General features: G+C 42.3%; 4 protein-coding genes across 6 annotated transcripts; 3 read left to right on the top strand and 1 right to left on the bottom strand.

Annotated features, from left to right (window-relative positions):
• Positions 1–140176: 140176 nt before the first annotated feature.
• ZBTB43 (zinc finger and BTB domain containing 43) lies at positions 140177–150596 on the top strand. Of its 3 annotated transcripts, none has more exons than XM_050926730.1 (3): positions 140177–140288; positions 144482–145714; positions 146076–150596. In XM_050926730.1, exons 2-3 carry the CDS (start codon positions 144505–144507, stop codon positions 146093–146095), a joined length of 1230 nt encoding a protein of 409 aa, XP_050782687.1. In that variant the 5' UTR covers positions 140177–140288; positions 144482–144504; the 3' UTR covers positions 146096–150596. The 3 variants fall into 3 exon arrangements, with proteins under 3 accessions (XP_050782687.1, XP_050782686.1, XP_050782685.1); XM_050926729.1 differs by having other exon boundaries at positions 146007–150596; XM_050926728.1 differs by having other exon boundaries at positions 144482–150596.
• A 9952-nt stretch (positions 150597–160548) lies between these two features.
• ZBTB34 (zinc finger and BTB domain containing 34) lies at positions 160549–179053 on the top strand. Its single transcript, XM_050926725.1, has 2 exons — positions 160549–160658; positions 172757–179053. Exon 2 carries the CDS (start codon positions 172779–172781, stop codon positions 174276–174278), a length of 1500 nt encoding a protein of 499 aa, XP_050782682.1. The 5' UTR covers positions 160549–160658; positions 172757–172778; the 3' UTR covers positions 174279–179053.
• A 24488-nt stretch (positions 179054–203541) lies between these two features.
• RALGPS1 (Ral GEF with PH domain and SH3 binding motif 1) lies at positions 203542–560222 on the top strand. The gene is made up of 22 exons (XM_050926720.1): positions 203542–205050; positions 235794–235841; positions 239483–239566; positions 251443–251569; positions 258762–258869; positions 263434–263484; positions 284569–284652; positions 290094–290183; positions 294527–294619; positions 335174–335300; positions 447470–447607; positions 455098–455191; positions 483814–483881; positions 526970–527096; positions 528063–528214; positions 532908–532959; positions 535833–535913; positions 554840–554945; positions 555923–556015; positions 556223–556328; positions 558507–558598; positions 559074–560222. The coding sequence occupies exons 4-22, from the start codon at positions 251513–251515 to the stop codon at positions 559101–559103; spliced, it is 1749 nt and encodes a 582-aa protein (XP_050782677.1). The 5' UTR covers positions 203542–205050; positions 235794–235841; positions 239483–239566; positions 251443–251512; the 3' UTR covers positions 559104–560222.
• ANGPTL2 (angiopoietin like 2) lies at positions 349120–389810 on the bottom strand. The gene is made up of 5 exons (XM_050926727.1): positions 389316–389810; positions 369511–370367; positions 351882–352075; positions 351165–351435; positions 349120–350685 (listed from the first exon to the last, which is right to left on the bottom strand). The coding sequence occupies exons 2-5, from the start codon at positions 370319–370321 to the stop codon at positions 350486–350488; spliced, it is 1476 nt and encodes a 491-aa protein (XP_050782684.1). The 5' UTR covers positions 370322–370367; positions 389316–389810; the 3' UTR covers positions 349120–350485.
• Positions 560223–576716: the final 16494 nt, after the last annotated feature.

Below are 576716 nucleotides of genomic sequence, written 5' to 3'. Positions count from 1 at the left end.
CAGCCCATTGCCCACAGCCCCTTTCTCTATGCCCAGGGGGTGAGAATAACAGTTCATAATTTGTAAGTGTGTGGGAAAGACAATCTCTGTCAGTTTGGAATATTCCGTGTGGAACGAGGCCTCTGCCAGATGGGCAGAGTATGTGATATGGCAGAGCTGGTACCTCGGACAACTGACAGAGCTAATGGGAACTCAAGGGCAGCCTGTCTCTAGGTCACTGCTCCCAGCAAAGACTCCCAGCTCACTGGTAGCTAAATAAGAACTGTTTGGCGGTGGTGGGCTAATAAGCAGGTCAGAAAAGTAGCCAAAGGCTTTTTTTGCCAATTTGGGCAACTGATGGAGAGTGCCATGGCAGAGCGTGCTTATTGGGGGCCTGATTCTGCACTGCAGTGTGACATGCCTAGCAGTATCTGGTCGTAATGCTGGCTTGAACTGGCCCTGTGAGGATTCATGCAGCATAAAGGTGATGTTCAGGGGGCTCAGAGCCTAGGACAGAGCTCTAACAGCACTACCCCTCCACGTTTCCCTCCGAACACAGGAAAGGCGTGTGGCTGAGACACCCGGTGCCACACCAATTCCCTGTTCTGGGCCTTTGCAGCAGCATAAGCTAAAACATCCCTGAGAAAGCTCTAATGCCGTGCAAGGGGACTGGCCCTGGACAGAGGATGCATCATACACCTTTGATCTGTATTCTGCAGTCAGCTACACCCAGGATCTGATCCCAGAGCTGGATCCACTGAGTGCTAAGCAACCAGCTGCACTGAAGGAACTTTACTTCTTCCAATATCCTAAGAGAGGCACAGGCTCCTGGCATTAACTTTTACATTAGCTAGTTAAAGACCACCTGGCTTCTCAAACAAATGTGCCCCACTGAGCAGAAATAGTCTAAATATTCTTTAATCTCTCATACCACTGGATAAAGAAAAGGGACATATTGCAGAGTACAGAAATGCCTAGAATTAAACACCAGCACTTGGAAGTCAGAGGTGCCTATAAACTTTTTAAATCTTAGTAACAAATGTTTCCTTAACCATTCCAATTTTAAAGTATAACTGAACTAGCAACCCTCAGCATATGCACCAACATGTGCTCTTGGGAGCTTCGTTTAGAGAACACATTTTATTTCTATGTTACATGGAAACACAGCCATGTCTCTTATTGGCACCGCACACTCCACTTTAGAGATTTACCCCTTAAGTGGGTCTGTGCCTTCTGGTCACGAAGGCTACATAGGTTGTGAACGCCCAGCAGCCATGCAGAAAAATCCTGAATCATCAGACAAAATTATTCTCCTTCACTGCAGGTCACTTATTGCTGGCTTCACTTCACATCCCCACAGCTACCTCTCCTTTACTGAGTGCATAGGAAAGAGATTCCAGGACTCTGGAGAAGGCTTTGAAAGAGATTTGCAGAGAGATGAGATATCTCTCACTTTCTGCACTATTGAACCACCAAGGTGCAGTTCTTCATAAGTCAAAGCCTCCTGTGGCTTCCACCTACTCTGTGAACTACGAAGGGCGAGTAGCAGCACACAGCTGTCGCCTGACACAGCATGGTTCGGGATGTAAAGTGACTGCACAAAGGACATTGGGAGGAGATTCCACATAACTACTGTGTGCACCAAGTTAGGATTTGGGGATCAAATCCCCATTAAAGAATATCATGCACTAGGCCATGGAAAGCCACACTAGACACTGGAGTGAGAAGTTCAGAGTCTGATTAACATTCAAACTCCCAAAGTTGCTTCCGTGCTGTCCAGGCTGAGTTCTGAGCTATGTTTAATCAGGGTTTGTGTTTCACAGAGGAAGAGAGTGTTACTGTAAAAACTCTTCATACCCCCCTCTCCACCCAGCATACAATATCTAATAAATGGCCCCATGGCCCAGGTTAGTTTCTGGTTGAATAACTTGGCCAGCTGCCTACTACAGCAGTAACATGAAAATGGACAGATAGTCTATACAAGTCCAGAGTCTCCTTCATGTCACTAAAGCACAATGAGGCAAAAGACAGTACCCTTGAAGAAGGAGTTGCTGGAATGGGTGCCCATCTTCATAAACTGTAAGAACAATACCTACAGCTTTAACCTCTGGCCTCTTCTAGCAACCACAGAAGTGTGTCCTAGGTGACACTATGGCTCAGTGGAGTAAAATGCTGATAAAATGCTGAACTGCAGAAGATCCCAAGCGTGGTGTTATTGCTCAATGCTCAGTGAAACATGCTTTGTTTTCCTTCTTGTGCCTGCCATGTTCTTGGACAGTAGAAGTCTGGTATCCCAGAGGAGGCAAGCTTTTCTGTTGAATTGGCACCCTTCTCATGTGCAGTGATAAGCCTGCTTATGGCTCAGGAGAGGTCTGGAACGGAACAACCAATGCACTATGTAGCTCTGAGAGTGTATTGACAAAGATCTCCCATCCCAGTTCCTCTGTCCCATCTGGAGTCAAAATGGCTTCATATCCCTACAGTAATCATTCCTCTGAACAATGTGGCTCTGAATTGCCCTTAACCAGCCAGTGCAGGGGGCTGCGCTGTGGCCCCAGAGAATGTTCTTGTTTGTTCATTCACAAAGGAAATAACATACACTTAGTGATGTTGGAAAAGGTTCAAGAAAAAATCCTGCAACAATGACTGGAGTTTTTGTTTCAATATTTTTTTTTAAGAATCTTTGACACAACCTGAAAGTTCATCTCCAAATATGACATGCAAGAGAGGAAGCAGGTGCAAACCACATTCCCAAGGAGTGCCTTTTGCAACAACCAGGGAACAAAGGGGTAGTCTTACCAGGCTAGTGAGGCATATCACAGCAGCTCACCAAGATACACACAAACCATTTTCTTGTGGCAAAGGCTGAGCTGGGTTTTCCAGGTGATCCTTAAGAGGAAGGAGCAAATGATACCCTCAGAGAGCAAGTTAGTTTTAAAGTGTCCAGTGGAACTTAAAAAAAGCTTGCAGACTTAAAAATGAGAAGCAGCAGCAGACTGCCCAGAACAGATTGTGCAGCATGAGAATTCTGGAGACAAGAAAACACACATTAAAGCCCAGCTTCTCTTTAGCCTCACGTGCTTTATCTCCAACACATATTCAGAATGAGAACTAAGAAACAGCAGTGTTTGGAATGTTGACGCTTTGAACCTTCAGAGATTTGCCAACTCACAAACAGATTTAGTTTCATCTGATGAAATGGCTAAAGCAAATTGTTTTCCATGTTTATAGGGTCAGACTGGAAGCCCAATCACAATAGAAATCAATCAAAAAATTAAAAGACTATAAATTGAAAAACATAAATAAAAGGCAATACTACTTTATAAAGCATAACCAGTGGAACTCACTGTTACTGGAAGTCAACAAGTCAAAGCCTGTGGCTGGATTTTAGAAAGAGCTGAGTAGTTTTATAACCAGTGGCATTTGTAGCTATGCATGCTCAGCAATTGACTAGGGAAATACTCACGCTCTGCTCTTCCAGTAGTCCCTGAATGAGAGGATCAGGAAGGGACTATCTCCCTATGTACAGTGATGTGCAGTTGGTTAAGCAAATTGACAGGGGTGAGGAAAGCAAGCTTCACCAATCTCTAAAGATAGGATCAATACTGATGCAGGCAGGGTGCTGGACTTGATGGCCAAATGGTCTGAACAGGCATGTGGCAAACCCTACAATGGCTAGGCTATAAACACTATGTATGCAATAGTTTCCAAATCTTAGTGCTGTGCTGCCAGAGATACACCATGATCTCTAATGGCAAATACATGTTACCTAGCCCATTCCAAAGGCAGGCTTTAAACACGTTACAAAAATCTGTCAACTTGGTCCAATCAGATTAAAGTTCACTGAAATAATTGGATACCATCATTTCCTTTGTCAGTTTCAGTTCAGTGGCCTAAGGGTGCCTTAAACAGTGACTGGTTTCATGACATGAGCACTACAGTCTTCATCTGTCAGACAGCAGACTGAGAGCCGTATATAGCGGAGCTGTGCCCACCTGGCAGACAGTCCAGGTAGCTGGGTGACTTCCTGGAACCCCAGTCCCAAGTGTCATTTTTCCTCTGCCTAGTGCCTCTCCTGCACACAGGTATGAGCAATAGAGGTGGGGCTGTGAACGTCCCTGACATGCACAGCTGGACCCAAAGGCTGGATTCTGCAAGGTGCTGAGCACCCTCAACTCCCAAGGGGAGCAAATTCTTTTGTTTGAAATGTTACCAAGAGGGAGATGGGAGAAGACACTCACCTACACACGCTTACCACAAGGGTTATTTGTAAGAATTCATTGAGGCTGACACAAGCTCACCAGTTTCCAAGTGCGAGGTGTTTGCTGAGCAGGGGCAGCTCTATCGTTTTTGCTGCCCCAAGCATGGCAGGCGGGCCGCATTCGGTGGCACACCTGTGGCAGGTCTGCCGGTCCTGCGCCTTCGGTGTACCCCCTGCTGAATTGCTGCCAAAGCCGTGGGTCCTCCCCAGGGGCGGCTCCAGGCACCAGCACACTAAGCACGTGCCTGGGGCAGCAAGCCAAGGGGGGTGCTCTGCTGGTCGCCGCGACGGCAGCAGGCAGGCTGCCTTTGGCGGCTTGCCTGTGGAGGGTCCGCTGGTCCTGCGGCTTTGGCGGACCTCCCGCAGGCTGCCACCGAATCCGCGGGACCAGGGACCTCCCGCAGGCAAGCCGCTGAAGGCAGCCTGCCGGCCGTGCTTGGGGCAGCAAAATGCCTAGATCCCTGGTCCTCCCACAGGCATCCAGCCGAAGGCAGCCTGACTGCTGTTCTCACAGCAACCAGAAGGCCGCCCCTCGTAGCTTGCCGCCCCAGGCACGCGCTTGCTGTGCTGGTGCCTGGAGCTGCCCCTGCTGCTGAGCACAGCTGAGAGCTCCCCTGACTGAAGTGGCTCTTTGCAGGAGTCTTTCAGGCTCTTTGTTTGCTTTCGGTTGTTTGAGCTGTCACAAAAGGGTAGGATCACAGAATGTGCGCCAATGTCTAATGCCAACAGCGCTCACTTGATGTCACTTCCACTCTGAGCCAGTCTTGCTGCTGCCTACATTCTGTTTAGAGATCCCTCTCAAAGCAGAACAGTGGGTCTGCCTGGCATTGTAGGATGCTCAGGAGGCAATAGGGAAGCAGAATGTAGACATTAAGAAAGAAAAAGTGCAGAAAATGAATGTGTGGAGGGAGCGTTTTCATTCCTAAGCAGCTGAAAAAGCCCTCCCTGATTTGGGCCTTCAACTTGCTCCCTGTTGTGCAGGGTTGGATAGTGTGTGTGATGCTGGAGAGGGAGCGAGCATGCCTGGATCAGAGCCGGAACAGAACAACCCCTGGGTTCTGTGCTCCCACTCACTGCAGCAGCACCAGGCACAGAAAAGGGCATTGCCCTCCACTCTAACTGCTCACCTAAATCAGTTTGCTTTGGAGGCAGCGTACCAATGGCCTTGTTTATAATGTAAGAACATCCCCAGTGATGCCGGGTGAGATCCCAGAGGGAGTCAGTGCCAGATCTGGGAGCAGGCATTAGACCTTTCTGGCTGAAGACAACAGTCAGTGGTTGCCAATGTGCTAACCATCTTATGTGATGTGCTTCTGCAAGACAATGCCAAGTCCATATTATGCCCACTGGCAAGAATGAAAGAGATGACTAAGGAAGGGGAGGACCAGTGTCTACATCATCCATCACTGTGACTGCTCCATCAGCTTCCTGCTGCTTTCTCATGCTACAGCAAATCAGTGAAACTCTAGAAGATGCATGAGCTCCCTCTGCTCATTATCTATCTTTATATCAACTAACAAAGCAAAGACCAATTTGACAGAGCCTTGAGTTCAGGGCTTTTCTACTCCAGGCCGAACAAGCTCAGAGTAGTAATGAGTCAGACATAACCCCAAAAGATTCAGAAATTCTGATGTGTGTGCTAACAGTCAGGTCCTTCTCCCAGCTAATCCACATAGGGAGGACTAGAAACAAGACTGCAGATGTTGCATGGATAGGCATATTTATGAGATGTCCATTACTTTCTGCTTCCAGCCTGCTGGGAGATTCCACAGGAGCTGCCTCTCCTGGTATTTGGGTATTTCAGCTTCTGGATCGAACAGGAAATGAAAAGTCTTCTCTGAAAGAGAAAACAGGCAGTTTGGAAGCTTAAGGAAGATGCAGTCAGGTTCTTATTTTAGACAAACCCGTCTCCTTATCCCTAGCTGAGCACATCCCAGTGCTGAGGAGTTCAGTGCAAGCCCAAGGGAGTTGCATGGCTCTCAGAACCAATGGAGAAATGTTTTAGTGTATTGATCAAGCCACAAAAATCAGACATAGAGAAGACCTGTCAGGCCCCAGCTAGCCAATCTCCCTCGTGCCAGTACAGGATTGCTCCCTTACTGCACATTTATGCAGGTTTACTTTAAATGTTCCAAGCAATGAATAGGGCCCTACCAAATTCACAGCCATGAAAAATGCATCATGGACCATGAAATCTGGTCTCCCTCCAGCAAATCTGGTCATTTGTGCGCTTTTACTCCAGACTTTATAGATTTCATGGTGCAGACCAGTGTTTCTCAAACTGGGGATTCTAACCCAAAAGGCAGCTGCAGGGGGTCAAAAGGTTATTTTAGGGGGGTCACGGTATTGCCACCCTTACTTCTGCACTGCTGCCTGCAGAGCTGGGCCACCAGTCAGTAGTTGCCACTCTCTGGCTGCCCAGCTGTGCAGGCAGCAGCGCAGAAGTAAGAGTGGCAATACCACACCATGACATCCTTACTTCTGCACTGCTGCTGGCTGCAGTTCTGCCTTCAGAGCTGGGCTCCCAGACAGCAGCCACCTCTCTCCAGCTGCCCAGCTCTGAAGTCAGCACTGCTGTCAGCAGCAGTGCAGAAGTAAGGGAGCAGTATCGCAACCCTGCCTACGATAACCCTGTGTACACGGACACGCATGCACACACCCGCCGCCACAACTCCTTTTTTTTGAGTCAGGACTCTCACTATTATAATACCATGAAATTTCAGATTTAAATAGCTGAAATCATGAAATTTACAATTTTTAAAATCTCGTGGCAATGAAATTGACCAAAATGGACTGTGAATTTGGTAGGGTCCTAACAATGAAGCTTCCACCCCTTCCCAGGACAGACAATTCCACAGGCTGATAGATCTCACTGTCAGGAAATTCTTATTATTATTCAGCCTAATTTTTTCCTGTCTTTCTTTCAAGCCACTGCTTCTGGCCATACCCCTGCATTCCTGTCCCCACCCCCGGCCCTTGGCATTTTTACTCTCTTCAAATATTTGAAGACTTATCATATTCCCCCCGGTAGACTAGCAAGCTAGACTTATTGAGCTCTTTAATCTTTCCTTCTAAATCACTGCCGCCAGCCCCTTGACCATTTCCATACCTCTTTTATTATTTCTTTTTAACTTGTCACTATCTTTCCTGAATCATGGTGTCCAGACCTGAGCATGATACCCCCTAGTGCGTTCTCAGGGAGCTAGTTGGAGAGAGGCGATCAGTGCCTTCCTGCTTCAGGATGGGATCCTTTGCAGCACATAGCCCAAAAATTTCACTGTTGTGCTTCACAAATTCATGTCAAATCTGTCATCTTCTGCCTCCTCTAGGTGATATCTCCAGACCCTGGTAGTCAGGCACAGATGCTGCGAGAAAGTGCTCACACTCAAGCTGGAGACTAAAGCAGCCTTGGTATGGATATTGTGACAAGATTTCACCTGCTACAGCAGGGTGGGGAGCAGCAGCATGGCTTTGCCTGCATTTGCAAGGCCTCCTCACTCTCTAGAATACAGCGGTGTGAAGTGATGCACTGTGCAATTAGTTGGGGGGAAGGTCTCCCTGTCCCAATGGGGCACTGGCCTTAAGACTGATGCACAGGCCCCTGAACCTATCAACAGAAGTGCAGTTTCTGCCAATTCAGTCAGCTAATCTTCCCCCTCCATCCACTAGTGCAGGTGACACTGAACTCCAAAGCTGGCTTCCTTGGGTTTGCAGGTGACTGGATCTCTTTTTCAAAATTAAACCCAACAATCATCCTGCTCCTCCACTGCAGCTGAACACTGCGACATTATTCTGAGCAAAAGGCTAGGAGGGAAAGCAACTAACCTGCAGAGTGACAGGAGAACTGCGGAAAATGACCCTTACAAATGACTCACTGTTTAACCCTTGAAGTAAAGAACCTGCATGGAAATGAGACCATGGTGGGGTGGCCAGTCAAGCAGGAAAGTGGATGTGCACAGCTGCTGACACCAGACTCAGCAGTGTTATCTGGGAGGGTGGGATTGAGACCAGAGACCATTACATTAAGGGAAGCATGAAAAGCCAGGATAATAGGGCAAGGCTCTGATCCTCATACTTGGAGATGGGCAAATTGTGCAAAAAAAAAAAAAAAAATTAGGCCTGAATATTTGTATTTGGAAGTGAAAGGCTCAGATTTGTAACTAACTATGCAATATTAGTTGTTGAAATCTGTCTCTGATGTTAACACTGTTCATATATCTGAATTATTCAGCCTGCTCTGCTAGTATCAGAACACACAGCACTTTGCACCATCAGAGAACTCTGCAGTCATTAACTAATGAAGCCCCATGCCACCTTGGTGATTCATTAGGGCCAGTTACACAGAGAAGCTGAAGTGACTAGTTGCTTGCCCAAGGCCTTGGGGAGTCAAGGCTAGAACCTCAGGACCTGCTAGTATACAGGCCTTTACTTAAAGTTCTAGACTCACCTCTCCCTTTCCCCAGGCCTCCAAGGGCAAGCAGAGGAGTGGAGCTCACTTAGCTAAAGAGGCAGGGGGTGCCAGGCTACAGAGCTAAATGACAGCCATCAAACTAGGTTTGCTTTTCACTGAGATTAAATATTCAGATTATAATGTTTTGATCAAATCATTATAATCTAACCAATTCAGACCCGCAGATCACTCCAGTCCCACCCCAATTTCCTATGTTTACATAAGGGAGTTTATTTTAATTTCAGCTGCTTCCCAAATAGCTAAGTCAGGGGTCATTTGATTTCTTAAAATCCTTCCTAGCTGCAGCCAACATTCTTTCAGACGAGCCAGCCATGCAGGTGCCTCTGTGGGATGAGGGATTAGTGGAGTGATCACAAGGGCTACAGGCCTGAATCTGATTCCAGCTCTGGTCACCAGCACAGGTTCTAGATTTGGATCCACTGCCTGCAAACCAGCTGATGAGCTGAGCCTCGGATGAAAGCAGGGACAGTCAACTGTCTACAAATGAGACATGGGGAAAGAGAATACTTTGCAACACCTGGATAGTTCCTAGTTGGAAAAACGCAATGTGAGGGCAAAGGTTGCTTTGGTCTGTAGAATATAGTCTACATATCCCTTAATACAAAGACAAGGTGATATGCAATGACAAAATGAAAGTCAGTCAATTAAAGACACATAAAAGGAAATACTCCCTTTAATTTGTAGAATTCCTGTTGGCAGGAAGTCAGCAAGACAAGTCATTTTACAGGATTTAAAAGAGCAAGCTAATTTGGTGAGCACTAATAACATGTAAAGTTGTGCAAGGTAGGGATGCCGCAGAGGAAATCATACTTCAGGGTGTAAATTGATGATCCGTGGAGTCAGACAGGAATTCTTCATAGTCAAGAGCGTTTGGGAAGTGGCCGAGTCTGTTATGGGAAGGAGGGGTTTAGCTTCTTCTGAAGCACTGGGCACAAGACATAAACATCAAAAAAGGGGCACCAACCTGCTTTAGCAAACGCCAGCTCTCTACCTTCTATGGAGTCAGCCCCTCCAGGCCTGGCGGACAGAACTCAGGGCAAGCAAAGATTCCTCTCTGCCCAGCATTTGAATGTGAGAAAGGCCAAATGCTCCCTCTCTTCCATGTTCTTATATATATATCATTGAGCTCACACACCAAAATATGGGCCTCCTCAATGCTGTGTTTTAGAGCTGCCTTTGCTTGCTAGAAGAAAATTAAACTGGTAACATTTTTGAGGAAAAGTTTTTTGCTTTTGTTTTTGTTTTTAAAGAAAAAGCAGGGGCACCACCTAATGGTGAGTCACAAACTCTGAATTTTTATTTTTATACCTTGCTAGCTATCGGTGCTGCAATGAGATTGCAGAGAGCAAAGGAGATGAAATTTGGGCTATAATTGTGTTCAGATGAGGCTAAATTGCAGATTATTAATTCAGAGCATTGTAGATTCCAATCAGATTACACTGTGAACTACAGCCTGTTATCTCATATTACACACACACAAAAAAACCTGACATTTAAAAAGGAAATGACCAGGAGGGTTAGGCCAAATTCTTGTTAAATTAAACTTAGTTTTCAGAAACTGAGTTATTTCAGTTAAGGAAAATAGCCCTGAATGCTGTCCAGGATCTGCAATGACATTCCAGTCTCTCTCTGCTGAGCAATATTTCAGCTTGAAATTTACAAAAGGGACAGATGCATGTGTTTTGATATCTCAAATTAAAAATGAAAATAAAACACCCACCCTGAAGTTATCATTGTGAATTATTCTGGCACACAGGCTTTTAAATTAGCCCAAGAAGTTTGCTTTCTGATGGCAAAGTACAAAGAGAAGAAAACATGCTGAATTAGAGAAATCTGGATGTTGCCCCTTTGCACTACCTGAATAAAATTGAATCTCCTAGTTTCTCAGGCCAGTAAACAATTACAGGTACTCAATCACTAGCTCTGGGACTCTGAAGGAGCAGAGATTGCATGGGAATGGGGCTTTGGGGAAGTTCAGCAGATTCCTGTGGTCCAGGATTATGCACCTGTGTTTGCAGTCACTAAATAGCAAGGTACAATATTTAGGGTACATGGGCAATTCATTGTTGATAAACTTTTCCATATCCTGTTACATTCCCCTACAATAACAATGCAAAAGTTAACATTTGAAGGCAAAGTGTCCTTTTTCAATGCATCTGTCACACATAGCCAGGAAGTGACATGGGTCTGTGCTCTGTTCAGTACAGTTTGGGATTTGGATTTGACTGTAAGAAAGAAAGAAAGAGAAACCCCTTTTCACTGACCAGAGTGGTGTCTGCTGAAACATCCTCTGGTATGAGCAGCATACCTTGAACTAGCAGTGGAGAATGTCTTAGGTTCAAGCCTAGGTTCTGTAAACAGAATGGAGACTGAGTGAACTAGACAAAGAAACAAACCCTGTATTCCCTACGGAGGACAATTAGAGTTTATGAATAAAGACTTCACGGGTTCTGCTGCTTTATAAAACAATTCTGAAAGCCACTGCATGCATAAGGCCAGCTAGGAAGAAAAGCAATAACATTTTGCATATGTTTGACTCCAGATGACTGGAAATCTGTCTAGCCACCCTTTCGTCCCAGTATTTGCTTTGGATTAATTGTATCTTCAATTGCTTTTGTTTTTATTATTCTTTTCTTTGAGGGCCTCCTAATTCCCAGCTGACTGTTTTACATTTGCTGCCACTGAGTGGACCATTATATACTGACCCAGCACTGAAAAGGGTGATCTATAGGTACCCCACTGGTGAGTAGGACATTATGCACATTCCCAGTTTCTGAAAGACATGTCACCTGATGGAAGGAGATGGAACGACCCTAGAAATCAGAAACACTTGTAATAACACTTGGCACTTCCATAGATAGCAGTGTGTATCTTCCAAGCACTGTGCAAACGTTATTAATTCGAAATAGTACAAGGGTTCTTAGCAGAAAGTGAGGTAAACTGTACCTGACAGTAACAGAGTGTAGGACATTGTGAAATTCACAGAGTCCATGGCCAGAAGGGACCACTGTGACCATCCAGTCTGACCTCCTGTACAGCAAAGGCCAGAGACCTGCCCCACAATCATTCCTAGAGCAGAGCTTTCAGAAAAACATCCATCTTGGTTTAAAAATTGTCAGTGATGGAGAATCCACTCCACTCCTTCGTAAATTGCCCTAAAGTTTCATTACTTTCACCATTAAAAACGTACACCTTGTTACCAGATTTAAGCAGGGGTGAGGTACGAGATGGCTCCTCCTAGACATGACAGGTAAAGACAGCTCAGGATCTCAAACAACTATTAGCCCAGTGCCAGTATCCCTTCTGTCTGTTTTCTGTCTCATTGCATCACATGAAAGAACAGAGACCAAGTTCTGCCCTCCCTCCTCACCTAACATTCGCAGGGGACATCCTATAGGCAGCAAAGGACTCCACTCCAAGCTTTTCTGTTTGTGAATCTCTCTCTTATACACTAGTGGCTGCCCAAATATTGCCCCCTCTTCTGGTCTTCAAACAACCCCCCAGCCTCTCCAAGCTCCCCACAGACCAGACACCAACTCAAAGCACCACCACACCCTGCCAGGACAAGGGCTGCCAAACCTGTAGACACAGCTCCACTGCTGTGAGTGTCAACACGGCTTCCAAGTTCCATGGGTACTATACACGCTGAGCATCATCCAGTGCACTAACTTCCCCAGTGCCAACGGGGTGGGTGAAATCAGACAATCACTGCACTCTCAGATGAACTCACACAGGAAAATGGTAAAAGACAAACACCCTGTCGCCTGTGGGTGAACACTTGTCCCAAAACAATCACTCCACATTTGCCGTCTCAGTCCTCATTCTCAAAGGAAATCTGCACAACTCCTTCAAAAGCCGAGCCTGGGAGCTTAAATCCTTAACTTGCTTGACACTAAAAACCATGGAGTGAACAGAGGCACTGGATTTATGGCTTATTACAACAATCTGTAACCTACAAACAACTCCCCTGGCCTCAAGCTGCATCCTCCTCCACTTTCCTTTCCTTCCTATGATGGGAGAAGAGTTAATGGGCCACTGCACCTTGAATGGCCCCTTGAAATATGCACTACCTACATATGCTAAACAATCTGTTCCACTTTGCTGTGACACTCAGAGTACCTTTCCCAGGCCTGAAGAAGAGCTCTGCGTAAGCTGAAAGCTTGTCTCTCTCACCAACAGAAGTTGGTTCAATAAAAGCTATTACCTCACCACCGTACCTCTCTAATATCCTGGGATTGACATGGCTACAAACACTGTCCAAGAAAGAGCCAGGTACCAGCACTGGGTGCAAACTGCCCCTGTGCAGAGAGCCAGCCCAAGGCCCAAGCCCCACTTACATTCCATTTGGGGACTTAAACGGGGATTTCAGTGGTGCTGGCTCCCAGTACAGGAGTGAATTGCCCTGATCTGCCTTGTATAGACAGGAGTCCAGCCTACCTCTGACACAAGAGGTATGCAAGTATGAGTCACTCTCACTGTTATTAACTATCTTGGCTCCTCATGGCACTGCTGCATAAAGTCCCAAACACCAAGTGCACTGATGAAAAGATGAGACCCCCCACAAGTTCACAGCCCTAGTCAGTGGGTGTTCAGTTTGACCCCAAAGCACCAAAATGTTACTTGACACATACAGGGGAAAGAAATCCCTCTTAGAATTGTCAAAGGTCATAAATAGCTATGTGATGTGTCTCTCAGGAGACTCAGCAGTCAGGATTTACAGCATGTACAATTATGCTGATGCTATTAGTCTTTGAGATGGTGGGGGGGGGTGTACACACTTACTCTGCACTGGTTAGTGTGTGGAACCCTAGCAAAATATTATTAATGGTCTTTAGAAACCATAGCTTGAGAAGAAAAATTACAATGGTTTGCATTTGCAACCAGTGCTGTGAGTTCAGGAATCCTTGTGCCATCAGTAAGGACCAGTTTGGCACTGCAGAAATCTGTATTCCATTGTCTTCCTCCATTCCCGGGCTGTCACCGACAAAACTGAGTTCACACTCTTACAACTAGTGCAGCGCAGTCCTCAAAGAGGATGGAAGCCCATTTCTGTCTGAGTATTATTGTTTGCTACTTATCAGAGGGGTAGCTGTGTTAGTCTGGATCTGTAAAAGCAGCAAAGAATCCTGTGGCACCTTATAGACTAACAGACGTTTTGGAGCATGAGCTTTCGCGGGTGAATACATCTGCAGGTGCATCTGAGGAAGTGGGTATTCACCCACGAAAGCTCATGCTCCAAAACGTCTGTTAGTCTATAAGGTGCCACAGGATTCTTTGCTGTGTTTGCTACTTGTGTTTCAGTAGCTTCTGAAGGCCCTAGACTGGATCAGGGCCCCTTTGTGCTAGGAGTAGGTACTGCATATATCCATAGTGTAAAACAGTTCCAGCCCCAAGCCACTTACCATAGAAAGCAGGCATCCAAACAGCTCCAAACCTCTTTAGTCTGGAAATCAGGCTGGGATCAGACTCATGAATAGGCCATAGGTCATCACTAACCAGCTCAGGAAAAGAGCAGCTACCTGATGGCAGCGAATGCGTTTGATTGCCTCACTGTGGGGCCAGTGCAAATCACTCACTCCCGGAGGTGACTGCTCAGGTCAGGGCTGAGATCATTAGCAGGGTAAATGGGGAAGTTCACGCAGTAGCTGCCTGACACGGTCTGCCCTGTAAATGGAAAAGATTCTGTCTCCTGCACTCCCAGCCTTGTAAGACTCTGAGCAGCGTGGATCAAGGAGGTTAGCCCTGGGGCCTCCCAATGTCTCTCTGCTGTCTGCAAAGCTAGCAATCTCCCTCATTCTAGACAATGCCCATAGGGCGAAAACACTATTTCCCATATGTTTAATCAAATGCACTGCACATATCTGTAGCTCTTGCACTGGAAACATTACAAACCTGAGCAAGTTGCATGATGTTCATACTCTCTGGCATGCCAAGGTCTGTTTCGAATACAGGAGAACTGTAGATAGGGTGACTAGACAGCAAGTGTGAAAAATCGGGACGGGGGTGGGGGGTAATAGGAACCTATATAAGAAAAAGACCCAAAAATCGTGACTGTCCCTATAAAATCAGGACATCTGGTCACGGTAATTGTAGAACAGCAAGAGTTTGGTAAGAGTTTAAAGAGCATTTTCTCTAATGACATGCATCTGACGAAGTGGGTATTCGCCCACGAAAGCTCATGCTCCAAAACATCTGTTAGTCTATAGGGTGCCACAGGATTCTTTGTTGCTTTTACAGACTCAGACTAACACGGCTACCCCTCTGATACTTTTCTCTAATATCACCTAGGAAGGATTTTTTCCTGCACACACACCCAGAAAGTCCCATTATCCCCAGGGGAGCTGTAGGTCTTCGTTTAAGGTTTTCAAGCACTTTTATAAGAAAATATGTGAGCAACTTCTCTCTGAGAAACTTCTGGAGCCTTAAATGTAAACCAAGAGATGTTCATAAGTGCTAGCAGAAATGTGGGTACACTCAGGGGCCTTCCCACCACAAGCTGAGCCTGCCACAGTCCTTCCCCACCCACTCCCCAGCACACACAGAATTACATTCACACAATGGCCTCAGCCAACGTCCTTGTATTTAAAAAAATAGCCTTAAAAGCACCAGGATAGTGAGCACAGAGGAATCCCTTTGCACCTGAACAAGAAGGATTTTGTTAAGGGCCGCCATTTATTTATTTCCACCTGTACAGTGGGCAGAAGCCACATGGTGCTGGAGATGTCTGCATACAGTTTGATAGGCTATCAAGACTGGGCTCCCAAAAATTGTGATGGAGCCCCGGTATCTCCCCTGGATAAGTGAAAGTAGAACCTCCTCCATGGACTGGCAGCTGATTATGTTTTCTGCAGAGACCAGGTTTACTGTCATTTGTGCATAATTTAGTCTTTAGCTTGGTGACTGGGGTCTAATGATTCGGCAAATGTTTTAAACCCTCCCCCAGGACAATGCATGGATTACTCTAGCTTTGGACAAACTTTTAACTATCTGAGTAGGGCTGGTGTATTTGTTGTGCTCATCTTACCCTACCCTAGAACATCACTTTCCCAAAATGCTCTTCCCTGTCTTCTGCCCAGACTTGCTTTACCTTGGCAGCTGCTTGTAGGCTTTACACTATACTTTCTCTCTGTTGTGTTTAGGGGCTAGATGGCCGCTAGCAGGATTCTGCTGCCCTGTGGAAAGCTCTTTAAACATTGCCCATGTTCTAATAATTTCAGTGGCTTTCTGCAAAGCAACATTTCATTCCAATATCACCTTTTTAACTCATCTTGCCAAGAAATATTTTCCGTTGAACCACACTTGCAACCTACATCACATCCTTAAACTTTCTTGCTTTACCTATGACAGATGCCATGAAATCCAGATCAAAGTAATACTGCAAGATATGCGGCCAGGAAGTTCTTGCTACTTTGCTCTTGGGCTTCAGATACATAGAGTCAATCTAAAGTAAGAAATACCATGACTGTCTATAGGTGTGATAGAAAGCCCATCTCCACTGCTGGAATATAGAAATGCTGATGTATATGAGTTTATATGTCAGCATTTTAAAAGTTACTTGTTTTGCCATTTTTAATTATTGTCTTTTTACCCTGTGTCCTAGTGCTGCATTTCAGGACTAGTTTCCATTCCATGTCAAAGTCAACGGGGTTACCCCAGCTGAGGCCAGGACCCATTCTTTCAAAGCCCCCTGACCGTCTGTGTGCCAAAAACTGGTGCAAACTGAGAGCTGGCTGCATAGAGGCAGTGGAGTAGCGGCAGGGTGAATGCCGCTGCTGGTGTCATTACCTGTATTTTAACAGGTTTTTGTTTGTTTCTGGCAGAAGCACCCAAAGGCTGTGGCTACACTGCAAGCAGGGCCGGCTTTAGGCACGGCGGGGCCTGATTCAAAGGAGCCGCTGCCGAAGTCCTTCTGCTGTCTTCGGCGGCAGCTCAATTGCTGCCGCGGAGGAAGGTCCCTCCACCAAAACACCACCGAAGGCAGCAACAATCGAGCTGCTGCCACCAACAGTACTGGGCCTTCAGCGGCGGCTCAGTCGGCTGAAGGTGCCTTCGGCCTTTCAGCGGAATGAACTTCCTCCGTGGCAGCAACTGAGCTGCCGCCGAAGACAACGGAGGGACTGCGGCAGCAACTCCTTTGGGGTGTTGCTGGGCCCTCTTAGGGGCGCGGGGCCTGATTCCGGGGAATCAGCTGAATCGCCCTAAAGCCGGCCCTGACTGCAAGGGCTGTCCATGAGCGAGCCCAGCTCCAGCTGGGGAAGGCTGTGCAGGCAGCACAGTGTGGGTGGCAGTACCAACCCAGCAGACCCCGGCTCACTGCTATCTCTACCTGTGCTAGCTGGTGCACAGCTTTTGTGGCATAAACCCACCCTCTGGGACAGGGTGCTGTGCAAACGCCCTTCTCTAATCTCTGCCATTTGGGCCTCGCCCCGGTCACCAGCATTCAGCCAAAACGCAGCCCCGCTCAGACAAGCAGAAAGGCAACATACCCCCTTGGCCATGGCTGCCGAACAATGGCTAGCTCCACAGACAGGAATCCAGTGTCATTTCAGCTCGGATAAGGGAGGATTGTGCACAGCTTGTTTTGTGCGCCCAGCCTTTCTTGGGGAGGTGCTCAGGGGTCCTGACCTCCTGTGACCTTCCCTTTCATGCTTTTTTACAGGTTCATATTGCAAAAACAACCTGAACGTAATGAAATTGTTTTTACTACCAACAGGGTGTAAAACCTCATTGTGCCCTGCCTGCAAGGGGGCGGTAGGCCATGCACATATCTACTGCTGTGCTAGTCAGTCCAGGATTAGGTCACTGCAGGGCAGGAGATAATCTCCTAAACCACTGAATAATTTAAAGGGTAATTTGGTGGTCAGCTAATGTCAGACCTTTATAATTCTGTAAATCATCTCTCCAAATGATCCCTAAATGGCATTAGACAATAGACTTTCTCTATTATCTGTTCTGTGCAGGTATTGATTTCAAGTGGGCAACCGCACATGCGTCAGTTGTTCTGATGGTTTAAATGAGAACAAGGAGGCCAGGCTGATAAAATCATTTGCATTCAAGAGCACATGGAATGGCTCTGGTACCACATGCCACTCCAAGATGATTCAGAAGAACCTGCCCTCTGGCCTGGACCCTGGGGGAAGGCACAGGAAGGATCTCAGGTCAGGGAGGTGCCAATTCCCAAAGGCACATGGGGCACCGTGGGCTGGCAGTTACTCACTTTAATGCTTGTGTGATGCTGTATTTTTAAAGCAATTCATGAACTAACAGTTAGATAGGACCAGGTCCTGCTCCCCTGGAGATCAGTGTGGGATCTGTTGCTCACCTGGATGGGAGCTCCTCTCGCATGGACACACACAGCCCAAAGGGGCTGCTCCCCAAAGCTGCGTCAGTCCTGGGGTCTGCACACGGGCTCCAGCATCTCACCTTCACTTGGCAGCGGCTGAGCCTGACCTAAGGGGCCATTGTGTGTGGAACTCACCCCACTGGGCTTCTCCCTCAGCCCAAGTCACTATTTGAAGTTCCATCACCCGCCGTGAAGCGCTGGCTCTGAGGCTGCCGTATCTCTGGGCATGGAGTCTTTGGGGTTTTATGTGGTCTGTTTTACATAATGGTTTGTAACTATTTGATTGCTTTTTAGTTAATTGTGTCATACCTAGAAGTGAAGGGGGTGGGACCAGTAATATATTAGACAAGAACGCCATTGAGCCATGGCTCAGTATCTCTGCTATCCATTGCACTGTGTCTGTTCCATGGCAGTTGTCCCCACTGAGTGACAGAAGTGGTTAAACTATCTAACAGAAGATTCGATTATATTATGCAGCTGCAAGGAAGAAGCTGGCAGCTCTCACTGCCTAACCAAAAGAGAAAACCTAGTCTCCAATATTATAACCGAGGATAAGTTCTCATACAACATAAGAAGCACTCAGGAGACCAGTTCCTTTGTAAAGCTATGGGAACAGATACACACACACACACGTATATAAGGTAGGTATATTCCTGTCTGCAGCACAGTTGACTGAAGATGAACTAGTAACCAGATCTTCGGTCCACACACACATTTCCCAGAGCAAACGGGAATCTGTATCTCCTTCACTGCAGCTTAGCTGTAAACATACAGATGAAGGGATTTACAAATGAAGATGAAATGAATGATCTCATCGATGTGACAGGCCTCACCTCTTCAGGGAACATTGTGGAACACTGAAGCTATTACCTATTGGTGGGTACAGGCAGCGATGATTTTTCCATTGATAAGGTATAAAATAATGAATAATACAAGAACGTAGTGCCAGTTGCCCAAGATAAATGCAGAGTCCTCACAGCCATGGCAATGAGCTTTGTCACCTGTTCACTTGATCTTGGTCTGAATTTTAAAAAATGCTAAATTTAAATATGTTGGAATTGGTTTTCTTATAAAAAATTACCATTCATATGCAGTGGTTTGTAGTTGATTTTTAAATACCCAGACTGACTAGTGACTTGCCATGGTCTCAGTAAATTAAAACTCCCCAATTCACTGTGACGCTAACAAACTACTGTGCAAAATCAGAGACACCAGGGCACCCAAGTCTAAAAATGCCACTGATGCCTATGGACTCTGCAAAGAGAAACTCAGGACTGCTCCCACTGGCCTGAGCAGAGTGAAGGTCCCAGTCCTGGTCTCTCCTGCAATAAGATGCAGGACACATATGCAGCTAGTCTGGCTATCGGTTGGGAATCCACTCGCTGGCTATGTCTGCCCTAGGTGGATATAACCACCCTGCAATAGGTCATCCTTAAATCCACATTGGTCAGTACAGATTCTGCTTAACAGAGGGCTTTTTCTCAGAACTCATGTCTCACTTATGGAGTCAACTGAGCAGAATAGACAGTTCTTGGGTCCTTCCCCCGCCCCCCAGCTCTGACCTTATGTTCCAGCTGCAGTTATAGAACAATGAGATCTGGAGGAAACTAATGCAGCCATTTATTTAGCCCATAAAAATGACGAGCAGATTATACAAGGCGACTGTACCTGTTTCAGAGATTAAACATAATTTGGAAGTCAAAGGGCAACTACTTATTGGGTGCAATGTATTTGATTCAGAGCCGCGACCAGGATTATATTTCTTAGGTGTATTTGTGTTAATTTCAAAGACTAGACAGACAGTAGCTGAAAGAAAAAGTGGAGAGGAATGGATTTGTGCTTAATGTTGTTTTTTCCAGAATCCAGAGGGGCATTATTTTTCAGATGCTGAACTGAAAAATACTTCCATGTCCTCAGAGGATCAAGGTCTATCTAAACAGACAAAAGGAAGATGCACAGTTTAGTGGCATCACAATTCAGATGGTTCATATTTCTGCTAAGCTCGCCAGGCTGTTTCACAGACCATGCAGCTCAGGATTGCTTTCAGACACAGAACTATGCACGGAAGTACAGATTTAGATACAACCCGAGATACATCCACAGATATTTGGTGCTTCTGAACAATCTGTATTGAATCAAACCTGATTAAATTAAAGTATTAAGTACATGTTGCCTTTAGAAATTTTCAAAGGCATCTTTGGGAAGTTGTTATGTGGAAAATTTAAGTAATAGGTTTAAAGCTAAAGGACGGCATGCCATCTGTCCAAACAGACTTTGCAAAGCATCTCTTAGGGCTAAGGACTATCTCACTTGTAACTACCATACCAATATCATTGAGTTTTGTTATTCTAGCACATGCTGTAAATGAAACACATTTTTCAAAGTTTCTTCTTTATTAAAGCAAATTTTTTTGCATTAACCATTTCATTCAGAGTTCCTCCTGCAGAGTTTGAATAACAATATGACAGAAGACAATGGAAGGCTGAGGGAATTTACAGCAGGACAGAAATCATGGTTTGATTGTTGACCAACAACTGCAGTGACCGAGTTTCTACCATCTAATGGGCACTTGGTGGTTTATGTGAGATGAGTTGGGCGACTTTGTCCACTAGGAACTGGACTATGTCCACATCCCATAACATCACCTTGTCAATAGGTACTTGCTAACTCCTTATTGCCAGTCCCAGTGCTCATGGAGTCAGATGTAGACGTGGTCCCTCCAAGTCAGGGCTCTGGCACATTTGCAAGTGCACTACCAGTGCCTGGATTTACCTGTTGGATGGAGGATTTCAGCCTCCAGAGCTGCACTCCCTTTATTTTGGAAAATGTTTTTGGAAATGTGTAAATGAGACAGACCAGTAAACCAGCCCCCAGATCCACATCCTTTGCACCATACAATGGGTCAGATTCACAGGGAGCGGTAAACCCATTTATTGTGATTTTGGGCACATTTGACATTTTATAGACATTATAGCAGCTTTTGTAGAAGCTCTTGATACATGCAACTGAGCTGACTCTGAGTCTTACTCTGGCCCCAAAGCCCTGACTCATACAGAGCATCCTGCATACCATACAACAAGGGCCAGCTGGAAAGCCACACTGCTGACAAGCCAATCCCACTCAGGCAGATTGTGTAACTGAGTTAATCAATACAGAGCATAGACAGAAATAGTGGGTTTGCTTTTCCCCATCCTGGCCCTGGCCTATCACCTGTCTACAAGCACAAGAAAGGAAGCCTTAGCAGCCATTCCTTCCAAGTGGTTTGAATGGTACTGTCATTCAGAGCTTGGTTTAGTGCATCCAAGCTATCCTTTGTGCTGGGTTGTCCGCTTTCCAGGTGCAAAGGCAACTAGCTCAAAGTGACCTCACATCTCCTCCTTTTAATTCTTCTGTCTATTCATTTCCCTGCCTTGCACTGTTGTGCATTTGGATTTTCTTCAAAAGGTAGGCTGAGGTTTGCAGCTCTTTGTTGTGGGTGTTGCAGCATGGGAGTCCTGGGAGCGAAGCACAGCAGAAGGGTCTCTCCACATGCTCATGTAACTCCCCGAGCATCAGGAGAAGAAACGCCCCTTAGGCAGGTGTTGGCCTGATTAAAGTCAGTGCCATTTCAGCACAGAGGATGCTGAATCACTCTAGGACTCTATCCAGAAAGCCAGGAGCAGAACTCATCACTCTGAACAGGAAAGAATGGTCATTCTTCCCTTTGACCATGTGGTGCCCACACCAGGTGTGTCACATCTGTTTCGAGTCCACTGCAGAGACCCAGCAGTACTGAGCAGGCACAATCCTGCCCCCATGTGGTCACGTTACATTACAGGCTGAGATTGCCACAAAGGAAAGATTCTGAAGGTGCTAAAAGGACCTTGTGTTACATTTCAGATTTCACCGGGGTAGCCACAAATGCTGGCCAGCTTTTGCCTGGCTTAGCAGCAGCACCCAAAATATTAACAAGCCATGGCAGCAAGATGAGGCACCTCCTGCTGCAGGGAGCTCTGACAGTTATGTAGGGTGTTCATCTGATTGTAAAGCGCATTAGCCAGGTGGCCATTGGGCCCCTTTTATTTGGGTGCCTAATGTTAGATAACGATACTTGAACAACGTGGCTGGTTCATTTCCTAGAAACCTACTCAGCTCTTGAGGAACTAGTGTTGGTTTTTTACTCTAAGTCACTGGAGCAGCTAAATGATGATGCATAACTGAAATCTAGATATAGAAATTAAAATAACTTGTATGCAGGGTAGTTGTAGCCCTGCTGGTCCCACAATATTGGGGGTTAATGGACCACTCTGCTTTGAATGGTCCCTTTGAAGAGTGGCTCTCAATCTTTCCAGACTATTGTACCCCTTTCCAAAGTTTAATTTGTCTTGCATACTCCCACATTTCACCTCATTTAAAACCTACTTGCTTACAAAATCAGACATAAAAATACAAGTGTCACTGTGCAGTTACTGAAAAATTGCTTCTCATTTTTAACATAAAAGTAAATTGACTGGAATATAACTTGTAGTGGTGTTTCAGTGTACAGTATATAGAGCAGTATGAACAAATCATTTATGAAATTTTAGTTTGTACTGACTTTACTAGTGCTTTTTTGTAGTGTAGCCTTTTATAAGACTAAGTAAATATCTAGATGAGTTGTTGTACTACCCCTTAGAAAACCTCTGCATATCCCCAAGGGTACGTGGACCCCTGGTTGAGAACCACTGCCTTAGAATATGCGCTAACTACTTATGCTAAACTAACAATCTGTTCCACCTTGCATTTAGCTGTGATGCTCAAAATACCTCTCCCAGCCCTGCAGAAGCTCCAAAGCTGGTCTCTCTCACCAACAGAAGTGCATCCAACAAAAGGTATTACCTCCCCCACCTTGTCTCATTAAAATAACTCATCAGTGAGTGGCCACACCCAATGTGCCCCCAGCTGAGCTCAGCAGGGGGCCTTGCAGGCAGCAACCCCTTCCTCCATACACACTTTCTTTTCAGACTGCTCAGTAAATTTCACCCAAAGGCTTTTTGTGACACAAAATAACCCACTGTGAGCTTATTAATATAAAAATAAACTCCAAAATAAAACCCCAAGGCCACACTTCAAGTCCAGCACAAGTCCACCCAAACCAAAATACTTCTTTCCTCTCCCACCTGTAGTCTATCTCCCAGGACTCCCTACTGATACCTGCTCTCTCCTCACAACCTCTACTCTCCTTGAGCATTACTGAATCCTGCTGCTTTTATAGGGAAATCACCTGATACATACCCAGGTGTGACTCATTAGTACTCAGGGTTGGCTGATCACAAACCTCCAGCTTCTAAGCTGCAAGACACCCTTTTATACCACTAAAGCCCCCAAGCAACTGAGTACAATACACAGCCAGACCCTCCTAAGGAGACAGACAGACTGTCAGAGATGAACGCAGCAATCTTTGAGCAACATCTCCACACCCACCTTTGCTCCACACCTAAGAGAAATCCATCAGTGAGTGATGGTTTGAGGGGCAGGCAGGCTTGGCTGACATTTACCTTATTATGCAGAGATAGGTTTCAGAATTGTCTGTGCTGGAGTATATTTCTTTCTCCTGCCCTTTGTGTGTCATACGTCTTCTCAGACCACACAGTCTTTTGGGCAAGGACTGGGCCTTCCTATGTGTGTTCAGTGCGTAGAACAATGGGCTTGGCTTTAACAGTAAATAATACTGATAGTGCAGCTGACAGAATTAAACACTACTCACCTGCAATCCCATCGTTCTTTATTCCATGTTTGCTGTGGGCTCCCACAGAAATCCAGCATGCTCTGTGTTCAGGCTGCCTGCAAAATAGCTTCTTGGTTTTAACATCTTTTTTTCTTCCAGATCAGCCTCTCACCACTTTGCCCAACCCTCCAATAGTCTGTGGAAAACATTTCAACCCACAAGTGTGCTCAGCTGTTATTGCCACCGAGAGCTGAGACTTCACGTTTAGAAGAGTAAGATTCTCTCTCTGGGTAATGAACATAGTGCAATGACTAGGTTTCCCTTGCAAGGATGTGCATAGGAAAGGAATGCAGACACCTCTGGGAGATAACATGTGTCTATGTAAACAAGGCACACAGCTCGGCAGGCCATGCTGTTTATATGTAAACTCAATGGAACCTGCATACTCAGAGCAGTTATTGTGAGTGTGGGGAGGGCATCCCATGGATTTCTAACCAGAAGGGCTAGAGCTGTACTGGGGTTGTCCCTGACCTGAGAATACTCAGCCAAGCAGCCAGGAGGAAGGGAAAAGTCCCAGGAAGCATTATCTGACCCTGAAATAGTTGTGAAGGAAAGTGGCTTTAGAATCACAGGGAGCAGGAAGCACTGGAAGAAATGGCTAATCTCTTAGGCTGCCGTGTACATGACTGAACAACAGCTGTTCTGTTAAAGAGAAATTAAATGTTGCTTTTACCCTAAAGGTCCCATACACTCATCTTGGCACCTGTCTGAAGGGGATTCTTTGGTGAACACTGCCAAGAGTTGGATGTGGTCTGCCAGGCCCTCAGACATGGTGATGGAAAGGAAAGGAAAGACGCCATCTTCATGTGGCATAATTAAAGATCTACCATGATATCATCTTAGAGCAGTCCCAACCTCCCCCTTCACCAGTTCATGGAGATTCACGGATTCTCTCTGTGCTGTGGCCAAAGGACACACTGATTAGAATATGCAAAGTTCTATAACTCCACTTCCCATTGAATTAGGCACAAGGCATTTTGGGCCAAAGTGTGTGGCTGGTGGGGCACTCATGTGAGGAAGAGTATCAGAGGGGTAGCCGTGTTAGTCTGGATCTGTAAAAGCAGCAAAGAGTCCTGTGGCACCTTATAGACTAACAGACGTTTTGGAGCATGAGCTTTCGGATGCATCTGAAGAAGTGGGTATTCACCCACGAAAGCTCATGCTCCAAAACGTCTGTTAATCTATAAGGTGCCACAGCATTCTTTGCTGCTTTCATGTGAGGAAGAGTTCACCAATCTGAGCATGGGCTGTACAGTCTCAGCCTGTGTGATCATTTCAGCATCATTCAGCATTCTGTTGTCCTTTAGCCTCTATACAGAAATGCTAATGAGGTATAGTCAGAATTACAATACAAAAAAAGAGTGCCTAGATTAGGAAAACTGAGCTCCATTAGAAAAACTCCAGCAGGAACAATCCCTCTACTGATGCTCAATCCATGAGACACCCATCAAACGCTAACACTGTTGTTAAGGATGTGAGTATAACTATATTTGTAACTTGTGCATAGGTCTGTATAGAATTTCTATATGCTTTGGTAATCATAACTTTCATTGTAACTTAATAAAACTTGTAAAACAGAGTAGACCTTTTACTTTTGAATATCTGTGTGATCACTACCCTTGGTCTTTATGTGTTCCTAGACACTCTAACTCTAAAACACGTAGCAGAGGTGACTTTCACTCTGTTAAGCTTGAAACTGTAGCCACCAGAGCTGAACTCAGGGTGGTGGGATACCACATTACAAAATTGACTTTAAATAAAATAAAAGGCTACAAAACCATACTTTTAATTGGGCTAGCTTCTCGCACAGGTTGTCTGGGGAATGGGCCCTGGAGAAGCCCATGGTCTGTTAGGCAGAGGCAGTTGGAGCAGGTCACTGAAGAGAGGATCTCTGTCAAGCACTTTGGGCCAGGAGTGATTCCTGGGCACCATAAGCAGAGCCCTAAGCTCACAGTGGGAGAGTGGAGAGATCATGCTGTAGCTTTGTGAATCAATCCAAATTTGTGTGTGATAAGCAGCAGGTCTCCATCCTGCCCACTTGGTAAGCACACATACAAACTGAGCTCCCACTCTCCTTACCCTGCTGGCTGGAGGAGGCTGCTTGCTCATATAAGCACTCTGAGCCTGACTCAACACCCTTGGGTCCAGCCCCGTGAGTGAGGAGATGCATCAGAGACACCCAACCACACCAGCGTAGAAGAGGGTTTCCTGTTCCTCAGATAGCTGGTCTGGGGCTACGAGACTGCTAAGGGGAAGCCTGGCGGCTCCCCAGCTGGAAAACTCCCCCTGCTTTCCCACTCTGTGCCTCACAGTCCTATCAGAGTCCCCCAAGCTTTGCAGGTGACAAGATGAACATGCCTGTAACTCCAGAGTGCTGAGTCCAGGCTCCCACTTGTCACAGAGGTCCTCAGCCATTCAAGGCCAAATACTGAGTGTGCACCAAACCCATGCAGTTCTCTGGGGGGCTGCGGTGGAAGGATCCTTCCAGGCTCCAGAGCAACAGAGGAGCTGCTCTGTCGCCACTGCTGCAGCCTCCAAGTTTCCTATGCAAGGTGCCACACCACATATCCATCCACATATGCAGCATTACCAAGCTCACCCCAAGCGTGCCCTAAGCAATCCAGGAGCCCACACAAAGCTGTGCCCATGGTGCCACCAGCCCTCGCATGCTGCACCACAGACAACAGCAGGTTTCCTCATGCTGCACTGAGTGACTTCATTCCCCCTTCCCTTGCAGCCATATCTGTGGTGATGTCTCCCATCTCCACAACACCCATCTCAAGAGATTCTCTTCTGGCACATTGAAAATGTTCCCAATGGAGAACTACAGACTGGTTTAGCTAACTCTGAAGCGTTCCTTAGTGGTTAGTGCTGTGGGACATTAGTTCTGGATGACTAATTATTTGGTCTAAAAACAGGTCTTTTGTCTCTTGGGCTATAAAGACAACATGACCACTTTCTGTACTTTTGACCTCAGGGAAAGAAAAGCTACAGATAATAGAATTAAACCCTCGTTTCACTTGAGATAATATTTGTGTAAGCTCCCTTAGTAAAACGTCATGTTCACTGCCAAGTCTGCAGGTTATCACTTCCACGGTCGAGTGTTTGGAGATGGAGCTTAGAGGTGGGCGGTATTTGGGCAAAGCTCAGAGATTATAAGAGCTGTAACCATAGAACTTTTTTCCTACTCAGCCTGACGTTTCCTTCAAGATTTGAGCTCAGACAAAATAATGGGTAGGATATTTTTTATTGGCCCAACACAGAAACATTATATAAGGTTTCATGGCCACACAGATTTCCCCTCTTTTAGCTCAGGTCTCTGAAGACTTTGCAAGGGGGAAAATCAACACACCCAAGTGTGATTCTAACTGTGTCACTCTTTTAGAGGTTTATGTTAAAATTATAAGTACCATGAAGCAAGAGTGTGAGTCCTTCCCATCAATCCTCAGAGCTTTTCTTCACTACATAGAAACCACACCTACAATGATAAAGCTCCTTGGCAAAGCGTAGGCTTGCAAGCAGTCCCATTCGATTTCAGGAGTGAAATGAGCGTTCCCTCTCTCTCACCGTCCCTCTTGCTGCTGTAGGTCTTTTGTGTTTGGATCCCCATTTGGACCCCAATAACCAAGATCAGACTTTTCCGTATCCCAGGAGTCAGTCCTTCTATAGCCATCTAGCTTTCCCATCATGCATTGCTCTTCAAAGTAGCATTACCTTTGAAATTAAAGAGCACAGTCTATGTGACATGCAAGCAAACACAGAACCTTACAGCCTCTTTTTGCCAGGTAAGAGAAAGTCACTTTGTGTGTTTCACAGAGACAGAAAATAAAGTGAGAGTACTGAGCAGGTGCCGGCATCTGATGCTATAGGGCTATTATTAAATAAACAGATAAATAACACTGAATTGGCAGAATTGGGACAGATGGAGGAAAAAATATGGCTCCTCCAAAAGAGTGACTTCTAGGAACCTAGTAACAAAATATGCCAGCACAGATTCAAGACTCTCAACTCTTATACTTTTGGAACATTGATCACGTTGTAAAGGGGAATAAAACTCCCTGGTCCCTGCAGCTTCAACGCTTTCCCTCCTCTGCCTGTTCTCTGTGGTCTGCACTATCTTTCGATAAATACCTTACAGCCCGGTGATCTCCTTGGCCCACAGCTCCAAGCCCTGTGCTGAGCTGCTTCCTCTGTGCAGGAATTACACAGATAAATCACTGGAGACGAGTGTCTCAAAGTGTAGGGCTGGCCTTCGCGGGCAGGCTCCACTCTCTTCCAGGGCAGGCTGGAGCCAGCAAAGGGAAAACGAGACGGCAAGAAGACTTCCCCTGGTTTGTGCCAATATTGAATAGTCAGTCAATAGAGGAGATCGCAGTCTCCATGTGATGCTACAGCAGAGACACAACACAGCACACAGGTGGCACTTAAATAAGACTACGCAGTAAATGGATCCTCCACCACTGAACCCAAAGTCACAATGAACTTGCAAAAATGAACCATGACCAGGCTGCCCCATCCACATAATTCAAATACATCTGTCTAGCACATACCCAGTGTCAAGCTGGTTTCTGGAATCTTGTAGACAGGTGCCTCCAGGAACCACACATTTGCAGCTACATTTTGTTTATTGCCTGGCATTACAAGTCTGTCTTTTCCTTTTATATTCCTTTCTCTTCATTAGAAGGCTATATCGTTATCTGGTGTTAACTGGTGTAGCTCCATTGACTTCCATGGAGCTAGACTGATTTACCCCAGCTGAGGATCAGCCCTGTAGCATGTCACTCAGCACACTGGAGAGGGCCTGTTTGGCTCATAGCTCTTGTAGAGCATCACTGAATCAGAGCCATCTCTTGGTTAATTAGGGGCTAGAGCCTTTGCCAGAAACACTTGTGGGTTTGGGATTAAAACTTGTCTGAGAAAGTTGAGCTGCAAATTCAAGAGGGAAAAGGAAATGACCAGGGACATGCTGAGAATTTGGAGAAAGTGATTCAAGTTCTGGGCACCGCATTTCAAGAAAGATGTGGAGAAATTGGAGAGGGTCCAGAGAAGAGCAACGAGAATGATTAAAGATCTTGAGAACATGACCTATGAAGGAAGGCTGAAGGAATTGGGTTTGTTTAGTTTGGAAAAGAGAAGACTGAGAGGGGACATGATAGCAGTTTTCAGATATCTAAAAGGGTGTCATCAGGAGGAGGGAGAAAACTTGTTCACCTTAGCCTCCAATGATAGAACAAGAAGCAATGGGCTTAAACTGCAGCAAGGGAGATTTAGGTTGGACATTAGGAAAAAGTTCCTAACTGTCAGGGTAGTTAAACACTGGAATAGATTGCCTAGGGAAGTTGTGGAATCTCCATCTCTGGAGATATTTAAGAGTAGGTTAGATAAATGTCTATTAGGGATGGTCTAGACAATATTTGGTCCTGCCATGAGGGCAGGGGACTGGACTCGATGACCTCTCGAGGTCCCTTCCAGTCCTAGAGTCTATGAATCTATGAATATATAAGAAGACAAGACCATTAGGACTAAACGGCAGGATACTGGAATATGGTGAAGTGAAGCAGGGCTGGCTCCAGCGTTTTTGCCGCCCCAAGCGGCAAAAAAAAAAAAAAGAAAAAAAAAAGCAGCGATCGGCACTTAGGCAGCAGTTCCACCACCGCCTCTGCATTATTCGGTGGCAGGTTCTTCTGTCCAAGAAGGACCAAGGGACCAGCAGCCGAATTACCACTGAAGATCCGAACATGCTGCCCCTTCCCTTTGGCCGCCCTAAGCACCTACTTGGTGAGCTGGTGCCTGGAGCCGGCCCTGAAGTGAAGACTAGTAGGGAATGGAATATCCTGAAGGAATGATTTAAGGCAGTGGGTCCCAAATTTTTTTCCACTAAGGACTCCTTTGGCCTCTGGTTAAAGTTCCTGGGCTCTCTTCATTTTTTATATGTATGTTTCATGTTATTATTATTCTATTAGTTATGTTTGTTTATTATTAAAATATTTTTGTAATTAAAATAAGACTCACAAAGAAACCAAAAGTAAACTGTCTTCAGTCATTACAGGTTATTTATTTATTACAACCATTAAACTGTGTATCAATGTGGAATCACCTTTGCCAGCCTGACTTCTCATGCACTCTGCATCTGAGGTCAAGTTGTCCAGAGGACATTCCTCTGAGAACAAAATGGCATCCTCCATGCAGCAGAAGTACCCACTTCAGCATTCTGGCTCCAGGGATGGACTCCCACATAACCCACAGAAGACACCCAGGAGTTTGGGGACCCTACTTTGGGAATCACTGGTAAAAGAAGTAATTTGGCTCCTGGGTTGGTGGTGGCCAGTTCAGACATTTATCTGCAAAAGTACCGAGGAGTGGGTTTGTAACTGCGGCTCATCCAGGATCTGGAACAAGGGTCTAAAAGTGGCCAGGAATTAATCTTCATTCATTTCAGAGGAGACAGCCATTCACAAACTTAAACATAGTATATATACAGAGAGAGATCTCTGGCTGAAGTGCCTCCTCTCCCCCACTTTATAGTGTCCATGTTATTAGCGGACTGTGGGCTGTGTGAGCCAAGACACATCAGTGGTGACATGATGGCATATGCATAGCAGTGCAGCCGTCCAGAGGTCCAGCAGAAAGCCTGTGGCCATGGTCCAGTTTGTGTCTCTCAAAGAGGAATTGGAACTGCACTAATCGGGGGGCCAGAGTTGGGAGGGGCAGCCGACTGTGGCAAGGATGTGTCCAGCACTTGGCTGGCTCAGGATGAAGAGAGGCTGTTGTATCCTTTGGTTGCAGATTTCTTTCTCTGTAGCTCCAGGCAGACACAGCTTGTATTTCCCTCTGTGTGTATTAGACAAGCCCAGGCAGCTTTTTCTTATACATTCATGGAATTTATATCTGATTTACTCTTAATTCTGGTTTTATACATTATTTATTGCTTTTAAATACGACTCTGGGTACACAGACCCATAAGCTTGTGTGTTTCCTTTTACTACTGGATTTGGAATGTATTACAGGCAAAGGCATAGCTTGGGCCTGGCCCAGATGATTAAAACTAGCTGGCTGTGGAGGAGGAGTCCTCTTTGCCCTGGCCATAAGCAGTCAAGGCATGGTATGTTATTGTAGTGTCAGTTATGGCATGGTAGCATTAGGCTCCCACACTTCAATCCCCTCACTCTTTGCCATAGGGCTTGTGAACAGTGGCTTGTAAGATCCCCACAGTAATATCATAACAACACTGATCTCTTTTCAGACATCAGCTCAGTAATCCAAGTAAATTCTAAAAGGGTGCAGTCCATTCTGAGACACAATCCAGTCTCCTGGTTTCACTCCTGGCACATGGGCCCCAGCTCTGCGCTCTCATGAATACAGATGCTATATAGAAGAGTCACCATAAAGTGAGACAGTTGAAGTTCATAGATTAATAGATTTTTAAGGCCAGAAAGGATCACTGTAATCACCTAGTGTGCACTCCTACATCAGAGAGAATGTACAGTAGTTATATAGTGTCTGGGTTTTATGCCAATTGATGCGTTAGAGGCAAACCAAGTAATGGAATTAAATTAAACACGGAAAATTTAGGAAGAGCATCAGAAAAAAAAACCTCTAGTATGAGATCTGTTAGACTCTGCAATGGTCTCCCAAAAAAGCGTTAGAAACCCCAACTCTTGAGACACTTAAATCTGAACTGAACAAACCACTGGGAAATAAGTTGTATGGAACAATCCAACATCATTCCCAGGGCACAGACTAATTGGTCTTTTCCATCCAAAATTTCCAGAATTCTAGAAGTAACCAAAACTGCCAAGCTCCCCCTTGTGGATATTTACAGACAAGTCTGATCTTTTCTGCTCTGTCAATTAGCTCCACAATGGAATTGTTGCCACATGAACATGGCTTTTCACTCTTTACATGGTAACCAGCTTTCCTTGGCTTAGGAGAAAGCTAATGACAATGTGCCAGGAGAGAATTTGTGGCCCATTTTCACCATGAAAACCATTTTTTTTTAGTTTGGTAATAAAATGACAATTACCACCTGCTGAATGAAAAGTGCTTTTTTCTTCTGAAAAAAAATTGAGCTGAGGATAAAAATATTAAATGTTGTTTGCAAATATGCAGAAAGCTATTTCCTTTGCCAGACTTACCAGTGCAGGGAAATCTGAGCTCTGCTTACAGCCCCAAAGGCGATAAACCACAAGAAATCAGGAGTGCCTACAACTCAGCCCTTGAAAAGAAGGGCTCCTAATGGAAATGCTGACAAATAGTGACACTATATTATCCTACAGAACAAGGGATGACATTCACTAGGAAGGAAACAAACGACCTTTAACTCTCTTAAAGCTGCTACAAAGGGAAAAAACAATAATGTGCTGGGAAGGGGTCCCCTTAGAGACATACAAAGGAGGTCTGGAATCTTTGTGGGTTTTTAATTTTTTTTTTAATAGTTTGGTTTTTAAATTTGAAATCTCAGTTGTGATCTATGCTGTTTGTGCAAGAGGTTTTTCTGTCTGACAAAGATATGACAAGCTACAAGAGACCAAAATCTGAACAAATGAGAAGGGAGGGGATTTTTAGACAGAGTCACCAGTGCTTGTCTGGTTGGTTCAGACTTCTTATCGGACTCTCTAAACACAAATTTGCATCTATTTAGTTAAACTGGTTTAGATAAACTGGTGCAAACCCTTGTGTGGACACACTTAGTTTTGTTTCAGAATGGCTTATTTTGGTTTAGCTTAAACATGTTTCTCATTGACTTAAGCAGAACCCAAATTAGTGATTTAAACTGAAATAAGTGTGTCTACTGTGCCTTTGGCACTGGTTTGATCAAATCAGTTGAAAATCACACTGTTAATTAACCCAATGCTATTCTACAGCATAGCTGAGCCCTCACACGCCTCTTGACAAACACTGGAGAGAGACGTCTAACACCTTGACCTAAACTGTGAGCGGCGACTGCTCCCAAGAGTTCCCATCCTCTGCTCAGCCGTGGAGCCCTCCAGCAAAACCAAGGAAGACAGGAGTCGATATTCCAGATATTTTTAATGTGGAAAACAAGAAAGAATAAAAAAAACTCCCTGGCCTTCTTTATCCATCATCAAGCAACAACAAAGGACACAAACACCATTTTCTTTTCCTTTGCAGGTCACCTGGCTTTAACAGACAAACTGCTTCTGATGGATCCCATACTGGGATCAACTGCAAGCCATGCATCTGCTGAGTTTGTGTCTGTGAAGCATAAATAGAGAGACAGTCCATAAAATGTGGAATCACAGGCAGTGGCCTCAGGGGCATTATGGTGCATTATATGTGTGAGGTCAGAGTGCTGCTCTACAAGATATATGTAGTTATAGGAACAAGAGCTTCCAAGCTTTCTGAGTAAGTCATTATTTATTGTTTGCATTGTTAGCTCTGCTGTGTATGATCACACAGCAGGGGTAACACAGTAACCAGAGAGAAAGCTTCTGCAGTATGCTCTGGAACTCCCTTCACTTACCATGATACAGTGAATGTTTTCTGTTATAGCCAGGGTGTGCAAGGGCCTTTAAATTGCTGCTTATTAGTGACCCACTAATACCTTCTGGAAAAGAGTGAAAAACATTCTGTTTAGGGACAACTTTGTTTTCCATAATACTCTCTTCATATCTCTTCCTTATCACTAGGGTCATTTGCCTGAGAGCAAGATCTCCGAGGGGAGTGCTACTGTTAAATAGGGTGACCAGATGTCCCGTTTTTAAAGGGACAGTCCCATTTTGAGGGACTTTTTCTTATATAAGCACCTATTACCCTCCACCCCCGTCCCGTTTTTTCACAGTTACTATCTGGTCACCCTATGTTAAATGACCTGGCAAATTATTCAGGAAGCAGAGGACTTCCAATAGTTTTGGTCACCACAGTTGGACTGATCATTTCCAGTAACAGAAAAGAAAAAGCACTCAACATTTTCCCTTGGCTGAGAAAGGTTCAAGGTGCCTTTAACCTAGCTTTGGATTGGAGAGACTGGAGGGATTTTTTTTAATTAAGATATTTTTCAAAACCAAGATCATTGTTCCTTTAGCATCACCAGCTCTTTTTAGTTAGTTCTTAGCTCAGAATGCAGATGATTATACTGCCACTGGGGATTTTGACTTCAGGTGAGGAAGAAGGAAGGTGAATTCCTACAGAACAAAGATCTGGTTCTTCTTCGGAATAATACATTTCTAAGAAGTGGTAGGAAAAGTCTTTCTCCTGAAATTTCAGAATTTCTAATACTGGTCCCAGCACACAGATGTCTGAAAATGAAAATAAAATTAAAGCCAAGGGGATTTTCTTTCCAACATCAAAAAGCAATTGGTTTGGGTTATGTTTCAAATGTTGGGTGACACTATGGGGTAGGTGTTATGATACCTGAGCTGGGTGCTGCCTCCCTGTTTAGATTTTGCTTTCCGTGCTGAGTGTGTGTATTTCCTGATGGATGAGTTCACAGTAAGACATTGTTCCATTCTACCTCTTTTTGACATTGGCCTGATGGAGAGAGAGGCAATGAGGGAGGGAGTGACGTCTGAGTGGGATGCTGACTGGCTTAACCATATTCACAACCTGACTTAAAATTAAGCCTGGACAAACTTCCAGCTCTGACCCCTTTGAAGATCAATAGAGAACAAAAATCCATTCCACACTGCTTGGTTCCTAATTATTAGCAGTCTCCAGGCACTGGAGGAAGTGCTGACCAGCTGACCATTTGCAGACCTAATTATGTACTAAACACACTTGACAATCTTGACGTGTATGAAATAACAACCAACAACAAAATCTGCTGCCACTTGGTTAGTTGCAAAGAGGTTCCCAGAGTCTTTTGGTCTGTAAGGAATTCTTTACATTGGGGGCACATAACAATATTGCTCCTTTGGCTTTTGAACTACAAACTATGGATTATAAGCAGCTGCAATTAATTAGTAATTAAGCCATCTTGTGGGGATTTTGTCCAGGAGCAGAAATACACTTTAGATAACAACTTCTGCCTACATTCTGGTAGCCGGATTTGAAGCCCACTGCTAAGCACCGCGGTCTTTCACACGCTCTTTGAATTGGTATCATACCTGCCCTTTCTGAAGCTGGCTCTAATAGTCAGGCTGGGCAATATGGTTCTGTTTAATAACTTCACACATATAAACAGCACTGTCCGAAAGGCAGAGCAGCAATGAGCAACAGACAGAGATAGATTCCGCATGTTGAAGGGTGTCACTTTTACTAGGGAAATCAGTACCACATTTCCCTTCTTATCTTGAAAGCAACAGGAGGACAAATTACATTAGCGTGGATCTCTCTTTTGGCTCCTCAGACTGACACATTCCTTGCAGAAGAGCAGGCTGCAGTTTTTTAAACCTGTGCCCTTCTAAGGCCTCAGAAGTTCTCAGGTAAGTTGTGGTAAAATTGTGTGTGTCCTTGGCTGGGATAGTCTTTGGCATTTCTTCTGAGAGAGGGAAGCAGCGGCTGCACGTGCACTGGGGAAACAGCTCTGGGCCATGTGTGATGGGGAGAGAGGATCACTAGTCCTGGTTGGCTCTGGGACTGACGCATGCTTAGCCTTGTGGCCAACAATGGGTGAAATTTACTGGTTTGGAGGGGCTGATCTGAGCTTACCCAAAGCTGACAGAGAAACACCATGAAAACAGACTGTCTGCTCTGTGTTTCTCAGTCCTGCCTCCTTTCTGTTGTGTAAGAACAGCTCTCCTCAGCAGCGGCGTATTATTGCCTAGGCCAACAAGGCCTAGGCCTAGGGCGGCAAATTTGCAGGGGTGACAAATTTGCTCGTGCCCTCTTCCCAACTCCCCAGCCTGCCTCCTCCCCCAGGCCCGCTGCGCTTCCCTCTTTCCACCTCCCTCCCAGGCTTGCTACACGAAAGCGCTGGGAGGGAGGGAGAAGCGAGTTGCGGCGTGCTCGGAAGAGGCAGAGCAGAGGTGAGCTGGGGCCCGCGGGTGCAGGGAGTAACCTGGGGGACCAGGAACCACTCCCTGCCCCAGCTCACCTCCACTCCACCACTGCCATCCCCCAAGCGTGCTGCAATTGCCCTTCTCCCTCCTCCCTCCTAGGCTTGCCAAGCGAAAGCGCTGAGAGGGAGGAGAAGTGAGTAGGCGGCACACTCAGAGGATAGCGGAGGTGAGCTGGGGCCAGCGGGTGTGGGGAGTAACTCTTGTGGGGGGGCGGGGAACTGCTCCCTGCCCCAGCTCACCTTCACTCCACCTCCGCCATCCCCCGAGCGCATCACAACTCCTCTTCTCCCCCCTCACTCCCAGACTTGCCGCGGGGGAGCGGAGGTGAGCTGGCATGGGAGGGGGAGCAATTTTTTGAGGGCCTAGGGGCAGCAAATTTGTTAATCCGTCACTGCTTCTCAGAAGCCTAGAAAGACACAGGCAGCTCCTGGAAAAACAACGACTTCAAACCACTTGCAATGTTCTAGGTTCAACTTAAGATTGGGTATTTATCTGCTCCAAGCTACTGCCCACAGAATCAGCTCAAACTAAAAAGAGACTTTTTCACATGAGACTGACCTGTTGTTAATCATTTTCCAGAGGCTGTGGAAAGTGGGAATTGGTCCCATTTTGCCAATGAGAGGATGACATGGACATTTCTACAGGACCTGCTGATCAAGGTTTGAGTCCTCCCCCAGGAAATGCACCCTCAGAGATGTGACACACGCCAGGCTCCTTTCAAACAAAGCTGCACAAGAAGAACAACAGGCCCCTGAGCATAAACTACCCTCACTGTATTACAAGAAAGTGCAGTGCGCTCCTAAGGCTAGCCCCTGCCACCTTCCTCACAATTCCTTTTGTTTTATATCTGTTACTGCAGGGGGCTGGGAGGCCTTCAAAAGTGACAGGTTCAAGCTTCTGCAAACTATTGACTGATGTCTTTGGCTCACTGGGGGCGTGGGGGAATGAAAGCCTTGATAAAATGGAGTACAATGCAATGTTTAGATGTCTAAGAACCAAATTTTAAAAAATGGTTTTACAGCAAGTTTTGGTTTGCCTAGAACAAACCAATTTAATTTGCCAGAGTGTCCCACAGACACTCAAAGTTTTAAGTTTTAGAGAGAAAGAAAGGGAAGGGAGTTTTTTCCAAAATAAATTGTTTCTTTGGTGCTTTGAGTGGTTGGTGAGTTTTTTTGTTGTTTGGTTGGTTGATTTGGTTTTTTGGTCTGGCAGTTTAGAGTTTTTTCAAAGCACTTCAAGGAAATCTGTGGGCCTTGAATTGATTGAAACTCCTAATTTAAACTAATTAGATTTAGCTTCTCCAAACCCTAAGCAGCTCAGAAAAACAGTGAGCCTACAGGCATGTGGTAAAACCCCACAGCACTGCTCCTGGGAGTGGGCGGAGGAAGGAGCAATGGCTCAGCACACACAAAGTGTTTAGGCTATCTGAATCCATACCCACTGCCTCAGGTCCCCAGGGCTACAGGTGTAGAGATGGAGGAGTTAGATTAAAAACCAAGGGTGTTAACATGATTTATATTAGGCAAGACCATTCCTGTGGAGTAAGAGCTGAGAAGAGGCAGCAGATTATTAACCTGCTAACAGCCAACTTTTATTTTAGGATGAAAAAAATCTCAAAGTGCAAATAAAATCCAGAAAGTTAACAAAAATAGGAGCACTCCCCTCCACAATGAGAGCAAGAGCAGGGCTTTAGTGAAACTGTAATGAAACAATCTTTGGGCATTAAACAGATCCTTAATCTAAAATATAATCCTCAGAACAATGAACAAGAAGTTTAAATACTTTCACTTTGCCTTCCACTGGTGCCTTTGATCCAAGGAGCTCAAACTTCTACACACACCTCCATCACTGCACCCTATTTGATAAATCATTGATTTTAAAATGGCCATTTAAATATCTTACTGCATGAAGCAAAAGAGGCAGCATTAATGACTTGAAGGTTAATCACCACTGATGCCCATAGGCTAAAATAACAGTATGTGCAGTCATCGCTTTCCAACGAGCATAAGAGAAGGGAAACCGACCATACCTGCAAAAGGATTTATGCTGGGTGTGATGCTCACTTTGGCAGAGGTACAGAAGGGGATAAAGGGGTGGTCTGAGGGGAGATTGCATCATTAAGGTGCATTGGGTTTGGCACTGGTGCATGATGAAACCTATTGGTGTGATTGTTAAAAGCATGGGGAAGCTACTGTCTCCAGTTTCCTAACCAGTTCCTAATTCTGGACAGCAAATTAGACAGGAGATTGGGATGCAAAAGGATCACAAAAAAGCTAATGCAATTTTGGGCTTTGCAGCCAAAGAGGCATCTCATCATCAGAGAGCATGGATACGAAAGAGCAGCTAGCACCCCATAGCAACTAGCTCCTTCCTTTGCTTACTTCAGAATGTCTATTCCATGAAGCATCCACTTGGTACTGTATCTTGTACCTCACATTCCTGCCTGGCTTCAGACGATAAACTCTTTAAGGAAAAGATATATTAGTGGTTCAGCAGACTGTCCAGCCCCATATATACTTGCAGTGCTACGTAAACTATTAATAACATTCTGATTAGACACCTCCCTACCAGAAAGATGTAGATGAACTGGAAAAAATTAAAAAGCAACCAAACTGTTAGGGGCTGGAGAGACTGACTGAAGGGACTGGTTACAAGCACGAAATCTGTATAGTCGGGGACACACCACAACAGGCAACCAGTATCTGAGGAATGCAAACACCAAGGAACAGAAGGGATCGTTTATTGTAGCTCAAGTGTTATAACCAGGAGTAACTGGCTGAAATTAAGGAAATGAACATTTAGAATGAATATTGGAGCAAATTTCCTGACAGCAACATATAATAGTGAGGTGCTGGGCTGTATCCACACAGGAGCGGTTGGGCCCCGATTTGCTCAAGATATATAAAATGACATGGACACAAGAGTAAGAAATGTATTCTGGAAGATGGACTTGATCTGACTGGGGATAGACCAGTTGTGACATCCAGAAACAGGTCTTTCTATCTCTTGCTTCTATGCTTGTTTTCCTGGAGTACAGTGCTATTGCTCTAGGATGGAAGCAGGAAATTCCAAAGTCTTCTGACAGTATTTTAACAGGAAAACCAGAGACTAAGTCTCTGCAGAGTGTGACTGGAAGGGTGTGATTGCCTGCTGGTTTGCAGTCTGTGTTCATTCCATATTCTGAGAAGCATTGATTGCGTAACTTCCCCCCACCCCCTCCAGCCAGAAGGTCACAGCCACAGCCATCTCCTCACAGTTGTCCTGCAATAGGGTCACACCCACTATGTATATGGTGTTAAAATGATGCCCCACAAGCCCCAGAACAAAGACAAGATTTGGGTAGCTATTATTGTACATGTGCAGTTTAACCTCAAGTATCATTTCCACTAGAAACAAACTGTCCCTTGCACGGCAGGGGCCTTTGCCCCATCTCAAGGATCTGAGCCTCCCTTCAAAGCCCCAATAGTGCTTCCATTTGAGGGAATTGGTAGGACTGGCTCATCCTTTACCAAGATGCAGGTGATCAGACCAGGCCTCATTCCCAAGAGCTGATCTCTGTGAGGCCAGACTGCTCATCCAGCAGAACTTTGCTTTAAGAAGCTCATGGTTTTACTTCAGGAAATTCAGGGATAATTGTGGTTTAACTTTCATTTAACGCAGGGAAATGAGGGACAAAGACTCTCCTTAAAGCAATGACAGGAACCTGGAAAGGAGGAAGGGGCAAAGGTGGCCAAGAAAGAGAAACAGAATGAGAAAGCCATGTAGGCCTGATGAGAAACAGTCAAGCCCAGAGAGCCCATGCAACCACTGCACCTGTGAATCTGACATTTCTATGTGCCAAAGCAGAGAGAGTACCCATTCAGCTGCAGAAGCATTTTAAATAATTTGTCCTTTTCAGTTAATATATACAGAACTCCTCCTCCAATAAATATATATATATATTTATTGGAGGAGGAGTTCTGTAAAGCATGAAGCCTTTTAAGGTTGAAGCTCTCCCATCCTCCTTCCTGCAAAATTAAAACATGACACTTCTCAGCACTGGCTGGGTCCTGTGGATTTAATGTTTGTAACAGGACAAGCATTGCCACTTTCACTCCACATTCCAAGTGTTTAGAAGACGCAGATTCCAGCATATTTTGTTTCAAGTGTAGTGCACAATGGCTCAGTAGCGTCTGTTGGAACCTGATGAGGCTGGGGGTAGATGGAGTACTCAGTACAGATAAAGGGTCTGGAGGCATTATGCCTGAAGGAAGAGGTGGCAGGTACAGGATCTCCAAGGGCACAAGGGAAAGCGTGCTTACCAGCCACCCTTACTACACACCTGCAGCTACTTCTCAGTGCGCAGGCAGATGGACCATGAACAAACATCCATCCTAACCGGATGTGGCACCCAATAGTGCCAGAAGCACGGGTGGCCAGCTCTGCAGGTGAGGCTGAAGCCTGTCTGTGTGAAGCCTCAGGAGGAGAGACCAAAGAGGCGGTTTTGTGCCCTGAGCCAGAATGGGATAGTGGAATCTCCCAAACAATGAGCTGTGTGGATGTCATTGCCATGTCAGACAGTGTCTCCATTGGTCCCTCTGGGGAACCTTTCCATCTGCGAATCTGAGATTAGCAGGATTAGCAGGATGCCCAGACTGATCTGGTCTCTGGACTCAAAGATCAAACAGATGCAGCCAAAGAATTTGATGCTGAGAGGTCCTGTGTAGAACTGGACCCAGAATGCCTCCACTCTACCCCGCAGGTTTGTGCTTTCTGATTTACGGTAGGCTGGGCTAGGGGGGCGAGGTGAAAGGCCAGGAGAGCCAGCACTAGGATAGAGGTGTCAGTCCAGCATACTTGATTGTGATGCACAGCAGGTCAGGTGACTTGTGATTAAACTGGCTGGAAAGGGCTTCTTGACAGTGACCTTGGGTTACTCAGAGTGAGTCGGAGCGCTGGTCTTTATCACTTTGGGCCCCATACGGGGTAACTGGGTGTTGAATGCACCAGCTTGCCCATAGCTGAATTTTAGCACCTGCCGCACAACGTGGACATTGTGACATCACCTACCCCTTGCCGTCCCCATCTCTATTATTTTCTGTGGAAGGTTAGATGGCTCTGAGATGGGCAGTTTGGATGAATGTAATTGCCTCTGACATCAACCACAGTAGCTTTTTTTGTTCAAATGCAGGATTTTTGCCTCTAGTGAACTAAAGATGAGTGCAATGCATATGGGGAACCACTGCTTCAGAGCCAAAATCATCAATAAAGGCAACACGCAGAGTTAAAGGTTAGACATAAAGGTACATTTTATAAGTTAATATTTGCAAAATAGCTTCTCTGCTCTAACCTGTCGACCTCAGGGTCCTGGACTTCCCATGTTAAGATGATGACTTCACACAGCCCCAAAAGCAGGGCAAGAAATGCTTTTTTAAGTGGTGGTGATGTCATCAGCTGCTCCAGAAAAATCTCAGAAAACCCTAACTTCAAGCCCTGGCAGGTACAACACCACGAAATGATACTCAAATTCTTTGTTTTAAAGATGTGATTATTTATATATATTTTGTACCTACACGTGTGCTGTAGAGTCAAGATTTGGGATCTTACAACAAGATGGGGGGGCATGAGTTTATTTTCTGTGAAGTTTTTCAGGCCTCCTTTTGTGAGCATGAGTTTCTTTCTTTTCTTGTTTGCTTTGTTTTTCCCCTTCACAAAAATGAACCCCTGAACACGTTGCATCTTGCTGTAGGTTGGACTGATCCAGTTCACAAATGTTCTGGGAGGACTCTGTTGGAAAAGGTCAGCCAATTCCTTCTGGGATACCCATCATGGCTGGCAGAAACCACTAAAGTTTCTGTCTTACATCCTTGTTATAGTATGTATGTAGGACACCACTTATAGCTTACTCAGACTATGGCACTGAGGACGATGCTGCAGCAGGATGACTTCAGCCAGCTAGTAAGAAAAGGAACTTGCTGCAGTGTGAAATTCTGAAGAGTTGTTTGAGGCCAAGGCCATGTCGTCCAGTGGGACATTTTCAGATCTGCCAAACCCAATTCATTCAAGGGATCTGTGCTGGAGTAGCATGTCCCAGGTGAGATGTAAACAAGGTGCTTGGAGGCAGAGAGCTGTGTACATTTGGCAGAGATAACTACCAAGTTGTGGGTCATTACATTTTTTTAAGAAGCCTTTCCTGTGATGGCTAATCTCAGAAACAGCCAAAATAGAAGTCGCCCAAAGGGTCTGATGAAAACCCTAACAGCATCATTTCTAGGATCAACTCCCAGCTCACACAGAATCTTTATTTACTTCTTTTTTTTTAACTCTAGCTTTTTTTTCTTTGCCTGAGTTTTACAGCACGACAGAAAGAAAAGACCCAAGTTGGTATTGATCCTTTAAGGTTAAGATCTTGGTGCACTTAAATTATTCTAACCCACAGAGTTTGAAATTTATAGTCCCTCTTGAACCTCCCTGGCTCACCAGCTTCCCTGGGAGGACTCTGCTGCAGGCTGCATGCCAAATGCAGTAAAATTTAAAGAGGTGAGAGAGAAACTTCCCAGAAAATATAAACATTTCATGGAAATGAAATAAGTCTTCCCTTATAGGAACTCACCTCAGCGAGCTTTAGATAAATGGAAAGGTATTCAGAATTGTAAGTGGATATAAAGTGTGGTGTTTTAGATACATTTGTTTATGAGCAATGCAGAAATGAGTATTGTCTTAAGACCACAGTCACACAGCAAGAGCCTGTCAGTCCCTTCCCCCACCCTCCATCCCCCAAGTCAGCAGTGAGCACTGAAGCAAAATTGCAGAGCCAACTGGCTCTGTTTTATGCCTCCCCCTAGGACGGACGGCAGCCGCACATATCCCCCCCACCCCACCCAGAACATATCCCCTGCTTGTTACGATCATAATACATGAACTCATGACATCAGCACACCCAGAAAGGGGTCTGAAGTATTCCTCAAGTTGAGAGATAGGAACAGCAAATGAACGAGGCACTGGAAAGTATTTTCCTTCTGTGCCCACTCTCTGTGGCTTACCCAGTGCAGAAGACACACATTACCGCACACTGCCAACTGTGGAGAGAAATAAAGTGTGTGCAGTGGAGAGGCTAAAAATACCAGAGTCATGCTGGTCAGGCACCAGCTGCAGGGACCTGCCTTCCCACTGTCTACACCCTGCATTTCCACAGTAAATTCACTACATTTGTAGAGGGTCCAGGAGGCAGCTAGCGAAATGACAGGCTGGGAGCAAGAACCCTGAATATTGCCAGCAATAACTAACCACACCTTCCTTGGGCTGGATTGCCCAAGCTACCCTTAGAGGTAAGGCTTTTCATTAAAGTTAGGCCGAATATGCCCTGCTCTAGAGTAAACTGCTACATCTCCTACTGGAGATTGACCTCACTAAGCCCAATTGCTTCACCTCCACCCTCTCCTCTCAAGTCCCTTCCCAAAGTGTTCTTCTCCAGAGACTGGGATGAAGGCTCAGGTATTAGAACGAACACACACACAGTATAAGTCTAAATGGAGGGCTCTCCTCACACATCTCTCATTGTCCTCTCTCATCTCAATCCTACCCTGTGGCTCTTGCCTCGCTCTCCTTTTCTTATATTGATTGACACTCTTTGGGGTGGGACTCAAGGTGGGATTCTCAAAAGTGCCTGAGTGAGTCAGATGCCTAACAGCCAATGAGACCCAATGGTGCTCAGGCACCCAACTCACTTAAGTGCTTTTGAAAATCTCACCTCTAGTGTTTATTTGCTCGCTAAAGAGCCAGACACATTTATGGCACTAATTAAATTAATTAAAATAGTAATAACTAGTGCTGGCATCTCACCTCAGTCTTCTTTTCTGTTGATTTGAACATGATTCACTCGCAGTCTTCCTCCTCAGAGTCTTGTTCATTGTTTTTTTGCTGTTCCCACATTTTAAAATTTGCCTGTCTTTTTGTAAATGCAACACTCTGTATGGAGACCTAATCATAATATAATTGTTGCCTATGCCATTTATTTGCCTGTTTGCCACACATCACAGTTAGTACAGCTGTGAGAAGCACTCCCTGTGGGGCTGACATCCCAGGCACCATCCTCGTGTCATTCACACCCCTTGGTCTGGTGACAACAATGACTGTAAAGAATCTGGGTCAATAGAACAAGTGGCCATTGGCCTGAGATGCTGCAGCAGCTGTTTCTGTCCAGCTGGCTGAGTGCTCGCTTACATGAAGAATCTGCATTCTAGTCCCATCACTGGCTTTCCCCTGTAAATTGTTAATTGGCCTGTAAGCGTGTAGTGGCCTGTGTGCATGAAAATAAAACATTGCCGTTACCAAGCATGCCTTCAACCATGCTAATCACGTGGGGTTTAACAGGTAATGGACCATTTGCAGGAAGGACAAGCTGGTGGCCAGGATAAAAACCACAGAATTTCACCAACTGTTCCAGAGTTTTTATGAACATTTAATAAACTTCTTCTCCAGAGTTTCACCTTGCCGAGGTGCCCTAGAGACTTCATTGTGATTCGTCTACATGGCTCCTCTCAGGTTCACTTTTGAATGAACATTAGCAAGTGCACCTCACAATGCCATGACTGCTGTCAGAGGAACGTAATGGAGCATAGGGGCAACAGGTTTTGTGTTTCACAAAGCAGGGATAATTGTCATCCTTCAAATGCTGAATGGAGAGACCAACTACAAAGAAAGAAGGCATAAACTCCTGAAATACTAATCCAGCCAAAGGGCTTCCAGATGGGATAAACACTCCCTTGTCCACAGGGCCCTGAAATTTCTGTTCAAGGAAACGGCAAGAGAGCCTGTCTCTACCATCATAGCTCTGACATTTTTAAGAAGGGGTAGAGTCCTCACTGTGTGAATGGTTGCTTCTTTGACTAGAATTAATATAGAAATCTGCAGAGGGAAGGGACCCAATGAATTATCATCCAATAATCATTTCTGTAGCTTCATAAAGACGGATGAAGACTCTGGACTGAGACTTCAGAGATCCAGCTTTAGTTCTCAGCTATGTCACAAAGCCCCACTCTGACCTTGGGCAAATCACTGAGGGTACGTTTACACCCCAATAAAATGCTGACTCAGGCTCAGGGACCTCAGCCTGTGGGACTGTAGAACTGCAGTGTCAACATCCAGGCTCGAGTTGGAGCCCAGGCTCTGGTACTCCGTGAGTGGGGAGGACCCCAAAGGCCAGGTTGTAGCCCAAGTCCAAACATCAACACTGCAATTTTATAGCCATGCAGCCTGAGCCTCATGAGTCCAAGTCAGCTGATACAGGCCAGCACCAGTTGTTTCGTTGCAGTGTAGATGTACTCGTAGGGCCTAATCCAAAGCCCACTGAATTCAGTCCATGTCTTCCCCTCAATTTCAATTGGCTTTGGATCAAGACTTTTGTGTCTCCGTGCCTCAGTCCCCCAGCTGTCAAATGGGGTTAATACTCCCTTTCTCCCACCCTTTGTCTGTCTTGTCCATTTGGACTATAAGCCCTTTAGAGCAGGAACTGACTCGTACTCTGTGTTCAGTGAATATGTCATGGGACCTTTTATCCTGGTTGGGGCCTCTACGTGCTACTGCAATAAGAAAACCCCCCAGTGTCGAGGGTTCTTACCAGAGTGGATAAGATGTGACCCTACTCTCAGGCATTCACGCTCTAAGGCAGGAATGAAGACATGACAAGGCACAGAGAGGCTGGCGTTCCCCCACATTGTAGTTGATAGGTTGTGATGTCTCAGGGTTGGGTTTTTATTTTCCAAACAGATCCTACAGAAACGTAAGAACAGGGCCCTGCCTTATCTAGCAGCTTAGCCCTTGGAAGGTTTTGTCACCTCGCACTGCTGGGGAACTCAGTCATTACTTGCTCAGCTCCAGAGTTCGGTAAAAGTTCCATCCCAAATGTTTCTGAGGCCTGACACTTGACTGCCAGCGTGTCCCAGGTGATTCCATGCTCAGGAGCTGAACTCTAACTTGATGTTCACTGACAGCAAGGAGGTTTCTCAGATTGTCCTTTTGGAAAGAGTCTTCAGGGAAATTAGACAGAAGGTTTAAAAGAAAGAATGTCACAACCTCCCTTTGAGAAGGAGACAGTGGAGCAGTCCCATCTGTCTGCATGCGAAGGGGTGGGAAATAACCCAGGGAGAGCAAGTCATGGCCATAAATCTTCATTTCAGCATTCTTGCCAGCATCCTTCTCATTAGTCATTAGCATCATGATTCGTGTGGAGCCATAAGATTTTTGCAGGGTGAAGCAAAGGACGTACTAGAAAGGTCCAGAAGCAGTTTACCGGCTAAATCCTTCATCCCATGGCTGTGTGTCGCATGACACGTCATCTCACTCAGGACAGCTATATTTTTCAGCACTTCTTAAACATTTTGTGAATGAATTTAGTGTTTATACAAGGGAGACGCTGTTACTCTAGCTGAAGCCAGACAGGCAGGTGTTCTGGCAGCTCTTGCCCCCAGCTCTGCCAATACACCTAAACTATGACCTGCAGCTCCCACTGCTGTAGCCATCCCCGCCCTTGCCCCTACAATAGTTCTGTCACTGCCCTACAATCCTCTCCTCTCCACCCTGTTCATATCAGTGCTGGCCTGCACCTCACTCCTGCCCCACTCCCCACCCATTCTGATCCAGCCTAGGGCTCCCCACATCATTCTGTCATTGCTCCTCATTCTGACCTTCAGTGCCTCCTGCTAGTCTGGCAAAGCAGCATTTCTGCATCTCTGAGCATGGAAACCAGATTGTGCATAGATAATCCCAAAGGGAGAGAGAGTTCTCCATCCTGCTCTTTCGTTTAACCACTGGTTTCTATTCTGGGATGCAGTGTCAGGTTTTCTTCTGCTTTGGGGACAGAGGTGAACACTGCAGCGTGATCTAAAGATCGATAACACAAATAAGAAGAAGGTGCCTAGAAGAAAGGTCCTTGGGGAGGGCAGACCAGAGTCTTGGACCTGCTGTGGAAGAGGATCTTTGTGAGGCTCCCTCATGCTGACCACTGTGCTCTAGTAATTGTCAGACAGCCAACAATCATGACATGTCCTGGAAGAAACAAGAGTCCCTGAGGTAGAATGGATCTGTACCAGGCCTTGAACTGGACCACAAGGAGCCACTGCAGTTATGGATCACTGGTATAATATGCTCTCTGGCTGGTCATGCCCAGGAGATAGGCTACAACATTATGTACCAGTGCTGGCTTCATCATGAACATTGCATCTAGATCCAGAGTGACATGCAAGAGTCCAGCCGGCAGATGCTCAATGCATGAGCTGCAGAGGGTAGGTTGCCCTCCCAAAGGGATGGACAGCCAAAGGGGGAGACGGCTGCTTTGTGACTCCCACTGTTTGAGTGTCCAGTGTCAGTCCCCAGGCTAAGACCCTTGTTGATCGTCAGACACCCACGCAGCTGTCAGTGCACCTCCACCCCAATCTCCACAGCAGCTGATCATTGAGGAGAGGTTTGCAGATCCCTGTGCATGAGGAAGGGCACATAACTCCCAAACTTATTGCAGCTGTAAGAGTATAGTCAACATCCAGCAACTTGGGCTGATGCAGACCAGCAAGCTGCCATTCCCCAGAACACACCTCCTCCAGGCATTTATGCCACTCTCATCACCATGGCCCTGGACCTGCCCCACTGTCTGCCCACCTGCTAATGAGAGGGAGAGTTTGACTATCACTTTGGGCCTGCTCCTCCTGTGCTGCCTTTCCCAAAGGGATTCTCTGTGAGGGTGTCTGGAGCCAGGCATATCTTGGTTCTTGGGAGCATATTGTAGCATTTCCGAGAAGCCTCCACTTACAAATTGACTGGATGTAGTGCAGAGACACCTCTGAACAGGAGCACTGGAGGAGAAAGCGGAGAATCTGGGGCTGTCACAGTGTAATATATGTGCAGTATCCTGAAGGCAGGGACAGGGAAGGTGGAAGGATTGCAGCAATGCTGCAGCGTCACTTTGGTTTGTGACATATTACATCCAGGAGTGAAGAAATTGCCTTGTAGGGAACATAAATCAGGGACCATTCTCACCTTTTAGAAAAAACTAAAGTTTGTATGAAGATAATTATACTCTTGATGCAAATAAAACAAGATATGACAGATTTAGAAGGCTGCCACTACTAAACTAGTGCTATAAAACTTCAGTAAGTGACTAGCGGTTGGCAGGAGGTTCAAAGAGGATTCTGCTCTCCCTAGACATTGATATTGTGCCCACGATATCTCTTTTAGAGCTCTTTTTGCTGAACTTTACACACACTTTATACACTGAAAATTAGCTGACTTTGCCTTGGACCACACAATCTATACCCAGTATCTGTGGAGTGACAACTTCAGAGACCCAAAGCCTTTTCCTGAATATGCTTGCAGGATAGCCACTCCAAAGTGTTTGGTGTGCCCATTTATTGAAAGTGATTTTATCATCTTCACCAGAGGTGGGCAACGTATGGCACGGGTACAGAAGGCAGCATGCGAGTTGATTTTCAGTGGCACTCACACTGCCAGGGTTCTGGCCACCGGTCCAGGGTGCTCTGCATTTTAATTTAATTTTAAATGAAGCTTATTAAACATTTTTAAAACCTTATTTACTTTACATACAACAATAGTTTACTTATATATTATAGACATAGAAAAATACCTTCTAAAAACATTAAAATGTATTACTGGCATGCAAAACCTTAAATTAGAGTGAATAAATGAAGACTCAGCACACCATTTCTGAAAGGTTGCTGACCCTTGATCTTCACCATAATTCCTAAACTACAATCTAACAGGGTCAATATTCCACCTTCTCTCCAGGGCCAGGGTTTGCTCTGTCCCCCTGAAATGCTGCTTCACTTCTTCTCTGCATGTTTAATACATCAGGGCACCATCCTCAGTGAATAGAGCACTTATCATTTGCTCATACTGCATTAATGCCAACTCAGCAGTGAGCTGGGGTTAGGCTTCTGTGAGCTTCCTTCTTGCCCAATGGTTCTGAGCTGGTTGGGCTCAGCATGTGCAACTCCCACTGAAACCAGTGGGAGCTGTGAGTAAAGCCTCAGCATCTTTGAAAATCAGGTCAGCTATATAGTAAGGCTCTCACGTTTGAAAACACCACCCTAAGTGACTCACCCACAACAATCAAGGACTCAATGGCAAAGGTGGAATTGAAAGCTGAGAGCATCTGGCACCCAGTCCTGCACTCTGATCTCTATCACTCTGCTTTCTCAGTTAGCCAAGAAGCTTTTAAAATTTGCTGGGAATGCTCTGAAATTTGGGTGTATCAGAGTGCATGGCTTTAAATTCCAAACTGTTTTCTGAGCGAACTGCTCTCATCTCACATTTATAACAAAGCAGTGTTTGAACTATTTGAGCACATGGACAATAACACATCTCCCAGGACATTGTAAAGACCCCAGTTTTTCTTACTGAACAAGTTCATTATCCGGACGTTTTGGGATGGCAGCTGGCACAAACCTGCGGAAGAACTGTCCTACCCAGGAGCTTGCCAAACTGGTAGATTCTTTTAGTGTTAGAGACAACTACAAAAAATCTACTTCCTTCTCTATTTCAACAGTTACCCTGCCTCTCACAGCCTAGACACTAACCAACGTAATCAATCACCATGACTCTGCTTGGAGATAATGTTCTGAGCCAGAGTTAATTATAATGGTGAAGTCTTCAATGGTACATTTAAGCAAACTATAATTATAACAGGTTACTATCTATGACACTCTTCAACAACATGCACCTCATCACTAGGTATCCCACAATATGTTACTGTAATTTATAGCCAGCTGCGCCACATTTGCCTCTTAAGTGAGCATATTTCCAAGCTGCTCTGAGCTGACCTCGAAAAATGCACGCAAATTAAATTATCCCATGCACATGCCGCTGTTTGTAACACCAACCACTTTGGGATTGACAGTCAGGCCTCCACAATAATTGGGAGGATGGATTAAGGAACAGTTCAGTCTAACACAGGTCAAGACTCCAGCACCCTGCACTGCTTTTAGTGGACTAAATAATGTGCCTCATTTTCACATATTCATTTTTCCCATTGCACGTAAGACGAACAGAGATACCCCGACCCTCAGGAAATGCCAGGTGTCTGCAGTGCTGCTGGGCTTTAATTTAAGTGAAAAACTGCCTCCACAGTTCCCCAGTGCCAGGGCAGAATCAGGTGGCTGCAGGATCCCAGGAAGAACTCTGCAGCTGGGGTTCCCTGATGAGGTAGGTGGGTTGATCCTGCTGTCTGTCTGGTGAGCGTGCAGTTCAGGCTTTGCTGGAGCCCTGAGGATGCCATGCAATGGGGTTCCAGCTGCTCCTACAGCCGGCCAGTGAGGGATGCTAGTTATCCTGGCTATTTATTATCCATGGAGTACCAACAGCGCATGCAAGTGGCAGCATGGCCCTGGTCATAGCAGGCAAAGGGCAGCGGAGATGTGGCAGCTCAGGCTCACAGTAGGAGGCCCCACTGCACAGAGCATGAATCTCTGTTATTTTCCCACTCATCATCTTGTGTCCTTGGTGAATTATCAGCAGTTAATGCCAGTGCATATTGCTCCAAGGTGACCAGCCAGGAGCCTTCCATGGGGTGGGGCACCACAACATACACACACGGTTACCAACACAGCCCTTCGCATCCAGTCCCACTGCACACTCTACACCACATGTTAAGTTCTAGAATATTTCTCTTGCACAATGTGACAGGGAAGCAGGATCCACAGCCCCACACAGGGAAGCCTGGTTCATCTGCTGAGCAACGCTGTTCGCAGGAGTTGGAACTGTGAGTACAAATGCTTAGTACCTGTGGCAGGTGCAGCCTTCCTACTTCCCTGGCACCAGGAGAGGTGCGTGTGTCCCCTGGATCAGATGGAACGAGGGTGAGAGACAGGGAGGTCCTTCAGGAAACTGGCTTGGGGATCCAGGCTTGGGGAGAGAGCTTGAGCTGGGTTTCTGTTCCATTACTCTTCAAAGAGTTATCATGAAAGTCAAGCCCCATGTGGCAGGATGGACTCGGTCCAGAGGCTCCCTGCCGGAGACTTTGGCCTTGGCTACACTGGCACTTTACAGCGCTGCAACTTTCGCACTCAGGGGTGTGAAAAAACACCCCCCCTGAGTGCTGCAAGATACAGCGCTGTAAAGCCTCAGTGTAATCAGTGCCGCTTCCAGCACTGCAAGCTACACCCGTAGAGGATGTGGTTTACGTGCAGCACTGGGAGAGCTCTCTACACCCGTAAGGGATGTGGTTTACGTGCAGCGCTGCGAGAGCTCTCTCCCAGCGCTGGCGCTCCGACCACACTCACACTTCAAAGCGCTGCCACAGCAGCGCTTTGAAATTTCAAGTGTAGCCATACCCTTTGTGGTTCATCATCACCTTTCCCCAGAATAGAGCAGTGAGAAGTCCTTCAGGTAGCCTAGAGTGGCTGCAGAAAAGCAGCCAATCAGAGGGGCTGCTGGAGTTCCCAGAGAGGAGCCAGAAGGACCCTATATAAGACAAGCAGCAGAGCAGAGAAGTACAGTTGCTGTGTGAAGCTTGATGAGGGAGGACTGGGTGTCTGGCTGGCTAGATGAACAGCAGGACTGCGGATAGCTCACTGCAGAGAGTTCACCAGATAGTACTGAGCCCAGTGGGGGCTGCCAAAGACTGTGTGCCTGGCTGGCTGGGTAGAATAGCAGCAGGACCATGAAAAGGTCCTTGTGGGCAGGCTGAGTCAGGACCGCCAGACCAGGCAAGAGTACCAAGATAGGGCCCGCTGGTCTGGTGGCAGACTGAGCCCAGGGAGGGCTGCTGAAAAGGACCTGAGCTGCGGGTACTGAGATGGGCCCCGGCTAGTTGGCTGAAGAAGGCAATCCCTTGGGGAGAACCCTTAGAGCTATGGCCCCATATAGGGGCTGAAAAGGAGCTTTGACTGTGTACTCCAGAAGGGGGGACAGCGTGTGCGGCTCAGCCAGAGGGCTGACCTGCCAAAGACCACTGAGAGAACCACCACTCAGGAGGTGCTTGCAGGAGGCAGGTTCCACCCTGATGTAAGACCAAAAAATAAAAGCAAGCTCATACTTGAGAGAAAGGGGGCCACCTATGAGAGGTGGGTGATGCCCCACTGAAAAGAACTGTGTTTGCAGACACTATTGGCCAGAGAAAAGAGGGGCATGCATGAGAAGTGGGTGCTGACCCTGTTACACCCCAGAAGAAGGAGCAGGTGACATGTGGAGTAGATACAAAGCAGGGTAGGAATGCCAACTGCTCACTCAATGCATTCAACATGAGTCAACATGCTGTTAAAAAATCTGACCTTCCTCAGGTCACCTCAGCAAAAGGAGGAGGAACATTCCTAGGTGTATCCAGTGCAGGCTGACATGGGCATCTTGTCATTTCTGTCCTTGCCATGCTCTTGTCTCTTTCTCCATTGAAGGCCACTCAGTCTTCACCTCAGCCATAATCATGAGAGCCTGCTCCACTGTGGCTGCTTTCAGTCTCTTTGAGCCATATTAAATTTCACCAAGTCATTCTCTGTTTTGAGAGTAATAAAGTTTTTGCAAATTGCCCATTTTTCAACCCTATTGAATAAGACTCTCTAGTAACCTAATACAACCCTGTGCCAAACAGCAGGCACTCCAGCATTGTCTGCTGAATGATGAAGAGATTGTTTCCCCCAGGACTATGGCTGGTCTCAGCAGACATCACAGGTCTTTTCTCCACAACTGGGTGTCTGTAAAAGAGAGGCATCCATGAGCAGCCTAGAATAGAGAGGCAGAGTGAAGCCAAGCACAAAAGAGGGATAAGATGTGCCAACACAGAGCCTTCAGGCCAACTGGCACAGCTATTGCACCTGCTCTGCTACCATGGCAAAGGCTCAGCTCCAGTGCTAGGAGCAGAGGGGTGACTGCTCTGGTTCACACTGTTCAGTGAAACAATTAATACAGTCAATTACATTTCAAGAATGTCTTGTCGTGTGAATCATTGGGCCATTAACCTGAGTAGCCCTAGTGTATAGTCCAACACCATCAACACTGCCTGACTAATCCCCAAGGGAATAATTAAAAAAAAATCACATGAAGGAATGTGTAATGCATTATTGGATCCTAATAAATACAGCAACCTTCTGGTGCACTGACAGTGACTTAGAAAGGAGTTATAGACTCATAGACTCATAGACTCATAGGTCAGAAGGGACCAATCTGATCATCTAGTCTGACCTCCTGCACAAGGCAGGCCACAGAACCCCACCCATCCAATTTTATACAACCCCTATCCCAGGATTGAGTTTTTGAAATCCTCAAAAATGGTTTGAAGACCTCAAGCTGCAGAGACACCACCAGCAAGCGACCCGTGCCCCACGCTGCAGGGGAAGGCGAAAAACCTCCAGGGCACCTGCCAATCCGCCCTGGAGGAAAATTCCTTCCCGACCCCAAATATGGCGATCAGCTAAACCCTGAGCATGTGGGCAAGAGTCACCAGCCAGCACCCAAGAAGGAGTTCTCCGCAGCAACTCAGTACCCATCGCATGCAACATCTCCCCGCAGACCATTGAGCAGACCTGTCTGGTGGTAATTCAAGATCAATTGCCCAAATTAACGATCCTATCATAACATCCCCTCCATATATTTATCAAGCTTTGTCTTAAAGCCAGGAAAGTCTTTTGCCCCTACTACTTCCCTAGGAAGGCTATTCCAGAACTTCACTCCCCTAATGGTCAGAAACCTTCGTCTAATTTCAAGCCTAAACTTCCTAATATCCAGTTTATACCCATTCGTCCTCGTGGTTACATTAGTACTAAACTTAAATAATTCCTCTCCCTCCCTAACGTTAACCCCCTTGATATATTTATATAGGGCGAGCATATCCCCCCTCAGCCTTCTTTTGGCCAGGCTAAACAAGCCAAGCTCTTTGAGTCTCCTTTCATAAGGCAGTTTTTCCATTCCTCGGATCATCCTCGTAGCCCGTCTCTGAACCTGTTCCAGTTTGAATTCATCCTTCTTGAACATGGGACACCAGAACTGCACACAGTATTCCAGATGGGGTCTCACCAACGCCGTATACAACGGTACTAACACCTCCTTATCCTTGCAGGAAATACCCCGCCTGATGCATCCCAAAATCGCATTTGCTTTTTTAACAGCCGTATCACATTGGCGACTCATAGTCATCCTGCTATCAACCAGTACCCCAAGGTCCTTCTCTTCTTCCGTCGCTTCCAACTGATGCGCCCCCAACGTATATCCAAAATTCTTATTATTAGTTCCTAAATGCATGACCTTGCACTTCTCACTATTGTATTTCATCCTATTTCTATTACTCCAGTTTACAAGGTGGTTCAGATCTTCTTGAATAGCATCCCTGTCCTTCTCCGTGTTAGCAATACCCCCCAGCTTCGTGTCATCCGCGAACTTTATTAGCACATTCCCGCTCTTTGTGCCAAGGTCAGTAATAAAAAGGTTAAATAAGATCGGTCCCAAAACCGATCCTTGAGGGACTCCACTGGTGACCTCCTTCCAGTCCGACAGTTCACCTTTCAATACGACCCTCTGGAGTCTCCCCTTTAACCAGTTCCTTATCCACCTTACAACTTTCATATTCACTCCCAGCTTTTCCAATTTAACTAACAGCTCCCCGTGCGGAACCGTGTCGAACGCCTTACTGAAATCTAGGTAAATTATATCTACCGCATTTCCTTTATCTAAGTAATCCGTCACCTTCTCAAAGAAGGAGATCAGATTGGTTTGGCACGATCTACCTTTAGTAAATCCGTGTTGCAATTCGTCACAATTACCATTGACCTCTATGTCCTTAACTACTTTCTCTCTTAAAATTTTTTCCAAGACCTTACATACTACAGACGTCAAGCTAACAGGCCTATAATTACCCGGATCACTCTTTTTCCCTTTCTTAAAAATAGGAACTACGTTAGCAATCCTCCAGTCATACGGCACAACACCCGAGATTATCGATCGCTTAAAAATTCTCGCTAACGGGCTCGCAATTTCACGCGCCAGTTCCTTTAATATCCTCGGGTGGAGATTGTCCGGGCCCTCCGACTTCGACCCATCGAGCTGTTCAAGTACGGCCTCTACCTCAGTTGCAGTAATATCCACTTCCATATCCACATTCCCGTTTATCATCCCTCCATCATCGCAAGGTTCCTCACTAGTCTTATTAAAAACCGAGGCAAAGTACTTGTTTAGATGTTGGGCCATGCCTAGGTTATCCTTAACCTCCATTCCATCCTCAGTGTATAGCGGCCCCACTTCTTCTTTCTTTGTTTTCTTCTTATTTATGTGGCTGTAGAACCTTTTACTATTGGTTTTGATTCCCTTTGCAAGTTCCAGTTCAATGCGGCTTTTAGCCTTCCTCACCTTATCCCTACATGTTCTGACCTCAGCAAGGTAGCTTTCTTTACTGATCCTGCCTTCCTTCCACTCCCTGTAAGCTTTCCGCTTTTGTCTAATCCCCTCTCTGAGTTGCTTGCTCATCCAGTTTGGCCTGCAACTCCCGCCCATGGTTCTTTTCCCCTTTCTCGGGATGCAGGCTTCCGACAGTCTCCGCAGCTGCGACTTAAAGTAATTCCAGGCCTCCTCCACATTTAAATCCACTAATTCCTCCGTCCAATCCACTTCCCTAACTAATTTCCTTAACTCTTTAAAATTAGCCCTCGAGAAGTCGAAAACCCTAATCGCAGATCTACATTTGTTTATCCTTCCATCTAGTTTGAACTGAATCAGCTCATGATCACTCGAACCAAGGTTGTCCCCTACCACCATTTCTTCTACAAGGTCCTCACTGCTCACCAACACCAAGTCTAAAATGGCATCCCCTCTAGTAGGTGCTTCAACTACTTGATGAAGAAATCCATCCGCAATCACATCCAGAAAAATCTGACCCCTATTATTCGTGCAAGTACTCGTCCTCCAGTCTATATCTGGGAAGTTGAAGTCCCCCATAATCACACAGTTCCCCTTTGTGTTTACTTCACTAAAGACATTAAAGAGGTCTCTATCCATATCCCAATCCGATCCCGGCGGTCTGTAGCACACCCCAAGCACTATCTCAGGGGAAGCTCTAGTTGCTTTTTTACCCAGCGTGATTTTTGCCCAGACGGACTCCGTCTTATCCATTCCATCGCATCTTATTTCGCTACATTTAATTTCATCATTGATGTACAAGGCTACTCCCCCACCTTTGCCTTTCTTCCTGTCTTTTCTGAACAGCACATAGCCTTCAATACCCGTGCTCCAGTCATGAGTACTATTCCACCAGGTTTCGGTAATCCCTATAATATCCGGCTTCACTTCCTGCACGAGTAACTCCAGTTCCTCCATCTTGTTACCTAGGCTCCTCGCGTTAGTGTACAAACCTTTTAATTTTCGGCGTTTGGCGTCAGTGACATTCTTTCCCCCGTCGTGCACAGACTGTCTGCCACCAGCATCACCCGTTACTCTGGTTTCTACTCCACTATTCCTCCTTGGATCAAATCTTGGGGCCGCAAGGGTATCCCCGCTCACTTTGTTTACTTCCCTCTCCAGGTTATGTTCTGGCGTGGAGATCTCCCGAACATTTCCCAACCATCTCCCCCAACTTTCTAGTTTAAAGCCCTCTTGATGAGGTCGGCGAGCCTCCATCCTAGAATCCTATTTCCCTCCTTGCTGAGATGAAGTCCATCGTGAGCAAACAGTTGTCTATCCGTAAACGCGTCCCAGTGACCGTACATCCCAAAGCCCTCCTTATAACACCACTCCCTGAGCCATCTGTTGATCGCCATAATCTTGTCCCTCCTTCGTCGCCCCGCTCTAGGAACCGGCAGAATCCCACTGAAGATCACCTGAGCCTCGATGTCTTTAAGCCTCTTCCCCAGTCTGAAATAGTCCTCCTTGATACAGTCCAGCGAGTAACTAGCCGTATCGTTCGTTCCCACATGAAGGATAATCAACGGATTTTTTCCCGCTCCCGCTAAGATCGTATTCAGGCTCAAGTCCACATCCTGTATCTTAGCCCCCGGCAGACAGCACACTCTTCTGTTCTCCCGATCCGGTCTAGTTACAGGCCTGTCTACTCTTCTCAGTAGAGAGTCTCCAATCACGTAGACTTGCCTTTTCCTGGTGACAATGCGATTCTCCGGTCTATCCCCCACAGCAGCTGGCCGTGATTCCTCCTGATTTGTATTCGACCTCACCATCCTCCTAGGGCTCGTACTTGATGTCGCCTCCACTGACTGCTCCCCTCCATCTGCAGGACTAGCTGCTTGCCTCTTCTTCCTTGCCGTTATTCCTTCAGCAGCCCGCTGTGTTCCATCTTCATTTCCCAACTCAGCAAACCTATTCCTGAGTTCTATTTGTCCATCGCTGGCCCGTCTCATCCTCTGTCTGGTTCTCCTAGTGACATGTTTCCACCGTCCACTTTCCTCACCCAACAGTCCCTCCTCAGAGTCCTTAGGTCCTGCTTCTGTCCGCTCGCCTGAGCTTGTCCCCTGTGCCTCATCATGTCTGTGTTCCATGATCTGCTCAAATCCCCTTCTAAACTCAGCCAGAGTTTCCACTTGCATCTCCAGTCCCCTTACCTTTTCCTCCAGCAGCTCTATCAGACGACACTTCTAGATTCAGAGTTGCTAGATGGTGGGGGATGGAAGGGGAGAGGTGGGATTTGTTGCTGCTAATGTTCTGTAAATTAATAGCATAGTAACATTCATGCTCCTTTTATCCCTTTGTACCATGAGAGAGGCTTACAATGTGGCTCAGAACTGAAGGAGCTAAGTTATTTAGCACCCCATTTAAGTAGTGCAAGTAACACAGTACAAGCAACCAATTTCTGCTATATAGGTTGTAGACTCACTTACAGGGAGACAGCACAACAGTGACCAAACATAATAGCCCTAATAGCTATGAGTATGTAGACACAGAGGCATCTTGTCCAACTGGGCTAGCTCAGGGCTTGGAACAAGCACTCCTGGGTTCCATTTCCAGCTTGACTACTGGTTCTGTTGTCGTTCTGGGTAAGTCACTTCACATCCTGCCTCAGTTTCCCATCAACTGATACTCTCTGGGTATTGAGAGTATTAATTAATGTTTGTACAGGGTTTTGGAGCTATCGGATCCTAGGCAATGCTAACCATTATCAAGGTAGGTTTAAAAGAGCAAGTACAGAAGAATAGGTTGTAGCACAAGAAGAAACACAATCACCTTGTCTGCCCTTGGTTGACAGGGCCTCATCCAAGAGGCAGATCTTGAAATGGGGTGGCCAATGATAAAAGTAGGAAATAAATTGCTTTAAATCGTGGGCTGAGCTTTATCTAACAACAGCAGGGGGGTGGTTTTGTTTGCTCTCTAGGGAAACACTCAGGTCATCATTTAATCTGGGTAATGAATATCTGACGTACATTGTGAAGGGAATGAAGTAGCCATCAAAAATCTAGAAACTAGGATAGTACTTTACTATAGTTCCTGGTGGCAGATATAAACAAATAAATATAAACTCCCTCCTTCCTGCTTTGTGCTTTATCCATCAACATTGAATCTACTCTTATTCTGGTCAATATATTCTTCAATAAATCATGGAAGTTTGAGATACAAAAGCCTGTTAGGGCATTTAGTCCATCCCTGGACCCCTGCAGCATAGAACTCTTCCTGCAGGCTCCACCTACATTAACCTTGTTGCATTGTCACTGATGGCTTGCAGGGTAAAAGCACTGTTAGTGTTCCTGGCTTGTTGTACTTAGGAAACCCTACAAAGGCCCAGCACCTTGTCAGACCCCTCCCTGCACTTCCGCAGAATCCACTGAGGAAATATTTCTGAGCTGGAAGCCAATTATCTTTCAATGGCAGAAGTGACAGACGGTGGATACACATGCAAAATTCCAGCATCAGCTGGCCAACTGTGATAGCTCTTTGCCGTACCACAGTTTTTCCCCTGCTCTGCTACTAAGACACTTGTTGAATAAGCAGCGCTTTTTATTTTATTTATTTATTTATGTATTATATAAACCTTAATTCTAGGCTTTAAAAAGTTGTTTCTCAAACCCCAAGTGTATCTGCTTTTTTAAATTATAAACTAGGCTGCAACTAAATCAAACTACAGATAAACTTCTTCCAGTATCTTACTTGGTGCTTATTGTCTGTTAATCTGTATATTTACTGTGCGAGGTGAATGATTTTCAGTAATCCTAGTTACCTACCTTATGGCTAGCCAGGTGTGCAGAGTGCAGGTCGCCTGCCAGGCCAAGTCTGCCAAGCTCTTCTGCAAACAGAGTGCTACTGTATTAGCAAAAGACAAAAAACAAACACGAAAGGAGAAATTGTAGCTCCATCAGGAACAAGTGTTAACCATGACTATGCGTGAATATTACGCTTTCGTATGGTAGTAACGAGGTAATTGCACTGAATTACAGTACAGTGGCGGAAAGAATCACAACAGAGTCTCAAAGCCTCCCTCTCGCTCTCGCTCTCCCTCTGACGCTCCCATCCCCCTATAAAATGTTTGTTTAGTTTCAGATCAAATAGCTCAACTTGGTTCTGAAGCCAAAGCTTTAGGGCAAGCACCTGGCTCTGATTCTCTTGGCCCGGGAAAACACGCAGGATTTTTCAGGTCACTTTAGGTTGATGTAAAGTTCAAGAATAAATTAAAAATACTCCCCTGCCCCATGAGTGCAAACTTTAAAGGTATCATCACCAGTGAGTCTCTAGGAGGGTGAACCAATAGAAGCAGATGTGACATTGCATCCATATGCTTTATGAAAATATGCTTATGAATATGAATATGATGTAACTGGAATATGCTTTATGCAAAAGTCTCTTGTAAGGTACCATTACAAATCTTACAATCCACTGAGTGTGTCCATCCTATTTGTTTGCATGTATTATTTCTAAGTCTGGAGTTAGGAGAATAAGATATAAATAAACTTGCATCACTGATGTAAACACATTAAGTGGAAGCCATTAATGGTGCTTCAGAATCAATGAACTGTAAATGGCTCTGTTTACTTGCAAACTTTCCTGTGTACGTGTGGGCAAGCCCACGAGGAATGGAGTCTAGTCCACGTCACCTGATAATGAAATCCATCTTAAATCTGCTACTTTTCCATTTAGAAGGAGGGGTAGGGACCAGAGAGACAAAAGATTCCTGCCTTGTGCCAAAGCTATAAAAGGGGGTGGAGCAGTACAAAGGGGTGGCCAGTCATGAGACAGCCCCTGCTTACTGCCTGAGATGTCTGCTGGAACTATCTAGGACTGTACCAGAGGAAAGGATTGAGGCCAGACCAGAAAGGAGTCTAGACTGTGAAAGAAGCTTATTGGAACATCTCTGAGGGTGAGATATTACCTGTAATCAGCAAAGAATCCTGTGGCACCTATAGACTAACAGACATTTTGCAGTATGAGCTTTCGTGGGTGAATACCCACTTCGTCAGATGCATCTGATGAAGTGGGTATTCACCCACGAAAGCTCATGCTCCAAAACATCTGTTAGTCTATAAAGTGCCACAGGATTCTTTGCTGCTTTTACAGATCCAGACTAACACGGCTACCCCTCTGATACCTGTAATCAGTTTCTTAATGTATTAGGCTTAGAATTGTGCATTTTTGTTTTATTCTGCTTGGTGACTTACTTTGTTCTGTCTATTATTACTTGAAACCACTTAAATCCTACTTTTTATACTTAATAAAATCACAAGGCAGGGTTCTGGAGTCTCAAGCTGGCAGGGAAAATGGGCTCAGAGGTAATTTCAGCACATCAAGCGACAGTCCCAAGGGGATCTCTGTGACCAAACCCAGAACAATCAGGGAGCCCCTCATACCAATTCTGTTCTTAGAGAACCCAGCTCCCATCTGTACATGTGCACAGGAAAGGCAGGGAAACCAAAACAGAAAGACAGAAACAGCGTCGGAGGCAGTTAAGCTTTCACCAGAAGAACACTTTATTAGGGCTGTCGATTAATTGCAATTAACTCCCAAAATTAACTCAAATTAATCATGATTAATTGCAGTTTTAATTGCACTGTTAAATAATAGAATACCAATTGAAATTTACATATTTTGGATGTTTTTCTACACTTCCATATATATTTTATTCTGTGTTGTAATTGAAATCAAAGTGTATATTATTTTTATTATAAATATTTGCACTGTAAAAATTAGAAATAAAAGATAGTATTTTTCAATTCACCTCATACAAGTACTGTAGTGCAATCTCTTTGTTGTGAAATTGCAACTTAGAATGTAGAATTTCTTTTGTTACATAACTGCACTCAAAAACAAAACAGTGTAAAACTTCAGAGCCTACAAGTCCACGCAGTCCTACTTCTTGTTCAGCCAATTGCTAAGACAAACAAGTTTATTTACATTTACAGGAGATAATGCTACCCTCTTCTTATTTACAATGTCACCAGAAAGTGAGAACCAGCATTTGCATGGCACTTTTGTACCAGCATTGCAAGGTATTTACATGCCAGATATGCTAAACATTCGTATGATTCTTCATGCTTCGGCCACCATTCCAGAGGACATGCTTCCATGCTGATGATGCTCATTAAAAAATAGGAGTTAATTAAATTTGTGACTGAACTCCCTGGGGAGAATTGTATGCTCCTGCTCTGTTTTACCCATCTTCTGCCATATATTTCATGTTATAGCAGTCTCAGATGATGACCCAGCACATGTTGTTCATTTTAAGAACACTTTCACTGCAGATCTGACAAAACGCAAAGAAGATACCAATGTGAGATTTCTAAAGATGGCTACAGCACTTGACCCAAGGTTTAAGAATCTGAAGTGCCTTCCAAAATCTGAGAGGGACGAGATGTGGAGCGTGCTTTCAGATGTCTTAAAAGAACAACACTCCAATGCAGAAACTACAGAACTCGAACCACCAAAATAGAAAATCAACCTTCTGCTGGTGGCATCTGACTCAGACAATGAAAATGAACATGTGTCGGTCTGAACTGCTTTGGATTGTTATGGAGCACAACCTGTCATCAGCATGGATGCATGTCCCCTGGAATGATGGTTGAAGCATGAAGGGACATGTGAATCTTTAGCACATCTGGTATGTAAATATCTTGCAACATTGGCTACAACAGTCCCATGAGAATGCCTGTTCTCACTTTCAGGTGACATTGTAAACAAGAAATGGGCAGCATTATCTCCTGCAAATGTAAACAAACTTGTTTGTCTGAGTAATTGGCTGAACAAGAAATAGGCTCTAAAATTTTACATTGTTTTATTTTTGAATGCAGGGGTTTTTTGGTACATAATTCTACATTTGTAAGTTCAACTTTCATGATAAAGAGCTTGCACTATAGTACTTTTATTAGGTGAATTGAAAAATACTATTTCTCTGGGGTTTTTTACTGTGCAAATACTTGTAATCAAAAATAAATCTTTGTATTCTGTGTAGTGTTGTAATTGAAATCACTATATTTGAAAATGTAGAAAACATCCAAAAATGTTTAAATAAACGGTATTCTATTATTGTTTAACAGCACGATTAATCGCAATTAATTTTTTTAATCGCTTGACTACCCTACTCTTTATATAATGTAGTATGGCACTCAGCTACCATGGGGATGAACACCACAAAAACATCTAGGGAGATAGACACAGCAGAGTGAGGATGAGGTGTAATTTCCACACTGCAGCTTCTTGACTGTATCTCAGTGATCAGGAACTGCCCTGGAATCAAGTGGCACTTGCTTTCCACGTATTCCCTCTCGACTCTGCCTGGACTGGAACCACAAGAGGAATGTTATGCTGAGCAAGCATCTGACATTCAGAAAAGAACAGTCCATCCTGTGCTGTGACTTGGCAATATGGATGCTGTCATTAGTCATTATCGCACAGTGACAATGAGAGAGAGATGATGCTCAGGTTAGTGGCCTTGCATGACCCCAATAGCAGCTAGCACTGACTATGCAAGATGAAGCATTGTTGGCTGGTTGCAAAATAAACTTTGTGGAGGACACATTTTAGAAACTTAAACTCATGAAAATACATGAATAATAAATAAATTAGTTCTCCACTCTTCCTGCCCTCTGCTTTTAGGCAGGGTAGCCATGGTGAGAAGAGGGGAAAGAAGTTACAGAACAGCAATGAGGATATGATAAAAAATAGAGATGATTTTTTTTCTGAGAATGAGAAGTACATTAAATAACCTTCATCTCCAATAGGATAAGAAATCTAATGCCAGCTTAAGTAACTTAAAAGTTGTTAGCAGTTATATATTACTGGCAACGTATTTTACACTAGGCAGCTATGAAAAAAAGTCATAAAAATGCAATTAAATGTCTGAACTGTTGCTATTTTGGAAATTAAAACAACACACGGTATCCTTGCTGCAGCTTATATTACTTACTTATGACTTGTGCACAGTTATTGTCACCAGTTTAACCATGCTTCTTTTCCATAAAAATCTGTTGTTAATGAGTCACTGGGGAACTCTGAAAATAACAAGATCTTTAATAAAAAAATTAATAACAGTGAAAGCAAACTCAAGTTAGAAAGGCTCCTTAGAATACATTAAAGGTTCTATTTTGAAAGAAAAATATTTGCACAGAAAACCTCCACTGTTTGATTTTCTACACAGCACTGTGCAGCTGGTAAATCAAAACCACTATTCTTCACAAGGAAAAGGGGGAAAGGGGCAGTCTCCAGAAGGGGCACAGCATATCACTTCTGGAGGTCACTGAAAACACTGCAGGTTGGTCTTGCTGCTACTGAAGTTCTGAAATAAATTATTTCTTGTGATACAGAAATGTAAAATAGTAAGACCTGCCAACTAACAAATCAGTTACATGTAAATTGTTTTTACATTTAGACTCATCTGATCATTAAAACTTCTAACGGCAGCACTGCTTTCATCTGCTTAGCCAGAAAAGTATTCAGCAGTTGATTCATTTGAGGGATTGGTATGCTAGATAAGGGATATTAATTAAGAGACCCTGGAACTAAATCACACAAATGCAGCATGTTAGTGTATGTTGCTTTCTGGCAGAATGCAGAGTTCTGCATCACTGTGTGTTCAAAAGCTAATGATATGCATTCCCCAGTGCTTAACATATAGAATTTGTCATGTATTTGTCAGATCAATGTGTCGGCATGGCCTTCATCTAGCTATACCCTGGAGTTAGATTTATAGCTGCCTCACACAACTTTAGAATTTCTGACATAAAATCTAGCTGTCAGAATAAGCAAACATACCCCTGCAGGCTATTTTCCTGGTAGTCTGTGCTGTCACCTGTCCTTCTTTTGCTTTGCTTCTCGTTCTCATGGACAGACTTCTGTTTGCCTAGTAGTTCCATGATCCTGTGATGCACATATCAAAGGTTCAATTCCACTTGTGGTTCATGCCACAAAATTCCAAAACACTCCCACAATGATGTTAACAATGTTAGCACATGGAAGCAACATGCCCTAGTAGCTATTGATTGTACTATGGAGCCAACTCAAGTAATTTTACCTAAGGACATATGAACAGCTCAGTGAAAACTCCTGCCTGATGTACATACATGGTCAGAAAAGCAGATAAGAGATTCATACTTAAGGCATTTACCTGTGTCTCTACCCCTGTATGCAGGAGTATGCACTCCGTATGACTTCCATCATAACAGCTTCCCTGTGCTGCTGCCTTTACATGACTCTTCTAATAAAAATAAACTCTAGCTAAAGAGAAAGACCTGGTATATTATATTGAAATAGGGTAGTGCTATTCTGTAAACTGAGGGGATGCCCTCCTCTGGGACACTGTGTTCAGTCAGCCAGTTCCATCAAAGATAGAGCAGAAATGGAAGTGCTGAGAGGCCTGGAACGTTCCATGTGAGGAGGATTTAGCAGGTGGGAACACTGGGGTCAGGGTCAGACTGCAGGTTCCACCTATTTGTGAGGCAGGTGTAAGGGCCAAGTCAAATTGCAATAGCTGCACTCAGGGGAATGCAGAGGCTGCTCCATCACTACAGCCCTGAGGTGCACAGTGCCCAAAGCAGGGAAAGAGAAGTTGCATCACTGTCCCCCCTCCACATACGTATAAGGAGCAGGCTGTGCCCTAAATTGGGGCAGTAACACGTGTCAGGAGTGTGCTGTGTCCCAGGGACGTGTTCTCTGTGCCTCTCAGGTGTGTGACAGCCCATCCTGCCCTCTGCTGTGGGATGGACATCAATAAAGTAATCTAACCCTCTGAGGGGATATCAAAGAGTTGTGTAAAGTAACACATGCTATAGAGAAGCTAAATCACATGTGCCTTCCCCCAATACACCAGGACATCCAGAGAAACTGAAAGGGAACATTTAAAACTGATCAAAAGAAATATTCTTTTTCTCTGTATATCCTTGATTAACCTATGTAATGTATTGCCATGTGATATCACAGAGGGTACGTCCACACTACAGCTTAAAATCGATATTAGTAAAATCGATTTTATAAAACAGGGTTTATAAAATCGATTTTACGCGTCCACACTAGGGCACATTACTTCGGTGGTGTGCGTCCATGGTCCCAGGCTACCATCGATTTCCGGAGCGGTGCACTCTGGGTAGCTCAGTAAAAGAATGGGACCAATAACTTCGATTTCCATCCACACTAACCCTAAATCGATTTAGTAATATTGATTTTAGGGTTACTCCTTTCGTTTAGCTGGAGTACAGAAATCGATTTTAAGTCCCCTTAAAATCGATTTTAAGTGCCTTGTAGTGTGGATGGTTACAGCGTTAAATCGATTTAACGCTGTAGTGTGGACCTGGCCTGAGACACTGAGCTTGACAGAACTCAAAAAAGGATTAGACACTTACATGGTTAATAAAAATACCTGCAGTTACAGTAGCTGAGATACAAATTATGCAAAACCATCCTGCTTCTGGACATAGGACAAACACCAACTTCCCCCAGAGGCAAATTATTACCTAATCAGTGATATGTTCTGTACCTTCTTGCATAGTATCTGTCACTGGTTTTTGCAGGAGGTGGAAGACCAAACTAGATGAATCATTGCTCTGATCAGTGTGGCTGTTCCCATGCCCTGCACATAGCTAAATCACTGTTTTAAGAATTCTGCTGAGTTCCAATTGTAACCCACACACCTCCTGGGTGTGGTGTTCTGTCCCCTCTATTGGCACCGAGATCACGTAGACATTAATGAGTCTGCTACAGCCTTAGTTAAGGGCCATATGGCTTTTAGCTCATGCAGTAGGTTCCAGGTTCAATCCCGCCCGCTGATGACCGGGGTTTGTCAGCGTTCCAGGAGAGCGCTAGTACAGGATTTCAAGTGGGAAATCTCTGATGCTTGGGACATACTTCCTCAGCTAGGGGAAGTTTGTAAACCTGTTCTGTCCTCTCTAGTGGCACAGGGACCACTTAGAGATTAATAAATCTGCTACAGCCTTTGATAAGGGCCATGTGGCTTTTGGCTCATGTATTTAGCTCCAGAGGTCCCAGGTCCAATCCCACCCACCGATGTTTGGGTTTTGTCGGTGTTACACAATAAAGGCTTAACACCTTGCTATTGGATTGTTTGTTTTAAAGTCAGCCTGTCTGTCTCCAGATTTCTAGACCCATGATTGGATTGGATCATTCAAATTCAGTGACCTCTCCAGGGCAGTACAAACATCTGGGAATCTGTTCCATCCTGCTTTTGTCTGTATTCACTTGACTCTGACCAAAAGCATGGCAGGCTTTCATGCAGTGTGTATCTCAAAAGCAGCACACCATAGATATGAAGCCAAAGAACAGCCAGTTTTGGAGATAGCGAGGAAGCCAGGGGGAAAAAGGTGTCTATTTCACACTCCTAACAACCTTGTCTAGTATTTCTTTAGCAGGCTGTGATAACTGGTGGGATATTGTCACTCACTTCCCAACAGGTCATTAATGCTTAATTCTTCTTCTTTGCTGCTGATTCCAACCTAAAATGTCTGGATCTTATTGTGGGTTGATGTGAACTGACTAAATTTGCCTGCTGCTAAAAATCCTAGAGTCTACAGAACAAATATGACATGACCACAAGATGCTGATATAAACAGAGCAAAAGCCCTTGATGGCTTTTCTAGCTCTGAGCCTCACAGCTATTCCAGCTCTGAGCCTCACAGCTATTCCCATTGCAGATGCTGCTGCTTTCCTCAGCATAGAAAATGTAAGTGCAAGGAATATGAGACAGGACCAAGGGCTGGGAAATATCAGTCAGTAGGTCTCTCAGTATGCCCAGAGGAACCACACAGAGTATGAGTTCCACTTAGGGAAGTGCTGGAAGCGAAGTCTGCTGCAGGAATAAATCAGTGGCCATTGTGAGGTGAGTAACAGTCTAACTGCTTTCCCATCGCTCAGCTGTGGTAGGAAACATGAGCAGCTGTAGATGCATTATACCCACTTACAGAGTTTGAAGAAGATTATAAGGGTTTGTTGCCACATTCTGCATAAGCCACCAAGACTAATAGCGTAGAACGCCTAGAGGGCAATCACCACCCTTTGCAAAGTGATGGAGATGCAGCATTCCAAAGGGGCTCCTGCAACACACAAAGGGGAAGTCCCCCACAGAGGGGCTTGAGGATTGATTAATTAATTCACTAAATCTCTCTGGGGCAAATGGAGCCCTTCTGTAAAACGCTAGTACAACTTTTAAAAGAAACCCTGTCCAGAGCTCCCATGAATACACTCTAGTGTGCAAGGCAGCATAGACACGAGAGAACATTCATGGACAATGCACCATGCAAAGGGCCATGAAAACAAGTGATAATATGCAGCTGAATAGTGATGGTGGTACTCGAGGGCAACTGTATCTCTGTGGGTGCCTGTGCCCCCACACACTGAGCACTCCAGTCTCTCTCTTGTTGGATAGTATTTGTGAATGGAGCTGTATTTATGTTGTAAACCCAGCATTAAATTAAATGAAGTTACCACTCTCAAAAGACATTGCCCCTGAGGGTTACTTTTTGTTTGTTTGCTTTACCACAATTCAGCGGTTATGCACCAGCAGAAAAAAGGAGGGAGTTGTTTGGTAGAAGAATACACAAGTTCCATGTTGTGATGAAAACAACTCAGCAAAGGAGGAATTTTCACACATCTGGGCTATTACAGCTCATGTTTATTATCCTAAATTGAAAGATCTTGGTGTGGAAGATATTTTAAAAACGAAAACTTCCTCTGCAGAGGTGCACGAAAAATAACAGGGTTATATTATTATTGTAGTTACCATTTGCATTATTATTTGTTTCTAGCAACACCCTAACGTGCTAAACACTATACAAATAAAAAAGAGGGAACATTAATACAGGTGACCTAGAGGGGAAACAAGACTGCAGATTCTTGTACTGATCTCATGATCCATGAAGCTGCTAAAGATCTGAATCTCAAAACACTAGATGTAATAAGATGCACTTGGTAAGTACTTATACTTACACTACATGATAGAGGCAGAAAAACATCCATTGTTTTTAAAACTAAAGATTGCTGATAATTTTGATTTAGTCTAGCAGCAGTGAATTCCAAGACCTGGGTCTTTGATAACTGATGGCAGCCTCAGTGGATTCAGAGCAGAAGGCTGGTACTGACAAAATTAAAAGATTAGAAGATCGTAAGTTATAGAAATGCTCTCTTGCACTCTCTCCGAAGAGCAATTTTGTGTAACTCAGAACTTTCTTAATACACAGAGAAGTAACTTGGTTAGCTAATGAAACTGACATCTGGTGCTCAGAAAGAGCCAAGAATGTTATTGTAGGGGTCACAAGGTGAGATGCATAGTCACAGAATAAAACGAACCAGGAGATCGCATGTACAGAGTATCACATTTCTGAACATATCCTTGACATCCTGTCATATACAAATCACCACTATTATAAATGAGTCATAATAGCACTTCCCGTTTTATGCTGCGCTTTAATGTAGATTATTTCTCCAAGGAAATTCCTACTTCGAAGAGTCTTGAAGCTGTCCATTTTTAAAACAACGTGTTCAATAACAATGGTAAAAGCTAACAATTTGAACCTCATTACAATGGTCACAAATCACAGTGTAGCCAGGGCAGTGGCCTCACGTGAGACGACCAGCAAAAACCCAGCCACTTCTTCCTCTGTACGTTTGAGGGTAACAGCAGCAGAGGTGATGGGTGGAACCCAAAGGGTTTAGTGGTGCAGTTTACAATGTGAGCATTCAGAAGTTTCAGTGCTTCTCCAGTGGCTTTTCACACATATCCAAACCTCTGCATCTGGAAGCCTCACTAGGTGTGCATGAATGATCAGACACTCCAGTGATGGGCACCATGAAAAAGCCAGACAATAAAGAGAGAAATAATGTCCAGCACTTCTGGTTTAGTCAGCTCAGAAAAGATTTTTCTTGCTGTGTGTTCTGCTCCTGTTTCCCCTCCCAGCTGAAACCAATGAGTTATAGAGGTACCTGAGAATAAGGGTGAGCAAAACAATGCTGCTAACTAAGGAAAGAGCCAGTCAGAACCTTTGACCTTCCCTGCAGCTAAACCAGCCCTGGACCTTTCTGGAGATTTTGGTAAGTTCAGCTATGTTTCTCCTCTCGTCTCTCAGAAGCTTCCTCTGCAGAGATTCCCCAGAGGACACAGCATCCTGGAAAACTTCAAATCTCATGAAGTCTGGAGCTGCTCAGCTATGCTGTGCAAGTTTGGGGCACTAAGGCATTGGAGGCCCCTGATATCTGAAACTCAATGTATGGTAGCAAACCCAGAACTGACACTTGCTGTTGCTGGTTGTAGGGGTTCCAACTCTCCAGGATTGTCCTGGAGTCTCTAGGAATTAAAGATTAATCTTTAATTAAAGATTATGTCATGTAATGAACCTTTCATGAATATGTCCAATCAAAACTGGCAACCCTTGCTGGTTAGGAGGCTGTGGAGCTGCCATTGAAGGGCACTGCTTCTGCCAGAGGGCAGGGGGAAGCCTACCCACCAGTAAGGTTTGGAGTTTGGGCAGCTGGTTTGCCTAAGCATTTCCTCATCTGAATGGGAGGGCGGGAGAAATGCGTGGTTCCTCAGCTGCACCTACCACCGGCAAATTCTGCTTGTAAACCTTATATACGTGCTGTAAGACTTGGGGGTTCGGCTGACATTTTGAACAAGGTCTTTATTCAGCCATCACAAAACTCCGTGACAGTACCTCATCCTCGACTCCGTGGGGCTTCTCAGTTGCTATGTCTGTCTATTACATTGAAAAATGTGTGCAAATATCCAGCATTGCTGAACCCATATGTTCAAAACTACAAGACAGGCCACCAAAAATCAATATATTTTTAATGTAATAAAGGATGGATTCTTTGTATTTTCCTTGTGGATTCTGAAGCTTCAAGGGGTCACATTTTTCAAGCTTTTCTCCCCAACTATGAAGATTAGAAACTTACTTTTTTTAAATGAAAGCTAAGAGTCTCACATACACAACACCATGACCTGTGACTTACAGAAAAACTCCAGAAGTCAGGAGAATTAGCATCTGAAGCTTCTCATCACTAGTCTAGGTCACTAAAGAGCATGATGGCTACTTGAAATACGGAAAGGGGCAAAATGTGCATGCACATTATATAATATTAAAAAAATTAGTGTCTGAACAACCTACAAGATATAGATGATTAAATACTACAGAAAATATATAGTCTATAGCCACATTGTTCTGTACATGGCGATTTAAATGAGGATTAACAGAACTTCTTGAGATTCTGGTAGTTTATTAGGAATTGCTGTGGGTATTGATAATGGAGTCTTTCACACCTAGGTAATTGGTTAAATCTATCCCAGTTCAATTGGAACCCCTCTTCCTCGAGGGGTGAATGCCCTATCCAGGGCAGCTGTGTTCCACAGGCAAAAGGGTGCAAAGTGCAACCCCTGCACTGAGGGGGAAGAATCAGGGGCCATCTGTACATCTGCAACTGCTGCTGCTTCCTGCATGTACCTTCAGAAGCGAAATACTGTGCACAGCTTGGAAAACGGTGTATATCAGAGAGAGAGAGAGAGAGAGAGAGATGTCCATCCAAAGTGCATTGCTGATAGCATTTCAGAGATACTTACTGTGCTGTGTGTCTAGGGGTCACTTCCTTTGAATTGCTCAGTGGAATTTTGGTTGCATTCTTCATTACTACATAAGATAAATATGCTTCAGGGTTACCCGTTGGCATTATAGAAGAAGGATAGTTTTGACTGTATGTACTTGATACATTAGTTAAGTGAAAGTTGTCAGTTGTCAGTTACAACCATTATTGTAGTAGCTAGCATTGTATCTGAAGTTCCAGACTGTTGCTAGGAATGTTTGCCAGAAAGCTATATAAACTGGCTGCATACATTTCGGTCCCAGTGCTGCAAGGCCTAAGAGACTGTCAAGTTCTCACAACCCAAGCCTGTATTATACACAGTGCATTTCAGCCCAAGGTCACCAGGCTTAGGATCAACATTCACTAGCACGACCCTCCTACCTAGAAATGTTTCCAACTTTCACTCGGGTCTTCATTAAAAAAATACAATAAACATAGGTTTAATGTAAAATATGTAAATAAGTTTTCTGTGCATCTGCCATCTTTACAGCAGCCCCGCCCCCAATGGAAATCTGCCATGTCACCTGTGACAATACAGTTTCCTAGAAAATAAAAACATAATCCTGAAAACAGGTTGCAGGAAATGAAAACAGAATACGGACACTAACTCTAGAGCAGTGTTCGCATCACAGGACTTGGACTGGGCCACTGAGAAACCCTCCCCTTTAATATTGAGCCATGTGCAGATTACTATGGGGCTTTGATATATCCTACAATCAAACTTCACCTGCTAAAAGACAATTTGCAACCTCTAGCCAAAGCAGCTCGACAGTGCCAGTAGGTCTGCTCCTCTGAACCCTGTGGCATATGCTGCTCTTAAATCTCAGCTCCCACCTAGCTCCTCTTGCCACTTCAGTCATTACTGCACTCCTCAGGAAAAGGAGAAAGTGACACAGCAGCAGTACCTCCCTGCTGCTTCTTAAGGGAACACACACACAAACGAAATGGGTGCTCCCTACACTTTTGCTTTCCTTTATGAGCAATAAATGTTGATTAACAGACAATCCTGCTCACTTATTTTTGCATAGTCCATATTATGCTTTCATTTCTAAATTCAGCACCCAGCTACCATGACAACTGGTGCTATGGAAACCAGTACAAGAAAAAGATTGTATTGGCCCCCACGGGCTGACACAACAATTGCATCTCTTACATTGATTTCCCCTGCAGGATCTGCACACAGAGACTCAGTCCCACCCTCATCCCCAAGTGGTACTATCCACCAGGCGAGGGACAATCCATTACCAGAGCCCCTCACCTGCTGACCAGACTTGTTTTGCTGTGTGTGGATCCTACATGTTACCACAGGCAGGACTTGATCCAAGATCCTTGTATAGTGGAGGTAGCAGCTGTACTAAAAGAGCCCAAGGGGGCTGCCACTACATACTCTGCTTCACATATCTGTCCAATCTTTCTACCCCTCCACCCACCTAGCCCGATCGCTCTGGAGGGAAATAGCATGAACATCTGTAGAAAGGGCTTCTGAGCTGAATATGACGTAAAAATGTACTTTGAGCTCTTAAGTGTGTATAATTAGGGGAAACATACAGCGTGTGCTGCAAAGCAAGAATAACAAGGTCCAGTAAGCAGAGGGAGAGCAAGTGTGGTTCAATATCTTTGGAATAAAAAACATCAAAATATAATACCAATGACTGCTTCTTCACAGACAGATGCTGGAGTGACTCGAGTGATTCTAGTAAGGTTTTCTCCTCTGTAAGAGCCTCAGTTTTAAGTTCTAGAACTTCTACATAACCACGATTTGAACAAAAGTATTTTCACAGAGAAATGGGATAGTTCCTTGTTAGAAATCAGTCCCACAAGGAGACCTATAATCTGGTCAGAGCAAACACATTTTCAGTCCACTAGAGTATTCTTCCTGCCTCGGGACTCTCTGACAGGAACAGAACCAGTGGGCCAGGGACTGAACAGCAAGCCAGAAAAACACAGGATATTTCTGATGATGGCCTAATAACATTCACCCCACAAGTCTCACACATTCATAGGAGTCATCTTATTTTCTAATTTCAGTTTCTCCTTTTGTGGCTCAGTCCTTTGCAGCCACTGCCACTGTTCAAGAAGAAAGGCCAATGCTTTATCAAAAAGCCTTTCTACCACCTGCCAAAGAGGTGACTGGAAAAGTGCCATTGTTTGACATGGAAGAGGGAAACAGAGAACGCCCTTCTATGGGACTGAATAATGAGAGCACAGAATCTACAGGAGACAAGATAAGAAAGCAGCTACTACAGTGATGAATATGATATAAAAGCCTATATAGGATAGACCCCTCCCACACTGTCTGCCTTGGGCCCCACCTGAGAGTACCTGACACTCCATGGATCAAATTCAGCTCTCCATTACAAAGGCAGTTTCTTCCTGAACCCCATTAGTTAATAATTGGCTCATGGCTGAAGCATGAGCTTTTATATCTTTCTCTGATCTTATATAACATAACTGTACATGTTGCATGTCTAACATTTTTTAAAATCCTGCCAAGCAGACTCAATGATATCTTGTGACAGTGAGTCCCACAGGATGATTAGGGGTAAAAAAGTGTTTCCTTTTATTAGTTTTATCTGTTCCCTTTTGTTTACATTCCTTTGTTCTTGTATGATGAGCAGGGCCACCCGGGGGGTGGTGCAAATGGGGCAATTTGCCCCAGGCCCCACAGGGGCCCCTACAAGAATATAATATTCTATAGTTTTGCAACTTTTTTTGTGGAAGGGGCCCCTGAAATTGCTTTGCCTCAGGCCCCCTGAATCCTCTGGGTGGCCCTGATGATGAGAAAGGCTAAATAAGAGCACCCGACTGACTTTCTCTAGACCATTCCTTATTTGCCTACACTTATCATGTCCCCACTTTTCCATCTATCCCCCCAACTAAATAATTTCCATCTCTTCCCATAGGAAATTCTTGTCAGGCCTCTGAAAATTTTGTCACCCATCTCTGGACCCACTTCGATTTGTGCTATATCATTTTTGAGACACAGAGACAAGAGTTGAGCACAATAACCCTGGTGAGCTCACAAACCCCCGAGTTATAGAACGGCACTGTAATGTTTTCAGTATTATTGTCTATCCATTTTATATGCCCTAGCTCTTTTTGCTACCCTTTCTCATTAATGCTCTAAGCACACACAAAACTACTTGAATTCTACACATCTTTATTTACTGTGTTCTCCCTCTGATTATTTTATTATCAGAGGGGTAGCCGTGTTAGTCTGGATCTGTAAAAGCAGCAAAGAATCCTGTGGCACCTTATAGACTAACAGACGTTTTGGAGCATGAGCTTTCATGGGTGAATACCCACTTCTTCAGTATTCACCCACGAAAGCTCATGCTCCAAAACGTCTGTTAGTCTATAAGGTGCCACAGGATTCTTTGCTGATTATTTTATTGTATCTAGAGAAACTTAAACTAATCTATGAACCATCTATACTCTCATATTAGGACAGTATTCTTGCCATTGCCAGCTCATTGTGATCACAAAAGATCAAATTAGGGTAACAACAATGATATTGCAATAGATTTGTTCCAGTTCTGTTGTGGTACCATATATTCAGTAATGGAAAAATGGTGACCACTGAATCTTACTGCTGTGGTATCACTATGTTCAGATTTCTACCAAGAGTGTGTGGCAATGTTTCTAGTGCCATAGCAGGCGCCCAACGTTCAAAACAACTACCAGTTTACTAGGAAGTGAAAACGTTACTGTCTTAGGAGCAAGGGTTTTTCAACATGTATTTGTGCTGTTTTCAAGCTTCTTGGAATTTTAATTTCTGTCATTAGCATAGTGAATTTCTTAGTCTTTGACTGGCAAAAGCAGTAACTTTGATTGTGCATTTCCTTTACTTTTAAGGCTTGTGCTAGCAGGAACAACATTTAGGAAACCTTGTCTCCTAGCCTTGTCTACTTGGTCACTTGGTCACTTTGTGCCATTTTCCCTGGAGTTCTGGGAGCAAATACTGAACAGCAGCCAGCCATGGAAATTCAGGCATTAGAAATCCAGCCAGTTATGACAACTTTCTGATTCACATCAAAAGTCTATAATACCTAGGCTCAGAGAAGGTGGAAAGAGTCTGCATGGGGCTTATAATGTCATCTCTGACATTTTCTTTACTCAGTGCAACCTGCTAATGTGAGAGGTGTTTAGTATATAAAGTATTATCCTTAACTGAAGTGTCAGGGAGTGGAGTTAGGTACAGTATCGGCACTGGGTGCACTGTACGAGACCCGAAAATTCCAGAAAAAGCATTGTCCCCAAAGCCAATTACTGTGGGGTGTGAATAAACCATAATAGGGTCATTCAGATAGATGGTTATGGGTTTTGTTTTCCATTGTAGTCTAATCATTCTTCAGCTCATAATGGAGCCTTTGTGGATTGGGTCACCCTTCCCTCTCCCCTCTCCCCTCTCCCCCCTTCTTTCCTCTCCTTGCCAGCTAAACCTGCCTTTTCTGCCTGAACACCAGCAGTGAAGTCACTGTAGCTAAAATACCCAGGCAGCCACAGACTCATCAAGCAACTCACATATTATGCACATATAACAAGGAATCTGTTCCTTTGGTAAGAAAGTGATGGGGACTACTGACCTGATTCCCCAAAGTTCACCAAGCAGACACCGTTCTAGGCAACTTCGACCACAGTAACTTTTACAAATGCAGTAGTCACTTCACTCTGACAAATGTGCTTCCAGCTCAATAATGGTTCTTCTGGGAAACACCTGACAAGATGGTTATACCACGGGCAACACAGGAAAAGCTATTTAAAAAAACCTTTTTAAAACTGTGATGCTGCAGAATTCCCATAGATGTGTTTGCAGTATCACATGATCTGGAATTATCAGCTCAGTTCCTGCATGTGTGCTTTGTTCAGCCACCAGTCTGCCTAATTCCATTGCACCCACTGCTGGAGCATGTGGGTGCAGACCCTCGTCATTGCTTTGGCTTTGTATGAGACATTTTTGGGAGCTAGCCCTTTGTTACCACTACCTTTCTGAATATCTTCTATTGTAACTATTGACAAATGAGCAAATCTGCCTTGAAACAAGAACTGCAAATATTACCAGGATTATCTAGCATGTCAAAGTTGCTATCCAGTCACTTAACAATCACTCAAAGAAATGATATAAAATATCACTTTTTTACATAGATGAATAATAGAGTGTTTGTCAGTCAATTCTGGGCTGACTGAGCCCCTTTAACTGTCTGAAACCAGAGTCCCTTTTTTTCTAAACCTCCCGAGAAAATGTTGACAAAACAGGCAATTTTCTGTAATTTCCCTGCAAGCTTCTGTCAGCACAAGAGGCAGTCAGAACCCACTCATTTCAGATAACACCACTGGGTAACCTTTGACATTTACCTCGTCGCTGACTTCGGAGGCTCCTGGAAGTGTAACAGTTGTGTCTTTCAGGTTGCAGGATGCAGGCCCACAATTTGGGTCTTAGTTCACTGAAGGCAGCCTTTGTTTCCCAGCTGACTAAGAAGCTCTTCTAAAAGGGATAAGAAATGTAGTTAATAGCTCAAGAGTGGCCTAATCATCAGCTGCCATTACCCCTCCAATATTAGGAGGGATGACAGACTTATCAATAACAGAGCCCCAGGTGAGGTACGTGAGCCGATAATGTGAATTTCGGCTTGATCTCTGCTCCGCTGAGCACAGCACTCATTTAAAAGAAGCACCATGTCTATTTTTTACTTCATATTGTGCCAAAAATCAGTCAGCTGCAGAGCTTTTGTTGTGTTTTTCTGTCTTAAACCATGATGATTTGACCAATTTCATTTATAAGCAGAGATGAAAACCTGAGAACTCTCCCACTAAACAGCTTAAGCCAGAGAGATGCCCCCTGTGCATTTATTTCAATATGTGATAAGAAAGATGGAGAGCATGCCTGTGTCAATACACATATATGCAGTTACACATATATATATACACACACATGCACACCACCCACACATACTGCACTCAGTGCAAGTACTGTTCTCTCTAACTGAATAAAAGTTTAAAACCTAAACATTATATAGATTATCTCTGAGGAATGTTTGAACAAAAGGTGTCAACATTTGTTTAATAAAAACCTATTTGTTCATTAAAAATAAAATGAACTCATTCAACACTAAACACTTAACATTCATTGTATACATGGTATGGGATTTATTTTATATCTGTCCAGGTATTTATATGGCCTCATCACCATAGTTTCTGAAGTTGTTGCAGAAAGCCTTTTGCCTGACTTGTTTGAACAATCTACATGTCTGATATATATAATTAATAATAATAAAATAATAATTATATATATATATAAACCCAATGTCTGCCACAATTATTAATTGTATAAGCCAGGGAAGTTCAAAACTAGTGGCCTGACTGACAGTGAGCCCAATCCCACTCCCATCGACTGCGGGGAGAGCAGCGTTGGGCACAGTGTATCCTGTGACTTGCCCTTTCATGTACATTATTGCCTGTTAGGTATGTAAACATAGGAATTGCCCAAGTGGATCAGCCCTGCAGTTCATCTTGTTCCATATCCTGTCTCTCACAGTGGCCAGCACCAACTGCTTCAAAGGAAGGTATAATAACCCACAAGTAGGAAATGTGGGATAATCTGCCCTCTACTTTAAGTTACATGACCACTAATAGTTAGAGATTGGCTTAAAACTTGAAGCATGAGGCTTAATATCCTTTCCACAAAGTTGATCAGCATCGGTTATGACAACTCTGAATAGCCTTGATATGCATATAAATGTCCAATCCCTTTTTGAATCATATTGAATTCTTGGCCTGAATGACTTCCTGTGACAATGAGTTACAGTTTAATTATGCATTGTGTGAAAAAGGATATCCTTTCATCAGTTTTGAGTTTCCCACATTTTAACTATATTGCATGTACCCTTGTCTTAGTGTTATGACTATGGATACAATTTTGTCATGGTAAAATTAAGGAAAATTAATGGAACAGTCATGGGGGAAAAGGACAAACCCAGGGCATGGTCACTGCAGAGCTAAAGCTGAAGCTGGAGCCCCACCACCCATGTCTCACAGCCAAGCCCTGCCACCCAGAGCTGAAGCTGAAGCCAAAAAGTCATGGAGATCTGTTAAAGTCAAGGAATCTGTGACCAAATCATACCCATAGTTATGAGAGAGGGAGAACAGAAGTTCCCAATTTGCCCTTGCTAAACTATTCATTTTTATATATTTTTGTTATGTCCCTTTGTTTTCATCTGATTCTTGAAAAATGCAAATCACATGAATGGGTGACTAGTAAATCTTAAACATGGCTCCAACGTGGGTTCCTTCATGTGGCAAGCCTGGGCATCCTATACGCTGAGAATGTTCCCTTGCATCATGTATCTAAGCTACAGAGGGAAGTGCAGCCGGGCAGAACTAGAGGGAAAAATCAGCCATCCTCAGTTTGGTCCTGATCCAAAGCCCGTGAACGCCAAAGGGAGTCTTTCCATTGATTTGAATGGGCTTGGGGTCAGTGCCCTTTGCACAGTGAAAATCATACTCTCCCTGGTACTGCAGTTAACTACCTCATCCCTTCTCACGTGGGGCCTTTGCCTTTGAGAGTTGGGTTGAGTCCACTTTGAGGCCCTTTACAAAGGGAGATTTACAAAGGCACAAATGGCAGTTAGGGAATAAACTGTCCCTCTCATCAGAGCCTTTATAAACCCAAAGCACTTCTTCCACTGAATCCGTAGCTAGCAGCTCCACCCACAGTGCTGCACTGAATGCAGCTCAGTGTTTAGAACAGACCACAACTAAAAAGGGTTTCTTCATTGTCAAACTATGTTCCGTTTGTTTTGTTTTTTAAAAATTCTTAAAATTATATTTCTTTTTAATCCTTATTTTGAAATAAGGGAACCTTTAATATAGCCAAAATATATGTTTTTTAATCATATCCAATCTTTCAAGAATGCCTTGTTTTCATCAGGTATTTGATTAGAGTTTTGTTACTAATGCTAGACTTATAGTAGCTAAATCCAATATAATACTTTCCTGAAATATTACTCAGAACTGCTTAGGCTAATATTTCCAAAGCCAGAATTTTTTAAGCAGCTAAGGGCACAATCTCAAATGGATTAGAGCCACATACCACAAAGTCTGACATTAATACTTTTCTTTACTCCAGAAAGCTCCATGTTTTTAAACTATAGTGGCAATTCTTGCATTGACTTCTGCTCTGGCAGCTTTTTGTTAAGCATTAGATATGGCAGCATGAAGAAGGAAAGAATTTAGAGCGCTAAAACCCAGAGATGATGTAGAAGGTCCCAGCAAAAAACAGACTAGGATCTAAACACAAAGAAATCTGAGCCCAGGAAAGAATAATCCCATTGAGTGACCAGCGGCAGCTTGCAGAAGTGAAGATACCACCCCAACTGCATATAAAGGGGCTCTGTGCAGTTTCCTGGTGGAGAGGATTCAGCAAGGTGAGGCTATAAAGATCCCCCCAGAAGGGAAAAGTGTGCTCACTGCATAGGGATTGTTTCATTATGAGGAGAGGAAACTCCAGAGACCTCTACTGTTCTGTTTCAACAAAAACATGAACTGTGCAAAACTCTAAGGGCTTGATTTGAAGGAAAACTAAGCACCCACAACTCCAGCTCAGGTCAATGGAAACTGCAGATTTCAGCACCTCCAAAAATCATTCTGATTGTATATATATACACAGAGGACATGAAAAAATGGTTAGTATGGCAACACCCATTTTTTCATGTTGTCTGTGTATATATATCTTCCTACTGTATTTTCCACTGAATGCATCCAATGAAGTGGGATTTAGCCCACGAAAGCTTACATTCAAATAAATTTGTTAGTCTCTAAGGTGCCACAAGTACTCCTCATTCTTTTTGCTGAAACAGACTAACACAGCTATCACTCTGAAATCTGATCGTAAAGTTATCTGCTGATTTGAAATAGTAGCTGGGCACAGGGTCCTATCTGATCTGGGGCTTGTCAGGTGCATAAAGCCAGTTGCATCAGTATATTCCTCTCCTACCCCCTTTCGCCAGCTAATAGACATCTTAATGTCGATATTCTGCTGTCTTGAAATTAGTTCTGCTCTCCCATTTCCAAGGCCGCTTTGGGGTTGAGACCATCCTAGCAATACCTGTATCTGTTCAGTCTAAGAAGAGAAAAAATATATATACCCGAATTCACCTAAGGAGGCATACAATAATTTTAATTGCCCTGATGAATGAAGAGTCTGTTACCCATGCTACCAGGAGTCACAGAGTAGAGATGGGGAGCTCAGAAAAGTTCTGCTCTCTAAACCCCAGTGGGGGTTCCTTCTTGGGTAGATTAGATCATTTTTAATTGCCCCTAAATTTGCTTTGTTACTAAGACGTCCTTCTCTGGATTAGTTCTTTGGCACTGGGCTAGATCTACTATAAATAACTAGGCTTCAGCTGTCAACAGTCCATTTTGAGGTGGCATGAAGTTTCTTGGGGCTACAGTACCAATGTTAGAGAAATAGCAGCTAACTATTCCAATACCTGAGTCCTCAGCCCACTGGAGCTAGTTCAGTCTCTCTCTTAGCTTGCAGGAGGCAAGAATCTTCCCGGATTCCAGTCCTCGCTCCTGAAACATTGCAGTTGGACAGATTTTCTAGTCCCTTAGCACACTCATTGGGAATGATGAAAGGTCTGGTGATTCATTCACACGCTGCACATGCGTAGTGCTGATAATAGCAATGGAAAGGCATTCGATGGAAAGGTTCTGAGGAGGAGCAAGATGGTGACAGAGATGGCCACACAGCTTGGCCTGATGCTGTCAATGGGACTCATTCCTCACAGCAGCCCATGTGTCTGACAGGACACTGACCATCCTGGCAGCTGCCAGTTTGTGTCCCAGCCTCAATGTGTACTTTAAACATGGGGTTCTCTTTTGTCTGTTAACCGCATTCTGTTTTCTAGGAGTGAGCCAGATTTAGTGTCCCCATCATGCTGCCACATTGCCATTTTTTATTTTAACTACTTTTAACCCAGAGATGACAATCCAGCATATCTCCAAACTAGCCTTTTTATAGAAATCCATAAAGAAGAAAACACATGACACTAAACTATTTGGTGGCAGCTTTGTTATAAACTCATTACTGGGAAAACAGCAATTGCAGAGACCTTTAACCACTGTCATTGATTCCAGCGCAGAGAAGGTGATCTACTGAGCTAATCAGTGGTGTTACTGTGGGCAGTAGTGTCCCTGCGCTGCCCTGCTTAGGGTTCAGTTAGCATTTCCATATAAAACCCTTTTTATAATTTGGACACAAATATCTTCACCAAAGTAAAAATTACCAAAAATGTAATATTGACCTGAAAAGTCAATATTAAATATTTTAACACACTTTAAATCCATAAATATAATGCCAGCACATAGCTGGCTGATTGGAACGTTCTCTGCTAATTTTTGGTTTGCTTGTTGTCACACAGTTGTAAGAGCTGTCAACTTTGCCCTCAAATGGATTTTGTCCATTTCTTCTGCAACACTTTTTGGTTACTAGGTTAGGAAACAATCCACAAACTCATATTCCTGGGTGTCTTGCTTATTCCATTGACTCCAATGAGAATGTGCACAGGAGTAAACACTGGGTCCCCTGCCCTACACAGACCGACTGTTAAATCCACAGAGAGTCAAGCTGAAGTCTATGGCATTCTGCAGGGTGCAGGGATCTGTTTGCGTCGATCAGGTGGCAGGGTCGCACTCTGTGCTTGGTAGAAAGGGTTGGCAGGATTGAGCCCTTAATTACCTCACTGTCCCTCCCACATTAAAAGCTTCAACCCCTACTTGAATCCTGGTAACTTTCAGAGCTGTATGTCCAAGGAAAGGTTAACATTTTTTCTAGAAGTGTAATTTTATGTCCCATTTGTATTCCTCTGAGTTCCTGATTTTATCAGGTTTGCTGAAAGAAAGGTTGGTTCTCTGTGGGTGTGCATCAATGCAATGCTCTTGTCTCATGCTTTGTGTCAGTAATATAGTCAGGAAAACACTTTAAATGAGATTTGTTTAGCATAAAAGATTATATTGATTTTTTGCTGGTATCTGGTATCTCCAAGCTTTAAAGAGCCAGCATCTGATAACGAATTATTCTAGCCAGGGTCTGGTATCAGTTTATCCGCAGATACATATTTACTTGTAGATCTTTGGAAGCAGATTATGTCTCATTATTACTAGCATACTGTAAAGGACACCACATCATCTTTAATCATTCCTTTTAGCTGCCTCCCCCTTTCCCCTAGATAAGCACCTTCATATAAGAGTAAGTAGGACTAAAAATAATCAAAAAAACTGCAGACACAAAATGAACCTTTGTGTGCAGATCAAATGTTAGAAGATGCCTCGCTCTGTAGCATGTCACAAAGATTTCTCTTTTCACAAGACTGTTTTACCAACAACCATATTTTGCAATTCTTATTTCAGAGTTTTCCCTGCTTTACTGATGGTGCTTCAAGAGTGGGACCCTGTCCTGTGTCACTATGGGCTGCCAAGGCTTCCAGGCCATCTCAGCTTATTTCTCTGTATGTGCAAAATGTCTCATAGATTTACTGGGCGGCCCATCCGGTAGCCTGCAAGGGCCATTGACCTGAGGGAATTTGCAGCCTCTCTGAAGGTTGCTACTGTGGAACCATGTTTGTCAAAAACACAGCAGTGACAGCAGAGATGCACTGTTTACACTGGGTGGCAGCATTAAAGCAGAGCTAAGAAAACATTTTTCTATAGATTTTTCACATGCAGACACTGAGCTCTTCACAGGGTTTTTTAAGAATACTCAAACTCGCACTAGGGAGAAATTACTCAATTTATTTCAATGAGAAATAACAATTACACCTGGAAACTAGCTGCAAGTTTCTCCCAAGTTAAAATTAACCATTGTCACAGAAAAATATTGACACCTTTGTCACAAAAGAGAAGTTTTATAATAAAATAACTGTGCTTCACAGTAGTGAAAAATGCCACTTGTTTTCATGGAAAACTGCAAACAAACTGAGGCAAATGTCATAACAAGTATTTTGGTAACTTATAAGATTTCCTATGGTACCATAGCATCTAAGTAATTCCATTACATTAATGTATTTACCCTCACAATACTGTAGAGAGGTAGGGAAGTATAACTATGCCTGTTTATGAAAACTGAGGCAGAGAGATTAAATTGACTTGCCCAAGATCACACAGGAAATCTGTGGCAAAGCTTCAACCTCCTAAGTCCCAGTTCAGCAACATAACAAAAGTACCACCCTTTCTTTCCTTTGTGGTTCTTGGAAGAGATACCGAAAGATGATTTGTCAGTGGCTTCAATAGTCTTACAGATGTTTTATCACACAGCTCTAATCACTTTCATGAAGTCTTGTATTCATTTGAAAATGTATTATGCTGCATCAGCTGATATCAGAAGTCTATTGTATTACAATATAAGATGCACCTATATACATGTACATGATAGCCTCAAGCACAGAATTGAAGTTGGTAAATTCTATAGAAACCATACAGATCCAGAACAGAAGCATCAGCCTAGTGGATTTAACCCATAGTCACTTATGTGTTTAGAATATTATGTGCAGTAGCTCAGATGTTAAACATAATGAGCCTTCTCAGCTTATCAAGGTGCACAGCTCCACTCAGGGGAAACTTGATAAGCATAGGAGTGACATGGCTGGTCCACACACCTGCAGAAGGTCAGCTGTTATTTCATTTCAACAATGGCAAGGCTCAGATGTTGACAACTTGTTCCAGCACCTGTTTCTGGACAAAACAAGTACCAGTGCAGCTCATTCAGAACCACCACTGTTTAGTACAGCACTTTTATGGGCTCATTCCTTATAGAGCATTAGTACAAAGAAAGCAAGACAGGCTGACAGAAGTCTCCTTCCTTTTTAAAGCAGACTCCCCTGCGAGTCATGTGACCCAGTATAGTTTTTGGGGAAGATTTTCTGTACTGGGCAGCTCCCACCAAACATTTAGCAACTAGTGACTCCATGTGAAAGGCCCAGGCATAGCCTAAATGTATCTGGTGTGCCTCATGCTACAAGCAGTAAGAACACAGACTGTTTTACTCTTATGACTCATAGGAAAATATCAGAGGTGATCTTCCTTGTGAGCCTTTCCCTGCCCTCTCTCCTTACCCAGGACACTAAAGTAGTTCTCTGCTCTCTTTGTTGCAGTTCTTTGGTGGGGATTTCACCACACAGCACAAGCGGTCTCTCATTCTGCCCCAAGATGCAGAACAGGGGACAGCAGACTGTGCACACTAGCAGAGCTGGCCAGCCAAAAGAGTATCTCCCAGAGGGACCTTTTTTGCTACATATTTACTGTCAGGCACGATCCAAGTTTAAATTCCCATGGCATACAGGCAAAGCCTCTGCTCAAACCATACCAAAGATCCTGTTATAGTGCATAGCCACCAGAAAGGTTTATGGACAAACCATTTTTATAGGGCCCTCGGACATTAGCCCTTAGCACCTGATTGGCCTCAGCGAGGATCCCAGACTCATTATTACAGAAGAGGAAGGGCTTGACCCTGGGCTCAGATACTGACTTTATCACAACAAAGCACCTTAATATGTCTCTTTTCTCTACCAAGTGGAACAAGAATTCTGGTTGTACAACCAATGAGGAATGGGGCACAATCGGAGGTGAAAGTAAGATGGTACGCCGTACTGGACCAGCTTTCCCAGGTGGCAATTTAAAGGGCCTGTGGCTCCCAGCAGTGGCTGGAGCGCCGGGCCCTTAAAATCGCAGCCTGAGCCCCGCTGCCGGAGCTCCGGGGCAGCAGTGGCAACCGGGACACCTGGGCCAGTGCTGCAGTAGCAGTGGCTGGGAGCCCCTGGGTCTTTAAATCACCGCCCGAGCCCCCGGCTGCTGCTGCCCCAGGGCTCTGGCAGCAGAGTTCAGGTGGTGATTTAAAGGGCCCAGGGCTCTGCTGCAGTAGCGGCAGCTGGAGCCCTGGGCCCTTTAAATGGCCCCCAAACCCGGAGCTCCCAGCCACCTCTACAGCTGATAGCTCCACCAGTGATTTAAAGGGTCCAGGGCTCCCAGCCGCCACTACTGCAGACAGAGACTAGGGCCCTTTAAATCTCGATGTAAAGGTCCCAGGGCTCGAAAGGCCCTGCCCCTTCCGGTCAAGGCCCTGCCCCACACTCACCGGTAAGTCCTTTAAGTTACTTTCACCCCTGGGCACAATTAAATGCCTTCAGGCTCCCTGTACAGCGCACTGCTTTCTGCCTTGTCCTGGGCTGATGAAGGGGTTGGTTTGTTCATTTGTGAGGCTGTTCCAGTGTTTGACTAATTAACAGAAGTTTAGCAACCTGGTATTTCATTAATGGTAGAATTGTGACTGGATGGAAACAAATTAGTTGTTTAAATATGTTTGTCTTTGAATAACTTGAAAATAGTTTTTGTCAGCCTCTATTTTTATATTCAGCTGATGTAAGTAGTCTAGTCCTTTGCTGGAATAATGCAGATGGACTACTGGCCATTTGCTCACATGCTGAGTAACCACACAAAGAAATACATGATACAAAATAGCAAAAGGAAGTATACAACCTAGATTAGTGAGCTAATGCAAATAGTTTGTGTTTTAGTAATAAAGAAAAATATAATTCTGTGAACAATAAAATAATGAGAAAATACATTTGTTCTTTGCTGAACCCAATTCATTGTTATTTCTATGTTTTCCAAGGGATTAGGATGTACTTTTCTTTTCATTTGATAAATGTGGATTTACTTGGTAGCATCTTTAGGTTCTCTTTCGCTGGTTAAATTAATCTAAGTGCATTTTGATGTTTCAGATTACAAATGTTTGAATTTCCAAAGCTTTTGCTTATCATAGTGAGTGGCATCTCTCTGCCAGATAAGCTCTTTATGAAAGGCATTTTTTTCTTAACAAAGTTCAAACCTTAATGGCTTTTTATGAAACATAGTTTGGATAAAAGAGATGACTCAAGGTTTCCAGCATTCCAACCTGCAACAAGCTGCCCGGGTTATGGGTCACAGTCCGGTCTTTTCATGACTAAAAGGCTTCTCTTTTGGCTGATGCTGCAGGATTGTCTTGCTATCATTTCATTCTAGCATGTAGGCACAGCAGTGGAAGAAATCTGGTTGTGTTTATGGTAAAGATAGACAAACTGCCTCCTATCTTTCACATGGTATGTTCTCTCTGCATCTCCTGTCTCTTGGTCTTCCCTGCTTCTGACTTTCCTCTCTCATTTCTTTGAAAGCTTGTGGCCATACTCAAATCCACTTTCCCTACATCCCCCATCCCCTTCACTTTCAATTGGATAAGAGATTTTTCACTTCCTGTCCTAAATTTCTCAGTAGCACTGCTGTGTGCTGCTGCATTTCACGGGTAAATGAAGTAATCCTTCAGCAATGTTTGTATGTTAACGGTTTAGGGGTCTGATCCTGAGAGGTGCTGTGATAAGTTACATATATTCAGTACCATTCTGCAGCAGGCCCCAAGTCTGTAAAGTGTTTTGGGATCCTTCCTGATGAATGGGGCTAAAGATACAGCAGATCCTTATCAGCAGTCTAGAGAAGATATCTCTCTAACCCCCATGCAATCAGAAAATGTACAATAATAAAATGGCTGTTTTCCTTGCCCCTGGCTCAAGCATTTAGTACACTGACTTTGTTACCTCGCACATTATCTTGCATTAGATTTATTTTTAAATAAAAAATTCACATAAGTTTATTTTACTTACAAACAGCCTCACCTCTACATATGTTAGCCTAGACTTCTGCTGGGATATGCATGAAATTGGGAAACAACAGTCAGAAGGGTTCCCGAGGTTAGAAATATGGCCAACAGCAGCAGACTGCACCTCTTGTTGAAAAGCTGCTAAGCTACACATTTTGCTTAAAAAATACCCTCTTCTCATGTTCCAGACTAGTGGCTTCAGTGGTGGGAATTTGGGGTTTTCATAGGTTGATCCCTATTTCAATTCAGAGGAAAGGAAAGGATATTGTTAAACGTCTGAGTCCCATTTATTCTCATCACGTTGCATAGCCAACTACATCCCACTTCAAGGTGAAGGAAAGGCAATATGGCTGTAAACCCCCCCCCCCATTTAGTATAGAAACAGACTAAAATACTTGCAGTGGGGAATACATGAATGTGTAGCTTAAAATAGCTCAGACAGTGCGCTGCCATGCAAAAAGCGTTCAGACATGAATAATCCCCAAAATGCTTTTTAAACAAACCCTGGAAATCCCAAATGAGGGGAAGAGACACTGATGCTGTATATTGGAAAACTTCTTATCACTGATACCACTAATTTTTAGTTCAATGCATTACTTTTTATCATCAAACCCCATATCCAGCAAAATTAAATTTACTGTCCTTACTTCTTATGAAATTACACAGAAGCTGCTGCTTTATTCCTCTCCAGGACAGTAAAAAGCAATAAAATTCTTGCAGATTTCAACAGTAGGCAATTCAATAAAAAGCTATGTATATTTTATAAGTACAATAAAGACAAGTCTATAGCTGGATCATAAATGGGTTTTGTTTGTTTTGTTTTTGCTGGCATCCCTGTTGAAGTCTGTTGGCAACCCAGGTTGGTCTTCACAACAGCACACAAGACACAACACTGACTTTTTGGGGAGAGGCAGAATGAAATTTATACCTTTATAATACATTATTTAAGTTTTGCTCTAGGGATTTTGCAATGTGGGTCAGTTTAAAATTTAAAGGTGTTGCAGAACGCAATATTTTCCTGTTCTTGATTAGTGCCATAAAATTTTATATATATAGTTTTGTTACATTGTAAAACTTTTCTATCTTATCATTGTGACTTTCCTTTTTATGAGCAAACAATAAATATTTGATTTGTATATAATTATTTGCTAGACTTGCACCAATGCACAGATATTATTTTATTTTTTTAAATTTAGGATTAACAAGAGACAACTTAGAGATGAATGGAGTGATGTATTCCTGAAGAATAGTGCTGCAACAGATTTACTGGGAGTATCTCTCTGCTGAAATGTAAAATTTCCCACACATGTAAAACACTAACTTAATAATATGCAAATAACCTGTCTTGAAGAATTACAGGACTGTAAATTTCATTTTCTGCTCACTTGAAATAGGAAACTCAAAAATATGCAGCAGTTGGACTCAGATTAAAAAATATGCTCTCCCTTTTGAGTTTCTGGGCCTGGCCCTGCAGTGCCCAAACTAAATGGGTGGTTTTTCTGTTGCATCAGAGACTGAGTCCCAATCCAGCAAATTGCTCCATATGTGCATTGAAAGCTGCCCTCAGGAACAGCTTGCAAGGTCAGACACCAACTTCGTACACCAAGGTTCATTTGATATAATATATCATTGGGTTAGAGCTTTCAGATTAGTTGTCATTGTTCCAAGCTCTCTGGGTCTTTTAACACTATAGGACAGGCCTTGCTATGCTTTTTCACCAATGATCTACAAATATCGGTGTTCTTGTGCTACTGTGAAAATTGAAAACACAAAATACTCGGACCACATCAGTTTCAAAACCACAGAAAGCCCTGAAAAGACATTTTCACCTCCCCATGAAATGATGAGGAAAGTTGCCTTGTTAATAATTTATTAAAACAATTCTCCTTTTGATTATAACCTAAAAAATCTGAAACCCACCCTTAAAATAAATTATTTAAATGAATCACAGCAGGAGATTTCAGAAAGTTGAAAAAGCTACTGGGGGGAAGCTGTTCTAGACTTGATTTTAACAAATAGGGAGGAACTCGCTGAGAATTTGAAAGTAGAAGGAAGCTTGGGTGAAAGTGATCATGAAATCATAGAGTTTGCAATTCTAAGGAAGGGTAGAAGGAAGTACAGCAAAATAGAGACAATGGATTTCAGGAAGGCGGATTTTGGTAAGCTCAGAGAGCTGATAGGTAAGGTCCCATGGGAATCAAGACTGAGGGGAAAAACAACTGAGGAGAGTTGGCAGTTTTTCAAAGGGACGCTATTAAGGGCCCAAAAGCAAGCTATTCCGATGGTTAGGAAAGATAGAAAATGTGGCAAAAGACCACGTTGGCTTAACCACGAGATCTTGCGTGACCTACAAAATAAAAAGGTGTCATATAAAAAATGGAAACTAGGTCAGATCACAAAGGACGAATATAGGCAAATAACACAGGAATGCAGAGGCAAGATTAGAAAGGCAAAGGCACAAAATGAGCTCAAACTAGCTATGGGAATAAAGGGAAACAAGAAGACTTTTTAATCAATACATTAGAAGCAAGAGGAAGACCAAGGACAGGGTAGGCCCACTGCTCAGTGAGGAGGGGGAAACAGTAACGGGAGACTTGGAAATGGCAGAGATGCTTAATGACTTCTTTGTTTTGGTCTTCACTGAGAAGTCTGAAGGAATGTCTAGTATAGTGAATGCTTACGGGAAGAGGGTAGGTTTAGAAGATAAAATAAAAAAAGAGCAAGTAAAAAATCACTTAGAAAAGTTAGATGCCTGCAAGTCACCAGGGCCTGATGAAATGCATCCTAGAATACTCAAGGAGTTAATAGAGGAGGTATCTGAGCCTCTAGCTATTATCTTTGGGAAATCATAGGAGACGGGGGAGATTCCAGAAGACTGGAAGTGGGTAAATATAGTGCCCATCTATAAAAAGGGAAATAAAAACAACCCAGGAAACTACAGACCAGTTAGTTTAACTTCTGTGCCAGGGAAGATAATGGAGTAGGTAATTAAAGAAATCATCTGCAAACACTTGGAAGGTGGTAAGGTGATAGGAAATAGCCAGCATGGATTTGTAAAGAACAAATCGTGTCAAACTAATCTGATAACATTCTTTGATAGGATAACGAGCCTTGTGGATAAGGGAGAAGCGGTGAATGTGATATTCCTGGACTTTAGTAAGGCATTTGATACAGTCTCGCATGATATTCTTATAGATAAACTAGGAAAATACAATTTAGATGGGGCTACTATAAGGTGGGTGCATAACTGGTTGGATAACCGTACTCAGAGAGTAATTATTAATGGCTCCCAATCCTGCTGGAAAGGTATAACAAGTGGGGTTCCGCAGGGATCTGTTTTGGGACCGGCTCTGTTCAATATCTTCATCAACGATTTAGATGTTGGCATAGAAAGTACACTTGTTAAGTTTGTGGACGATACCAAACTGGGAGGGATTGCAACTGCTTTGGAGGACAGGGTCAAAATTCAAAATGATCTGGACAAATTGGAGAAATGGTCTGAGGTAAACAGGATGAAGTTCAATAAAGATAAATGCAAAGTGCTCCACTTAGGAAGGAACAATCAGTTTCACACATACAGAATGGGAAGAGACTGTCTAGGAAGGAGTACGGCAGAAAGAGATCGAGGGGTCATAGTAGACCACAAGCTTAATATGAGTCAACAGTGTGATACTGTTGCAAAAAAAGCAAACGTGATTCTGGGATGCATTAACAGGTGTGTTGTAAACAAGACACGAGAAGTCATTCTTCCGCTTTACTCTGCGCTGGTTAGGCCTCAACTGGAGTATTGTGTCCAGTTCTGGGCACTGCATTTCTAGAAAGATGTGGAGAAATTGGAGAGGGTCCAGAGAAGAGCAACAAGAATGATTAAAGGTCTTGAGAACATGACCTATGAAGGAAGGCTGAAGGAATTGGGTTTGTTTAGTTTGGAAAAGAGAAGACTGAGAGGGGACATGATAGCAGTTTTCAGGTATCTAAAAGGGTGTCATCAGGAGGAGGGAGAAAACTTGTTCACCTTAGCCTCCAATGATAGAACAAGAAGCAATGGGCTTAAACTGCAGCAAGGGAGATTTAGGTTGGACATTAGGAAAAAGTTCCTAACTGTCAGGGTAGTTAAACACTGGAATAGATTGCCTAGGGAAGTTGTGGAATCTCCATCTCTGGAGATATTTAAGAGTAGGTTAGATAAATGTCTATTAGGGATGGTCTAGACAGTATTTGGTCCTGCCATGAGGGCAGGGGACTGGACTCGATGACCTCTCGAGGTCCCTTCCAGTCCTAGAGTCTATGAGTCTATGAGGAGATGCAGAGCACAAAAAAAGAAAACCACCACTATAAAAAAGCACTCAACATCAGGAAGAAAAATGAGGGTCTCAGTTTAAAACTATTAAGGCACAAATAAAGAAACAAGAGAATAAAAGCAATGGAATCAGCATCAGTAACATCTCAGATTTCTGTCTCCAAACTGCTGCATATTGCGCAGAAACCTATTCTAAGATACAATCCATATCAGATCTGGTACTTAGAGCTTGGCATGTGAGTGCTAAACCCTTCCTAAAATAATTGCAGCTTTCAATTTTCTGCCAAAATCTAAAGAGCAAATTCCACATGAGCATTGTTGATTAGCAATTGGAAGGAAGGAGCCCTAATCTGACCATAAAGTTTTACATATTTGTGACTTTGGTTAAATGTTAGTGACTTTTGATTTTCCATTGCCCTGCATCTCAACTAGTTGTTTGCACAAATGCCACACGCATGTACTGTAACCCATCAAAATAGTGGCAGATCATGCTGAATTTGCACTGGTATAGCTAACTTCACAAGATGCAAAGCAGAAATTAATCAGGCCCCAAACCCAGGAATCTGGGCTTTGACCATATAGCAATAGCAATCTGCACACTGACAATTATGGGGAATTATTACAAGCCAATTAATAAATTCAGGAATAAATAATTAAATGGCATTTGTGACCCACAACTGTGAAGAAAACAAATACCCCTTTGTCCCCCCCAAAAAAACCTCTGAGGAGACCTCTGTGACCCTAGGAATGTGCAGGACCCCATCCCCCTAGAAAGGGTTCAGAAACTCAACCCCCTCCAGGTAAACCTACCTGCTGCTCTCACCTTGGGCAAGGGATGAACCAGGTGTGTGGGCTGGGTTCAGCCTATGTAAAGAGCAGGCCTGGCTTCTACTATTCACCCTGTGATGGTAACTGAGGGTATGTCTACACTATGAAATTAGGTCGATTTTATAGAAGTTTATTTTTAGAAATCAATTTTATACAGTCGATTGTGTATGTCCCCACTAAGAGCATTAAGTCGGCGGAGTGTGTCCTCACTACTGTGTCTAGCATCGACTCATGGAGCAGTGCACTGTGGGAAGCTATCCCACAGTTCCTGCAGTTTCCGCTGCCCATTGGAATTCTGAATTAAGCCCCCAATGGCTGATGGGGCAAAAACATTGTCGCGGGTGGTTTTGGGTACGTCGTCAGTCTCCCCTCCCTCCCTCCATGAAAGCAACTGCAGACAATCATTTTGCACCTTTTTTCCTGGGTTACCCATGCAGACGCCATAGCATGGAAAGCATGGAGCCCGCTCAGCTCACCACTGCTGTTGCAAGCATTGTAAACACCTTGTGAATTATACTGCAGTATGTGCAGAACCTGGCTAAGAGATGGCAGCATGAGGACGATTGTGAGGAGGACATGGACACAGCCATTCCTGAAAACACAAGATGTGGCAATTGGAACATCATGGCAGCAGTGGGGCTGGTTGATACAGTGGAACACCAATTCTGGACCCAGCAAACAAGCACAGACTGGTGGGACCACATAGCGTTGTAGGTATGGGATGATTCCCAGTGGCTGCAAAACTTTCACATGCATAAAGCCACTTTCCTGGAACTCTGTGAGTTGCTTTCCCCCGCCCTGAAGTGCAGGAATACCAAGATGAGAGCTGCCCTGACAGTTGAGAAGCGAGTGGCGATAGTCCTGTGGAAGCTTGCAATGCCTGACTGCTACTGGTCAGTTGGGAATCAATTTGGAGTGGGCAAATCTACTATGGGGACTGCTGTGATTCAAGTAGCCAATGCATCACTGACGTTCTGCTATCCAGGGTAGTGACTCTGGGAAATGTGCAGGTCATAGTGGATGGCTTTGCTGCAATGGGGTTCCCTAACTGTGGTGGGGCGATAGATGGAACGCATATCCCTATCTTGGAACCAGACCACCTTGCCACCCAGTACATAAACCGCAATGGGTACTTCTCAATGGTGCTGCAAGCACTAGTGGATCACAAGGGATGTTTCACTGACATCAACGTGGGATGGCCAGGAAAGGTGCATGACGCTCGCATCTTTAGGAACTCTGGTCTGTTTGAACAGCTGCAGGAAGGGACTTACTTCCCAGGCTAGAATATTACTGCTAGGGATGTTGAAATGCCAATAGTTATCCTTGGAGACCCAGCCTACCCCTTGCTCCCATGGCTCATGAAGCTATACACAGGCAGCCTGGACAGCAGTAAGGAGTGGTTCAACTATAGGCTGAGCAAGTGCAGAATGGTGGTAGAATGCACCTTTGGATGTTTAAAAGCTCGCTGGCGCTGGTTGCTGACTAGGTTAGACCTCAGCGCAACCAATATTCCTATTGTTATTAGTGCTTGCTGTGTGCGCCATAATACCTGTGAGAGTAAGGGGGTGATATTTATGGCGGGTTAGGAGGTTAAGGCAAATCATCTGGCTATCAGTTTTTAACAGACAGACACCAGGGCGATTAAAAGAGCACAGGTAGGCGCAATGCATATCAGAGAGGCTTTGAAACCCAGTTTCATGACTAGACAGGCTACAGTGTGACAGTTGTATGTGTTTCTCCTTGATGCAAACCCACCCCCTTCGTTAATTTTAATTCCCTGTAAGCCAACCACCCTCCCCCTCTTCGATTACAGCTGGCAAAGGAAATAAAGTCACTATTGTTTTGAAACCATGCATTCTTTCGTTATTAATTTTTTTTAAAAAGGGAGATAACTGATAAGGTAGCCTGAGTGGGGTGGGGGAGGAGGGAAGGACAAGGCCACATTGCTTATTGTAGCCAGACTACAAATCAAAACTGTTGCTTGGGCTATCCTCTGGAGTGAATGGCTGGGTGCCCGGAGCCTCCTCCCTCGCGTTCTCGGGCATCTGGGTGAGAAGGATATGGAACTTGGGGAGGAGGGAAGGTGGTTGTACAGTGGATGCAGCGGCGGTCTGTGCTCTTGTTGGTTTTCCTGCAGCTCCACCAGATGCCTGAGCATATCTGTTTGCTCCCCTATTAGCCTCAGTATTGCATCCTGCCTCTTCTCATCATGCTCACTTAATGCTTTCCTGGATTCTGCCACTGAATGCCTCCATGCATTCAACTGTGCCCTATTGGTGCAGGAGGATTGCATGAGCTCAGAAAACATGTCATCGCAAGTGTGTTTTTTTCGCCTTCTAATCTGCAATAACCTCAGGGATGGAGATGATAGGGGGAGCATTGAAACATTTGACCTGCTGGGGGATAAAAAGAGAGAGTAAAATTTAAGATGATACAGTTCTGAGAACAAAAGGGAGATTCTTTCACAGAGAATCAAGCAATTCACAGCAGACAGCACACGTGCTTTAGGTACAAGATCGATTTTGCCTTTTATACTGAGCGCCTGCCAATATGGTGACACATCACACATGGCTGGGCAACAGAATTCAGTTTCTAGGCAGCCATGGTAAGCCAAAGGATTTGGCTTCTAAAGTCTTCATAACATGTGGGAATGTTTTCAAACCGCAGCGCCCTCCTTTCCCATAGCAAGCAATGCTGGCTGGGTTTGCCATTTAAAAGGAGGGGCTGTGGTTTTTGGGTGGATGTGCAGCACACACCTTTCCACATCCCTCTGTGTGGCTATTTGGGATGACCCCTTCACCCCCTCCCCCACCACATGGCTATTCTCAGGGATGATCCCTTTTAGCCAAAGGCAAACAGACCAGCATGAACAGGGTCCTTTTACTGTTCTCTTCACTCTCCTGAGGCTAACACAGAAAGATATAGACCAAATGTTGCTTGAATGCAATCAAAACCCAGGACCATTCGCTGCCATGCTTTGTGCTGCAATGATTTCAGACTACTTGCTACTGGCTTGGCGTGGTAAAGTGTCCTACCGTGGAGGACGAAATAAGGCAGCCCTCCCCAGAAACCGTCTGCAAAGGCTTTCAGAGTACCTCCAGGAGAGCCTAATGGAGATGTTCTTGGAGGATTCCCGCTCCATCCTCAGCCACATTAACAGACTTTTCCAGTAGTTCTACTGGCTGCGAATGCATCCCAAGTCTTCAAGGCAAATCAAACATTAAACACTATTGCTTTTAAACCCTGTACTGTAGTTACAAATGTGCACTCACCAGAGGTGCCTTCTCCGCTTTCAGGGTTGGGGATCCCACCTTGGGAGGGTATTGGCTCCAGGGTGATGAAAAGGTCCTGGCTGCCAGGGAGAATGGATTCACCGCTTGCCTGTTGTGCATTCTCCTCCTCTTCCTCTTCCTTATCCACAGAATCCTCTTCCGTGTTGCATGAGACTCCCCTCTTTCAGGTGTCCACTGACAGTGGTAGGGTCCCCCCCTAGAATGCCATGCAGCTGATCATAGAAGCAGCATGTATGGAGCTCTGATCCAGAGCGACTGTTTGCCTCCTTTGTCTTTTGGTAGGCTTGCCTGAGCTCCTTGACTTTCACGTGGCACTGCAGCCTTTGTCCATCATGCCCTGTGCAATTTTGGCATATGCATTAGCATTTCTTCTTTTTGATCGGAGTTCTGCCTGCACAGATTCTTCTCCCCATACAGCAATCAGATCCAGTGTCTCCTGTTCACTCCATGCTGGAGCTCATTTGCAATTCTGGGGGGACTGCATGGTCACCTGTGCTGCTGAGCTCGCCATGCTGACCAATTGGAAATGAAATTCAAAAGTTCCCGGGGCTTTTCCTGTGTACCAGGCTAGTGCATCAGAGTTGAAAGTGCTGTCCAGAGCGGTCACATTGGAGCACTCTGGGAGAGCTCCCAGAAGCCAAAAACTAGGGTGACTGGATGTCCCTATTTTACAGGGACAGTCCCAATTTTTGTGTCTTTTTCTCATATAGGCTCCTATTACCCCCACCACCTGTCCCAGTTTTTCACATTTGCTTACTGGTCACCCTACCAATAACGTCAATTTGCGTCTGCACTACCACAAATTCGACCCAGCAAGGTCATTTTAGCACTACTCCCCTCGCCGGGGAGGAGTACAGAAGTCAATTTTAAGACCCCTTTAGGTCGATGGAATGGGGTTGCTTGCGGAGACGCATTAATTATAAAAGCAACCTAATACAGCTAAATTTGACCTAACCCTGTATTGTAGACCAAGGCTAAGAGCCTATATCTCATTTGCAGGCTGTTTCACAAAATTTAAGCAAGAGCTGCTGACATTAGATGCTTCCATTCTTTAACTACATCACATCTGAACTCTCCATTCCCTGACATCCTCCACCTGTGGGGCTCTCCCAGCTGGCACAGTTCATCCTGTGTGCCCAAAAGATACACAGGGACCTTCTTTTCAATTTTTTAAAGTTGAAACATTCTCAGAAGAGCTGATGTGGGTATTCACATTTTATTAAAAATGGCCCTGCGCTGGGGGGGGACCAGCCTGGGAGCTGTCATAACATATTCCCAGATTTGGACCTTAGCGTCCAAAATATGGGTGTTAGCATGAAAACCTCCAAGCTTAGTTACCAGCTTGGACCTGGTAAAGCTACCACCACCCAAAAAATTAGAGTGTTTTGGGGCACTCTGGTCCCCCCAACAACCTTCCCTGGGGACCCCCAAGACCCAAATTCCTTGAGTCTTATAACAAAGGGGAATAAACCATTTCCCCCCCCTTCTCCCTTCCAGGTGTTCCCTCCCTGGGTTTCTGGAGAGATACACAGAAGCAAGCTCCGTGAATCTAAGGAGAGGGACTCCACCCTCCCCGTTTCCAGTCCTGGAAAACAGAATTACCGAGAGCTAATCTCTCTTCCCCCCTCACCCAGATTTCCCCCTGACTTCTTCCTCCCACCAATTCCCAGGTGAGCACAGACTCAATTCCCTGGAGTTCCCCACTAAAGAAAAACTCCAACAGGTCTTAAAAAGAAAGCTTTATGTAAAAAGAAAGAAAAATACATAAAAATGGTCTCTCTGTATTAAGGTGACAAATACAGGGTCAATTGCTTAAAAGAAATATGAATAAACAGCCTTATTCAAAAGAACACAATTCAAAACACTCCAGCAACTACACACATGTAAATACAAAATAAAAAAAACCATATAAATCACTATCTTATCTTTTGTACTTACAACTGGGAAACAGAAGATTAGAAAAGCAGGAGGCAGAAAAATCCTCTCATAGCCGAGAGAGTACAGGCAGAAGACAAAGAACAAAGGACTCACACACAAACTTCCCTCCACCCAGATTTGAAAAAGTCTTGTTTCCTGATTGGTCCTCTGGTCAGGTGTTTCAGGTTACTCCTTTCCAGGTGAAAGAGACATTAACCCTTAGCTATCTGTTTATGACAGGAGCAACACTACTAGACTTGGGGGAGAGGTGCAGCAAGTCTTCCAGAACTGTATGCACAAGCCAGGAAAAGCTAGATAGAAACATCAGTGTAGGAAACACTTTCTTGTCCTGACCCATAGCAGATGCTACCAATAGTACAGAGCTTTAAAGGTATTTGTCCAGGAACGCTCCACTCAGCTGCATCTGTTCCATCCTAGTGCTGCTACTGCACAGAAAATCAAGTTGGATTACCTAGTGATGTGCATACAATATGTCATTTATTAACCAGAAAACACTATTGCAAGTGTATGTAAAGCCAACATTTTAAAACAGTTTTCACAGCTCAGGCAGTCTTAACATGTGCATTTGCAGCTGCGTCTTCTGCAGAGGATTGCAGGCCCTAGAGAAATCACATTGTGTTGTCTGGGCTCTGCATTGTAGCCCACTCAGCTACAGACAGCGATGCCACATTACTCCTACTTTACACACATGGATCCTTCTTTTTCATGCCTCCTACACGGCAGCATCAGTTTTCACTAAGATTTTTGGATACATAATTGCCAACACGTACAGCTCCCCCAGTGACAGCACCAGTGGAAGCTACAGAGTGGACAAGACTCATATGGGCTCAAACACAAACCCCTGCTCTCAGCAGTGTTAGACATGTGGTAAAAATGCCTGAGCCTTGTCTACACTACAGCTTTCAGTCCCTGAGAATCCTAGTGCAGACCAGACCAAAGAGCTTGGCTTGTGAGTCACAGACCTAATTGTATTGCACAAGCTGCCTCATGAGAAGCTTAGGTGGCACTGAATGGACATTCCACGGCCAGGCTGAGCACTCTCTCTTTTTTAATTTCTATGGCAGAGGGCTTCAATGCCAAATCCCGCTCAGAATCAGTTTCAATGGCTGAATTATGATCTGTAGAAAACACTTGATGCAGAGTGAAAATATTAATAAGCCCCAAGCACTACTTTCCCCACCGCAGTATATACCATGGGGGTGAGAGTAACAGAACCTGGAACAGATGAGAATGATTGTGTAGTGGCTGTTCTACACATCACGCTTTCAGCTCCATGCAGACCACTTTCCTTTTAGAGCCAGGAAGGCTCAGATAAGTCTCTGCCTATCCCTGGTTGTGGATAAGAAATGAAGCATTTTTTTCTTGTCTGCGTTTTGTAACATGCTGTGTTATGCTGCATAAAGTCAGAACGCCAGAACAATGCAGCCTCTGTTGTTGTTTTCTTTTTTAGTTGGCCTATCCCCTGTCTGCAGACAGCAGGTATCCTGTTGGAATTCTTTGTGGGTTGTTTAAGCATCTGGTACTCATGAAATACCGGGCTTTATGAACTCCCCTCCCCCTCCAAATCCTGCAATACTGACCCACCTTGTGTCTGGAGAAGTTCGATGGGACTTAATTTCTCTCCTCAATGAACACCATGGTCAGGAACTTGGCAGTTTCAGTTCTTTGCCTTCATCATCTGTGTTCAAGGCTGCAAATATCTCCAATGTGTCTCCTGTCACCATGAACGGGATGTGGAGTCTGTTTCCCATTGGGAATTTTAATGCCCTCCTTTGATATCTTCTTTAAAGTTTGTTTCTTTTGTTGGTGGGTGGCTGTTATGAGGTGTTAACAGGCATCTAGCAGAGACATCATTTGTGGTGGGAGGAGCAGTATGGATTCGCAGCACTTCTTTTCCAGTTATTCATCTTAATTGTGTCAGCTTCTACGTTGATTGGTTCAAAGCGTTCTGACTCTGAATGCTTGCTTTCTGGTTTTTATTTCCCCTCTTGTCTGCATTTCCTAATTCTCTACTCTGGTCCCCATTTTTTTGGATTTCCTTCTCCAAGTGACGCTTTGGGGATACTTTGATGTTTCTGATGTATGGCTATGTTTAGCTTAATGTGCATCATCCCTGCTTATCCCGGCTTCTTGCAAACAGTACAACCTGATGAATAAGGCTGCATATATTGTGCCATCCTATCTCCTACCAGAGCCCATGATCAAATAATACAGAGCAATCTGATAGGACCTTAAAAAGCAAGCCATGAGCCATTGTCCCATTACAGCAAAGGGCATGTGTGTTTGTGCCACTGCCCTCGACAGTATGGAACTTTGTGATATGTATATCATTGCCCTCTACTGAATGAATGTTGGGAAATCCTCACTGGGAATGGGCCCATGGTTTCAGAATCCAAGTTCTGGAGTTCTCTTCCACGTGCTGTCTGTTTGCAGTTAACTCATGACTATGGCATCTGGGAATGTTTGCAGCCATGGAACATTACAACCACTGTTACTCTTTGAGTAGGGAATTATCAGCAATTCTTGCCTGCTGCTGGTTATTTTAGGTTCATTATTATGTTGACTAAGAAATTACAGTTTGTAGGGAAAAAAATTCTGTTGATTGTTAGCTATTTTCAGTGCTGTTTAAATAACTGACTGCAGTAACTAGCAACAAGTATGATTAGCAGGGCCGGTTCCAGGCACCAGTAGAGGAAGCACGTGCCTGGGGCGGCACATGCTAAGTGGTGGCATTCTGTCCATTCTTGGGGTGGAACAGTCTAGGCAGTTTTTTGTTGTTGTTGTTTTTTTTTGCTTGGGGTGGCAAAAATGCTAGAGACAGCCCTGATGGTTAGCCACTTTCATCTAAAGGAATAAACATAAGACTGAACACACAGAAAGACAGCCTATCCCTAAGCTGCAAGTGCAGACAGAGAGAGCTACTGACTTGTATGTAACCACTCAGGCTTCAATGCAAGATAACAGATCCAGCTGTGTTTGGGAAGCTCTCATACCTTCAGCTGCTGCCTTTGGAAACATACATAAAGTTGTACATAAAGTTGACTTAGAAAATTACAAGTTCACTGAATTGTGCAGTTCTGTGGTACATAAAAGCTGTTGTTAATCTATTTCTCTCTCTCTCTCTCACACACACACACACACACACACACACACAAAATAGCTCATGGACTATTCTGCATTAAAGTTTTGAACAAATCTCATTTTATTTGTGGTGAACAGGCACGAGTAATGACTTCCTCTGAAGAGAAATCTCAGACCAGTTGCTGCTACCCAGGGCTGAAGTAGTCTGTGGGTGTTTTGAAGCAGTCTGTGGATGTTTCTAGGTCAGCCTTAAAGTGAAACTAACTGCAATGAATTGGAGAACATTTAAATGCTAAGAAGAAGGTGAAAAGGCAGCAAATCACTAAGCCCGATACAGGCAAACTACTTTTCATTAGTTTAGGTTGGTTATCGCTTTGTTTTAGTGCTGAATAAATTCTCCATCAGGTTTCTCTGCCTGGAGTCAAAGTGCCATTTGGGGGTGATTGCAGCTTATCACAGGTGCATATACTCAGTGGACAAAGAAGCTGGCCTGACAATAAGGAAGCCAAAGCTGACAGTGTTCTGCTAAATTCTTCATCTCTCTAGTCAATACTATGAGTAAAGCTTGTCTTGGCTGACTGCAGAATGCTTAGCAGTATTAAGCTATTTGAAATCTGTGCACAGTAATAAAGCCAAACAGCAGAAGATCAATCATGGCACAATACCAGGAACATGGAGAAGAAAGCCAGCTAGGCCATAACTTGAAAATGTAGAAGAAATTGAGCTTTCCCTCTAACCACCACAGTCTAAAATTAACCACTGTGGGGATATGGAGGGAATTCATCAACAAAGGACATTCACTCCCAAATGCTGAAAACATGGCAACCTGGATGCTGTCATGCCAGCTCAATCCAGCTGCCCTGATATCTTACCTCCAGGGCTGGCCAAGACTTGATGCTTCAAAGAATGCTGAATGAATCTCTAGAAGGGATCTGGCAAAGTCAGCAATATTGCAGGTTGGAACCTCAGCTGGGTCTTCAGATGCTTCTTTTCTCCTTCCCATTTTCTAAGTGTAAACGAGTCAGTTATAAAGCAAATCTCAGTTTTCAAGGAGAAATATGATTCCAGTTAGGTATGAGCTGTCAGTATGAGCTGTCTTTACTAACGCCAATGGAACAAACTCAGCCCTGGTATAAGGGGGCACAATTCCACTTGAGCCCATGTAGATCCCATCCTAACTGAACTGAGACTGTGTCTAACTTTGATTATAGATACATAGGTGTTAGTGAGTTTTAGCACTATTATTCTGCCTCAGCACAAAGCTGCTCAGTGGTGCAGAATAACATCAGTGCAACTGCACGCCAGCCCTTGGAGCCCTCGCACATAATTCATAGGCTGTCCAACTTAACCCAGCAATTTTTGCCAAACAAGTGTCTAAGAGTTTCAATTCAGAGTTCCCTGCTGGGAAAATAAGTACTTTTCCTCCCTTATTTTCATTAGTTTTAAGATATACATTTAAAGAATTTTACTCTGTAATGAGAGTATTTCTTTTAAAGAGCTGAGCAGTTGGCAGCATTATTACACAAAAGGAATATTACAAGTGTTTGGCTGTAGAGATCATGAGTATCACACTTCAAAACAATTTCCTTAAGCATTGGAAATGGCATTTCCATTTTCCAGTTAATAAAAGTAAGCACTTGACTTTTTTTTTTTTTTGGTTTGGTTTGATTTGTTTAAAATGAGCCAGAAAGAGAACTGTTCCAACAGGTCAGTTCAGTGTCAGGAGTGGCCAGGTGCTACCAGGTGGGAATAGAGTAAGGTTCCAATCATTGACACTAGCTTCTGGACTGTCAACACTTGGCTGTGTGATAGAAGCAAAGAGTGCAGCTGCCATGGGGTACATGAATAATCTTCCTTGGCCCTTTAGACCCTGGTGCAGTGACCCTTGGGCATCAGGATAGAGGCCTTTTGCAGGTGGCTGTGAAGCGTCCCCAAAGGTCCCTAACACAATGGGAACTGTCAATAGCCAAATACTTTTTTTTTTTTAAATTAAGCTCATTCTTCATAGAACAATATGAAGAGAGAGAAGATAATGAGCCACCTGCAGCCTCCACATAAGAGTATCCAAGGGCTAATCAGTTTCTAGAGCTGAGCCAAATATTTTATCTCTGCAGAAGATCCTCAGTAAGTGAAAGATACCAGCTGAGTTGTCAACCAGTGTTAGTGGTGACTGTGCCCACCTCCTTTCCTGCTTATTTGCTTTGTATGGACAAGAGAGAAAACAAAACCAGTTACCAATAACAACAGCAACAAAACCTGCCTGGAATCTGAATCTGGCATATTAATAAAACAAGCTTTACCTTTGAAAGAATCTTGTGCAGATATTATCATTATTAGCACCTAATCTGCCAAGAACAATAAAGCATATGAGGCCAAACTCAAATAAATAAACTCCAGTGCCTCATAGCTACAGGGAAACCTCACAATTAGGCTGCTCAATGCAAGTATCTCACTAATTGATGTATTTTACAGTTCTATTATTCCCATTTTAATGCTGTTTATAACAAATCCACTAGCCATGAGGCCCCTGTTTGTGCTGCAATTAAAATGCAAGGCAAACTTGGACATGCTAATAACAGCAACAGCTCAGCATCCAATATGCTGTTGTACTTTTGCTGTGGCTGCAGATCCCAAAGTGAAGTTTCAATATTTACAAGTCTCAAGAAACACGGTGGAGAGTCAAGATGATGATGTGTTTGTTTATACTCAAGAGTTTGCTCCAAAGATCTATATACTTAAGGGAAACTAGAATAAATAGCTAAAACAATACTAGTTATGCAATTCCCATTTGCTTTCTTTGTAAAACAGAAATTCTGATTTAATAATATAGCCCAAGCATACAGCATAGCTCCTGGAGACAGCATGAGTTTGACACACATAATGACTGCAGGATTGACCACAGCTACATAAAGGAAATCCAGAATGTTTTTCGGCCTGTACTCCCAGTTAATCATAACTAGCAATGCAAACTGATTTTACCTTTAGAATTACAAGTTCCTCTGCACAAAACTACACCAAAAAACCAAGCAAAAAAGCCCTACAGTCCTTAAATTAAATATTACAGGATTACATCGCACAATAGATATATTACTAACAAAACAGGTGAGATGTTGGGGACTCATTTATTGGCTCTGATTGAGAAATAATTTTCAAAAATGCAGACCTGCAAATGATGCCCACAGCTAGTCTACATAACCATGTATTCGGATTATTGTTACTCTCATTTTCCTCTCCTGCAGCCCATCCATTGGGTGCTATACCTACTTGTTACATCTTATCTTCATTTAGATTGTAACTCTTTTGGGCTAGGACTGTCTTTTACTGTATGTCTGTTCAGTACCCAAGACAGTGACTGGGCCTTGATCCTGACTGAGGCCTCTTGCATAATATTGTAATGTATAAGGGGGACTGTTGTCCCCTTACTAACATTCAGGGGGCGTGTTTTGGCTGGCTAACTCCCAGCACTAAAAAAATGGGGAGAGGCCAATGCTCCAGGTCAGTCTGATTGACAGGGTGGGCACTCTAATTAGGGAGTCAGGAGGCCAGGGTGGGTTCTGTCCTCCGAGTGAGCTGGAATTGCCTGGGTCAGACAGAGTGGGGCCAAGCTAAGGAGAGAGCAGGGGCCCAAGCTGAGCTAGGGAACAGAGCTGTGCCAGCCGAGGGGCCAGAAAAGCAGCCCAGGAAGCAGGTCAGAGCTGGGAGCAGAATCACGGAAGCAGCCCACAGAGCAGACCTGTGCTGGGAGGAGAGCTGCAGCCACAGAGCCAGAGACACAGCCCAGGGAAAGCAGACCCTGTGCTGGGAGCAGAGCTGCAGCCACAGAGACAGAGGCGCCAGAGAAGCAGCCCAGGGGGCTGGAGGCAGAGCAGCAGCATCAGTGCTGAGGCAGAGTGGAGCTGGAGCTAGAACAGTGGGGCTGGGGCTGGTGCTGGAGCAGTCTGAAGCCGGGTGTGGTGAGCAACTGGGGCCAGCATCGAAAGACACCCCCAGCCAAGGGTCCTTGCAGGCCAGACTGGCAGGGGGATCTTAATCCGACAGGGGGCTGACGTTCTGAAGAAGGGTCCCACCACCCAAAGCCCAGAGGTGTGTAGACACCCCCAGAGCAAGTGTCCAACCCGCAGCATCCCTGCAGCATAGCCAGGGCCTGACAAGGAGGCTGGGATCTACAAGGAACAGACTGTGAACTGCCCTGACATTCCAGAGACATGGGTCAGGGGAATGTCCAGTGCAGAGAGAGCACCCCAGAGCGGGGACACTCTAGCCCCTGTCCTAGATGACCACAGCAAGGTTGGGGGTCAAGCTCCCCAGGAATCCTGGGCCCAGCCATGTCTGGGTTACGAGGACTTTGCCAGACAGGAAAGTGGAAGGGGAGTCCTCAAGGGCAGGGAAGCCTCTTGGTAAAGGAAGTGAGAGCAAGGACTCAGATCCTTCCACTTGCTCATTTCACCAGGATAGTGCAGAAGCCAGGGGAGTTCCCCACAATAGCAAGGCTATTCTCCTGTGTACAAATGCAAACATTGAGTCACTAGAATGTTACTGTATAAATGGCTACAGTGGTGTTGTGGCTGTATCGATCACTGGATATTACAGAGACAAGGTGGATGAGGTAAGTTAATTGGACCAGATTCTGCTGGTGAGCTAGCTTGTCTCTATTACCTCACCCAAGTTGTCTCACTGTACAAATGCTTGTTCAAAACGTTATGCAAAAGTGCAAGACAGCAGTCTAATGCGGCATGCCGCTTCCATGTGGATCGTTCCACAATACAAAGAGCAAATGCAAAATGTCCTAATTGGCGAAGTATCTGCTGGATGAAAGTAATAATTTCTGAAAATAAGTTTAAGATTTTTGAAGGTAAATGTAGATATAGAAAGAGCAGCTTTCAGCCGTGACAAACTCCTAGCCTACAAGAGATCGTGGAGATGAGGAGCCAGAAATCAAAGATGTCAGGGAGTTTCCCTGATGTATCCATCAACACAAGGGAAGATAAAAAGAGGAGATACTTGTAGCTCTGCGCTCTTACATTCACTACTACATAACAGGATACCCTACCACTAGATGGCTTCATTAACATGGTGCTTAGTTATTGACTCTAAATCAGGGGGTGGGCAAACTTTTCGGAACGAGGCCACATCTGGGTATGGAAATTGTATGGTGGGTCATGGATGCTCATGAAATTAACAATTTGGAGATATTCAAATAAATTGTATTTAATAAAGATACATTTTAGTGGAAATAAACATAAAACCTTACTTACTGTTATAAATAAACCACCATAACAATGTATTACAATAATTAAACCAAACTTAGTCCCTTTCCACACCCTTTCTCTGTAGCCTGGATTTGTTGGGTGTCAGCTTCCATTCACTGGAACTCATTAAGATTCACCAGCCCCCTGCTCTCAGAAATCTCCTCCCACGTAAGTCCCGACAGCCCACAACTTTGAAAACTGCCACTGAGCACTCCCTGGCCAACTACTTTTTGTTTTATTCTCAACAATGGAAAATTAAAACTACTAAAACATCAGAGTCACCTAAGCCAACAAGTAGCAGGCACGTGGGCTTGCACGTTCCCAGGCTTTGATGGCGCATAAGGCACATTTGGGTTGTGCAGCTGGAATAACATGTATGTCCTCATGCCTGTCACACAGGGTCTGAACATGCAGGAGCACCAGAAAACATGCAGGCAAGCCCCGATACTGTTCCCCAGCTGGAGTGCCAGGTGGGCGCAGCAGGGCAAGCCCCTGACCCTGCTCTCATGGTGGGAGTGCAGCAGGGCAAGCCCCTGAGCCCACTCCCTGGCTGGAGAGCTGGAATGAGGCAAGCCCCTGACTCTGCTCCCCAGCGGGAGCACTAGGTGGGTGGAGCGGGGCAAGCCCCCGACCCTGCTCCCTGGCTGGAGAGCCGGAGTGGGACAAGTCCCCAACCCCACTCCTCAGTGGGAGAGGGGTAATGGAGCTCAAGGGCCTGATTAAAAAGTCTGACAGGCTGGACGTGGCCCGTAGTTTGCCCACCCTTGCTCTAAATGCTACAGTTTTGAGGGATAGATGGCAGGTCACTTCAGAGAATGATTTTGGAAGGTGAATCAGCAACACCATCTCAGTGTTTAGGGAGATAGCAATGGGAGCTGATATGAATCTAGGCTGGGAGCCAATTCAAAGTGCAAATCAAAGACTCCTTTTGAATGATGGGTCTTGGCAGTTTGAGCTTTGTTTTGGTGGGTTAAGATGCTGTTACACGTATGGATGGAATTACAACCCTAGAGTTACAGGCCCAGGTATTAATTGTATCTGTATCGTTGACCTTTTTCAGGAAACATCATAAAATCATAGAATATCAGGGTTGGAAGGGACCTCAGGAGGTCATCTAGTCCAACCCCATGCTCAAAGCAGGACCAATTCCCAACTACATCATCCCAGCCAGGGCTTTGTCAAGCCTGACCTTAAAAATCTCTAAGGAAGGAGATTCCACTACCTCCCTAGGTAACCCATTCCAGTGCTTCACCACCCTCTTAGTGAAAAAGTTTTTCCTAATATCCAATCTAAACCTCCTCCACTGCAACTTGAGACCATTACTCTTTGTTCTGTCATCTGCTACCACTAAGAACAGTCTAGATTTATCTTCTTTGGAACCCCCCTTCAGAGTAGTTGAAAGCAGCTATCAAATCCCCCCATCATTCTTTTCTTCTGCAGACTAAACAATCTCAGTTCCCTCAGCCTCTCCTCATAAGTCATGTGTTCCAGCCCCCTAATAATTTTTGTTACCCTCTGCTGGACTCTCTCCAATTTTTCCACATTCTTCTTGTAGTGTGGGGCCCAAAACTGGACACAGATGAGGCCTCACCAGTGCCGAATAGAGGGGAATGATCACATCCCTTGATCTGCTGGCAATGCCCCTACTTATACAGCCCAAAATGCCATTAGCCTTTTTGGCAACAAGGGCACACTGTTGACTCATATCCAGCTTCTCATCCACTGTAATCCCTAGGTCCTTTTCTGCAGAACTGCTGCCTAACCATTCGGTCCCTAGTCTGTAGAAGTGAATGAGATTCTTCCGTCCTAAGTGCAGAACTCTGCACTTGTCCTTGATGAACCTCATCAGGTTTCTTTTGGCCCAATTCTCTAATTTGTCTAGGTCCCTCTGTATCCTATCCCTATTCTCAGGGTATCTACCACTCCTCCCAGTTTAGTGTCATCTGCAAACCTGCTGAGGGTGCTGAATCTGTTGCTTGATTAATGGCTCACCAAACCAAATGCTCAGCAAGGGTGCAGTGGCAAGCCAAGAAAGATGCAGAATTTCTGCCACAGTATTCTAGAGAAAAGATCCAAGACACATTTTCATAAGGATGATAGGATACATTGCAGTAATTGCTTGCAAACTATACCTAGCAATGGCACTCTGAGGTTTCACTCCCATGAGAAGGATTTAGTGGGAATAAGGAATCGTTGCTGTGCATGCCAGTGAGTGTGCTGAGTCCTCCACTGACCGCCCCCGTCCCAATGCTGTGGCTGGGATCCCTTTATACATGCACATTACTATAGCCAGGACTCTGGTAGGCAAGCCAAGAGGAAACCTCCTTGGCTGAGTTCATTTTAGCTGCACATGTTTCTTATGTGCGTCACATGGGTGATTTTTCACTTTTCACAGCCACATTTCCAGCTGTGGGAATCACACAAAGTTTCACATAGGCCAAACCAGAGGCTTCATGCAGCTGTTTGTCATTTCATCACTGACTCTATCCTTTCCCTTCTTCAGAATATTTTCCCTCCTTCTTAGTACTCTTCATCCATACCTACCCACCCTCCTGTGTTATTTGCTACAATCCTGAACTCCCAACTACTATGGAGTAAACACATTTTGGCATAACCTTGATGCAACAGTCCAGATGCTGGCTTTCATGCATCACTTCCTGACATGAGCCACAGTCTCCAGATGCCAAGAGGACAAAAATCATTTCTCCCCTAGCAGCTGTCTCCTGAAAATGGTAAATGTCAGTGACTTTCCATTTCTCTCTGGACAGTTGTATATTAATTGTAACTACACTGAACTGTTTCCTCAGTAAATAAGAATATTCCATTTTTTTAAATATCCCCACAGTGTGAGTAAAGGTTAATACTTAAGAAGGAGAGAAACATGCTGGAGAAACACATTTCATTCTGATATTTGCATAAGTGTCTGAAGAATTGTCTAATAATGCAGCAGTGAGAATTTTTACTGGACTTTATGGGAGTGGAAGCCTGTGGATCTCCCTAAGATCAAGACAGGAGATGAGGTCTGCTAGCCACATTAATTCACAACTACTATAGTACTAATTACAGCCCCATTGATCACCATAACAAAAAACAAGTTGGTCACATGGTTTGAACAAATGAGACAGACAGATAGATAGATAGATAGATAGATAGAAGGGTATGGAGATGGATAGACAGACAGACAGGGCAATCACACCACCTCCTTGAAACTGCTGAGTGGGATAGCCACCTTCCATTCAGGCTAACTGAGGAACAATTAAATGCCCCTTTCACAGGTGAAAAAATGGAAAACTGCCACCCAAGGACTAGACCACATGCAAGCCTAAGCAGTAGCTGGGCCATGCGGTTCAAGGGGTTTCCTGGGAGTCTGTTAATAACACAGGAGCAGGGAATTAATTTGATTGCAGCTGTGCGTCTGTGCGACAGAGATAGAAGAAGCAGAAACACCAGAGAAACTGACTGAAAAGGAGCAAAAAGCTAAGGAGCCACCCAGAACAAACACTGGTAGCATGGTCTTGAGAAAACACCCTGAGAGAGAACTCTTTGGGTAGAGTGCTGGCTGAAAAGAGGGTTGGAACTGTGAGCAAAGAAACTTTCTCCTTTTCTTTGATTCTCCCTTTGTTTGGGACTTTTGTACATTCTTTGTAAATAACCAGGATTGCATTGAAGAAATACCTGACTCCATCATCCATTTCACCTCCTTATGGAAACAACCTGCAAGACCCTGAACACAGGCCAAAAGGGTAACAATATTTATGGAATAAAGGACTGTGGACTTCATCCAAGGTGTATCTAGCTAGCAGTTTGATTGCAACTCCCTTTTCTATCAGCTTCCCAAGTCTCCTCTCTCCAGAACCTAGTATGTACAATATGCCATTGCCTCCTTTCCTGCACATGCAAAGAAACTCAGGCACATCACTTCAGACACCTCCAATGGCCCTCATTCATTTCAGGATCTACTTGAGAACTACTCTCTTTGGGCCTAATCCAATGCCCATTGAAGCTTTCAACATTGTAGAATTATAATGTAGAAAAGCCAGAAGTGTCCATAAATATTTCTGTTCTATACTTTTTTTTGGGCGGGGGAGGAGACAGATGATATAGTTTCATCACATGGTGACAATAACACTCTTTCTATTCTCTTAGTATCTCTGGATGATGTTAAACAGAATTTACTAAATTAGACATTTTTAAATCAAAAGATCCAGAGAACTTGCACCCAAGAGTTTCAAAAGAGCTGGCTGAGGAGCTTGCTGGATTGCTACTGTTGACCCAAAGACTGGAAGAAAGCTGATGTTGTGCCAATCTTTTAAAAGGAAAACAGGATGATCCAGGTAATTATAGGTCTATCAGCCTGACGCTGGTCCCAGGCAAGATAATGGAGTTGCTGATACAGGACTCAGTTAATAAAGGTGTAAAAGAGGGTAATGTAATTAATGCAAATCAACATGTTTTTATGGAAAATAGATCTTGTCAAGCTAATTTGGTATCTTTTTGTGATGAAATTACAAGTTTGGTTGATAAAGGTAATGTGTTGATGTAATATACTTGGACCTCTATAAAGCATTTGATTTGGTACCACATGACATTTTGATTAAAAAACTAGAACAATATAAAATTAACATGACACACATTAAATGGATTAAAAAATGGTAAACCGATAGGTCCCAAAATGTAATTGTAAATGTGGAATCGTCATGGAGGAAGTGTGTTTCTATCTTCTCCTTTGCATCCCTCAACTTTCACAATCCATCACAACCCAGCCACTGTCTTGGACAGACCATCACCTCATTAAGGCAGTGGTCAGATCTTCCAGTGCCCAGAGAATAAAAAAAAGACCCATGATCCTGATTTGTTCACAAAGACTCGTACTCTGTGCCAGGGTGGCCATTTCCTGAGCAGTACCTTGTGACCAGAGGAGGTTTTGCAGTATCCTGTCTCTGTTTCCCCTCTTCAAGGCCCCTTAACAATTCCACACAGTCTTTCTCATGCCGAATAGCACTCCCTCCCAATGCTGGTTTAACAACAGAAACAGTTCAAAACAATCCTCATGGTCCTAAAATAAATTCCATCACCATAATACAAAAGTTCATGCTTAACTCTGGTTCTTCTACCACACACAGAGATCTTCTTCTGTCCCAGTCTATTCCTCATGAAGCTGCCACTCCAAGCCCTTTCTAGCTAAAGTTCAGCCTTCTGACTCTGGTTTCCTTCTCCTGTCAGCATCTCCGGCACCCTCTCATGTCGTAAGGTCCCCTGCTAACAAGCTCTCCCCTTCTCAGGGCTCTTCAATTACGTACACACCAAAATAGGTTCATGGGTCCTCAGTCCAGATTTTTTTCAGTTCTTTATCCCAAAACAGCAAACCAAAAACTGAAAACACAATATAGCCATTATCCAGCTGGATCTTAACCTCCATCTTCAGGGATCGCTCTGTCAAAGCTTACTGCCAGATTTTCTCTCCCTGACAATCTTAGCAGCCCTCTCTCACACTCTCACTTCTAAAAATAAAATAAAACAAAAATCCTGCTTCCTGCTGCTCTTATAGTGGAATCACTTTATCCAACCCCGGGGTGTCTCTTTAGCAATCAGAGTTGGTAACGCCAAGCCCTCCAGGCTTAAGAGGCAAGGCACCCTGTTACAGACTCTAACAAATTCTAGAACGTGTTAATGGTCAACAATACCCCACCCACAAGACAAAGAGAGGAGGACTGTGAATCACAATAAACTAGCTTTATCTGTTGACACACTGGCCCCCAAACAGCTGCTCTCTCCCCATTGTCTACAGAAATCTCCTTGGTTTTCTGACACACTGTGATGGATGAAGACTGTGGTGCAAAAATTCAAAAGTCAATAACAGAATACAAAGGTTTATACAGACAGGTTGAAGCATAATGAATTCCTCCAAGCCTAAACTGAGAGTAAATTACAGTCCAAGAGAACCTTCATATGAGCCTCCACTGAAGCTTACAAGTCCACCCCCAAGGAGCTATCCAGCATAGTAAACCACTTCTTCAATCCAGAGTGCTTACAACATGCAGCAGAACCGAACACCAAACTGTCATAAACAGATAGTTAAGGGTTAATAGAACAGGAGTATTTCATGTCTCTTTTGCCTGTAAAATGTTAACAAGTTCAGTGAGCCTGGCTGTCACCTGACCAGAGGACCAATCAGGGGACAGGATACTTTCAAATCTTGAGGGAGGGAAGTCTTTGAGTGTGCAGTTAGTGTTTGGTTGTTGTTCTCTCTGGGTTCTGAGAGTGACCAGACTTGCAACCAGGTTTCTCTCCAATCTCTCTGATACAGGCTCTTATGTGCTCAGAATAGTAAGTACTAGGTGATAAGGCAAGTTAGGCTTATGTGTTTTCTTTATTTGCAAATGTGTATTTGGCTGGAAGGAGTTCAAATTTGTATTTTGCTGAAAGGATTTTAATTTGTACTGGTATACTTAGGCTGGGAGGGTATTCCCAGTGTCTATAGCTGAAAGACCCTGTAATATATTCCATCTTAAATTTACAAAGATAATTTTTACTGTTTTTTCTTTCTTTAATTAAACGCTTTTTTTGTTTAAGAACCTGATTGTTTTTTTATTCTGGTGTGAGATCCCAGGGGACAGGGTCTGGATTCACCAGGGAATTGGTGGGGAGAAAGGAGGGAAGGGGGAGAGAAAGGTTAATCTCTCTCTGTGTTAGGATAACTTTCTCTCTCAAGGAGAGTCTGGGAGGGGGAGAGAGAAGGAGGGGGGAAGGTGAATTTTCCTCTCTGTTTTAAGATTCAAGGAGTTTGAATCACAGTAATCTTCCAGGGTAACCCAGGGAGGGGAAGCCTGGGAGAGGCAACGGTGAGGGAAAGGGTTTACTTCCCTTGTGTTAAGATCCAGAGGGACTGGGTCTTGGGGGTCCCTGGACAAGGTGTTGGGAGGACCAGAGTGTACCAGGCACTGGAATTCCTGGTTGGTGGCAGCGCTACAAGTACTAAGCTGGTAATTGGGCTTAGAGGAATTCATGCTGGTACCCCATCTTTTGGACGCTAAGGTTCAGAGTGGGGAATTATACCGTGACACAAACACTGTGAAAAGCTATCATCCTACTGTGCTGAAAAGCCCATATACAATAAGGAAGCCTTCTCCAGTAGCCTGGATCCATTCCATCTGCACCTACAAACCAACAGCCCACTTGGATTCCCATAGTTCAGTGCATTTACTCATCAAGAAGTTCTGTACACCATAAAGGAGACTCAACCCAAAATCTGGGACCTGCCTTATGCCCTTACTGGCTTGTGAAAGAGAGTCCTGAACAATCAGTGCCACTTCTTATCAAAGCAGCCAGTGCCTCATTCAAGGAAGGACTCTTCCCTTCCTCACTCAAAACATGCATAAGCATAAGCCTGACCAATACTGAAGAAACCCCCTGGATACGTTGGTGCCAGCCAACTACCACCTAGTACTGAACCTCTCATTCCTGAGCAAGTTCATAAAAAAGCTAGCCAAAGGCCAACTACAAGCTCATCTAATAGTCTAGACCCAGTACAATGTGTAATCAGGCTAGGACATGGAAATGGAACAACTTTAGTGGCACTGATGGATGATTTTCTCCTGTCAACAGATAGAACAGACATCCATTCTCATCCTCCTGGAGCTCCGTGCAGCATTCAACATTGTCGACAATCAGATACTGCTCTCTCATCTGAGAGAGAGACGACAGGGTCCAGGGTATGCCTAAATCTTTCCTGGAAGTAAAGTAACAAAAGAAAACTGCACCTGCACCATTAGAACGGCCCCTTGAGCACGCCAAGAAGCATCAATTCCCTCTCTGGTCCTATTTAACATTTACATGCAGTCACTAGATGAACAGGTCAGAAGACATGGGCTCAAATGCCAGCAATATGCAGATGGCATACAGCTCTAAATATCCTTTATTACCTGTGACCACATGGCACAGTGCTTGGCTGAGATTATTCATGGATGAAGAACAGATGGATGGAGCTGAACCCAAGCAAGACAAATGTGAAAATGATAGGCAGAGGACAGTATTTTGAAGAGTTTCCAGCTATGGTGCAGTCTCCTTTGGTTGCAGATTCACACCCAGAGTGAGACAGTTCAGTCCATGGTCTAGAAGAACTGGATTCCTTAGTGATACTAAGCTCGGACAGAGCAGCATTCACACATAGTACTTCCTGTCATTTGGCAGATGATGACATAGCCACAGTCATTCACATCTTCATCATCTCTTGGCTGGATTATAGCAATGCTATTAAACCCAGGCATAACGTTTTCAGGGCTTAGGAAACTGCAACTAGTGCAGAATGCTGCAGTACATCTCCTAAGCAACACAGGCTACCATGAGTGCATCAAACATGTCCTCTGCTCCCTACAGCAGCTTCCCATAGAAATCAAAGCAAGTTCAAGGTCTTAGGTCTTATCTTCAAAGTGCTCCACGGCCTGGACCCAGGTTATCTAAAATACAGAATCATAGGACTGGAAGGGACCTTGAGACGTCATCTAGTTCAGTCCCCTGCACTCAAGGTAGGACTAAGTATTATCTAGACCATGCCTGACAAGTGTTTGTCCAACTTGCTCTTAAAAATCCCCAATGATGGAGATTCCACCACCTCCGTAGGCAATTTATTCCAGTGCTTAACCTGATGTCCAACCTAAACCACCCTTGCTGCAATTTAAGCCCATTGCTTCTTGTCCTATCCTCATAGGTTAAAAAGAACAATTTTTCTCCCTCCTCCTTGTAACAACTTTTTATGTACTTGAAAACTGTTATGTCCTATCTCAGTCTTCTCTTCTCCAGACTAAACAGACCCAATTTTTTTTCAATCTTCCCTCATAGGTCATGTTTTCTAGAGCATTAATCATTTTTGTTGCTCTTCTCTGGACTTTCTCGAATTTGTCCACATCTTTCCTGAAATGTGGCACCCAGAACTGGACACAATACTCCAGTTGAGGCCTAATCAGCATAGAGTAGAGCAGAAGAATTACTTCCCATGTCTTGCTTATAATACTCCTGCTAATACATCCCAGAATTATGTTTGCTTTTTTTGCAACAGCGTTACACTGTTGACTCATATTTAGCTTTTGATCCACTATGACCCACAGATCCCTTTCCACAGTACTCCTTTCTAGGCAGTCATTTTCCATTTTGTATGTGTGTAACTGATTGTTCCTTCCTAGGTGGAGTACTTTGCATTTGTCCTTATTGAATTTCATCCTATTTACTTCAGACCATTTCTCCAGTTTGTCCAGATCATTTTGAATTTTAATCTTATCTTCCAAAGCACTTGCAACCTCTCCCAGCTTGGTATCGTCCGCAAACTTTATAATTGTATGCTCCATACCATTTTTAAATCATTGATGAAGATATTGAACAGAACTGGACCCAGAACCAGTCCCTGTGGGACCCCACTCATTATGCCCTTCCAGCATGACTGTGAACCACTGATAACTACTCTCTGGGAATGATTTTCCAACCAGTTATGCACCCATCTTATAGTAGCTCCATCTAGGTTGTATTTCCCTAGTTTGTTTATGAAAAGGTCACGCGAGACCATATCAAAAGCCTTACTAAAGTCAAGATATACCACATCTACTGCTTCTCCCACCCCACAAGGCTTGTTACCCTGTCAAAAAAAGCTATCAGGTTGGTTTTACACGATTTGTTCTTCAGAAATCCATGCTGACCATTATTTATCACCTTATTGACTTCTAGGTGTTTGCAAATTGATTGTTTAATTATTTGCTCCATTATCTTTCTGGTTCAGAAGTTAAGCTGACAATAAGCTGTAATACCCCAGGTTGTCCTTATTTCCCTTTTTATCAATTAACGCGCCAGGATGAAAACCATGCTAGACAGCTACGTTCCTTTGGCACAATAGAACTCTCAACAATAAGAGTAAAGCTTCTCTGTGTGAGAAACAGAACTTCCTTCAAGGAAAACCAAGACCGTGGAAAGAACTCCCACAGGACCATCTCAAACCTCACCACCTTCTGCTCCAATTGCAAGACACATCTGTTTGACTTTGTCTTCACTAACACGTATATAGCAACATGTACATTTAAAAACCAAAATCCTTACCAAAACAAAATATTCTGTGCACATGTTTATCCCTCTGGGGAGAGGATAAGAGACCAAACAACACATGACCAATGTGTAGTCATGTTGTCTAATGCATTACAGGAAGGTCCTGAGATACTACAGCAATAAGTGCAGTATAGTAACCTATACAGAATAGAACTATCAGCATTCAAGTGACTTTTCCCTCTGTCTCTTTGCAAAGTCTGTGGGTTCCAACCTGAGTTAAACTGAAGTCCAGGTTCTAACCTATGTCCCCAGCAAGGCAAGCTAGCCCAGGATTAAAGCCCCTCCAATACGAGGTAAGAGATTTTTTTGATACATCTACACAGCAAAAAAAAGACCCTGGCAGCGAGTCTCAGAACCCAGGTCAACCAACTCAGGTTTGTGGGGCTCATGCTTCAGGGTGTGAGACCCAGTGAGGTGGAGGTTCTCAGAGCCTGGCCTCCACACCAAGCCCAAACATCTACATGGCTATTTTGAGCCCTTGTCCTGAGCCCCATAAGCCAAGAGTCATTTGATCCAGTCTCTGAGACTCACTGCCACATTTCTTTGCTTGGGTTTTTTTTTGTACCCTATGGATGGATGGTGATGCGGTGGAAGCAGGGCCGGCTCTAGCCATTTCGCCGCTCCAAGCACGGTGGCACTCCGCGGGGGGCGCTCTGCCGCTCGCCAGTCCCGCAGCTCCGGTGGATCTCCACCACATGTGGCTGCGGAGGGTCCGCTGGTCCTGCAGCTCCGGTGGACCTCCTGCAGGAGTGCCTGCGGAGGCTCCACCGGAGCTGCGGGACCAGCGGACCCTCCGCAGGGACGCCTGTGAGAGGTCCACCGGAGCCGCCTGCCGCCCTCCCGGCAACCAGCAGAGCACCCCCCGCAGCATGCCGCCCAAAGCACGCACTTGGCGTGCTGGGGCCTGGAGCAGGCCCTGGGTGGGAGAGGAAGGTTGGCTTAAACTCGGGCAAGAAGAGTCTGGTTACCCATGCAGTGAAGACATACCCTAAGTCTCTCCACTGCTGTTCTGAGAGACTTCTCCTCTGCAGATCTCTGGGAGCAGACTCTGTATCTCTCTGCCTCATTACATCACCAGTACCGTCTGAGCTTTGCCTAGTCACTTTGCTCCCCTACGCCAGTATTCATTATGGAAGTCTGTAAAACATTTGGGGATACTATATCTATGAAAGATGCTATGCAAAGTGTCATATAATACATGTGATTTTATCATTCCCTTGGTCTTCTACAAATTAAAATCAGCAATTTCTGCTTGCAACTGAGGGAAAAAAGCTGTTTGCCATTTTCCATCTTGAGTAAATGAACCTTATATAAAAAGAATTCCTTCCTGGTGGTCTTAGCTGAGAACAAAGTGGTAAATGACTTAGTTCACTTCAGAAACACATATTAAAAGACCTTCCAATAAACTACTCCTCTTTTCTTTGATTCAGAGAATAGTGTCAATAAATGCTGCATCAGTGGCCAATATTCCAAGAATCTGGACCACAACAGAAAATCTGGTTTGCTACCTGCCTTGCAAAACCATAAGACATATTCTCCTGAGATAATCAGCCCTATTAGTTCTCTTGGAAAGAATTTTTGGTCAAGTGAATAGTGCAGCAGGTAACAAAGACGACTTTCAGAAAAGATTACAAGAGAAGACAGGAAACCCTTTGATTAAAAAGCTGTTTGAAATGTTATCAATACCATTATCACCTGTTGAAGGTCAAGAAAACCATTTCTAATCACTCAGGCCTTGCTTTCTCAAAGGGAATTCTCTACCCAACATACAAAGTGAACCTGTTGAACAAATCAGGTCTCTAAGAAGTACATGTAACAATGCTTCTCAAGCCCCTAGCCCCAAACTGCCCACCTGTTTTTAAAATTAACACAGATATTCCATGTGACTGCCAAGTTGTCAGCAGTGAACAACTCAGGTGAGGTAGTCTTCTGCTGTGTGATGTGAAATCTAATTTAAAAAAGCAGAACAGGAATAATATAAGCCTTATTAACCATTTCAGGCATCATCTGGATGGACAAAACGTAAAGAATTAAAGGTGTTTAATGCTTCTTTACATTTACTTTCTGCTTTTAGAAATACCACAAATCCCATGTAAATTGGGTGAGGATTGGAACATCCCAACAGACCTTTTGTTAGACAAATATAATAATAATAAAGCATGAAAAGCAATGATAGGATTGCAGTGTGTCAGCTTTGTGCCTCTGTTGGTTTGCATAGCTGGAGATATATATATTTAGCTGATTAAAAATATTCAATTTTCTGAGGAACATAGCCCTAACTCAAAGACTGATTTTTACATAATTTCTATAGCATTATAATAAGGCAAGGTTAATTGTGACAGTCAAAGATTTCAGACCAATCTCTTGTTTATTCCTACATTACAGATTTAACATACACCCCAGCATGGAACTATATGACAAAATCACATCAACAGAAATTAAGAGTGAGCATCAGAATTGTGTTGAGAAGAGAACTGATTCTGTACTTCCTTTATGACTATGTCAGAAACTTTCTCAGCATGCAGAGATTTTGGGCCACATGGAATTACCCTGATTCACACCATCTGAGAAGATGGTCTTTTATAAACTAAATCTGTAAGGCCAACTCACAGCCAAACCAGGGCTGCTCGCTCACTTGCTGTGATGAGTCAGCCCTCAGGCATGAAGCAGCAACATCCCACGAGCAGAGCCTGGGTCAGATGACCCCAGGCTCAGGTATTTCCATAACCCCAGCAGAGATGCAGATCAGTCTGAGGAACAGTTCTATCCAACTAGGAAACCTGCTGCTGCCTTGCAGTACACCAGCCTTGTCCCAATATTGTCCTTGCCCTACACTAGCCTTGCTCCAGCCTCCTCACTGCCCCTGATCCTCCCACCCCAAACCCCTGGACTCTGACTATCTGGTTTCAGACTGTGGCACATATTGGGACATCGGCTCTGGTATTGACTTGGCTTGGCTTGACTTTGGACTCTGTCTGGCCTACACCTGGACTCTGGTTATGGTTCTGATTCTGGTTTGGCTACAGACTCTCATCTAGGTTTTGACTCTGTCCTGTCCCCAGATCTCGATTCCAGTACCACCCGTGGCCCAGGTTTCACCCTATGACTAGCGGTGATCCCTCATGCTCCAACCATTAGGCCTGATTATCAGAGGCAGTGCCTGATAAAATCAACTTAAAGAAAATTGGCCAGAAAAAAATAGAAACGACAATGAAAGATCTGCATGTCACACATACTGATTCCCCACCTGGAAACATGCTGCTAGAAATAACACAAATGTCATTAATCCTATACTGGCCAACCAAGTAGAATATGGGTGTTTTGGGACCAACATTATACAGATAAAGGAAGTAGCTGGAAATTATTGAAAGTACCCCTGAAAATGGAGCTTTGTAATAGGGTGTGATGCTGGCAGACCAGGTGCCAGCTCATGCCAACATCCCCATGTCTCAACTGAACACTTACAAATACATGGTTGGAACCTGTTTGACGCAGCTGTGTGTTCAGTATTGTTAATATAAGTATTAGAATTAGAAGAATGTGTTGAGTGTTAGACTTTATTGAATGCGTGTGAGTTTCTGCCAGCATTAATCTCACTTATAACATCTGTATTCCATATTGTAAAGTAATATTGGAGCAGTTGTATTGTGAATCCCTGTGACTATGTAAGGTCACAGCTACCCTAGAGTTTACAGCAATGCAGCTGCACTGCTGAAAGCTCTCTAATGTAGCCACCGTAAGCTGATGGAAGGAGCTCTCCCGTTGACTTAACTACTTCAGCCTCCACAAGCAGCAGACGCTATGTCAGCAGGAGAAGCTTTCCCACCGACATAGTACTGTCTACACTAGTGCTTAGGTTGATGTAACTCATGTCACTCAGGGGTGATTTATTCACTTCTCTGAGCGACACAAGTGATACCGAAATAAACTGTAGTGTAGACACAACGTTTCTCTCCTGTCTGTTGATTTAGGCTAATTAGTGTGAAGGGCCAATCTCCAACAGAAAGTGGTACACCCTGCTAAAGGAAAAGTCCCTTGATACCAGACAGACTGTTGTGGGACTTTGCAACTGCAATTTCTCTACATACTGTCAACAAGAGGACAAAAGACTTTTATTGTCATTCTATGCTCCTTGCTGTGAAGATGAGTGTTGCAAGTGGACTCCCCCAATCAACTGAGAGCACATGGAAGGAGGGGATTAAAACCTCTACCAAGAAGGAACTTAGACTTGAAATTAGACAAAGGTTTCTAACCATCAGAGGAGTGAAGTTCTGGAATAGCCTTCCAAGGGGAGTAGTGGAGGCAAATGATATCTGGCTTCAAGACTAAGCTTGATAAGTTTATGGAGGGGATGGTATGATGGGGTAGCCTAACTTTTTGGCAATTAATTGATCTTTGATTATTAGCAGGTAAATATGCCCAATGGTCTGTGATGAGATGTTAGATGGGATGAGATCTGAGTTACTACAGAGAATTTTTTCCTGGGTGCTGGCTGGTGAGTCTTGCCCACATGCTCAGGGTTTAACTGATCATCATATTTGGGGTTGGGAAGGAATTTTCCTCCAGGGCAGATTGACAGAGGCCCTGGAGGTTTTTCGCCTTCCTCTGCTGCGTGGGGCACGGGTCACTTGTTGGAGGATTCTCTGTACCTTGAGGTCTGTAAACCACGATTTGAGGACTTCAATAACTCAGACATAGGTTAGGGGTTTGTTACAGGAGTGGGTGGGTGAGATTCTGTGGCCTGCATTGTGCAGGTGGTCAGACTAGATGATCATAATGGTCCCTTCTGACCTTAAAGTCTATGATTCTATGTATCTCTTTTCTGCTTTAATTCTGAGGGGGGACAAGGTGTTTCTAGGCATATGTGAGATGTCCCCAGCTGTTTAGCCTGGGTTAGCCGTAAAGGACATACAGAGCTTGCTGATTATAGAAGCTTCTATTACCTTTTGAACATCATAACTCACTTGTGTATCTATGTTTACTGGCTTTAACCTTTAAATAATGCTTTGGATTCCTTTTTCTATGTAATAAATCTCTAGAAAGTTTATTATAAGATTGGTTACAAATATTGTATTTGGGTGAGATCTAAAGTGCAATTGATTGGTTCTTTAGGAGTAGCCATAACCTGAATATTGCCATGAATCTTGGTGTAAGATACCATATATTGTACTTGTGTACCACTTAGCAGGTAAGCTCTCTGGACCAAGGATCCCACTACAGGACCAAAATGTACTCCTTATTTCCAGGCTGAATTTGCCTGCCACTTAGAGTTGGCATAACATGTAGTTTGTTTAATCACAAAGTTTCTTATAAAAAGCTGGTGATGGACTAGGAATTGAAAACCCACTCAATGCATCATTGTCATTTTTGTCACAAGATAAGAATGGAGTTAAAGCAATGCATATTATTGAACCATACCTTGGGGGTAGAAGAAAGAGTGGTGTTCTACCATAACGCACAACTGTAGCAAATTAATTATTCTTTCTTGACCACCCCATCTGCTAACCATACTCAACGGCATTACAACATGCTTCTCTTCATGTGTAGTTTTTTTCATGCATGGTATATTTTAATCTCAGAATCATCAAAACAATTATTTCAGTTTTGTTCAGATGTCATTTCAAATATGCAACCTCAGGGTTGTGACAATCCAGAAAAGGGCTAGTGGTATAGTAAGCAAAACTTCTCTTAGAAATTATGTGCAGTGTTAAGCCATGGCGCACTGGCAACCTAAACTCTGTAACCAATATGGTTTTAAATACCTGACTACTTTTTAAATTGACTGTTTGTGACATACCGGTGGAGTTGAACAAATAGCTTGGCTCAAGCACTAAATATCAGGTATCAAAGCTTGGAAGTGAGCTATTCTAGAAGATGGGAATCTGAAACATGGAGACTGTAATAGAAATAGAGGGCCTGGTATAAAAGGCCTTGTATGAGGCCTAAGGCCTGAAGCAAAGTCCTGCTGACCTCACTGAGTTTCTCATGTGTGTAACTTTCCACTGACTTATCTGAGTAGTTCTGTTCTAAAATCATGTGTGCATAAATTAAGAGGCATAACTATTATTAACAGGAATTTGTTGAGTACTAACAGTGTGCTCAGCATAACACAACATGAAGTAAAACATGGTCTCTGTCCAAAGGGGCTTACCATCTATAATTCACTAATAATACAGCAGATGATTAGGAACTGGAAGGTCCAATCTGACAGTAGAGTGGTTATCTTCATACTTTTAATAATATTTCATATTTAATTGATGGATTAGCATTGGACTGTTCTGTGGAAAAACAGCGTGTGACTTTTCTGTTCTTCACACAACATTTATCAATACCTACAAATATGGCATTGGGTCATTTCTTTTCCCACCATACTTAACTAATGGGATGTAAGCTTATGTTAAATGCAAATGATGCAACTTAGTTGTTACTCATGCTTATATAACAAATTTATAGACAAAATAGATAAAAACAGAAACTGTGAAAAAATGTATAGGAAAAATACCAGAGGACTCCTATAAGACAGGAAGAATAGAATTTTTCAGGATTAACACAAAATACTATAAGAAACACAAAGTACATTCTTTCTTGATTCACAATCCTTATTTAACTTTTAAAAACCAGTGAGACATATCAGAGCTGAACAAATTTTAGCATTGTACTGGCAAAAACATAGCTCCTCCAGTGGTGCAAAGGGTCTCAAAGCTGGCTTAACCATTTAGCTGTAGATTCCCCTGGTATGGGGAAATCCATGGGTGGTGGTGCATTGGCATAGGCTGCTCTGTGACATTACCCTTACACCTGAGAAGGGGGGTGTCAGATATATGGTGGGTAAAGGGACTGTAGATGAAACAGTCTCCAGCCAATGTAATAGCTCCTTGGGCCCACTGCCCCTCAGGTAAGCTGCATCAGTGCAAGTTACTTTTTGCACTGGCACAACACATTCTTGCACCAGTGCAGCTGCATTCATGTAGCTACACTGGTACAAAACTCTCCAGTGCAGACAGCCCTTGTACTTAAGAGGAAGGATGTCTTTGTTAAATATTCAACTGAGGTACAAAAATAATGTACAATACACTTTACCTGAGACCCACCTCCCCAAGACTTTCTCCAGCAAAAGCAGGCCATTTTTTGTACATCAGAAGCAAAAAATAAAAAGGGACCAAAAATTTGACCAGACTGTTCAGTCCAATCTGCACCAGACACAGCATGAGATAGAGCAGCCTAGGTTAAACCGTTTTAATGTACGGTACTACATACCAGTTATCTATCTATCTAATGTTCTTAGATGGCCCCATCACCATAGTAGCTGAGCACCTAGCAATCCTGGATGTATTTATCCTCAGAACACTCCTGTGAGGTAGAGAATTACTCATATATCCATTTTATAGATGGAAACTGAGGAACAGGAAAGCTAAGTGACTTGCCTAAGGTCATAGAGAAAGTTTGTGGCATAGCAGAAATGTGAACCCATGTCTCTCAAGTCTTAGGATAGTGGTCTAACTACTGAACAACCAGCTTCTCACTAAGGAATGGCAAAGCAGAGTTCTGCCTCACACCAGTGGAAATCTCAACTAATTCCAGTCAGAGCCTGGCACAAAGGGGTAGGAACCTAACAGAGTATGTCCTTCCATTAAAAAAAAAAAACTCATTGTAGAACAACTTTAGCATGGTTAGAAGTTGATGAGTGAAAATGTTTTTATGTGTTTTAATTTTTACAGTCATTAAAAATGAAAACAACTGGGAAAAGTTTTTGCAGCAAAATTTGACTTAATTTGCAGAAAATGAAACAATATCATACAGGGAACTGTGATTCGGAACACCTTGAAAAGGTAACCAAATTCACTTGAATTGTATTCTATATTTTCTATGATGATCCCACAGGGTAATGGGATATCAAATACAGCCAGTCACAAAAGTGACACTGTGGAGATTAATGTCAATTTTTATCTGCCACTTTGACAGGTTTTCTTGTGTGAACATGAAATTTTAAAGGCACAGTGTCAAAACAAAATGAAAAAGCCGTAATGCTCTCAATCTACTGTTCTCAGAGGGATAGAGCAAAGGACCAGAATACAGAAAAATCAATGTAATGATCAAAACACAAATATGTGCCATTCCCTGTCATTTTGCCTGTTTGCTTTTATCTGCATGATTTTTTTTGACCCTAAATCAAGAAACAATCTGGAATTTAAAAGTAAAAAACTCAAGGTAGTGCTAATATTCTTAAAGAAATTAAACTGAATCCACCTCTTGCTGGATTTAAACATGTAACTAATGCTGCAGTCAACCTTATCATATGAACAAAGAAGTGCAAGAATGTCCAACAACTCCATAGTGCTCCTTATGCACTTTTGGACCGAGGTCAGGAGTGACTTTCTTCTTTTGAAAATCCTCCATGGGCTTGTTACAGGATCTCTGCAATCCCTTTCCTGCTCTGTTACTGGGGAAATTCTGCACTACTGCCTGTGTGCATAATCAATGAGCTGTGCATATTTTATTTTTTTGCACTGAAAAAAGCTTCTGCCAAAATATTGCTGCTGTTCTGCCTTCTTCCCACCAGAGGATGCTGTGGCACAAGAACAGCAGCAGCTCCTAGCACACAATAACTTCTGCATTTCTGCCCTTTGTCCACCAGAGGATGATGTGGTGGTAGAACACAGCAGCCAATCCTAGCCAGCTAGGGAAGAGAAAGAGCCTGCCTTCTTTGCAGTGCCTGTTAGGCCAGGTCAGGACACAGGGGTTACGGGGAGACAGACAGTGTGGAGTTCTGGGAGAGTCAGACAGGGGTTCATAAGGGCCAGTGGGGGAGGACAGATTGGGGCAGTGGCTGAATGGGAGTAGAGGCACAGAGCCACAGGGGGGAGGGAGGTGCAGGGCCACGTGGTGATGGGGGAGGGGGTACAGAGCTACATAGGGACAGAAAGTGACTGAGTGGGGGCACAGAGACACATGGGGATGAGGGGAGGAGGTACAGACACACAAGGACAGGGGAGTGGCTGGGTGGGGGCACAGAAACACATGGGGGATGATGGAAGGGGTAAGAGCCACATAAGGACAGGAGGTGGCTGAGTTGGGCACAAAGACACGAGGACAGGGGAAGGAGGTGCAGAGTCACATGGGGATGGAGGAGTGGATGTCTGAGTGGAGGTGGAGGGACATATGTGGACAGGGGATGCAAGGACACAGTGGTGCAGGAACACATGGGGACAGGGGCAGATGTGCTTGACTGAATGGGAGAGGCTAGAGGTCAGCCAGGGTCTGCATGGGAGAAGCTCCCTAACAATATCCTCCCACACCCCACATAAAACCCATTCCATACTTTTCCCACTATCCAACACTCCAAGTTCACACAAAGGCTCCTTCCCTGCAATTTACTTCCTTCTCCCTCAGCTCCTCCATTACCCCTGACTGCCCCAAGCCTTTGCACTGCTTCTGAGGGGTGCAGGAAATACTGTTCTGTATTGTAGTTTAAATGAATTATTACTCAGAGTGCTGTATTAATATGCCTAGTAAGGAATCTGTTTGTCAAAAAACACTTCCTAAATCTTTTTTGTTGTCTGTACTGCTGACAGGTATTTTGAAATAAATGACCAAAAATAACGAACTGGTGTGATTATATTGTGTTATTTTGACAAATAAAATATGCAGAATTTTAAAATATTGTGCGCAGAATTTTTAATTTTTTGGTGCAGAATTCCCCCAGGAGTATGCTGTGTATGACGCTAGCACAGGTCTCTTCTATTGCTACTGGATGTGCAAGAAACTTCTCCTCTGCTGTAGCTGCTGTATGAAATGCCTTCCCTGTGCACCTCTGCTTATTTTCATATATCATCTGAAAACATTTGTCATGCACATCTCTTCATTCCTCTTTCCTTACACTACTGCTTATTATTTTCTCTGTAGCCGTATTTAACCCTGTAAAGCATTCTGAGGATATAATTTCCATAGAAGATGCTGTACTAAATAATTCTATATTGTATTAAATAATTCCTTTCCCTTTTGCCTATTGTACTTGTATTATAAAACACCTGTTAATTTCTGAAGGATGCTGATTCACACTGCATGTAAATGTAGAAAACTACACAGACACATGATGCTCCAAGTTAGGTGCACACACAGTACTTGTTGATATGGGTGTGACTCCTGCCCAAAGCACTCACCCAGCCCCAGTGGAACTGGCTGCCCTCTCCACTCTTTGCATCTTGTAGTATGTTTTACTTTCTCAATTTATGTCAAAGCAACTCTCTTTAGCAGAGATGAAAGTAAATTTGAACTCTCACAGGTAAGGGGCCGGCTCTACCCCCAGAAGGTGCAGGGCCTTTGGTGGAAAGGGCGGGGCTGGGGGTCACCATCCCCCAGCCAGCCCATCTGTGCTTCCTGGCCCGTGCTGCCCGGGGCTTCAGCGGCGATTTAAAGGGCCAGAGGCTCTGGCCGCTGCCGCGGTAGCAGCAGCGGTGGCTGGAGCCCCAGGGCCTTTTAAACCAGGGGGCAACAACATTAAAGTACTATATGGGCGGTACCGGCAGCCACTTTTTACCAGTAGGCCTTACTTTCACCCCTGCTCTTTACTGTCATGATTTGTGACATGGGGTGGGATTTTCAAAAAGCCTGAGGGACTCAAGAGCACGCATCCCATGTATTTCAGTCACAATGAACTCTCCTACCACAGCAGTGATAGCACCACTGCCCCAGCTGCCCTTTTTGGCCCAGAGGATTCAGGGGGCCTGGGGCAAAGCAATTTCGGGGGCCTCTTCCATAAAAAAAAATTGTAATACTATACAATACTATATTCTTGTGGGGGTCCCTGCGGGGCCCGGCACAAATTGCCCCACTTGCTCCCCCCCCACAGGCGGCCCTGGGAAAAACAAACCCTTTGAATCTTGGCACAAACCTAGTTTTAAGAAAACTTCTTTACAAGGTATCACTGGTTCTCAGCATCAGCTAGTGCTAAAAGGCACTAAAGCTCATTAAAAGGGTTGGACAAATATTTTCTGTCAAAACTTTTTCTGGATTGAAAACTAGGGGTTTTTATAAAGCAGAACAAAATCACGGACAATGTCTTTTTTCCTTCAAAATTTGTCGTTTTTTTTAATTGAAAAGCTGAAATTAGTCTGCCAAAACCTGAATATGGTTTGAGGTTTCAGAAGTGTGTGGCCAAATATTTGCTGCTTGCTGTATTTGATTGTTTAAAGAAACAATAAAAAAAATTCTGCTTAAAAGAAATCCAAAACTTTTAAACCACTTCAGCTTGTGACCAAATGCCTGAGCCCATCCAGTCAGAGATTTTTTCCAGGTTTCTGATACTCTGCTGGCTTCCTTGACTCATATCTATCTCCATAACTTTGGGTTCATTTAGGTTAGAACATAAAAACAGCCATACTGGGTCAAACCAAAGGTTCATCCAGCCCAGTATCCTGTCTACCAACAATGGCCAATGCCAAGTGCCCCAGAGGGAGTAAACCTAATAGGTAATGATCAAGTGATTTCTCTCCTGCCATCGATCTCCACCCTCTGACAAACAGAGGTTAGGGGCACCATTCCTTATTCATCCTGGCTAATAGCCATTAATGGACTTAACCACCATTTATCTGTTTCCTAGAGACTGCTCCATGGGGTCCCTCACAAACTGGAGACGGTTACTGTGAGTTTGTCTTTAGTATAGCTTATGTACATACTCCACGAACTGAGCATTTGAGCTTGTTCCAGAATATGGGATGAGCCTATGTTGTGAAAACTGAAATGCTCAAAATAGCACATGCATGTGAATGGACACAGGGTGCTAAAATTAAATTAACCCAGAGGTTCTCAAACTGGGGGTCAGGGTTATTACTGGGGGTTGCGAGCTGTCAGCCTCCACCTTAAACCCCACTTTGGCTCCAATATTTATAATAGTGTTAAATATATAAAGAAGTGTTTTTAATTTATAAGGGGGGGGGTCGCACTCAGAGGTTTGCTATGTGAAAGGGGTCACCAGTATAAAAGTTTGAGAGTCACTGAATTAACCCCTCTGGAGCCTCAGGGAATGCAGGGGAAGGGGCTCTCCCCTGGTAAGGTTGGGAAGGATATTGCTCTTCTCATGTGATCCCTCCCCCACTGACTAATTTTAAATGAAGCTACCCTCCCCTGACGTGAATCTCCCTATGGCACTGAAATTAAATATAGACTATAATTTGGCATTTGAGAAGTGAAAGGAATGGTAGCCCTAATGGAAAAACTAACAGCTTGGCTCTTCTTCAAGCCTCAAACTACTGAATGAGCTTTAGTGTAGGGAAGGCTGTGCCTCCCAAACAGCCTGGCCCTGCCCCCATCCGACCCCCACCCTCTTCCTGCTCCCCATCCTGCTCCTTGTCCCCCTCACCGTCCCCCAGAAATCCCCCCCAACCAACACCGCTGCTCCCTGTCCCCTGACTGCCCCAACCCCTATTCACTCCCCCACTGAGTCCTGGCAGACCCCCAGAACACCCACAATCCAACCCCCCGCATTCCCTGTCCCCTGACCGCCTCCCCAACCTCTGCCCCCTCCCTGTGCCCTGACTGTCCCTGGGACTTCCTGCCCCTTATCAGCCCCCCCCCAGCCCTGGACCCTTACCCCTGGCTCCCCCCTCACCCAGAGTGCAGCGCACCCAGCAGCGTCCCCAGACAGCTATAGCGTGGCTCCAGCAGGGCCTGAGCACCTCCCCGCTCAGAGCCGCATGGTAAGGGGGCGGGACTGCGAGCTCCAGGCTGAACTCAGCTCCCTCCACTCGGCCTGGAGCTCGCAGCCCCGCTCCCTTACCACACGGCTCTGAGCGGGGCAGAACTCAGGAGCCCCGCCGGAGCCATGCTGCACCGCTGTTCAGGGACGCTCCTGGATGGGCTGAGGCTCCGGGAGAGAGGAGGAGACGGGTTTGGGTCAGGCTGGGGCTGGGGCAGGAGCCTCAGCCATTCTCCTTGGGGCCTCTGTGGAGCCCGGGGCCTGGGGCAAATTGCCCCACTTGCCCCCTCGGGCGGCCTTGTTTTGGCCTTCTGTTCGGCCTTCTGAGGGAAGCCTTGGTGCTCATACCACTAACTTAGAGTTCATAGGACTCTGATTCCAAGAACGTAAGGGATGTGTATGCAGGGCCACTGCAAGGACATTTTGCGCCCTAGGCGAAACTTCCACCTCCCACCCCCATCCCTCCTCCCGGAGCATCACTTATTATAAACTTTCAAAAATGAATACTGCATAATGTGGCATTGTTCATTAGAATTAATACACATTCAGATTGAAAATGTATTAATTTCACTATTTAGTCTACATATTTAATGAAAATAAATGAATAACCTGACAGGGTGTGGGGCTGGCTGGCTTTTGGCACAGGGGTGCGGCAGGGGTTGGATAGAGATACGGGGTGTGGGGCTAGTTGGCTTCGGGCAGGAGGGTGCGGCAGGGACTGGCTTGGAGGGCAGGGAGGAACCATCCCCCAGCACTCACCGGCGGCGCGGCTGGGGCTGGGCCTCTGCACTTCCCCCCTGCCGGTGAGTGCAGGCCCGGCCCTGCTGCAGAGCTCAGGGGAGTGGGGGCGGGGCAGGGCTGAGCAGGGGCGGGGGCCTTGGGGAAGAGCCAGAGCACCAGGGAGCAGCGCAGTGTCCCCTGCAGCTTGAGGAGGAATGACATCACTTCCCGGCCAGCCAGAGCTGATCAAAGCCGCAGCGCCCCCTCACAAAGCAGCGGGAAGAGGGTTACATGTTTAGCCGGCGCCGGGTTAGCATCCCAGACATTTTGGGCACTGCTTTTTGGCGCCCTCAAATCTTGGCGCCCTAGGTGGCCTAGTTTGCCTAGTGGTTGCAGTGGCGCTGTGTGCATGTCTCCATTGTTGAGTGAGAGTGGGGCACATGATGCACATACCTGGCATACATTTTGTCCATCGGTAATGTTTCTGCAGGTTGTAACTCGTGTTTCAAAGAAGGATTTAAAGAGCTGGTTGAAGAAGCCTTTCGGAAGAATATAGCAGTTTAGGGCCAGTTCTGATTTGGATACACATTAAAAGATTAAACAAGAAAAAATCCAAATAAAACTACTGGAAAATGTTTATCGTTAGTGTTAATTCCTGTTTTATATAATAGAAGGGGATAATAAAAGCAATCTGAGCACAAAAGAAACCTTAGCAAACAACTGTAAGCAGTCATTGTCCCACATAGGCAAGAAACCTACAAGCACACAGACACAGCCTATGAAAAATGGGTGTCTGTCTCAAGAAAAATGGCTGAAGCTGTTAGATTTGCAGAATACAACACAGTAAGTTTCATGGGGCTGCAGCACTACATCTGACCTTTGAAGTTAACTTAAAAATTCTTTATTCACAGAATAATGATATAAAGAGAAACCATTTGATAAGCACCTACAAATGATGATGTTAAATAATTATATGTTGTCATATGATGAGACAAAGATCTTGTTTGAATTATTATTTGAGTTTATCCTGTGAAATTATCTGAGAATTATATTTCTGTGAAGATTGTATGTATTTTCACAGGAAAGGCTGCACAAATACAAAACCCCTGATAATAAACAATATACTTATCAGCATTTGAAGTTAATAAATAGGTGGACACAAAGACTATAAGTCCTACCACTATTATACATAAAATTGTTTGCTTTCTGTGTCTTATTAAGAATTTGTTGCTGATTTCCTAAGCTACTCATGTGTGACTGTCAACCAGGTGTTAATTTACTCCTCACCCATCTTCTCCTTAACAAGGAAGTCATCAATAAGCTGAACTGGTGACATCACAAGTAAAAAACACTGCCCAAATGTTTTTATGAGCAAAACACGCTCAGTACTTGATATGCAATCGCTATGAAATAGGCTAAGCTGGTACCCATTTTTCTGCTGTAATTTGTAAGAAAGTTCCCTCCCCATTAGCTACATCTTAATGAACTCCAACCTCCTCGCATCCACCCACCTTTTAGGAAAAAAGACAAGGTAAGCAAGGCATGTCATACTGGCAAACTGTATAACTTTGTGTTCTAGTGCTGACCTAAATGATCTCTTCTAAAATAATTTACTGTCCTATTTTTCATTTTTGCACTAGACAATACCATGTTCTCACTGGGAACTAGATCCCTTATGTACTGTATGTAGCAAGGTTTATCTTTCTACATGCATTAAGCAGAAAGAGAACAGCAACTAACAAGCCCATGTGACTGGAGGTTGGTGAACTATCTTAGATAAAATAAAAACTGATCTGAGTCTTTGCCCCAGATGCAAATTAACCCCTTTCTGAAGATTAAGGGGAAATAAGGCTCTTCTACTATTTCTGGCCCAGCCAAAATCAAGAATTACTGCAAAACACAACAAAAATCCTGACTTCACAAGGTTCCTAGCCTCATTTCTAGAGTAACAAGGGCTAGGTATGTTTGGATAAACTTGCCTGAAACAAACTTCTGAATTTTGCAGATTCACCTTTTGCTACATATCACATGCTATAAAAGCTGGATACATTCCCATCTGTGTTATTTTCCAGTTGTTGCATGTATTCTGGCAATATTGTCAGAAGCAGCAGAGAAGGCAGCTGAGTTTCCATGACTGTTACCAACTCATGTGTCTTGAGCTTTGCTGGGAAAGCACAGTTCTAGGGCTAATTAGCACTTGGAAGGAAGGAGGACCAAAATACAAACTCCAGACTTCATGCAACAGTATTCAAAATGCACACATTTAAGGCATATTAAATACTGAACAGGTAGGACTAGATGCAAGTTTTGTAATTAGAACTCCTATTTCATATTTTACTCAGGACTTATAAAAAGGTCAAAGAGTTATTTTAAAAGGTTTCCTGGCTCCCTTGTTCACAAATGAAAAGCTTGTTCTAAAAAACCCTCTAGTTTCCAGGCTTTATATTAATTCTAACATGTCAAAGTTTACATCTTTATAAGCATGCATTAAATGTAGGAACATATTATAATTCTTAACAGCATAGGGTTCAATAAATATAGATTGCAAAATAAACATGATTACAAAGGATTTTGTTTCCAGTGCAATGTTTGTAGATCTTCGCTTTATACAATTATTATTTACCCATTGAATAATACACTCCAGCTTCCTAAAATGATCAGGAGCTGTATCAGCAATTGTGCTGAAGTTATGTGAGAGCCATGTTAATGACCAAATATGAACTAGGTTAGGTAAGAAGTTGTCCTAGCCTTCAGCACCATCTACTGTTTTACAAAAGTCTGACAAGTATTTCTGTTTTGCCAAGTTTATCTCTCCTTACCCTCCTTTCAGAGCGGACTCAGGTCCAGCCAGAGACCTTCAGACATTGTTAAGTATTTTTAATAGCTCTTCCTAAGGTGAAATCCTTGAGCTATCACCTAGCTGGGGGCAGGGCATTCTCAGGGAGAGACCTGACTCTAGAATTTGTTTTCCCCCAACAGAGCGAGAGATCGAGACCCTTATGTGCATACTGAATGGCCTGTCCACTATCAATTCAGGCTTTTCCTGAGGGATTGCATTGAGCAGGGAGGGCCTTCTTTTAATTTCTTTAGTATTGGGGAATTCTCTAGTATTATCGGCATCATTTTAGTGTTACGTAGTTCAAACAGTTTAGTCGTAGTGTATGTGCCCCTAGAAACACATGATAATTGGAAAAATAAATAAAATATTTTTATAATTAAAATTCTGCATCCCTATCTAGATCAGTGGTTTCCTTAATGTCAATCTATTATTAAAAGCAAAGTATGCAGGATGTCTAAAGGCAATCAGCTAACAAGGACAAAGAGTTTTTGTCTGTCTGCATGTGGGACACTGCAAAGTAATGTTCTGGAAATAAAAACTTTGGTGAAAGTGCCTTAAAAAATAAATTATCAAACCTTCCATCCTCTGATTCAAATCCAGTTCAGTCATTACTATCTGACATGTTGAGTGGTCCATGACAAGGCTCTCAAGTTCCTAGCGTATTTTGATCTGTACAGTGGTATACTATCACTATTACTGCTATTTAGTATCCTTGAGCGGAGTCTCAGCAGCGAGGCCAGAGGATGAACTCCCTGTTAAAATTGAAATTTCCTCTCACCCCCAGGGAAATTCAGAGCACTCTGACAGAGCAGTATTGGGAAATTTGCATTGCATCTCTACTGTTAATTTACCAAGCCTGCCAATCCTTTATTATCCTTTTACTTGTGAAAAAAAATGACTCTCATACATTTTCTTACACAGTATTTAGCTAAGATTAAAAGGTGTAAAAGGAAAACTGAATATGAAACTTACTTGGATCAAAAAATCATTCAAATCTTCCCAGCTGACCTAATGGGCCTTTATCTTGCTTAAGTCAAAAGGTTCATAAAGGGGAGGCAGCATCAACCTGTTTTGCAGCTGTATCCCCAGCCACACTTTACTGGGAAGCCATAGACTGTACCCAAAGGAGTTGTTTTATTTAATCTAAAAGGCAAGAGAGATTAGGAGTCATAAAATCAGGGCACTTTAGCTTCTGCAAAATGTCAACTAAACAGCTCTCTCTCTCTCATGTAATAGTGTCTGAAAATATATTAACTTTTTGTTTTGAGGTTTGATTCCTTGTAGGAATAGTCAGTGCTCTAGAGTTTAGGTACAATCCAGCTAGCCTTACAGTTATGAACTAGCTTAATATCCTGGCACAAAATCACTATCACAATTGCCACAGGCTTGTTTGGAAAGTTCGAAGTAAGTCTTTGATCTATGTTCAGACTCTATTTTTTTCATATGGAATCCCATCGTATGTTTGGGAAGTTCTTATATGTGCTTGCCATATGGCCAAGCCAGTAGTTTCATGGGAGTATGCTTCTGTGTCATGAGGTGATCCAGGTATATGTCCTTTGCTTAGTGTCTTCCTCCCAGGCTAACAGGCTTGCAACACTGTTGGGACAGCACGCTCAGTTTCTGTGTGAATGTCTACTACTGCGCTCTAGTGGCCTCTTCTTGCTTTAATATACAGCTCTCTTGACCTGCTCTGGAGAGCACAGTGGCCAAACCTCCTCACTAGGAAAGAGTGACCACGATACTAGGGTGACCAGAGAGCAAATGTGAAAAATTGGGACGGGGGTGGGGGATAATAGGAGCCTGTATAAGAAAAAGACCCAAAAATCGGGACTGTCCCTATAAAAACAGGACATCTAGTCACCCTACACGATACTGATACTTGAGGATCAGACATGGGGGAAATAAAGAAAGGAAAATATAGGAGAATCTCCAGTGAAATACTGGGGAGGAATCAGTTTTCATTGACTATTTATATTAAAAATTATCTTACCTCTACCAAATCAAGCTGGAACAAGAAAGACATTGTTAACGTTAAAACAATTATGCTTACTGCTTGGCTGCTAAATGGATCACTTAATGCAAAATAGATGCAATGTCAGTGAATTTCCCACCATTTCCTGACTTTTCTGTGTTCAATTTTCTATTAAATTAGATGTCTAAGTCATATCCAGATAGATAGAACTGAGCCTTCAAACCATTCATTGAACCAAAGTTTTCATTTGGGACAAAATGAATTTAAATTTGTTAAACTCTTAGGCACTATGAGAAATCCTATAAGATACTGTGTGGGTATTACTTTTTAACTATTATTTAAACCCAGTCATAAATGATAAGCATCTGGTAGGAATTAAGCGCTGCCTTCTCACCACTGAGTCCACCTCTGACTTCAGAGAAGATAGTTTGAAAATCTATTATCTGCATTTATATGACAATAAGCACCAGTGCAAAAACAAAACTAGCAGTAGAGTTCAAGTTCAGCCCGCCTCTGCTCTGGGGTTTCGGCCGCTGGCTCCTGCCTGCTGGGGCCTCAGTCCGCTGCCAGCCTGAGGTTCCTTCACCCAGGCCAGCAGTGGGCACTGGGTGGGACTGGCGGTTGGACCCCAGCCGGCAGAGGAAACCCCAGAGCGGCGGTGGGCTGAACAGCTCAGCCCACCGCCGCGTGCCATCAAAACTCGGCTCACGTGCCACCTTTGGCACGCGTGCCATAGGTTGCCAACCCCTGCATTGGTTACTACAAGGTTTGTCAGAGAGGTATGACAGAATTTTCACCATTCTAATTTAAACCATAATTTTCCCCCAATTTAGTGCATGATCTCATACGCACTGTAGTCAATAGGCAGTGGATCAATCACTTATTTGCCAGGGTCTCTAATGCAAAAGCAGCTGCATTTTCACACAGTGCAATGGGCAGCCTCCTGAGAGAATCCAGTGATGCTGGGACTGGCCTCTAGGGGCACTGGGCATGTAACACAATGTGCACTTCCCTCACTCTTCTAAGGCTAACTTACTTCATTTATGAAACTGCTGACACAATGTTCTCACCAGATATTTGCCAAGCTGAGAAATATAAAAGATATCATTATTCTTCTAATTTTTGTCTTGACTCTTCCTCTGTTGTAGCATTCTACTATCTAAGATACACTTTTCTCTTCCTTATTCCCCTTCATTCAAGAAAGGGCAAGTAACCTAAGCTCAAATCCTGAAGCTTGGGAGATATCAGGGACACCTGATTGGTAGATTGTCCAACTGGGGATACTTAATGAGCAGAGCGGCTGCCTCTCTGTCTCTCAGAGGCCATCTTTAACAGCTTTTATCCACTGTGGTAGAGACCGAAAGTTTGAGTCAACTCTCAGACTTTTTTCTTATGGCCAGAAGAGCAATATCTCAGTGCCTCAGGAGCTTTTAATTCCACCATTCTTGATCTTCTTGACATAAAAAGAATTCTAAAAAACAATCCTGTTCTAAATCTCACGCTGGAATAGAAAAAAGGGACAGTGTAATGAAAGTAAGACAAATCTGGCAAGTTAGTCTCATTTTGAAAGAGATACCTTACATTGGTCCATCTTTATCTATGTCATATATACCAGTGGATTAAGGGCTGGCCAAAAGGGGCATTTGTTCTTTGCCAATATGTGAAAGGAACCCTATTAGATTTAACACCACATTGTTTTACAAAAGATAGACAGTATTGTTCTATTAACAGTGATGAGTTTACTGTACATTCAGTTTGTGCTGTATTTCTACCAACAGAGATCCTGCAGAATGATTTTTGGTTCCAGCCCATTAGGAAATGACGAAGATGCCAAGTAAATCTAGAGTAGGGGTCTCAAAGTCCCCGCCCGCAAGCCATCTGTGGTCCGAGAACCATCTCATTGTGGTGCCGCCCACCACAGCTCCCATTGGCTGCGGGAGAGGGACACAGATTCCATCACTAGTCGCCAGGCAGAGTCAGTCATGGAGGCAGCATCATTAGTTGCCAGGCAGAATCAGCCATGGAGGCAGCGTCACTTTTTTCCACAATGAATATAAACAAGTCAAAATACCGAACACACCTATCTGATGCACACCTTGCTACAGTCCTGAAGGTTTCAACTGCTCAGTCGGTGAGGCCAGACATCAACAAACTGGAAGCGTTGCCAGGTGTCTGGCAAAGACTAAAAACTCTCTGGCAGGCGAAGAACTGTATAAAGTTGTATGACAGTTTTATTATTTCTAAGAAATTCTAAATAAAAAATACAATATAAACATTTTCTTTTCTAAACACTATCTTCAGTGACATTATTGGCCTGCTGGGAGGATTTGAGGACTGGCACTGGCCTTAAGGTAAACTGAGTTTGAGACCCCTGATCTAGAGAAACTCAGTTGAAGAATGTAAGCATAATCTATTTAGGACATGGAGAGGAGATATTATGGGATCTAGTTGCTCCTTAATGCAAGTAGTTTAATTACAGATGCTCCCCGACTTACGCAAGCGTTCTGGAACGCCTTGCGTAAGTTGAATTTTGCATAAATCAGGAATGTATCTCTGACAATTACGCAAAAAAAAAAAGCTTACAGAACTTAATGGAACTTTTCCCGTAAGTCCAGTTTTCCGTAAGTCGGGTTTGCATAACCCAGGGAGCGTCTGTATAAGTAAGTATAATTAATAATTATAATAGTAAAAATTAAAAATATAGCCAAGAGTTTTGGAAGGGCTATAAATCCTCATGCTTCAGAGCATAAGCCAATCATTAACTAATAGGAGGTTAGAAGGAAACTTTCCGTGTGGGTAGGTTATTCCACAACTGCCTGCTGAAGGGTTTCTTACCTTCCTCTGAAGCAGCTATTACTTAGGTATCGTAGGAGACAGGACGAGACGGATCACTGGTCTGATCAAGTATGGCAATAACTTCTGTGGTCCTATTTCAGTACATTGAACAAGAGTCTAAATGATATGTGTCAAGAGAAAGGTTTGTCTGTTTTGATGCCTTGTTGGACTGAGCCTCTTTTCCAATTTAAAAATGTATTTTTTAAACAATCTTCTTGTTTTTAATACACTTGGGAGGCATTATTTACCACACGGTTAAGAAGTTACAGTGTATATATTAGGTTCTGCCCCACAAAATGATTTAAGCCCTTAACAATCTGATGAAAATATAATGCTGTCTTTAGTTATTGCCCCAAAATGTTTGGTTTGCAAATTCAATTGTGCACAGCTAATTTAATTTACTTTCTGCTGACTTTCACATTAAGCAGAATAAACAGCCACACCTATACTATATATTGCAAATTTGTATCTGTGTGGCAACCAAAAATATTCTTAAAATTATCTAATGCACTCAAACAGCAGTTGGAGATAGTGAAGAGAAACTTGATACAAATCCCTATTACATTTTATCTCATGCACTTTCCCTCCAGGGGATTCTAAGAATATTTAGCGCCTGGTGAATAAAAGAGATGAGCAAGCATGCCTCTCAAAAATCTACATTTACTCCATGTCCCACAAACCTGGTGCTTTTTCACTCTTACTATTATAAATTACAACAGAAATGTTGTATGAGGGAGCTGAATTTACAGTCAGGTGCTCTGATGTCCTGCACACATTCCAGAAGTTTCTAGATTCAACCAAATGAAGCCACTCCTTACAGTACACAACTTCACTTGCTCCTCTCTCTTCAAACTCTTCATTCCACTCAGTAATACATCCCTATCACTAGCTACTCACCCAATTTCCCTCTAGGCTTCCAGACAGTTCTCTAAATTTCCTAATAGGTATAACTAGAGTGACCAGATGTCCTGATTTCATAGGGACAGTCCCGATATTTGTCTTGTATAGGCGCCTATTATCCTTGACCCCCTTTCCCAATTTTTCACACTTGCTATCTGGTCACCCTAGGCATAACAAGAATCCTGATGTTCTGATCACTTCACCTTTAACTTTTAGAATAGTTTAGATTTTACTAGATTGACAAGAGAGCCGAATGCTTCTAATATCAAAATAATTTCAAATATGTGTTTGTATAAATAGTCACAGACCAAAAAAAAAAAGGAGGGGGGGAAATCCCACTGAGCTTATTTTCCTAGGGAAAATAATCTCTCCAATCTAGGTTTCTCACAATATTGCCTAAAGCCCATAACAGCAGAATACCACTAAGATGTCACATAGGGGAAAAACTTTATTTCAGCAGCAAAAAAGAAATCCTGTTTTACCTAATAACAGACAGCGGGAGCAGATCAGATGGCAGTCTGACCTATAAAGGAGATCTGCATCTAGAATTGGGATCTTCCCAGCCGCTGCTAGTTTCCAATTTATATTCAGATACAATACTACTTAAAAAAACAGAAGAACTGGAGTGTTTTCATCTAAGCCCAAGTCTGCTTCAATCACCAATTAACACAGCACCAAGGAATGTTCTGTTGTTTAAGTTTTAATATCTTGAAGCAAAGAATATTTAATAAGCCAGGAAAGTGCTATGCACAGTGAAAGCTAATTATAACAAGATAAAAGGGAAATCAGAATTTTGGCCACATTCGCAACAATTTACATTAAACCTCTACCCCGACATAACACGACCCGATATAACACGGTAAAGCAAAACTCTTGGGTGGGGGGAGGGCTGCGCACTCCAGGGGATCAAAGCAAGTTCGATATAACACAGTTTCACCTATAATGCAGTAAGATTTTTTGGCTTCTGAGGACAGCATTACATCGAAGTAGAGGTGTATTTAATTTACAGACTCTTTGGCACTGACTTGTAAATTATATAAACATAATTATTAAAGTGTCACAATGCTGGGGTTCTTTTTAGTAGTTCTATGGTGACATAAGCTTCAGTTTGGTCTGTGTTACCTGTTCACTGAAAGGGGAATGAATGCCCATTGTGAAGGGAAGATAATAGCTTCCACACTTGATGAGAGGAGGTCTAGGGGAGCAGATTCCCTGACATGAATGCCAGTGTTGGCCCCCTCCTTCAGTGGAACCATGTTGTTGCAGAGGTAATAAAAACAGTAATTTAAAAGAGTGAAAATCAGCTAAGGCAGAGATTACAAGCAATTACATCTTTTTAACTGAACTGGGATCACATGGGCTCCAACCCTGCAAACACTTATTCACATGCTTAACTTTAAGTTCCCCTCCACAACTGAACTCAAGTCCATGATCATCTCATTGCACTAGTCCTTTCTTTTCTTCCTCCTATTGTTTGTTAAATCTACTTGTTGAATTTTGTCTTTAATCATGCCTTAGTTCTGCACCCACACACAAAGCACCACTGACTTTGTTTAGTGGGTGCCTATCCATGCATATCTGCTTACAAGATTTTATGCTGTTTGTGGTAGGGATTGACTTTTACTCTATGTTTGTACAGCACCTGGCACAATGAGGCCCAGTCCTTAGTGTTGTCTCCGTTTCCTACATTGTACAAATGATAAATAACAGTATTCAGTTCCTATGCTGAAGTCAGCCAATCTACAGAAAACTGAGCATTTCCTTTTATAAGGCAATTCTTGTAACATAGCCTTCTCTGTGTTCTACAAGTGTACAACAGACTTGGGTGGAACTGGGTCATAAAGTTTGTCAGGGATAAGTTCTAACGAATTTGCCTTCTCTTTCGAGCCTACCTGTCAAAAGGAAAGATGAAAGCCCTGACTCTCCACCAAGAACCACACAGAGATACCCTGTGCCTCCATGGTGGCCCAGTGACACCAGTAGTACTCTTCACAGACTCAGATATTCACTGCCACAAGTTCCTTCCAAAATCAGCTGTAACTCTTTACTATGGTCTTCTTTCTCATTCAAATGTGTATTGTGAGTGATTTTATATCAGAACATGACTGAAGTTAAACTCAATACTTTCCTAGCCCAGGACAACAAGTATGAGAAATTGGATAGCTCAGAGACCACATCCGCTCTTCTCAGCTGCCTCTCATTATCAGCAATATCCCTAATTTTGAGCACAAGTTTATTTACTTTACTCCTTATTGGAGTAAGACTGAAGTAGAACATGCAGACAGAGGACAGCAAAACTATCAGCTCAAACTGCCCCTAAATTAAGGGATGATGTATTAAGGGCATGAGCTGTCTAAACATTAATATCCCAGGGGTGTAAATTTACATACATTTCAAAAAAAATAAAACATCCCTTCCCTGAAGGGCTTCCAATCTAAACCATTCTATATGAGCAAGATGTCTTATTTTTATCTTATAACTAGGACGGGAACAGAAAATACCAAATTCTCCACAAATTATGTCCCTAAATCTACACAGACTTCTCTGCATCTGTTAAGTCTTTACGTGGTGCATATTTTCTGTATCCAATTTCCTTTTGTAAGTAAATTAAACAAAGAGCTCCAGGTAAGTGACAAAAATAGAGAGAGAAAGGCTCCGTAGATAAACAAAAACGCAATGTAGTCCAGTGGGCTGGAATTCACAGACCCTCAGTTCCATTCCCGCCTCAGCAACCTGCTATGTGCCCTCAAGCAAGTCACTTCACCCCTCCGAACTTCTATTTCCCTCCCCCGAGCCTGTCCTGTCAGTTTAGACTGGAAGCTCTTCGGGCCTGGGACTGACTCAGACTATATCTATAGTACCTAGAATAACTGGGGCCGCCTGGTACTATTATAACTGAAACAACCGTTAGGCCGGACACCTGCTCCCAGCCGCGCACTGTCTAGCCCTGTCTCAGTCCGACCCCGCGACCCGAGACTGAGCCGGAACCAGAAGCAGGTGGAACAGTTCCGGTGCCGCGTGACCCGGAAGCGGAAGCGTGCATCGGGAGGAATCGCTGCCGGGCTGAGGCCGGGAAGTCGCGGCGGTAGCAGCAGCGATCGGAGCCCAGCAGCGGGACCGGCCATGTGAGAGAGCCCCTGCCACCCCAGGTGAGGCACTACCTGGATCTAGGCGCAAAGGGGGGCTCCTGGGCTCGCCCTTCGCCCCCGCGCGGTGTTGCCGTGAGAGGGGCCGAGTCTTATCGCTTCGCCGCCCGGGTCTGACTGCCCGTGGCGCGGCCTGAGGCCAGCCCCGGCCGGCGAAGAGCTCGCTGTCCTACAGCGGTGCCTCCTGCTGGGCGGGCGGCACAGCCGGGACCTCCCGCCCGGGGGCTGGCCCATCATGTTCCGGTGGGCGCCGTCGCTCCCTGTTCAGCCCCGCTGATTCCTCGCAGCAGGAAAGGGCAGGTACAAAACAGCCACGGGATGGGCAGCCCTGTGAAAGTCCTCAGCCCAGTATTGTTAAGGGGCAGAGGCCTCTCAGTGGGATGTTCACTTCGAAGCTTAGTGAAGCATCCTTTAACCGCCTGAGGTGGACTGAGTAATGCTGCTGAGGGTAAAGCTCTGCAGTACTCTTTGCAAAGTTATGTAGTACTTCACAAATAGCACCAGTTGTAGACGCTTTCCACCTTTGGATATAAAAGGGTAAATCCTTCCACCTGTGTTCAGTTCCTGGTTTTGTTACAGACTTTGTTAGTAACCTAGGGCACGTCATTTAATCTCTCTGTACTTCAACTTTCTATCTGTAAAATGGGTATAACAGTCCTTTGTCTTTTTTGTGTTTTTTAGATTGTAAACTTTTCTGAGCAGAAACTCTTAATACGTGTAGTGCAGCTAATGTGCTTGAGTCTTGGAGTGCTCTGCATAACAAATAATAAAGTACCAAATTTTGTAAAAACAAGCTTTTATAAAATTTGAGACCAATTATTTATTTCCAAAATACATTATTCTAATAATATTTTACCTTGCAATGTTTGAACCCAAACATCCTAGTACTAAGAGTATGGAACTCTCTTTAAACAAAAGGGGGAATGTTTTATTGACTTTCATTGTCCAAGATGAAATAAATACAGTAAGGAAACAGGGACAGTAAATAGTGAAAAGAAAACATTTTAAAAATACTTTTAACTTTTCATATCTAACATTAATATGTAAACATTTTTGTTTACAGCATGATTAAGTTGACTGCCTTTATGTAAACACTTATTTTTAATAGTAAACTTTGTATACAAAATCAAGAAAACAGATCCCTTCTAGAAGTGTTACCGTGTTGAACCCACATGTAATCTGTTGTGTTCATCTTTATGGGATTAGGCTGTATGCTTGTTGAAAGATGGTAGTTTATGCTAGTCATAGTAAAGCCTTTCAAAAATGCATTTAGCATAGCATTTGTTATAAAGAAATAAGAATTCTTCTAGTAGGATAATTATGTAAGACATGTTGTTCCTAAAAAACATAGGAGAAAAGGCAATGGCTGTCTGCTTCTTCCTAAATAATGGCATTTTGCATAGTAAGATTGTGCAGTAGGATGACTCTTGCCTGTTATGTTGTTACTGAAGAGCTGCACTTCGTAGCCTTGTCATGTGTTTCTGCAAAGCAGAAAATAAATTATCCATGACAGTATTGTTTCTGTATCACTGCTATGATAGGCTGTATTGGCTGGAATTCTTGCAATGGGACTAGGTTTCTTTCTTTATCTGGGATGCCTGCAGCCCTAGCATAGGCATAAGGAAAGAGTGAAGGGGAGTGAAAGAAGGAAAATTAGGACTGCTGGTAAATACGAAGATTAAATATGCAGACTCTGTTATACCTGTTACCTGGTTCCTACATCCCAAAAGAGCCCTCTTAGAAGCAGATACAAGGCAATTAATTGGTTGTTAGGACCTCAGAAATAACTTTCCTTCCAATAACAGATTTTAATATCTGATACTTTTATTAATAATCTGCTGGTTTAAAAGGAAATCAGCCATTCAGCATTTTGACTGGCTGGCACTCTCTATCAGTTTTTGGACAAATTGATATCAGATAATGATCACCCATCATGAGTGGCTGAAAATGATTCTATGACAATTCAGTACTTGTCTGTTTGCCTCCTGTAAATGGTAGTGAGGTTAGGAGGAATGCTGATTAGTTACACACAAATGCAAATAAGTATATTGTGATTATTCACCTCCAACGACTCACTTTTTTTGTTAGACCTCTAAATAAAAAAGGCAAAACAATTATGCTGCTTTAATTTTTAGTCTTAATGTAGCTATTTCCTTTCCCCTTATTAAATTTTGGATGGAGGAGTTTTAACAACTTCTTTTTCAAATGCAAGGTGCATCTCTGCCTCCAAAATGACCAGCAAGAGATTATATAATCATGAGTTATTGTTTGAATTGTTATAGATGACTTGCATCATTATTCTCTTTGTGTAGTGTGTGCTTTGCATGCAAATAGTGATACTGTTTCTTTAGCATCTCCTAAATGAAAAAATGATACTTGTCCAATTTTGCATACATGTGCTTGTTTGTAATAAGAAGAATGAGCTTAATCTTCAGCAAGGGAGTTTTAGGTTAGATTTTAGGGAAAACTTTCTAAATTTAAGGGAATTCAATCTCTGGAATAGTTTCCAAGGGAGACTGTGGAAGCCCAATTTTTGTGAAAGTTTTTAAGAGCAGGTTGGACATCCATCTGTCAGGGATGGACTAGGTTTATTTGGTCCTACCTCAGCACAGGGGACTGCACTTGATGATCTCTCAAGGTCCCTTTCAGTCCCATGTGTCTATGATTCTATGAGTGAATTGGGCTTCTTTCCTAGATTTTTGTCCAGTCTCTGTTAAACATTAGAAGGAACTTTTTATGAAAGTCAGAACTTTGTTCTCAGAGCTAAAGGTTTCAACAAGATAGATACGTTGAAGAAAATCTAAATACTATGCATTGAAAAGTGTATTCCTGTGATTGACTGTCACAGTTTAACAGTTTCTTCCATTCTGTTGATCATAAAATACAAGTTTTTTTTCTTTCAAGTAGCTGATGCACAAAAATTTTTGGAAGCTCAAATAGCATCTGACCCCACTACATCTGATTCAAGCCTGTGCTCTTTTTAAAGTTTTCAGTTACATAATGTACAAATGTATCCACACAGCTAAATGAGAAGTTAAAGTTGGCCTTTCTATAGTTCTTGACCACATTAGCATTTCAGATGCAATTATAACATTTTTTCGGTGTTTCCATAATTCCTGTTCAGGATTTGTAACCCAGTAACTTTACACCCCTGTTGGCCTATGTCTTTGCTTATAATTTGGTACTTTAAATAAAACTTTAAAATATAAATCATCTCTGTTTCTTTACTATCATGTAACAGACTTTGAGCCTGGGTACGTCTCTTCCTTTTGTAACTAAGCAGCGGAACTGTTTGAGACCCTTAATAACCTTCAGTTTATTTGAAGAGTTTAGTCTTGTTAGGTTCTAGTTTAAGAAAGAAAAACATTTAATTTAAAAGGTGCTAAATCAAGGGGTTTTGCAATAAATTAACATTTGAAAAAGCTCAAATTTTGTGTCACTGTAACAGTATTTTAGCTCCCCACTAGCAACATCTACTCCTTCTCCTTTTAAAAAATGAGTGGCAGAAAAATATTGTTCATAATAAAGGTCACTAACTTTGCTCTATTTAGGACTCTGACAGTCACTTTCTTGCAATATGTGACTCATCATATTGAGCTATGAAATAATATTACTTATTTTTTAAATAATAACTTGAAGTGAATTATTTTCTTTAAATGGGCCAGTTTGCTCTTATAGAAAAGTTTGACGTGATGATTTGGCTGGCAGTTGGAAAACAGTATTGATTTCTCCCACTTGAGAAACTCTGGGACATTGTGGAATTAGTTAATAAGGAATGCAAGCAACCCTACTGCTGTAATCTCATCAAAATAACCACTTTTTTTACACTTGACCCTCCTAACCCCATTCCCATAGAATAACTAGCTGTACAGAATACGCACAACAGCTTATATGTCCAACCTTCATTTTTGTGCACAGATGGTGTAGCAGCTTGTGATCTTGTAGAACATTTTTAAAATTGAAAGACTAAGGGGAATAGAAAAGGCAGAAACAGCCTGACAACTGTGGAGGTTCCTAAAAGTTTTGTTTCTTTGGGTAAGTAAACCCACTTATCTTAAATATGTCAGCCCACTTAAGTGTCCCTTCCTAAAAAAAGGAAAGACTTGAAGATAAGACAGTGGAATGAGCAAACTTAGTCTCATCATAAATGCTGCTTAGTTATGTTGAAACTGGTTATATTTTCCTCTCTCTTGCAGCACAACACTAGATTTGTAATGAAATGGAGTCTGGGACAAACTCTTTTCGAGTGGAATTTCCTGATTTTTCGAGTACCATTTTGCAGAAGTTGAACCAGCAGCGCCAGCAGGGACAGTTATGTGATGTTTCCATTGTAGTTCAGGGCCATCTGTTCAGAGCCCATAAAGCTGTCCTTGCAGCCAGCTCACCTTACTTCTGTGACCAAGTACTCTTGAAAAATAGCAGGCGAATAGTCCTTCCAGATGTGATGAATCCAAGAGTGTTTGAGAATATCCTTCTGTCTACTTATACGGGACGGTTGGTGATGCCTGCTCCAGAAATTGTCAGTTATCTGACAGCAGCAAGTTTCCTTCAGATGTGGCACGTAGTAGACAAATGCACTGAAGTGTTAGAAGGGAACCCAACAGTCCTCTGTCAGAAGATGAATCATGGCAGTGATCATCAGTCCCCAAGCAGCAGTAGTTATAATGGGCTTGCTGAAACCTTTGAGCTGGGCTCTGGAGGACAGCCAGACTTCCACAAAGTGCAGGAGCTGAGGGACGGTGAAAATGAAGAAGAAAGCTCTAAAGATGAGCTGTCATCTCAGCTAACAGAACATGAGTACCTTCCCAGTAATTCTTCAGCAGAACATGACAGACTCAGCACAGGAATGACAAGTCAGGATGGTGAAGAGGGAGCCAGCGACAGTGCAGAGTGTCAGTATACAAGGCCTATCTATAGCAAACCCAGCATCATGTCACACAAGCGTTGGATCCATGTGAAACCAGAAAGATTTGAACAGGACTGTGAAGGTGTAGATGCACATACTTATGATGAGCACCAGGTGTCTGAATCCATGAATGTCATTCAGACAGAGCATTCTATACAGTCTTCAGGAGTTGAAGACTTTCACGTAAATGACAAAAAGATGGAGGCAGAATTTGATGAACAGGCTGATGAAAATAATTATGATGAGCAAGTTGATTTCTATGGCTCTTCTATGGAAGAATTTTCTGGTGAAAGGGCAGATGGAAATCTAAATGTTCACAGACAAGATGTTATGATAGCAGCAGGGTATGGTGAGAGCATTGAAATGGGTACAGGAATTAAAGAAGAAACCACCCTTTCTGGATTCTCGCCTACTGACAAACTATATCCTTGTCAATGTGGTAAAAGCTTTACACACAAGAGTCAGAGGGATCGGCACATGAGCATGCACCTGGGTCTTCGGCCTTATGGTTGTGGTGTCTGTGGTAAGAAATTCAAAATGAAACATCACCTTGTCGGCCATATGAAAATCCACACAGGCATAAAACCTTATGAGTGTAATATCTGTGGCAAAAGATTTATGTGGAGGGACAGTTTTCATCGACATGTAACTTCTTGTACTAAGTCATACCAAGCCTCCAAAGCTGAGCAGAATACTACTGAGATGAACTAAAACATAAGACTTATAATTGTTTAGCAGAGAAAGCAAAATAAACTAATTATGCAAATATTGTCTGGTACTTGCTATTGTGAAATTTAAGGTTTTGGTTTTTTCAGGTTCTAAGGATGTTGCTGATACAGCTGTGAGCAGACCAAATTTTTGTCCATCTACTGTCTCCACTGCAGGTGCTTCAACCCTGCCCTGATGGGACCCCTTTAGAGGAGAGAGGGAAGTTCAAATCTCCATGGCTTATTCATAGGACCCTCTGCTGAGACTGTAACTAATGAGGCCAATTGTGGTGATGTTTTTTGTTAATATATTATTGCTGTTATTTATTATTCGTTTCACAGTAGTGCTCAAGGGCTCTGATGGAGGCTCCATTGTGCTAAGAGTTAAATAAACATACTGTAAGTTCCAGACCCAAAACCCACAATCTTAAAGCCTCAATCCTGCAAATACTTACTCCTGTACTTAACTTTATGCATGAGAAGGTGGCAATAAGAGTAACAGTAGCACAAGATTGCATACGTTAGCTACGTGTAGAAATTGCAGGAGTCAGGTGTTTGTTTTAAATGAATGAATAAAGGATTTTAGTTATATAGAACTTGCTGTCAGCAGGGAACTGAACAGATTTCACCAGCTTACTTAACATGGGTCATTAAACAGCCTTCAGATAGCTATATTTTTTTTAGCGAAAAGCCATTTTTTGAGTCAGGCCTCCCTTTACTTGTTTGTTTACCCATTTTTTTCACTGGCAGGGTGTCTGGTTCTGTCTAGTTACTGGGCCTACTTCTGTTCATTTTTGTAAAGCACTTAGATACATCATGATGTGTTCTGCATACATTTAAGAGACAGTTACATTAAAACTTCATTTGTTTGTACTCCTGCAGTGTATAATGTTAAAGTCAGTTGGGCTGTCTTTCAACCCTGGCTGCCACATTGTAAGAGAACTTGTAGAAGTGTGTGTAGCAAGAGGGCATTTTATCAAAATGTTGGGTTTTTTTAAGTGCATAGTTGGTATTATTCCAACACTCAAAGCCTTTAACCTATAGCTCAAGTTTCAGATTTTCATGGCTTACTGCAGTAGCAAGTACCAAGCTCACTGTACAATACAGGCTTGTTTTCTTGGTACTAAAGTTTTTTGAAAATTTCTGTCCTTTTAAATCTGAAGAGCTAGAGACTTGCTTCAGGAAATTCTTATTAGTCATTGATAAACTGGCATTTAAATATTTAATCCTCTACTGTTTGAACAGTGGGGTCCATAATACATGTTCTTGATTGTCAACTACTGTGACTCTGATCACATTCAAAGGCACAAGCAGGTCAGAGCTGTTTTCTCTCCAAATGAAGGCCCTAGCTGACAAACAATTTAAATTACCCTAGTTGGATCCCTTTTAATTATACAGTGGGACGTGAACAAGTTTCAGGTTTGTGAGCAACTTCCGGATTCTTAGTTGTGGGAAGGTGGCACTCCTGCGCCATGAGGAGGATGTATTATACACTGGACTCATGCTCTAGCAGATGGAGCAGTGTCGTAGTTTTGGGAGATTTTGACAACCATCCAGGCTAGAGGGAATGCATCAGTTATGAACGTGGAGATAAGATTTAAGATGCGGGTTGAAGAAGGCAGCTCAAAATGGTTGAAAGCCTTTGCATTCTTACTCAGAAGCAGTTAACATACGATGTAGTTTATTACCTGGTGTAAGAATGAAAGAGCCTCGTTAGCATACACTGTGGTCACAATCAGAAGAGGTGAGTCTACATACATGTAGCCCTCTTCCAGCACTGGTAACAAAATAGTTAGCCAGCACCAAATGGCTACCAAGCATGACTGGCCCCAAGTTGCATCCAGATTTTGCAGTCTGTAGAATCATGGAACTAAAATACAAAATGACCCATTATGTTAAAGCCAACCACATAAACAGATAATTCCCCCTTTAGCTGTTTTTCTTCTTTATCTGCTTAGCAGCCCAATTAAAAAAAATTTAATATCCAACCAAACTGTATCCTGAACATGAATGTCTAACACAAAGGTGAGCTTCATTACTTGGTGGGCTATTATTACTGCAACTCTTTGGCATATTACTTAAACTTAAGTAAAAATGGGTTTTTTGAGGCTCTCAAATTTTACTCTATCAATTCTTCAGATATTTTTCATATAGAATTTTGAGTACAGAACATGAGTCCATTGCTGGCAATGGACATACAAATGGTCAGCAGTAAGGAGTTCCTGTTCTTAGCACTTACTTGAACTCTACATCAAAGTAGAGTGGGGGTGATAATTGCTGTCTAACCCATGTACTCAAGGTAACTAAACAGGGATCTGTTCACTAACACTGTAACCTGATCAATGTATAGAAGCACTTTGTATTTAAAAATCTTTATACATATTTTTTACATTTAGAAATTATATAGTCCCTCTATGGTTTCTTTCCACATTTACACACTCTATTTAATATTGAAATTTATAATGGTAGCAGGTTATTTCCTTGCGTGTTTACAGGGCTGTAGGGAGAAGGTTCCTGTACTTACTGGCCCTTTTCTTCCATTTCCCCACCTCCTTACCACATACAGAGAGTACTTTGTGTGAGTTTCATGGTTCCATTTGGGGGAGATAATGCTCCTGTTCTCTTCAAGATTGTTCTAGTACAGCGACTCATTCTTTTTCCATACTATGACCCCCCCTCCCCCCGCCAAAGGACAACAGAGATGATTTGGGGACCCATCTGGCCATAAAAAAGAGAGGGTGGTTGCAAACACCAGGTTGAGAACCCATGGTCAAATAAAGAATACTTCCATCAGACTCACACCACACTATAGAGCTGCTTGTGAAGCCCTTCCGTTTACCGGCTTGAGATGACTTTTATATGGGACTTTTAAAAGTTAACTTCAAATAGGAGTAATGTTTAGATAACTTTGAAATAGAGCTTTAAAATAATGTACTAAGAGACACTTTAAGGCTTTTATACAGGTGTAGTAGGATGTGTTTGTGTATGCTTTTAATGACTTTTCATGAATAGAAACTAATATCTAATCCTGTTCTACCCAATAGGTTGTGAGATTTTGTGTTGAAATTCCAACATATGTGACTATTAACATTTGTAATCCTTGACACTTAAATTTTTGGTATTAAACCACATTAAATGCTTTGGTTACAGGTAGATGTTGTCTTAATTTGAGGGGCTGGGGCAGGAAGTGGTAAGTGGCTCTCCAGAATCTTCACTTCTACATGATCTACACGTAACTAAAACAAGAACGTATGCAGCTTCTTCCAGAGCTTATAAGCACCACTATCGGGATGGCCTTGTACAAGGGATAAAAGGTGCATTCTGGTCTGGGAAACAAGGGATCCCCTTAACATATATTTTAAGGTGAATGTTATGCATTTATTCTTTATAATTTTAGATGAAACCATTTAAAAACATAATTTTGTCAATTTTTTATCCTTCCTTTAAATTTCCCCTCTTTTTGCTAGTAAACGTTAGCAGAGGAGATGTTTTATAAAACCTGGATCATTGTAGAGAGATAAGGGGTAACAATTTCAGAATCTTCTGTTACTGAGAGTCCACTGCATGGCCTGCTGATGGTAAAACGCCTAAGGAGACTAAAGTTAAATTCCCTCCAATTTAATCTCTAGGTTTCTAAGACCCATGTTACCTATGGCATCTAAGCAATTGAAATTCTCATGTACAGTCTCATGGAGTCACAGTGACAAGTACCTGACTTCTTTTCTCAGTGGAGCTGTTAATCTGTCAGGAGTCATTTTTCTCCTTTTTTGGGGGTTTATATATTAGCATTCCCATTTTGCACACTAGTATTTAAAAAAAAAAAAAAAAGCCCCAGTTTCAAGTAGCAACCATTCTTGATTGCTTCATGGACAAGCAGAGAGACCCTATATGGTACTACTGGAAGATCTTTGGTCTCAATTTTTCCCTCTGATGTAGCTTCCCTGTCACGACTGATAAAATACCACACATCAGAGGCTAGGAGGGAGCTCTGAGATTGCCATATTTCAGTGTCTTTTATTGTCAGGTCCATACTTGACATCACTGTACTTCTGGACATGAAAGAATAGACATCCTTCAGACCACCTAAAGTGAACATTATTGGGCTGGTGCCAGAGAGCTAATCTATCTTTGAATCCTGAGAGCCAGCAGTTTTGTATTTAGTATCATCTTTATTTAGAAGAGTTGGAAGTTTTCTCAAAGCAGCAAAGGAAGGTTGCTGTTTTCCTCCTTTAATTATATTTAACTGGGTAGTTAGAATTTTTAGACTAAAAGCTCTAAGTTGTCTGTGCCCGAAGGGGAGATGCTGGAAAACCAATATATTTTTAATGTGATGAAATTATCAGACTTTGATAACTTTGCTTGAAGCCTGTGTCATAAGTCAATTGCTGCTGCTTTTTTGTTCTCCAAGGGATCTTTCTTCCAGAAGTGTAACTGTTTATGCAAGTGAGCTACAAAAGTTTTTATTATAAACAAAATGTCATTTATAATAAAGTTGCATATCTTATTGATACTTTGTGAGATGTTATGCCTGTATTGCAAAGGTTGAATAATTTTGTCTATATAATATTGCTGTCCTAATTGCACAGCATGGTTTTACTTAGTTTAATGTTGCTGTTTAATATATTCTTCTTATAGAAGAGATCCATGCTCTTTTTGGTATAACATGTTTTAATAAATGTTGTCTGTCAACTTTGTAAATGTTGTTTTTTTAATTCTAAGTAAACAAAATGAGTGCCTGTTTAGCTCTAATAATGTTTTGCTATTGCCATGAAAGATAACAGCTCAAACATAATTTCAGTACATCAGAAAGCAGCCAGTACAATAAAAAGTGTCATTACATATTATGATAAATAAAAGTACAGCTAGTAATGCATCTTTGACACATCAAGTTTACCTGCTAATTTTGCCTAACAAGTTTTTCTTCTGAATACACTTCAGGTTGATGAACATGTAAACTATATAACTGAGGGCCCTGTGCCTGCTTAACCAATATAAGCCATGTTCTTAATTCTTTCCCCCCCCCCTCCCCTCCCCCAACTTGCATTAGGCCACTGTATACCACATCTGGGCTTGGCAGTGGGAGAGCTAGGGATCTAGTCTTAAACTACTTGACTGTCAATGTCACAAATCAGAGAAACAGTACAAGTGACAAACACCTGTAGCAAGAATAAAGTGTTCATATTTTAACGCTACTTTTGTCTTGAAGACTGGCAATTCAGTGAATGAAATTACTGTAGGATTCAATCTTGTTGCCACCGTTAACTATGCCTGCACGTCAAGAGGCAAACAGAACACTTTGCATTTTATTGGTTGATATATGTAGTGGCATTTGTAAGGCCCCAGCTGCTATTGTACATGAGCATTAAGATAAATGGGCCACATCTTAATGGAGATCAGCACATGTACCATTGGCAGATCTTAAACCCTTTAGAACACTTAATTCTATGGTCTGTATTATATACAGGAGGTCAGAGTAGATCTAATGGTTCCTCACACTGCACCTTCACCATTTTTCATATAGATAAACAGCATGCCATAAGTAGTTGTTCAGATTCTAGCATCTGTTCTGCTGTAAGAAACGTGATTTCTAGTGTGCCACAATTACTTAATAACTAGGCCTTAGGAAAGAAATTGCAGTTTGAAGGGGAGAGACACTTGCAGGTTGACTTCACCCCAGTGTTCCTAAATATATAATGTTTAATTTTATATAAAAGAGGTTTATATTAATTAAACTTCCTCGTAAGCTAATTGAGACCAATGTTGAATTTACTTTTAACTTGTTCCAAGATGTCTATTAAAACTAGTCTTTCTAGATGTGTATGGTTGTACCATCTTGTAGGTAGATATTTCTAAAATCACATAACCAAACACCTTCATTTACAGATAATCTTTAAAACAAAAAAATCAGTACTATGAAGGTTTTCAATTCTCTTAATATTCCTGTTTGTATTTATCACAATCTACCTTAACTGTATCATACTGTATCCACCTAGTTTAAGTAGTGTCAATTCTTCTCTTCATACAGCATAACTACCACTAATTCTATTCAAAATTAACTTTAGGAATAGAACAGATGCTCAGTCTGCAAACATATAAAAAGGAACACTACTGTCACTGATACTACCAGCTATAAAAGGAAATGTGCTATGTGAATTCACTGGGCTTGCAGCCTCTAGTATGTAATTCAAAATCTGCTGTAAGATGGAATTATTTACCTATAAAAAGGTGTTTTACTTAGTCAGTAGTTAGCAATGATGGGTTGCAATACATCCTGCACATGTGACCAACACAAACAGAGAACAACCATACCTGTTTCTGGTGTAGGGCTTTGCCCTTGCATTCAGGAACCTACATTGCCTAGAAAGAAGCATATACTATGGTAGACTTCTCTGAAAATGTTAATCAACAATTTAAGTGATGGGAGCAGAATATAATTTTATTGAATTGAGTTTAAGTGCTTTTTAGCAGTCTCCTGTTACAGGATTTTTTCACGTTTTGCCCACCAGCATTGGTTATAAAAGCCTATTGGACAGAAGGCAATCCTTGCTTATATAAGGAAAGGGGGTACAGTAGTTAGTAAAGGGCAAGTTCCTGTGCCAGTCCTACTGGTGGTAAGTGGGGCATTGATTACCATCATAATGAGAGGAATGGTTAAGAGGTGTTTTGGAGAGAAGGAAGGATCTGTAGAAAGAAAGAATGAGATGAGTGAAAGGAACAGGGAAGAATAAAAGGCAGTAGGTAGAGGAATATTTTAATGGCCCTTGGGTTGATTAGAGCTGGTAGTATTATGAAGGGCTATCCCTTGGAAGTGCCTTGCATTTCATTTCTGTGATCTACTGCATAGGTCTAAATGGAGAACCTAAAAATACACAGACCAACTGCCAGTGAGGTCTCAAACTTGGCTTAGTTTAGACTTAACATGTATAACAATGCCTCATTGTGGCAAGTGTTTCTAAATATGTATGCGGGGGGGGGGGGGGCTGAGTGACTATCCCAAGGTTCTCAAATACTGAAGTCAGTAGTGTTCTGTTGTCTTTTTTCATTGTTAAATCACCCCACAAACTGGAGGAGTGCAAATACAGATCATGTTTGAGTATACAAGTGCAGCTTTACATAATTCAAATTATTTTTGTGACTGAAAGACAGTAATTTCACACTGCAGTTGTAAGGAATGGAATTTAATCTCTTCTCCTCCCCCTGCATCCAAATGTAGGTATTTCTATTGAAAACATATCATTTACCCAGCTTCAATCCATTTGGCCTTCGTTCAGCTATCAAAACTGACATTTGTTGCTCCAGATCAGGAAGAATGTTTGATTTCCAAACAAAGACTGACCTGCTTTAAACTGAACTAGGTCCATTCAGCTAATCCCTAGGAAAACAAAACAAAAAAAAAAACCAACAACCAATATTCACACAGAGTTTCTTTTTTATGCTTAGCAACTTTTCTTTAGTACAGTGTGACATACAGCAGTTCATTCAACTTTATTTTTGCACCTGCTAAATATAATCTAGACATTCTCTTACATATACTAATAACTGTTTAGGGTTTTAGTTTTGTGACTTTTTAATATCAGTGGAAGTTACAGACCCAAACACTATTTGTGCCTCTAAATTATTTCTGATTATGTAGTATTACATTTATATTGCAATAGTGCAGGTAGGCCTCTAATGAACTGTGTGTTGTACAAATAACAGGAAGTCAAGGCTGGTCCCTACCTCCAAAGGGTTTACCTTCTCAGAAGACCTGCAACATTTGAAGGGCAGGGTTCAGGAGAGAAAAATACAAGAGTATATACGCCTTATAGCATTTGCTATTTTGTTTTTATAAATACGTAAAATAAGAATCAACTATCATCTCCTTAATCTGGCCATTGTTAATTTGCTAATTGCTGGTCTTTAAATCTTCAAGTTTAAGGCCAGAATGGACCACTAGATTATCTAGTTCAGTGGCTCAAGTCTCATCTGTCTTGTATACCCTCAAGTTTCACTTCCTTTAAAAACTACTTGCTTACAAAGTAAGACATAAAAATGCAAAAGTGTCACAGCACACTATTATGGAAAAATTGCTTATTTTCTCATTTTTACCATATAATTATAAAATAAATCAATTGGAATATAAATATTGTAGACTCATAGACTAAGGTCAGAAGAGACCATTATGATCATTTAGTCTGACCACCTGCACAATGCAGGCCACAGAATCTCAACCACCCACTCCTGTAACAAACCCCTAATCTATGTCTGAGTTATTGAAGTCCTCAAATCATGGTTTAAAGACCTCAAGGTGCAGAGAATCCTCCAACAAGTGACCCGTGCATCATACTGCAGAGGAAGGTGAAAAACCTCCAGGGCCTCTGTCAATCTGCCCTGGAGGAAAATTCCTTCCCAACCCCAAATATGGCAATCAGTTAAACCCTGAGCATGTGGGCAAGACTCACAAGCCAGCACTCAGGAAAGAATTCTCTGTAGGAACTCAGATCCCACCCCATCTAACATCCCATCACAGACCATTAACTATATTTACCTGCTAATAATCAAAGATCAATTAATTGCCAAAAAGTTAGGCTACCCCATCATACCATCCCCTCCATAAACTTATCAAGCTTTCAGTCTTGAAGCCAGATATGTCTTTTGCCTCCACTACTCCCCTTGGAAGGCTGTTCCAGAACTTCACTCCTCTAATGATTAGAAACCTTTGTCTAATTTCAAGTGTAAACTTCCTAGTGTCCAGTGTATATGTACTTCCATTTCAGTGTATAGTACATAGAGTAGTATAAACAAGTCATTGTCTATATGAAATTTTAGTTTGAACTGACTTCGCTAGTGATTTTATGTAGCCTCTTGTAAAATTAAGCAAATCTCTAGATGAGTTGATGTGTCTTCTGGAAGACCTCTACGTACCCCCAAGGGCACCCGTACCACTGGTTGAGAGCCACTGATTTAGACTTACTTGTACATTACAAACCACTGCCATCATCACACCCATGCACTAAAAGGAAGAATTTGAGTGAGGAATGGACAGTGGCTTTATGAATCAGTTCAGGCAGAGCGTTCCATGTGTAAAGGGGAATATGGTTAAAAAAATTGTTTTTGAGAGAAGTCTTTCTCCCCTTCCCCCTTTGAATTTTCAGACTCATTATTAGGTAATTTTACTCTACTTACTAAGCATGTGTCATCTTTGTTTTAAGTAAAGGAAGTTTAATAGTGTATGTACAATTAACAGTAAGGTAAAGCAAAAGACGGTTAATCTACTGCAGTTTATACAAAATTGATTGAGCCCTGCATGGACACAAAATTGGTATCTGCATGCAATCCTCAAAAATGATCCATGGATATTAGCGCTCTAAAAATTGATACAAAGCGTAAGAAGTTTCTTTAGAAACTATTTCATGCTGCTCCATATAAATTGATAGGGTCCAGTACTGCCAATAGAAATCTCCATTGCTGCTTTGCTTTGGTGGGCGTCCCCACATAAACTATGGAAGTTAATGTGAGTCCATGGCAAAACTTCCACTGATGGTATTAAGATCAAGATTTAATCCTGTATGAAAGGAGACAGATTCCCCAGGGCCTAAAAAGGGGATGCTGTTTTGGTATTTCTACAACAAGGAGCTTTAAAAACTGAATAGCTTTAACCTGGCTGCCACTTATTCCCTCATTTCCAATCATCTAGGATCTATTCGAATTACTACTAAGCTCTGAAGTTCATTTATCTAAATAAAAACCATGCTAAAGCTGAGGAACTGGAAAGCCCCTTTCCTATATGGATATTGATCAAATGGTATGAAGTTCTCAGCCACATCATGAAAATCACCATGAGAATCCTGTAAGTCCAGATGTTTCTGTAGCTGGCCTTTCCTGACCTCAGTTTGAATTGATTTAGCTGCTATGTTTTTAAATATGAATTTTCCTGTTCTTTGTGCCTGCTAAATCTAAGCAGTGTGAAGTAGCTATGGACTCCATGACAACAAGTTCAGCTATCAATGCACTGAGAATTATTTTGGTACCTATTACATGGTTTAGATCAGAAAATTATCTCTATAGTTCATAGCTTTTAAAACCGTGGAATTTCTGATACTGCATGGAACACAACCTTATTGCACCAGTTCTGAAAGGAAAAATAATCTTTTATTGCAGCTTTCAGAAAGATTATACAGAGACCACAATGTAAATAGCACTAAGCAATTCTGAGGGTAAGTACAGAGTTAGCTGTAATGAGATCTGATCTTTCTAACAGGTTGTCCCCAGAGAAATCAAAGTCAGCTAAGGTTTATGATTATAAAAGACTCTGATGCTGGAACCCTGGGTAGATCATTTAATAACACTGGACTCGATACACAGTGAATTTCAGTTATAAGTGTTTACTTCAATAAACGCTCTCACACACACAAACCCCTTAAGTAATATTAACGTTATAACACAAACTGAAAAATGCTAACAAACTAGACATCTTTTGTCAGGGTTGGATATCTTTGTAATAGGTATGTCCTACTGCAACCTCAACCAAGTAATTGAGTTAGATTCAGGGATCACTGGATGAAATTCTATGACCAGCATTATGCAGGTCAGCATAGATGCTCATTAAGGTCATTCTGACCTTAATATCTGTGGAAAAACAGAATATTAATATTCGACACCATCCTTAGCACATACCATTATGTCTATACATTACAGCCAGTGGTGGTTCAGCCTTTTATGGGCCTTGAATCACACTGAAGAAATACAAAATTAAATAAAATAAATATACCTTTGGTCTATTTTTATATACCATTCCTAGCTGTAAAATGGGCCATAAGCTACACAAGCTGTAAAACTGAAAACCAAGATAACCTCCATAGGAGAAAAGACAAAAACACCAGCAATGAGAGAACATAGCTCAGTGGTTTGAGCATTGGCCTGCTAAACATAAGGTTGTGAGTTCAATCCTTGAGGGGGCCACTTAGGGATCGGAGGCAAAAATCAATACTTTGTCCTGCTAGTGAAAAAGCAGGGGGCTGAACTCAATGACCTTTCAAGGTCCCTTCCAGTTCTAGAAGATAGGTATATCTCTAATTAAAAAAAAATCTCAAAAGGACAAACCCTTGTTTCTAATTTCACTATCCAGAAAGCCATAGGACTGGAAAAGAGATACGAACATACTTAACTCACCATATGCTTTTAGTCTGAGACTCAGGCTACAGAAAGAAGTTTTCAACTGCCTCCAAAATCTCAAGATTTATGGTTGGACCATACATATTTACAACCATAAAAATGAACTGCAATAATGAGGAGTTGGATCCTTCTTAGGCAGACTACAAAGCAGATGGACATTCTTAAAAGGTAGTTATATAGAATTAATTCCACAAGAGAAAAGATTTTTCCTCAACTTTTCTATCATTGCCAAAAAGATATAGAGGAGCTGGCAATCAAGTGGGGGCTGGAGGGAGAGCAAAGCAAAAGTCTGCCTTAAATACAATTTTTTACTGAAGAATTTTAATAAAGTCCATTCAAGACACAGCCATGAGTTAACTCAGGCAACCTATGGTACAACCTACGGCACAAGTGCCAAAGGCGGCACACGAGCTGATTTTCAGCGGCACTCACACTGCCCACATCCTTGCCACCGGTCTGGGGGGCTCTGCATTTTAATTTAATTTTAAATGAAGCTTCTTAAACATTTTAAAAACCTTATTTACTTTACATACAACAATAGTTTAGTTATATATTATAGATGTAACCCTTCTGCCCCTCTGAGTTGGCAGCAACAAGGGCCGGGTTCAGTATCCAGGGGTTCCGTTTCAATAACCCAATGCCAAACCAGCTCGAGCCCCCACCCAGTGACCTGGGAAAATCTTACACACACCCCTAGGCATCTCAAAGAGGCAATGCTTCCCCTCTCGCAAGCACAGAGTCTCGGTGTAGCAGAAAAGGTTTAATACATGAGATAAACAACAAACACTAAATTGGGAAAACACCTCAACTAGAGTTCATAGACCAAACCGTAAGCAAAGATCCACCCCAGGAAATTGGGCTGTGTCCTCTTTCCTGGGCTCTTGAGTCCAGCAACCCCCCCAAATCACCCACAGTCCCAAAAGTCCCACAATCCAAAAGTCTCTGTCCTGGGTCAGTGCAGCCCCAAAGTTCGAGAGTAGCCCCAAAGTTCGAGAGTCTATCTGCAAAGGTCCCTCCCCCCAGCCTGGGTAGAAAGGGGCACCTTACGTGGTCTGGGGCCAACTGCCCTGCCTCTCCATGGGTTCTGCTCCCACCTTCTCCACGAACTGCTCTGCTTTACCAGCCGCTCCACTCTGCTCCTCCAGCCATCCTCACAAACTGCTCCGCTCCACCAGCTGTCCCGTGAGCTGCTCCAGTTGTCCCTGCAAACTGCTCGGCTCCGCTCGCTCTGTGGGCCGCTCCACCCGTCCCACAGCTACTCAGCTCTGCCAGCCGCTCTGTTCCACCAGCTGTCCTGCAATCCACTCCAGCCGTCCCCACAAACTGCTCCACTACACCAGCTGCTCTGTTCCACAGTATAGCTTCATGCTCCCCACTATTTAGCACAGTACGCAGTGCTCTCAGCTCAGTAATTTCAGCTCTTTAGTGATTTCAGTTCATAGTAGGGGAGCCCCAGTGCTAGTGCACCATTAGCCAAAAGTGAGTTCAGCTCAGTAATCTGTACCTGGATTCTTAAGGGAATAAAAAATCAACTCTGACATTCCACAGTGGAGAGAGGAGGGGGTGGAACTGGTGCTTCTGGCTCCACAAGGAGACTGCACCACCAGCCACAGATACCTGTCCCCAGCCTCTCTCAATTCACTGGGTTTTGGAACCCATGTCCCTTGTCTAGCAAGTACCACCCAACTGAGGTTGAGTCATTTGTCACAAAGCAGTCCCACAGATCGGCAGCCTGGGATGGGATAGGCGTGCCTATGCAAATACACTCAGGCGTGCCTATGCAAATACACTCTCTGAAATTCTTTCCACCAGATGTCAGGGTAGAGCTTATCCTGACTCTGCTTACACCGACTTATAGAAAGACACCTTCTAAAAACATTAAAATGTATTGCTGGCACGCAAAACCTTAAATTAGAGTGAATAAATAAAGACTCGGCACACCACTTCTGAAAGGTTGCTGACCCAAGTTAACTCATTATGCTAGATGCCAGAGACAGCAACACACACTCACACCCTGTCAGTAAGTCATTGCAGTTTAAAGACAGATGCATAATTTTTTCAATCCAATCAACCAATGACAGAATGAGACAAGACAATGTTGTGGCATTTGCTACAACTTGTTAAAATATCCGTTAGAAATTAAAAAATGGCTCTTTTCTCTCTTTTTTAAAGTGAGATCCTGTGACTTGCTGAGTATAGGTTATCCTATGCTTGCACAGACTTGTCTGAGAGCAGCAAATGTAAAGTAATAAGACTCAGTGAGCTGCAGAAGTACACTTTGCCAGAGATCAGTTCGTTCATATAATTATGGATCATTAACACTGAGTCTACATAAAGCCTCATGCACTGCAGCTCAACGATGTTTTGGAGAGAAATGTTGATGCTACTAGAGAACTGTGGTGGTGGGCAAAAGGAAAGACTAGTCATGTGCTAATCACTAACGAGGCATCATATATTTATGGAGTGTCCATTTCATTCTTTGGCTTTCTGGGACGCTTGTCTCAGCTTCTTAAGTTTCACACAACACTGTGTTGAGTCCCTGTTGTGGCCTCCATCCATCATAGCCTTGGAGATTTTTTCAAATGTTGTGGCATTTTGTCTATTGGAATGGAGTTCTGATAGAACAGATTCATCTCCCCATATAGATATCAGATTCAGTATCTCCCGTATGGGCCATGCTGGAGTTCTTTTTTGATTCTGGAACTGCATGGTTACCTGTGCTGACCAGCGCTCCATGCTGGCAAAACAGGAAATGAAATTCAAAAGTTCCCGGGGCTCTTCCTGTACATCTGGCCAGTGCATCCGAGTTCAGATTGCTGTCCAGAGCGGTCACAATGGTTCACTGTGGAATAGCTCCCGGAGGCCAATACCGTTGAATTGCAGCCACACTAACCCCAATCTGAAATGGCATTACCGATTTCAGTGCTACTCCCCTCGTCAGGGAAGAGTACAGATATTGGTATTAAGAGCCCTTATATTGAAAGAAAGGGCTTTGTTGTGTGGACAGCGTTAATTCAGTTTAACACTGCTAAATTCGAAATAAACTTGTAGTGTAGACCAGGCCTACTTAAGGGAACTTTTGTACACGCACTTCAGTCTTCTGCTCTGGCTGCAAGGCGTCCCATGAAGTACGAACACTGCTGAAGTCCTCCTTCCTGCAGCACGTGCAACACCCAGTGGACATACGCAGGAACCGCCGCCACGTTCTGAAATTAACAGCGGTGCACGGAAGAGTTCGATTTCTTTAGGTGCGCTGAGTCCGGCCCAGCCCACGGGCTGCGTTAAGCATCTCCTGAGGGACGGGACCCTCGGCAGGGACCAGGGACCAGAGCCCTGCGCTCGAGGCGTGCAGCGCGGCTACAAGGCCAGTGATTTTATCCGGACATCCCCGTGCAGCTGCCGGCTGCGTGAGGGCGGGCGGGCCGGCCCCGCCCTTCGGACAGCCGAGCCACCAGGCCCTCACCCACTTCGGTCTGCGGGTGACCCGGAAGGGCTGCTCGGGAATCACTTCCGGTGCAATTAGCTGTGGGAGCGGGCGGGAAGCGGCCGTGAGAGGGAGCGGGCCGGGCTGGGCACCCGCCATGTGAGAGACCCCGACACTCCCAGGTGAGGAGCCGCTCGCAGCGGGCGCGGGGCCCGAGGGCCTTGGGGCAGGCCGCGTTCCCTCTGCCTCCGGAGCAGTAGCCCCCGCGGCGGGAGCCCAGGCCTCCCCAGGCGGGCCGGGGTCCCTGTGCAGCTCCTCCCCGGTGCGGAGGGAGGATGGGCGCTGCGTGTTCTCCTCCAGCCCCTCACAGGGCATTGCTCCCTCGCCTGCGGCCCGCCGCCCAGGGCTGCTTCGGACGGGGCGGATGGGCAGCATTGCAGGCTCTGGCGTCCCGGTCCCGGTCCCGGTCCTTGGGTGGGCTCGCTGGCTGCTTTGCCCAGTTCCTCTTCACCTGCCTCGGCACTAGTCCTGCTTGCGGGGAGGGGATTCTGCTTTTCCAGAAATGCAGTACGGAAACTCCCGGGCAGAGGCAGTTCAGTGAGCACTCCCGTAGTAACTGCCCAAGGAGTTGTGCTCCGGTAGAACCTGACCTCCCAGCTTCCCGTGGAGAGTTCTCGTGTCCTGAATACACAGCGTTCCCCTTGAATGAGCCTGCTCAGAATATTCCACCATATAATTTAAATTTATGATTTAGTTTCATTTTGGCCTGAAAATTGGGAAGTGGTGAGTTATAAATACTGAAGATTTCTGTAAAGCTAATATTTTTATATAGTGCCCTCCGACTACAATGAGAATTTTTTATACTGCCTGGTATAGAACTTCTTATGCTTAAGGGTAGACAGACACACAGACTAAACATTTCTTCTGAAGAGTTTAAAACTATAGTTAATTTTTAGTTTAGGTAGACCTTTGTTTTTCCCTTTGGGGAAAAAATGTCTAAAGTAGTTTTAAAAACCTTCTGTTATGCATACATTAGGTTATTGCAGGAACATAGAGAAAAATAAGCTTGCTGAGTTTGCATTTATGTTTAAAGCCCCCTTTCTCCCTCCTCCCTCTGAAATTGGAGAGCAATCTGTAATAAAGTCAAAACTACTGAATTTTAAAGGTGAGGAAAGGAGGCCAGAACTACTTAGTTAGAAATAGCTACAGTACAACACATTGCAGAGTAGAGAGACATTGTGGCTGACATGGTTGTGGGTGAAAGTGTCAGGAGTTGGGCAGCTGCCTGAGATCAGAAAGAGTCCACACTTTGCCATCCCTTTTTCCCCTTAGTGACAGCAGAAGAATGGCCAACCTAAAGGTCTTATGGAGACTGTTGAATAATAACTTAAAAAAATCCAATTAGAAGAAAATGATGTAACAAGGGAGAGATGGAAAGTACTGACATGGAAAGTACAGGTGGATGTCATGTTCTTTTAATGTACTGTAGAGATAATTTTGTTATAAATTCCTAAATAGATGGCTAACTTCATTAATTTTCATTGCTTTAAAATGCTATTAGAGCAAGAAAATGACTGATGTTGTGTAGTTATATAAAATGTAAAAAGTTATTAGAAATTAGAAAACGAGCCAAACATGTCACTAACATTAATTACATATTCTTCATCTATAGTAATAGCAAATATTAAACATAATTTATTTTACAGTTTAGCTGTGACAAAGTAAAGGGTATGTATTTTTCAAAACAGATGGTGCTAACAGAATTGTCCATGTTGCCAGTGGCTTGTTGAAACATCTGGTTTCTCAGATTTGGAACAAAGGTTGCTATAATTGTGATTTAGGAACCATTGAATACTTGACTATAAATGATGAAAATGGAAATGTTGGTGTCTGCATAAGTGCTCAGATATGTGCACAAAATGAAGACTACACAGATGATTACTTGTTAAATATCTTGCTGATTTCAAATCTTGTGGTTCCGATGCATATGTTGTACTTGTCTGGCACCTAACCTTTGTGTCCAGTTCTTAGTTACAGTACTACCAGCCTTTCACTGATATTATTGCTGTTGTTGGAATTAGGTGTGTACATATATATGGATTTACATGTAAACTGACTTTTTGAGCAAAAATTGGACTATCTGAAACTTGAATTAGTCATGAAAAGTTTGTCTCCTAGTCTTCGAATCGTTACCGGTTTATTTTCACTACAATCATTTTTATATGAGCCAGCAATGCACATAGCGGCAATAAGGGGGAAAGCAGTCCTCATGTTTGTTTCAGAAGTATTTTCTGTGTTGTAATATTGCTCAAAGAAGAAGTCTTAAATTTGTGTGTATTTCTGGTGTCCCAATTGCTATGTCTAGATGCCACACTGTTCTTGGTGCATTGCAAGATATAGTATGTTTGTAATCTAATAATTTACTACTTTAATAACTAAAAGCGCTCGTCTTTAAAATTACACTATTAAAGGTTGACAGGGCAAACGTTTTTAACGAACTGCTCAAATTACTAGCACTGATGGGAATTTTTTTCAGCAAAACTCAATTTTTCAAAAACTTTGCTGGAAAATGCTGATTTGTGAAACTAGAACTTTTCATGGAAGTTACTGGTTTTGCTAAAACTTTCATTGGGATGGTTTCTTAAGTCCAGCATAGAATTTCTGGTGTAAGAGGGAACTGCCCTATAATTAGGGTGACCAAATAGCACGTGTAAAAAATCGAGATAGAGGGTGGGGTGTAATAGGTACCTTTTTAAAAAAAAAAAACCACACCAAAATCGGGACTGTCTCTATAAAATTGGGACATCTGGTCACCTACCTAAAATAGCCAGTAACACAGTGATTAGGGCACTCATCTAGGATGTGGGAGAACCAGGTTCATGTCCCTGCTGTGCTTGATGATTTGGAACAGAAACTTGAACCTAATCACTGGATTATAGTCACACTCTGGACCTAATAAATAGTTAATTTATGCAAATTAGAACAGCTCCAATGTGAGAGAGCGAGAGAGAGTCCAAAAATGGCTATAACTCTGTGGGGAGGACACATGCCTGGGATGTGAGACACCTAGGTTCAAATCCGTATACTGAAAGGTTGTAACAGTGAAGAGAACATTGACCCAGGGACATGCATCTGTGTGTCAAGCGTCTCGCTGGCTATTAGGGGGCGAGTCTCATGTTTTATCATGAAAATTTTTAAAAGGTCTTGGTTTCATCCCAATATGGAATGGAAACCATATAAAAGCTAAATCTGTTTTGCAAAATGGAATTCTTGATTTTTGGCTAGCATTAATATGTAATTTTTATAGCTCCTCTGATAGAAGGCTTACCACTAAAGTGTTGGATCTGTTCTGAATGTGTGTGGTGAGGACACGTTCACATTGTGTGTCCCTCTCTACTATTTCCCTTTTTAGTTCCTATTGGGCAGAAGATTAAAATTAACAAGAATTTTTCTCCCTGAAATTTGTAATCTTCAATACCCTGCCTGTGCACAAAAATGGAGGGACTGGATACTGCAGCATTTCCTATGCCTGGTATTCTGTCAACTCCTTTTTCTCTGGAGTTGGGATTTGGAGTTTTTTTGGGGAATAGAGGAGGGGCATGATTTAAATTGTTGTCCAGTTATTTTTAATAGCCTTACAATTACAAGACATGCTAAGGGTCCATCTGTCCTAAACAAAAGTATGTTAATTTAGTGATTCCAGGAGAGAATTTTCAAAACCACAACACGCACAAATATTATTTCAAGTTGCCCTCTAAGTTACATGTACATCAAAAACTATGAAAGTGTAACTTTTGACCCCGGCCAAGTGGACTTTTAGTTCTTTGTCTCGGTGCCTTGTGTTGTGGGAAGTTTAAGGAGTCTGTATATGTTGTGTGACCTGTACACCTTTCTTAACAATTGAAAGAAAATATTTGGCATCTTTTGATTTCTGTATTTGGTTTTGGGACGTGGGATTTTTTCCCCAATTATGTCAAGAAAGGATGCTTAATCAAATTTGTTATGAAATACACCGCAAACTTCTATATTCCTCCAGTCTTGAGAGACTTGGTTTCCTTCTTAATGTTGGCAGTGCAGTATTGTCATATTATTACAGATGTAGTCCTTTTGAATGACATTAATCCAAGACCATTTCTGCCTGTTTGTGTGGCTGATGAGATAGCAGTTAAAAGTACTGTATCTCTTTAAAAAGTTCTGGGAATAGCCTGGAGTCATGACCAGTGTTCCGCCTGTCGGTATCTGGCATTCATGCATCCAAGGAGTGTGAGGAGTTTTTATGTGCAGGGTGGCTCTTGGTTTGCCAGTATCTAACACAGTACAATATAAAGTGCTTTGATGTTACCTTAGATATGAAAGATACAGAGAAAAACTACTTTCTGTGCTATCGAGAAAAAATAAACAAAATGAAGCTTTAGTGCAACAGTAAAAAGTGCAGAATGTTACTGAGCTAAATTGCAACATCTTTCAGTAGCATTGTGGTATTGTTCTGGACCCAGGGGCTAACTCCAGATCCCATTGACTTTCTTAGTGATTCACAATAAATTATTACTTGTACTGAGATCAGAATTCTATATTTGTGTACTCTGGTTTTTGTACCTGTACTTTGCAACTTGCCAAGGCCCAAATAGGAGAGATTCAAAATGAAGGATACAAATAAATTCATGCAGAAATTGTTGTGGGATTTATTCCTTTAGGGTACATTAACTATTTATTTAATTTTGGTTTAATGATTCTTTCTTTCTGATGTAAATAATTAAAAAAAAATAAGCGATGGGACACCGAGTTTGTGCAGAATGAAAGTAACTCTGGGACAAAAATGAATGATTTTTTTGCCTTGAAATGAGGAACAGTTACAAGGTGTGTCTGTACCAATAATATCCCATATCAGGCACTCTCTGAAGTAAAATGAATCAATTATTTTCTCTGCTAATGATGCCAAAGTCTAAAAAACAAACAAACAAAAAAACTACCCTATATTTACGAGCCCATAATTGTCCCACAAGTGGTCCCCCTCTAAATTGTCCCCCTTTAGATTATCAGTTTAAAAATTGACTCTTGCACAGCTTTAACTTCCAGGATACAGATTTTATAATACAATGAACAACTGAAACACTTTCTGTGGCTCCCATTGGCTGGGAATGGCGAACTGCGGACACTGGGAGCTGCAAGTGGCCATATCTGTGGATGCTCAGGTAAACAAGCATCTCGTGTCCTGCCAGGCGCTTACCCTGAACAAGTGATGAACCAAGTTTGGGAACTCCTTGTATATGGTGATTTAAACTAGGGTATTGAGGCATTATTTGTTGGCCTCAGTACAATTTTTTAAAAATGTCTCTGCCTTCTTATTGCCGTGTCTCCTGAAATCTTCTTTGGAAGTTCTAGTTGACAAAGTTTGACCACATTGGTAAATATGAAGCATAATAGGAAACTTTTGAGTAGAGAGATGATCTGCTGCCAGGTTACCTGTTTTTGATCTTGGTCATTCAGACACTATGATTTCAGCAGGTGTTTGATTACCTCAGCACTCTTTTGCCTTCATGCACAGCAATTCTTAAATGTTAGTCCTCATTTGTGCAATGTACAGTAAAACTACTCATATTATGCCAGACTGCTAGAAAAATATAATCAATACACTAAGATTAATATTTTGTAGCAGTTTATCTGTTCCGGTAAGCTTAAAAAGTTGTTCTGAAGAAGTGTTCTTCTAGTCATTCATCCTTTTCTTCTGTGATTTACAAGGAAGGAATAGTATTGGTCTGGGGTGTAGCTGCCGTATATGAACTTCATAGAAGTATGTATGGGGGTGTGTGTTTGTGGTTATATATAGATACAGCTATCCCTTATAGAATTTAAGTGCATGGGTCCAAAAAGGCCAAGAATTTATTCTGAATATTTATTTATTAATTGTGTGAATTGTCTGGAAAAGTCCCTTTATTTAGTGAAATAGATTTTGAAATCTATATAATCAGTATGTTCTTCTTATTTCATTTGAATTAAATAGAAAAAAACTACAGTTTTTTGTGCTTTTTGAAAGACTAAAGACAAAAGATTTCCAGGAAAATGGCAGCTTAAACCTAGGAATGGCTGAAAAGTGAGCAATACTATATATTTGTAGTCTACTTAATATAAAGTGAAGTACAAGTGCTTTTGGTTAAATACTACAATTGAAGTTATTTTTGGCCTGCAAAAGCTGTTTTCTCCAGGAAGATCACAGTCCTTAATAAAATGCTATTTGTTTATTAGTTGCAGAAGAGCCACTGGGCTAGACAGGATACTGGGCTAGAGGAACCATTGGTCTGACTAGTATGGCTATTTTATGTTCTTACAAAACTGAGGGCCAGATTCATTAACATAGCAAAGACCCTTTGTGTCACACTGTTAGCAGATTCTCTCCATAAAGCCAGTGTATAAGGGCCTGGGAGGAACACCCCAGTGCAAGGTGGGGAATCCTTCACTGGAATAGAGCTGGCATAGAGGCTTCTACACAATTCTGCTCTCCAGGACTGACATAAGAGATGTGGCTGAAGAAAAGGGGGCCTAGTAGGGGGCCCTATACTGCACCAATTTCTGGCTTCAATTTCAACTGCTTTGCCCTTTTAGTAGCTTGCATAAAAGTAGGCAGTTCTAATCTGGTAACTGCCCATAGCAGCTGCAAGAGTGTAGGAACGCAAAGGTGAGCTTTAAGCTAATTTTCTAGTCCAGCTGTAGTTGAGGATCTGACTCTGAAACTTTCAGCACTGATCATAGTGCCCAAAGTGTCATCTTTCTAAATGAAAAACACTGAAAAGTCCTCATACGTGATCATAGTGGTGTATAAGATGTCAGATTGCATAAAAAAGTTCTTTCAGATTCTAACAAATTAGTGGAGTAAGCACTCAAATCTTTTAAAGTTAAGATGAGGTCTTCATGAATATCCATTACAGCATACTGTTTTCTTTCAGCTTTCTCCTGCACTTTGATCAGAATCAGAGTGCTGTAGCCAATCTCAGTGTTACGGGAGCATTTTTTTCCTTCAAAACAAAGTATGAGGTTACAGTTGATGACAGTTCAGTCTAAATTTTGATTGGGACTGAGAGAGAAATACTTAGAAAAGTTATTTTTACACATGTTGTTTTAATGTTTTTGTCTATGGTTATATTAATGATGATCTTTAAAAATCATATATGGCAGGGTTTTTGGCTTCCATACATTTAAATATGTGATTATAGCTTATATGATTCACAAACAGTTTTAACAGACAGATATGTATCAGCAAGTGAATGAAACTAAACAGGTGCAGACTTAAAAGCAGAAATTAAATATGAGCTTGGCAAGTGTGTGGCTCCATATAGTAGTTACACAATGCTTTCCTGCTGTTTCCATCATAGGTATGAAAATTAAATACCAAGTTTATTACATCACCTTCTATTGATTTCACTATTGAAAAATGAGATTTTTTTTTATAGACCTTGCTGTTTGTATGTTACTTTAAGAAACTACTCATATCTGAAGTAATGTTAACCTTGTCCTAAGAAGTAGGGTCATGATAGATAACCAATGGAACATATGCTTCTGGTGCACTCGAGATACTATGTTGGTAGATGGCATTATAGAACCATAAGGTTAGGCAGTGTGACGCATTAGCTAAGAGGGCAAATGTGATCCTTGGACGTATAAAAATGGGAATAGCAAGTAGGAGTAAGGAAGTGGTATCACCTCTGTTTATAGCATAAGTGAGATATTACTGGAATACTGTTCTGGTGTCCATGCTTCGAAAACGATGTTAAATTTTGAAAGGTGTCAGAAAAGCTATTGAAGAATTATTCAAAGTTTGGAAAACATGCCTTATAGTGAAAGACTTAAGAAGCTTGATCAGCCTGCAAGTACCTACATGGAGGAAAATGTTTGATGGTAGATAGCTCTTTAACAAAAAGACATATCAAAATCCAATGGTTGGAAGCTCAAGATAGACAAATTTAGACTAAAAATAGAGTGCACTTCTTTTCAGTGAGGGTAATTAACCATTGGAACAACTTACCTTGGTATATGGTGGATTCTCCATCACTTGAGGCCTTTAAATCAAGGCTAAATATTTTAAAAGACATGCTGCGGCTCAACAAGGAATTATGGTATTGATGTATAAATTACTAGTGAAGTGGTTCAGTTTGTGTTATGCAGGCAGTGGTCCCTTATGGCCTCAAAATCTGAATATTTTGTTTTAGTTCCTAGAACTACATGGGAGTGGAAGTATGGCCAGGACTACACTCAAGTCTTTTGCCAGTATAACAATGTCAGATAGTGGTGTATAGTGTCAAAAGCTCTAGTGTAGATGGCAATCTACTGGCAAAAGAGTGGTTTTGCCGGTATAGCTTATATTTTTCAGGGCCCTGGTATAAGGTGAGTCTGCACTAGGAGAATTTGCCATCACAGGAATAACAGCAAACTTTTTCTAGTGAAGACCTGACATACTCCTTGCACTGTATTTTATATATAATTAATGCACGACTATACCTAAAATAGCTTTCTAAATAATTTAAAATGGATATTTCAGACTTCTCTCCTACATTTTGATAGCACACTTGTTGTAGTAGGCATTTGTACAGAATGCCTTTCTGTTTAGTTTTTGTACCTTGAAACTTACTTTTTTCTATGGAGCCTCTTCGAACAACACTTCCAGACACATGTTGAAAAGTTGAGAATGTTTTGGGGGAGTTTTTTGACTTTCTAGATAGTGTTGCTCCTTTGCACTGTTGTTGCTACTCAAGATCTACAAGAGAACAATTAATATCCCAATAAAATCTGAAATTTCTAGACAAAATATGAAAAAGAGATGCTAAAAAAGGGAAGCAAGAAAAATATAATTTCAAATGCATATGTATAACCTGCAGATAGTAATAGGGGACAGGCTGAAAACTACAAAAGGAAGGAAGTTCAAAGATTGTTGAAAGTCGATCCTTAACACTTTTTTTTTTTTTTTTTTTGCACATTGAGTATTGTGGCACACATGGTATGTGAGTTTAGCGGTGGCTGGAGACCTCTGATGCCCAGAATAAGAATTGCATATTAAGAATGAAATGTCACCTTCATTTGGAATTTCCTTGCTTTTGCGATTCTAATTCCAGACCTTAATATTTTCAGTATAAATTTTGTAAGTAATTTTTGAGGAGTTGAAATATTGGGAAAGTGGAGATGGGGGAAGAAAAGTGTCAAGTATATGCTGCTAGTGTCCTTTGTACCAGATATATTGTCTATGGACCCATTAAGAAATAGCTAGTGCAGTAACCTATATGTATAGTAGACCCCTGGATTCTCTTGATAGTGAAAAGTGCAAGGTCATGCATTTAGAGATTAATAACAAGAATTTTTGTTATAAACTGGGGACGCATCACTTGGAAGTAACAGAGGAGGAGAAGGACCTTGGAATATTGGTTGATCACAGGATGACTATGAGCCACCAATGTGATATGGCCATGAAAAAAGCTAATATGGTCTTGGGATGCATCAGGCGAGGTATTTCCAGTAGAGACAAGGAGGTGTTTCTACCATTATACAAGGCACTGGTAAGACCTCATCTGGAATATTGTGTGCAGTTCTGGTCTCCCTTGTTTAAGAAGGATGAATTCAAACTGGAACAGGTACAGAGAAGGGCTACTAGGATGATCCAAGGAATGGAAAACCTGCCTTATGAAAGGACACTCAAAGAGCTTGGCTTGTTTAGCCTAACCAAAAGAAGGCGGAGGAGAGAGATGATTGCTCTCTATAAATATATCAGAGGGATAGATGCCAGGGAGGGAGAAGAATTATTTGAGCTTGGTACCAATGTGGACACAAGAACAAATGGATATAAACTGGCCATCAGGAAGTTTAGACTTGAAATTAGATGAAGGTTTCTAACCATCAGAGGAGTGAAGTTCTGGAACAGGCTTCCAGGGGGAGTAGTGGGGGCAAAAGACATATCTGGCTTCAAGACTGAGCTTGATAAGTTTATGGAGGGGATGGTATGATGGGATAGCCTAATTTTGGCAATTAACTGATCTTTGGCTATTAGCGGTAAATATGCCCGGTGGCCTGTGATGGGATGTTAGATGGGGTGGGATCTGAGTTACTACAGAGAATTCTTTCCTGGGTGTCTGGCTGTTGAGTCTTGCCCACATGCTCAGGGTTTAGCTGATCGCCATATTTGGGGTCAGGAAGGAATTTTCCTCCAGGGCAGATTGGCAAAGGCCCTGAGGGGGTTTCACCTTTCTCTGCAGTGTGGGGCAGAGGTCACTTGTTGGAGGATTCTCTCCACCTTGAAGTCTTTAAACCACAAGTTGAGGACGTCAGTAGCTCAGACATAGGGGTTTGTTACAGGAGTGAGTGGGTGAGATTCTGTGGCCTGCATTGCGCGGAAGGTCAGACTAGAAGATCATAATGGTCCCTTCTGACCTTAAAGTCTTTGAGTCTATAAAACAGTATACCATCCTTCTAAGTGATTTTTTTTCTTTCTTTTTTTTTTTTTTTTTTAAGGATTCATTTTCTATCACCACTGGAAATAATGCTACAAGACTTACCTCACGAGCACACTGCAATAACATAACCTTCTATTCTATTAAATGTGTTTAGACACATTCTCACTGTGAATCTCTTTGGCTGTATGTTAGTCAGTACATATTAACAATGCATATCTAATATTAACAATGCATATCTACGTATTGGAGATGGATACTAAAAATTCCTCTGTATAGTAAGTTCTGATCACAAGAAGTAAACAATTTGTAAGCTTGTGGTTTTCATTAACAAACTCTAGAAGACTGTGTTGCACTTCATGAAATAAGTGTTTCAGAAAAATTACTTTTAGACAACTGAATCATGGGTGGGCATAGTGGCGAGCAGCAGCACACGGTGCTGCAACAATACCTGGTGGGAGTCTGAATGGTCTCCAGTTCCATGGTCCAGCACGCACTTGAGAGGTTATGACTCCTGCTGGAAACTCAATATTTATCAGGTTCCTTAATCTTGTTTTGCCATTCCTGCCAGATACTGATGTTATAACAGAGATGCTGTTTGGGTAAGGCAGAGTGGTCATTGTAAGCCCCCCCCGCCCCAACCCATGCTCCTTACCCCGAGTGAGCAGCCCAGGCTCCAGGCCCAGACACTGTCTGCACTCCCTGAAATTCTCCATGGGAAGAGCCCCGTGGGCAACCTGGAGTCTCCATTCCCTAACCTACCTGGCATAGCCCCAGGGACTTGCCTGTCTGACTGCAGCTCTGTTCTAACGTCATCTATTGCCAAGCTCCCTTGCCACTGCTTGGCACCAGTGCTCTGGGATGGCAGTTGTGATTGATTGGCGAAGGGGGCTGGAAGTGTTGGTTGCTAGAGAAGCGATGAAACAGGAGATTTGACTTGGCTCTTCTGTCTCATGTGAGGAGCAGAAAACGCACAGTTCAGTGGATGTAGGTGAGACTTCATTGTCGGGTGTCTGATGGTATATAGGTGGGACTTGCTATCGTGGAATACCGTGGTTGTGAGGAGCCAAATCTCCTCCATAAGCAAATGAACACCCTCTCTTTCCCCTCTCCCCCTCCCCTGGCTTACAGAGCATGACTGGTACCAGCTCATCCTCTGCCGAATTGCCCTGTCTCCACCCCTAGCCCAGTCTGTGGATTGGGGGGTTGCCAACTTGTGCTTCATAATCTGTTTTTCCTAGGATGAATAGAATGAGTTATCTCCCCCTGAAGCTGTGATTGGGACTGACTGAGTATGGATTTTGACATTTATCTTTCAAAAATTTGGAGAGCTTCCAGGGCCCCCATTAGACGTTGCCCTTTCCACCCCAATTGAAATGTGAAATTGCGTCCCTGTGTTATAAAGCTACTTTTATATTGGATGTGGACACTCATGAAAAACCATTGTTGTGTCCTGTTATATGAGAGCCACTGAATTGTAGAATCACAGAATATGAGGGTTGGAAGGGAGCTCAGGAGGTCATCTAGTCCAATCCCTTGCTCAGAGCAGGACCAATCCCCAGACAGATTTTTACCCTGTTCCCTAAATGGCCCCCCTCAAGGATTGAACTCACAACACTAGGTTTAGCAGGCCAGTGCTCAAACCAGTGAGCCAATCGACAAAGATGTAAGTAGGAGACAAACCGCTTGTAAAAAATATTCCTGGCCTTAGATGTACCTTAGACCTTTTATTTTAACTTGAATTAATTTGTCATTACACACAGGATACACTTTAACCATTTGTTTGCACTTATATTTGAAATGTACAATGTATATAAATCCTGAGTTATATATCTTTTTGTTTTCTTTCACAGATTACGTTCTACATCAATAGAAATGGACAGCAGCAGTTTCATTCAGTTTGATGTGCCCGACTACAGCAACACTGTTCTGAGCCAATTAAATGAGCTTCGTCTGCAAGGGAAGCTATGTGACATAATTGTGCATATTCAGGGTCAGCCATTTAGAGCCCATAAAGCTGTTCTAGCTGCCAGTTCTCCATATTTCCGTGATCATTCAGCATTAAGCACCATGAGTGGCTTATCAATATCAGTTATTAAAAACCCTAATGTCTTTGAACAGTTACTTTCATTTTGTTACACTGGAAGGATGTCCTTGCAGCTGAAGGATGTTGTTAGTTTTCTAACTGCAGCTAGCTTTCTACAGATGCAGTGTGTCATTGACAAGTGCACACAGATATTGGAGAGTATCCATTCAAAGATCAGTGTTGGTGATGTTGACTCTGTCACTGTTGGTGCTGAAGAAACTCAAGAAAGCCACAATGGAGTAAAAGATAGCAGCTACTTTGCCAATCCTGTCGAAATATCTCCTCCTTATTGCTCTCAGGTGCCACAACCAACTGCGGGTAGTGATCTAAGGATGGAAACTACTACAGGGAAAATTTTACGCAGTCGTCTGCATGAAGAAGGGCACTCGGATCGAGGAAGCAGTGGAAGTGTCTCTGAATATGAAATTCAGATTGAAGGTGATCCTGAGCAAGGGGACCTGATAGTAAGGGAGAGCCAGATTGCAGAGGTGAAGGTTAAAATGGAAAAATCTGACCGGCCAAGTTGTTCTGATAGCTCCTCACTTGGCGATGATGGATACCATACTGAAATGGTTGATGGAGAGCAAGTGGTTGCAGTAAATGTTGGCTCCTATGGATCTGTATTACAACATGTTTATTCATTTTCCCATGCCTCATCCCAGGCTACTAGTATGTCTGAAACCTTTGGAAGCCTGAGCAATTCAAGTCCTTCAAGGTCCATGCTGAGTTGTTTCAGAGGAGGTCGTGCACGCCAAAAACGGGTATCCTCTGGTCACTTACATAGTGATGTTCAGGGCTTAATGCAAGGGGCTGATGGTGAGACCATAGTGAGTAACCCAGGATATGAAAGCAGTCCACGGGAAAGAAATGCGAGAGGTCATTGGTATCCATACAATGAGAGGTTAATTTGTATTTACTGTGGAAAGTCTTTCAACCAGAAAGGGAGCCTTGATCGACACATGCGATTACACATGGGAATTACCCCTTTTGTGTGCAAGTTTTGTGGGAAGAAATACACACGCAAGGACCAACTTGAGTATCATATTCGTGGCCACACGGATGATAAACCCTTCCGCTGTGAGATCTGTGGGAAATGTTTTCCTTTCCAAGGGACGCTAAATCAGCATTTAAGAAAAAATCACCCTGGGGTAGCAGAAGTAAGAAACAGGATAGAATCTCCAGAAAGAACAGAAGCATTTCTTGAACAGAAAATAGATAATGACGCTTCAGCCTCTGAAGCTATGGATTCTAGTATGGAAATTCACACAATGTCTAACACACCTGATTAAAATACTATGTTCTAAGTTCCACCCTAACAAAGCACATTAATCAATGCATTTTTAAATTTGTTGCTTCGTTAATAGTCTTCAGTACAGGTATATCAGCCTTTTAATTTTCCTGACCTTTTGGAAATCTGGTCAAAACAGTTTCTGAAGGAAGCTATATGATTGTCCATTGTTTCAAAGGAAGCTGGGTATTTTTCACTCTTGAAGATGTTTAAAGTATAAAGGATATAGTATTCTGGGTGTCCAGAGGTGGAAGTAGGCTAAAATTGTTCTTTACTGGCTGATCTGGCAAGACACAAATTCCGTCAGGGAAGGATATTAAAATAAGACAAGCAGCCCTGCTGGATACACTAAGAGGGTATATTTTCTGTCATTGTGCTTCCTAACTTCCATTCCTAATAATGGGGGTTATGCAGCACTATGGGGAAAGACTGTTTTCTCATGAGTCCCCTCCAGGTGTCAAAGAAACGTCTTTAGTTTTTGAAATAGCTATTTTTTGGTAGCTTGCAATTTTATATATGTATATATATAACAAACTTATCTAAATAACAAACACTTTCACTTTTCCTATTCTGGTTGGAGTGAATGTAAGAGTATGTCAAAGTTAATATAATGTACAAGGCTTTCTACTCTTAAGTCTCATCTCTACCTAGGATTTAGGACTTTTCTGGGATATTTTTTCTTTTTTTAAGAAGAAAGTTACTTGGTATTCATTTTATTAAAATATTACTTTGTGTCCAAAAGTGAGCAAAGTGAATAACCTTGTTTAAGTATCCTTGCTTTATAGCAGAGAGGTAAACCAAATGCCATAAATCTATTAATTAACTATTATTATTAAACTATTGAATTGTTTGGGTTTTTGTTAGTTGTCTGGAGTACAGGCTGGACAACCTGTGGTGCTGACCTTTTTTATAGAGCTTGTATTGTTATACTAGCAAACCCAAGAGTAGCATTGTGATTTTAAATGTGTTTTTACTCACTTCAGAATCTACCTTCATTTCGTACTGTAGAAACATACAAGGTAACTAAATCTAACTTAATTGTTCTAAATGGTTAGCTAATACTAGTCGGAAAGGGATGTTGTAGTTTAAGCTACAGTACTTCCAAGCAGTATTTTATCTTTTCCCAGAGAGCTGTTTCAGGTGCATAGTAACTTCCTACTTACAGTTCCAAGTGACCTCTCAGCACTTGGAATTTGTTCTTTTTTCTTTTTTGTAAAAATACTATATGGAAATTGCAAGCAATATGTCTGTTGTTATATATGTGAGTATTACAGAGTCACTATGGCTTCCCCATTATTTCAATGGTTAATGTTTTCTTCATAAAGAGACCACCAATAACAAAAACTTCAAAAATACTCTAAATTGTTTTGTATTACCAAATGTGTTTTTGTTATTTGGTTCTTATGTGGTGCTATCTTTACCTTTATCAACTTAGGTCAGTATAGTATAGTAAATGTGAAACCTAATGGTAACAGTGAAACAAAAGCAAAAGCTGTTCAATGAGATGATAGGTTTGAAAGAGACTTCAAAAGCATGACTGGCAAACATTACTGTATAAAATTCTACTTGATCGGCAGAATTAAGGAAGTACAGTTCTGTTAATCATGTTTTAAAAAATACAAAAGAATGAAGCTTTATGTACATTTGGGCCTATATTTTTTATTGAGATTAATTTCGCAATGATTGCTAATGTTCTTATGATTATGCTATTAACCTTTTAAAATGCTCATTTTTAGATTGCAGGAAAGCAAAAAAGGTAAGTTTGCTGGCTTGTAATGCTTTTTGGGCTCCTATAACTCAAATAACTTTGTGTGGGATTTTAAAATATTTTTCAGGCCCTTAGTCCACAAGTCCAAGGTGTATTTGTGCAGTAACTTTTAAAATACACTATCTCTTAATATTGTGTCATTACGCAATAAGGATTAATGTTACTAAATACAGACATACACTATAAACCCCAGCTGCACTGTAGGAGCAGTTTTAGTTAAATTGGGTACATAATCTGCCTTTTCCTCCTAAAACTGCCTAAATAAGGGATTTGTTCCTCCCTGAAGCAACAGAAGAACTCCTGTTTCCATTAATGGAAACAGTTGTGTGCATCAAGGAGAGGCTAGATCGCTACGTTTACCATTTAAACATGTGTTGGTGTTTCAGTTAAATTTTTTTTTTCTTACATAAATGTTTTTTTAAGTAAATGCAAACAATTGTGTTTTGATAAAATTGAGTTTGAGACACATAGAAAAACCAAGAAATGTAGAGTTACGCTTGACCCTTTATCTTAAACTTGTATTGTGGTGCCTTTGGGTTGGCTTATTTCCATAGTAGTGTGAGTTGAGGGGAGTAGGGAAAGGGCTGTTAACTTTGTATTTCTTGACCTTTGTCAGTGTGTCACAGTCTAATCATTATTTAAATATAGTTCTTTGTATCTATACATTTATTAAACTGGTTTGATTTTACCAAAGAGTGACTTATCCAAAATTGTCTCTGACAAAAATATACATCACTTTGATTGTACAGGTTCAGGTTCAAAACATTGTAATGGGACTGTTAAGGGGCAGGAAATCACTTTTTCTACAATATCATGATTCAACAGTTTGCAAGTTCCACTTGCTCCTATTCATTTTGGAATAACATTTACCCTTTCCACTGCTAGCAGTGTTAAGAATAATCAAGCCATAACACAGTACTGAAAGGTCCAGCAGTGCTTCAAAGGATGCATACATGTAGGCAAGCATAGAGCATCTTTGAATATTACATTTAAACTTATAAAGTGTGTGAATCTAGTAGAAAATGAACTTCAGATCTGGCAGCAGCAATTAAATTGTGCCTTGTCACATGATGGTTTGCCAGGATTAACATTACCGTGAAACATAAAACATTATCCACTTGAAGTTCATTTCACAAATTCACCAAGACAAAGTATCTTGTGTAGTTATTTTAAGCAGACTTTGAAAGTACTGTACAGTACCTATTTCTGTACGGTTTTAAGTGAGTGCAGAACTTACACATTTCATTTACAATAAATGCACAAGTCAAAAAAATAAATGATGTGAAGAAATATTTGGCAGTAAAATACATCATGAAACCATATAAGGCTGGTTCATAATTGAGTCTCTTCTTGATCTACCTTTTGAATTACATAGACAAATGTGAAAACAGTGACAGTGTCCTTTCCTCTAGATGTTTAACCTATTATTATAAACTGTGAAAACAAAGAATTTTATACTTTTGCTAATGATTGTGGTTTGTTTCAAACAGTTATTTTAGTTTTCCTAATCAGTTATCTTCCATATAATTTCTATTAAAGTTGTAAATACATTTAGAAAATAGGTTTGTAAATACCTTAGTGTCTCAGTTCATTGGTAGTCAGCAGAGCCTCATGAATGCTTCTGCATTTTATTGTGACATTTAATAGCATAAAGGATACTGTCTGTTCACTGTTCAGCAGAATATACTGTAGGCCTAAATTTATAGTTTTTTTTTTAATATTATAATCTTCCCAAGCATGAGGAATTGTTTTATGCTGAAGCCTTCAGTTTATTTCTAGCCAAGACAGTAAGGCCTGTTATAACTTTCCTTTAGGTTGAAGTATGGGAAGAATAGCAGGAATACAAACAGGGGCTGGGAAAAGATTGAGCTTGAATGAGCTTTACCATTTTTAAAGCATCTTATTTGAATCTTTTATTTTAGTTTACTGTGATTATTTTTATTGTCATTTTCTGAAAGGGTTTCACATGAAACCACTGAACGGGACTCAAATATGCAACACCTAATCTATTTTCCAAGGGCAATTTACCCTTGAATGGTGCTTTTAGACTGGTCAGGGTTATTTATTAAATTTTATATTTGAAAGTATTTGGGAATTGTGTAAATTCTTTATATGAATCTGTTTAGTTCATGAATTGTAATTTTCAAATACTCAGTGACTGAATCAGAAGTTCAGTAAAGTCATTCAGAATGTTCAAAGTGTATAACCATTGTGCATTTCTTACATATCTTTTAACAAGTGCCAGAATAATTATATTTAATATAATTATAAGCCCAATGTATTATTCACCCATCCCTATAATGAATATTCACTTAATTATGCAAGTTTATATACAAATGTTAAACAGAGAGAGCCTGAGACAATTTTGTTCCTGTTTTTATTCAGAGAGTGTGAAGCATCGATAACTGAGTAGGCTTGCTTATAGTTATATAGGCAGCTACTGCTACAGCAGATAAAATAAATTGCTATCTCCCCAATTTAGGTATACTATGAATTCAACCTTTGGACTTGTATTGCAAGACTTTGGTTGGATATCTGATTAGAAGTAGAACTCACTACTTCCTTGCACAGTGTTAATAGTGTTTATTTCCCTTAACAGAAAATGGTATTTTTAAGTAACTTCTATTATTTGTAGAGTTGTTTTATGATAAATATTTGAACAGTTTGAATGACTTAACTCAGTGTCATTATCTTGCAATATAAACTGGTAACCTCACAACTCCACACTTCATCACCATATGAAGTAAATGAAGCTAGCTAAGCTGATGCTGTAACAACTGAAAACTTGCCATTAAGGATTATTTTATAGCATGGATTTTAAAATATTTATTCAAATGATATTTTACACTTGTATTCATTTTGTTTTAGATTTGTGACATGAATATTTCAGTGCTGTTTTATTTTGTTCTGATGAATTTTTGTTTCTTGCTTGTACATTGCTTTTTTTATGGTAAAATAATAAGTCAGTGGGAATTGCTGTTTGTAAATTAAAATGCTTCTAGAGCAAACCAGTGTTGTCAGTGTATAAATTCAATTATTTAGTTTAAATATTAATGGACTCACGTCATCTATATGTCACACTTTATAAAACCTCTATATAAAAGGTTACAATTTAACAAAGGTGTTCCTTTTTTTAAATGCCAGAGGCAAATCTATTCCACGGAGTTCTTCTACCATTAGTGAGCCAGGTAGTCAGTCCTCAGCAGCCTACTGACTTGGTACCATGCTGCAGAAAACATGACTTATCATAGATCCCAGAAATGTCATCGATCGTCTTACCATAGAATCATAGAAATGTAAAACTTGGTCCAAAAGAAACGTCTTAATATTGGTTATTACTGTCTACAGTTAATTTACTTTGCATACAGATCTGAGGTTAGCTATCATTCTGTGTCCTCATGGAACAGTAGAGGCCACCACACACCTCATTATGTATACAATTCAATTCATTTCCTAACAAAAGAAAAAGGTGAGATTAGAAATATGGGTATACAGCAATTGTAGACAAGTACTTGACAAGTCTGTCTAAAGTCGGAAAACAATTCCTTACACCTTGCTTTCACAGCTAGACTGATGAACTCTCAAGGAGGTACCATGTCACCAATGATTTCCAATAGTGAAATATTATCCACCATCAGTCAAAGGTATATTTGCTGAGACAGACCAGTCCTTCCTTGGGTGGCAGTTTTCAGAAGTGTGGTGGTGTTTTTTGTTTTTTTTGATTTTTGGTTTTTTTGCCTGCAGCCCAGGCAGCAATCTTACAAAACACAAATGCTGGTATTTTGTTACAACTAGTGCATGTGAATTGTGACGATTTTCACTTACTTCTGTTGTGCATGGGAGTTAGCTTGTGAACAAGGGAAATTTCTCATAGTAAAGTTGATTGGATTACCACTGTATGAGAGAGATTTACTGCTGTAACTTCTGTGGAGGCGAGGCTGAGTTAATTATATGTAAACTTTTTATTTTTATTAATGATGCTGCTGCAGGATGTAGCTGTTTTGAATAGCTGTTTTAGATTCTCCTCCCACATTTACTGGCTATAGTTTTTCAAAGATAATTTTAATTGTATTTGCCACCCATACTTCTGTTCTCTCCAGATCCTCTTGTATTTGTTTTTTTCCATTCTTGTAGTTAATGTGGGGATAACCACTGTGTCATAATATAATTCCCAATTCTGGACCTTAGCGTCCAAAATATGGGTATTAGCATGAAATTCCCTAAGCTTAATTACCAGCTTAGATTTGATAGGCTGCCACCAGTCAGGACTTATTTAGAGCGCCTGATAGACTCTCTGGTCTCCCCAAACCCTTCCCTGGGGACCCCCAAGACTCAGATTCCCTGAGTCTCACAACAAAGGGGAATAAACCATTTCCCTTCCCCCCTCCTTTCTTCATCCCAGCTTTTTCCCGCCCTGGGAACACTAGGAGATCGCCTGATTTAACTCCTTGAATCACCACTCCCCCCTCCCTTCTTCCCCGGAGAGAGATACACAGATAAACGCTGAGAGCAGGTTTCCCTTCCCTCCTCCCCTTTCCTTTCTCCCACCAATTCCGTGGTGAGTGCAGACTCCCTTCTCTGGAGTTTTACAAAAGATAAGTAGAAAAATCAATTAGATTCTAAAAAAGAGGAAACTTTAATAAAAGAAGAAAAACATAAAACTTGTCTCTGCACTTAGATGGTAAAAAGTTACAGGGTCTTTCAACTTATAAACAATAGAAAGAAACTTTCTCCAGCAGAAACACAATTTAAGCTACTTCCAGCAAGTACACATATGCAAATGAAAAAGAAAACAAATTAAAAGACTATGACTGCCTTTTCTACTTTTCTACATCTGAAGAAGTGGGTATTCACCCACGAAAGCTCATGCTCCAAAACGTCTGTTAGTCTATAAGGTGCCACAGGATTCTTGGCTGCTTTTCTACTTACAATTCTGAACAGATAAGAGACTGTAGCAGGGAGATTGGCAGAAACCTGGTTACACCTCTAGCCCCGTCCAGGATTCAGAGAGAACAAAGCCAAACCCAAAACCCACAAACAAAGGCTTCCCTCCCCAAGAGATTTGAAAGTAGCTTGTCTTCTGATTGGTCCTCTGGTCAGGTGTTTGGGGTCCCTGTTTGTTAACCCTTTACAGGTAAGAGAGGCATTAACCCTTAACTATCTGTTTATGACACACTGGAATTAGCAATTTCTCTCAATCTGGAAACAACTTTTAGTGTTTAGTGGGGAAATAGTTTATTGTACACATTGGGGAAGGAAGTCTAATAAACATGCTAGTTTCCTTTTAGCTATAGAAGGAAAGTTTGTGTACCATCAAGTGGTCCTAGAAGCTGTTGGGAGAGATGTACAGCAGCTATTTAAAGCTATGTATGTAGGACCTTGTGCAGCTACTCAGCCGTTTCTGCAGAATCTTTGCCACATTTCCTTCTACTTCAGTGCACAGAACAGCCATCATTAGTGCTACAATAGAGTTCCAGAACCAAGCCCAGGAACTGAATGGGGTATTGCATGTAGGGCTGACACATTCCTCATCTACATGGTATTGTGTATTATATAGACTTGTTTATAGCAGGCAGAGTATGTGCACAGACAGCTGACATTGAGATTACACAATGTTCATCAGCTTGCAGAAATCACTATTGGCACAAGAGTGTACAAAGGCTGCCATGCTGCAACAACTGCTACAATGCAGCAACACTCTTAGTTATTACCATTGATATTTCTTTTCTGGGTAAGAGGATAGAGAAACTTCCTTCCTGTGGCACTGACTGCTGAGCATTTCCTAGGAGCTCAGAATGTTAACTTATTTTTAAGTTTGTTTACAGCAAACTCCTTGAGAGAGAAAAAAAAATACCCTTGTTGTTCCCCCTGTGCCTTTGGGTTTAGAGGCAAGAGAAAGTTCTGGTACATCTGTAATTTTTCAGTTTGTCTACCAAAGTCCATCAGTTTTAGCTTTGGATGTTTAGAAGATAAAAGTGCATTCTGCAGAACATTGTGCTAACTTACCACCTTTACTTGTGTCTTGGAGACCATCACTTAAATTCTTAAGGTTGCCAAACTTAAAAAAAACAAACAAACAACCAACTCCCCCACCCCAAATGATTCCATTATACTAATTCCTTTTATGTAGCAGTAATTAGTAACTAATAGTTGAGATGTGAAGCCTTCAATAAAAACAGAATTCCCACCCCAGTAGTGTGTGCATGTCTTGTAATAGCATCAGTTAATAGCTATTTGATGTCCTCTTATGATAGCACTTCTCCTTTCAAGAGGGCCTAAAGAACATCATAGCTGCATCTCAGTAGTATAAATATAGCCTATCTCTTTTGTGTGAAGAGTGATAACCTACTGCCCAGCTGTACCAGAACATTGTGTAGAGGAGGGGCAGTTTGGCCAAGGACACTGGAGCAAAGTGCATGTACTTATGGAAGTGCTTTTGAAATCTTTTATGCTCAAACACGGTTTCCACTTTTCATGTAAGAGACCTGTATGCAAATTAATAATGCTGACTGGACATTGCTTTCTGTCTGCCAAGCATAACTTAGATTTCACTGGAAGAACTCGGTACGCTTTTCTTGCCCCTTTCACTTTAGTTTGGTGAGTGTGAGGTAAATTTTCCATGTTTGAGGGGGAAATGTTCATGTCCTAAACACTTAATTTGTAATGCTTAATGCATCTTTGTCTACTGTTATTTACGATCTACTATAATGCCTAGGAGCCCTAGTTATGGACCAGGAGGACCCCATTGTGTGTGCTAGGCAATGTACCAACAACAAAAAGTTGGTCCTTGCCCTGAAAAGCTTATAGTGTAAGTATAAGACAAGAGACAACAGGTACCAACAAATAGATGGGGGAGAACATAGAAACAATGAGACAGTATTTGTCAGCATGGTAGGTAGTGGTATCAGCACAACAGTGGCCTAGCCATTGCCAAGTTTTTTTAATAGGCATCATACCAAAGGAGAGTTTTAAGGGGGTAATGAAGATGTTTTACAGGGAGCTCATCCCACGAGTTAGGGCAGTGTGGGAGATAGCACAAAGGTGTTTGAAAATTTAGGAAATGGGTGATGGAGGCTGGCATCATTGGTCTGTCGGACATGGGAGACAATATTTTGATAGAGATGATTGGAATAGGTTGTGAAGGGCCTTGAAAGTGAAGACCAGAATCTTATGCTTAACATGATATAGAATGGGGAGCCAGTAGAGTGATTTTAGAGGGGTGACAAGGTCAAAGAGCTAAAGTAAGGGAATGGTTTTTGCAATTCTGACATATGACAAAAAAGTCAAGCTAGTAGTACTTGGCATGAGTCAGTACCAGGCTGATGCTACAGGCATATTTACGTGCCATGGGCTCTAGGTGGCCCCCAAACTTATACATCTCAAGGTAGGCCTTCCCCCAAGCACCAGTTTGGGGAAGATTTCTCAGATGCATAGCATCTGAATGCAAATTAACCTGCAGATTAGTTTTTCTTTATTGCAGGAGGAAATCTCTCGAGTTCAAAGACTGAAGGTTCCACTATGCTCACCAATAGGATGGCATACATCAAAATACAGGTTCTGAAAATTATTTTTAATGTTAAATTATAGTGCAGCAGATTTGTCACTGGTTTGTAGTTTCATATTGAAGTATCCCATCCGGCTGGTATCACCAGTGATACCAGCCGGATGGGATACTTCAATATGCTTGGAGTAGGGAATGTGGGAACTTCCTTGGCATTTATATGCATGCATTATCCACTATACTTTTTTCGTAAATGCAAAAATATTCCCTAAGATGCTCAGTATATGGTAAAATGATGTAGACATCTTGGATTTAACAATCAGTTTTCTTATTTTTACAATCTTGAAAATAGTTTTTTTGCTGTGACACAGCCAGAAGGTTGATTAATGCTAGAGTACAAAATTTATTGTGGCATAAAATTCTAGATTGTAGCCACTGAGATACTGCTGACCTTGAGCACTCCAGATTTGTTTAATTTAAGTTGCAGTATGTGGCAATAATTACAGTACCATAGTACAGTGTATATGGTTAAACTTCAACCCAACTGATTGTTTTAGGTCACAAGCCAGCATCTCCCATGATACAGTGTCCATGTATTAGCTGACTTGAAAGCACTTTGGGCCATTTCTAGAGGAAATATCCAACAGACAGTTGCACTGCATGGGCCAAAGTAACCTATTTTCCAAAGGTGTGGATCAATAAAATCTGAAAGAAATGATACTTTTAAACTAATTTCAAACAGAAAGTTGACAGCCACGTGCATAGAAGAGAGACAAGGTGAATGAGGTAATATCTTTTATTGGAAATTGGTCCAGTAAAAGATATTCTCTCTCCCACATTGTCTTTCTAGTATCCTGGAACCAACATAGCTACAAGAACACAGTAAACAATATACATAGGACATGAGTATGAAACACAAAGCTATGTAACCAATGTTCTTGTTCTACCCCTTTTAATAATGAATGGGTCTTCAGGTGCAACATAGCCACTTCTCATGATAGATCCAAAGTCACTTTCTGCAAGAGTAGGAGTGTTAAATCAAATGGACTTTGCTTCCCCAAATTCCTTCTGTGGTTTTTGTTAGATGAGTGATTTGAGTCAGGGGACTGGCTCTTACTATTCAGGCTACCAAATATAATGGGGTTCCAATCCTGATGAGCACCTGGATGCTCTCGTAATATAAATAATGATAAAGTGGGTGGAGTGTTGCTGTGCACTGTTACACAGCAGTTGCTTGCCACTTAGGGCAACTTTGCAGAGCTGAAATTAGCTTCAGGTTGCAGGACCCCTCGGGTGGAGAGAGTCTGAGCCTGAGTCAAGCTGGAACCCAGGTGGGGAGCATGCTGACAGCCAAGTCAAATATGATTATTGAAAATCTTGTTCATGGAAAAAAAGTTCTACCAACCCTAAAGGATCAGCCACATTAACTCCCAGATCAATGAATATTTCAGATCTTACCCAAATACATGCTTACAGCCAATTCTTATTAATTAAACTAAAAAATATTACAAAAGAGAGACAGTATTGGTTAAAAGATCATTATATATACAGATATGAATTGTGTCCTTAGGTCAGTTTCATAGTAGAGATGGTAAGCTTTAGAATTGCAGAGTCCTTTTCAGAATCAGTTCATCAGGTTATAGTCCAATGTCCAAATATTCAATATCAGGGCGATCCAGCTGGGACAGGAGATCTCAGTCTTATGACTCAAACTTCCCCCAAACAAAGCTTAAACAGATTTGAGATGAAAGGATCAGGTACCAGGAATTTTTGTAGGGATTTTTGCAGCCTCTTGATAGCACTAGTCCTTGGGTGGACAATAGGCTTTTGAAGTAGCCTGTTAGGCAACTGCCTTATGTTAATCCATGTAGCTAATTACCGGTGATGCTTACCAATCTCCCACCATTTTACAGGTGATTTACCACAAACTTCAAAGAGAAATTAAGACAGTGACATCAGTACATATAAATGTTAATTCAGAGATCAAAAGAAGTTCTTAATAAAATGCAGCATAGACAGGAACTGTTTGATTGCATTTCAACCTCTACAATATATATGTAAACACACACTATCTACTAATATGTCTCTAAAGGTTGGGTCAATTAGCCTGCAAGTTGCTTAACCCTTTCTGGCCCCATTTCACAAGCTGGGACCCAGGGTTCAAGCCCTATTGCTTTACATTGTAGACGCAGCCTCACTGGATTCATTCTTTGTGATTCTGCCAAAAGTATCTCTCAGTCCTATGGGCTAACGTTCTATTTCCTCTGACAGTCAAGTTTTTCCACACTGCACCATGAACAAAGGGCTAGAGCGGCCAAATTTTGAGGATGCTAGGAAGTCTGGGCTATAGGTAGTTGGACTGGGGCCCACATAAGATAGTGTCACCCGTTGTAGGGTCCCAGAGCCCAGGTTTCAGGCTGAGCCCAAACATCTGTACTGGAATTTTATAGCCCCCGAGGCCAGAGCCCTGTGAACCTGAGTTAGCTGGCACAGGCCAGCTGTGGATGTTTTAGAGCACATCTATGCTGCTGTAAGAGAGCTGAGAGTTGCCATATTCAGCTCAATTAGGTATTGATTTTGAAGCATAATGATGAATGTTTAAACATCAATATTGTTAACTAGAGCTAGAAAAATTTGTAACAAGTACCTTATGTGATATTAGAATCATATAAGATTAGGGTTGGAAGAGACCTCAGGAGGTCATCCAGTCCAACCCCCTGCTCAAAGCAGGACCAACCCCAATTAAATCATCCCAGCCAGGACTTTGTCAAGTTGGGCTTTAAAAACCTCTAAGGAAGGAGATTCCACCATCTCCCTAGGTAACCCATTCAAGTGCTTCAGTGATGTATTTTGACTTTTTTGTCTGGAATGTTCATGAACATTACAGTTTTCTCAGATGCGTTATTATAATATTTGTATTGCTGCACCTCTAAAAGTTATTTTGCTTAGTTTATCACGTCAGATAAATAGTATTGTTTCTGTTCTCTAAATGGGTAAGCAGCAGCAATTTGTGCAAGCCACTTTAGAAGAACTGTATATTTATAGACTTAAGGGAAGCCGACAGGCCCTGCAGATATGTTGTCAGAGCCAATTTAAAGTAGCAGGTAAAGGTCTTTAGTATATATGACTCAAACCAGCATGGGCAAAGCTCAGCATGCCTGTCCTTTGCCATCTCTGCTATTTACTCTGAAACTGAAGGGAAAACTCCACAATCACTTGTAGACTCAAACCTTTATTCCATAATGCATGTACAGGCTGAAATACTATGGTTATGAGTTTTATCAGTGTCTGCATATAGACAGTATACCATTGATGCTCCTTCCCCTGCAACCCTCAAAGCATATTTTGCCTTTTCATGTGTTTTGAAAAGTGCTATGGTCACTTACAACACTGTATAAAAAGTTATCTCTGTGAATTTATCTCTTATCAAGAGTCTAGGTACATTTATATGCAAATTAGTTGCCTTCCACAGGCTCCTAGTAAGTTATCCAGGCCATGGATACACTACTCATTTAAATAGACTTGCAGTTACTATTTTATTAAATAGGAAGAGTAAATATGAAATAATATTAATGAGTGTAACTTGAAACTTCATTATACTTTAGTTTTAAACTAGGAAGACATCTACAATTACTCTTTTCAAGATTAAAATGTAACCAGGGAATTGAGTCTGCAGCTCACCAGGGAATTGGTGGGAGGAAGAAGTCAGGGGAAAAATCTCTTTGTGTTAGATTTACTAAGCCTGACTTTGCATACCTTCTGGGTGAGGGGGGGAAGAGAGATTAGCCCTCTCGGTACTTGTGTTTTCCAGTACAGCATTCCAGGACTGAAAACAGGGAGGGTGGAGTCCCTCTGTTTAGATTCACGGAGCTTGCTTCTGTGTATCTCTCCAGGAACCCAGGGAGGGAACACCTGGAAGGGAGGAGGGGGAAGGGAAATGGTTTATTCCCCTTTGTTGTGAGACTCAAGGAATCTGAGTCTTGGGGTCCCCCAGGGAAGGTTTTGGGGAGACCACAGTGAGCTAGGCACTGTGTAAATCCCTGGCTGGTGGCAGCGTTATCAGGTCCAAGCTGGTAACTAAGCTTGGAGGTTTTCATGCTAACACCCATATTTTGGACGCTAAGGTCCAGATCTGGGGAAAATGTTATGACAGTATTGTTCCTCAGGACCACAAGGGTTTCTGAGGATGAGACATGGGTCTTTCATGATAGGCTTTGTAGATCAGAAGTTGGATTCTGAGAGAAACAGTGAGCCAACAGAGATTGCAAAATGTCAGTGATAATGATGTTGAGCCATGTAATGGTGGTTGGACTCAGGTAAAGACAATTTTAGTAGTCTAACCTGGAGGTGATGGATAGATTCTACTCTGAGAGGAAAGGATGCAGTCTCATGGCCAGCTGAGAATGGAAGAGAGCATTCCCCACTGCTGTAGTAGGTGTAATCAGGAGACCAGTACAGCCCTCGGATGTCATGCCATCTGTGTTTTGATGTCACGTTAATAAGATTAATGTACTGGCGAGTTCCTCAAAGAGTTTTTTTTTTTTTTTTTCTTATATCACTTCTGTTTGCCCTGGGCTATCCTTGAGTCAACTGCTTTTCTTCCATCTGCGTATCTTTACAGGCACAGAAAACATAAGCAGCCATACTGGGTCAGACCAAAGGTCCATCTAGCCCAGTATCCTGTCTTCCAACAGTGGCCAGTGCCAGGTGCCCTAGAGGCAATGAACACAACAGGTAATCATCAAGTGATCCATCCCCTGTTGCCCATTCCCAGCTTCTGGAAAACAGAGGCTAGGGACACCATCCCTACCCATCCTGGCTAATAGCCATTGATGGACCTATCCTCCATGAATTTATTTAGTTTGTTTTTGAACCCTGTTACAATCTTGGCCTTCACAACATCCTCTGGCAAGGAGTTCCACAGGTTGACTGCATTGTGTGAAGAAATACTTCCTTTTGTTTGTTTCAAACCTGCTGCCTATTAATTTCATTTGGTGACCTCTAGTTCTTGTGTTTTATGAGGAGTAAATAACACTTGCTTATTTATTTTCTCCACACCAGTCATGATTTTATAGACATCTATCATGTCCCCCCTCAGTCGTCCCTTTTCCAAGCTGAAAAGTCCCAGTCTTATTAATCTCTCGTCATATGGCAGCCGTTCCATGCCCCTAATCATTTTTGTTGCCCTTTTCTGAACCTTTTCCAATTCCAATATATCTTTTTTGAGATGGAGCAACCCACATCTGCACCCAGTTTTCAAGGTGTGGGTGTATCATGGATTTATATAGAGGCAATATGATATTTTCTATCTTATCATCTATCCCTTTCTTAATTATTCCAAACATTGTTTGCTTTTTTTGACTGCTGCTGCCCATTGAGTGGATGTTTTTAGAGACATTTGGTGACAACAGAGGTTGCACTGGTTCTGTATAAAGCTGTTGCTGATAACTCTGAATACTCAGGTGAGGAAAGGGGATTAAGTAGGAGGATCCTGGTTAGGTTAAAGCTCTAATTTTACTGAAACAAGTTTTTTCATTTGAGAGAGGTTGAGGGGCAGTGCAGTCCAATGCAGAGGCCACTGGCTTGGGACTTAGGAGACCTGGGTTCTATTCTTTACTCTATTACTAGATAAGTCCCTTCACTTCTCTCTCTCGCCCTCTCTGTCTCTTTTTCCTCCGACCCTTTGTCTGGCTTGTCAACTTAGCTAGTACGGACTGCCTCTTGCTCTGGGTTTGTACAGTGCCCCATGAAGTGGGGTTCTGATCATGGTAGGGCTTCTAGATGCTATTGTAACATAACTAACTGACATAGACAAAACTGCAGCTGTAAAGATGCTATGAACCACCCCTGTTAGCTCACCAGAGGTAGAAGACCTACTGGATGTGAGAGGACTTAGGAGGCTAGGGGGAAACACCAAACTGGGCAAGACCACTCAGACAACTGTTCTGTTTGGTCATTTACTTTGTGCACAGGCAGACATGGTCCAGGCCTTACCCACTGTAATTCTTTAGCTATGTGGAAGAAGGCAAGGGATAGGGAGAGAGACAAGGCTTCTTAGAAATATCTACACAGGGAGAAGCAGTAAAGAGTCCTGTGGCACCTTATAGACTAACAGACGTTTTGGAGCATGAGCTTTCGTGGGTGAATACCCACTTCGTCGGATGCATGTAGTGGAAATTTCCAGGGGCAGGTATATATAGGCAAGCAAGAAGTAGGCTAGAGATAACGAGGTTAGTTCAGTCAGGGAGGATGAGGCCCTCTTCTAGCAGCTGAGGTGTGAAAACCAAGGGAGGAGAAACTGGTTTTGTAGCTGGCAAGCCATGCATCTGACAAAGTGGGTATTCACCCACGAAAGCTCATGCTCCAAAACATCTGTTAATCTATAAGGTGCCACAGGACTCTTTGCTGCTTTTACAGATCCAGACTAACATGGCTACCCCTCTGATACTTTACACAGGGAGAGAATTAGGCAAGAATAGCAAATGGACACTATGTTTTGCAGAGCTCTTCTTCTTTGCAGTGAATAATGTAATAAAAAGTAGGGCTTTATCTCAGGTCTAATCCCAGTGACATTTTAATCAGACCTATAAAATAATAATTTCTTATAGCATTACAAATAAGCTTATGAAGAAATTATATTAAATATTCAGTACTCTGAGTATTAACCAGGAAACTTCCATTAATGTTTTGGGGAATTACATGGGTTCTTGTTCCTCCATGCAATGTGTAGCTCCACCCAAAAAAAGCCTAGCAATATGTAATGTTGTGCATGCTTTCTCTTTAACTGTTTTTTCTGTTTTCTCCACCAGAGAGGGATGGCTGATTTAAAAAAAATAAAAATAAAAAAAAAAATCACTTGTTACACTAAATCACTCTAGGCAGTTGGAAATTAGGAACATACAGAGACATAGTCAAGCATCAACCTGAAACAGGACCTAGAATATCAAACCAGTTAGGAAGTGCAGAACATCAGTAATTACATTTCAAATGTTTATTTTTAAGCAGTTTGTGGTGGTGGTGGTGTGTTTTTGTTTTTTGCTGAATCCTTGTGGGGATACTAACATTATTTTTCTCAAAAGAACCATGATGCTCTAAAATCCTTAGCTGCTGCATCTCATCCACCATTGTACCTGCTATATGGCAGAGTGGTACGTAATGCTGGCAACATTTAATCTGAATCATTGTTAGGGCTTTTATGTAGCAGGTGCACTGTGGCTGGATATGCTGCGAATGCTAGGGAGCAGCCAAGAAGCAGGTATTATAGAATGAGAGTTGGGTAACCATTGAGTATAACATTGTACGCAATGGACTCATTTTCAGCCTGGAAAATATATAAGGTTGAATTTGCAAGTCTCTCTCCATGTGTTCTGATTTTTGTTTTGGTCCCCATCTGTCTTTCTAGAATGCTGAATGAACAACTTTATCAGCATTCAAATCTGTTGTCAAGAATAACAAATACTCAATATTCAGCCTGTATCCAGGCAATGCTTTGATGTAAAGCAATTTATTAGTCACATTTATTTCCTAGTAATATAAATTGCCTCTGAGAATTTGGAGAATTATCCAGGTACTACCCCTCTCTCTCTCTCCCCCCCCTCCCCTCCTTAGGGCTATCAAGCGATTCAAAGAATTAATTGCAATTAATTGTTAAACAATAATAGAATACAATTTATTTAAATATTTGTGGATATTTTCTACATTTTCAAATATATTGATTTCAATTACAACTCAGAAAACAAAATATGTGGTGCTCACTTTATTTTTGATTACAAATATTTGCACTGTAAAATAACAAAAGAAATAGTATTTTTCTGTTCACCTAATACAAGTAATGTAGTGTAATCTCTTTATCATGAAAGTTGCACTTACAAATGTATAATGTGTATTAAAAAAAAACTGCGTTCAAAAATAAAACAGTGTAAAACTTTAGAACCTACAAGTCCACTCAGTTCTACTTCTTGTTCAGCCAATCGCTCAGAAAAACAGGTTTGTTTTCATTTGCAGGAAATAACTTTATCTGCTTCTTGTTTACAATGTCACCTGAAAGTGAGAACAGGTATTCGCATGGCACTGTTGTAGCTGGTGTTGTGAGATATTTATGTGCCAGATGCGCTGAAGATTCAAAGCAGTGCAGACCAACGCATGTTAATTTTCATCATCTGAGTCAGACGCCACCACCCAAGATTGATTTTCTTTTTTGGTGGTTTGGGTTCTGCAGTTTCTGCATCAGAGTGTTGCTCTTTTAAAATTTCTGAAAGCATGCTCTACACCTCGTCCCTCTCAGATTTTGGAAGGCACTTCAGATTCTTAAACTTGGGTCCAGTGCTGTAGCTATCTTTAAAAATCTCACATTGGTACCTTTTTTATGTTTTGTCAAATCTGCAGAGAAAGTGTTCTAAAAATGAACAATATGTGCTTGGTCATCATCCAAGACTCCTATAACATGAAATATATGGCAGAATGTGGGTAAAACAACGCAGGAGGCATACAATTCTCCCCCAAGTAGTTCAGTCATAAATTTAATGCATTATTTTTTTAATAAGCATCATCAGCATGGAAACATGTCCTCTGAAATGGTAGGGCATATGAATGTTTAGCATATCTGGCACATAAATACCTTAAAATGCCAGCTATAAAAGTGCCATGCGCAGGGCCGTCCCTAGGGGGATGTGGGGTCCAGGACAGAAGTGACTAATCCATCACTTCCGGGACTGACCCATCCCTTCCGGGACCAACTGCGCCAGCCAATCACACCTCCTTGTGGCCCCTCCCTAAAGCACGGGGCCTGGACAAGTCACCCCGATCTGCTGTACCCTGGGGACAACTCGGTCCATGCAAATACCTGTTCTCACTTTCAGGTGACATTGTAAAGAAGAAGCAGGCAGCATTATCTCCCATAAATGTAAACAAATTTGTTTCTCTTAGTGGTTGATGAACAAGAATTAGCACTGAGTGGATCCGTAGGCTTGAAAATTTTACACAGTTTTGTTTTTGAGTGCAGTTATGTAACAAAAAAAATCTGCATTGGTAAGTTGCACTTTCACAGTAAAGAGACTGCACTACAGTACTTGAGTTAATTGTGATTAATGGAAAGCCCTAATATATATACATTCGAATGGATAAACTGTCACAGTCATAGAGGGGCCTGAAGGGTCACAAACATCCTCAGGGCTCAGATAATCTCTGTTGGCAACCTTGTCCAGATGCTTCCTTAATGAGTATCTGAGAGTTTATTTTTAACATTCTTCATAGAATATTAGGGTTAGAAGAGACCTCAGGAGGTCATCTAGTCCAATCCCCTGCTCAAAGCAGGACCAGCACCAACTAAATCATCCCAGCCAAGGCTTTGTCAAGCAGGGCCTTAAAAAACTCTAAGGATGGAGATTCCACCACCTCCCTAGGTAACCCATTCCAGTGCTTCACCACCCGCCTAGTGAAATAGTGTTTCCTAATATCCAACCTAGACCACCTCCACTGCAACCTGAGACCACTGCTTCTTGTTTTGTCATCTGCCACCACTGAGAACAGCCGAGCTCCATCCTCTTTGGAACCCCCCTTCAGGTAGTTGAAGGCTGCTATCAAATCTCCCCTCATTCTTCTCTTCTGCAGACTAAATAATCCCAGCTCCCTCAGCCTCTTCTCGTAAGTCATGTGCCCAAACCCTCTAGTCATTTTCGTTGCCCTCCACTGGGCTCTCTCTCCAATTTGTCCACATACCTTCTTGTGTTGTGGGGGAGACCAAAACTGGACACAATACTCCAGGGTGGACTCATCAGTGCCGAACAGAGGGGAATAATCACTTCCCTCAATCTGCTGGCAATGCTCCTGCTAATACAGCCCAATATTCCGTTGGCCTTCTTGGCAACGAGGGCACACTGCTGACTTGTATCCAGCTTCTTGTCCACTGTAATCCCCAGGTCCTTTTCTGTAGAACTTCTGTTTAGTCATTTTGGTCCCCAGCCTGTAGTGGTGCATGAGATTCTTCCTTCCTACATGTAGGACTCTGCACTTGTCCTTGTTGAACCTCATCAGCTTTCTTTTGGCCCACTCTGGACCCTATCCCTACCCTCCAGCGTATCTACCTCTTCCCCTCCCCCAATTTAGTGTCATCTGCGAACTTGCTGAGGGTGCAATCCATCCCATCATCCAGATCATTAATAAAGATGTTGAACAAAACCAGCCCCCGGACTGACCTGTGGCATTCCACTTGATACCGGCTGCCAACTAGACATCGAGCTGTTGATCACCACCTGTTGAGCCTGACAACCTAGCCAGATTTCTATCTACCTTATAGTCCATTCATCCAATCCATACTTTTTTAACTTGCTGGCAAGAATACTGTGGGAAACCATATCAAAAGCTTTGCTAAAATCAAGATATGACATCCACCACTTTCCCCATATCCACAGAGCCAGTTATCTCATCACAGAAGGCAATCAGGTTGATCAGGTATGACTTGCCCTTGGTGAATCCATGTTGACTGTTCCTGATCACTTTCCTCTCCTTCAAGTGCTTAAAAATGCATTCCTTGAGTACTTGCTCCATGATTTTGCTGGGGACTGAAGTGAGGCTGACTGGTCTGTAGTTCCCCGGGTTCTCTTTCTTCCTTTTTTTAAAATATGGGCACTATATTTGCCTTTTTCCAATTGTCTGGGACCTCCCCTGATTGCCACAAGTTTTCAAAGATAATGAGCAATGGCTCTGCAATCACATCAGCCAACTCCCTCAGCACCCTCAGATGCATTAGATCCGGACCCATGGACTTGTGTATGTCCAGCTTTTCTAAATAGTCCTTAACCTGTTCTTTCATCCCTGAGGGCTGCGCACTCCTCCCCATATGGTGTTGCCAAGTGCAGCAGTCTGGGAGCTGACCTTGTCCATGAAGACCGAAGCAAAAAAAGTATTGAGTACTTCAGCTTTTTCCACATCATCTGTCACTGTTACCTTCCCCATTCAGTAAGAGTCCCACACTTTCTCTGACCTTCTTGTTGCTAACCTACCTGTAGAAACCCTTCTTGTTACCCTCCACATCCCTTGCTAGCTGCAACTCCAATTGTGCCTTGGCCTTCCTGATTACACCCCTGCATGCTCTAGCAATATTTTTATACTCCTCCCTAGTCATATGTCCAAATTTCCACTTCTTGTAAGCTTCCTTTTTGAGTTTAAGCTCACCGAAGATTTCACTGTTAAGCCAAGCTGGTCGCCTGTCATATCTGGTTTTAGGTGGTTTGAATATATTGGTAATACTGCATGTTGAGTGTATGTCACCTCTAAAAGGAACCAGAGGACCCACCAAAGATTAAACAAGTATGCTACATTTCTGCCTCCTGTAATCAAATTAATCAAATGTAGGAAGTGGAAAACTGGGTCAAACCTCTGCCACAGTCAATACTGTGCCCAACTGCTGCCACCTTCACCACCTGCCAGAGCAAATACTGTCCCTAGCTGCCGCCACATGCACATGGCACTGTTGCTAACAGCCCCCAGGCACTTCCACCCTGATTGCTGCTGTGTAGAGAAGCCCTCGGACCAGTACCGGATTTACCATGGTGCCAGGCCCATGGTCCAAAGGGGCCCCAGCCCGCTCTTCTCTGTACCCTCCCCACCCCTGGGAAGCAGAAGCTTAGGCTCCTGGTGCAGCAGGGCAGGTTCTGCTGGCAGCCAAGCTCCTCCCCTGCCTCTTACCCCCACTTGCTATATTCCCTCCCCCCTCCTGCCAATCAGCTGCTTGCTGGCAGGAGGTGGGAGGTGGAGGAAGAGTGGAGCCTCAGCGCAGGCTAAGGGCTTGGGGGAGGAGAAGAGGCAGGGGCAGGGCCTTGAGGAAGGGGCTGGAATAGGGGCATACCCCCTCCAGCTCCCTGCTGTGAGCACCCCCAGGACCCCAGCCCACCCTCCCAGCCCTCTGCCCACCCTGGCCCCCCTCTCACACCCTGCCCTGACTCCTGTACTGCCCTCACACACCCCCTGACCCCTGCATCCCCTCATGCCTCCCTAGCCCCCTGCCCTGACTCCTGCATCCCCCCACCACACACCCAGCCCTGGGCTGGGGATACTGTGTCAGCTGATCCCTACAGTCTCCACCCTACCTGGGCAGTACAGCAGACATGGCCCTGCCCATTAGCTCCTCTCCACTCCCCAGCCCTCCCACCCCTTGCTTCCCAAAGCTTAAGGCTTAGCCCTCGCACTTTTAAAAATGATTGCTTGCTCCTCCTCCCCTCAGGCTATTCTGGCAGCCCTGTTGCCAGATATCCAGTTTTAGACTGGAAACTCCAGTAGAAAATGGGACCTGGGTGTCTGGTTAGCAGTGCTGATTCGCAACTAAAGGTCTGGTTATAGGAATAACCACATTAGCCTCCGCTCCTCCCACTCTCAACACCCACCCCAGAGGGCTGGAAGAGAACGACCTCATCAAGAGGGCTTTAAACTAGAAAGTTGGGGGAGATGGTTGGGAAATGTTCGGGAGATCTCCACGCCGGAATATAACCTGGAGAGGGAAGTAAACAAAGTGAGCGGGGATACCCTTGCGGCCCCAAGATTTGATCCAAGGAGGAATAGTGGAGTAGAAACCAGAGTAACGGGTGATGCTAGTGGTAGAAAGTTTGTGCACGACGGTGGAAATAATGTCACTGACGCCAAACGCCGAAAATTAAAAGGTTTGTACACTAATGCGAGGAGCCTAGGTAACAAGATGGAGGAACTGGAGTTACTCGTGCAGGAAGTGAAGCCGGATATTATAGGGATTACCGAAACGTGGTGGAATAGTACTCATGACTGGAGCACGGGTATTGAAGGCTATGTGCTGTTCAGAAAAGACAGGAAGAAAGGCAAAGGTGGTGGAGTAGCATTGTACATCAATGATGAAATTAAATGTAGCGAAATAAGATGCGATGGAATGGATAAGACAGAGTCCGTCTGGGCAAAAATCACGCTGGGTAAAAAAGCAACTAAAGCTTCCCCTGAGATAGTGCTTGGGGTGTGCTACAGACCGCCGGGATCGGATTGGGATATGGATAGAGACCTCTTTAATGTCTTTAATGAAGTAAACACAAAGGGGAAATGTGTGATTATGGGGGACTTCAACTTCCCGGATATAGACTGGAGGACGAGTACTTGCACGAATAATAGGGGTCAGATTTTTCTGGATGTGATAGCGGATGGATTTCTTCATCAAGTAGTTGAAGCACCTACAAGAGGGGATGCCATTTTAGACTTGGTGTTGGTGAGCAGTGAGGACCTCGTAGAAGAAATGGTGGTAGGGGACAACCTTGGTTCGAGTGATCATGAGCTGATTCAGTTCAAACTAGATGGAAGGATAAACAAATGTAGATCTGCGATTAGGGTTTTTGACTTCTCGAGGGCTAATTTTGAAGAGTTAAGGAAATTAGTTAGGGAAGTGGATTGGACGGAGGAATTAGTGGATTTAAATGTGGAGGAGGCCTGGAATTACTTTGTCACAGCTGCGGAGACTGTCGGAAGCCTGCATCCCGAGAAAGGGGAAAAGAACCATGGGCAGGAGTTGTAGGCCAAACTGGATGAGCAAGCAACTCAGAGAGGGGATTAGACAAAAGCAGAAAGCTTACAGGGAGTGGAAGGAAGGCAGGATCAGTAAAGAAAGCTACCTTGCTGAGGTCAGAACATGTAGGAATAAAGTGAGGAAGGCTAAAAGCCACATTGAACTGGAACTTGCAAAGGGAATCAAAACCAATAGTAAAAGGTTCTACAGCCACATAAATAGGAAGAAAACAAAGAAAGAAGAAGTGGGGCCGCTATACACTGAGGATGGAATGGAGGTTAAGGATAACCTAGGCATGGCCCAACATCTAAACAAGTACTTTGCCTCGGTTTTTAATAAGACTAGTGAGGAACCTTGCGACGATGGAGGGATGATAAACGGGAATGTGGATATGGAAGTGGATATTACTGCAACTGAGGTAGAGGCCGTACTTGAACAGCTCGATGGGACGAAGTCGGAGGGCCCGGACAATCTCCACCTGAGGATATTAAAGGAACTGGCCCATGAAATTGCGAGCCCGTTAGCGAGAATTTTTAGGCGATCGATAAACTCGGGGGTTGTGCCGTATGACTGGAGGATTGCTAATGTAGTTCCTATTTTTAAGAAAGGGAATAAGAGTGATCCGGGTAATTATAGGCCTGTTAGCTTGACGTCTGTAGTATGTAAGGTCTTGGAAAAAATTTTAAGGGAGAAAGTAGTTAAGGACATAGAGGTCAATGGTAATTGTGACGAATTGCAACACGGATTTACTAAAGGTAGATCGTGCCAAACCAATCTGATCTCCTTCTTTGAGAAGGTGACGGATTACTTAGATAAAGGAAATGCGGTAGATATAATTTACCTAGATTTCAGTAAGGCGTTCGACACGGTTCCGCACACGGAGCTGTTAGTTAAATTGGAAAAGCTGGGAGTGAATATGAAAGTTGTAAGGTGGATAAGGAACTGGTTAAAGGGGAGACTCCAGAGGGTCGTATTGAAAGGTGAACTGTCGGACTGGAAGGAGGTCACCAGTGGAGTCCCTCAAGGATCGGTTTTGGGACCGATCTTATTTAACCTTTTTATTACTGACCTTGGCACAAAGAGCGGGAATGTGCTAATAAAGTTTGCGGATGACACGAAGCTGGGGGGTATTGCTAACACGGAGAAGGACAGGGATACTATTCAGGAAGATCTGAACCACCTTGTAAACTGGAGTAATAGAAATAGGATGAAATACAATAGTGAAAAGTGCAAGGTCATGCATTTAGGAATTAATAATAACTTTGGATATACGCTGGGGGCGCATCAGTTGGAAGCGACGGAGGAAGAGAAGGACCTTGGGGTACTGGTTGATAGCAGGATGACTATGAGTCGCCAATGTGATACGGCTGTTAAAAAAGCAAATGCGATTTTGGGATGCATCAGGCGGGGTATTTCCTGCAAGGATAAGGATGTGTTAGTACCGTTGTATACGGCGTTGGTGAGACCCCCATCTGGAATACTGTGTGCAGTTCTGGTGTCTCATGTTCAAGAAGGATGAATTCAAACTGGAACAGGTTCAGAGACGGGCTACGAGGATGATCTGAGGAATGGAAAAACTGCCTTATGAAAGGAGACTCAAAGAGCTTGGCTTGTTTAGCCTGGCCAAAAGAAGGCTGAGGGGGGATATGCTCGCCCTATATAAATATATCAAGGGGGTTAACGTTAGGGAGGGAGAGGAATTATTTAAGTTTAGCACTAATGTAGGCACGAGGACGAATGGGTATAAACTGGATATTAGGAAGTTTAGACTTGAAATTAGACGAAGGTTTCTGACCATTAGGGGAGTGAAGTTCTGGAATAGCCTTCCGAGGGAAGTAGTAGGGGCAAAAGACTTTCCTGGCTTTAAGATAAAGCTTGATAAGTATATGGAGGGGATGTTATGATAGGATCGTTAATTTGGGCAATTGATCTTGAATTACCACCAGACGGGTCTGCTCAATGGTCTGCGGGGAGATGTTGCATGCGATGGGTACTGAGTTGCTGCGGAGAATTCCTTCTTGGGTGCTAGCTGGTGACTCTTGCCCACATGCTCAGGGTTTAGCTGATCGCCATATTTGGGGTCGGGAAGGAATTTTCCTCCAGGGCGGATTGGCAGGTGCCCTGGAGGTTTTTTGCCTTCCCCTGCAGCGTGGGGCACGGGTCGCTTGCTGGTGGCGTCTCTGCAGCTTGAGGTCTTCAAACCATTTTTGAGGAGTTCAGTAACTCGGTCCTGGGATAGGGGTTGTTATAAAATTGGATGGGTGGGGTTCTGTGGCCTGCCTTGTGCAGGAGGTCAGACTAGATGATCAGATTGGTCCCTTCTGACCTATGAGTCTATAACCTGTCCTGCTGCTGCTGGATGTCATGGAGTGTGGGGGAGTCAGGGTCCTGCACCCCCCACTTCCTGCCATTCACCATGACTCTCAGCCAGCCAGTAAAACAGAAGGTTTATTAGATGACAGGAACACAGTCAAAGCAGAGCTTGTAGATATGGAAAACAGGACCCCTCAGTCAGGTCTCTCTTCTAGTGGAGGGAGTCCAGAGGCCAGTGCTAGATGGCCATCCATTTCCCCTCCAGCCTCTCCTCTCTCCTTTGTCTCCTTCCCCAGGCCAGGAGGCTGCCTGATCTCTTTGTTCTCCAACACCTTCAGTTGGCACCTTGCAGGGAAGGGGCCCAGGCCATCGGTTGGCAGGAGAGAGGGTGTCAGCCATTCTCTGTGCAGACAGCATCATACCTGTCCTGTGCGGCTCTGCAACAATCACACCCCCTTACCCCACCACCTAGATACGTAAGAAATGCATAGGGGGAACTGAGGCACCCGCCATTCAGAGAGAACATTAAGAACACACTGGAGGAGGATAGCTCAGTGCAGCCACAGACAAGAGAATGGGCTAGAACCAGGGAGCAGGTAGGCTTCCCCCCCCCCCCCCCCCGTTGCACTAGCAGTTTTCTCCTGGCCCCTCCCTAACTCCCGCCCCACTGTGCTTTGCCCCGGGCCCCCCACAGACAGTTACCCCGCGCTGCCTCGCCCCCCGTCCCGTCCAGCTGAGCGAAGGAGGTGCTGCAGCTCCTGCGCACTGAGCTCGTATTTGAATGTTCCCGCCTCTACGCAGCGCTGATTGGTGCGCCGTGCTGGCGGGGGTGAGAATTGGCTGAACTACCTGTCACTGTGGTGAGCCCTAGTCCTCGCGGTGGGGGTCGGCCTGGTCCTCACCCGCGCGGCTGCAGCAGTGGGCGGGGGGCTTGGGGTGCGCGACGGCGTCGGCCTGGGGGCGGCGAGGGGACCCCGCCCCTGCTCCTGCTGCGGGGACAGCAGCGGCCGACCGGCCCCGGCCCCGACCCGCGGGAGGCCCGCCCGCCGCCGCGGCAGGTGAGACCGGACCCGCCCCCATCCCTGAGACGTCGCCGCTCCCGCCTCCCCCGGCCAGGTGAGGCCTTCGAGCTCCCGCTTCCGCAGGACCCCTCACCTCAGGCACCGCCTGGCGCCGCTCGCCGGCCGGCAAACCCGAACGGCGACAGCGGAACCCCGAGCCCGCCCGCCCCACAGCCGGAGACCCCGCCCGCCTCGCACCTTGAGACCTCCCGACCCCGCCCGCCCCACACCCCGAGACCCCCCGACCCCGCCCGCCTCGCGCCTTGAGACCCCCCCGCAGCCGGAGACCCCCCGACCCCGCCCGCCTCACACCTTGAGACCCCCCCCACCCTGAGACCTCCCGACCCCGCCCGCCCCACACCCCGAGACCCCCCGACCCCGCCCGCCTCGCGCCTTGAGACCCCCCCGCAGCCGGAGACCCCCCGACCCCGCCCGCCTCACACCTTGAGACCCCCCCCACCCTGAGACCTCCCGACCCCGCCTCCACCGCACCCCGAGACCCCTCGACCCCGCCCGCCTCGCACCTTGAGACCCCCCCCACAGCCGGAGACCCCCCCCGACCCCGCCCGCCCCACACCCCGAGACCCCCCGACCCCGCCCGCCTCGCGCCTTGAGACCCCCCCGCAGCCGGAGACCCCCCGACCCCGCCCGCCTCACACCTTGAGACCCCCCCCACCCTGAGACCTCCCGACCCCGCCCGCCCCACACCCCGAGACCCCCCGACCCTGCCCGCCTCGCACCTTGAGACCCCCCCCGCAGCCGGAGACCCTCCCCGACCCCGCCTCCACCACACCCCGAGACCCCCTGACCCCGCCCGCCTCGCACCTTGAGACCTCCCCACAGCCGGAGACCCCCCCCGACCCCACCTCCACCACACCCCGAGACCCCCCGACCCCGCCCGCCCCACAGCCGGAGACCCCCCCGACCCCGCCCGCCTCGCACCTTGAGACCCCCCCGCAGCCGGAGACCCTCCCCGACCCCGCCTTCACCACACCCCGAGACCCCCCGACCCCGCCCGCCTCGCACCCTGAGACCCCCCCCACAGCCGGAGACCCCCCCCGACCCCACCTCCACCACACCCCGAGACCCCCCAACCCCGCCCGCCTCGCACCTTGAGACCCCCCCGACCCTGAGACCTCCTGACCCCACCTCCACCACACCCCGAGACCCCCCGACCCTGCCCGCCCCACAGCCGGAGACCCCCCCCCGACCCCGCCCGCCTCTCACCTTGAGATCCCCCTCCAACCTGAGACCTCCCAACCCCACCTCCACCACACTCCGAGACCCCCCGACCCCGCCCGCCCCACAGCCGGAGACCCCCCCGACCCCGCCCGCCTCGCACCTTGAGACCCCCCCGCAGCCGGAGACCCTCCCCGACCCCGCCTTCACCACACCCCGAGACCCCCCGACCCCGCCTGCCCCACAGCCGGAGACCCCCCCGACCCTGCCCGCCTCGCACCTTGAGACCCCCCCCACCCCGAGACCCCCCCCGACCCCGCCTCCACCACACCCCGAGACCCCCCCTGACCCCGCCCGCCTCGCACCTTGAGACCCCCCCACAGCCGGAGACCCCCCCCGACCCCGCCCGCCTCACACCTTGAGACCCCCCCACAGCCGGAGACCTCCCGACCCCACCTCCACCACACCCCGAGACCCCCCCGACCCCGCCCGCCTCGCACCTTGAGACCCCCCCGACCCTGCCCGCCTCGCACCTTGAGACCCCCCTGACCCTGAGACCCCCCCGACCCCACCTCCACCACACCCCGAGACCCCCCGACCCCGCCCGCCTCGCACCCTGAGACCCCCCCGCAGCCGGAGACCCCCCCGACCCCGCCCGCCTCGCACCCTGAGACCCCCCCACACACCCCGCCCACCTTGCACCTTGAGACCCCCCTGACCCTGAGACCTCCCGACCCCACCTCCACCACACCCCGAGACCCCCCCGACCCCGCCTCCACCACACCCCGAGACTCCCCGACCCTGCCCGCCTCGCACCCTGAGACCCCCCCGCAGCCGGAGACCCCCCCGACCCCGCCCGCCTCGCACCTTGAGACCCCCCCACACCCCGACCCTGCCTGCCCCACACCCTGAGACCTCCCCATATCCACCACACCCCGAGATACCCCGACCCTGCCCGCCTCACACCTGGAGACCCCCCCACACCCCGAGACCTCCCCACCCTGACCCCGCCTTCCCCACACCCGAGACCTCCCCACCCCGACCCCACCTCCCCCACACCCTGAGACCCCCCCACACCCCGACCCTGCCCCCACCACACCCCGAGATCTCCTCACCCGACCCCCACCACACCCCGAGACCCCCTGACCCCTCCCACCCCACACCCGGAGACCCCCCCACACCCCGACCCTGCCCGCCTCACATCTTGATACCCCCCACACACCCTGACCCCGCCCACCTCACACCCCGAGACCTCCCCACCCTGACCCCACCTCCACCACACCCCGAGACCCCCCCCACAACCCGACCCCACCCGCCCCACACCCAGAGACCACCCTGACCCCGCCTCCCCCGCAACCTGAGACCCCCCCCCACCTCCTCCACATGGGAGACTGCCCACACCCGGAGACCCCCCCACACCGCAAGCCCCTGCCCGCCCCACACCCTGAGACCCCTCCATACCCTGACCTCGCTTTCTCCACACCCAGGGACCCTCCTACACCCTGACCTCGCTTTCTCCACACCCAGGGACCCTCCTACACCCTGACCTCGCTTTCTCCACACCCGGGGACCCTCCTACACCCTGACCCCGCTTTCCCCACACCCGGAGACCCCCACACGCACCCCTACCCTACCTCCCCTGCACCCTGAGACCCCTCCTGTCCCCTCCTCAGGACCCTCCATACCCCCACCCTGCCTGCCCCCTCCTCAAGACTCCTCCCCCAAACTCAAGACCCCTCCACACCTTGACCCTGAGACTCCCCCACATCTGAGCCCCCTCCTGTTCCCTCCTCAAGACCCCCGACATCCTGAGACCCCTCACACCCCGAGCCCCGGCCTGCCCCCACGCCCTGAGACCCTCCACACCCTGAGCCTCATCCTGCCCCCACACCCCTCCTCCCCCACACCCTGAGACCCATCCTTCCCCCCACCCCGAGCCACCACCTCCCCCACATCCCGATCCTGCCTGCTCCTACACCCCAAGACCCCTCTACACCCTGAGCCGCTGCCTGCCGCCTCCTTGAGCCCCTTCCCGCACACCGATCCCACCTCCCCCACACCCTGAGACCCCTCTACACCCCGAGCCCCTGCTTGCCCCCACACTACGACCCCACCTCCCCCACACATCTAGACCCCTCTACACCCTGAGACTGTCTGACCCCTCCTTGAGCCCCCTCCTCCACACCCTGAGACCCTTCCACACCCTGAGCCCCCACCTGCTCCCACACCATGAGCCCCCCCACACCCGGAGAGCCCGGCTACCCTCTCACACCAAGACCCTTCCACTCCCTGAGCCCCCGCCTGCCCCCACACCCTGCCTGCCCCCACATCCTGAGACCCTGCCTGCCCCCTCCTTGAGACCCCTCCCCCCACCCAGAGATCTTGCCTGCCTCCTCTTCGAGACCCCTCCTGCTCCCTCCTTGTGACTCCTACCCCACACCCTGAGAACCTCCTGCTCCCTTCCTGAAACCCCTCCCTCACATACCCCAAGACCCCTTCTGCTCCTCCACCCCCAAAACCTCCCTGACCCCACACTCGTGAAACCCCCTGCGCCTCTTCCCCCCCTCTATGCTCCCTGCTCCACATCAGTGAGACCTTCTCCACACATCCTTGGGATGCTCCCTGCTGCCTCCTATCCCTGAGACCACTCTCCACCCACTCGTGGGACCCTCCCCCACTCCACCCAGACCATTGCCTCCCTCATCCTTGGGATGCCCTCCATTCCTGAGATTCCTTGCCACCCACCTCTGGGACCCCCCTATCTCGGAGATCTCTTGGCACCCACTCCTGGGACTTGTTACCCGTCCGCTGGAACCTCCCATCTCCCTTGTTACCTACCTTGGTACCCCTCCTGCCCCCCAGACCCCTCGCCAGAAATTCCTGGGATGCCCCCCACCTTTTCCACTCCTGAGACACCACACCCTTGGGACACACCCTCGTATCCCATTCCTGACACCCTCCTATTCCTGTCACTTGTCCCCAGCCCTTCCACCAGGTGAGGCCCTGGGAAACCTCATCTATGTTGCAAACTCCCTCTCCAGGGGCTGGTAAAATCAGAACTGCTTCCCATCCCTATCACTCATTCTTCCCAGGATAGGTGAGACCCTGGAATGCTCTCCCTTGCTCATCTCTGTCCCAAAAACTCCCCTACCTGGGGTATTCTTGAGGCACCTCTCCTCTGCTACAGCTGCACACCCTCAGAACTGGTGAAACCCTGGGGTCACCCCCATCCCTGTCACTTAGCACTGCTCTCCTGAAACAAGTGACACCCAGGACTGCCCCCCTCATCCATGTTCCTGACAGCTCTTCCAACACATCCTTGGGACAACTGAGACCCTGGGATATCTTCTCCACATAGCTGTTACAAATACACTAGATATGTCCGAAACACCCACCAGGACAGGTGGCACTTTGGGACAGCTCCTCACTCCAGGACAGGTGAGCCCCAGAACTGTATCCACAATCTCTTTTGTGCAGGCAACAGATGAGGCTAATCCCTAAAATACCCCCATTCCTGTTACTCATTCTCCCTCATCCCAAGGTCAAGTGAGACCCAGAACATTTCTCCCCCCTCCCAGCCCCACATCTACAAGATCCTCCCTACCCCCATCCCTTTCACATCTAGCTGGGACAGATGAGACTTTGTAATCCCCCCACCTACTTGATTCCTGCCTGTGTCTCACTCTTTCACACACAGTTCAGATGAGACCCCAGGAATCCTCTTCTCTGCCCTAACACTGAGATGCCCAGGAGCCCTCACCCTTGCAGTGTCTCTCTTCCTCCAGGATTGGAGGGACCCAGGACACCTGCCTATTTCTGCCACTAGGCACCTGGCATCCCCGGCACCCGGCATCCCCAGGACCTGGCATCTCCAGCACTAGACTCGCTGGAGCCCAGGGCAGAAAGTCGAAGCCCTGCTACATGGGGTTGAAGCCCAGGCCATGAGCCCTGCCACCTGGGACTGAAGCCGAAGCCTGAGCAATGTAGCTTCATGGGGGTTCCTGTGGCATGAGGCCACAGGCAGTTGCCCTGCTTGCTACCCCTTAATGCTGGTCCTGGCTTTTATATGCAGAAAACCAGTTATTGTAGCACAGGGAGGTTGTGGAGTTCTTGTAGCATGTTGGAGGGGCCTCAGAAAGAAAAAGATTGAGAACCCCTGCTCTAGAGCATGACTAGGGTAAATCAATTTGCTCATCATCACTATATCCTTGTGAGTGTATGTGTGTGGAGGGGGACTGTTGCTAATATTGACACTTTCCTCCTTTGCAAATACTTAAGCATTTTATGCAAAATAGAGAGATAAAAACTTGTCCAAGGTGTGTGTATTTCTCTTTCCATCAGGTAATTTTTGTTCCTATTTGTTACAGTGCAAGCGTGTGGTATTATATTATCGCAGTTTCTTTGTTTATAGGATTCATGCACCCTTCCATCATCACCTCAAGCACCCTGTATGCAGCAATAATGTGAATAATCTATAGTACTGATGTCTCCTACTCTAGATTTGGTGCTCAGTCTAAGAGGAATTAACCAGCTCATTCAGTGAGAAGGCCTTTCATAGGGTGGAGGATCAAAAGCCTTTACAGTAGTTTGATTTTCTATGGTTGTAATATAAATAGTCTCAAAATCTGTCCATTTTTCCTCCTCTTTACGAAGTCTGTGAAGAGCCTTGTAGTATTTTAAGGTTTTGGCTAAATAGAAAGGAAGCCTTTACATTTCATTGCCTCTTCTATGTGTTAGTAAGAAAGGTAGATAGTGTATGAATTAAAATTTGTTTTGGACAGAGAGATTGGCAGTATTGATAGTTAGCTTCTGTACAGTGCAGTGATAAATGCCTGAGAGAGATGGACAATTAACTAGTCCTGTTCATTCTCTGCACTGCTGTTTCAGAAACTAGGGATAGAATTCCTAGCATTTTGATAATTTCAGGAGAAGGGTGTGATGAAGTCTTGGAAGTGGAGGTGCTCTTTGTGTTGTAGGTTTCAAAGAATGTTGTGCTTTTTCAGGAAGACATATACAATGAGGGCTACCTTTGTAAATTGCATCCCTGTTGAGCAGGTCTTGACTGAGGGTAGGTGGAAGGCACAGACAGCTGTAGCAGAGGATGCTTTGTGAGATAATTTGGGAAACTAATCACACTTTGTTTGGGATGACACTCTACAAATACAGTTTAGGACCTTGTTTGACAGATCTATTCAGAATGCATTTTATGAATGTGTGTCTTTTTTTGGCTTCAAAGAATATGAATGACTAATGTTTTGGCATATAATGAAAAGGATTACAGTTGAACTATGTAATTGAAGAATCTAAACATGCCTTTTGCATGCAGTTGTTGTCATAGATAGAACTGAAACCAATGAAATGGAACAAATGCAGCCTGTTGCCTTATTAAAATTATTTTTATTAATGCAGCTGTTTACTAACCTATAGAAAAACCTATTCCATGCCCCAAAGAGATTAGAATTGAAGATAGCACTGTTTAATAGGTATCTGCTAGACAAGATACAAATAATCAAAACTAGGCTTGTTTTCATACTGAATATTGATTCTGGGACTGGCAGTTATGTTTGGTGTGTGGAAAAGGGGTAACAAAAATATGAGAGAAGGAATTATCTGTATACAGTTTTTTCTTTGTTTCCAAGGTTTGTGCCTCTCATGATGGTATCAGTTTGAAGAACAATTTAATAGGATACTGTCACCTGAATTATATTTTGTACACAAACACATTTTATTTATTTGTGATAAATTTATTTGCTGTAGATTATGAACAGTGAAGAATTCTAAAGATCAAGTTTACTTATCACTATTTTATGTTTTTAGTTTACTTGTATTTCCCTACCTTGAATAATATAAATCTATTTAATTTAGTTTCACTTTTGTTTATAGTCAGTTTCACTTTCAAGTTTTTAGTGCTAAAATGTTTGACTTCAAACTCTGTATGGGGAAATGTTGATTTGCTTAAAAACACTTAATTGAATTTTTTTTAAAGTGAAAACATTGTTATTGGTCTTATATTTGCCAAATTTAAGTTGCTTTAAATCAAATTAATCACAGTCCAGTTCATACATACAGTTCTTCAGTACTAAAACAATTCCACCAAATTCTTAAACCTTACCACTTGAAAGTAATTTGTTGTATATTTTTCTGAGTTCTCCAGCATTTTCCCCAATTAATATTAGTGTAGTTGAACAGAATGAAGTGTTTTATTTTAGTCTAGCATTCTCTTTGGCCAGGTTGACATATTTTTCAGGGAAGAGCAAGATTTTGTGAGGATTTGTTCTGTAGAGGTGGTGAGCCTGTGGCCCAACAAGGCGTAAAGTGTTAATAAAAGCCTTGGTTTTGTGAACATTAATATTAAACAGTGAAATGTTGTCCAAGATTTTGTGTTATCGCTGATGACTCCCATTGAAATAAACACCATAAAACAACTTCAACAATTTCCCCTTATTCCCTTTCTCTTTAGTTGTGCAGTCCTTTCATAGGTGGAAAATTCCCTGTTTGAAAGCCTTTAGATAGTGGCTTTTGTTGCTAATATTGTGACTGAGGTGTGATACTTGTGTGCGTTTGTCTTGTTTTGTCTTAAAGAAAAAAAGTGGGAAAGGAAAAAAGTAGCAAAGACAGAAAATGTAGTTTCTTTCTCTTTGTCTCTCTCACTTTCAGACTACACCTCTACCCCGATATAACACAAATTCGAATATAACGCAGTAAAGCAGTGCTCCAGGGGTGGGGGGTGGGACTGCATGCTCTGGTGGATCAAAGAAAGTTCGATATAAAATGGTTTCACCTATAACGCGGTAAGATTTTTTTGGCTCCCGAGGACAGTGTTATATCGGGGTAGAGGTGTGGTTGCTGGGAAATCAGAAGGCACAGCGTATGATCTGATCAGCCACAATGAGACCTTGCAAACTTTTACAGTGCCAGGCTGTTTCAGGCATTACTTTTACCTGCCTTTCCAGTCACAAGCTCATGGCAATGTTGCAAGTAGAGTTGTTTTAGCTGGCTAAGCCAGACTCTTGTTTGACAGAAGGCAAAAAAAGGAAGATAGGAAATAGGAGAAATAAGATAGGAATGAAAAATGACATAGTAGCACAGGGCTAGTAGTAGGGACCTCAGCTTCACATTTCAGGTGATGTTCAGGATTTAGCTGAACCTGATGGAGGTGGTAATTATAGAATCATAGCTGGAGTGGCTAAAATGTAGGGCTGAAAGGGACCTCAGGGTCATCTACTCCCTCCCTTCATGCTAAATCAGGATCAAGTATACCTAGACCATCCCTGATAGGCGTTTGTCTAACCTGTTCTTAAAATCCCCTCCAGTAATGGGGATTCCATAACCTCCCTTGGTAACCTATTCCAGTACTTTGCTATGATTCTAAAATTATAGCAATGTAGAACTGGAAGGGATCTTCTTCGGTCATCTCATCCAGCCCCATGGTCTGAGGCAGGATTGAGTCTGATGTGGACCATCCCTGACAGGTGTTTGTCTAATCTAGTCTTAAAACCCCCCAACATCAGATATTTCACAGCCTCGCTAGGTAATTTGTTCCAGGGCTTAATATAGTTACAGTTAGAAAAGTTTTCCTTATGTCTAACCTAAATCTCCTTTGCTGCAATTTAAGCCCATTACTTCTTGTCATGTCCTCAGTGGATAAGGATAACAATTCATCATTTTCTTTATAACAACTGTTTACATATTTGAAGATTGTTATAATGACCACCCTGAGTCTTCTCTTTTCCAGATTAAACACATCAAATTTTTTCCATCTTTTCTTTTAGGTCATGTTTTCTAGATCTTTACTCATTTTTGTTACTCTCTTCTGGACTTTTTCCAGTTTGTCCACATCTTTCCTGAAATGTGATGCCCAGAACTGGACACAGTACCCTAGTTTCAGAGTGGTAGGCGTGTTAGTCTGTATCTGCAAAAAGAACAAGAAGTACTTGTGGCACCTTAGAGACTAACAAATTAATTTGAGCATAAATCCACCGAAGCTTTTGCTCAAATAAATTTTAGTCTCTAAGGTGCCACAAGTAGTACTCTAGTTGTGGCTTTTTCAATGCTGAGTAGATTGGATGAATTACTTGTGTCTTGCTTGCAACATTCCTGCTAGTACATCCCAGAATGATGTTCGTTTTTGTCCCCCCAGCAATATTATATTGTTGACTCGTATTTAGTTTGTGATCTGCTATAAGCCCCAGATCCTTTTCTGCAGTACGCCTTCTTGGCAGTCATTTCCCATTTTGCCTATTTTTACAATTGCCTGTTCCTTCCTAAGTAGAGTACTTTGCATTTGTTCTGATTGAATTTCATCTTATTTAATTTAGGCCATTTCTTCAGTTTGTCAAGATCATTTTGAATTCTAATCCTGTAGTCAAAAGCGCTTACAACCTGACCAGCTTGGCATCATGTTTAGACTTTATATTTGTACTCTCTATGCCATTATCCAAATAATTTATGAAGATATTGAATAAAATTGGACCAAGGACAGATCCCTGCCAGACCCCACTTGACATACCCTTCCAGCTAGACTGTGAACCAGTGATAACTATTCTCTGAATATGGTTTCCCGACTGGTTGTTCACCCACCTTATAATAGGTTCATCTAGGCTATATTTTCCTAGTTTGCTTATAAGGTCATGTGAGACAGTATCAGAAGCCTTACTAAAGTCAAGATATATCACATCTACTGCTTTCTCCCATCTAAAGACTCATTACCGTGTCAAAAAAGGATATTGGGTTAGTTTGAAATGGTTTGTTTTAGACAAATTCGTGTTGAATGTTACTTATTGCCTTATTATTTTCTAGGTGCTTACTAATTGATTGATTGAATTATCTTTCTGGGTACTGAAATTAAGATGACTGGTCTATAATTTCCTGGCTTGCCCTTATTACCCCTTTTTATAAATAGGTACTGTATTTGCTGTTTTCCAGTCCTCTGGGATCTCTCCCGTCCTTCACAGGTTTTCAAAGATAATCGCTGATAGCTCAGATCTCCTCAGGTGGTTCCTTAGATATTCTAGGATGTATTATATCAGGCCCTGCTGACTTGAAGATATCTAACTTGTGTAAGGGTATGTCTGCAGTGCAGTTAGGCACCCATGGCTAGCCCATCCCAGCTGACTCAGGCTTAGGCTGCGGAACTGTTTAATTGCTGTGTAGGCATTTAGCTGTAGCCTGAGTTCTGGGACCCTCCCACCTCATAGGATCGTAGAGCCCAGCTTCAGCCTGAGCCCAAATGTCTACACCACAGTTAAACTGCCCCTTAGCTCAAGCCCCATGAACCCAACTCAGCTGTCACAGGCCAGCCACAGGTTTTTAATTGCAGTATAGACATACCCTAAGTAATTCTTTACTTGTTCTTTCTCTAATGTAGCCTCAGATCCTACCCCATATAATACTGATGTTCACTATGTTAGTCATCCAATCACTGCTAATCTTTTTGGTTAAAATTGAAACAAAAAAGGCATTTAATACCATGGCCAGTGCTGTGTTTTCTGTTGTCCTTCCCTCCTCTGTGTAATGGCCTACTCTGTCCTTGGTCTTCCTCTGGCTTCTAATGTAACTGTAAAATGTTTTCTTGTTACCCTTGTCCCTAGCTGATTTAATCTCATTCTGTTCCTTGGCCTTTCTAATTTTGTCCATACATGTTTCGTTTTTTGTGGCTTTTTCTGTTTGGTTTTTAGTATTCATTATTTGTAACTTGAGCTCATTTTCACTTTTTGTATGATTCTTTGGGCTGGGGCAGAGGATTGGGGTGCAGGGGTGTGAGGGCTCTGGTTGGGATTTCTGGCAGGCTCCAGCCCTGAGCCCCTCATTTCCCCCACCCCCAGAGCCCACACCCCCAGCTGGAGCCCTCATACCCCTGCTCCCCAACCCTCTGCCGCAGCCCTGAGCCCCCTCCCACATCCTGAACCTCTCAGCCCCACCCCCACCACATTAATTTTGTTATGTGCACCAATATGAAGATCATGTGTCACACATTACCTCTGTATTGGTGCACATAACAAAATTCATTCTGCACATGGGTGGGAAGAATTAGAGGGAACACTGACCACCACCATTCCAGAACTTGGGGACAGTTATCCTTTCCTTCCAGGAGGAGTGCACACCAACATTGTGATCCTTCAGGAATGTGAGAAGAGCTACTTTTCAGTACTGAGGCAGCATCAGTTCATCACTGTACAGTAGACTGTGGTACCATCCATGGGATGCCCATTCAGTCCAGTGTTGATGACACAGATATGTTTCATTATTGGACATTTTCAGGGCTGCTACTTGTTCTTCTATGCATGCTTTTACCAAATATGCTGTTACAGTGGCATCTCAGTCAGATCCAAACTTTGGGAAGGCAGTCCTGCAGTCATTGTTTAAATAGACTCCAAGCCCTACCTCCTACAAGTACTGCATGTGTTACGTTAGTGGAATATATGTCTGCAACCACTCGAAGAAGAAAAAGTTGTTACTTACCTGTTCTGTAACAGTTGCTCTTCAAGATAAAGGCGCAGATGCATATTCCACAATCCATTCTCCATCCTCTCTGCCTTAGAGTCTCTACTTTTGACATTCGGTACAAAGGAACTGAGGGGAGTTGCGGTGGTGCTACTCTTAAATAGTTAGGTGAAGGGCTAATGGCCACAGAGTCTGAGCACTACCCCATGGGTACTACTAGGCAAGTACTGTGGCTTTGGTGCTCTGGGGTGAACTTGGAGGGTTGTTGAATGTGGGTGGGAGAAGTATGGAACAGGTTTTTTTGGGGGAGGGGAGGAATTGTTAGGGAGCTTCCCCCATGCAGACCCTGGCTGACCCCTAACCTCTCCCATTCAGTCAGGCACAACTGCCCTGTCCTCATCTGTTCCTGAACCCGCATGTGTCCTTGCACCCCCTGTCCACATGGGTCCCTCTACCCCACTGGCTGACTCACCCCATCACCATGTGTCCCTGCACCTCTCTTCCCCGTGCAGTCCTGTGCCTCCACTCCCATTCAGTCCCTGCCCGAATCTATACGCCCCCCACTAGCCTGTATGAGCCCCTGTCTGACCCTCTGCCCGCAGCACCCTGTGCTGTCTGTCTCCCCACAGTCCCTGTCTCCTGCCCTGTCCTGATAGGTGCTGTGAGGAAGGTAGGCTCTTTCTCTTCCCTAGCTGGCTGGGAGCTGCTGCTGTGTTCTATCACCACAGCACCCTTTTGGTGGGAAAAAAGTGGAACTGCAGCAACATTTCAGCAAAAGATTTTTTTCTGCTCAAAAATTTAAAAATATGCACAGCTCGTTAATCATGTGCACATGCAGTAGCCCAGAATTCCCCCAGGAGTAATAAGAATTTATTTTTTGTGCTGTTGGTTTTTTGTATTTCAACTCAGTTTGGCCACTAACTAAAGATGAAAGTTGTTTTTTCATTTTCTGGTTCTCTTCTGCTAGCACAGTTTTATAATATTTGTTTTGCAAACAGTGCAGAAAATGTTTAAATCTATTTTTAATTGAAAATAGGAAAGAAATATGAAAACATTAATTTTAATGAGGGGTTTAATAAAACTTTTTTAAACAAAACATATTTTGAGCCTCAGATATGTGATATGTTGAACAATTATTTAAATATAAAAATAAGCATGCAATCATGAGAACAAAACTTGGCCACTAAAATTTTTTACTAGTGGTGGTGGTGCTGTAGTCAGTAAGCACAGTTTGACTTTATAGCTTTTCAAGCTGCTTTTCATGTAGGCCCTGATCTTCCAAACACTTATGCACATGCACAACTCTAATACTGTGAGAAGTCCCCTGTTTCAGTGGGGTTAGTCACATAATCAAAGTTAGTCATGTGTGTCAAAGTTTGCAGGATCAGGGCTTAAGGCAGTGACTGTTATAGTTTCCATTTAAAAAAAAAAGTATTAACATACTCTAAAACATGTGAAATTTCATTAATGTTGAGTGTTGCATTGAATATTTTATTTTGTGTTATTTTATCGTTGTGGTCTTTCACACTTGTGTTAGCATTCAGGATAATATTATACTCATGTCTTGAAAAACCTGCCCAATATCTAGTAGCCAAAAATTAAGCCTCTTAGCGAGGGTCCAAATTATTGCCAATTTGTAACTTAAAGGGCTCCATCAGTTGTGCACTCTAGTCAGTTGTGGCAATTTTCAGTGACCTTTTTATTTAATAAATTATTTTACATCGGCTTTTGGCTAATAATTTTAGTTCTCTGGCTATAGTCTGGCAAAATTTCTAGAGTGTATGTATGAGAGGGTGGTTGAGTGAATGTGCAGGAGAAATTGATAGGATAAATTAGTAAAAAGAATGATACTGTGACATTTTGGAAGGCAAATGTGAGAAGGAAAGAGAAAATACAGGTGAGAAGGTAGAGGACTCAATGTGTAGACAAAGATATAAAACTGCAAAGATATAAAGGGTTTGGGGATTATAATGGATCATAAGCTAAATATGAGTGAACACTATTGCAAAAAAAAGCAAATACCGTTTTGGGATGTATTAGCTGGAGTGTTGTAAGCAAGACGTGAGAAGTTATTCTTTCTCTCTACTCCTTGCTGATTAGGTCTTAACGGGAGTATTGTGTCCAGTTCTTGGTGCCACATTTCAGGAAAGATATGGACAAACTGGAGAAAATCCAGAGAAGAGCAACAAAAATGATTACAAGTCTAGAAAACATGACTTAATAGGGAATATTGAAAAAATTGGGTTTGTTTAATCTGGAGAAGAGAAGGCTGATAGGGGACATAACAGTTTTCAAGTACATAAAAGGTTGTTACAAGTAGGAGGAAGAAAAATGGTTCTCCTTAACCTCTGAGGTTAGGACAAGAAGAGTGGGCTTAAATTTTAGCAAGGGTGGTTTAGGTTGGACATTAGGAAAAACTTCCTGTCAGGGTGGTTAAGCACTGGAATAAATTGCCTAGGGAGGTTATGGAATCTCCATCATTGAAGATTTTTAAGAGCAAGTTAGACAAATACCTGGCAGAGATGGTTTAGATAATACTTAGTCCTGCCATGAGTGCAGGCATCTGGACTAGATGACTTCTTGAGGTCCCTTCCAGTTACGATCTTATAAGGAGGAAAAGAGGAAAATGTCCTGGAAAAAATTTAGGAAGAGATCCACCACAAGCTATTATAGCAAAGAAGGAACAAGTGGAAAGAAGCCAGGAAAGGAAAGAAAGTAAAATAAAAGCAAGGAGATGTAGTAAGCTACACTATTTAAAAAGTCTTACTAAATAAAATATGTCACAAATGAACTATGTTTAACTAACCCCCTCGTTTTTGCATAATTCCCCTTTTTGAAATTAAATGCCACAGTGTTGGGCTGTTGAGATGTTCTTCCCACCACAGGGATGTTAAATGTTGTTATATTATGGTCACTATTTCCAAGCGGTCCTGTTGTTATTACCTCTTGGACCAGGTCCTGCGCTCCACTCAGGGTAGAGGTGTATATGGGGAGATTTTCTGGAGGTACACTAATCAAATCATAGGCTTTTCCTTTTCTTCTTCCTCTCATACAAGTACAATAAGTTCTTCTGTACTGTGTCCAGGATTCTGTAAACAGCCATCCTGCTCATATCTTGGCTCATTTTGGAGGACTGTTTAATATTTTTAGCAATATTGACTTTGTCAATGTCCATTGGTTACTGAGTAATTATTCCACTACTTCTGCAATATCTCTGAAGTCTTTCCAGTCTCACAATTTGTTATTTATACAACAGTAAAATGGGCTCAACACAAAATGTTGTGGCATACTACTGTATTACATTTGTTCTAATGTACTGCCCTTCATCACTGTAAAGACTATTAAGTGGCAAATATTTTTCTTTAGTATTTGAGTACTGGCAAACTTTTGCTTTTGCCATCCATTCAGTAGATTTTTTTCATTGCTGCATTTAATTACATTTATTTTTCAGAAATAGTCTTTTTCCAGGCCAGTTATAAATGTCTGCATGCTTTCTGCTGTCATAACTTATGACCTGCACTATAGTGCCTTGTTGAAGTGCTTGTTCCGAAGTTATCTATGTTTGCAGTAAAGGTGTTTTTCTTTTTTTTTTTTGTATGTATGCAAACATTTGACTAGCATCAGTGTTGTTTTTTTGCTTTCCTTTTGGAATGTTATTTAAGCCAAATGTGAATGGAAAGCCCCAAGTGGTGTATGTTCTTTATGCCTGCATGCCTATAACATGTGGCCTCTTCTTCACAGATGATGCTGGAGGGCAAATACCAATGTTCCCTCTAATTTTTTACTTCCATATGTGGAATTAATTTTGTTATGTGCACCAATATGGAGGTGATGTGTGGTGGGAGTGGGGCCGAGGTGTTTGGGGGTTGGGAGGGGGCTCAGGGCTGGGGCAGAAGATTGAGGTTCAGCCTGCCCCAGGGCTGTGGCAGGGAGAGAGGACTCCCCCCAGTCCTCTCTTGCCGCAGCAGCCAGGGGAGAGGCGACTCTCCCCGCCTGGCTGTAGGCAGCTCTGGAGCCAGGGCTGCGGCTATGCGGGGAGAGGCGCCTCTCCCTGCCTGGCTGTGGCCCTTGATGACCTGCTGTACGGCCACACAGCTTAGAGGGAACTTAGACACACACTGTGATTAAACTTTGGCAGAATGTTCATGGATATATATATACTGTGTATATTACTATGCAGGCAGGCCAGTCCAGCCCAGCCATCATAATACAGCGTCTGTCTATAGTAGTTGTTTTTGTTTTGTTTTTTTAATAGTGCAGACAAGCAAGTCTTGTCTCCTGGCTGAACTGTAGGGTTCAGAATTTGCTCCTGGCTCTGTTGCCAATATGCTGCGTGGCCTTGGGCAAGTAATTTAACCTTTGTCTGCCTTGGCATCCACTCCCATCTATACATTGGGAGAGGTGAAGCTTGATTTATTAATGCTTGTAAAAAACGAATAGTCTTCAATGGAAGAAATCAAAGAAATGGAGGTTGGTGCATGAAATTTTGTGAAAGATTTGGGAGAGAGGTGAAGACAAGTGGGAAATGGTTGAAACCTCCCAAAGTTTGAGACAAATAGCCATTTTCAGAGATAAAGCAAAGACAGTCTTCAGTCATTACTCCACTGAAATGAAAAGGAACGGCCTACCAGAGCCAACCTTAGCATTTTTGGGTAGGCCTGCAAAGCAATTTCTGCTCTCCCTTCCCATACAGAAAAGATATGTCTGCCATGATCGCAGCAGTACACACAGGACTGGCCTAAGTATTTTGGGGAGTATCACTGAGGTTATTGTTTGGGAAACACCTCAAACTTAACTGAAGCTTATCTGCCTGTTTCTTTTAAACCTACTTTTTCAAAATTCTTTGCAAGACAAAGAGCTAGATGCTTTTATTACAAAAATCTTCAATTCTCATTTACATTTCTAGGTTTCTCAGTCTGGGGTGCCTATGTTTTGCAAACCTCAAAAGGTGCCTCTGTAGCTCAGGCCTAAGCGTACGTCTACAGAACCAATAGCAGCTCCTGGCTGCAAGCCTCTGAGCCTGGGTTGGTAGACTCAGGCTTGCATTACTGCTCTTCTTTTCATTTCTCTCCCTACTTCAGGGGAGTTTACTGCTGTATAACTTCTGCTTACTTGCATTGTGTGCTGGGGCTATAGTTAGGACTTTAAGCATCTCATTCCTATGTTGTAGAGCAGGGTAGGGCAAACATTTTGGCCTGAGGGCCGCATTGGGTTTCGGAAATTGTATGGAGGGCTGGTTAGGGGAGGGGGTGATGGCCGGCCCCCCCATCCATCCACCCTGGGGACTTCTGCCCCATCCATCCTCCCGCTCCCTGTCCCCTGACTGCCCCAGGAACCCCTGCCCCCCACCGGCCCATCCAACCCCTCCCCATTCCTGACTGCCCCTGGGGACCCCTGCCCCATCCAACCACCCCCTTCTCCCTGTCCCCAGACTGCCTCCGGAACCCCTGCCCCTGACTGCCCCATCCAACTCCTCCTCTCTTTCCTGACTGCCCCCCAGGACCCATGCCCCCATTCAACCCCCCTGTTTCACACCCACACCCTCACCCCCTGACCACCCCCCCAAGCTCCCCTGGCCTCTATCCAACCCCCACGCTGCCTGGAGCACTGGTGGTTGGTGGTGCTACAGCCGCGCTGTCCGGCTGTAGCCAGCTACGCCATCACTACCATGCAGCACAGAGCACCAGGTCAGGCCGGGCTCTGCAGCTGCGCTGCCCCAGGAGCTCACTGCCCAGAGCATTGTGCCGACAGCAGAGCAAGCTGAGGCTGCAGGGGAGGGGGAACAGCAGGGGAGGCGCTGGGGGCTAGCCCAGGAGGGTCCCGTGGGCCGGATGTGGCCTGTGGGCTGTAGTTTGCCTGCCTCTGTTGTAGAGGGTCTGTCTGCAGACTCAAAAAGATGACACTGTGTTGATTACACTCCACCTTTGGGCCGTTTTCTCAGCCAGAAGGCCCATGTACTTACATTTCAAGTTTTGTTTTTTACAAAATGAAAGCTTAAATTTTGCTAAAACTGATAAGTCTCTGTTCCTTCCCTGAATGCACCTATCCATCTCTAGGGAAAGTTCCTGCTCACAGTTGACATTTTGTCCGTGTTGTTCTTTGTATTGAAATTGTTAAAAGCATTTACACAGTGGTTAACCACAGTGGACCCTATCTGGGTTTGGACCTCTAGATGCTACTATAATACAAATGATTACTAATTCACATGGCAGGTGCATGTGTTCAGGGCCCCTACACCATAGGAGCCAAATATCTGAAATTCTAGAAAGAATCTGGTGACATCGTTCTCCAGAAAATGTCCATCAGATAAATTGTTTTATCTGTGCAGCACATTACAATAATATGGTTGGATTCTTAGGGTTAGGGTTAACTAGGAAATTAGGTTGATTTACTAGAAGTCGATTTTTTTAGAAATCAGTTTGATACAGTTGATTGTGTCCACACTAAGCAGTGTGTCCATAGTACTAAGGCTAGCATAGACTTCCGGAGCGTTGCACTGTGGTAGCTATTCCACAGTTCCCGCAGTCTCCGCTGCCCATTGGAATTCGGAGTTGAGCTCTCAGTGCCTGATGGGGCAAAAACATTGTCGCGGGTGGTTCTGGGTACATGTCATCAGGCTCCCCCTCTCCTTCCCTCCATGAAAGCAATGGCAAAAAATTGTTTCTCGTCTTTTTTCCTGGGTTACCCGTGCAGACAACGTACCACGGCAAGCATGGAGCCCGCTCAGCTCACTGCCACCATATGTCTTCTGGGTGCTGCTGGCAGATGCAGTACTGCAGTGCCACACAGCAGCACACCCTTGCCTTGTGGACGGCAGAGAGTGCAATATGACTGCTAGCCATCGTCATCGTCCCATGGATGCTCCTGGCTGGCCTCAGTTTGGTCGGTCGGAGGCACCTGAACAAAAATGGAAACGACTCCAGAAATTAACAGAACTCCACTGGCCATCACATATAGTCCCCAGCTAAAACCTCTCCAATGCATCATTAGGGATCTACAACCCATCCTGGACAATGATCCCTCACTTTCACAGGCCTTGGGTGGCAGGCCAGTCCTCGCCCACAGACAACCCGCCAACCTGAAACATATTCTCACCAGTAACTGCACACCGCACCATAGTAACTCTAGCTCAAGAACCAATCCATGCAACAAACCTTGACGCCAACTCTGCTCTGAGGACCACATACCTACACCAGTGACACCATCACAGGACCTAACCAGATCAGTCACACCATCACCGGCTCATTCACCTGCACATCCACCAATGTAATATACGTCAACATATGCCAGCAATGCTCCTCTGCTATGTACATCCGCCAAACTGGACAGTCCCTGTGGAAAAGGATCAATGGACACAAATCAGATATTAGGAATGGCAATATACAAAAACCTGTAGGAGAACACTTCAGTCTCCCTGGACACACAATAGCAGATTTAAAGGTAGCAATCCTGCAGCAAAAAAACTTCAGAACCAGACTTCGAAGAGAAACTGCTGAGCTTCAGTTCATCTGCAAATTTGACACCATCAGTTCAGGATTAAACAAAGACTGTGAATGGCTTGCCAACTACAGAACCAGTTTCTCCTCTCCCCTTGGTGTTCACACCTCCTCTGCTAGAAAAGGGCCTCTTCGTCCCTGATTGAACTAACCTTGTTATCTCTAGCCTGATTCTTGCTTGCATATTTATACCTACCCCTGGAAATTTCCACTATATGCATCCAGCGAAGTGGGTATTGCCCACTACATGCATCCCACGAAAGCTCATGCTCCAATACGTCTGTTAGTCTATAAGGTGCCACAGGACTCTTTGCTGCTTCTACAGATCCAGACTAACATGGCTACTCCTCTGATACATATCTCTTCTTTAAGTTTCATCTAATGGAGATTTAGTTCTATCTGGAATATCATGCCAGCTGGAGGCTTCTGCCTCAGGCTGCTCTCCCAGTCGGCAGCACCGTGCGGTCGCACATGCCCCAGCCTACCCTTTGCTGTCATGGCTCATGAAGCCTGTACAGTAGTAAGGAGCAGTTCAACTATAGGCTGAGCAAGTGCATAATAGTGGTAGAATGTGCCTTTGGACGTTTAAAAGCTTGCTGGTGCAGTTTACTGACTCGGTTAGACCTCAGAGAAACCAATATTCCCATTGTTATTACTGCTTGCTATGTGCTCCACAATATCTGTGAGAGTAAGGGGGAGACATTTATGACAGGGTGGGAGGTTGAGGCAAATTGTCTGGCCGCTGATTACACACATCCAGACAGCAGGGCGGTTAGAAGAACACCGCAGGGCATGCTGTGCATCAAGGAAGCTTTGAAAACCAGTTTCATGACTGGCCAGGCTATGGTGTGAAAATTCTGTTTGTTTCTCCTTGATGAAAACCTGCCCCCTTAGTTCATTCTACTTCCCTTTAAGCCAGCCACCCTCCCATCTCCGCCTTTGATCTCTGCTTGCAGAGGCAATAAAGTCATTGTTTCAAATTCATGAATTCTTTATTAATTTGTCACACAAATGGGGGGATAACTGCCAGGGTAGCCTGGGCAGGGTGGGGGAGGAGGAAAGCACAGGAGTGGGGTAGTTGAAGGAGCACCCCCTAGAATGGCATGCAGCTCATCATAGAAGCAGCATGTCTGGGGCTCTGACCCAGAGTGGCCGTTTGCGTCTCTGGTTCTTTGGTAGGCTTGCCTGAGCTCCTTAAATTTCATGCGACACTGCTGGGGGTCCTTGTTATAACCTTTGTCCTTCATGCCCTTGGAGATTTTTTTCAAATATTCTGGCATTTCGTCTTTTGGAACGGAGTTTGGATAGCACAGGTTCATCTCCCCATACAGTGATCAGATGCAGTACCTCCCCTTCAGTCCATGCTGGAGCTCTTTTGCGATTCTGGGACTCCATGGTCACCTGTGCTGATCAGCTCACTATGCTGGTCAAACAGGAAATGAAATTCAAAAGTTTGCGGGGCTTTTCCTGTCTACCTGGCCAGTGCTTCTGAGTTGAGAGCCCTGTCCAGAGCGGTCACAATGGAGCACTCTGGGATAGCTCCCGGAGGCCATTGTGTCCACACAACCCCAAATTCGACCCAGCAGGGTCGATTTCAGTGCTAGTCCCCTTGTCAGAGAGGAGTACAGAAATCGACTTTAAGAGCCTTTTAAATCGACAAAAATGGCTTTGTTGTGTGGACGGATGCAGTGTTAAATCGATCTAATGCTGCTAAATTTGACCAAAACTCATAGTGTAAACCAGGGCTTTGTTTGATATACAGTAAGTAAAATAACTTTACACAGATTCCAAGAGATATTTTAAATCCTTGTGTACACACAGTTTTTTCCTCTTATATAAAACTTTTAAAATCCAGCTGTGGACTGATACATCTTTTTTTATATATTTTAATGGCTGCTTGGTTTTGCCCCTTTGAACAAACAAAATTAATAAAATTATCAGCCTCCAACAATCAAACTACCAATGTGATAACCAGAGCTAGGTTAATAATTCACAGTGTTGAACTCTTCTTTTGGATATGCATTGTTGTGATTATATGAATTATTTAGAAGTAACAAGCATGTAAACAATATTCTGTATGTCTTACTGCTTATAAATTAGAATACAGGGAGATATAAAGGAACTGGTACAGTAGTTGTACTTTGTTACAGAAAAGCCATAAATCGTATCAGGGCTGTTGATTAATCATAGTTAACTTATGCAATTGATTCACAACATTAATTGCAATCAAAAAATTAATCGGTTTTAATTGCACCGTTAAACAATAGAATACCAAATTGAAATTTATTAAATATTTTGGATGTTTTTCTACGAAGTACTTGCTGAACCAGCAAGAGGGAATGCCATTTTAGATTTGGTTTTGGTGAGTAGTGAGGACCTCTTAGAAGAAATGGTTGTAGGGGACAACCTTGGTTCGAGCGATCATGAGCTAATACAGTTCAAACTAAATGGAAGAATAAACAAAAATAGATCTATGACTAGGGTCAAGGACTAACTTTAAAAAATTAAGGAAATTAGGGAAGTGGATTGGACTGAAGAACTTGTGGATCTAAAGGTGGAGGAGGCCTGGAATTACTTCAAGTCAAAGTTACAGAAACTATCAGAAGCCTGCATCCCAAGAAAGGGGGAAAAAATTCATAGGCAGGAATTGTAGACCAAGCTGGATGAGCAAGCATCTCAAAGAGTGGATTAAGAAAAAGCAGAAAGCCTACAAGGAGTGGAAGATGGGAGTGGTCAGCAAGGAAAGTTACCTTACTGAGGTCAGAACATGTAGGGATAAAGTGAGAAAGGCCAAAAGCCATGTATAGTTGGACCTTGCAAAGGGAATTAAAACCAATAGTAAAAGGTTCTGTAGCCATATAAATAAGAAGAAAACAAAGAAAGAAGTGGGACCGCTAAACACTGAGGATGGAGTGGAGGTTAAGGATTGTCAAGGTTCCTCCCCCACTCTAAACTTTAGGGTACAGATGTGGGGACCTGCATAAACACTACTAAGCTTAACTACCAGCTTAGATCTGGTTTTGCTGCCACCATCCAGATTCCTCAGTCTGGAACACCCCCTTTTCTCCCAAAACCTTCCCCTCCCTGGGTAGCCTTGAGAGACTTTTTCATCAAGTTCCTGATGAACACCGATCCAACCCCTTGGATCTTAACACAAGGAGAATTTAACCATCCCCCCTCCTTTCCCCCACCAATTCCTGGTGAGTCCAGATCCAAAGCCCTTGGATCTTAAAACAAGGAAAAATCAATCAGGTTCTTAAAAAGAAAGCTTTTAATTAAAAGAAAGAAAGGTAAAAATTATCTCTGTAAAATCAGGATGGAAAATACTTTACAGGGTAATCAGATTCATATAGCCCAGAGGAACCCCCTCTAGCCTTAGGTTCAAAGTTACAGCAAGAATGGAAGAATAAAATCCTCTCAGCAAAAAGGAACATTTACAAGTTGAGAAAACAAAAATAAGACTAACATGCCTTGCCTGGCTGTTACTTACAAGTTTGAAATATGAGAGACTGGTTCAGAAAGATTTGGAGAGCCTGGATTGATGTCTGGTCCCTTTTTAGTCCCAAGAGCGAACAATCCCCAAAACAAAGAGCACGCACAACAGACTTCCCCCCACCAAGATTTGAAAGTATCTTGTTCCCTTATTCGTCCTTTGGGTCAGATGTCAGCCAGGTTTCCTGAACTTTTTAACCCTTCACAGGTAAAAGGATTTTGGTGTCTCTGGCCATGAGGGATTTTATAGTATTGTAGACAGGAGGGCTGTTCCCTTCCCTTTATAGTTATGACAAGGAAAATCTAGGCATGGCCCAATATCTAAACAAATACTTTGCCTCAGTCTTTAAAGAGGCTAATGAGGAGCTTAGGGATAATGGCAGGATTACAGATGGGAATAAGTATATGGAGTTAGATATTACCACATCTGAGGTAGAAGCCAAACTTGAACAGCTTAATGGGACTAAATTGGAGGGCCCAGATAATCTTCATCCAAGAATATTAAAGGAACTGGCACATGAAATTGCAAGCCCATTAGCAAGAATTTTTAATGAATCTGTAAACTCAGGTGTTGTATGACTGGAGAATTGCTAACATAGTTCCGATTTTTAAGAAGGGGAAGAAAAGGTGATCCAGGTAGCTACAGGTCTGTTGGTTTGACATCTGTAGTATGGAAGGTCTTGGAAAAAATTTTGAAGGAGAAAGTAAAGAACATCGAGGTCAGTGTTAATTGGGACAGAATACAATATGGCTTTACAAAAGGTAGATCGTGCCAAACCAACCTGATCTCCTTCTTTGAGAAAGTAACAGATTATTTAGGCAAAGGAAATGCAGTGGATCTGATTTACCTCGATTTCAGTAAGGCATTTGATACGGTTCCACATGGGGATTTATTAGTTAAATTGAAAAAGATGGGGACCAATATGAAAATTGAAAGATGGATAAGGAACTGGTTAAAAGGGAGACTACAAGGGTCATACTGAAAGGTGAACTGTCAGGCTGGAGGGAGGTTACTAGTGGAGTTCCTCAGGGTTTGGTTTTGGGACCAGTTTTATTTAATCTTTTTATTACTGACCTTGGCACAAAAAGTGGGAATGTGCTAATAAAGTTTGTGGATGGCACAAAGCTGGGAGGTATTGCCAATACAGAGAAGGACTAGGATATCATACAGGAAGATCTGGATGACTTTTTAAACTGGAGTAATAGTAATAGGATGAAATTTAATAGTGAAAAGTGTAGGGTCATGCATTTAGGGATTAATAACAGGAATTTTTGTTATAAGGTAGGAACGCATCAGTTGGAAGTAACAGAGGAAGAGAAGGACCTTGGAGTATTGGTTGATCACGGGATGACGACGAGCTGCTAATGTGATGTGGCCGTGAAAAAAGCTAATGCGGTCTTGGGATGCATCAGGCGAGATATTTCCATTAGAGATAAGGAGGTGTTAATACCGTTATACAAGGCACTGGTGAGACTTCATCTGGAATACTGTGCGCAGTTCTCATCTCCTGTGTTTAAGAAAGATGAATTCAAACTGGAACAGATACAGAGAAGGGCTACTGGGATGATCCGAGGAATGGAAAACCTTTCTTATGAAAGGAGACTCAAAGAGCTTGGCTTGTTTAGCCTAATCAAAAGAAGGCTGAGGGGAGATAGGATTGCTCTCTATAAATATATCAGAGGGATAAATACCAGGGAGGGAGAGGACTTATTTAAGCTCGGTACCAATGTGGACACAAGAACAAATGGATATAAACTGGCCATCAGGAAGTTTAGACTTGAAATTAGATGAAGGTTTCTAACTATCAGAGGAGTGAAGTTCTGGAACAGTCTTCGAAGAGGAGCAGTGGGGGCAAAAGACATATCTGGCTTCAAGACTGAGCTTGATAAGTTTATGGAGGGGATGGCAATTAACTGATCTTTGGCTATTTGTGGTAAATATGCCCAATGGCCTGTGATGAGATGTTAGATGGTGTGGGATCTGAGTTGCTACAGAGAATTCTTTCCTGGGTTCTGGCTGTTGAGTCTTGCCCACATGCTCAGGGTTTAGCTGATCACCATAGATGGAGTCAGGAAGGAATTTTCCTCCAGAGCAGATTGGCAGAGGCCCTGTGGGGGGATTCGTCTTCCTCTGCAACGTGGGGCACGGGTCACTTGCTGGAGGATTCTCTGAACCTTGAAGTCTTTAAACCACGATTTGAGGACTTCAGTAACTCAGACATAGGTTACGGGTTTGATGCAGGAGTGGATGGGTGAGATTCTGTGGCCTGCATTATGCAGGAAGTCAGACTAGACGATTATAATGGTCCCTTCTGATCTTAAAGTCTATGATTATATGATTTTTTTAAATACTGATTTTAGTGAGAACACACAATATAAAGTGTACAGTGCTCACTTTACATTATTTTATTACAAATATTTACACTGTAAAAGTTATAAACAAGAATATTCAATTCACCTCATACAAGTGCAATCTCTTTATCGTGAAAGCGCAACATACAAATGTAAATTTTTTTTGTTACATAACTGCACTCAAAACCAAAACAACGTAAAACTTTAGAGCCTGCAAGTCCACTCAGTCCTATTTCTTGTTCATGCAATCACTAAGAAAAACAAGTTTGTTTATGGACGCATGTCATCTGCAATGGTGGTTGAAGCATGAAGGGACATATGAATCTTTAGCGCATCTGGCTTGTAAATATTTTGCAGCGCCAGCTATAACAGTGCCATGCGAACGCCTGTTCTCACTTTCAGGTTACATTGTAAACAAGACATGGGCAGCATTATCTCCTGCAAATGTGAACAAACTTGTTTGTCTGAGCAATTGGCTGAACAAGAAGTAGGACTGAGTGGACTTATAGGCTCTAAAGTTTTACATTGTTTTATTTTTGAACGCAGTGATTTTTTGTACATAATTCTACATTTGTAAGTTCAACTTTCATGATAGAGATTGCACTACAGGACTTGTATTAAGTGAATTGAAAAATACAATTTCTTTTATTTTTACAGTGCAGATATTTATAATATTAATATAAAGTGAGCACTATACACTATACACTTTGCATTCTGTGTTGTAATTGAAATCAATATATTTGAAAACATTCTATTGTTTAAAAGTGCGATTAATTGTGATTAATGTTTTAATTGCTCGACAACCATAAAGCATATTAAATTATACCTCTGATTTTTCTTTTTCTGGTAAAATCTTTCACCGTGTGGGCTGTCATGAAATATACATGTCAGAGAAATTGGGATTCTACATTTGCTTTAGGAAGATCTATTCTTATGTAGTTTAAATATATAGCCTGTTATAACTACAAAACCACTGTGACAAATGGTTTCTTCCAGAGCTAAAAAGGGAATTAGTAGGCAGCCGAATCAATTCATAGAATCATAGAATATCAGGGTTGGAAGGGGCCTTAGGAGGTCATCTAGTCCAACCCCATGCTCAAAGCAGGACCAATTCCCAACTAAATCATCCCAGCCAGGGCATTGTCAAGCCTGACCTTAAAAATCTCTAAGGAAGGAGATTCCACCACCTTCCTAAGTAACCCATTCCAGTGCTTCACCACTCTCTGAGTGAAAAAGTTTTTCCTAATATCCAACCTAAACCTCCCACACTGCAACCTGAGACCATTACTCCTTGTTCTGTCATCTGCTACTACTGAGAACAGTCTAGATCCATCCTCTTTGGAACCCCCTTTCAGATAGTTGAAAGCAGCTATCAAATCCCCCCCTCATTCTTCTCTTCTGCAGACTAAATGATCCCAGTTCCCTCAGCCTCTCCTCATCAGTCATGTGCTCCAGCCCCCTAATCATTTTTGTTGCCCTCCGCTGGACTCTTTTCCAATTTTTCCACATCCTTGTAGTGTGGGGCCCAAAATTTTTAATACGTTAAATATATAACTTCTTTAATATAATCTTTTGTTTTCTGTTGCTAATGCTCAAAAACTGCCTCTGTCTTTTGTAACATTACAGAGAAGCCATTTTACTATTTCTGTAAGTTTTACCTTTTATTTATAGTTTTCATTTAATTTTATTTAATTTTTACAAAACCTAAACATTAAGTTTTCTCTTGCTGATCGCTTTTTAGTGGTGGTGCTCCTATTAGCTGGAGACCAGGACAGGGCATATTAAGATGCAGGGCCAGCTTTAATCCGATTCCCCAGAATCAGGGGTGGCTCTATGTATTTTGCCGCCCCAAGCACGGCAGTCAGGCTGCTTTCGGCGGCATGCCTGCGGGAGGTCTGCCGGTCCTGCGCCTTTGGCATACCTGCCGCTGAATCCGCGAGACTGGTGGACCTCCCTCAGGGAAGCCACCGAATGCAGCCTGATTGCCGCCCTCACAGCAACCGACAGGGTGTCCCCCATGGCTTGCCGCCTCAGGCACGTGCTTGCTGTGCTGGTGCCTGGAGCTGCCCCTGCCCAGAATCGGGGCCTGCACCTGCGCCTAAGGGGGCCCCGCTCTGGGGTTCTTCGGCATTTTGGCAGTGGGGGGTCCTTCGGTGCCACAGAAAACCCAGAGCGGACCTCCCGCCGCCAGGGCCAGCTCCAGGGTTTTTGCTGCCCCAAGCAGCAGCAAAAAAAAAAAAAAGTTGTGATCAGCTCTACTGCTGCCGCTTCAGTCTTTGACAGCAATTCTGTGGCTGTTCCTTTGCTCTGAGGGAGTGAGGGACCTGCCGCCGAAGAACTGGACGTGCCGCCCCAAGCACCTGCTTGCTGGGCTGATGCCTGGAGCCGGCCCCGTCCGCCACTGAAGTGCTGCCGAAGCCCTGGACTGCCGCCGAGTATTCCAATCGGGTCCCGCGGGTCATAAAGCCCACCCTGCTAAGACTGTTCTGACTGCTGTGGCTCTGTGTGTAGAGAAGCCTCTTGTGTCTGGGAAAGTTTGTTTTTTTGTAGAACAGTTTTGGTAACGATAATTCTATAAGATCACTCAGGTCAATTCATGGTATCTAACTGGCAGAAAACTACTTTTGCCATAGATGAGTTAATTCTAGAAGTATACATAATGTACACAGGTGAATATCTACTGGACTAGTCATTTGGAAGAAAGAGAAGAGAAATTGTTTTGTTGTCCAGCATCATCTGCCTCTTTGCCTGTCTGCACATGCTTCTCTGAAGTACTTCGTGATGGCAACATAGAGAGGCCCTGTTGTATTCTACACTAATGCAATCTAGAGTTTAACTGTTAGGAAATCTTTTCTAAAATAAAGTTGCCTCTTTGGCCATTTTTGCAGTGTTACCTCTGCTGGAGAAGTAGGCCGTCTGGAATAAGTTTTCCGCAATAAAATGGCATTTTCTTCTCTGAAGATTGATATAAACAAAGAGACCCTGTACTTCCAAAGGCATCAATAGATAGAACAGATCTATTAATTTTTAAAAATATCTTGCTCACAATTACTTGTAAAATTTAAAAAACTAAACATCTTAAACACTATTTTACCCCTGAAGAATGTCGTGCTCTGCCTTCTCTACAGCAGTGGTTAATGAAATATGCTATTCTTAGAGCTATGCTGATATCATCAGTGTTGCTATTGCTGCCAACACAATCAATGTTTTCAAATTTATAAGATTGTTACAGACAATGCAGTTTTTAAAAAATTGTAAGTAAAATTAAACTAGGTGATTTGACAACTATGTTTTTAAAAATCAGTTGAAGAAAAATCTGAATTCAAAGTTTTTATGTTCTGGTATTATACAGTATACACAGGTTAAGCATTTTCTTGTAGTTGATTATCTCAATATTGATCCTTCCTTAACTTGTGTTCTTTTTTCAAGTTTCTGTGACTTGTTGCATGGTTTGTTTTTATTGACTTACGGTGTTTGTTGTTGAAACCCCAGGTCATTTGCTAACTTTTCTATTCTTTCAAAACCTCTGGCAACGTTTAGAATGTCCGTATCGACCAGTATAATACTTGACTCCTTAGGGATCCTTTCATCTCTTTGTATTATAATTGTATAAATGCCATACAGTCTGTAAGTTACCTGCTTGGTAGTGTGATTGCTTGCATAATGTCGGATTCCAACCAACTGTAAAAAGTCTTTCATTGTCATGCTTCTTTCTTCCTCTGTCAAATTTATGTGAAAAAAGTGTGCTAGATATGCAATGATCTCTCTTTCTATTACCAGTTCAGTATAAATTGATCTAGGTTCCATACATACATTTGCCTGGGCTGCTTTGTTAGAATAAAAATGCAGATTGCCTTGCCTTGTAGTGTGTTCTAATCCTGTTGGTTTCTTTTCTGGGAAATGTTTGGTGTAACTGTGAGTGTTGAGTTGGACATTTTGACTGGCTTCTGTTTTGTTTAAATGTGGAGGATTCTGTATCTCAGGGGATAATAATTCAAAGATTGTTGCATTGTCTCCAGTTTGCTGTTTCTGAGAATCTACTAGGAGATACCACTGTTGGTTTTTTTGATAAAGCCAGGTTTGCGCCTGTGCTAGTTCATGTAAAACGGTGTCATAATAGTGCCCTTGGTCAGTAACTGTATCCATGCATATTGCTCCAAGCTGCAGCAACTTGGCTTTACTTGTGTTCTTTAGCCAGTACTTCTGTTGGAGTTGGATTTTATGGGCTCTTGGTGGTTCTTCTGCCAACTTCCTGCTGGAACAAATTGTATTTAAAATTAGGCGCTCAAGTTGCTACATTTTTAAAGAATAATTATATGTAGCTGGGGATAGGAAACCTGGGAGATGGTCAGCTTTTTATGCCTTGCCCCGCATACTCCAAACTATCTTATCTGGAAAGAGGATTCAGAAAAAGTTTACACTGACGGTTCTATTTCTTTTAGTGCTGAGGTTTATTTGGCTGCCCTAGCCAAAGAGTAGTCAAATAGTATCATGGAACCTGCAGATACTATGTAATTTTAATTTAGTGTGACCTTCCATCATGAATGTTAAGGAGTGAGCTCTCGAACTAGCAGAGCTCAACTCTAGTTAGTTCTGGCATAAGTCTAACAATACCCTAGAGGCAAGCTTGTGAAGCAGTGGATGACATTGTGCACTGCAGAAATGCTATAAGAAAAACAATACTCTATGGTTAGTTAAGGCGATTTCCAGAGTAACTCTTGCCTTCACATACAGGAGAGGTAGAGTTCTTTTTTGTTTTGTTTTTGTAATAAGCATTCATTTGGTTACATATTTGCCTCTGTTCCTGGAGCTTTCAGTTTTCATTCCTGTTAATAGTAGTAGTGACCCCTTTTTGCAATACTGAAGTGCTGCTGCAGTATTAAAAAATAAATAAATAAATAAATAAAAACATTCAATTAATTTAAAAGCTCCAAAAGTACAAAATTCTCACACAAAATATATACAAACCATTTTGACTTTGCAAAACTAAAACTGAACTTACCTCCCCTCAATTGTGGCTATTAAAAATTAAAATTAATAATGCAACTACAAATGTAATATTTAATATTTTCTCTCTTAGTCTTTCATTTTCTCTGATTCATTATGTTATCACTGAAATTCTGGCAACAAAGAACTGGAGTGCCTTTTCATTGTCTAGTTTATATATTAGTTGATAAGACAATAAAGAGGATAAAATTTCCCTAGTCTGCATCAAGTTTTATTTCAATAAAGGAAGAAGAATCCTATACTTTTCACTGAGAAAGGAAAGATGGTTTTTGAGTTAAAGTAATGGCTGTGACTCTGTGTGTCCAGGTTCTGTTGCTGTCTGTGCCACAACCTTCCAGTGTAACTTTGGACAAGTCGCTTTAATGTGTCTGTTCCTTAATTCGTCCATCTATAAGATGAGAATAATAGTACTTCCTTACCTCACAAGATATTTCAAAAATAAACTCATTTCTTATCAGGTGCTCAGATACCACAGTATGTGCCATAGAAAATCCTATGAATTGATATAATAAGGCTGAAAACTAATTGTAGATGTCTGCACAGTATAGAAGCCACATTTCATGTTCTAGACCACTGGACATCTATTAAGATGCAAACTTTTCCTATAAATTTGGGTCTTTGTGCCCTCATTATTGGAAAAGACGATGCAGACTTTTTAATATCTGCCACAACATTCTATAAATGTCATTACTTTGAATATCACTCAGGGTGACCTGTGAAATTACGTATTTTACTATTCTACATTTGTTTTATTTTCATGATATAATTTTTTTTGATAGTGAGGTCATGCTACTCTAATCAAACCTTACAAATTTAAATTTTTGCCACTTGCTATGAAATACTAATGCTATGTTAAAGTGGAGAATTTGAAAATATTAAATAATTAACTGGATTTACTTTTTTCCTACTTTACTGCACTGAACCTAATATATTTTCTATTGTTTTTATAAATGTAATAATATTTAACTGCACCATTAACTATGTAGTTTACATAACTTTCTTGGTACTATATGAAATCACTATAATACACGTGTATTAAAGTGGAGCGTACTCAGTTAAATCATAGCTCACTTACTGTTTTTACTTATTCCTGTGACCAATGGGTAGGTGTAGTTTACTTGGCTATTTTCAGTCGGCTATCGTATAACAAGTCATATGGTCCACGTTTGCCTGCTTTTCAGATCTGCCTTTCAGAATTGATTTCTGAATCCTTTAAGAGAATGACTTGCTTATCGTTAGGAAAGACTTCTCCTTATTCTCTTAATTCAGAAACTTCTGTGTTGATAAACCTAGTGGAGTAGGAAGTTCCTTTGCTTTCTCTAGTTCTGTAAAAAGTCTCCAATCTTTACTGTCAGCTGTTTCTTTCTTCCTTTAAAGGTCTTTCATTCTTTAGTTTTAGTTACTACTTGGAGCTTCTATGGCAACTGTGCATGTGGCAGAAGTTTGTACTCACTGTTTATAGATACCGTTGGTTAAGATGGTGTTGCTTAATAGGAATTTTAATGTCTTATATAGTGTTGGATAAAATAAATTTTCAAGTCTCTTAGATAACAGTACAGGTGCTCAGGATTTCTCAGCTTTGAGCTCTGCAAAACTAGACCTGTTAATTTATGTTTTGGAACCTATATTATTTCTGGAATTATATCACTTGAAATTCTGTTTGCATACATAAATGTGATTTTGCTATGTGTACTTTATCTGAAGTATTGTGGGAAAAATATTCTATTAAAGCAGAAGGAATTTAAATGATGATGATGATGAAGATATTGATGCATAACACTGCCATATGATGACAAACTCCTTCTCACTCAAAAACTAGTTATTTGGTACTGTACTACATGAGAATGGCCATACTGGGTCAGACCAAAGGTCCATCCAGCCCAGTATCCTGTCTGCTGACAGTGGCTATTGCCAGGTGCCCCAGAGGGAGTGACCCTAACAAGTAATGATCAGGTGATCTCTCTTCTGCCATCTATTCTCACTCTCTGACAAACAGTCCAGGGACACCATTCCTTACCCATCATGGCTAACAGCCATTAATGGACTTAACCTCCATGAATTTATCTAGTCCTCTTTTAAACCCTGTTATAGTCCTAGCCTTCACAATCTCCTCAAGCAAGGAGTTCCACAGGTTGACTGTGCGCTGTGTGAAGAAGAGCTTCCTTTTATTTGTTTTAAACCTGCTGCCCATTAATTCCATTTGGTGGCCCCTAGTTCTTATATTATGTGAACAAGTAAATAACTTCTGCTTTATTCGCTTTCTCCACACCACTCATGATTTTATATACCTCTGTCATAGCCCTCCTTAGTCTCCTCTTGTCCAAGCTGAAAAGTCCTAGCCTCTTTAATATTTCCTCATATGGGATCCATTCCAACCCCCCTAAACATTTTAGTTGCCCTTCTCTGAACCTTTTCTAATGCCAGTATATCTTTTTTGAGATGAGGCGGCCACATCTGTACGCAGTATTCAAGATATGGGCGTATCATCGATTTATATAAGGGCAATAAGATACTCTGTCTTATTCTCTATCTCTTTTTTAATGATTCCTAACATCCTGTTTGCTTTTTTCAATGCCGCTGCATACTGCGTGGACGTCTTCAGAGAACTATCCACGATGACTCCAAGATCTGTTTCCTGATTAGTTGTAGCTAAATTAGCCCCCATCATATTGTACGTATAGTTAGGGTTATTTTTTTCCAATGTTCATTACTTTACATTTATCCACATTAAATTTCATTTGCCATTTTGTTGCCCAATCACTTCGTTTTGTGAGATCTTTTTGAAGTTCTTCACAGTCTGCTTTGGTTTTAACTATCTTGAGTAGTTTAGTGTCATCTGCAGACTTTGCCACCTTGCTATTTACCCCTTTCTCCAGATCATTTATCAATAAGTTGAATAGGATTGGTCCTAGGACTGACCCTTGGGGAACCTCACTAGTTACTCCTCTCCATTCTGAAAATTTACTATTAATTCGTACCCTTTGTTCCCTGTCTTTTAACCAGTTCTCAGTCCATGAAAGGATCTTCTCTCTTATCCCATGACAACTTAATTTATGTAAGAGCCTTTGGTGAGGGACCTTGTCAAAGGCTTTCTGGAAATCTAAGTACACTATGTCCATGGGTTCCCCCTTGTCCACGTTTGTTGACCCCTTCAAAGAACTCTAATAGATCAGTAAGACACGATTTCCCTTTACAGAAACCATGTTGACTTTTGCTCAACAATTCATGTTCTTCTGTGTGTCTGACAATTTTATTCTTTACTATTGTTTCAACTAATTTTACCAATACTAACCTTAGACTTACTGGTCTGTAATTGCTGGGATCACCTCTAGAGCCCTTTTTAAGTATTGGCATTACATTAGCTATCTTCCAGTCATTGGGTGCAGATGCTGATTTAATAGTTCCGCAATTTCACATTTGAGTTCTTTCAGAACTCTTGGGTGAATGCCATAGTGTATTCAGCATAAAGACCACTGTGGTACAATAGCTTTTGTGCAGTAGTCCCCTGCACACAACATTTTCTCTTCTCAAGCTCAGCTCAACTGAACATTGTTAATTATGCTGATAATTTAGGAAAACCCCAAGTAAACTTCGTCTCCTACAGTGCTTGTGCCCCACAAATTGTGGTGGTGATCTTTGTTTGACTATGAACTATAATGAGACTCCTAGGCAACCAAAAAACAGCAACACTTTTTAGTATGGTTTTCCAGTGCACATTATATACTAAAAAGCCACAATCATTTTCCATTAAATTTACACAGCAAAATCAAATGAGATTTGCTTTTTCTCTTGCACTGACTGTTTGTATTGTTGTGGCAGTAAGCCTCAATCTAATGCTCTAGTCTCATCTTTTTAAAAAAGTTTTTATGAAGAAAGTAAAACAGAGCTGAAACATCCAGTTCCAAATAACCCTGCATAAGCTCTGTTCGTTGTTTCCAGTGTGTGTATCTGTATAAGTGGTTTCCCTCAGTACTACTGGCAACACAACACTTGAGATGGTTTATAGATTTAGCTGAAGCTGATAAGGCCTTCACCCATATCCCCAAGTACAGTTCGGGTGCTGTAAACTTCATTTATTAGCTGTCAAGGGACTATTCTGGGATAAAATTTTAGCTGGCCCAAAAGTGTGTCTGGTTTAAAAATGGATAAACCTTGACAATTGCTGTATTTTCAAGATCTATTATACATGCCTTTGAAGATACACAACACCTGCTTCTCTGACCAAGAGAGGGCACAGAAGAATTTAAAATTGTACTAGTGTATGCATCCAGAATGTAAACATCTATGTTTCTAGCATCCAGGACCCCAAGTTAGTGAGCAACAGGGGAGGGGCAGCATCTCTTAGTTGAGTATTGCCTAGATCCAGGTGCATGGCTGTAACTCATACACTTTAAACAAGCACTGTAACTTAACGACATAGTGAAAAATAAATGTACGCAACTTTTATTCAAGTCACTATAGAAATTGAGTTGTAATGACTACCAATGCTTCCCTGAATACTAAACCAACTTCACTAATGTAAAATAGCATTTGCCATAATTACTCTCAATTTTCCCAGCAAATTTAACCCTCCACAGCATCAGCTTTACCTAATATTTAATATTTAATGTAGAGAGATGTTGGTGTGGACACCTATTTATGTTACTGATTGTTTCCTTTCAGAGTTGTATTGAGAAACAAGCCTGTTAGAGCTGATATAACAACACACTTAGATAGAAATATAGATATGTTCAAACTAGCCAAGTCTGACAGTTGGCCACATTCCCAGGAGCAGCGGGCTGGAAAAGAAATTAGTAGACACAGGGCTCACTTTTTCAGAACTGCTCCTCCTGCTCAGCACCCTGGAATTATCTTCTTTCATATGCTTGTTTCCTCCCCACAGAAAGCTGGAATTCCCTGATAACATTTGTACTGCCTTGCTTTAAACAGCACACAAAAAAAGTGTATACTTTAAAACAAACCGCAAGCACTGTAAAGTTAAATCAGGATTGGTAAACATAGCAGTTATTTTCTGTGGCCAGTTACTCTGCAGTAGCTGATCATCAACACTCTAGCACAGCAATTAGGAGTCTCAGTTATTCTCATTATCAGCCTTCTTGCAGGTGAAAAGCATGATGGCAAGTTTACTTACCAATTTTCAGCGCAGAATAATTAATAGTGATTTAAAGATTCTGCCACTGATGAACAAAGCATTTGGAAAAGCACCATCTCTTGATTTGGAAATGCTATGGAAAACAAAACTATGTTTAAACAAAAATAAAATAAAAAAATTAAGAACATTACATTTGCCAAATCAAGTACTCAAAAGTTATGCATTGCCAGTATTAAGATTACTTATGAACCCTTAATTTTTCCCCTTTCAGCACATGATCACATATTATTTTTCCATAGGATCCCTGCTGTATTCAGTGCAAAGGATGAACTCTCTTCACTAAACAGGTAGCTAATGAATATTTATTTCTAGCATCACCCGTGTGTGGCCACAGGCCATATTTATGGCACACCTTCCAGACCGCATACTGAATACAGATTTATTACTTCCTGTGCTTTTCTGTGGTGCTGATCACCTTTATTAATGTTTATAAAGTGTTACAAAGCGAGGTAAGGCAATATTATCCACATTTTACAGATTGGGAACTGAGGTACAGAAAGATTTAAACCAAAATTGTCAAAATTATCCATTAATTTGGGATGCCAACTTGAGATACCTAGTGCCTAATTCATATGTTCAAAATACAGCTCCCATTAGCTTCATTTATAGTTGAGTGCTCAGAACTTTTGCAAATCAGACCCTAGAGGGTAGAACTACAAAGATAATTTGCCTCGTTATTGCAACGCCTAACTTTAGGCACTCTGTCACCTAGTGGAGTCCTCGGCCCTGAATTGTGTGTCCAGACTACATATACAATGCATAGGGGAGAGTTGGGACCTACAAAAGGCATTCACAGAAGCCAACATGCTAAGCAGGTGAACTTACTGGTGAACAGACCATTTACTTTTTTTTCAATTTCAAAAGACACAAAGTGAAAGCATTTCCAAACAACTGGGTGCACAACTAGATGCAGCTTTTACCCCTCTACACAATGTCTCATTTATGGTCATGTCACTCCTCTCTACAGATTTGTGGGCCATATGCATTTTACCCCCATTAAATCTTTGGCTTGCTGTGGCTCCAAATAAGATTTTCAGTCATTGCCAACTGTGATGATATTTATGAGAAATAGACCTCCTTCTCACTTGGAACTGGACTGAGGCAAACCGCTTATCTTGCATAGGTTAATAAATAGCAGTTAGATAGTGCTTAATCTCACAATGAAGGTAAAGGACTGAGAGTAATGGAAGGGGAGGTAGTTTTAATAAATTCATAGATTCCAAGGCCCAGAAGGGACCAATCTACTCTGACCTCCTGTATAAAAGAGGTCATAGAACTTCCTCAAAATAATTCCTAGAGCATATATTTTAGAAAAACATCCAGTCTTGATTTAAAAATTGTCAGTGATGGAAAATCCACCTCAACCCTTGGTAAATTGTTCCAATGGTTAATTACTCTGTCAAAAATGTATGCCTTATTTCCAGACTGAATTTGTCTAGCTTCCATTTCGAGCCATCAGATGATATAATTTATACTTTTGTCTGTTCGATTGAAGAGCCCATTGCTAAATATTTGTTCCTCATGTAGATTCCTATAGACTATAACCAAGTTACCCCATAACCTTCCCTTTAAGCTAATTAGATTGAGGTCTTTGAGTTTATCACCATAAGAAATATTTTCTAATGCTTTTAATCATTCTTTTGGCTCTCCAGTTTATCAACACCCTTCTTAAATTGTAAGCACCAGAACTGGCCACAGTATTCCAGCAGCCAGATACAGAGGTAAACTAGCCTCTTTACTGGATTCTCCAGTTTATGCATTCAGTGATCGCATTAGCTCTTTCGGCCACAGCGCACATTGGGAGCTCATGTTGAGCTGATTATCCACCACAACCCCCAAATATTTTTCAGAGGCACTGCTGCTCAGGATAGAGTCCCCCTTCCTGTAATTGACCTAAATTCTTCATTCCTTCACTTACATTCATTCACTTACATTTAGCTATATTATAATACACATTGTTTGCTTGTGCTCAGATTACCAAGTGATCCAGATTGCTCTGAATTATTGACCTGTCCTTGTAATTATTTACCACTCCCCCATTTTGTGTCATCTGTAAATTTTTATCAGTTGTGATTTTGTTTTCTTCTAGGTTATTGATTAAAATATTAAATAGTGTAAGGCCAAGAACAGATCCCTGTAGAATCCCCACTGGAAACACACCCACTTTGATGATGATTCCATGTTTCCAGTTACGTTTTGAGACCTATCAGCCAGTTTTTAATCAAAATTTCTTCCTGTATCAGATCAATTGCCTTACAGAGGTCTAAGCATATTACGTCAACACTAGTATGTCTATCAATCAAATTAGTAATCTCATCCAAAAAAGATACCAGGTTAGTTTCAAGGAACTGTTTTCCATAAGCCAGTTGATTTGCATTAATTATGTTACACTCCTTTAATTCATTATTAATTGAGCACCGGATCAGCTGCTCCATTATCTTGCCTGGGATCATCGTTAGGCTGATAGACCTATAATTACCTGAATCATCCTGTTTAGCCTTTTAAAAAATTGGCATAGCTGAGACTGAGAAGAGGTTCTGAGGATGAGGAATAGGGATGTTGAATGACTTAACTGCTCATCTCCTTACTTTGTGTGGCCTGTGTTGGTGGGATGTAGTAGCAACCTTGAGTTAATAAAGTTTGTGTATAAATAGATGTGTGTACATAGATATATGGGTAGAAAATATGTAATTTAAAGGAACATCAAGGTACGTGTAGACCAGAATAGAGTAACTGTGATTTTATTTTTTCTGTAAGCCTGGCCTTCCTTCCCCTTTTCCCTCTTACTGTTTGTTAATATCACTATTTGCATTATGTCTAAAATAACAAAATGTAGCAAAATATGCACATGCTGCTGGCAGGATCAGAGAGTTGCACTTTGTTTCACTAGCAGAGTTTTAGCATTTACAACCTTTCATATTGAATGACCATTTGTGCTATAGTGAGCTGGTTCCATGAACCTTTATCCTACTTTTCTGCTGCATATTGAAAAGTCACTGTGATGTGTAATGACTTACTTTGGTTGAAGAATTAATAATGTTTTTTTTTTTTTAATTTACACACGACAGCAATGAAAGCAGAATAAAGGCTTTCTTTCATGCAATTTGCATGAAGATCTCACCTCATTGAAAATCAAGGATCTTTTAATTCCTAGGAACTAATAATTCCCCTATTAATTCAGAAAAAGAAACAGTCACTGAAAAGCACTTCTGATGATTAAATAACCAAAATAACCATTCTCCTCTTCCGGATGTATATTGTTGCATCTAGGAATCAAGAGGAAAATCTTACCTTATAGAAGTGTTAAGTGAAACATCTTTGCAGCCTATTTCAGTTGACTCTGTATCCTATGTAACATGCTGTACTTCCTTAGGAAAGGTCAGTGGAGGTTGATCGGCGTCCCAGATTTTTGTCTTGGCAGAACATGAATTCCCACTCTTCATCCATCAAAAATATTGTAGTTTTAATACTGAATATTTTGTAATGTAAATATAATTTTCAAAAAGACATCTTTTCAGGTACAGAGATCTTTTTAGAATGCATTTTATATAGTATCTATCATGAAAAGTATCATAGACACTTTATTGTAAAACAGATTCATATCAAATGATTAAAATGGTATAAGATCAAAACAATAATTCCCATTAGTTAATATTTTTTGAAATCTAGTACTAGATTTTTAATACTTCAGTAAAATGAAAGGATTGTAAATTCCCAGATGTAAACTGCTGAAAATTGAAGTATAAGCATTATAGAATTTAAGATGGAAAACGTGGCTATCTGATATTTGTATTGTGTAAGGAATAATCTGTTTTCAAAGATAACTGATTTCAAACACCATTAAGAACTAAATCTACAGAAGAGTGTGATTGTGTGTGAATTTGAAGAGTACTTTTGTATAAAACATAGCTTTATTTGACTTTTTCAGAAATTACTGTTCTGAGAGACATGTTGCAATACCACTCTTGTTTTTGAATACCTGAATTTGTTTGGAGACAGACATATAATATGGGTAAGTTAATCTGATTTTATTTATTTAAAAAAAAAAAAGAAAAAACCTCACAAGATGCGTACTGTAGAATGTGTATAATATGCACATGCAGTGTGTCTACTGACACCAAAATGGCCATGGTTTGAAACATGCAGTAGCAAAACAAGGATTTTGGTAATTTGCAGTTATCATACTAAAATGTGTATAACTGTAATGAAATGTATATGTATCTGTATTGCACCAATCTCTCTGGTCTCTTGGTGTCAAATACAGGTGCTTTAAGTTTCAGTTATTGTCATGGTAGTTCTCTGTTCTCCAGACCACCTTTACTGAGGTTGTAGATCTATGCTTTGGTCTCAACAAGCTGAATTTTGCATGCTGACAACTGAATCAAATCTGTGTTCTAAGAGAGAGGCATGCTTTGAGGTAGTTGACTTTAGCCAATTAAGGGTTTTGAAGAGGAGGACCAGCACTTTGAAATAGATATAATATAGAATGGAGAACCTGTGTAGGCTACAGATCACAGCTGTAATATGTTCTCATCTACCTGTTCTGCATCGTAGGAGACAGACAGACATAATCATTATTGAATCCAGACATCACATGTAAGACTGTGAAAATAATCTATTTGATTTTTCCCTTTGGTCAAGTCTGGTGTTGTTCTAACACCACTGACTAGTCAACAAGATCTTGATCCTTTACGGATGATTCAGTACTTACTGTAATGACCTCACCGACAGCTATCCCTGATCGCAATAGTATTTGCAAGTGGCTTGCACGCTCCCAGGTAGGAGACACAAACTGCTGCATGGAAAGGACTCCTGGCTTACCCCTGAGCTAAAGAAAGTGATAATAGGCACTATGCCATTCAACCAGGGTTCAGCCATTCCAGAGGCAAGGACCCACCCAGGTGATCCCAAGGCAGCCCGACCCCAGAGCCATCACCCCTAGCTGGAGCCTTCAGCCCTTGCACCCAACCCTCTGACCTAGCCCTGAGCCCCATCCCGCACCCTGAACTCTTCATCCCCGGCCCCACCACAGAGCCTGCACCCTCAGCCAGAGCTCTCACCCCCACCACACATCACTTTCATATTGTTGCACGTAACAAAATTCATTCCGCACATCGACATAAAAAATTAGACGGAACACTGGTTCACATGCCTTGGTGAATTGTTCCACTGGTTAATTACAGTAACTCCTCGATTAACCTTGTACTTATGTTCCTGAAAAATGCAACTTTAAGTGAAACGATGTTAAGCAAATCCAATTTCCCCATAAGAATTAATTAAGCTTGGTTGAGGTGGTGAAGTCAGAGAGTGGAAGAGGGTGGGATATTCCCCAGGGAATGCCTTACTGCTAAATGATGAACTAGCACTTGGCTGAGCCCTCAAGGGTTAACATGTTGTTAATGTAGCCTCACGCTCTACAAGGCAGCACAAATGGAGGGAGGGGAGACAGCATGGTAGAGAGAGACAGATTCACAGTGTGTGTGTGTGTGAGAGAAAGATGCACATTGCCCCTTTAAGTACGCTGATCCCCTCTAAGTACACTGCCTTTTTAAGTAAACCAGCAAGTTGAGACAGCAGCTGCTGCCAGCAAGCTTCCTCCGTCCTGAGCCCTGTTGTGTCCCCCGTTGCTCTGTGGAGATGGGGTAAAGGAGCGGGAGGGAGGGGGACACCCTGACATTACCACCCCTCTTTCTCCCCTGCCTCCCTGCATAGAAAGCAGGAGGCTCCCGGGAGCAGCACCAAAGCAGAGGATAGGAGCAGCACACGGCAGTGGAGGGAGAGACAGCTGAACTGTCCAGCAATTGATAGCCGGCACAGGGAACTTAGGGGAGTGGGGAGCTGCCAGCCCACCCTGTTCCAAGCCCCCACCAGCTAGCTCCAATGGGCTGCTCTTTCTGCAAGCAGTGGACAAAACAGGCGGCTGCCAAACAATGTTATAAGGGAGCACTGCGCAGCTTTAAATTAGCGTGTTCTCTGTTTGATCAGCAACGAAACAACATTAACTGGGATGGTGTTATGTGAGGAATTACTGGACCATGACTGTTTAAAAACTGTGCCTTATCTTGGGTCTGTATTTGTCTTGCTTCAGCTTCCAGCCATTGGATGTTGTATCTTTGTCTGCTAGATTGAAGACCCATCTATTATCAGATTTCTGTTTCCCATGTACATACTTACAGATCGTGATTGTCACCCTGAGGGTATGTCTACACTGCGAGATTATTCCGATTTTACATAAACCGGTTTTGTAAAACAGATTGTATAAAGTTGAGTGCACCATAGTTCCCACAGTCTCCCCCTGCCATTGGAATTCTGGGTTGAGATCCCAATGCATGATGGTGCAAAAACAGTGTCGCAGGTGATTCTGGGTAAATGTCGTCACTCATTCCTTCCTCCATGAAAGCAACGGCAGACAATCATTTCGCACCCTTTTTCCCTGGATTGCCCTAGCAGATGCCATAGCATGGCAACCATGGAGCCCATTTTGCCTTTTGTCACTGTCAGCGGCATCCTGTACACATATGGTGACAGAGGCGGTGCTGCAGCGCTACACAGCAGCATTCATTTGCCTTTGCAAGGTAGCAGGGATGGGTATCAGTCATTCTGTACCGTCTGCCGTGCCAATGTAAATTGGCGATGAGATGATGGTTATCAGTCGTTCTGTACTGTCTGCTCCTGTCATGGGTGCTTCTGGCTGGCCTTCGCTGAGGTCGGCCGGGGGTGCAAAGACAAAAATGGGAATGACGCCCCGAGTCATTCTCTCCTTTATGTTTTATCTAAAAATAGAGTAATTCCTGCCTAGAATATGGGGCAAGTGTACTAGAGTACCAGAGAACCAGAGAGCACAGCTGCTCCGTGTCAGATCCCGCAGAAATGATGAGCTGCATGCCATTCTAGGGAATGCCCCTGCAACAACCCCACCCGTTGCTTCCCTCCTCCCCCAACCCTCCTGGGCTACCGTTGCAGTGTCCCCCCATTTGTGTGATGAAGTAATAAAGAATGCAGGAATAAGAAACACTGAGTTTTTAGTGAGATAAAATGAGGGGGAGGCAGCCTCCAGCTGCTATGATAGTCCAGGCAGGACATTAAACGGTGCGGGGGAGAGGAGCCCAGCATCCCGCTGCTATGATAGTCCAGGCAGTACAGAATATTTTCTTTAAACATGAAAGGGGGGGGGGGGCTGATGGAGCTCAGCCCCCAGTTGCTATGATGAAGATGGTTACCAGCTGTTCTGTACCATCTGCCGGGAATGACCGGTAGTAATTCCTATTTTTACCCAGGCGCCTCAGGTCGACCTCACCTGAGGCCAGCCAGGAGCACTCACGAGATGATGATTGATGAGGACGGCTATCAGTCATTCTGCAGTGTACCATTTGCCACCGGGGAAGGGAGAGGAGAGGATGCTGCTGTTCAGTGCCGCAGCACCGCGTCTACCAGCAGCATGCAGTAAACATATGGTGACACTGGAAAAAAGTCAAGAAACGATTTTTTCCCTTTTCTTTCATGGGGTGGGGGGTAAATTGATGAGATATACCCTGAACCACCCTGGACAATGTGTTTGACCCTACAGGCATTGGGAGCTCAGCCAAGAATGCAAATGCTTTTCGGAGACTGCGGCGACTGTGGGATAGCTGGAGTCCTCGGTACCCCCTCTTTCCCTCCATGAGCGTCCATTTGATTCTTTGGCTCATGGTATAGCTGTGAAGCAAGGCTTATGTGCACTGGTGTAATAATTGTGGAACTGTTAAACACTATGCACTCTGCTATTGAGACACATTTTCTTTGAAAAGCTGATACTTTTTGCTGGCTGAATTATATACCTCTTTATCAACCAGAGGACAAATTCCTGCACCAATTGGGGCACACAAAAGTAGCTGACCTCACTAAACTGCAGTCACCCAGCTTTGGATGATGATCTGAATATTTCAGAGTGAAGAATTGAAGCAGCATTATAAAAAATCACTTGTTCATTAGTCTTACTCACCAGAAGAACATTGACAAAATATTGACTTAAGTTACTGCTTCAGATTACTAGGAGCTTGGACAGCATCAGCTAATGTTGTTGTGCTGCATAGAACAATGGTCGACTTACCTTGTCTTTGCTGTGCATCGAATGAAATTGCAGAACCATAGTGTTTTTTCTAATCTTGCTTGTAATTTACTACTGGAATAGTTTGCAGTTTCGACGTCTGAGGGAAGTAGGACTTTATATCTTTGTAGCAGCTTGGACAGGCGAAGAGCCTTTTTGTTGTACATAAGATCATTGTGTCTCTGGTCAATCAGATAATAAAATGTAGCGTTATCATTGGATTGTTGCAGTATAACTAGATGCTTTTGCTTTAAGATTCATTTTACCCAAGCAGGAAAAAGGGCATGTTAAGTGATAAACTGCATCTTTAGCAATCAGGTCTTCCACAGAGAGTCTGCTCAACTTGTCATCGTCTCTTGGTTGAAGTGCTGCCTTCCTTAGATTGGTTGCGCTCTCAGATGTTTCTATTTTATGAAGCTTCTTGTCTGCCTTGTATGTTTTTCTCAAGCAAACAATGTACTAAGATCAGTTGCTGGAGGATGTGCTTGTTCTTGTGGCTCTAGAAGCAGGAAAATGGGATGCTCTCTGATCAAATTCAGAGTCTTTTTTTTTTCTGTGTTCAGTACTGCTCTGACATGTTCCAAATTCAGTTTGCTTGTGTATTTCTGAAAGAAACCCCTGTGATTGAGTATTGGTTCCACATCATCCAAATTAGATAACACATCCAGTAGCTGCCAATACAATTAATCTTTCCTGGTTTCTAGTGCCAGCCTCACAGAATTCTGTCCAGCACTGCTGGCTTTTGACAGTTTTGCTTTCTTTTTTGATTTTCTTGACAAATATCACATTTTAAAAAGTTTATGGTTGGTCTTTTTCTCTTTGATGTAAACTTTAAGGGGCTTGTATCCACCGTATTTTCAAATACTTTAATGTCCCTGTAGCAGTAGAATTCCCGAAGTATATTAACGTTACCACCACCAGTACCACCATTTTTCATTTTGTACAAGTATATAGACTTGTGCTAAATTAGATATAAATTAGATCTATGTTAGTATCAAAATTGCCATTTTTGTATAGTGAGCACTTTGTTTGAAGCCCAGTATGAAGCTGTGTATTATCTTTAATACTAAAAAGTGTCACTGAATTAACAGCTAGTTTCCAGAATATTTCAGAGGCTAGTATTGCATGCATAAGCAATTACAAATTAAAATCTTCTACGAGGCAGACTAGATGCTATGTAGTACATATGAAAACTTACAAATGGAGAAGCATTACATTAAGAATTCACATACATTTGTATCTACCCACTGTGCAGTACAAACTTTGGGCACAGAGTCTGCTGCTACTAGCACCTTCAGTGTGAAACTGATCTGGTCAATACATTTCAATTGAAGATATGGATGAGATACTTGACAATTAAGAATATGTGATGTGAAAACATTTAATGTTAGAATATTGCATAATGTTGATATTCGCCATTTTTGCCACATGCTAAACAGCTTAATCATTTCGGGGGCGGGGGGAAAACTTGACCACGCAAAACTAATAAAAATCTTCTTCTACATTGTGGTTTGGTAGCTTTGACCAGTAAACATCACATTAAGGATTTGGAATCAACTTAAACAGTAAAAACTGGATTCATAGTTATGTTGCAGTGTTTCTGAAACTGTGGGGAAAATAACACTTTCTCATTTTGGATACCATCGTTGCACCTTGCCTACAGGCTTATAACACCACTTGATAGCTCCACATCTTACCTCATCTAAATGTACATGAAATAAGCTTTAAATTGATCAATGATGTGGATTTTTGCAAGGTGGATACATGAAACTCCAAAAATATGGGTCTTTTTGGAGAATTGATGCACACTTATAACAGTGACATTATTAAAAATACAACCAGCAGTGGTCACAGCACACTAGTTGCCTTGGCATTGTCAGATATGCTGAAGGTTTTGGGACATCATCAGCCTGAGGAAAACATTTGTTGTTCAACTCAGATTTTTCAGCCCCCTTGCTTTTCTCACTGTTTTGTCTAGAGAGGATCCTGGAAGGTGTCTAGCTGGCATAAGATCAAACCTAACAATACAAAAGTGCTTTTAGTAGCAAGGAGGAACCTTTTGGAGAGGCTGTGGGAGGGGTTACTTCTTCCAGTGAGGATATATGCCCATGCATTTCTCACTGTACAAAATTTTGGAGTCTTACTGGATCCATTGCTGCTCTGGATTCTCAGATAATAAGGCTTATTTTTTATAAGGCAAGGAGGTTGCCAGCATGTCTTTTCAATCTGACTTTTAACCTATTATAGACGATTTGTTCGCTGAAGAGAGATAGCACATCAGTTGGCTGAGGAATTGTCAGTGGCAGAGGTGAAGGGGTTGGTAATGTTCTAGTTCTGTGGTCATGTTGCTTAGCTGTTGGTATTGTTAACTCATGTAATTGTGCTTATGGATTAGTTGGTGGTTGTATCTGTGGCATGTGTAACTTCATTACAGTTGATCAGAGCCAGGCATGAACGTAGAGTATGTACCCTCTGTGTTAAGTCTGTAGCACATACTATGCAGAATTACTAGCCGCCTTCATTTACTCACCATTACCTATAACTTAGCATCTGTTTCACAAATGTTTTAAACTTGTGTTCTTCAGTTATTTTGTCACTAGGTGGTACTATTGCACAAGGCACCATGTACAGTATGTATTAACATGCTCTATAGCAGGGGTTCTCAACCTATTTCTTTCTGAGCCCCCTCCTGCAAGTTATAACTCCCAAGTCCCACCTGTGCTACAACAACTGGTTTTCTGCATATAAAAGCAGGGCTGGAATTATGGGGTAGCAAGCAGGACAGTTGCCTAGGACCCCATGCAATAGGGCTCCCCACGAAAAGCTAAGTTGCTCAGCCTTCTGCTTCAGTCCCGGGTGGCACAGCTCAGGGCCTTGGGCTTCAGCCCTGCGTGGCAGGGCTTAGGCTTTCTGCTCTGGGCCACAGTGAGTCTAACACTGGTCCTGCTTGGCGGACCCCCTGAAACTTGCTTGTAGCACCCCAGGGTCCCCAAATCCCTTGTTGAGAACCACTGCTCTATATAGACTTGGCAGTGAATGATTTTTTGTAAATATGCATAGTGCACCCATACAGAGGAAGAGCTTTCTGTGTGGCTTGAAAGCTTGTCTGTCTCTCCAACAGAGGTTGGTCCAATAGAAGATATTACCACACCCACTTTGTGTCTCTAATATCCTGGAACTGGCATGGCTACAACTACACTGCATACTGCACCCCATCATTTATTTGTTAGGATCTTCAGTGATATAAGCAAGTCCATTATTCTGTACTGACTTAGAATCAGGGTGGATTTGTAAATCACTAGTCAGGAAGACTCTATTTAATCATGGATTTCTACATAAAAGTGCGTGCTTGTTGGTTGGTATAACCGTAATACATATTCTTCACAACTCAGAGGTAGATGTAGGTTTCATTTTTAGAAGGTACACACGATACAGTTTTAAAGTGACTTATTTTGAAAACTTTTCAGATTAGTTTTAAAAGCTACATCAGAAGATGAATGATTTCATTTACCAAAGGTAATTGAAGCAGATATTTATGAAGTCAGTGAATCTCCATTCAACAGGTCAATCATTAATATTTGGAGGATTTTCTTGCCATGCTGTATTAGGAGGAGATCATCACCAGACAGACATTTAAATAGTTTTATTTAACTAAAACAGCATGTATTCTGGATTTTTTTCTTCAACAGCAAACATAATATTTTAACAAAACAAGCATATGAATTTTTTAATTTAGTTAAACATTCAAGTTTTTCAAAATCAGGTTTGTTTTTGCTAAAATTGTTTTTAACTAAAATAGTTAAATGAAATATTAAAAAAAAATTAAATCGACTATATCAGCCAGGTTGCTTCTGTAGCTAACTGAGTCGTCTTCACCTTCATTTTCCTGTTTGTTCATAATCTGGAAACAAAAAACAAGCTTTGCTGCTTTTTCAGGTCCCAAACGATTTCTCAGTTTGGAATGAATTAGTCCAAAGGAAGAAAATATTCCTGCTACACTGGCAGAAGAAGCTGCTACTGTTAAAAGTGAGATTATCACTTCAACAGTCTCTGAATCCAAGTGCTTACATTCCATCCCTTTGATCATAATTGATATTTGCTTCTGGATCCTTTCCAGTTTCTCTACATCCTTTCTATACATTAGTGACCAAAATTGGACACAGTACTCCAGCTGAGGCCTAACCAGCACCGCATAGAGTGGTGCTATCATCCCTCATGACTAGCATTCTATGCCTCTATTAATGAAACCTAATTTTTTTTTTTTTTTTTGCAACAGCATCACACTGTTGACTCATGTTGAGGTTGTGATCCACCACACCTCCCAGATCCTTCTTGGCAGTGCTGCTGGCAAGACAATTAACTCCCATTCTGTATTTGTCCATTTGGTTTTTCTTCCATAAGTGTAGCACCTTACATTTGTTTTTGTTGAATTGAATTTTGTTGTCTATAGCCCAGTTCTCCGATTTATCAAGATCACTTTGAATTTTAGCTGTATCCTTCAAAGTGTTTGCAAACCCCTTCCTCCCCCAGTTTGTGTCATCTGCAAATTTAATTACTATGCTGTCTATTCCTACATCCAGGTGATTAATAAAGATGCCATAGTGGATCACAAGCTAACACTATAGTGTAATTAGTGTAACTAATAGTGTAACACTATTGGGGGGGAAAAGCAAATGTCCTGGAATGTATTAGCACGAGAGTTAGAAACAAGACACGAGAAGTAATTCTTCAACTCTACTCTGCGCTGATTAGGCCTCAACTGGAATATTGTGTCCGGTTCTAGGCACCACATTTTAGGAAAAATGTGGACAAATTGGAGAAAATCCAGGGAACAACAACAAAAATGTTTAAAGGTCTAGAAAACATGACTGAAAAAATTGTGTTTATTTAGTCTGGAAAAGAGAAGACTGAGAGGGGATATGAACTAGTTTTCCAGTACATAAACAGTTGTTATAAGTAGGAGGGAGAAAAATGGTTCTCCTTAACCTCTGAAGATAGGACTTGAAGCAATAGGCTTAAATTGCAGTAAGGGTGGTTTAAATTGAACATTAGGAAAAAGTTCCTAACTGTCAGAGTAGTTAAGCACTGGAATAAATTGCCTAGGAAGATTGTGGAACCTCCATCATTGTTTAGCCTGCTCTTCAAAATCTGCAAACACCTATCGAGGTGATCAAGATAGTACTTAGTCCTGCCATAAGTGCAGGGGACTGCACTAGATGGCTTCTTGAGATCTCTTCCAGTTCTTTGATTGTATGTTAAATAACATTGGACCCAGAACAGATCCCAGTGGAATCCCATTTGAGACCTCCTTCCAATCTGACATCATTCCAATAATAGTTACTCATTGTTTGAGATTGTTTAACAAATTATGTATCCACTTAATGGTAGTTCTGCTGAGCCTGCATTTCTCCAGCTTACTTATCAGAATGTCATGTGAGACTGTCAAAAACCTTGCTAAAATCCAGGTATACTATGTGCACCGCATTCCCATATCCACCAAACCATTTATCCTATCAAAGAAGGAAATCAAGCTGGTTTGGCATGTTTTGTTCTTAGTAAATCTATGCTGACTGTTAGTGATTACTAAGGCTGTGAGTTTGTCACGGAGGTTGTGGAACTCATGGATTCCGTGACTTTCCAAGACTTCTGCAGCAGAGCTGATGCTCGGGGCAGAGGTAGCCCACAGTGCTGCCTGGCCATGCCTCCACCTTGGAGCTGAGGGAGGGGGATGTCACCACTTCCAGGGAGGTGCAGAGCAAGGTAAGGAGCTTGCCAATGCCCCCCTGCTTTACATCAGAAGCCTGAAAAATAGGTTTTCAACAAAAAAATCCATTTGATCAATAATCAGTTTGTCAAACACATTATGACTGAAAATGTAATAATCAGTTCTAATTAAGATGACTTCATGGGCTGATCTGTATTTTAATAGCCTCCAAATGGCTCCATGACCTTAAAGGCAAAGTGATAATGTAATGGTGACAATCAAAATCATTGTGGGAGGTAAAGTCTTGTGCCTTAAAATCTCATTTGAGTTAGCATGTGCCTGCATCATGAGAGATTTGCCATTGTGGTTGAATTAGTGATTTATTTAGAAATTGGTATTTAATCCTATATTTATGAATACCCTTCCACTGAGAGAAGAGTGAATTTAAAATCCATGTTTATATATATCGTGATCATTGAACCCATATCATAGATGATGATGATTAAATGTATCTTTTTGTCTCATATTTTTTCTGTATAGAATAACTGGACTCTTGTTCATTGTTTAATATACTAATCCAGGGGTCGGCAACCTTTCAGAAGTGGTGTGCCAAGTCTTCATTTATTCACTCTAATTTAAGGTTTTGCGTGCCAATAATACATTTTAACCTTTTTAGAAGGTCTCTTTCTACAAGTCTATCATATATAACTAAACTAAACTATAGTTGTATGTAAAGTAAATAAGGTTTCAGAATGTTTAAGAAGCTTCATTTAAAATTAAATTAAAATGCAGAGCCCCTTGGACTGGTGGCCAGGACCCAGGCAGTGTGAGTGCCACTGAAAATCAGCTCGTGTGCTGCCTTTGGCACCCGTGCCATAGGTTGCCTACCCTTGTGCTAATCAGTTACTTGTCACAATATCAAATGTGCATAACTAATTTAAATATTATGTACTTTATAATTGTAGACCAAGATTTTTGTCTTCAAACAAATTTCCTTTATACAAAATTAAATGTATGTCCAACTACATGTTATGTGTTTTGTCCTACATTTCTTCAGGTGCACAATCAGAGGGTGATGTTAAATCTCCATATGTTGTTAGAAGAATGCCATTCTATCAATGTCCAGGAGCACTCATTGCCTTCTGCTCCTTGCCAAGAGCTTATGAGCATTTATTTTGGATGTGAACTTTGCTACTGTACATTAATCCAGTTTGAAGTGACAATATGTGGTCTTTGTTGGAGAACACCTGAAATCTATCTGGGAACTTCAGTTGGTGCAGAATGCAGCAGTCCACTGATTGTGGGGCCTCTTGATGATACCATTTGTCATCAATGCTCTGTTTTTGAGCAAACTGCCTGTTGATTTCTGGAGACAGTTTAAGGTTGTGTGTTTAATCTGTGAAGCCCATAGCAGTTTGGGACCTGCTTATTTGAGAGACCACCATTCCCCAGGCTGCGTTGTCACTGTTGTGTTGAGAAGAGGCCCTTGAACTTGAGCCTCCTCATAAAGAAGGGGGCTGCTGACAGGAGTGTTCTATGTAGAAGCTTCTTTCCTTTGAAATGATCTGCCTCTTGGAGTTTGAAGCAGCCTAAATTGTTGACTTTCCAGGAACACAACAGAGCTTGTTTGAGTGGGTATTAGCAGAGTGCTGAGTCAGTTGAGGGTTGGAAAGCGTGACAGATTTTCTGAAGCTCCATTGGTTGTGTAACTGGTGATTAGATAATAGATGGCAAGGTGGGAGGAAGAAGTGCTGCTGCTTTGGTTAGTTTTTAATGTCTCTCTCCTAAGTTCTTGGGTTCTCAGTGTAAGTCAGGGGTGCTCAAGGCTTTGCATGGATGCCTTCTGATGTGGACTTCTTCTTAGACCTAAATCTAAATATAAGCATTATACTTATGTTGTTTTTTTCCTGAACTGACTTGAAAAAAAGTGTTAGTAGACTATTATGATTTACATAGTACTCTTTTTGGTTTTATACTTCACAGAGAATTCTTCCCCCAGCACAGAATGATCTTTTTGTTCCACACAGATGGCTGCTTTCTCACAAGAGAATAAGGAAATCCCTTAAATCAGTTTTTTATAAATATATTTGCCTTACAGGAGTTCCCCATTCATCATGTTGTGTCACCAGCGGTGGCTGAGCTGAAATTTCCTGCATCTTGGGGAGAGAATGTATAAAAGGAATGGCCTCATGGCCAATGTGACCATCACCTCCGCCACTCCAGAGGTACAGACTCACTGTTTATTTTCATTTTGTTAGCTACTATGTCAAAATACAAGTTGCAGCTTATTTTGGCTTCCACAGAAATCCTTTCTGCCATTAAATATGCCATCCTGTTTTTTGTTTTTTTTAGGAACAGTATGATTTTTGACTATAAAGTTAACTTTGAATACTGTACTTCTGAATGTTCACAGATCATACAAAAAAACCCCTTCTTTTATGCTTTTGACAGTTGTTGTAACTTGTTGATAGATTTAAATCAATCTATATTGACTGATTATTTGTTGAAGTGATTCTTTCAAACAAAAACAGCTACCCAACTCTGAATTGGGCCTTAGGGCTATCCCTTTGAGAGAAAATTTTGACATTTTTGGCGTTCATTCTGAGTAAGAACAAAACCTTCAATCCTCCATGAAATGGAATTACCTTTTTCCACACAGCTCTGTGTTCAAATGGTAAAAACGCATAGATGTGGATGCAGGAAAGCATTCAGTGGCTATTGTGGGAAAATAGTGTACCACAGGCAAAATATGTAGTGTACCTTGAAATGCATTGATATTTAAAATCTCAACTGACATCTTGTGTATCTCCTCTTGATACTATAATGCTATTTTTCTTTTAAAATAGGATGTGTTCAGGGAAGCTCCTGTAAGTAATGATCATCTAAGCTCTCATTCTTATTCACTATCACAGACTATCGCACCGTACTAGATAGCAGATGTTTTTGCTCTCAGTACCTTGTAATGGCCTTGTGAAGAAATTTAAAAGATTGTTAAACCCAGTAGCCTTGTTTGTTTGTTTGCATTACATCATAACTCTCTTAAATTAAACTAACCCTTTGTGTGCATATTTTAAATTCCTCCTAGAGAAACAAACTCATCTGTTTAGTTTTTAAACCACATTTTCTGTTTAGAAGGTATTACTTAAAATTTTTATCCAAGCCTGATTTAGGATTAAATAAATGTTCAAAGCTCATAAGTAAAGCTGTGTACGGTTCTATTACTGTAGTGGTGTAAAAGATCTGGGGTGTCTGATAAAGATCCTGTTGCATATTAAAGGAGATGTTGCTGTGCTGAAGAGCATGCTCATTGTTAAACTGTTCAGATAGCTTAAGATCTCTTCTGAAGCAGCTGAATAGTAGCTGTGGTTGAAAATCTTGAAAGTGTGAAAATCACTTTAAAAAAATGGCTAGGTTTTAGAAAATTCTTCAATATTTAAAAAACTGTTTTTTATGATTTTTTTTTTCATTTTAAAAATTTTAAATCAGGTCTTCAGTTTAGTAGATTCAGAAGAGCTCTTATGCCGATGAACAGTTTATTGAAGACCAGGATCTTTGCCATAGCAGTGATTCTTTCACACGCACATTGATATTCATCAAACCAGTGGAGCATTTTGTTGAAGATCCTGTTCTTCATGAAATCATTCAGTTGGTTTAGGAGTGGGCTAAACAATTTCACAGGGGTCCTAATATTAAAAAAACTGAGACGGTAGGGTGCAGAAGTCCATTGTCTCCAACACAACACACGTGCCCATGGGATAACAAAATCTATTTTCTATCGCAGGCTTGAATGCAGGGAACGTTACTAAGGGAATATATCAAAATGCAATTTTGTATTCCTCTCCTAAACGGTTAGACTAACCGTTTAGGAGAGGAATACCATACTGTAGAATGGAAATAGTTGTAAATACGCTGTTTTTCATGCAAAACAAAGATTGAGCTCCCGCTTTCAGTGCAAAAGAGAACTAACCTTAAATATGGTGTCACAATGGCTCTGCCATAATACTTTAAGGAAAATAACGCACTGACTATGGGGACTGGACTAAATGAAGAAATAGAGTTTTTGCATCTCTAAATTCTAATTCTGTGAACTCTTTGATCTTTTACATTAGTTTATGCTGTTCATCTTATGCTTCATGGACCTATCATTATATATATAGAGAGATATACCTATCTTATAGAACTGGAAGGGACCCTGAAAGGTCATCGAGTCCAGCCCCCTGCCTTCACTAGCAGGACCAAGTACTGATTTTGCCCCAAATCCCTAAGTGGCCCCCTCAAGGATTGAACGCACAACCCAGGGTTTAGCAGGTCAATGCTCAAATCACTGAGCTATCCCTCCCCTCCCATAACCTACTCATAGTTTCATTTTTTCCGCTTAAAATTCTTGGAGTTAGTTAAACTGCTCTATTCCAAAAGCCAAGATTTTAATGTGAAAACAGTTCTCAATTTTTGTATCCTGTGTAATTTTGCAAAATGTTGCTGTAGTTTTGAAAGTCTGTTCTGCTTCCTACTTATTGCTTTGACCTTTAAGAAAAACACTGAGCAGCTTGGCCATGTTGAAGACCCTAACATTTGCATGCCAGACAACAGTTTGAGAAATTCATCCAGTTTAAAAAAACTCTTGCAGATATATTAACTAGAACATACTTTGTATGGACAGAAATAATTATGCGGCTTTGTCACATTTTCAAAGATTGAACTGTTTTTATTCAAGGTAAGAGAAGAACAGGCGTTAAAAGATGTCCAGTAACTTTCTAGTTTTTAAATGAAAACATGGTTATGAAATAGAGATTTTTTATTGCCATTTCTTTGCTTGAATTCTGAGATGTCACTTTTTTAAATTTGGGTTATTGATGCCACTAGGTCTGCAATGTTAAAACAAAGTAGATCTTCAAAAAGGGAGTGCAGTAGGTTTAAAAATCTTTTAAAACTTTTTTTTCTCCAAATAGAGATGGGTTACAAGGTCTGTGCATTTTCTCATCCAGGCTTGTTAGGCTGAAAAGAGGCTGGCCAGATTCTTTGGCCTCATCTGCACTTGAAAAAATTGAAAGTATAATTCACCACCTATGCACCATCTATGGGTGGTAGCAATGGTGGAGGCAGTAATATAGACAGGACTCTGGTATTTTTACAACCGTGTTGCCACTTCTGCTACTGCTGATAGTTTTACCAGGGGTGAATTGTCAGTTTTTTAACCTAGTACAGACAAGGCCTTGTGAGGCTCGGTAAGAATCTGATTGAGATCTATAACACATAGATTACAATTTGAATACAGCTCTTAAGTACGAGGCTGAAATTGAGGCCACAATTAAAAACTTTGGTTAATGGTGGTGGCTGCAGTTGAAATGAACATCTGTTCTCTGACCAGTCGTACATCAGCTGTCTGCAATAGGGAGATTAACTTTGGTACCTACATGCCCTTGAGCATTAGTGAAAATATATCTTCAAAACGCCTCTGTAAAATAAAGTAGTAGTATTCCCAGTGTACAGACAGGGGAACTGAAGTATAGAACAATTTACATAACTTATCCAATGTCGTGCTGCCACGCAGGGAGCAGTCCTAGTACAGTGCCCTAACCATAAGACCATATTCCAAGCAGAACAGCATAATGGTTTCTAAAGTGACATTGCAGATTTACTGTTGCTGAATATGAGATGCTGAACAAATGCATCAAAATAGAGATGGTCCTGCAATTTTGGGGCAAAGTGGAAATCTTAACCACAGGGCAGCTAGTCACTAGTCTGTACTACAAGTTTGTGTAATATACAGTGACTTTATTTTTCAAGCCTTTTAACTAATGATGCAGGATTATTGAAATGAGCTGGTTTGTTACTGTCCAAATTTTACCTCAAAGTTCTGCTATTAACCTTTGGTTTTGCTTACTGGCTTGAATATACTGTAAATTCCAGTAACTCTGCAGAGACACTACCATCTTGGAAAGGCTGAAGTAAGTAGGAATCAATAAAAATATATTGTATAACCAGATAATATTTCCAAGCGATTGAGTTTGGGAGAAACCACTAAAACTGCACAAGACTGGGCAGGAAAAAAAAAAAGTTGATTAATCCAAATGATCCTGTTTGGGCTAGACAGGGAATACACAAGAGTTGCTAGATTAGATTAATAGAAGTTTTTTGTTTGTTTTTTAAGACCTTGCGAGATCTCCAGTGCTTCAGATTTGGGCAGAGTTTACAATTTCCTTTTATAGCAAATTCATATCTTTTAAATTCTTTCAAAGTGTAGCGTTTACTCACATTAACACAAATTGTTCTCATATTGTTTCAGTGTAGTCCCCATGTAGTCCCCCAAAGAGCCTTTAACTCACACCATTCCCTAAATAATGTCAATATGTAAATATTGCTAGATTTGTGGATCTTGAGCTGCCAGTATGTCAATGATGATTGTTATTTATTAATATTAAATTAAGCATTGACAGAGCATTTAGCAATGTACAGGGTACAATTATAAAACAGTTCCTGCCCCAAAGGGCTTACTATCTGTACTTCTCTATCTTCAAACCTCGCAGTGTTCAGCACAAGAAATCTAAATACAATGACAAGTGACCAAAATATGGAACCCTTCTATCTTGCTGTTTGAGCAAATTATAATTGGCAAATGATAATGTTTTAATGATGAAACCTATTTTTGAGACTATATTCTGCCTGTGTAAACTAAGGCAATTTACCTTCCCCAGGCTACAAAATAATCTCTGGGGGACTGTGTCTCTCTCATATGTCTGCAGAACAGGGAGCCCAATTCAGCAGAAATGTGGAATTTTACACTTGAAAAATCTTACTGTCTGTAAGACAAACTGAGATTATTAGATACGTTAGAAAACCCAGAGAAGAAAATAGCGATTTTTAGTGTAGTTTTATTGCTATTGTTTATTAACCTTTTTCATGAGCATTATGGAGGGGAGGAGTGATGGGGATTGCAAGAAGAAACAAGCTCCAAGATGTGGGCTGCAAGACAGAATTGGGCAGACCATGAAGTCAAGGACAACGTTTGGCAGTTTGTGCGTGAATGGGAATGTTGGAGACTGGGATGTGGATGGTCATGCCTGATGGTTGGAGCTGGGGTCAGATCTAGTGGTTGGAGCTGTGGTCAAAGGCCAGACGACAGACTTAGGGTCAAATGCCAGATGTCAGAGACAAGGATGGAGCCAAAATCAGAAGTTAGGAATCGGAGCTGAGAATCAGAGCCGGATTACCTGGAGTGAGGCAAGGCAGGGGCATGGCTGGGACCAAAGCTGGAATAAGGCAGGAACGGGACGGTAGCAAGGCAGGAGTAAGACTAGGAATAAGTGAGCACAGGAGCAATTGCATCTGTGGGTGAATGCTTTGAGCAGCCAACAACCACCTGCTTTGGACTTAAGGGCAAGCCCTCTAGCTTCCTTAGCCAATCAAATGGGGCATTCCATCATGTGGTCTAGTTCAGTGGTTCTCAGCCAGGGGTTATGCGGAGGTCTTCCTGGGGGTATATCAGCTCATCTAGATATTTGACTAGTTTTATTTCAGGCTACATAAAAAGCACTAGTGAAGTCAGTAAAAGCTAAAATTTCATACAATGACTTGTTTATACTGCTCTATATATTATACACTGAAATGTAAGTACAATATGTATATTCCAATCAATTTATTTTATAATTATATGGTAAAAATAAGAGAGTAAGCAATTTTTCAGTGGATAGTTCTCAGAAAACATCCACTCAATGTGCAGCAGCAGTCAAAACAGCGAACAGAATGTTGGGAATCATTAGGAAAGGGATAGATAAAAAGATAGAAAATATCATATTGCCTCTATATAAATCCGTGGTATGCTCACATCTTGAATACTGCGTGCAGCTATGACACTCCATGTCAGAAAAAAATATATTGGAATTGGAAAAGGTATAGAAGAGGGCAACAAAAATGATTAGGGGTATGGAACAGCTTCCATATGAGGAGAGATTAATAAGACAGTAACTTTTCAGCTTGGAAAAGAGATGACTAAGGCAGGGGATATATGATAGAGGTTTATAAAATCATGACTAGTGTGGAAAAAGCAAATAAGGAAGTGTTATTTACTCCTTCTAATAACACAAGAACTAGGAGTCACCAAATGAAATTAATAGGCAGCATATTTAAAACAAACAAAAGGAGGAATTTCATCACACAATGCACAGTCAAACTGTCAAACTCCTTGCCAGAGGATGTTGTGAAGGCCAAGACTATAACAGGGTTAAAAAAAGAATTAGATAAGTTCATGGAGGATAGGTCCGTCAATGGCTATTACCCAGGCTGGGCAGGGATGCAAAACCATGCTCTGAAGTGTTCTCTGTTTGCCAGGAGCTTGGAATGGGTGACAGGAGATGGATCGCTTGATTACCTTTTCTGTTTTATTCTCTCTGAAGCACCTAGCATTGGGCACTGTTGGAAGACAGGATACAGAGCTAGATGGACCATTGGTTTGACCCAGTATGGCTGTTCTTATGTTCTTATAGCGTGCTTTGACACTTTTTTGCATTTTTATGTCTGATTTTTGTAAGCAAGTAGTTTTAAGTGAGGTGAAACTTGAGGGGCACACAAGACAAATCAGATTCCTGAAAGGAGTACTGTAGTCTGGAAAGGTTGAGAGCCACTCGTCTGGCTAATGCAGCCCAGCTACGCTCACTAAGCTATCAGAAGACTGAGCGGGTGCAGGGGCCTTATCCCTGACACAGAGCCAATGTAGGTATTCAGAAAGGGGCTACTGTGGTCAAACAGGGCAAGGAATATGATTTTTGTGACAGCATTTTGGATGGACTGGGTAGGGGTAATGTAAGAATTGCACAGTCCTGAGGGAATGAGATTGCAGTAATGAAGACAGGAGGTGAACAGGGCATGAGCCAGCATTAGAGCTGCTTTTAGCTGTCTCAGAACTGGATGGGTTTGAGATTTCAAGTAATTTATGTGGAAAGAAAGCAGCAAGATTTGGATATGGTCTGGATGTGTGGAGAAACCTGGAGAGAAGAGCCAAAGCTGTTCCATTTGAGCTTAGCAATACCAGCCAGTTTCCTTTTTTCTTTCTAATCTAAACTTTTAAAATAGCCTTGTTAGAGATGGAAACTTCTAAGATTTGATACAACTAAAATTTTACTGGAAAAAACCATCCTGGTATTTTTTAGATTTTGAATGAAAAGCCTGTTCTGATTAGCTAGCTATATATTTTGTCTGTGGTATAGTAAATACTAACATTCATGAGCTGCATCTATTTTCAGAAAAGATTTGCAATGCACTGTGTGAAGTTCTTTCTTTATATGTTGGTCAGTTTTTATTAGAAATTTTTATTCATGTCTATGAATGTGATATCAGACTTTTATTTTTTTTTATTTTTGTTTGTCTGACATGAAATCCACCACTTTGCACATAAGACTTTTAATTTTTCACTTTCTGTAGGATAGTAGCAGCTCTGACTCTCTGGAAGGAAGGAGTTCAGACTATGCCAATAAAAGCTATGATGCGGTTGTATTTGATGTATTGAAAGTAACTCCTGAGGAGTTTGCAGTAAGTAAAAATGTTTGAATTTATGTTTATAATATTCAGAGCTAACAGTATAAAAATAGCATCAAACTTTATTCTTTCCCTTCAAAATAACACCTTTTAAACAAGTCTTTCAGCAGTCTCAAAGATAAGTTTGTGATCATATAAATTTTGAGATATATGCCTCAACACGAAGCTTTCAATACTGAGCTGATTCAACATCTTTGTTTTTCTGTTGAAACTAATTACAAAGCTGTTTGGATTTTTTCCAAAATGTTAGCTGTTTCTAAGTGGGTTTTAAAAATACTGCTAAATATCCACAGCCCTTTGGAAGCTTGGAGATGCAGACCCAGCCCTACTCGCTGACTTATTTTTTAACATGAATCTCTTGCATTGTCTCTCGGGTTAACAGTTATTTCTTGAAAGTTGAGGGAGTCAGTTTTCGTACCCTAGTCACCAATTTTCAGTACCAGATTCAAAGCAGAGCTTCCATGCCAGGTACAGCTCTTTCTCTCATATTATTTGGCTTCTGTTTTAAACTACTATATGTGTAACACATTGTCACTGCTTCAGTGCAAGAAGAGGAGAGCCCAGGGTACTGAAGGTGGCTGAAAGAGTGTACAAGTGTACCAGGCACTTGAACAGTATATTTGGACATAAAATGTGGCACCACTTATGTCCACAAACAAGACTTCCGTACCATTGTAACAAATGTTGTCATAACTTTTGTGGATCTGTCATCTTCGAACAAGTCTTGGCTGACAATGTCTCTTCCTGGACCAGCTTGCAGTTCATTTGATGTAGGCTTCAGGTCATTATAATACATTAAAATTAAAAACTCTGACTTGACAAAGCTACATTAGTTCACTTATAAAATGACTTGATGCTTTAACTTCCATTCACCCAAACTTAACTGAGCATAGCCCACAGGATTGGTCTCCACAGTTAATATAATAAAAGTTCAAAACAAGTTAAAAGTAATGTATACAGATTCAAATCTTGGAACTGTAGAAAATAGATAAAGGAAACAAAAGGGCACAAAGAGAGATCAGCGGCTAGCAGAGGTAAGGACAACAAGATGGAATTTAAGATATTAGGAACAAAAGGACTCTTAACAATGGTATTGGTCCATTAGTAGATGGAAAAAAATCAGTACCCATGAACAAAAATTTCAGCATGTCAAGTAAAATTTGCCTTTGTAGCACTTGCAGTGCAGATGAGTAGTTTTCTGTTCCGTGAGTGACCAGAGCAGGGGCTGCACTAGAGTAATCAGGAACCTGTTTTAACCAATTAAGGCAGACAGGCTGATTAGATAACCTGCAGCCAATCAAGGAGCTCACTCCAGTCAGGCAAGGGGGAGTCAGAGGTGAGGAAGTGTGTGAGAGGAACAAGGAGGTGAGAGTGAGAGGGTGTGCTACTGGAGGACTATGGAGTACAAGCATTATCAGATGCCAGGAGGAAGGTCCTGTGGTGAGGATAAAGGAGGTGTTTGGAGGAGGCCATGGGGAAGTTGCCCATGGAGTTGTAGCTGTCTTGCAGCTGTTACAAGAGACACTATAAACAGCTGCAATCCACAGGGCCCTGGGCTGGAACCCGGAGTAGACGGCGGGCCCGGGTTCCCCTCAAACCTCCCAACTTCTGATCAGACACAAGAGAAGTTGTTCCAGACTGTGGGGAAGATCACTGAGTTGAGCAAATCTGCCAATAAGCGCAGGACCCACCAAGGTAGAAGAGGAACTTTTTCACTATATATATAGATAAATAAATAAATACTTGGATTTGTTTTTAAGTACTGGGCATGAGAACTCTAACTGAAATAAATCAGACTGAAAAACCCCTCTTCGTCAAGGCACACTAAAGGCCCTCTTTAGTGCCTACTGATATTTCGTTACTGATTATCCTGATCTCCTCTATTTGGGGCAGCAAGTTATGGCATCTGGTTCTGGTTCCTAGGAGGACCTAGTTAATTTCATTTTACCAGGAATTAATTGATAATTACTGATAAATTTCATTTTATTTTTCCCACTACATTGACAAATCATGTAACATTCCCTTCACTGAGAATCTCGAATAGATTGAGTGAATATGAATTCAGCTGAGGAACTTTTCACAGGAAGTCTTGTAAAGCCAAATTTGTACCCCTCTAATGGGCTTGGTCTAATTATTGGAAGTACTGAAGAGAATAGGTCCATGGCACAATAAGTAGTCAGTTGAAACTGGAATTAGTCTGTTACAACTAAATTTCCAGGGAAATTGGGGACAACCAGTCCAAGGTCACTCCCTAAAGTTGAGTGTTTTGTGTTGAAAGATTTAAAAATAAAAAGTTTGTAAGAAAATGTCACACTGGTAAATTCTTGCCAACATAATCTGGGTACTAAAATTCCATAAAGAGAAAACTGGCAGTTTTGCCCAACTTTTGCTGAATTTTACTGTCATATTTTCACATTTTTTCTTGAACAAGGGATTATGCTTTTCTTGTATAGTGGAACATGGCAGGAAAGAGACAGTTATTTACACTACATACAGTACTTTACTTGTAAATCATACGGTTTATACAGGGTAAACTCATAAATTGTCCACCCTCTGTACCACTGATAGAGATGCACAGCTGTTTGCTCCCTCAGGTATTAATCACTTACTGTCGGTTAATTAATAAACAAAAGTGATTTTATTAAGTATAAAAACTAGGATTTAAGTGTTTCCAGGTAATAAGACAGAACAAAGTAAGTTACCAAGCAAAATAAAACAAAACAAAACACGTAAATCTAAACCTAATACATTAAGAAACTGATTTACAGATAAAATCTCACTCCCAGAGATGTTCCAATAATCCTCTTTCAGACTAGACTCCTTCCTAGTCTGGACCCAATCCTTTCCCCTGGTACAGTCCTTGTTTGTTCCAGCTTAAGTGGTAACTCGGGGCTCTCTCATGACTGGCAGCCTCCTTTGTTCTGTTTCACCCCCTTTTATAGCATTGGCAGAAGATGGGAATCTTTTGTCTCTCTGGGTCCCCACCCCTCCTTATGAATGGAAAAGCACCAGGTTTAATGTGAATTCCAGTATTAGGTGACACGGTCACATGTCCTGTGAGACCCCAAGCCTCCATTCGTTGAACACATGAAGGCTTACAAGTAAACAAAGCCATTTATCAACCAATTGTCCTAGTCAATGGGAGCCACCAAGATTGTAAACCACCATTAATGGCCCACACTTCTCATAATTACAATAGGACTTCAGAGTTATACTTCATATGTCTAGTTTTAGATACAAGAATGATACATATTGTGACAAAGTTCCTCCTCTACCTTTGTGGGTCCTGCACTTATTGGTAGATTTGCTCACCTCAGTGATCTTCCCCACAGTCTGGATCAACTGCTCCTGTGTCTGATCAGGAGTTGTGAGGGTTGGGGGGAACCCGGGCCTGCCATCTACTCCGGGTTCCAGCCCAGGGCCCTGTGAATTGCAGCTGTCTATAGTGCCTCTTGTAACAGCTGCATGACAGCTACAACTCCCTGGGCTTCTTCCCCATGGCCTCCTCCAAACACCTTCTTTATCCTCACCACAGGACCTTCCTCCTGGTGCCTAATAACGCTTGCACTCCTGAGTCCTCCAGCAACACCCTCTCACTGTCAACTCCTTGTACCTCTTGCTCTCAGCTCCTCACACACACTTCCTCTTCTCTGGCTCCTCCCCGCCTGACTGGAGTGAGCTCCTTTTTAAACCCAGGTGCCCTGATTAGCCTGCCTTGATTGGCTGCAGGTGATCTAATCAGCCTGTCTGCCTTAATTGGTTCTAGCAGGCTGCTGATTACTCTATGCAGCCCCTGCTCTGGTCACTCAGGGAACAGAAAACTACTCATCCAGTGATCAGTATATTTGCCCTCTACCAGACTCCTGTACCCCACTGGTCTGGGTCTGTCACATAACATACAAATAGAATGAACACACTCAGTAGATTATAAGCTTTGTGATGATACGTTATTAGAGACCTTTTACATGAAGCATATTCCAGTTACATTATATTCACACTCATTAGCATATTTCCATAAAACATATGGAGTGCAACATGTCACGCTCTACACAAACCAGCTTTTGAAGCCCCTGTTATGCAGCTTATTGGCAGCTAGTCCTATGTTTGTCCACTGGCTTCTTGACCACACTGTAACTGAGTAATGTTGTCATGTCACTCAGGTATGCACATGCCAGAACAATCACCTTAAAGGCAAACCCCCAAAGTTTAAGTACTAACAAGGCTGGTAGTCCAGGGCTGTATGGCCAAACCACTTACTGGTACATTATACTTGGATAGTGATAATTAAAATATGCAAATGAACCGTTTGCAGGCAAAACTTTCTGTTATAAAGTATGACAGTGCAGTAACATGCTGATACTCAGATGGCTGCCTCTGCTGCTGGTGGTGCAGCACAAGTGGAGAACTGAAGAAAATCCTGATTAAGAGGTGAATCTCATTGAGAAAATGTTGGTGCACAAGCCAAGACTCCTGAAAAGCCATACCTAGTAAAAGCAGCTGTAAATATGTACTTGTTTTATTTTCATACTACATGATTTTTAACATTTTTTTGTTGCAGAGCCAGATTACATTAATGGATATGCCAGTATTTAAAGCTATACAGCCAGAGGTATGTTTTTTCTTATTTTCACTACCATAAATTTATATAAACACTGCACAATAGATGGACTCTTCAAGTATAAACATACAAAGTGGACTAGAGAGACTAGAAGGCATTTTTATCTGTACACTTTCACTTCAGTTTCGTTTTAGCTCACAGATGAAGATCCTCATGCAGATATGCAAAGTAACTATGTGATTGGTCCAGTTGGCACCTTTTTCTTGGAGACATCTTGGGCTAGAAATGCGGCATTGGGATGTTGTAAAACTACCATAGGAAATGTGCTGAGTTATAAAAACAGTGCTTGCTTATCTCCCCAAAATATATACTTTAAAAGAGAAACTTTCCTTCTAAAAAATGACCATTTGTATGGAAAATTAACAAAAAAGTGAAAATTATGTTTAAGCAATCATTGTCAGTGTTTGACCCAAATTCTGTGTGTTTAAAAACATTATCTCTGAAGCATATTGTGTGTTTAAGATGGTACAGTATAATTTTTGTAACTCGCAAAACTTTAAGAGACAGATTTTCAGAAGTGCTCAGCACCCATCAGCTTTTATTGAGAATATGAAAATCTGATAAATTATTTTATTTTGTTGCTTTTAAGAAGCTGTACGGCATTTGTCTCGACTGCCAGTACGAGCAATCTTAGATTATTATAAGCATAGATGCTTTATATAATATGCTCTGAGTCTCATTCTACAGGGATTGTGTGTTGTGTGAATTTTCCTATATAGCTGATAGCTTTTTCATTTAAGTGTTACAGGCAGTTTGGAGACACATTGGCCTCTGCCTTCAAGGACTTCTCAGTCAACAAGGTGTTGCTCCAGAGCTCTTGTTGTCCACACAGATTGGGGTCTAACTTCTCTGCAGTATACAAGGCCAGTATTGGGCCCAGCTTTTCCTTCATAAGTCCTCATTGAAGCAGAAGCCACTGTTTCTCTAACTGAGTCTTCTGAAATTCATTCTCAGCCCACTCCTCCTTGCTGGGGAAAAGAGAGGTTCTATATGCTGTTTTGGTAATATTGACTCAACCGCAGGACTGCTCCTTTTCTACAGTTCTGTCTATGGGGGAAATTGATACTTAGATCTCATCAATCTGTCCTGGTGGCATCACACTGATGAAAATGAGTATAGAAGATATTCCTTTTTCTTTTCCTGCTCATACCAGACAGCTACTAAAGCAAGTTAGTGTACACAATGAAGTATAATTTGATTGCTAAAGAAATTAGATCAGACTTGTTTGTACTGCATGCTGCAATCTTCTCTATGTATTTTTTATTAATGATTTGTTGAAGCTATTGCTAAGGTACAGTAACTCCTCATTTAATGTCCTCCTGCTTAACGTTGTTACGATGTTATGTCCCTGCTCCATTACGGAACATGCTCGTTTAAAGTTGTGCAATGCTCCCCATAACATTGTTTGGCCACCTGCTTTGTCCACAGCTGGCAGACCCCCTATCAGCTCCGTACCCCCCACCCCCAACCCAGCGCCTGCTGGCGGACCCAGCGGATCAGCGTCTTCCCCCTGCTCCCTGCCCACGGCAATCAGCTGTCCTGCGGCATTCAGGAGGCTGAGGGGGGAAGAGCAAGGATGCAGCGCGAAGCCTCCCCTGCCTCCTGCCTGCAGTAGTCAGCTCGTTTGCGGCATTCAGGAGGCAGAGGAGGGAGGCTGTGCACCATGTCTTTTCTCCTCCCTCCAGCCTCCTGAACACCGCAAACCAGCTGATTGCTACGGGCAGGAGGCTGGGGGAGGAGTGAGGACACGGTGTGTGGAGTAAATGTGGAGGAAGTGTGGCGGGGGAGAAGAGGCAGGTTAAGGGTGGGGACTTGGGGGGCGGGGGAGTGGAAGGGCTGAGGATTGAGCCCCCCACCCCCAGCAAAGTCAGTGCCTGTGCTTGCAAGAACAGCCAGAGGAGCAGCCTGTGGAAGTAGGGAAAGAACTGACAGAGATTTGTAGTTGTGAACTATTTTAAGCATTTAAAAAATTAAAAAAAAAAAAAAGTTTTCACCATTAAGCAGGAATGTAAATTTAGATGTTAAGGAAGGCTTTGGCCAATTTCATAGAATCATAAATGTTGTCCTTAACATTTGAGGAGTGAAGACTTTAGATTCCTTATAAAAAGTTACTTTTAATAAGAATATTGTAGGAGTTTGAATTTAAGGCTTTTCTTCTTATAAGGGTGGGGAAGAAGTCTGCTTTACAACAGTTTATGGATTCTGATATTGGATCCTCAGTGTCACTCCTTTTGATCCTGAATTTTTTATTCATTGTTTTAAAGTCAAGAGTTTTTCTGAAACAAATATCTTACAAAATATCTTCGTTGATTTAAAATCCTTTTGTTCTCAAAAGAGTATTTCATGCCAGAAGGATGTGCCTCTGGTCTTTGATAAGACAGTTTTGAGGTTTGTTTGCCTGTTGACCAGAATGGTCCTTAGATACATGATTTATATTTGCAGTACATTTAAACAGGCTAAGGTCCATTCCCACACATGGAAGTATACAGAAGACCTTAGCCTGTTTAAATGTACTGCAAATATAAATCATGTATCTAAGGACCATTCTGGTCAACAGGCAAACAAACCTCAAAACTGTCTTATCAAAGACCAGAGGCACATCCTTCTGGCATGAAATACTCTTTTGAGAACAAAAGGATTTTAAATCAACGAAGATATTTTGTAAGATATTTGTTTCAGAAAAACTCTTGACTTTAAAACAATGAATAAAAAATTCAGGATCAAAAGGAGTGACACTGAGGATCCAATATCAGAATCCATAAACTGTTGTAAAGCAGACTTCTTCCCCACCCTTGTGCCTGTGCTTCTAGAATCTTTTGGAAAGGAATGTCCATTGGGACTGCACAAGTGTCATTTTGTGATACTAAACATTCAACACTCAACATTACATAAAGGAATTACCTAATAGCCATAGTTCCTTCTCCCTGGCAGAGAGCACAGGAACTTTACTGTTGTCTTAGGTCTGTGTCTAGATACCATTTTTTGAATACTTTTAAATCTTAAAATAAATAAATAAAAAATCCTTGAATGTAGTTTCTCAATATGTTAGGTTTGATCATATTTTACGGGAGAGTTTTTTCCTAAAAATTAGTGTGCCAAGTGTACTCTGAGCCCTTGAGACTTGCTTGGTGCCAAAGCCATATCTGGGAAAAAGTGTAATAAAAGTTTTTGAATCCTCTTATGCCAATTTATTTTCTCCAACTCAGTCTGCCTCTTTGGGGAGGCATATCATATTAGATGCCTCATTGGGGAGGCACATTCACTACAACAGTGCAATGTGTGCTGAGCTTTCACTCTTTGGGTGTTCTATTAAGGGTAGTGAACAGCCTTTCCAGACCCGCTACTTCTCTGTAGATCGAGCTTTTAGCACCATGCTTTGCTCTGCATAGTCCTTGAGGAGACGGTCGAATGCTTCTGTCTTCTTAGCCTCAGACTTCTGGTGCCAAGACAATATACCTGAACCTATTACAGTCCTTGTCTACCTTCCATATCAGACAACACATCTGTCTCAGAATGATGGGCTTCTCCATGGATGAGACCCCCATACTTGTCTATACGAGGCCTCTACAACATTGGGTGTCCCAAAAATCACATTCCAAACATGGACAGCTTGAATATGTTAGCTGCCCCACAGATACCTTAACACAGCTCAGTTGATTATCTCTGGAATCTCATGTATGGAGTCCTCGAGTCCAAAAGGTCCTTTGGCTGACATCACAGATGCTTCCAGTGTGGGCTAGGGAATACACTTCTAAGAACTAGAAGTTCGTGGTCTCTGGAATGACCAGGAAGTGAGTAGGACCAGGTTGACAGATAACACATCAGCAATGTATTAACTAAAAAAACATGGCAGATTTCTTTCCTGAACACTTTGTGGTATGTGCTTTCATATATATACCAGGTGGCTCTGTATCTAGCTAAAGATAAAACTCTGCAGGCAGATTATCTCAACAGTGAGATTTGAGACCAGCACAGGTGTCACCCTGAAGTTCAGTCCTGAATCCTCTTAACAGTTTGTCATATTCAAGACCTATCCTGGCCTGCAAATAGAACAGCTTACTGCTTTAAAAAGTGCTATGCCTTTTAAGATTGTTCAACTTCCCAGTAAATCTAGCCCCTTTTCCTAAGAAAGCTGTGTGTTTGCTGCTTGATTCACAAGGAAAAGGGCTTCACACCAAACCTTCTCCCTTGGAGGTTTGAGACAGCAATCCTAAATAATTATGCTTCTGAAAAAAGATTTTGGTGCATCTACTACCAGGACCTATCCTCGTAGATGCTGCTTAATTGGTATATCCAACATGCATATCTCTCAACCATTTCTTGCTCCTGTTCACAATACCATTGTTACAACATTCCATAGGTGCATACCTCCTGGATAAAAGAGTTCAGAAGAGTTGTATGATCTCTACCTCAGTGTTTGGTCTTCAACACACCAGCAAAGTTGTTGACATGCTTCCTGGCCCTGTCAACCACAACCAGTGCATAAGCACCACTCCAAACACTATGGGGCAGCAAGTGATCACACCAGCAAAGTAGAGGGAAACAGGTGCATCAGGGCTGCCCAGTCTCACTTCATTTGGAGGATAAGATGGATGTAAAGCAAATTATGGTCTCCAAGATATATGAGGAGGACATTTCAGATAGAATGCTGTGTCAACAGCTCATTGGTCCAGGAATTAGGAAGCCCCACAATATGCCCTGCCCACTGAACCATCAAAGTAGTACTCTAGCCTGAGAGAAGGCCATCTGTTCTCCACGGACATGTGTTGCTGCTCAGTTGTGAGCCTAGTGGACAATGCTGTGGTCTGTGATCCTACTGTTTACATGAATTTAGTCTAGCACCTGAAGCTAGAAGAAAAGCTACACAATGAGAATAGACACTGAAAAATAAAGAAAAGGGACATGAACAGGAGCATAAAGTCCTGGTCTGTTGTTGCAGTCTGTTCTGCCAACCAAGCTAGCTGGTGATGAGGAGCCAGATCTGTTCGGACATAGGTCCTACAATAGGCAGAGTGCTTCCTGCAAGGGGGGAGGGTTTCAGGCTCCAGCCCGAGCTGGAATGTCTACACTGGAGTTGTATAGCTCCATAGCCTGAGACCCATGAGCCTGAGTCAGCTGACATGGGCCAGCCATGAGTCTTTAATTGCAGTGTAAACATACACTTAATCTCCTCACTTCATTTCTCCTCTGTCTCATGCCTGCCTCCTTCCTCTTCCTCCCCGCTCTCTTTCCCCCCATTCCTTTGTTCTTCTGTTTAGTTTATTACCTCCTAATAAAACTCCATCCAAAGAATGTAAACATACAAAAAACTCAAGGCACCAACATGATATTTACTGGCCATTACACTGATTACTGTGCTTTTGCGTTATACTCTTTTCCTATTCTTTTCCTGTTTTGTTTATTTAGATTGTATGCTCTTTAGTGCTAAATCAGGGGTGGGCAAACTTTTTGGCCTGAGGGCCGCATCTCGGTGGGGAAATTGTATGCAGGGCCATGAATGTAGGGCTGGGACAGGAGGTTGGAGGGGAGGAGGTGTGCAGGAAGGGGCTCAGAGCAAGGGGTTGGGGTGCAGGAGGGGTGTGGGGTACAGGAGGGGGATTAGGACAAGGGTGTGGTGTGCAGGAGGGGTGCGGTCTGGCCCGGCGCTGCTTACCTCAAGTCACTCTGGGGTGGTAGCAGTGCGCAGCGGGGCTAAGGCAGGCTTATATTATTGTATTTGTACAGTGCCTTGCACAATGGAGCTGGATATTGGTTAGTCCTGAGGTAGTAATGTAATAACAGAATAAATAGTAATAAGATGCATCTGAATGCAAAAGGATCTCAGTGCAAAGGAGCCAATTTGAGCCCCATAGTGAAATGCCATTACATTTTTCCAAAAAGGTACTCGAGTCTTGTTCCTTCCTAATTTCTGCTGTAATGCAGACATAGTATGAGAGCATGATTCCAGCTAACACATTATAGAGCCATCAACAGAAGGATCACCTGAGTGCCACAACCCTGCACACAATGCCCAAAGGCCTAAAAGATTCTGAAGTTGCCACAAGGTCACCTTCTCTGTAGCTATTACCCCCATCAGTAACTCCTTCCTTCAGGCACATTATTTTATCCATTGGTAAGCACAGCTCAGCCACCACAGTGTCAGAGTCAGTGCACAAATAGATCAGGTCTGGCCCCTCTGCTTTTTCAAGGGCGAGCAAAGTACTCAGTCTCTGTCACAGCCTGAAAGAAATTGAGAAGTTAACAGTAATGTCCAAATCCCTTCAGCACAGTGTACAAGATATCATCCAAATTGTGAGCTACTGCAGCCAGTCCTGTTTCTCTTTTCATTACCTGACCCAGGAATTAAATTTCTCCAAGACAACACAGAAAAGTAAACCTCATGGGCATGGCCTGCACATCTACCAATGTGATATGTGCCAGCAATGCCCCTCTGCCTTGTACATTGGCCAAACCAGAGTCTCTACGCAAAAGAATAAATGGACACACATCTGACATCAGGAATCATAACATTCAAAAACCAGTGGGAGAACACTTCAACCTCTCTAACCACTCAGTGACAGACTTGAAGGTGGCAATTTTGCAACAAAAAAACCTTCAAAAACAGACTCCAAAGAGAGACTGCTGAACTCGAATTAATATGCAAATTAGATAGAATTAACTTAGGTTTAAACAGAGACTGAGTCATTACACTAACTGAATCTATTTCCCCATGTTAAATTCTCCTCACACCTTCGATGAGTCATCTCGATTATCACTTCAAAGGTTTTTTTTTCTCCTGCTGATGATAGCTCATCTCAATTGGCCTCTTACAGTTGGCATGGCTACTTCCACCTTTTCATGTTCTCCGTATGTATTGTGACAAAGTTCCTCCTCTACCTTGGTGGGTCTTGCGCTTATTGGCAGATTTGCTCACCTGCGTGATCTCCCCCACAGTCTGGATCAACTCCTCCTGTGTCTGATCAGGAGTTGGGAGGTTTGGGGGGAACCTGGGCCCACCCTCTACTCCGGGCCCTATGGATTTGCAGCTGTCTGTAGTGCCTCTTGTAACAGCTGTGTAACAGCTACACCTCCCTGGGCTACTTCCCCAAGGCCTCCTCCAAACACCTTCTTTATCCTCACCACAGGACCTTCCTCCTGGTGTCTGATAACACTTGTACTCCTTAGTCCTCCAGCAGCACACCTTCTCAGTCTCAGCTCCCTGTGTCTCTTGCTCCCAGGTCCTCTCACACACACTTCCTCTCCTCTGGCTCCTCCCCATCTGACTGGAAAGAGCTCCTTTTAAAACCCAGGTGCCCTGATTAGCCTGCCTTGATTGGCTGCAGATGTTCTAATCAGCCTGTCTGACTTAATTGGTTTTAGCAAGTTCCTGACTACTCTAGTGCAGACCCTGCTCTAGTCACTCAGGGAACAGAAAACTACTCACCCAGTGACCAGTATATTTGCCCTCTACCAGACTCCTGCACCCCACTGGCCTGGGTCTGTCACAGTATAAATATCTTCTTTCTGTGTGTTCCATTGTATGCATCCGAAGAAGTGAGCTGTAGCCCATGAAAGCTTATGCTGAAATGAATTTGTTAGTCTCTAAGGTGCCACAAAAAGAGCAGGAGTACTTGTGGCACCTTAGAGACTAACAAATGTATTTGAACATAAGCTTTCGTGGGCTACAGCCCACTTCTTCGGATGCATAGAATGGAACATATATTGAGGGGAGATATACATACACGTACAGAGAGCGTGAAGAGGTGGGAGTTGTCTTACCAACTCTGAGAGGCCAATTAAATAAGAGAAAAAATCTTTTGAAGTGATAATCAAGATAGCCCAGTACAGACAGTTTGATAAGAAGTGTGAGAATACTTACAAGGGGAGATAGATTCAATGTTTATAATGGCTCAGCCATTCCCTGTCCCTATTCAAGCCTAAGTTGATTGTATCTAGTTTGCATATCAATTCTAGTTCAGCAGTTTCTCGTTGGAGTCTGTTTTTTGAAGTGTTCCTGTTGCAAAATTGCCACCCACAGGTCTGTCATTGAATGACCAGACAGGTTAAAGTATTCTCCTACTGATTTTTGAGTGTTGTGACTCCTGATGTCAGATTTGTGTCCATTAATTCTTTTGCACAGAGACTGTCCGGTTTGGCCAATGTACATGGCAGAGGGGCATTGCTGGCACATGATGGCATATATCACATTGGTAGATGTGCAGGTGAATGAGCCCCTGATGGTATGGCTGATGTGATTAGGTCCTATGATGATGTCACTTGAACAGATATGTGGACAGAGTTGGCATCGGGCTTTGTTGCAAGGATAGGTTCCTGGGTTAGTGTTTGTGTTCAGTGATGTGTGGTTGCTGGTGAGTATTTGCTTCAGGGTGGGGGGTTGTCTGTAAGCGAGGACAGGGTCTATTTCCCAAGATCTGTGAGAGTGAGGGATCATCTTTCAGGATAGGTTGTAGATCTTTGATACGCTGGAGAGGTTTTAGTTGGGAGCTGAAGGTGACAGATAGTGGTGTTCTGTTGTTTTCTTTGTTGGGCCTGTCTTGTAGGTGGTGACTTCTGGGTACTCGAGGATATGACACATGATCCGTTAGCTGATACTCACCTGCGGACTTCTTGGCCACAATCCGCAGTTGGGAAATCCTAAAATTGGGAAAAGGAAGGGAAAGAAAGAACTTGAGATGTGATCAGCATCTGGATTATGTTGGCTCTTAACCCTTAACACACACTGCGTGGCAACCACTGATTTCAGGTTATGAGTTGTAGCATGAACCCTGGATCTGACATAAGGTATCCTTAACCCTTCCCAAAAGCCCTCCCCTAGTTACTCAGCTATGAGTTAATAGGAGTCTAGCAGCCCTTTCCACAAGATATCCAATTTAAGTGGAGTTGGGGTCAGTCCTGTTAACAGAACCATTGTTTTCTCCTTTCTGAAAAAAGACTGTTTCTCTACCACTCTGTGACAAGGTAGTCTGGCCCTTTAAGACTACTGGAGTCTAGAGGTCAGCCCACCCTTGCAATGTGGCCATAGTCCTTTAAGATTTTGGGATTCAGAGATGTCCAAAGGACTTAAGAAATAAGAGCTATTGAAAGGAAGCAGTGCTGGGACTAAGTAGTGTTTGTGAAGACAACCTGTTGTTATCTCTTTCAGGGCCTGGGACCAGGAACCTTGCAGAGTGGGCAGGGCAACTCTCCTCTCTGTCACAGGTGAATGGGATGAGTGTTGGGAAGGGAACCAACATCTATGCTGCTTCCTTCTTCACAGCAGGGAGACACCAGCAGCAGGCAAAGGCCAGCTTGCTGATTTTTCCAAGACTGAGGACTAATTGTGGAAAAGGGGCCATCTGAAGGATAACTGGCCTAAATTACCACTCCTGTTCCAAGGACGGAGGGCTGTCTATCTTAAGGAGGGAGTTACTAGCCCCCTGGACCACAACCCCAGCTCCAGTAGGTGAGGGTTGGGGGTGGGAGTGGGATTCTTATCTATAGTAACTGGTTCTTTGAGATATTGTGGTTAGTGTGAATCCCACAATCTGCCCCCGCTTTGAGTGCTCAGGACCTTGCAGGTTTTGAATTATGAGGGAACTGAGAAGGGACTATAGATGCTCCACCATTTATGTGCTTATACAGGGTCAAGGGGCATGTGTGGGCCCAAAAGACACTGCTATTCAGTAAACTTTGTTATCACCATGAGGTGCGAGCGCATGTTTAGTGGATCCACACTGATGACAACATCTCAAAGAACCACAGTTTCTGTAAGATAAATAACCATTTTTATGGGAGAATTGCAGGAAAATAAAGGAAATAAAATTTAAAAAGAGATTTTTTTTTTTTTTTGTTGCTGAGTCAGTAAACCTTTTTAGATCAATTACTTTCATGTAAAGTATTCTTGGGTACAATACAGGGAAAGAGTACTGGGCTTTGTTTTGGGTTGCAGAGCTTGCAAATTGTGCTGCTTATACAGCGTTGTAGTATCTGTAAACTATTGGGCCTGTTTTTTTTGTGTTTTGTTTGTTTTTAAATGTTCATAGTGAATTGATCCACCTAAGCTTTTTAAGCTGTTTGAATTTATCTGAATTCAAGAAGATTGTACTCACTCCTTCATCCTATACATACACACCCTTAAGTCTGTAAATGACAGATTTCTTTCCCATTTCAGTTTCATAGTGGTTATTCTGAAACACATTGTGGAATATTTGCTTAGCCTGTTAAATTGGCTAATACACTGTATTTAAGAAGTAGTATTTGGATATATCCTTGATTGAGAAGAATTATTGAAATGCTGTTTTGTTGCTTATGTCTCAGCTAGGACCTAATTCACAAACACAGACCTTGGGTTTTTTGAATGTATGACTGTGACAGACAGTAGAAAATGGAAATGCAATTTAACATTACTTTTTAAAAAATTGTTAGATTCTGTCCTATTTTAGAAAGCAAAATAGTAAAAACATAGAACTTCTAGGAAGCCATATAGGTGATGAGTATATGGTTTGGCAGGGTGCCAGGAAAATGGAAGTTTGCAAACATCACACTATGGCTGCCCTGTTGCCTTATGCTTATAACAAGCAACTAATTTTATCATTTAATGGTTGGAAATATTTTTCATCCTGAATCGGAATAAAACCCCAAACCTTAACATTTTTTGCAGAAGGAAATTACACAATATTTATTTTTGGAAATACTGCAGCAGGAACAGTTTGGTGTTTCTGAAATTAAATATGCTCCCTGGGCTCCCAGATTCCCCAAGAGCCTGGAAGCCAACAGAACCCTGGCTCTGTGCCAAGCAGTCTGCTGAGCTGCTGGGAGCCTGGGAGTCCAGCTACATACCAGCCTACCAGGCAGATTGTTGAGCAACCCCCAGGAGTCCTGTCTGTTTGGCAACCTGCCAGGTGAACTGCTGAGGGAGAGCAGGCAAGATGACAGGAAACCAGACAAGTTCCTGTGGGACATTTTGATTTTGCAGAATCAGCATTTTTCGATGGAAACATTTCCAACCAGCTCTATTACAAGCATTCCAGATGGCAGAGATAAGTGTACTGTAAAAAAAAATTACTATATGCCTTTGGTTCCAGAAATCAAAGGACTTTCTTTTAAAATAGAGTATAACATTATTTTTAAAAGCAAATTTTCCACTTACTGGTCTGCAAAGTGACAATTTTAGTTGCTTTTTTTATGATACAACATTTTTAATCATCCGTGTGTCTTATTCCTTATTCTTTCCCCTTCTTTTTGCCACTACATGCTTTGCCTTTTGCCTGAAGGGTGAATGTCTCCTTTGACCATTGCTGTTCTTTTGGCTGCTTGACCACTGAAATTAAACTAATAATGTGGTGGCATTTTTGACCCTAGCAAAGGATATTGTTACTTCTGTTTGCAGCCTCCAGTAGCTAAGGAAATTTAAGATCTTACATGAAAATGTAACTTATTGCCGTTACTAGCAGTACTAAAAACATGAGTTGCCTCAGGCCTGTAGTGGTCAATTGGGAATTTTCAAGGCTGCTTGCTTATCAGAATTAACAGATATTTATTGTGCTAGAGAGTGTAATATGGTACAACTTTTCCATGTATTTCTGTCCTGAAAATGATTTAAAAACCAAAAATGAAGCTCACTGTTACAATGGCTCCAATCCAAGTCACTATATAATTAATCAAGCAGATATAAAGCTAGTCATCTAGTTTTATTTTACTCAAGAAGTGAACCAAAAAGTGTTCTCTTCTGGTTCCCTTCACAATAGATTTAAACTTCTTAACCTTGGAGGATGAGAACTGTATCAGGCTTTAAGTTAGTTTAGCTTTTGTGTTCTCCCCTTCAGTTTATGTTCCTGAGGAGGAGCAGACCACATTATTGTGTGTGCATGATAGCCCATTTTTCAAATGTTAATTCAGCCACTTACATAATAAAGTTTCAGTAACAGATGTCATTGTCCATTTTGTTTACTAGTGGTAGACCACGCTATTTTTTCACATGCTGTAGTATTCCAACTCTGAAGTCTTTGATACAAATTATATATTGATGAACAAATGAGTAGTCTTAGCACAGTCTCATGCACATCACCAAACCGTCCTACAGTTTTGATATAATTTGCAGTATTTGCTTAAGAGACTCACAGTTGGAAAAACAAAGATGCTGTGTGTCAGTATTAATGTGCAATAGCAGAAGTTCTTCAGATACTGCAGTTTATAATGTGGCATAATGTGAGGCTCTTTCTAAGGAGGCTAGTTGTACAGGGAGACTACAGTTTTGCTTGTTAGGGGTAATTTGGGGAGTTTTTTTTTCCAATATTGTATTTATAAACATGCTCAGAGAGACTGATCATTGTATTACATAAGCTGTTAAAATAGATGATAGATGGCCTCTCAATGAGAATTTTATTTTGGTTCTATACAGCTCTTCCAATACACTTCAAATCATGACCTGCAGGACCTCCAGCTATTCTAGTTCTCTCCTCTCTAGAACAGGGATCAACAACCTTTGGTAGCCTGTCAGGGAAATCCACTGGTGGGCCGGGATGGTTTGTTTACCTGCAGTGTCCGCAGGTTTGGCCGCTCGCAGCTCCTACTTCCTGCGGTTCGCTGTTCCAGGACAATAGGGGCTGCAGGAAGCGGCGGCCAGCACATCCCTTGGCCTGTGCTGCTTCCTGCAGCCCCCATCTGCCTGATCTTTTTGAATCTATATCTAATGAGTGTCAAGTATCAGGGCGTAGCCATGATAGTCTGTATCCACAAAAACAATGAGTCCGATGGCACCTTAAAGACTAACAGATTTATTTGGGCATAAGCTTTCGTGGGTAAAAAACCTCACTTTTTCAGACGCATGGAGTGAAAATTACAGATGCAGACATTATATACTGACACATGCAGAGAAGGGATTTACCTCACAAGTGGAGAACCAGTGTTGACAGGACGAATTTGATCAGGGTGGATATAGTCCACTCCTAATAATAGATGAGGAGGTGTTAATTCCAGGAGAGGCAAAGCTGCTTTTGTAATGAATCAGCCACTCCCAGTCCCTATTCAAGCTCAAATTAATGGTGTTAAATTTGCAATGAATTTTAGTTCTGCTGTTTCTCTTTGAAGTCTATTTCTTAAGTTTTTTTGGTTCAAGAATAGTTACTTTTAAATCTGTTATAGAATGTCCAGGGAGATTGAAGTGTTCACCTACTGGCTTTTGTATGTTACCATTCCTGATGTCCAGTTTTTTTTACCCACGAAAGCTTATGCCCAAATAAATCTGTTAGTCTTTAAGATGCCACCGGACTCCTTGTTGTTTTTATACCTAATGAGGAAGTACATCTTTCTAATATCATCCTTCATACTTCTATATAGAAATTGAATGTTGTTTAGAATTATACAGAAAATTCAGCTAGCAAGGAAATGCTAAATTATTTATGCTTAAAATCTACTTTTCTATATAGTTCAAATTAATTTCATTTTCCATACACAGGGTTTTCCTTTGTTTCTCACTAGCTGTTTCTTCACTGCTTTTGAAGTAATAAGCTTACTAATTAATATTAAGAGTCTGATAAAATTTTCTCTTACTCTGGTAAATGTGAGTTCTGCTATCTCCAGTAAAAGAGCTTCTAAGATTTTTCCACATGAGCATATAGTTTCCAGGATCTTAAACCAGACATCTGCTCATCACAGGGAGAACCTTGTGTCTTGACAGGTGTGAATTGGCACTGTTATCAGCAGAAGGCTTGCATGCTGGAAGCTTGTGATGTGAAGTGCAGCTGGAGACTAAGGCCTGGTCTGCGCTGGCGGTGGGGGGATCCATCTAAGTTACGCAACTTCAGCTATGTGAATAACGTAGCTGAAATCGACCTACTTGGATCTACTCACCATGGTGTCTTCACTGCAGTGAGTCGACAGCTGATGCTCTCCAGTCGACTCTGCTTGCGCTTCTTGTTCTAGTGGAGTACTGGAGTCAACAGGAGAGCGCTTGGTCGTCGATTTATCGCATCGAGACTAGACGCGATAAATCGACCCCTACTCAATTGATTGCTGCCCACCGATCCAGTGGGTAGAATAGACAAGCCCTAAAAGTGCTTTTCCTGGTTCTCACACAGCAATACGTGGGCCTGCATTTCTGTAGACAGTTCAGTTTGTCAATGTGTGTAAAATGCTTGGAGGCAAATACGTCTGTGGCTGATTTTTCTCTCCTTTTTGGCCTGCATGCCTCTGAAGTGCATAACTCACATTTGGAAACTTGCACAACATTTTGTTTGACATTATGTGGCTGTAAAAACAGGAGTGATTGACAGCTAGAGTTCTGGATAACTCATATATTTTCCCCTATTGTTACATTTGAATATAAAGGCTGTGTAGATATGTGGTAACTTGAACCTGTAACTGGAGAGTCAAGCTATCTAAGGTATTTGGAACTGCATAAAACAACCTCTTGAAAATACACATTTTTTCTTTGCAAATCTGAACATGTAATTATAGTCTAATGTCTTTCAGAGCATAACTGTTAAATGTTTAGTATCAGAGGGGTAGCCGTGTTAGTCTGAATCTGTTTCTGTGACACCTTATAGATTAAAAACATATTGCAGCATGAGCTTTCGTGGGACACTACATGCATTTGATGAAGTGGGTATTCACCCACGAAAGCTCATGCTCCAATACGTTTGTTAGTCTATAAGGTGCCACAGAACTCTTTGCCACTGTTAAATGTTTGTACAGCTCATTCAAAAAAAATTAGTAAGTAGTCTGAACTGTCCTCTGTATTTAACTTAAAGCACTATTGTGATACTTAGAGCTCCTTGAGGTGTAGAAGGGAAACCAAGAGGATGGCTAGTACACTCCCCTTTGTGGACAGCGAGTTTGGGGAGCTGGAGGTTAAGGTCCGAAGTGTTTCAGCTGCTCACCAGAGTATAATGTGGTCAATCCGCAGTTCTATGCAACTGCTTAGGCAATATATTAAAACTCCAGTGCAGTGCCAGAGCCACATCCAAGCAAACCCCCTCTCAACCATGCACATAAAATCCATTTTAGGTGTTTTGTGTACTACAGCAAAAATGATGTAGGTAGAAACCGCAGAGAAATTGGGATGGATTTTTGTTCTTTTCCATTATTAGCTCTTGCCTAGGTTCTGATGGTATATGACTTCATAATTATTCCAGTAGTCAGGTGTGGGTTATTTTTTCTTTTTTTTGTAGATGAGTTTGTGTACTGCTCTTAAGTGAACAAAGCAAGAAAAAATAGTTTTCTTGGGGAAAAAAGTAAGGGGGGGGGGTGTCATTGCCAAAGTCACAGAAGTGGCCAATGAGATTTTGCAAAACCATGTTTTGGTTTGTTCTAGTCAGTGGAGTAACAAAGGTATTGCAGAAACAAACAGTCAATAAAAACAATTTATTTTTTATTTAAATCAGATTTTAATTTAAATTAAATGCATTTTTATTTAAAATATAACTTTAAATTGTGACAAGCTACATTACAGGCCTAAACTTTCTCTAACAAATTCATTTAAATTAAAAAAAAAATAAGTGGTACATTTTTGTTGCCAAAGTTTTAAAGAAAGTTAAACCATTGAACTGATGGAAGTCACTGGCTAAGCACTGGAACCAGAATTTGTTTAGAGAGTAAGCCAGCCTTTGACAGCCTTTTGCCGGTAGAGAGAATGTTTCCTTCATTTCAGTTTATTCAACTAGTTCAGCTCAATGACTTGTTCATTCAAAGTTAAGAAACCAACTGGGAGTTGAAAAAGCAAGGATAGCTTGTTTTTCCTCTTCCAATTTGGGAATAAAAACTAAATGAGGATGAGATCTAAACTATATACCGTAAAATGTACAGTTATACAGTAATAAAACCTCCTTACTCCTACTTGATAGTTCCCTTTTTATACAAATAAGGATCATTTGTTCAGTTAGCTGGCACATTGCACTAGGAGTTCAAGTTGAGTTTTTTTATCCACTGTGACCTCTAATTCCTTTTCTCAGTCACTGCTTTCCAAATTAGTCCAATCCTATGTGAATGACCTTCATTCTTTCCTAGATATATTATCAGCCCTCAGGAAATCATAACCAATACAAAATACAATAGTATGCCTCGCCAGTGATACAAGTTACGGCAAATGCATCAAACTTGTCCTCTGCTTCTGACATTGGCTTTCTGTAATGGGCTGATACCTCTTGAGCACCACTTAATGTCTAAGTGTGATACTGCAGTCCTTTTCCCCGCTCATGGAGTCTTCTGTAGGTTGTCAACTTAGCTTGGCAGGTCTTCAGTGGCTTGACCCTCTGGCCTCATCACACATTCAAAATTAACTGCTTTCGGGGTAGCAAAGAGTCCAAAAAAGACTGCTTGCCTGCCCTCACTAGGGTCTTCAGCCCCAGCTCTGGGCCTTTTAAATTCAGCCCTTTGCTCGAGCTTCAGAATGAGCCTTCTCCCCTTCTTACACAATTTTACTATTGGCCAGTGGTGGAACCTGGGCCCACCCATTACTCTGGATTTCAACTCAGGAACCCTATAAATAGCAGCTATGTACCTTCTCTTTGATTCATTGCTTCTGCTTTCCTGGAGCTCTTCCCGCTTTGCCTCTTTATCTTCACTCCTTACCACAGGGTTGTAGTAAGGCAGGCAGAAAGGAGCACCCTTATTCTCAGGCAGAAAGGAGCACCCTTATTTGCCCCTCTGGTCCCAGCCAGGAACTGACCTGCTTGAGTCTGCAGCTCCTTTTATCTGAACTTCCTGGGCTCTCATTGGCTGCTTCTGTGAGGCCTCTCTAAGCAGGCCTGGAGGACTCACTTTTGCTGCTCCTTTCCTGAGGCAAGGTGTAGTAGGAATGTGGGCCCTCCTGTAGAGAACCGTAAAGGCCAGGTACACCCTGTCACACTTCCCATACAATATTGTATCATATTCAACTTTGCTGTTCTTGTCTTCAAGGCATTTAGTGGTCAGGGCCTGGGATACTTAAATATAAAAAAGGTATATCTCCATATATATTATCTCATAGAACTGGAAGGGACCCTGAAAGGTCATTGAGTCCAGCCCCTTGCCTTCACTAGCAGGACCAAATACTGATTTTGCCCCAGATTGCTAAGTGGTCCCCTCAAGGATTGAACTCACAGCCCTGGATTTAGAGGGCCAAGGCTCAAACCACTGAGCTATCCCTCCCCCAAATAAAAGCTTAGCTGAAGCTCTGGCACAAAGACCACATTTGACATTTTCACTTTGACACAGTAGAATTGTGTACTGCAAGGGGTAAAGCTCATCCGTGCAGGAGACAGTGCTTTCTTGGGGGCCACTCCCAGACCTAGGGAACAACCTCGCTAAGCTGTCTGGTTGGTGTCTCCAATGCTCTTGTACCAATTTCCAGTGGCTGGTAGGGGAACCAGGCCTGCACTCTGAACTGGGTTCCAGCCTAGGGACCCTATAACAAGCAGCCGAGGTCAGTACAGTCCTACCACTCACTGCTGTTTCCCTGGGCTGCTTATTGCTTAGTGTTTTCAGGCTTCCTTTCCCCACAACTTCTCTGGGATTTACCCTTTTCTAGGGCTAGAAACGTGGGGCTTTCTCTTCCTCCTGGGTTTTCACTTCCCCTCTGCTCCCTGGAGTTGACTGCAAACTCTCTCCTGCAGCCTCCTTCTGCTGCAAACTTCCTGGCTTTGTAATCCATCCTGCTTGAACACAGCTGAGCCTCTTGTTCATTTAAGCCTGTTTCTCCCTCCATGTGCAATCTGGTACTCTAATTGGCCCCTTAGGCCCACATTAACTCTTTATCGCTCAGGTGTCTTTTGCTGGCATACAGCAATGCTACACTGAGTTGATCAGTCTTAAATGCAGGGTGTGGATTCAGGGTACATTGTATATCCAAGTTACACAGAAACCCTCTCCCGTTATATACAGTTACACATCAGATTGCATTTACTGTACAGTGTATTACACATTTTAGGGTTGGCTTGGTTACTTTGTAGGAACCAATCTCTGTACAGCATGTTCTGTCCACACACTGTCCATGTTCACCAATTCTTTACCTGTTTTCCTGACTTATCTTGTCCATCGTTATCTTGTAAGTGGTTCTCTAGGTGTTCTCTTCCCTTATCTTAGCTGCATAAATATTATTAGGTGCCCTGTGCTGTTTGGAGGAGCAGAAAGAAAAAACATCACAGCTGTAATCCTAGTTCTACTACCAACCACACAGCCCCCTGACAACAGTTGAGTACTGCTTGTGTGTATGGGCTGAGTGAAAGGTTAGAAATATTTAAGAGATAAGAATGACCATACAGATTCAGATCAAAGGTCCATCTAGGCCAGTATCCTGCCTCTGAGTGTGGCTGGTGCCACGCGCTTCAGAGGGAATGAGCACAACAGTGCAATTATCATATGATCCATCCCGTGTCATCCAGTCCCAGCTTCAGGCAGTTGGAGGTTTAGGGGATACCCAGAGCATGGGGTTGTTTCCCCCCCGCCCAATCTTGGCTAATAGCCATTGGTCGACCTATCCTCCATGAACTTATCTAGTTCTTTTTGAACCCAGTTTCAAGAAAGATGTGGAGAAATTGGAGAGGGTCCAGAGAAGAGCAACAAGAATGATTAAAGGTCTTGAGAACATGACCTATGAAGGAAGGCTGAAGGAATTGGGTTTGTTTAGTTTGGAAAAGAGAAGACTGAGAGGGGACATGATAGCAGTTTTCAGGTATCTAAAAGGGTGTCATCAGGAGGAGGGAGAAAACTTGTTCATCTTAGCCTCCAATGATAGAACAAGAAGCAATGGGCTTAAACTGCAGCAAGGGAGATTTAGGTTGGACATTAGGAAAAAGTTCCTAACTGTCAGAGTAGTTAAACATTGGAATAGATTGCCTAGGGAAGTTGTGGAATCTCCATCTCTGGAGATATTTAAGAGTAGGTTAGATAAATGTCTATCAGGGATGGTCTAGACAGTATTTGGTCCTGCCGTGAGGGCAGGGGACTGGACTCGATGACCTCTCGAGGTCCCTTCCAGTCCTAGAGTCTATGAGTCTATACTTTTGGCCTTCACAACATCCTATGGCCACAAGTTACACAGTTTGACTGTACATTGTGTGAAGAAGTACTTCCCTTTGTTTGTTTGTGTTTTAAACCCGCTGCCTATTAATTTCAGCAGATGACCCCTAGTTCGTGTGTTTTGTGAAGGGATAAGTAACACTTTCTCCATACTATTTATGATTTTCATAGCACCACTCAGTTGTGTCTTTTCTTGAACAGTTTCATATACTTTTTAATCTCTCCAAATATGGAAGCTGCCTCATCCCCCTAATAATGTTTGTTGCCCTTTTCTGCACTTTTCCAATTGTAGTATAATTTACTAAACATTATGTTTAAAATATTTAGTGTCTGAATCATTAGGTTCTATGTAGGCAGAACAGACCTTCATTGTCAAGATAACTGAGCTCCATGCAATTCAGTGTGTGGAACCTCAAAAATAGGATCACTCTTGGCTGTGGATGTATTTATGTTGAAAAGCCCATGATGCATTTTGTAGGAGTAAGGTTTGCCCAAGTTATTGTTAAAAAAGAAAATTCCTTCCTCCCTCCATCTTGTGGACTTTTTGGCTATGGCCTTTCATCCCAGAGGCAGCTGAAGTTCCTTAGTACTCTCTCTGTGTAATTAAGTGCTTAATGATAAAGGTCCAACATAAAAGTATGATAGTATTTTAGCACATGCTACACAGAGAATCAGAAGGGTAGCATTTTTTGGGATATCTCTCCAGAAAATGTCCTAGCATAATGATAGTGAATGGTAATGACTGGTACTTAGTTAGAAAGTAGTATTGTAAATTCTATTTAATGGAGATGAATTTAAAACTAAGTAGTTAAATAGTTATTAGCCAACTGTTCAATTGATGTAAAATTTTAAGTTTTAGTCTTTAATATATTTTCTGGCTACTTGCAAGGCTTTGCTCAAGAGTGGCTAACTTCTGATGGTTCAAACTCAGGATTATCAATCACAAGGCAATTTTAAATGAGGAGTTGTTTCAAACTGGTATGATCTATGAATTGAGACCATTTCAACTGTGATCCAACTCCATCTCTTAAATGTTCATAACTAATTTTGCTGAACTGTTTTATTCAAATTTGACTTGTTTTCTAGATCTCATGAGATTTAAAAATCATGCCAAATCTAGAGAACAAATATACTGTTATTTATTATCTGTAGTATTTGTAATTAGTTTTATTATAAATTGTATTAATTGACAAGCTATAATATTGAGAAGGGTTAGGTAAGTTATAAGCACAGGCTGCAGAGTTGCTGAGCTTTACACCTTGAGTCTACACTAACTTAATTCTGGTTTCAGACACTTAAATGTTTGATTTTTTTTTCTTCAATCTTAACATTGCCTTAATACTAAAGCTTTTGCATGGAATAAGATAGTAAGGTGTGAGTAAAGCTCTTAGTCACCTATCCTGCATTGAACTCTTCCAGGCCTGGAGCAGTGTGAGCCTCATTTGAATTAGTCTGTGAGGGCGAAGTGCTCAGTGTAGAACTGAGACCTTAGATACTTCAGTGATGAGGTCCATTTGTCTTGTATGTGTCTGTTTTTCCCACTCCTGGAAAAGTGTATCACAGCAAATACACCAGTATAGAGGAGAGAGCAAAGTTTTATAGAGAAGTTGTCATGGAATTAGGGCCTTTATAACTGCAAAAACAATGAGGAGTCCGGTGGCACCTTAAAGGCTAACAGATTTATTGAGCATAAGCTTTTGTGGGTAAAAAAACACTTCTTCAGATGCATGGAGTGAAAATTATAAATACAAGCATAAATATACTGGCACATAAAGAGACATAAAACTTATGCCCAAATAAATCTGTTAGTCTTTAAGGTGCCGCTAGACTCCTCGTTGATTTTGTGGATACAGACTAACACGGCTACCTCGTGATACTTGATTTATAACTGCAGTGATTGATGTTTTAGAAATGCCTACGGTAGATATTACTCTTATGTGTCCATTTCTATGCTTCCCTCTAATGGTATTTCAGTTAAGTTTTGTTTCCCTACAATGGAACTCAAAGACAATATTTCAACATTAAAAGTAAAACAAAGACTGTTTATCTCTCTTTTAAAAAGATGTAAATAGTGAAACAGTATTTTGGTGTATTTTCTAGGAACTAGCCAGCTGTGGATGGAATAAGAAAGAAAAACACATCCTTGCTGCTAATATTGTTGCCTTTACAAGGAGGTTTAATCAGGTAAATAATCTAATTAGATTCACAGAATTAACATTGCCCACCTGAATTTAACCAGGATCGAATTTGTTACTTCACTGATATACATGGATGTACCACATCTGAATCCTATTAAAACAGTGCTTTGATGGATTAGTAATCATAAAAGAATTAGATTTTTTTTTCTTGAGAGTTGTTGACTCAAAAGGAGATCAATATGGGTGTAGCAAATGTGTTGATTTTAACTGATTTGTAATTTTTCAGATTAGAGCTACATTTAAATGTGCAAAGAATGGATATAAAATAGGGTCATTTTAAGATGAGTATTATTACATGATACTCAATGGACATGAAGAATAATAATGGATTGGTGGTGTTGGATTTGGGCTTGTTTGTTTATTTTGTTTGCTCTTTTCTGATGGGGGATTTTATTTATTTAATAACAGATGTGAAAACAAATTGCTAAATGTCAAGGGAATATTTTTTTTTCTTTCTGATAAAGAGTATTTGATTATAATCCAGTTCAACAACCTGCTCTCAAACAAGGTTTCTTCTAGAGCCTGAGATTTTCTGGGGTTCTGATGTAACCCTCACTAAACACAAAAACACAGTCAGTTTGCAAACACTGATTTGTTTGAGTCTGTTATGTAGACAGTACATGTATTCACCTTGTATCTAATAATAAAAAATAAACGAGTTAAAATTTTTTCCACTCATGTTGCAATACAAAGCGTAGCTTATCCTTATAACACTCTTGTAATTTAAAAAGGAAAAATCCTACCTAACAAATCATGTATATGCTAATTTTAGGGGCATTCCGAGTAACAATAACCCTGAAACTGTGCTTAGAGGGCACTCAGGAGTAGTTGTGCAGTTTGTCATTGTGCACAGGCATCTGGATGAGGGGATGGTCAACCACATGTTTTAGTGTATGTTTCAAATGTCGCAGAGGAAATCCCTTGGGTGCATAAAGAAAATATGCAAGTCTTGATGCTAGCTAAATTCTGTGACTCAGTCAAAAATTAGCTGCCATTTTGGGTATAGGAGTCTGCTTCCTACCTCTTCTCAGCTGTGAGGCAAGGGCTCTTCCCAAATGAAAACATTCTCCCACTAGACCGTTCTAGTAGCTACACTTCACAAGTATCTATGGCTTTTAAATTTACATGGGTAATCTTTCATCTTTCCCCTAAATTTTAATAAATTTAATTTTTGTGGAAAGCTGCTAGGCTGACAGTCATAGAGGTTGATTATCTCTGTTTATCCAGAATAGGTGAGCACAGGCAGCAGCAGTTTCCTCATATTCCCACCGTTCTGCACCAGTAAGCTAAACCGTGTAGGAATGGGAGCATTGTTCACTCTCTACATAGCGATAAACACAAGAAGCTTAATCTGTTTAATTTAACAAAGAGGTTTAAGGGATGACTTGATTATAATCTGTGATAGGGTTTTATGTGGCTGGGCAACCTAGTGGCTAGATCACTTGGTTTTTCAGTCTGTAAGGCCAGAGGGGGTGGCGATTTAATTGTTGGAGTGTTGCTGTAGGGATGCAGCAGCTCGAATTACAACTCATCGACTGCATATCCAATCAGTGTATGCTACTAAACAAATCACTTTGTGTAGGTGGTTATTTCCTAATCTTGTTGCTCTCACCCTGCTCTCATTGGAGCTAGGCTAACTTGAGTGGAGCAGCTCAAGTGTACTAACTTCAGCTAACTGTTGCGTGAAGACAAGCCTTTACTGTCAAGCAGTAATATTCAAATAAGAAACCCTAGATGTGAGTAGATTGCAGTTACTTTAAGGCATAAAAAATATTAACAGTGAAACAGAGTGGTTAATAAGTTTTTGCATTTAACGTTTTCTCACCAGTTTTGTTCTGAAAAAAAGATCAGAAGGTAAAAGTTTTCAAGATAAGCTATGCATTTTTTTAACACAGTTCCTTTTCTGAACTTGCAAACAGCCACCTTTTATATTCTGTACCAAAGACAGTAACTCTGTTAATCAGTGCTTTTACTAATCCATCCCTTGTGAAAGTAGGAATGTGGAGCTAAAAATCCATCCACTCCAAAAGCAGAGAGATGAGTCATCCTTCCTTTCCATAGTCAGATACAGAATGGCCAACTCTTCCTGATTGGTTGATATCTGCTTTCCCTAGTCTACCTTAGGCAGCCTAAAAGTCCTGTGAACATCTAAAGGTTAAAATAAATAAAATGTTCAGAAGAGCATAGTGTGCTATTGCCTGTTATGGGACACGGCTAAGAATGCCAAACTCAGGACAGACTGATAAAGATAGGGCAGGCACACCCGAACTGGTGATTATTCTAACTTTAGATTCACCAAACTGGTAACAAAATAGGCTTCTGTATTACCACACTGGTTAACAAGAAGCTAAACACAGTCTCCCTGAGGCAATCCAGCCCTTCTTGCCACCCAGACACCTGCTCTTTATTATGAGAGGTTACTGAAGACCAGATGAATCATTTGTAAAGTTCTTCCAATCCCAAAAGATCAGCCACTTCCCCAAGTCATTGGATAACTCAGATCTTACCCAAAAGTCAAAGTTGTAGCCAATCCTTAGTAACTAATAATTAAAGGTTTAATGATATAAAAATAAAAGAAGAAAGTTATTAAATAGTTAAGGAATCGTATACATTATAATTGATTTTTAGAGTTTTCAGGTCAGGATCATAGCAGTGATTGTTAAATCTGGTAGCTCGTTTTTACCCAAGCAGGTTGGGGGTCATTCAGATTCTTCTTCAAAGCTTCCTTAGAAAATTACAATCCAGAGATGAGAAACAGAAATGAAGACAAAGAAAATGATATGACAGAGCAGTCTCCCTTTTATATGTTCAGCCGAGTGCATGGAAAATTTATGGCAAAAGATGGAATCTTAGGTCACGTCCTCATCACATGTGCTTACATGCCGCAATGAGTCAGTGGCGCATTGAGTGTGTTTAGTCTCTTCAGTGGCCCATTGTGAGAGCTGAGTGTCCTTAATGGGCCATCAACACATGACTGTCTAATCCTGATGTAAATCTACCTGTAGTGGTGTCACCCAGGAATCATAACATGCATTTGAGATACAAATACATAGCCAGTATTCATAACTTCAGATACAAAGAGGATACATGCATATTAAGAGGAATATCGTACTAAGCAATCTGTAACTTTTCCATTGATACCTTACATGACATACTTTGTACAAGATTTGTTGCAATTGCATAACAGTGGTAGCAACAATGATGTAAAGAGCCATTTTCCTTTTCATACAGCATCACATATTGTGGTTATTAGATAGCAACATCACCCCTTTCCTCAGGTAAAAGCAGCAAAGAGTCCTGTGGCACTTTATAGACTAACAGATGTATTGGAGCATGAGCTTTCGTGGGTGAATACCCACTTCGTTGGATGTAATAGTAATAATTGGAGATATACTCATCTCCTAGAATTGGAAGGGACCTTGAAAGGTCATTGAGTCCAGCCCCCTGCCTTCACTAGCAGGACCAAGTACTGATTTTAGCCCCAGATCCCTTGGTGGCCCCCTCAAGGATTGAACTCTGAACCCTGGGTATAGCAGGCCAGTGCTCAAGCCACTGAGCTATCCCTTTCCCCCCAATTTACTACATGCATCCGACGAAGTGGGTATTCACCCACGAAAGCTCATGCTCCAATAAGTCTGTTAGACTATAAGGTGCCACAGGACTGTTTGCTACTTTTACGGATCCAGACTAACATGGCTACCCCTCTGATACTTTCCTCAGGTACTTTCTTCAGCAAAAGACAAAAATGGGAGTCCAGAGGCAAACAGTTGACAAAATGAATGTGGCTATTTATCTTTGCAGTAGTTAATCCAATGTGCATTACTTTGCATTTATCAACATTAAATTTCATCTGCCATTTTGTTGCCCAGTCACCCAGTTTAGAGAGATTCTTTTTTAGCTCTTTGCAGTCTGCCTGGATCTTAATTATCTTTAGTAATTTTGTATCATCTGCAAATGTTATCACCTCACTATTTACCTCTTTTTCCAGATCATTTATGAATATGTTGACTAGGACTGGTCCCAGAACAGACTCCTAGGGGACACCACTATTTACCCCTCTCCATTCTGAAAATGGACCATTTATATCTACCCTTTGTTTCCTATCTTTTAACCAGTTACCAGTCCATGGGAGGACGTTCCCTCTTATCCTGTGGCAGCTTAGTTTGTGTAGGAGCCTTTGATGATGGACCTTGTCAAAGGCTTTCTGAAAATCTAAGTACACTATATCACCTGGATCCCCACTCAATCTGTATAGTCCTGGGGTGGCCAACCTGGGGCTCTAGAGCCACATACGGCTCTTCAGAAGTTAATATGCGGCTCCTTGTGTAGTCACCGACTCGGGCTGGAGCTGTAGGCACCAAATTTCCAGTGTGCCAGGCGGTGCTCAACCTCGGCTCTGCCACAGACCCTGCCCCCACTCCAACCCTTTCCACCCCGTCCCCTGAGCCTGCCATGCCCTTGCTCCTCCTCCTCTCCCCACCCTACTCTGAGCCTCCTGCATGCCACAAAACAGCTGATCAGGAGTTGCGGGGAGGGATGGGGAGGTGCTGATTGGCGGGGCTGCCGGTGGGCGGGAGGCACCGGGAGCGGGGGGCAGGGAGCTGATGTGGGGCTGCTGATGCATTATTGTGGCTCTTTGGCAATGTACATTGGTAAATTCTGGCTCCTTCTCAGGCCCAGGTTGGCCATCCTGGTATAGTCTCTCATAAATATAGTTCATTGTAGAGGAGTGTGGGGAAGTAGGTTAAAAGGATTGACTACTATAGATCCACCGGGAAGGAGACCAGGGTGAACAGGTATGCATTTAATCAACCAAATTGTCTTGCACTTTAATTTTGTATTGGAGGGGAGTTTTCATTTTACATTTTGCTTATGTTTTTTCTTTCTCCTCTGTTGTGTTACCAACAGCAGGGTTGATAAAATCGGTTGGCACAAGTAAGTTCCTGTTCCGAGGGACTCATCATCAAAAATATAAATAAAGTCACCTTTCCTAGATAGTGATTGAATATAGGTGTTATTTTCTGTAGTGGTTGTATGATTTGATTCTGAAAATCTGAATGATTATATTGAGCAGTTTTCTAGTTTGTTAGCCAAATCCTAGTGCCCTTCTGTTTTTGTTGTTTTATATCCTTTCCTATCAGTTGTGGCTGTTAAGGATATTTAATTAAACTTTATAAATCTAAATTGATCTCTCAAGTCTTTTTGTTTAGTTAAGTCATTGAAATTAAAGAAAGGTGGTATGGGTGGGTAATCAGTTCAGCAGTTGCTTGCTAAGGTTTGTTTAATACACCGTCTTTCTTACAAGATTCGTATCTTTCCTGCTCCTAACCTGCATGTTCTTTAGTGAATCAAGACAGTTTGTAGATGTTTAATATAATAAAGGTGCGGTTTTTTACGTTAAATTCAGATGTATATGTTTCTTTATAGGTCAGTTTCTGGGTTGTACGAGAAATTTTAACAGCACAGACCTTAAAAATAAGGGCAGAAATATTGAGCCATTTTGTGAAAATAGCTAAGGTAAGTGTGCATTTTTACTATTATTATTAGTCTTCAAAATAGTCTCTTTTTTTGGTCTGTTTATCCACTCTTCTTATCAACTGTTTCTTTAAACCGCTGAAGAATAAAATTCTTTATAGCACAGCTCCTGCTATCCCAGTAAGTACTTGGTCATTGTGACACACAATGTGACCACCACAGGCTGATCTCCTCATACGTAGCTATGTACAATGGGCAGTGAACTTTTTAACTGGCTTCTGGTATAAATATTCTAGTTTCACCTTTTTACAAGTTTAAAGGTGATTCATCTTGCTGCTATTATGCTGTTGAGCTGCAGTGGAGCCATGGGCAACATAATTACCTAAACAAATTTTTGTTGCTAGCACTAGAGCTGGTTGGAAAAAAAATTATTTCCCCACAGAAAATTTTCACCAAAAAGTTGTTTTCATCAACATTTTCCACAGAACATTTAGAATTATTGGCAAAAAATTGAAAGCCAAAATATTTTGCCTTAAAACCGAATATTTCTATTTTGACACTCTGTCATAGAGCCTAATGAAGCTGGAGTTCCGAGGCCTGATCCTCCAATTCTCTGCTGTAGGTGGGGCTCACCAGTTAGACTACAGTTTTTGTGATGCACCGCAATGTCACCTTTTGGGACTTGTCTACGTGCAGATTACTGCCCAATAATCCAGATGTGAATCTGCAAAGCACCAGCTTGCTGCTCAGTTATGGGCTGTGTGGATACTGTTACTGCACATTGAAAGTTCTGGAGTGCAGTTTGACTTAATACGCTTTCAGGTAGTAGTAAACCAAGCCGTGCTTCAGGACTTTCACTGCAGTGCACTGTAGCAATGTCCACATGGACTCAATTGGGTGGCAAGCAGGTGTGCTCTAGGTTCATATCCTGGCTTTCTGTGCCATAACTTCCCATGTAGACGAAGCCCTTGGTGAGGGGAGCTGTGCATCATGGGAAGATGTAGTCCTACTAGGGATTCAGGTCACAGAGGACAATTGAAGCATTAGGCATGTGGTGGGGTGAGTTCCCCACACTAGGCCTGCAAGAGCTGGGCTGGGCCAGGTGAATCCAGTCAGCTAATTAGGCTGCTTTAGGCTGGAGGCAGCTAGTTGGAAAGAGGCTCACTTGTGCAGGAACATGCAGGGCCTATAAAACCAGGTAGCAGGCTAGAGACTGGGCTGCTGAGAAAGGCCAGTCTCTCCATGGGAAAAGGGAGGAGTGTTTGGAGGCAGCTGGGAAAGGCTGCAGGAAGGCAGGCAGCTGTCACTCCCTGGGAAGAAGGAGGAGGGTTCGTGAAGTTGGTACACCAAAAGAGAGAAGTGGAACCAGGTGTCAGAGAAATCAGTCCAGGGGAGGAGCAGTGAGGACAGAAAGAGGAAACTCAGAATTGCTCAGATGAGGGTCTCTGGACTGGAACCTGGACAAGAGGGCGGGCCTGTGTTCCCCTACCAGCCAGTGAGGGAGTAGTACTGGTGCAGACTGCCCAGGGGCGGCTCCGGGCACCAGCACGCCAAGCACATGCTTGGGGCAGCAAGCCGCGGGGGACGCTCTGCTGGTCGCCACAAGGGCAGGCAGGCAGGTTGCCTTCCGTGGCATGCCTGTGGAGGGTCCGCTGTTCCCGCGGCTTTGGTGGACCCTCCGCAGGCTGCCACCGAATTTGCGGGACTTGGGACTCCTGCAGGCAAGCCGCCAAAGGCACCCTGCCTGCAGTGCTTGGGGAAGGCAAAATGTCTAGAGCCGCCCCTGAGACTGCCTAGGACTGAATTTCTGAAGGGGGAACATTGAGTGACCTAGCTGGAGGGCTAAGTCAAGAAAAGGATGCTGCAAGCACTGGAGCAAGTGGAGCTGCAGACTAGAGTCAGAATGACAGCATGCAAGCCGTGGATAGGGGTGTCGGCCTTGAGAACTAATCCCCAGAGTGACCAGGAGGAGGCACCAGCACAGCAGTGAGTCGAGTACCTAATGACTAGGCATATGTGTTACAACTTCCCTGAGGCACGCTGGTAGCATTTCAGGAATGAAGCATTTTGGTTTTCAGACAGAAGCATGATGGTTTTTGTCTGTGTGACAGAGCTCCTTCTCTACCTCGGTGGGTTCCACGCTTCCATGTAGCGGTGGGCCAGGGTATTCCCCTCTACCTCAGAATTTCCCCACATCCTTGGGTTTGCTGTCCATACCTTACCTGAGCAGGGTTCCTCCCGGCTTCCCTGATGGGGGAGGGGGAGGGGGAGGGAAGCCTCGTGGTCTCTGGTAGCCTCTCCAGGCGTCGTGGCCACAAACGTGGCACCCAGTTCAGTCTTTCCCCTCTGGCAAGGTCTCTTCCCTCAGATCTCCGGGGCCCGGAAGGGCTGTTCACCCTGTTGGGTAGGGTTTCTCCTGCCCTTCACCTCTGTACCTGTAGGATTTTCCTTCCTGGTGCTTGTCAGCATCTGCACTGTGCAACTCTCCAGTAGTGCACTTTCCTCCCACAACTCCTATCGTGTACCCCACCCCTCCCCTTTTTCCTGTCCCCTGCTGTTCACCCCTCCCATTTGGCCCTGTTTGCCTGCGCCCTTTTCTCTAGTGCTTGTGATTTCCTTCCCCTTTTTATTTGTCTCCCTCACTGCTTTGCACCCCCTCATGTTAGTTTAATTTCTTTCCTCCCCAGTGCAGCTGGAGGAGTCAGTTCTTCTATCTTGTGCTGGAGTTTGTGTCCCTTGGTTTTTTATGTCCTTTGTTGGCGCCCCTCCCCGCCACTGCACCTCAGCTTCCAGTCTAGCGGGGAGGAGAGGCAGTCTCCTTTCCCATCCCCCCTCCCCTTCTGTTTCCCTCCCTGCATTTTTGTAATTATGTGATGATGGCCTGGCTGCTGTAATATTATTTTAGTGCACTACCCATATATATTAGGAGTTGTATATAAAATAACTCTCTCATACCTGACCTGTGAAACAAATGGATATTACTTAGTTTTTTAACACCTTAAGTACTGTTATCCACAGCTAATACTGGAAGTAAGAGTGAATGTACAGCCTCTTAAAATCTTTTTACAAATGAGTTATGTGAAAGTATTTCCCATTTTTTTTTGCTGCAGGCACTGTTTTGTAGGAAACCTTTTTTTACATAACATAGTGTTGCTTCTGCTCCTTCACGCAACACAGTCAAACTGTGGAACTTGTTGCCAAAATGTTGTGAAGGCCAAAATTATAACTGAGCTCAAGTAGAATTAAACAAGTTCATGTAGGATAGATCCATAAGTGGCTATTAAACAAGATGGTCAAGGATGCAACCCCATGCTCTGGATGTTCCTAAACTTCTGACTGCCAGAAGCTGGGACTGGATGATAGGGAATGGATCACTTGATAATTGCCCTGTTCTGTTCATACCCTCTGAAGTTTCCGGCACTGGCCACTCTCAGAAGACAGGATACTAGGCTAGATGGACCATTGGTCTGACCCAGTATGGCCAGTCTTATGGTCAGATGTTCTCAGTTGTTTTGGTGATTTTTATAGCAAGGAATCTGTTGGGAATGATTGTGACCACAGACTGGATTTTTAAACATGTTGGGAAAGAGGGGAAGTATTGTCTTTTAAAAAGAGATTACAACATCATTTTAACAAAAAGTCACTTTAATAATTCTTGACATCTTCATTCTACATCTTCGGTAACCATTGGAGGCCAAAGTTGAATCTTTTGGCCCAATTAAACATATATGTTTCCAGAACCATAGTATCCTATTGTTAGAACTTGTTTTCAACAATAATACCAGAGTTACACTTAAAAATTATTTAATCTTTTCCACTCCCAAAGAGAGAACCTTGCAAAACCCAAATTAGTTTCATGAACATAGGAGGTACATCTAAGGGCTGGTCCACACTAGGGGGGGGAAATTGATCTTAGATACGCAACTTCAGCTACGTGAATAACGTAGCTGAAGTCGAATATCTAAGATCGGATTACTCACCCGTCCAGACGGCGCGGGATCGATGTTCGCGGCTCTCCATGTTGATTCCGGAACTCCGTTGGGGTTGATGCAGTTCCGGAACTGATTTAAGCGCGCTCGGGGATCGATCTAGATTAGACGCGATATATCGATCCCCGAGCAATTGATTTTAACCCGCCGATACGGCGGGTAGTCTGGACGTACCCTAAGTGAGCTTTCACTTTGCAATGAGTTCAAGGCAAGCTTGGAATATATGCAACATTTTAAAAGTGTAAAATGTCACCCAGATTAATAGAATTTCCCAAATTAGACTCCATTTAGTACCCCTTGCTTTTGTTTTGAAGAATTGCACCTCTAGTTTGGTTGTATTCGGTGTGATGGCTCTAAACAGCTATGAGAAAAGATTAATTAATTTGGTGTTTTCAGAAACTTCTAGAACTGAACAATCTACATTCCCTCATGGCTGTGGTATCAGCATTGCAAAGTGCACCTATTTTCAGGCTGACGAAAACGTGGGCTGTAAGTTAACTTCTCTTTATTTCAAATCTTTTCCCTTCTGTTATGGTGTATAATAATCCTGTGTTTTGTTGTCTAAACGTTACTGGATTTCTGAGTGAGAGCTGGCTGAAGGAAGGAAGGTAATTTACTTTTAGAAATGATTTTGTGTGTGTGTTACCAAATTAGTCTAATTTGGTATCAACTTGAAACCATCTGTTTATGAACAAGAAATCTATATTGTTTAATGGCATTTAGTACAAACCATTGAGTTACACATTTAAAGCATAAACTTAACTTGTTTGCTTTACTGTTATTTCCTTTCCCTGATTTGTTTGTCGCATTCATCTGTTGTGCCTTGTAATAAGCTAGACTGTGAACTCTTTGAGGCAATGACTTGGTTTTTTACTATGTGCCTGTACAGCATCCAGCATGATAGAGTCCTTTATTCCTGGTTGGGGCCTCTACATATTATTGTAGTACAAATAATAATTTAATAATAAAAAGCTTTCTTAGGCAAGCAGTTCTGTCAAGCTATCAAGCAGGACTTCATTCTTTCTGGGAAGTCAGCCTTTCCCTTCAGAGAGGGTGTGTGTGTGTGTGTGTGTGTGTGTGTACACAACATATGCTATAATCCAAACTGTTTCTGGTGCTGAAAATCTTTATGAAAAGATACCTCCCCTCTAGTTCCATCTTACACACACATGACTTACTGTGATGTTTTGGGGATCACCCAGGCCAGTAAGGGCTTCTCTCACTGCCTACCCTATAACTTTTGGTGCCTTCATGGTATGCAGCTATGGCTCAGAGCTCTATCAATGGTAGCCAGCCCACAAGCATAAATGTCTGACCCTGGCTTCCATCAGCCTACTTACTCCTTGCAGGGTTGACCCCAGAGCCCTTCCAATCTTGAGTCTTCCCAAATCTGTCTAAACCAAGTTCTCAACTATCAGACACTCAGACTTTTCCCCTCTTGGATTCATCACCCTCGAAGATATGAAACCTGCCTCCACTTACCAGTTCACTTTGGCACATACACTCCACACAGTTTGCACAACAGAGACTGCTTGGGGTAAAAGTAAACAAACTGTTTTTTTTTGTGTGTTTTTGTAAACAATCACAGATTCGAAGATGGAATAGCAAGGGAAAGCAAACACATACATGTTACATAGGAAAAAACAGGAAGATGCAATATCAGCCTTTACAGTTCTACATTAGATAAATTCCCTTTTCTAAGACAAGTTACCTGTTGCCTTTTGAACAGTTTTCCAGCATACCCTCTGGCATAGAGTAGATCAAGCATTCACAGACAGTCCCCACTTTTGAGACTGTCCCTCAGTTCTGGATAAAAACTGACTCCTCAGCCAGCTCATTTAAAACTGTTGGATGCAAGTTATTGGGACCTGCTGATTTTAAAATGTTTAAATTTAGTGGCTTTTATCCAGAAACATTAGTGCAATGGAAAAAGTAGTATCACCATCTGATGAGGCTGCATCATCTGTTTTTCCCAAATACAAAACAGAAATATTTGTTGAACATTTCTGCCTCTTCTGCGTTATTATTGATAATACTACCGTTTCTATCCATTAATGGACCAATACCATAGAATCGTAGAATCATAGGACTGTAAGGGACCTCGAGAAGTCATCTAGTCTGATCCCCTGCACTCATGGCAGGACTAAGTATTATCTAGGCCACCCCTGACAGGCGTTTGTCTAACCTGCTCTTAAAAATTTCCAATGATGGAGATTCCACAACCTCCCTAGGCAATTTATTCCAGTGCTTAACCACCCTGATAGTTAAGAAGTTTCTCCTAATGTCCAACCTAAATCTCCCTTTCTGCAATTTAAGCCCATTGCTTTTTGTCCTGTCCTCAGGTTAAGAACAACATTTTTTTTCTCCCTCCTCCTTGTAACAACCTTTTATATACTTGAAAGCTGTTATGTTCCCTCCTGGTCTTCTCTTCTTCAGACTGAACAAACCCAGTTTTTTCAATCTTCCCTCATAGGTCATGTTTTCTAGACCTTTTATTATTTTTGTTGCTCTTCTCTGGACTTTCTCCAGTTCGTCCACGTCTTTCCTGGAGTGTGGCACCCAGAAATGGACACAGTACTCCATTTGAGGCATAATCGGCCCAGAGTAGAGTGGAAGAATTACTTCTCATGTCTTGCTTACAACATTCTTGCTAATACAGCCCAGAATGATGTTTGCTTTTTTTTTTCCCAACAGTGTTACATTGTTGACTCATATTTAGCTTGTGGTCCACTATGACCCCCAGATCCCTTTCTGCAGTACTCCTTCCTAGACTGTCATTTTCCCTTTTTTATGTGTGCAACTGATTGTTCCTTCCTAAGTGGAGTACTTTGCGTTTGTCCTTATTGAATTTCATCCTATTTACTTCAGACCATTTCTCCAGTTTATCCAGATCATTTTGAATTATAATCCTATCCTCCAAATCTCTTGCAACCCCTCCCAGTTTGGTATCATCCACAAACTTTACAAGTATACTCTCTATGCCATTATCTAAATCGTTGATGAAGATATTGAAGAGAACCAGACCCAAAACTGAGCCCTGTGGGACCCCACTCATTTTGCCTTTCCAGCATGACTGTGAGCCACTGGTAACTACTCTCTGGGAATGATTTTTCAACCAGTTATGCACCCACCTTATAGTAGCTCCAACTAGGTTGCATTTCCCTAGTTTGTTTATGAGAAGATCATGTGAGACAGTATCTAAAGCTTTACTAAAGTCAAGATATATGATGTCTACTGCTTCCCCTCATCCACAAGGCTTGTTACCCTCTCAAAGAAAGCTATCAGGTTGGTTTGACACGATTTGTTCTTGACAGATCCATGCTGTCTGTTACTTATCACCTTATTATCATCTAAATGCTTGCAAATTGGTTGCTTTCTTATTTGTTCCATTATCTTTCTGATATCAGAGGGGTAGCCGTGTTAGTCTGGATCTCTAAAAACAGCAGAGTCCTGTGGCACCTTATAGACTAACAGACGTATTGGAGCATGAGCTTTCGTGGGTGCTTTGAATGATTTTGTTAGTTGCTTAAAAAAAGCCTTATCCACCTCTTCTTCTTGATTAAGTGGTTTGTAGTAGACCCCTACCATGACATCACCCTTGTTTTTCACCCCTTTTATCTTTACCCAGAGTCTTTCAGCTAGTCTGTCTGCTATTCCCATCTCAACCTAGTCCAAGAATATACATTTTTAATATATAAGGCCAGTTCTGTCTTGTCTCTCCTTTATCCTTGCTATAACAGCGCATGCTCCCACCCCCCCCAAATTCCAAACCTTCTCTCAGGTCTCCATTTCAAGATTTTTTTTTGTTCCTAATATGTTTTTAAAACTTGCTATTATTGTTAAGTCTGCTGGCCACAGTTTCCTCCTTTGCTCTTCATATCTGCTATCCTATAATCATATCACATGAAATCATATAATATCATATCATATATTTTAGTTACTGTAGACATTTCAATTTACTTTTGCCAGATTTTCAAATAAAATTGATTTGTAAAGAAAATTCACATCTTTCCTCTTGGATTGAAAATCTTCCTTGTTACTGCAGAAATAAAGATAGTGGAAGCTGAAGAAATAAATGAAACCATTGCAAATTTTGGAAATATGCTTGATTGCTAAAGTCTTGTAATTATCTTTGGAAGACTTACAGCACTAGTAAGGGCAGTCCTAGCTTCTTTTTCATGCCCCCAAACAATATGCCACCACAGCTCTTGAAGGACCACCACTAGGACTCATAAGGGGAGTGCCGTTTCCATACTTACGGAACTCACCCTTCTTCTGAGACTGTGAATAAGAATCCCAAGTGTTACAGAGTGTGTGTTATGGATAACTGCCTACTAGGAATTGGACTGTGATGAAATCCTCATTTCACACAGCATACTGAAGGAATCTTGATTTATAAATCACCTTAGCTGATCCTAATATGAGAGAAGGCTGTCTTTGTATCTCATTATCCACATCACATCTCCATCATGTGATATTTCATATATGATGAGAAACACAAATCTAAATGCATTAATTCTGCATTGTCTTATAATATGTTTCTATTTCAGCATAGAAGTTCTGCTCTGACCACCACTCAGTAGATGCTTTTGGTTCATGAGATTTTTGCATTCTATCTAAATGCTATAATACAATGAAACAAAAGGTCTATACAAATTTCTAATAGACGCCTTTGGCTGGACTCCCAGACAATGCAAAATTCTGTGGGCAGACTTGTTGTTTATACTAAGGAAGATTAGTACAATACTCCAGTTTTCTTTTAAATTATAGTGGCTTCCCATTAGGGAATGAATTCATTATAGAATGTACGTAATAACTTTTGTTGGCTCTTTACTATTCAATCCCTTCAGTCCTCTTAATTTGCTGCTAGTTTATACACAACAACCAAGTCATCTCTCAGTTGAAGTGCTCACTTGACTACAAAACTGTATGGTAGAATGTTTCATATTCAATATCCTTTTAACATTTTATCCCAGTATATGTTTAAAGAGGTACATTACTTTCTCACTTTGTTCCCTAATGAAAAGTTTTATTTTCAGACTTTTTCTGTGTTCTGATGAGACTGTAGAGGTTTTAAAACTATATCTTCTTGCGATTGTGATTTATTTATTTATTTTGCATCATATTATTTGAAAATAAACATTTTAATTAGAGTGCAAAATATTGGGAGGAGGAAGAATGGGGTCATCATCAAGGTATATATCCTTTCCTGAGTTATGGTTTGTAGCTCAAGGGTCTGCTCTGTTTTGACTTTCAGAACTTGGTGCTCCTGATTGTAACTCCTCTTGTTTCTATATAGCTCTGTTCCTTTAGGAGATTTTTGGTCTGCTCCAACTTCAAATATTTATCCTGGTTCCTTTGTATCCTAGAAATGCTAACCTATACCATTGGTTATTTAAAAAAAAAATCAGAATGTCACACTACCCACATTTCAAGGCTTTCACCAGGGTGTCTTATTCTGCTTTTATTGGATGAAGTTGAGTTTCAATGGAGAATCTATCTCGGTCTTCCTACCACACAAACACACCACAGATTTGAAGGTGATACAAAATTATTCAAGATAGTTAAATCCAAAGATGACTGTGAAGAGTTACAAAAGAATCTCATAAAACTGAGTGATTGGCCAACGAAATGGCAGATGAAATTCAATGTTAAGTGTAAAATGCACATTGGAAAACATAATCCCAACTACCCACACAACGAAATGGGGTCTAGATTAGCTGGTAACACTCAAGGAAGAGACCTTGTAGTCATCCTGGATAATTCACTGAAAACATCTTGTTGGTGTGTAGCAGCAGTCAAAAACCTCCAATGACGGAGATTCCGCAACATCCCCAGGCAATTTATTCCAGTGCTTAACTACCCTGAAAGGAAGCTTCTCATAATGTCCACCCTAAGTCTTCCTTGCTGCAATTTAAGCCCATTGTTTCTTGTCCTCTCCTCAGAAGTTAACAAGAACAATTTTTTGCCCTCCTTTTAGTAACAATCTTTTATGTATTTGAAAACTGTTATGTTCCCCTCAGTCTTCTCTTCTACAGACAAACACAGTTTTTTCAATTTTTCCTCACAGGTCATGTTTTCTAGACCTTCAATCACTTTTGTTGCTCTCCTGTGGACTTTTTCCAGTTTGTCCACATTTTTCTTGAAATATGGTGTCCAAAGTTTTATATATACTCCTTGACCCTGATATAACGCTGTGCTCGGGAGCCAAAAAATCTTACTGCATTATAGGTGAAACTGAGTTATATCAAACTTGCTTTGATCCGCCGGAATGTGCAGCCTCGCACCCCCGGAGCACTGCTTTACCATGTTATATCTGAATTCATGTTATATAGAGTCGCGTTATATCAGGGTAGAGGTGTATATCAGTATATAGATCCCTGGTACTCCCACACCTTGAATACTATATGGTGTTCTGGTCACCCCATCTCAAAAAAGATGTATGTGATGCAGTGGTTCCCAAACGGGGGTTCACGAAATGTTACAGGTGGTTCTCAGGGAAAAATTCCCTGATGGCGGACAGAGCTTCCCTAGGGACCCCGGGCAGCAAGGGACCAGCAGCGAAGCAGATCAAAGCAAGCATATCTATCACACTGAGGAGATTTAAACTTCAGGATTCCTTATAAGAAATGGAAAGGGAGGTGGATATTTTTTGCTATTTTTAAAATTATTATGAAGAACAAGTTTAAGCTTTGTTGTAATGTGTGTTGTTTGCCTGGACTGCTCAAGCCCTGAATGCTTGTATAGGAGGAATTCTTTGAGTAGGCTTCTTAAATATCTTCATGCTGTTTCACATCTGATACTCCTTGATGAAACATAGGAGCCATGTCTTATAAGAGGCTTATTCAAAGTGATACAAGCTATGAAAGTGAGAAGAATGTAGCCATTTTCATAATGTAATAAAAATACTGTAATGATAAATAATAATAGTGTGTAATAAGCATGTCATAAAAACAAATTTTATATTTCCGAGATCGCTGCTTTTATAATTTATACTCAAGTAAAGGAGAAAATACCTAGAAATATTCATTTTTAGGAGGGGGTTCACAAGACTTTACATTTTATTGAAAGGGGTTCACAGGTTGTTAAAGTTTGGGAACCACTGATGTGATGAGATATTTACCCCACACCAACCCTGAAGGCATAAGGGGGCTCAGGAAGGGGCAGTTAAGTTTCACAGTTGCACCTAATGGAAGGCCCATGGTTTTATATGTATTAATTGCTGATGTAGTCTAGCAGGGCTTCAACCACTGGAGTGCGGGGGCGGAGAGGAAGATTGGGGCTACAGCTGCAGGGTGGGAGGGGGTTCAAGGCTCCAGGCAGGCAGGGGAGACTCGGGGCTTTAGCTAAGAGGGAAGTGCCAGTTTCAGCCCTGGTGCTTCCCCTGAAGCTAAAGCCCCAAGGCCCAGCATGTGCCACCCCCCCACCCCGCCCCCAGCTGAAACTGGGAACGGAACCATGGGAAACCCTGAGCTCCAGCACCCATCACAGTGCTGAAGCCTTGAATGGAGTTGCAGGGCTGAAGCTATGAGCCCCAGTGTTCCCTAGGGACAGAAGCCCTGAGCCCCACACCTGAATCCCTGCAGCCCCAACTCCTCTACCCCATGGCTGAAGTCTGTAACCTCTTGTCCAGCGTATGGGACATTTCAAAGTTACGGACAACATCTGTTCCAGAGATGTCCATAACTCTGAGGTTCTACTGTAAGTTAGTTCCATCAATGGCTGTTAGCCAAGATGGTCGGGGACACAACCCCAAGCTTTGGATGTTCCTAAACCTCTGACTGACTACCAGAAGCTGGGACTGGATGGTTTTGGATGGATCACTTGATAATTGTGCTGTTCGATTTATTCCCTCTGAAGCATCTAGTACTGGCCACTGTCAGAAGACAGGATACTGGGATAAATGGATCATTGGTCTCACACAGTATGGCCATTCTTATGTTGTTTATGTTTTCGTTGTATTATTGTACAGCTGCCAAGCAAGGAGAGCAGGAGACAGTTGCTGTATTAAAAATATTGTTTCTTCTTGGGTTCTCTACGATTCACCTTAGATTTTATTTATTTTTTTTTTTTTACTACTCCTGATAGAAGCTGTGACTCTGTTAAATATAGTTACAGATTGTGTTTTTTCCTTTTTCCTTTAATTTACAATCAGAGGTCAGGACATTAGTGAACTCCAGCAGAACATTCAAGTGAAGAAACACACAAAGCTGCTCAGGGTAAAACATTGTTGGTTTTGAGCTCCAGTACAGAATTAGGGAGCCAAGTGAAAATAGGACCAATTTGAATTAGTAGTTTAAACATGTCGTATGAAACTATGCTTAAAAACAACAAAAAAAAAAAAAACAGATTACTTACCCAAAGGACTCTGTTCCTGTGGAATAAAAGATATGGTTACGTTTTGCTGCTTTGTATGTAATTATTTTGTGTTAGATTAGTAGTTAGTGTTTTGTTCCTTCCCATATGCAAAAGTTTGGAAATGTTCAAAACACAACACCATCAGTGAAAATCACTCTGACTTCTCCTAATTATATTGTTTATACAAGAGTTAATCTAGAAAACAGAATGGGAAGAGCTGGCTGTGTATTGTACACAGTATGTATGGAAATAACACCGTGCCCAGAAATCTTTATGTATTGTCCAGAGTATTCTATCAGATCTCAAATTATTTTATTTGTGTAATGGAGTACAAACTAGACCTCAGTAGGGACCAAGATGAAATACTGTCTGTGTAGTTAAATTGGATCTGTGAACTTCATGTAGTTCTCATTTTGAAATTAATAAAGTCCTCCCTTTTACTTTAATGGGCATTGGGTTGGGCTCAGAGTGATAGATCCTATGCTGATTTCATTGAAGTCAATGGCAGAATTCCTATTAACATCAGAGGTACAAGACTGACCCTTAGCATGTTAACCATTCATCACTGGACACTTGGGTTCAAATTCTGCTTTCAGTCATCAGCAAATATTTGGTCTCAAGTGCACGTTACAAAACCCCTACACAAATTGGCACAAATCAGCATCACTGACAGTTTCTGACGAAAGAGAAAATCAAGACCATTTGTATCTGAGATGTGCTGGCAGAGATGGGCATGAGCCACTTGCAAAGTTCCTGCCCATCTAAGCCTACCAGAAGCCAATGCTATTAGCCTCTCATGTTTAAGAAATAGAAACTTGCGCAGAAAATATGAATAAAATAAGACAGTGTAAAAAGGAGTGGAAAACAAAGAATACTTCTATTAATTTTTCTTTAAAGTTTAACTTAATTTTAATTTTATTCAACTGTCAAATTGAGGATTAAATTGTCTGGACATCTAAACACATGCATTTTCCTGTGGCTGTTTGCTACTAGCCCTGTTTATACCAAAAACAAGGTGGGTGTGTGAGAGAATTGGGAGCTGCCTTGGCTTCATTAATCCTTTATATCCATTTCATGAGTCACTAAGTGTTTTTCAGTGCCGGAAAAAATATTGAAAACTCCATCCACACCTTGCCATAGGAATTAAAATGTCAGTGTTGGGTTTTACTGCTGTGCTGGGGAGTATTTTTAAAAGAATTAAGTAAGAGAAGATGTCTTGAATTGATTTAACATGGTAATTTAAGGTCACTAATATCTGCTTTCCTATCAGTGATCCAGTTTTAATGTATTCACAGGGCAGTCCCCTATAAGATTTCCTGAAGAGTGGAAGTGAAATGAGCTTAAAATGCAACATTAAACATCACTTGTGATGGCTGAGATGTATTAGCAATCTGTTCTGCATCCATGTCACTTGATACGTTTAGATTTATAAAAGTATATAATGTGGGGCCTGATGCTGCAACATTTCTGCACATTGATTTCAGTGGGACTGCTCTTGTGCATAAAATTTGCTTGCACAAATAACTGTTTACAGGATCAACTCTAAGTATGATCAAATTTTCTGCAATTAAACATGACATGATAGTGATCTGCTAATAGTTTTCTTAGTCATGCATGCCTTGACCCTCCCCAAAGAAGAGCTTTGAGTGAATATAATAGAAAAGACAAGAGGTGTAGCGTCCCTAATAATTCAGGTAGGAAATGTGGCGAGCTGTGATAGTCTGCCGCACAGTGTGACAGTTTTGAAAGCCAGCTAGGGCTCTCAAATCTTTGCAGCTCTGCACAGCCCTCTTGGGACAGCAGTCACTGTTCGATAGAGTGAAGGATTTACTTATAGCAAGACTTGACAGCACTCTCTATAGGTAAAGTTGTAAAACAGTTTCCATTATAAATCTGTTTCCACACTTGTATCTTTCCAAAACATAACTTTTAGTTAAATTTTCCAGGGTTGGTCCCTGCCAAAAGGTGATTCTCTCTCCCCCCTCCCACCGCCAAGTTTCAGCAAAATCCTGTCAGCCTTGTTTGGGTTATGGGAGTGGAAAAGAACTTCCAACTGTTTAAAATCAAATTCTAAGCATAGTTTTTAAAGCAGGGCTACAGCAAAAAGAGCTGAAGTTGAAACTGTTAGCTGGGAATGGACATACTCTTTATTGAGAGCGAATACTTTTGCATATTTCAGAAAAATACAGCTTTCACTTTTAAATGTTCATTTGAAAACTACATCGTGAGAAGCACAGTTGGAAATTTTTGTAACTGCACGGGCTCACACTGGCTGTACTGCACATGTACATGCCTCTGCTTAAATACATATTTGTTAAGGAATTTATAATATCCACTGTTACCAAGTTTATTCTCTTCCTTTTCTGTTTTTTTCCAGGGAAAATTGTAAGCAGGACGTAACTCCCCATGGGACTCGAGGTTCTCCCCATTCCCACAGTGATCATAGCTAAGGCTAAAATTTTGTCATGGATATTTTTAGTAGAAGTCAGGGACAGGTCAAAAAACCACAGAAGCTGTGACCTGTCCCTGACTTCTACTAAAAACATCCCTGACAAAATGAGAGTCCAGTATGTTGTACCCTCTGCCCCCTCCCCCCACAGCAGCTGTGAGCTGCTGGGAGGGCCCCCCCTACTGCCCTGCAGGGTTGGTGCTGGGGGGATCCCCTCCCTGCTGTGGGGGTGGGGGAGCTGCAGGTGGGGTGCCCTACCAGTGGCGGAGGCTGGGGAGCTGCAGGGGGTCCCCCAGTTGCAGTCACTGAGCAGCTCGGGGGTCCCTCTGCTGCCTTCAACAAGCGACTAGGAACTGTGAGGGGAGGGCTGGCTGCTTGCAGCAACTGAGCTGCTGCATGAGGGGAGGAGGGCTGTGGTGGTGGCTGAGGAGTTGTGTGTGGGGGGTGGACCTGAGGCCACTGAGCAGCTCTGGGGTCCCTCTGCCACTGCCATCGGTGACTGGGAGCTGCAGGGTGAGGACTCACTGCTTCTGGCGGCTGAGTCACTGCAGGGGGGACCCCTGCTGGGGGAGGCTGGGCAGCTCGGGATGTCATAGCAGTCTCTGAAAGTCACAGATTCTGTGACTTCCGCAACCTCCATGACATAATCTTAGCCTTAATCATAGCCAGTATTCTTGCAGCACCTTTTTGAGAGAGGTCTTAAAGTTTCCTTACCTTTGGCTCAGTGCTCTGATTGTTACCTCCTTCTTTGATATCTTCTGGAGGATAGAATACAGTTTCCTTTTCTCTGGCCTGGTCTATACTGCGCTTTTAAACCAAATATAGCAGCATTAAACCGATTTAACCCTGCACCCGTCCACACGATGAGGCCCTTTATATCGATATAAAGGGCTCTTTAAACCAGTTTCTGTACTCCTCCCCGACGAGAAGAATAGCGCTGAAATCGGTATTGCCATGTCGGATTAGGGTTAGTGTGGACGCAAATCGACGGTATTGGCCTCCGGGCGGTATCCCACAGTGCACCATTGTGACCACTCTGGAAAGCAGTGTGAACTTGGATGAACTGGCCAGGTAGACAGAAAAAGCCCTGTGAACTTTTGAATTTCATTTCCTGTTTGCCCAGCGTGGAGCTCTGATCAGCACTGGTGGCGATGCAGTCCCAAATCCAAAAAGAGCTCCGGCATGGACCTTACGGGAGATACTGGATCTGATCGCTGTATGGGAAGACAAATCTGTTCTATCACAGCTCCGTTACAGAGGACGAAATGCCAAAGCATTTGAAAAAAATGTCCAGGCTATGATAGACAGAGGCCACAGTACAGTGCTGTGTGACAAGCGTAATGGAAAGCCAAAGAATCAAATGGATGCTCGTGGAGGGAGGGAGGGCGTACTGAGGACTCCAGCTATCCCACAGTCCCCGCAGTCTCCGAAAAGCATTTTCATTCTTGGCTGAGCTCCCAATGCCTGTAGGGTCAAACACATTGTCCAAGGTGGTTCAGGGTCTATCTCGTCAATTTACCCCCCCTCCTGTCCCCAAGAAAGAAAAGGAGAAAAAATCGTTTCTTGACTTTTTTCAATGTCACCGTATGTTTACTGCATGCTGCTGGTAGACGCGGTGCTGCGGCACTGAACAGCAGCATCCTCTCCTCTCCCTTCCCCGGTGGCAGACGGTACACTGCAGAATGACTGATAGCCGTCCTCCTCCTCCTCATTTCGTGAGTGCTCCTGGCTGGCCTCAGGTGAGGTCGACCTGGGGCGCCTGGGTAAAAATAGAAGTGACTCCCGGTCATTCCCGGCAGATGGTACAGAACAGCTGGTAACCGTCTTCATCATAGCAACTGGGGGCTGAGCTCCGTCAGCCCACCCCCCTTTCATGTTTAAAGAAAAGATTCTGTACTGCCTGGACTATCATAGCAGTGGGATGCTGGGCTCCTCCCCCCGCACCGTTTAATGTCCTGCCTGGACTATCATAGCAACTGGAGGCTGCCTCCCCCTCATTTTATCTCAGTAAAAACTCAGTGTTTCTTATTCCTGCATTCTTTATTACTTCATCACACAAATGGGGGGACACTGCAACGGTAGCCCAGGAGGGTTGGGGGAGGAGGGAAGCAATGGGTGAGGTTGTTGCAGGGGCACTCCTAGAATGGCATGCAGCTCATCATTTCTGCGGGATCTGACACGGAGCAGCTGTGCTCTCCAGTTCTCTGGTTCTCTAGTACACTTGCCCCATATTCTGGGCAGGACTGACTCTATTTTTAGATAAAACATAAAGAAGGGAATGACTCCCTGAGTCATTCCCATTTTTGTCTTTGCGCCCCCAGCCGACCTCAGCGAAAGCCAGCCACGAGCACCCATGACAGCAGCAGACAATACAGAACGACTGATAACTGTCATCTCATTGCCAATTTACAATGGCATGGCAGACGGTACAGAATGACTGATACCCGTCTCTGCTACCTTGCAAAGGCAAATGAATGCTGCTGTGTAGCGCTGCAATACCGCCTCTGTCAGCGGCATCCAGTACACATACAGTGACAGTGACAAAAGGCAGAACAGGCTCCATGGTTGCCATGCTATGGCGTCTGCCAGGGCAATCCAGGGAAAAAGGACTCGAAATGATTGTCTGCCGTTGCTTTCACGGAGGAAGGAATGTCTGACGACATTTACCAGAATCACCCGCGACACTGTTTTTGCACCATCATGCATTGGGATCTCCACCCAGAATTCCAATGGCTGGGGGAGACTGTGGGAACTATGGGATAGCTACGGGATAGCTACCCACAGTGCAACGCTCCAGAAATCGACGCTAGCCTCGGTACATGGATGCACACCGCCGAATTATTGTGCTTTGTGTGGCCGCATGCACTCGACTTTATACAATCTCTTTTACAAAACCGGTTTATGTAAAATCGGAATAATCCCGTAGTGTAGGCATACCCTCTGGAGTACCGATCCATGTTTGTTTACTCTTTAACAGCCGCTAAATCCAATCCAGGTTCCTTGTATAAAGCAAAGTTTATTTAGAATAAATAAACTTGCTAACAAAAAGTTAAGCGTAATATGACTATCAATCTAGTTACAGAGGCAGTGCAGCAAGTTTAGCTAACTAGATTTGGCTTACTCACAACCTATTCTTTAAGCAAGATGAACATTTTACAGGACAAACTTCTGCTACAGTATTTTTTCCTTTTCTCTCATTTATAATAGTAATGCTTGAGAATCTCACTAGTGAGATTATGTTCACCGAATATTTGTAGTAACGAATAAAAATTAATTCTTTTTAAAAACATAAAAATGCTAATTTTATTGTTTATTTCCTTCCCAGCTGCTAGTGATGTATGCTGACCATAGCCTGTTTTAGCAACAATTGTTCCCCATTGTCTTTAGCTAGCAGCCTGAAAGATGAAAATAGATCTTGGAGCACTCTAATTCTTTATTGTAAAGAAGAACACATTTTCTTTATATTTATGGCTGTCTTTTTCTTTAATATAAAATTCTTCATGTGGTATCATTTCAAAGTAAAATTATGCAAGGTGGAAGATGGTAGTTGAATAAAATGTTAGAAAAACAGTTCTTCTTTGAGTGCTTGCATATGTCCATTCTGCTTTAGGTGTCTGTGCCCCAGTGTACTGAAACCAGAGAACTTTTCCCCGGAGTGGTGCACATTAGGGTGGTACATGTGCCCTCTGCATGTTCGTACTGCTAGCTGAGAGCATAAAGGACAGCACTTCTCCAACCCCCCTCAGTTCCTCCTGCTCCCTGTGGTCAGTAGTTGTAGCAAGCATGCAGGTTTCTCACACTTTCCCTTTGTACCTTAGAAAACTCTTCTCAATGTTTTTGATGTAAATATTTAGTAAATTTTTTTTTCTAGATAAAGTACTTGTTATAAGATTCCATTCAGCTTATTATTATTTGTTTCTATTGAGCTTTGGTTTGGTACTAAGGTTTGCCAAGTCTCCTGGCTTCAAGTGTTGTTCTGGATGCAATAAGTCAGTGCCAGTCAGCAGTCGCCACTGCAGATGTTTGAAGTTTCTGGGTAAGGGACCTATTAGGAAGTATTCAATGCAACTCACTGGTGCTGGCTGTTGTTGAGACAAATACTAATGAGAACTAGATATTAGTCAGAGGTCCTGATCCTGTATCTTGCAAAATTGGAACCAAAAGTAGCATCAAAAAAGGCGTCATATAAAAAATGGAAACTAGGTCAGATCACGAAGGATGAATATAGGCAAATAACACAGGAATGCAGAGGCAAGATTAGAAAAGCAAAGGCACAAAATGAACTCAAACTAGCTATGGGAATAAAGGGAAACAAGAAGACTTTTTATCAATACATTAGAAGCAAGAGGAAGACTAAGGACAGGGTAGGCCCACTGCTCAATGAGGAGGGGGAAACAGTAACGGGAGACTTGGAAATGGCAGAGATGCTTAATGACTTCTTTGTTTCGGTCTTCACTGAGAAGTCTGAAGGAATGTCTAGTATAGTGAATGCTTACGGGAAGAGGGTAGGTTTAGAAGAGAAAATAAGGAAAGAGCAAGTAAAACATCACTTAGAAAAGTTAGATGCCTGCAAGTCACCAGGGCCTGATGAAATGCATCCTAGAATACTCAAGGAGTTAATGGAAGAGGTATCTGAGCCTCTAGCTATTATCTTTGGGAAATCATGGGAGACGGGGGAGATTCCAGAAGACTGGAAGGGGGCAAATATAGTGCCCATCTATAAAAAGGGAAATAAAAACAACCCAGGAAACTACAGACCAGTTAGTTTAACTTCTGTGCCAGGGAAGATAATGGAGCAGGTAATCAAAGAAATCATCTGCAAACACTTGGAAGGTGGTAAGGTGATAGGGAATAGCCAGCATGGATTTGTAAAGAACAAATCGTGTCAAACTAATCTGATAGCGTTCTTTGATAGGATAACGAGCCTTGTGGATAAGGGAGAAGCGGTGGATGTGATATACCTAGACTTTAGTAAGGCATTTGATACGGTCTCTCATGATATTCCTATAGATAAGCTAGGAAAGTACAATTTAGATGGAGCTACTATAAGGTGGGTGCATAACTGGCTGGATAACCATACTCAAAGAGTAGTTGTTAATGGCGCCCAATCCTGCTGGAAAGGTATAACAAGTGGGGTTCCGCAGGGTTCTGTTTTGGGACCGGTTCTGTTCAATATCTTCATCAACGATTTAGATGTTGGCATATAAAGTACGCTTATTAAGTTTGTGGACGATACCAAACTGGGAGGGATTGCAACTGCTTCGGAGGACAGGGTCAAAATTCAAAATGATCTGGACAAGTTGGAGAAATGGTCTGAGGTAAACAGGATGAAGTTCAATAAAGATAAATGCAAAGTGCTCCACTTAGGAAGGAACAATCAGTTTCACACATACAGAATGGGAAGAGACTGTCTAGGAAGGAGTATGGCAGAAAGAGATCTAGGGGTCGTAGTGGACCACAAGCTTAATATGAGTCAACAGTGTGATACTGTTGCAAAAAAAGCAAACATGATTCTGGGATGCATTAACAGGTGTGTTGTAAACAAGACACGAGAAGTCATTCTTCCGCTTTACTCTGCGCTGGTTAGACCTCAACTGGAGTATTGTGTCCAGTTCTGGGCACCGCATTTCAAGAAAGATGTGGAGAAATTGGAGAGGGTCCAGAGAAGAGCAACAAGAATGATTAAAGGTCTTGAGAACATGACCTATGAAGGAAGGCTGAAGGAATTGGGTTTGTTTAGTTTGGAAAAGAGAAGACTGAGAGGGGACATGATAGCAGTTTTCAGGTATCTAAAAGGGTGTCATCAGGAGGAGGGAGAAAACTTGTTCACCTTAGCCTCCAATGATAGAACAAGAAACAATGGGCTTAAACTGCAGCAAGGGAGATTTAGGTTGGACATTAGGAAAAAGTTCCTAACTGTCAGGGTAGTTAAACACTGGAATAGATTGCCTAGGGAAGTTGTGGAATCTCCATCTCTGGAGATATTTAAGAGTAGGTTAGATAAATGTCTATTAGGGATGGTCTAGACAGTATTTGGTCCTGCCATGAGGGCAGGGGACTGGACTCGATGACCTCTCGAGGTCCCTTCCAGTCCTAGAGTCTATGAGTCTATCTGAATTTAGTCAGCTCAGGTTAGGAAGAATTTTCCCCCAATAATATGGAATTGCAAAAACCGGTGCAATGTGAGATTTATATCTTTCTCCAGTATTGTCTACACCTCTAAGAGAGGAGTCTATATTGGATGGGCAAGTTTTTTGTTCTTTCATGTAATTACACCTCTACCCTGATATAACGCTGTCCTCAGGAGCCAAAATAATCTTACCGAGTTATAGGTGAAACTGCATTATATTGAACTTTGCTTTGATCCACCGGAGCGCGCAGCCCCCCCCCCCCCTCGGAGCGCTGCTTTACTGCGTTATATCCAAATTCGTGTTATATCAGGTCGCGTTATATCGGGGTAGAGTTGTAACTATATTTGAAAACAGAATATATTATTAAAATGCACCCTGATTGAGCATATGTTTCAGTAGGAGGGTGGTGAAGCACTGGAATGGGTTACCTAGGGAAGTGGTGGAATCTCCTTCCTTAGAGGTTTTTAAGGTTAGGCTTGACAAAGCCCTGGTTGGAATGATTTAGTTGGGGATTGGTCCTGCTTTGAGCAGGGGGTTGGACTAGATGACATCTGAGGTCCCTTCCAACCCTGATATTCAATGATTTTATGATATGTTATTCTGAACACTCCTGTACTAGGTAAAAGCTGCAATAACACTCGTCTGTAGCCACAGTGTTACAGGTTTTGAGACCCAGCCCAACAGCAATCACTTTTTCTGGTGTTTGCATTACTGTTCTTCCACTGAGTCATCTAGAGTTCTTAGTAACTCCTGTAATCATAAGCTTTGCTGTCTTCACCAAGCTCTGATTGGCTGAGTTCTCAGGCTGTGAATGAGTAAGATGCAGCTCTGCCTGCCAAGAATGGTGGTTTTCTTTGACTGAAAGAAAACTGCTTAGCATGCTTAGTAATTGCTACGCCCTATTTTTACATGTTTAGCTAGAAATGTCCACAAATTCCCTATTTCTGCTCTCTGCAGAAACACAATTGAGTCACATAAATCCAATTGTCTCCCTCTCCCCTGCTACTATCCCTTTCTTAGGGCTTCAACTACTGCAATATAAAGCCCCAGTGGGTATTTCTACAGAGCCAGGGATGGGAGCTGCAACTGCTCGACACAGATAGGAGGCAACCCCGGCTGAGTAAGGGCTGGTGTGGGTGATGGCTCGATGCCTCCTCACTTCCCAAGCCTGCAGTAACTGGACTGGTTAGTAGTACTGGCTGGACAATGTCAGGTCCCCGCTTCAACTGGACTTTCTGGTAGAAAACTGGACATTTGACCACTCTAAGTGTGACTCAGACGTCAATATGTGAGCTTGTACTTTCCTTTTAGCAGTCCTAAATATGTACTGAGGGTATGTCTACACTACAGAATTAGGTTGATTTTATAAAAGTATTTTTAGAAATCTATTTTATACAGTCGATTGCGTATGTTCACACTAAGCACATTAAGTCGGCAGAGTGCGTCCTCACTACCATGCCTAGCATCGACTTACGGAGCGATGCACTGTGGGTAGCTATCCCACAGTTCCCGCAGTCTCTGCCCCCATTGGAATTCTGGGTGAAGCTCCCAGTGCCTGATAGGACAAAATACATTGTCACGGGTGGTTTGGGGTACATTTCATCAGTTGTCTCTCCCTCGGTGAAAGCAACGGCAGACAGTCGTTTTGCACCAGACACCAGGGCAATTAGAATAGCACAGCAAGTGTGCTGCGCATCAGAGAGGCTTTGAAAACCAGTTTCATGACTGGCCAGTTCTCCTTGATGCAAACCCACCCTGTGTTGATTTTAATTCCCTGTAAGCCAACCACCTTCCCCCCTTTGAAATAAAGTAACTATTATTTTGAAACCATGCATTCTTTCTTTATTAATTAAAAAAAATGAGATAACAGATAAAGTAGCCCTGGTGGAGTGGGGGAGGAGGGAAGGACAAGGCCACATGGCTTATTGTAGCCACAGTAAAAATCAAATTGTTTGAATGACAGCCTTCTGTAGCTTTGGCCATCCTCTGCAATGGAGTGGTTGGGTGCCTGGAGGGCCCCACTCTCCCCCCTCCGCGTTCTTGGGCGTCTGGGTGAGGAGGCTATGGAACATGGGGATGAGGGTAGGCGGTTATACAGTGGATGCAGCGGGGGTCTGTGCCCTTGTTGGCTTTCCTGCAGCTCCAACAGACGTTTCATCATCATAGCCATTTGCTCTCCCAGCAAACGCTTCATCATGTCCTTTCCTGGCCTCTTCCATGCATTAAGCTGTGTCCTATCAGTGCGGGAGGACTGCATGAGCTTGGAAAACATGTAATCGCGAGTGTGTTTTTTTTCGCCTTCGAATCTGCGATAACCTCAGGGACAGAGATGGTAGGGGAAGCGTAGAAACATTCTACGCTCAACGATTCTGGGGAGACTGCATGGTCACCTGTGCTGTTGAGTTTGCCACACTGACCAAACAGGAAATTAAATTCAAAAGTTCCTGGATCTTTTCCTGTGTACCTGGCTAGTGCATCGGAATTCAAAGTGCTGTCCAGAGTGGTCACAATGGAGCACTCTGGGATAGCTCCTGGAGGCCAATACTGTCAATTTGCATCCTCACTACCCCAAATTTGACCCAGCAAAGTCGATTTTAGCGCTACTCCCCTTGCCGGGGAGGAGTACAGAAGTCGATTTTAAGAGCCCTTTAGGTGGATGGAACTGGGTTGATTGTGTGGATGCATTTTAAATTGACCTAACACGGCTAAATTTGACCTAACCCCATACTGTAGACCAGGCCTGAATTTCTTTGTTTTGTGCTAGTAAAGGCTAAAACTCTGAGGGTTGAAAAACGCATCCTTAACTAATGAATTGGTCACTAAAGGGCATGGAAGGAAAAGCCAAACCAGTTTGATAACAGCTATCAAAATAACTTTACTGGACTGTGGTTCTTGAGTTGAATTTTGATAATCAGTTACATTCCATTCTTATGACATACACATTGGAAAGAGTTATGCTTCCAAACATAATAACATCTGGAGTCCAGTGAATCATTGCCTCAATTAAAATAAATCATTGCCTATTTTGTACTTTGAACACTTTATTTTTCATGTAATTTACTACTACATATGGTAAACAAATGTATCTAACGTGTTAAATATATTTTTTTAAATTAAAGATCAATTTAAAAATTACAGATTATTTAAATAATCGGAGAGAGGTTGTCATATAATACAGGGGAAAACAGCACATTGAGACAGTACAAGTGCAAGAATTTTTGCATTCCTTCTATTGTCAGGGGGTCTAAACATTTCTCCCAAGATGGAGCGCTTTACTCCATCACTTCTGCTTTAACCAGTCCTATCTCTTCCCCAGTCCTGTCTCCTTGTCCAGTTCCATTCTCCTTGCCTACCCAGTCCTAGTCTCCACTACAAAAGTTTCTCATCCTAGTCTCTGCTCAGCTAGTTGTAATCTTCCCCTCCTCGTCTGATCCTGTCCCTTTCCTCCTCCTGACTTCCAGTCCCAGTTTCCCTCCCTGGAGTTTTCATCCAATCTCAGTCTCTCCCCTCCCCACCCTTTGCCTGGATCCTTGTCCCAGGCTCTGCCCTCCCCTCCCTACCCATCCAGACCCAACCTCTCTTCCTCCTCACCCCATCTCCCAGTCTTCTTGCCCAGACAGTACCAGCCTCCCCTCAAGCATGGCTCTGAGGCTTCTGGCCCAACCAGCCCCTATCCCACCAGACTCCTCCTCCCACCAGGCTTCCTCCTCCGTGTTGCCTGGATGCCAGCAGCAGGCCATAACTGAGAGCACAGGAGAGAGAGGCTGCCTTCTCACTTCAGGAGCCCTGCCCCACTCTGGCCTGGAACAGCTAGGAGCAGCCATTACACGCCAAGTCCTGTTGAGCACTGTAGCCCTGGAATTGAACATGTTCAGTCACTCTGTGAGGACAGCGCCTTTGTAGTCTCGACACTTTCACAGGCCTTGGGTGGCAGGCCAGTCCTTGCCCACAGACAATCTGCCAACCTGAAACATATTCTCACCAGTAACTGAACACCGCACCATAATAACTTTAGCTCAGGAACCAATCCATGCAACAAACCTCGATGCCAACTCTGCCCACATATCTACACCAGCGACACCATCACAGGACCTAACCAGATCAGCCACACCATCACTGGTTCATTCACCTGCACATCCACCAATGTAATATATGCCATCATATGCCAGCAATGCCCCTCCGCTATGTACATCGGCCAAACTGGACAGTCTCTACGAAAAAGGATAAATGGACACAAATCAGACATTAGGAATGGCAATATACAAAAACCTGTAGGAGAACGCTTCAACCTCCCTGGCCACACTATAGCAGACCTTAAGGTGGCCATCCTGCAGCAAAAAAACTTCAGGACCAGACTTCAAAGAGAAACTGCTGAGCTTCAGTTCATCTGCAAATTTGACACCATCAGCTCAGGATTAAACAAAGACTGTGAATGGCTTGCCAACTACAGAACCAGTTTCTCCTCTCTTGGTTTTCACACCTCAACTGCTAGAACAGGGCCTCATCCTCCCTGATTGAACTGACCTCGTTATCTCTAGCTTGCTTGCTAGCATATATATACGTGCCCCTGGAAATTTCCACTACATGCATCTGAGGAAGTGGGTATTCACCCACGAAAGCTCATGCTCCAAAACATCTGTTAGTCTATAAGGTGCCACAGGATTCTTTGCTGCTTTTACAGATCCAGACTAACACGGCTACCCCTCTGATACTTTGTAGTCTCGGTGGCACTAGGAGCTGTGAGGGGATGGAGCTTGCTTACTTGCTCTGTGGGGATCTTTCATGCACAGTCTGGTCTGCTCTAGGAGCTGTAAGAGGATAAAGCATGTTCAGTGAGAGTGGAATCTTCAGAGATGTTAGCTGTTTAGCTCTAGCAAATCTCTATTGAGCATGTGCAAACTACAATTTTTCCGTTAGGTGATTGTGCACATACACATTCACTGGAGGTGTATGTGTGCCCAGATCACTTGAGTCCTAGCTCCAAAGTATGAGGGTACTAGAGCATTTCAAACAAACGTTCACCAACATTTTTTAACATGGGCACAATAATGTATTTTCCCTTAATTCATTCTCAGAAATGGCTGAACTGCTTTTGTTGAAATTTTCTTGTCTATTAATTCAGCCCAAGGCAGACACATCCAGTTTGAAAAATGTAACCTTAAAGACTTAAAATTTGGCAAGTTTATAAGAAACTGAAAAAAAAGATCTTATAATGGAAAGTGTTTGGCAGCCTTAATAATAGGCAGTACTAGCAGCCCCACCCATAATGCACTTATTTTTTAACTGGGGAATATTTGCACAGAATATTTAGACATAACCCTTTTTTCTTTTGATCAAAGAAATGTAAGCTTTTAACATACGAATCAAAACTAGGGCTGTCAATCGCAGCTAACTCATGCGATTAATTCAAAATATTAATCGTGATTGAAAAAATTAATAGTGATTCATCACAGTTTTAATCGCACTGTTAAACAATAGAATACCAATTGAAATTTATTAAATATTTTGGATTTTTTCTACATTTTCAAATATACTGATTTCAATTACAACACAGAATACAAAGTGTACAGTGCTTACTTTATATTTTTATTACAAATATATGCACTGTAAAAATGATAAACAAAAGAAATAGTATTTTTCAATTCAGCTCATACAAGTACCGTAGTGCAATCTCTTCACTGTGAAAGCACAACTTACAAATGTAGATTTTACATAACTGCACTGAAAAACAAAACAGTGTAAAACATCAGAACCTACAAGTCCACTTGGTTCTACTTGTTGTTCAGTCAATCACTAAGAGAAGCAAGTTTGTTTACATTTATGGGAGATAATGCTGCCTGCTTCTTATTTACAATGTCACCTGAAAGTGAGAACAGGCATTCTTTTTTGAGTGCTTGCTCATATCAATTCCAGTTAAGTGTACACGTACCGCGTGCACGGCCATCGGAAAATTTTACCCTAGCAACACCTGGTGGGTCGGCTGTGGAGCTCCCTGGAGTGGTGCCTTCATGGCGCTAATCTGTACCCCAGCCAACCCAGCACCTCCTCAGTTCCTTCTTACCATGAGTGATGGTCACTGGAATTATGGAGTCCTGCTTCACTTGTTCTCCACTCTCCCTAGCGTATACCTAATAGTTAATAGTTGTTGATAGTTATAGTTGTTAGTCAGTTATAGTTGGTTCTACTTAGTGTTAGTGGGGTTGGGGGGTTTCCCCCTCCTCCTCGATTTTTTCTCTCGGGCTCATGCCCAAAGCTCCAGGATTCAAGCCCTGCTCTAAGCCTACGCCAATGGGCGACCCCCATGACTCTTGCCTGAAGTGCCTGGGGGAGGCTCATCAAGCAGAGAAGTGCAGGATCTGTAAAGGATTTAGTCCTCAGACTAAAAAAGACTTTCGTTTAAAGCAGTTCCTCATGGCGATGGCTTTTAACCCTCAGCCTCCTGTGGCGCGCCAAGAACCAGCACCGAGCACCTCGATGCACAGCACCCTGGCAAACTCCCGCGTCTATCACCCCGACGGCAAAGTGAGTGGAGTGGAAATACTTTGTCCCCTCAAAGGGGTATGGTTATTTGTTCACACATCCACAGCCCTGTTCACTTGTGGTTCCGTCCGTGAATGAAAAGGAGTGGCATGGCCAGCAGGCCCCAGCACCCAAATCAAAGGATGCCAAGCATGTTGATTTGTTTGGATGCAAAGTTTACTGTATGGGGGGACTTAAGCTCAGGATTGCTAATCAGCAGGCGCTCCTGAGTCATTACAATTTTAACTCCTGGAACTCCGTGCTGAAGTTTAAGGACCTGGTACCTCTTGAGTCCAGGGAGAAATTTGGGGCTTTGGTTGATGAGGGCAAAACAGTGGCAGGCCTCACTTGACACTGCAGACTTGCCCGCATGCACTTTGTCCTCAGGAATTGTGATGAGGCGTATCTCCTGGCTGCAAGCCTCTGACCCACCCCCAGAGCTTCAACAGACACTGCAGGACTTCCCCTTTGATGGAGGGGGTTGTTCTCGGATAAGACTGACTCAAGGCTTCATAGCCTTAAGGATTCAAGGGCGACAATGAAGTCCCTAGGCATGCACACACCAGCTACCCAGAGGAAACCCTTCAAGCCTCAGCAGCCACAACAGCGCTCGTATCCTCTTTGGCTGAGGCAGGATTTCTATAGGTGGCGGGGGCATAATGACAGGAGGAAGTCCTCCAGCCCCCCCGTCAGGACAAGGCCAGGGCCCAACCAAGCCTTTGTTAGGCTCAAAACAAGCCTTTTGAAGGGACGCCCGAGGACAGCGTACCAGACCTCGTTCAGGATTCTACCCCAACTTTCTTGAATTATTTATTCCATTTCCACCGTGTTTGGTCACAGATAACCATGGACCGCTGGGTCCTCTGCATGGTGGAAGTGGGATACTCTCTCCAATTTTCTTCCTCCCCACTCTCCTTCCCCGTGCCTCTTCAGGAACCTTTCTCAAGCAACTCCTTATTCAGGAGGTTCAGGCATTCCTCGCCATGGAGGAGATCGAGGAGGTTCCGAAGGAACTGAGAAGCAGGGGGTTTTACTCCCGATATTTCCTAATCTCCAAGGCAAAGGGCGGGCTTCAGCCCATTCTGGATCCGTGCGGACTCAAGAAGTTCATTGTAAAGTTGAAGTTCCACATAGTCTCCTTGGGCATCATCATACCTTCCCTGGATCCTGGAGACTGGTACGCTGCCCTTGACATGAAGGATGTGTATTTGCACATAGCAATTCATCCAGCGCACAGATGCTTCCTCTGCTTTGCGGTCAACTGCGAACACTATCAGTTCACGGACCTTCCCTCCGGACTTTCCACGGCCCCCCGAGTGTTCACCAAATGTATGTTGGTCGTGGCAGCTTTCCTTTGTCAGCAGCAGGTGCAGGCATACCCTTACCTCGACAACTGGCTAATCCCAGAATGCACCAGAGAACAGGGGCAGTCCCAACTCCACTTGGTCACAGACACGTTTCTTCAACAGGGCTGCCTCCTCAACATGGCGAAGTCGACCCTAGAGCTGACCCAGAGAATAGAATTCATCGAGGCAGTTCTGGACTCCGTGCAGGCATGAGCCCTCCTGCTGGACGCTCATTTCCAGGATATAGTGGGCCTTATCCGGAGCCTTCAGAGCTTCCCGACCTCATCAGGATTATGGATCCTGTGAAGTTGCTATGGCAGATGCCTGCAACGATTCCACCTACCTGTAAGAGATCTGATTAAAATAAAAAACTATGTGCCTACAAAGGGCTCTGAATTCCTTTTTTCACATCCAACACCTAATTCATTTGGTGATCGATGCCATATATTCTACTGCGACCTTACAATTGAGAATTGACAACTACAAGGCACGTCTCTCTGAATTTACAGCCTTTATTCCAGATGTGAAACAAGAATATAAATCGCTCATCAAAGAAGGTCAACTCAAAACCAGAACATTACAAGCTGCCCTTCATGCAGCTGTGAAATCCATAGTAACTACAATTGTTATGAGACAAGCCTCCTGACTCCACCTGTCTGGATTCCCAAAGCTGGCACAGTTGACCGTGGAGGACTTATGAGTCCAACCCCCTCCATTTGCACAATGGAATAGATACTACAATCATCAGGGTCGGAAGTAGAAAACCTTGAGGAGACTGCAGTCTGCTCCCTCGAATACTACTTCTCAGCCATCAACTTCCAGACAACAAATTGGAGGCCTTGTTCAAGAACCTCATCTCTTTCAATACTGGAACCATTTACAACTTTCAAGACCTTTGACGGTTGCCTGACCCCATTTTACCCAATCTGTCAGAGTATTACAACAGACAGATGGGTATTAGAAATTTTCAAAACTGGTTACTCTTTCCCCTTTACCTCCAACTCCCCTACACAGACCCCTTCCCCATCTCTCTTCAGGGACCTCTCTCACAAGTGTCTACTACAGGAGGAGGTAATCCACCTCATGTCTCTTGAAGCAGGAAACCCGTACCATCCGAGTACAGAGGGGGAAGGGGTTCTATTCCCACTATTTTCTCACACCAAAAAAAAACAAACAGGAAGTTGGAGGCCTATCCTCGACCTACAGCGGCTCAACAAATTTGTGAAAACACAGTGATTCAAAATGGTCACACTAAGCACCATAATCCCAGTGTTAGAAAGAGGGTACTGGTTCTCAGCCCTTGATCCCCAGGACGCATATTTTCCTATATTCATCCAATCCCTCGCACTGCAAATTCCTGCTATTTGCAATAGGACAGGACCATTTCCAATACAAAGTGCTACCCTTTGGCCTTTCCAATCCGCCTTGAGTATTTTCAAAGGTACTAGCCATAGTAGCTGCCTATTTACAGAGAGGGAATCATGATTTTTCCCTACCTGAATGACCGTCTGTTGAAAGCACCAACAAGAGAGGCAGCCATAAAGTCCACCGTATGCGCAATAACTCTGTTTACCAGGTTAGGCCTTCAGATAAACATGCAAAAATCCACATTGCCTCTGTGTGGAAGCTATGTGCCTTTGGCAATGGTGAATCAAGTACAATGTCCATATTACAGCTTTATACCTATCTGGCTGCTTGAATACCATGGCAGATACCCTAAGTAGAAAGTTTTATCAGGACCACAGGTGGGAGCTGAACATATCAGTAATCCTAGACTTTTTCCATAAATGGGTTTTTTTAATGATAGATCTTTTTGCAACTGCACAAAACACCAAATGCCCCCAGTTCTGCTCCAGAGTCGTACTTGTTACGCACTCTCTGGGCGATGCCTTCCTCATCAACTAGAATACTCCTCTACTATACGCCTTCCCTCCTCCTAGCCCACGTGCTTCACAAGATCAAATGAGAGAGATGCAGAGTGATCCCAGTAGCCCCCACATGGTCATGACAAACATGGTACCCTGACCTTCTCCACATGGCGGTCTGCCCACCATGCACACTGCCGCTTATACCTTGGCTGCTATTGCAGGAGGCAGGTCACATCATGCATCCGGATCCTCAAAGATTCTATCTCAAAGCTTGGTTACTGCATGGCTCTCAGAGTCTGAAATGACATGTTCCACTGACGTACAAAACATCATCTTAAACAGTTGTAGGACAACTACCCGACTCACATACATACATAAGTGGAGATGATTCGACTCATGGTGCCGACACAGACTGCACCTCTCTCAGCCCCTTTATCTCTCATTCTAGACGACTTGTTGGAACTCAAACAGACAAGCATCTCCATGAGTTCCATATGTGTGCATCTATCAGCCATCACGGCATTCCATCATAAAGTAGATGGATTCTCTACTTGTACGTATTCACTCACTAAATGCTTTCTAAAGAGCCTCTCCAGTTCCTATTTGGCAGTTCAGAATCCTACCCCACCATGGCACCTCAACTGAGTCCTCCACGCCCTCACTGGCCCTCTCTTTGAGCCCATGGCTACAAGCTCCTTGATACATCTTTTGATGAAGGTTGCATTCCTAGTGACCATTACATCCACCAGAAGGGTGGGAGAACTGGCAGCTCTCATGGCTGACCCACCTCAGATCATATCCCAAGTTCCTACGTAAAGTTGTCTCATCCTTTCACTTCAACCAACCTATTCACTGACATTTTTTCCTAAACCACACGTGAACAAACAGTCCAGATTACACTCCTTGGATGTCAGCAGGCCAATAATGGAACAAAATCTTTTCATAAGTCTCTGAAACTGTTCATTTCAGTCACCGAATGATCAAAAGCTAACGCCATTTCCAAACAACGTCTATCCAAATGGATATCAGACTGCATAAAACTCTGTTACCTCCTGCATGAATGACAGCTGCCTATGGGGATCTGCACACATTCTACCAGAGACCTATCAGCCTCCATAGCATTTCTTAATAATGTTCCCATCATAGAAATCTGTAGGGCTGCAACCTGGGCCTCTCCACACGCATTTAGCCAGCATGCATCTTCCGACACTCTGTTCGGACATGTTGTATTGTCATCTTCTATGACTTCAACTCCGAAGCTCCCTCTTTCCACCGGAGGACACTGCTCCGAAGTCACCTAAAGTAGAGCACCCACAGGGACATCACTTGAAGAAGAAGAGAACATTACTCACCTCGTGCAATAACGGAGGTTCTTCGAGATGTGTGTCCCTCTGGGTGTTCCACTACACTTCCTCCTCCCGTCTGCTTTGGAGTTTTATTACTTTACTTTGCAGTAGAGAAGGAGCAGAGTGGTGGTTGGTGTCACAGTGCCAGTTAAATGCCTGAAGTGGCACAAGAGAGGGACCACATGACCCAACTGCGCACTGCTATCTTAAATCTCCGGCCGTGGGTGCAGGGGCGCACCAACACCTAAAGTGGAGCACCCACAGGGATATACATCTTGAAGAAACTCCATTACTGCACGAGGTGAGTAACATTCTCATCCTTATTAACATGTTTTCTTATTGTCTCATATTGGCCGGCTGGCCAACCAGCAGTTCTCAGGGTCTCTGGGCATCTACTTAACAGCCACACCCATAAATCATCTTGAGCAATTGTGATAAATTATCCCAGAGGGACAAACTTGCTCTTTTTTTCCATTGTTGTCATAATGAGAACCTTACATCACAGCTGGTTAATTATAAAGTTCTAGATTCCAAGTACTGGTAACTACACTTATACTGAAGATATAGTCCTTAAAAAGGTCTGAAATAAATCTTCATCTGCTAGTTCCTGATAAGTAATGATACCAAAGGAATCACGAGTGCATCTTACTCCAAGTGATTGTTTCCAAATGTTTATTAATACTCCCTGGCAAATCTGATTAAAAAGTCTGATGAGTAGATAACAGGAACCAAATATGCCTGACAAAAACCATCTTGTATTTCTCTGCCATTTTTCTCATTCATTTCTTTCTTCCACCTCACTTTGACTACAGGTTTGGTCCTAAATCTACCACATCCTTCAGCTTAACTCTCATATCATAGTACATCAGGCTAGAAGAAGATCTGTGCTGGAAGCATGCAAAATCTTAAATAAATTTATTGAATGTTTGCCAAAATAAATGTTTTCACAACTAAACCAGTAGTGACACCTTCTGTTCTAGCCCCTGTTTTTCCATCATTCACATGTTTCCAAAACGTTTGCCCATGGACTGATATTTTCTAGCCTTGGCCTATATCCAAAGTTAATTAAGTCTGAGGGGGGAAATAAGTCAGCTACTTTCATGTGAATGGGAAATTTGAAAACATAGAAACAAACCCTACAGTTGTAAAAAGATTTCTAACACTAGCCTCAGTGAGATGTGCCTTTGACTATTTTGACAAACATTGATTTTAATTTGGCTGAATAATGACCTTTTATGCAGAGTGCATTGAATAAGGCAAGGCTTCTTCACACCCCTGTATCATTCACAGCACAAGTGCATTTTTAAAATGAGGTGAAGGAGTGTTTCCTCATTCAGGGCACACATTACATAGTGTAACTCCCCCCACATGTCACCTTTGCTCTACTGACTAATTAGACAACAGACACACATTTCACAGACCAGGCTCCCCAGGCTGATAATATAATAACGAAAATTCTGAAATGAAATGCTTAATGCAATCCATTATACATACAGAAAAAGCTAATTATATATTCAGCAACATTACTGCCCAAAAAACACGAGCAAATCCCAAACAGATAATTTTTACATTTTAGGAATTGGGGAGGGGGTTTTATTTTTGTTTTTCAATAACATTATAAGGAAACTTTACTACTTTTAGTATAAAACATTTGCTCTATCCTGAAATAATCCTAATTCTTCTTATATTGATTTGTTTGTATCTTTTCGTTTGTAGTATCCTGACAAATCCACAATTACTGTTTTTTTTCTTGTATTGTTTATTATAGATGTACAGAATAGTCCAGACATATTTCAAGACTCTCTGGTTTGTAGAAGAACTTAGCAATATAGTACTTGTACATAAATGGCTATTAGCCAGGAAGGGTAAAGAATGGTGTCCCTAGCCTCTGTTCATCAGAGGATGGAGATGGATGGCAGGAGAGAGATCACTTGATCATTGCCTGTTAGCTTCACTCCCGCTGGGGCACCTGGCATTGGCCACTGTCGGTAGACAGATACTGGGCTAGATGGACCTTTGGTCTGATCTGGTACGGCCATTCTTATGTTCTTAGTTCCACTCTCCTGGTTTTTGGTTCATATAAGTTCAGTGGCAAATATTTGCCTTTCAGATTATGTAAGAGTATGAAGCACGAAACTTGAATATACTGTGACAAAGTTTCTCCTCTACTTTGGTGAGTCCTGCGCTTATTGACAGATTTGCTCACCTCAGTGATCTTCCCCACAGTCTCGGTCAACTTCTCCTGTGTCTGATCAGGAGTGGGGAGGTTTGGGGGGAACCCGGGCCCACCCTCTACTCTGGGTTTGAGCCCAGGGCCCTGTGGATTGCAGCTGTCTGTAGTGTCTCCTGTAACAGCTGCATGACAGCTACAACTCCCTGGGCTACTTCCTCATGGCCTCCTCCAAACACCTTCTTTATCCTCACCACAGGACCTTCCTCCTGGTGTCTGATAATGCTTGTACTCCTTAGTCCTCCAGCAGCACACCCTCTTGCTCCCAGCTCCTTGCACCTCTTGCTCCCAGGTCCTCACACGCACTTCCTCTCCTCTGGCTCCCCCTTGCCTGGCTGGAGTGAGCTCCTTTTTAAACCCAGCTGCCCTGATTAGCCTGCCTTGATTGGCTGCAGGTGATCTAATCAGTCTGTCTGCCTTAATTGGTTCTAACAGGTTCCTGATTACTCTAGTGCAGCCCCTGCTTTGGTCACTCAGGGAACAGAAAACTACTCATCCAGTGACCAGTATATTTGCCCTCTACCAGACTCCTGTACCCTACTGGCCTGGGTCTGTCACATATCCCTCCCCCCCTGCTCAACACCAAGGGGTTGGGCAGCTTGGGATGCCAAACAGTGCACACGTGACAAGCCATCGGCATTGCCGTGACAGCTCCCTGCTCTGTGTTGCACATGGAACTGGAAAGGTTGGAGGGATAAGAACCACTTGGTTACCCTTGTGTTCTTCTCCTTGTTCTGCTGCATCCATTGAAGAGGGGCATGGTCGGTCACGAGGACAAATCTGCACCCGAACAAGTAGTAGGGCAATGCTTCCATGGCCCATTTTACAGCGAGGCACTCTCTCTCCACCACTGCATATTTTTGTTCCCTCGGAAGGAGTTTCCTACTGAGGTAGAGAATCGAGTGTTCCTCCTCCCTGACCATCTGTGATAGAACAGCCCCCAACCCTACTTCCGATGCATCTGTCTGCAGGATAAATTCCTTGGTGAAATCGGGGCTATCAGTACAGCGTTACTGCAGAGGGCAGTCCTTAGGTCTGTGAATGCTTCCTCGGCTGCGTCAGACAATCTTACCAGATCAGGTCCACGGGCTTTTACTAGGTCTGTCAGGGGGCTTGTCCTTGTGGCAAAGTGGGGGATAAATCGTCAGTAATACCCCACTACACCTAGGAATGCCCGGACTTGTTTCTTGTGACGTGGTCGGGGCCAATTTTGGATGGCTTCCAACTTGTTCACTTGGGGTTTTACCAGACCTTTTCCCACAATGTAGTCAAGATATTTGGCCTCCGTAAACCCCACGGTGCACTTGGCAGGGTTTGCTGTAAGGCCAGCTCGCCTGAAAGTATCAAGGACTGCCTCCACCTTCTCTTGGTGAGTTTCCCAGTCTGGGGTATGAATGACCACATCGTCCAAGTAGGCAGAAGCATAACTGGTATGCAGGCGTATTAGCTTGTCCACGAGGCACTGGAATGTAGCTGGGGCCCCATGTAGTCCAAAAGGGAGGACAGTATATTGAAAAAGACCCTTTGGTGTAGAGAACGCAGTCTTTTTTCCTTTGCGTCTTCCGCAAGGGGAATCTGCCAGTACCCCTTTGTCAAGTCTAGGGTAGTCAAGTACCGGGCATTACCCAGACGGTCCACTAGCTCATCTATGTGAGGTATGGGGTATGCATCGACCTGGGATACTTCGTTTAGTCGCCAGAAGTCATTGCAAAACCTTGTGGTGCCATCAGGTTTGGGCACCAGCACGATTGGGCTGGACTACTGACTGTGGGATTCTTTGATGATCCCCAACTCCAGAATTTTTTTAACTTCTGCTTTTATTTCCTTCCTTTTGGCTGCTGGTACCCGATAGGGCCTCATTGTTGTTCTGGCCCCAGGGTTCGTGACAATGTGGTGATATGCCTCGGTTGTTCGACCCGATTTTGTCGAGAACACATCTTAGTTCCGGAAGATCATCTCAGACACCTCGTTCTTCTGGTCTGATGTTAAATTGGGAGACACTCTCACCTGTTTGGAAGGCTTGTTTTCCTGGGGTAGGTCTTTTTGGACAGTTATGCATGCCTCTTGTGCACACCAGGGTTTCAGAAGGTTGATGTGATAAATCTGTTCTTGTTTTCGGCATCCTGGCTGCCACACCTTGTAGGTTACTTCCCCCACGGGTTCAGCCACCTCATAGGGCCCCTGCCATTGGGCCAGAAACTTGCTTTCTGCTGTGGTACCAACACCATCACCCAATCCCCTGGTTGGAACTGTCGGACTTTTGCCTGGTGATTGTTATGGGTTCTCTGGGCCTCTTGTACGGGAACATTTGGAAAAGGCACAACAGAGGTGACCCGGGCTATCCGGTCTCGCATCTGTATTACATGTTCTATTATATTTCTCCCCTCATTGGGTTCCTCTTCCCAGATCTCTTTGGTGATATCTAGTGTGCCACGGGGGTGACACCTGTATAATAACTCGAAGGGGGAAAACCCAGTTGAGGCCTGAGGTACCTCCCGGATAGCGGACATAAGCTAGGGTAGTAGGGTGTCTCAGTCCTTCCCGTCCCCACTTACCACCTTCCGTATCATAGCCTTGAGGGTTCGGTTAAACCTTTCTACCAACCCATCAGTCTGCAGATGGTAGTCTGAAGTTCTCAGGGTATGTATATGAAGCAGCGTACAGAGGTCCTTCATTAGCTTTGACATAACTGGAGTTCCTTGGTCTGTTAATATCTCTTTTGATAGCCTCACTCGGGCAAAGATCCCCACCAGCTCTTTGGCTATCGTTTTAGAGGCTGTGTTCCACAGGGGGACGGCTTCTGGGTAGCGAGTAGCATAGTCCAAAACAACAAGTATTTATTGGTGGCCCCGAGCCGTCTTCTGCAGGGGTCCCACTAGGTCCATGGCTATTCGCTCAAAGGGGACTCTATGATGGGAAGGGGTACTAAAGGTGCTCTCAGGTGGGGATGGGGACTGTGCAGCTGACACTCCGGGCAGGACGCACAGTACCTCCTCGCTTCTTCATGTACTCCGGGCCAGAAGAACCGTCATAGGATTTGTGCCAGGGTCTTCTCTACCCCCAAATGCCCCCCAAAAAGATGACTAAGCGCAAGACTTAATACAGCGTTCTTGAGGTACTAGGATCTGCTGTACCTTCTGCCCCTGTACTGGTGCAACCCGGTGTAAGAGATTCTTCTTCATTATGAAGTAGAGTCCTGGTCCCTAGCTTTTCCCTTTCACTGGGACCCCATCTATTTCAGTCACCTCCTTCCTAATGTTGTCGTACCTTGGGTCTTCAGCCTGGTCTCGTCCAAAATTTCCTCTCCCGGGGCTAATCTGCCCAAGAACTAGGGGCCCAGTCTCTGTTGCCTCTACTGGTTCAGAAGCATTAGGGTCGGGGTCAGATTCAGATGCTTTTCCCGCCTGGGTGGCCTTTTCAGCTGCTCAGAGCTGCCTCCGTACAAGAGCAACCCTCTGGCTTTGAGTCAGTATTCGGGTTCCCAAGGCCTTAGCTGCCCTCCTTTCCCTTTTCGACTTTCTACCCTGTCTAGGTATGGAAAATAAATCTGGGTATATTTCAGAGAAGACTGGGAGTTGACAATCTACTGTGGATGCTCACTAATTTCAGGGTTCCCCTCTTTCTCCAATCCTCCTACTGGGAGTAAGTATCCAAACCCTGGGAAGTCTCTCCCTATGAGCACTGGGTATGGGAGTTTAGGGACTACACCTGCTGCTACCTCAGCAGTGTTCCCCTGAATCTCAATTTTTACTGGGATGGTGCGGTAATAACCAACTGTCCCATGGACACATGTTATCCCCGTACGCTTAGCCCGTAGCAGCTGACTACACTTCACGAGCTTCCCCGAGACAAGCGTGATAGCACTCCCCGAATCAACCAGTGCCATGGTCTCTAACCCATTTAGCTTTACTGGTCTGGTGTACATATGTGGGGTTAGTGAGACCCCCCACAAGGTGGATTAGGGAGCATGGGTCTGCCCAGTTCCCCAGGTTACGCTGCATAGGCTCCTCCGCATTGGGACACTGTGCAGCTATATGTCCCCACTCCCTGCAGGCATAACATCTGTATGAGGCCCTAGGCATTCCCCGGTCTCTTGGTTTGGGCAGTCTAACATCACGATCCTCTTCTCCCTCAGTGTTCCGACTCTTTGTGGCTTCTGGTGGACCTTCAGCCCCTCTCTTTTTCCACCTGTGATCTCCTGGTTGCCCAGTCACCCGAGCTCTAGGGCTTGGTGCTGCTAGTTTAACCCGGGGTGCCTCTTCCTTAACTGGTCGGGTCAGCTCCCTCGCTGTCCTTCGCCTCTCAACCAGTGCAACAACCTCGTCATAGGTGGAGGATTCGTTCTGGCTTACCCAGGTGCGAAGGTCTGGCGGTAGTCCCCTCATGTATCGGTTGATGACCAGAACCTCTAGTGTCTCTTCCGGACTCTGGGACTCCATTCGCAACCACTTTCGTGTGAGATGGATGAGGTCATACAATTGGGACCGCGGGGTTTTGTATTTCTGGTACCTCCACTTATGATACCGCTGGGCTCGCACTGTGGTCATTACCCCAGATCTGGCCAGGTTCTCTGCTTTCAGCTGGGGGTAATCTGCTGCAGCCTCTTCAGGCAGATCATAGTAGGCCTTCTGGGCCTCCCCACAAAGGAATGGGGCAAGGATGCCAGACCACTGATCTTGAGGCCAGGCCTCCCGTAGGGCTATCCTCTCAAAGGCCAGAAGGTATGCCTCTACATCATCCTCCCGTGTCATTTTCTCCAGCCAATGGCTGGCCCGTATGATCTGCGTCCTATCATGGCTGTGGTTCAGCTCTGTAAGGGTCTTTACCTGGTTTACCAGTTCCCGCAATATAGCTCAGTCTTGAGAAGCCTGGTGCATCAGCAGGCGATTAGTCTCTTGCTGCAGCCGCACTGCCTCCTGTTGGGCAACTGCCTGGACATGGGTAGCCTCCTGCTGGGCTGCCGTAGCTTGTATCAATGCCTGCACTAAGTCATCCATTGTGGTGAAATAAAAAAAACCCTCTATCTTTTTTTTTTAATCAGCCTCCTTCTTCTGCCACGCTGTGCACACCAAATCCCACCCCTGACACCAGTTGTGAGAAAGTTCCTCCTCTACCTTAGTGGGTCCTGCGCTTATTGGCAGATTTACTCACCTCAGTGATCTTCCCCACAGTCTCGGTCAACTTCACCTGTGTCTGATCAGGAGTGGAGAGGTTTGAGGGGAACCTGGGCCTGCCCTCTACTCCGGCTTCAGCCCAGGGCCCTGTGGATTGCAGCTGTCTATAGTGCCTCCTGTAACAGCTGCATGACAGCTACAACTCCCTGGGCTACTTCCCCATGGCCTCCTCCAAACACCTTCTTTATCCTCACTACAGGACCTTCCTCCTGGTGTCTGATAACGCTTGTACTCCTTAGTCCTCCAGCAGCACACCCTCTCACTCTCAGCTCCTTGCACCTCTTGCTCCCAGGTCCTCACACACACTTCCTCTCCTCTGGCTCCCCCTTGCCTGGCTGGAGTGAGCTCCTTTTTAAACCCCGGTGCCCTGATTAGCCTGCCTTGATTGGCTGCAGGTGTTCTAATCAGCCTGTCTGCCTTAATTGGTTATTACAGGTTCCTGATTACTCTAGTGCAGCCCCTACTCTGGTCACTCAGGGAACAGAAAACTACTCATCCAGTGACCAGTATATTTGCCCTCTACCAGACTCCTGTACCCTACTGGCCTGGGTCTGTCACAATACCCATAAGAGAGAATGGGGCAAGTACACTGATTTTTAATTTATTTTGTAAAGAAAAATCTCAGAGGTTTGAGCCACCATTTTGAGTACACCAATTCTTTCATACAAAATTACTGTATATACTCGATCATAAGCCGGTTCATTTATAAGCCAACCCGACCCCCCCAAGATGGATAAGTAAAAATGGAAAATTTTTATGACCCATTCATAAGCGACCCTATAATTCAGGGGTCAGCAAACTTTGGATCCCGGGCCATCAGGATAAGCCGCTGGTGGGCCAAGATGGATTGTTTACCTCGAGCGTCTGCAGGCACGGAAGTAAATCTAAGTAAACAAAGTGTCCTGGCATGCCAGCTGCTTACCCTGAAGGGCTAGGACAGCAACTAGTGGGGAAATTTTTTTTTGGACAGGGAGAGAAGCTCAGGGTCAGGGGAGTAACCCCTGTGACCACCCCCCACATGACCCCACCTCTAGCCTGGGCCCCCACACTCTCTCCATCCCATCCCTTCCCACCTTATCTGGGGAGGGCCAGGGGAGGATGTCTCTGACCTGACTGGAGCTGCTCTGGCAGGCTGGGCAGTGTGGCTGCAGCCTGCTCCGGTGGGCCAGACCAGGTGGCGTGGCCACAGCATGTTCCAGTGGGTTGGGCAGCACTACCGCAGTGTGTTCCGGGCAACGCAGCCACAACCTGCTCTGGGAGGTGGGGCTCAGCGGCACAGGTGCAGCCTACCAGCCCTGGAGCTGCAGCTGCTTTGGAGGCTGGGGGGAGAGCAGCATGGCCAGAAGCGGAGAGACTCTGGCCCTGCCTCTTCCCTTCTGTGTCTGCTGGCTGTGCTGCCTCTCCATGCTCCCTCTGTTGGGGGGAGGGGCTGTGTCCCACCTCTCCCTCTCTATACCCGTACATAAGCTGACCCCCTTCTCTGGTGCTTGCCTTTTTTTACTAAAAAAATTTGGCTTATGAATGAGTATATACATTATTTAGCTGGGTAAACAGTTCCATTCACAGACTCTAGGACAAATGTAACAAAACAGACGTATCTCAAGTTATTATTTCCTTTGTTTATTGTAGTGCCCATGATATGCTGAACACTTTCCAGATATGCAAGACAAGAAGGTCCCTGCCCCCAAGGAATGGATAATCTACGGATAGACAGAGAGGTCAGGAAAGGTCAATAACAAAAAGGAAATACTGTACAAATCAGCATGATCCACTGTAGGGAACACCATCTAAAAGCAGAGAGAGTAATGACCTTGCACACGTTTTGAGGGAAATTGAAGAATATATGAGGCCACATGAAATGATATGGAGGAGATTATTCAAGAAGATGACTGATGGGTAGGAAAGGGTAACATTGGTGGCAGTGTGGAAGGGGCAGGGTTTCAGGTGAAGCTGAACAAGGAAATACAAGTAGGAAGGAGCAGATTCATAGAGAATCTTGAAAGTGGTGGCTGTTGTTTAAATCTCATGCAATGGCAGGTGGAAACACAGTGGAGAGAGTCAGAGGGGAATGACAATCAAATCAACAGACCAGGAACATAAGAATGGCCGGACTGGGTCAGGAAGATGACTAGTAGTTCTAAGTTAATAAAAAAAAAAAGTGTTCAGTGAAAAAAAACTTGATGAATGCGTTAGGCTCAGAGTATTTTTAATATTTTTTCCAGTTATTTTTTGGCTTTTCTGAAGTGTCTGGGATGCACTTGATGTGCATTCATCTTAGGTACCCAATACATGTGACCTTAAAAAAATATTAGATTATTATTAAAAATGGCATAGTTTTAAAATAGTATTATTTTAAATACTTCATTCATTATCTGTAATGTAGTCGTGGCTTTTCCAGTGTGCAGTAGATCCATTGCTAAAATTGTGGATTGATTGTGAATTGTTATTTAAACATAACACAGAACATTTCCTCAGGTCAAATGATAATATTCAAGGGCCTGATCCTGTTTCTCATTTTTTATTTGATCAGTTTTCGCTAATGCAAAAAGGCCAGTTTGCTTCACTGGTGGTACTTACGTGATTAAAAATCCCTAATGCGAATATTTTCTAGGATCAAGCATGACGTTTATGTTTGCCTCATGCCACTCAAGCATGCATTCCTTGAGACAGAGGTAAAATTAGATTGTGGACAGACGTTGATGGGCTCTTCATAACGATTAAAATGCGCCCTTTGGCCAGGGTAAAAACTAGGATTTGGACACATTTTGATGCAATCCCTATACCTATCAAGATGTGCCCACTTCATACTGGAGGAAGGCACATTTTGATGGGTTCCCTATACCAGATGATAGACAATATTGAAATAAAGAGGAAGTCGTCATTTGAAGTTAATGTAATCCATAGTGCATGAGCTATTAACTATTCAGAACTGTGAAATAATTGACTATATACTTAAAACTCCCAAAAGATTAAAATATAATTTTATTAAAATGCTTAAAAGAAAAAATGCCTATGCTGCCTCTAGGGTATGAAGATTTGGTGTTAGGGCTCTGATCCAGTAAAGAATGTAAGTACAAGTTTGACTTTGTGATGATCAGTCCCAAGTAGGTGCAAAGCAGGGAAACTTAAACAGTGGGTCCACTCACATTCTTGAAACTAAGCACATGCATAACTGATTGCGGGACTGAGACTTAAAGAAGTTTCTTAGAGTTTACATTATGTTTCCTTGTGAAATACACTAGTGCATTAAAATATGCATTCAAAGTATCTGTATATAACATTTAGTGGAATTACAGAATGTCTTTAGATAAATAGGTTTCAGAGTTGCAGCTGTGTAAGAAATGAAATATATGATGTATACCCAGTTTAATTTAGAAAGCAAAATGTTAAACCATCATTTCAGAAACCTATCAGTAAGGGACATTGTGATCCTCTAAGGAAGAAGAAATTAACTTCCCTTTGCCTACCATAAGATGTAGTTTCTGGTGTTTTAGAAAGCTGTTGCTGTCACATTGTTTGCTGTCATTGCCACTGTTGATACTGCTAACACTACTCATATCACTGTTTCCCTACATTTGTTAAATGTAAAATATCTTTTGTTCTCGCACTGAGTTTTTTGTGAAATCAGAAACAGATTTTGCAAGGAATTCCTTCATTATTATTGATTTCAGCTACAAAAATGGTAAAATTCTACAATGGTGGCATATTTCTACATCAGTGAAATTTGCTAGCTACGAAGTGGTGAGCTTTTGCACTGAACTAAATTAGGTCTTGGTCCCTCCAGGTAGACTGAAGCATCCATGCAGAGCTCTAAGAATTCCACGTTTCTCTGTACAACAGTCCATAGGCATGAATTGCAATGTAGGATCAGGGCTTTAGTGAATATTCATAAAACTCTCATCCCTTTTAACGTGAAAAGGGAAAAGAGGTGATTTCAGAAAACTCCAGCTGTTGCAGACTTTCTGTTTTGTTCACCATTTTCCACAATGTTTTTTTTTGTTATCTTACTGACAACTGGTGTTCAAGTATATGTAGTTTTTCTTTCTCATATTCAACTTGTGTATGCACTGTTCTTAACTTGCTTAGGCCTTGATCCTTCAATTTAAAGTGCACAGGTTTGGCCTATAGAGTAACTTCTCCAGAAATGTAGAGATGCCACACTTCCCATGCAGTCTGGTGTATCTGTGAGGTACGTCCTGCTTGGGAGTAGGAACAAAGGAACCCAGGACAGGGCAGTCGTAGGTTACATCGAGAGGGTAGTGAGAAGTTTTGTTACCTTATTTCAGTGCATAGTTTCCATTCTTAATAAAAGGTTTATTTTAAAACCTGTGTGCTTGCGATAAGATACTACAGGTTTGAGTGCGGTAGCCACACAGAGCCCCACTGACTTGATTGTGCCTCTCCTGCTTCAGTGAAGCAGTCCACACGTTTGTTATCCATTGCAGGATTGGAGTCTTGATCACTATGACCTGTCTCCTGGCATTGTAAGAATATTATTCGTAAGGTCCTTTATTAAGCTTTCTGGAACAGGAATTGGAATATCGGGAGGGAGCTGTCCAGATAGCGTTGTGACATAATATCTTTCTCTTATCTTAAAATTCAAGGGTAAGAACTCAAAATTAAGCAGTCTGCAATACCATAATTTTTATGCACCAACACTAGCTCGAACTGGCTTTTTAACTGGGCTTCAGAAATATTAGCCAGGTATGTAAAATCAGCTAAAAGTGAATGAATATTTTTTGATCTAGTATATTACACATTTATGCCTCCATAGTTTAAGACAGGGGTTCCCAGACTGGGGGTCGGAACCCTTCAGGAGGTCGCGAGGTTATTACATGAGGGGTCGCAAGCTGTCAGCCTCCACCCCAAACCCCACTTTGCATCCAGCATTTATAATGGTGTTAAATATATAAAAATGTGTTTTTAATTTATAAGGGAGGTCACACTCAGAGGTTTGCTATATGAAAGGAGTCACCAGTACAAAAGTTTAAGAACCACTGGTTTAGGACATCAGACTCTTACTCTGACCTGTTTTGCCGTACTCTGTAACTTGCCAAGATTATGTAGCAAATAGTAAGATTAACCATAAAAATAATTATTTTAAGACTTTAAGACTTTTTTTCTTCCAAGGTTTTAGCAACTCTGTTAACATTTATACACATGAGTTTATTGAGACACTGATGAAATGGTGTATCTTGTATATATATCGAGAGCTTTTCTTAGTATTAGTTATTTTAAGTTTCAAAATCAAGAGCATATAATAATCTGTAAATTAGGAAAGAATGTTAATGTCTGGATTATAACATCTTACATATTTCCCTTAAAAATGTAACACAGGTGATGTTAGTGTCAACATTTTATCATTTACATAAAATGTATATAAAATATGATAAATAGATTGGCAAAATATGTATAAATAATACTAAAGATCTGTTTACAGCTTCAGAGTTAAAGATGAAATGGTACTTTTATTTTAATGTGCAAAAAACTTTCAAATATTATGCTAGTTTTGGTTTGTTTGTTTTAAATCTAACCAAATCTCCTTGTAGTATGCTTATCTGTCTTCTGGGTGACACTGTCTCTTGAGTTGGTATTTACTATTTATTTTACTCTTCTCTTTAGCTTCTGAATCGCAAAGACAAGACCACCTTTGAGAAGTTAGACTATTTAATGTCTAAGGAAGATAATTATAAGAGGACACGGGAGTACATCAGAAGCTTAAAGATGGTCCCTACTATTCCCTATTTAGGTAGGTGTGAAAACTGCCTTGTGGTATCTGTGGAAATATATTCAGTTTTGAATAAGCAGTCTGCTGTTTCTGACTGACAGATAGCCAACTGGAACTGGCGTACTTGAAGCAAACCACATATTGAACATGTGGTTCACTTAGTTTTTGTTCAGGAAAATTGAAGGTAGTGAAGGATTTTAAGGTGTTATAATGTCTAAGATCACTGTGAACTTGGAGAGCTTTCATCTTCACATTAAATCTGAAATCATAATTACATGAATGTTTAATGTGGATCATAGCTCTTTTTAATTTACAAGAGGATTGGATTTCAGGAATGTCTTAAATTGAAGTTTTTGTTAGAGAGACAAGATAGTGAGGTAATACAGGGAAACACCACTATAATGCACCCCGCAATAACGTGAATTCGGTTATAATGCAATTGTAAGGTGGCTCTGGCCGCTCCAGGCCAAAAAAAAAAAAAAAAAAGCGGCTGGAGCACCGCGGAAGCGCAAAAAAGGAAAAAACCGCCAGAGCGCTGCCGAAGTGCAAAAATAAATAAATAAATAAAGCGGCCGGAGTGCTGCAGAAGCACAAAAGAGAAAAAAAGAAAAAAGAAAAAAAATAGGCTGGAGTGCCTCCAAAGGGGGGAAAAAATGGAATGTGCCTTCCCCACTGCCTCTTCCCCCCCCAACCCACTTACCCTTTTGGTGAGAAGAGCCGTTCTCCTCCTCAGCTCCTCCTCACTCTTCCTCTGCCCCTTGCATGTCTCCCCTGCTCTCCCCAAGTGTTTCCCTCTCTCACTGCATGGCTAAGAGTCCCCGCTGCTGGAGTACTGTTATGGGCAGTTCGCAAATGAAAGTAGTTTTCTGCCCAAGAGAAATCAACCGGCTTGAAACTGACCAGCTTGAAATGGTAAACCTCGCTATACCGCAACCCCGCATTTAGCGTGATCGAATTTTTTGGACCCCAATCATCGTGTTATAGCGGGCTTTCACTGTATATTTTACTGGACCAACTTTTGTTACTGAAAGAGACAAGCTTTCAAGTTATTCAGAGCTCTTCAGGTCCGTAAAAGTTACTCCGAGCATTACAGCTAAATATAAGACGGAAAAGATTGTTTAGCAAAAGTAGTTTACCTTGAATGTCCCTTAGAATGTGTGTTAAGTGGCCCGTTAACACCCTGCAGTTAAAAAAAAAGGGGAGATTAGGGAGTGTGGCAGAGCTCCTTCTCTGCCTCAGTGGGTTCTGCGCTTCCTCTTTGCTGTGGGCTGGGGGATTTTGCTCTCCCTGGGAATTTACCCACACTCCCTGGGTTTACAGCCCCCACCTTATCTGGCAGGGGTTCCTCCCAGCCTCCCTGACAGGGGAGGGGGAGCAGAGCCTCTTAGCCTCTGGTGGCTTCTCCAGGCATAGTGGCAGCAGGCTAGGCACCCAGTTCAGTTTCTCCCATCTGACGGGATCTCTTCTCCCCAAACCTCTGGGGCCCAGAAGGGCTGTATGCCCTGTTGGGCAGGGTTTCCCCTGCTCTTCACCTCCATACCTGTGAGGTCTATCTCCTGCATTTGTCAGCATTTGCACCCAAGACCATGTTAACTTTTTTCACAGCCATATCACATTGGTGGCTCATAGTCATCCTGTGATCAACCAATATTCCAAGGTCCTTCTCCCCCTCTGTTACTTCCAACTGATGCGTCCCTACCTTATAACAAAAAAAAATCTTGTTATTAATCCCTAAATGCGTGACCTAGCACTTTTCACTATTAAATTTCATCCTGTTACTATTACTGCAGTTTACAAGGTCATCCAGATTGTCCTGTATGATATCCCGGTCCTTCTCTACTGGCAATAGCTCCCAGCTTTGTGTCATCTGAAAAGTTTATTAGCATACTCTCACTTTTTGTGCCAAGGTCACTAATAATTCACCATGTGGAACTGTATCAAACACCTTATTGGAATCGAGGTAAATTAGATCCACTGCATTTCCTTTGTCTAAAATTTTTTTTTACCCTCTCAAAGGAGGAGATCAGGTTGGTTTGGCACGATCTACTTTATCCTGTCCACCTTATAAGCCATTCATCCAGCCCATACTTCTTTAACTTGCTGGCAAGAATACTGTGGGAGACCGTATCAAAAGCTTTGCTAAAGTCAAGGAATAAATACTCGCTGCTCGCCCCTTGCCCCAAACCCTCCGGATCTCTTCATCGGGCCCCTGCCCAGTGATCCTTCTCCGCTCCCACTCCTTTGTACCCCGAGCTGGCTGCACGAGCTGGCTGGCTGCTGGTTTGTTTCTGAACTGCACCATGAAATCATCTCTACATACTCGTGCTCCATACTCTTCATTTCCCCGCCCTCATGTCCCACCTCCACACCAAGTGGCAGGACTTTCTACCAGCTGCAGAGGGTGAGGGACCCCAGTGGGCCAACCTGTATTCCACCTTGGTTCCACGGCCCTCCAGGGACATTAGAGGGTGGCGCCTCCATGGAGCCGTGAGCGCAGGCGTGTATCTGGTGTGGTTCACCCCATCTCCAAAGTCTACCCTTTTGCAGCCTCTCTTCCGGCTCCTCCAGAACCTCTTGTTGAGGTTCTGGCTGCACTTCTCCCCCACACCTTTTTATATATGCACACCCAATCCATGACCCCACCCAGTTGCGGGACCATCTCATCAACCTCCTCCTAGCCATGACCAAAGTGGCCATTTATAACACCATGGAGAGGAGGTTGGTTGGGGGGAGCCTGTGACTGTGGGGCCTGTTTTCATTCTTTCATCCATTCATGCATTTGAGCAGAGTTCCTTTGGGCGGCGTCCGCTGGCTCCTTGGATGCTTTCGAGGAGCAGTAGGTGCTGTTCGGTGTTCTCTGCTCGGTGTCCCCTTCTGGTTCCCTAGTTTTGGCCCTTTGACCCCCTCAGCTGTTCCTGTTTTTTTCTTCGTTGTCCCCCAACTTTAGTGGAGTTCTCGGCTCAGTAGCTCCTCCCCAGGCTGAGGGAGGGGCCTTTAGCGATGGGAAGGGCCTTTAGCCACTTCCCAGCACGCAATAGGATCACTCTCCTATAGCACTAGGTTGGCGCATGGAGCTCTCTATCCTTCGAATCTCCCAGCGCGTACTTCAGGAGGTAGAGGCAGCCTTATTGCCCACTTCTCGGTCTTACCTCAAACAGGTCTTGCGAGAGAGTGCTCACCTCTCAGCCCAGGCCCTCCAGATCTCTTCATTACGCTCCTGCCCTATGAGCCCTCTCGGCCCCCACCCCTTCGTACCGCAAGCTGCGACGGCTCCAGGCATCAGTGCTTCAAGCGCTCTGCTGGTCCCTGCGAGGGAGGCAGTCAGGCTGCCTTCGGCGGCTTGCCTGCGGGAGGTCTGCCAGTCCCGCGGATTCGGTGGCAATTCGGCGGTGGGTATGCTGAAGCTGCGGAACCAGCGGACCTCCTGCAGATGCGCTGCCAAATCTGCAGGACCAGGGACCTCCAGCAGGCAAGCCGCTGAAGGCAGCCTGCCTGCCGTGGTTGGGGCGGCAAAAAAGCTAGAGCCGCCCCGACCCCAATCCAGCTGCGTGATTTGCAGCAGATTCACTTCCGAACCATGCCATGGGACCACCTCTACATACTCGTGCGCCACACACTTTTTTTTTTTAAATTACCCTAATGTGGACATTCTGATGCTTTGGGATTTAACCTAGACCAGTAAGGGTTGTCACCACCTGCCCTGTAACTCTGGGTGCCTTCAGTGCTATGGTGCTGTGGCTCACAGACCTGGCACCAACAGCCAACTTATAAACATGCAAGTCACACCCTGGTTTTCACCACCCAGTTACTTTTTGCAGAGTGACCCCAGCACCTCCTGCCCAGTCCCAAATGTCCTCCAAACCATCTGCCAATGTGACAATCTGTTCAGGTTCCCAGAATTGTGAGTAACTGTGTTACCCCTTTCATTCTCACTAAGTGAGACTTTTGCTACTGCTAAGCTGTGTGTCAACTCCCTGACATCATAACTTATCTGCCTTGCCAGCAAATTCTTCAGGACTCTGCCAGTCCAAACCTTGCCTTGAAAGTAACAAACAGTAAACCACAACTATATAGTGCAGCTCATTAATTGAACTGTGATTTGACACTCACATTTCAATCATCAAACTGATAGTTTATTGTAAAAGTAAAATAATTTTATTTAACAAAAGGACATGGGGTTAAGTGACACCAAATATAAGGAATAAAGACAGAAATGGTTACAGGCAAACAAATGTGAAAATGTGCTTCCAAGATTAAAGAATAACAGGCAGATTGCAATCTTTGCTTAAACATATTTCTCACCTGTATTTAGTTTCCAGAGACTTCAGTCCCCTGAAATCAAGAGCTCTGGCCACTTGATCCCCTATGAAAACAGATAGCTTTCTGTTTCTGCTCATATTTCCCAAATTTCATTGACTCTGTTATAAGAGTCAGGAAGGCTTCCTGCTGTTCTTCCCTTCCTGTTGACTTCCCATCCCCCTACTGATTTGTATGTAAATAGGCCTCCATTGTTTTGATTCAGTAATGCTTAATTTATATTTCAGATGGGTAGATAGTTGCCTTCCTTCCTGACTGAGAGAAAATGTATTTCTTCCTGTGTTTGGTCTCAGATTTTAAAGTATAATATCACTGCTTATCCATAATTCCTCACATAGTGTTAATGCAGACATTTCACAATTATATTAATCACCAATGTGTTGCAGGCTTTCAGAAAAGAGTTTGCTTGATACAGTTTGATAATACAGTAATATTGTATATAATCCGTTGATTCAATTGCTTTATCATTAGAGGTTCAGAACCCCTGTTTTTATAGTCCAGTAAACCTTTGGAATGTACTCTTTGAAAAATAAGCCCAGACCAAGTTTCTCTCTCCTGTGGGGGTGTAGATACGCTGTTGTCTGCGCAGAGTTCATTGACCCTGGTCAAGAGGCAGAAAGTATCAGAGGGTAGCCGTGTTAGTCTGGATCTGTAAAAGCAGCAAAGAATCCTGTGCCACAGGATTCTTTGCTGCTTTTACAAGAGGCAGAAAGACTTCCTGGGGGTGCATTCTCCATCTCCATTGAGATTATATTCATCTTCCCCAGCTTGATCTCCTGATGGCTTTGTTTACCTTGCATGTAAATGTGTTTTATCTTTGGTCACACCTTGCCTAATTTACATCAGAGACTCATTCAAGCAGATGGAACCACATTCCTTTGTCTGGAACAGCCGTGGCTTCGGCCTTGCTTGCCAAATACATTTTTAAGAACATAATTCTAGCACTTATTTATAACACTTGGTATACACCCCATACATACACCACACAGTGATTTTTTGGGGGACCAGGATGTTACCAGTTTGTGTATGATGGATTACATGACATGTTTTAGATACTGTTTATAACAACAATGTGTTAGGTGTAGTGAGTATGTCTGGCCTGATACAAGCTGCTATCACAGAGTAGTGAGCACTAATGGGCTTCAAGTATCAGAGGGGTAGCCGTGTTAGTCTGGATCTGTAAAAGCAGCAGAGTCTTGTGGCACCTTACAGACTAACAGATGTTCACCCACAAAAGCTCATGCTCCAAAACGTCTGTTAGTCTATAAGGTGCCGCAAGACTCTTTGCTACTAATGGGTCTGTGATTCACAGACATCCAGCATGGAAATTTTCAGGTTAAATTATGGCAAAGTTGTAAGGTGCTGAAAACAGTGTGTTATAAAGGAATATAAGCACACTTAACAACAGATGACATTGCCAGCTTTACTTATTATAAGAAGACTTTGCACTTCTGTAGTGTCTTTGGCTGAAAGACCTCAAAGTGTGATTGCCTCATTTTATGATGAAGAAACTGAGGCACAAAAATTTGAAATTATTTACCAAAGGCCAGACAGAAAGTAGTGGCAGAATTAAAAGTAGGACTTAGCCTGATTCCCAGGCTTGTGCTTTAGCCACTTCCCCATCCTTTATATATTGTACGTTGACATGATTTCAGTTCCAACTGAACTTCAGAGTAGTGCTTTTGACCTTCTAACCACAGGAATTTAGGGGTGTAACAAACTATTATTCTAGCTGAGACTTAAGTTAGGTCTTTGAAGACATGGAGAGTTGTTAGTGGGAATGTTTCATTGAAATTATTTTATTTAAAGAAGAAAGTTTACTTAATTGCTATACAAGTAAATTTGTAGGAATGCATTTCTGTAATACATTTATCTCCTTTCTCCTGCCAGTTTTCTTCTTAGCTCTTTATATCTTCATCCTTCCCTCTTGATATCGGAGGGAAAAACAGCTTTAACTTTGAATTTCAGCCACTTCCCGCAGCTCCCATTGGCTGGGAACAGTGAACCGCAGCTACAGGGAGCTAAGGGTCTCCATGCCTTCAGATGCTCCAGATAAACAAAACAACAATGTTTAGATATTGAATTCAATGATTCCATAGAGTTTAAAATCATCAGATTTTGATGTAGACCCATTTATAAGCCGACTCTTGCTTTTTGATACGTCACTTTTTTATCAAAAATATTCAGCTTATGAACGCGTTTATATACGGTATCTTAAAAAGGAGGTTTGCAATTGGAATACTGACTTAACCTTGATTACCACTCTTGCTGCTTGTTCAATACTTAGTACTTGTGCATGCTGATCCCATGTTATTTCCCAGTACCAGACCTAATGGTACATTTGTTCTTTAGTGAATACATTATTGGTACTAGACTGAAGAACAAGGACAAAACAGGTACAATGTAGGCAGCAGCAAACTTCCCCATATATTTCTCTCCTACTAATGTGCCATATATGACTTGGAGGAGTTACTTTTAGTGGTAAAGGGAAAATTTATTCTCCATCTCAATTCAGTCTTTGGCCTCTTCTCTTAAGACTTCCAACCAGGGTAGCAAGTGGTAACAAACTCATTTTACATAGGCTGCTCAACAGGCCGTCAGCAGGTTATATATATGTGTTATCACTTTCTATCTCATTCTGGAAGCTTTAGTTAATGTTGAGTTGAGTTACGCACTTAAAGCAGGGATTTAGTATATTGGGAACAGAAGAAATCCTAACAGAGGTATAGGCTCATTACTTGATGGAGATTGTAGAATTCTGTTAATACTACAGAAGAAGGTGGAAGTGTTCAATAAATATTTTTGTTTTATGTTTGGAAAGAAACAGAATGATGTCCTTGTATTACATGAGTGTGATCTGTTGTCCAGTACGAGGTGTCAATTAATGATAATAGGGCAGTCATACAGAGTAATCTGGATTTCCTGATAAACTAGGCCCATTGAAATAAAATGTGTTTTAAGATAGCCAAAAGCAAGGTCATCCATCTATGAACAAAGAATGCAGGCTATACCTACAGAATGGGGGCGGGGGGGCTATATCCTGGAAAGCAGTGACTCTGAAAAGGATTTTAGGGGTCATAGTGGACAAGCAACTGAACGTTAGCTTCCAGAGCAATGCTATGTCAAAAAGAACTAATGTGATATAAATGGGATTGAGGAATAGGAGTAGGGAGGTGATTTTTATCTCTGTATACAGTGTTGAGGAGACTAATACTGGAATACTGTGTCCAGTTCTGGTGTCCACATTTTAAGAAGGATGTTGAACTATTGGATAGAGTGCAGAAAAGATCCATAAAAATTATTTGAGGGCTAGAGAAAATGCCACATAGTGAAACACTGAAAGAGCTCAATCTGTCTAATTTGTCAGAAAGAAGATTGTGAGGTGAGTTGATTGTGATGTATAAATATCTTCATAGGGAGAAATTACTGGATACTAAAGGGCTCTTTACTGTAGCTGAAAAAGGCATAACAAGAACCAATAGCTGAAAATTGAGACCAGACAAATTCAAATTAGAAATAAGGAACAACTGTTTAACAGTGAGAGTAATTAACCATTAGAACAACTAGCAAGGGAGGTGGTGGATTCTCCATCTCAGTATCTTCAAATCTAGACCAGTACCCTTTCCGGAAGATGTGCTTTAGTCAAACTTAAGTAACTGGCTTCAATACTGGGATAACTGGATGAAATTCTATGGCCTGTGTTATATAGGAAGTCAGACTAGATTATTTAATTTTCACTTCTGGTTTTAAAATTATGAAAAATACAGTGTACCCTCTCCAAATTTATATCACTTACTCTCTGAGTATAGAATACATTTTTCTCAGAATTAACACATAGAGTTGTTATTTATTTTAGGATTTACAGTTAATTAAAATGGGTCCTATAAGGAGTTTAGTACCCTGTGCTACAACTTTATTTTTGCCCCTAAGTATGTCAGTTACAGAATAACAGATTTCAAATTTCCCACATAGTTAATATGTATCAAAGTCACGTACAAGTGTTAGTTTGTTTAGAATTAGATAAAACTGATTTTTAAAGACACATTATCTCCCCCCCCCTTTTTCATTCATGGTGCCACAGAAGGACAGAGTTAAGGTTGGTTGCTTTAACTGTGCATTTCTTACCTTAATATGTTTGGATTTCTGTTAGGTTTAAGTTTAACCTTAACTTAATTTCCTGGGTTTATAACAATGGGTTTTGGGATAATTACAACATCCCTGTAATGTTGTTTACCCTAAATTACTGCAATGTACTGTCTATCTTAACACAGTTGTTGAGTGTGTGTGTGTGTGTGTGTGTGTAACTGGAAAGAAAAATTAAAACTTTACTTGAAGTTTTAAATGAGCACAGTCTAAGCAAGTAAAATAATAATCACAAGCACACTCTGTAAGATATTAAATGGATTTAGTCTTTTACATGTTTAAAACCACCATTTTAAACTATTTTTAAAACTTCGCCATAGAATTTTTTTCTTTTCAGACAGATCTTCCAAGTTAGAAAAATCTTGAGATCAGCAAGGCTGTGGTCTGGAGTGTTGGAAGCATTTAGCTGCAGGTTGGTCTGGGAAATAATTGCAGTCTTGTTTGAAAATTTATGGGTACTGTGGTTGGTCACTGAATTTTCCAATGTTCATTGAAGGTGGTCTTTTCATACTGTGTACCTTAGGGAAGACAAAGGTGTGTATGCGTGTGTGTGTGTGTGGGTGGGTGCTATTCTATTGTGTAGTATATGTTTCTCTTGTAGAGAAACTATCCAAAGGTTACCCCTATTTTCTTTGGATATAATAGTGGATATAACAGCCCTGAGTGATGACAGAAGAGTTTTATGGAAGGACTTCTTTGAAATGGACATTTAAGTACGCAAGTTAAAAATTGCTTTCTCCAGCAATTTGCTTTAATAATAGGGAGATAACCTTTTTTCTGGACACTGTTGGTAGTATTCAGCTGTTCAGCTCCTAGCATGCTGAGAATGTGTCAGGGTAGCCTTGCTTACCCTACTGTGAGAAAGATATAGTATGGTCTTTACCCATTTGTGTTAGTTGGCTTGGAGTGTATCAATTTTGTATATCCCTTGTGGCAATCTGCTTATTAGGGGGTGGTACCCAAAACAAAATCTATTTTTCTTTTTCATTAAACTCTACTTGGTTGATTTTATTTTATTTGTGGGGCTAAGAGGTAAATCTCTACAGTATTGTGTCTTGTGGTGTATGTACAATATCTTTTGATTATTAAATCTTGACTTGAATTGTTACTGAGGAATATACATTCATTTCAAAATGACCACAACATATGATCATCTTAGAATCATTTCACGTACTGGAAACAGTGGAGCAGAAGTGATTGTGTCCCTTTGGCAATATTGAAAGGACTGCACTGGGCTGTGACAGGGGTATTTGCTTCTTAGGCTACGTCCAGACTACCCTCCGTATCGGCGGGTTAAAATCGATTGCTTGGGGATCAATATATCGCATCTCATCTAGACGCGATATATCGATCCCCGAGCGCGCTTATATCGATTCCGGAACTCCATCAACCCCAACGGAGTTGCGGAATCGACAGGGAGAGCCGTTAACATCGATCCCGTGCGGTGAGGACGGGTGAGTAATCCGATCTTAGATATTCGACTTCAGCTACGTTATTCACGTAGCTGAAGTTGCGTATCTAAGATCGATTTCCCCCCCGTAGTGTGGACCAGCCCTTACATATATATTCTACTCTTAGGTTCTCAAATACAACCCCTGTTGAAGTCAGTGGGAGCAGTGCCTGAATTAGGGAAACTGAACTTGACTCTAAGCATTAGTGTTTTAGTTATCTGGAAGTGACAATTCAGAAATAAGAGAGACAGGGTGGGAGAGGTAATATCTTTTATTGGACCAATTTCTGTTGGTGAGAGAGAGACAAGCTTTTGAACTGTCACAGAGTGAATGTGACCTGACAAAGAGCTCTGTATAAGCTCAAACGCTTGTCTTTCTCTCCGACAAAAGTTGGTTCAATAAAATATATTACCTCACGCAACTTATCTCGCTAACGTCGTGGGACCAGTACATCTCTACAGTAATGCTGCATAATTTAGAAGTAAGTAATTCATTGTAAATGCATTCATCTCCTTTCCTGAGAGAGACTTTGATTGCCAGTAAATAGTTCCTCTGTGCATCATTATTAGAAAATTCTGACCACTGTGAGTTCTGGAGTGCCAGCATATACTGTTTCCAGTACAGCATACAGCCCAACAGAGGGGTAATCCTCCAACCCTGCTAATGTGCGGTATACTCTTACTACATTAAAATCAATTAACTGGCATGATCTCAGCACACATGGAAGTTAGGTATGCAAGAAACTAAATTAATTTTGTAACTTTACAAACTAACAAATGATGTAATTTTAACATAGCAGCTGTATTTCTTGTGACTTTTAGTGAGGGCAAGCAGCAAATCCAACATCTGAAAGCACAAAGTGAATTTAAAAAAATACAAGAATATACAGTCTATCTTTATATAGGGGGCAAATGGCACCAAGTTATTATAGTCAAGAAGCAAACAAAGCAATAAGGAGAGCTGAAAATAAATTAGTAGTATTAACCTCAAAGGAAATGTGCACATTTCTGGGTCCTTCTCTGCCTGTAATTTCTCTCTCTAGGAGGAGAGAGGGGAAATACTTCTTTATTCATATTAAAGAATATGAGGTTCAATTTTAGCTGAATACAGCATAATATTTGTGGTTTTGGGAAGAAAGTGTTTGAGGAGGTTTATTCCGAAACCTTTTCCAAAACCTATAAAAGTTTTTCCTTCCTTTACTGATCATTTGCGTCAGTTAGATATTCCCAATGATGATTTTTTTATATTACTTTTAAAAATATACTGGAATACTGTCTTGTTAACCCTTATTGTGGATTATTTCAGGGAACACTATACATACTTAACACTAAAAAAATTACTAACATGAAGTGCATCTAAATACATCCTGAAACTAATAAATTTGTTTAATACCTACCTCAGTTTCCTCCTCTGGTGGCTCCCCTTTCCTGCACAGCTCAGAGTTGGTGATATGGCTTGGCCCTCCAGCCAAGTCATTAAGCAAATTTAACCCCTGGGAAAACAAAAGTCCAACTGAAAGTCCAAACAAAAGGTTCTTCCACTCTCCTTGGGCTACTCTCCCGCCTGCCTCCTGTGTGAACTTTTCAGTTCTTTCCTTGTTCCACTGTAGAGAACTGACTCCCATGCAGCTTTCCCTGGAATCCCTCTGACAGGAGTTTCCTGATTTCTGCAGACCCTGCCTCAGGGCCTTCCACATGAGCCCAGCCTGCTCCCAGTAATTCCTCTCACTGAGTTTCATCAACCTTTTTTGTGATCATTAGGTGATCACCTGACTCCATCCTCTCAGGCTAGGAGTCGGCTAATTACGGCACAGGCAGGGCTGAGATGTTTGTTTCTAAAGAAACCTGCACAGGTAGACTGGGCCCTGATTCCCATTAAAGGAGACAGCCACTCTGTGATAGACTCCCTTCCTAGCAGAGCTCCCTCATGACAAGAGAGAGCAGCCTAAAGACATAATTAAGGAGAACCAACTACTGGTCAAGACAGACTTACAGTGTCAGTGGATGCCTCCGGCGCCAGATGTATGGCCACCATCATGACCATGCAGCAGGTAACATGGCTGCAAGCATCAGGCATCCCAGGAGAAGTATCGGCCACTATCAAGGACTTCCCTTAGAAGACTAGAGCTCTTCACAAAGTGGACTAACAGCACTCTTCACTTGTTGAAGGACTCAGAAGCTACCCTACTCACCTTGGGGATTTACACCTCTGCACCATAACTCCAGTACTACTGTCCTCAGTCACAGCAGGGACCATGCACTCCATCCTACCCTCCCAGACACACTGAGTATCATGCCAAGAAGTGTGAGAGATACAACAGGCGACATCAGCCTTTCTTCTCATCAGCAACCCATCTCGCTCCTAGGACTCATCAGCATGGTCAAGGGGCACATTGGACTCTGTCCATAGAGCACCATCTTCGGTGCTCCCGATCCCCAGGAGAGGTCCATCTTGCAGCAATATCAGTGTATCATGCATGGATGCAGTCACACACTCTCTTTTCGCATCTAATGGTATTGAAATTTCTTAAGAGCCTCCTTCAAACCCTGGCGGTAGAGACCCAGTTTCCTCAGGGGATGTTAATGTTGTCCTCAGGAAGTTCATGGAGCCTCTCATTGAACCACTACCAGAACGCTACATACACCACCTCAGCATCAAGACTGTCTTTCTGGTGGACATTGTGTCAGCTCAAAGTCAGCAAGCTCCAGGGTCTCATGGTTGGACCACCTTTGGACATAGAGAAAAGGTTGTGTTGAGACTACACCTCAAGTTCAAAACAACTTCAGAGACAGACTTTCACTTGAACCTTGCCAGTCTTCTTCCTGAAGCCACACTTGACACCCAGAGAGAAGAAACTGCCTATCCTGACTTATCCAGAGCTTTGCTGTATTACCTTAATAGGGCCAAGCCATTTCAGTGGTCTCCTCCTCACCCCTTTGTGGCAACTTCTGGTCCAACCAAAGGCTAAGCCATCTCTTTGCAGAGATTCTCCCAAGTGAATCACACAGTAGATTTCAGTCTGCCATCAGCTGGCTGGTTAACCTATCCCTTCGAATATCACGGCACATTGTTCCAGAGCACAAGCTGCATCTATTGCCTGCTTCAGAAACTTTCCAGTCTCTGAGCTCTGCAAGGTTGCAACGTGGAGTAACCCACTGACTTTTGTGAAACATTTTGCCAATGATGTGGCTGCCAAATTAGGTGCCAAGTTCAGGTGAGCAGTACGTCAATCTTTGTTTGACCGATTCAGCTGATACTCCTCACTCTCACCATCCAGGGGGGATTCTGCTTGCTAGTCACCTACAGTGGGATCCACATTGACACACATTCTTAAGAACCACCACAGTTACTGTAAGATAAGTAACTGTTCTTTAGAATACAAACTTCAGGGTGAAAATGCTGTGAATTGTTTTCCAGCTGAATAGGAACAAGAGTTTTTTATAGAAATACGACGTTTGGTTTTGTCATGGTATCAATCCCTTAGGGATAACCAATGTCCAGAAACTAGAGCAGATAGAAACAATTAACAGAGTCCTTGTTTAGGAGTTAACTAACCAGGTTTCCCCCATCTGGTAGCTGGACTAGTTGAGTATGCATCTTGAGCACTAGTGGAACTAAGACATGAATCATGAGCCTTGTGGACCATAGGAAGCAGCCCTACCAGCTGATCCAAAAGATATTCTCCGCTTTGACTGAGATGGTAAGAGGTGTTCAGTACTTGTCTCAGCAGGAAGCTGCTGTTGGTAGATCCTGAAATGTGTAGACAATTCATTTAATGGAAAAAGCAAATCATTAATGATGTAGAATTAAAAGTCAGAATTGATTTGATTTAAATTAACAATGGTAGACTTGTGTGGCACTGAATCATTTCCTGTGCTTTGAATGTTACTCTGAACTGAAACACCAGAATGAATCTAAATACATCAAAATAGCATTTGTTGCTTTATTACCAATTTGCAATATTACAAGGATAATTTGATAATATATTAAAAACCCTACTTTCATTTATATACAACACATGCTACATCAGGCATCATCAGTTTTTAATGCACATCATACATTTGTAAAGAAACAATGAGGTAATAAGGGAAGAGAGCAAGAGCTTTTTTTGTTTTTCTCAGACATTCTTTCACTAAATTTTATGGTTTTCACTGTATTTTCTAATTTGCAACAATCTTCTAGTCTGCATACCTACCTCAGCAGAATTCTAAAATTCTCCAAGTTTCCACAATTGATTTTATTTATAAATATGAGTAATTATTTTTAATATGTTGACACACAATATACTCATTAATAATTGTGAAATATGGCAAATGTAATTGTTCTTGGTTACAAATATTTTCTTCCAAGAATCTTAATCTTGTGGCTAAGGACATTAAATAGAATATAGATCGGTATCCATCATTTGCCTGCAAAGTTGGATAGCCCCTTTAATTTGTAGCCATTATCTGATTACAGTGGCTACACAGCAGGTAATGACGTAGCTCAGGTATACAATAATGTTAAATATTTAGGCTATTATTTTATATGAACATTAACATTATTCGTGTTGGCTATATAATATGCAATAGCCATTATAAGTTTGGATTACTTTATAAATACATGTAGGCAGTTAAATTTAAAAACACTCATTTTCCTTCCTTGATCAAAAATGTTTGTATCAGAGGTCAGCTTTGAGAATGATGGCATGTACATCAAGAGAAAAGTGAGAATGAAGGATTAATCATTATGGTAACTATTTGGGTGTCTGCCCACAAACTGAAACGATTTAGTGATTTGTTTTATCTATGACAATTAGCAAAAATTAAATTAGGAATAATCCCACTAATACCCTACAGTACATATACCAGCTACATAGTTTCAAAGGATGTGATTTCCTGTGTCAAATGATCCCTACTAATAAGAATAAAACTCGTGCTGTACAGATTGTACTGTGTTTGAGAATATTTATACATAATACAACATACAAAATATTTAGATGCTGTGGCAATATTTTTAGCATCTAGACTTAATTTACAGGGAATAAAACCCAGAAGTGTTATCTACAGTCCATCTCAATTCCCAGTTCTAGAACTGGGAACCTTAATTATTTTTGGTACAAAGAAAGATGATCTGAAAGTTGTTATATCACTTACATTGTATGTTTTTGCTGGAATGAATGTTGAAAATACAATATACAAGTCCTCAAATTTTAGCAATAAATGTACAATATCTTACATTCCTTGCTGCTATAAAGACATGTGACATTTCATTGTTCTGTTTTAAACAGAAGATTAAAAAAGGAAAAAAATTCTTTCAGTGGAACGTGTTGGGATTAGGCCTGATCATCATAACAACTTTCTTTAGGGAATATGATCCGCCACGGAACTCAGCCCAGTAAACACCATCCTGGTATCGACTACGATAGTGTCCTCCCCGATACCAGACTCCATTGAGGTTTGAGTGAGCACAGGCATTGTACCACCATCCTCCTTTCTGATAATGAGCACAGTTACCTATAATGAAAAGCAGACTGTTATTGAGTATAGAAACTGAAAATCTTGCAGTAAGAAGACTAGCAAAACTTTCATAATATTTTAATGTCTGTATATTTTTAAATCTATCAGTCTGATGATGTAAGCAGCAAGGCACACAAAACCTTCCTTTTACAGTCCCTCAATCCTTCAATCAAAACCATGCAAGTGAACTCTTCAGTGAAGCTCCAGTTTAGTACAAGATTCACCTGCAAGGATCCAGTTTCAGGATCCAGGCCCTAATTTTTAAAATAACATCAAATATTCAAATTAAAAAGTTTGTTTTGTCATCTGTCAATGAAAATCATTAGATTACCGGGTTAATTTGTGTATCATCAGAGCGGTTTTGTTTTTTGCTTTTTAAAATATTTTTAATTATATGTTTAAATGTAATTTTCTATCATGTCATTCTATGACTTGCCATTTTCCTTAGGTTTTTTTTCTTGTTAAACACTTCATACCTGTGTATACATCATGGTCTCTATCCAGTGTGGTGAACTGCTTCCCGTTGTGCCAAGTGAAAGAATCCCCAGCATTGCCATTGTAACGACCCAGTCTCAACTTGTAATATTCACTCTCTGGCTCCAGTCTGAAACTGGCATATTCAGCAAATACTTTTCGACCTGACCAGTCTTCCATTGTTACAAGCAGTTTGTAGTTGCCTTGATTTGTTAGCCAATAAATATTTTCTAAACCCAGCCAGTACTCTCCATCTATGTTACCAAATCCTTGCTGTGAAGAAATAGTGACAAATAGATTACTGTTGCATATATGTTTTACTTTTAAATCTCAATGCATCCTTAGCCATGGCACCTTGATAATGACTACATGGGCATATTTTGAAATTCCAGTGCAACTTCACCTTGGCCCTAAGTATATTTCAGCACTTGACACCACTACAAAATTTTTCAGAGGAAGGTACAAGAGATCGTGTAGTGGACACTCATGGAATAATCTGTCTGTTGGGAAGTTTCTTGCCAACCTATCAGTTAGTGGTTGGTTTATAAGCTGAAACATAAGTTTATACTCCTTATAAAAGCAGTTGTATCCTATCTAACATAGCTGTGGATGGTCTCATTATTCACATATGTCTAATTATTTTTTCAGTTCTGCTAAGCTCTTACCTCTAAATCTCCCATTAAGACAGGAAAGAGGAAACAAGTTTCATTTGTCCTAACCTTGTAAGTATCCCAGTTTCTGAAAAAGTTGACTGATCCATCGAGTCGTCTCTGAATGACAGTCCAGCCTCCAGGGTCGTGTCGTTGGTCACACCAGACCTGCATAAGTCGATTTGTATTTTCAGGTTTCACAAGATAAATGGAACTGGTGTCATGGCCATCTTCTAATGCCTGTAGACAGTCTTTCCATGGTCCTGTTTTAAAATAGAAACACTATGCATTCAGAAAATAATTGTGCTTGTCATCTTTGTCTTCTGGAAATATTTGAATGTGGAACATTTTTTTCCTGGCATGTACTAGACATGCTTCTGCCAAGTATTATGCATAACTGTTTCCCTAAAAAACACATTTTCACCTTTGCATATGGAAGGTGTAATGTCCAGTAGTGTGCTTGCATGGACCTGGGCTTCATTTGGTTTCACGAGGTTCTTGAGCCCTTTTACTTAATTTATTCCTTGGCAAATCATATTGTGTGTGCTGTTTACATGGTGTATTAATTTATTGACCTTGGCTGCCTGCATGTTTTCATTATGCAGTATATAAAACATGGCAGATTATGCAATCTATTTTTTAAATCATAACCATTATTTTTAGTCTTATTCAGCATAAAGGATACTTGGAATTGCAGAAGGCTAAATAGTAGTAGAAGTGCAATTATAAAGGAAGAAAATACTTCTAGTATTTCAGACTTGCATGCATGCTGGTGATTTGGATTTAATAGTGTGATGAAGGGATGCATAGTGTAAAAAATGGAGTGTAGGTTTAAAGTATGGAGCATGACATTGTTCTACCACCTGGCAAGAAGAATTCACAGTATCCAAGTAAGGTAGGAGAAAGGTATTCACTACAAATGCAGATGCAGTCATATTTAGGGGGATAGTTCAGGGAAGGCATAGTAGCTGGTAAGATCACTTGGAAGCACATGGGAAATTCCCTTGCTCTTAAGCATAAGATTTGTTTTGTCAGGGATACTGAGTCCCATTAAGCATGTCCATGTTTGAAGAGTCCTCTCTGGATTGTGTCTTGTGGTGAAGTGTCTCCAAGATGTGACAGGTCAGAGATTCAGAAGTTAGCTTCTTTAAGGTGTGTAAGCTAGTGGGCAAACTCAGTGGCCGGGTAAGATAGAATAAAGTTCCCAACAACCATGCAGTCCAAGACCCTTTTTTCAAGGCTGGGTTTATTTTCAAACAAAAGCAAATTAATTCATAATATTTGTGTACCATCCAGCCAGCTGGGAAGGGAGAGCGGATACCCCTTCCTGTTAGCTGCTGGGAACAGTGCTTAATTTTTACTAGGGCTCTAGGCTTGGCAGTTCATAGCCCCAGCACCTCTGACAGTTACGAAAAATTAAAAATTGCTTGAGCCCTTGCACCTCTTTCATTACAAATTAAGCACTGGTCTGGAAGGACTACTAATGGAGACACCCCCCCCCCTAGGACTTCTCTGACTCAGGGTTCTTCCTGTCTGCTGCCCTGGCCCTAGAGGAAAGAAGCCTTAAACTTGGTTTCTTATAGGTTACATCAGGGGTTGGCAACCCTTCAGAAGTGGTGTGCCGAGTTGTCTTTTATTCACTCTAAATTAAGGATTACGTGTGCCAGTAATACATTTTAATGTTTTTAGAAGGTCTCTTTCTATAAGTCTATAAAACATAACTAAACTGTTGTTGTATGTAAAGTAAATAAGGTTTTTAAAATGTTTAAGAAACTTCATTTAAAATTGAATCAAAATGCAGAGCTCCCCGGACTGGTGGCCAGGACCCGGGCAGTGTGAGTGCCACCGAAAATCAGCTTATGTGCCGCCTTCGGCACACGTGCCATAGGTTGCCTACCCCTGGGTTACATGCTTGTATTAGCCATTAGCCTGCAACTACAGCTTCCTGTTTTAAATGGCCAAAGAGTTATAACAGGCACACTGGGATGCATGCATACACCCCAAAGCCTGGTGCCCTTTATACAAGCTAGAATTTTCAAAATCATCTAAGAAGTGACATAAGAGCACAACTCCATTAGTTTCAGTGTCACTTAGACACTTTTGAAAATTGCAACTATAGTTTTTAAAAAACAAAATAAGGGAAAATAGATGTTAAATACAGAAAAAACTGGTACCTTTAAAATTAACTTTTAAAGACAAAATCTATATAGTAAAAACATTTGAGAAAAATCTCAGGATAATGAATATCTGGAAATATATAACAGAATGTAAAGTAAAAATAGATTTAAAAAACATCCTGTGTGGAAAGGCTGTCATTCCTTTAAAATATTATCTGATTTCCTAAGGAGGCAGCATCTGAGTGCCCAGGAAGGACAATTTTTGATTGGTAAAAAGTGCCCAGTAGAATTCTGGATTTTTTTGTTGATCCTTTTGCAAAAATTCAGTGTAAGCCAACTATGCCCATCCGAACACCTAGGTATGCTGCAAAAAGAAAATAAGAAACATTCGTGTATCCAGGATCCACTTGCTTAGTAACTATATTTTGAATTTTAAAATTTTGGTGCCTGCATACCATAATGGTGGAGATATTAGAAATGGCTGCATGGACAGCTTTGTTCAGTTGCTATGATTATAGTGAGTGAGCTGATAGAATGAAATGATAAAACTATTATCAGTAAGTAACTAGTCCGGATCAATTTTTAAGGGAACTGAGGGATTATTGTAGTAAAAGAATGTTTGATCAACATTTGTAAAGAGGCCAGAACTAAGCTATGTAGTAGACAGGCAGATCTTTTTCCTTTTAGTAATAAAATAGTCAAGTTGACTTTGCCTTCTATTCTGAATGGGGGATTTTCCAGCTGAGCTGCCCCCCAAAATAACATTGGCATGAAGATCAACAGTAGACTCAGCAATATAATATATCATTATAGACATTGGCATTGTCACACTGATATCTGAAGGCAAGCAAAAAACAGTTAATGGATCAAAAATGTGGTATGATATACTCCATACACAGAGAAGAAAGAAAGCTAACCTTTTTGCTGGGGTGTAGCACACTGGTTTCAGGTATGGAGACCATAAAGCAGCTATTTTTAAGAGATTAGACTTCTTTTTTTTTTAAGTTTCTATCTCAAAGAAAATATTCTCAATGTGAAGATACTCAGATTCCTCACTAATTGGTCTGGTATAAGAACCTAGATAGAATTTGTACTGCATTGTTTTCAGAAATCTTTAGACAGACAGCTCTGGTAGCTTTGCTACTATGCTCATATTTTTGCCAAAAAAACAGAAAAGTTAAATTAACGACTCACGAGTCAGTGATCCCTTCAAAGTCCAGACTGAGAGAGAAATGAGAGGATTTAGTAAAGCATTCCTCCTTGGAATGATACTAAATTGTATGTTGCTATTATAATTAAACATATTTTTAAGTTTATACAGAATAAATACTTCTGTTATAAAGACTTGCCATCGTTTTGCATGCACGTAAATAAGATGATTATAACGAGTTAGCTTAGTTCACATTGTATCCACTGTATTAACTCACTGCAAGTAGACTAGCAGTGGACAGTCTGTGCCACCTGTTCCATAAATTGTATCTTAGTTTAGGTGAACTTTTTGATATTTTAAAAAGCCTTTTGTAAATATTCGAGAACTCAATCAAAAGTGGGTGTTTTGAGTTTTTTGGTCTGTGTCCAAGTTATTTGATTTTTGTATTTCCCTTTGTCCTCAGCAGCATAGTCCTGGGAGTAGAATGCTGCTTCTGAGCCCAATTTCCTTTCATGTTGCAGATACAAGTACATGTTCTTGGCTGCTTAAATGAAGATGCAGCACTCTGTTTTAATATCTGTGTTTTATTGTGTTAAAATGCAGGAGACAGATGATAATGCATTTCTTTTCAATGTCTGGTTCAACACATTTAACTTGACTGTGCTGTGTTTATTTTATTTCAACTTAAAGACAGTGAGGTTTGTAAGAAAGAAAAATACATGAGTTCCAAGCTGTTGTGGAACAAACTTTGACAGGAACTAAGGACCATCACAAATTTTTGACCTTGCCTTTTTTCACAAACACATAGCATCATGACACTTAAAACAAGCAATCCCTCTCCAACTAAACTAAAAAACAACAAACACTACTCTGCACACACAGTGCTTCTCTGGGGAAGAGGATGAGAGAGAGACTAATCACATCACTGTAAAGAGCTCAGATATTAAGGGGAGGAGAAAGGTATGAGAACCTGAATAAAACAGAATAATGCTTCTCTCACTGTTACCAGTTAATCTTCAAAAATAGCTTGAGCTCCTATGTCAAAGAGTGTGTTGTTATGGTTTCAGACTAAAAGGAAGCCAATTAAAAAAAAACTTACAAAACAAGCTGTGTTTGGTCTCACTAATTTAAATTTGCAGACTTGGGATTTTATAATCATGCAAATATGTACTTTCAAATAGATATAAAAATGTGTCAGCAAAACATCTGCCAGTGCTGAGGTCTCTAGTATGATTCCTTTTAATTACTACCATTTAATTATTCTAATATAACTGATTTTTGGTTTGATATGGGAAATACAGTGGTTTTGAACTATTTTTGCTTTTCTGCTATCATCCTACTGAAATCAGTGATATGTAGGGATATGCCTGAAGTGATGGACATGACAACAGATATGTTCTACCTAGCGATGTAAAATACAAAATGGTTAAACAGTAAGCATTAGTCTTACCAGTTAACCAACCCTAACCATTAAGCCCCAGCCCCGGGCTGGCCGGCCAGCCCCAGCCCCAGGCCACCCTACTGGCCTGCTGAACCCAGCCTCACGCCATGCTGGCTGACCCCAAGCCAACGCGAGCCTGCCGACCCGCCAACTCCAGCCCCGCACTAGCCCACCGACGCCAGTCCTGTGCCAAGCTGGCAGATGCCAGCACCGCGCCAGCTAACCCCAGCCCCGCGCGCCGGCCAGCCGGAGCAGCCCCAGCCATGCCAACCCTGCTTGCCGGCCAGCTGGAGCGGCCCCAGCCCCAGCTGCGCTAGCCAGCTGAAGCAACCCCAGCCACATGCCCTAACTGCTCTCCCTTTAATCGGTTAACTGTTTAAACAACATAATTTTAGTAGTTTAAATAGTTAACTTCTTAAACAGATATTTACATCCCTAGTTCTACCTAAATGAACCTCTAATGTTTAGTAGCAGTTAGTGGATTAAAGGATAATCTGGGATCCCTGCTTTTAGGAATGTTCTAAGATTGATTTATATATTATGTAATAGCATATTAAATATGGTCTAGATGAAATTACTATAAAGTGGGTGCACACCTGATTGAAAAACTTACTCAAAGAGTAAGTTCATTGTCAAACTGGGAGGACATATAACGCTGAGAGTGGAGAGTACGATTACAAAATGTATGGATGTCACCAAGCCAGGAGGGGTTGCAAACACTTTGGAGTACAAGGTTAGAGTTCAAAGTGATATTAATAAATTGGAGAATTGGTCTGAAATCAACCAGGTGAAATTCATAAAGAGAAGTGCAAAGTTCTGCATTTAGGAAGGAAAAATCAAATACACAAATGCAGAATGGGGACTAATTGGCACAGGAGTGCCATATGTAAGGTATGGGAGATAATTGTTCCACTCTATTTGGCGCTGGTGAGGCCTCATCTGGAGTTTTGTGTCCAGTTCTGGGCTCCATACTTTAGGAAAGAGATAAACAAATTGGAGAGGGCCCAGAGAAGAGCTACAAAAATGCTAAGAGGTTTGGAAAATATAATCTATGAGGAAAGGTTGAGAGAATAGAACATTTAGTCTAGAGAAGGTTGCAGAGGATATAGATCTTCAAATATATAATAGATGATTATCAAGAGGATGATAAACACTTGTTCTCCGTGCCCACTGAAGGTAGGATGAGAAGTAATGGGTTTAATCTTCCCCAAGGAAGATTTAGATTAGATATTAGGGAAAACTTTCTAACTATAAGGATAGGTAGGCACAGGAATTGGGTATCTAGGGAGATTGTGAAATCTCCAACTTGAGAGATTTTTAAGAATAGATTAGACAAACGTCTGTCAGGAATGGTCTAGATACAGTTAATCGTTCCTGAGCATTGAGGCGTGGGCTAGATGACCTCTTGAGGGCCCTTCCAGCCCTACATTTCTATGATTCTGTGATTATACAAGAGCAATGGTCCCGACCTCTGTAATTAATCTTGTGTAACAGTTTCCGCGATAACACTCCTATCTTTCAGACACATAACTTTATATATAAACTCAGGGTCGATTCCTGAAGTGTGGTTAGCATCTGCAGCTTCCACCTTTCAGGATATGACCCTAAGACAATAAAGACGTACTGTACCACGAAGACAAAAATATCAGTTTAAATATATGAAAATGGCAAGGAACTCACAAGCTATTGCAATGCATTTGATGATTTCCTGTTCTGTTCATTCCCTCTGGGGCACCTGGCATTGGCCACTGTCGGAAGACAGGATATTAGATTGACTAGACGGACCATTGGTCTGACCCAATATGGCCATTCTTATGTTTTTAATGGGTATATTTAAGAATGTATAAAAATATGATACATTGTCTATTTTAAAAAAAAATCGTTTTTGACCATATAATTATAGCATACATGGTCAGAATTAAGATTGTTTATGCGAACTTTGACATTTCTTAACTTTTGATTGTTTAGCCATGCAGCCTTAATGTTCCTTTAATGTAGTTTCTTTTATGGAATTACTTTGTTGATCAGCAGCTTTTATCATTAAAAATATAGTAAACTGTTTTATATATGCATTTTAAGAAGTAATTTCTTGTTTCATAGCTGCGAAAGAAACACATGCAAACCACAATCCACATTTTGCTTATAAAATAGAAGAGTATTTATTTAAGTAGGAATCTGAATTTCCCACCAAAATCATTGTCCTGTGCCAAGAAATTTTAGTTTCATAATTGTTGCAAGTAGCTTGTGTGTGTGTGTGTGTGTGTGGGTGTGTGTGTAATTTAGTTTCCATTTTCATGACGGTTCTAGCTATATTATGTGGAATTAATGCATTTAAGCATACATTGTCAAAAGAGACTAATAATTCTGGGTATATTCATTTCTGTGCATTGAACTTGAGATATTTGGAGAGTCTGATTTTCAGGAAGTGCTATGGATCTACCTACTAAAGTAGGAAGAAAATTCCATGAACTACAGTCATTCAGCATTTCATGAACAAAACTGGTTAGGGCATATTTGAGATCTGACAACAGTTCTAGTTGCCATAACTTCTGCAGATAACTTTTGCCGAACATAATCTTTTCCTCCCAAAAAATATAATGGAAATATTGAGTTACATGGGGCGACTTGATGAATGGAGATAATGAATGAAAGTGCTCTTGGCAACTGGAAGCCATGCAGAAAGTAAATGTTACAGAGGATGCTAAAAATACCATAGACTGGCAAAGTTTTCATTTGTCATGTGGTTAAGTTTAGGGTCTCTTTCAAGTGGTGCACTGCAAAACCTGCACAAGGCAGAATATTTTGGTAAAGAGTCCCTTTTATATGTCTCTCTTACAGAGAGACTATATGACCATGCAGTTATTTTTCCTATGTACTGTGTAAAAAGTGGTACAAATGACCTCCTGGAAGAGCCATTTTAGATTAAACATGCTGGATTTTGATTGCTGTGTTTTCTACGTTGTAGAGTGTGTCCCATTCAGTTTATGTAATGTAAGGATATCTATTTTGTAATTCTGATCAATTTACATAAACACGGACTGCACATTACAGCTGATTAAGAATCCAAGAAACTGTTGTTTTGTGTTATTTTAACTACTGGGGAGGAATGAAGGAGTTCTGGTCAACATTTCAGACTGTGTGGTAAATTGTTGTTTCAGATTTGCCTGAGGCAGAGTTACATGATTTTCTATCTGCATCTGATCTTGGTTTGTATCAATGAGGCCTTTGCTGCTGTTCATACTGGCAGGCTGACCTATAACCTAGCTGTTATTAGTCTTATAAAGTAGTGGTAGAGAATTTAGTAGATTTCCTTTTTGCTTTCTTGTACAGTTCATTAACATAATGAGTTTTATTTTATTTGAATTCATTTGTTTGTAGAGATGACATCTGTTATTGCAGAAAACTTCTACTAAACAGTTTCTGACCAATTAATATTGGGACTAGCAAGCAACATTGCTGTATTGACAATTGCTGTTTTTACTGGTGATCACTATGGGAATACAGGTTAGAAGTTTTTGTGGTTAGTGAAGGCAGGCATCTCTTCCTTGTACAATAAACCCCAGTCAGAATACATTCTATGGCAGGAGTGGGCAAACTTTTTGGCCGGAGGGCCACATCTGGGTGGGGAAATTGTAAGGCTGGGGCAGGGGGTTGGGGTGTGGGAGGAGTTTTGGTGTGCAGGAAGGGGCTCAGGGTAAGTGGTTGGGGTGCAGGACGGGGCTCAGGGCAGAGGTTTGGGGTACAGGAGGGGGTGTGGAAGGAGACTTAGGGTTGGGGGTTGAGATACAGGAGGGGTGCTCAGGGCAGGGGGTTGGAGTGCAGGAGGGGTTCAGGGGCCAGATTGAAAGCCCTGATGGGCTGGATCCAGCCCACAGGCTGTTGTTTGCTCTCCCCTATTCTATGGTGATTGTATCTCAGGATTTTAGCTAATTTAAACAGGAGCAGGAGAAGAAAAGTTTTCAACATACTGTTATTCAGTGATGTCTCAAGCCCTTACTTAGAATTACATACTGGACAGAATATGTAATAGTTATGATTATTTTGGATAGTATGAGGATATTTATTTTGATACTAAGGTGTTCCTGTTTGCAGATTTCTTACAAGTATCTGTTACAATTCTGTGTATCTTAAAAGAGTTGAGCCCTTTCACTGATTTACTGTATTTGAATGTTCAGGAACTTTCACTATGGATTCATGGTGTGCCCAGGAGAGAAACTCTGGAAACTTCTGTTAGCATCTAATCACTTTGGCTCAGATTTTTAAAGGTATTGAGGCAAAGTGATGCTCACCATTACAATTCCTTAGAAATTTAGGAACCTCAATCTCATTTTCAAAAGAGATTTAGGCATTGGGATATGTCTACTCTGCCATTAAACACCCGGGGCTGGCCCATGTCACCTTCCTTGGTTTTGTGGGGTTTGAGATTAAGGCGTTGTTTAATTGCAGTGTAGACATTCAGGCTCAGGCTGGAGTCCAGGTTCTAGGCCAGGTTGACACTGAGGGGGCGTGTTTGATCCAAGTTATGCAACTTCAGCTATATGAATAATGTAGCTGAAGTCAGTGTACTTAGATCAACTTACTGTGGTGTCTTCATCGCTGTGAGTCAACTGCTGCTGCTCCCCCCTTGACTCCGCCTACGCCTCTCACGACGGTGGAGTACAGGAGTTGATGGGAGAGCACTCGGGTCGATTTATCGTGTCTAGACGTGATAAATCAACCCCCGCCGGATCGATCACTGGCAGCTGATCCAGCAAAGGGGGCAGATCCCAGAGCTTGGGTTCCAGCCGAAGGCTGAACATTTACACTACAATTAAGTAGCCCATGAGCCCAATTCAGCTGACATGGGGCAGCCACAGGTGTTTAACTGCAGTGTAGTCAAAACCTTAGGAGCCAAAATCCCAGTGACAGTAAATAGGATTGTAGTTCCCATGTGCCTGAAAATGAGACTTAGGCTCCTAATTCAATTAGGCATTACAATCCTGAGCATCAGAATGCCTAGATACTTGCATTTTTATATAAATGAGCAGTAAATTAAAAATGATGTTATAATATTTGGCTTAGTCATTGTGTGGCATGGTACCAGCTGGTTCATTGACTGCTGTCTTATTTGCTGTATAATTTTCCATTGTTGTCTATTTGCTGCATATGCTGTGGATCGAGAAAATTGGTCCTATTTAGCTGCTGACATTTATGACTGTGAATGGAAAACAAGTACAGATGATAACTTTGTTTCATGAATTTATATTTACAATGACAAATCACTCTTTCGGGAATTAAAACAGAATATCTCAATGATTTTAATTTTAATTTTCACATAGAACCAGACAGCAAAATCTTCATGGGCAATTTTCAGCAAAATGCTTTATAATAAAGTAACACATTTTGGCAAATGCGTGAATGAAAGCATGTGACCCTAATCCTATCCACACAAATTAATTTGTTCATGATAAAACTCATGTCTTTCAAATTATAGCACTCCAGAGATGTTTGTACATTTTTAGACTGGGATTTATGAGCATTCTTTCTCTAGAAGTGCTTCATTGTATGATACAGCAATATCTTTATGTTGTTTTTGTGATACATTCTGCCAGTGCTGTTCATTATGCATACATTGATTTTTATCCTCTCTTGGGATTTCTTAGGCACTAAAAATAGACCATAATGTATCTGTTGAAATACAATCCAGAACTTCAAATGTTCCTATTATATTTATGACATAGTACTGAAACCAGAAAGGGATAATGCCTCTATATCTGTTTTAAATCTGACAGTTTTTTTTATAGAAACCATATTTCTCAGTTATATGAATATAGAAAAATGCTCATCTTACATTTTTAATCTCATTTTGGCATAGTAAAGCCATGTTTCTGAAGAGCTTTCAAAATATTAGCAATACATTCTAAAATAGTGATTGCTTTATTATGTCATAGTCAGAGTAATATTATTATTATTTATTTGTAACATAGTCAAGGAGCAGGGTCTGGTTGTGCTAGGCGCTGTACAAACAGAACAGAAAGACAGTCCCTGCCCTAGAGATCTGACAACTCTCTCCTGCACATACTAATTATTTCGGCATGATTGATAGAATCAATAGATAATTGGTGGGATTTTCCTCACACTCATAAGCCTCTCCAGTTCACATGCCTGGGTATATTAATTTTGAATGGGACAGATGTGGATACACATCAGTCATAATAAAGTTTCATGTGGAGCAAAGGAAACATTTTCTGTGTGTGGTCTGTACTGCCTTGCTTGTTTGTGGCTTTTGGAAGCTGGACATATTTTTGATTCAACTCAGGAGCTGTGTAATTATTCAGATATAAAATTTAATTCTTTAAAAAATACTAATGACAATTACTGGATTGACCACCATGCAGACTGAAGTCTACTGTTTATCCACAGTACAGGTAGAGCACGGCAACCATAGCGCAAGCTTCCCCAGCACTTAGGAGGAGGGGGCTACTGCTAATGTTAAAAGACAGATCAATATCCGTAGCATCTAGTCATTGGTCTATTTGTTAATATATAATATGCCCATACTTATCTCTTATACAGCACTTTTTGTCCAGATATCTCAGCATGCTATACAAATGGAGGGTATCATTATTCCTGTTTTTCAGAAGGGTATACTGAGGTGCAGAGAGGTAAAGTGACTTGACTAAAGTCACATAGCAAGTCAGCAATAGATCTAGGAAGGGGAGCCAGGGTCTCCTGACTCCCAACCTAGTTGACCTGTTTACTCAGTTGATAACATTGCCTCACACAGGATGCCTGGAAAGGCACTCCTCAGTCTAATTCCTAATGAACAAACTATCAATTTATGTTTCATAGAGACCATTGAACAGTTACTAAACAATGACCACTTTTGATCACTGGTAATTTGAGGCCCACTGATGTCCTTCAGAGTTACTCATATACTGAAGGTGGAAAATTGGGCCCTTGACCTATATTGAAGGAGGTGAGGTAGAGATGAAAAATTATGTCTCTGTTACCAATTCCCCAAACCATGTAATTTTTAGAAACTGAGTTTATTTGTATTTTACCATTTTGGAAACATTTAAAGGTTATGCTAATTATTCAAAGATTAAGATTTTCCTGGGTCATTTGGCAAGAAACAGTCACTGAATATCCCAAACCAGGGAGCCTTGAGAACTAACAGAAAATGTTTGGATTTTTGTTTTTAAGAATTCAGTACTTTTTTAAAAGGAGCCTATGTTAATAGAATTTAGACACCCCATATTATCATGAGTGATTTAATATGATCTTACCTATAAGGTGTCAATATCATATCCTACAGAGCATACTTGGAAAGAAATTAAACAGACAGACTTTGTCACATTAGTTAATTATTTCAGAAAATATGTAATTTAATTAAGATCGAAGTATTAATTAATAATACAGAGCATAAGTTAATATGGTTCGCTTTTGTGTTCCAGTTTGAATTCTGAGGTAACACTGAAAAGGATGCTTTAGGAGGTGGAATCTAGGTTCTAGGCTGGGAAATCATGTTATATAAAGTGGATAGAAGAGTTCCTCTAGTCTTATTTCACTTTCAGAATTCAACTTGGAAATCAAAGTTGTGCCAATCAGAAAAACCTTTCCCAGGGAAGTGATCTATTTGTCTATCATGTAAAAACTGAAGGGAAGGAATAGTGAGCTGTCTAACTGTACCATTTCTTCTAAATTTTCCTAGCTCATACTGGCAACTTTCTTTCCCTTTAGAACTGACAACCCCTGCCAATTCATTTGGACAGAACTCAGACGATTTTAATTCATTGAGACTTTAATTATGTGCCCTAATTTATTTTAACTCTAGCCAAGACTTGGCAACTGATTTGTGTCTTACACAGTATGATGAATCCTTTGCTGCCCCCGGCTCCCTTTTCTTTTGCTGATAAAAGAGAGAATCTCCGAAATCTGAAAATGTATATTATAGAATTTGTAGCTTTCCCTTTGCCAGCTTTACCTTTCCCTATTAAGAACAGTTTCCATTGAACAAGGGCACTTTAGTCTTACAACTTTTAACTAAGAAAAGTAATTATATGATATATATATCTATTTCTACTTTGTAGTCTTCTGCCCTGTTGTCACATAACACAAATCTTCATGCATACTGGTCTGTATCTTGTCTGTCTTTAACAATGTCCAGTAATCTCTTGGGAGAATTGGAAGCTAGGATTGAAAATGTTCTAAGCATCAACAATGTGCTTGTTCCTTGAGCCAAGTGGAAATAAAGGCAAATGAATTGCACAAATTTCTAGAAGGTAGTTGTATCTGAGTGTAAGTCTTAGCTGGAATTTCTTAATCAATAACTCCTTTCACAAGTAGGAGTTTTTGAACTAATATGTTATTTTTATCCTGTCTATAGTCATTTGTCATGGTCTCTGAGGAGTGTATTTATTAGTTAAGCTTTCCCTTTTTTTTGTACATCATTTTAGTACCTGAAATTCTATTATAGGTTTCCCTGGTTTAATGTTAGTACAGCACCATTTCTATAGTGAATATGCTTGCATCAGACATCCTACTCAGTAATTCAGTAATCTAGAGAGGCATCTACACAGATGTGCATATTCTCCAGCTAGATTTATTGTGCCTGACACTCAAGAATCTTACTTGAATTTTGTGAAAGATGGTATCCTTTTCCAAGTCTGCTATGTTGCCTGTTACTATTCTAGTTCATGTCTGATTCAACACATTATCATTCTCACTTGCAAATAGAAGGCAACAACTGGATAGAGGTTAATGATATAATTGTAAGAGATGAGACAAAGTTAGCCAATTTCAGAGTTATACATCTTTTCCTAAGCAAATCATTGTGGATTACCGAATGCCAGAATTCACAATGACCTGAGATCTTGATTTTGAATTTTTTTCAGTGAGGAGTGCATCATCTTCATAGATAGAGAATACACTAGTGTAGCCAGAAGGATGTAAATACTAGCTGGCTATATATATAGCACAGCTGGTCATTAAGTTTTTGTACTAATATGGATATCAGATCTGGTGTTCGCACTCCCTTGTGCTGAACAGTTTTTTCTAATTTCCTGGAGAAATGGAACTATAAGGCCTTTCCCTGCTATACTGTTTCCTAGGGCTATGTGTACGCTGCACACCACTTGTGGCACTGTGTAAGGTATGTGTAGCTACATGCTACAGTGAAAAGCAGACTGTGCAACATTGCGGTGTGTAGCTGCATGTGTCAATGAGAGGCTCTAGTGGCAGCAGGCAACCGGAAAAGGCTTGGCAGTGAGGAGCTGTCAGAGCCTTTCCCCGCTGCCATAGTCTTTCCCTGCAGGAGCAAAAGAATCCAGCAGCTCCCTGTTGTAAGGGAAAAGGTCTGGTACCGCGAAGCTGCTGAAGACTTTCCTTGTTGCAGGAGTCTTCCCCTGTGGTGTGTGATATTTTGAGGTCTAAATGCCAGATTCTCTCTTTAAAAGGACTGTCCCCAAGTAGTTGCACAAAAAGATAAGTGGGTAATGAACCAATACTGATTTTCCCCATAGAATTTTAGTATGATATTTTTCTGGTGAAGTGTATACTAGCTGTGAGACAAGGTGGATGAGGTAATATGTTTTATTGAACCAACTTCTTTTGCTGACGGAGAAAAGGTTGGCCAATAAAAGATATTACCTCAGCCACTTTGTGTCTCTAATATCCTGGGACCAACACAGCTACAACTACACTTCACAGTTATTAGTGTCATTCACCTTTGAGTAGACTTCAAGAATATCTGATGTGTAGTAAAATGTTGTTAGAAGTAAATTTTAAAAAGACTCTTTGCCATATTTGGGCCAATTATTTCCTAAAATAAATAAAAGTCAGTTTAATCTGGAGAGTACCTGATAATTTGAGAAGTTTGACAAGACCATCCAGCAAATGTTGGAAAGATTTATGGAATGCATGTAATATGCACCTACCTTTGTTACTTATACCACAGTTTTTGGCTACCCAACTTTAGACACTTAAGAGGGGCCTCACTTTTTTAAAGAAAGTGCTGAGCACCCATGCATGGAAGATCAAGCCCCTTTTATATGTCTCAACTTGAGTGACCAAAAACCAAGGCACCCGAAATCAATAATAACTTATGAAAATGTAACTGTCTGGAGGCTTTCAATTGACTTAAGGATTTATGACTGGAGCAAGAGGAGAACAAAGGTCTATTATTTACTGGGTACCAGACTTTAACTTTGTCAGAATCTAGTTAGCAATCTTAGAATTTCAGGGTTGTAAGGGACCTCAGGAGGTCATGTAGTCCAACCCCCTGCTTAAAGCAGGACCAATCCCCAGACAGATTTTTGCCCCAGATCCCTAAATGGCCCCTTCAAGGATTGAACTCACAACCCTGGGTTTAGCAGGTCAATGCTCAAACCACTGAACTCACTCTCCCTGTTACTGCTCTCAGTTGCTAGTTACTGATCTCTGCCTGAGGTAGCAGAGCTGTGTGCTACCTCTTGCTCAGGGCTTATGGAAAAGCCATAGTTTAGCCCTGAATATGTAGCAGTGTCATTAGCAAGGGCTAGAGAGTTAAATGTCATAAAAGGAGCATACTGTTCCCACTCAGTTGTCTAGGCACTGTGCAAGGATTACAGAGAAACAGAGCTCTGTCCTGAGGGACAGTAAAAATTCAGATGCAAGACTTTTGATAACATTTGACATTGCTCCAATTTATGATTGTAAATTAAAAATGGCAAGGGGGAAACACCTTTTGACCCATTAAGAGTTCAGGGGTTTAAACTGAGCTTCCTGAAGTAGAGATCAAGAGGAAGATTTTCAAAAACACCTAGGGGATTTCGGAGCACAAGCCCTATTGATAGCCAATGGGACTTGTGCTCCTAAATCCCTTAGGCCCTTCTGAAATAGCTTCCCTGCCCGTAATCTTCATTTGTGACTTGTACAAAACTGGTTATGCTGTTGGTATTTAACAAAACATTACAAGGCCATCTCATAAACTATGCTTTTGGGGAAGTAAGCATTTGATAAGGGCTGGCTTTTGTAAGAGGTGTTAGGGTCTAGTTTTTGTGTTCTTTAATTTGATTGTTGGTTTAGGTTAGTTATTTACTTATTTTTCTGACTTTGGTAAGGCTTCTGGGTTTTATTATATCGCTTGTATTTTAAAATTATATCACTTGTATTTTAAATTGTATTTATTTTAATAGAATTAACAATAATCTTGGTGCACTAAAATGAAAACCTCTCTACATAACTCTAATTTTGACCTAAATGTAAAAAATTTGGAAGTACAACAGTTAAAGTGGATATGTCGTCCTCAGCTTATTCTTTCTCTTAGAAGCTGAGATACATGGAACAATCTGAGAAACAGTATGAGGCCAAAGTTTCAGAAACTGACTTCCCCCCTACTACTATAATTTGAAAACAATGTTTTAGCTGTTTTCCTTTTTTTGATTGCTCACAGGTTAATACCTTGTACGTCATGTTTTAGCCTGGAGCTGAGGTTTATGGCACAGTTATAAACCATGGAAATGAGGAGTTTATAATGGAAAAAATTGAAACCATAAAAATAGTATTTGAAGTGAAGTGACCTATTGCCACTTTATATTACTAGAGTGCTAACATAATAGCAGCAGAAAAGCAAAGTTTGTGTTGAACAGGTGTTTAACAGGCCAGATCCAAAGTCCATTTGATTCACTGGAAGTCCTTTATGAGCTTTGGATCAAGCCCCAACTGGCCAGGTATATCCAGGACAGAGAGAGCCTTTCATTGTTTGTTAATTGATGGATTTCAGTTTTTAAAATGTTCCCATCCTTTTCTTTGGGCATATGTACATATAATGTAACGTTAGAGCAACATTGCAGACCAAGGACTAAGAAATATAATACCCCCCACACCCCAAAGCACAATTCCTTAGAAAACTCTCCCACTCATACACCCAACTATTCATCCTTTCCCCTTTTCCTCCTTGATAAAAAGCTTGAGAGGAAAAATGAGCTTTGCAACATGAACTGAAGGTCAGCAAATTCAAGCTGTTGCAAGCCAAAGTTGGAAGCAAAGTCTGCAGTCTAGGACTTGTGAATATAAAGGCCTTGCCAACAGCACCCCTGCAATAAAGCAGGTGTTAGCTTGGACACCTCACATTATCTCAACTACATTGATATTGCATGGCAGACAGATGGTATCCGAGGTATCCTGGACCCAGCCTATTTAAGGTTTTTTACATCACAGTAAATATATTAAATTGAACCCAAAACAAACTAAGAGCCAGTGGAGCTCACAACACACAAAGTAGTGCGCTCCCTGTGAGAAACACCCTTAAAATTCATCTGCTGAAGTAGCTGGTTTTTGAATGATCTTGTGTAGAGAGTATTGCAACAATTCAGTCTCAGGGGGACAAAATGTTGCTTACTGCCGCAGGATTTCTGTATTTGAAAAAAGAGGATGGAATCTCCTGGTCAAGCATAAATATTAAAGAACCATGGGGCACTGCCACTACCTAATGTTTGCAAAACTACAAGTTGAGGCAGACTCCGAGGTTGGGAAGGCAGTAACAAAAGACAGACAAATTCCCTTAATGGAAGGACTCATAGTACCTCTGCCAGTTCTCCTAGCAGGTGCACCCAGTCCAGCAACATAACTTCAGTCTCATCTGAACCAATTCACTCTCAAACTTTTGCATTTTCACTTGCTAAATATGTTACATGCTACTTACCTCTGTCTGCATCTTTGAGACCTAAGTATGATATCTCCACCTGTGGAAAATGTGCTATTAGTCATTGCATATTAACATATATGTCAAGTATCAGGGGGTAGCCATGTTAGTCTGTATCCACAAAAACAACGAGGAGTCCGCTGGCACCTTAAAGACTAACAGATTTATTTGAGCATAAGCTTTCATGGGTAAAAAACCTCACTTCAGATGCACGAAAGCTTATGCCCAAATAAATCTGTTAGTCTTTAAGGTGCCAGCGGACTCCTTGTTGGTTTTTTTGCATATTAACATAGATATCATTTAGATATGCCAATAAAATAACTTACCAGATGGTTTATCAGTTGAAGTTGGACTGCTAATAACTGGTGGCATGGTTGGTAGATTAGGTGGTAGAACCTTTAAATTCTGATCACTTTGAATCTCATTGGTAGCTATTTGGTTAATAATGCGATTGTAAGTAGGAGGCTGATACATTCTGTTAGGTGGTTGGGGAGGATGGGGTATTGGCTTAATAGATGGCATTCTTTGACAATGTTCTTCTAGTTGTGCAATAATTATAGACTGGTTATTGGCGATTGTCACCAAATGTTGATATTTGTACTCTAGGTCCTTGTATTTGTTTGCAAGTTGCAACATATCGGCAGTTTGGTTCAATATCTTATTTTCAAGCTGGGAAAGTTCTAATGCATTGTCCCGTTTTCGAATAATTTCATGTAGCAGCTGCATATAAAGTTGCGTGACACGAGAGTTCATATTCCGACTTTCTTTTCGTAAAAGTTTAACCTCATTAACAATCCCACCATCCACCTCCACCAGTTGCTGAAGAGTTTCTATTTGTCTCTTTTGCTTTAGAAGTTCATTGTTAAGCAGCTCTAATTCTTGTTTATTTACCCGGTTTTCAAGAAGAACCTCTGGCTCCTTTGAATTAACACAAATGGCACCTGTCACTTTCTGCTGAGGTACAATAAAGGTATAAGTGCATTTGTCCTGTGTGTCACTGGACCGCTTATACCTGTTCATGTAAATGAATTCTTGCTCTGTGCCCTCATCACTGCTTTCAAATTCCTGTGTCTTGCTAGCAGTCGCTCCCATGACTGCAATTAGTAATAAACAAGTTAATCTTGCTGCCTTCATCATTCTTTATTTTTGGATACTTTTTCTTCTACAAATGAACTTCTAAAATCTGTTTAAAAATAAAAATAAAGAAGTTATTTAGTAATAAATAGAAAATGAATGAATGTGAATAAGAAGATTAACAACTACTGTGTTTATTGGGAAGTCTTAAAAAATTCTCTTCAGGTGGTAAGTGATGATATGAAAATATACATATTTTCATGCCAACAAATATGGTACACTTTTCATGTCTGGTAAGAGCTTCCACCAGATTAAGATGATAAAGTGATAGAGAGGCTACTGAGCTTCATGGAGACAAGTTATAACTTACTGGCATCCTGTTACCAGATCATTGGTTAATAAATTGTGAAACATTGCTATAATTTCTCACCACTCACCTTAAGGAATTGAATTAGTAAAAAGTAAGTCCATATTTCCAGGACAGTGCTATCAGTTTCTCAGAAATTCATTTAAATAAAAATTAAGTTTTCATCCCTTACACTTGCAAAGATAACCTTAAAATGTGAACTGAATGTAGCTGATCCTGTGCTGTTACAGTTTCTAAAATGCACTAGATTAGGGCTGTCAAACTGTTAAAAAAATCGCAATTAATCGCAAGATTTAAAAAAATAATTGCAGTTAATTGCAATTTTAATCACACTATTAAACAATAATGGAATACCAATTTAAATTCATTGTAAATATTTTGGATGTTTTTCTACATTTTCAAATATATTGATTTCAGTTACAACACAGAATACAAAGTGTACAGTGCTCACTTTATATTATTATTTTTATTACAAATATTTTCCCTGTAAAAAGATTAAAAAAAAATAGTATTTTTCAATGCACCTAATACAAGTACTGTAGTGCACTCTCTTTTTGTAAAAGTGCAACTTTTTAAATGTAGAATTATTTTTTTTTAGGGCTGTCAATTAATCACAGTTAACTCATGCGATTAACTCAAAAAATAACTGTGATTAAAAAAATTAATAATGATTAATCGCACTGTTAAATAGAATACCAATTGAAATGTATTAAATATTTTTGGATGTTTTTCTACATTTCAAATAAACTGATTTCTATTACAACACGGAATACAAGGTGTACAGTGCTTACTTTATATTATTTTGATTACAAATATTTGCACTGTAAAAATGATAAACAAAAGAAATGGTATTTTTCAGTTCACATCATACAAGTACTGTAGTGCAGTCTATTGTGAAAGTGTAATTTACAAATGTAGATTTTTTTTTGTTACATAGCTGCACTCAAACAAAACAATGCAAAACTTTAGAGCCTACAAGTCCACTCAGTCCTACTTCTTGTTCAGCCAATTGCTAAGAGAAACAAGTTTGTTTACATTTACGGACAATAATGCTGCCTGCTTCTTATGTCACCTGAAAGTGAGAACTGGCATTTGCATGGCACTATTGTACCTGGAGTTGCAAGGTATTTACGTGCCAGGTATGTTAAACATTTGTACATTCCTTCGTACTTCGACTTGTAGGCTCTAAAGTAATAATAATTGTACATTTTTAAGTTGTACTTTCCCAGTCAGAAGAGTGCACTACAGTACTTGTAGGAGATGAATTGAAAAATACTGTTTCTTTTGTTTATCTTTTTACAGGGCAAATATTTGTAATAAAAAATAATATAAAGTGAACAGTGTACACTTTGTATTCTGTGTTGTAACTGAAATCAATATATTTGAAAATGTAGAAAAACATCAAAAATATTTATAATACATTTAAATTGGTATTGTATTATTGTTTAACAGTGTGATTAAAACTGCAATTAATTGATACTATTTTTAATATAGTTAATTTGTTTTGTGTTAATTACTTCTGTTAACTGTGATTGACAGCTCTGTATTAAATATAAAGTTGTTTAACAATATTTTAACAACTAAAAGGAGCATATAAATCTGTTTTATATTGCTTACATTTGCTGGAGGTATGGCTTTGATGGAGTTCTTGCAATTTTTAGGTTTGTTTTTTTTACCTTGATTAGTAACATTAGATCTCAGGATAGAACGTTTTGAATACATCAGTCAACCCTGAAAATCTTCCTACACAATTTACATACTCTGCACATTAATAAATGAGGAACTTTGACACCAAAACATTGTATACATTAAAATCACACAATTTCAGCAGAAGGAATTTCTCTTTCTCATTGATTTGACCTGCTTTACAACTGAAGTGTCTAATGTGACTCTTAGGGTATGTCTACACTACGGGATTATTCCGATTTTATATAAAGTGGTTTTGTAAAACATTGTATAAAGTTGAGTGCACGCGGCCACACTAAGCACATTAATTCGGCGGTGTGCGTCCATGGTCCGAGGCTAGCATCAATTTCTGGAGTGTTGCACTGTGGGTAGCTATTCTGTAGCTATCCCATAGTTCCTGCAGTCTCCTCCGCTCCTTGGAATTCTGGATTGAGATCCCAGTGCCTGATGGGGCAAAAATTATTGTCGCGGGTGTTCTGGGTAAATGTTGTCAGTCATTCCTTCCTCAGGGAAAAAGGGTGTGAAATGATTGTCTGCCGTTGCTTTCCCGGGATTGCCCTGGCAGACGCCATAGCATGGCAACCATGGAGCCTGTTTTGCCTTTTGTCACTGTCACCGTTATGTGTACTGGATGCCGCTGACAGAGGCGATACTGCAGCACTACACAGCAGCATTCATTTGCCTTTGCATGATAGCAGAGATGGTTATCAGTCGTTCTGTACCGTCTGCTGTGCCATTGTAAATTGGCAATGAGATGACTTTTTACCTGTCATTCTGTACCGTCTGCTGCTGTCATGGGTGCCCCTGGCTGAGGTCGGCTGGGGGCGCAAAGACAAAAATGGGAATGACTCCCCGAGTCAATCCCTCCTTTATGGTTTATCTAAAAATAGAGTCAGTCCTGCCTAGAATATGGGACCAGTGTACTAGAGAACCAGTGTACCAGAGAACGAGAGAGCACAGCCGGTCTGTGTCAGATCCCGCAGAAATGAGGAGCTGCATGCCATTCACGGGGGGTGCCCCTGCAACAACCCCACCCGTTGCTTCCCTCCTCCTCCAACCTTCCTGGGCTACTGTGGCAGTGTCCCTCCCATTTGTGTGATGAAGTAATAAAGAATGCAGGAATAAGAAACACTGACTTGTTAGTGAGATAAAATGAGGGGGAGGCAGCCTCCAGCTGCTATGATAGTCCAGGCAGGACATTAAGTGATGTGGGGGAGAGGAGCCCAGCATCCCGCTGCTAGATAGTACAGGCAGTACAGAATCTTTTCTTTAGACATGAAAGGGAGGGGGCTGATGGAGCTCAGCCCCCAGTTGCTATGATGAGGACGGTTACCAGCTGTTCTGTACCATCTACTGGGAATGACCGGGAATCATTCCTATTTTTACCCAGCCAACCCGGCCGGCCTCACCTGAGGCCAGCCAGGAGCACTCATGGGCTCATGACGAGGACGGCTATCAGTCCTACTGCACTGTACCGTCTGCCACTGGAGAGGGGAAGAGAGAGGATGCTACTGTTTACTGCTGCAGCACCGTGTCTTCCAGCAGCATGCAGTATACATAGGGTGACATATAAAAACTCAAGAAACGATTTTTTCCCCTTTTCTGTCACGGAGGGGGAGGGGGGGGTAAATTGACGAGATAGACCCTGAACCACCCCGGACAATGTGTTTGACCCTACAGGCATTGGGAGCTCAGCCAAGAATGCAAATGAATTTTGGGGACTGTGGGATAGCTGGAATCCTCGGTACCCCCCCCTCCCTCCATGAGCGTCCATTTGATTCTTTGGCTTTCCGTCACACATGTCACGCAGCACTGTGCTGTGGACTCTGTATCATAGCCTGGAGATTTTTTTCAAATGCTTTGGCATTTCGTCTTCTGCAACAGAGCTCTGGTAGAACAGATTTGTCTCCCCATGCAGCAGTCAGATCCAATATCTCCCGTACAGTCCATGCTGGAGCTCTTTTTGGATTTGGGACTGCATCGCCACCCGTGGTGATCAGAGCTGCACGCTGGACAAACAGGAAATGAAATTCAAAAGTTCGCGGGGCTTTTCCTGTCTACCTGGCCACTGCATCCGAGTTCAGGTTGCTGTCACAGTGGAGCACTGTGGGATACTGCCCGGAGGCAAATACTGTCGATTTGCGGCCACACTAACCCTAATCCAATACGGTAATACCGATTTTAGCGCTACTCCTCTCGGGGAGGAGTACAGAAACCGATTTAAAGAGCCCTTTATATCGATATAAAGGGCCTTGTTGTGTGGACGGGTACAGTGTTAAATCGGTTTAACGCTGCTGAAATCAGTTTAAACACGTAGTGTAGACCAGGCCTTACAAGGAAAATCCTGTTTCCTTCGTATTTCTCCTTACAGAGGAGTCCAAGTTACTACCTTAACGGGATCTGCCTTCAACACTCCTGCACAGACTAGCTACTAGTATTTATTTACTTTTTGCAACAGTAATGCCATTTTGGATATATTTAAACTGATTTTAATCCCTCAGATATTCAAAGTGGATCTCTTTGGCACTTTTCTTCATAGAACTCAGTGGCCACAACAGCTAAGGGTTTATAAGACATCACCCTTTTTGGCATTATGAGTTTAACATCGGGGTCACTAGCATTAAACTTTTCTGAGACTGTTCCATTTTCAGCTATGCAATCAACTAACTCCTTCACATTGCATAGGTCTGAGGGCTCTCTTTATTGCTAAATACTGCATAAAATATTCAGTCTTTTCTAAATACTTCCAGTTCTCTGCACAATGGCTAAAGGAAGAAAAACTTCATGATCTACACAGTATATATAAAATCATACCAGGTGTGTGTTTGGTTGCTATGTTTCTCAGTTCTGTTATGAGTGTTGATATTTTGGATGTTATGTTTTGAATAACATGCACTCGGTGTATAAATCTGTCAATAATTGTTTATTACATAATTGCATAAGAATAAATATTTAGGGTATGCAACTCAAATATTTATAAGTACAAACTTAGATTACAGCATGGTGCATGGCAAATTACATGTTCATCTTCTGTGAGCTTGGCTACCTCACTGAGGGTGTAATAAAGTACATTAGAATTTTTGAAGGGGTATCTATTGTACTTTCCTTTAAAAATTGGTTTGCCCATTTTAATGAATTTTAATGAATCAAACATACTTCCATATTATTTCCGTGGTTTGGTTTTCTTTCTTTGTTCTGAGGAAAAATAATATGAGCCTGTTTGGAAATCCTTTGCATACTGTAGATCTTAATATTGCTTCATTTTGGTAAACTTGCATAGTTGTTCTGCTCACAAGGGTTGGATTGGTAGCTTCTTGATAATCAAATTTAGATGATATTATGATTTTATTTTAAATATATTTTTGCACTGATTTTTGCAAATGGTAACTCCCATTAATGCCACTGGAATTAATGGAGGAAATACCGTATAATATCCATCTATATTACAACTTTTTTTTCATTGTATAAATGCTGGATTTCTTTCTTTTCAAACTGACTTAGGTATTTCAGCTAATTTTTATGGGGGTTAGAGAACAGTGAAAGCACTGAAAAGTTTGAGAAAAATTGCACTTGAATCTGTGTATTTGTGTGTAATCTAGTTTGCATAAAAATATACAATGTTGAGCTTGTTCAGCATGTAATGCCTAGTCTGATTTTTTCTTTACCAACATATCATTATGATCTTGTTTTGCTATACATGTAAAACATTTCCTTATAACCCTAATTTTCACTTAAAACACGTGCTTTTGTTTAAAATAAATTAAAAGCAATGGATTTCATATTCCCAATTTACATTTTTATGATAAATGTACAACTACAGTCATTTAAATCCAGTGGAAAGGTACAATTCTGACTTTTGTGTCAGTGGAAAAAAATTATTTTAAAAGCGAAAATCTTAGCAGTCCAGACTTTTTGTAATAGAATTTTCCCCACTTCTATACCCATTTTTAATTGTCAACATGTATAATAAAAAGCAATAGCATTACAATCCCTAAATTTGGATCCATTTCTGGTCTTAGAACTGAAGACAATTATTTCTTTACATTTTTTATTATTGGTTTCTAAAACTCAGTTTGAAATGCAGCTTTTCTAAACACATGAAGGCAGTGATAATATTTCCCAGACCTGCTGTAGGTTGAGGAAAAAAAGATTAGTTTCTCACAATCTACATTACTAAAGCAACCATGAAATTGACAAGAATGTCCATTTTAGTCAACAGGTGCTAGTCTGGGGAGCACATTTCCTTTTGGAAACACCACATGTAATCATTTCCAAAACAATTTTTCTGATGTTTTCTGGTTTTTGAGAAATTTCCAAAAATGTTGTTTCATTCTGATTTGGAATAAAAACAAATTTCAAAATGCCAACATTTCTTGTGAACCAGAAATCCAGAGTTTCGGCCTGTTCTAGTTGTCAGCAAATATCTGAAAAATACACTTGCAAAGTGTGTCTAAAATCCTTCTTTAGTAAGATCAAGTGGCGGATGTCTGTGCAGTGGATCTAAAGATTCTAACCCAGCTGATGAGTCATGTGGGTATCAGTATGATGCCACATGTTGGAATTTGTTTTTTTCAGTTTGCTTAAAAAAAAAAGATATTGCACACGAAAAGCCCCTATGTTAAAATAACATGATTAAGGTTTCACGGTGAAGGGGTATGTCCACACTACCTGCCGCATCGGCAGGTAGCAATCGATCTATCAGGGATCGATTTATCTTGTTTCAACTAGAGGCGATAAATCGATCCTCGCTGCGCTCCCCTTCAACTCCAGAACTCCACCAGAGTGAGAGGCAGAAGCAGAGTCGATGGGAGAGCCGCGGCCGTCGATCCCGAGACGTGAGGATGGGAGGGAAGTTGAAATAAGATACGTCGACTTTGGCTCCTCTATTCTCATAGCTGAAGTTGCGTATCTTATATCGACTCCCCGCCTCCCCCCATTGTAGACCAGCCCAAGCACTCCAAAGTTAGGAAATGACTATGCTCTGGGAAAGGATCTGGTTGGTGTAGTTAATGAGGCTGTTGTCATAGAGTCAAAGGACTGGAAGGGACCTTGAGAGATCATCTAGTCTGGTCCCCTGCACTCATGGCAGGACTAAGTATTATCTAAACCAGTGTTCTTTATTGCAAGGCCTGTGAGCCAGTGGGTGCTCCCATCGGCCCTAAGTGCAGCTCCCTAAGTTCCCAGAGCCCGCCCACCCGCGTACGCGCGCACACACACACACACACACACACCAGCCTTCTGCCCCAGCCCTGAGCCTCCTCCTGCACCCTGAACCCCTCATCCCTAGCCTCACCCCCGCTTCCCAGCTCTGAGCCCCCTCCCGCATCCAAACCCCTCATCCCCAGCTCCACCCTAGAGCCCCTCACCTCTGCACCCCTACCCTGGGTCATCTCCCACACTCCGAACCTCTCGGCCCAACCCCATGTGTCTCTCACATTGAAGTTTTTTTGCCAAGGTGGCCCAAACTTCAAAAATAGTGAAGAGCACTGATCTAGACCATTCCTGACAGTTGTTTGTCTGACCTGCTCTTAAAAGTCTTCAATGATGGAGATTTTACAACTTCCCTAGGCAATTTATTCCAGTGTATAACCACCCTGACAGGAAGTTTTTCCTAATGTCCAACCTAAACTTTCCTTGCTGCAATTTAAGCCCATTGCTTGTTGCTCTATCCTCAGAGGTTAAGGAGAGCAATTTTTCTCCCTCCTCCTTGTAACAACCTTTTATATACTTGAAAACTGTTGTCCCCTCTGTCTTCTCTTTTCCAGATTAAACAAACCCAATGTTTTCAGTCTTCCCTCACAGGTCATGTTTTCTAGACCTTTAATCGTTGTTGCTCTTCTCTGGAGTTTCTCTCTAATTTGTCCACGTCCTTCCTGAAATGTGGCGCCCAGAACGGGACACAATACTCCAGTTGAGGCCTAATCAGCGTGGAATAGAGCGGAAGAATTACTTCTCTTGTCTTGCTTACAACACTCCTACTAATACATCCCAGGATGATGTTTGCTTTTTTTGCAACATTGTTACACTGTTGACCCGTATTTAGCTTGTGGTCCACTATGACCCCCAGATCCCTTTCTGCAGTACTCCTTCCTAGGTAGTCATTTGCCATTTTGTACGTGTGCAACCGATTCTTCCTTCCTAAATGGAGTACTTTGCATTTGTCCTTATTGAGTTTCATCCTATTTATTTCATACCATTTCTCCAGTATCAGAGGGGTAACTGTGTTAGTCTGGATCTGTAAAAGCAGCAAAGAGTCCTGTAGCACCTTATAGACTAACAGACATATTGGAGCATGAGCTTTCATGGGTGAATACCCAGTTCGTCGGATGCTTTTACCATTTCTCCAGTTTATCCAGATCATTTTGAATTATAATTCTATTCTCCAGAGCACTTGCAGCCCCTCCCAGCTTGGTATCATCCGCAAACTTTTTATAAGTGTACTCTCTCTGCCATTATCTAAATCATCGATGAAGATATTGAACAGAAGCGGACCTAGAACCGATCCCTGCGGAACCGCACTCATTATGCCGTTCCAGCATGATGGTGAACCACTGATAACTCAGAGAATGGTTTTCCAACCAGTTTTGCGCCCACCTTATAGTAGCTCCATATGGGTTGCATTTCCCTAGTTTGTTTATGAGAAGGTCATGTGAGACAGTGTCAAAAGCTTTACTAAAGTCTCTGGGACCCTTCCTCGTTTGTTGCAGAAGTGGAAGGTGTTTAGTGAATGAGGAAGGAAGAAAAGAGGATAGTCTCGTGGTTAAGTTAGTTGAGGGCTTCCCAAGAGAATTGGATTCTATCCCTGCTTCTGCCATAGACTTTCTGTGTGATGCTTAACAGATAACATACACATTTTCATTTGTGGCCACTAATTGTGTGTTCCCCATTTTCTGGGTACCCAAGTTGAGACTCTGGGGCTGAACACTCAAAGCTGCAACTGATGCCAATGGGAGCTGTGCGTTAAACATATCCAAGTGCTATAAAATGCTAAACACTATGAAAACTCAGGCTCTAGATGGCTCAAATTGAGCAAAATTAGTGGTCATGGGCAACCTTAATTCTAGCATTTCCTAATTATTGCGTTTTTGACTTTGCAACCTTAATGTTCTGTTAACAGCTTTTTTGTATTTATAGTAATGCTTGTCACATGCTTTCCAAATGTTCAGGAAGGTCAGTCCCTACTCTGAGGAGCTCACAATCTATGGAAACTGGAACTTTTGCCACTGTGACAGCTAGATTTGCTCAGAGCATATTTAGATAACGTGATAGTAAGAAGGCCTGTGCTCTGTATATGCCTGTCCCTCCACCCTGGGAGTTCCACTAGTGGAACTTGCGCTGATTCTTGATCAGCTGTAATAAAGTGGTTGAAAAATTTCCAGTGTAGAAACACCTCCCTAAGAACATATTAGCCTGAAGGGGAGGGCAAGAAGATGGGGAAAAACCTTACTGCACCGCTGTTAATGGCATTAGTATTATTTCTTCGGGAAACTGCTTGCTCTTTGCTTTTGTGGCCTTGTTATGAGGAAAGCAGATGAGAGAATAGAGTCTGTATGTTTGTATAGCAAGGTCTTGCCATTCTAAGCAGGGAATACTGTAGTAAAAGGAAATTAAATGGCGACTCTCTTTAACATAAAATTTTTACAGAGCATCATGCTAATAATGAATGTGCCTGTGTAGATCATTTTTATAGATATTCACATGCTCTGAGTAAAAATATAATTGAAAGTCATTGATAGTATTATGTTACTTGATTACAAAGAGAATTGTAGTGAGGCTTTGTTAGTATGTTTCAGTAAATGATACAAGAAAACTGTATCAGCAATGATTTTTGTGGATCTTTTTGAAAATTGTTTATGCCCTATGTGTCTCAAATTTTAGTATAACTGGAATGAAATTCATTTTCATTTTGTAAATAGAAAGGGATTGTGCCTTATGGAGTTTGGCAAGAATCTTGAGAATTTGTCAGATACAAGTTTGGGGTTCAGCATATCCAAAAGTGCAAGGAACTGGCTGTTACAAACATGTTCCATGTATTCTTTAAAGCAGAGTCATTTGAAAACTCTGGAAAAATAAAGAACATAAATTAAAATTACCCCAGATAGCTTTAACTTTCATAACCAGCATTTGTTTCATGAAAGATAGGATCCTGGTTTGTGGGAAACCAGCAAGCTCTGCAACAGACTGAATTTTGCGCAGGGACTGGGAACCTACTTTATTAAGCAGGAAAGGTAATTATGAAGTGTAGTCACTAGTTTACATTTTATAATTTTGTTTTGTGTTGTAACTAGGGCTGTCGTTTAATCACAGTTAACTCACGTGATTAACTCAAAAAAGTATTCACAATTAAAATAATCACAATTAATCACAGTTTTAATCACACTATTAAACAATAGAATACCAATAGAAATTTATTAAATATTTTTGGATGTTTTTCTACATGGATGACTGGGCAACAAAATGGTAGATGAAATTAAATATTGATAAATGCAAAGTAATGCACATTGGAAAACATAATCCCAATTATACACATAAATGGATGGGGTCTAAACTAGCTGTTACCACTCAATAAAGCGATCTTGGAGTCATTGTGGATAGTTCGCTGAAAACATCCACTCAGTGTGCAGTGGCAGTCAAAAAAGCAAACAGAATGCTGGGCGTCATTAAGGGATAGATAAGACAGATCATATTGCCTTTATATAAATCCATGGTACACCCACATCTTGAATACAGTGTGCAGATGTGGTTGCCCCATCTCAGAAAAGATATATTGGAATTGGAAAAGGTTCAGAAAAGGGCATCAAAAATGATTGGGGTATGGAACAGCTTCCATATGAGGAGAGATTAATAAGACTGGGACTTTTCAGCTTGGAAAAGAGACGGCTAAGGGGAGATATGATTGAGGTCTATAAAATCATGACTGGTGTAGAGAAAGTAGATAAGGAAGTATTGTTTACTGCTTCTCATAATACAACAACTAGGGGTCACCAAATGAAATTAATAGGCATCAGGTTTAAAACAAATAAAAGGAAGTATTTCTTCACACAATGCACAGTCACCTGTGGAACTCCTTGCCAGAGGATGTTGTGAAAGCCAAGACCATAACAGGGTTCAAAAAACTAGATAAATTCATGGAGGAAAGGGGCCATCAATGGCTATTAGCTAGGATGGACAGGAATGGTGTCCCTAGCCTCTGTTTGCCAGAAGCTGGAATGAGCGATGGGATGGATCACTTGATTCCCTGCTCTGTTCATTCCCTCTGGGGCATCTGGCATTGGCCAGTATCGAAAGACAGGGTACTGGGCTAGACAGACCGTTGGTCTGACCTAGTAGGGCCATTCTTATGTTCTTATATTAATTTCAGTTACAACACCGAATCCAAAGTGTACGCTGCTCACTTTATATTATTTATTAGAGATATCTGCACTGTAAAAATGAAAAACAAATAGTATTTTTCAGTTCACCTCATACAACTACTGTAATGTAATCTGTTTATCATGGAAGTGGAACTTACAGATGTAGAATTATGTGCAAAAAAAATTCAAAAATAAAATAATGTAAAACTTTAGAGCCTATAAATCCATTTAATCATATTTCTTGTTTAGCCCATCTCTCAGACAAACAAGTTTGTTTACATTTGGCTCTAAAGTTTTACATTGTTTTATTTTTGAATGCAGTTATTTTTTGCACATAATTCTACATTTGTAAGTTCCACTTCCATGATAAATAAATTTGTATTAGGCGAACTGAAAAATACTATTTTTCTGTTTTTACAGTGCAAATATTTGTAATAAAAAATATATAAAGTGAGCACTGTACATTTTGTATTCTGTGTTGTAATTGAAATCAATATATTTGAAAATTTAGAAAACATATAAAAGTATTTAAATGGTATTCTATTATTGTTTAACAGTGCAATTAATCGAGATTAATTGCAATTAATTTTTTTAATCGCTTGATAGCCCTAGTTGTAACCACTTGTTTCCATCACACACTCTCATTTTGAGTGGAACCTCTATTCTTTCTTAAATAAATCTCCTTTTGTTTTATTATAAATAATCATAAGTTCTGTGCACTATGCAGGAACACTGATTAAGGTAGCACTGGGGTACACTGTTCTTTTGGGAGCAAAGGATCTGGAATTTCTCAGTAGCCAGTGTCAAGGGCTGAATATCACAGGGGAATGTTTCAAGGGGACCTACCAGGCAAAGACTGCATAGTGCGGAGGAGAGTGGTTTAGTGGCTGATAGGTTGGTAGTATTAAGGAGCTAAAACCCAGCTGCCACAGGCCAGACTCCTTCTCGCTAGAGGCAGGGGGATAACAAGGTGACTCTCAGTCCTGGCTACCTTTAGAACAGTCACACCCATGTCTTTGCTTTTAACTTAGTTTAATAAATTGCTTCTTTATAGGAGAATGTGATGCAATATGTGCATTGTGTATTGATTATTCCATTCGATATACAAATATTAACACAAACAAGAAGTCCCTGTTGAAATGCTCTCCTTGCTCCAGAGTCCAATTCATGTTCCTGTATTGTAGCTGCTATTCAGCAAAGCTGGATGTTGTTTAACAAGATTATCACTTTTTTCTGTTTGCAATCTGTTCTTGAAAAAAACATTACTTTTTCTATATTTATATTTGTCCTTGTTCAATGAAAAATGTATATGAACAAATTATTAAAAATGGCTTATCGGCAGAATGAACACTGATTACTGGGTGTTGGGTACTTTTGTGCAAGTGATCACCTAAGTCACATGACATTGTTTCTGTTCTCTGATTGGATGACCTGAATTTTATAAACAACATGCCTGTCTGTACAAATTGTTTGCTCATTGAATCCCTCAAGGAGAGGATGGTGTACTTGGGGGGGAAAGTGGAGCAAAATAAATCATATACACAGACCTAGAGAAGTTTAAGCCACATTAAGTAGTTTTCTGTCCTCTTTTGTACAAGATAGCATTATATTTGTTTATTTAGAAGGCTCCCAGTTTTTAGAGTGGTAGCCGTGTTACTCTGTATCCGCAAAAAGAACAGGAGTACTTTTGGCACCTTAGAGATTAACAAATTTATTTGAGCATAAGCTTTCGTGGGCTAAAGCTCACTTCATCAGATGCATGCAGTGGAAAATACAGTAGGAAGATTATATAATATATATACATACAGATAACATGAAAAAATGGGTGTTGCCATACCAACTGTAATGAGACTAATTGATTAAGGTGGGCTATTATCAGCAAGAGAAAAAAAAACTTTTGTAGTGATAATCAGGATGGCTCATTTCAAACAGTTGTCAAGAAGGTGTGAGTAACAGTAGGGGAAAATTAACATGGGGAAATAGTTTTTAGTTTGTGTAATCACTCATCCACTCCCAGTCTTTATTCGAGCCTAATTTAATGGTGTCCAGTTTCGTTCCTCACAGAGAGAGAGAGAGATGTCACATCTGTTGGGTCTCTTGCAGACTTTGCATTCAGTTTCCTTTTGTCACATTTATACTAAATAACTCCTATAGCCGTTGCCTCTATTTCTCCTTAACAGGGATGCTGCTCTCGGGTGACCCCTTATTTCTCCCTATTGGCACCCTCCTGTTTATCAGTAGTTGTTCTCTGTCACAGTGGCCAGTACTTATTTGAGCAGGACCATGTTTGTAACCAGATATGAAACTCCCACTTCAATATCTGGCCACCCTACAAATGCTGCCTGTAATCTAGCCCCGTTATAAAAACAAAGTGTCTCCAAGCTAGAGACTCTTGTGCTTCTCGAACATCTCTCTTCACACGTTATCTTCCCTTCTCTCTCCCCAGGGCTCCTCAAAGTGCAATTATTTTGCTTGAGAAAGCCAGTGACTTTAAAATGTTTTCCGAGTCTCTCCTTGTCTCCTAAACTCCTCAAACCAAAAACACACAAGCTAGTTTACATAAATGTGGGTGTACCAACAGTTTTGCTGTGAATTCCCGTAAATGCTCACAAACACACTAGGTCATACCGAATATCCACACTTACACAGATAAAAGCTCCTCTGCAAACATATGTACTCACATAAACCAACTCTGAGTGGTCATGAAAAACCACAAAAAAGACATAAATGTGGTTGGCTTGAATCATGAATAGGATTTGATAAATATGTTTGTGAGCACGTTTATCCTGGATTCACCCCTCTCTATTATTTGAACTGCAATCTGTGTCCTGATTGGTGTATATTTGCTCTGTCAATATTTTGTTTCCCTCGAGACACAATTAGAGGACATTCCTATCATCAGAGTGAAGGGAAAATAAACTTTCAGAAAAAGATATTCGGTATTTTTCCAGTCCCTGAAAAGGAAAAGCAAATAATTATTTTCTTTGGCTTTGTTAGTCACTAAGTTAAGAAAAAGCAACTTTTGGAATTGCTTTTCCATATTGCACTGCAAGGCATTTGAAGTCTTTAGGAATGTTCTTGCTTAATCAAAATATTGTTGATTATTATAAATGTGTTTAAAACTCACAAATGAGATTTCCACAAGACTTGAGTATTTTACCATCTGAAACTAAATAGGTATTTCACTTCATGTATTGTCATGACCTCATAAGAATAAGGCTGAAAATTTATGTTTTATGAATAACTGTAGGACTATACAAAAGTTAATTCCTCATTTTTATGAAAAATACATACATATGGTTGTATTAGATTACCTCTTTTAGATTTTCTAATGGTTATTACATTTGAAAGATTTTTTATTTGTGCACATGAATATGAGGGTTTGAAACTCCATTAGCTGAAAAATGTGACTTTTAGCAACTCACATTGTGAGTTCTGTAAAGCATCATTCAGATTCTAAGAAAACTCCACCAAATAAACCCAAAATACTGCAGATTGCACTGTGTAAATTGAGCACTTCTTAGCTGGTAGCATTAATTAGTTAATATTTGTAATGCATTTTCGAGAAGAAAGATGTTATATAAGGCAAGATTTATTATTGTTACTGTATGTCTAATGTCTGTAATCCTAAAGAATTTCTGCAACAAAAAGTCTCTACTATTGGATGGGGAATTGGTATTTCTTGAGACATTTTTATGGCATCTGTAACCCTACCACAGTTTAAATTTCATCATCTTGGAAAACAGCTTAGACCATAGGAAAGATGAATTGTGGCTAAACTTTGACTTCCATTATGCTTTTTATTGGGAGTAAGAATTGCTAATTATTTTAAGTGCATGGTAGTTGGGAAACATTTTGAGAGTCAAAACAAAATAGCATTTATGCTGCAAAACTCTGGAGAAATACCAAAGCGAAATAATATCAACAGACATAATTGTCTGGAAAACTCTAAGGCAATACTGCATGAAATTAGTCAGCTGTAGATTTCATATCAAAAGACACAGTTCATACCCTGTCTTCACTTGTATGTGATACTCTTTTGAAAAGGGAATCTTAAATAATTTCAGGAGCTAGGACTAGTTGACTTACTTTCTGCTACTCTCGTTCTCCTATATATTGTGTATTGTTATTAAGCTAGAGGACAGTTGGTATGAAAACCTCATGCACTGAACTGCATAAACCCAGTTTATGTGTAAGTGATACATGTTACTGTATCCACCATGTGAGGCTGCTTTTCAGAGACAATTTTCCATGTTTAAGGCAAGATTTTACACGAGATTTCCAGTGACTTTTAGTGACGATTTGCAGTGCTGTAATTGTACATCAGAGACAGCCTAATTTATTAGAGCTTCACTAATTAACTATGTGATGTCAGGAGCTGGGAACTGAAATTCCAGAAATTGAGGTTCCAGCAATTGTTCTCAACGAAAGATTATAATATTAAAAAATTTGCTTGCAAGTTGGCAGTGGTGCTAGAACAATTGTACAGTGAGGATGCTGAGAGCCATTGAACCAAACTGTAAAGTAAACCCTGTATAAGATGGAAGCTACTTCAAGCCAGGGGATGCCGCATCACCCTGAGTTTCAGCACCTATGCAAGTTGGGATTAGGGAATTGAGCGGGGCAGGTTTTCAGATACACTTCAGGTTGGAGTATTGGTAATCCTCAGTAGAAAAGGGAGATCTTCCCAAAGTGAGAAACTCTTCGAATGTGAACAAGAGCACTGATCTGTCAGATGGAATAAGGTAGGATTTCTAATGTAAGTGGTTGGACCCTTATTTTGTTTTGCTAAACGTAGTACATTATCGCATTAACAAGACAGCTGCAAATTTTCATTGTTCAGTCACTTTGCTTTTATTTCCTATGCCGCACACTACATTTGTATAACTGGCTTTATTAAATAAATGTCATGTCTTTGTTCTACTAACTTACAAATTAAATTTAATCAAGGGGGGGCGGGGAGGAGGCAAGAGCCCATCCTTAAATGTGGTTCTCTGGCCTGAAATGCAAAGGTATTTTTTGCTTCATCTCTTAGTTGAGTGCATATAATTTACTAATGTGACTGAATGAGATGTGCTCTCAACATTCTGGAACTGCATCTCTATAGCTTTTTGCTTCAAAAGAAAAATAAATGTAACACCAGATAGATACCAATGGATTAATTTTTTAGCACATATTAAAGAAATCTGGAACTAAATCCTAGTCAGCTGTTGAACCAATAATTTTGTGTAGGTTACATTTATTGTAGTAGAGTTACTGGTAATTGTTAGATTTGGGTGAGCTGTTTTCCTAGGATGATTCCAGTGTTAAAAAACTGTATTATGAAGCCCTTTGTGCAACTTCCACTACAAATGAAGTCAAATTCATGAAAGGTCTACTGTTGGATCATATGGTAGTTTCCTGAAAAAATAAGTGACCATTTAAAACAAATATGAATGTGTACATGTATTCATACACCAGATTGTGATAGATTCTGTACATTAATTTGAATTAAAAGGCAAATAGAAATTTAAAATATTTTTGAAGAAAATATTTACTTAAGAAAAATCGTCTTAATTCCTACTTCTGTAGTCATTTGGTAGTCAGTGATTGTAGGAGAACTTGCAACTAGCAGGCATTTTCAAAACACCAGTCAGTAATTTGATCTGGATTTCACAACACTAGTATGATGAGAATTTTCTGAAGCTGTCTTTTTCTTCCTTAGTCCCCACTCCTTCTGTCAAAATCCTTTAAAAAAACATACACTTTATATGCCCCATTTTCCTGTCATTCTATTATAGAATTATGGGCATTGTGTTAACAAACTCTTGTCTTTTAGCTCAGTCAGAGCTAGAAAGATTTTTCTGTGGTTTCCAAGAGTGGAAAGACATAAATTGATTTGTATTTTTTTTGTCAAGTAAACTAATGTACTTTCTTTTCTCCACAAACAAGAAACAGATTGCTATGTGTTAAAGAAAAAATTTTACTAGAATTTTTTCTGGGTTGGTTTACTTGTTTTGTAACAGGAAATTGAACCTTACAGTGCAAATACTGTACAACAGTATGTATGTTTGGCAATTCAGGGACTAGCTCTACGTTTTTACTTAAAGTTTAAAGTAAACCAATAGAGTCCAAGGGAAAAAATGACAGGTACAGCATTTACTTTAGATATAGAAAAGGTGATGTGCTTAAAAGCTGAAAATTTATATAACTCTGATTTCAGGAATTGCCGGTGGGTAAGGGTATTTTGAATTCTTTGCCATTAGTTACTGGATTCCCAGAAGTGGAACACTAAACTACTGGCTGAAATGAAATGAACTACTTCAGACAGATTAATTGCAATACTCTTTATATTCAGCTTGTTCTGCTTAGTTCAAATTGTGGGTAATACCCAGTCCCAAAACACTGTTTCATTCTTAAAACTCTGAACAACTTTTTTTGGTTGAGTAAATGGATGGACTAATGAAATACGGCAGAGTGAGGGAATCCTAATTAGTTCTTAGAGAACTTTTGTTTTGAAATGGTACCAATTGCTGTAAGAAATGTCAAAGGATTACATCTCCTGTGCCTTCTGTCTTTCTTTTGTACAGTTTCCAGAAAAAGAAAGTAGCTCTTTTAATTGCAAGAAGTACAGCTTTTCTTTCTGGATCATCAAGAATTTAGCAGGCAGAATCCATTTAGTGGGTTGTTCTTTGTGCTTAAGTAAAGCTAGCTATCATGGATTTGGAATGTAGTTACTGAAAGCAAGCACTGCATTTGCTGTTACTTCCCTTAACAGTGGCCTCACTTTATTTTCACATAACCCAATCACTCTTGAAAAAAGTATAAACAGCTAGTGTTTAGTCTTTCAGTGTGTTGTTAGTATGCAGTAGCCCTGTAACACAAAATTTCAATAATATTTACTTTTATTTTGCTTGTTCAAAAGATTGTATTTAACCAGTAAAGCTGACGAATGCTGTGGTTTTTAAAAGATGCATCTAAATACTTATTTGTTTTTAAAGTAAAGGGTTCACATAAACTTCCAAACAGCAGGATATTTTATAAAACCTGTAGGGATTTACAGGAACTTTCATATCTGGTTAATCTGATTTAATGTAGAAGAGATTGAAGGCAGGCTTCCTGGTTTTTAATACAATAGCTCTTTCAAAAAGCAGACATGAAAGAAATGTAGAGCTTTTTGTCATGAAAAAGTTTTGCTGAAAAGCATACAATTCTGTGCACACATGTACAGTCAGTATGAGACGAAGGCACAAAACCTCCAACTATGTACAGAATAAAGTAAGAAGAAAATAACTTTTAAAGAACATGAAGATTAATTGCTCAGCAAGAAGTATTTGATTCTCTGACACTGTAAAATGTCACTAAATCATTTTTACCAAACATTATATTTTTGTTTTAGAGTACGAATTTACAAAATTCAACTTTAGTTACATATTTTATGGATGCAAGAGTACTTTTTGTAATAGTTTTATTTGTTTGCTTATTTAATAAGCATTACACGGTTCATAACTAAATTTACATCAGAGAGATTGTAGTAACTCTCACAACAAAACAAAGCTGCTACTAAAATACTGGCTTTGTAACTCAGTTTCTGTGCACTGGAAATTATTTCATACATGTGAAAACATCTGTATATTTTAAATGTAAACCAGCTGTACTATAACATTCTTACCGTGTTTCCTTTGCCTTTGGCTTCTTTCTTCAGTCTTTAACGTGCTTTTTATCAAAGATTAACTGAACAGCTTATCCATGGGAACTGACATCTCTGTATCAGAAGTGTGTCTGCAGTGAAAGCTAACTAGTCTCTGCCACTGAATAGTTTTATACATTTGATACTATAATTAGAAAAGTTAATACTCTAAGGCTCTGATAATCTTGTTTTTCTTACTGTTTAAATGCTTTTCCTTGATTGAAAAAAAGACAGCTCAGTTGCTGAATCTAAGATGCACATCCTCATGCTATAGGCATGGAGGAACAATAGGCTGCAGTAGAAACTTTCTTTTGATGAAAGAAGAGAACTGAGGCATTTCAATTCCGAAGTTTTGAATCTATCATTCCATGTAAGACTAAAGCAGCCTTATTTGAACTTCAGCTCCTTTGTGGTGGATTTACATGCTGGAGTTAAAAAAAAAAAACCTATTGAGCATGCAGCAAGTAGACAAGTTCTGGTTGGATAAGCCTTTTTCCCCCTCCCACAAGTACAAGGGATCCACCAGCAATAGACATGTTCAGGGCCTCCCCCTAACCACAAACAGCAGAGGTCTGGCTGAAACCAAACTTTAATAAAGTGATGTCACAGCTCTCAGCAGTCCAAAGTAATCTGGCGTGCAGGAGGCTGCCTCCCTGGGCTTTGGCAGGGCACGTTAGCAACAATTTCCTCTGGGCAGCTGAGCTGAAAAACTTCCAGTTCCTTATGAAGATATCAATACTTTGTAAAGGGTTTTGTTTGGGAAAGGCCAGGCTTGTACTCTTGGGATTATGTAATGTGTTTATTTTAGCTACATTTTTCTGTAGCATTTTGTGGTATTGGTAAATGTTAGTAAAGTTGTCTGAATTATTGTGAACCATTTGTTCATAGTACTTAAAAACAGGTAGAAATTAGACTCCTTAGATTTTTGGCATTACTGATTAACTGCTGCTAATAATCTAAAAATGAGTTATTTATCTATAAAATTCAAAGCTGTGATTCCTGAGTTCAGAGACACATTCTGGAGTCTACTGTGTGTTTAAGAAGCATGATCTATTTATTTATTTTTATTCAGACAAGATGTTAGAATATCTGTCTATGCAGGATTCAGCTGCAAACTGTCTTGTAGGGGAACTGAATGTCTTTCCTTTTTAGTGCACTTTTCACAATACAAATGTTGATGTATCTTTTAACTTGGGCAATTTGCACAGCAGCCCCTTGATTATTTCTGGGTTTTTACTTAGCCAACCTCTATTTTATTTCTCTTCAGCTCAGTGTGTAAGCAAAAAAAAGAGAATTTGTACTACTATCGACAGACATAAATAATAACTAAAAAGACTATCTTGATCAAAGTAATGAGGGGTGTCTGAACGCTTCTAGTTCTACCACCTTCCTCACCCCATGCCTTCAGTTTGCCATGACATTTCCAGGTGAAGACAGAAATCAAATTGTCCAAACTCAGGCAAGATCTCCAGTTATCTAATACTGTTTCGCCGAATCCCAATTTTTTTTTTTTTTACCTGTTCACCTGCAAATAGTGCTGCTTGGTATCCCACATTTCTTACATGTTCACTATTCATTATTAAAGATTTCTTCCCAATTGAAGATTACATGCTACAAAATCTGCCATTGTTTTCTATGTGTAGTGTGTACTCATGGTCATTTGCTATGGATCAGTGGTTCACAAACTTTTTTCTTCCAAAAACCCCTTTGGCATCTGCCTAATTATCCCAGATCCCTTTCATTTCTGGCACTACCAGAATGCCCCTGCCAGTGTGAGAACGTGCCTGCCAGCGTAACATCGCACACAGTGTACGTGATAGATCAAGGTGTGCAGAGGACACCATTTTGAGGACAAAATGGCGTCCTCCATGTGTCAAAAGTGCCAGAATGTCATTCTAGCACATTCAGACCTTGCTCACCGGACAGACCCATGCATAACCCCTGATGGGTCCCTAAGAGCCTGGGGGACCTCACTTTGGGAGCCACTGCTATAAATTATATTTTAAAATAGACTTCAGTTGGGTTATTAATAAAAGTTGTAAGGTGCATCTGTACAATGCTAAAAGACTTCACAGAAATATTACAAATTAAAAGTGAAACTAATTTTTAAAAATGCTATCAGTGCTGACTTAATCTCAATTAAAAATCAACAATTAGCAAACTGGGCTCTTTCTTTACTTCCTTTCACTATTTAGTATCCTAGCTGTCTGAGCAGGCCATTTTAAAAGGTCAGACATATGTAAGTTGTTTCTATGTTGTTAGTTAATTTTTGAGACAGATTGTTACAAGATCTCTCATCTGCTTGCGGGAATTAAGGAAATCCATATTAGAATACTTTATATTAGATTTATCAAAGGGAAAATAGGAGATAAGTTTTGAATTTAATAGAAAAGATGCATTTCTGTTCATTAAGTAACTACCCTTTAATTTAATTAACAGTTTTAGTGATAATTATGAAATTTCCTTATTTATTGAAAACTAATGCATCCTGTGTTGAAAAGAGCACACTTGTTACCTTTTATATATAAAGTTGATTAGAGGGCTGGTCTTAGCCAGTAATAATAAATAGTAAGACAGGAGTAGTCAAGCTTGATGTCCTTTTATTAATAGAGTTGAGTTTATTATTTAAGAATAGCACATAACAAGGCTAACCATAGCACATAACAATACTTGATCCTTATGAAACTAAGGTTTACTGCTGATCCCAGTCTTGTCTGGTTCAAGCAGTAACTCAAACAAACTATTTTTTATAGTTTGCTGACAATCTGTAGCTTCATTTTTTTCACACGTGACAATTATGTTTACCCCCTTTTGTCTGATACATTTGCAAATTTGCAAGCACATACTGTAATATTCAGACCTTCCAAACTAATGCAGTTAGAATGCTTGTTCTGATAAATAGGATTTCATGCTAAACATTAAACAACTAAACTTTCCTCTCTCACTAAACTAAATTTTCCACTCTTAATAAAGGTTACATGGCTTAACATTGTGTCTGACGAAGTGGGTATTCACCCACGAAAGCTTATGCTCCAATACGTCTGTTAGTCTATAAGGTGCCACAGGACTCTGTCGCTTTTTACAGCTTAACATTATTATTGCAAATTTATTCTGAAAGCTTGCTAAGGGTTTGGTTCACTTGACAATAGGCCCTTTAGCCTAATGGTCAACTCACTAAAAAGTATGATTTGCTGGTAATGCAGTAATTGTCCCAGGAACTCATTCTTACTCCTTCAACAGATGTGGCCTTCTGTTCCTTGCAAGAGGATGTTACAGAAAGCACCTTACATTTCAGCTGTTGTCATTGTACTTTATTACTGTGCAATTTCACTTAAAAACATTGACAGATTCCCCATATCAAAAGGAGCCACATTTTGGGGTCTGAAGGATCATCAAAGTGCATTCAAATAGTAACCATGGGCACAGGGGACTACAGCTAGTTGAAAAAATTCTGACAGAACAGATTTCCATCAGAAAATGCTCACTTGATGGAATTGACCCATTCAACAGGAACATGTCAATTCCATCAAAACTTCTGATGGAAACTGAGCAGACTCACCTACCTAATTTCCTGCTTGGATCCCTAATGCCCAGCTCCCTTGCTGACCACCTGGCAGGCGGGTGGATAGATGGGCTGCCTGGTTCTCAACTTCCATGACTGCCTAGCGGGTGTGTTGGCCTACTGCCTGAGTGCTTGGCTGCCCCACTGAGGAGCAAGGGCATAGCTGGAAATGTTTTAAAAAAATCACTTTCTGTTTTGAAATGGAATTTTTCAAAAATTTCTTTTCTGTGGAAAATTTCACATTTCTGCCTTTTCGTTCCAATTTGGAATGGTAACATTTTCCACAGGGTAGCAATTCCAGTTCGTACATGGAGATATTAGTACCAAATATGAACCCCAGGAGGATACGGGATGGATTGCAGAAGATTGCAAGGGAGAATAGGAATCGAGAGGACTTGCAGCCAGAGAAAATAGAGGATAGACTGGAGAATCACACCATCACGAGGAAAAGGCAGGTCTACATGATTGGGGATTCCTTACTGAGAAGAATAGACAGAGCTGATCCAGAGAACAGAAGGGTGTGCTGTCTGCCAGGTGGTAAGATACGGGACGTGGACCTGAGGCTGAAGATGATCCTAACAGGAGCGGGAAAGAATCCACTGATTGTCCTTCATGTGGGAACAAATGATACAGCTAGATTCTCACTGGGACATATCAAGGGAGGCTATGCCAGACTGGGGAAGATGCTTAAGGAAATTGAGGCTCAGGTGATCTTCAGTGGGATTCTGCCTGTTCCTAGAGAAGGGCAACAAAGGTGTGACAAGATTATGACGATCAACAGATGGCTCAGGCAGTGGTGCTATAAGGAGGGCTTTGGGATGTATGGCCACTGGGAAGCATTCATGGACAGAGGACTGTTCTCTTGGGATGGACTTCACCTGAGTAGGGAGGGAAATAGACTTCTAGAATGTAGGCTGGCACAACTGATTAAGAGAACTTTAAACTAGGAAATTGGGGGAGATGGTTGGGAGATGTCTAGGTAATCTCCATGCCCGATTTTAACATGGAGAGGGAAGAAAACAAAGTAAGAAAAGATACAGACGTGGGTAGAAGTATGGACATAAGGAGGAAGGGTAGTGTAGATACCAGTCTAAAAGGGGATATTGGTGGTAGAATGTCTGTGTCTAATTGGGTAAAGAATGTGAACGAAGCCAAACAGCAAAAATTGAGACGTTCATGCACCAATGCAAGGAGGCGAGGTAACAAAATGGAGGAACTAGAGTTACTGGTGCAGGAAGTGGAAACAGATATTATAGGGATAACAGAAACATGGTGGAATAGTTGTCATGACTGGAGTACAAGTGTTGAAGGGTATGTGCTGCTTAGGAAAAACAGAAATAAAGGCAAAGGTAGTGGAGTAGCAGCAAAGAATCCTGTGGCACCTTATAGACTAACAGACGTTTTGGAGCATGAGCTTCCGTGGGTGAATACCCACTTCTTCAGATGCATGTGGTGGAGTAGCATTGTATATCGATGAGGTAAACTGTAAAGAGGTAAGAAGTGATGGAATGGATAAGACAGCGTCCATCTGGGCAAAAATCACATCGGGGAAGAAAGCTACTAGAGCCTCCCCGGGATAATGCTTGAGATGTGCAATAGACCATTGGGATCTGATTTGGAATGGATAGAGACTTCTTTAATGTTTTTAATGGAGTAAATACTAATGGGAATTGTGTGATCATGGGAGACCTTAACTTCCCAGATATACTCTGGAGGACAAGTGTTAGTAATAATAATAGGGCTCAGATTTTCCTGGATGCGATAGCTGATGGATTCCTTTACCAAGTAGTTGCTGAACCAACAAGAGGGGATGCCATTTTAGATTTGGTTTTAGTGAGTAGTGAGGACCTCATAGAAGAAATGGTAGGGGACAACCTTGGTTCGAGCGATTATGAGCTAATTCAGTTCAAACTAAATGGAAGGATAAATAAAAATAGATCTGTGACTAGGGTTTTTGACTTCAAAAGGGCTAACTTTAAAGAATTAAGGAAATTAGTTAGGGAAGTGGATTGGACTGAAGAACTTGTGGATCTAAAAGGTGGAGGAAGCCTGGAATTACATCAAGTCAAAGTTGCAGAAACTATCAGAAACCTGCATCCCAAGAAAGGGGAAAAAATTCATAGGCAGGAATTGTAGACCAAGCTGGATGACCAAGCATCTCAGAGAGGTGATTAAGAAAAAGCAGAAAGCCTACAAGGAGTGGAAGATGGGAGTGGTCAGCAAGGACAGCTACCTTATTGAGGTCAGAACATAGACTCATAGACTCCAGGACTGGAAGGGACCTTGAGAGGTCATCGAGTCCAGTCCCCTGCCCTCATGGCAGGACCAAATATTGTCTAGACCATCCCTAATAGACATTTATCTAACCTACTCTTAAATATCTCCAGAGATGGAGATTCCACAACTTCCCTAGGCAATCTATTCCAGTGTTTAACTACCCTGACAGTTAGGAACTTTTTCCTAACGTCCAACCTAAATCTCCCTTGCTGCAGTTTAAGCCCATTGCTTCTTGTTCTATCATTGGAGGCTAAGGTGAACAAGTTTTCTCCCTCCTCTTGATGACACCCTTTTAGATACCTGAAAACTGCTATCATGTCCCCTCTCAGTCTTCTCTTTTCCAAACTAAACAAACCCAATTCCTTCAGCCTTCCTTCATAGGTCATGTTCTCAAGACCTTTAATCATTCTTATTGCTCTTCTCTGGACCCTCTCCAATTTCTCCACATCTTTCTTGAAATGCGGTGCCCAGAACTGGACACAATACTCCAGTTGAGGCCTGACCAGCGCAGAGTAAAGCGGAAGAATGACTTCTCGTGTCTTGTTTACAACACACCTGTTAATGCATCCCAGAATCACATTTGCTTTTTTTGCAACAGTATCACACTGTTGACTCATATTAAGCTTGTGGTCTACTATGACCCCTAGATCTCTTTCTGCCATACTCCTTCCTAGACAGTCTCTTCCCATTCTGTATGTGTGAAACTGATTGTTCCTTCCTAAGTGGAGCACTTTGCATTTATCTTTATTGAACTTCATCCTGTTTACCTCAGACCATTTCTCCAATTTGTCCAGATCATTCTGAATTTTGACCCTGTCCTCCAAAGCAGTTGCAATCCCTCCCAGTTTGGTATCGTCCGCAAACTTAATAAGCGTACTTTCTGTGCCAACATCTAAATCGTTGATGAAGATATTGAACAGAACCGGTCCCAAAACAGACCCCTGCGGAACCCCACTTGTTATACCTTTCCAGCAGGATTGGGAGCTATTAACAACTACTCTCTGAGTACGGTTATCCAGCCAATTATGCACCCACCTTATAGTAGCCCCATCTAAATTGTACTTTCCTAGTTTATCTATAAGAATATCATGCGAGACCGTATCAAATGCCTTACTAAAGTCTAGGTATATCAGATCCACCACTTCTCCCTTATCCACAAGGCTCGCTATCCTATCAAAGAACGCTATCAGATTAGTTTGACACGATTTGTTCTTTACAAATCCATGCTGGCTATTCCCTATCACCTTACCACCTTCCAAGTGTTTGCAGATGTTTTCTTTAATTACCTGCTCCATTATCTTCCCTGGCACAGAAGTTAAACTCTTCTCGTAAGCATTCACTATATTAGACATTCCTTCAGACTTCCCAGTGAAGACCGAAACAAAGAAGTCATTAAGCATCTCTGCCATTTCCAAGTCTCCCGTTACTGTTTCCCCCTCCTTACTGAGCAGTGGGCCTACCCTGTCCTTGGTCTTCCTCTTGTTTCTAATGTATTGATAAAAAGTCTTCTTGTTTCCCTTTATTCCCATAGCTAGTTTGAGCTCATTTTGTGCCTTTGCCTTTCTGATCTTGCCTCTGCATTCCTGTGTTATTTGCCTATATTCATCCTTTGTAATCTGACCTAGTTTCCATTTTTTATATGACGCCTTTTTATTTTGTAGGTCACGCAAGATCTCGTGGTTAAGCCAAGGTGGTCTTTTGCTACATTTTCTATCTTTCCTAACCATCGGAATAGCTTGCTTTTGGGCCCTTAATAGCGTCCCTTTGAAAAACTGCCAACTCTCCTCAGTTGTTTTTCCCCTCAGTCTTGATTCCCATGGGACCTTACCTATCAGCTCTCTGAGCTTACCAAAATCCGCCTTCCTGAAATCCATTGTCTCTATTTTGCTGTACTCCCTTCTACCCTTCCTTAGAATTGCAAACTCTATGATTTCATGATCACTTTCACCCAAGCTTCCTTCTACTTTCAAATTCTCAACGAGTTCCTCCCTATTTGTTAAAATCAAGTCTAGAACAGCTTCCCCCCTAGTAGCTTTTTCAACTTTCTGAAATAAAAAGTTGTCTGCAATGCAGTCCAGGAACTTATTGGATAGTCTGTGCCCCGCGGTGTTATTTTCCCAACATATATCTGGATAGTTGAAGTCCCCCATCACCACCAAATCTTGGGCTTTGGATGATTTTGTTAGTTGTTTGAAAAAAGCCTCATCCACCTCTTCCACCTGATTAGGTGGCCTGTAGTGTACTCCCAGCACGACATCACCCGTGTTTTTACCCCTTTTAGCCTAACCCAGAGACTCTCAACACTTCCGTCTCCTATGTCCATCTCCACCTCAGTCCAAGTGTGTACATTTTTAATATATAAGGCAACACCTCCTCCCTTTTTCTCCTGTCTATCCTTCCTGAGCAAACTATACCCATCCACACCAACATTCCAGTCATGTGTATTATCCCACCAAGTTTCAGTAATGCCAACAATGTCATAGTTGTATTTATTTATTAGCACTTCCAGTTCTTCCTGCTTATTACCCATACTTCTTGCATTTGTATATAGGCATCTAAGATACTGGTTTGATCTTGCCTCCCAGCTTTGCCCTGACCCTCCTTCCTCACTGCCATTATAGCCCGTGCTCCCTCCTGTTTCCAACCCATCTCCCAGGTCTTGTTCCCCACTTACCTGTGGGGTTTGCTCACCTGTCCCCGTCGAACCTAGTTTAAAGCCCTTCTTACTACATGTAGGGATAAAGTGAGAAAGGCCAAAAGCCATGTAGAGTTGGACCTTGCAAAGGGAATTAAAACCAATAGTAAAAGGTTCTGTAGTCATATAAATAAGAACAAAACAAAGAAAGAAGAAGTGGGACTGCTAAACACTGAGGATGGAGTGGAGGTTAAGGATAATCTAGGCATGGCCCATTATTTAAACAAATACTTTGACTCAGTCTTTAATGAGAAGCTTAGGGATAATGGCAGGATGACAAATGGGAATGAGGATATGCAGGTAGATATTACTACATCCGAGGTAGAAGCCAAACTTGAACAGCTTAATGGGTCTAAATCAGAGAGTCCAGATAATATTCATCCAAGAATATTAAAGGAATTGGCACATGAAATTGCAAGCCCATTAGCAAGAATTTTTAATGAATCTGTAAACTCAGGGGTTGTACCGTATGACTGGAGAATTGCTTACATAATTCCTGTTTTTAAGAAAGGAAAAAAAGGTGATCTGGGTAAGTACAGGCCTGTTAGTTTGACATCTGTAGTATGCAAGGTCTTGGAAAAAATGTTGAAGGAGAAAGTCGTTAAGGACGTTGAGGTTAATGGTAATTGGGACAAAATACAACATGGTTTTACAAAAGGTAGATCGTGCCAAACCCACTTGATCTCCTTCTTTGAGAAAGTAACAGATTTTTTTAGACAAAGGAAATGCAGTGGATCTAATTTACCTCGATTTCAGTAAGGCATTTGATACGGTTCCACATGGGGAATTATTAGCTAAATTGGAAAAGCTAGAGATCAATATAAAAATTAAAAGTGGATAAGGAACTGGTTAAAGGGGAGACTACAAAGGAGCATACTGAAAAAGGTGAACTGTCAGGCTGGAGGGAGGTTACTAGTGGAGTTCCTCAGGGATCGGTTTTGGGACCAGTCTTATTTAATCTTTTTATTACTGACCTCGGCACAAAAAGTGGGAATGCGCTAATAAAATCTGCAGATGACACACAGCTGGGAGGTATTGCCAATACAGAGAAGGACCGGGATATCATACAGGAAGATCTGGATGACCTTGTAAACTGGAGTAATAGTAATAGGATGAAATTTAATAGTGAAAAGTGCAAAGTTATGTATTTAGGGATTAAGAACAAGAATTTTTGTTATAAGGTAGGGATGCATCAGTTGGAAGTAACAGAGGAGGAGGAGGACCTTGGAGTATTGGTTGCTCACAGAACGACGATGAGCCGCCAGGGTCATATCACCATGAAAAAAGCTAATGCTGTCTTGGGATGCATCAGGTGAGGCATTTCCCTTAGAGATAAGGAGGTGTTAGTACCATTATACAAGACAGTGGTAAGACCTCATCTGGAATACCGTGTGCAGTTCTGGTCTCCCGTGTTTAAGAAGGATGAATTCAAACTGGAATAGGTACAGAGAAGAGCTACTAGGATGATCTGAGGAATGGAAAACCTGCCTTGTGAAAGGAGACTCAAAGAGCTTGGCTTGTTTAGCCTAACCAAAAGAAGGCGGAGGGGAGATATGATTGCTCTCTATAAATATATCAGAGGGATACATACCAGGGAGGGAGAGGACTTATTTAAGCTCGGTACCAGTGTGGACACAAGAACAAATGGATATAAACTGGCCATCAGGAAGTTTAGATTTGAAATTAGATGAAGGTTTCTAACCATCAGAGGAGTGAAGTTCTGGAACAGTCTTCGAAGAGGAGCAGTGGGGGCAAAAGACATATCTGGCTTCAAGACTGAGCTTGGTAAGTTTATGGAGGGGATGGTATGATGGGATAGCTTAATTTTGGTAATTAATTGATCTTTGGCTATTAGCAGTAAATATGCCCAATGGTCTGCGATGTGATGTTAGATGGGGTGGGATCTGAGTTACTACAGAGAATTCTTTCCTGGGTGCTGACTGGTGAGTCTTGCCCACTTGCTCAGAGTTTAGCTGATTGCCATATTTGGGGTCGGGAAGGAATTTTCCTCCAGGGCAGATTGGCAGTGGCCCTGGGGGGTTTTTGCCTTCCTCTGCAGCATGGGGCACAGGTCACTTGCTGGAGGATTCTCTGTACCTTGAGGTCTTTAAACCGTGATTTGAAGACTTCAGTAGCTCAGACATAGGTTAGGGGTTTGATACAGGAGTGGGTGGGTGAGATTCTGTGGCCTGTGTTGTGCAGGAGGTCAGACTAAATGATCATAATGGTCCCTTCTGACCTTAAAATCTATGATTCTATGAGGCTGTTGTTCCATCAACATCATTTTTACAGCCAGATGACTACAAAATTTTCCAGAGCTGTTCAGGAGAATGGCAGACAGTCTTATCCAAGACAATCTTGTTACCCTCAGTGCAGATCTTCTGAGCTTCGAAGAAAATGTCCAACATTCCAGAGGACAAATACGTCTGCATCTTTTGCATGATCTATACATCTAGCTATGTCCTTAAGGCATAAATCTCATCAGTTGGGGGCTCCTTATAACTTCCAGTGATTCCAACAGTTATTTCTGCACCTTTTGGCAACCACCATTTTGTTTTTGTGTTGTTTTGAGTACCATAGCATACTGCTGTGTTATGAAGATAATAGAACTAGGATACTCAGTGTAGTTCCATACTCTCCCCATCTGCCCCCCCATCCATCTTTCTTTTTCAGGAACTTCTCTCACAAGAGCATAGTGCATCAGGAAGTATAATCACTTCTAGTTCTCGGTAAGGTAGACGATTATCCAAAAGAATTCAGGCGATCCTGTTCTCCCCATGATGAACAGGGGATTCACAGTTTAGAGTGATTAGATTGTTCTTATGGCTACTAAAGCATTAACTTGGTCCAGAAGTGAAGAATAGGATTCTAATAGCTTTCTTTAAAAAGTAAGAGCCCCACCCCTCCATAGAAACATATTTTTGGAGCAAGCTATGAGGGAGACAGCACAGAAACTAAGAGGATGAATGCTCTTATCTTGAACAAGCGGGGGACGGGATACTGGACTACATGGATCACAGGTCCAGCCTGGTAAGATGAAGCCTATAACTGTATTCCATAGAAATACCTGATAAATGCTCCAGCATTAATGACACTTTTGCTTAAGTATTTACAGTGCATGAAAGGCTAATCCATGCCATTTTGGAAAATTAGTATAAAGGATGCCAAGAACAAGGTTTTTAATGCATGCTTTGAATGTGGTTTTAAAGAATTCTTATAATAATTTAGTTCTCAATACAGAGCAAAGTTTTTGCACCACAAGTTATACCATTTTTATTGAAATGCTGGAATTAAACTGCTGTTGCCTGTCCACACTGTGCTCCTTGTGACGCTGGAGCGCATCCACATTAACAGCTCTTGCAGTGGCAAAGACAGCTTTGCATTGTGGTAGCTATCCCACTGTTCAACTGGCCATAGGGTGCTTTAGGAAGAGTTTGCAATGCCTCGTGGGGCAGGCACAGCATCACATGATGTAGGTTTCCCAATCCCATTGTTCCATGAGCATCCTACAGCTGCTTTTCAACTGAGGTGGTGGGGAGGAAAATGTGTGACTGGCAGTGTATGTGTGTGTGTGTATGGAGTGGGGGAGAGAGATAGTGTGTTTTGGGGGACGGAGAGAGTGTCATCATGTTGTCTTGTAAGTTCAGACAGCAGCAGGAAGCAACTAGTCTTGAGGCAGGGGGAAACCCTGACAGCAGCCCCCGCCTCCCCCCCGGGCTTGCTGCACCGCAATCTCTCTCACACACACACACACTCTCTCTCTCTCTCTCTCTCTCTCTGTTCAACAGCACGAGCATTCCGGTCACTTGAGGCATTATGAGACAGCTCCAGGGGCCAAGTACAGTGCAGAAAGCAATCAAGTGTTCACACTGACAATAGAGCGCTGGAGCCTCTGCGCAAATAGCCTCATGACTTTCTTCGAGGTGGTTTTTTTGCAGTGCTGCAACTGAGGAGTTTCTGCAGATGAAGTGGCTTGGCAGTGTGTCCACGGCTGCAGTTTGAGCGCAAAAAGCTGCTTTACTGTGCAGAAAATTGCCAGTGTAGACAAGCCCTTAAGTTTACATTCTTAAGTCCTGATCATCTAAAGGAATTCTGCTGCTCCTTACACTCACATAGAGACCCATGACCTTAAGCAATTAACAACCAAGACTTCAGAGGGATCCCACACACACTGACTGCTCTGCAGCAACAGGGCTTGAAAAACCATAGATAATGATAATGTACCATGTGGCAGTGAACTGGAGTCTGCCATTGCTTTCAGTTTAATAGGGTGAATGAAAATTCTGTCAATCATTAATTATGCATATTGCCTTGTATTTCATGCTCACTTAGGGCTTTGTTCATCTGTCATGATACATATTGTACAAAACAGCAGACACTGAAAGGATTGTAGAATTCAGCTTCCCAGTAGCCCCAACATATTTAACAGAAAAAAAATTCCACCTACAAAAATCTGTTGTATAGAATTAATGGATTTTTAGCAATGGTAAATTCCAGTTCCCACTTCTGAGTTTGCTACTTGATTGATCAGGCATTTTAAAGAATAATTCATAGTAATGGAAATTGTTTTGTGGAGTAAGGTAATTAATCCAGGCCAGAATTAGTAACCCTCATAAGTAAGTAAGTAAATAGCATTTCAGATAGAGGGCCAAAGTCTGCAGCAGTTGAGGAGGGCTATCAAGGAGCTGGATGAGGCTCCTAAATTCTCAGGGCAATTTTGCACCCATGTAGCTGCTACTTCAGGCCCTGCTCTAAACTCCATTAGCTGGTAGTGGCTTCCAGTGTGCCGGCTTCCAGTGTGCCATCTACCAGCTGAGGATGCATTCTGGTTATGCTGCCTACATGGGGGGATTCTGGGGAGTTCAAGTGTAGAAGTTGTCTCTGTGCCTACTGGGGATTTCCCCTCAACCAGAGAATCCAAGCTGGGAAATTGCATCTAACTTCCATCCCCTCTGCACTGCTGGAGTGGGCCGGAGAATCTGGACCTGGGAGAGATCAATCTTGGTGAATAAATCAGTTAATTATATTTTTAGTTAAATATGCAGTAAATGCTGCTTCTTTCATGCATAAAAATCATATTCTAAAAGGAGCCTAGTTCCCAACAGCGTTTATTATTTTTTACCTAAGTCATCATTTTTATCAAATAGCAAATTATTTATTGCTGCAGTAACACATTCTGAATTCCAAAAGTTTTTCAGCCCAAGATCATTCAGATTGCACTGCTAGAGGCAGGCAGTGCTCAGTGCATTCTTTACCTCTTTTTAGTTCGGATGTCCAGATACAGAAACCTGATAACCTTTCCTGTCATTACCTAGTATTTAGAAGACAGGAATGACAGAAAGTCATTTCATTTTGTTAAAGTGTTGATTTTTGATACTTCCGGTGGTTCTGTTTTTCCAGCAACATGCTATTGTTTACTGAGACTCTTAGCTGCCTCTTGTATTAGGAATTCTGCTTCTAAACCAGATTTTCTGTATAGTGTCAGCATCGTACCTGAAGCACAAATCTTTCTAGAGCAGCTGCAGCCTTGTGGGCATCAAACAATAGTGATGCCTTTAGTGCATTCATTTGATGATCTGCCATGTCAAGGGAGTAAGAGAAAACCATAAAATGGTTGGAAGAAGCTGCTTCTTCTCTGAACCTTTTAGAAATCAGGCAGTTGAACACAAAATCAAATTAAATTGGATTAATTTAGTTTTCCTTTAGAACTTGTAAATTAACAACCACGACCCTGTGTTGTTATGCCACAGCAGAAGCACTAACGTTTCCAGTTGTTTGTGCCAGGCTTTAGTAGAAAAGATTATCATATTAAGCCAAACTTATATTTTTCATATTCCTAAAAGGGTTTACATTAGATATTTATTTAAACTGTTTTTGGAGGAGAGGAGGTCTGTGCTAATAACTTGCTCCTGCATACCCTTGCTGAATCTAAGGGCTAGTCTACACTAGAAGCGTTACTAGGGTGACCAGATGTCCCGATTTTATAGGGACAGTCCCGATATTTGGGGCTTTTTCTTATATAGGCTTTTATTACCCCCCAACCCATCCCGATTTTTCACACTTGCTGTCTGGTCACCCTAAGCGTTAACAGCAGCACAGCTGCACTGCTGTAGTTTATCTGGTGAATATGCTCTATACCGATAGGAGAGAGCTCTCCCATCAGCAAGAGGCAGAAGCAATGTTAGTGGGAGAAGCTCTCCCACTGACGAAATGCTGTCCACACCAGTGTTTAGGTTTGTGTAACATGTCACTCATGAGGTGGCTTATTCACACCCCTGAGCGACATAAGTCATACTGACATAATCTGTAATGTAGACAGTCTTTAAGGGTGAGGTGTGTTTGGGGAAAGGGTAAGGCATTCTAAAGGTTTAGTTGTGTGTAACTGCAGATATGTCTACACCTTGACTTGGGGTGTGTGACTTCCAGTTCACACAGACATGCTAACATTAGCTGTCGTTGAGCTAGCGTGCTAAATATAGTATTGTAGTGAGGGTAGCATTGACAGCAGCGAACAGTGGCATGGGCTAGCTGTGCCAAGTATAATCCAGTGGGTACATTCTCTACATGGCTAACCCTTGCTGCCTATCACTGCTGCCCGTGCTTACCTGGCTACGCCACTGTTTTTAGCGTGCTTGCTCATTGAGAGCTAGTGTGTGTATACCTATGCAAACTGGAAATCATGCAGCTAGCTGGGCTGTTGAGAAGGAATTGAGGGAGGGGTTAGCCTACATGTGCTGACCAACCTCATGGTGTAGCCTGAGGAGAGACAGCACATGTGCAAGCCTAATGGACATTTGCTACTGAAGTTCTCTGATCAGCAGTGCAAGGACGCAGACATACCTACAGTGTAGCATCCATAGGAACACTCATCTCGAAGAACCATTGTTACTCACAAGATGAGTAACTGCTTCATCTCAGGTTTCTTTTTTTTTTTTTTAAGTATATTTCTAGCCTTCATAGTGGTTGCAGAGAAAAGCTTGAAAATGTAATTCAGGTGTATCCCATAGGCTCAGACAGCACAAGAAAAACAAAAAGAACCCTATTTTAATATTCTCATGATTTCTAAGCCAATCTTATGACTTTTTTCAGGTCTGACTCATAATTTTTGAACATTTGGGGTTGACAATACAGCAAAATGCTATATAATAAAAATATGACAGTATTAATTACTCAACAAAACCACATACTTATTGATGCACTTGAGGTTGCTAGAAAACAGGCAAATTACATTATGTACAAATACGTCTGGGTCTCCCACATTCGTTACAATTATATTTGCATGGATTTTCCTTATAATTGCATCTGTCAAACATGAGGAAAACTCTTTGAAATAAATATGCTTACAGGAAATATATAATACAAAATCTTTTTCTAGGCCTGTATAATGAGTAAGCTATAACTCACTAAAAACCACTTAACAGTATGTGTTCCCTGATAAATAATACTTGTCTCTGAACTTTACAAAGTAATATTCTATCAAGAAATAATTTAGTGTGGACCAATCAATACTTGCCTTCCTGTCTTTGGATAAATGTGTAGCAGTTTGTCCACAGAAGTATTGCACTGGAATTTGATATTTATTTTGCGTCTAGGTAAAAGTTGTCAATATATTTCCATTAATTAAATCCTTAACTTATAGAATCCCTTTTGTAATTCAGTAACCTTTAGAGATGGACAGGGATTGAACTGAGAAATGCAGACTACTTTGTAGTGGGCTGAAGGTAAATTAACTGGGGTGGAAGCCTTAATGCACTAAAGCGTTGCCCATGAGTCCAAAAACCAGGTTGGTTATTTGGTTTACATTTTGGGGGGAGAATTAGTTTTTCAAATTTGGAGTGAGCATTCGCTTTTGTTCTGGTATAGGGTATGTTTATACAGCTCCAACCTTGTAGTTGGCACCACAGTAATGTTCTGAGCCACCCTAAGATATGATTGTTCTATCAGAATCAAACTGTGTCACAAGAAGACAGGAATGGAAGCTAGAGGCAGAGGTCAGGCAAACGTATTCCACCAGACAATTACTAGCCTCTGTTTAGAATCATAATATTTATTTCTCTAAAAGTAAATAGAATCAGTTGAGAGTTTTGCATTACTAATCAGTCTCTGCAATCTGTTTCTAGAGAGTAGGGAGGAGGAAAATAAGAAAGAGGAAGGATTAAAAAATACTTGAGTGTGAGAAGATGAACCAAAGAATCAGAGAACAAAATTTACTGAAGTTCTTAATTTTGTATTTGTCTTCTAGATAAAATAATCTTGGAAACACGGGAAAAGGAAAGGTTGGAGAGATACTTTCCAGAAATAATCTGTTAATTGGTAGCTAAAATTTCAAAGCTGTGAAGCTGTGTAAAGCTGTTCTCATGTCTGGTGCTAATGGAAGAGTTAGCCATGTAAAGATGAGGAAAAGGGAAAAAACAGAGAAAGAAATTGCCTCTTCAATGCCTATCTGCTTTAGCATAGTAATGTTGGAGATTTTTTAAAGCATAACAGCTTATGTTCTGCTGGGTATCTCATGATATCCTACAGGACGGAGAATAAAATCTCCAGTTATCCTTTCCAGTTGCAACTGTATGAAATAAATAAACAAACACTTTGGTGAACTACCAAGATGTTTGCTAACTTCATCAAACAATTGAGGCCTGATCGAAAGCCCATTGAGAGCAGGGGCTGTTCAACCATCAACTTCAGTGGGCTTTGGGCTAGATCTCTTTGCTTGGTATTGGATTCCAACCTTTGTCTATATATGTTGTCTGGTAAGAACCTGATCTGTCAAGCTGCTGAGCATCGTCCAGATGATGCTGAGCACCTTCAACTTCCTTTAAAGCCTGCATGATTAGGCTTTTATGACCCAATCCTACACATTCTTTACTACATGAGTAGTCTCATTAAAGTAAGCGTGATTACTCTCATCTATAAAGGTACCCGTGTAATTGTTTGCCAGATTGTGGCCTTTAATTGCAAATTCGCCAGGGAAGGGGCTGTTTTAATTCTTGTCTCTAAAGCACCTAGCATGCTGCATGTGTATTGGGTGCTGTGGTAATAATATTGAACAGACCTTGCCAGGGCACATCCTTCTTCAGAGAAATTTGGCCACCTGTCTGCGTTAGATGCATTATAAATATTAATACCCCTGCAGGTAGAAACACGTAGCAGGTAAACCATGGCAGTTCCAATTCAGGATTTGTGGAGTCACTCTCTTTTATATTTTAAGAGGGGAGTTTCCTGAAGTAATCTTATTACTTGATTGAAATTTCATTTCTAGGTTAACAAAAGAGAGGAAGTGCTTTGTTTCAATACAGAGAGGGTTGTTTTTTAGAAAACCTTTGATTTTTTTTTCCAGTCAGATATTATAATTGATTTTAGAGCATTTTGCACTGTCCCTTGCATGAGGAAGCACAGCTAATTCTGATCTTCTCTTTATCTGATGACTTTCGTCTAGTATTGACTAGTATTGTGTGCAACACTGGACTTTTTAAAAGTGTTTGGTGACTTGGTGACTAATAGTCTGAATGAATAGTAGAGGCCCTGAACTCAGGGATGCAGAATATTTAAATTATACAGGTGAGCTATGTATCCAGACAACCAAAATCTAACATCAGAATTCCAGAGGCCTAATTCTGTCCTTTGATGGTCCTTACTTCTTGGTGTGATGCCCTAGCATAGACTATACTGCTTGTGTCACACTCGTGATCATTTTTTGTAATATCCCAAAGCTTTACAAAGCCACACCACATAAGAAAACATTCTTGCCTTTCTCTATATGGCTTCTTCAGGCTCTGGCATTCTTCACTGTTGAGTGTGGCAACACTAATATAGTGCATGCTGGGGCAATGAACCATATGGGAAGCAGCACCATTCCACAATGGGCCTAAATTTGGGACTTCAAAAAAAGGAACTAAGAAAAGGTAGATTTTTAACATCAAGTATGATTGCCCTTCTATTCTAATTATTTGTGGTATTATTTAAGGGCAAAATCCCTTCTTAGCCTGCTTATCTTGGGTTTTCTGGACTAATTTTGACATGGCTCGAGTTATGGAAACACAGAGGTGGATGATTTGTTAATATGGATCAAATTAATGTGCTTTCAAAAGTTATTAGTTTGTTAGAATAAGATCTCATCTCCTAAAGCTTGTTTTATGTCTCATATATAAATTAAATAAATTTAACCAATTACTAAAGAATTTTGTAACTTCTCTTCTTTGGTATTACTCAGTCTTGACATTTTTAATGCAGTTTCGATGATCAAATGGCTGGAAGTTAACATTAATATATAAAATGTGTATTCAGGAAAGTGTATTTTCAGTGCTTGTGTGTGTGTATACCCACATTCTATTATTGAATGGAGAGACTATTGTAATGATTATTAAGTGATACCTGAAGGATTAGCCAGCACTGATGTTGTAATACTCAAGAAAAGGAGCTCTTCTTGTGTTAAAATGACACTGTCATGTATTGTTAATTAGGTTTATTGTCTGTGACAACCCTTTATGAAGATGAGAATCAGACTTCCTTCCCTGTTTGCCATGTCCAGTAGGCAAGCATTGACTTTTTCCTTCATTCCAAAACAAAATGCATTTAATACATGAAAATGCAGAGCTATGATTTAGGGGGAAAGGAGCAAGCTTACAGAAATGGGGATTGTATCCTGGAAAGCAGTGACTCTGAAAAGTATTTTGGGGTCATAGTGGATAAGCACCTGATTGTGAGCTCCCCATGTGATGCTATGACAAAAAGGGTTAAAGTGAACCTCGGATGTATCAATAGAGCAGAAGGAATAGGGAGATATTTTATTTCTCTATATGGCATTGGTGAGACTGACATTGGAATACTGCAAGCGGTTCTGGTGTCCACATTTTAAGAAGGATGTATGTAAGGACAAAATCAGAAAAGCTAAGGCACAAAATGTAGAAACAAAATCAGGAAAGGTAAGGAACAAAATGAGTTAGAATTAGTAAAAGAACATGAAGGGCAAAAAGAAGAGGTTCTATAAAAATGTTAAGAGCAAGAGAAAGGAGTGTGTAGGTCCACGACATAGTGGGGAAGCAGAGCTAATAACTGATAACATTAAGAAGGCTGAGGCATTTAATGCCTATTTTGCCTCACTCTTCACTAAAAAAGGTTAATTGTGACCAGGTGCTCCACACATTTAGTACTAACAAAGAGGAAGAAACACAAGCCAAATTAAGGAAAGAACAGATTAGAGAATATTTAGATAAATTAGATGTATTCAGTTACTCAGAGACTGATGAAATTCACACTATAGGGTACTTAAGGAACTAGTTGAACCAATTGGAACCGTTAATGATTATCTTCAAAAACTCATGGAGGACTGGTAAGGTCTAGGTCTCAGAGGACTGGAGAAGGGCAAACATAGTACCTATTCTTATAAAGAGGAAAAAGGAGGACCCAGCAAATTATAGACAAGTCAGCCTAACTTCAATACCTAGAAAGACACTAGAACAAATTATCAATCAGTTTGTAAGCACCTAGAGAATGGTAGAGTAATAAGTGTTAGCCAGCATAGATTTGTCAAGAACAAATTATGCCAAACCCACCTAATTTCCTTTGACAGGATTACTGGTGTACTGAATGGGGAAAAGCAGTAGATGTGATATATCAGTCCGACTTGACATTCTCATAAGCAAATTAGGGAAATGTGGTCTAAATTAAATTTCTATAAGGTGGGTGGACAACTGGTTGAAAGAGTGTACTCAACGAGGAGTTATCAATGGTTGGTTGTCATACTAGGGGGATGTATTTGGTAGGATTCTACAAGGTCAGTCCTGGGTCTGTTATTGTTCAATATTTTCATGAATGATTTGGATAATAGAGTGGAAAGTATGCTTATAAAATATGCAGTTGAGACTAAGACAGGAGGGGTTCCAAGCATTCTGGAGGACAGGATTAAAATTCAAAATGACCTTGATAAATTTGAAAATTCATCTGAAATTAACAAAATGAAATTCAATAATGATAAATACAAAGTACTACACTACGGAAGGTAAAATCAAATGCACATCTGCAACTAAATGGGAGATTAAATGACTAGGTGATAGTGCTGCTGAAAAGGATCTGTGGATTATAATATATCACAAATTGAACAAGTCAACAATGTGATGCAGTTGCAAAAAAAAACTAATATAATTCTGGGATCTATTTAGCAGCAGTGTCATGTGTAAGACACGAGAGTTAATGTATCACTCTACTCAGTACTACTGAGGCCTTATGTGGAGTACTGAGTCCAGTTGTGGGTGCCACACTTTAAGAAAGATGTGGACAAAACTGGAGAGCGTCCAGAGAAGAGCAACAAAAAATAATGAAAGGTTTAGAAAATCTGACCTATGAGGAAATGTTTAAAAAAAAAAAAAGTTTTTAGTCTTGAGAAAAGTGTAACAGTCTTCAGATATGTTGAGGGCCGTTACGGAGATGGTAATCAATTGTTTTCCATGTCCACTGAAGGTAGGACAAGAAGTAATGGACTTAATCTGCAGCGAGAGAGATTTAGATTAGATATTAGGGAAGACTTTTTAACTAGAAAGGCAGTCAATCTCTGAAACAGGCTTCCAAGGGAGCTTGTGAAATCCCCATTGCTGGAGTGTTTTAAAAACAGGTTGGAGGAAAACCTGTCAGTGGCAGTCTAGGTATACTTGTTCTTACCTCAGTGCAGAGATGGTGGATTAGATGACCTTTCAATATCCCTTCTAGCCCTACGTTTCTGTGATTTTATACCAAAAAATTGGAGAGAGCAGAAAAGGCCCATCAAATTTATTCGATTAGAGAAAATTCCGTAAAGTCTGAGACTTAAAGAACTCAATCTGCTTATTTTATTAAAAAAAAAGATTATGGTGACTTGAATTATGGTGCATATGTACCTTCACAGGAAGAATGTACCAGATACTTAACAGCTCTTTAATCTAGCAGAGAAAGTCACAAGAAGGACCAGTGGCTGAAAGTTGAAGCCAGACAAATTCAAATTAGAAATAAGGCATAGCTTTTTAACAGTGAGGAGCAAACTATCAAGGGATGTGGTGGATTTTACATCTCATGATGTCTTCAAATCAAGATTGGATAACTTTCTGGAAGGTAGTCTTCAGTCAGACATAAATTTCACCCAATTATCCCTATACTGAGCCCAATAACTTAATAGCCTGTGTCATACAGGATGTCAGACTAGATGTAATGATCCCTTCTGGTTTTATAATCTATGAATCTATATGTTCAGAAGGCCCTATGCCTGACCTCCCTGTTTGCAATTGTAATTTACATAGATGACGTTTACGCCCTCTTTTTTGCACCTACAAGAAGAATTGCAAATGTGTATAAAAATGCCTTCACCTCTAGTATGCCCACAAGTTGGTGCAAATATTCATTCTAGATCCTGATCTCTCCTTCAGTCTGAGATGTGATGAGCCATATATCCCTACATTGGCATTAAAAGGGTTAACTGGGAGCAAGAGAGCTTGATTACGGCCCCTGGTTGCACTTTAAGGGTGAGTCAAACCCAACTGAAAATGAAACCCAGTTGGGCAGGATCTGGGTGGTGATCATAAAGGAAGTAAGCCCAGATGAGAAGTAGTCTGTAGGAAGAGAGGGGAAGAACTCTGCAGCTCCTTTCTGTTTGCTAGAGATTGAAGGAAAGGCTTACAGAGGGAGGTAGATGTGCAGTAAACCCATGGAGGAGCTGAGGGAAAGGATCTGAAGGAAGGCCAGGGTAGTCCAGGGATGCATTGAGGAGTCTGAAAGAGCACCTGCAGTGAGTCCTCCCTTCTACAGGGAGAGGTCAGTCCCAGAAAGGAAGTGTCAGATAACATATTTTCCATTGTTTCCCATGCACTTCAACTTTGTGTACAAAATATCAGGCTAAAATCATGCCTATAAAAGAGAGCTGTTTGAGAAGTTTACCATTTAGTGTCTGTAGCACATTCCTTACCAAATTATAAAGATATGTAGCTAAACTATGGTCTTTCTAGTGTTCAGCTCTCAAGCACACCAGCTGTGCACCTTGGATTGTTTTATGCCTTTCATTTTATTCCAGATTACCTTCTCTGGTAGTTTGCTAACAATTACATTTATAAGAGCCAGATGATTAATGTGAATGATTTAAGAAACGTGTTATCATGTGTTTTTTGTTTTTGCTCTGTATCCTGTACTTATGACTCAGAGAACGTAATGTAGACATGACTCAGAAAGAAAAAAATAAGTCTCATCTTTGTGGAGAGAATTTTAACAAGCAAGTGTGTAGTCATGCAACTTATTTGGACCAGAGCAAAGGCTGATTCTTTCACCTTAACTGTACTTAATAGCAGTAATGCCCATCAATTTCCAGTTTTTTTCAGAGCAAAGGGCATTATGGAAAATGAATAGAATTTTTTTTTTACCATGTACCTCCAGTGAATCTGCAACTAACCTCTGAATCACATTTTTTCTCTCTTATACCAGGGTCTTTACTTTTTGTTTTTCACTTATTTGTTTCATTTAACACATGATAAAATTGTAATATGGTAGTTGGTATATGTTTTTCAACTTCTCAAAATAAACATAAAAACTATGAGATAATTGTATATTGTAACATTTTTTCCTAAAACATTTCAGAATGTATAATATACACAAACACAGGCATATTGCAACTCTGAAGCAAATGGACAAAACTGCTTGTTTGAAGGGACCAGGCTATTGAGTGGTAAGGAAAGGGATCGTCTTGATTGTTTTTTAATATGTAAAAGCAGCAAAGAATCCTGTGGCACCTTATAGACTAACAGACGTTTTGGAGCATGAGCTTTCGTGGGTGAATACCCACTTCCTCAGATGCATGCCTGAAGTGGGTATTCACCCACGAAAGCTCATGCTCCAAAACGTCTGTTAGTCTATAAGGTGCCACAGGATTCTTTGCTGCTTTTACAGATCCAGACTAACACGACTACCCTCTGATACTTGATTTTTTAATATGAAACCTGTTTATGCATTTTTTCTCCTGTGAAGACTATAGCGTGTTTACTGCAATTTCTTAACCTAAAATATAGAGGTGACCAGAGAGCTAAGAAGGTAATCACTTGCTTTTATAGAAATTATTAGGTGAAATAAGTGTTGTGTTCATGTGTCTATGTCAGATGACCATAGATCTGAGTGTTTTCCTCACCTCACCCACTGTACATTGAATTATACCCCCAGAGATTGAATTCAGCCTAGATAATTGTTTCTCACTAGTATATAATTCAATACTCTTGCATTTCATAACTAAGATTGTAAATAGTTTAATTGACAAGATGCTTGGATGATTAATTCAAGGCAACTATGTTAGAATTTATGATTACTGACCATTCAGGAAGTAGTTTCCACAAAAGTAGGTACCCATGCGAATAGATTTCTTCTAGCACATTCCATTGTTTGCTAGGTCCATCTTGTTTTTATTGTGTTTCAGTCTTCCAGTTCAAGATCAGATTTGGACTAATGTTGGCTATTGCATTTCTATTACAGTGTGTACATGTTTCATTAGGTGATTAGTGGGGAGTAAGCCCCACTCCCCTCTACTGGGCCATTTTAGGACTACCTGGATTGCAGATAAAATGCAGGGAGAAGAGATCAATATGCCTGTTACTGACTGCTACCTTATTCTAGCCTTTATTCTTTTTGTAATCCATGTGGAAAGGTTTTTAGTTACTGCTTGGGCATGCACATTGAATGTAAGATACATTTGACTAGTTCTATTTTGACTGTTTGCATCTGCTAAATCAGTGGTGGGCACTGTGGCCCGCAGGCTGCACGTGGCCCGCCAGCAGATTATCCTGACGGGCCGCGAGACAGTTTGTTTACATTCACTGTGCGCAGGCACGGCTGCCCACAGCTCCCAGTGGCTGCGGTTTGCCGCTCCCTAGTGAGCAGATTCAGAGTTACAGTTTTGATGTATTTACTTTAAGTAATAAATAGTTATGATTACCATAGAAAATGTGAATGTAATTTGAAATTAAATTCATGAAGGGAGAACACAATATCCAGTCCTGGTTCTCTATTTGTGAAGGGGCCAACTCTGTCTCATCTGATTAGATTTTTGCTATGGCTTTGTAGTTGCCATGTAGAAACTTATCTGAGAGAGGAGGAGTATTTCATCCATAGTGGCACAGGTTAAGAAACTGCCTTTGTTTGTTTTGTAAATAAGAACCTAATTTCCAAATCAGCCCATATATCACCTCTGTAGCAGTTGGATTGGGATTTGAGCCACTTGCTCATTTAGGTGGGGTCTCTTCTTAAAATTTACATTGACATAGCTAAATCTGTTGGGGTGGATTTTTCGACCAAGTGTAGATGCAAGTAGGTCGATGGAAGAAGACTTTCATCATTCCACCTACCTTATTTGGGGAGCTGGTGTTCCTACAGCAATGAAAAACCCCACCCATTGCTGTAGATTGCGCCTACACTATGGAATTATGCTGGCAGAGCTACAGCACCATAGCTGTGCTGATATAGTCCCTCCAGTGTAGACAGGACATTATGGTTTATCTTCACTGCAACAGTTAGCTCAAATTACAATACTCAAGTTACTCCACTAAAGCTAGTCTTGTTCAATCACCGCACCATAAGCAGAGTAGGGTAAGGTGGTCTGGCTTGCTGGGGGAAGCGGTATAGTGCTTTATGGGTTGGGGATGAGAAAGAGGCACAAGAAGCTGGTCCAAACATAGAGTGAGTCAGTGTGGCAATGCTAACTCATCCTCCAGGTACCAGAAGGGCTGGGGAGTTGATTAAGGGCAAGCCCAGGCAGAGAAACCCTTTTTCCCAAGACCAGGTGGAGCAGTTCCCTCTCTCTGGCCTGCTGTGCTCAGGATATTTTTCAGGAACAGGACAATGAAGGCCCAGTAATGTTATAATAGATCTCAGAATCCAGAAGACAGTGGTCATGGCAGTCATGATCATAAAGCTGGTCATTGGTCCCACCGCTTCCATTTAATGGCCCCTAGATAAATATTGTCAAAGAAGCAGTGGCAACCTCATCCTATTAGAATTAACCAATGGAAATACATTTTAATTATTTTATCTATAAATATTTCCTCCCATTTCTAGAATCTTTCACCTTATTATTTTGCTAACCCATGACTTTTGCCAGGAATCTTGAAGACCACTTTTCACAGTTCTCAAACAATCCAGTTTATATTATACCTGTCTGTCTGTAACTCTTGCCTATTTTTATTTTTAAAAATGTATGTAACAGACTGACTTAGACTTTTTGTTACTTTGGACAACTTAGAATACAGGTCTCTTCACAACCTATCTCTCTCTCAGAATTATTTTAGTCCTTGGTTGATCTCCTTAAAGAGTCTTGTTTTCCTTTGACCTACTTTAGAATAGTGGCTGAATTGATCATATCCTTGGAAGGTCTACATTTCAGAAGCCCAATCTCAGGTAAAAGGAGTTGATGGCTGTTGGGCCCTTACCTTTCCTTTAGTGTCCTTTTGGCTTTTCTGAAAGGATACTGTATTCTTCCTCGCGGACACTATATTCTCTCTACAAACTGTAAAATTTACTCTGAAGTTGGCTGCAGTGGTTGGCTCTACCTTTTCTGACCTGTATCAGAGACCTTTATGGTAAGTGAAAAATAAAGGAATCAGATTTAGGCTCCCTGTCCTTGTTAAGAAATCTCTATGCTGATCAGTTGCCTTACTTCAAATAGAACAATTATTCTGTTAAACCTAATATAGTCTCAGATTTTAATAATTATTTTGCCTCCTTTTTCCTATTATAAAATTTTCAGAATTTCCTCTGGCTTTCAGCATACACTCATCATATTCACCCTTGAGTTTTAATCCTCTAAAAGTAGTTAAATGTAATTATGTAAGTATTTTGGATAATCGGCAATAATCATTCACTTCAACTTTAGTGCCTAGAAGAAACTCCAGGCTTATCCATTAATACATCTAATGTTTTGTTGAGATCCCAAATAGGACTATTAAGAAAAAGAGATGCTCACATCCTTTCCCTACATTATATAGCACTTCTATATACGAGTGAACAAACTGAAGTGAAGGTGTTCCTCAAGATCTAAAATAGGCTTCATTCTCTTGAAAATGTCTCGTTTAGCAATAAAAAATTCATAGATTCATAGACTTAAGGTCAGAAGAGACCATTATGGTCATCTAGTCTGACCTGCACAACGCAGGCCACAGAATCTCACCCACCCACTCCTGTAACAAACCCCTAACCTATGTCTGAGTTATTGATGTCCTCAAATCATGGTTTAAAGACCTCAGGGTGCAGAGAATCATCCAGCAAGTGACCCGTGCCCCATGCTGCAGAGGAAGGCGAAAAACCTCCAGGGCCTCTGCCAGTCTGTCCTGGAGGAAAATTCCTTCCCGACCCCAAATATGGCAATCAGTTAAACCCTGAGCATGTGGGCAAGACTCACCAGCCAGCACCTAGGAAAGAATTCTCTGTAGCAACTCAGATCCCACCCCATCTAACATCCCATCACAGACCATTGGGCCTATTTACCTGCTAATAATCAAAGATTAATTAACTGCCAAAATTAGGCTATCCCATCATACCATCCCCTCCATAAACTTATCAAGCTTAGTCTTGAAGCCAGATACGTCTTTTGCCCCCACTTCTCCTCTTGGAAGGCTGTTCCAGAACTTCACTCCTCTAATGGTTAGAAACCTTCATCTAATTTCAAGTCTAAACTCCACATCCCTCCAGTAGCCCTTGTCCAAATTCCACTGTCCCCTCTCTTTTAATTTAGTGAGAAAATATTTTGGTACAATGTCTGAAAATTCAGAAATCAAGTTGAAAATATTTTATCATAAAGTCTTAAAACATTGAGGGAAGAAACGTGTAACGACTACTGAGTGCCACAAGCTCCCTTGGAACTCTATTTCAGAGATTGATTTATAGTTAGAAAGTTTTTCCTAATATCTAGCTTATATCTCCGTTACTGCAGATTAAGCCTATTACTACTTTTCCTTCCTTCAGCAGACATGAAGAACAATTGCTCTCTATCATCTTTACAACAGCCCTTAAGCTATTTGAAGACTTATCAGATTCCCTGGTTGACTATTCTCAAGGCTAACCATGCCCAGTTTTTTTAACCTTTCATCATGAGTCATGTTTTCTAAAACTTTTGATCATTTTTGTTCCTCTCCTCTGGACTCTTTTTTTTCTTTCAATTTACCCTATCTTTCCTAAAGTGTAGTGCCCAGAATTGGACACAGAATTCCAATTGAGGCCTCACCAGTGTTGAGAAGAGTAGAACAATTACCTGCCATGTCTTACATATGAAACTCATGGCAATACACCCCAGAATGATATTAGTTTTTTTTTTGCAAATGCATCACGTTATTGACTCATCTCCAATCAGAGATCAACTATAATAACCCCTAGATCCTTTTCATCAGTACTACCACCTAATGCAGGGGTGGGCAAACTTTTCAGGCTGAGGGCTACATCTGAGTGGGGAAATTGTATGCAGGGCAGGGGGGTGGGGTGCAGGAGGGAGTGCAGGATGTGGGAGGGGGTGCGATGTGCAGGAAGGGGCTCAGGGCAAGAGATTGGGACAGAAGAGGGGTGCGGGGTGTATGAGGGGGCTCAGGGAAGAGGGTTGGAGTGCAGGAGGGGTGCAAACTGAGGGAGGGGTCTCAGGGCAAGAGGTTGGGGTGCAGGAGGGGTGTGGGGTGCAGCAAGGGGCTCAGGGCAGGGGGTTGGGGTGTACAGAGGTGCAGAATGCAGCAGAGGGCTCAAGGCAGGGGGTTGGGGTACAGGAGGGGTGCAGGGTGTATGAGGGGGCTCAGGGCAGAGAGTTGGAGGGCAGGGTGCAGGAAGGGTTTGAGCTCTGGGGTGGCAGCAGCACGCATTGGGGCCAGGACAAGCTCCCTGCATGCCTGCCCTGTCCCCAGCCCTGTGCCGCTCCAGGAAGCACTGTGGCCCCTGGGGGAGGAGGGGTAGAGGGCTCCTCGTGCGCTGCTCTTGCCACGCCCCCAGGTACCTCCCCCAAAGCTGCCATTGCCTGGAGTTCCCCTTCCCAGCCAGTGGGAGATGCAGGGGGCAGTGCCTGGAGGCAAGGACTCAGGGGCCACAGGGATGTTGGGCCGTCCGCTGCTGAAAGCAGCACAGGGCCCACGGCGCCCCGGGGTCAGTCCCGCAGGCCAGATCCAAAACCCCAAAGGGCTGGATCTGGCCCACCCCTTACCTAGCCAATTATTCCTCATTTGGTAGTTGTGCATTGGATTTTACCTTCCTAAGTGTACTACTTTGCACTTGTCTTTATTTAATATACCTATGCCTATACCCATGTGTTATTCCTGTCATTGCATTTCTTATCCTGTTTCAAGAAAGATTAACCGCTTTATACCCAGCAGGTAACAATATGATGTGAGAGAGGAAATGAAGTCAAATTTTTTTCATAAAAATACAATCTGACTCACATGGCTTCAACTGCCATCTCTGCTGCTGACTCACAAATCTGTTTTTCCTCTTCCCAAGTTTATCTCAACATGCCTTTCTGACATCTCCTCCTGGATGGTCATTAAGAACACACACGTAATATGACCAAAACCAAGCTGCTGATCTGTTCCTCTGAACTGTCTCCACTTCCCATATTCTCTGCCAATGTTCACACCACCAACATCCTCTTTGTCACCCATGCTCACACACTAAGGGTCATTTTTAAGTCTTTTCTCTTCTTTGCCTCTCACATCCATTGCCACTTCATCCTCCACACATCTAAGCCCCATCCACAAGATCTTCTTGTGGCTTGAAATCTTGTCTCTCTCATAGACAGAAGTTGGTCCAATAAAAGATACTACCTCACCCACCTTATCTCTCTAATATCCTGGGAGAGACATGGCTACAACTTCACTGCATACACCAGTACATATCTTACAGGATATTGATCTATTGTGACAAAGTTCCTCCTCTACCTTGGTGGGTCCTGTGCTTATTGGCAGATTTTGCTAGCCTCAGAGATCTTCCTGTGTTGGATCAGGAGTTGGGAGGTTTTGGGGGGAACCTGGGCCCACCCTCTACCCCGGGTTCCAGCCCAGGGCCTTGTGGACTGCAGCAGTCTAGAGTGCCTTCTGGAACAGCTACATGACAGCTACAATTCCCTGGGTTACTTCCTCATGGCCTCCTCCCAACACCTTCTTTATCCTCACCACAGGAACTTGTACTCATCAGTCCTCCACCAGCACATCCTCTCACCCCCAGCTCGCTCGCTCGCTCGCTCCTTCCTTCCTTCCTTCCTTCCTTCCTTCCTTCCTTCCTTCCTTCCTTCCTTCCTCTCTCTCTCTCTCTCTCTCTCTCTCTCTCTCTCACACACACACACACACACACACACACACACACACACACACACACACACACACACACACACACACACACACACACACACACACACACACACACACACACACACACACACACACACACACACACGTACTTCACTAACTGGAGTGAGAGCCTTTTTATACTAGATGTCCTGATTAGCCTTAATTAATTCTAGTAACTTCCCAATTGGCTACAGGTGTCCTAATTAGCCTGCCTGCCTTAGTTAGTTCTAGAGAGTTCCTGAGTGTTCTGGAATAGTCCCTACTATCTTAACCAGGGAAAAGGGACCTGCTTAACCTGGAGCTAATGTATCTACCTTCAACCACTCTCTTGTAGCCATCTGGCCTGACCCTGTCACACTATAAAGAGTAACATGTAAGCTATCTACAGAAAGCTCATAATTTGTCAAGATCAATAATCTTTGTGAGATGTATGGCTGGATAATATTAAAGGAATCCTGTATTTATTTTGGAAGTATTCTCTATGTACTTGGAGTAGAAATGAGGAGGTAATGTATCACTCCTCCTTAACCAGTGAGGTAAAGCACAGTTCTAACATCTATCCTTGCCACAGTCAATAGAAAACCATCAAAGACAATGACAATCAAAACCACTTAAAAGTAGAATTAAGAAACACTACAAAAAGGCAGACTTTTGGCCTGCCTGTGAATAGAAACAAAAGACTGTTTTCAGTATAACAAAGTATAGGGAAAGGCCCTCTGAATCCATTCATTGAGGAAAACCTCTGGCAGAGGGGGATGCTTTTGTAAACATTTGGATCCTGGTTCTTAAGAAACCCTGCCAGCTCTAGCAATGCACTGAACTTTGGGGGGTAATTCTACTATATTATATAGGAAATGTAAGCTATTGATAAATTTAGACCCAGATTCATGTTTTGTTTTTTGTTTTGTGTTGGAAACAGTTGTTTTCACCATTTTTTCTCAGTTCTAGTTAAATCTAAATAAAACTACTTTTGTTTTATAAGAGCTCACAAGTGCTGTGTGGTTTAGTTTAGTGATTTAAGATAAAACTGATAAATTGGATACACTTCAATTTGTGTGTAGAATTTCTGTTAGTAGTCAGTGTCAAGGGCTGAATATCACAGGGGAACAATTCAAAGGGATTCCAGGACTCAGATGCACCTGTTGTTAACTTGCAAGGCAAAAGAAAGCTGGCATAGCCCAAAGGAGAGCACTTGAGTGCCTGAAGGGCTCATAGTGTCAGGGAGAAAGACTCTGTCTCACTGGAGCCAGAAGGTAACAAGGTGACTTATGATCCTGGGTACCGATCACATTGTCCAGTGTGTCCAGATCTGTCCAGTGACGACTCCGGCTCCTCTGGGTCAAATTTAAGTTTTCTGCTAACTCTTAAGGCCCTACATAGCTCTGCTCTCACCTACTTACCTATCCTAGTCTCTTCTTGCATCCACCTCTTTCTCTACCACTAATGATGCCAGCCTCACTGCCCAGTTTCTCCACTTCTCTCACAACTTTCTGCACCTTTTTCTGTTCTCTGCCCAAACTAATTTGTCTGGCTACTGCCAACTTCTCATTCAAATCCCTCCTTAAGATCCATTTCTCCAAGTGAGTTAACCAAGACAACTTTCTTACATGTTATGAAATTTATCTTTTTAATAACGTAAAACAAGTTCACTTTGCTTGGCACACATCTTGCTGAGTAACCATGTAATTTTGTTATTTTGCCCTCTGTTTCTCCTTCCCATCTCAACCCTACCGTTTCACTGTTCCTTCATTGCATCATGGATAATCCCTTTGGGACAGGGACCTGGTCTAATTTATTTTTACTTTTGAGCACTGTAATAATAATTATAAATGAGCCTGTAATAAAAACATTTTTTTCAGTCCTCCCACTTGAGCAGTAGGTCACTTTTGGGTTAGCAGTGTTTAGCATAGAAATTTGTATGAAATTTAAAAAGGAAAAATGAAAGTTTTGTGGAAAATTAATTTTTTTACACAGCTTCAGTAATGAGAACTGTTCCACTGAATTTTAACTTGATGCAATGGCTACATAATATTAATAAATTTCAATAATATATATTGTTTTATAGTAACTGTACAGTTTGTCACCACTGTACCTTAATATATTTTGGGACAATCTGAGCAAGCTGTCTATTTCTGAGCTTTAGAAGGAAAAATAGCCAGCTTCTGGAATGTTTGTGGTCAGTTGTTCTATATGAAACAAATTGAAATATTGTTAGTACAAGGAATTTTAAATATTGTTGCACAAATGATTGACAATCAGTACACTTTCTTGAAAGTGATTAACTTTATTTTTTTACCCTTTCCATCTTGGAAATTCACTTCAGAAATTTCCAGTGACTCCTGTAGTTTTCTCTGTATACAGTGTCTGTCTAATTAATTAATCTTCTGTCGTTGAAACATATGTACTGGCTAAAGCAATCAGAGTCAAAAGTAGCTACCAAATTTAAATTAAGCAAAGTTTATGTTTGTGTGGGTTTGGGGCTGTTTTGGGTTTTTTAACCATAAATTTGATAAAAATAAGTGGTGACAATAAGTAAAGTGAAAAGTAAATAAAAATAAGTCTCTTCCTATAGTATTTTTGAGGTTAGGCAACTAGCATTGGAAATGTCTGTTGTCTTTGTTGTGCTGGTTCCTTGAACTTGGCTTTAATGCCAGATGCCAAAAGGAGATTTACAAGAGTAAAAACGATAATTTAAAAACATGGCAGGCTTCTATAAATAGCATACAAATCTCCTGTCTACCTTAAGTGGGTGCTCTAATGTCTGTCTTCTATGTTTTTATGATTTCATATTAAAATGGTGTCACAATAGCTGAAGTAATTTGATGTATTTACTTTTAAGGCAGAAACTACATGGAATGTCATCCTCTAAAAATGTTTATTTACAGCCCTATAATTTCTCAAACTTATATTGCATTTGCAGTTTTAAAAACTTACAGAGATAACAACAAAAAACAAACCGAAGAAGAATTGTATGAAGATATATTAAAAAGTTAACAGGATAAATTATTCCTGTTGAAATGTAAAAATTAAATGTAAACTTAATCTAGCTACCATTACCCTCAAAAGAGTTTCACCTTGGCCTCTGTTACACACAGAATATTCTGTCATGAATAGGAGTTATATTCAAATGCTGAGGTACAGTTAAACCTGTTTGTGAGAGAGACCTGATAGCATTTCCTGCACTTTGAATATCAGGCAAAGTTATGTTATTGCCACAACCCCAAGCTACTGCATCCTTATTGAGTTATGATGAGTATTCCTAGGAGAGTGTCCGTCACCTTTCCACTGTGTTCCCCTAACTTCATTCTCCATAAGTTAACTGAGTCATATTCCCAAAATCTAAACTCTTTTAAACTCAGGGTTGCCTAAATTTAAAGCCATACAGAGCCATTAGTCCAATCCATACTTCTCCTGTGGCTTCTTCAGTAATACTATTTTGACATATCTTCATGATACTGAGCACATAGAGTAAATTGTTTCTGCTGTAGCTCACAGAGTCTCATAAGATACATTGGACAGCATGGACTACAGGAAGCATTGAGAGCCCAGAGATGGAGTGCCCACCACTTTTCTCCTGAAGAACCATTTGTCATTTCAAGGCATTAATACTGCCTCCATATGAGCATCATTAGTGAGGTGCCCAGACATTAGCTTCTCAGTTGAATACAGACCATCTTAGTATTCATGCTGTGTATTGTCCCATTATCACTGCTCTGAGCAGAGTATGCTGTTTGCAAGCCACTGAGCAGTCCATTATGCAGATACACCTCTACCCCGATATAATGCTGTCCTCAGGAGCCAAAAAATCTTTCCGTGTTATAGGTTAAACCACGTTATATCGAACTTGCTTTGATCTGCCAGAGTGTGCAGCCCCCTCCCCCCCAAGAGCACTGCTTTACCGCGTTATATTTGAATTGGTGTTATATCGGGTTGCGTTATATCAAGATAGAGATGTATTTATGACTAAGTTCTTTTGTGCCAAAGCATTTTAGAAAGTGGGGAAGAGGATGTTACGAAGGTCAAGACTATAACAGGGTCAAACAAGAACTAGATAAGTTCCTGGAGGATAGGGTCCATCAGTGGTTATTAGCCAGGATGGGGAGGGATGATGTCCCTAGCCTCTGTTTGCCAGAAGCTGGGAATGGGTGACAGAGAATGGATCATTTGATGATTCCCTCTGAGGCACTTGGCATTGATCACTGTTGGAAGACTGGATAGTGGGCTAGATGGACCTTTGGTCTGAGCCAGTATGTCTGTTCTTATGTTCTTCTTGCAGTAAGTTGTAACTCTTCTTTGCTGTTGTTATGAGGATAAGGTTCTTATTGTTTTGCCGAACAAGAGTTCTGGTGAAAGACCAAATTTGCTCCTTACAGAAAATTTGTAAATTATTTATTTAATTATTGTGGCACCCAAATCATGGTAGTGGTGTACAGACAAATAAGATACGACCCTGCCCTGTAGAACTTACTGTTTAAGTAGAGACATGATATGAGGATACAGCAGTGACAGGTGTGGTGCAAGAACCTGAATAGAATAGAATAGGATAAGTGGGAGGAAAACAGAGGAGAAGGTTTATGGGAGGATTCCAGAAAAAGGCTACCACTACAAAATCAGGCATGCATACTGACTAAGCAACCTCATCTTATTTGTTTAGTGAGGCAGGGTGCTGGAGTGGGAGAGACTTGTCTGGTTTTTATTTTATTAATTATTATAATTATTAAATGACTTTATATACAATTGTAATTTTTAGTCCTGTCCCCATGGCTTTTTTGTAATTGTAGCATAGTTGGGACCTATGAAAATGGTGGTTAGTTATTATTTCTGGTAGTGTCCACAATGTGCTCATAATCTAATGACAGAGGGCAAGGTGAGGGGGCAAAACTTATAAATAGGGTGCAATCATATAATCCAGATTGGCCACATCACGTGACGTAAGGTTAAATTAACATGTTGGTTTTGTTTTTGTTTTTTTTAAGTTCGCTGTGTAGTTTTTTCCAAATTACTCCTCAGACATTGTCAGTAAAAGTCAGCTTTTTTTTCTCCACAGTTTTAGTGGAGAAGCGGGGCTTTAGGAGGAGGGACTTGAATGCAGAGAGGGTAGGGGCCTTATGGAGGAGCTTGGGAAAGGTGCCCCATAAGTTGGGGGCAGTAATAGTGTGAGCAGCAGATAAATGGGAGGAGAAGGCTGATGTTGCTGGCAGGATGGAAGGACTGGGAACAGTGCAGTACGAGACTTGCAGATAAGTACAGAGGGGAAGGGCTATACAGTGCAGTGCTGTGTAGGCACTCTCAAGGAGTCTGAAGTTGTGGTAGAACAGTGGGAGATGGTGCTAAGATAGGCAAGAAAAATGATTTTTTGAAGTGATGATTTTAAGATGTTTGGAATTTCTAATGCCACTGCACATGGAGCAGACCCAGACAGGGTTCATATTCTACATCAAAAAGGTTTTCTAACGAGATATGAAAGGAGAAACACTCAAATAAAGGTCATAAGCTGTAGCTACAAGCATGATATGATATGTAGAAAACAATAGTTTACTGCAAATATAAAAATTAGTAACTGTCACAAAAATTGTTAGCATTTGAAAGTATAGAATAATATTTTTATTTGTTTACTTTTATTAAAAAACAAAGAAATAGTTTATCCATTGAATCTGCTTCATGGTTGCTTACCCATTGTGGTGGTGCTTCTTACAGACACTGTATTCTGGTTGGACGGCACAAGATGAAAGCAAGAAATCTGGTCTTTATTTCAGTTTGCTTTTCCTCTTAGTGATACCATTCAGTTGGCCACTAGCATGGATTTATGTATTACAATTCACATGTTCATGTTGGTTTGGCAAAGTTCACCTTCAGTTTGTTATTAAAATGTCCCAAGGCCTACCAAGGATAATCAGGATATGCATTTAGCTCTTCAGAAAAGTGCTCCAGCCCTTGGTTCACGGAAAATGTCATCTAAATTTCATGAAACCAGCAAAACCACAAAACTGTTGGCAGTTTTCTGACTGTGTGCTAATCTCTTAAGAATGGTGTCTTGGTTTTGCAGGCTGCTGATTGCAGTAATTTGGGAGATTTACTAGTTGATAGTATATTGTTAAGTTACGTTCACTTGGTGTCCTCTATTTGATTTGGTATGATACAACCTCACATATTTATGCGGAAACATTTTTATTAAATATAGTTTGCTAGAAATAGAAAACATATATTTTTATATCTTTTGGTTTTCTGATCAAAACGTTTTGATTGCTCCCATTTGGGGGTGGGGGAGTAAAATATTACTTTTAGTGGGTTTCCTTCTACTAAGTGTGCTGATTGCCATACCCTCAGCAGACACCACTTCATGTGTTACCAAATGTACTGTGCTCTGACATCTATGTAAAACTGCATCATATACGAATACAGGCTCTTCAGGAAGTGAGAATATCTGTAAAAAGTTACATATTGCTATCCCATAAAAGCAGCATTATATGTAAATGAGAGTATGTGTAGAGCTAACTTTGTTCATTCAAACGTTTAAATGTTATTGTCCTTTTATAGCATTTGTTTTGTGGTTATGATTGCTGTGGCAACTGCATAATTTACTGTGCTTTCTTAATCAGAATGATAAATAAGAATAACACAATGTTGGTCAGGTTAGTCTAGAGTACTTTTCTCTCAGATAATAATTCTTTGATGTTATTGAATTTTATTAGATCTGTGAGCAACAAAGACAAAATGAACTGACTAACACACAGAACTTGCAGCAGCTCCTTCCTAGTTTGTTTGCAGTACTGAATTACAGAGGGGCCTAGCAGGGCGGGCACTGCTTGCTATTGTCAAAAGGAGTGCATGGCACTGTGCTTCAACCAGGGCCGGCTCTAGCAATTTCACTGCCTCAAGCATGGCAGCACGCCACGGGGCTGTCCCGCGGCTCCGGTGGACCTCCCGCAGGCGTTTCTGCGGACGGTCAGCTGGTCCCACGGCTCCGGTTGACCTGCCGCAGGCGTTTCTCCGAGGGTCCGATGGTCCCGTGGCTCTGGTGGAGCTGCCGCAGGCGTGTCTGCGGGAGGTCCACTGGAGCCGCGGGACCAGCGGACCGTCTGCAGCCACGCGTGCGGCAGCTCCACCGGAACCGCCTGCCGCCCTCCCAGCAACCAGCAGAGCGACCCCCGCGGTGTGCTGCCCCAAGCACGCGCTTGGCGCACTGTGGCCTGGAGCTGGCCCTGGCTTCAACCACGCAATTCAGGATATATTAACTGTAGTATATCACATCATATCTTTACATACAGGAAAAGAAAGGATAAGATAGGCCGAACCCAGAGTTAATCCCAATTGTCAGTTGGGTCTTAACCAGACCTAGACTATTTGCCTGCTGTTTTGCAATAATAATTTGTGGGAGCGGTTTAGGTGCTTCAGATGTGTGAATCCCTTAACATACCCACAAATGATTGCAAACCTGAAAGCAGAGAGATATTTGAAAATCAGATCCATAAGGTTTAATGGCTGCTATTCTAACAGTTTTCCCTCAGGTATATGGTCCCCACTTCCGTAGTGCCTGAGTGCTTCACAACCTTTAATGTGATGATTTTCATAACACCCCTACGTGGCAGAGAAGTGCTGTTCTCTCTATTGTACAGATGGGGAACTGAAGCACAGTGGCTTGCCCAAAGTTACACAGGGAGTCTGTGGCAGAGAAGGGAATCAAGCCTGGTTCTCACAAGTCCAGGGCTAGTACCCTAGACATCCTTTTTCTCTGCTAGTAACGTAGAATATAGTTTAAAATAATATACTCAGGTGTTTTTCTTTAAAATCTGAGAAAAATCTGTCATTAGTGTCCTCACTTTGGAAATGTGCTGGATCTCTGAGACCAGAAATATCCTGCTACCCCATCTCAGCTTGGAGTCCCACTCCTTGTAAGGAGCAAATCCTCCACAGCTGCTTGTGGAGATTGACCAGAGATGGATCACTTGATGATTTACTGTTCTGTTCATTCCCTCTAGGGCACCTGGTATTGGCCACTGGCAGAAGACAGAATACTGGGCTAGATGGACCTTTGGTCTGACCCAATCTGGCCGTTCTTATGTTCTTATGTTAAACCTGTGGGCCGGAACCAAAGCCTGTTGAAGTCAATGGTTGTATTTCTATTGACTTCAATAGACTATGGATCAGGCCTTGTAACTGTGTGTTGCCCACACCCACTCTCTCCAGGGCAATGATACCTATAGAGGGGAACATTGCCTATGTCACTGTTAATTTCTTTCTTCCTCAGGAGCATAAAATACAATAAAGGCAATAAGAGAAGTGTCTTAGGAGAGAGTCAAAAATCACAAATAAGTTGCCTTGTGCTTATGTCCTGATGAGCATCACACTTCTCACTAAGACCATTGCTATTAAATTCAGCAATAATAGAGCCTAAGTCCCCTTTGGCAAATTACAAACAATCTCCCCCCATATACACTATAACTCCCATTGATTCGTTTAATTGAAAATGTTTGGTCATGCTGCTTCCTTGCTCTAGATTTTTATTTCCACTGTATTATAAACTAATCATAATTACCCAGCTAGGAGACTGGTTTCAAAAACAATAGAGAAATGTCAGTGTGGCTGGAAAATATTTTGCCTGTGGAAGCAGCTGCCCATGAGCTCACTCTTTGGAAAGCATTCTGGTGGTTGCATACTTTAGGAGAGCACAGTATTTTATGCACAGTAGCACATTTACAAGCTAGAACTTGAAAAACTAAGTCTGTGCATGTTTTCTTTGGCCCACCGGCATCCTTGGACCTGCCCGTCTTTCACTGGGGGAATCATTTCATATTTCCTGTTTGAGAAGCAAACTGATTCTCATTTAGTATTATTATTTCATACTTGTATTATGATAGTCTCAAAAAGCTGTCTTGTGCTGGTAACTGTACAAAGTTATCTGAAGACATGGTCCCTGCTCCAAGACCTTACAGTACAAATAACACATGAATGGTGAGGAATAGGAGAGATGCAATCAAATAGGTGCAGCTTTATCTGTGTTTAGTAAATTCAACAAAAAATGCAGTTTCAGGACAACCAAGACTGTTTTTGAATTTGGGTCTAATTCAGCAAATAGCTTTGTCTGAATAAAAAATTAAGGAAATTTTTTTTAGAAAGAGTCTAAACTATTTGTTTTGAAATATCATTTCAAATCAGCATTTCATTTTGTCATTTCATTTTGAAACTAACCATCTTGAACCATGCAAATGACATCATATCAACATGGAAAAAACAAAAACATTCAGTTTAGTTTCGAAGCTAATTTAACTTCTTTGGTTCAGCCACCAAAACAAAAAAATTATTTCTTGAGCTCTGCTGGGAAGTATATGGTGCAGATCAGGTTTGCAAAGGTGCTATGTATGCCTGTGTATGTACACGCATACACCATTCCTTGACTTTGTGGGTACTTTACAGCCTGTGATGTAAATTAGAATAACACGAAGGCTGCTCTAATCTTCATAGCCTGCCCATGGCCCTGAGGAGCTGTTCCAGGAGCTAGGGATTATTGAGCCTATAATTCTCCAGCCACTCCCCCTTTTCACTGGCCACTGTCACTGTGCCAGCATCAAGGAGGGGTGGTGTAAGAGTTACTTGCAATGGATTGAAGCCAATGTGGGAACCCCATGTACTGGGGGAATCTTCCAGTGTTAGATCTGTCTGCTTTGAGACAGCTTCAGATTGTGCAAAGCAGTTCTGATATGGGACAATCAGGGGTTCTTCTTCGAGTGATTGCTCACATCCATTCCAGTTAGGTGTGCGCGCCGCGCGTGCACGTTCGTCGGAAACTTTTTACCCTAGCAACTCCAGTGGGCCGGCAGGTCGCCCCCTGGAGTGGCGCCGCCATGGCGCCCAATATATATCCCTGCCGGCCCACCCGCTCCTCAGTTCCTTCTTACCGCCGTGTCGGTCGTTGGAACTGTGGAGCGCGGCATAGCTGTCCTCCACGTCCCTAGCTCTCCTCGTTATCTCTCAATTACCTCTCGTACTGTTATAGTGTTAATTAGATTGTTAAGTGTAGTTAGATAGTAGTTAAGTTAAATAAGTTGTAAATAGTTCTTCGCCGGGGGCTTAGCCCTTCCCGGCACCCGGCACCGGGCTCATGCCTGGTTCGCCGGGCTTCAAGCAGTGTGCGGCCTGCAAGAAGCCTATGCCCACCAGCGACCCCCACGACGCGTGCCTGAAGTGCCTGGGGGAAGCGCACAGATCGGACAAGTGCCGCATCTGCAAGGCTTTTGATGGAGCAAATATTTATGTATTTACCTATTTCTTTATTTTCCCTGTTCACACGGAGGCTAGAACTAAAGTGGGATAGAACAAACACTTTTGCTGTGAATATCTGTACCTTTTTGCAGAGGAACAGGAACACCAAGAAAGAGCTGCTGCTGCAAATCATAGCAAATCTGTGAGGAATTGTCTTCTAAATCTGGAGCCTTCTCCTCTTTTAATCACCACCTTTTTAACATACCTGTGATAATCTCAACATTCCAATAAAGAATGGTGACCAGGAAAATCCAGAGAGAGAGAGAACAGGGAATGACCATTATACAGATTGTATAACACATGTTTAAAAAAACATAAGCCTAAAGTAAGCAAAGCCACTCTCAGGACTCATGGGATGTGCTAGCTGAAAAAGGGCATTTTATTTTGGTCACTCTTCACAATTAAGGTCAGATCAGTTAGTAGGCCACTTTCAATATAGTCCCTACTATAACCATAGATTTGCCACAGAAGGTTCAGTGGAATAGACACATAGGCAGCAATAGAAACACAAGCTGAAACAACACAAAGTAGAGAAACTAGAAAGTAGTTGATGGAGTGGAAAGAAACTCCACTCCCATAAATCTAAAATAGAGTTATTCATAAATTCTGAAGCTAGTTTTGAGTTGTGATCTTCCTCAGTAAGGATGTCTAGGAGAGGAAAGCAGGAGTCTTTTTCTGTCCAGCTGTATGGTCTGCTCTGCATTGTGAGCAGCATTGCTATTGGATGCCATATATTGGTTGCCATTGGATGCCAGTCCACCATACTAGAATTTCTTAGACAAGCTGGATAGCCTTCAAAATACTTTTAGTGAGCATTTTTATTTTTATAAAGCTGTAAAAGGCTCTGGAGTCAGTTCTGACCTGGACTAGTACAGATTTCTTTCACCTTCTGGTTTGCTTTGGTGGTGATAAGCGATAGTGCAAGAGTCACCTCTCCCCATAACAGTTATTAAAAATGTACAAGTAACAAGGTGCTATCTGAAACTGAAAGCAAGCAAGCAGCAGCACATACATTAGATAAATGATATTAAGGAATTGAACAGGGAGTTTCCACTGTCCTGAAAATCAGAGCAATAGTCTTGTATGCTAGATTGTGTAGCTATGCAAACTAGCAGCTGAAATATAGTAGAGCTGGCATGCAGGCATTCATACAACTCGTCTCTTCCTCCTCGATCGATATCCAAGGAGGTTGGCTCAGATAGCTAGAGATGCCAATTGCTTCAAGGATTAAAAGAATTTAAGGATTTCTTGACTCAAATTATATGGACTGTGTGATTGCTGTTATGTTATCTTCTGCCTGTAGTTCTGATTTATCCTAGGAAAGGCTATAGGAAACAAAGGAAACACAACTATAGTCTCCCTTCCCTAAAAACTTCCACTGACAAAGGCTTGTTGCAACTCCTAGAATCAATAGAAAAGGTTTTGTAGGACTGATGTAGATAGCAAGGACATCATTTGTTTGTTTAGAATCGGGTATTTATCTCTTCGGGGCTGTGGAGGCCAAAATATATAAAATTAGTGGCAAGTACTGACAAGGAGCCAAACAGGGTCATCACAGGATATAGATATAGGAATCTGAAGAATTTTTTTAATGTTCTTTAAAGACTTGCCTTTTCTTATGAAGAAGATGCATCAAAGAATGGCCAAAAGTAAATGAATGTGAAGCTACTGAGAGATTTGTGTAAGGCACTTTGCTCTTCTCAGCAGGTGCTCCACACCTTGCAGAGTCGTACACTAGAGTAAGTTTCTACAGGATATGCCAAACTAAATGTATAGAGTAGAACAGAAGGGACAATTCTGCACATTTCAAACACATAGTATGCGCCTTAAAAATGTCATCATTTACCAGCAGCTGCCACAGTGACCTCTAAGTTACCACTGGTATTCCTAGCCTAAATATTAGAAGATTTGTTATCTATGATCTTTTAGAATGACCACATTTCAAAGCATGTAGATAACAAGGGATGTGTTATCCAGCTACTGTGGAAAATGCAGTTTAAAGAAATTCCAGTCAGAAACTGCAAAAAGATGAGGACTAATTTCTCCCTCTTTGGCTTGCAGCTTGTGACTTACGACATTGGGGTACTTGAGAGAAATAAAGAACAGATTGACATTTAATCCATGGGTCTAAAACTCTGAGCCACAGAAACAGGTTACAGAAATTGACTCTGTTTTCTACAGAAAGCAGGGCAGTTAAGAGATTTATAGACAGCATATAGAACTTTTAATGGTGTCAGGTTCACCCCAAGTAACTGTTTCCACAAGTATGTGGAATGCAGGGTGTGGATGAAAATGAAAACAAATTTAGAATGATGACTAGGAATTACTTTTCAGAGAGCAGTAACTCCCCCCAAATAGTTTGTTGGCAGAAAGAGTTAAAGCACCAAATTAATTTTAATCTCCTCCCAAGAAATACACATACAGTTTAATATCACTAGATAACAGATACAGATGTGTATGTGGTATAGCTCCTGTTCAGGAGAGAGGGAATGAGGACATTTATAGTCAGGGAAGCAAATGTTTTGTTTAAGTAACTGGTTTGGGCCAACTGAAGAACATTACAGATCAGACTGCCATTTTTAACTACTTCTCCAAACTCCTTTTATCAGAACGGGCATGAAAAAGGTAGTGCCAGTGGTCTGACTGGGCTCTAGATGGTTATGCCATCACTCCTCCTCCTTACTATTTCCTTGTTGGAAAAAGGAGCATCCTTTCTCTTCTGGTGAGGGGATCACATCACAGTTTTCCAACTGGACTGTTGGGAGGTACATACTGGGAGATATCATCAGGTCTATCAGAAAAACATTACAAAAAGCGGGGGGTGGTGGTGGTAAGGGGGACATGGTCTTTCCTATCTTTTAATGCAAAATGTGTATATTTGAGCATATTTTTAAGAGAAGATAGATAGCCCCAGTCTTTTGGTTTCTTGGAGGACTACCAACATTTCACGTTTGAAATGGATTCCTTCTTACCTCTCATTGGCCCGGTGTCTAAGTCTCTTCCTTTTTCAACAAGTGCATATGATTTTTCACCAGATCAGCCTTTTCTCCCCAAGCAGTTGAAAGCCTTTACAAAATACCTTTGGGAAGCTAGACAGATTCAGACTGGAAATAAGTTGTAAATATTTGACAGTGAGAATAATTAACCATTGGAACAGTTTACCAAGGTTTGAGGTGGATTTTCCATCACTGACCATTTTAAAATCAAGATTGGATGTTTTTCTAACTGATCTGCTGTAGGAATAATTTGTGGAATGTTCTCTGGCCTGTGTTATACAGGAGGTCAGACTAGATTATCACAATGATCCCTTCTGGCCCTGGAAGCTATGAATAATGTAACCTCTTTCTTCCAAATATGGCAGTGCTTTCGGGTGGTGTAGAGGAGGCAGGTATAGCTGGGTTGGGAGGAGGTGTTGGGGGAGGAGATGGATGTTATTAAGTACTCTTCTGTCTCAGAGAGGGATTGTGAAAAGTGCAAGTGTTGGATGTGATCTTCCAAACACCATCTTGGCTGTTCAGAATTGCACTGTGAGACTGAAAAAGTTGTAAAAATGCACAGTAATGAAGAATCATGTGTACCAGACATGTGAACACGAGAAAACTCTTGCAAATTCCCAGCATCTTCTAAAATAGAATAAGTTTGCCAGTCTGTCTCCTTCTGGGAAACTATAGCGTAACAAATTTCAGTGAGCCACATGGCTTTTCTTCAATTCCCATTACCACACTTCCCATTACTACTTGTGCTATTATGTAATTCATGGCTATAAATGACAGGAGTGAGACTTTGGTGTATACTAAAGAGCACATGAGGACATTTAGTCTTCAGGAAAGAATTGACATTTTCCCAGATTGAATTATTACCAATTTTCTGTTAAAAGTAGTGGGTTATACTTAGGTCAAGTACCAGCACATTTGTGTAAGTTATCCCAAGTGAGGAATTGTCTTCCCTACACATACTTAAACAGAATGCTAGAACTATATATTAATGCTTGGTGATTACTGCAAAGCTATCCCATATCTCTGAGGCAGGGGGGTTCACTCTATATGTGCTTTATGCAATATATGGTTTCTCCCTCTGTAGAAAAAAAGTACTTTTGACTAGCGTGGCTGCAGTTTCTGTTAATGGTTGGAATTTATCAAGACAGTTTAATATGATAAAACACACAAGTGCAGCCACATCAGCCAACTAGCTTAATTTCTGAAACCTTAGAATGCTCTTTCCATGGCACAGTAGGAAAACATGGAAAAATGTCTTTCATCATAAATGCTCTCAAAAAAGAAAATGGAAAGTTAAATATGGAAATGTGGCAAATTTTTATGCTGCACAAATTATTTTCCTGCCCAGAAGAATTTTCCTTTCTTTGTTATGTGACAAATAAAGCTGTGCTGGGAGCACTAACTCTAGCACACAACACATAAAACAGCTTAGGAAGATACAGCAAATAGAAACCTCTGTTTAGATGACCTTCCACATACCAGAAGTCATGCTTCAAGTGCTATAGCAAAATCAAAATGGGTCAATGCCTTTGACACATTGTAATGGTTGCAGTAGTGATCGCTATAGTAAAGAATGCATAATAATTTCCAGCCTAATCCATTTTGAATATTGCACTCTGTGCAAGCTCAGTATATTTTGTATGACTTTTTCTCACTGTACTCATGAAGTCTTCTGTCTGCTCCCTTGATGTTAATGAGAGGTTTGTCATTAATTTGAGTGGGAGCAGAAGGCTGGTCTGTGCTAACTTAGCTGCACGGTTTAAAACAAAATGAGAGGAGGTGCACATTGAATAAGGTGAGATATCTATTGAGACCTTGCCTCTTTGCTGACACAACTTCACATAGCAGTGTCTGCCAATAATGCCCTGGGGTGTGGATCCCCAGACTTGGACATAAAATCATAATATGGCTTCAGAGTAACATACTTAGACCATTTTCTTTTGTGTGGTGGACAGTATATGCTGGGCCATTTGTTAACTTGATAAGTACTGTACTCTTGTATATATTTGTACATTATTTCAAAACTGGAAGAGTAGATACAAAGTTGCAATGTTTTTGTACTGAGCACTCAGGAACAGTAAATGTTGAAAAGATTGAACATCTTTCTGAAAAGCTGAGGTTGGTTGGGGTGGGGTATAGGGTGCCAATCAAACCATGGAATCTGCAGTCAGACCCTGTGCCTTGGCAGAGACCTGTCGATTTCAGTAAGTCTGTGTGAAAGTTCAGAGGGTTGCTTCATAGTTCCCATTGCATGATCAGAACTTTAGCTTACAGATTTCTCAAGGTGATTTCATGCCAATTTGCCAGTTGAAATGCAAGACAGTGCTGTAGATAATTAGAAAGGTGCTGGTACTGTTGTTAGCCAAGCCTGTGTGTTAACAAGTCTCTATAATCTGTATGAAAAAGGGTAATTCATGGGAAGCCAAATGGATTTTCTAGGTTATAGCTGGATACTCAGGTTGTATTTAAGAAACATTTCAACAAATGAAAGGCGATGGCCGTTTATTTTTTATTTAATGTTTGTATTTACTGTAATTCTTCTGCTCTTATCCAGTTTTTTAAGCCTGCAGTTTTGACATGGCTAAAAAAACTGCATAGGATTTGGCCACAAGTTAAGTGAAGATACAGAATTATAGAATCTGCAGACTAAATAATCCCAGTTGCCTCAGTCTCTCCTCATAAGTCATGTGCTCTGTTCTTCCTAATAATTTTTGTTGTCCTCCGCTGGACTCTGTCCAATTTTTCCACATCCTTCTTGTAGTGTGGGGCCCAAAACTGGACACCGTACTCCAGATGAGGCCTCACCAATGCCAAATAGAGGGGAATGATTTGTCACTCGATCTGGGGGTGGGTGGTTGGGTACTAGGGTGACCAGATGTCATGATTTTATATGGACAGTCCCGATTTTGGGGTCTTTTTCTTATATGGGCTTCTATTACCCCCAACCCCCTGTCCCTGATTTTTCACACTTGCTGTCTGGTCACCCTAGTGGGTACAGTATTTCTTCTTTATTAATCTGCTACTTTTCCTGTGAAGCAAAGGACAGGTCATTTTCTGATTCCATTACCCTGATTCTCCATGATTCAGCACCTTGTGTTGTCATTTATACCAGTGCAAATTGTGTGTAAAATGCTACCAAATCAGAATGATACAGCCTGATTCTGCATTACACTAAGGCAACTTTATATTGCTCTAGCCATCTAAAGGGCCTTAAAGTGGGAGTAAATGTAATTTACATCCACTTTAAAGTCACGTTATGTTGCCAGAGTGGTGTAAAATGGCCTTTAGTATAAAAGAGAATTGGAACCTTAAAGTTTTAATCCTACTTTGCACTGGCGTATATGAATTAGGCCCTATGAGTCTCTCTAAAATATTGCATGGGGTGACTGCATGGTTGCTTTACCTTCGTAAACTTGTTTTTTTCCGTTGGTCAAGAAAAGTGTCCTCAAAAATCAGACAAACCCAACAGTTGCTTATGCATTTTCTCTTCTCAGCATCTACTGAGTACTTCTTAACCTGATCGCTCTAACTTCTAGATTCAAATGTTTAGTGCAAGTCCTGTCCTTTTTTCTTTCCTTTGTTTTCTATCCCCAACCATTTATATTTGCCCGAACAAAAAAATTAGTTTAGTTCTATGAGGGGAAGGTTTTATTCTGGAGACAATTGGAGATGCTATTGCCATCTATTAATTGAAATTTTTATTACTATTTGTGTATTTTGTGAGGTTCTAACCATTTTTGCATTCACTTACTGGGAATTATACAGATTAGATCTTGCTTTCTTAATGTAGATTAGAGTTCTAAGTTTGATATCGTTACTGAATCATGGCAAATTTGTGACTGCAGTGAAAGATATCATGTTGTAAAAAGCTGTTATTTATATGTTGCCTTACTGTCTCATACATTAGAAATACTGTGTTATTCTTTCCATGGATTCTGCTGATGTACAACTTCCTCAATTGGAACTTTTTACTATATAGTTTCATCATTATATCTCATAGCTAATATAATGTTAGAACACTTAACATGTATGGGTTTTAAAGTTAAATTGCTCTTGAAGGAACATGATAGACTAGTAACTTCAGTGTGTGAATGCACATCAGTAGCAACAAGAACGTCAGAATATGCACACAGAACTGCTGTAAGAATTTTCAGAAAGCCTAAACTCCAAATGAATAAAATATTCTTTGGCTGCTAAAGGATCTGTAGCCATGTTTATCTTGGTAAGAAAATGTCAGTACCATGCTATAAGTATTATTTCTGGTAGCTTGTGTATCTGATGTGGGACAGCTGTAGAAAAGATACTAATGCTCTTCTCATCCCCAACAATCTAACCTTTCAATGTGTACGTATTGGCTAATTATAAAGAGTTACATCAAGTGATGTGTATTGTTGTGTAGGAAGATAACTCCTCGACACCATGATTATTTTAGCTCAGTGAGCTAAATTCATTCTTGGTGTAACTCAGTTATCATTTGTGAAGTTACATCAAGGAGGTATTTGGCTCATTTAATTCAAGTTTATGAACTTCTGAGCTTCTCTGTGTGGTTTCCATCCAATTCCAGTTTTGTAATCAAATATTTTACAGAAGCGCCTAACCGCAGAATAATTCCCTTGTTTACAACATAAAAAATGAACAGCTGTGTTACTAAAGATAAATGAACACATTGTGTTAGAGAAATTAATGCTGCTTATCCATTGTCAGTGGACTATTAAATGTTTCTAGTGACTTTATGCTATCAATCAATTTAGATTTCATGTGCTACATCTTTTGTTTTATTGGTCTTCAACAAGCTTTTAAAAATCACTTTCTCTTCTAACAGTGCTGTTTAAAGGGGAAGCTGGTAATGGACTAATGAGATAAATCTCTACAATTAATGTTTTTAGTAGCAGTTAGATACCATATTAAAACATTATGTAGCTCCTTTCAAGCAAGAGGATCCCAAAGCACTTCAGGGTATAGCGATCACTCATCTTGCCCTGAAATTCAGCCAACTCTGCCCTGGAATGTGGTCAAACTACTACCATAGCTTTTCAGTGAGGTAGCAAAGAGAGAACTTCTCCAGCATAAACTATAGAGACAACACTAGAGAAGCCAGGATACCGCACTTAGCAATGGTAAGGACTTAGGTTTTATATGACATCCAAGAAGATTCTTCCAGTAGCATAGTACCCATTAGTACCATGCTAAAGCATTAGTTCATGATTCTGACAGAGAAGTGTCCAATTGTAACAGTAACTGGGGCTGAAAACTTGTTTTATTTCCAGACTAAAAATACACTTGGTTAGACAACGTGGAAGACATAGATGTTTCAAGAAGTCATTTTGGTGATGTAGCAAATGGCACTGTCCTCTGAGTCAGCACTAAATTAAAAAGTAAATGAATATTCCACAAAGGTAATCCTTTCTTTGGAATTCTTGACATATCCTATCTTCTTTGTTTAGTTTTTCAGATTACAAACTCTCTGGGGCAGGGACTGTTTTCATTTTATGTCTAATAATAGCACTGAGTAAAAATCGTTAATAAGAATACTGTAGGTTCTGGAAGTTATAATACTTCAATATATTAATTAATTTTGGATATACAGTAAAATGACAACTGTTCGCCAATAGGTGAACTTTAAGTGCTAGTTAAAATAAAGGATTACCAGTTACATCTACAGGCAGATACAGGGTAATTTCATTTGGATAAGAAATTCACTGCCAATCCTGAATTGTCACGTAGCATTACTGTGTGTGTTTAAACAGAGGTGATGGCATTCCAGTGACAGGTGGAATGACTCTGTATATCTACATAGAACATCATTTTAAGTTACAAAAGCATCTTGGGATGAATTGTGTGTGCTATGTAGTCATTGTTAGTCATGGTTTTTAAAATGTAGAGAGCATCCTGTCTGCCTTTTATACAGTCTGTCATATGGTGAATCTGAATCTGTCTTGTAATGATCAGATAACTTTTTAGAGTAAAATACATGAATTTAAAATGACTTTAAGAAGGTGTGAATACTGTATTTCTCTTTTTTGCTGATTTGATCCATTGCACAAAGATCAGCAGAAGTATTACTAAACCTTAGGAATCTTTCTTAGCAGTAGCATGAGCCTCAGCAATACCTTATACTCCCTTTGTTGAATTTGTGGTTTATGTTGGGAAGCTTATCACTTTAAAATTAAAGGAACCTAGGTACGCTCATCATGGTGGTCATTTTGAGCAAACTACTGTTCAGTGGTTTCATATACTCAAGATTCTGCCTTCTTAGTTTTCATCTCAATAGTGAGGCACATTGTGTTATGACTAAGTGCAGCCTTTACTGTATACCATATACTGACATATGGAATTGACTGCATGTTCCTTACTTAGTAGACATCTCTTGGAAACTGTTAGAACACTTATATTCTTAATTCTTCCAGTATTACACAGATCTGAAGAAGAGCTCTGTGTCAGCTCAAAAGTTTGCCTCTCACACCAAGAAAAGTTTGTCCAATAACAGATACTACCTCACCTTCTTGTCTCTCTAATACCCTGGGACTGACACAGCTACAATACTGCATAGAAATCTTATATGATATTTTGTATAGCATGACATTCCATTGTTACTACTTTCTGCTTAATTGAAAGTGACTTATCCTCCAGACTCCCATATTCAAACACTGCAGAGACCATCAGTGCTACAATGAAGTTGTATTTATAGTGACACATTCTGCTTACTTTCCATTGGGAATGAAGATGGATGAAATTTGATGGTACTGTAATGGCTGTGTTGGCTGAGGTGCACTATATAAAACACTGCAATTCCAACTCATCTCAGGCCTGATTCTCATGTGTACTAGTTTACATTTACACACACACACATCAAGATTCCTTTACACTGCCAGAATGGTGGAAAGGGGAGTTAGTGTAAATGAGAATTAGGGCCCTTATTCCAAAACACGGATTAAAAAGAGTCACACTCTGAAGAGTTTTTAATATCTAGTCCTGATTGATTCAGTCTTGTTTCTTTTAATATTCTTGCCTCAGTTTGTACAGAATTTGTCTATTCCAAATACACATGAACAAGTGAATCTACAGACATATGTAGCACTAGCACAATTAAATAGATTCCCACTATGTTGTGATCTCTACAAGAAATGGACTGCCTTTAGAGATGAGAGCATTTGTTTAAGTCATTCCTTAGTCTCTCCACTGATGATGTTTTTTGGTGCCAACTGTGGCTATGTCTGCACTGCCACTTTCAACACTAAAACTTCTGTTGTTCAGGGATATGAAAAAACACACCCCTGAGTGACAAAAGGTTTAGCGCTGAAAAGTGCCAGTATAGACAGCACTCTATGCGGCTCCTGGCGATAAAGCTACCACCGCTCATTTGGGGTGGGGTTTTTTATCGCCATGGCAGCGCTGTAATGTGGGCAGTGTAGACATACCCTGTGATACTGATTTTTGTGATGTGGATATTTGTCCAGGATGAACTCAGCTGAGACCCTACAACTCGTTTCATAGGCCACTGAATGACAATCAGATAGCAATGACATCAAATCATGTTTACTTCAACTTTAAATGTTTGGAATCTTTGCTGCATAAATATCCATTTTCATACTGCAAATTAAAAGCCCTTGTTCTGTGAAGAAAAGACCTTTAAAATCAAGCATAATTCACAAGACTTGTTCTTTTCTTGGGAGTACCAGGGTATAATGAAGTGCCTTGCAGGTACACAGAAGAAAATGGGGAGGAAAGAGCGGTACACAGCTGTTTTCAGCTCTGACATCTTAAAGAATGTGCAAAAATATTGCTTTGCAGAACAGTAGTTTCAGTGCTTCTAAACAACCTCTTCTGCCACCACTTGTCATTGCCTCAGTGAGATTAGCTGATTTTCATGAATGGCTAGTAAGTGAGCAGAAAGAGTGTTCCTGGTTATATTTTGGGCTTGATTTGGAAATGTGACTTTAAGTTTGCCATAAATCCAAACCACGTGTGTTTCTTTGGTAACGATCATGTTGCACAGTATTAAAATACATTACACAGGCTACTAAACTCAGCTGGTGAGAGAAAGGAATAAACTTGTCAGTAATCCTGTAAAGGCCTGAAATGCTTGGACTCCCCATATACAAATTACACCTTACATTTTGTTGCTCTGCCTTCAAGACAGTCTTAAGATGGGGGGGAGGGGATTAATCTAACCCAGCCCCACTCTGATCAGAAATCTGAGGTCAATGAGTTATTTCTCCACATGGAGCAGTTAAGAGGAGTCCCCTCTCTTTTTTACCTGCTGTGAGCATGAAAAACACAAAGGCAGTATATTTTTGTCAGCTCTGGACTCCTGAATGCCCTTTATGAGTTCATCCTGAAGTATGCTAACATGATCAAATGCAGGTGGGGGAGCTTTGCTGCATAACCTGCTCACAGCTAATAGGGAAGCTATTGTTCATTTAACTGGGTGGTTTCCGAAGTGACCTACTTCAAATGAAAACGAGATAAGACTCATTGGCTGAGGACCCTTCCACAAATATTGTGTTTTATAACCTCCTCTTTCTAAGTCAGTTCTTCAGTTTAACAGCACAGTGTGCAGTTTTCTGCCTGGAACAAGAACAAGACCAAAATCTTAAATGTGCATGGCCTAAACATAAACATTAGTAGCAATGAAATTGTGATCACAAGCTTTATATGTGTCTGGTTTACTGCAGTGAAAATTAGCATGAGAAATTAATCTTGTGTGACTTGAACCATATTATAATATTATGTTATAGTACTGAGTATTACAATATTCAGTCAGCCTTTGTTCATGTGTCCCCTTCTTGGTTTTGATGCTACATACGGTAAACTACTCTAATTCGAAATAATTGTACACATTAAATATTCTATCCTATCGTTCATACTAAATATTTTTCAGTATTTCTTCCAAGCTATTAGTTAATTGTATAGGTTTGAAGAAGTTAAATGTATGCTCTCCATGTTTGAGAAAAAGTATCTGAGGGCTTTTATTGCTCCATAAGAAGTGAAGAATATTCAGCATAGTAATTATTGTAGAATCAGGAGTTTAGATCTATTAGCGCATTGTACATACTGTCTGCTGAAAAAAACCTTTAAAATATACAATCTTAATATTTGATGGAATAAAAGTGAATGTGGAGTGTTTTTTTGAGTTTCTCTACTATCACCAGAAAACCTGGGTTCTGACAACTCAACATTATCAGTATGACCTTCCAGTGTTTGTGTTCAGAAATGCAATAATGAAATCAAAGACCTTTCAGCTGAGCACTCTGGCATTGGGATTGTTCAAGGCTCAAATAGAGAAAATCTCCTGCTGGTTTTACGATGAGATCAGTAGGTTCAAACCATCCAATTGGCTGGAAAATCATTTTACTCTGTGAGAATGACAAGTTTGCCAGGTTTGTCCAGAGGACTTGAGCACTCATAGCTCTCTGTTTTAAAAATTTACCATCAGTGCTGCAGAAATTATCATGATTAATTGATTACGCTCCCTCATCCAAACATATAAGCATTTAGCCCTGTTTTTCACCCTTCAGCAAACTGATTTCACAATAGCCTTAGCAGTTTGGTGTTTTAGGTGTTTTATTCATATTATTACAGAGAAGAGCAATATGACAAAGGTGGAAGCCACACCTCTTCCTTTCCCTCCCATTTAAACTCCTCCAGGTAACATATAACTGAGTTTAGCCTCTTCCAAAGCTTTACTAGATACCAAAGTCTCTCAAAACTTTCTGAGAAGGACCAATCCATATATTCCGAATTGTCCAATACATTCTCCTCCCATTCAGTGAAAAAATATTTGGATTCCCTACAATTAACCATATCTCCTCGTTGATTTTTTTTCTACTGCTGTCAGATTCACTTTGATTCAATCCTACAATACCCAGGACCGGCGCTAGGGTTTCTCACGCCCTAGGCGCACGGCCATTTCGCCACCCCCCGTGCTGATCCCGCAGCTCCGGTGGAGCTGCCACACTCATGCCTGCGGAGGGTCCGTTGGTCCGTGGCTCTGGCGGAGCTGCCGCAGGCATGCCACCGTAGCCGCGCGAGCAGCTGACCATCCACATGTATGACTGCGGCAGCTCAACAGGAGCTGCCTGCCGCCTCCCGGCAAAATGCCGCCCCCTGAATAATCCTGGTGCCCTAGGCGATTGCCTAGGCTGCCTAAATGGTAGCGCCGGCCCTGACAATACCGAAAAAGACGTCAGCTGTACTAACACTCTATGATGGATCAACTGAATAAATACCAGCTGTCATCCATTTAATGAGCCTTCTTTGAATCGAGAATGGAAATTTCACCTATGCCCCTGCACTTTCTTCAGCTCACTGAGGGCATTCCATTTGTAGGGGGTCATCATTGATCTGCAAGGCACCACCCTTCCTTTCAAATGCCTGCACAAGTCCTGCTTCAGCCACAATGTCTGAGGGGTAGCTGTGTAGAGTCAGTATTTATGTATTTATGACAATATAACACTGACAAAAATAGTGAACGTATATAAAAGTTGTATACATCATCTTTTCCTCCACCTATCATATATTGCTTGTCTTTAGCTTGCAATCCCTTAGAAGCATAAGTGTCGACTCCATGGGTGCTGTGCCCTGGAGCACCCATGGAAAAAAATTGGTGGGTGCTGAGCACCCACCAGCAGCTCCCCGTGGCCCCGTCCTTCCCCCCTGCTCCAAGTCACCTCCGCCGCGAACGTGTCGCCACGTCCTGCTTCTCTTTCCCAGCCCTTGTGTCGCGACACAGCTGATTCACAGGGCAGGGAGGAGGGGGAACACTGCATGCTGGGGGAAAAGGGGCTGAGGCAGGGATTTGGGGGAAGGGATCCAATGGGGCAGGGAGGGGGCAGAGTTAGGGCGGGGACTTTGGGGATGGGGTTGTAATGGGGGCAGGGATGGGGTGGAGTTGAGGCAGGGAAACGGGTGTGGGAGGTGGGCACCCACCAGCACTGGAGAAAGTTGGCGCTGCTGCTTACAGGCAGATACATTCCCTGTCCCAGTATTTGTACTGATTGTTGCCTCTGGATGCTACTATAATACAAATATTAAATAAAATAAAATGACAGGCACATTATTATTAAAATATTAATCCACAGCTGCCTAATCCTTTCCCCCATAAAACTATGGTTTTGCTTGTTGAATCACAAACATAGTGAGTATCTCTGCTAGCACATATGAAAAAGACCAGCCTCAACATGACTTGTTACAAGTCTGTTTTGCACTAAGCAAATAGTATATAAACTGGTTTCTACCTTTAAATACACAGCATCCTGTAGACTCTGATCTGCAAATATTATTATTGACTTTTTTATGTCAAAAGTTTCACTATTAGTAGTTTTATAGGCATTAGTTTGTATCCATTTCTAACCATTATCAGTTGTGCTGGGTTTTATGCTGTATATGTAAATTACATACAAAAATGTGTTCAAAGTTGTATAGGTTGTAAAGTCATGAACTTCAAAGTTAGGAAATGCTACTATTACGGTTGTCTATGCAACTTTAATTCTCCCCTCTTACGCTTCCAAACTGTGTGTGACAAGTCTCACTCAGGCTGAGGTTTTGTGGGAAAAATAGAATTTCATCATGTAGTTAAAGTACACCTCTATCTCAATATAATGCGACCTGATATAACACAAATTTGGATATAACACGGTAAAGCAGTGCTCTGGGGGGGCGCGGCTGCACGCTCAGGTGGATCAAAGCAAGTTCGGCATAACGCGGTTTCACCTATAACATAGTAAGGTATTTTGGCTCCCGAGGACAGCGTTATATCAAGGTAGAGGTGTATATGCAATTTGTGTACTATTTACATTTCAAATGCCTTGTGGTCTTACTGAATTCTGTGCTGCATATGGAGCTGCTTTAATTATTCCCAGAGAAGTTGGGTGTGTGTGTTTCTATTTACAGTTATAAGAGAGATGCGATTTCTTTGACCTATTAATGACTTTCAGGAAAATGCTGCATATTGACAGTAATTAAAATTAACATTTGTTGAATTTATTTTCTTCTTATCTTCAGTGTTATTGGAGGTAATGTGTATTATTCCGAATTGGCTTATCTGCCAAGTGTGTTTAGCAAGGCTTTGTGATGCTATCATATGAAACTGAATATAGTTATGGATGTATTGCATAAGGCCCTGCTATCATGTAAGAGATCCGAACTCTGTAGATCACAATTTGATTTCATCTCATCTGTCTGAAGCACATCTATAATATCTATCTATAAGAATAGAGATATCAGACTGCCACATTCTGCCCCTGGGTGCATATACCTCTCTACCTGTGGCCTCAGTCTGAGCTGCCTATGTCTATCAAAGAGCAGCATTTGGCCCAGTCCATAAAATGCTTTGGGACCCATTTGGATGAAAAGCATCACAGAAATGTGAATAATTATAATTTTTGGTAATAAAATTACCAAATTTCTGTGATCATTGAAAACCCCCAGGACCTTAGCATAGCAATGTCAGGTGCTATTTTCCGGTAAATGTAGAAATTCATCAGTTAACACTAGACCACCTTATTTAAGAACATAAGAACATCATCAAAATATAAGAATGGCCATAGTGGGTCAGACGAATCTAGCCCAGTCTTCCGACTGAAGCACCTGGCATTGGCCACTAAGGGAGTGAACAGATCAGGGCAATCACAAGTGATCCATCCCCTGTCATCCAGTCTCAGCATCCGGCAGTCAGAGGCTAAGGGACATCCAGAACATGGAGTTGCAACCCTGACCATCCTGGCTAATATCCATTGATAGAGGATAGGTCTATGATGGATGAGTTGTCCAGGATGGGTTGTAGGTCCCTGATGATGCGTTGGAGAGGTTTTAGCTGGGGACTGTATGTGATGGGGGACTGTATGTTTGCAAGACAAACCCAAGAAAGAAACCAACAGGACTCCACTGGCCATCACATACAGTCCCCAGCTAAAACCTCTCCAACGCATCATCAGGGACCTACAACCCATCCTGGACAATGATCCCACACTTTCACAGGCCTTGGGTGGCAGGCCAGTCCTCGCCCACAGGCAACCTGCCAACCTGAAACATATTCTCACCAGTAACTGCACACTGCACCATAGTAACTCTAGCTCAGGAACCAATCCATGCAACAAACCTCGATGCCAACTCTGCCCACATATCTACACCAGCGACACCATCACAGGACCTAACCAGATCAGCCACACCATCACCGGTTCGTTCACCTGCACGTCCACCAATGTAATATACGCCATCATATGCCAGCAATGCCCCTCCGCTATGTACATCGGCCAAACTGGACAGTCACTACGGAAAAGGATAAACGGACACAAATCAGATATTAGGAATGGCAATATACAAAAACCTGTAGGAGAACACTTCAACCTCCCTGGCCACACTATAGCAGACCTTAAGGTGGCCATCCGCAGCAAAAAACTTCAGGACCAGACTTCAAAGAGAAACTGCTGAGCTTCAGTTCATCTGCAAATTTGACACCATCAGCTCAGGATTAAACAAAGACTGTGAATGGCTTGCCAACTACAAAACCAGTTTCTCCTCTCTTGGTTTTCACACCTCAACTGCTAGAACAGGGCCTCATCCTCCCTGATTGAACTACCTCATTATCTCTATCTTGCCTGCATAAATATATCTGCCCCTGGAAATTTCCACTACATGCATCTGACGAAGTGGGTATTCACCCACGAAAGCTCATGCTCCAAAATGTCTGTTAGTCTGTAAGGTGCCACAGGACTCTTTGCTGCTTTTACAGATCCAGACTAACACGGCTACCCTTCTGATACTTAATCATTTAGCCACTCTTAAATGGTAACAGCTACAAGCACTATTAAATCACTTCATATTGAAAACCTAAAATTGCTCCCCTTTGTGTTACTAACCCTTAGAGATAACCAACCCTTAGGGCCAACCAAAGACTTGCGATTATGTACAAATTAATCAAATGAGGCAAATTTGAAGAAAAGTACTTTCATTGAAGTCGAGGATTTTTCATTCTTCGGGATCATGCAGTATCAGGCCCTTAGTAACTTGCCAAATGCATGGAGATAATTCCATAATATTTTCTAAGGTGAACACAACATTTAAAAAAAAAACAAGGAGTCCTTGTGGCACCTTAGAGACTAACAAATTTATTAGGGCATAAGCTTTTGTGGGCTAAAACCCACTTCATCGGATGCATGGAGTGAAAATTACAGGAGGGGTATAAATACATGAAAGGATGGGGGTGCTTTACCAAGTGTGAGGTCAGTCTAATGAGATAAATCAATTAACAGTGGGATACCAGGGGAGGAAAAATAACTATTGAAGTGGTAAGAGAGTGGCCCATTACAAACAGTTGACAAGAGAAGGTGTGAGTAACAGTAGGGAGAAATTAGTGTTGGGGAAATGAGGTTTAGGTTTTGTAATGACCCAACCACTCCCAGTCTTTATTCAGGCCTAATCTGATGATATCCAGTTTGCAAATTAATTCCAGGTCTGCAGCTTCCCATTGGAGTCTGTTTTTGAAGTGTTTTTGTTGAAGAATTGCCACTTTTAGATCTGTTATTGAGTGACCAGAGAGATTGAAGTGTTCTCCTACTGGTTTTTGAATGTTATGATTCCTGATGTCAGATTTGTGTCCACTTATTCTTTTGCATAGAGACTGTTTGGTTTGACCAATGTACATGGCAGAGTGGCATTGCTGGCACATGATGGCATATATCACATTGGTAGATGCCACAAGGACTCCTCGTTGTTTTTGCTGATACACACTAACCCGGCTACCATTCTGAAACCTGACAACATTTTAAAGAAGTGTATACCCTGAAGTTTGGCCTGTTCTGTATAAGAGAAATTCTTCCTTGTAAGTGTACGTTGTCCAAAGTTTTCTATGTTCTTGTCACAGAACTGATGTCCAAATTTTACATTTTTGATTACACAAAACTCAAGCTATTTGCTGTTAATAATCTCCCCATTTGTTCAATGGAAAAGGCACAGGTGGATTGATGGTGGTTCCTCAGTGTTCTGTTTGTCGGTACTTATATGACTATTTCTTTATAAAATATTTGATTAATCTTTAATTTCAGGAATATATCTCTTGGATTTAATCTACATCGATTCTGCATATCCTGCATCTGGCAGCATCATGGAAAATGAACAAAGATCCAATCAAATGAACAATATTCTCCGAATAATAGCTGATTTGCAAGTCTCCTGTAGCTATGGTTGGTAATTTTTGTCTTGTTGGTATTGTAAAGTCTTCATTCATATTAATATAATAAATCATTAGGAGATGTCTGCCTTATATGAAGAGGGACATGAGGATAATGTAAGTGAATAGAGTGATGCACTACTAAACTGCTTTACTTCTGTTCCTGTATAACTTCAGTTTTAATACCAAATTAGACAGTTGAATCATAATATGTGTTCTCTGTTAATGGAACTAGTGTGCAAGCTTTGTTAGAACAGTGTGTTTCATATGCAGGCTAAAACTTAAGTATTTAGTGAACCAGGGCTCTTGCATTTGGATTTTACTAGACTAACACTCTGGTTGATTTTTATTTATTTTTATTTTAATTCTTGTTCTTTGTTTTTGCTTTATTATTGTTCGGATGAGGAAAATAGGATGTTTCATTGGGACCATTTCTTGCCTGGATGAACTGGAGTCCCTGCTCCTCATGGAATCAAGTGACTCTCCATACCAAGACCCTGATCTCCAGACCGCCACTGTCCTCTGGTATCGCAGGACTCTCCACCCTTTTCTGGGGGTGCTCCTCCATTGAACAATATTGAGGAGGATGAAGAAGACTTCCAGTCAGTCTGTTCTATTTTTGTTCAGGGTTCTCTGACATATCCTTTCAGGAACCCATTCTTTGACAGTTACAGGGCAGGAACCCATTCTTTGACAGTCAACAAGGGTGGGGGAAACCAACCCTGCATTCCACCCCCCACTCCTCTATGCCACCTCCAATGGCCATACTGGGCCTTTGGCTGCTTATTGGCAGCAATTTGCCAGACCTCTGGTACCATCTCGTAAGGAGGCTACAGTCAAATACTCCTCTCCTCCTCAAACAGCCCCCACACCGGAGAAATTTACAGAGCAGGAGGTTAGGTTGGATAAAGAAGCCACCTCTCAAATATCTGTTGCATCTTCATCTCCAAATAAGGGGTTATGCCTCTGCCACCTTCCATGGCCAATGATTTTTGGAAATTTCAAGATCTCATAAAGAGAGAGCAACTGATACTCTTCAAATTCCACTCAGAGATAAAGGACACGAAGCAAAAACTGTTGGATATCCTGCTGTCAGCAACACTCTCCAAGGTGGTGGTATTCATTAATGAGGCACTACAGAATCCAGCCAAGACTGTATGGAAAATACCTGCTACTGTTCCACAAAAGTGAAAATGGGCAGATAAAAAGTATTCTGTTCCCACCACCAAAAGATTCTGAGGGTTTGTTCTTCCACCTAGCTCCCTGGTGGTGGACATGATAAATGAGTGAGATAAGCAGCACTTCTCTAAATATGACAAAGACCAAAAGAGACTGGACTTTTTTGGATGGAAATCCTGTTAATTGGCTCCCCTACAATTCAGGATCACAAACTATCAGGCGATCGTCGGCAAATATAATTTTACAAACTATAATATATTACAGCCTTTATTGAACATCTGCCACAGGAACATAGGGAGGAATCCAATCCATCATTTCAGAGGGCCAGTTATTGGCCAAAACTGCTCTTCAAGCATCCTTGGATGCTGCTGACATTGCTACCAGGTGCATCTCCATGGCAGTAGTTATACACAGGGCATCATGGCTAACTCAGATTTTCCAAGAGAAGTTAGGAACACTGTTGAGGACTTCACCTTCAATGGCAGTAAACTTCCCTTGGAGACCTTGCAAACACGGATGAGTCCTTGCGCACACTGAAGGACTATAGGTCTACTTTATGATCCCTGGGCATTCATACACCTAACAAATAAGAGAGGATTTAGTATGTCACAGACTGTCCAAAGATTCTCTGGATTCTATAGATCTACTGAACCTCCCATGGAAAGACATAAATTCCAGAGAAAGAGGGCCACTCAACTGCCTTCCACGACCACCCAGTATTTTCAAAGCAATGATTTTGAGAGTCAGTCAAGCATTCAAATCCTTCCACACCTCTAGTTTCACAGCTGCATACGTTTGCCCACCTCCCTGACTTTGGAGATGGTCTTTCCTATTTGGTCTCCTTTGATTAGGAGCAATAGAGCTTCTCTTGCTGCCTCACAAAGGCAAAGAGTTTTACTTAAAGTATTTCCTTGTGCAAAAGAACAGCAGAGGATGAATACTAATTTGGATCTAAGACTTCTAAACCAGTTCATAAAGTCTCAAAAGTTCAGGAAGGTGACTCTGGCAGCTATAATTCCTTCACTGGAGGAAGTGGATTCGTTTTCAGCCCTTGACCTACAGGATACCTATTTCCATATGACGATACACCCATTGCACAGGAAATACAGTTCACTATAAGCCAGGATCATTTCCAATACCAAGTTCTTCCCTTTAGTCCTTCTTCTTCTGTCCCAAGGGTACTCTCGAAGATCCAGACAGTAGTGGCTGCTTACCTGCAACAAAAAGTGATCCTAGTCTTCCTGTACCTCAACAACTGGCTACTCAAGGGTTGTTCCTATAAAGCAATGCTATCTTCCATCCAGACAGCCCTTGCTGTGTTCCAGGAGTTGGGTCTTCAGCTAAACGAAAAATAATCTTTGTTAACTCTTGTACAGAAGATACAGTTTATAGGGTTATGTGGTGGGGCAATGACTCACCAGCACGGCACCTCCTGCTGGTTGTCCAGGGAATTAGCACTTTTCCAGTTCTGGGGCCCCCTCTGCTGGCTGATGTTTCACCTGCTGTTGGCCCCCATGTACCTTCCACACCCCAGTGCCCTTTGCCCAGGGGTTCTGCCCTCTGCAGTACCCCCTCTCTCTGTGTCTCCCCTCCCAGGGGAACCTGCAACCCCCTATCTCCATCTTGCCTCAGTAGCTACTGCTAGTCACATCTAGCCCCTGCTCCCTGGGGCAGACTGCAGTCTGTATGCCACTCATTGTCAGCAAGTGGAGTTTGGACCAGCCGCCTCTGCCTATTTCTGGGCTACCCCTCTGCAGCCCTAGTACCCTTTTGTGGGCCCTTAGGTTGGCCTGCAGCCTGGGGCTTTGCTAGGCTGGAGCTCCCCAGCTCCCTCTGCCCTTTCCCAGCACTGCTCCACCCTAGGTACCCTTGTCAGCTTCCCAGGCAGCCAGGTCCTTCTTTCTCTGAAAGCTAGAGAGAGAATCTCAGTCTCTGGCCCTCAGCCCTCTTATAGGACGAACTGTGGTCTGATTGGGGTGTGGCCCCACCTGTGGCTGCTTCCCCAAATCAGCCTAGCTTTTCCCCCACCGCAGCCCTCTCCCAGGGCTGTTTTAAGCCCTTCAGGGCATGAACAAGGTGACCACCCTGCTACAGGGTGCCTTTAGAGTTGTTGACAGCCAGGGCTTACCTTCCCTTAGACAGATTTTTAACTTTGTCAAGTCTGGTATAGGTAATTCAGGGAAACCCTCAGACCACAGTAAGGAATTTTCTTCACTCCTGGGATAACATGGCATCTTGCACCTTTTTAACCAATCATGCAAAGTTATGTCTCTGCCACTTCCAGGGCTGGCTCAGAATGACCTATTCTCCAGCCAGACACACCTTGAACAGACAGATGATAGTTCCTCTACAAGTGAGGAATTCTTTAGATTGGTGGAAAAATCAACTCAATATCAGTGCAGGCAATTCCTTTCTGTTGTCCAGCCCCATCAATAACTTTAACAGATGGATTAGTGTTGGGGATGGGGAGCTCACCTCAATACCTTCACAACTCAGGGCAGATGAACAACTCAGGAAACCAATCTCCACATCAGTGCACTGGAACTCAGGGCTGCCTTCATTTCCTACCCCTCTTCAGAGGCAAATCAATCAGGGTCATGACGAACAATACATCCAGCATGTTCTGTCCCAACAAGCAGGGAGGAGCAAGATTCCCCTCTCTGTGCACTGAAACCATTAAATTAGGGAACTGGTGCATAGCTTATCGAATCCAGATTTCACTGGTCTACCTCCCAGGTATTCAGAACACCACAGCAGATGTTTTCAGAAGACACTTCTCCCAGGACTCCAAACTCTCATATTCTCTACAACATATTCCAAAGATAGGGAGTGCCAGAGGTGTCTCTCTTTGACATCTCCAGGAATCAAAAGTGTCCTCTTGTCTGCTCGAGAGAAGTCTGAGCCACCACGCTTTGGGAGACACCTTTCTTCTATCTTGGAGGAAGGGTCTGTTCTATGCATTTACCTCTCCACAGCTGATATGAAGGGTGGTGAACAAAATCAGACAGATAGGGCCAGAGTTGTCCTTATAGAGCTGACCTGGCTGAAACAAGCTTGGTACCCTTCTCTGCTTCATTTATGTGTCCAACCACCAGTCAATCTTCCGACCACTCCTCATCTCATCTTATAGGCTATGGGTTGCCTGCTTCACCCCAACCTAGGGGTTCACCACCTCAGGGGATGGTACCTTGTTCGTTCATGGGTTAGTATCCTCCTGCTCTGCAGAAGTGCAAAAAGTAGAAAGAAGTCAGTCTGTACTACTTACTTGCAGAAACGGAAGAGATTCTTCCTTTGGTGATATTGCCAATGCCTTCTGCCTGAATTGGTGCCACATTCAGTCATCACAGAATCATAGAAATGTAGCATTGAAAGGGACCTCAATAAGTTGTGGGGGAGGTTTAGGTTGGATATTAGGAAAAAAAAATTTTCAGTAGGAGGGTGGTGAAGCACTGGAGTGGGTTCCCTAGGGAGGTGGTAGAATCTCCTTCCTTAGAGGTTTTTAAGGTCAGGCTTGACAAAACCCTGGCTGGGATGATTTAGTTGGGGATTGGTCCTGCTTTGAGCAGGGGGTTGGACTAGATGACCTCCTGAGGTCCCTTCCAACCCTAATTTTCTATGATTTTAAGTTATCTAGTCCAGTCCTCTGCACTGAGGCAAGATTATCTAGGCCATCTCCGACAGGTGTTTGTGTAACCTGTTCTTAAAAACCTCCAATGATGGAGATTCCACATCCACCCTAAGTAATCTGTTTCAGTGCTTGACTACGTTTACAATTAGTAAGTTTTTCCTAATGTCTAACCTAAATCTCCCTTGATACAGTTTAAGCCCGCTACTATTTGTCCTGTCTTCAGTGGTAAGGAGAACAATTTATCACCTTCCTCTTTACAACAACCTTTTACATACTTGAAGACTATTATCTTTTTCCCTCTCAGTCTTCTCTTCTCCACACTAAACAAACCCATTTTTTTCAGTGTTTCCTTGCAGGTCGTGTATTCTAAATCTTCATTTTTGTTGCTCTTCTCTGAACTTTCTCTAATTTGTCCACATCTTTCCTGAAGTGTGATGCCCAGAAGTGCACACAGTACTCCAGCTGAAGCTTTAACGGTGCTGAGTAAAATTGAAGAATTACTACTACTTTCTTGCTTACAACGTTCCTGCTAATATATCCCAGAATATGTTTGCTTTTTTTTGCAACAGAATTATATTGTTGACTTGTATTTAGTTTGTGATCCACTATGACGCTCAGATCCCTTGATTCAATACTCCTTCCTAGGCAGTCATTTCCTATTTTATATGTGTGCAACTGATTATTCCTTCCTAAGTGGAGTACTTTGCATTTGTCCTTACTGAATTTCATCCTATTTAATTTGGACCATTTCTCCAGTTTGGCAAGATCATTTTGAATTCTAATCCTATCCTCAAAAATATATGCTATCCCTCCCAGTGTGATATCATCCACAGACTTTATAAGTGTACACTCTATGCCATTATCCAAATCATTTTTGAAGATATTGATTAGAACCCAACCCTGGACAGATCCTTGCTGGACCCCACTTGATATGCCCTTCCAGCTTGACCGAGAACCATTGCTATTACTACACCCTATGTATGGTTTTCCAGCCAATTGTGCACCCGCCTTATAATAGATTCATCTAGGCTATATTTCTCTAGTTTGTTTATGAGAAAGTCATTTGAGACAATGTCAAACGCCTTACTAAAGTCAAGATATATGACATCTGCTGCTTCATCTTTGTCAACAAGGCTTGTTACCTTTTCAAAGAAGGCTATTAGGTTGGTTTCACATGACTTGTTCTTGAAAAATCCATGTTGTCTGTTACTTATCTTATTTTTTGCTAGGTGCTTACAAATAGAATGTTTGATTATGTGCTAGATTATCTTTCTGTGTGCTGAAGTTTATCTTTATGTCCACATCCTAAATTCATGCCTAAGGTATTATCAGAGTTCCATCTTAATCAATCTATTTATCTCCCAATGTGTTTTCCCGTACCACTTAGGTCTCTGCAAGAGACCAGTTTTCATACCTTGAATGTTAGAAGGGCTTTGGCTTGCTACTTAGATAGGAGCAAACGAATTAGAAAGTCATCTAGGCTGTTCATCTGCTTTGCAAATATATCGAAGGGGTCCACAATCTCTGCTCAGATATCTCTGGATATCTGGTTGTATATTCATTTCTTATGATGCTACCGGCATTCATCTCCCCCAAATGGTGATAGCACATTCAACCAGATCACAAGCAACCTCCACAGTGTTATTTAAGAATGTGCCAGTATCTGAGATATGAAGCCCATGTAGGGGGCTGACAGTATATACATTTTCTGAACATTACACTATGATCCATGCAGCGAGATCCGATGTGGCATTTGACACGGCAGCACTGGTCTTTAGTTCTAGAGTGAATTCTGAAGATCCCTCCTCCTTCTGGGGATGCTGCTCAAAGACGAAGAAGCGGTTACACATCTTGTGTAGTAATTGCAGTTCTTGAAGATGTGTGTCTGTATGGGTGCTCCACTACCGGCCCTCCTCCTCCTCTGCCTCAGACTGTCCTCTAAGGGACATTTGGGTGGAGAAGGAACCGAGGGCAGTTCTACCACATACTCCTATGTCGCCTCGGTGTCCAGCACAAGGAGGCATAGGGTACATATGCTTGCCAAATGGACGCTGCTAATGGAAAATTGCGGAGCAAGGATCGTGCGCACCTGAAGTGGAGACCCCATAAAGATGCACATCTCAAAGGAATGCAGTTATTGCATAAGATGGGTAACCTCCTCTTTTGGTGCTCATCAGAGTCTACCTAGTGGAAGGCTCTAGGGCCCTGTTGGAAAGGGGAGGGAGATGTGAAGTAAGAGGGGAGCCATGTTCCTTTTGGTGCCTTTTTCTCACATCTGAACTCTCAGAATGAAATCTTGTCCTGATGCTTCTTGCCATTAAGTTTCAAATAAGAATCCAAAATATTTGTTGTGTATTTTGAACCAAATTATCTGAGGTTTGCTCATTAATACATGAACCTCCATTTTTCCCTTTGTAAATTGAGAGCACATATTAAAATCGCCCAATTCTCTTAGTAAAATCAGCAGCTGAATTTCATTGATAGACTGAATGACAACCAAGCCTTTATTTGGTAAAATCCTTTACATTCTCGGGCAGTCTAACAGAATAATATTCCTAGACAGTTTCTCCCCTGGGGAGTTATGGTCCTTTTGATTCCATTCATAAAATCTGAAGAACTGTAGGAAGCTAAAGAAGAATTGCTTTTATTTTTGCAGTTGTAGAGACTTATCTTGGCTATTTTTTTATACTCTACAGATCATCTCATAACTTTACCCCATGTGCAAAAGTACTTAAAGTCTGTCCGCTACATTGAGGAACTTCAAAAGTTTGTGGAAGACGACAACTATAAGTAAGTACCATACTTTCTTCCACCTCTACATATATTAATGGAAGATGGCCTGGCTATTAGCTTGAGTAGGAGTTAGACAAAAAATCTCTGATAGAACTGTAAGTAGAGGGTTTTTTTTAACATTTTTAAACTGAGCTGATATTGTCAGGACATCTGAGTGAAACCCCAGCTGGCAGTAGTCCTTATGACTCTTAACATCAGTTCCAAAATTGTATTTCTTTTGCTTTTGCAAAGGCAAAAAGAGATAATAATCAAGTGTCTGTCTTATTACAGTGTACCCTTGTACTGGGAATGGCACTCAGGATCCCTAAAACTGGATGTTTCCTTGCAAACTGTTGGCTTGGGATGCAAGCTGGACCCAAGCAAACAGTATCCATTTTAATACAGCTAAATGTAAAGTATAACTAGGAACAAAGAATGCAGGCCACACTTAAAGGATGAGGGACTATATCCTGGGAAGCAGAGAGTCTGAAAAAGATGTGGGGCAGTGGCGAATAATCAGCTGAACATGAGCTTCCAGTGCGACTCTGTGGTAAAAAGGGCTAATATGATGCTTGGATGCATGAACAGGGGAATTTTGAATGGGAGTAAAGTGGTTATTTTTCCTCTGTATTTGGCACTACTGCAACTATTGTTGGAATACAGTGTCCAGTTCTGGTGTCCACAATTCAAGAAGGATGTTGATAAATTAGAGAGAATTCAGAGAAGAGCCATGAGAATGATTAAAGGATTAGAAAACATGACCTGTAGTGATAGACTTGAAAAGCGCAATCTATTTAGTTAACAAAGAGAAAGTTAAGGGGTGACTTGATTACAGCCTATAAATACCTACATGGTACACAAATATTTAATAATGTGCTCTTTAGTCTAGCAGAGAGAGGTCTAACGCGGTCAAATGGCTGGTAGTTGAATCTAAACAAATTCAGAATGGAATTAAGTCATAATTTTTTAACAGTGAGTAATTAGCCATTGGAACCAATTTACCAAGAGTTGTGGTGGATTTTTCCATCACTGACCATTTTAAAATCAAGATTGAATGTTTTTATAAAAGTTCTGCTCTAGGAATTATTTTGGGGAAATTGTATGACCTGTGTTATACAGGAGGTCAGACTAGATCAGGGGTAGGCAACCTATGGCACGTGTGCCGAAGGCGGCACACAAGCTGATTTTCAGTGACACTCACAATGCCTGAGGTTCTGGCCACCGGTCCGGGGGGCTCTGCATTTTAATTTAATTTTAAATGAAGCTTAAACATTTTAAAAACCTTATTTACTTTACATACAACAATAGTTTAATGATATATTATAGACTTATAGAAAGAGACCTTCTAAAAACATTAAAATGTATTACTGGCATGCAGAACCTTAAATTAGAGTGAATAAACGAAGACTTGGCGCACCACTTCTGGAAGGTTGCTGGCCCATGGACTAGATGAACAGAATGGTCCCTTCTATGAGTTACTTAATGCTATCTGAAATGGTGTACACAATATCTGTTAAATACAACTGAATAATTATACCAAGCTAATTCACAACAAACAAGGCTCGCTTTGTCAGGCTACTACTTTCATGTGTCAGGTGTGTGTAAAGCAGCACTCACTCAAGAGGCTGAGGTCAAGAGCAAATCAACATGCCAGAGTGAAAGAGGCCGCATATACACATTCATTTTCCAGAGTGGGGAACTGAAGGGTCCCTGTGTCACTTCTGCAATCCTCAGGATCATGTATGTGCCAGTCTAAAGAATGGGCTAAACTGCATCAAACCAAACTACCCTGCATTTATTTCTCAGATACAGCTGAGCTTACTTCAGTTGCTTCTAGTATTAAAGAGTGGTACTAAGCTATCATGCATATATCTGTTGCTGCTAGTGTAGACATTGTTAACAGAAAGATCAGTCTCTTCAAAATAGGCAAGACAGATTTGAAGACAATGAGTATGAAACAAAATAGTGACCCTTCCTATGGGTTTCCAAATACCCTATGTTTGGAGATACCTCAGATTTCTAAAGCTGTTATACTCAGCTCTACTTCAAACCAGTGCATATAGACTACAGTTCCTCAGCCAAACAGTAATTGAGACAAACCATTTGTGATAAAGTATGGAATAATTAATTTTGCAGTGTGGAGCCATATAAAAGATGAATATGTTTGGAGTTTTACTCTGCTTCAGATGAGAGAATCATTCTAAAGGAAATAACATACAAAGCAGACATTCTTCTGGGACTGATACCAGAACTGCATGAATGTGTCCAGACAGACTTCAAATGGAGAGAATATCCTCCATAATCTGTCCCATTGCCTAGGATAACCTCCAACTAGAGGAGCCAAATCAACATTGTCCTATTCACTGCAGAAGATCAGCCTTGTTTATGGTTCTGACACGTTTATTGTTTTTGGATCAGGGGATCAGATTAAAAACAGATCTAGGAACAGTGATATTTTATGTTATAATTCTGCTTATTGTTTTGCACAGTCTTCCAAATGAAAAACCCAACATCTACAAAACGTTTTTCAAATACATCATATATTATAAAAAAGGAGAATTTCTACCATTATATTAATAGTGGGATTTGTGTGTTCATTGCCCTCTCCTCACATCATATGTGCAACACAAACAGAAAGAGAGAGGAAAAGACTTGCCTGCTGTGCACACAGATACACACTGAACACTTGCACATTATATGTTCTTGTACAAATTAAGTACAGTGTGAGCTCTATATTAAAAGTAATCTGACTTTTCATATGTGTTTGCCTCTGAATGTTAAAATTTAGTAAGCAAGAGATTGTATTTACTTATTTCCAACATGATTAGCATTTTACATTAAATGAAGGCAGGGAGAGCGGAAATTTATAATCTAAATTGCAATAGGGAAAATTGTAGTTAGTGTGTGCTTTACAGCTCCTGGACTGGCTGCCAGCAAATGAACATATTGCTTAATTTAATTTTTGGACAGGCTTTCCTGTTCATGGTACAATGTTGAGATTATTTAGACAGTAGTTTTTCATTAGTTCTAGTATCTTTGCAAAAGTGAACAAAATAAATGGTCTTTATAAATATTTAGTGCCATGACATAATACTTGGATGTACTACAAATCATGAGTAATTTATATTTAATTTTTTGAAGCCACTTTTAATCCCAGGATAGGTTTTGCTAACAACAGCAAGAAGTATTTACGTATATTTTTAGAGATAATTCAATACTAATCCTTTCATCTGGATACCTGCGAAAATGCATTTTCTGAGGACATTTACTAATTTTCTTCATAAGCATGAGTATGTCTAGTGAGAGTTCAGCTGAAGCCAAAGGAAAGATTCAAAGTGAAAGGAAATCAGGGCAGAACTTGATACCTAATATGGTAAAGGTCACTGCAGTTTCTTTGAGAGCTTGCCTATGTCTCTTACACTGTAAGTGTGTGTGCATCTTGTGCACCGGTGCCAGAATGTTTTCCCTAGTGATACCCATATAGGCATAGCCTTGCACAACCCAAAGCTCCTTGTGCTGAAAAGTGAAGGTATAAAGGGCAGAGTAGCCCTCCCCCTATTTCAGTTCCTTTTTAGCATGCATGGTTGATACTGTTGTTTGTTACTACCTAGTGGTACTCAGTTTTTAGTTATTTTCTGTTTGGTACTACCTAGTGGTACTCAGTTTTTAGTTATTTTCTTTCATTTTTATTTATTTATTGTTTCTTTTGAAAAATTTTAGTTTGATTATGCACCCCATGAGGTCTCTGGACCTTATTTGTACTAGGGCCTATGCCCAGGTTCCCAGGGTTAAACCTAGTGTGGGATGTAAAAAGCCTATGCCTGTTAGTGACCCTAATTCCCTCTGTCTCAAGTGTTTCAGTGAGAGCCAAGTTAGAGGCCGTGCTCTGTTTGTCATGACTTTAAGAACAAGACAAAGAAGCTGAGGGAAGAGCACCTCTGATACCTCCAGATGGAAGTTATCCTTAGGCTGGCATCATCACCCCCTCGGTCCTCCAAGGAAAGTCTTCAAAGACTCTTTATCAGAGTGCTCCCCCAGAAGGTCCTGCAGAAAGAGGGCGCAGGAGATCCTCAACTCTAGTAACATCATCTTTGAGGCCCAAGACTTCAGACCAGTCGTGGCCTCAGAAGCATAAGCAGAAGTTGGCTTCTGGCTCATCGAAGTCTTGGGTCAGGGACTCTTCCATGGAAGGCAATGGGATGCTGCTGTGCAACACTGCAGCACCGCATCTGCCAGCAGCATCCAGTAGACATACGGTGACATTGAAAAAAGGCAAGAAACGATTTTTTCCTATTTCTTTCACCGGGGGCGGGGGGGGAGGCAGAATTGACGACACATACTCTGAACCATCCGTGACAATGTTTTTGACCCTTCAGGCATTGGGAGCTCAGCCAAGAATGCAAATGGTTTTCGGAGGCTGCAGGAACTGTGGGATAGCTCGAGTCCTCAGTCCCCCCTCCCTCCCTCCGTGAGCATCCATTTGATTCTTTGGCTTTCTGTTACGCTTGTCACGCAGCACTGTGAGTCACTGCTGTGGCCTCTGTCTATCATAGCCTTGGAGATTTTTTCAAATGCTTTGGTATTTCATCTTTTGAAACGGAGTTCTGATAGAACAGATTCATCTTCCCGTACAGAGATCAGATTCAGTATCTCCTGTACGGTCCATGCTGGAGCTCTTTTTTGATTCTGGGACTGCATGGTCACCTGTGCTGATCGAAGCTCCACGCTGGGCAAACAGAAAATGAAATTCAAAAGTTCGCTGGCTTTTCCTGTCTACCTAGCCAATGCATGCAAGTTCAGATTGCTGTCCAGAGCAGTCACAGTGGTGCACTGTGGGATAGCTCCCGGAGGCCAATACCGTCGAATTGCGGCCACACTAACCCTAATCCAAAATGGCAAACCAATTTCAGCGCTACAGATACGGGTATTAAGAGCCCTTTATGTCGATATAAAAGGCTTCATTGTGTGGATGGGTGCAAGGTTAATTCGGTTTAACGCTGCTAAATTCGATATAAACTCATAGTGTAGACCAGGTCTGAGAGTGGTAGCAGTCTGCTGATACAAGAACTTACACAGCATATGAGGAGAACTGTAGGGAGGCCAAGTGGTCATCTATTCATGCCTTCTCAAAATTGTGCAAGTTAGACATTCAGGCACTGGTGAATGCCGCCTTTTGTGCTCTGTGCGGTGGAGTCTTGGTAAAATACAAGGAATTTACTACTCTGTGAATAGTTCTGAAGGCATACTGCATCATAGATTCACAGAGTTTAAGGCCAGAAGGAACCATTAGATCATCTCATCTGAACTCCTGTACCTCACAGACCATTAAATTTCACTTGGTTACTCCTGTATTGATCCCAATAATTTGTATGTGATTGAAGCACATCTTCCAGAAAGGCATCCAGTCTTGATCTGAAGACACTAAGAGGTGGAAAATCCACCACTTCCATTGGTAGTTAATTCCAATGGCTAATCACCTTCGTTAAAAATGTGTGCCTTATTTCTAATTTGGATTTGTCTTGCTTCAATTTCCAGTGATTGTTTCTTGTTATGCCATTCTTTGATAGATTAAAGAGCTCTTTGTTACCAGATAATTTCTCCCCGATGGTACTTTTATGCTATACTCAATCTTTCAATCACTTTTTTGCTAAGCTAAACAGATTCAGCTGTTTAAGTCTTTCACTTTAAGGCTTTTCCTTCAGATCTCAGATCATTTTGGGGGGGTCTTTTTTCTGCACCCTCTCCTGTTTTGCTATATTATTTTTAATAAGAGGACACCAGAACTGGACACGGTATTCTAGTATTGGTTCCACCAATATCACATACAGACTAAAACATTTCCCTACTCCTGCTCACTACTCCCCTGATTATACAGCCCAGCATTGCAGTAGCCCTTTTTGTCACAGGATCACACTGAGCGCTCATATTCAGTTGCATGTATATTACATCTGAACAACAACCCCTCCAATCAAACTTGAAATCTCATCAAAGAATGAAATCAGGTTTGTTTGACCAACTCTGTTTTTCATAAAACCATGTATCAGTATTAATTATATTTGTATCTTTTTAATTCTTTATCAACTTAATTGCGTAACAGACTTTCCACTATTTGCCCAAGACTGATGTCAGTCTAATTGGCCAATGGTTACCCACATCATCCCATTTGCCTTTTTTGAATATTGGCAGAACATTAGCAATCTTCCAGTCTTCTGGAATTTCCCCTAGATTCCAAGATGCATTAATAATTAAGATGAGTACCCCAGAGATCTCCTTAGCTAACTCTTCTAGGGCTCCTGGATGCAAGCCATTCATGCCTGCTGATTTAGAAATTCCAGTAGTTAATTGATCTGAATCCCTTGCAAATGAAAGATAATGGGAAAATGTAATATGACTTACCAAAAATTGCCTTCTTCTGAGTTACAAGGCCACAGACCTTACCTTGCTTGGAGTATATTGTTGCCAATGGGCTAAAACTGCCATTTAGTTCATTCCGAATTGGTTCATAAGGCTGTGCTATGCAGTAGGAATTCACAGTTTATTAGTACAGTGTTTTAAACTCATTAAAAATTTTAAGGCCACTGGGGATATTGTCCTTTCTTTGGAAGCTCTCTTAACTGGTGGATTCTTCAGTTTAGCTGGCCATACCCTTTCATGCCAGTGACTGACAGATGCAACTCTGCCTACATAGCTGGACACAGGCAAAAAGTCAATTGGCTAATGTATCTGTGGACCTTGTAAATTAGAGAGAGGACATTTTTGATAAGTCAAAATATATTTTCCTATTCCATAAGGGCTCCCTAATGGAAATCCTATTTACTCCTTTTACCCTGGATCATCTCACAGTCTTAACTGGAGAAAATGTGCTTATTATGTTTTTTACAATTATTTACCTTTTGTCTGTTAAAAAGAATGTAAATTTGACTTAAATTATAATAACTTTTATGAAGTACTCAGAAGAGGAATAGTGCTAAATACAAGTATTATACATTGTTGTTGTTTGGTTTGCATGTTGTCTGGGTTTTTCCTGTGCTGGCATCTGATATCTTTAGAAGCTATCCATTCATGCTAAACATAGCTCATATGCCATTAAGGACGTTTTCAGTGAAAGTCTTCAGTTTTTCTGTGTGTATCTTGACTTGCACTGAACAGCTGCGAAAGAAATCATCAGCTACTGCCTGTGTAAGCAATATAGCTTTTGAAATCCTGCTAACCTTGGAACATCTGTTTCTTTCCATTTCTTGAGTCTCCTGACTCTCAGTTGAATTTTACCTCTTGCAGATTTTAAAATGCAAACAAGCTCTTGAGCCCCTAATTGACAGAATAATATTGGAGGGAGTCATAGTGCTTCTGGAGTGTCCTGTCTCCTTCCTGACTGCTTTACCAGTAGTGCAGGTTTATTTAAACTTTCCCACATCTGCCACTGAGTACAGAGTGCTTTTTGAGTTTTTTCAAGCTGCAGAACTGAGCACGCAATTGAATTTGGCGTACTCAACACCTGAGTTACCAGCAAGAAATCTTATTTCCTCCTATAGAAAAGAATCTTAGTTTTCAACCTACTATAACGAACAGAAAGCTGAACATGATGCCACAGATCCCACAGAGCCTTTCAATCCTTGCCTGCCTAAAAATTGATCAGAAAATGGTTAGGTTTGTGCCTATTATCACTATATAGAAAGGGCTGCTTGCCCAGATTTGATATAGGCTGGTGGTAATGGTTTTCTTCCATTGCTTGGGGTGGGAGCGGGAGAGGAGGAAGAAATAAATGCCTCCTCTCTCCCCTTGGGTCCATGTGCTGGTGGAATACAGAGCAGTAACCAACCTTCTCAATCTGTCAACAGCCTTTGACACTGTCAGTCATGCTCCTCTTCTCGATATGTTGTCCACCTTTGATTTCTGTGATTCAGTCCTCCCTTGGTTCTCGTGCTGTCTCTCTAATCACTCCTTCAGCATGTCAGAGGATCCTCATCCCTTCAACTTTGGCGGGAGGTTTTACAGGCCTCTATCCCCTTGTCTTCTCCATCTGGATAATATCATCCACTAACACAAATTCCACTACCATCTCTGTGCTGAGGATTCTCTGATTCACTCTCCTTACTCTGGACCACTCTACTTCTATCCACGCTAAAATCTTGGCCTGTCTTTTTTTAACATGCGCAATTTCAGCTTTACACAGTCGGCAAAAACAAGAAAAAAAACAAAAAAAAAAGAGAAAAATCACAATTTAAATACTGTTTCTGTAGTGCAGGCGATTCCACCCGCCATTACACTCAATGTAATTTTGACTATACGCGATTTTTGCTTTACGCGCTGACTGCGGAACATAACCCCAGCGTAAAATGAGACAGACCTGTATTTCCTTATGGATCACTAGCCATCACCTCCAGCTCAAAGTGAGTAAAACAAAATTCAGGCCTGTAACCTGGGTGCCACATTTGACTCAGTCCTTTCTCTAGGTTCTCATGTCTAAGCTATTCCTAAATCTTAATAATTCTTTCTGCATAACATCTCTAAGATAATGGCCTTTCCTATCCATCCTCACAGCTTAAACTCATGTCCAGGCTCTCATCATCTTGCACCTCAGTTGCTACCACATCCTCTTAACATTGACATATCTCATTTTTCCCACTCTTATCCATTTTGAATACTGCTACAAATACCATTTTTCCCAGCCCATCATTTTGACCTGGTCATCCCCTCTTTGGCTCCCTTTTCTCTCAGTTAAATATAAGCTGATTATCTTCACTTTCATGGTCCTTTATGGCCTATCCTCACATTTCCTATAATTTCTCATTCTCTCCTGCCTCTACTCACCCAATGATGCCTGCCTCCATTGCTCACTTGTTACATTTTCAAACAGACATCTTTGCGCTTTCTCCCATGCTCTCCCTCGTGCTTGGAATAGCTCTCCATAAACGTCTGCAAAGCCACCTCATTGTCCTCCTTCAGATCTGCTCTTAGAACTGTCCTTCACCAGGATGTCTGCAAAAACTTGACAATGGTTAGCCCATTGGTGTTCTGAGACCAATCCCTATCATGCTGACCAATGGTGCGTCATTGTTTCTTTCTGCCTCCCTGTCAGTCTATATTCACCTGTTGTCTCTTGTCTTATATTTAGACCATAAGCTATTTGGTGCAGGGCCTGCCTTTTTGTCCTGTGTTTGTACAGTACCTAGCACAATGAGGTCCTGGTACATGACTGAGGCTCCTCGGTGCTACTGCAATACAAATTAATAACCAGTTGCTCTCCCCTTAGTGCCTTGTGCCTGTGAGAGACAGAGGGGTAACCAGCCTCCTGCCCCCCACAGAGACAGAGGAATGAGTTGCATGCTTGTATTCCACCAAAGGATTCAAAGTGACATAGAGATGCCTTAGGGAAACAAGATGATAATCTCATCTATTTATCTGGTAGTCATTGTTCTTATTTTAAGATACTGAGAGGCAAAATGAATGTACATACTTAGCAAAGTAGTTAACTTGTTTTCAAAGAATATTAATAAGAAAAGTGTTGGGTTCACACTGTCAGAGCGGGCTCGAAGGAAAGAAGTGAGACCTCTGAACTGAGGGCTAGTAGGGGACTAGTGCTGACCAAAAGATGGTGCCTACTGGGAAGCAGACCTGGCCAGGGAGTGCTTACATAAAGCAGCTCTGCCACACAGTGGGTCCTGCCTGCTGAGCAACTGTTGAGGTGGTAGTAGGAATTAAAACTGCTCCTCACTCTTAGGTCAGGTCTACACTATGGGTTAAGTCAACCTAAGTTACACAACTCCAGCTATGTGAATAATGTAGTTGGAGTTGACGTACCTTAGGGTGACTTATTGCGGTGTTTACACCACACTGGGTCGACAGGAGAAACTCTCCCGTCGAATTACCTTATACTTCTGGTGGAGTATTGGAGTCTACGGGAGAGCGATTGGCAGTGGTTTTAGTGGGTCTTCACTGGATCTGCTAAATCGACCCCCGGTGCATCGATCGCCACGGCATCGATCCTCGGTAAGTGTAGACAAGCCCTTAGAAATGCTAGTAGGAAGTAACAGAAACAGCCTTTGGGGTGGAAGGATGGCGCTAACAGTTAAATGACAGCCTGGCACTCAGGAGACCTGGTTCACTTCCAGGCCATGCCCCAAACTTCCTGCCTGACCTTAGGCAAGTCAGTTAAACTCAGGTCCTGTCTGTGAAATGAGAACTGTTCTGCCCTACCTTCCATGAGTATTAGGCCAATAAAATTCATCGATGATTGAGGCACTTGGATACTATAGTGGTAAGGATCAGATAAATATCAAGGGACCTTGCTAGCACAATTGCAATGAATCTCCCACAAAAGTTAAGTTAAATGAGGGTAGCTTCGCTGGTTGTTTTTTCCAATTCTTGTTTACATTGTCAGTATACAAGATTGTGAACTTAATAGTAAGTGAAAAGTCACTGTTATTACTCTCTGGACTGCTGGTGCAGTGCATCCAGTTGTCCCTCACTTGAGACTTCATCCCACACAAACCTAGGGCTTTTTCTTTTTAACTGATGACAATTATTCTAGAATTAAAATGCCAAGTAAAGAAATATAAGTGTTATAGCAATGTATTGATGCCAGTGAAATACCCATATTTAAGCCTTCTAGCAGCTTCTCTGATTTGGGAGACTTTTGATCCCACCTGTGGGTATTAGCAGGTTGAGAGGGATTGCTGCCTTGTAGCAGTTAACCTTCTCATTCTCATTTTCTAATACACCACTAACTCGATATAACGCCACCCGATATAACACAAATTTGGATATAACGCGGTAAAGCAGTGCTCCAGGGGGGTGGGGCTGTGCACTGCGGTGGATCAAAGCAATTTCAATATTAACACGGTTTCACCTATAACGGTAAGATTTTTTGGTGCCCAAGGAAGCGTTATATCGAGGTAGAGGTGTATTCCCACTGTGACAGAGAGGGACTGTTTCTTGCTGCATAAGAGTAACTTTGGTATCATGCTTTAATGGGATGACCAATAATATGGGAAATAAGGACTTTCCACAGCGCTCTTGGACTGAGTGCCTGATACTGCATCTCCTTCTTCATTGTTCCCAGGTCAGTAATTAAGGAAAAGCTAAAGTCCCCAGAGCTGGTTTCAGGTAGCCTGGCACTGAAATTCACACTTGTCTGGTCAAAGACATAATTAAAAAAAACAGAATTATATACACTGCCTTTACATCAGAGCCACATAGGCCCATATTTTTAAAGGAATTTAGGCATTGCTCTGCAAGTGACTTAGCATCTGTGTCCCATTTTCAGAAGTGACTGGAGCCTGAGACTTAGGCTCCTTGGTACCCAAGTCACTTTTGAAAATGGGACTTAGCTGTTAAGTCACTTAGGCCTTACGATGCTGAGTGGAGTAATGCCTTAATACCTCTAAAAATCAGGCCATAGCATCCACATCTTGTATGTTTTATTTCATTGCTCACATTCAGCACACCAATGAAGAAGTGAGCCTAGTACTTCTCCAGTTTACCAGTTGTCAATTTTTTATTCTAATCTGTGATTAAAGACAAGTTTGGTTAAAATAAGGTATATTCTTTTCCCTTGTAAACTGGTAATTCAGATACTTTGCAGCTACCCTAAGGTTCCTGATTCAATAAACCTCATCTTGCTTTGATAAAAAATGGACAATGATCAGATTTCTGGCTTAAGAGTTTATATAGCACCCGTCACAGGTTATCTAAGCATTCTGTTCTTTATTCTTTTGTCCTGTCTTTCTGGAAAAAATAGGAACACATTGAACATTCCAATAAAATAAACAGAAAGAAAACTGTTTCCATGTTAAGGAAAGTCACCCACACAGTATGTAAAATTGTCTTGGCAAACATTGTAGACCTTAAGCGGGGAGTCAGGAAAGGAAGGGGCCCACCAACAATGTAACTGAATTTCAGAGAGAGAGAATTCCTCTGTTTATTAGCCAATATTTAGGGGCAGATGGCCCTGTTTGAGTAAACATGAAGCAGCTATAATAATTAATTTCTTACATACTGAATCTCTTACATCTGTAGATCTCAATGTGTTGTACAAAGGAGTCAGTATTATTATTAACGTTTTACAGATGGGGATATGAGGTACAGAGAGGTGAAATTACTTGGTCAAGGTCACTTGCAAGCTAAAGTTAGAGCCAGGAATATAACTCAGGTCTCCCGAGTCCCAGTCCAGGGCTCTAACCTCTAGCCCACATTGCCATCCCATGAAGCAGCTTTTGTAGAGCTTTGTTCTTAGTGTACATACAAAGCTCAATAATTACTACTGAAGTCACATCATCTGGGAGAATTCCTAGGGCACTTAATTCCACTCATATATCAGTAATACTTCCATATCAAGTTCAAGTTCATCATCCTCTCCTACAAGATCCAGTGTAATCTTAATACCACAAACTACATTCTCTGCTCCCCATCTCACTTAATCCTCTTGTTTTGTCTTAGTTAGAATATTAAAGTACTTTATGGCAGGGACTGTGCCTTATTTATGCTTGTAAATTATAATGTAAATTAATAGTGCTATAAATATTTGTAATTACAATTACTAGTATCTATATTCTAGAGAAAGCATATAGGAATTAAATGGCCTCTTGGGAAAAGGGTTAGGAAAATAGATGTAATGGATTTAATGGATATGCAACATTAATTTGATACACTCTCACTGCCTCACACTCTTACCATCGCATTGGAAACAAGCATTTTGAACCACTGAATAGTTTCATTCTGAGAACATTATGATTGTTTATATTTAGAATTCCTTTAGACTCTGTCTCAGTTGTAAGCAGAAACAATATATAGTTGTCACAGTCAGCAGCCATGTGAAATCATTACCCTTTTATTTTTAATTGATCACAGACACAGAGCATTGATGTAGTGAAGTTATTACTCCTGCACCATAGCGGTTCATCAGTTCATTCCAGCTTTTGCTCACCGTATCATAGATCTTAGCTCTTTAATTATAAGTTTGGTGTTTATTTTATGCTATGTGCCACTGTGGATAGTTTTGAAGTAGAAAGCAAAATAATTTGTCTTTGAAAAATACAGCATTGATCAAGGCATTCAAACATGAACCAGAAACAGATTAGAGTTCTGAAAAAATAACAATGTGAACCAGATAGTTCTTCTTCCAGAAGGTCATGTCCCATAGCTCCTACTCTCTCCCTAGAAGCTATAATTGTTAAACTCTAGTCAAGGATGAACTCACCTTTAGAGTTATCAGGAAAACATGAAATAACCACTGTGGTTAAGTCTGTGTGAATCTCTAAAGTGAGATTTGGAACATGATTTAGATTTAAAGGGACACTGTCAATTTAGATATCACACTCGTCTCTGAAATTTTCGTACCTAGGGGTGTTACAAATAACACCTAAGATTGCTCCAACTAAAAGAGTACAGGAAACATATCTTTGTTTTCCTTTGGCATTTGGCTGCAGTTTCTAGATAAACAGTTTGACTGATGCCTCTGTTCATTCACTGTCTATTTGCTTTGTGTGGGTCTTCCACACAACAGCAGGAAATAGAAAAACATTCTTAAAAATAGGAAAATACTGTAAATGACAAAATTGGAGAGCATGCCACTTGAAAATACTTTAACTCCAATTTAAAATTGACTAGATTTTAAGTTGACTGTTCCTTTTACGTTCTGTGTAAACAGAATCATTTCAGAAATAAATTGAGAAAGTTTCCTTGATCATTTCAGCAGAATGCAACAGTGCTTGTACTCTTGCCAGATGTTGACAAAAAGCTGCTAGATGCTGTCTATAAATGGGTGCTCTTCTACGCCTTGTCACACAAGGTACATAGGTCCTGGTTCAGCAAAGCACTTAAGCATATGATTAAGCATACTTAAGGACTTTGATGAACAAGGATGGACGTAAGCAACTTATAAATGTGTTAGCGAAAATCTGGCATGAAATAGCAGATTCATTCTCTTATTAACACACTTTAACCAGTCACCCTTTGCCTGTTAAGACTAAGGCCCCCATTTTTGCAAGACATTTAAGCATGTTGTTAACATTAAGCATGTACTTAAGTCCATCTTTGTTCAGCAAAGTATTTTAAGTATGTGCGTAAAGATAAAGATATGCTTAAGTGAATCAGGACCTATGTACTTACTATAAATTAAAAGTATCTGTAGAACTCTCACTACTGCCTCCCTAGAGTGCTCATTACACAGAGTGACTGACTGTGTGTCTTACTGTAGTGTTCTATATGCTGACTTGCTAGTGCAGTGATCTAGGAATTCAATCCTGCATCCTTCACTGTAGAAGTTCAAATCATAATGCAAAATCAAACAATAGAAGGTTAAATATTTTCCCATAGATTTTATTTCTTTGTGCAGAACCAAAGAACTCCATACTCCTTCCTGAAGCACACTCTTGTTGAGCTCAATAAGAGTTTGCACACATAAGGAACTCAAGATTGACTCCATCAAAAGTAAGAGTGATTCTTCTTTGAGTAGTGTCCCTATGGATGCTCCACTGTAGGTATGTCTGCATGCCTTCGCTGCTGATCGGAGAACTTCGGTAGCAGTGTCCAGTGGGCCTACATATGCATTGTCTCTCCTCGTGCTGTGCCATGAGGCTAGCCTGTAATCACAGGCTAACCGTCCTCAGTTCCTTCTCAGCCATCCCTGGCTAGAGACAGAGCCCTTAGCTGTCCGTTAGTGGATTGTTAACTCTCCTTTTCAGTTGCTAATTTTTATCTTTTAGAAACCCTTTAGCCTTCTTTTGACTTTTATTTGACCATGCCTTAAACAACAATAATAACAAAAAGAAGAAAGAAAAGATTATGTTCTTGTGGTGACCCCTGTGGGCTGGAGGCAGGGGGGAGACAAGGGCATGCCTAGCTCTCTGGGCTTCAAGAAGTGTTGCACTTGCAGCAAGGCAATCTCGGTCACGGCAAGCACTCCAGGTGCATTCTCTGCCTTGGCGAGGGCCACAGCCAACAAAAGTGTTCCCTCTGCCAGCAGCTGCAGCTGAGGTCTGCCAGGATAGAGAGCTCTGCCAGAAAAACATCTTTATGGAGGTGGCTCTACAACACCAGCCCTCAGGCAGACATGAGTTTTCCGCTCAGCCTTCAACTTGAAGGCTAGTGGCTCGAAAAAATGGTCTGAGGATTCCTCTCACAAGTCAAAAAAGAGAGTGGGAAGTCCCCTCAACGAGCCCAGGGATAGTCAAAAGCCATCACCATCTCGCTCGGTATCCTCTGCACCATTGTCACCAAGATCGTCCAGCACCTATGCCTCCTGGTGACTGTCAGTGTTCGGTACAGTTGATAGGCCCATGAACACTTTGGGCACAGGCACCGAATCTTCGGTACAGAAATACAAGGACAAATGCCCTAAGATGCTCCTGGTACACGAGCTGTCATCTGCCAGCAGCATCGGCCCATCTGGCAACCGAGAGATCAGTACAGGCAAGGTCTCCATCTCCCCTGGCACCGCCTACAACACTGGGACACCCAGTACTGGCAGAATTCCATGAGACCGGTGAACTAGCTATGTTGGAAGCTCCTGACTCTGCCCCTCACTACCAAGATTATGGCAACGAGCCACGGCTGATCAAGGGGTATTTCCCCAGAGTCATGCCATGCCCCTCCAATGTCGAGTAAGGGATTGGACAGTGAGCCAGACGGAGTTTCTCTATACTCCTCCCAAGCTTCATATGGGACCCAATATTGACAAGATCCAGGAATGTGCCACCAAATGGCATCTTCCATCTTTGTATGGTCACCCGTGGGCACCTCCACCAAGCCTATGCCACGCCAGTGGCCATACTTGGAGCTGTGGGCAGTCCTTGAGAGGCATGTGCCCTTGGCGACGGCATCACAGGCATCAGAACCTCAAGAATTAGAGGAGCAAGAGGTGGATATAGAGGAGGAGGTCACCCCCCCAGGCCATATCCTCTTCTTTGCTGGAGAAAGTGATCATGCCATCGCCACCTTCCTTGGCAGATGATATCCACTTGTTCGAAGAGCTGGCAAAGAGAATGGAGGACACCCTCTGCATGCCATTGGAGGTTAAAGATATGCACCACCTGCTTATCAATATCCTCTATTCTTCATCTACCACAAAAATCGCCCTCCCAATCAATGAGGCCATCCTAGAGCCAGCTAAACCTAGTCTGGCAAACCCTAGCTTCGGTGGCCTGACATGCAAGCCATCAGACAAAAAATATTATGTGACCACACACCCATTTGGCCATCATTTGGCAGCGTTCCGGAGTGCCTGGGAGCGTATAACATCGGATAGATGGGTCCTAGAGATAGTCAGATCTGGATATTCCATCCACTTCACCTCCCTACCCCTCTACAACATCCTTCTCTGTCCCTCTTCAGGGACCTTTCTCACAAGAGTCTACTACAGCAGGATATAAATCGACTCGTGCAGTTAGGAGTCAGTTGTAGAACCAGTATCTCAACATCTATAAGGCATCAACTCTCATTACTTCCTAATACCCAAAAAGAAGGGAGGTTGGAGACCCATCCTGGACCTCACAGCTCTCAACAAGTTAGTCAAAGCCCAGAAGTTCAGGTTGGTCACCCTATTGATGATCATTCCATCACTGGAAGAGAGAGACTGGTTTTCTGCCCTTGATATACAAGAATGCCTGCTTTCGCATCTCAGTACTACCAGCTCACAGACGTTTCCTCAGGCTGACTCTGTGCCACGGCCACTACCAATACAAAGTCCTTTCATCTGGATTTTCATCGGGCCTTCGAGTATTTTTCAAAGTTCTCTCCGTGGCCACCCATCTGTGATCTCAAGGGATCATGATCTGCTGTTACCTGGACAATTGTCTCCTCAGGGCCTGGCTGCTTCAGGAGTCTCATTGAGCCACCGAAGATATGACACACTTGTTCACGGCGCTGGGCCTGTAGATCAGTTCCCAGAAGTTAACACTCACACCAGTATGACATCTAGAGTTCATAGGGGCCAACCTAGACATGCTAGAGGCCAAAGCCTTCCTACCTCAGGACAAATTTCTATCCCTGGTATCGCTTGTAGACACAGCTCAATGCAGCCCTCAGGTGCCAGTAAGAATCTGCCTCCAGCTCCTGGGGCATACAGCAACCAGCACGGCAATGATTCCACATGCCAGACTTCACATGTGATGCCTACAGCTGTGGTTCAGCTCAGTTTACAGACCAAGCAGGGACAGTCTGGACAAACCCGTATCACTGCCCACTGCCACCAGGCAAATGGTTGCCTGCAGAGATCTCCCTGCACAGCAATCTCCTTGAGCCAAGAACGGTCAGTAATGCCTGCACCAATTTCCTCCTGTGGATAACAGGATCATATATAAAGCTCCTGATGGACAACATAGCCTGCATGTATTATATCAACTGCCAGGGAGGAGCCAGATTGCCCTCTCTATGCACAGAGGCAATGGAACTGTGGAACTGGTGCATCTGTCACGTCATCTTATCCGTGGCTTACTTCCCGGGCGTGCAGTGTGTGGTAGTGGACAAGCTCAGTTGCACCTTCCTGCACAACCACAAGTGGGAGATGCACCTGTCAGTACTTCATGACTTGTTCATATGGTGGGGAACACCATCCACAGATCTGTTTGCCACTTATCGGAACAAGAAGTGTCCGCGGTACTGTTCCAGGACAGGGATCAGCCAGCACTCTCTGGGTGATGCGCACCTTCTCCCAAGGATCTTTACGCCTTCCCTTCATTTTCTCTTCTCCTGAAAGTCCTGCTAAAGATAAAGAGGAACGGTGCTTAAGTAATTTTGATTGCTCCCACATGGCCAAGTCAGACCTGGTACCCTTACGTGATACGGTTTTCAATGTGCTCACTGATCTCCCTTCCAGCCACTCCACACCTTCTTTCTCAGGACAAAGGGCATACCATTCATTCCAACTTGGGGATCCTCTGCCTCAAAGCATGGCTTCTATGTGGTTACAGCACCTAGAGAGGTCATGCTCAAAGGAAGTGCAAGAGGGTTTAATGTACAGTAGGAAGTACAGTAGGAAGTCCACCACATGACGTACTACACTGCAGAAATGGTCCAGGTTCCAGATTTGGTGACTATCCAAACAAATTTCTCCAGTATCAGCAACTCTTCCACATATTATGGAATATGCCCTGACCCTTAAAACATCGGGGTTATCCCAGAGCTCTCTCAGGGTCCAACTAGCAGCTATTACAGAATTTCAGCAACCTGGAGAGGGGTACTCAATACTTTTGCACCTAACCAGTAGAAGGTTTCTTAAGCGAATAACAAACCTCTTCCCTCAATTTTAACTTCCTACCCCCTCATGGGATCTAAACCTAGTGTTGGAAGGCCTGACTAGACCTCCCTTCAAACCTATGGTAGCATACCTATTGATGAAAAGGGTCTTTCTGTTTTCTCAGTTAGAAGAATAGGGGCAATACGAGCTCTGATGGCACATCCCCCGTATACAGTATTCTTCCCTGACAGGGTTACACTTAGGCCGCATCCAAGGTTCATCCCTAAAGTGACTTTCTTGTTTCACATGAATCAGTCTATTCACTTTCCCGCCCTCTACCCCAAGCCTCACTGAGACAAGAGGGAGGCCATGCTGCTTACCCTAGAAGTTAGGAGAGCCCTTGCATTATACCTCAACAGGACAAAAAAGGCCCTTAGGAAGTCCCCTAGTCCATTTCTCTCTCTAACAGAAAGAGTTAAGGGCTCGGCGATATCAGCCCAAAGACTATCCAAGTGGGTTTAAAATTTCATATGAGAATTCTACCAAATTCTCATAACATGACACTTCCAGACTTGATTTTTACACATTCCACAAGATTGATCTCATCTGTTGCCTTCCTCAAGAACGTCTCCGTCTGAGAGATCTGCAGAGGAACGATGTGGGCGTCAGGCCTAGATTGTTACTTTAAAACCTGCCTTCAGGAGGCTATCATCCCAGATAATGAAGTGTGTGTCTGCGTCACACTACCTCCTCAGCTCCTCCTCTTGTTCTACAAGGAGGAATAAATTACTTCATCTCTTCTTGTGGAGCAGTGAATTCCCTTCTGTGTGCACAGCCAGTTACTGAGGCAGGAGGAGACTTCATTTCCCATCTTTGTTGCCCCCTATCTGCCCACTTGTTTGCCTCATAGAATGCTGGACAAATAGCCTTTGTTCCCTTCAGTGCAGCTGGAGTGACAATTTGATCAGGGCAGTAAGGGGGACTTACTCACCTGTGCAAATACATAATGGCTGTGACAGTCTAGCCCAGAGTAAGAGTGTCAGAACTGGACTCAAAGAGGAGAAGTGAAAGTAAAGAGTTTCTCAGAGGTCTCAGTCCAAACTATAATGCTGGAAGATGTCTCTTTGTTGAAGCAGGACTGTATTAAAGAACTATTGCATGTTTTATTTCTGCAATATATTAAGTTTCTCTCTTCCTGTCATCAGGAAAATTATACTTACATGAGCTATACAGAAATATGCAAAGATATTGTAATAATAAAACTTCTATTTACACTATTAGAAGAAATCATAGAGGACTAGTTCCCATTCGGTGCACTCCAGCTATAGGATGCTTCAGGAAATCTTCAGGGCACCTGCTTTTTTATAACATTTTGTTTCCTTTACTTTTCCAGAAGCACAAGAGGAAAAAACAACTGAATGCACAGTTTTGTTTTTCAAAAGCTATTCTGTCCTTATTCTTTTTGGTTTTATAGTAAGTAGGCAGTTTATTAGTTTACTAAAATTCCTCTCAATTTATATTCAGAGATTTTACTTCAAGTTCTGCCTCATCATTCAGAACTTTCCAGTATGGCAACTGGATCCACCCTATCTACAGCCTCGCTGGACATCTATATTACAGTTGTGTTTTGGAATGTTGACAAGTTTTTATTCTTTTCTCTTTGTCAGCATTGAGTTATTACATAAAAACCATGTTCACCCACAGTGGTGAAGCATAGCCTTTATGCTTGGAAATTAGTCCTGGAGACAGTAGCTGCAACAAAGCTCAAGATCAGATGGTCAGAGTGATCAGTAAAATAAATGTCAGTCCATATTCTGATCCATACTCAGCAATGTGATTGCTGTTGGAAGAGTCATGAATGATTTGGTTCTCATACTGGGTGCCATGGAACTTGATTTACTGCCTTGTGGGTATGACTGAGACAGAAATTAGTTTTAAACACATGGAGCATGAAAGTCAGCCACCACCAATAGACAACATTGCACTCAGCCTCTGTACAGGCCAAAGATGTTGGCTTTGATGCTCCAATGTCCAACTGCTGCCATGTGAGAGATCTTTGGGTTGTGTTTTTCAAAAGTCAGTGCTTCATTTGTATCCAGGTATATGTGGGTTAGGGTTTTCAAATGGAACGCCTGGTTGGCAAGGGACCCTGGTGGCTCCGGCCATTAAAAGTCCAGTTGACCGCCCGCAGTGGGGCAGGCAGGGTGCCTGTCTGGTTCTGTGCGGCTCCTGGGAAGCTGTCTGCATCTCCTTCTGTCTCCTAGGCATAGGGGCGGTTGTGAGGTCTTGCGTGTTGCCCCACTCCTGAGTACTGCGCCTCTCCTCCGGGAACCACAGCCAATGGGAGCTGTGGGGGTGATGTCTGCAGGCAGGGGCAGTGCATGGAGCTGCCTGGCCATGCCTCCGCCTAGGAGCCAGAGGGACATGCCTGCTGCTTCCGGGAGCCGCCTGAGGTAAGCATCGCCCGGAGCCCTCACCCCCTCTTGCACCCTAACCCCCTGCCCCAGTTCGTTGAAAATGAGCGAGTGAGCAGAGGTGAGGGAGACCGAGTGATGGAGGGAGGGGGATGGAGTGAGCGGGGGCAGGGCCTTGGAGAGGGGGTCAGGCAGGGGCGGGGCCTTGGGGAAGGGGAGGGGTAGAGGCGGGGCAAGGGTTTTTGGTTTTCTGCAAATAGAAAGTTGGCAACCCTACTGTGGGTGGGCATGTTTCCATATTTCTCTCCCTATCTTTTAGGGGGAAATGGAGTATCTGGGGAGTTTTATAGATTAGATTGAATGATGATAGACTAGCCATGATAGACTCTCAAGCACTGAAATTATGTTGATTGCTTCAGATAAGAGGTATTGATAGACGGGTTCTTTACACTACCCAGACTTTGTGGGATGGGTGCGGAGTGTTTCCATTGGCAAGGACGACATGAAATGTAGGTATCGCACTGGACTGGGACTGACAGTAGATGAGGTCTAGTTGCCACAGTTTATTTATCTAAACCAGGGGTGGGCAAACTTTTTGGCCTGAGGGCCACATCTGGGTGGGGAAATTTTATGCAGGGCCATTAATGTAGGGCTGAGACAGGGAGTTGGGGTGCAGGAGGGAATGTGGGGTTTAGGAGGGGGTACGGTGTGCAGGAAGGGGCTCACGGCAAGGCATTGTGTCACAGGAGGAGTGTGGGTTACAGGAGGGGGCTCAGGGCAGGGGGAGAGGGTGCAGAGTGCGGGAGGGGGCTCAGGGCAGGGAGTTGGGCTGCGGCAGGGGGCTCAGGGCAGGGTGTTGGGGTGCAGGGTGTAGTAGGGGCTCGGGGTGTAGGCTCCAGCCCGGCACCACTTACCTCAAGAAGCTCCGTTGTGGCAGTGGCACACAATGGGGCTAAGTCAGGCTTCTTCCCTGCCCTAGCCCTGCGCTCCTCCAAGAAGTGGCCAGCATGTCCAGCAGTGGCCCCTGGGGGTGGGGCTGGGCAGCAGCTCCCCTTGCCTGCAGATACCATCCCCCGAAGTTTCCATTGGCCGCGACTCCCTAACCCTAATCCTCCCCCAGGTGCCGCAGGGACATGGTGCCAGCCGCTTCTGGGAGCAGTGTGGGCCAGGGCATTCAGGGAGCCTGCCTTAGCCCCATTGTGCCTTGAGGCTGGCAATCCCACAGGCTGGATGTGGCCCACGGGTCGTAGTTTGACCTCCCCAATCTAAACAATTCATGTTGCTAGGTCTGTGAAAATGTGTAACATTTACTACGAGTTCTAAATTAGCTTGTCTTTTGGTCCTTTACCATATTTGTTTACTTTTTTCTAGATTCTTGAGTTAAAAATGAGTAGATATTTTTAAATATAGAATGAAATCCTGGTTCTGTTAAAGTAAATGGCAAAACTCCCATTGATTTCTCTGGAGCCATGATTTCACCCATAGAGTTTCCACAAACTATAAATTTTAAGAGTATAATTTGGTGTAACCAAACAGATTATAACAGTTTTACTGAACTTTACAATTATGCTGATGCAGAATCTAAAGCCATATCTGAAACCTTGACAGTGATATCACGCCCTCTCTTTCAATATGTGGGGTGGTCCTGCCATCCTTACTTTGAATAGTATCTTGTTGCAAACGGTTCTATTGAAATGACTCACAGAGTAGTGCTTGAGGAGTAACTTCTGCAAGTAGTTGCAGATGGTTTACTTCATGGTTATTGTCTTAGAGAGTTTCTTTGTATTTTCAGCAAAGAATCCTGTGGCACCTTATAGACTAACAGACGTTTTGGAGCATGAGCTTTCGTGGGTGAATACTCACTTCCTCAGATGCATGTAGTGGAAATTTCCAGGGGCAGGTACATATATGCTAGCAAGCAAGCTAGAGATAACGAGGTCAATTCAATCAGGGAGGATGAGGCCCTGTTCTAGCAGTTGAGGTGTGAAAACCAAGAGAGGAGAAACTGGTTCTGTAGTTGGCAAGCCATTCACAGTCTTTGTTCAGTCCTGAGCTGATGGTGTCGAATTTGCAGATGTACTGAAGCTCAGCAGTTTCTCTTTGAAGTCTGGTCCTGAAGTTTTTTTGCTGCAGGATGGCCACCTTAAGGTCTGCTATAGTGTGGCCAGGGAGGTTGAAGTGCTCTCCTACAGGTTTTTGTATATTGCCATTCCTAATGTCTGATTTGTGTCCATTTATCCTTTTCCGTAGAGACTGTCCAGTTTGGCCGATGTACATAGCGGAGGGGCATTGCTGGCATATGATGGCGTATATTACATTGGTGGACGTGCAGGTGAACGAACCGGTGATGGTGTGGCTGATCTGGTTAGGTCCTGTGATGGTGTCGCTGGTGTAGATATGTGGGCAGAGTTGGCATCGAGGTTTGTTGCATGGATTGGTTCCTGAGCTAGAGTTATTATGGTGTGGTGTGCAGTTACTGGTGAGAATATGTTTCAGGTTGTCAGGTTGTCTGTAGTCATTGCCACCAATGAGAGGTCAAGCCTGGGGAGATTCAAATCAACTCCCAAAGAGGATGATGCCAAGAGGTTTGATTTGATGGAAAGAAAAATTTATTCCACCTCATTTCTCCAAATGTACATAACTAATCAGCAGGCACTTTTATCAAAGAAAGACTTCATAAACTGGAAATAAATGTCCATATTTACTGACAGGCTTCCTGAAGATGCAAGGGAAGAATTTAAGGTTTTCATAGCAGAAGGCCACATAAAGGCCAAGACTTTGCTTCAGTCAACACTGGGTCCCCGTTTGGGGGAGAGTCTGAGCCTGAACATATGCACAGCAATTTTACAGTCCCACAGCCCGAGCCCTGCGAGCCTAAGTCAGCTGACATGGGCCAGTGATATTTAATTGCTGTGTACTGTAAATGAACACTCTGAGTACATTTCCCAGACCCAAAAAGCTCTGTGTAGCTCAAAAGCTTGTCTCTTTCACCTGCAGAAATTGTTCTAATAAAAGATATTACCTCACCCACCTTTTCTCTTTAATTTGCCAGTATAGATAAATCACCTCCCTGAACAACATAAACTATATTGGCAAAAGAACTTTTTGGCTAGTATAGCTGCATCTACGTGAGGGAGGATTTGAGAGAAGGGGGAGTGACATTGCACTCCATGTGTTTTATGGAAATATGCTGATGAGTGTTAATATGATGCAGCTGGAATATGCTTTATGCAAAAGATCTCTTGTAAGGTATCATAACAAAGGTTATAAACTACTGAACATATTCTTCCTATTTGTATGTATGTATCATTCTTGTATCTAAAGCTAGAAATATAAATATAATAGAAGTATAACTCTGAGGTCCTATTGTAATTATGCAATGTGTGGGCCATTAATGGTGGTTTAGAATCTTGATGGCACTCATTGACTAGGACAATTGGTTGTAAATGGTTTATTTACCTGCAAGCCTTCCTGTGTACTTGTGGGCCAACCCAGGAAGAATGGAGACTAGGGGTCTTACAGTGACATATGACCTTTTCACATGATGCTGGAATCCATCTTAATCTGGTACTTTTCCATTTAGAAGAAGGGGTGGGGACCTATAGAGACAAAAGATTCCTGCCTTGTGCCAAAGCTATAAAAGGGGGTCGAGCAGGACAAAGGGGGCTGCCAGTCATGAGAAAACCCCTGCTTACCACCTGAGATGTCTGCTGGAACTAACAAGGACTGTACCAGGGGAAAGGATTGGGGCCAGACTAGGAAGGAGTGTAGTCTGTGAAAGAAGCTTATTGTGACATCTCTGAGGGTGAGATATTACCTGTAATCAGCTTCTTAATGTATTAGGCTTACACTTGTGGGTTTTTGCTTCATTTGGCTTGGTGACTTACTTTGTCTGTTATTACTTGAAACCACTTAAATTCTACTTTTATACTAATAAAATCACTTTTGTTTATTAATAAATCCAGAGTCAGTGATTAATACCTGGGTGAGCAAACAGCTGTGCATATCTCTATCAGCATTATAGAGGATGGACAATTTATGTGTTTACCATGTATAAGTTTTATACAGAGTAAAATGGATTTATTTGGGGTTTGGATCCCATTAGGAACTGGGTGTCTGGGTGCTGGAGATAGGTAACCTGCTAAGTTGTTTTCAGCTAAGTCTGCAGCTTTGCAGGTGTGGTTCAGACCCTGGGTCTGTGTTGCAGCAGGCTGGTGGGTCTTGCTCAACAGGGCAGGGTGCTGGAAGTCCCAAGCTGGCAGGGAAAATGGGCTCAGGGTAATTTCAGCACATCAGGTGACAGTCCCACGGGGGTCTCTGTGACTGGACCCGTCACAGGGGAGCGTTGCCAGCATAGCTATGTGTGTCAGGATTGTGGGTTTTTTTACCCTCCTGACCAACATTGCTATGCTGACAAAACTTTGTCGTGTAGATTTAGCCAAATACACTTTCTCCATATTGTGTCCTGTGTGCAGTGTACTTCAGAAGGACTGAGCACTACAGCTCAGTTGAAGTCACCTTGAAATTTGAGTTACTCAGCACCCCTGAAATATAAGATCATTTTCACCATTTTCTTAATTCCTGTAACTGGTTAACTAATAAATGTTAACGTGTGTATTAATTCTCAGTGTGAGGGCCTCCAAATTCACCTGCATTTGTTGAGCTATAGAGGAACTTGTAAATTTAGATCGCTTGCATTGTGTCTTCTGAAGATCACCCTAATCTTAAGTTTTTTTTCTGACTTGGAGATATCATCATCAAGTGTATTAAGACATTACTGGCCCTTTTTCATGGTGAGGACAAAGAAATAGTAGATGAAAAGGACACACAAGAACAGTGAAGGTACTCACTATGAACCTACACAGGAAATAGGATTCAAAGTATATTGTGACATTTTCAGTATCCTGTCATTGTCATGTTCCTGTGGTTGCCAGCGAAACTGCCTGCATCCATAGCTTTACCCTGTTACAGCTAAGCAGTGGAGTACTTGTATGTTTAGATTTTTATCAGGTATATGCTGAAGTAAATAGCATTGTTCTATCTCTTCCCCAAAAATGTGCGGATAAAGATGTGATGTGTCCCCATTTATGGAATGGCTGGAACTAGAGTGCTGAAAACTGACTGTTATGTCTCTGCCATTGCTTCTCCTTTGGTTAAGGAACAACTCAGTTATGTGAGGTCAGAGTAAAACACATAATCCATTTTGTATAAGCGCCTTGAATCCTAGTATAAGAGTTCATCCAACATACTCAGCTTGCCATTCAAATCTTCCACCATCAGCACATAGTCCAGTTCCAGCAAAAGACCAGAGAATAAACTGTAAAATGTTGCAGTAAAAACCCAACTTAAACAATAAAACTCTGGAATAGTAAGTAAAAGCTCTGTCTCAAAAGTGAACAAAGTTGGGATCAAAAGAATGAAGATACAGAAAATTATAAAGCACAGAATTAACAATTGTTGGAACGTTTTCACAATCCTAGAGCCACGGGCGCAGAGGATAAAATCCCATTTGCAGGGACAAGACTCCAGTAATACCATCTGGTTATTCCCTTTCATTACGGGGAATTCCCAAATGATAGATGTTTGTTATGACGTGATTAAAATAACACACTGGGAGGCTAACCAGTTGTACAGGACTCTTTTCCAAAATTCCTTCAGCCACAGCAGAAGCATGCTGTGGATTATATTACTGTAATGTCCTCTGCAAAGCAGGGCTTTTTAAAGAAGCCTGTCATTTTCTAGATCCTGAGATCCTGCTAATGGGAATAAACAATGCCATCTCCTCCTTCAGTGGAGAGGAATGTTTCATATCTACCTTGAAGCCTGTTGTTACAGAGATTTACAGGGATCATTTAATGGCAATAGACTATAAATTCTAGAGCACGGAACAGAACCCTTTGCAAAATATCAGCCATGTTTTTGTTGTTACCATTGGAGTTTTTCATCTAACTGGTTAACTTAGCACCTCGCTTCTTACATGAATAAGTTTGCGTGATTTATGAACTTAGTGCTCTTTTACCCATTCACATCTCACTTTGAGAGACAGTTCAGCAGTGCTTTGCCCATGAGGGAAAGCATTTCCAATATTAACTGTTTTAAATAGGTTTATTGTAGTTGATGCTTATGCTTTCAAATGTTTCCCTTTTAATAGCATGTTCAGCTACTTAGATTTAAAAAATTAATAAAACTGTTTGTCTAAACTGAATTTGATTTACCAGTAACCTCACCCAAATCTCAAAGCTGCAGTTTCAAAGGATATCAAAACTGTTCTAGGTTTTCAATAAGCTTGGCTGCAGAGAAAAGGAATACTGTATTTGTTATTTTATGCTCCATGTTTTTCAAATATATTTGAAGAAGCCACTGAAAAACCACTTGGTTTCCCTTCCAAAGTGAAAGGAATGGAAGAAGAATTCATTCTTGCAAATTTCCTTTTCTATGGGTCTTTACTTCCAAAATCTGTTTCTGGGTCTCAGAGTGACATACGATTTGTGGTATTTGCCTTCAGATATCTTTTGAAGTTCACTTATGTGCTGGTGTCTGCACTTTTTGCCTGCTGTAGCTATATTAGATCAGTTCTCTTGACTTAGCTAGACAGTGTTGCCACGTGGTCAGTGTCAGTCAAACCAAAAATCCAACAACTGCATGAAGAATCATACAGGAGGCTGGTACATAAGAGAAAAAAGAAACTTTGTTTAAAAGTGTGGCCTCTTGTAATGTGTGCTAAAAATGTAAAGTTCGTATTATAAGGTGATCCTATAGCATAACATGGCCTGGTGGAACCAGCAAATATGCAGCCCTTTGTAATATTCTTATCCCAATGGGTTATTTAGAAAAAGGTGAGTCTAGCAGTCTTCAGCCTAAATTATGGAAGAAGGTAAATGTATGGATAATCTGTGCAACAGCAACAAAAATGGGAAGTTAGATGACAGAGATGTATGACCAGATTCATAGATAAGACTAGAACGGACCATTATGATCTAGTCTGACATCCTTACAACACAGGCCATAGAACTGCCCTGAATTTAAGTCCTGCTTGAATTTGAGCATATCTTTTAGAATCACATTCAATCTTGATTTAACATTTTCCAGTGATAGAGAATCAATCACAACCCTTGGTAACTTGTTCCAATAGTTAATTACTCTCACTGTTAAAAAATTGTGCCTTATTTCTAGTTTGATTTTTGTCTAGCGTCAACTTCTAGCCATTGAATCTTGTTATTCCCTTTGCCTCCTAGATTAAAGAGCCCTAGATTATCAAAATTCTGTTCTCCATGCAGGTGTTCATAGATTGATCAAACCACTCCTTAACCTTCTCTTAGTTATGTTTAACAGATAGACTCACGGAGTTCAGTCTCTGTAAAGCATATTTTCCAATCCTTTGATCATTCACATGGCTCTTCTCTTAACCCCCTCCAATTTATTAAAACCCTTCTTGAATTGTGGTAACCTGAACTGGCTACAGTATTCCAATAGCAATCCATTAGTACCAAATACAAAGGGTAATATAACCTTCCTATGCAGTCCCCTTTTTATACAATCAAGGGTCACATTAGTTCTTTTGGCCACAGCATCACACATGCGAGTTCATGTTCATGTGATTATCCACCATGACCCCCCATTTCTTTTCGGAGTCACTGCGGCTCAAAATAGAGTCCCTCATTTTGTAAGTATGGCCTACATTTGTGGTTCCTAGATGTATAATTTTACATTTGGCCATAGTAAAATCATATTGTTTGCCTGCACCCAGCTTACCAAGGAATCCTTCTTTTCGTGTCTGCATTTTCAGATTCATATTTTTGCTTTGACAGAAAGTATAAAAGGTAAATTCACACTGACATTTTGAACATATCTCTTAGTTTCTTAGGTGGATTTAAAGGGCAGAGGTTTACTTTAGGAATTCTGGACCTGCTTTGTCATGAAGCTAAATAAATAAATGTGCTTTCAGATCAAACCAGACTTCCTACTTAAAATAAAATTTAGTTTCTTCTGTTTATCTTTCTAACTGCAGTGAATGCTTTCACTACTGATGTGTCTAAAATCCTGTTTTCTAGATTATCCTTAAGAATTGAGCCAGGAAGCAGCTCTCCTCGACTAGTCTCTTCCAAGGAAGATCTTGCAGGTATAAAAAGTTGTTGTGAATATTTGAATCTCAACAACGTGTCAATATTACATCTGTACTTACATAAATAATTATCTCTAGTTTATGCAACTGGAGTTTCTAGGCTTGATGTGCTCATACAGTGAATCCAATTCACATCAGCATTCTGCCTAGGGATTCATTGCATTTCAAATGGGAAAATAGCATTTTATTGTAATTAAATAGGTATGCTGAAAGAATTGTCAGAAAATCAGTACCTCATTCTGAACTTCAGAGCATTGAGTGATGTAGATGATCCCAAAAATGTAATAGTTGTAGAACTGTCAGTGATGAATTTTTCAGTAGTGAGCACCTGACTTCAGTATATTTGTAATACCCAGAACAAGTGGTCACTTGGTAAAATAAATAGCCAATCAATTTAGAACAAATCACATGGCATTTAGTTAGTCTGGAATTCAGTGCCAAGGGTGGTCAGAGTCAGATATTGTGGCAGCATCATAGAAATAGATGCATGATTGTATAACTGCTAATAACGATTGCAGGTGGTGAGCTAAGATGCTCATGAGATATTATGCTCCAGTTGTCAAGAAGGGAGTTTTGCCTTCTTATCAGAAGTGGAATGGCAAATCCTATCATCTTTTAAAAAATAAGTAAAATCAAAACCTTCAGAAGTTATTCTTCACTTGAAGAGATTGTAGATGAAGCGTGCATTCAGCACTGTTTGCCTAATGGGTTTATCGATCTCTAATTTCACCTGAAACTGGAAAATAAGCATTTCTGAGGTTAGTGGTTGGCAAGCTCCACATTTTTAATAGCCAGTGTATAAGCCAAGTAGGTATTTTCCTCTGTACTTGTGAATAAAAGCACAGAGGTATTCCGGCACTATGTTTCACTAGAATTAATCCCTGGGGTTGGCCAACGCAGGTTGGCAAGGGCACAGTACTGCTAACCAAGTCTGTCTCCCCACCAGCCTTGTCACCACATCAGTTCCTGCCAGGGACCACCATGCCCGGTGGTATTACTCTGTGCTTCTTTGTCAGACTTCTTTCCATGGAGCAGTCCTCTAAGAGGTAGAGTATCTCAGACAGCCGAGCATTGATAAAGATTGATAACTTATAAATAAGTATAATTTATCACTGAACACAAATGCTACGTAAGGAATAGATAGAGTATTTGTACATGAAACAGAAATTGGATGGAATCAGTGCTTGTTACAAACATGCTTTTTCGTTTGTACCTATCTAGTGAATAGAAGTCAGGATTGTATCTCTTTCAGTGTGCTTGATTCAGTGCAGTAAATAATAAATTAAGTTCTCTTAACATAGTTCTGTGTAAAGCAGCACATGAAACTAAGGAAGGGAGGTATATCACCTCGAGAAAGGGTAAAGTAGTGTTGTGATAACTACCCAACATTCTCTATTATCTATCTATGCAATAGAATTCATAAGAGATTTTGACTGGAGTCTGTTCCCCCAATATACAGACATGCTTCCCCATTATCTAATAAGACTCGTTTGGAAGCAGAATGAACATGGTAACCACACAATACAAGCTATTGCCTCTATTTGTCCTAATGAAAGTATTTGATATCAGTGACTTCGGACAACTTGGATGTTTCATTATTTTATTTATAAGTGCTCTGTTACCAGTTTTAAGGTAAAGTAACAACCTTCACAGCTACTAGATTCCAGGTGGATCTGTGGGATTCAGTGAGAGCCTGGGTACAACACACTGCTTCCCTTGACTTGACTGAATAGACACTGAAGATATTATGACACATAAAGTCATAGAAATGGAGCCTTGTTTTACCAAAACTAGGCAACATATTTGATTAAAGGGCCACTGTTGAGACTGGTTGGCCCAAAATACGACTTACCTTTTTATTGCTCATATGTTTCCAGAAACTGTGTCATTCTGTATGATGAGGGTTTGCAATTTGAGAGTAGTGGTTTGGAAAACAAATTCTTCAAAACCTGCTTGCCTTTATTTGATTAACCATGCAATAAGAAATTCGTGTGTGCAGCCCATCCCTCATGGACAATAAATAACTAGTGTGTAACTAAGTGACCAGAACAGCCCTATAATAACATGTTGGTACATGCATGCAAGTGAGGGAAGCGGAATATGCAATCAGTTTTTCTAAAAAGTGAGAGAAAAACGCTTTTAAGAAACTGAAGTTTGTCTTCATATATTGGCAGTGTCCTTTTAAAATATATGAGATTTCTGGTAGATATAATGGTATTTAGTGTTCACTTGGGCTTCCTCTTGTTAATATCATGCTAAGATTCCAAATAGATTGTCGGTTCAGATATGTAATCTGGTCTTGTGTTGAAATATTTGGATTATCTTGACAAATGAGTTTATTCCTACTAAGGTAGCCTCATAAGAAGCTATGTTCAGCTGAAATATAAACATAGAATCATAGAACTGGAAGGGACCTTGAGAGGTCTTCTGGTCCAGTCCCTTGCACTCATGGCAGGACTAAGTATTATCTAGACCAGTAGTTCTCAAAATGTAGTACTGGTGATCCCTTTCACATAGCAAGCCTCTGAGTGCGACCCCCCCTTATAAATATATTAAAAAGTTTTTTTAATTTAACACCATTATAAATGCTGGATGCAAAGCGGGGTTTGGGGTGGAGGCTGACAGCTCGCGACCCCCTCATGTAATAACCTTTTGACCCCCTGAGGGGTCCCGGTTTGAGAATCCCTCATCTAGACCATCCTTGACAGGTGTTTGTCTAACCTGCTCTCAGGGTTCCCTCCCCATCTGAACTTTAGGGTACAGACGTGAGGACCCACATGAAGACCCTCTAAGCTTATTTCTACAATCTTAGGTTAAAAACTCCCTTATTCCTTGGATTAAGTAACGCTGCCACCACCAAGTGATTTAAACAAACATTTGGGGAGGGCCACTTGGAGCCCTACTTTCCCCAAATACCCCCCCAAGTCCCTACACCCCTTTTCCTGGGCAGGCTTGAGAATAATATCCTCACAAATTGGTACAGGTGAACACAGACCCAAATCCTTGGATCTTAAAATGATGAAAAAACAATCAGGTTCTTAAAAGAAGAATTTTAATTAAAGAAGAGGTAAAAGAACTACCTCTGTAAAATCAGGATGGTAAGTACTTTACAGAGTAACAAAAGACTCAAGAACATAGTGTATCTCCCTTCTAGGCAAAACCTTAAAGTTACAAATCCAGGGATAAACCTTCCTCTAGACAAGGAAAATCACAAGCCAAAAATAAAAGTAAGCTAACGCATTCCCTTATTACTTACTAATTCTAACTGAGTTTGATTCTTGCCTTCTTGATCTGTCTCTGGCAAGCACACAGAACAGACAGACCAAGAACAGACAAAACAAAGCCTTTTCACCCTCCCAGATTTGAAAGTATCTTGTCCCCTTATTGGTCCTTTTGGTCAGGTGCCAGCCAGGTTACCTGAGCTTCTTAACCTTTTACAGGTAAAAGGATTTTGTGCCTGTGGCCAGGAGGGATTTTATAGTACTGTATACAGAAGGTGGTTACCCAACCCTTTATATTTATGACACCTGCTCTTAAAAATCTCCAAAGACAGAGATTCCACAACATCCCTAGGCAATTTATTCCAATGCTTAGCTACCCTGACAGGAAGTTGTTCCTAATGTCCCACCTAAATCACTCTTGCTGCAGTTTGAAGCATTCCTTCTTGTCCTATGCTCAGAGGTTAAGGAGAATTGTCTCCCTCCTCCTTGTAACAACCTTTTATGTATTTGAAAACTGTTACCATTCCCCCTCCTTCTTCTCCAGACTAAACAATCCCAGTTTTTTCAATCTTCCTTCATAGGTCATGTTTTCTAAACCTTTAATCATTGTTGCTCTTTTCTGGACTTTCTCCAATTTGTCCAGATCATTTTGAATTTTAATCCTATCCTCCAAAGCACTTGCAACCCCTCCCAGCTTGGTATCGTCAACAAATTTTAAAAGTGTACTCTCAATGCCATTATCTGTATTAAAAAAAAGATCATAGACTCATAGGGTTGGAAGGGACCTCAGGATGAAGATATTGAGTAAAACTTTCACATTTGGGTTCCTAAAGTTAGGCACCTAATAAGTTTCCTGATTATTTCAGTGTGTACTGAGCACCCACAACTCTCACTGGGGTCAATAGATACTGCTCATACTTAGCAGCTCTGAAAATCAAACCAGATTTTTAGGTGTTTTTGGCATCCTAGTTTGAAGGTGTTGGCCCATACTCCATTTCCCCAGTACAGTACCCATGCTAATGACACTAAACTGCAGATGACACTGCTCTTGCTCCAATGTTAATGAAGCAGCCTGGGAAGACTGAGTACTGTCTTGGTGGTATCTGTTCCAAAGTCTTATGCTGAAGCTTTCGGAGGCTTGGAACCATGGATCTTTGAGGAAAAAATCAAGGCTGGTCAAGCAGGCAGGTGCTGCTAGGACTGCAGGTTCATTGGAGATAACAAAACAGGAGGCATCCTAGATCTTTGCATCCCACTAGCCAGTCAGTCACACTTGGAACTGAAGAAAGAAGAATCTTTATCCAAAGGACTTTCTTTGCTGAGAGCAGCATTGCGCTTGGGAGCTGGTATGGATGTTTTCATATCAGATGTTCTCATTTTTCTGGAGGTGGTTACTCCAGTGCCATCATTCTGATTACCATCCACTCACTCTTTAAAACTAGAATTCAAGACTTAACTGACTGTATGCCTGAGAATCTGATTTACTAGTATACATAATGCTCCTCTGAATGACCAAGGAGTAAAATAAATATTTTCTCTGTGATAGACTCTGCTTCCTCTGTGATATTTATACATAAGCTCCCAATCATGCTGTTTAGAGCTCTGCATATATATCAGTGAGCGAAACTAAAGAATTTGGATGTATTATGTTGGTACCACTTCATGGAATCATAGAATCATAGAAGATTAGGGTTGGAAGAGATGTCAGGAGGTCATCTAGTCCAACCCCCTGCTCAGAGTAGGACAACTCCAACTAAATTGTCCCAGAAAGATTTCTAATTAGGTTATTCATTTAAGAAAATGAGGAGAAAAATAAATAATTATAATAATAATTATTATTAGCCTCTTACAGTTGGTATGGGTACTTCCACCTTTTCATGTTCTCTATATGTATAAATATCTTCTTACTGTGTGTTCCATTCTATGCATCTGATGAAGTGGGCTGTAGCCCACGAAACCTTATGCTCAATTAAATGTGTTAGTCTCTAAGTGCCGCAAGTACTCCTGTCTTTTTGCTGATACAGACTAACATGGCTGCTACTCTGAAACCTATAAATATTTCTCTGAACCAGGCTAAAAATCAGAACATGCAAATTATATTTACTGAAACAGTATCCATCATCTTGAAAATTGTACTGTTTTAAGCTGTTGTTTTGATTTGACAGCTTTGTCTGTTCTTGCCCAACAGTGGATGAGGAAGCAGACCTGATCTGATAAGCAGTTTTACATTCAGAATGACATTTATTATGATCAAAACCTAGACCACTGAGTGATTATGATGGGGTGTACAAGCCCCACACTGGGCAACATGGGGTTAAGGAATTATTTTGGGCTCAGCTAGCCCCACCCTGCCACACCTGCAGAAACAGGTGCTAGAGGAATTAAAAGGCACGGAATTAGCTCATTTGGATGGCAGAGCTGGAGGTTAGCAGACCCACAGCTCCAGCAGTGCAGAGCAGAAAAAAGTCTAAGACACTGACACAGCTGCCCAAAGGGGCCCTCCCAGAGGCAAAGGAGGACCCAACCCAGAGATAGCCAGAGAGGGAAGTATCCTGTGGACTTTGGACATTGGTAGCATAAGAATGGCCATACTGGGTCAGACCACAGGTCCATCTAGCCCAGTATTCCGTCTTCCAACAGTGGCCAATGCCAGATGCCCCAGAGGGAATGAACAGAACAGGTAATCAGTCATCAAGTGATCCATCCTCTGCCGCACATTTCCAGCTTTTGGCAAACAGAGGCTAGGGACACCATCCCTGCCCATCCTGGATAATAGCCATTGATGGACCTATCCTCCATGAAATTATCTAGTTCTTTTTTGAACCCTTTTATAGTGTGGGCCTTCACAACATCCTCTGGCAAGGAGTTCCACAGGTTGACGGTGTTGTGTGAAAAAACCTTCCTTTTGTTTGTTTTAAACCTGCTGCTTATTAATTTCATTTGGTGACCCCTAGATGTTGTGTTATGAGAAGGAGTAAATAACACTTCCTTATTTCCTTTCTCCACACCAGTCATGATTTTATAGACATCTATCATATCCCCTCTTAGTCGTCTTTTTGCAAGCTGAAAAGTCCAAGTCTTATTAATCTCTCTTCATGTGGCAGCCATTCTATACCCCTAATCATTTTTGTTGCCCTTTTATGAACCTTTTTCAATTCCAGTGCATCTTTTCTGAGGTGATGCAACCAGTTCTGCACGCAATATTCAAGACGTGGGTGTACCATGGATTTATATAAAAGCAATATGATATTTTATGCCTTATTATCTAGCCCTTTCTTAATGATTCCCAACATTCTGTTCACTTTTTCAACTGCCACTGCACATTGAGTGGATGTTTCCAGAGAACTAGCCACAGAATCTCTTTCTTGAGTGGTAATAGCTAATTTAGACCCCATCATTTTATATGTATACTTGGGATTGTTTTCCTATGTGCATTACTTTGCATTTATCAACATTGAATTTCATCTTCCATTTTGTTGCCCAGTTACCCAGTTTTGTGAGATCCCTTTGTAGCTCTTCGCAGTCTGCTTGGGACTTAACTATCTTGAGTAGTTTTATATAATCTGCAAATTTTGCAACCTTGCTGTTTACCCTTTTTTCCAGAATATGAATATGAATAAACCCTCTTATTGTGGTTTGGATTTCCCTACCAGGGGAAAGCCTTGGACTAATCTGACCCTGGAGGTTGGGGGATATGAGAGGAAGAAGCCCAGGGAGGACTGCCTTAAGCAGCCTTGGTTGCCAGACTACTGGGTAGACCAAAGGGTCCTGAGTCAGAGCCCAGTGGAATAGGAGGGCCCAGGCTCCCCTCCTCACAATCCCTTGCGGCCATGACCACTAGACCTCGCTGTCCAACCAGACCCCAAGTGAGGATCGTGACCAAAAGAGAGAGAGAGAAATTGACAGATGTATTCTAGATTAGACTTTGCATCCAGAAAGTGTTTTATATCATTCTTGTTTATAACTCAACAAAAGTCATTTAAATAAGCTCTTAATGATGTACATGAAATACTGGTGCAGCCATGCAAAAAGGAGCAAAATGAACTTTTCTATTTAATTATTTTTACAAGTGTGCAAGGAGTGATGAATTGGTACACGGGTGTCCACCAAATGACAGAGTCCATCAGGTTTCAACTGTTTCTTTTCATTTCCTTTGTGCCATACAAATCTTGTGAGTTTAACTAAGGTGATTTATGCATTCATTCCACCAAAGGAGAACACTTGTGTGATATAAGTGTAACCCACACACCTTCTGGGTGTGGTGTTCTATTCCATCTAGTGGCACCGAGACCACTTAGAGAGAGATTGAGTCTGCTCTACAGCCTTAGCTAACAGGCATATGGCTTTTAGCTCATGCAGTAGAGGCTCATGCACTAAGCTCCAGAAATCCCAGGTTCAGTCTCGCCCACCGACAACCAGGGTCTGTTGGCATTACATAAGCAGTAAAGAGCATTCAATTTCCTGTTACATTCAGCCCTTAAAACACAAGACAGAAATTCTGGTTACAAAACAGACCTCATTACTTGACTTGATGAGAGTTTATTTTGAGTTTTCAGACCAAGTAAGCTTAAGAACTCAGGTTAAAGTGAGCTTAAGAATTCAGTCTCAACACTGGAGGTGCTTAAGATGTGGGAAGAAAGGAATAAAATATATTCAGATAGTGTTTTGTAGGGAAACATTTCTGCAGAAAACCCAACAATTCTGTCACTTACACAGTTTGTTGGATGCAGTCTGAGGAAACAGTTCACACTAAAACAATGCGCCTTTTAAAACTAGATAAAAGGGCCAAAGGAGATGGCTTTACAAAGACTGGCTATGTGTTTTTGAGGATTTGTTTTTCTTAGTTAAAACACAAAACTGGGCCCTGATGTGCCATATGATTACATTTCATATATTTAACATGGGTGTTTATGTTTTGGCTACTATATTGATATTGTTCACATTTAAATAGCCCCTTTAGAATGATGAGGAGCTTCATGTTTTATTTTATACAGGTTGTTAGATCCTGAATGCCTGGGAGAGAAAATTCACTAAAAAAACTCAAACACACAACTTCAGGCTTGGAAATCTAGAGATCCTAAATCATCCTAAACCAAGCAAATAGCATGGCAGTGTCCTAATGGGAGCTCAACAAGACAAACACACTGGATGCTATTCTGCAATCTTCTCATTGAGTTGTACTCACTCACAAGTAATTCCATGACTAATTGCCATGCATGTTAAGTAAGGTTTGCAGAACTTGTCCTATAATTTGCAAATTATAATACTGGATTTCATTTACAGTATCACATATGGTGGAACTTTTATACTCCTGTGTCTGTTTTCAATCCACATGCTTAATGCTGCTGCTCATCCGCTGGTCTTCTGTTATCTGGTAAATGGATGCTTCCAGAAACTCATTCTTCTCATTATGGCCCCTTTTACAGCATGTTTTTTTACTGTATTTAAGAACTATATAACTGTCTGACGTAGCATTTTAGCAAAGTTTTAATCATAGTTAAAATTATTTCCAGCTAAACTAGCTTGTGGTAAATACTATAAACATTTTATATGCTCAATACTGTTTGGCCAGCCATGTAAGGGCCCTGTCTAGAGCAATGCTTTAAACAGTTTTAATATGATTTGGCTCTATCCATATGCGCTGGCCAACAAGAAAAGGGCTTCATTCCATGGAGAGAAGATCAAAAGCACAACATGTCTGCATTCAGAAGGTATGTATGAGAAGAGATTAAAGAAAGGAGGAGGGAACAAGGGGACAGAGATACACAGAATGGTTCTCTGCCTCTTCTTTTTGTCTGTTATCATTTCTCTGTGTTCCCACACCAAACCAAAGTAGAGATTACCATGGAAGTCTCCTGTACTTTTTCTGCCCAGTCTTTTTAAGTTTAACTCCTGGAGAATATAGCTAACCCTGTAGGATCAAAGGATTGTGAGAAGATGAGATTTTCTTTTATATCTATGCATTTGGATTGGCCCTAGGTATCCTGCAGGGTTGCACTGTTTAGAAAAAGACAATATGATGACTGGAAACCAGATCTTTGGAGCCATTCCTACTACTCTACTCCTCTGCTAGTAATTCTTTTGATGATTCACACTAGCCAGGAGTTTTGACAGACTTGCAACCAACTGAGTTTCTTGCTTAGCTGTAATGCCCTAATCTGCTGCCAGTTGGATACTGAATGCCACCAGCATTTTGTAATATCTATGTTCATTTTTCAATGACCCACATTTATGTAACTATAAATACATTATTAAAGTGAATCCAGTGTGATTTGCTGAATAATAAATTAATTTCTGAAGTGGTTTAGCTGAATTAGTTGTGCAAATTCAGATTGGGAAAGTTGAGTTAAACATAAAGGGTATAGCATACTGTTTCCCTACTAAAAAAAAGTTTTAAATATATCCTTTGCACTCAAGCCTATATATGTTATATGTAGTATAACTGATCTAGGAATAAGACCCTTACTAAGGGCTTTCTAAATGCTAAGGGAATTATCCTCCTCCTATCTTCTATCAGTTAAAACACGTCCTTGAGACAACTTTCTGTATCCTCCAAAGCTTTTTGATCCTGTCACCTTCTGGAAGCTAGCCAATTCCCATGTCAGTAACATCTGGGTAGTGACTTATGGGACCATGGGTGAGTTCTGTGCTAAGAAGGAATATGTGTTTCTAACTGCTGGGAGCCATTGCCAAGTCTGGATTCTTGGGCGGAGTAGTCCTGCCTTGTTGCAGGACACACTTAAAATCTTCATCATCCCTTATACTATATTTCTGACATTACCTGCTTCCTCCACTACTGGTTCTTAACCAAGACATGAGGAGGTGAATCAGGTTGGGAACTCAGGCCAGAGATAGTGGAGGAACTGACATGGAGCTGGCAGAAGGGATTAGGATTCCATTAGCCCACTGGTGATGGTGTTCCAGAGCTCAGCAGGGGTAGGTGGATAAAGAATGCAAAGAGCTTTCTGTTTAGGAGTTTGGTAGGTGAGGGAGCAGTGCAGCAGTTGCCACAGTAAAAATCTAAATCCAATTGCTACTTACACACATGCAGACTCCACATTCATCAGCAAATTCTAATCTTATTGCATTGGGAATTGCCTTCAGAAATGCAGGTCCTTACCACTTTTGCTAAATGAGAATCTGCATAAGCTGTTAAAAACAAGTTTATTCTCTTTTCTGGACTCTGTCTATTAGAGGGTGAGATAATCAGAACCCTAACAATCTCTGGAATAGAGGCAATGATGCACAGACACACAAGTTAATGAATTTCATGGAGAAAATTTTGAGAAAAATGATCACACACACAACAGTCAGTCACTCTTCTCCAGTAGGAGAACACTTTAACCTTTCTGGTCATTCAGTGACAGACCTGCGGGTGGCAATTTTGCAACAGAAAAGCTTCAAAAAACAGACTCCAAGGAGAAACTGCTGAGCTGGAATTGATAGGCAAACTAGATACAATCACCTTAGTTTAAATAGGCACTGGGAATGGCTGAGCCATTACAAACATTGGATCTATCTCCCCTTGTAAGTATTCTCACACTTCTTATCAAACTGTCTGTACTGGGCTATCTTGATTATCATTTCAAAAGTTTTTTTTTCCTTAATTAATTGGCCTCTTAGAGTTGGTAGGGCAACTCCCACCTTTTCATGCTCTCTGTATGTGTGTGTGTGTGTGTATATATATATATATATATATATATACACACACACACACACACACACACACACACACACACACATATCTCCTCAATATATGTTCCATTCCATGCATCTGAAGAAGTGGGCTGTAGCCCACGAAAGCTTATGCTCAAATAAATTTGTTAGTCTCTAAGGTGCCACAAGTACTCCTGTTCTTTTCACTCTTCTAAAGCATTTATTGTTTTTTTTAATGTTAACCTTCCACTCCTGCCCCATATCCAATCACCATTCAAGATTCTCTGCTAATGATGACCTATGTGATAATAAGTTTTATAAGCCGTAGTATGTTTTTTAATTATTTTCTACACGTGATCTTTTGTATATGGATTAGAACTCTGTATTTCAAGCTAAAAAAAGATATAGTTAAGTTTCTCCTTGAATAGATTCAAAACATAAAATGTACTAAAAATCAGTCATGAATTTTGACCACACAGAATTCAAAACAGTACAGTCTGTGACTATATTTTCCCAATTTTTCATTTTTGGGTATTTTGGCCTGAATACCCACAGTTATCAATGTCAAGTAATATAGGGTTAGAATCTCCTCTCAGTTTGACTATTATAAATCAGGAGTAAGACCATTGCGGTCTGTGGAGTTTAAATAGTGAAAACTGGTATGAAAGTAGAATCAGATGCCTGGTGACTTAAGGCCCAGCTCCTCAAAGGGCTGAGGACATTGTAATGCCATTTAAATTAATGTGATTTCAGGGCAGTTAGTCTCTCCCATGAGATACTAGACACATCGAAGGTGGAGCTGCTTAAATATTAAAGGTAATAAAACTTAAGTTGACAGCATTCTAGCTAAACTCTGAGTGTGACATACTGTATTTTGCTCTTATGAGCTGCATCATATTACCAAACATAATATCATGGTGATGATCAGTCACTTCAAAATCCAGTAGGGGTTGGGTGTCTGTTCCTCAGGTCCTTGACTTTAGTTGCCTGGCTTGAAGATGTACTTCTACTCCAGTACTTCTACTCCTTCAGCACATGCCCTTCTCCTCCTTCCCCTCTTCCTCCCACAGAGTATAGCAGGGGTTGGCAACCTTTCAGAAATGGTGTGCTGAGTCTTCATTTATTCACTCTAATTTAAGATTTTGCGTGCCAGTAATACATTTTTATGTTTTTAGAAGGTCTTTTTCTATAAGTCTATAATATATAACTAAAGTATTGTTGTATGTAAAGTAAATAAGGTTTTTAAAATGTTTAAGAAGCTTCATTTAAAATTAAATTAAAATGCAGAGCCCCCCTGACCCGTGGCCAGAACCCCGGCAGTGTGAGTGCCACTGAAAATCAGCTCGCGTGCCGCCTACGGCACCCGTGCCATAGGTTGTCTGCCCCGGAGTATACTAAAGATCATTACATGGAGACATCGTTTTTCCTAGTGAAGTATCATCTGTCTGTGTAAGGCTCAGTGAAACAGTTTCATTTGTCAGTATTTCTGTTTGCAAAATATTGGAGAAAACCAGCTGTCCATTTTCCACCTGGATTGCCAACCAGTTTTCCAGTAAATCAAAACAGGAGGCAGACATTTGATTGAAGTGATTGTCTCACAAAGAGTATTTTTTGTATTAGTGGTAATCTCATTACATTACCACATTTATGTATAATTGTGGATAGTGCTTTTGTAGGATAATTACATCCCCTCATATAGAGAAGTTTGTTATAAATAGTTTTAGAACATGAGATTTTACCAGAAATGTAATCCTGTGTTTTTCAGGGACTTTTCTGATTCACACATCTTGATTTAGACTGTTTTTAAGTCCCTTAGATCTGCTATAAAGACAGGACATTAATGACACACAGAAAATGTTAATTGTTCACATTTCCTGATTGAATGCCTTAGCTGAAAAATGGCATCTGTGTTCCTGCAGTGTTGGCTAAGAGATGTCCAGCGTTAACAGTTCATCCAGCAGACAGATTGTTTTGGAAGATATAGCTCAGTATTTTTTTCCCAGAGCAAAACCGAATATTCGACTGTCATAAACGGATAGTTAAGAGTTAAGGGAACAGAAGTACTTCATAGGTCTTTTGCCTGTAAAGGGTTAACAAGATCAGTGAGCCAGGCTGTCACCTGACCAGAGGACCAATCAGGGGACAGGATACTTTCAAATCTTGACGGAGGGAAGTTTTTGTGTATGCTGTTAAATTTTGGTGGTTGTTCACGCTGGGGGCTCAGAGGGACCAGACATGCAACCAGGTTTCTCTCCAATCTCTTTGATACAGTCTTTTATATGTCCAGAATAGTAAGTACTAGATAGATAAAGCGAGTTAGGCTTATGTTTGTTTTCTTTATTTGCAAATGTGTATTTGGCTGGAAGGAGTTCAAATTTGTATTTTGCTAAAGGATTTTAATTTGTACTTGTATACTTAGGCTGGGAGGGTATTCCCAGGGTCTATAGCTGAAAGACCCTGTAACATATTCCATTTTAAATTTACCAAGATAATTTTTACTGTTTTTCCTTCTTTAATTAAAAGCTTTTCTTGTTTAAGAACCTGATTGTTTTTTCATTCTGGTGAGACCCCAGGGAACTGGGTCTGGATTCACCAGGGACTTGGTGGGGAGAAAGGAGGGAAGGGGGAGAGAGAGGTTGATTTCTCTCTATGTTAGGATTACTTTCTCTCTCAGGGAGAGTCTGGGAGGGGGAAAAAGAAGGAGAGGGGAAGGTGAATTTTCCTCTCTGTTTAAAGATTCAAGGAGTTTGAATCACAGTGATCTTCCAGGGTAACCCAGGGAGGGGAAGCCTGGGAGAGGCAATGGTGGGGGAAAGGGTTTTCTTTCCTTGTGTTAAGATCCAGAGGGTCTGGGTCTTGGGGTTCCCCAGGCAAGGTTTTGGGGGGACCAGAGTGTACCAGGCACTGGAATTCCTGGTTGATGGCAGCGCTACAGGTCCTAAGCTGGTAATCAAGCTTAGAGGAATTCATGCTGGTACCCCATCTCTTGGACACTAAGGTTCAGAGTGGGGAATTATACCATGACATCGACATAATATGTAGCAGATATGTTTAGAGTTCCCAGTGTCTGATATTCTTTAGAATTAGAACATCACTGAATGCAATGTTCAGTACAGATAGCTACATGTGTTCTTGTAGCAACCTCAGTGTCACTCTGAAAAGTAGCTAATCAGAACATAGAAAGTTTGGTTTTTACAAAAACTTTGTCTATTTTGTCTGACAGTAGGGACCTGATCTATATTTTATATGATGTTAAATGGATCCAGGTGAGAGTTTCCCAAGCATTGGAGTGTGAGCTCCCAAAGGGGAATCTTGATATTTTTAACAACTTCTTCATTCAAGGGTCAACATTTTACATCTCCCCTTTAGAGTGCATTGGTAGTGGGAGTCAGATGAGCAGGTTCTTCAGAGGCAGTGTTGAGGATGAAGCTCATCGCTTTTAGAGCAGTAGTCAGGGCTCAGTCATAGATAAGAGCTGTTATTTCTTGTGTTTCCACTATGCTTTAGAATAGAGAAATCCCTCACTACTGAGGCCCCATAATACTTACCGACAAAGGAGTAAATAGGCTAAATTCTTACCTCAATATAGATCCATAGTAACTCCCCAGAAATCAGGGTTCTTCAAGTGCTCGTTCATGTTGATTCCATTCTAGGTGTATGCGCGCTCACGTGTGCAGTCGTTGGAGATTTTTGCCTTAGTGGTATCCATAGGGCCAGCTGTGTCGCCCCCTTGAGTGCTGTGCTCTTGCGTTGGTATATCAGGTGCCACTGGACCTATGCCCTCTCAGTTCCTTCTTACCGCCCTTGGTGGGTAGTCATAGCACCTTTCCTTACATAGCAAGGGCTTGCGGTTTTATCTTTTCTGACTTTGAGCCTTAGGGCCTTGTAAATAGTTAGTTTGTTTATAGTAGTTAGTGTTAAGTACGTGTTAAGTGGGGGCATGTCCGGTCTCTGGGGTTTAAACAATTTATGGACTGTAACAGGCCTAAGCCTGTAAGTAACCCCCACAGGAGCTGCCTCAAGTGCTTAGGGTAATCACATGTGAAGGACAAGTGTCATATTTGTAAAAATTTTCAACCCAGGACTCAGAAAGAGCGGGATATTTGCTTGTGGACTCTCTTCATGGAGGCTGCCCTTTGTCTGGCTTCCGAGCCATCTCACCAACACTCGCCTAGTACCTCAGCCTCGGTGTGCAGTGCACCCCTGGCATCAGGCTCCACCCAGCACCACTCCCTCTCACCAGTGCCCAAAAAGAAAACAAGCACGGCTCCCTAGCACTGAGCAAGAAAGACCATGGGACATAGGGCAAAGGACCCAGTTCAGGCCACCCTGCCACTTCGGAGCCATGTGGACGTGCCACCCCAGTCAGGGCCCTTATCCCCTTAAAGGATCCACCACCGACTCCCAGGAGTGGTAGGGGACCCAAACCCCTGATGGCGCTGAGAGAGGAGAGGCCTCACCCTGTGCCGCCGGAACTGCATGTGCCACAGGAAATGGCAAAGGCTTCCCACGAGGGCAAGCCAGCTGTTAAGACCCCGTAGGAAGCAGTGGAGCACCGCTGATCCCTGAGACAAGACAGTGCTCTCCACGCTGCAGATCTCCAGAGTCGGAGTCCAGATCCTCTGGAGCTTGCCCTCGTCCACCGTGATCCCTGCCATCTCTACGCAGATTGCCTAAGGGGAGGTGCCAGTCTCCGTACTGCCGGCACCGTTCACCCTCCCCGCAGATTGTCCTCTCGGCGTAGATCTCAGTCGCCTGGCCCATGGAAATACTTGCCATCATGACTCCGGTCCCCCCAGCCCTGGCACTAGTCCCCTCGATACTGGCACCAATCCTGTCACTGCAGGCACAGGTCTCCAGTGGTGATGGTCAGCAGGTGGATGCAAGTGTCGGTGGCCCCCCAAAGTCACTGGAAGGGGATTCCTCCAAAACGGAAAAGCAGTTCAGCCCCTTGCCCAGACTCCATCAGTGCAATTGGGCTCCTGATGCCACATCAAAATTGATGACACTTCCTTGGCAGCACACACAGTGGCAACACAGTGGCCTTATTGGTGTCGCACTCTGAGATAGGGGAAGAGAAGACCACACCCACCTCTAAACCTCCCTCCCTTATTGGCAATAATGCCCCAGGGCCTCCACAGTGCTGCCGTTTAGCTTCTCATTTTCCCCCAGAATGTTCACAAAATGTATGGCGCCAGTGGCTGCTTACCTGAGATGCCGAGGAGTCCAGGTCTTCCTGTATCTCAGTGACTAGCTCATCAAGGGCAGGTCTCAGGAGCAATTGCAGAGAAGCCTCGATCTGGTGCGTTCCACTTGCTGCGACCTGGGCCTGTTAATAAATGAGAAAAAATCCACCTTAACGCCTGTCCAGTGAATAGAGTTCATTGGGGCAGTTCTTGACTCCACGCGAGCCAGAGCCTTCATTCCGGAAGCATGTTTTCAGGCCATGTCAAACCTAATCTCCCATGTAAAGAACCACCTGCTCACCTTGGCTGTTGGGCCCCATGTACATATATGATCAGCCATGCTTAGCTCCATCTCCAGCCCCTGCAAGCGTGGCTGGTGTCTGTCTACATTCTCAACAGGCACAACCTAGACCGAGTAGTCAGGGGGCCAGACCACATCTGATCATCCCTGGATTGGTGGTTGGAACCCAGGTTGGTGTTGGAGAGAGTCCCTTTCATAACCCCATCCCTGTCGCTGACCCCTGGTCTCCGATGCTTTGGACCTGGGCTGGAAAGCCCACGTGGGAGAGCTGAGCACCTGGGGTCGCTGGTTGTGGGACAATCTTGCCCTCCTCATCAGCATCAGGGAGCTCAGAGCAGTTAGCCTAGCCTGCCAGGTATTCTTGCCCCATCTGAAGGGCAAGGTGGTGCAGGTCCTGATGGACAATACCACTGTGATGTATTACATCAACGGGCAGGGCAGTGCCAGGTCTTCGTCCCTTTGTCAAGAAGCTCTCCATCTTTGGGATTTTTGTGTGCATTATGCCATTCATCTGATAGCCACGCAACTACCTGGAGCCAGGAAAGTACTGGCAGATCACCTAAGCAGGACTTACTCCTCTCGCCATGAGTTGTCACTCCATCCAGAGGTGGTCAGCATAATCTTCCAGAGGTAGCAGCAAAGAATCCTTTGGCACCTTATAGACTAACAGACGTTTTGGAGCATGAACTTTCGTGGGTGAATACCCACTTCGTCGGATGCATGTATTCACCCACGAAAGCTCATGCTCCAAAACGTCTGTTAGTCTATAAGGTGCCAAAGGATTCTTTGCTGCTTTTACAGATCCAGACTAACACGGCTACCCCTCTGATACTTCCAGAGGTAGGGGACTCCCCAGGTGGACTTGTTTGCATCCAGGCAGAACAGAAAATGCCACGTGTTCTGTTCAGTCTGGGGAATGGACAGGGGCTCACTGTCAGATGCCTTTCTCATTCCATGGTCAGGGGCACTGATGTATGCCTTCCTGCGAGTGCCGCTGATTCAGAGTCCTTGTAAAGATCAGGCAAGACAGGGCAAAAGTTATCCTAATAGCCCCTGCGTGGCCTCTTCAGCACTTGTTCAGCGTGTTACCGAGCCTTTTGGTAGCAACCCCGCTGCAGCTGCCCATCTGGCCGGATCTACTGTCACAGAACCATGACAGCCTTTTGCATCCGAGCCTCGCAGCGCTGCATTTGATGGCTGACTACTGCATGGCTCAGCCCTTGTCCAGAAGGTCTTGCTGGGTAGCAGGAAACCCTCCACCAGAGCAACTTATCTGGCTAGATGGAAAAGATTCATGTGCTGGGCCATGCTGCAGGAGATACTAGATTATCTGCTGCACCTCAAACTCCAAGGTTTGTCCCTGTCATTGATCAAGGTCCACCTGGTTGCTGTCTCAGCTTTCCATCTTCCATTCCAATGCAGGTCAATCTTCACTCATGACATGACGGCACAGTTTTTGAAAGGTCTGGAGCATGTCTACCCACACGTCCAGGATCCTGTCCCTCCTGGGATCTGAATGTCGTGCTGTCGAGGCTTGTGGGGACTCCATTTGAGTCTCTGGCTTCCTGCTGTCTCCTGTTTCTCTCCTGGAAAGTTTCATTCCCGGTCACGATAATGTCGGCCTTCAGGGTGTCTGAGATCAGGGCCCTTTCTTCGGAGCTGCCCTATACAGTCTTCTACAAGGATAACGTCGTGTTGCGACCACACCCATCATTTCTGCCCAAGGTCATTTCCCAGTTTCATACTGACCAGGACATATACTTGCCCGTCTTCGTTCCAAAGACTCTTGCATCAGATGAGGAGCGCAGCCTACACCTCCTGGATGTCAGGAGGGTGCTGGCATTCTATATAGATAGAATAAGGCTGTTCCATAAGTCAATGCAGTTGTTTGTTGCGGTGGCAGACAGACTGAAAGGTTTCCCGGTGTCTGCTCAGAGGATTTCGTCCTGGATGACAGCCTACATCCGTTACTGCTATGAGTTGGCCAAAGTGCCTCCACTGGCAATCGTGATGACACACTCAACTAGGGGACAAGCATCTTCAGCATCCTTTCTGGCACAGGTACCAATCCAAGAGAACGGTAGAGCTGCTACCTGGTTGTCTGTCCACACATTCATGTCTCATTATGCGTTTACCCAGGAAGCTCAAGACAATGCTGGCTTTGGCAGAGCAGTGCTGCAACTTGCAAGACCATGAACTCTGAATCCTCCTCCACTGATACTGCTTTTGAGTCATCTAGAATGGAATTGACATGAGCAAGCTCTTGAAGAATTAACAGCACTTACCCACCTTTTTCATAACGATTGTTCTTCGAAATGTGTTGCTCATGTCCATTCCATTACTCACCCTCCTGCCCCTCTGTCAGAGTTGTTGGCAAGAAGGAAATGAGAGGGCATAGGGTCAGCGGCGCTTGATATACCAGTGCATGAGCACGGCACTCAAGGGGGAGCCACTGCTGGCCCTGTGGATACTGCTAAGGCAAAAATCTCCAACGACCGCACATGTGCACGCGCGCACACCTAGAACAGAATGGACATGAGCAACACATCTCAAAGAACAATCGTTATGAAAAAACGTGGGTAACCGTTTTATTTGCACAGCTGTAACTGGGGATAGACTTCAGCTCAATATGGTCAGCCCTGGAAGTGGCTGAAGAATTTAAGTAGCTTATTATTTTAATGCATTATTTTTTTAGCTTTAGAGTAGGTGACACTTAAGAGTTAAAAAAAAAAACATACAAAAAGCCATACAACTGGAAAGGCAGAGACACCAGGATGTTTGCACATTTGTAACCTTTTGGCAGTAGATGTACTACACTGGTGATGTAATCTGTATGGCTCTTCCAGTATTTTAGATTCAAAGAAAAGCATAATTTTCCATGTAAACACTTAGTCTGACATTTAGTTTTGCGATTTGTTTTAATGGTTGCCTCAGTAACCAATAAATAGTTTGTGCTGAGTGCTTTAACAGCCAGTCATTTTGTAGGAATGAGAGTTGTCTAATCCTCCTGCAACCCCTCGATTGCTGCCTCATGGTTTAGGTGACCACTTTCCTGGTGCTGTTAAAGTAATATTGGCTGAGCTTCTAGGATAAGCTCTCACCTTTTTTTTTTCTCCCAGAAGTTTACAGCCCAGGAAGAAATTGTTATACTTGTATGAAACGTGGTCTAATAAGCCTGCCGTGGAGCACTCTGTTCCATGCAAATCTTCAGAACCCATTTTTGAAAGTGATTCATATCAATCAAGAAATGTGTAGAATTTAAGACATTTTTATCGATCACTAAGTTTGCTACTAAGAATTGTCTTTAAAAAAAAATCTGTGCAGAATCAAAGCTTCCTAAAATAAAATTGAGAACAAGATTTTGTAACAGCAAATAGATCTGATACAGCCACCAAGGGAAGAACAACCACTCTTTGGTTTTTCACCATTTTATTATGTGGGATTCACTTCTCAACATAGGACATTGAAGAAAATTGTTTAATTGATTTCCAACTTTTATTTTAATTCATAGACCCTAATCTCCTGGTACTTTATGAAAGTATACTATACCCAGAGGGCAAGAGATTTGACCACCATCTTTTGCCTCAGTTGAGTCATAGTGTCCACCTGAAAGAATTTTTTTTAAAGATAGTTTTACGCAAGCATGGATAATGCATTTCCTTTTAAGTTAACAACTTTCTGCCAGCTGTGCTGTCATAGCTGTTAGGGGAAGCATCAGTAAGGTAAATGTACTTAGCTCACTAGAAGACAGGTACAGAAAATTATTGAGTAATTGTCAAAATCCATTAAAGTAAAATCTGAAGCTACAGCCATTACCTTTATGATGACATATAGCGAGGGAAGTTCACCTAATATACTATTCCGAGGCATTGGTGCCTGACAGACTCCTTTAGGTCCTCTTTATATTTTATTTGACATTTATTATGTTAACTTTGACAAATCCCCATGTTATCACATCACAAAATTGGCACCAGGTGGTCCCTTCGTGGCAGTCTCAGAAGGGAGGCCAGAGCTGAATGGTCCATGAGACTAAACTCCCCTGTCACACTAAGGGTATGTCTGCACTGCAGTCAGGAGGTGTGATTGTAGCTCATGTAGGCTGAGCTAGCTTTGGTCAAGCTTTAGTGACAATAGCAGTCTAGCCTCAGCATGCATGGGAGCCCAATCTAGCTGCTTCATTATGTATCTAGGTTCCTGGGTAGGGTCATAGACAGGAGGCTAGTCCATGCCACCATCCATGCTATAGCTGCGCTAACTGTGGTGTTGTTCAAGCTAACTTTGATCTAGATAGATGAAAGCTTGGATATGCCTACCTGATCTACAGTCACACCACCTGATTGTAGTACAGAGTCCCTCTGTGTAAGAGATGGGAGCACAATGTGAAAGAACCTCCCTTCCTGTACTGAACTTGTTCTGAGGATCAATAAAGAATTTCAGTCACCAGAGCTGACATTGCAGCATCATACACCATGAAATTTACTTAATGGAAGGGGGAAAGGACATTCCTCAGATGTATTTTGTGCAATTTTTAATAATTAATTTACATTTTCTGATTGATGGTCAGTTTTCATTTTAGTTGAACACGTTAAAAAGTTTGGCCTGCTTTTCAGTGGTCATGCTGGCACTGTATGGGAACTCAAATTCTCCAGGTCTTTGAATTACCCTTTAAATTTGTGGGTTTAGCTGGCATGACTATAAATACAAAGCATGCATCAAAAGAGGATCAGATTGTGGAAGTTATTGTGCATCCATTCAAAAAAATTTTAGACAGTTTTAAAAAAGTTTTCTTGGTGCAAATTCATATTCCAAATTGATGTGATACGTGAAAGAGATAGTAAGGATTATGGAGAAAGTCCTTTCAGAGATGGCCTAACAAATTAATAGGTGTATGGGGAGGGAAGTATATTCTGGAGTCATTTGAACATAAAATAGATTCTTTTTCTTCAAGTAGTGTCCCTGAAGGTGCTCCTCTGTAGGAGTGCTTGCGTCCCTGTGCTGCCGATTGGAAAACTTCAGTAGCAATATCCATTAGGTCCACACATGCTCTGCCTCTCTTCTAACCCCACTTCAGTTCCTTCTCAACCGTGCCTGGCTAGAGATGGAGCCATCAGCAGTATAATTTGCGATCATTAACTTCTTTAGCATTTTAGTAGTTAATTAGTCTCCTTAGTCTTAGTGTAGTCCTTTCTTTATTTTTCTCTGCCCTAACTGAAGGGGGTGGAGGAGAAAAAGAAGACGGGTCACCGTTCCACCCAACAGAGTGTGTCTGATTCACCAGGCTTCAAGAAGTGCATCTCCTGCAAAGAGTCCATTCCTGTGGCAGACAAGCACTCTCACTACATACTGTGCCTCAGGGGAAGGCCACATTTCACAGAAGTGTGGTCTCTTCCAGAAACAGACTCATAAGAACATAAGAGCAGCCGTACCAGGTCAGACTAAAGGTCCATCTAGCCCAGTATCCTGTCTACCAACAGTGGCCAATGCCAGGTGCCCCAGAGAGAATGGACCTAACAGGCAATGATCAAGTGATCTCTCTCCTGCCATCCATCTCCATCCTCTGACAAACAGGGAACAGGGACACCATTCCTTACCCATCCTGGCTAATAGCCATTAATGGACTTAACCACGATGAATTTATCCAGTTCTCCTTTAAATGCTGTTATAGTCCTAGTCTTCACAACCTCCTCAGGTAAGGAGTTCCACAAGTTGAATGTGCGCAGTGTGAAGAAGAACTTCCTTGTATTTGTTTTAGACCGGCTGCCTATTAATTTCATTTGGTGACCCGTAGTTCTTGTATTATGGGAATAAGTAAATAACTTTTCCTTATCCACTTTCTCAACATCACTCATGATTTTATATACCTCTATCATATCCCCCCTTAGTCCCCTCTTTTCCAAGCTGAAGAGTCCTAGCCTCTTTAATCTCTCCTCATATAGGACCCGTTCCAAACACCTAATCATTTTAGTTGTCCTTTTCTGAACTTTTTCTAGTGCCAGTATATTTTTTTTGAGATGAGGAGACCACATCTGTACGCAGTATTCGAGATGTGGGCGGACCATCAGTTTATATAAGGGCAATACTATATTCTCAGTCTTATTCTCTGTCCCCTTTTTAATGATTCCTAACATCCTGTTTGCTTTTTTGACTGCCTCTGCACACTGCATGGACATCTTCAGATAACTATCCATGATGACTCCAAGATCTTTTTCCTGATTTGTTGTAGCTAAATTAGCCCCCATCATATTGTATGTATAGTTGGGGTTATTTTTTCCAATGTGCATTACTTTACATTTATCCACATTAAATTTCATTTGCCATTTTGTTGCCCAATCACTTCATTTTGTGAGATCTTTTTGAAGTTTGTCACAGTCTGTGTTGGTCTTAACTATCTTGAGCAGTTTAGTATCATCTGCAAACTTTGCCACCTCTCTGTTTACCCCTTTCTCCAGATCATTTATGAATAAATTGAATAGGATTGGTCCTAGGACTGACCCTTGGGGAACACCACTAGTTACCCCTCTCCATTCTGAGAATTTACCATCAATTCCTACCCTTTGTTACCTGTCTTTTAACCAGTTCTCAATCCATGAAAGGACCTTCCCTTTTATCCCATGACAGATTAATTTACATAACAGCCTTTTGTGACGGATCTTGTCAAAGGCTTTCTGGAAATCTAAGGACACTATGTCCACTGGATCCCCCTCGTCCACATGTGTGTTGACCCCTTCAAAGAACTCTAATAGATTAGTAAGACACGATTTCCCTTTACAGAAACCATGTTGACTATTGCTCAGTTTGTTTTTCTGTGTGTCTGACAATTTTATTCTGAACTATTGTGTCGACTAATTTGCCCGGTACCCGACTCAGGCCTCGAAAGGACAGGGAGTTGTGACGGAAGATCATCTTCATAGAGTCAGCCCTCCAACCTTCCCTGGATCTGCACTGAGAAGTACTTGGCAGACATGAGTCTCCCCACAGCCCTCAACATCCAAGGACTGTGGGTTGAAGAAATCAGCGGGGACCCCTCTCTTAAGTCATTGAAAAAGAGAGCAGGAAGTCCCCAGAGTGAGCCCCGAGCTAGCCGCAAAAGGTCTTCAGCATGCTCAGTATCATTGGTACTATTGCCACCAAGACAATCCCAGCCCGGTACCCAAGCTCACAAAGATCTGGAGTGGCAGGTACCATTTACATGCCGAAGGAACTGAGGAACACAGGCACCAAGTCAGTGGTACAAACTGACAAAGATAGCTCTGAACGGCACTCTAATAAGACGATGCTGTCGGTATGCAATGTACCTTCTGTACCATCATCAACACCCCTATCCGGCACTGAAGCAGTAGGTACAGGTGAGATTCTCTGTACCACCAGTTGCACCAGGTCAGTAGGCACCACCAGAATTCCAGCACTCAAGAGACTTCCAGGTATCTGACATATCGGAGTCTCTTCTTCTCAGCACCAGGACCTTAGCACCTGTGTTCGCTGTAAGCTGCACGCTTGCGTGGTCGCCCAGGAGAGATTCAAATGCTGCCCAGCTGATTAGCAAAGCTCTGCACAGCTGACGTGTGTTCAGGTGCCCCTCCCCACGTTGCTCCATCCTGCAGCTAGTCCTGGGACCCTCCTGCTGGCTGTGCAGAGTGCGGGGGGGGAGAGAGTGCTGATGTCAAGGTGTCCTCCTGCCCCTGTACCTCATCTCCACAGAGCAGGGGAGAGGGGACACAGCCAGACTCAGGACTTGGAGCTTCTGCAGTGAACGGTGAGTGACTGAGTGCCTTTCTTGTTCTGAGATTTCCCCAGTAGCCAGCTCACACAGTGTCGCGCGCTCTCTCTCTCTCTCTCACTCTCACACACACACACACACTCTCTCTCTCTCTCACATTCACTTCCCAACACATACTTGTATTATTGTTGTTACTTATTGGTACTTCCTGCAATGCACATATATTCTCTGTAATTTTATTCTTTCAAAGTGTTTTATTTTAGCATTTTGACTGATCTATGCATTTCATAGTTTTTATTTCTGTTACACTTAAATTTAATTCTTTGAGTAGTGAGTTCTAAAATGCATAACCTGTCATGGCTGGAGTAATTATCCCTATGGTAAATTTTTAAAAATATATATTATATCTAGGTTTTTTCTTTCTACTGGTGGCGCACATCTGCACATACCTCAGTGCACATAACACAATTTATTCTGCACATGGATGAAAAGAATTAGAGGGAACATTGCTTGGCACTGAGTTTCCTACTGTGGGAGTCTTCTCCAGTATCCTGCTCATGAGCCCCCGAGACGTTCCCGCTCTGCTACAGTGTCTAGAACCTTGGAACCCCCAGAGCAGGAGGATGGAATTGAGGAAGAGGTGACTCTAAGAACCAACATCTCCTCCTCCCCAGATGAGGCTGTCATGCCTCATTCCCCCCATCCCTAGCCAATGATTTCTGGCTTTTCCAAGACTTGGCATAAAGGGTTGCAGATACACTACAGATACCCTTGGAGGAAGTCAAGGACATCCATCACAAACTCCTGGACATATCACGTTCTTCTTCAACCTCTAAAATAGCCTTCCCCATCAACGAGGCTCTCCTGGACCCTGCAAAACCATATAGCAGACTCCAGCATCAGTGATGCCTACTTGTAAACAGGCTGATAAAAAATATTACATTCTAGGTAGGGAGATGGAATTTATTTTTTCTCACCGTGCCCCTAACTCCATAGTTGTTGACATGATAAACTCCCAAGGTTGTCAGGACCAAATGCGATCCGTCCCCTATGATAGAGATTGGAAGCGCTGTGACCTCTTTGGAAGGAAAGCCTATTCCTCAGCCATGCTTCAGTTTTGAATAGCCAATTATCAAGTCTCAACGACAAAGTATGATGTCAGCTACTCAAAACTTGGCAACTTTATTGATCAGCTTCCAGAGTCACAGCACAACCACTTCAGAGTTATCATACAGGAAGAACAACTGGTAGCCAAAATAGTCCTACAGTCTGCCCTCGATGCAGTCAAGATTGCAGCCTGGTCCACCTTCACAGTGATGGTTATGCGACATGCATCATGGTTACACCTTTTATGCTTCCCTGAAGAGATGCAATCGACTGTTGAAGTCTTTCCCTTTGAAGGCACCAGTCTCTTTGCAGAGAAAACAGATGCCTCTCTCCATATCCTTAAAGATTCCAGGGGCACGCGCCGCTCATTGGGGATCTATATGCCTGGGCAAAAGAGAAAATTTAGTCGGCAGCCTCAACACAGACTATGCACCTCTCAATATCCAACTCAGTGCTTTTACAGACCTCAGAGGAAGAAATCTAAGTTCCCCAAGCATAAACCATCAGGCACACAGCCTTCCGCTTCACACTCATCCACCTTCAAACACCAATTTTAATGTGTTGGTCAAGGTGCCAACAGATTACACCCGTCAACCACTACAGCTGATCAATCTATCTTGCCCATTTGGCTACCATTTTGCCATGTTCTGCAGTACCTGGGAACGCAAAAGAGCGGACTGATGGTTCTTGGAAATTATTCACAATAGGTATTCCACCCATTTTACCTCCCTTCCCCCTCTGCAACACCCATCCCTGTCCCTCTTTAGAGACCCTTCTCACAAGAGTTTACTGTGACAAGAAATAAATAGCCTTCTCCAGCTAGGAGCCATAGAGTCAGTATTTCAACATCTATGGGGCAAAGGCTTTTACTCTCACTGTTTCCTAATACCTAAGAGGAAGAGAGGTTGGAGACCCATACTAGACCTCAGAGCACGTAACAAGCTTGTGAAAGCTTAAAAATTCAAGATGATCACTCTAGCAACAATCATTCCAGCATTGGAACAGGAAGACTGATTTTTGGCCCTTGACCTTCAGAACTTCTATTTTCATATCTTAATCCTACCTTCCCACAGACGGTTCCTCAGATTTACCCTAGGATAAGACCATTACTAGTACAGAGTACTCACTTCTGGGCCTTCACCAGCCCCAAGAGCATATTCCAAGATTCTCTCATTAGTGGCTGCTCACCTATGTTCCCAAGGGATCATGATCTATCCCTGCCTGGACGATTGTCTCCTTAGAGTCCGTTCCTTCACAGAGGCTCGATGGGCTACCGAAACCACAGTAGACTTTTTTACAGAACTTGACTTACAGATCAATACCCAGAAATCAACCCTCACTACAGTGCAGCACCTGGAATTCATAGGGGCTGACCTTGACTCGCTACAGGTCAAAGCACTCCTACATCAACACAGGTTGTTCTCTTTGGCCCATTCAGAGAGACTGTGTAAATCACCCCTCAGATATCAGCCAAACATTGATGTACCTATCCTCCATGAGCTTATCTAATTCTTTTTTGAACCCATTTATACTTTTGGCCTTCACAACATCCCCTGACAATGAGTTTGACAGGCTGACTGCGTTGTGTGAAGAAGTATGTCCTTATGTTTGCTTTAAACCTGATGTCTGTTCATTTCACTGGGTGACCCCCTTGGTTTGTGTGTTATGTCAAGGAATAAATAACACTTCCTTATTCACTTTCTCCACATCATTCAAGATTTTATAGATCACTAGCATATCCCCCTCAATCGTCTCTTTTGTAAGATGAACAGTCTCGGTCTTTTTAATCTCTCCTCATATGGAAGCTGTTCCATACCCTTAATCATTTTTCTTGCCCTTCTCTGTACTTTTTCCAATTCTAATGTAACTTTTTTGAGATGGAATGACCAAAACTGCACACAGTATTCAAGGTGTGGGCATATCGTGGATTTATATAGTGTCATTATGATATTTCCTGTCTTATCTGTCCCTTTCTTACTGGTTCCTAACATTCTGTTAGCTTTTTTGACTGCCGTTGCACATTGAGCAGATGTTTCCAGCGAACTAGCCATAATGACTGCAAGATCTTTCTTCAGTGCTAACAACTAATTTAGGCCCAATCATTTTTTGTGTATAGTTATGATTATGTTTTCCAATGTATAATACTTTGCATTTATCAACACTGAATTTCATCTACCATTTTGTTGTCCAGTCTCCCAGTTTAGTGAGATCCCTTTGTAACTCTTCACAGTCCACTTTGGACTTAAATACCTTGAGTAATTTTGTATCATCTACAGACTTTGTCACCTCACTGTATACCCCTTTTTCCAGATCAGTGTTGAATATGTTGAACAGCACTGGCCCTCATACAGATCCCTGGAGGGTCCCCTCTATTTACGTCTCTCCACCATGAAAACTGAGCATTTTTTTCTACCTTTTGTCTCCTATCTTTTAACCAGTTACTGATCCTCTGGCCTTCCCTCTTATCCCGTGGCTTCCTACTTTGCTTAAGAATTTTTGGTTAGGGACCTGTCAAAGGCTTTGTGAAAGTCCAAGTACTACACTTCTACCCTGATATAACGCTGTCCTCAGGAGCCAAAAAATCTTACTGTGTTATAGGTGAAACCGTGTTATATAGAACTTGCTTTGATCCACCGGAGTGTGCAGCCCCTCCCACCCCCAGCGCTGCTTTACCGCGTTATATCTGAATTTGTGTTATATTGGGTCTCGTTATATCAGGGTAGAGTGTAAATCCACTGGATAACCCTTGGCCATGTGTTTGTTGACCCTCTCAAAGAATTCTAGTAGATTGGTGAAGCATGATTTCCAAAAGCCACCTTGACTCTTCCTCAACATATTGTGTTCATCTATGTGTCTGATCATTCTGTTGTTTACTATAGTTTCAATCAGTTTTCCTGGTACTGAAGTTAGGCTTACTGGTTTGTAATTGTCAGGATTGTCTCTGGTGCCTTTTTTAAAAATTGGTGTTACTGTAGCGATCTGCCAGTCATCTGGTAAAAGGGTGATTTAAGCAATAGGTTACATACCACAGTTAGTAGTTCTGAAATTTCATATTTTGAGTTCCTTCAAAACTTTTGGGTGGATACCAACTGGTCCTGGTGACTTATTACTTTTTATCAATTTGTTCCAAAACCTCCTTGTAACCGGGCGGCCTCACCCCCACGGCGCCTCCTGCTGGTTACTTCGGGAATTAGCTCAAATTCCAGCTCGGAGTGCCCTCTGCAGGCCAGTAATCCACCTGTTCCGGCTGGCCCCCGTGTCACTCCCTGGACCCGGTGCCCTTTTACATGGGGTTCTGCCCCCTGGCAGCAACCCCTTTTCCTCAGGGTTTCCCCTCCCTGGGAACCCCCCACCCTCTATCTGCACTTTGCTTCAATATTGGCTACTGCCAGTCATTGTCTAGCCCCACACCCTGGGGCAGACTGCAGTATCAGCCACTTATCATCAGCAAAGGGGTTTGGACCTGCTGCCTTGGCCTACCCCTGGGTTGCACCCTGCAACCCCAGTACCTCTTGGCCTAATCCTAGGCCGCAGCCTGGGGCTTTCCAGGCAGGAGCTCCCCAGCTCCACTGCCTTTCCCCAGCCCTGCTCCACACTAGGTACCTTGTCTAGTTCCCAGCAGCCAGGCCCTTCTCCCTCTACAGCCAGAGGAAGACTCTTTCTTTTTGCTTCTGGCTCCCCTGGCCGCCTTATACAGCCTTATTGCTCAGTTTGGGGCGTGGCCCCCAGCTGCAGCCACTCCCGCCATCAGCCCAGGCTTCTGGCTCCAGCTACAGCCCCCTCCTGGGCTGTTTTAAGCTGCAAAGGGAAGGAGCGGGTAACCACCCCGCTACACTCCTCCATTGACACTTCAGTTTGGGACAGTTCCTCAGATTTGTTACCTAAAAAGAATGGCTCAGGTGTGGGAATCTCCTTCAGATCCTCTGCAGGGAAGACCAATAAAAAGAATTTGTTTAGCTTTTCCACAATGGCCTTGTCTTCCTTGAGTGCTCCTTTAGCAACTCAATTGTCGAGTTGCCCCACTGACTGATTGGCACACTTCCTGCTTCTGATGTACTTTAAAAAATTTGCTGTTAGTTTTTGTGTCTTTTGCTATTTGCTCTTCAAATTCTTTTTTGGCCTGCCTAATTATACTTTTACATTTGACTTGTCAGAGTGTATGTTTCTTTCCATAGTCTTCAGCAGGATTTGACTTCCAATTTTTCAAAGATGTCTTTTGGTCTCTAACTGCCTCTTTTACTTTGTTGTTTAGCTCTGGTGGTGGGATAGACATATAATTTGTGTCTTTATTATGGTGTTTTTAAAAAGTTTCCATGCACTTGCAAGCATTACACTCTTGTGATTGTTCCTTTTAATTTCTATTAACTGGCCTACTTATTTTTGTGTAGTTAAATGCTAATGAGGTGGGTTGTTTTGTTTATTTTGTATTACTCCTCCTTCCCCATGAGAATGTTAAATGTAATTATGTTGATATTACCAAGTGATTCAGCTAAATTCACATCTTGGACCAGATCCTGAGTGCTACTTAGGACTAAATTAAGAATTGCCTCTCGCCATGTGTGTTCCAGGACTAACTGCTCCAAGAAACAGTCATTAATGGTGTCTAGAAATCTGATCTCTGCATCCCATCCTGAGGTGTCATGTACCCAGTCAATATGGGGATAGGTGAAATCCCCCATTGTTATTGGGTTTTCTTAGCCTTTCTAATCTCCCTGAGCATTTCACAATCACAATCACCCTCCTGGTCAGGTGGTTTGTAGTGTATTCCTACTGCTATACTCTTTATTTTGGGCAGTGGGCAGACCTATCGAAAGAGTGAGACATTCTGGATCCTGCCTGCTACTAGTCTTGGGGGTCACACCTTGGGGGTCACACCTAACCCCTAAACCTCCAGGTCAGAGTCACAGCAAAGTCTTCATGGGCTGACGATGCAGAAGAACACATTAGTGTCAAGGGAGAGGATGGCAATGAAGCATATGTCTTGTGATAGCATATAAGGGTAACCTTCATTATATACACAGTCACTGGACAATCACTTCACCCAGGGGCAGATTACTCATTTCAGATTTTTTTTTTAAATGAGGAAATGTTAGAGATTGAGACATCAAAACTAGATGTGTTATAACAAACTCAAGACTTTAATTATCACTAAGTCCAGGCACCTTTCTCTGGAGTACCTAGGACTAGCCACTGTCTGAGAGAGAGTACCAGGTTAGGTGGACTAGTGGTCTGATCCTCTATGGCAATTCCTAAACGTAAAAAGGAGAAAAAATAGTGAAGTTTTCAAATGATTTACCACTTTTGGGTTTGAAGCTACTATGCTTTTTATCCTATACAGTATTCCTCCAGAACAATTCCATTATCAGAATAAAAGGGATCTTACAGCAAAAGCAAATAGCACCTTCTTTATTCCCTGCACACATATGACATAAGATAAAAAAAATTATGCTACAATTCATCAAATTCAGACTGAGGTTGCTGTCTGCAGCAGCCTAATAGGATGAATGAGACAAGATGAGGCTGACCAAAGATGACATTTTATTTTACAAATTTGTACTTAGTTTGGTCTGTAGAAGGCAGCAGGAGTAATTTACTGACTTTTTGTATATCGTCTATATTAGCAGGATTTGGTAGTGTTTTAGTATTTCCTAAATTAAAAGGGAAAAAAACAGTTACTCACCTTTGCAACTGGTGTTCTTCAAGATGTGTTGCTCATATCCATTCCAATTAGGTGTGCGTGCGCTGCGTGCATGATCATCTGAGAATTTTTACCCTAGCAACACCTAGTGGGTCAGCTGTGGAGCCCCCTGGAGTGGTGCCTTAATGGAGCTGGATATATACCCCAGCTGACCCAGCGCCCCCTCAGTTTCTTCTTGCCTGCTACTCCAACAGAGGGGAAGGAGGGCGGGTTTGGAATGGATATGAGCAACAGATCTCAAAGAACAACAGTTACAAAGGTGAGTAACCATTTTTTCTTGGAGTGCTTGCTCATATCGATTCCAGTTAAGTGACTCCCAAGCATTACCTAGGCGGTGGGGTCAGAGTGAGACATTGCTGAGTGCAGAACCGCTGAACCAAATGTGTCATCGTCTCTAGACTGCTGAACTAATGCGTAGTGAGCGGCAAAGGTATGTACCAATGATCAAACAGCAGCTCTACAGATCTTGTGAATTGGAACCTGGGCCAGGAAAGCGGCCGATGAGGCTTGGGCCCTCATGGAGTGGATGGTGAGGCATGAGGTCGGGACACCGGCCAAGTCATAGCAAGCACGGATACAGGCCGTGATCCAAGAGGAGATGCATTGTGAGGAGACCAGTAGGCCTTTCATCCGGTCGGCCACTGCAACGAAGAGCTGGGTCATTTTCCTAAACGGCTTAGTACGCTTGATATAGAATGCGAGGGCCCTACGAACGTACAGAGAGTGCATACGTCGATCCTGCTGCATAGCGTGCGGCTTCGGATGAAGGACCGGGAGAAAAATGTCCTGATTCACATGAAATACTGATACCACCTTGGGGAGAAAGGCAGGGTGGGGGCGAAGCTGCACCTTACCTTTATGGAAAGCAGTATACAGCGGCTCCAACGTGAGAGCTCTGATTTCCGACGTGAGAGCTCTGATTTCAGATACGCATCTCACTGAAGTGATGGCTACAAGGAAGGCTGTCTTCCAAGACAGATAAAGGAGTGAGCAGGTGGCCATTGGCTAGAACAGGGGTCCTGTGAGCCTGAAGAGGACCAGGTTAAGGTCCCATGCCAGAACCGGTTGTCGCACTTGTGGGTAGAGGCGATCTAAATCCTTCAGAAATGTAATGTTGGAGAAGACGGAGGAAGCACGTTCTCCTGGATGGAAAGCCAAGATGGCTGCCAGGTGCACTCTGACAGATATCACCACCAGGCCCTGCTGCTTTAGGGATAGGAGATAGTCTAGGATGAGAGGTATCAATGCCTGCAACAGGGGTGTGTCACGCTGCTTGCACCAACAGGAGAAACGCCTCCATTTAGCCAGGTACGTGGCTTGAGTCAAGGGTTTCTTGCTGTCTAACAGAACCTGCTGCACTGATTGTGAGCAGAGTAACTCTGATTGAGTTAGCCATGCAGCATCCACGCTGTAAGGTGGAGCGATTGCAGGTCGGGGTGACAGAGCCGTCCGTGGTCCTGTGAGATCAGGTTCAGCCACAGTGGGAGCGTGATCGGAGGCTTTACCGACAACTCCAGGAGTGTGATGTACCAGTGCTGCCTGGCCCATGCTGGGGCGACCAGAATCATGCATGCCTTGTCCCTGCACAGCTTGAGTATGACCCTGTGCACCAATGGGAATGGAGGGAAGGCATAGAAAAGTTGGTCTTTCCACAGAAGTAGGAAAGCGTCTGATAGAGAACCCTGAGAGCGCCCCTGGAGAGAACAGAACACTTGGCCCTTCCGATTGTTGCGTGAGGCGAATAGGTGGACCTGGAGAAACCCCCACCTCAGGAAGATGGAGTGGATGATATCTGGAAGAATCGACCTCTTGTGAGGCTGTAAGGACCTGTTGAGGCAGTCTGCCAGCATGTTCTGGACCCTTGGGAGAAATGACGCCATCAGATGTAGTGAGTGGACTATGCAGAACTCCCACAGGCGAATGGCCTCCTGGCATAATGGGGGACGACCAGGCTCCTCCTTGCTTGTTGATGTAGAACATGACCGTGGTGTTGTCTGTGAGGAGTGCAACACAATGGTCATGTAGGTGCTTGCAAAATGCTTGACACAGTAGGCGTATTGCCATCAGTTCCTGTACATTGATATGCAGAGTCAGCTAGGATGTGGTCCACAGGCCCTGTGTTTGAAGCTCCCCGAGGTGGGCACCCCATCCCAGAGATGATGCGCCTGTGACCAGGTACAAGGAAGGTTGTGGGATGTGAAATGGTACTCCGTCGCACACCAGCATGGGGTCCAGTCACCAATGGAGGCAAGTCAAAACCGATTCCGGGACAGTGACTACCATACTCAGGCTGTCTCGACCTGGTTGATAAACTGTTGATAACCAGGCCTGAAGCATGCGAAGCTGAAGTCTGGCATGCCTGGTTATGTTAGTGGACGAAGCCATGTGCCCCAGAAGGCTGAGGCACGTCTTTACCATGGAAGTGAGAAAGTTTAGGAGGCTGCCAATTATGCTCACCAATGATGCTTGCCATCGACTGAAAGCGTGCGGCCGGCAGGAGAGCGCGGGCAAGTCTGGATCCAGGACCCCAATAAATTCTATTCTCTGGGTTGGTTCCAGAATCGACTTTCCGTTGTTGAGCAGGAGACCCAGCTGGAGGAACGTGCTTACGGCAAATCGAACATAGGATTGAACTTGGTCCTTGGTTTCGCCTCAAATGAGCCAGTTGTCGAGATAAGGAAACACCTGGATTCATTGACGAAGAAGGTAGGCTGCCACGATGGCCATACACTTGGTGAACACCCTGGGGGCCGTGGACAGGCTGAAGGGAAGGACAGTAAATTGATAGTGTTCATGATTGACCACAAAGCGGAGGAAGCGCCTGTGCGGCGGGTAAATCACTATGTGGAAGTACGTGTCCTTCATGTCGAGAGCGGCGTACCAGTCCTGAGGATCCAGTGAAGGAATAATGGTCCCCAGTAAAACCATGTGGAAATTCAACTTTACCATGAATTTGTTGAGTCCGCGCAGATCTAGGATGGGTCGAAGCCCACCCTTGGCCTGGGGGATTAGGAAGTAGCGGGAGTAAAAACCCCTGCTCCTTAGCTCCCTTGGAACCTCCTCGATCCCTCCCAAGGACAGGAGCGTTTGGACCTCCTGTATAAGGAGTTGCTCGTGAGAGGGTCCCTGAAGAGGGATGGGGAGGGAGGATGGGGAGGGGGGGAGAAAGAAAACTGGAGAGAATATCCCTTTTCCTCCGTGTGAAGAACCCACCCATTCTGCGCTGGGTCGGCTGGGGTATATATCCAGTGCCATTAAGGTGCCACTCCAGGACTCCACAGCCGACCCACTGGGTGTTGCTAGGGTAAAAATTCTCCAACAATCGTGCACGCGGCGCTTGCACACCGAATTGGAATCTATATGAGCAAGCACTTGAAGAACTAATCTTTTGCAGTAGCTACAGTTCAAGAGTTAACCCTTCTTGTGCCAACTTTGATGTTTTCCCCAGTCAGATAGATTTCTTCTTTGAAGTTCTTACTTGTAGTCTGTTTTGTAGGTAGTTACGTTATTTGAAAGTTTCAACTGTAACCCAAACCTAAACAGTAAATTCATACTGGCAAGTTTTTCCTAGGCCCCTGTGGCTTTGAATGTCAACAGTAAGTTTTAGCAAACAGAGTTGGTGAATATCAGTTTTATTTCTTACACACACATATGTGAACACACATAGTCTCTAGAGTTAAAAAAAAATAGTTCATTAATTTTCTCCTCAAACAAAAATCAACAAATAAATTAGGAGAAAATATACAGAGGAGCATGAAAGTTGAAAATTATCTCCCTGAAAAGTCTCTGGTATTCTTTCTGTTATCCTAGCCAATGGTGAATAGCTCACCTTTCATGCTTCTCTCTGAACATTTTTTACTAGTTTATTTGTTGATACTTTTTTTAAGAAGAAAATTAATGGACTATAACTTTTTTTTTAACCTCTAGAGACTGTATGTGTTCCTGTGTTTTAATAAAAGGTTGTAAAAGCAACATTCATTTATAACATTTGGAAGATTATTCATGGAAAAATTATGCAAAGGAAAAAACAGTATAATCCTCTGGGATATTAAAGATATGTGGTAAACTTTTCCAAATGCTCTTGCCACAGTTCTCTAAACAGCACTCATCACATTCTTCTGTGTTTCTCAAGTTACACAATGTGAACAGTTTTTTTTAATAATGTTTTGATAGTTTTATACATTATTTTCTTGTACATGTCAGCATAGTCTTGACAATGATGTTGAGAAATAATGAAAACCAAATTTGCCTTTCTCCATGCCAGGTGACTGGAAAATCCTGCTAAAAGTGCTTTGTCTCCCTGAAAGCCATAATGATAGAATAGCAATCATGGTAACAGTATGCACTAGGATAGGGGCCAAGGAGAATAAATAGGAGACTTTTCAGTAGCAGATGATCTCATTTAATGGAAAAAAACACCAAAAATCACTTGATCTCAACTGAATTTAGAGACTGGAACTTTACTGTTGAGCAACAAGGCTAGGCATTTGCAACACACCAAGCAGGGTCTGGGATAGCAGTCTACACTCTGAAATAAAACCTAATAAATTATATGAGCTTTATTCTTTTTACAGAGTAGTCTCTTGCTGGGGGTAATGTTGAACAACAGATTTTTTTTTCAACCAAACCCAAGATTTTTTGGTTGCTTCCCCCCCACCCCCCGGATTCCAAAGACTATTTTTTAATTTGCACGGAAGAAAAAAAAAATGTTTCAGAAGAACAAAGCAACAGATTATATTGGTCAAACCTCCACATGAGAGTAATCTAATCACTAGATTAGAATAACGGATAGAGTCATGTTTGAAGGTTAGGCAAAACAGCAAAGTTCTTTCAGGTTGGGGTGATACCACATTCAAATCAGTAGTCTGCTCTGCTCCCCTTGTCAATGGTGAAATTCACTGTTATTTCTATGGAAGCACTGTTGTTAGGGCTCTTAAATGATATGTTGAAAAGCAACCATGTTGTCAGTTTCAAAAAAGCACCTTGACCCTTTCTGATGGAAAATCTCTTTATGATGTATTTCTACAATGGCTAGCACAATGGGGTTGGAACCGCTTATGCACTACTGAAATACAGATTAATAATAATGGACTAATTTTGATGTAAAATTCAGAGATAGAGCCCTGCAAATCTGTGGATATTCACTTTATATCCAGGGATATCTGCATCTGGATGTGGATATCAGACCATATTTGCGGATCGTGGATCAGATGCAGATACAAATTTTGTATCCACGTAGGGCTCTATTCATAGGCATTCATCTCTGATTGCACATATGCTAAAAAAGCAACTGTGTTGCAAAATTCACTGTGAAGAACACCCGTCCACATGTATGAAAATAAGAGTTGGGCCAATGGGCTCTGTTTTCAAAGGATAACTTAAGCCCCTCTTTACTATTAGTAAGAGTTGTGCAGCCAAATCCTTGAGTTCTCCACTGAAGAATGATTCACTTCTCATGGTCAGCATTAGGGAACTGAGACTCTTAATAGTCACGTACAAGTCTGACAGCTTACTCCTGTGTGCAGGCATTATTATAGCTGGAGCGCTATAGGTTGCATGAGTATTATTATCATTATAGCCAGCCGTTTTCCTTCTCTTGAAACTTTCGTTAACTGTCACAAGCCTTGTGTCTGCCTGAAGGTGACATTTTTTGAAAGTTGGAGCAAATACAAATATTTCCTCCTTTGGGGTAAAAAATATATATTTTCCACATTATAAAAATATAATTGTAATTTTTTAAAATAGCACTAATATCAACAGCTGAAATTGGAAAGCTTGAATTTAGCAGCGGTTTAACCTTCACTGGCACAAAGTGGATTTGAGTCTTCCAGTGAAAAATTGGTTTTGTTTTCATGGAGTTAAGGTTCAAAAGTGTCTTTGTATAGTATAAGTATGCTGTCATACAGTGGATATGATTTTTTTAGCTGCTTTTACCATTTAAATGCATAATGCAGCTGATCTACGTGTGCAGTGAATGTGTGCAGCTTCTGGGCTCTGCATTGATTCGGACTTTTATTCACAAGACCAAGCTTTGTTGATTGATACAATGCTGGTGAGATTTAACTGAATAATTCATGGATCCACAGTTGCAGACCTTTCCTGGGGAAATTTTCTTCCAGTTACAAAGCCCTGTGTTACAACAGTACTGGATAAAATAAATGTTGGGTGCATTGATTTCTGGAGCTGAGTCAAAAATGGCATCTTAAGATATGGATTTTCACTGGGTTAAATTGGGTTCAAGTTTTAACTGTATGCCATAAACGTTTTATGGGCTGTTTTTGGCTTAAAAGCTTAGAAATGTCTTGGTGAACTCTTTCAGTTTTTTGTTTGTTTTTTTATTTGTATGTATGTATCATTACTAATCTGTATTTGGAATCAATTTAGAGCTGATGCATTCTGTTCTGCAAAATCTAGGAAAAAGCCAGATTCTGCAGAAATTGATGTTGGTGATTCAGTAGGGAATATCTTTTCTTCCAAGTCAATACTGACCTCAGTGTTCCAGCATTATGCCAGGGTGTACTATGTTGCTGGAGGGGTCATCTGTAAAATAGGATGTTAAATGGAGGTCCTAGCCATTTATGGATGACAACTAAGGATAATTGTTTACAAGTTCAGTGCAAAATTTCATTAACAGTAGCAATTTAACATTAATTCATAACATGTTCTATTCTTTCAAGAATTATTTCTAATAATTTATTGAAAAATAAACAAATCAAATGAAGAGACTGCTCAAAAACAGGTTCCCAATCCAATATTACTTTCTAATCTAAATGCTTGTACTGTATAAGTAGCTTTTACCGGTACGCTAAAAAGCACCAGACAGTTTCATTGCAGTAAGACAACTATGGTCTGTAGAGGATTAAAATGATTGACAAAAATGGATCAAATTACTAGATGCTAACTATATTCAGTTACAAGTAGACACCCAGGTATTTCATACAAGTATAGTAATCCTGAAATGAGCTCCAGTTGACTGAACATCTGAGGGATTAGAGTACAGTGAACAGCACCCATATTGGTTTGACAGATATTCATAATCATCTTCATTATAGAAGTTTTTTGTACCAGGCAATAAAGCAGGGCCTGCAGTATTACTTTCACTGGATATTTCTAGTTGATCATCCTCAAATTATTTATGTCAATAATGGAATGTAATAGGGTCCACTAATGTTTGAAGAAAGCGTCTCTCAAAGCATTACTTCTAAATAATAAATAAGAGAAAAACTCATATTCAGACAGGGAATTTATATAGTTGTTTGATAGTTAATTTAACTGATCTTGGCTTTGTATCTTTGATTACATTCAGTCTGTACATTGTGAATGACTGCAGAAATTAATAACAGGACTTCTATGGGTTTTATGTGGAAATTTCCAATTTTTTTCTGTATGTAAAGGAATAAAATACCAGAAGGCAAGTCAATATGTGCATTTGATTCTCAAATGTTGCCTTTCGAGCCACACAGTATAAAGGAAGAAGCATGCCAATATGAACGTGTGTCTTGTAGTGTAATAGTGTTCCGACCCTTATTAATTACAGCAAACACAAAAAGTAATAGTTTTTGGGTTTCATTTAAAAGGAATCACTTCTACTTACCCACCTCCCCCCAAAAGAAACTATAAATAATCTACTAACGAGGTGTCAGTCCCCTCCTAAAAGAAGAGCAGGAATTTCCTGTAGGGAGAAGAAACTGCATTTTCTGGGTCCTGTCTCTGCTCAGCATCCTGGACAGTTTGATGAAATATGCATTACTTTCTTTTAAATTTGACTGAATTTAGTGTGGGGGACTGAAATTCTCTATTCATCCATCGAATAGTTACAGCACTGTCAGCAGCCATACAAGCTTCCCCACCCTATCTTACCTCTCAGGATAACCTGTTTCCTGTTCATTCAGTAGTCTCACTACAGATACTACCATTAGGGAGATCAGTTGTGATATGGACCAGTTCATTAGGCACTGGAATTAGACAATAACCTCCTTTCACCAGATGGCATTCACCCAAGAGTTCTGAAAGAACTCAAATGTGAAATTGAGGAACTATTAACTATGGTTTGTAACCTGTCCTTTAAATCAGCTTCTGTACCCAATGACTGGAAGATAGCTAATGTAACGCCAATACTTAAAAAGGGCTCTAGAGGTGATCCCGGCAATTACAGACTGGTAAGTCTAACGTCAGTACTGGACAAATTAGTTGAAACAATAGTAAAGAATAAAATTGTCAGACACATAGAAGAAAATAAATTGTTGGGCAAAAGTCAATATGGTTTCTGTAAAGGGAAATCATATCTTACTAATCTATTAGAGTTCTTTGAAGGGGTCAACAAACATGTGGACAAGGGGGATTCAGTGGACATAGTGTACTTAGATTTCCAGAAAGCCATTGACAGGGTCCCTCACCAAAGGCTCTTATGTAAATTAAGTTGTCATGGGATAAGAAAGAAGATCCTTTCCTGGATTGAGAACTCGCTGAAAGACAGGGAACGATGGTAGGAATAAATGGTAAATTTTCAGAATGGAGAAGGGTAACTGGTGCTGTTCCTCCAGGATCAGACCTAGGACCAATCCTATTCAACTTATTCATAAATGATCTGGAGAAAGGGGTAAACAGCAAGGTGGCAAAGTTTGCAGATGATATTAAACTGCTCAAGATAGTTAAGACCAACACAGACTGTGACAAACTTCAAAAAGATCTCACAAAATGAAGTGATTGGGCAACAAAATGGCAAATGAAATTTAATGTGGATAAATGTAAAGTAATGCACATTGGAAAAAATAACCCCAACCATACGTACAATATGATGGGGGCTAATTTAGCTACAACTAATCAGGAAAGAGATCTTGGAGTCATCGTGGATAGTTCTCTGAAGACGTCCATGCAGTGTGCAGTGGCAGTCAAAAAAGCAAACAGGATGTTAGGAATCATTACAAAGGTGATAGCGAATAAGATGGAGAACATCTTGTTGCCCTTATAAAAATCCATGGCACACCCACATCTTGAATACTGTGTACAGATGTGATGGTCTCCTCTCAAAAAAGATATACTGGCATTAGAAAAGGTTCAGAGAAGGGCAACTGAAATGATTAGGCGTTTGGAACGGGTCCCATGTGAGGAGAGATTAAAGAGGCTAGGACTTTTCAGCTTGGACAAGAGGAGACTGGGGGGGATATGATAGAGGTATATAAAATCATGAGTGGTGTGGAAAAAGTGAATAAGGAAAAGTTATTTACTTGTTCCCATAATACAAGAACTAGGGGTCACCAAATGAAATTAATGGGCAGCAGGTTTAAAACAAATAAAAGGAAGTTCTTCACACAGCGCACAGTCAACCTGTGGAACTCCTTGCCTGAGGAGGTTGTGAAGGCTAGAACTATAACAGGGTTTAAAAGAGAACTAGATAAATTCATGGAGGTTAAGTCCATTAATGGCTATTAACCAGGATGGGTAAGGAATGGTGTCCCTAGACTCTGTTTTCAGAGGGTGGAGATGGATGGCAGGAGAGAGATCACTTGATCATTACCTGTTAGGTTCACTCCCTCTGGGACACCTGGCGTTGGCTACTGTCGGCAGACAGGATATTGAGCTGGATGGACCTTTGGTCTGACCCAGTGTGGCCATTCTTATATTCTTATGTTCACAAGACAGATGAAATAGCAACGACTGTCAGTCACTATGAGATGGTCAGATTTGAACTGGTGCCCTAAGATGACAGGCCCCATATCCCCCTTCTGCTTTCACCCTCCCCAACAAGCCAGCTATTCCTGATGAGTCTGATTGGAACAAGTGCTTTAGAGGTGAAAGGCCTCATAACCTATCCCCAATCTGAGTTATCCACTCCTCTTGTATACATTAAGAAGGGTTCACCATTTTTTTTAACCAGGTTTAGTTTTTAGTGTTTTGGTGTCATAATATCTGCTCGATCCAAGAGCTCTTTTAGTCTCCTCAAAAGGAATTATAATTAGGGCTCCTTGTGTGTCATGGGGGTTGCAGAAGTCACGGATTCCGTGACTTTTCACAACCTCCGTGACTTCTGCAGCAGCTAGTGTGGCGACCAGACAGACAGCACCTAGGGTGACCAGACAGCAAGTGTGAAAAATCGGGACAGGGCTGGGGGGTAAAAGGAGCCTATATAAGAAAAAGCCCTAAATATCAGGACTGTCCCTATAAAATCAGGACATCTGGTCACCCTAGGGCTGCCCAAGTAGCTGGCTCCGGGGCCTGCTGCTCAGGTGGCCCCAGAGACAGCCACACCTGAGGCTGCTAGAGTGGCTCTGCAGCCAACCACTTGGGTGGCCCTGCAGCCAGCTGCACCGGCTGCTGCTGGAGCAGCATGGGACCAGCCTCCCTAGCCTCTGCTCAGGTGGTCCAGGCTGCTGGTGGTCCCTAGGGTGGCCAGAGCAGCTGCTGCTGGTGGCCCTCAGCAGCGACCGGAGCTGGCAGTCCCCAAGCGGCTGGAGCAGCCAGTGCTGGCGGTCCCTGGCAGCAGTCCCCAGGCGGCTGGAGCAGCTGCTGCTCAGCAGACCCTGGGCGGCTGGTGCTGTTAGCCCTGGCATGCCCCCTCAGTGCACACCCACCCAGCAGAGTCCCACCCCATGTTTTAGTGATGCATAGCTCATGGTGACATCTTTGAGCCTATAGTATGGAGAAATTACAATATAAATAGTCTTTCACCAAGGTCTATCTAAAATAAAAAAGTAAAACTCCAGGCTGACAGCTGGACTGGACAGTAAAAAGTCCTGGATCTATTTTATATCAACTCTTTTCCAGTTAGCAGCTCCCTGTTATTAATGGATGCACTGTTCTTTTTTGAGGAAGCAACTGCTCTTTGACTCACTACAGTCTGCACCATGAGCTCTCAGGCCAAAGCAGGAGAAACTGTTGTGGAACAAATCCTATGCCTGTCCTGTTCATGGTGTTTGGTCTGTGTTGCAGATGCCCAGCTGTTCCTGATATTAGCCTTTTTCCAAACCCAACTCTTACACTATGCAGTGGAATGTTCCTCTGCCTCAATTTAGGAGCATTTTAAACCAAAGCTCCTCTGTACGGGTGCTGAAGGCACCTATTTATTTCCAGCACATACAGGCATCCAGAAGTTTTTCCTCCAAACCAAAAAGACATCTCAGCTGTAAACTTGGGGTGAGGAGAGGGGGAGGTTTGGTCAGTTAGACATGGCTTTTCATATCACAGAATTTCCATTACAGTTGGCCCCCAGGGGCCATTTCAGCAGAAAGGCCACATATGCTAAGCTCTCCTCAAACCCTCAAGAAGTGTTCTCTGTGGAATATTGTACACTGGTGCTGCCTGAACTGTACCTGGACTGGGGACAAGCTGAGCAGCCTGTTTCCAAGGCCATCCCTTTAGAATCTGTCACCAGTGTTAAAGTCACAACTAAACAGTTTACTGTGAAACAAAGAACAGCCTCAAGTGCAGTGACCTACCTCCAAAGACATAAGAAGTTGCTAACTATGTTTTTCTCTGCTTCCTGGCCAAGAGCGCTGCAAGCCTCTTGCAGACAGCATTCAGGAGGAGGGATGAGAGTAGTCTTGCATGGTCACCATCGTGACTATGGACCCTGATAAAATCTGGGAAATGAGAAGGAGGATAATTTCCAGTGAGACTTTCCTAAATTCCCAAAGATCACAAATAATTGAGAAATAACACATCTGTCTGGCTGTAAGCTACATGAAAAGTCCCCGCTTTCTCTCAGATATTCATGCTATGAGTCAATATGAGCAAACTGTTTACAGCTGGATGGGGTTTCGAACCAAATTCAGAACATATGTTTTCTTAGACATTACTGCTTACCTCTTAAGCACAAACTGACTTTATGGCCGTGCAAGTTATGTGTTGGCAAATCCCACAGTTGTAAGTGGCCAAGACTTTTTGTGGGAGTCTGTCATTAAAAATATGTGCAGGAATGTTTTGAGGATGACTTCCATTTCCATTTTGCTTTAACTGGATGGATCCTTTATAGAAACAGATGGTGTAACCCAGTAGGCAAGAGATGCTATTTCATAAATGCAGCTGCCTTTTGAGATCTGTAACAATTCAGTTTAAGTAGTGGCTGTTTAATCATGAGACCTTATTTCTGAAAGTCTGCTGGATTTCTGAGCCCTCTCAAAAACAAAGAAAACAATCAAAACCAGCCCCTGAAATTTCTGTTTTTTGCATCAGTTCAGCATTAATTTTTTTCTATTTTTAGGTCCATCAGAGGTGTCAGCAACTGTGAGGTTCAGCAGGAGACCAACTTGTCCTGATGCCTCAGTGGCAGCCAGCCTCCCAACCGCTCCTGTACCAAGACACAGGAAGAGTCACAGCCTGGGAAACAAGTGGGTGCTCCACACTGTCTCAGCCTCTGTCAGTTGAAGCATCATTAGGGATTAATCCAGCAGTTGAAAGTTCTTAGATATTTCAGACAGTTTTCCTCTTATGCCCCTCTCCCATTTCTAGTCCTATAGGAGTGATTCAGGCATTAGTTTGTGTGCTTCAGGATTTTCCAGAAAGATGTCTTAACGCATTTCTGTTGGTTTGACTGATACCATGCTTCCTGCTAGTGCCAGCAAAAATTGGCAATACTCACTTCAGTGCCATTCTTATACTATCCACTTTGATTTGTGTGAATGTCTGATGTGCATAACTGATTTTTAACATCTCAATGATCCATCCAAGGAACATTACAATCTCTTTGGCACCCACTACTGTTCAGAAAAGTTGTGGCCTTTCTGCACTGTATTAGCTGAATTGTATGGGTTAGAGAGAGGCTCCCTCTTTACCATTTACTGAGAAAGCTCAGATCAGTGACAGCATCTCCTTTTCAATTAAAGTTTCTACATCTACCCAATTTTACAAGTGGATGGACTGTGGCAGAGAGCTCATGTGACTTGTCTAGTGTCACAGAGTGTTAGTTGATTAGATTAACTGAGGATTCATTCAGCAATGAATTAGCTGCAGAGCATGCAGTCTTCTATCTATGCTTCTCATCACTAGATTACACAGCCTCTGTACAGCGAGGAGTCAGAACAAATAAATTAAAAGTAATAAATTCCCATCTGCACAAATACAACAATGGTTAACCATACACACTACTAAATCCAAAGCCTGATTAGGTTTTTATGCAGCTTATGTACGAGCAGTAGGAAAATGTGAGAAGTCCCATTTAACTGCATGCTACTAAAGAACTTATTGACATTTATGATCATTGTATGGTGAGGCAAAGTCTGAGTGGAAAAAATGGGAGTGAATGGATGTTATCAGATTACGTGAGAGCTTTTGCTTTTTCTTTCCCAATTTTCCAGTATGATGTGTCAGTTCAGTGTGGTTGAAAGTAAAAGTGCAACATTTCCAACAGAGAAGCCACGCCACCTGCTGGATGACAGTGTCCTAGAATCCCACAGTCCTGTCAGAAACCACACTCTAAACTCCGTTTTCACCAATGGAATTTCCATAGGTAAGAACTCTACGGCTTGCTGAATTCTCTGCTTGTCTATGTCTGCTCCTTTGAAGTATGCAGTGGCACCTATAACTACAGAAGCAGAAAGATTGTTTAGCTTCTAAAAAAAGATTGGTCACTTTTTTGGGAGGAAGTAGATTGGAACCACCTCTCAACTGCCCAGAGGCCTTGTGAACCCACTCAGTTTTTGTGCCACTTAGCTCAACTCATCCACACAGATTTATTCTCTCCTGCTAGAGATTGTCTTGCTAGAACAAGATAGAGAGGGTCTGGGGGAAGTTCTGCCAGTGTCCATGCTGTAGATATATGGGATGTCAAACCAGCACTTTTTACCACCAAAAAGTTCACTAATGAAATGAGAATAAATGTGAGAGCTATTTTTGCACAAGACCCATGTTTTTAACCTGTATTAGTGTAAAGTGAGGGTGGCCTGGGGATTCTCCTATAAGGAAGGCATTACCAGGAACAGATAGGAAGCAGAGTAACCTGAGCAAACCACAGTAAAAAGAAAGGTTTCAGAGTGGTAGCCGTGTTAGTCTGTATCAGCAAAAAGAGCGAGGAGGCCTTGTGGCACCTTAGAAGTTTTTTTGTTGGAGTATTGTGACTTTGGCAATACTCCAACAAAAAACCTTCAAAAACTCCAACGCGAGACTGCAGAATTGGAATTAATTTTCAAACTGGACACCATTACATTAGGCTTGAATAAAGACTGGGAGTGGATGGGTCATTACACAGAATAAAACCTATTTCCCCAAGCTAATTTTTCCCCCTACTGTTATTCACACCTTCTTGTCAGCTGTTGAAAATGGGCCATCCTGATTATCGCTACAAAAGTTTTTTTTCTCCTGCTAATAATAGACCACCTTAATTGATTACTCTCATTTTAGTTAGTATGGCAACACCCATTTTTTCATGTCCTCTGTGTATATATATCTTCCTACTGTATTTTCCACTGCATGCATCTGATGAAGTGGGTTTTAGCCCACGAAAGCTTATGCTTATATAAATGTTAGTCTCTAAAGTACAACAAGTACTTCTTGTTCTTTTTTTTAGTAAAAAGAAAGAAGAGCATTAGTGCAAGATGCTTTTAAGGATGTAGGAACTGTTTAAAGAAGCTTACTGTCAATAATTAGAGCCATAAAACCTTGTCTAGTCTTTCACTGGTTTACTGTAGCTCAAGTCTAGATGGAAGAAAATCAAAGTAACTTATTCAAGATAGGAGAGATTGGGGTTTTCAATCTGCAGTTTTGAGGAAATTAATCTGAAACAAATGTCCATTCTAAAGGCAGAACTGTGCAATAGGGTCATTTAAATTAGTCACCTGATCCTTCTGACATTTGTCCCAGTTCTGGTTTGTTGTAAAGTAAAGCTGAAACAAAAAAGATTAACTTTTTCATTCACTGGTGTATTCCTCATGAAAATGTCATTGTTATGCTGCTTGCAAAATCAAATTGGCCTTAAAGTTAAGGCTGACAGGTTCCTTCCCAGACTAACATGTCAAGATGCCTTGTGATTAAATCAAATATGAAATCTACATCGTTTCAGCCAGAGGCTGAATCTTCGAAATTTAATTTACCTTACTCTTGCCATCTTACTAGCAGCTGCTAGCATATCACATAGTAATACTCCTGAGGGCATTCTGCACCAAAACATTTAAAAATTCTGCGCCAAAAAAATTAAAAATTCTGTGCACAATATTTTAAAATTCTGCAAGTTGTATTTGTCAATAAATAAATGCAGAGGCTCCAGCATGGCAGTGGGGAGCACAGGCCACTAGCTGCACAACGGAGGAAGATCACCCTGCAACGCCCAAGACACGGACTCAGTGGTGAGGCTGCACCCAGCCCTGACACAGGACGAGGCCTGGGCCTGTCCCAGAAACATCCTGGGGCCCTGCCCCTCTGTGCTAGGCACACCAGTTGTGGGCAGGCACGCTCAGCCAGGCAGGATCCAAGTGTGGAGGGGATCAGTGTGGGGGGATTCAGGTGTGGGGTAAGAGGATTCTGTGTGGGACAATCTGGGTGCAGGCAGCTCAGTGGGTGGGGGGCTAGGTGTGGGGGGATTCAGGTGTGGGTAAGAGGATTCTGTGTGGGACAATCTGGGTGCAGGCAGCTCAGTGGGTGGGGGGCTAGGTGTGGGGGGATCTGGATGCACAGGGCTTGTTTCGGGGTTCCAGGTACAGGGGCAATGGGACTCTGCAGGAGTTTCCAGATGAAGGTTCTTGGGGCTCAGCGGAGGGGTCTGGGTGCTGGGGGAGTGGGCTTGGTGGGGTAGGGTCTGGTTGCAGCTAGTTGGCGGTCAGTGGTGTGGAGGTCTGGATGTGGAAGCTCAGGGTGGTGCAGGGGGTGCTGCATCAAGGTGGGGGTTTGAGTACAGGGAGCTCAGTGAGGGGCTGTCTGTATGTGTGAAGGGTTGGGGTCCAGAGGTGGGGGTCTGGGTGCAGGAGGGCTCCAGATGCAGGGGTTGAGGTTCAGTGGGGTGGGGTTCAGGTATGGAGGGATAGGGGGATTCTGGATGTACCTGGTGGAGCTTGCAGGGGTGTCTGGGTATGGGAGGTCTGGATGCACAGGGGTAGGGTGGATGGGGGAGCAGCTCCCTGTATAGTGACCCCTCCTCCCACAGCTGAAGAGTGATAGGGGCAGGCAGCAGGGGAGGATGCTAAGCTTCCTGCAGCTGGGGGAGGTTTCTGGAGGTGGGTCTGACACAGGCCTAGCCACTCCTTGTAGGGGAAGAGGAAGGTCCCATCCTCTCCTGCCTCCAGCACAGCCGGGACTAGCCGCTGATCCCGGCTCAGGGTAGAAGCCACTGGCTAGGGTGTCCCTAGCCCCATGGTGATTTACCTCTCTGCCGGCTGCTTTGGGTGCCTGAAAGGTTGTACCTGCGCTGCTCGGGAATGGTGCGTGACTACTCTTGCAGCTTCCTTTGCTTCCCCCTCAGAAAGTCATTTTTCTGCAGGGAAGCAAAAACATCTGTGTGGGATATGAATTCTGCCAGTGGTGCAAAATTCCCCCAGGAGTAACACAGGGCCAGTAAGTCTGGCCTGTGTGAGACAAGTGCTTCAATAGGGTTCTACAGAAGAAGGATTCTGGTGGAAGCAGGGTGTTATGGGCATAAAGGTGTGACTATGGACTTATCTACACTGCATTAGTCCACACCAGAGGGGTGTAAATTCTAGCACGCACTAGTGTGTCACAAACTAACTGGCAAATGTGGACCCTGCTGCCATGCACTAAAAGTTCACTAGTGCTTGTTTAATATAGTCATGTTTCGAACAGTACTAAGAAGCTGCACGGTAGTCAGCAGAAAGCCAGTATCACAACCAGGCTTGAGTAGTCAGACCTAGTGGTCATAGCCAAATCAAGCCAAGAGCTGGAACCGTAATCAGGAATTAAGTCAGAGGTCGGAGCAAGAATCAAGAGTCAAGCTAGGGGTTGGAGCCAGAATCAGAGGTCGGACCAGGAATCAGCGCCAGAGTCAGAGTCATAAATCAAGCCAGGGTAAGAGCCGGAGTCAGGAGTCCCGAGCCAGGGCTGGAGTCAGATGCCAGGGTCAGGGATCAGGAACAGGACAAGGAAGCAGGATCCAGGGACAAGTCAGAAAAGCAGGGCTTAGTAGTCAAGTGAAAAGGCAGGCTCTGATGTAGCAGCCAGCCAGGAATTCACCCTGTTGCAGAGACCACTTCCTGGGCCTCCTTCTGGTTTAAATAGTGCAGCTGAACCAATCAGAGAGCATGAGCCTCCAGTCAGGACACCCGTGGGTGGTACCTCTGATGGGACCAGGGTTCCATTAGTCTCTCAGCCCCTAGCTACTAGCAGGGTACCAGGTGGCAGCCAGAATGCAAAGGCTGCCTGGGGAACTGCAGACCCAGGTTTAAGACCTGTGGATCCTCACAGGCACTTCCTTATGTGATTTAGCCTATCCCCATAGTAGAAAGGAGATGGACAGGCCAGAAGTACTTTTGACCAAGAAGAGCTTGGGATTTTCACTAAACTTCTGAATTCTCCTTAACCAAGAGGTAAATGCAGGACTGAGAGACAACCCACTCTGCTTTATACTAAGCATTAGCAAGTCACTCATTGACAGATTATCACAAGATCTGTTTCTGCACAGCTGAGGCTGCATTTCAGTCAGATGGCTATTCCAGGGTCAATGGTAAGGTAGGAGTGACATGAGGAGGACAGGAGACCATTGATGTAAATGTCATCAAGCTAACATCACATGGTTCCAAACAGTGACACAGGACTAATATATTCTCCATGTTACAAATTTTGTTGCTTGATAAAAAGGCAGTGACTCTCATCTCTAATAGCTTTATTTTAATTTTTAAATGTTGGGATAGAAATAATCCAAGGTCACTCTACAGGCCTGACTTTATTCTGTCTTCCTGCAGTATTGAAGTTCTGTAGGAGTACAGCAGCATGAAAATTAAAACAAAAGGACATATTTAAACGTTGTATATTTAAAATCAGTAGCAGCCGCCCATTCATCGGAACTACATAGTGACAGGAAGGAGCATGCAATCTATTTCTGAAGTCAGATTTTATCCTGATCTCTAAAGATTGGAACTTTCAGACCTAGCTTCAGTGATCAGTTTCCATAGTACTGTGTCAAAATTTTCCTAGTGATTCCACATTCTTGCAATTTTAATTTTCCTTGAGCTTTTCACTTATCTATATTCTTCCTTTTCTAGGAAGTAGTGAAAGTTCAGAATTTAGTGAGGAGCTGTCTTCAGGGCTTGAAAGGTGAGTTATAACTCAGTGTCTTCATTTTTCCTCACACAATACCACATAAAATCACTAAGGGGCTCGTTGTTTTTAGGGGCTAAGAAACTTACAATTGCCAAAATAGGGATATTCCAGTAACAGGAAAAAATTTGAATCAGGAGATCCTTCTCAAATCATTGATAACTAATTCTTAGGAAGAGAAATGACCAACATTTTGAAAAGAAATGCATCATAAAAATACATATTTTGGATTTAGACTATTCAAAATACAGAACTGCTACTCAACATCAGTGGCAGAATCTGAACATATAATTATAATTTAATTACTACCTTGTTATCAAACTTAGGTTTGTGTGGACCATATTGTTGAAGGGTCTTTAATGTAGCAGAGAAAAGCAGAAGGAGATCCAATGGCTGGAAGGTGAAGCTAGGCAAATTCAAACTAAAAAAAGGGCAAATTGTTGACACTGTGAGGGTAATTAACCGTTGGGACAACTTAGTTGATGGATATGGGGGCTTCTCCATTACCTGAAGTCTTTAAATCAAGTTTGAATATCTTTTTAAAACACCATGCTCTAATACAAGAAGTTATTGGGCTTGATGCAGGAACCTGTGTGATATGGGAGGTAAAAATAGATGGTCACAGTGATCTCTTCTGACCTTGAAGTCTGTGAATCTGTAGCTTTAGGCAAACTACTCAGTTGACCAAAATACAATACATTGAATGATCTGAATATTGTAAATCCATAAAAAGCCTTTTTACAAGCCTCATCACAGATTACAATTCTGAGGTCTCATTCTTATGATTCTAATCATAATGAGGATGGGAAATGTTAAAAATGGAACTCATGTTGGCTGTATATGTTACTAATGTGTAAATTAATCAATCAGAAACTTTGCCTTCAGCAAGCACTTTATTCTTTTCCTCTTCTATCCACCCACTCTACCTCATGTGAACTATCTGAATAAAACTGTGTTTCAGGAAAGGGCAGTAGAACATCTGCTTTGTCCTCGTATCTTTGGGGGTCAATGGAGAGATTGCCCTATAGTTTGCAGGACTTGCTGGATTAAAAGCTTTAAAAATAGTATTATTAATAAACCTTACCATAAATAAAAAGAGACTAGTGCCAAATTTTATTTGTTTATGTGCCAGGCCAAATAATGCCAGAGTGTGTACGTTTTCCTGAATCCCTATGTCTAAACAATGCTCCAATAAATCCAATGCAACTGAATATGTATAATATTAATACATCAATTTTCAGAAGTATAATAAGCTATGTTTAAAGACCCATTTAGATTCCCACATCAGATTGTTCTTGTGATTCTAGATGGCAGGCAGATGCTGAGGAATTTGGGCCTTAGTACATGAATTCTTTTGTAAACTACTGATTAAATCCATACCTGTATATTTTTATATTGAAAAGGGACATTTACTCTTATTTGCCATCAGAGGGAATTATTTTCTGGAGAGTTACCTGTGCTTCTGTTTACAGCATGACTCCCTTTTGTGAGGAAATAAATCTAAGGCGAATCCATATGTCTGAGAAAACCTGGTTTACAGTCCAAATGTTGATTTATTTTGAATCGTAAACATGTTGAATCATCAGCTTGATACTCTAGATCGTACACTAGAATATCCCTTTTGAACTTGTACTGGTCCCAACATAGATTAAACAGTGGGGTTGGGGCAGGCACAGTAGTGTTATTTTTTTTTTCAGGGCATGCATTAGCTACACACATAACAATACAGTGCATGAGCTATTAAAGAACATTTATTATAGCCACAAACACCCATTGACTAAGTTTAGAACTGCTATACTTTATCACGTTAGTCCTTATAGGACTAAAGCTTCCTAAATACAGATTAAAAATAGAGCATACACTTAATTCCTTTCCTCTATAATAGACTTAACGGTGTGCTATCTCTAGCTCAATAAGAAACAAAAATCTGGGGAAAACACATCAGATAATTAACAGAAGATAGGGAAACCACTTCCCTTGCCAAACCGCCACTTCAGGGCTATAGCTACTTGACTGTGCCATACTTAAAGAGTCAGCTCCAGAAAGGTATGCGGGGGGAAAAATCCTGTAAGAGGGCAAACCTGCTCTGGGGAGAATTAGTCGGAAGTCACTTAGGAAAATGTCCCTGCAATAGGAACTGCTTTGGTGTTGTGCCTGTTATCAGCCTATCATATGTATATCATTGAAATAATGAAACCCATTATATAGCATTTATGGGCAAATCCTAAATTCAGTGTCCAATGGGGAGAAAATGGCATTTCAAAAAAACCCTAATTTGTTATTCTATTTGCAATGTCTTTATAACTGTTTGTTTTGGGGGTTTTTGGTTTTTTTTTTTTTGTTTGTTTGTTTCCTGAATTTCTCATGTCAGTTTTCGTATTATGGAAAGAATATGAAACCAAAAGTCAAATTCCTAAATAATGTATTCCCAAAATGAACACTCGGAATAATCCTTCCTTGTTAGAGATAAAAGTGGAGAGTAAGTCCAAGTAAAAGAAAATATCACATTCTGAGCTGTGGAAAACAGATTCACAAACCCATAGATTGTGAATTATTCTTTGCCAGCAAATGCAAGCTGTGTGTGTAGTATTTAGCCTCAACCTGGATCTTTCCCTATGTTTGTTCATTCACAAAGATTCATATTCCATAAAAACATTTTGCACTTCTTACAGATGTCGGAAATACTTGTTTTTATTGCAAATGTGAAAATTAAATCTTTTCCATTTCTGAGTAAATACAGATGCCTTGTAGTCTTACTTAGAGATTTGTATCATATGTCTCTCTCACTTTATTCCTTATATGTTTTGAATGGATGTTCACCACAGCATTTATGGTATTAGAAAAGAACTCATGTTTAAATTTACAAACAGGGGTCGGCTGTATGCCACGCTGGGGCCTAACTGGCGGGTACCAATTCGGAATTCTCCCAGAAGTCGAAGCTGTGTCTACAGGTACAATTAGGTGGTGGGTCTGTTTCTCTCAGCATGCATTGATGAATTTCTCATTTGAGACTCTATATTTTCCTTAAGTAAACCAAATTCATCTTGTCTGCAAAAGTATCACTGGATGAACAAAGTAACTCATTGGGTCTCTTTTTTCCTTCCATTTCTGCACAAAATTCCCATTGAGCTAATAAAAGCTGTATGTGCTTAGCCAGGGGAGAGAAGAATGTTTAGATTCAACCAATAAATACATCTGGCTTCCAGGCTTCAGAAGCTGATTGGTGTGGGCTTCTATGACATTGCATAAGCATGTTTGTCATGAAAGCTGCATGGTTTCTTGCTTTATTTGGGTTTTTAAATATATTAATATGCAAAGGAAGTTAAAAGGATGGCTTCTTGGTCCTTCTTTATAATTTATTTCCTGAATTAAACTAGAAATACTCTTCACATATTGTCTGTTTAAGTCAGATAGAATATAGTGCATTGTACTGATTCTTTTTACAACAAAGAGGTGTTAGCTTAGGCCTTCAGTAAACTATATGGAACACCTGCAAAGCAGCATGCAACACACCCTCCCACAAATCTTATTCACCTGTATACCTCACAAGCATCATACAATGTGGTAGGTAAGACTGGATTCCTGTCCCCTCTAAATTTCTCCAGTTCCAGTGCACTGGGCATACACACACCTAAGTGAAATACACAGCTCATCTACTTGCAGAAGAAACAGGTAAAATAATAGAAATAACAAAAAGGTGAAATTTATTACTTCAATGGAAGTAGGATCAAGCCCTAGACTTTTCAGGAAGCCAAATGCTCTACTTATAGGCCAAGGAGAGACAAAATACAGATTTGCTCAAAGTTGTAGCCATGAGAACCATCCATTACATGTGAACCTCACCTGTACTCCAAGTTTTAACATGAAACTCTTCAAGTTTTGCTGAAAAGTTCCCTGATAGCAGGAAATAGAAATATTAATATAATATGTAAATCTGACTACAGCCACCTGAGCTGGGCTAGTAAAATTTTGACAACCCTCTAACTGCAGGAAGATAGCAGAGAAGATCATGTTGATCCTGTGGCTCAAGATTAAAATACAAAATGAGGAAAGTGGTGATGACCTGTTTTAGAAATGCCCCAAGCGATCTCAGGATCACCATCTCTTAACTGCCCCAAAGCATAACCAATGGCATACCGTGTTTTAGTGCTTAAATTCAGACAGAAATTATCACTGATTGCCATTGCAGGGACCAGTGGAGACAACTATTAATATAGCTGGTTTTGGAAAATATGCGGGGGCTTGTACATGTATGTTTGAGGTATCTGCTTCTGAAAACTACAGACTAATTCAAAGATTCATAGGAGTCAGAGGTATAAAGGACTAATAAATCACTTCTAGTCCATCTCCCGAGGAGTAGAGAAGGACTGTTCACTACAGTACATCTTCTCATAATTTCTTTCTATCATTCCATTACAATGATATATGAGTGCTTTGGCCAGTCTTGCTTTATTGGGGGCTTCCCCCACTTCCTTTCAGAGGCTTTCAGATAATACAGTCATTGGGGGGGGGGCCAGGTTTTTTTGTCATATAAGTACCTAAAGAAGAGAGAGTTCTGGTGCCAAGCCAGTCCTGTTGCCAAGAAGACTTTGCATTCTAAATTTTCTTTTTCTTATTTTATTCCATTACTTCTAGTTATACCCACTTATATATCCTAAATAATTCCTGCCTTTGAAAATACATTCCCTGCATTGGCCAGGATTTGAACTAGATTGCCTGCTGGGGTTTTCACATCTGATTTCTTGGATTCTTTGATGCTATAATGCACATTGTTCAGTTGCCTTTATGAGGCATAGTCAGGTACATTTTATTTCCTTGTGAAAATACACTTAATGTATGTGTGTTTCTTGGAACACTTGTTTATTTGTCCCACACAAGACAGCTTAATTTTTCCAAATAAGCATTGAGCCATTCAGATCATTCAGTTAGTGAAACATTCTTAGAAGCTTTATAATAGAAATTAAAGATAGCCCTTGATGAGGCTAGGACCACAGTCACAGGGGGGGAAAGGATGTTAAATGAGAAAAGCAACTAGACTCCACCCCAGGGGTCCCAAACTAAGGCCCAGGGGCCGCATCTGGCTCTTCAGATGTTTTAATCTGGCCTTGAGCTCCTGCCTGGGAGTGGGGTCCAGGGCTTGCCCTGCATTGTGTGGCTCCTGGAAGCAGCAACATGTCCCCCCTCTGGCTCCTACGCATATGGGCAGCCAGGGGGCTCTGCACGCTACCCCTACCCCAGGTGCCGCCCCGGCAGCTCCCATTGGCCAAGAACCATGGCCGATGGGAGCTGCAGGGGTGGCACCTGAGGACAGGGCAGCGTGCAGAGCCGCCTGGCCGCACCTCCACATAGGAGCTGGAGAAGGGACACGCCACCCCTTCCAGGAGCTGCTTGAGGTAAGCGCTGCCTGAAACCTACACTCCTGACCCACTCCAGTACCCCATCCCCTGCCTCAGCCCTGATTCCCTCCCCCCCCCGCCCTCTGAACCCCTGGGTCCCACCCTCCTGCACCCCAGAGCCCACACCACCAGCCGGCACCCTCACACACCCCCACGCACACCCCAACCCTCAGCCCAGAGCCCCCTCCCGTACCCTGAACTCCTCATTTCTGGCTCCACTCCAGAGCCTGCACCCCCAGCCAGAGCCCTCACCCCCTTCTGCACCCCAACCCCCAATTTCATGAGCATTCATGGCCTGCCATACAATTTCCATACCCAGATGTGGCCTTAGGGCTAAAAAGTTTGCCCACCCCTGCTCTACCCTCATCACTCCAGTTCCTGCAACCATTGTATGACCCCGCTGAGAGCAAATAGGAGGCTGCTAAAAAAGGAAATGTGTGTGGAAAGGAGATCCTTTCTGATCAATTTTGCATTTCCCTGTTTTGAATACAAATTTTAACAAAGCACCACAAAGAAATCAATTACTTTACCTGCAACACCAGAGAAATATCTGTAAATATCCAGCAGAGAGTTTTCATGGACTTTAGATTTCTATGTAAATGTATTTTATATATTTAAATTAAACATAGTACAGAAAACCACCTATCCCATAGGCCCCCTGAAAAATTAAGAACACAATTCAGAATATAAAAAAAAAAAAAAAAATAGGGACAGGGGCAAAACATTAGCTGATCTCTGGCTTCCATTGCAAAACCAGCGTGACTCTGCGAAGCCACAAGCAGTTCACTTGGACCAAGGCCAGAGTCCCATATAGGTGTTGCTTATAGATGGAGTCATAGATTCATAGACTCTAGGACTGAAAGGGACCTCGAGAGGTCATCAAGTCCAGTCCCCTGCCCTCATGGCAGGACCAAATACTGTCTAGACCATCCCTAATAGACATTTATCTAACCTACTCTTAAATATCTCCAGAGATGGAGATTCCACAACCTCCCTGGGCAATTTATTCCAGTCTTTAACTACCCTGACACTTAGGAACTTTTTCCTAATGTCCAGCCTAAATCTCCTGTGCTGCAGTTTAAGCCCATTGCTTCTTGTTCTATCCTTAGAGGCTAAGGTGAACAAGTTTTCTCCCTCCTGATGACACCCTTTTAGATACCTGAAAACTGCTATCATGTCCCCTCTCAGTCTTCTCTTTTCCAAACTAAATAAATCCAGTTCTTTCAGCCTTCCTTCATAGGTCATGTTCTCAAGACCTTTAATCATTCTTGTTGCTCTTCTCTGGACCCTCTCCAATTTCTCCATCTTTCTTGAAATGCGGTGCCCAGAACTGGACACAATACTCCAGTTGAGGCCTAACCAGCGCAGAGTAGAGCGGAAGAATGACTTCTCGTATCTTGTTTACAACACACCTGTTAATGCATCCCTGTTAATGTCTTGTTTACAACACACACGTTTTCTTTTTTTGCAACAGTATCACACTGTTTGTTTTCATCAACATGTATTTATATTAATAATCATATTACTGACTATAGATGAAAGGGTGCTTGTTCATAAATGAATGAGATTGTGCAATAAATGCCATATCACATACATAACCTTTTACTTGTGTGCATTAATCAGTATATGATTGATGTACTTCTGGTAAACAGCATTGGCCTGGGTATATTTTTGGGTATTGAAATTTCAGTGGTATGATCACAAGAAACTAGATAGATACTGGAGGCAGAAAATTCCTAATAGATCATCTCCTACCCACCCTTCTGTAAAAAGAATGTCCCTACTGAATATTTGAGTTTCTTATAGACTCATAGACTCATAGACTCATAGGTCAGAAGGGACCAATCTGATCATCTAGTCTGACCTCCTGCACAAGGCAGGCCACAGAACCCCACCCATCCAATTTTATACAACCCCTATCCCAGGACCGAGTTATTGAAATCCTCAAAAATGGTTTGAAGACCTCAAGCTGCAGAGACACCACCAGCAAGCGACCCGTGCCCCACGCTGCAGGGGAAGGCGAAAAACCTCCAGGGCACCTGCCAATCCGCCCTGGAGGAAAATTCCTTCCCGACCCCAAATATGGCGATCAGCTAAACCCTGAGCATGTGGGCAAGAGTCACCAGCCAGCACCCAAGAAGGAGTTCTCCGCAGCAACTCAGTACCCATCGCATGCAACATCTCCCCGCAGACCATTGAGCAGACCTGTCTGGTGGTAATTCAAGAAAATATGTAGCCATGGAATTCTAGGAATTCTATCTTCTTATTGTGTGACAAAAGGAACTCAATATTTTCAACATTAAAGTAATTTTGCACTGTTACTTAATTTCTGTTCTCTCACCCCATTAGTCAATATGCTTTCATTAATGTCTTTTCATTTCTTAGGTCATTGTCATGAGCTATTGTGGGGCTTTTATGTTGCCACAATTCCATACTGTATTTTGCCAGACTCCTGAATTATTTCTGGATTGCACTAGGATAAAACTCCAAATTATATGTTTTCTCTTGAACTTCTGGAATGTTTTGGCCTCAATATTTACTCTGATTTTTAAGCCGTGTGAGCAAAGCATTGTGTTCATCCACTGACCTCTTCCTGAGCATCAAATATGTTTCCAGTAGTCAGTACTATTGCCTCACCTCTAGGAGCAATCCACAACATTTAGGAGTCACTTTTGGATGCACCAGGCATAATTCTTCACTGCCTGCCACCTTGGGTTGTTAGTTGTACCTATGCAAAGTAGGTATACAAATCCTGTTTTAAAACTATCTTGCAAGACAGTGGAGAATATGGTCCATTGAGTAGTGCTTTGATTACAGAGGGGACAAAAGCCACACTCGGGGAGTGGGGGTATGGAAAGGAGTAGATTGGAACAAGGAATCTGGTGAGACTGGGGTTATGTCTACACTATGAGATTATTCCAATTTTACAGAAACCGGTTTTTTTAAACAGATTGTATAAAGTCCAGTGCACGCGGCCACACTAAGCACATTAATTTGGCGGTGTGTGTCCATGTACCGAGGCTAGTGTCGATTTCCGGAGCGTTGCACTGTGGGTAGCTATCCGATAGCTATCCCATGGTTCCTGCAGTCTCCCCTGCTCCTTGGAATTCTGGGTTGAGATCCCAGTGCCTGATGGGGCAAAAAACATTGTCACGGGTGGTTCTGGGTACAGCCTCACCTCTCCCTCCGTGAAAGCAGCAGACAACCATTTCGTGCATTTTTTCCTGAGTGAACTGTGCAAACGCCATAGCACAGCAAGCATGGACCCTGCTCAGCTCAAGACAGCAATCGTGGACCTTGTAAACAACTTGTGCATTATCGTGCAGTCTATGCTGAACCAGGACCTGCAAAACCAGGCAAGGAGGCGGCAGCTATGGCAGCGCGGCAACCGGAGTGATGCGGACATGGACACTCTGCGCTTTGGAGAACCTGATGGTAATGGGGCAGGTTGTAGCCATTGAACGCCGATTTTGGGCCTGGGAAACAAGCACAGACTGTTGGGAAAGCATATTGTTGCAGGTTTGGAATGATTCCCAGTGGCTGCCAAACTTTCGCATGCTTAAGGGCACTTTCATGGAACTTTGTGACTTGCTTCCCCCTGCCCTGAAAAACCAGAATACCAAGATGAGAGCAGCCCTCACAGTGGAGAAGCAAGTGGCAATAGCCCTCTGGAAGCTTGCAACACCAGACAGCTACCGGTCAGTCGGAAATCAATTTGGAGTGGGCAAATCTACTATGGGGACTGCTGTGATGCAAGTAGCCAAAGCAATCATTAAGCTGTTGCTACGAAAGGTTGTGACTCTGGGAAATGTGCAGGTCATAGTGGATGGCTTTGCTGCAGTGGGATTCCCTAACTGTGGTGGGGCGATAGATGGAACCCCCCATATCCCTATCTTGGCACCAGAGCACCAGGGCACCCAGTACATAAACCGCAAGGGGTACTTTTCAGTGGTGCTGCAAGCACTGGTGGATCACAAGGGATGTTTCACCAACATCCACGTGGGATGGCCGGGAAGGGTTCATGATGCTCGCGTCTTCAGGAACACTATCTGTTTAAACGGCTGCAGCAAGGGACTTACTTCCCAGACCAGAAAATAACAGTTGGGGATGTTGAAATGCCTGTAGTTATCCTGGGGGACCCAGCCTACCCCTTGATGCCATGGCTCATGAAGCCATACACAGGCAGCCTGGACAGTGGTCAGGAGCTGTTCAACTACAGGCTGAGCAAGTGCAGAATGGTGGTAGAATGTGCATTTGGCTGTTTAAAGGCATGCTGGTGCACATTGCTGACTCGCTCAGACCTCAGCCAGACCAATGTCCCCATTGTTATTGCTGCTTGCTGTGTGCTCCACAGTCTCTGTGAGAGTAAGGGGGAGACCTTTGTGGCGGGGTGGGAGGCTGAGGCAAATCACCTGGCCGCTAATTACGCGCAGCCAGACACCAGGGCGATTAGAAGAGCATACCAGGAAGCGGTGCACATCAGAGAAGCTTTGAAAACTAGTTTCATCACAGGCCAGGGTACGGTCTGACTGCTGTTTGTTTCCTCTTGATGAACCCCCCCCCCCCGTCCCGATTGACTCATTCCCTGTAAGCAACCCACCCTCGCACTTCAATTACAGCTTGTTTAAGGACATAAAGTCACTATTGTTTAAAAATCATGTATTCTTTATTAATTCATTATAAAAAGAGAGAGAGAACTGACAAGGTAGCCCAGGTGTGGTTTGGGAGGAGGATAGGAGGGAAGGAAAAGGCCACTAAAATAATTTCAAAGTAATGACAGCCTTTTGGTTGGGGGTGGAGTGGGCGGGCGCACGGACCCTCCCCCCCCACGTTCTTACACCTCTGGGTGAGGAAGATATGGAACATGGTGAGGGTGCTTACACAGGGGCTGCAGCGGCACTCTGTGATCCTGCTGCTGTTCCTGAAGCTCCACCAGACGCCAGAGCATGTCAGTTTGATCACGCAGCAGCCCCAGAGTTGCATCCCGCCACCGCTGATCTTCCTGCCTACACCTCTGATCTTCCTGCCGCCACCTCTCATCTCAAGCGTCCCTCCTGTCCTCACGTTCACTGGCATCTTTCCTGTAATTTGATACCACATCCTTCCACTCATTCAGATGAGCTTTTTCATTGCAGGTCACTTCCATGATTTCCGAGAACATTTCATCTCGTGTCTTTTTTTTCCGCCGCCTCATCTGAGATAGCCTTTGAGATGGAGTAGGGAGGCTTGAAAAATTTGGAGCTGCATGAGGGAGGGAAAAAAGGGGAGAGAAGTGTTTAAAAAGATACATTTTACAGAACAATGCTTATACTCTTTCATGGTGAACAACACTATTCACCTTACATAGCACATGTGATTTCACTACAAGGTCGCATTTTGGATCTTAATATTGAGTGCCTGTGGCTCTGCTGTTAGAGATTTCACAGACACAGGTCTGGGCAGCAGAATTCAGCTTGCATGCATCCATGGTAAGCCATTGTCTTTCGGCTTCTGCAGCCTTCATATACACAGTGCCCTGCTTTCCCAAATACCAAGCAAAGCCGTTCAGTGCTGCTTCTTTCCTGTTAACATGCAGCAGCAGAAACAATGCCCCCCTATCCAATTCTCTGGGATGATCGCTTTACCTCTCCCCCCATCACGTGGCTGGTATCATGGAAAATCACTACTAGCAAAACGTGAAAAAGCTCAGTGCCAATCCCCCCTCCCCCCATCCTGCTTGGCTACCTGCAAGGAAGGATTTCTTTTAAGCAACAGGCAAACAGCCCAGTAGGAATGGCCATCTCTGTCCCCTTAATTAAATTCCTGAATTTCAACTAGGTTACCATGAACAATATCACTCTCCTGAGGATAACACAGCGAGATAAAGAACGGATGTTGCTTGAATGCCAGCAAACACTGGGACCATACGCAGCTATGCTTTGTCATGCAATGATACCAGATTACTTGCTACATACAAAGACTTTTAGAGTAGCTCCAGGAGAGCTTCATGGAGATGTCCCTGGAGGATTTCCGCTCCATCCCCAGACATGTTAACAGACTTTTCCAATAACTGTACTGGCCACGAATGCATCCCAAGTCCTCAGGGCAAATTAATAATTAAAAAACGCTTGCTTTTAAACCATGTTTTATATTTACAAAGGTACACTCACCAGAGGTCCCTTCCATGGTTTCACTGTGTGGGATAGTGACTTGGGAGGGCGGGGAGGGTAACTCCGTCAGGGTGAGAAAAAGCTCCTGGCTGTTGGGGAGAACGGAGTGCTGTGTGCTTTCTGCAAGCTCGTCCTCCTCTTCCTCCTCCTCATCTTCCCCATCCGCAGAATCCTCAGCCATGGCTGAGATTACCACCCCCACCTTGGATCCACGGACAGGGGTGGGGTAGTGGTGGCAGACCCCCTTAGAATTGAATGCAGCTCAGCGTAGAAGCTGCATGTTTTTGGCCCTGCCCCGGACCTTCCATTTGCTTCTTTCGTTTTCTGGTAGGCTTGTCTGAGCTCCTTAACTTTCACATGGCACTGTACCGAGTCCCTGGTCTGGCCTCTCTGCATCATGGCCTTGGAAATTTTTTCAAATGTTTTTTCATTTCGTCTTTTGGAACTGAGTTCTGTTAGCATGGAATTCTCCCCCCACATAGCACTCAGATCCAGTACCTCCCGTGCAGTCCCTGCTGGAGCTCTTTTTCGATTCTCAGGAGACTGCATTGTTACCTGTGCTGATGAGCTCTGCATGGTCACCTGTGCTGGTGAGCTCTCCACGCCAAACAGGAAATGAAATTCAAAAGCTTGCAGGGCTTTTCCTGTCTACCTGGCAAGTGCATCCGAGTTCAGATGGCTTTCCAAAGCAGTCACAATGGTGCACTGGGGGATACTGCCCGGAGGCCAATACCGTCGATTTGCGGCCACACTAACCCTAATCTGACATGGCAATACTGATTTCAGCACTACTCCTCTCGTCGGGGAGGAGTAGAGAAACCAGTTTAAAGAGCCCTTTATTTCGATATAAAGGGCCTCGTGTGGACAGGTGCAGGGTTAAATTGGTTTAACGCTGCTAAATTTGGTTTAAACGCATAGTGTAGACCAGGCCTGGGACTGGAGTGCGGGAGGAGGAGACTGGGACTGGGACCAGCAGGCAAGGGGACTGAGGCTGGGAGCTGGGAAAGGAGATTTGTATCTGGTAAGGAAAACTGGGAGGAGGGGAACCTGTGAGCCAGTTGGCTGGATGGGGGGAATGCTGAGATTGGAGGAGTTGGGGGAATGAGGGAGATTGTTCATCCAGTCCCAAAGAGACTGAGATTAGGAACTAGTGCAGAAGTCGGCAAACTTTTTGGCCCGAGGGCCACATCTGGGTATGGAAATTGTATGGCAGACCATGAATGCTCACAAAATTGGGGATTGGGGTGTGGTAGGGGGCTCTGGGCTGGGGTGTGGCTTGCGGGTGTGGGAGGTGAGGATGGTGCAGGAGGATAGGACCTAGGGGTTCGGTGGGTGAGAGGGGGATCAGGGCTGGGGCAGGAAGTTGGGATACTGGACGGGGCCAGGGGTGCAGGCTCTGGCTGGTGAGCTCTCCACGCCAAACAGGAAATGAAATTCAAAAGCTTGCAGGGCTTTTCCTGTCTACCTGGCAAGTGCATCCGAGTTCAGATGGCTTTCCAAAGCAGTCACAATGGTGCACTGGGGGATACTGCCCGGAGGCCAATACCGTCGATTTGCGGCCACACTAACCCTAATCCGACATGGCAATACTGATTTCAGCACTACTCTTCTCGTCGGGGAGGAGTAGAGAAACCAGTTTAAAGAGCCCTTTATTTCGATATAATGGGCCTCGTGTGGACAGGTGCAGGGTTAAATTGGTTTAACGCTGCTAAATTTGGTTTAAACGCATAGTGTAGACCAGGCCTGGGACTGGAGTGCGGGAGGAGGAGACTGGGACTGGGACCAGCAGGCAAGGGGACTGAGGCTGGGAGCTGGGAAAGGAGATTTGTATCTGGTAAGGAAAACTGGGAGGAGGGGAACCTGTGAGCCAGTTGGCTGGATGGGGGGAATGCTGAGATTGGAGGAGTTGGGGGAATGAGGGAGATTGTTCATCCAGTCCCAAAGAGACTGAGATTAGGAACTAGTGCAGAAGTCGGCAAACTTTTTGGCCCGAGGGCCACATCTGGGTATGGAAATTGTATGGCAGACCATGAATGCTCACAAAATTGGGGATTGGGGTGTGGTAGGGGGCTCTGGGCTGGGGTGTGGCTTGCGGGTGTGGGAGGTGAGGATGGTGCAGGAGGATAGGACCTAGGGGTTCGGTGGGTGAGAGGGGGATCAGGGCTGGGGCAGGAAGTTGGGATACTGGACGGGGCCAGGGGTGCAGGCTCTGGCTGGTGAGCTCTCCACGCCAAACAGGAAATGAAATTCAAAAGCTTGCAGGGCTTTTCCTGTCTACCTGGCAAGTGCATCCGAGTTCAGATGGCTTTCCAAAGCAGTCACAATGGTGCACTGGGGGATACTGCCCGGAGGCCAATACCGTCGATTTGCGGCCACACTAACCCTAATCCGACATGGCAATACTGATTTCAGCACTACTCTTCTCGTCGGGGAGGAGTAGAGAAACCAGTTTAAAGAGCCCTTTATTTCGATATAATGGGCCTCGTGTGGACAGGTGCAGGGTTAAATTGGTTTAACGCTGCTAAATTTGGTTTAAACGCATAGTGTAGACCAGGCCTGGGACTGGAGTGCGGGAGGAGGAGACTGGGACTGGGACCAGCAGGCAAGGGGACTGAGGCTGGGAGCTGGGAAAGGAGATTTGTATCTGGTAAGGAAAACTGGGAGGAGGGGAACCTGTGAGCCAGTTGGCTGGATGGGGGGAATGCTGAGATTGGAGGAGTTGGGGGAATGAGGGAGATTGTTCATCCAGTCCCAAAGAGACTGAGATTAGGAACTAGTGCAGAAGTCGGCAAACTTTTTGGCCCGAGGGCCACATCTGGGTATGGAAATTGTATGGCAGACCATGAATGCTCACAAAATTGGGGATTGGGGTGTGGTAGGGGGCTCTGGGCTGGGGTGTGGCTTGCGGGTGTGGGAGGTGAGGATGGTGCAGGAGGATAGGACCTAGGGGTTCGGTGGGTGAGAGGGGGATCAGGGCTGGGGCAGGAAGTTGGGATACTGGACGGGGCCAGGGGTGCAGGCTCTGGCTGGTGAGCTCTCCACGCCAAACAGGAAATGAAATTCAAAAGCTTGCAGGGCTTTTCCTGTCTACCTGGCAAGTGCATCCGAGTTCAGATGGCTTTCCAAAGCAGTCACAATGGTGCACTGGGGGATACTGCCCGGAGGCCAATACCGTCGATTTGCGGCCACACTAACCCTAATCCGACATGGCAATACTGATTTCAGCACTACTCTTCTCGTCGGGGAGGAGTAGAGAAACCAGTTTAAAGAGCCCTTTATTTCGATATAATGGGCCTCGTGTGGACAGGTGCAGGGTTAAATTGGTTTAACGCTGCTAAATTTGGTTTAAACGCATAGTGTAGACCAGGCCTGGGACTGGAGTGCGGGAGGAGGAGACTGGGACTGGGACCAGCAGGCAAGGGGACTGAGGCTGGGAGCTGGGAAAGGAGATTTGTATCTGGTAAGGAAAACTGGGAGGAGGGGAACCTATGAGCCAGTTGGCTGGATGGGGGGAATGCTGAGATTGGAGGAGTTGGGGGAATGAGGGAGATTGTTCATCCAGTCCCAAAGAGACTGAGATTAGGAACTAGTGCAGAAGTCGGCAAACTTTTTGGCCCGAGGGCCACATCTGGATATGGAAATTGTATGGCAGACCATGAATGCTCACAAAATTGGGGATTGGGGTGTGATAGGGGGCTCTGGGCTGGGGTGTGGCTTGCGGGTGTGGGAGGTGAGGATGGTGCAGGAGGATAGGACCTAGGGGTTCGGTGGGTGAGAGGGGGATCAGGGCTGGGGCAGGAAGTTGGGATACTGGACGGGGCCAGGGGTGCAGGCTCTGGCTGGCGTTTATCTCACGCAGCTCCTGGGAGCAGCAACATGTACCCCCTCTGGCTCCTATGTGGAGGCGTGGCTAGGTGGCTCTGCGCACTGCCCTGTCCTCAGGTGCCACCCCTGCAGCTCCTATCAGCCATGGTTCCCGGCCAATGGGAGCTGCGGGGGCGCAGCTTGGGGCAGGAGCAGCATGCAGAGTCCCCTGGCTGCCCCTACGTGTAGGAGCCAGAGGGGGGGACATGTTGCTGCTTCCAAAAGCCGCGAGAGGCCACGGTACTTGTGGAGCGGGGCAAGCCCTGAACCCCACTCCCCAGCAGGAGCTCAAGGGCCAGGTTAAAACATCCGAAGGGCCAAATGGGGCCCCTGGGCCTTGGTTTGCCCACCTTTGAACTAGTGTGAGGAAAAATGAGACCAGGGGATAGCTCTGACCAGGGCTGAGTTGCAGGGGAAAAACAGGGACTGGTTAGGCAAAGAGACTGGGACACTGAGCCAGAGATGAGAGCTGGGTCAGGGAGCTTGAAGGAGTCTGAGACTGGACAAAGAGGACAGGACTGGGAATTAGTGAGGCAGGGGAAAAACTGGATGAGGAGCCAGCAGTGGAGAACTAGGACTGGTTCGGTGGAGGCAACAGAAGAGACTGGGGGTACGTCTACACTACGGGATTATTCCGATTTTACATAAACCGGTTTTGTAAAACAGATTGTATAAAGTCGAGTGCACAAGGCCACAAAAGAGCACAATAATTCAGCGGTGTCCATCCATGTACCGAGGCTAGCGTTGATTTCTGGAGCGTTGCACTATGGGTGGCTATCCCGTAGCTATCCCATAGTTCCTGCAGTCTCCCCCCGCCGATTGGAATTCTGGGTTGAGATCCCAATGCATGATGGTGCAAAAACAGTGTTGCGGGTGATTCTGGGTAAATGTCGTCACTCATTCCTTCCTCCGTGAAAGCAACGGCAGACAATCATTTCGTGCCCTTTTTCCCTGGTTTGCCCTGGCAGATGCCATACCATGGCAGCCATGGAGCCCATTTTGCCTTTTGTCACTGTCACCGTATGTGTACTGGATGCTGCTGACAGAGGCAGTACTGCAGTGCTACACAGCAGCATTCATTTGCCTTTGCAAGGTAGCAGAGATGGTTACCATCCCTATTGTACCGTCTGCCATGCCATTGTAAATTGGCGATGAGATGACGGTTATCAGTCGTTCTTTACCGTCTGCTGCTGTCATGGGTGCTCTGGCTGGCCTTCGCTAAAGTTGGCTGGGGGTGCAAAGACAAAAATGGGAATGACTCCCTGGGTCATTCCCTCCTTTATGTTTTATCTAAAAATAGAGTCAGTCCTGCCTACAATATGGGGCAAGTGTACTAGAGAACCAGTGTACCAGAGAACCAGAAAGCACAGCCGCTCCGTGTCAGATCCCGCAGAAATGATGAGCTGCATGCCATTCTAGGGGGTGCCCCTGCAACAACCCCACCCGTTGCTTCCCTCCTCCCCCAATCCTCCTGCAGTGTCCTCCCATTTGTGTGATGAAGTAATAAAGAATGCAGGAATATGAAACACTGACTTTTTAGTGAGATAAAATGAGGGGGAGGCAGCCTCCAGCTGCTATGATAGTCCAGGCAGGACATTAAACGGTGGCGGGGGAGAGGAGCCTCCCGCTGCTATGATAGTCCAGGCAGTACAGAATCTTTTCTTTAGACAAGAAAAGGGGGGGGGCTGATGGAGCTCAGCCCCCAGTTGCTATGATGAAGATGGTTACCAGCCGTTCTGTACCATCTGCCGGGAATGACCAGGAGTCATTCCTATTTTTATCCAGGCGCCCCCGGCTGACCTCACCGAGGCCAGCCAGGAGCACTCACAGGATGATGAGGACGGCTATCAGTCATTTTGTACTGTACCGTCTGCCACAGGGGAGGGGAGGGGAGAGGATGCTACTGTTCAGTGCCACAGCACCATGTCTACCAGCAGCATGCAGTAGACATACGGTGACATTGAAAAAAGTCAAGAAATGATTTTTTTCCGTTTTCTTTCACGGGAGGGGGGGTGGTAAATTGACAAGATATACTCTGAACCACCCCGGACAATGTGTTTGACCCTACAGGCATTGGGAGCTCAGCCAAGAATCCAAATGCTTTTTGGGGACTGTGGGATAACTGGAGTCCTCAGTACCCCCTCCCTCCCTCCATGAGCGTCCATTTGATTCTTTGGCTTTCCGTTACGCTTGTCACACAGCACTGTTTTGTGGACTCTGTCTATCATAGCCTGGAGATTTTTTCAAATGCTTTGTCATTTCGTCTTCTGTAACGGAGCTGTGATAGAACAGATTTGTCTCCCCATACAGCGATCAGATCCAGTATCTCCCGTACGGTCCATGCTGGAGCTCTTTTTGGATTTGGGACTGCATCGCCACCCGTGCTGATCAGAGCTCCACGTTGGGCAAACAGGAAATGAAATTCAAAAGTTCACGGGGCTTTTCCTGTCTACCTGGCCAGTGCATCCGAGTTCACATGGCTTTCCAGAGTGGTCACAATGGTGCACTGTGGGATACCGCCCGGAGGCCAATACCGTCGATTTGCGGCCACACTAACCCTAATCCGATATGGTAATACCAATTTCAGCGCTACTCCTCTCGTTGGGGAGGAGTACAGAAACCGGTTTAAAGAGCCCTTTATATCGATATAAAGGGCCTCGCTGTGTGGACGGGTGGAGTGTTAAATCGGTTTAACGCTGCTAAATTCGGTTTAAACGCATAGTGTAGACCAGGCCTGGGACTTGGACAATGAGCCTAGAGGAGAAGATTAGGACTGGCTGGGCAAAGGGACTGGAATGAGAAGCCTGAAGAATGGAGACTAGGACTGGAACTGGAACAAAGAGACATGGGTGGGTAAGAAACAGGACTAGGGCAGAGATAGGTTGGAGGGGATGCAGCAGAAGGGGATCAAGTTTGGAAGGAACAGGCAGAAGAGTCTGTGGCCACTAGAATGCATTCCCCTCCAGAACCTGAAGGAACCCAAGATTCCTCACCTTTTTTCTGTCAGCAAATATCTGTGATACACACTGGGGAAGTGTCTCATCCCCCTCTTTTTCACATCTGGTCTGTGTTGTGGATCTAAATGTTCCAACTACACTGATGATCTATGTGGTGTCGATACGATGGAATTCCTGTTTTTTTCCATTTGCTTTTTTAAAAAGCTAGGAAATTACACACACACACACGTACGTTAAAAGAACATTATTGTGGTCACAAAGTTAGGTGATGATGGAATTAAGGTTGTTTGTGGAACCTTAATTCAGTCATTTGTGCATATGCATTATGAGATAGTCTTTAATGACATAACATGGTATTTTCTCCACAGGAACCCTGCCTTGTTCAGGACCTGCTCTGGGGTGAATCAGGATTGTGTAGTAAAGGAGACTTTTGTATATAGGCCTCCTCCCTCATTTGTTGCAGCAGTTGGAAGGTGTAGTGAATGAGGCAGGATTTGCAGGAAAAAAGATTGTCTCATGGTTAAGGCAGGTGAACACTGCCCTGGAGAATTGGACTGTATCCCTGCCTCTGCCCCAGAGTTCCTATGAGATGCTGGGCAAGTCACTTAAACCAAACTTTTCACAGGTAGTCACTAATTGTGTGTGGAAATTGAACAAGATTTTAATTATAAATTTATTAGTGTGTTGATTATTTTTATTTTACCTAATGGATTTAGACCAATACAAAATGTAACCAATCCAGGTGTCAAAATGACACTCCATGGATGTAATTTGATAAAGATAAGAGTGAACCCCTTTTCCTTCCACTTCCATCTGTCAGAAATTATCCAGAATTTCAACTAAGGTTATCTAATCCAACACATATAATGTATGGAAGGAAAAAGGGTATACAGGTAACAGCCAGTTATTCTGTAATGATAAAGTTATGGAAATTAATACCATCAAAGAACTAATGGGGATTATTAACATACTGATGTTGGTTTATTTGCCACTAAAGCATTATATCAAATCCCATGTAGGAAGCCCAAGTTGCAGGTGACCATTAACAAGGCTAGAAATATTAATTATTGTGAAGGCCACCTCAAAGGGCTTGATTTTTTTAATGATATAATAATTTACTGATGGATCTAAAAGATAAATAGGAAAATAATCTAAAACCAGATGTCACTTTGGGGCAATGGGAAAATACATGGAGGAAGGCCAAAATCTCATAGACTTTAAGGTCAGAAGGGACTATTTTGATCATCTAGTCTGACCTCCTGCACAACGCAGGCCACAGAATCTCACCCGCCCACTCCTGTAACAAACCCCTGACCTATGTCTGAGTTACTGAAGTCCTCAAATCGTGGCTTAAAGACCTCAAGGTGCAGGGAATCCTCCAGCAAGTGACCCATGCCCCATGCTGCAGAGGAAGGCAAAGAACCTCCAGGGCCTCTGCCAATCTGTCCTGGAGGAAAATTCCTTCCTGACCCCAAATATGGCAGTCAGTTAAACCCTGAGCATGTAGGCAAGACTCACCAGCCAGCACCCAGGAAAGAATTCTCTGTAGTAACTCAGATCCCACCCCATCTAACATCCCATCACAGACCACTGGGCATACGTACTGCTGATAATCAAAGATCAGTTGCCAATTTAATTGCCAGAATTAGGCTATCCCATCATACTATCCCCTCCATAAACTTATCAAGCTTAATCTTAAAGCCAGATATGTCTTTTGCCCCCACTACTCCCCTTGGAAGGCTGTTCCAGAATTTCACTCCTCTAATGGTTAGAAACCATCATCTAATTTCAAGTCTTATCTATTTTGGGTAACCATTAAGGAAGATTACTACAAAATATGTTATCGGTGGTATCTCATACCATTTAAGTGAAGTAATATAAATATATAAATAATGGAGAGGATGGAGAGAAATAAGGACCTTTCTGCATATATGCTATGAATGCCCTAAGATAATAGTATTTCTGGAGAAAAGAACAAATAGAATTTTCAAGGTAACTAAAGTGAGGCCACCCACAAAACCCATAGTGAGTCTATTAGGTAACATTTTAAAAGATGTTACTAACTTGGAGTAGGGCTCCTTGATAACACAATTACTGCTAGCATCCAGCTGCATAATAGCTCATTTTTGGAAAAAGATAAATACCCCATCATTAGTGGCAAAGAGAAATAAATTATGGGAAATCCTTTCAATTACAAAAACGATGGACAGCCTTATGTCAGGCTCAAGTAGATTTTATATTATGTATGACCATTTCTGGAATCTGAACAATTAAATACATATATAAGAAGAAGTTACTAAACACAGATGGAACTTTTAAAGGTAGCAAATACAGGTTATGAATAGGAGTTGTTAATGCTTGTTTGGAAAGTTTATTTATATTAATAATGACACAGTAAAACTTTTTTTAAATAGATAAGAAAATTCATATGATTTGCCTGTTTTGGGGATATCACAAAGCAAAATCTTCTATCTCAGGTTAAAAATCATCGTGTAGTTGTTACTGGCAAATCTGGGTATGGACTGCAGATATATAAATTGTGTGTAATCTACATACAAATCCATCATAGACTGTAATCTTTGGAGTAACAGTGTCTTTCATTATTTTTTGAAGCACCAAGAACTCTGTCAACACATTACATAATAATAAGTGATAAGCATATTCAGACATTAATTATAAATGGCAATTGATTGCAATGTGGAGAAGGCAGCAGTGTATCTTAGTAGTCACTGCTTTTTCATTTTGCTTAATAGTTACACACAGTAGAACTGTACATGTAGCGTGGTCAGAATTTCCAGTGACAAATCATCTGCAGAAAGATTTTTAACATGCTTATTCCTATACAGTTTGGCTTTTTTAATTCAAACAGTTTCAAACATGTCACTAATCTATTTCAAATGTTCACAGATACCATTGCTGCTTTACAGCTATGGTAAAATACTTTTGATGTGGCCAATATATTTTTTTCTTAAAACAGAGGCACTAGCTATTTGGGTTCTTAAAGATGCCCTGGTACATTCTGCAAGAGTGAGGGCATGTCCCGGTGGCCTGATTTAATTCTGATTTATGAAAATACATTATTTCCATCAGATATTCCTCCTGTAGTTTCAATTGGATAATTTATTCTTCACTTTCTGTCATATAAAATTATGCAGGTTGCATATGTGTGTAATTAGAAACTATGCACAGTAAGAGAACTACCATGGGTCCTATTTTCTGGATGAAAAGTCATTATTTCTAGGCTTACCACTATGTAAATCAAACATAACTCAGTATTACATGTAGCACTAGATTTCTCCTGTTTTCTGAAAACTACTAGAATTTTTCAGATAACCTGGTTATTTTGTTTAGGTATTTGAAACATACATGCTACAGAGCCAAGTTTTGATGATTCTATATATGCAATAGCAACCACTACACAGAAAACTTGTATAAAGGATAAATTTTATTAAGAGCATTATTTGTTCCTGTTTATCTGTGCACCTAAATGTGATAGTGTTTGTCGCTTCAGCCCAACAGGGGCCTGGAGTTGCACATTAGGGAGTTCAACAGGAGTCATTACCATGGAAGGTCCTTTAAGAAGGAAGACGTTACTAAAGGAAGGCAGAAAGCCTACAGTAAGTTGGACCTTTATTGTGATCTTAATTTGATAATGGTTATTATTGTTTGCATTGTTAGCTTCAGATTGCAGTACAATGCCAAACAGGGCAGGGCAGTTAATTCTGTTCCAGGAAACAGAACAATGTTTTGCTACAAAATCACTTTCTATTAAAACATAAGACACAAAATGTTTCCTTCTCTCCCAGAATCCACAGAGGTGGGATGAGAAGAGGAACTCTATGTAATATCAGCATCTGTAAAGGCCTGTCAGCATCCATTTCTGTGGGGTCCCTCTCCTCACATTCAGATCCCCCTTACATCAGTGGGAGTACTGTGTGTCCTGTTGCAAGCAGGACACAAAGACTGAAGGGTTCTTCAGGAGGCTCAGGTAGTATTGCAGAGGACCAGCTCTCTGCACAAGCATTATGCCATAGATTCACAGGATTCCACCAGCCTCAGTCTCAGGCCCTCATTGGACGGGAGAAAATGATGCAATGGAAGTCCCATGGTTTACCTCTGATCCTCTTACAATTTTTTGTTTGGAGCTTCATGGTTTAATCTTAAGAGATTTGAAGAACTGTTGAAATAACCTTGTAATTAGAGCTGCGCAAAACTATGTGGCTGAAACTTAATTTAACCAAAAAAAGTAGATTCAGATCAACCAAAACATTTTGTGACTTTGCGTCAATTTCACCACATTTTTTTGAATAGAAGAAAAAAATTGAAAATATCCAAATGATTTATTTCAGCATTTCCAGAACAAGCTGTTTTGATTTTTTTGCCTAGATTCATAAAAGGGTGGTGGAGAAGAAAGAGAAGGGGTTGGGGGTGCATCCCTTATACCAGTTGCCCAGTAATTAGGGAACTCACCTCGGATATGGGGGACCAGGGTTCAAGTCCCTGATCCAGAGCAGGACCAGCCTATTGGCTATTTCTGGGGTGTTGAATCTGTTCCACACTGACATTTTTACCAATTTTCTTCTCTCTTATTCAGCTCTCCTCATGGACTAGATATTGGGTTACACTTTCAGGATCAACTCTTCTCTACTTTGGAGCAAAGTCATTAAGAGGCACAGAAAGAAAACATGTAAGCAAAGTATATTAAATTGTTCTAGAAAACAAACCATTCTTTAGACGTATCATCTTCACGAGCAGGACTGGCAATGTGCATTTGAAAAGTGAATATGGTCACTCCCAGCTAGCACATTTGTCTGCTCTGTTTTCATTGTTAGAAGTCAACCCAGTGTATAATCATGCTACTGTTAATTGTAACTGATCTGTCTGCCTCTTCTAGTATAAATCTACTGCTGGTAAAAAAGTCTCTGTTGTGGGTTGGATGGTGGCACTGCCTGATGATCCTGAACATCCTGATATTTTTCAGCTAAATAACCCTGACAAAGGTAGATGCTACATTATACTCGGGGAATGGGGTAACAGCATTTAATATGCTAAGTTTACATTATTTACAATATCACATGTTCAGAAAGTTAAGGAACCAGATTTTGAAAATAGGGTACAGTGGGAGATGCATGCATCTGCAAAAAGCTGATGTTTGTGGGGTCCTGCAGGAGGCCTCAGTACATTTTGCCAAATGATTGGGGGAGGGTGCATTCTGTGAGTTTTGCAGGAACTCTTGGTATTAGTGTGAGGTCACTTGCATTCCCTATTCGCTATAGGTATGTCTACGCTACAGTTAAGCACCTGCAGCTGGCCCATGTCTGCTGACTCAGGCTTGCAGGGCGTGGGTTATGGGCATGGGCAGCACCAGACCCCTGAGTGCAGGGTTTTGGGGGGAAGTTTTTGATTTATTATGCCCCTGCAGGTTCCACAGCAGCTGAGGAGGCAGTATGTGCTACTGCCTCCTCAGTCTCCCAGGAACCTGCATGGAGCATAGCAAAAGCTTCTTCCAGAGAAGAGACGCATGCTTTTCTCCTGGTGCCTTGGGGTCTGGGAAGGGGAGATGTGGTGTGGCTCCAGCTGAGCTCAAGACTTCAGCAAGCTGGTGCTCCTCCAGGCAGGTGGGGGGAGTGGATCAGGGCTTTGGCTGACTTGGGGATCCTCCAGCTGGGGAGAGGGGCGTCTAGGAGCTCCAGCCACCAATGTAGGGAGGGTCTCGGGGCTTCAGCTGGCTCAGGATTCCTCCAGCTGAGGAGGGAGTTGGGGGCTCCTCTGGGTGGGAGTGTCTCAGGGCTCCTCCCACCACAGGGGGGGGTGGTCTTGGGGATCCTCTGGCTGAGGGGGGATGGTCTCGGGGCTCCAGCCATGGGGGTGGGTGTGGAAGGGGCAGGGCTAGGGCTAGCCTCCCCGAAGGGGGGCTCCACTCACCACCCGTGGCTATGGTGCTGTTGAATTACAGTGTAGACATTAGGGCTCAGGCTTGGAGGGTCCCAGAGTCCAGGGTCCAGCCTAATTCTGAACATCTACACGGCAAGTTTTAGCCTTGCAGCTAGAGGCCATGTCAGCTGACCTGGGCCAGCCCGGGACATGCTGCATATCTTTTATTCCAGTGTAGTTGTACCCTATTGGGGTTTTTTTTTGTTCCAAATGGCTCTCTCAAAGTCACTATGTCCTTCAAATATGACTTCTGTAATCCCTAGATAGTCAGCTTCACTGTAAGTGCTGATTTATGAGGCTTCTCCAGACAAAGTATTTATAAAATCATTTACTTAAATTTTTAACCATCATCACTCAGCAGACACTTCAAATGTTCAAAAGGGTCCTAGCATCAATGTGCATCATGAGGGTCTCTACAGAAAACTTTGAAGTTAAATAATAATAATAATTGGAGATATACCTATCTCCTAGAACTGGAAGGGACCTTGAAAGGTCATTGAGTCCAGCCCCCTGCCTTCACTAGCAGGACCAAATACTGATTTTGCCCCAGATCCCTAAGTGGCCCCCTCAAGGATTGAGCTCATAACCCTGGGTTTAGCAGGCCAATGCTCAAACCACTGAGCTATCCCTCCCCCCTGTTCTCCTAACATTTCACGTCTTTCTTTATTTCAATGAGAGGCAGTGATGAACATGAGCTGCACCTGCTGCAACTCTCTCCTGTAGAATACAATGAATGAAATGTAAGTCTGACTTCGAGAGAAAATTCAGGGAAGGACAATGCTAACCTGAGGAATGAAAGAGACCAACAAGTGGATGCTGAAAAAGCTAAATTTGCAAATAATAGTGCATCCATTAAAATGATTCGGGGTGAGGTATATAAACGCTAGCTGGAATGAAGCAAAGTATAAAATGAAGGAGGTTGGAGTGGATGCCCAGATTGGTCTTACTGTCTTTTTGGTTCTATGACAGTTTATTTTTACTGCTGTGTGCTCAGGTCTATTGAATATGCACACTATCTTCCACCTCTTACCTGGGGGTTGCTGGGCACATATTCCTCATAGCCTATCCTCCCTGCCAGGGACTGCTGTGTGTGGTAGGAGCAGTTTGGGTTTTTGAGGACCAAATTAATTTTCCCATTTACGTTACACTCTTGACTTCTGGACTAAAAGATTAGAATGTAGCAAAGCCAAGTGTGTCTGTCTGTCAAAACCTGAGGGATCCTGATTTTTTTTTTAATTTTGTAGGCAATATTTACAAGTTTCAGACTGGGTCAAGGTTTCATGCAATATTGTGGCACAAGCATTTGGATGATGCATGCAAAAGCAACAGGCCTCAGGTAAGGCCATGAAGATGTCTTTCCCAACCAGTTTCTCCCTTACATTCCAGGAAACCCCTACATAGAGGATGCTGCTTTCTAGCCTGTATGGGCGACTCAAGAATACACAAACAAGCTCATCCGGGCATATTTATAGCAACCCTTTTTGCATATTGACCAAAGTTTTGCAACAGGTGTGAAAGGCAAGATTTCAAATTCTAGGATACCCACAAAAAATCTAGTAATGGTGAATTTGTGCAGCTCTAGCCATAAGTCTCAGTGCCCCCTTACAGTGTCATGTTTTTCCTCTCCAAAGTTATGGTACAATGTCCTGCTACTAGCTTGCAGAGTCAGCCTCATGCAGAGCCTTTTTAATGGACTGATTTCATTGTTGGCACTTTGCAATAAATGGAAATAATAATACTGTGGGTTGACACTTCAGTTTCCCCTTTCCACAGAAACTTTTCATTGCTGACTAATTTACATTCTCTTCCAGGTACCTGCTAACCTTATGTCATTCGAATAACTTGCATCAGTATGTAGTGTGACTTCAAATGCCAAACAGTAGGATGGGAATATCTTTCCCTTAAGAGAAGGAGCTTCCTAATGTGAGCCAGCTGCCCCAGACGAGATTACTTCAGCACTTTTCTATCTCACTTGAAAGTGATTTTGACACAGCTTTTAAAAGCAGAAAGTGAATGTTGTCCTTAGGACCAGATATAGTCTCATGCACTGAACATAATTAGACAATTTAGACAGACTGAAGGTGAGTCCTGACTGATGCAGGATCCTGGAAACCTTGACTTTAACTTTGTGGTCACAAACTGCCCTGGACTAATGTTTGACCACAAACTGTGCATCACATCTTCTGCCTCTTCTTTTTTAAACTGTTCTTTTTATTGTTAAGCTGCTTTATGTGACTGAAGAAAATTTAGCCCACGTTGGGTTTTCAGTTCTTTCTAATGCACAAAATAATTGACAGTGTTAACTTGCTGCAAAGTGTCAATTAGAATAGAAAATTGTGGAACAACATTTTTATAACCTAAGTGCACTGAGTTGCTTGGCAATGTGGTTGCCTCAGATTTTGTATCAAATTAAATCTCTGGACAATTCTGCAGTTCACATTTGAGCTATTTGGGAAATGTGTATTTTGGCACAAGATAAATAGTTTAATTTAGTATTTCTTTCATTTGAATGTACTACTTTTAAATATAATTTAAAGGACAAGTGAAGGGTCTATTCCTATTTAAATTCACTTTGTGTTACAGCTTGTCTTGGGTTACTCCTAAGGATAAATTGCGCCCCCCCTTCACTATGGGTTCTATTAATCTAAAATCCCTAGCTCTGTGGAGGTATTTGGATCTTCCCAGCCACCTCCTGACTCCTCAGAATGGCTCAACTTTCCACTCATTGTTCCACTCTCATGTGGATGACCCAATCCCACTCAGCACCTGCATGTGCACACACATCACCTGGTAGACAGAATAATGCCACTAGTACTTCTGTCATGAAATCATGACGGGATGAGATCTAGGCAGGACTGACTGGCATATCAAGAGCCATCAAGCGAGTATCCTGGAAAGAGAAAATGAACCGAATGTAAGAGACCCTTCTCTGCCAGGAGAAACCTCCTGGCTCTCTTTTCCCAGGCAGTGGTTCAAGATCTCTTGAACCACTGAAGAAGTCTGATGTCAAATCTGTGTGATAGCACTACCTGCTGATCAGAGTTTTCTGCTATTCTCACCTTGATTTCAGAATTCTTCACATTTTAGTCACATCCCTCTGCTAGTCAGTGTTCAGGCTTTCATCCATCAAGGATGAATCATTGCATGAAGCTCCCACCTCACTTTCAAGTAGGCTTTCTAATGCCATGACCAATGCATCTAAAACCCTCACTCTGCAGCTCCCCAAGAATGGGGCAAAATGGTGAGCTAGATGGGAGAGTCCTGTGATTCCACCACAGGCTTGCAGACCATGAAAGACCAGAAATAATTTTGGATGAACAGAGTCCTACATCTAAACAAGTGCCCAGTCACTGGGATATTCTGCTGATCTCACAATCTTGATTTTGCGGCAGATTTTTTTTTTTTTTTTAGTTTATCTTACAAAAATACCTTACATGTAACGCTGGATTTCTGTTGACTATAAAAATGATTTTTAACTGTCTGTGTCACAATCCTGAGAATTGGTATGTGACAAGAAAAATAGTTCCTACTGATTCCTGTAGGAAGAGACAGAGCACGTATCAGAAATCACACAGATTTGACATCAGACTTCTTCAGTGGTTCAAGAGATCTTCAGTGGGACAGTGGAATGGCCAAAATACATCTTTTTGCTTTTTTAACAATCCAAAAATTAGTTGAAGTAGTGACCTGATAACAGCATTGTGTATATCCAAGAATGGAATTTTCAATAGTTAATCTGACACAGAGGATTTTTAAAGATGATGATGCTGGTGAAATTCTGTCATAAGCATGTTACTGTTGCCCAACTATTTGAAAATGAAATCATCTGAATTATTCTCCCAGACAGAGAGATGCATGGATGGTTGTGGTGAGAGGTGAGTTATACATTTAGACTATTTCTGAGGATGCAGGTATTCTCTGGACTGCTATTCAAATTAATTCATACATGCACCTATGTGTAGTGTGTGTCTGTAGACATATCTAATCTATCTGCAGCATGCAGAGGGTTGAACCATCTGAAACGACATTATTGTAATGATATATGTCTGACCGAAACCCTCAAATGCTAAGAGTAAAGGCTGAAGATCTAACTTGCCATCCCCTTATGCAGAATTCTTATAAAATAGAGCCGCTGTTAATCAGGAGCCCTGGAGTGGTGCCTGTATCTAAAATGTCTTTGGATTTCTGTATTTAAGCCAGAGCTAGAATGCAATGCCACATACAATACTGTTGCTTTTTCAATTGTATTAAAAGACAACATTTCCTCCACATACATGACATGTATTCAAGCATCCTGAATTCTCACTTTGCCTAATGGATCATAAAGTCCTAATAATCATAAAGTCCTAATGGAACTTCTAGGACTACTGGTAAGAATGTAAAGTGGCCCACCTGGTACAATACATTTGGAAAGTGACAGATCAAAAAACCAAACTGTTCTCTTAAATAAGTATACATTTTGCCATCATGGACATTGGCCGGCAAAGATTTATAAAGGGGCTTGTGACATAATTTTAAAAATGAGGAGGTACTAATAAATGCATTGCCAACAATTAACAGTGTACTTGTATTTTCCAGACTGCCAACCAAATGACTGTTTAGGAGGATGAGGACATTATAGGTACAGGTGAATTGTGGCCTCAAGCATTGAAGTTTAAAATGCTCATTTGCCAGAACAGAATTTTTAACACAGCTAATTTTCAGTGGTTCTGCAAAAGCTTTGAAATGTACTTACATAGTGCTTTTATACACTAATCATGCCCATGTGAGACCATAACAACTATATCTATCTTGTTCTGCTCTACTGGAATGTGGGTGATTCCCCTGTGCAGGGATCCTGTTCCACAAATCCTACTGTAATCCTTGCAGCAAAACATTCTGCAAATGCTCAGTTACCCCATTAATAAGAGAACAATTTGGTCATTGTTAAATATAAAATTAACTTAAAATTGTAACAGTCATTGACCTGACATCCATATTAGGAGGCTAAGGAGATTTCTAAAGCCATTTTTAGATGTAATGCGAAAGGGGAGAAACAGCTAATTGTCACTTCATTTTTTTCCACTGTACTTGTAATTCAAAATTAAGTAATGGATGTTGTGGCTACTGAGACTGTGGATCAAGGTGACACTCATAGTTAACTGATAGGCTAGTATTGGCAAAAGCTGGAACCTGTTTAGATCTTGAGGGCTTCTAGAATTCAAAGCCTTGTTGAACATTTTAGGTGTTATTCCATTCAGAGCAGGGAGGTTTTTCATCCTTAGAAAACATCATCTTTCTCAAGAAAAGCCCTTTAGAAGTTGGCAGTGAAGGGGGGGGATTTGATAGCAGCCTTCAGCTACCTGAAGGGGGGTTCCAAAGAGGATGGAGCTCAGCTGTTCTCAATAGTGGCAGATGACAGAACAAGAAGCAGTGGTCTCAAGTTGCAGTGGGAGAGGTCTAGGTTGGATATTATGAAAAACTATTTCACTAGGATGGTGGTGAAGCACTGGAATGGGTTACCTAGCGAGGTGGGGCAATCTCCATCCTCAGAGGTTTACAAATCCCTGGCTGGGATGGTTTAGCTGGGGTTGGTCCTGCTTTGAGCAGGGGGTTGTACTAAATGACCTCTTGAGGTCTCTTCCAACCCTAATCTGCTATGATTCTATGGCACAGAAGTTCCAAACATCTCCAGGTCCCTTCACCTGAATAACAAACCCCTTCAAAGATAGGAATTCAAATGTGAAACCAGGATATGCTCTGAACTATTTGTGGCATGAATGAGAGAACACACACACACAATAGTGACTCTTATCCAGGAGTCTCTCAAAGTGCCATGGATGGAAATTGTGTGTGGGGATGGAGAGAACAAAACCCTCAAAACAATGCTACTCGAGACCTTCAGTAATTTGCATTTTAAAAGTTTTTAAAGAATTGGTAAAATGAATGCCTGAGCTGATCATCAGTTGCAGGATAGATAATATTATGTAAAACAGAGCTGAACATGACAACTGTGTAGTTTTGCCTTGTGCAATATCTTAAAATTCTTGCAGCATATCACAATAATTGTGGTATTGCTGTGTAGTATTTGAGAACATAAAATGAATGTGAATGATAGAACAATAGAGGGATGGCATCAGCTTAATCCATTTTTAAATAAATTTAATACAAAAAGTATGAATTCTAATAATTACTGATTTTGGGGGTCTCAGTATCTGACACCTTTAATGTGATTTAAAAGCTCCTGTTGAAATAATAGACATTGCATATTGGTACTGATTAAAATATCACCTCTATGAAAGGATATCATAAACCTTGTAAAGTTTTATCAGTCACACAGTGAGACTTTAGCTGTTTAGTAAAAACAGGCCTTTTTAGTCTATTTTCCAGGATGACTAATTTCAGACTTGAAGATATTAGATATTTCAGGCAATATTTATTATTAATTTGTGTGTGTAATTTTAAAGTAATTTAGTGCCAAAATGCATGTTTGTCCAATTAGCACTCAGTTAAGGCATTGAGAGAAGTCTTCAATATACAATCCATTTGTCGCATCACAATGTAAACAAATTTCTATATTAGTTTTTTTCTTGTGAACACTGTTGCACTATTTTTTGGCCGTATTTTTCAGCAGCCCACTGCATGCCATTTGTGTACAGACTTTCTATAACTTTTGTGAATTGTCTCACCCATAATAACCACTGAACTTTTAACCCTTGTGTGGGAGTCTTTAGGTTTTTGGCAAAGTATTTTGTTACCTCAGTCTTGTATCAAGTTGCTGTATTTCAGCTTGTTACATTGATAATGATTGTTTCACTAATTAAATACCTTAATGTAAAAAAATTGTTTAACAAATGCATTTGGTTGTGAATCTGTCAGATTGTTAACAATATCATGTATTGTTAAGAGTAGATTCGAGTTACACAGTAAACTAGAACTTCTCACTTCAAGCACATAAACTGTGCTTTGTGATTAAACAGTAACATAGCTGGACACTACACTTTATAGTTGCATAAACTACAGTTATTTATAAAGCAGATGTGACAGGATCAAAATGTGTGGCAAAGAAAAAGGAAAATTCTTCCAAACTTATTTATGTGAGGTTCTCTTTTTTTCTTACAATCAGAGCTTTAGATAAACAGATAAAATTCTGTAGTCCCCTGTTAAGATCTGTCTGTGCCCAGAAGTAGAGACAAGCCCATGACTTTGGCAGGGTAACAAGCCTTGTGGATTGCCGGGGGGGGGGGGGGAGGGAGAGAAAGCGGTAGACGTGGTATATCTTGACTTTAGTAAAGCCTTTGATACTGTCTCCCACAACCTAGGGAACAACAAACAACTAGGGAAATGCAACCTAGATGGAGCTACTATTAGGTGGGTGCATAATTGGTTGGAAAGCCATTCCCAGAGAGTAGTTATCAGTGGTTCACAGACATGCTGGTAGGACATAATGAATAGGTGCCCACAGGGATCAGTTCTGGGTACGGTTCTTTTCAATATCTTCATCAATGATTTAGATAATGGCACAGAGAGTACACTTATAAAGTTTGTGGATGATACCAAGCTGGGAGGGGTTGCAAGTGCTTTGGCGGTTAGGATTAAAATTCAAAATGATCTGGACAAACTGGAGAAATGGTCTGAAGTAAGTAGGATGAAATTAAATAAAGACAAATGCAAAGTACTCCACTTAGGAAGAAACAATCAGTTGTACACATACAAATTGGGAAATGACTGCCTAGCAAGGAGTACTGCAGAAAGGGATCTGGAGATCATAGTGGACCATAAGCTAAATGTGACTTGACAGTGTAACGCTGTTGCGGAAAAAGCAAACATCATTCTGGGATTTATTAGCAGGAGTGTTGTAAGCAAGACTCAAGAAATAATTCTTCCACTCTACTCCATGCTGATTAGGCCTCAACTGGCGTATTTTGTCCAGATCTGGGTGCCACATTTCAGGAAAGATGTGGACAAATTGGAGAAAGTCCAGAGAAGAACAACAAAAATGATTAAAGGTCTAAAATCATGACCTGTGAAAGAAGATTGAAAAAATTGAGTTTGTTTAGTCTGGAAAAGAGAAGGCCACGGGGACATGATAACAGTTTTCAAGCACATAAAAGATTGTTACAAGGAGGAAGGAGAAAGATCGTTCTTCTTAACCTCTGAGGATAGGAGAAGCAGCAATGGGCTTAAATTGCAGCAAGGGAGGTTTAGGGTTGGATATTAGGAAAAGCTTCTTAACTATCAGGGTGGTTAAGCACTGGAATAAATTGCCTAAGGAGGCTGTGGAATCTCCATCATGGAGATTTTTAAGAGCAGGTTAGACAAACACCTGTCAGGGGCTGTCTAGATAATACTTAGTCCTGCCATGAGTGCAGGGGACTGGACTAGATGACCTTTCAAGGGCTGAACCATCTGAAATGGCATTATCCCTTCCAGTCCTATGATTCCATGACTTCCAGACCATATGACCCTCAAAAGAAATAAGACCGTTTTATAAACGCAAAACACACACACTGGCTTTTAATGTCAAAGGCATGTTTCCTTCATACCCCTTAAACAGGATTTAGACATTTGGGGTCTGATCCTGGGCTCACAGAAATCATTAGAAAAATAATTTCTTCCACTGCAAGACGCACTCAGTGAAATTCTCTGGCTTGTGTTACATAGGAGGTCAGAAGTGATGTTTATAATGATCCTTTCTGATTTTAAATTCTGTGAAAGCACCCATTGACTTCAGCGATGCAGGGTCAGGGTTAGCGAAAGCCTGACATAATCATGTGCCCAGTGGAGGTATCTCTTAGGCAAGGATCAGCATGGAAGAGGTGGTGGTTTGGAGAATTTTAGCCTAGCCTGTAACATTTCCATCCCTCTCTACATCAAGTGTAAAAAAAAAATTCTATTAACTACAAACATTTCCCCCCTCTTCAACATCTTCCTCACCCTCTTCAAGGTCAGTATGTCCCTCAGAAAGAGAAGCAGGAAAGGTCCAATTTCTACAGCACTATGAATTTGATGGGAATTTGAGGAAATAATAGGAAGGAATCTAATGGGAAGCTTAAGGACCACAACTAAATTTCATACAAATTGCTTTTCCCAGGTTCTAAATGTGAGGCCACTCCTCACTTTCATGAAATGGATGTCACTCATTTTCTTTTTTCCTCCTGTAGTAGGGAATGAGACACTTCCTATTACTTTTTAAATCTCAGAAAATGCTTGGGTCTTAGAATTTCAATCATAAGGAATCTGTTAATGCTGGTTGCAAATGTTGATGAGTACATCTTATGCCCCACAAACAGTTCTTGTCATTGGACCAGCAATCAGTTTTGGTAGAAGTAAACTGGTCAGAATTTTCTCCCGCACTAGACAAGAGAGGAGAGAACTAGCCAGATTAGCACATTGGAAAGGGTGAGAAAAAACTCACTTAGAAAATGCTTATTCTAGGCTGCCTTTATCCATTGGGAAGCCCGTTCCCAATCTCCCTTTTGTTCTCTCAAGGCTTTAAGTGTAGAGTTGAAAAAAGATGAGGGGGAAGTAGGGGATGGAAGGTTCATCTTTCCAAGAGAAATCTTTCCTACAGTGCAGTGATCTGCTAAAACGTAACAGACAAATGCCCTGGCAAAGCTGAGTACTGAAGAGCTAATTAAACCTCTTGAAGCCTAAGGCTTTATTTTTGGAGTTCATAGTAAAAAGTGTTAGGAAACTAAACTGGAATCTTTTTTATTTCACACACCTGGAGTGTCTGGGGGGAGAGGCTATCAGTGCAGATAAACTGCACAAATTTTTATACCAGGTATCTGAAATTCTAGAGATTTGATGTGATGTTTCTTATAGATACGATTTATTAATGCGTGAGTTTGTCACATTCTAAAACGGCTCCCAACGCCACCCTGGAGACTGTAAAGGATATTCTCATTCCAGCCCAGAGATGGCTGTGGACTAGAAACCGCAGATAAAAAATGAATTGGAGAAAGTGCCCTGCCTACATGTGTGTTCTGTTTAGAGACATTCTTTCACCGTTGGAAGTCAGCTTCTCAGTTTTACAGAGGACTGGACCAAGACATACAGGTGACCCAAAACAAACAAACAGTCATCATTGGTTAGGGCTGAGTTTCTTCAAGTCCCAAATCCTACAGCTTCTTGCTATTGCATTATTAATCTACTAAGAAACTAAGTGACATACAAAAAGCAAATAGACCAGTGAAAAATAAATTAGATTTTTAAGTTGTTTTAGTCACTTTGCTGAACTGTGTTAATTGTTTCATACAATTCATAACCTCACAATGCCCCTTTAATATGAAAAGAAGTTTTGTTTTGCAATATATTTCACAGCTGTACATTACACTGGGATCTTTTACAGCTGTGTTTAACAAAATGGTTAGTGTTTCCTTTAGTAGTATGGAAACTACTGAAGTGAAAGTATTTGTCACAAGTGAATATAATGTATTTGTCTTGGTTTATGGAGCCAGAACTTAACTGGAGGGGGAGAGAGGGTGTACCAGAGCCCTGGTGGTAGGAATAAATTCAAAATTAGTTGGTGGAGTCTTACAAGGGCGAGAAGAATTGTAGAGCAAGGGAAGAGACAGCTTGCTAGGATACACAGGAGGGGACAGTGGAAGGGTAGATAATGTCTGTTGGTGACCTGTTACCTTCTTGTCTGCTTCATACCTTATTATCAAAAGCTATGTTTTTCATGACATTTATGATTGGTGATGGGCTTAGTATTTAAATCTCAAGAAACACAGGTTGCTGCTGCAGAGGACAAAACTGGGTTTGCATTATGTACGAGAAATTTAGATGTGAAAAGTGACAATTACTAAGACAACAAGCATTTCTGCAGACTTTTTCAGTCTGTATTCCGCATCTCAGAAAGTGCTAATCACATACACGAGGCATTTCAGACATAAGATTTGTTTTTGTTTGATTTTGTTTTTTTAAATTACTAACATAGGTGTAGCAGGGTGGCTTGCCCTTTAAGGAGTAGAGCAATGCTGCTAGACACACCTGAGAGAGATCAGCTGTTCACCTATAAAAGGGGAGCAGAAAGCTGCAGAGAAGGAAGGAAAGCTCATGAGATTGTTTTAAAAAAATTGCAGAGAGAGAGCAGTTCCTATAAATCATAGGGACATAAATTGCTATTGCACATCATACAGAGGTTATGAAGTCCACTATCCTGTCTCCAGCAAAGGAAAGCATCAAACACCTCACAAGAAGGTGCAAGAAACCCTGTAATTGCAATTATGGAATAACCTGCCCCTAAAGGAATTTTTTTTCCTAATCTTGTCAGTTAGTGGCTGGTTTATGTCCTAGAGCATAAGGGTTAATACATCTTTCACTGTTTATCTTCTCTCTTTTAACTCTGGATCTTCCTTAGTCACAAAAAATGTCTACACCTTTTTGAATCCTGTCAATGATGTCCTGGTGCAATGAGTTTCACAGGAGATAACAACAGTTATTAGTATTCTTTGAGTGCTTGCTCATGTTGATTCCGAGTATGTGTGCGCGCACCATGTGCAGTGTCGCCAGAAGGCTTTTCCCCCATCAGGCTGGCTCAGGCACCCCCTGTAGTCGCACCTTCATGGCGCCACTTTTAGGACCCTGCCTTCTCTCCAGTTCCTCTACCGCCAGTGACAGTCATTGGAGCACTCTCTTCTTCGCTTGTTTTCGAATAATCTCTAGTGTACTGGTATCCTATATATAGTTTAATAGTAAGTTTATAGTTTGTAGCTTAGTGCTTGAACCCCCTTGTTAGTCGGGGGTTCCTTCCCCGTTCCCTTCCCCTGCCCAGGGCCAGGGCCTGCCTTGGTCCCAGAACTTTAAGCCATGTGGGATCTGCCAAAAGTCGATGCCAAAGGGCAACGTGCACATGTCCTGCTTAAAGTGCTTGGGGGAATCTCATCAGATGGATAGGTTCAGAATCTGCAGAGGATTATGCCCCCACACTAAGAAGGAAAGGAACCACAGGCTGAAACTGTTGCTAATGGAGACAGCCTTTCGGCCGCAGTCAAACTCAAGCCCCATGGACCCAGCACCAGGTTCTCTGGCATCGGTTCATAACGCACCAGCCTCAATCAGGGATGCGGCACCTAGGAAGGACTCTGGGGTCAGAGACACCATCACTCCCCGGCACTGAAGACTGCCTCACGTGTGGAAACCCAGCACTGCTCACAGTTGCTGGTGCCACATAAGAAACATAGAAAGACGGACAGAGGGCACAAACCTGCTCCAATGACTGAGCGCAAGCCTGCTAGTGGAGTGCAACCTGTTCCGAGCCGCTCTGCCTCATCTGTTCAGGAGGCAGCATTGTTAACTCTGGGCCTACAGCGGGGTCTGTTGAGTCCGGTGCCAGTAGAAGAGGGTCAAGTGGAGGATTTGGATCTCCCTTGCATGTTGGAGACCTTTAAGGTGGCCGGGGACTTCATAGCTTTGACTGGCCTGCACTCTCCAGACCAACACAAGAGGTCATCGGTCCCAAAGCCTCTAGTACTGCAAAGACCACTGGTGCCATCCAAGGGCAAGCCGGTGATGGTCAGGCACTGCTTGCCCTCACTCCAGCACTGTCCGGCACCGTGCCACCATAGTCTCCGCTCTCGGACTCCTCAGTGTCAGACTTGGAGGCAGAGTCCTATGTACCTAGGAGGAGCCAGCACTGAGCGCAGCAGCATCCCCAGAGGTTGGAAAAGTCACAATCCTTTCCACGTGTGCCGTAGCCAGCAGTGGCAGATGCCAGCATGGTGGCACTTTTAGACCCTGTGGGCATACCACCAATACCAGGGGTCCTTTTCAAGGCAATCCCTCTCCTCACCTCAGATGGAAGCTCTCTGGCCCTGGACAGGGATCAATCTCGCGGCGTCAACACTGGCACCACGATGGGCACCGTAGTCAACGCTGCAGTCAGCACCACGGTCGACACTGAGACAGGCATGGATACTGATGACTCGTGCGCATCAAGGAACCAGACAGACAAGAAGGCCCTTACCAGCCCGAGCTGCCTCATCATCCTCACCCAATTTAGGCAGTAGTGGGAGTATCTTCGGCGCCTGCCTCACTTGATAATAGAGCACACCTGGGGTTTCACAGAAGGGTGGCACAGAATCTGGGTATCCAGCTAGAGGAGGTCACTGAAGTGTCAGACCCTATGGTGGACATCTTATCCCATATGGGCCCCGCCACGGTGGCACTCTCTCTTTAAAACAATACGGGCGACCATTAAGACCCTGTGGCAGATGCCAGCCTCTCTGACCCCCACAGCAAAAGGCGGGGGGTCAAAAGAAAATATTTTGTGCCATCAAAATGGTATGAATATCTGTTTATGCTCCCCGCCCCAGACTCGCTGGTGATGGCAGCTGTGAACAAGCAGGGAAGGCAAGGGCAGCAGGGTCCCACTCCCTGGGCAAAGGATGTGAAGTAGCTAGATCTCTTCAGGAGGAAGGTGTATTTCACCGGCGGGCTCCAGCTTCGCATTGCAAACCTGCAAGCGATCCTCAGTCACTAGAACTTTAAATCCTGGGAAGCAATGTCAAAGTTTAAGGAGTTTGTGCTGACAGACTCCAAGTCAGAGTTCTTGGCCTTGGTTATTGAGGGCAAGGCGATGGCGAGGGCCTCACTGCAGGCCTCACTGGACTCAGCAACCCGCACCATGTCTTCAGTGATCACTATTCATCGTTGCTCCTGACTTCAAGCCTCAGGCCTCCCAGGGGAGGTTCAATAGACAATTCAAGACCTCTAGTTCAAGGGCTCAAACTTACGTTTGAAAAAAGTGGACTCAAAGCTGCATAGTTTAAAAGAGTTTCAACTACTTTAAAAGCTTTGGAGCTGCCTAGACCCGCTACTCAATGCAAACATTTTAAACCCCAACCTATGCCACACCAGTATCAATGGCATTGTAGGCAGGACTTCAGTAGAAGGGCAGAAATCATTGGCATCGCTAGTCTCAACCCCTTACCAACTAGGGGTCAGGGTCATCAGGACAACCCCCAGGCCCTAGGCAGGCCTTTTTAAGATGCACCCAGGGGCAACATACCAACCCAAATCCTGGCTCCATTATTACCCTTCTTGGCCTGTCTATCCCATTTCTACCATGCGTGGTCCCAAATTACCTCAGATCATTATATTCCCTCCAATTCAGTTCAGCCCCTCCCCCCGCTTCCCCATTCCTCTTCAGGGACCCCTCTCACAAGCAACTCCTAATATAAGAGGTGGTACTCCTATTGGCAGGAGCAGTAGAGGAGGTTCCACAGGAACTAAGGGGCAGGATATTTTACTCCCGGTACTTCCTCATACTGAAAGCCAAAGGGGGTCTCAGACCCATCCTAGACCTGCGCAATCTCAACAGGTTCATGAAGAAGTTAAAGTTTCATATGGTCTCTTTGGCTGCCATCATGCCATCCCTGGATCCAGGGGATTGGTATGGTGCCCTCGACTTGGAGGATGCATACTTCCACATTTCCATAGTCCTGTCCCACAGGAGGTTTCTAAGATTTGTAGTGGGCTACGCTCACTACCAATTTACAGTACTCCCTTTTGGCCTGTCATTGGCCCCTCGGGTATTCACCATATCCATTTTAGTTGAAGCTGCCTTCCTGAGGAAAAGACAGGTACAGGTATTCCTGTACCTTGATGGCTGGTTGGTCAAGGGCCATTCCAAGATGCAAGTGAAACAACATGTCAACTTGATACGGTCCAAATTCGACACACTGGGTCTCCCGATGAATGTACAAAAGTTGACTGTATCCCCTACTCAGAAAACAGAGTTCATAGGGGCGGTGTTAGACTTGAGGCAAGCCAGAGCTTTCCTACAACAGTCTCATTTTCAAGCTATGCATGACATTATACAAGGCTTCAGGCAGCACCCCACGACTACTGCAAGGAATTGCTTAAAGCTCCTCTGGCACATGGCATCTACCACATACATAGTACAACATGTAAGGCTGAGGCTCAGACCTCTCAAGGCCTGGCTAGCATCAGAGCAGTGTCCCATCAGACACAGTCTGGACAAAGTTGTCACATTCTCACTGCAGGTGCTCGAGACTCTTCAGTGGTGGCTCAGTCTGCAAGTGGTGTGCGCAGAGGTCCCCTTCTCCAAACCGCACCCCTCACTGTGTTTGGTGACTGACACATTGACAATGGGTGGGGAGCACACCTGGGAGAGCACAGAACTCAGGGCCTCTGGTCCCCAAGCGGAGCTGTTTCTTCACATCAATGTCAGGGAACTGAAAGCAGTTCATCTGGCATGTCAGACCTTCCAAGCTCATTTGGAAGGAAAATGCATATCAGTCCTGGCGGACAATACAACACAACAGCTATGTTTTATATAAAACAGAAAGGGTTGAGCACACGCCTCTCCCCTTTGTGAGGAAGCTCTCAAGCTCTGAGACTTCTGTATAGCCCACTCAATATTCCTGAAAGCTTCCTGCCTCCCCAGATCTCAAAACGAGGTGGCGGACCATCTCAGCAGATCCGTTCACAATCACAAGTGGCCCATTCGCTCATAGGTGGTGAACAACATTTTCCAGTGGTGGAGAGTTCCCCCAGATGGACTTGTTTGCCACAAAGAGCAAAAGGAAGTGCCTTCAGTTCTGTTCCTTCCTGAATCACAGTCATGGCTCACTTGCAGATGCCTTCCTTCTCCCTAGAAGGCCCACCTTTTCTACGTGTTCCCACCTATTCTGCTCGTTCAAAGTCCTTCTCAAGATCCGGAGGGACAAAGCTGCAGTGATATTGCTAGCACCAGCCTGACCCCACCAGCCAGTAAACCATGTTCCTGGAACTCTCAGTGGACACCCCAATCACCCTGCCTTTAGTTCCGGACCTGATAACCTAGCATCACGGCTGCTTCAGTATCCCAATCTCAAATCTCTACACCTCACGTCTTGGAAGCTGCATGGTTAATCCCAGCAGAACTCACATGTTCCAGTCCTGTTAGGGGGGTTCTCCTTGGCAGTAGGAAACATCCACCAGGTCCACCTTCCTGAACAAGTGCAAGAGATTCTCGATCTAGTGTTCGCAGAGTCGTACCTCTCCAATGCAATCATCAATACCCTTTATCTTGGGATACCTGCTACATTTAAAGCAGAGGGCTTGTTGCTCTCATCAGTAAAGGTTCATCTGGCCACCATTTCAGCGTTCCACCCAGGAGAGGCAGGCCACTTGATCTTCGCTAACCTGATGGTGTGTCATTTTCTTAAAGGACTACACAGGTTTTACCCACAAGTTTGGCAATCTACCCCAGTTTGGGACCTTAATCTGGTGCTTTCGAGGCTGGTGGGACCTCCATCCGAGCCCATAGCGACATGTTCACTACTCTATCTGTCCTGGAAGGTGGCTTTCCTGGTCACTATAACTTCAGCTAGAAGGGTGTCCAAGCTCAAGGCCCTCACATCTGACCTATTTTTTACAAGGATACTGTGCAGCTTCGGCCACACCCAGCTTTTCTCCCTAAGGTTGTCTCACAATTTCATACCAACCAAGACATTTTTCTCCGTTTTTTTCCTAAAGCCTCATGCTAACAGCCGGGAGCAGAGACTCCACTTCTTGGATGTTTGACGTAAATCAAACCAGCTGTTTGTCACAGTGGTGGACAGGATGAAGGGCCTCCTGGTGTCCTCTGAAAGGATATCATCCTGGATCACATCCTGTATCCAAGCAGGCTACAATTTGGCAAAGATACCTACCCCACATTAATGGCACATTATACTAGAGAACAGGCCTCCTCAGCGGCTTTCCTGACCCAGGTCCCAATCCAGATCTGTAGAGCGGCAACATGGTCCTCAGTTCACACCTTCACTTCGCTTTATGCCATTACCTAGCATGCCAGGGACAATGCAGCATTCAGCAGAGCGGTGCTTCAATCAGCGATTCCATGAACTCTGACCCCGCCTTCTAGGTAAAGCTTGCGAGTCACCTACTTGGGTAACCGTTTTTTTTAATTCAGGTGCTTGCTCATGTTAATTCCATCTCTCATAATTGTTGTTCTTTGAGACGTGTTGCTCATGTCCATTCCAAGACCTGCCTTCCCCTCAGAGTAATCTGGCAAGAAGGAACTGGAGAGGCGGCGAGTCAGCAGGGCCCTATATGCAGTGCCATGAAGGTGTGATTCCAGGAGGCGCCTGAGCCGACCAGTACCACTAGAGGAAAAGTCTTCCAGCAACTGCGTATGCGGTGTGCGCACACCTACTTGGAATGGACATAAGCAACATATCTCGAAGACTAACAGTTATGAGCGGTAGGTAACCGTTTTTTGTGATAGCACCCAAACACAGAAAGAGTCTATCTGTACAGTCACACACAAAAAAGTGTACATAGGCAGACCAAGGTTGAGGATACAGCTAGATCAAGCTAAACAAGCCAAGTGATGGGGTTGGAAATAAACATGCAATTACTAATCTATATTTAAGCTAATCACAAAGTTCCCCTTCCTATTTTCCACCATTCAATACCTCCTCACATCATTTACATTAAAAAAAAAAAAAAAATAAGCAGAAGGCTTAGTCATCTAGTTTCTTGTAAGTGTTGTGGAAGAAATAGGTCTTCTGGATGGATATGAGTTAATTATGTTTGGGTTAAAAGTAGTTCCTCTGTAAATTTTAAATTTGCTGGATTTGAATGTCAGGATTACTCATTTTTTAATGTGGGAAAATGTAATTACACCTGATTTTACCTTTTCTTCCCCAATCAGTTTGTGAGAGAGCTAAACTCTAAGGTAAACAGTCTCAGGCAGCCTCTCCAGGCTGTTAATCATCAGCCGCTCTCTGAACCCAGTTTATTTCTACTGAATCTTTTATTAGGGTGACTAGAAATGAACACTTGGAGATCTTTCCATGTATACAGTGGCACTGTAATATTTTCAGTATTATAATCTGCCCATTTTATATGTCTAAACATTTTCTTTATTATCTAGTTAATAAATGGTTAATCTGGTGACTGATTAACATCCAGAGTTTTCTCTTGGTTACTAAAGGACTTTGTGCCAGGAAAGAGGAAACCTGTGGCAGCTTGGAGGAGCATGTTGCATAATTACAGATAATCAGCTGTAGTGGGGGACAAGTACAGCATCTTTTCTGCTTGAGTTAGTCCGGGCTTCTCACTGAGGTTCTGGAAGTATATGGGGAGGTCAGGGCTGCAATTTATGATTTGGTACCTGGTCTTTCCCAGCTACATAAAATCTCGTGCTTTCTTTAAAGTACCAGTGACTTGAACCTTGCAATCTGACCTGAATCAGACAGGACCCAACTACAAGTATCACATTCGGGTTGGGTCTGAAAACACACTCAACCCGACACACTCAGGCTTAAGCAGAGTTGTCTCTGACCCCTTGATCCCACAAGTTTGCCCATGTAAAACTTGCAATTTGAGCACAAACAGCATTTGCTTTGCAGTTACCAATCGTGGCTGGGTACTAAATGCAAACAAGTGTTTTCAAAAGTAGTCTATTTGTGACAATGTGGTCTGTGTGTCATGGAAACTAATTAAACCCTATTATAACTACATCCTCAGCACTTTTCAAAGATCATGATAACTAGTTCATTTTACATTACTGTCTAAATCAGGCACTTATGGCTTGTCTGCTTCCATATCATAGAAGTGTAACCTGACCTAGATAGAGAGAAAGTGTAGTAACCCTCACCGTGGCCTAATACCTGCAGCAGCACAGAATGCTATCCTGGGGAAACAGCCAAGGAGAAGGCAACTCAAGCTTGGGAGGGAGCTCTGACTCCACCAAAAGGGGCAGTTGGAAAAAAGCTGTTAGAGAAGGAGAATAGAGATGCTGAGCTAGGGATGAAATGGAAGCCAGGTAGGAGATGAGTTGATAACAGGAGAATAAAAGTAGCAGACTGGGAAGTGAGGAGGAAAGAAGGAAAAAAAAAAAGTTTTAGGTCAGGACAAGCAGGAAAAAAAATACTCACTATGTGAGCAGATGCTATTAGAGAAGGGAAGTAGAGGGAAATAAAATCTGCAGACTTCCCAGAGAGAGTATCAACGGGGAAAAAATGAAAGGAAATATAACTGGTGAAAAAGGGAATTGATCAAACAGCAGTGTTAGATGCAAACAGATCCTAGAAGCAGTAATGAGAAGTCCACCCAAAAAGGACCTGGCGTACATGAACAGGGAGAATGACCCTTCTTTGAACATCTATTGATGGAATACAGTTCAAAGGTGTCTAATGGACAAGTGAGGCACCATAGGTTAAGAAACATCCGTTTGTGGATAAACTCGGTGCAAAGAGGTACAGCCACAGGAACATCAAACCTAAGGAACACTTCAAGCTGAAGAGAAGAAAAGAACAGGACAGCAAGAATGGAGATGGACTTACAGCCAAGGAGAGAAAAAGTTGATTCTTCTCTGAAGTGACACAGTATATATTGTAATCTTTTGTTCTTGTTAATAAAAATGCATTTGGTACTAACTGCACAGCATGTACAAGTTCACAAAGGTTAATGAGTTAGAGATACATAGTTTTATTATAAATAGTAAGGCATTG

This window comes from Gopherus flavomarginatus, chromosome 17 (genome assembly GCF_025201925.1).
Source record: "Gopherus flavomarginatus isolate rGopFla2 chromosome 17, rGopFla2.mat.asm, whole genome shotgun sequence".
In the NCBI taxonomy this organism is placed as follows: domain Eukaryota; kingdom Metazoa; phylum Chordata; order Testudines; family Testudinidae; genus Gopherus; species Gopherus flavomarginatus.
The sequence above is the reverse complement of the archived record's forward strand: the minus strand, read 5'-3'. Positions and strand labels throughout refer to the sequence as shown.

Bases quoted from the DNA above. Each gene is read 5' to 3' on its own strand.
- ZBTB43 (XM_050926728.1), top strand. From the start codon at position 144,505: ATGGAGTCTGGGACAAACTCTTTTCGAGTGGAATTTCCTGATTTTTCG.
- ZBTB34 (XM_050926725.1), top strand. From the start codon at position 172,779: ATGGACAGCAGCAGTTTCATTCAGTTTGATGTGCCCGACTACAGCAAC.
- RALGPS1 (XM_050926720.1), top strand. From the start codon at position 251,513: ATGTATAAAAGGAATGGCCTCATGGCCAATGTGACCATCACCTCCGCC. The intron at 535,914-554,839 runs GTACAATTAGGT...TTGTCGCTTCAG, and splicing joins AGTCGAAGCTGTGTCTACAG to CCCAACAGGGGCCTGGAGTT. The intron at 554,946-555,922 runs GTAAGTTGGACC...TCTCTTATTCAG, and splicing joins AGGAAGGCAGAAAGCCTACA to CTCTCCTCATGGACTAGATA.
- ANGPTL2 (XM_050926727.1), bottom strand. From the start codon at position 370,321: ATGATGAAGGCAGCAAGATTAACTTGTTTATTACTAATTGCAGTCATG. The intron at 351,436-351,881 runs GTTAGGACAAAT...ATTTCTTCACAG, and splicing joins GAAACTGGGATACTTACAAG to CAAGGATTTGGTAACATAGA. The intron at 350,686-351,164 runs GTATGAAGTGTT...TTTTCATTATAG, and splicing joins AGACCATGATGTATACACAG to GTAACTGTGCTCATTATCAG.